Source organism: Lynx canadensis, chromosome A3 (genome assembly GCF_007474595.2).
Source record: "Lynx canadensis isolate LIC74 chromosome A3, mLynCan4.pri.v2, whole genome shotgun sequence".
NCBI lineage: Eukaryota > Metazoa > Chordata > Mammalia > Carnivora > Felidae > Lynx > Lynx canadensis.
The window spans coordinates 137373369-137873806 of NC_044305.1; the positions used below are offsets into that span (position 1 = coordinate 137373369).

Here is a 500438-nt window from a genome sequence, read left to right on the forward strand (position 1 = left end):
AGGGCTGGGGGGAGGGGCAGAGAGAGAGAGAGAGGCTGGGGGGGAGGGGCAGAGAGAGAGAGAGAGGCTGGGGGGGAGGGGCAGAGAGAGAGAAAGAGAGTGGGGAAGGGGCAGAGAGAGAGAGAGAGAGAGTGGGGAAGGGGCAGAGAGAGAGAGAGGCGGGGGGAAGGGGCAGACAGAGAGAGAGGTGGCGGGAGGGGCAGAGAGAGAGAAAGAGGCCGGGGGGAGGGGCAGAGAGAGAGAAAGAGGCCGGGGGGAGGGGCAGAGAGAGAGAGAGTGGGGAAGGGGCAGAGAGAGAGAGAGAGAGTGGGGAAGGGGCAGACAGAGAGAGAGAGAGGCGGGGGGGAGGGGCAGAGAGAGAGAGAGAGAGGCGGGGGGAGGGGCAGAGAGAGAGAGAGAGAGGACAAGAGGATCCCAAGCAGGGTCCACACTGTCAGCACAGAACCTGATCTGGGGCTCAAACTCACCAACCGTGAGATCATGCCCTGGGTAGAAATCAAGAGTCTGGCACTTAACCAGCTGAGCCACCCAGGCGTCCCCCCTCCCCCCAACAAACATTTTCTTAAGTGACTTCTCTTGGGCCTGTGTGTTTCCTTTCCCACACAGAGTTCTGCATTTGCGCACTGGTCCCAGTCTCAAAGAATATAGACGTGATGTGGCTCGAGAGGCAGATCTGACCCGGGCTCGGCCGATCGCACACACTTGCTGGATGTCCGCAACTGGGACCGAGAGTCGCAGCCTCCAGGCGTCTGTAACGGTCTAATGCAAGACCGTAGCCCGGAGCTGCCCGCTGCTCCAGAACCGAGGGGAGAAAAGAGAGACAGGTACGCACCAGCTTCTAGAAGTCAAGAGGAAGGAAGATGCGGTCCGTGTTCCCTAGTCTGTAGCTGCCACGCACACCGTAGCCACTAACTTAGACTTGAATTGGTGGCATTTAAATTAAAATTAAATAAAATGGCAGCTCTGGGGTCTTCGCCACGTCTCCCGTCTCCGGAACTGGGGGAAGGAAGCGGGGAGGTGGGGACCTACAAGCCTCCGAAGGCATTAGGGCAGGACAGAGGGAGAGCCCCCACCTCGTCCATGAATTAACAGGGCCCATCATCGCCAAAAGGGAGGGAGCGATGAGATCCGTAGGGTCCTTGCGTCTGTGGTTAAATAGCAGGTTTGGGGCCCCCGGTGGCTGCGTCGGTGCAGCATCCGACTTTAGCTCGTGTCATGATCTCACCGTTCCTGGGTTCAAGCCCCGTGTCTCCCTCTCTCTCTGCCCCTCCCCCCTCATGCTCGCTCTCGCTCTCGCTCTCTCTCTCTTAAAAATAAACATTAAAAGCATTTTTTCAATAGTGGGTTTGAAATGTCAGTAAAGACAGTGGGAGGGAAGCTCGGGCAGGGGGGCTGCGGGACCAGCAGTGACCCCGAGTCCCCGCCACGTGGCTGGGCCCTGCCCCGTGGTTCCCACCACCTCCGCTCAGCCCCCCCGGGGAGGGGGACCCCAGCAGCACAGCCTTGGAAGCCTCGTCTGCAGGTGCACTTGCCGCCCCCACCAGACACGGGGAGACGCGCACAGGGCGGTGGGGTGAGGCCGGCCCCTCGGAGCCATTGTCCAAACGAGAATTCCGTGGCACCTGGTGGAAGCCTTCCCGCCCCCGACTCCGTTTGGCCTTTGCACCGTGTTCACGGAGAGGATGAAAACCACGGATACGTGACGTCGTTAGTGAACTGTGGGCACGGGTCAGGTCCTTACCAGTTCGTGCTCGCAGGAGGATGAAAAAAGGAGTCTGTAACCTGGAGGCCCCCCGATCCGGAGGGAGGCCCCTTAAAGCCCCTTCAAACCCCGCCTTCGTAGAACCGGAGCAGGTCGCGCAGAAGAGGGAGCACAGGTGTCGGGGCCCCAGCACACTCCACCCACACCGGCTCGCAGCCTTAAACCACTCGATCCTCTGGAGCCACATTCCCCCGGGCTGGAAACAGGGACCCGGACGCTCACGAAAAGCGCTACCAGAGGAGAGTGTCGACCGCGTCTCACAAAGAGCGACGCAGAATTCACCTTTACTCCTCCTTCTTCTCACCCTTGTGCCCATCAGTCTTTGTGCTCGTCGTCTAGGCTGTCGGTATCCCAGCCTGCAGAATGCGCCGTCTCTAAAGACGGGGATGCTTTCCGGCTCCGGTCCGGTCCCCGAAGCCTGGCCCAAGCCTCGCCCTGCGAGGTGATTTCGCCAGTGTGATTCTGCAAATAAACGGGTGAACCCGTGAAGACCGCACTCGGTGCCCAAATGGAATTAGTGCCTTTTGAAAATGAAAAGCCCTGGGGCGCCTGGGTGGCTCATTCGGTTGGGCGTCCGACTTCGGCTCAGGTCACGATCTCACGGTCCGTGAGTTCGAGCCCCGCGTCGGGCTCTGTGCTGACGGCTCGGAGCCTGGAGCCTGTTTCACATTCTGTGTCTTCCTCTCTCTCTGACCTTCCCCCGTTCATGCTCTGTCTCTCTCTGTCTCTAAAATGAATAAACGTTAAAAAAAAATAAAGAAAAAATAAAAAAAATAAAATAAAATGAAAAGCCCTGTGTCTGATCACCGATGTAAAGCAGGCTGAATTGAATGAAGTGCGCGTCCCCCTGATGAAGCTGTGTCACACCCGGGCTTACTTTCCAAAGATTCCCGGGTGCAGGGCTCAGGGGCCAGGACCCACACGTAAGCGTCCCCATAATTTGGAGATTGGGGAGATCAAGTTCCAGCTCCATTCTGAGCTTTTGGAGCAACTAGAAAAACAAATCCAATGTATCTGTGAGTGAGTTGAGGAATGTTTTATGTGCTGAATGCTAGCGCGTAATTGATAGAAACACAGCTCATCGTGTTGAAGCAACTGAGAAAAACACGTTGAAAAGAAGTGAAACAATATAAAATATAGCTGGAGCTCGTGAACCATACGCATTTATTTTCCTTGCACACCATATTGGATCACAGAGAAGAGTGATGTCATTATTTTATTATTTATCACTACTGGGACTTAGCCATATGAGACTTGGCTGAGGTATCTGGATTTCAGACCATTTGTTTTCTGCTTTTATCATTAATCATTCCTCCAGCCAAACACCGAAGCCATGGAAATGCAGAGATCCCAAGCCCCCAGCTGTTATGAGTGTGCGGGACTTACACGCACGTCTCCATGTGCGCCATCGGGCCGAAGATGCTGCGAAAGCATAACGCCGTGCAGGGCTGGCGCTGGGAAGTCTCTCAGGGGTCACCTGGGCCCCTCGCTTCCCAGGCTAAGGGTCGAGGCCTGGGGAGAGGCAGCGTCACACCGGAGAGCAGCTTCATTCCTAGATGCATGGTTTGGGTGAGTAATGTAAGTGCCCCCAACCTATTTTCTTTTTTTTTTTTTTAATTTTTTGTAATATTTATTTACTTTTGAGAAAGACAGAGAGACAGAGTGCAAGCAGGGGAGGAGCAGAGAGAGAGGGAGACACAGAATCCGAAGCAGGCTCCAGGCTCCGAGCTGTCAGCACAGAGCTCGATGCGGGGCTTGAACTCACGAACCATGAGATCGTGACCCGAGCCGAAGTCAGACGCTTAACCAACTCAACCACCCCGGCACCCCCAACCTATTTTCTTATTTGCAAAATCCCCTCCTTGCCCTCCTCCTGCTCCTCCTCATCATGGTCCCCCTCCCAAGAGGGGAACGTTTGTGTCAAATATTCTAGAAGCAACATCACTCCGCAGAGGTGGGCTCAGGCACTCAGCTCCGGGTCACTGGGGCGTCCCTCCATGGATGCCCTAAGACGGCACAAATCACTCGCCTCCAAGGGGCGTGACTTCCCGTGGCCCTTCAGCCACCGCACTGCCCAACACGATGGGCCACCGGCCACACCTCACTGTTGAGTCATTGAAATGTGGCTACTCCAAATTGAGATGTGCTGTAAATGTAAGACATTTACTGGATTTGAAGGGTGAATACAAAAAGAGTCAACTATCTCCTTCACACTTTCCTAGTAATTACAGGGAAATGGCAACATTTCCGTAGAAGAGGTCCAATAAAATATATTACTAAAACTAATGGTACCTGTTTCATTTTCTTTTAATGTGGCTACTAGAAAATACGAAATTGCACACGTGGCTCCCATCGGTGGCCCACATTCACTTTCTCTCAGAAGCTGTCCTAACACCCCCGCTTGGCCCAGCCTGGCCGTCATGTGAGATTTCCTCCTCGTTCAGCAGCACCCGCAGTGAGACAGCAGCCCAGCTAAGACGAGGGGGCTTGTCCGAGGCAGCCAAGCCTTTGGCCCCAGTCTGCCTGCTCCTGGAATCTTCACGCAGCAGTAGGAACTCAGTCTACACCCGTTCTTGCCTTGAAACCTTCACTGTCAGTTTTCAGGCTTTCCCCATGGCATCATTTAAAACAGACACTCCAGAGATACTATAATCCCAGGGCCAATGGCATAGTTGAGGGTTCTGGGTTAATTGTGTCCCCAGGTCCTAACCGCCAGTGCCCATGCGTATGAACTTACTTGGAAACTGGGTCTTTGCAGAAGCAATTAGCAAGGATGAGGTCCTACTGGACTAGGGTGACCCTAAATCCAATGGCTGGAGCTCTTATAAGAAGAGGAAATGCCTGCTGAAGACAGACACAGGAGCACGCCGTGGACAACAGAGGCAGACGGACGGCGCAGTCCTGCGGGCAGGGACGGCAAGGATGGATGGCTGCCACCAGCTGCTGGAAGAGGCAAGGAAGGGTCCTACCCAGAGTCTCAGAGGGAAGCCGGCCCCTGGTGCCATGTCACTTGTGGTACTTGGTGACAGCAGCCCTGGGAAATGAATATGCTGTCAGGGAGGGACCTTGCTGCAAAGCTTGCGTACTCTCCATGATGAAAAGACTTTATTTTGCAGGTTCATAACCAAATAGCTGTCTTTATGGAAAAAATGCGTATTTTTTTAACTTTTTTTAATGTTTTATTTTTGAAACAGAGAGAGAGAGAGAGAGAGAGACAGAGCATGAGCAGGGGAAGGGGTAGAGAGAGAGGGAGACACAGAATCGGAAGCGGGCTCCAGGCTCCGAGCCGTCAGCCCAGAGCCCAACGCGGGGCTCGAACCCACAGACCGCGAGATCGTGACCTGAGCCGAAGTTGGACGCCTAACCAACTGAGCCACCTAGTTGCCCCTGGAAAAAATACATATTTTATTAGTAATCATAAGACATAGCACCTAAAACAAAGCATGAAGAGTACATAATGCACAGTTCCATTTGTCAAAACACAGTTTGGTGACAGAGAGTTGACCAGCGGTTGCCTGGAACTAGGCGTGCAGGAAGAAACAGGCCACCGAGGGGCACGAGGGAACTTTTGGGGGTGATGGAAATGTTTTGAATTTTGAATCAGTGGCGGGTTCGTGGGTCTATACGTTTTTCAAAACTCTTCAAAATGCACGGTTCAAATGACGCAGGTCCTTGTATCTTTCAATTAAGTTGATAAAAAGCAGCATGGCATCGCAATAAACTGGGATGTTATTCGGTAAATGCTCGTAGAGTCATTTCCATCCTGACTTGGCGTCAGCAAGGTCTCTGCTACCCTGCACCACCTCTACTGTTTTAGCTTCTCGAACAAGCTTCTGGGCTGCAAAGTCGGGACTGTGAACTTCCGGTTGTAGGTGTCCGTGGCATAGATTTTATTATTTTTCATTGAAGGAAAGACTTTTGTACTGCTGACACAGTGAAAGGAAGTGAAAGTCGAATGTTAACAGAAAACAAACACGCTTTTAAAAATCACATTCAGGGGGCGCCTGGGTGGTTCCGTCGGTTGGGCGTCCGACTTCGGCTCAGGTCACGATCTCACGGTCCGTGAGTTCGAGCCCCGTGTCGGGCTCTGGGCTGACGGCTCAGAGCCTGGAGCCTGCTTCCAATTCTGTGTCTCCCTCTCTCTCTGCCCCTCCCCCATTCATGCTCTGTCTCTCTCTGTCTCAAAAATAAATAAATGTTAAAAAATTTTTTTTTAAAAAATCACATTCAGGTCAGAGTTTTTATACTAACATTTTTAGCACACGTATAGCCGCAATTTTTTTCACCTTTTAAATATTTCACACAATGCCTCGTGTGGTCCCATTGGGTCTCTTAACCTTTCCTTTACACTTTCTGAGCATATTTTTTCACAAGTGATTTTCATCCTTTTGAAAGAACAGGTGGAAATAAGAATGCAAACAAACGGTCAAACGTAGGAGTCTTTAAAATCTTGTCTAGGTGGGTCATATCTGCTTGACACGCTATGAAAAATGATTAATCACAAACTCCTCACCTAAAGAAACTGCTAATGCTCAGGCTAATCACAATGTTCTCGTCATATCAATAGAGTAAGCAAATGATGCAAATAGTACTTTAAATATCAGTGAATCTCGATGAAATTTTAGCTACCCGAGAGTTTTTTAACGTGAGACACACACGCCCCAGTTTTCTTGTAGCCTTAAGCGATGGCATCATCCACCATTAACATACAATCAAAAAAAATTTTCTGCATCCTTTCCACCCAAAAGTGACCACATAGATGAAAGAGCTATCCCGTGCCACGGCACTTTGTGTTTACAAAGGCGCTCTGACGGCTTTCAGCCAAAGGCGGGGAGCTGGGACCTGGCTGGACATCGATACAATTTCCATGCACACCACGGTCACTCAGGAACTCCAGTGAGCACAGAGTTAGAAATACTTTAAAGATATTCTTGGAAAAAACCAGAAAACATCTGGATGAAAAGGGGTGAATATGGCCACCACAATGACCCACAACGATGTTCATTTACATGCCTTGCCCTGTTTTTCTTCCACACCACACAATTTCATCACATACCTGCTTAACCAATTAGAGATTCGGAGGCGGGGGGACTAATTATTACTTGGCCATTGGTAGAGCGATTGTTGGCCCCATAAGTCGTCAGAAGCGTAGATAATGCGCTCCAACACTGATAGGATTTTACCCATTTTCGTGTTCACCCACGCCCAATACTAAATAAAATGTGCGTGCCAGCATGATACCACTGTAGGCAGATTTTTCAGAGAATTCAGACAAAGTTGAATTCTTTCAAATAAAATTATTTGTTAGGTATATCCTATTGGATCCTTAAATGCATTGATTTTTTCAGTGATCAATGGAGCCTCTTATTAACAGACAGGTTCCCCCCTTTACTCTGTGAACCACACGGAGTTTTATTCAAATCAGTGAGACCATTGGCCCACAATGGTACCTCTTCTGGCGTTTTTTTTCACAGGACTTGTGAGAATGGCTGTAGCTGCCCACCCATCATCTCAAAAGATTTCTAAGGAAGGGGCGTCTGGGGGCCTCTGTCGGTTAAGTGTCACCCTTGATCTCAGCTCAGGTCATGATCTCAGGGTTCATGAAACTGAGCCCTACTTCGGGCTCTGCACTGACAGCACGGAGCCTGCTTCGGATTCTCTCTCTCCCTCTCTCTCTGCCCCTCCCCCACTCATCCTCTTTCTCTCCCAAATAAATAAATAACATTGCAAAAAATCTTAAAAAAGAAATTCTAAGGACAGAACGCCCACACCGAGCTGCAGTTCTTTCACATCTAAACAAAAAGAAAATCTTGGGCTGAACAGAGCTTATCGTTACCTTCAAGGTCAACAGCAGGACGGTCCTCAGTCAGGCTGACAGCCTGGTTCCTGGGCATCCCCAGGGCTGCACTGGGTGCTAGGCTGTCCTGACTCTCAGACTCTGTGTTGCTTTGCTTGGGGACGCCTCTCATGTCTTTGGAAATAAAAGACGAGCAAGATTCCAGCTGAAGTGGCGACAAAGAGATCATTGTTCCAGGGTTTGGCAGAGAGTAAAGGAGGCTCGGTGTCGTCGCGGCCAACTGCTATCACACGCAACGTTTTCTTTCCAGCCTTAGCTCACGACGCGGCCCAGAAATAAAGGTGAACGATCGCTTGTCAGACACGGGTCGGAATGAAATGTAATTAGGAAGAAATATGTGTCCTGACTGTCTAGAAAGACCGAGCTCCCTGAAAATCCAGGCAGCGCGAGCCCGGGGAGACTACTTGTGGGAGCAGAGCGCCAGCCCCTCGCCCTCCTCATGACCCGAGGTCACCGGCGACCAGGGCCCGTCCGTCACAGGTAGGCCGTTAGCCTGCGTCTTGTCCTGTAGGAAAGCGGATGCAGAGACGTGCCCTCGAGTGAACGCAGCTTTGTTGTTTTACACGCTCAAAACACGTGCGATTTCAAGGACTTCAAAATGCACGGTTTTGTTTATCAAGTACGCACGCCTGGGTTGTCCCACGTACAAATCACTCGTTTCTGAGGATGATGAACAAGCAAGACAACAGTCAAACAAGTGCACCGAGGCTCACAGACTCCAGTTGGGTGATGGAGGCCACACAGCAGGTATGCAGGGGCCCGCATCCCTGTCTCCTGACTCCAAGTCATGCTCCACACGCCCCCGCCGTGTGTCTGACCCAAGCACAGGTTGTCTGGGCCCCTTCACCACGGTCCTGTGGGGTCAGCCACGGGGAAGGACGCCCAACTTCAGAAAGACCAGCCAGAGAGGCTCTACCCTACTTGAACCAGGAACAAAGGGCTGGTGGATATCAACCAGCAACAGTTGATTTTTTTTTTAATTTTTTTAAATGTTTATTTATTCTTGAGAGAGAGAGAGACAGAGACAGAGCTCGAGTGATGGAGGAGGAGAGAGAGAGAGGGAGACACAGAATCCGAAATAGGCTCCAGGCCCTGAGCTGTCAGCACAGAGCCCAACACAGGGCTCAAACTCACAAACTGAGGGATCATGACCTGGGCTGAAGTCGAATGCTTAACCAACTAAGCCACCTAGGTGCCCCTGGAATTGATATTCTTGGATCATCTGCTACATTCTGTTGAATGTGGCCTCTGCCCGTGGGACTCCCGCCTTCTGAACATCAGCACACAAGCAAAATGGCAGCACTCTGGACTCATCTCAGCAGACTAGGTTTGGTTTGTGGTTGAGCTAAAGTGCTCTGCTTCAGCATCAGACATGAGCAGCACAACAGAACCCCTCACTGAATGTTAGAGATACAGAAAACAGTCGAAGAGAGGCGAGGTGAGGTGAGGGGAGGCGAGGGGAGGCAAGGCGAGGCGAGATGAGGCAGGGAAGGACCTGGCAAGGCAAAGCAAGGCAAGGCTGGCAAGGCTGGCAGGGCAGGGTAAGGCAAGGGGGAAATAGAAATAGACACAAATGAGTTACTTCAAATCTCTACTGGCATTCATCGGGGTGCCAATTATTTCCAACTCCTTTCATTAGGAGAACTGGAAATGTACCCAGAGCAGCCCACGGCCTGGATTCACATGTAGACTTCTAACTTTGTCTTTGTGATCTGACGTTTCTAAAGGTCTGGAATGGAGAACGGTTTGTATTTTGTGGTGATGTTTTAGAATATGAACAACAACACAAAGCTGGTTGGCCATGGCCAAGGAAACCCCGTTGGCTTCGTGCTTGGTGCAGTGACGGTGTCTGTGGAAATACCATCTGGGGCTACGGTAACTCCGTATCGGACCTATCGGGACCCCCGTAAGCCCGGGCGGCCGTAATTCCAAATTCCATTTAGGAGCTCACCGGGAGCTGTTTGGGTAAGTTATTTCCTGTAGAAAATAGTTATTTATTTCCTAGTTATTTCCTCTAGAGCCACCCACAATGACTGTGGAAAAGCTTAAACTGGAACAGAGGGGTGTCCTAGCCCCTGTCCAACCTCGGTGCAGATCTACATAGCAAGCGGTTGTGAGCAATTTCCCCAGAGACGCTAGCCAACCAGAGGCCAGCTCTCGTTCTGCCCCTCAGTGTATTGTTATATACTGACAACCCACACCACTGGTTGTCGAATGGCACATTAAACATCAGAATTAACTGAGATGCTAAACCAGATAGAATAAAAATAGAATCACAATGAGAATTAACTCACACTCTCGTGAGGAGTGGGGTGCGTGGGTCCAGGCCAAAAACAAATACATAGAAAGTCAACGGCTGAGGGTGTGCGGAGGTGGGGCCCAGCAGGGTGGTCCTCAGGGCTGCAGCCTGTCACCGTTCTGCCCTGTGTCCCCAAGCACGGTGGCACACGTGAGCGCCATGAAGGCTTGTGCGGGGCACTGGAGTGACACTCCGGAGCGGGAAGCATCTAGGTCATTGAGTGGCCGCCCCCCTTGCTCTCAGAGAGCATGAGGCTAACGGTCCTGGACCAGGGTGCCACGCCAGAGGCCCTTCCCTAGCTGTGTCCAGCTTCCTAATTCGTGCTGCCAGTGAATTAGCGCTTCATCAGCAACAACTACGCAGCGGGCTGAGGAACGTTTTGGAATATAAACGATTCCTAGGACCACTGAATTGTGCAGATGTAGGTCTAGATTCATCATGAGCGAAGCATAATACGGATTCTAGACATGGCGTTCGTGAAGTATGATCGTGATTCTTTACAACCAAAACTGGGGGCGGGGGGGCCTGTCATTAGCATCCGACTTCGGCTCAGGTCGTGCTCTCGAGGTTTGTGGGTTCGAGCCCCACGTGGAGTTCGCCACTCTCAGCACGGAGCCTGCTTGAGATTCTCTCTCTCCCTCTCTCTCTGCCCCTCCCTCACATGAGCTTTCTCTCTCTCTCTCTCTCTCAAAAATAAATAAACATTTAAAAAATAAATTTTAAAAAACTAGGTAGATACTGAACACAAGTGTTACGGAATACTTTCATTTTTATAAAAGTATTTAATTAAATTTTGCAAAAAGTACATTTCGACTATCAACTTTATTAAAATAATTTTAGTTTTTTTATATTCACTAATTATTGTTTCCATTTTGCCTTTTAAGAATTCTGAATATTTTACCAAGAAAGCGCTCTCAAAAAACATCATGAAAAACCCATCTAATTTAACTTTTATTTACCTAGCTTTATAATTTATTGGTAAAATGCTTACATTTTATATTTTTCAACTGTATTTTCCTTCCTTTTTTTTAATGTTTTTAAACATTTATTTTTATTTTTGAGGGACAGAGAGACAGAGCACGAGCATGGGAGGAGCAGAGAGAGAGGGAGACACAGAAGCTGAAGCAGGCTCCCGGCTCTGAGCTGTCAGCCCAGAACCCAACGCGGGGCTTGATCCCACAAACTGTAAGATCATGACCTGAGCCAAAATCAAGAGTCCGATGCTCTACCAACTGAGCCACCCAGGCGCCCTTTCATTTCTAATCTTTTAGGTCAGGGGTGGTGGATTTTTTTCTATAAAAGGTGTGTGTTACGTCATTAAGAATGATTGGGGTTGGTATTTTCCTACAAATAGAAAACCTGAAACTGGAACCTAAAGGCAGAGAAGAAATAGTAACAGAAAACATTTACAGAGGCAGCCTGTCAAAATTTTAATAACAATAAAGATGAGCACACTTTTGTCAAATACGACCCACGTAAAATTTATGAACGGGGCATCACAAGTTTATTTTGTGAAAATTTAAGTATGACAGCAAATACGAGCAAGAAAGTTATTCTAAATCAAATCCACAACTTGAGCAATTTGCTATTTTTGCCAATTTCAGTCATAAAAAAATGTAACTTCCCATATATTTTGATTTTGTTTCTATGAACAAATATTGATTATGAACAAGTACGAAGGATTTTTGTTAGCACTGTTTACAGCTTGTTTATAATTTTTAAATGTGAGACAAAAAACATAGTGTGTGGGTCTCCGTTAGTCACAGGCTCCGCGAATGTCGGGACGGGCCCAGATGAGAGCAGAGGAGGGGCTGCTTTCTGGGCAAACAGGAGAGAAGCCCACCCACCGAGAGATACGCATCAGGTGTCTCCCTGGAAGACTGTGTTTGGCCACGGAAATCCCAAATGAGAAGGTGCAGATCCCCATCCCCAAGTTGCCTCCGGCCCCCGTTCCTCAGGCTGACGGGCAATGATGCCCACGGCGTCTCCAGAATCTACTGTTCCTCCCTCACTTCCCAGCACAAGTCTACCCAAAACGTCCACTCTGGTGCACCAGCCGCCCTGGCCTGCTGCCCGGCCATTGAGACCCGGGCTCGCCTGGTATGGCTCCACTGGCCCGCCACGCCCGTCTTGACACTCGGTTCACGTCTGCCTCCTTGATGAAGCTTTTCCCTGACTACACATGGCCGTGTCTCTTCTGTCACCTTGGACGGTACGTGTTCTCTGCACGCCAGGAGGAAGGTGCTCTGAAGTTATGTTGCCAATGAGCGATGCGTCACTCCCCAACCGGTTTATGATTCTGGTAAGACCCGGAATTTGCTGAGGCACTACCACAGCAGGTACTATCAGGTACTCGACATCCGCTCTCGAGGTGGTAACAGTCATCCAATGCTATGTATCAACTGTATCTCAATAAAGCTGGAAAAATTTTTTCCAAAAAAAAGAATTCGTAAACAAAAACAAAAGGGATGTAAAAGGAATTATCATGGGAAAGTTTTTACAAAGATAATGAGGGATCAGTGACCGGGGGTTAACAAGGGAGGTAGCTGATATTGGTATTTACAAAGCTGGTCTCTCCTACTTTTCATCTCCTTATATTTTCTACCAGCCTCTATTAAAGCTTTAACAGTAGCATAAAAAGTATATAAGTGATTTATGGGGCGCCTGGGTGGCTCAGTCGGTTGAGCGTCCGACTTCAGCTCAGGTCACGATCTCGCGGTCCGTGAGTTCGAGCCCCGCGTCGGGCTCTGGGCTGATGGCTCGGAGCCTGGAGCCTGCTTCCGATTCTGTGTCTCCCTCTCTCTCTGCCCCTCCCCCGTTCATGCTCTGTCTCTCTCTGTCTCAACAATAAATAAACGTAAAAAAAAAAAATTTTTTTTTAAAGTATATAAGTGATTTTGGCTTTAAGGTTTTTCAAAAGAAACAAAAACATGCCAAAAATCAGTGTTTCTTGGAAAACTCAAAGTTTTTGTTGGACAGATTTTTTTTTTTAATGAAAATAAAAGAAGTTATGGTATCTCTGTTGGTGGGAATGCAGACTGGTGCAGTCACTCTGGAAAAGTGTGGAAAGTCCTCAAAAAATTAGAAATTGAACTACCCTGGGGCACCGGGGTGGCTCAGTCGGTTAAGCGTCTGACTTCAGCTCAGGTCATGATCTCACTGCTCATGAGTTCGAGCCCCACATGGGGCTCTGTGCTGACAGCTCAGAGCCTGGAGCCTGCTTCAGATTCTGTCTCCCTCTCTCTGCCCCTTCCCCACTCGCTCTCTGTCTCTTTCTCTCTCAAATATAAGTAAAACACTAAAAAATGTTTAAATAAAAATAGAACTACCCTATGACCCAGCCATCGTACTATGAATTTATCCAAAGGATACAGGAGTGCTGATTCGAAAAGGCACGTGCACCCCAATGTTTACAGAAATTCTGTCAACAATAGCCAAAGTGTGGAAAGAGCCCAAATGTCCATCAACTGATGAATAGTTAAAGAAGATGTGGTTTATATATACAATGGAGTATTACTTGGTAATGAAAAAGAATGAAATCTTGCCATTTGCAACAATGTGAATGGAACTGGAGGGTATTATGCTAAGTGAAATAAGTCAATCAGAGAAAGATAGATATCATACGATTTCACTCATATGTGAAATTTGAGAAATTTAACAGACCATAGGGGAAGAAAAGGAAAAATAAATTACAAACAGAGAGGGAGGCAAACCGTAAGAGACTCTTGTACACAGAGAACAAACTGAGGGTTGATGGGCCGGTGGGGGAGAGGGGAAAGTGGGTGATGGGCATTGAGGGGGGCACTTGTTGGGATGAGCACTGGGGGTTGTATGTAAGTGATGAATCATGGGAATCTACTCCCGAAGCCAAGAGCACACTGTATGCACCGTACGTTAGCTAACGTGGCAATAAATTGTTAAAAACAAAAGAAGTTAAGACATCTAAGAGCTACAATTTGCCAGCCATCTCACCGGCACCTGCACCCTCAGGAGACAGGCGTTCCCTCACCTTTCTCCCGTGGCTATCTGGAATTTCCCCATTATGCAGAATGCCAGAAATAGGTCAAAATAGGTCACTATGAAAATAAGAAAAAAATGTAAACTCGCCAATTCTCAAATGTTTTAAATTGTGAATATCCTACGTGTGTTTCCTTCTTCCCCCAAGGAAAGGAGTCAGCTCAGTTAGCATATCAACTTGCTTTCCCACCGAACAGTGTGACGGGGAAACTTTATTCGAACTGATGTGTGTTGGTGTTACCGGGGTGCAATACCACAGACACACCACATCTAATGTTACTTTTAAACCTCTCCGAGTGGGCCATCCTAAACCTCCACATTCACGTTCAAATCTCCATTCTAACTGCTTTATTCCTGCACTTAAAATGAGTAACAGAAGCTAAGGAGCAAACAGAGCCTCAGATGAGACTATGAGGTGCAGCTGAAGTTGGGCTTTCACTGCATTTTTCATTGTTTAGCTGAGTCACCAAGCACAGATGCTGCTTGAAGCACCCCAAAACCCTGGTGATGGATGGGATTCTCAGGCAAGATGCCTTGTACCCACCTGCTTCTAGATGGATTTCTACATCACTAATATTTCATTAAAAGACAGGGTGCACCTTTGGGGATGCCTGGGTGGCTCAGTCAGTTAAGCATCTGATGTTGGTACAGGTCATGATCTCACGGTCCGTGAGTTCAAGCCTCACATCGGGCTTTGTGCTCACAGCTCAGAGCCTGGAGCCTGCTTCTGATTCTGTGCCTCCCTCTCTCTCTGCCCTTCCCCCACTTGTTTTCTCTCTCTCTCTCTCTCTCTCTCTCTCTCTCTCACACACACACACACACACACACACTTAAATAAACATTTTTTTATTTAAAAAAAAAGACAAGGTACCCCTTTGGACAACGCCAAAGGCACTTTAGGAAATGAGCAAGGAACCAAGTAAAGGGGTCTGCCTATTTCAGAATGAGCAAGGAGGTATCACTTCTCTGTCCTACACGGACTCATCCAAGATCCACAAAGCAAGCCCAGAAGGCTTGCAGCTGGGACCAGCCGGCACAATTTGTGCTTCAAACTCATGCATTTTCCGCAAATGAGAGCCCCCAACATTCATCCATGGTCTTCCACATTCTTGATTTGTATGTCCATAGGACACGTTCTGTTATCTTGTTTCCAGGCTACGATAGATTGAAGGTAGTCAGTACAGTGGGGAAAATGAAGTGTATAGACAAGTTCAGTAGGGTAGTAAGAAGAAGAGCTTGCTGACAACAGAGCCAGAAAGAGAAGGACAAAAACAACGGGACACCATCACTCAGGACACCATCACTCGGGACACCATCACGCAGGACACAGGGCTCTTCAGTCCGCACACCATCACACAGCAATCTGTCTTCATAATGCTCATCCTGAGACAATCATGTTGAGTGAGTATGCAAGATGCCCTTGCACACAGATTTACCCTCCCAGGGTGTGCACACAGGAGTGTGAGCATTCTGCAGCCAGAGTTCAGGGAACAACCACACCTGTACCCCAGTCCTTGCAAGGACCAGCTGCCAAAGTTACTAAAATCCTGTTCTGGGTTGGATGGGTGTCTGCTCCTTGAATGGTGCCCCTGGGTCAAGTGGAGGCATAAACAACACCCTTCCATACCCCCTTCCTACACCTTCAGAAAAAAAAAACAAAAAACTTGTCCACTTGCCCCAGGAAGAATAAGAACCCCATAGTCTACAATCACTCACCACTGATGGGCAAAATCTCTCACCCCACTTCCCAGGTATTTCTCTACCAAAATTATTTATTCTCCCCAAAATCACCTTTCCAAAGGGGCAAAAAAGCAAGAAAATGTTCCATCTCTAATACAGAGAAATTCTGACAAGAGACAAATCCCCTGGAAAGCACAAAACTGAAGGCAAAACCCAGGACATCCATTTCAGGCCAGGATGGGGTAACAGGGCTGGACACACTCTCTGCTTAAACAACTGGAAAACCAGACAAAATATATGATTTTAAGACACTGGACAGCCAGCCTAACTGTGGTACCCAAAGAAGGGAAATAAACAAGGTGGCCATGATTTCTTGGCTTTCTGCCTGAAGGCAGTTTCCAGGCCACAGAACAGACAAGTCAGGAGAACCCAACCAGACCCGGTGGTCTTGAGAATGGGGGAGGGGGGAATCGGGGAGGAGGAGGCTGCCCAAAGAGCAAACTCTAAGATACACAGGGTCCCCTGGTGAAAAACTGATCTGCATATCCAGGAGAAAGAACCACCCAAGAAAAGACCCACCATGAAGAAACAGACAACTCCCAAAGCCCACCTAAGCTGGAAACAGTTGACATCCCTGCCAGCCATGTGGGATGACTTCGTAACACTTGGGATGTCAGATAGACTCTTCCTAAGCCTTCCTTCCCCAAGATCTGGAAGGCCAAGCCAAATGTACCTCTGGTATTCCGGGGATCTTCAGCAGGAAGCCACCCTTAGAACCCCACCACTCTGGACTCAGCCCGCTGAACAAAGGATGTGAAGTGGACCCAGAAGTCTGTCCTGTGGGCTGTGGGGTGATGTGACTCGAGTCCAGCCCAGCCGGGGAACCCCAAACCAAACAGAAACTGGCCGAGTTGTCAGACCTTCTCCCTTTGCATTAGGTCAAGTGACAGTTTCTGCGCATTAATCTGGCTCCTTCTGAGCTTTCTCGTTCACATACAAAACGTGAAGCAGTAGCTGTTAATGTGCTGGCTCCAGACGAACATGCGGAGATTTAAGTCGTGCCAGTTTCATATCAGTGACACCAAACACTGAAGATAGAAAATCAATTTAACTAATTCCAGGGATGATTCTGTTTTTCATCCAGTTCATAGAACAAAGCAAGTGGTTTTGGAATCCCGTTCTGTTGAGGATGAAAGCACCTGACATTACTGTGAACGTCATTGCGAATTCAGTGAAAAAGCTGGACGTAAGACAAAATAATGGGGTTTGTGGGGATCACGTGAGCCCACATTGAAGTGGAACGCTGTGTGGTGGTTCAGTGATATTCTTACCAAACTGAGGACTGATGGAGTAGAAACGTACTTGGAATGGCCATGTGCTGCATATGCAATATTCTACCCACCGGAACAAAGCTGTCATTGTCAAAGCTGGTATTTTTATATATCAAAGAGCACGCCAACTACAATGCTTTTGTGATAATGTTGTCCAACAAAAAATACCTCCCGCATGCCAAGAGGCCCTTCTCTCTCTGCCTCCTGTCATCAGCCATTGTGGAAACGTTTGCGCTTTGAGGAACCACTCTGTAAATCAAACTAAGGGCTCCCCAGTGTATTAAATATTTCTTAAAGTCTTCTAAACTTTCGTTGTATTTTGTTCAAAATCTGTTGTGAGCTTTGATGAGATTATACAACCCAAAGGACCAAAAGCTACTCTTGAAGTCTGGGCAGCTTGCAATTATTGGGGGAAAGCTTGAAAACAGGAGCTCATTGAAATTTACCCTTACAAAAACAAGGAAAATGCCCAACATTTTGAATGACGAGAGACCAACTGGAGACCACGATTTAATTCTGAAATCCTATAAGTTTGCTTGAAAACATCTCAACCTTTAGGAAGAATTGTTTGATAAGAGAAATATTGTTAACTGTACGAACTTATATGTTGTACCACAATAAGGTAAAATTCAGAAGCTTCGTGATTTCGCAGTATGTAAGTTTAACAAAACATTTCAGGAATCATCGACAGAAACAACTTCTTTGATGCGTTTATAAAAATATTTGTCAATGAAAGACGCCCTAAATGGAAGCAACAGAGACGATAACCACAAAAAGTATTTTCCTGAAATCTTTACAATTTCAATAGGTTTTAAACGGTATGGAGGCTTTTGACAAGATGGCAGTGCAGCATGGACGTTCTCTGCTTCTCTCGTCCCCGAAACGCAGCTAGATTGGCGTCAAACCATTTTGCACACCTGGGAAATTGACCTGAGGATTAACTCAACAATCTGCATAACTTGAGCCACAGAAGTGGGCAGGTACGTGGCATGGAGAGGTGAGCTGGAGGCGAGAGAAGCCATGGAGGGTAGGGAGTGGTATTTGTGGAGAGAGGACAGAGATGGGGGGGCGGGGGTAGTGCAGGAAAGGCACTCCCTCCGAAAGTAGCAGGAGAGAAAGAGAAAGAGTAGAAGCACCCACAGTTGCCTGAAAAGAAAGGGAGAAGGGAGAAAGGAGAGGGTTTCAATATCATTAAGACTCCATAAACAGGGCAGAGTAGCATTAGAAATTCCACAGCCCAATACCCGGCAGTGCTCAGGTGGGAAGGGCGAATCCCCGGGCGCTGGCAGCGAGGTCCGAGGGATCCGTGGGCCACATGGGGAGAACTGGCTCCCCTGCTACCCTGCTAGGAGGGCATTTGGTAGACCCGTGATAGCCTCCCAACAGGCAAAGTTCCCAGCAGACCCCAGAGAACACGATTGCTGGTATTGGAACAAAAACACCAGGGTGTGGTGAAACCTGACACGGGTTGTGTGCTGTGACTTACCACAATCCCTGAAACACTGCTGCCGCGAGATCACATGAACTTATTCTAGGGCAAGCTGACATCCAGTCACAACTTCTGAGCCTCTGCAGCGGTGTGATTGCAGGAACGTTCCGGAAGCAAGCGGCATCCGGCCATTGCTCGGTGAGATCCTCCCCCAGAGGGTCATAGTGGGTCCAAGCCACAGGGCTCTCGGAAGTGAGGGGTTTGGAAACACAGCCCCATCTGGGAAAAAATTCAGAAGGGAGGTGCTACCTGCCAGGATATGGATAAAGGGGGACCCTCTTACATTGTTCTTGGGAATGCACGCTGGCACAGCCACTCTGGAAAACAGCACGGAGATTCATCAAAAAGTTAAAAATAGAACTACCCTACAATCCAGCAATTGCACTACTAGGTATTTATCCAAAGGATACACATGTGCTGTTTCAAAGGTGCATGTCCCCCTTTTTGTCCCCACAATGTTTATAGCAGCGCCATTGACAATGGCCAAAGTATGGAAAGAGCCCAAATGTCCATCGATGGACGAACGGGTAAAGAAGATGTGGTCTATAGATACAATGGAGTATTACTCGGCAACCAAAAAGAATGAAATCTTGTCATTTGCACAGTCGGAGAAAGATAAATATCATATGATTTCACTCATATGAGGAATTTAAGGTATAAAACAAATGAACAGAAGGGAAGCAAAAATAATATAAAAACAGGGAGGGGGACAAAACAGAAGAGACTCTTAGAGAACAAACTGAGGGTTGCTGGAGGGGTTTTGGGTGGGGGATGGGCTAAATGGGCAAGGGGTGTTAAGGAGGACACTTGTCTGGATGAGCACTGGGTGTTACACATGGCGGGGATGAACCACTGGAATCTACTCCTGAAATCATCACGGCATTATATGCTAACTAACTTGGATGCAAATTTTTTTTAAAAAATGCTTTGGATGAGTAGAAGTTTTAATTTTGAATAGAGTCCAGTTTATCAACAACAACCAAAAAAAACAGTATTGAGAATTTTCCGTATTTAGCAAAATTTGCTCTGAGCTCAGCAGGTTCCTCAGCACCTCTGAGAATTTTCTCGGTTAAAATCTGAAAGTGAATAGAAAAGAGTCAAGTGAAGGTGTCAGAATTTCCAAGTTACCAGCCACAAAGTATTACTTTGGAGACGACTGCTGGAAATTTTATGAAAAATTAAAATTAAGTAGACTATCTTAAAACACGCATTTTTGGGGAAACACCAAAATACCAAGGACGTGGTATTAGATACAGATAATTTTAGGATGCAATTAACACATATGAATATGTACCAAGAACAGTTATTTTGCTTTTTTTAAGTTCAGATAATCAGTATCAAAAATCTCCATTTGTTTTATTTTAATGCACATAGATATCCGTTTGTTTTATTTTAAAAAGTTGTTTTAAAAACAGCTTTTCTAGGGGCACCTGGGTGCTCAGTCAGTTGAGCGTCCAACTTCGGTTCAGGTCATGATCTCACGGTCCATGAGTTCGAGCCCTGCACCGGGGTCTGTGCTGACAATCAGAGCCAGAACCTGCTTCGGATTCTGTGTCTCCCTCTCTCTCTCTGCCCCTAACCCACTCAATTCTGTCTCTGTGTCTCTCAAAACTAAATAAAAACATTAAAAAAAAAAACAGCTTTTCTAATAAAACTATTTTCAGATGTACCAATATGATCAAATTAATTTGGAGTCAATAAATCTCTTTTCCTCTCTCTCCCTCTGTGTATGTGCCTGCGTGTTTCTCTCTTTCTTTGTGTGTGTGTCTGTGTATCTATCTCTCTTTGTGTGCATCCCTGTGAGTATGTGTCTTTCTACAAATGTGTGTCTCTCCTTCTCCCTCCTCCCTATCCTCCTTCCGTTCTCTCTCTCCCTTCCTCTTTACTCACACATACATATACTACATTATCTTGAGTACTTTTTGCTATTAAAAATATCCCAGTTCAGATAATAGATGATATGATCATCCCAATCATCGGCTCAATGGACAATGCTTTCGCTTTTCCTCCCCTCCTTCCCTTCAAGTGGAGGGAGACAAGTGCTTCCTCCCACATCCGCCCAAGGTCAAATGAAGGAGGGTGTCATACCTACTGATCACAAAAATTGAGGGCTAGCAAGAGAGACAACCTGACGTGCCATTCCCCAGCTGGGAGCCCATGTGGGCAGCTGGCTTGCTGATGTGCGTCTCTGTACCGACACAAACCAAGGGAGAACAGAAGAAAATACAGCAGGTGCAGAAGTGGGGGAAGCCTGCAGTCCTAGCACTCGCAAGTCAAGAATGCATGCGAGAAGCACTTCCGAGATGGCGGAGTGAGGGCCATCCAAAGACCACCCCTCTATACAAGCAAGGAAAACACTACCAAAAAGTGTCCCAATTGACTTTTCCGGAACTGATGAAATTAACCGAAATGTCGCAGCTATCAGGGAGCATGGAATCAAGACAGAGAACTGAATCTCAGTGAGAACAGCAAACCTACTTCAGTCTCCCTCTTCCCAGCTTAACAGCCATGAAAACGAACAGCCTCCTAACCGCAGAAGCTATGAAAAGTTGCAGGTTAGTGGCCACTGGAGAAGGCAGAATGGTTTTAAGACTCACCAGAGGTTCACACCCAGGTATCTGCTGTCTGGCAGCAATGTGAAAATCTCCATTCTCAGGGCTTCTCTCTCTCTTTTTTTTTTTAATGTTTATTTATTTTTGAGAGAGAGAAACAGAACGTGAGCAAGGGAGGGGCAGAGAGAGAGGGAGACACAGAATCCGAAGCGGGCTCCAGGCTCCGAGCTGTCAGCGCAGAGCCCGACCTGGGGCTCGAACGCACAGACTGTGAGATCATGAGCTGAGCCAAAGGCGGACACTTAACCAACTGAGCCACCCAGGCGCCCCTGGGGCTCCTCTTTTCTTCGACCTGGTGACTCAGAGCTCTCTCTGTACAAACAGCCCTGTCTCCCTGGGACACTTTCAGAAAACAATCAGTGGCAACTGTTTAATGTCACAGCTGCTTGAAGGGGCACATTGGTTAGGGCTGACCAAACAATTCTAACTTTTTAAGTGTTAGTTTAAAGGAAAAGCTAGGGAATCAGATATCAACGGGGGCTCTGCAAAGTTCTGATCTATTCCTGAGAATCTACAAGGCCATAGAGCTGTGTGCGTACCCGGGAAAGACCTGAGAAGGCCCTACGGTCCCACCTTTGGCCGACCCTAAGGCGTGCAACCTAAGAGGTGCACATCCCCTGCTGGCTACCGAAGGGTCCCCAACACACACACAGAGCTCTCCAGGAAAGGTTGGAGACTTTCTGGGTTAAGGTGTTTAAGAAACTCTGTCCAATCAGCAGCTGAACCCTAAACTCAACAAATTTCGAGTCAGATCAACTCACAGATCTGCAGCCACACACCTCATAATCAAACTACCCAAAGCCAAAGGCAAAGACAGAATCTTAAAAACAGTATTTTGAAAAAAGCGACTCCTCATATACAAGCGACCCACAGTACAACCGATACCTGTACTGCTAAGACCTAAAGAGAGAAGCCCAGAGAGAATCACCACTGGGACAGCAGTCACCAGAACAGCCATTACTGGGACAAAAAGAACCCCAGCCCCTCAACAGTGATCCTTGGGACGATGTGTGCCCTTCCCACAACTTTGTCAGGGGAAGCCAGTCACAATCCCAGCCTTGAGTAACTTGCCTGGGCTAGCTATCTCCACGGTGGCTAAAATTGTTTCCTTGGCTATTACCTTTTTCTGTAAAGAAGAAATAACCTCTCGTTGTTCCTTTTTCTTCTGGTTTCCACTACCAAGTTCAAGAAGGCTCAGCAGAAGTTTGCAAACTCTCCTCTTCTGCTTATGTTCTCACTTTTCCTTGTTGCCCCATTAGGTTCTGACTCCTGTCACATCAGCAGGATTTCTTTGCACCCTTTTTTTCCCAACCCAGAGATTTGTTTTCTGGCATTCTTCCACAATTGGTAAATTTTAATGTTGTCAAAGCATTTATTATTCATACAAGTGTTGTGCCTTCTCAGTTCTCTATGGTGTAAAATTCCACCAGAACTATTCGCTCCCTAGTCTACCATGTAACCAGATTCAACTTCACCTGCTAGTACCCTGTCCTCTAGAAGCCCCCGTTCTAGAAGGGGCTCTGTACCTGCCCTTACAGACCCGACTCTGTAAACTACCCACGCAGTTTAGACCCGGCCCCTGCCCGAAATACTGTACCATCTGCATTCATGTGATTGTGCTAGAAGTACTCTCTCTTGCCTTCTCAGTCCTGAGTCCTTAGGGGACAGTTGTCCAATCGCACAGATTACTGAATCCCCACCGGCATCTTTAATGGGTTTCCTGTCTCAAGGTTCATGACCCTAGGCTCCCTTTAAGAAAATAATTCCATTGCACCCTCTTAAACTTCATCTCTCCCTCTCTGTGTTAGATTTCTTTAGGCTCCCACAATTCTTCCTGACATGATAGCAACTAATACTCCTTTTCCTGGTTTTGTCTTTTCTCCCCCCAGGCTTGTCTTTTAAGAGCAGTTTTAGAACCCTCTAGCCTGGCCTCCTGTATCAAAGTATCCCTCAAGGTCCGAAAGCATCACGCCTTCTCTAAGCTATCTTCTAAGATTACAAACTTTGTCCAAAAAAACCCTCTCGTCTTCCAGGTGAAGGAACCTCCCGTCCTTACTTTCTCTTCTCTGCTTCTTCTTTAATCTCAAGACCCATCCTTGAACTTAGTACATATCACTGCCCCTTTTCCTAGTAAGTGTATTTTATCCTTTTGCTCTCTCTTACAATTTCTTTTATTCCCCCCTTGACTCTCCATCACTGACTCCAATGCATATTTCATTAAAACCTATTAAAGCAACCTGAGATTCCCAGCAGCAAACCTACAACTGTGGCCACATCTGTATCACTCTCCCACTCCCTCCTGCCAAGTATCCAAATAGCCCTCCCTCCACGTGCTCTTGCCTTCTGTCCCTGTGGCTTTCTTAAAATTGGCCCGTCGCACTCTTTCTATGGAATCATCCTAATAATGGCCTGCAACATTTTGAGCATCAATCATATGAAAGAAAGCGGAAGAAAGAAAAGGGGGAAAGGAAGAGGGGGAGGGGAGGGGAGGGGAGGGGAGGAGAGGAGAGGAGAGGAGAGGAGAGGAGAGGAGAGGAGAGGAGAGGAGAAGAGAAGAGAAGAAGAGAGAGAGAAAGGGAAAGGAAAGAAGAAAAGCAAAGGAACAAGAAGGGAAAGGAAATTAAAAACTTCCCTGGACCCGCCCCCCCCATCTCCCTGCTGCCATTAATAGGATTGCTTCTCCCAAAGTTTCATTTCTTCTTCTCTCACAGGCCCTCTGTCCTCTCCTTCTGAGACTCCAATTTCACTTATATTAAACCTTTTCACAAGATCATGCAGATCTCTTAGAGTCGTTTATGTTTTTTCTATTATTTTCTCTCTGTGTGCCTCAGTGTATTTTCTCTTGATCAGTTTATCAGTTTCCTAATCCTGTTTTCTGCTGTATTTGATAAGTTATCTCCATTCCTGTGTCACGTGGGTCTGTTCCAAAATTTCCTTTCAATCCCTTTTTGTAGATTCCACCTCTTTGGTAAAAGTCTCTGTTCTTTTCCTTCTATGTCCCTGAACATGCTGATTATTGTTATTTTGAAGTTCTTTTCTGCCGACACCAGCAGAGTAGTGTGAGATCACTATATCCCCTGTGCTTTTGCTGTTAATTCTCTTGATTCTCAGTGATATAATCCCGTGTCTCTTCACACCTGATAATCTTTTCTTGAATGCAGGGCATTGGGCATTTAGGACCGTGTTATTTCCCCAGGGAGGACTTCCCCTTTCTGCCAGACTTTTAGTGGGGGTGGTATTTTAATCCAATTAGGGACTGAGCTAAATCAGGACTGGACTGCAGTGCTCCTATGACTCAACTAACCTCTTTCTCCTACTGGAATAGAAATCCTGTGAGCGTGGGGCTTTGATGGGTCTTGCTCGTCATTTTTCTCTTATGAAACATACAGAACTATTCCACAAGGCATCACAGAGGCTCTTACCAATTAGAACTTTGATGCTCCATATTTTCAAAAAGTGGACATACAGGAAAAATGAACTGCGCATCATTATAAACATAATCACAAGAAACAGGAGTCCATAGATTTCACCAACCTTGTCTAATTAATTTAGTGATCAAACTGATTCTTGAAGATGCAATTACATGTATATAGCTTCCTGGTGGGCGATAACATGGAGGGATAATTCGTCAAATCATTACGAAAGAGTCTAATTTTTATCAACATAGCTTTCTGTTTTACTCCATTTCTTTTTTTTTTTTTTAATTTTTTTTTTCAACGTTTATTTATTTTCGGGACAGAGAGAGACAGAGCATGAACAGGGGAGGGGCAGAGAGAGAGGGAGACACAGAATCGGAAACAGGCTCCAGGCTCTGAGCCATCAGCCCAGAGCCCGACGCGGGGCTCGAACTCGCGGACCGCGAGATCGTGACCTGGCTGAAGTCGGACGCTTAACCGACTGCGCCACCCAGGCGCCCCTGTTTTACTCCATTTCTAGCCACTCCATAGGTAAACCCAATCAAATGTATTTGGCAAACAGATCAAGCAACTTAAAGGAGGAGGGTCACACATTCCAGATATAATCATAACGGGAAATTGGCAATTCGTAGCTTCATTCTGGAGGAAATCTTTTTGATGGTGGCAGGGGCTCAGCATGGTAATAAGATCCCCCAAGTTTTAAACTGTCCCCCCATGAAAAGAAACACCAATAGAAGAGAAATGATTCAAAGGAAAAAACGTGCAAAATATTCCTAATGCCGAAGCATCGACCCCAAGAGCCGACGTGGGTTATGACTCACCAACTGTGGGTCCCATGTGGAGTCTCAACCACTCTGAGGAGATCCACCAGTGAAATGGTGGTAGTGGGTCTTTTAGATCGATACATTTTGCAGAGACAGTCGTTAAATTGAAGAAAACAACAAACAAGATGCTTGGGTGGAAGGCGGGGGGTGGGGGGTGGGGTGGAAATGTGTGTTAATGTTTCTGTGGGTATTTCTGCAGCTCTGAAGAAAGCTAGTTGCCTGCAGGTTTGGTTGGTCAGTGTTTCTTAGGCAGACTAGAAAAGGAATACAGAAAACAGAGCTCAAATCTGCCCTACTTTCTCTGAACAAACACAGAAACAGATAGTATTACCTAATTAGCAGAGAAGCAAATGGGTTTTAATACATTTTAAATTTGCAAAAACATCCCTGAAAGTCTTCGTATGTTTCCAAGCGCGAGAGACCCTAAGCCCCCTAGGTGTGCTCCGGGGACAGATTTCAATCTGTGGTTTTGAGAATCGACACAGCGACCCCGAGAAACTCCAACAAAGAAAATTACTCTACAGGGGGAAAAAAAGTTCGTATTCAACTTTTTATAAAAGACTAGTTTGATTTAGAACGTATGAAAATGGAATTACAAACGATGAGAATTCTTTGAAAATTCTGAAAATGGGCCCGTACAGTACATAAAGTCTGGCTGTTTTCAAAGGGCAGTGTGAGTTTTGAACAATCTGATGATGTTCAATCATCAGATGAACAATCTGATGATGTTCAATGATGTTCAATCATCTGATGAAACAATTCAAATGATGTTTGAAGTTAAATAAAAATAAACTTGAGGGGCGCCTGGGTGGCTTGATCGGTTAAGCGTACGACTTCGGCTCAGGTCACGATCTCGCGGTCCGTGAGTTCGAGCCCCACGTCAGGCTCTGTGCTGACGGCTCAGAGCCTGGAGCCTGTTTTGGATTCTGTGTCTCCCTCTCTCTCTGCCTCTCCCCTGTTCATGCTCTGTCGCTCTCTGTCTCAAAAATAAAAAAACGTTAAAAAATAAAAATTAAAAAAATAAAAAAACTTGAATGCAGACCAATTTCCGAAACATTTTGAAGCATCGATAAAAATATACTAAGATGAAACTATTGAGTCTATTGTCGATGGTTGTAATAGTTTAACCATAGTTGTAACAGTAAATACCTTTCAGGTTTGAACGTGACAGTGTTCCGTACCCGCCAAATGACACTGAAGTCTCTACTGTGAAAATTTCGCCTTGTAAGTAGCACATGATTTCTTTTTTTTTTTTCACCCAGATGTAAAGGCAAACAGCCTACAGCTTCTTCAACTAGGACTAGAATGCAAACGGAAGAGAGATAAGTGCTCTTTGCTAACATTAAAATCTTTGCTGAAGAAAACTCAAATCTTTGCACTTAGTTGTATGACTATCACTTTTGTCTTTGTGAAAATACATAAGTAAACTAGGAAAATCCTTTTTCCAGCTAACCTTGGATATGTTTTCCTTTTGAACTGATCATTCAGAGGGTAAAATATTTTCATACTTAGAACTTCATATAGCCGAGGTTCTAGATCCCTCTTGGTGAGAACAACACCTTCCAATAATGAACCAGTATCTTCCAAAACACATTCCAAGGAAAACAAACAAGGGGCTATGCGCACGGGTGATTCCAAATTCCTCCGATTTTCCAAATGATCTTTGTGAGGCTTAATTACGAAGAACTACATGTCATTCTTTCAAATGTTTACTAAAAAGAAATGCCACCAAGAAAAGGACTTAGAACACTATGGGATCCTTTGGAAAACCCTCATCTTTAGCTTTTGAGAAGACACCGTGCATGGGTTTGTTTCCCCCAGACATGGTGTTCTCACTGTTAAAATGTCCGTATGCAAGATGGAAACACTATGATTGAAGGAATATTGATGTCAGGTAGATAGAAAAGTGATTTTTTTTTAGTTTATTGGTTTCTACTCTCAGGCCATCTGAAAGACATTAAAAAAAAAAAAAAGATTATGGGGCACCTGGGTGGCTCAGTCGGTTAAGTGTCCGACTTCAGCTTAGGTCACAATCTGATGGTTCGTGGGTTTGAGCCCCCTGTTGGGCTCTGTGCTGACAGCTCAGAGCCTGGAGCCTGCTTCGTATTCTGTGTCTCCCTCTCTCTCTGCTCCTCCCCTCCTCTCACTCTGTCTCTCTCACTCTCTCAAAAATAAAGATTAAAGAAAATAAAATGAAAAACAGATTAAAAGAGAACTTCCCAAAACTGTTATCATTTTACTGCATGTTCTGGGTGCTTTTCTAGATGGCAGCCTGTGGCATGTTGAGAATCTACAGTATTGCATGAAAATATCCCAGAGACACTCTTGCACTGTTGGTGGGAATGCAAACTGGTGCAGGTGCTCTGGAAAACAGTGTGGAGGTTCCTCAAAAAATTAAAAATAGACCTACCCTATGACCCAGCAATAGCACTGCTAGGAATTTACCCAAGGGATACAGGAGTACTGATGCATAGGGGCACTTGTACCCCAATGTTTATAGCAGCACTCTCAACAATAGCCAAATTATGGAAAGAGCCTAAATGTCCATCAACTGACGAATGGATAAAGAAATTGTGGTTTATATACACAATAGAGTACTACGTGGCAATGAGAAAGAATGAAATATGGCCCTTTGTAGCAACATGGATGGAACTGTAGAGTGTTATGCTAAGTGAAATGAGCCATACAGACAAAGACAGATACCATATGGTTTCACTCATGTGGATCCTGAGAAACTTAACAGAAACCCATGGGGGAAGGGAAGGAAAAAAAAAAAAAGAGGTTAGAGTGGGAGAAAGCCAAAGCATAAGAAACTCTTAAAAAATGAGAACAAACTGAGGGCTGATGGGGGGTGGGAGGGGGGTGGTGGGTGATGGGTATTGAAGAGGGCATCTTTTGGGATGAGCGCTGGGTGTCGTATGGAAACCAATTTGACAATAAATTTCATACATTTAAAAAAAAAAAGAGGGGCGCCTGGGTGGCGCAGTCGGTTAAGCGTCCGACTTCAGCCAGGTCATGATCTCGCGGTCCGTGAGTTCGAGCCCCGCGTCGGGCTCTGGGCTGATGGCTCGGAGCCTGGAGCCTGTTTCCGATTCTGTGTCTCCCTCTCTCTCTGCCCCTCCCCCGTTCATGCTCTGTCTCTCTCTGTCCCAAAAATAAATAAACGTTGGAAAAAAAAAAAAAAAGAAAAGAAAAGAAAATATCCCAGAGCGTCCAGACAGCAGTTTGCTCCCAGGCAGGTACAGTTACAGAAACAGCCTTGAAAATGTATTTTGAAATTATTTCACGGGTCATCTCATATCTCATTAGTCCAGCGGTTGATGTAAAGCAGCCCTCTCCTGAAAAGCAAATCAAAACTGCAATGAGGTATCACCTCACGCCTGTCAGAATGACTGGAATCAGCAACACAAGAAACAACAGATGCTGGCGAGGGTGTGGAGGAACAGGAACGCTCATGCACTGTTGGTGGGAACGCAGACTGGTTCAGCTCCTGTGGAAAACAGTATGGAGGCCCCTCAAAAAGTTAAAAGTGAGCTACCTATGATCCAACAATGGCACTACTGGGTATTTCCCAAAGAATGCAAGAGCACGAATTTGAAGGGATACACATACCCTGATGTTCATAGCAGCATGATTTACAACAGCCAAGATGTGGAAACGGTCCAAGTGTCCATCGACTGATGAATGGATAAAGAAGAAGTTACTCAACCATACAAAGGAGATCTTGGGGCAGCTGGGGGGCTCAGTTGGTTGAGCATCCGACTCTTGATTTCGGCTCAAGTCATGATCTCACAATCGTGAGATCAAGCCCCGCATCAGGCTCTGCCTGGACATGGGGTCTGCTTGAGATTCTCTTTCTCTCTCCCTCTGCCCCTCTCCCACACTCACACTCTCTCTCTCTAAAGTAAAAAAAAAAAAAAAAAAGGGGGGGGGGCACCTGGGTGGCTCAGTTGGTTAGGCGACCGACTTCGGCTCAGGTCATGATCTCGCAGTTTGTGAGTTCGAGCCCCGCGTCGGGCTCTGTGCTGACAGCTCGGAGCCTGGAGCCTGCTTCAGATTCTGTGTCTTCTCCTCTCTCTACCCCTCCTCTGCTCACACTCTGTGTCTCTCTGTCTCTCAATAATAAATATTCTTTAAAAAATAAAATTAAATAAAGTAAAAAATAAATACACAAATAAATACATAAAATGAAATTTTGCCATCTGCAACAACATGGATAAATCTAGAGGGTATAATGCTAAGTGAAATAAGCCAGTCAGAAAAAGACACATATCACGTGATTTCACTCATAAGTGGAATTTAAGAAACAAAATAAATGAACAAAAAGGGGGAAGAAAGAGACAAACCAAGACACAGACTCTGAACTCTAGAGAACACACCCATGGTCACCGGTGGGGCAGGGGGTTGGGGAAACAAGTGACGGGGATGAAGAGAACGCATCTCAGGATGAGCACTGAGTAAGGCACAGAAGTGTTGAATCACTATATCGTACCCCTGAAACTAATACAGCACTGTATGTTGGCTGCACTGGAATTAAAATTAAAAATAAAATAAATAAAATACTATAAAATAAAATAACCCTTCATCCATCATCTCCCATTCCAACCTCGGCCCCACATCTTCACAAGTACTAAGACACCATGGTATTGTTTGGGTCTGCACTCTCGTTTGATTTTAATACTGAACAACTCTCCGAAGGACCCCCCTGCGGGAGGTCCTCCCCTAAAACTAGGCCCAAAATATGAACATCATTGGATGAAGCAGTACCCACGTATCCGCAAAAATAAAACGTATCCATATTACGCCAGGATAGTACTAGGAATTTCAGAGAGCCTCGTTTCATGTGCTTCACACACTTACTCAATAAGGTTGAGTATTACAGTGGATTTAGAACTAATTTTTGGGGGGGAAGAAAGGAAAGAAACACGTGACTCTGAGCCCTGCCCCTGCCACCAAAAGGTACAGTCACACGGGACTCTGGCGGCCTCCGACCCCCATGGTGACCCACGACGTCTGCTGTGCCCTCCACCACCTCTGGGGGTGCCCGCAGCTCCAACATTCTCAGTTCACCGAAAACAGCTCATGCTTGGAAATGACACGTAAATGTTCAAGAGCACACGGTCAACGCAGGTGGCACCTAGACCAGACCGGCGGTTCTCAACCACTGCACCCTCTTCACGCGACGACATACACCAGGACAGCGCACAGAGACCCCAGGCAATAAAGGAGCAGAGAATGCTGTTGTAACGTTCTTTCTCAAGCACCAAAGCGGGGACGACGCATGGAGCGACATCAACACCCACGGGCTCTCCACCAGAAACTTGTTAGCCAAAAAAAGCTAAAGATGAGACAGAGATGGTTTCCATTTGACCCCAATTCCGTCCTTAAGGAGTCGTAAATGCTGCAGTCAAGTCCAACAACAAACCAAAAACTCCACAATGATGGCGACACAACGGCTTTCCTTTCTCCTTCCACACGCCAGCACTCTGTGACTAACCAGCGCAGGTTTGATTTCTACCTGGACCCTGACAGTCCGAAAACCCTTGCTTCCAGGTTGGTTCTGGCAAGTAAGAAGCTCAAATACACTAAGGATCTTAGCAGAGAACCTGAGCGGAATGATCTGCTTGTCTTCTCTCACTTAGTGACAAACAGAGGGGCGCCTGGGTGGCTCGGTCGGTTGAGCGTCCGACTTCGGCTCGGGTCACGATCTCACAGTTCGTGGGTTCGAGCCCCGCGTCGGGCTCTGCGCTGATGGCTCGGAGCCTGGAACCTGCTTCGGATTCCGTGCCTCCCTCTCTCTCTGCCCCTCCCCCACTCGCACTCTGTCTCCCTCTGTCTTTAAGGAAATAAAATAACAAACAGAAAAACAACCAAAATGAAATAACAGTAATAACATATTTTAGTGTGTCCAGCATTGTTCTAAGTACTCTAGAATAAGTATCATCGCTTTAGGGGCACCTGGGTGGCTCAGTCAATTGGGCGTCTAACTCTTGATTTTGGCTCAGGTCATGATCTCACAGTTCGTGGGATCGAGCCCCACATCAGGCTCCGAGCTAATAGCGTGGAGCCTGCTTGGGCTTCTCTCTCTCCCCTTCTCCCTGCCCCTCCCCTGCTTGCGTGCACTCTCTCCCCCCCTCTGCCCCTACCCCCCCCAAAATAAATAAACCTTAAAAATAAGTGTTATTGCTTTAAAATATCCCAAAAACTTATGAATTCGGTATTATAATTAGCCTCAATTTATGGAGGAGTAAACTGAGGCACAGACATAGTTCACACACTTAATGAGTGGAGAGGCCAGACTTGTATCATCTGACTTGAGAACCCATTCTCTTAATCACCAAAAATGTACCATTCCATGGGTTCTACTATCAATTTCTGACATATAAAGCATTTGTGTGTGTGTGATGTGTATGTTTGTGCGTGTATATATATGTACAATTATTATACGATACCCTAATTCACTGTTAAACAGAAAAAAATTAACCATAGATAACTGTGTAAATAAATATGTGTCATTTTCAGGGCAACTGAGTCACCCGGAATACTAGATATGGACCGATGCTCTAAGAAATGAAGGTGTGAGCCAGGTGGTGATACACATTACATCTCACTAATCGCTTCCCTCCCCTCCCAGTTTTACTAAAATTCAGGGAACAGGGGAAGGAACTCCAGATGAATTTAGTCTTAATCGTGTTTTTAAACTTTGACCACCAAAGTATGAAATGCCCAATTTTAATATTGTACTAGCATACCGTGAAATAAATGTCTAATTTTCTTTTCATTTGCCGTACGATCCTTTCTAGCTTCTGACTGTTATTCTTTACAACATGGCTGATATGTTATTTTCACGGTATTTGTTCAGTTTTTCCTCCGTGCGTCATCTCTTTTTGCCCCAACGATGGCTGTTCAGGTACGATGGTTCCCGTGTGTCAGGTATCTGTTCTTGGGATGATTGTGTCAAGGAGGAATGTTCAGATGGTTCTCGTTTGTCGGGTATCTGTTCTTGGGATGGCTGCCCCCAGGATGGCTGTTCGAGCAATTCTTGGTCTTCGGGCTTTTCTTCTGATCGTCCTGATGATGATTCTTCTCGTGATTGCTGTCCCATTGGTGGTTGTCTTCGGTCTTCTATTTTCACTGGGGTTTCTAGTAGTACAGGTGTGTTTTTTCCCTCTAGGTCATATGGTTCTTTTTCTTCAGTAAACAAAAATAAAACAAAATCACCAATAAACGTAGTAGCCATCTAAATCAAGTGACATAATCATAAAATAACAAACATAGCTACTATATCATCAATTTCATATCGATAGTGATAATATTAATAAAAATAATTCTCACATGGGCTGTTACACTTCCAAGGTGCTTTACGTACATTATCACTTTTATTCTCACTTGGAAATAGAATCTTAAATAAGCATAAAATAGGTAGGATGTACTAGTATCGGAGAAGGTCAAGAGAAGCCAGTATAAACGATGTGCTAATATTAATTAAATAGATGTAATCCACTAGTTGTTTAAAAATTGATAAACCACAGGAAAGACTCTTGTGTTTTCACTAACATAAAAAAGGCACTTTTAGTAAAATCAAAAAGGATGAATCAGAGCGCAGGAGAATCCAAAACCACTGTCTTTCTCCAGAAGAGGCACCAACACATGAAAACAACCTATGGAAGCAGAAAGATTATGAGGTACTTGGGAATCTGTCACTTGCCAAACCACATTCGTCGGTGACGGTACCATCTGTTCCTACGGCGAAACGTGCCATTGGGCACAGGGAATCAACGCTGCTCCCGGACACTGCAAACACCACTGCTGTACCCGCGGAATGGCGTCTTCAGCGAGAGGCCTCACGGAAACTCCGAGAAGGCAGGTGTGTCAGCGGACGTGCTTACCTGTTGCCTTCCCCCAAAACCTGTTCTTTGTCTCCTTCACGGAAGCAAGACCCAGGCCCCAGCCCAGAACCTCCAACTTCACCCTTGCCCCTCATATCCAACCTGCGGCCAAGTTTGGTCAATATGGTCAAATTCACAAATCTTCCTGCAAAGTCCCTTCCCTGCGGCCCAGTCCCGTCCGGGCCCCCGTCACCTCCCGGGATGCTGTCCCTTCCCTGAGGCCCAGTTCCATCCAGGCCTCCGTCACCTCCCGGGACGCTGTCCCTTCTCTGCGACCCAGTCCCGTCCAGGCCCCTGTCACCTCCCGGGACGCTGTCCCTTCCCTGAGGCCCAGTCCCATCCAGGCCTCCACCACAGAATATTGTGAATGAAGGTAACACTGTCACCTTGCCCTTCTCCCCTGATGTCCACATCATTATCTTAAACATCAATGCGATGATGTCACCCACCTGCTCCGACACATGAAGCCCCAGACCCTCAGAATGACACATCAGGCTGTGGCGGTGATGCCAGGGGCCGCCAGGCCGGCTCCCCTCCCCCATCCCTGGGGCAGAGCCACCAAAGACCCTTCCAGACCGCAGCCTCCACAGGGGGCCAGACGCCCATTCTGACCAAAGGGCCGTGAGACGAGATGCCTGCCGCTCTGGGCTGAGGAGGCGACGGCCTGAGGCAGCCTCCTCCCCGCGCAAACCCCACCGTCACCCGTGGGAGACGGTGACACGCCCAAACCGAGGCCCCCGCGTCACTGCTGGGGGGAGACACCCAGGGGAGCCTCCAGGCCTCGCTACACTTCGCGCGATCCAGGGAGAATCTCTGTGCAAAGTCCCCGACACTCTGCCCTCACGGGTCCCAGCCTACCCGGTAGGACCTAAAACCGACCTGAAATGCACACACGCCTCCCGCCCCCACCGGTGCCGCGCATGCGCCTGTGTGGACCGCAGACGCCTGCACCTGCCGCGTGCGGCCACCGCTGCGCCCGTGGCACCTGCGGGCCCTTCTCCGCGGCGCCCGCTTGGCGGCTCCCCACGGACCGTCCACACCCCACCCGAGCCGCCCTCTCCTTCAGGGCACCACCTGGAAGTCCCTGCAGCCCCTCCCCGGCCCAGACAGGCCCACGTTCTCCTTCAGGGACCTTCCACGGCACCCACACAACCTCCGCTTATGCATCCGCCCCCAACCCCGGTATCAGTGAGCTTCTCGGGCACAGCAAGTCCGAGCCTCACTCGCATGCACCCTCGGTGCCCAGCAAGTACCCAGCGCAGAACCCGCAGCTCCTCTGGGAGCCCTGCCCCGCATCCCCCACCCCCCCACCCCCGGCTTTAACAATAATATTGGACGAGTCGCCTTCCCCTTTCTGGATTTCAGTTCTTTCCTTCTTAAAAAATTGGGGTAAAAGTATGAATCTTAAAAATGTAGGATTATGGAGACCAGTGAATGGAAGCAGACAGGGAGCTGTTAAAATTGACGGATACGTGATACGATACTCACCGTGATCACATGCACGTTTAAACAGCAAAGGCGGGGTGGGGGACTAAGACGCACACGACGCACACGACTGTGTGTCGAAGGAAAGGCAGAGGCGGCGAGGGCTGGCGCCGGGCGGCCGCGCTTTGCAAACCCCGGGAGCCATGCGGGCTCAGAAGCTCGGCGTCCTCCCGCGGGCGCCCTCCTGCGGGTGGGTGCGATCCCCGCTCACAGTCCGCCGCCCCCACTGGCCGCCAAGAGGCTGCCTCCCCCTCTTTGTCCTCCGGCGCCCAGCTCAACCCCACAGGCCGAAGGTACTCAGAAAATGTCTGATAAATGAAAGAGGGCAATAAAGAATGAATGGACCAGCCATCCCCTAGCCCTGCACACAAGGCAATCCTAAAAGCAGAGAAAATTAGAACGTGCAAGGTTAAAAATAGAACGAAGATATCAAAGCATGTTTATGGGTAATGTATTACCATAAAATGTAATATAAAATTACATTAAATATTACTATAACATAAAATACTATATGCGTTATGTTAATATATAATAAACGTTATTTCAAAACGTCCTGAGCTCTCCTTGCCTCTCAAATGCAATCGCGGGTGGGATATTGCTAGTGTCACATACGCGTGCTGTATTTTCCTTCAGGACTGAACCCCCGATCCAAGAGACCTCTAATAACGGCTACAAATGGGTCACTTAGGGGCACGTATTCACTTATTGGTCTGAAGTCTCCTGTCTGAAACCCGTACTTCGTGTTACAAGTTTCAGGAGCTTTATTTTTTCTCTTCCCTACTTTTTTTTTTTTTTTTTTTTTTTTTTTTTTTTTTTTTTTTTTACCAACTATCACGAGGGTATGCAGTGAAATATTAAAGCAATTCCACGAACCGTAAGCCGACAGACAGCGCCACCCTATGGTGACGTCCAAACCTCCACTTGTCAAGTCACCTCGAAACCGTGCCATATCAAATGCAGCTTAGAGGGGTCCCTGCTTAGTCAGGAAAGAGTAAGTCGTTCGTTCAAAGCCACGTAATCCAAGCGGAAGGCTGCCTGTAAACAGATGGCCGTGGATGGCCAGGTCAGGCTGGGGCAACGCATAAAGTGACCTGCTTCGGACATTTTCAAAAGGGGAAACTCACAAATGGACAAAGTGAGCCCAGAGCAGCCATCTGCACGGGTCATTCACACCCCGTAAGCGATCATCGGTAATTCACTCTCTTACCAGGAAATGGAACCACTTTTTTCTTCTCACTGAGGGTCTGGAGAGGTGATAAAAAGAAGAAACATCCAGATATTAATCAACGGACCAACGGGTTTACACATTATGAGATTTAGATGTAAGAGCTAAAAGAATTGCTGGAATATTCCCATGGTGACTGGCTTTGAGAGAATTTAGAGCCAATTTCAGTAAAAGGATAATCGCGCGTTATTACGCAGGAAGTCATGCCAACATTACGTAAATTGTAGCTTCTGAGATTACAGGGCAACTGGCAAAATTGTGATCTTAGTTTTCTTCCTCTGAGGAAAAAAGGCCTTTGGTGACGGCGTTCTTTTCTCTTCAACTGTTTCCTCGTGCGGTTTCATCGAGGGCAGTCAGGGGCATAGGTGGCGTTTCCCTGGCTCCACACAAGATTTAGGAGGTAACAGAGTCTCTCCGGTTACACCAGTAAACCGTAAAATGCAGGCGTTGGGTGTACCCTCCGAACAACCAGAAAACGTAAACCAGCTCGACTTACACAGCAGCTGTTTTTCAAAAACCCCAAGAGTAAATAGCAATACAAATAGAACACTCGGTCTAAAATGAAAAACACTAAAAGCAGACACGTATGACTTATGTCAACGCTTGCAAGGTATAACATGCTAATCCACGCGGTACGACGTCAATAAAGGCAATCCAGCTTCTGCGGATCTGCCCCATTTAACATCTTATCTGGAAATTTTGCGTCGGCTTCAGGGATTTGGAGATTTACGCAGTCTCTGCTGATTCACGCACATAGCATGAAAATATCTATTCCATTACAGATGCGTGCTTCTAAGTGTATCTCTGTGTCAAGGTTTCCACTGGCGTGAGTGACACAGAAATACCTTTGCTAACAAGCGCTTCAGTCAACTTGAACTCCGGGGCCAAACAGCTAGACTGAAGGCCTGACATTTTGGCGAGCAGGATGAAAACGATATACGAGAGCGGCTGGGGTTGCTGACAGCCGCTGGAGGAAGAAATCCGAGAAGCTGTTACAAGATTTGATTGGGGAGATTAAACTGCCAACAGCAGCAGCTGGGGAGTCTGAAAATCGGGGCAGAGGAGAGTGAACGAGAACCGGGAGTTTCAGGAGAAGGCTGGTTGCGACGACATCGCAGGCGGTCAGAGACCACCGGGAACCAGACGCACCACGACAGCTGGATGAGTTCACAGAGACCCCCACCTTCGTCCACAAAGAATGCCATCACTCGTCTGCTTTACTGCATAATGTGACTTGAGTGTGCCGTGCGTAGAGTCGTCGGCGCTTGCCTTGAAGACTCCTGTTCGCTTGCACTTATTTTTGTGACTGCCGGAATACACGGCAGCTGCTGGTTATGAATTAAGATGTCAGGCTCGAATTGGTGAAAATAAATCCAGTGTTTGGGTTTAAGGTATAATTCACTCGCGGTAAGTTAGAAGCCCAGAGTTAGGTAGCATTTAACTTTCATATTCTGTAACGATTACCTAGCCGTCTGATTTCTCTGTGGGCTGGAATGTTTTCGAATAAAGTAGCAAAGGCATTTTCCAAGTCCTCAGAGGGAATTACAAGTTAAATCAAAAAATAGTTTGAATTCACGGTGTCTCCGATAGTGGCTTGAAGGACGCGTCTCCCCCTGGCAACCCGGAATAACAAACAGGTTAAACTAATGAGCCCGCCTGCAGCCAATATAGACATTTTTACTCTTAAAATAATTTTAATTTTCGGTATTCAAATGTGCTTATGATAGAAAATTGGGAAAGCAGGGCAAAGCCCCCCAAAATGGAAATAAATTGGAGTCACAGACCCGCCACTCGCTGTTAGAAGTTGTAATTCACGCCAAGGGTGGCAATGGGGAATAAGAAATTGTCTGATTTTGTAGCCTTGGGATAAACTTCCGGAGGCGGATTTTGCTGGCTCAGAGGTACAGAAGCTTCAAAGTGCCCCGCAGAAGAGATTACCCAAGTCATACCCTCCTGAGGACACAGTCTCCCCCCGCAGTGTCCCCAGGTGGTGGCGGCTGTCTCTCCCGCATGCTTGGAGGAGGGGACGGGTCCTCCTCGCTCCTCACTGCCATTTCTAGACCTTCAGCCCTTCCTCCTCCCTCTTCATAGCCCATGTCATCAGACTCTTCCTCCCACCCATGTTCCTTGGAGTGGCTATGGCCCTCCCTTCCTGACCCCCCGGCCTGCAGCCCCTCTCTCCCCCTAACAGAGCCCCCGTCACTGTCCTTGGGGATCTCAGCGGCCACTCGAGACACACCTTCCAGTGTTGGCCTCTCAGCTCTATAGCCCCATCCCATCCAGCGACCCTGTTTTCTATCCTTCTCCTGAGACCACACCTTGGGCCTCGTCTTTCCCACACAGGGTAATGACCCGTGTCAACTTCACTCTCCAATCCTGACAGAGCTCCAATCCTCTCTTCACCCAGCTTCACCTGGTGTTAACATCTTACACAACCACGGTACGTTTATAAAAACTAAAACCAACAGTAAGACAACGCTGCTTCACGACAGACTTGATTTGGAATTCACCAGTGTTTCCATTCATATCCCTTTGCTGTCCCGGGACCCAGTTCTCAATAGCACCTTGCAGTCAGTCCCCGCGTCTCCTAGTCTCCTCCAAACTGTCACAGCTTCTCGGTCCTTCCTTATTTTCCATGACCGTGCCACTTTTCTTGAAGAGTACCGGTTGGGTATTCTGTAGGATGTCCCTCGGTTTGGTGTCGCTGATGTTTTATCAGGAATAGACTGGAGTCCTGGCTTTGGAGGAATACTACTATTCTACTACGCTACTAGAGAGAAGCAAAGCCCTTCTCACCGCCTCACACCAAGACATCTACTACATTATTTATCACTGGTGGTATTCACCTTGACCCCTCAGGCCGGTGCTGCCTGCCAGATGTCTCCACTATAAAATTTTCCCATGTTTTCTTTCAAAGATTGAAAACCAAGGACTTTGTCCTTACCTTCTCTTTCACAGCTAAAAAAGAAGACCCGGGTGGTGACGGGAGTGGAACCTCCTCAGGAGAGAAACTGCAGGGGAAATGGGGAGACTGGATCTTTCGGGTCCCTTCCTAGACTAAATTCCAACCATGTTGTAAGCTAATTATTCTTTTCTTCCTGCCGATGAACACGTGTCAGCATCTTGTTTGAAAGAAACCACGACACATATGCCACAGGCCTTATTCCTGTGAAATTTGCCAAGAAATTCAAGCAAAGTATACGGTGCAGGCAGGGGAGATGCGTTCCTGGACCGCACAGGGATATTAAGGGTTTCATCCCGAGCATCCGCTTGGTGCACAGAGACCGGAAGATGCCACCCGGAGGACCAGTCGAAATCAGGTGTGCGGAGATGGCTGGCCACCGAGTCAAGATCCCGACGACGGTGAGCCGCAGCAGGAAGGGGCCCCTCAGCCAGGCCGGGAGACGCAGGTGCCTCTACACAACACATGCATACAGAGCTGCAGAGCTCGGGGAAGCTCCCAGGGATGAGAGCGCACGATGAAGAACTGCCCTACGTCTGTTTACAGTTTAGATTTTCAATACACCTTTACGTCACTTTTCTCATTGAACATCACAACGGGGCCGCGTGCCCTCGATTCCGTAGATGAGCAAAATAACGTTCAAAGAGTCTGAGTTACTTGCTCGGATGCCACGGGTACCAGGGGCAGGGCGGGCACCGGACCCCAGCGCGCTCCGTCCGGCACGCCTCCCCCCGTGCCCATGGCCGACCTAGCGATTAAGGTTCATTTGAATGCTCACTTCCTCTGGTTAACACTTTGCTTCTCCTTATCAATTCCCAAATAATTTAAAAATAATTTTTAGGTCGTTACATATTAATGTTCTCTTATCAGTTTCAATCTATGCCATGACCGCTTCTCCAAGATCATCTTGGAGAAGTGATGTCAACAAACAGAAGGAAGGACACCCTGTTTTCGTGGCCCTCAGGAAAACAGGGAAATGGCCCCTCTCCGGGCACCCCTGTGTATAAGGCACAGTCTCCCATCGCTAATGGAGAAAGGCGCCATACAAATTCAACTTGTTTTATGAACACCAAGACATCTTTATGAACTTGGAAGATCATTTAATCAGCTAAGGTTACGTATCCTACAAAGCCGGAGAGGGGCTTCCTATTCAGGCATGCCTCGTGTCACTGTTGCAACTTTCCTTTATGGCACTTTGCAGACACTGGGGTGTTGTTTGTTTCTTTCTTTCTTTCTTTCTTTTCAAATTGAGGGTTTGTGGCTACTCTGAGTCAAGCATGTCTGGTGACATCACTGTTCCAACAGCACTGGCTCACTCCGTGCCTCTGTGTCACATCTGGGTAATTCTTTCAATATTTCAGACTTTTTCATTGTTGCTATATGTGTGATGGTGATCTGTGGTTATGACTCACTGAAAGCTCAGAGGATAGCATTTTTAGCAATAAAGTATTTCTTGAAGTATCTACACTGGTTTTTTTAGACATAATGCCACGGCACGCTTAACAGGCCCCAGTGTGGTGTAGACGTAACTTTTACACACAGTAGGAAACCAAAACCTTCACCTGACTTGCTGTATTGCAGAATTCACTTTAGTGGAGTATTTGCTTTATTGCAGTGGTCTGGACCCAAACCACAGTATCTCCCAAGAATGACTGTCGACCAAATACCAGACGGGAATCGAGTTCTGCTAGCCCAAGAAGGAGGGCTCTTAGATTCTCCGAATCAACTTAGGTTTAGCGGTAAGGAAAGCATCTAAGGAGAAAAAAGTATAGTGAACACTTTTCTCTAGGATTACTTGGACCTAGTCCTGTCTGAAGGCAAAGACTGGGTTCAAAACTCAAGCAACCCCCGGTGAATGAATGTCAATCCCGCTGCACAGCCCAAGGGACCACTGAGCTCTCGCCCCCCATGGCAGCTGTCCCCACGGCCACCCTCCCGGGCCCTCCAGGCAGCCTCAGCACAGGCAGCACCACGGAGGGACGGGGCGGCTTCTCTGCACACGCTCATCAGCCGAGAAGAGCCGTCAGAAGGAGCCGAACCACACTCCGATTTCACAGTTCAGCCCGACTCAAACCCAACCGAGAGGGAGCACCTCCTCTTAACCAATTCCACCCGCCTCTTTCTGGGGCCCCTGGGGCCAATCTGAGTCGACACAGCAGGTCCAGAGTTACCTCTGGATGCCTGGCGCTCAGTCCCCTGTGCACCACGTTGTGGAACTAAGCGTCATTTCATACTTGCGTACAAGATCACAGGACATCACTAAATGAATGTGCCAAAAAATGAAACCTCTCAAGCAACAGCACTCATAACGTACAGAATGGAAAGCCTGGCACTCGTGGAGTTGCTGCCTACCAAACATCTCAGACCGCACAGAAGCACGTAGACGCGCCAACGGGTAAACGGGGAAGCACAAATCAGGGGCCAAACACCAAGCCAACCACTTGCTTCTCTCTCAGTCTTCCTTATCCTTGGTCAAATAAGATGTGTATTCAGTGGAATCATTTTCTGCTTGGTTAGCATCCTCCCCTACAGACCAGGGCCGGCCTCACAGGCCTACGCGGCCTTACCGTCAGAGCCCCGTCACTTCCTTCCCACCCCCTTCCCAAGAGTCAGCTCGTTCTAAGATGGCTTCCAAGCACAAAGGAAGCTGGGCGCCACTGAACTTCACACTATGGGGTAGATAACTGGCAACAGCTCCTGGAGCAGAGGGATTCTCCGCTGGCCACCCACAGGAAGAGAGGAAAGCAGGGAAGGACCCTCTGAGGGGTGGGGAGATGGGAAGGGCTGTGAGGGCTGCGCGGGGTCGCTCTGATCAAGGTCATAAAACAGCAGCCTGGTTCAGGCAAGTCAGTCCCCTAGCTTTACCCAAAGACAGTGAAATGAAACTTTAAAAATAAGTCATCGTGATTAATTTTTCCAGGGCAGGGTAGGGTACCATCACAAGTCAAAGGAGGCTATGAAATTAGGCCACGTTTAAGAACAGTTCAGAAAGTCACAGTGTACTTTTGAACCAAAAATGTGTCGATCCAAAAGGCAAGCCTGGGGTACGTGCTCTCTGCGGTTTGGGAGGCCCTTCCCGCCTGCTGGTCCCACCGTCCCCACCAACCGCTAGTGGCTCTTTGAATGACAATCCGTAAGTTACGATTGTATCTTAAATGATTCCTAAGTTTCCAGACTGACTAAAATCATAGGAAGAAAAAAAAAAAAAGACACTCAAGGAAGCCTCCGGAGAGCGTGAGAGTCTGGCCTGGCCACGCGTCACCCGGTGGCTGCCGAACTTCGGCACACGGGTGAGGGGCCCCGTCTCACCGAGGCTGCGAGAGCAGGTGTCTGAGCCAGGCACCCGGGCGCTGAGCGGCGCTGTGCTCACTCCCTCACTGCCCCTGGAGCTGTGAACACTTTGAAGCAAAGTAACAAGGCTGAAAAACCACAGTGGAAAGACACCGGTCTTCTTTTTCGGATTCTTTTGTTCCTTCACTTTGAATATCGCTCTACTTCCCAATTCTCAAAACAAGCAAAGATAACAGCAACAGAACACAGCCCAAAATGACTCCCAGTGAGATAAAACAAATGAGATTATTATCACCTTGAATTAAACTCAGGGACTTCAGACGGCCTCATTCCCCCAGAAGAACGAAACGTGCAAACTCTGACAAAATGCAGGCAGGCACTGCGCTGTTCTGGGAGCAAGGGTTAGAACCGGCCAGAAGTCCAAGGCTTCGTGCACCTGCTTGCACGGGAGTTGATAGGACGGACGGCCACTAACAGCCACAAGCACTCGGTAGGAAAGGTGACATTTTTTCAGTGAGGTATGAAATGGGCTCATTCCCTTCTCCCAAATAAGTCCCAATTTCTGGTGGCCTCAGATTGGCTGATTAACTCCAACAGCCCTGTGTAACGTACTCGGGTGAAAAACCGCCCAGAGACCTTGAAGCTGTTGTTGAACCACACATCTATTGAGTGGAGCCCAAAGGTAACCTGGTCACTTGGAAACAAACTGGAGGGGTCATAAAATCACTCAAAGCCACCTCACCGGGTGACCCGGGGCTGGCGTCAGGGGTAAACCCACCGCAGACCAGAGCCAGTCCCCTGGGGGAGCTGGCCCACCCAGCACGGTGCCTCATGGGCTATGGGTGGGGGGCGGGGTAGAGGGAGGAGAAAAGGATTTGCTTGAATTTCTGCTGTTTCTTCTGTCACCTGTGTCACCGAGGACAAGACAGGTAGTCATTCTGTTCTCTGTGAAATGAGGATTATCACCTGGCAAGGGGATTGAAATGAAAATAAAAAGGAAAAGGAAATGTCTATGAAGGTATTTTGGAAGATGTGCATAATTTTAAAGCGCCGTTAAAGCAGATGGTTCAATATACATTTCATATACTTAAGGCTCAATAAACGCCTGCAGCACTTAATAGGGTTTTTTTTAAAGTACTCAAGACCTTGACCGCAGGGGAAGGGCACAGGAGGGGCTGGCAGCGGGAGACAGGTTAGGTGTTGCTCGCTGAGACTTCTCCCTGTCATGAACTGTCACCCAAAGAGCATCCTTCAAATAAACAGCAAATAACAAGGGTGCCCGGGCGGCTCAGGCGGTTAAGTGTCCGATTTCGGTCCAATTTCGATCTCACGATTCATGGGTTCAAGCCCGGCGTCGGACTCCGTGCTGACAGCTCAGAGCCTGGAGCCTGCTTCAGATTCTGTGTCTCCCTCTCTCTCTGCTCCCCCACTCATCCTCTGTCTTCCTCCCTCTCTCTCTCTCTCTCTCAAAAATAAATATTAAAAAAAATTTTTTAATTCAAATAACAAAAAGAGACACAGTGGCTCAGACCCATATTCCACACCCGAAGGGACGCTTGGGCCCGACTTATGAGTGGCGCCCGGGGGTTCCCTTCTGGCCACCAGGTGGCGATCTGGGGCCCTCGTGGATGCCACACCTTCCAGTTTTAGCATCTGGGAGATAACCATTTTCTCTTCCAAACAAAACAAAACAAAATTCCCCGATTATCTTGTTGGCACTTATCATACTCAATATGATTTTTCTCTTAAGGTATCAAAAACCATAGAAAATCAAATGGTAGCCATTCCTGAACATTCAGGGGAGTTTCTGTTTTCCTGACATCCAATAGAAATTGTTGTTGAGAGATTTCAATCGTGGAAATACAATTATAATGAAAATGTATTAATCTTGATTTTTTAGGTTTATTTGTTTATTTTGAGAGACAGGTGACACGCACAAGCAGGGGAGCGGCAGAGAGAGAGGGAGAGAGAGAATCCAAATCAGGCTCCACACTGTCAGCACGGAGCCCCACATGGGGCTAGAACCCACGAACCGTGAGATCATGATCTGAGCCGAAATTAAGAGTCAGTTGCCTAACTGACTGAGCCCCCCAGGCGGCCCTATAAGGAAAATTTTAAATTGAACCCCCAAACAGAATAAGGTAGAATGGGTTCCAAGCCAGCCTGTGTCCCTCACTGATTTTGCTCCCAGCCTACAGACGGGAAGTCGTACAGAAAATCAGCTGACACGAAGAACCTCACTACCGTCATGGAGCCTGAAAACCACCGACGCTCCTATGGTCCAGCCTTGCTGGTCCCCAGACACCGCCCCCTCTGTTCCGTAGTGGCTCTACCGAACACGAGCCCGGTGCTCTCCACCCCCACACCTTGAACCTTCAAGGCTCTCGTGAGAGCTAGTTTATGTTAAAAATGAGTAATGCTAAGAGAAGTCAGCCAGTGAGATGGGATGGTGACAGCCGGCCCACCGGACCAGGGAGTTTGGGCTCCCCTACTCCCTACAAGCAGCAGAGCTCCCTCCGGCCTCCCCTGCAGTCGACACCCCTCTGTCTACCTGCAGGGGGAGCGATGCTTGGGTCCTTCCACGTGGGTCCACGGAAGGAACGGGGGAAACAGTGCTAGGTAATCCCTACTGTGAGGTACCCTCAGAAGGCGTTCCTGTCGCAGGAACTGGAATCGCCACATTTTAAAGGAACAAAGGGCTGCAGGTGGTTTGTTTTGGGGACTAAATTACACCCAGAGAGCACAGTAGTTACTGATAAAGATCCGAGGCACGATTCGTGGCTGTGGAATGAACTGCCCACAGATCCGAGACCTTCAGACCCCAGAAGGCACACTGTCGGAGTCCTGCTACATCACAATTCAGAAACAGGAAATGACACGTGACCTTTTGGAAAGGACTCCTACCCACTCTATGCCTCGGTTTCCTCATCTGGAAAATACCCAGTTTACATGACGAAAAGACAAGTAGTTAATACGTCCGTAGGATTTTTACACTTTGCAAAGCATTTCCCAAGCATTATGTCATTTCCCACTCTTCACGGCTAGCATGTTACATCAGGAAGTCATATACATCAAACTACTTTTAAAAACACAAATCTAAAAAATTATGATTATAAATAAACAGCTATGAAAAAAATTAGGAAACAATTTAAAATTTGGTGATGTTATTGGGTTTGGGGGGGGCAGAAGGAAATGGTGGGCAAGAAGTAAGACCTATCGAATATCTTCTGCATATTTTAAGTATATTTCAAGAGACAAACTTGACTAGCCATTTACAACAGGATCATTCAAGTACCCGCACCCATGGCCGAATTACTACAGAATACACACATTTCTATTTCTTCCACATCTACGTGACATACCTTTTTCCTTTGTGCTGTGTCTTAAGGAAAACCTCTTCTTAAAAGACATTCGTGAATTGTCTTCCTGAAATAGAAACCATCAGTGTTAGCAGCTGAAACTTTTCTCTCTGAGCCATAAACAGAGGTCCTCAGGAGCAGAACACTCAGCTACAACCAAACCCTGGGAACTGAAGTTTGCAACAAAGGTTAGTCCCCTGGAGATATCAGTGCACTCGACAATGATTTGCCAAAACATGGCAGCCCGTGCTGGAAGGCCAGCTACCTTTCCACGAAATGGCAGGTGCACCTTTACTCTGGCCTTGCCTGCAAGTCCAGACGGAGACAAATGAAGCCCACGGATCACCACGGATGAGAAAATCTCCCCTCGTCTGGCCTCAGGACCCAGCCCCAGTCTGTTGGATTCTTCACTCAACGGTAGTTCAGGGATCAAGCTGGAGACTGGGACCCACAGACCCAGCTCATACACGGATTCCCGTGGGTCACTCTAAGGTTTTCACCACCAATCACGTCCTCCCCAACACGTCCCATATCAAAAATGAGCCAGCTTTTCTCTGGAATGTGAAGAACTGGAAAGAGAGTCTCTCCTATCCCAACAACAAGACAAAGTGAGATGATGTATGAAATTACAATTTTCTAGAAGTCATCAGAGAGTTGGGATCACGGGGAAACCAATTAGCCAAGAACTGAAGGACAGACAGACTCTGCCAAGGAGAGACGGGGCCTGAGTGCTGGCTTCCCTGGGGCAGAGCGTGGGAGGAAGACAGGGGTAAGAAGGTTTCAGGCTTGGATCAGAGTAGGTGCGGCAGGCCTGAGGGCACACAGCCAAGGCTCCCTGGACACATGACTGGTTCCACAGCAAGGGCAGGGAAAACAAGAGGGGCCTGGAGGCACTCGCAGTAACAGAAAAAAAGGAAGCTCTTAAACAGAACACGTCAAAGCAATGTGTTAAAGGGACCGGGAGCCGGGCTGAAGGAATTACAGTCCAAAACAGGAACAATGAGAACAACAAATAATGCCACACTGAATTACAGCCCAAAGCAGAAAATAAATAGACAGGAATCCATCACAATACGAATAAATGCTTGAATAAATAAATAACCAAATCGGAGATAAGAAACAAATTTTCCTTGTGGAAGAACTCCAAAGAACAGATTTGTAGACTAAGCTTTGCCTCCTGGAGGTGGTGGTGAATTCGCACTTTACTTCCTTTGGAGGTGAGACTTAGAGATTCACTTCCAACACCACAGAGTAGGAAAGGGATGAATGGTAAGTTGACAGAGGAGAATCTGACAAACACTATGTCACTAAGGAATGAAGGTTGCCATTATTGGGGACATCACATGAATGTCCCCAATATGATACCAGGAGGCCACTTCACCTCTATGGCATTCTTTCTAAAACCCCAGCCTGATCATGAGAAGGCACCACCGGGGGACACATTATGGGGCCTGCCTTAGCCTGATATCAAAACAAACAAAGCCTTCTCGAGAAAACTGCAGACTAATAACCTTCTCGAAAACAGACACAAGGATCCTTCACAAATATGACACATCCAATCTAACTATACATAAATAAAGATCTAACTATACATAAAGAAAAAAATGTATCAGGAACAAGTGGGACGCCAAAATGGCACAGCTGCTTAGGGAACCTGTGTCGGTCTTTATTTAGCAAAGTTAAATATGCTTTTACCCCAAGACCCGGCAATCTCACTCCTGGGTATTTACCCAATCTGTGCGTCAACGTCCAGAGCAGCTCTTTTTAAAACTGCAAAAATCTGGGAACAACCCAATGTCCTTGATCTGGTGAATGGACAAACGCACAACGGTGCATCTGTAGGATGGAATACCACTCAATGAAAAGGGACCACTGGTTGGTACCTGCAAGACAGATGAGCCCCGCAGAGGCTGCTTTCAGGCAGCAGACTTGAGCCGTGGAGACCTGAGTAAGGTAGAAGGGCCCACGATGACGGCCAGGCTGAAAGCCAACACGCTCAGTAGGCGACCCAGTTCGAAACAGCCATACGTCCCAGCTGACCGATGGGCTACATACAACCAGGCCCGGGTACCAGAAAAGGAGAATTCCATACGTCCCCAAGCCTCCTCACTTTCCCCCCTTCACTAGAAACCCCCCTCCCGACCACCGCCTCCTGCCAGACAGCCTCCCCTTTGCAGTCCCGATGCTGCTCCCTGATAGCACGTTTCAACAAACTTCTATCTCCCTTGTTCTGCCTCAGTTGAGTCCCCTCACAGCCCAGACCGCCGGCCACCGCCCGATCGGTTCACCCCACAAATCCCACACACATCACTGTAAGTGGAAAACACACTCCCAAGAGAACAAACCGCACACACACTTCTGTTCTGTGACTCTGTGCAAAAGGCAGGACCTCAGGACAGAAAACCCACAGGTGGTGGCCAAGTCATGTGGGAGGGGAGAAAGGACAGGTGGTCGACTACAAGGGACCGAGGGACAAGCGGGAGTGGGGGTGCTGATGTCCCCCATACTGGACTACGTTGCCAGTTACATGACTGCGTGTGTCCCCAACTCCTAGAACACCCCGCTGGAAAGGCGAGGGTCACTGTACGTAAATTACACCTCAGTCTCTACAAAGGAGAGAAAATGGGCCCAACAAAGGAAGAACAGTATGACGTGGAGACTCGGGTGATTCTTCCCGCCGATCGGAATCATAAAACCAAAGAGATCACTACGGTCATTAAAAGCAGCTCTGAGTCCTTGGAAGCGCCAGGGCAGGACAGACGGAAGACGACTCTCTGTCCACGGGGGGCGGCGGTCCCCTGCGTCTGCTGCTTCTGGCTGCAGAAAATCACAGCTTGTCTGCCCGGGTTGGCAGAAGTTGGCCACTCGGAGCAGCCGAACACCTGGAAATTTAAGGACGCAATTCTGGAAGCGGGGAAGTTGAGGAAGGATGGAGCTCCTTCGTCTGGGTGGAAAGCCTGCCGCGCTCTCTTGCTCGCCGCTAACCGTGTCCATTTGTCAAAACCCCCGGATCCCCGTGGGTGTAAACTATACCTCAACAACACCGCTAAAAACAGATTCGCTCTCGGAGGAAACGAACCTCAGGACAATACCTCTGGTGCTGGTGAGCCGAGCCTGCGAGAAGGGGTCTGCACGGCCACCTTTACAACGGCAGAAGGAGCAGAGGACACAGGAATCCAGGGGCTCAGAGCACGCCCTCCGTGACCTGAGATCTAGAATGCCCAAAACAGCGCTTGACGTCATATGACATCACAAGGCCACGTGTGCAAGTTCACGTGCTCTGCCCGCGGGAAAGTGTGTCCCCCCTGGGAGTCCACTGGTGCAATTCCAGCAAGTTTCCCTCTGCCTCTTGCCCACGAGCTGGTCGGGAGCAAGCAAGCAGACAGCAACAGGAGGAACTTCTATTCCCACAGAGAGAGAAGGCAGGGAAAACCATACAAAGTTCACAGGAGACCCCAGAAAGCACAGCGGGAGCCGCTTTGCGAACAGACAGAAGCCCGGGAGCTCGGTCCTCTCTGGAAACACCAAACGACACAGCAAAGGGATTTGCCGTGTGCAAAATGATGGCTGGTTCATCGGGAGGCAGGATTTTCAAAATGAAGAAATTGTGGCTTAACTACAGAGGCATCACATAGATGGAAAATCGCTTTTGCAAAACTCAGCATGGCTTAAAAATGAGAGATAAGTGAGATATTTCTAGATTTGCATTTGATCACTGTTCTCACTAAAACTGTTCAGTGCAGCCCGCAGCATCACTGAAAGCGTGTGGTAAGCAATTCGTAAGTCCTCATACCGTCTCTAAGATTCAACACAAAAACTTATTTGCAAAAACCTAGTCACTTCCTTTAAAAATACCATAAATACATAAAATACAGAAACACATAAAACATTTCACAGAAGCACGGGGCTAGAAACACAAACCCAAAAGGACGCATTCACTCTTCGCCACTCATCAGGGTCGCTAGGAGCACACACATCACACCGCTCCGCAGCCCCTGTGTTACTCTGACCCGGTGCGTGCCTTTTCTGGCTTAACCCACCTGTAACTTCCACTCTCTTCTGCCCAAAATACCTTCTGGAGACTAAGCAGAAAGAGTAAAGGATACATCGCTTATCATCAGCTTTGCCTGTGACTTTGTGGGGTTGGAGTAGGGACATCTCACGTAGCCGAGGTGACTTGCCTTGATTGTCATCCATAGTATTGACAAGGAAAAAAATGTTAACTCGACACATGTCAGTGATTGTTTTGATCCCCACTTCAGTTCCTATTTCCAAGTTTTGAATAACAATCCAGTCTTCTTCAAATAGACCCAGAAAGAAAACGTCACGAATAATTCAATAAAATTCCCTAAGAGACCAGAAGTGGGGGTAAAAGGTAACACCATGAAAATCTCACCAGAAAGGGCTCTTCAGCTGGAATTTCAGCCCAGGTAGAAAAGCACTCTGAAATTAGGCTGTTTTTTAAATATCTGTCGTAACAATGAATCGCCCTCACACATCGTGTGCGTTCCTCCTCTTCTCTGGGATGAAGGAAAGGAGAGTTTTTAAACCAAATACTTACATTTGATACCAAAATTATTTCCTGGGAACACGGCAGGATTTTGGTAAATAGTGATGATAAGGTATTAACGATGGCCTCTTGGAAAAATCGAGTGCGAGCAAGATAAGAAAAAACGTAAGGCCGCAGGACACACAAATCAATGTACAGAAGTCCACTGCATTTCTACACGCTAACAATGAAGGAGCAGAATGAGAAATTAAGAAAACAATCCCACTTACAACAGCACCAAAAAAATAATAAAACACCTAGGAATAAACCTAACTAAAGAGGTGAAAGGCCTGTACCCTGACAACTATAAAACACTGATGAGAGGTGTTGACGATGACACAGATGGAAAGATATTCCACACTCAGGGGTTAGAAGAACAAATATTATTAGAATGTCTATACTACCCAAAGCAATCTATAGATTTAATGTATGGCACTGGAACAGAAATAGACACGTAGATGCGCAGAACAGCTCGTATATGTGAGTTAGATAGAGAGCTCAGAAACAATCCCACAGTTATATAGTTAATTAAATTTCAACCATAGGACACAGGACTATACAATGGGAAAAAGGGAGTCTCTTCAACAAATGGTGCTGGGAAAGCTGCACGGCAACATGCAAAAGAATTAAACTGGACCACTTTCTTTCACCTACATGAAAATACACTCAAAATGGGTTAAAGACCAAAATGTGAGTCCTGAAACCATAAAAATCCTAGAAGAGAGCACAGGTAGTAATCTCTCTGCCCTCGGCCGCAGCAGCTTTTTTCTAGGTATGTCTCCTGAGGCAAGGGAAATGAAAGCAAAAATAAACTCCTGGAACTACATCAAAATAAAATCTTTTGCAAAGTGAAGGAAACAATCAACAAAACTAAATGACAACCTACTGAATGGGATAAGATATTTGCAGATGGCATATCTGATAAAGGGTTAGTATCCAAAATATATAAAAAAAAAAAACTGATACAACTCAACACTCAAAAAACAAATAATCCAATTAAAAAATGGGCAGAAGACACGAACAGACATTCCTCCAAAGAAGACTTATAAATGGCCAACAGACACATGAAAAGATGTTCAACATCACTCATCATCAGGGAAATACAAATCAAAACCACACTGAGATACCACCTCACACCTGTCAGAATGGCTAAAGTCAGTAACACAAGAAACAACAAATATTGTGAAGATGTGGGGAAAAAAGGAACCTTCGTGCTCTGTTGGTGGGAATGCAAACTGGTGCAGCCACTCTGGAAAACAGTATGGAGGCTCCTCAAAAAGTTAAAAATAGAACTACCCTATGACCCAGCAATTGTACTACTGGACATTTATCCCCAAAATACAAAAACATATTCAAAGGGATACACACAGTGGAATATTATTCAACCATAAAAAAGAACGAAATCTTGAAACAACATGGATGGAGCTAGAGAATATATCGCTAAGTGAAATAGGCCAGTCAGAGAAAGACAGATACCGTATGATTTCACTCACATGCGGAATTTAAGAAGCAAAACAAATGAACAAAGGGGGAAAAGAGAGACAAACCAAAAAACAGACTCTTAAGTATGGAGAACAAACAGATGGTTACCAGAGGGGAGGTGGGGGGAGGGAGAATGGGTGAAATTTTTAAAAACATTATTCACTGGGGAAATGGCAGGATTTCAGTAAATATTAATGATAACAAAATCACTACGATCTCTTAGAAGAATCAAGAACAGGCAAGATAAGAAAATGTTTCCACAAAATGAACCTGCTCCTGCTGAGTCCCTCCCTCGCAGATTCGCTGTCATCCTCAAGGTGGAGTTTTTAAAAACCAGAAGCCAGGAAACAAAATAGGGGACAACACATGCAAGAGACTAGACGGGGGTCCTCAGTAAGTCAGGCGTGATGGAGGAAAAGGGGGCAGACGGCTCCTCTCGAAAGATGGGCAGAGATTTCAGCTGAAGAGACAGAAAATAAATGTCGATCCTCATTTCAAGGGTCTATTTCCCGAAAATGTGAAATGTTAGCCAACCACCAGTTACCTTTTGAGCACCTACTATGTGCCCTGGGTTCCGCCAGTCACTGCTGAGGGCTAGGGGGAAGGCAGGGCGTGCTCTCCACAGTCCTCCTGAGGGACTAATGAACAAATAGGAAGTGCGTGCCCAGTGAGACAGCAAATAATTAAGGTATAATGTTAATAACCACATATACTAATCTTGTTCATACAGAGTAAGTCATACAGGATTTCAAAAACTACCAAAGGTTGGAGGGGTCAAAGGTGGTTTCACAAAAGTGGTCAGACTTGGGTAAGGACAATAACGGTTTTGGAAAGAGCAGTGACATAGTTAAACCGGAAGACATGGGCAGAGGCAAACAGAGTCAGGGGAACTGTGTGAAGCCAGGAGTTGACCCACGTCGACCAGCACTGAGGCAGCAGAGCCAGAGGGAAGACTCGGGGAACAGGGCATCAGAAAGGAGCACTGGCCAAGTGGTGCCCCTTCAAGGAAGAACAGAGGTGCCATTGACAGAGACACGAAGGAACTGAGCGGCATTCAGGACGTGTCTTATTTGAGGGGACATCTACATGGAAATGAAGAGGCTCACGAAAAATCACAACATTCTATGTGCTCTGAGGGCCTAGAAGAATTGAGGTCATCCAAGGTTCCATTAAGGACAAGGGACCAAAATGGCATTTGGAAACAGCAGGGGGACGGGGTGGGGGGGGGGGAGGTCAGCACAACTGAAATGATCTCGGCCATCAGGGTAAACTCCCCGCGAGGGGAGCAGCAGAGAGGAGGGCCACAGCGACAGAACGTGAGGTCTCGCTCGGGGGTGGGCCAAGACGGAGAGGCCAACAGGCTGATAAGGACGGGAGAGTGTCAGGCCATGCAATGGAACGGAGGCTTTTGATGACCGAGGGGTTGATGGGCAGGGTCAAAATCAAAATCGAAGGATAGAGCAGGTGAGAAAGGATCGTCGAATCCACCCATCGCAGATGGTCAGCTATGGGGGACCGGGGTGGCAGCCGTGCCTCAAAGGGCCACCAAGGAGCCAGAGAGAGAAAGCGGAAGGATTTCGTGTGGACCATTGGTGTGGCACGCCCAACACGGAAGCAGCCGCAGCAGACTTCACACGGAGCGATCCACGTCGGTCCGTGCCCGACGGCCGGGACGACCTCTCAAAGCAGACACCTCTGCTGACTGGAGAGCAGGACAGACACGCACGCGCGAGGGAGAGATCAACGACACAGGCAAGGCAGACAGAAATTGTAGCGCGGCGGCCCTCACAAGTGGAGGGATTGGGGAGAAGGATGGGGGATGGGCTCATTCAGGAAACAAGGGGACGTCTCTTCCTCTGGGGCTTGAAGCAGCGGTCTGACCTACAGGCGACGTCGAGATACCGACCAAGAGGCGGTCCTAGACGTGTCTCCAGGCCCAAACGGCCACCCCTAACTTGCTCACATCCAGAGGAGCCATACCTGACCCCCATCCCAGAATTCCGAAAATTACCAGAAGCCGCTGAGGGGTCCCCTTCTAGAAACACACGGGTTGCCTGAGATAGATGCTGCTGCCGTGACAAAAGTCCGCTTGGAAAGGAGGAGAAAACTCAGTCCTCGGACGTACGGATGAAGCTCTCGACTAGATCCCTGTCACCCAGAAGACGCAAGTGGGCCCCCTGATCCTTCGAGGGCTTGAGGCAGAGGAAGCAAAACTGTGTGGACCACAAAGCAGGCCTCGTCTCCACAGCCTGCAGCCTTCCTGCAGGAGGCGGGAGAGCAGCCATTCGTGTCGGATGACAAAGTCTCGTCCCACTGTGTCTGAACTTGGCACAGAGCCTTGTGCAACTCAACGGGCTCTGAATGCAGAGCCCGCCCTCCCGGGATATCTGGAATCGGCTTTAGACACGCGTAGTGCAAGGGGGGAAATCAGCACGAATCGCGGCATTGACAGAAGCAGAGATGTTTCCACTTACTCCCCAGTAACATGAAAGGACTGGGAAAGAATCATTGCCGGGGTGCTTTCTGCTCGGACGTTAGGATCCCCGAGACCCGGCATGTTCCAGGGACGGACCGCCCGGGCACGGAGCCAGCTGGGGCCTGACGCAGCCCTACCGGTCAGGTGCAGGTGCTCGGGCTTCAGGACACACGTTGGGACGGTGGCGACACAGAATGTTGAGGGAATTTCACACGGGCTTCTGATTCAGAGGGTGGAACCGAAGGACCTTTAGGAGCGTTTCACTCCGCCCCAAATAGACACATGGTTTGTTCAAACTCATGTGCATTCCGTGCCCACGATATTTACCAATCTGTGAAATTTACGGCATTTCAACGTGAGGTACAACTTTCCTTTTTTGATTTATCCCAAGTTCCAAAAAAAGGCCTGCCTTTCCCCCACTCATTCTATTTACAAGCAGAAAATGTGAATTTTATTTGTAGAACTTTTTTTTGCATTGCCACAGATTCTCCTCCCTCAATACCAGTGTAGACAAGCCACGATGATGAATAAATCCAGAACTCGCCTTGACCTGACTGACCCAGCATCACACGGCCTCACGGACGGCGTCTCCGTGTGACCTCAAGAGCAGCCCTCGGCTCTGAGTTACAGGTACCTACCATTTCTCTTCCCGGCTCTCTCTAGGGGAAAAGCTGCCGGGTTCACAGGAGACGTGTGGAATCAAGAGAAAAGGCCCCCGAACAAAGTCACTGTCGATTCAAGTGCCCGTGGGCTTTCCGGCTCCTTTCCTCTTCCTGCTTCTGATTTTCTTTTCCTCCAACATACCCACGGGAGGAGATATTTTTTCCTCCAAAGACGGCTGTCAATTTTGGGTACTAAGTAACACATTCACCTAAAAGTACCTTCCTGGGGTGCGGTAGAGGCAGTCAATTAAGGTTTCTCATTAAGCTTTCGCAGAAACGGGAATTTTAAATGCTCTTTCTGTGTCTGAACATTATATCTATGCCGCGTCTGTGTTTCACAAGCCTAACCTCCAGGTTGCTTGGCACCATCCCACACACTGTAAGTTGACCACATAAGTTCTCATAATGAAACATAATTTATACACGTTAAAAGTTAGAGACGGCATCTCTATAACTCATGTGGAAAACCAAGTAAATATGAACAAAAAGCTTTCCTTTTGCGACTGCAGTGGCTTGTGCACATTTTGATAAAAAGCCGCCCTCCCGAGGCCAGCAGGAGAGAGGGGAGAAACTGGCCGCGATGCCCTCGCTCCAGGGCTGGGCTCACAGCCGAGGGGACCACCTCGCTTAATGCAGGAAAACCCTCTCCCTGGCCCATTTCTGCTACGTAAGCATTACAAGTTGGGCACAAAGTTCTGTTAAATTCCTTGCTCTCACCCCACAGGAGGTACCTCTGCTGATTAAGAGTTTGTCCCAAGCAAAATCCTGGTGCTGTTCTCGTCTATGTCCCAGGAGATGTCTCCAAGTAGGAGGTTTGTCCATCTGCTGAAAATCAATTTTCTGTAACAGCTCACATTGCCAGCGACCGGTGGATGAGAAAACACGCTAATAAGCGAACAGCCGAGAACCGGCTGCTGAGAAACAGGACACGTACCTGAGCATCTCCTTGAACTTGACCTCCCTTCCCTGCACGGTGACAAGGGTGACGGACACATCGGAGATACCCCGGGACCCACCGGGAGCCGGAGGGAGCTGGGGACACAGTCAGACCCATGGCCTGGGGGCGGTCCTGCTGGAGACAGCAGCTGGGAGAAGTCGCCCTGTCCCTACCTTCCTGGGAGGGGGGGCCCACCGCTCACATGGGGCTGGGAGAGGCGCGAGGACGGGCAGGCCCCGAGGGGATCAGGAGGGTCCTCAGCCCAGGAGCGAGCGTGGATGTTTCTGAGATGAGGGCATCATGGAAGACACTGGCCTGCACCTGCTGGTGTCCTTTCCCAGCCTCGCGGAGGTGTGACGGACAAGTAACAATTGTGGACATTTAGGAAGGACGACGCCGTGGTTTTTCAGGAGTACCACTGTGCAATGGTGACCATGATCAGTTACTGAGCACATTGCCTCGCAGAGACACCTGCTTTGAACGTGTGGCGAGAACACGTAAGATCTCCTCTCGGGTGAACGAGATCACGTCGCTGGCCGCAGTCTCTGAGCTGTGCGTTAGATCCCTGGGGCTTTACGCCTCTTCTAACCCGCCCGTCCTCCTCCACTTCCTCCTTCTCTAGACAGGAAGGAAGCCATTTCAACTTCTCCGGGTCCCTAACCGCGGTTTCTAAAATTGTCATCATTCAACAAACAGTGTCTCAGTGAAGAATACATGAAAACACATCTTCGATACCTTCCGTCTTACTAATGAAGAACGTTATATACATAGAGTTGAAGATAAAGCATCTTCTCTATCTCAAGGGAAAAATTCCCCTTGTGCTCGAATCCAAATGATTCTCCTACGTATAGAGGAACCCGAGCCTTATTTTTGTAGAACCATGTCATTCTCTAAAATGTCATGACTTAATGTTTAATTCGCCATATCCCACTTAGCATTATCGATGACTCACACTTAGCTTTCGAGACTCTAGCGCTGATCAATGTGAACCTTGTCTCTCAGAGAAGCAATAAAGGACTTCGCCGTAGTGACAAAACGGTATGAAGATAATAAAGAGAAAAAAAACGGTAAAGATACTGGGCAAGCAATGAATTTCAAAAATCAATTAAAGAATCAATGCTGGTTTTCCATTTTGTCACAAAAACCCTGAGTCAGAGACAATGTGAGATCAAAAATGCCCTGGTTTTATTGGCATTTCTGGCAACGTTAATTAAATGAAAACCCTCTACGGACTGACCGATAACGCACACAACGGTAACAAAGCGCTGTCGCGGGTTTGCGAATACACTGGCTGTGGCAAGATCCTTACACGACGATTCCAGCAGGAGCTGCAAGCGACGGAAAATGTGTCACGCCCTGCGCCTGGCATTTTTTAAGTATGTTAAGCCATTTAAATATGATTTGTGTCAGTTGATATAAACCATCACTATGATTACTTTCAAACGGCCTCCCTGTTTGTCACCTCGTTTTATAGCTAGAAACATGTCAACATACTCACTTTTCTTATCTGACCTTGTCTGGCATGAGGGCCACTGTTTCCCAAACTCGGGGACCATGTAGGGCAGGGAGCTTGTAAGGGGAAGTGGCCGAGTTCCCTGGACACTTGATCCTCAATGAATGTTCGAAGCACAACATGAGATGGGGTGGTCATAATAACAAGAAAACCAGAAAACAAAATAGAACACGAATCTTTTCCTTTTCTTTTTAAGAAAATAAGCACACATTTATCCATGATACATAACTCCTATTCTGTAACTATGGGCTGAAAATCACCCACTCTTTATTTTGTTTTTCCATTTTCTTATGACTCCACCCAAATTCGTACCATGTTCTGAAACTTCCAATTTTTCAACAACATGAACACTGAAGACAGGAAGTGACAAGAGGGCCAAGTCTCTCTCTGTCTGTCTCTCAGGCCAAATTCTAGTCCTACAACGCCCAGGCTCATTGAGTTAAGAATTTTTTGTACATGGGCGCCTGGGTGGCTCCGTTGGTTAAGTGGCTGACTTCAGCTCAGGTCATGATTTCATAGTTTGTGAGTTCGAGCCTCACATCGGGCTCTGTGCTGACAGCTCGGAGCCTGGAGCCGGTTTTAGACTCTGTGTCTCCCTCTCTCTCTGCCCCTCCCCTGCTCACACTCTGTCTCTCTGTCTCTCAGTAATAAATAGATGTTTAAAAAAAAATGGTTCAATAACCAGCATACAGCACACCTGGGTAGATCAGTTGGTTGAGCGTCCAACTCTTGGTCTCTGCTGAGGTCATGATCTCACGGTTTGTGAGTTCGAGCCCCACATCGGGTTTCGCACCAACAGTGGGGAGCCTGCTTGGGATTCTCTCTCTCTGCCCCTCCCCGACTCTCTCTCTCTCAAAATAAATAAATAAACAAATAAATAAAATAGCCAGCATAGTTGCCGAAAACAGAAAACACTAAGAAATGACCAGATTGGGCGATTCCAACGCATCTTGGGAGAGGTGACTGGTGAACGGGTCGAAGACGCGGCATTGGAAAAAAACTGACAACAGGCCAGCAACGTAAGCTCAGAAGTATGAGAAGTGACACCCACGGATGGCGTTCCTCCGGGAGAAGCAGGGGCCAGCCCCAGCCACAGGGCAAGAGTGGGGCTCGGGCTGGAAAACGCACCGGCACCCCACAAAGTCGCTCACACCTGCACAGCCAGGCATCACCTGACCCCCACCACTTCCCTCACCAGCGCCCTGTTTCTGTCCACTGCCAGCATGATCCTCACCGTGAACCTGCCGGAACACGTTAGCACCCTCGTTGTGCGGAAGACACAAGCCTTGCCACTTAGAGACGTGCTCTAATCCCAGCCAAGGGCAAGGACCCTACAGGTTATTTGTCTCCAGACAAAATGATTCTGAGCGCTTCATCCCCAGATCGGAGCCGGGATAGCAGATTCTCAGCGGACACGCATCGGCTGGATGTCTCCGTTTATAGACGTTAAGATTTTATCAGAAGAGGTGACACTCAGATATACATATTTTATATACAGTTTAATATATAATGACAGATATCAAAGTTTACATATATCTCAAGGAAAAGAGTTAGTAACTAACAGACACAAGTTCTATTCAGACGTTGTTTGATATCATTTTTTTTCTTGCTTTTCCAAAGGGCTACAACATAAATGCTCCACAGGCAGACAGAGCCTGCTGTTTTCCCATCACATTTAACACAGAATGCTCAACAATTTTGCGGTGTGGACCATGCATTTGAAAGGACTCTGCCCCTCATCTCGTCGTACATAACATTGTCATAAAACACACACAGTGGGGACGCCTGGGTGGTTCAGTCTGCTAAGCGCCCGACTCTTGATCTCAGCTCAGGTCATGATCTCACGGTCACGAGTTCAAGCCCCACATAAGGCTCTGTGCTGACAGCCTGGAGCCTGCTTGGGATTCTCTGTCTTCCTCTCTCTCTGCCCCTCCCCCACTCGTGCTCTTTCTCTCTCAAAATAAATAAATAAACTTTAAACACACACACACAGAGAGAACATATCTCTAAAGGGCCATAGACCATTTTATAAATTGATGAGTACATATGCCAAAAAGTAGCAAATTTAAGGCACTTTTTTTTACTGATAGCATAGCACACTTATCAGTCACTTTATGCTTGATATTTGAAGCCTTTGAGAAAAAAATGTCACAATTATCATTTCATCCCCTTACACACTCTGCACCTGGAACTTGTCACTATGGCAACCTGTCCTGATGCCTCTAAATCAGAAGCGATCTGTGTGTTCATATTATATCCTAAAATGCAAAGCCAAAACAAAACCACCAAATGCACCACGAGAGCATTCCAAATGTTCTTTGGTACATTTCAGAGAGTTATTATCTGTCTAACAGAGGATGGAATAATTCAACATCTGGATTCATGGCTTAAATTTTATTTTGCATTTTTTAATGTATCACTGGGTAAATTCTTCCTTCTGTTTTCTTAAGCCTCTCAAGTTTTCACCACCATAACGAAATAAACCTAATGAGAAATCAAATGGAAAATTTATTCCAGTAAAAGAGAAATATAATTTTTTTTTGATCCTGGCATGCGATAAAAGGGTCAAAACAGATGCTACCCAAGGCAAAACCTGTACCATTGCTCTGGAGGAGCCCCGATTAAGCACAACTCGCATGCTGTTTGGTTGGTTGTTTGGGGTTTTTCTTAATGTGAACGGAATCTCTGATCAAAAATATTTAAATCCAGGGGGCGCCCGGGTGGCTCAGTCGGTTAAGTGTCTAACTCTTTTTTTTAATCTTTTTTTTTTAACATTTATTTATTTTTGAGAGACAGAGTGAGACAGAGCGTGAATGGGGGAAGGGAAGAAAGAGGTGGGGGGCGGACACAGAATCCAAAGCAGGCTCCAGGCTCTGAGCTGTCAGCACAGAGCCTGACGCGGGGCTCAAACTCGCGGACCACGAGATCATGACCTGAGCCGAAGTCAGACGCTTAACCGGCTGAGCCACCCAGGCACCCCAAGTGTCCAACTCCTGATTTTGGCTCAGGTCATGATCTCATGGTTCATGAGATCAAGCCCTGAGACAGGCTCTGTGCTGTCAGGGAGGAGTCTGCTTGGGATTCTCTCTCCGTCTCTCCTCTCTCTCTCTCTCTCTCTCTCTCTCTGCCTCTCCCCTGCTTGTGCTTGCTTTCTCTCTCAAAATAAATAAACTTTTTAAAAATGTTTAAACCTATTTCTAATAAATAAAATCAATGTTCTCAAGTACACTGAGAAAAAAACTTTAAAACACTGAAAGTATCCTAAATATTGATTCATAGTATTAATTAAAATAATTTTTTATCATCAGCAAAGTCATGATCTCTTTAATACACTATGTAAAAAAGTTAATGGAAAATCACCCTTAAGAATACACACAAAAGTGAAAATGGATGCTAACCGGAGGAATTCGATGTTTTTTCTAGTTTTTATCTGTGTGTGTTAATAATTCTATAATAAATATGAATGTTTTATAATTTGATAAAGTATTCTTAATCTTAAAACATGGGGTATCGTAGAAGAAAATTCAGTTTCAAAATATAATTAACGCCAACTGTGAATAAGGCACTGTGTGTGTCTGGCACTAAGAAAAAAGAAAATAAAAATCAAATGAAACTCCTGCTTCTAAGGACCTCAGGCTCTGGTGGGGATCATGGTTAGAAAGGAGGAGAGCAGTAGCCATAACTTACTCCATGCCCACTGGAGAAGGTACTCCAGGCATAGTCCTATTTTATATGGGCTGCACAGCTTGGAACAGAAGGAAACTGAGGCTAAGGGAAAGAGACTGCGCCCCAGACATAGTTTACGCGTGAGACACAGTTTACGCGTGAGACACGGTCGACACACGTCCAGGGTTTGCCCTTGCCTGCCATCCCATTGGCGAAAACATTCAGACTCAAAGAGCAAGGAACACAGAGACCAAACAAACGATATACTTTCCAAACAACCGCCTGACACGACAACCTAAAGTACGTTATCTGAGCTCACGGGGATGTCACCAGGGACGCCCGTTACCGTTTCCCCAGCAAAGTGTGGACAGGCTGGTTGCTGAGATAATGGAACTGGGGACGGAACTGGAGATAACGAAATTGATTCCGCTCATTTTAACAAGAGAGTTGCGATTGGGAGCAGGAAAGTGTTTAATTTCCAACTGAAAAACACTTCTTTAAAACAATACAAACATCGGGGGTGCCTGGGTGGCCCAGCAGGTTAGATGTCTGACTCTTAATGTCTGTTCAGGTCATGATCTCACAATTCGTGAGTTTAAGCCCCGCATCAGGCTCTGTGCTGACAGTGTGGAGCCTGCTTGAGATTCTCTCTGTCTCCGCCCCTCCCCCAGCTCACACTGTTTATAAATAAGTAAATAAATAACCAAACAAATAAATAAATAAAACATCGTTTTAAAACATAGCTATGTTACACTTTTCAAGAACTTTCAAATCCATGGTCTCAATGGATTCTTTTGAGGTGACTAAACCTATAAACATGTAAAATGACTGTTGATTGAATTAATGAAGTGCAGAGAGGTCAACTTTCTGAACAAGGGGCACCTCGAAAGTTTATGAAAGAGCTCGGACGAGAACACAGCGCTTTCCCACGGCCGTGTGCACATTTGCACGCTAGGGATGCATTCGCAGACGGGACCGTAGCTCGCGTGGGCCTCTCCCCACGTGCTGTCAGGATTCTCTTACAATTCAGTTATCTCTGAGAACATAAATAAAACTCATAACATCGAGCATATTTCATATATACTGTCTCTAATCCTGGAGGTCGATTTTGCTATAAATAAACCATCGGACAAACTTCCAAGGAGGAAACCGAGGCTCTGGGATTCCACAGGGTTTTCCCAAGGCCCACGTACGGGTGAGTGATGGATGGAGCGTTCAACCGTAGGTGGATCTCATGTCAAATCCCAAGTGGTTTTCACATGCCAGTTTTGATCGGGTAATTCCCAAATATGAGTATTTATGGCCCAAGTTCTCTAAGGAGGGATGAGGAGTCTAAGTGAACCAAGGTATAAGTAAATAGAATCTTGTGTACTCAGACAAAAACCATTACGGTCACTCAGTCATTTATAAGTAACAGTGAGACCTTGATTGTGCGAAGGCCGGAGCCACGGCAGGGAGGGCAGGACAGTAGACATGGATGTGTCCCTGCCTGCCCCGTGGGGCCAGCTGTCCAGGCAGGCGGCTCTAAATCTCATGGCTACGGGGAGCCCGTCCTCCTGTGCCCTCACGTGTTGACACATTTGTCCTTGGCCTCGTGGCCAGGTCATGGCCTGAAGGTGCAGGTTTTAGAGCTCCCCGGAAAGCCCAGGTGAGGGTCAGCAGGTGCCTGCTCGCGGCTGACTTACGAGGGTATCGAGGGTGTTCCCTAATGCATGACTCTTTTTTCCCCTTCTGTGAAAGAGTCTTCACTCTCCTGTCTCCCATCTGCCATCAGGGCGGCTCTGTCCCACTCTCTGAAATGCCTTAATGACCTCTCGCTTCCTGAGTTTGCTTTCTATCTGTGGAAACAGAGCTACGGTGTAGCACAGCGGCACAGAAGTTCTATTCCTTAGAAAGCACCCGGCAACATTTGGGAATCCACTGATTATCTTGTTAGGTCTGTCCTCGGAATACAAAACACAAAAAGTACTGAATTTGTGGGTACAGACCTTTCTTCCGTTATCTTCATAAGACCCTTCATCTTCTTTTTCCTATTATTAAAAAAATATAGTAATCAACTTCGGGGCACCTGGGTGGCTCAGTCAGTTAAGTGTCTGCCTTCAGCTCAGGTCATGATCCCGCAGTCTGTGGGTTCGAGCCCCGCGTCGGGCTCTGTGCCGACGGCTCAGAGCCTGGAGCCTGCTTCGGATTCTGTGTCCCCCCCTCTCTCTGCCCCTCCCCTGCTCACGCTCTGTCTCTCTCTCTCTCTCAAAAATAAACTTTAAAAAAATGTTTAAAAAAAGAAAGACACTTTGATTCACTCTATTAAATCTGCTGACTGATGTCAAGTTACTAATGCACACGAAACACTCCCAGAGGCCAAAGGAGAGCTACATAACGAGTCAACAAGGTGTGGCTGACCAAGGTCAGTGGCTGGTCCACACAGGCGTTCAAGTTCTAGCACAAACTCAGTGTCACCGCGATGCCTGTGTCCTCTTTCTATTAACATGTGGCATTCCGTTATTCCATAACTGAAACATTAGCACCGCTCTCCACTACTGCCCCGGTGCGTGCACGTGATCCGCGTGACCCTTCACCTAACGCTCGGGGACAGACCTTACGCCGACTCTCAGAACACAGTCTTACGCTCTTGTCACCGAAGCAACGAAATGTTCTCTTTCCTCCTCATTTCAAAGTCTTCCTGATTCATGTAGATACAGACTACACACTTTCACTGAAAACCGCCTCCAAATCAAAAATATTTAAGAACGTAAGGAAGAAAAAGTGAATTGCTTGAAAGAGTGTTCCCTTTGGCTGGCTGTTTTAGATCATAAATTCCACTGATGTTGAAAACCCCAGACTTCCTTTTCCACAAATGCCCTTTCCAGGGTGGGCAAGAGACAGGAGACAACTCCCAGTAGCTCCAGCCCCCTCCCAGTGGCCCCCTGGGGTCACTTCCCCCTGTCCTTAAATGTGGGAGCCAGGAGGCCGCCGGGCACATTGAAGAGTGGAAAGGGATGGCTCACCAGGCCGTTGCATCCTCAGGTTTATTACAGTTCTGGAAGCTTCGGCAGCAGAACAGACTCAGACTTGACACCCCAGACTTATTATGCAACCTCCTGCCTGGGGCCAAAAACTTTAAAACAAGAAACCAGCTTGAAAAAAAAATCTAGAGGTAGAATTTTGACAACAAATTCCCAAAAATATATTTCTTACCTACATGAATTGTGTATTTAAAGTAAATTTTGCCTTACATGTTCTCACCACGAAAGAAAAAAGAGAGAGAGAGAAAGAAAGAGAGAGAGAGAGAGAAGAGGGAGGAAGGGAGGAAGGGAGGAGGAGGAGGAAATGGTAACTCTCTGTGGTGGTGGGTATGTTAATTAGCTTTACCTGCCATATATTCTTCAATTAAGAAATTAAGATAAAAGGAAATTTTGTTTGCCCGACACACACGTTTCCTGTAGACGAGTCACATAATCTCACAGACGAGTCACCACGGGAACGTGCTTCCCGCATCGACGGCACCCCTCCAGCAGCTGGTGGAGGAAAGAGCAGACACGGAAGCCACGCAGCCAGAATCTTCCTGGGCAAGCTCATGCTGCCACCTATGGAGTGTAAGCTGCCCGCGCCCCTGCTTCCCCAACAAGACGAGCTATTTACGCAACACCGACGACTCACAAAGCACAATGTCCGTGCTGTCCACGGACACCTACACGCCCACACACCTGCTGCTATCCACCTCCTGATTCTACCCTCTAAATATGTATCTTGAAATTTGTTGGGAAAACAGTTGTTCAGTCTGCGACCCGAAGCACAGTAAAGGTAACCAGGGCAAGCACAAAAGCCATTAAAATTACTCACGTCATTTCTGGCCCCCAAGAGACCTGATCTGAGGTACAGCCCGGCTGGAAAACATGCTATGTGTCTAACTCCAAGCCGATTTGTATCCTGGAACCAACTGGGCTCTACGGTTCTTTCTGCATCAAATGTGGGCTCCGCCCAGCACGTTAAAAGGAGAAGGGGGTCCGTGGACCCAGGCCATTCCATGCAAAATAAAAATAGAATCAGCTCACCTTGATGCTTTTGAAATCAGAGGGGTTATCGTGTATCTCTTCGTCTTCCGTGACTATCTCAGCCGGCGCCTGGAGGGAAAACAGAGCCCGTGTCAGGTTCAGTGGCGGTCAGCCTACGTCGAGCCCCGTGAAAGGAGCAAACGGCAGTGAAACAGAGCAACTCTCTGTGAACCACTTCTGTGGACAGAGCTGAAAATGTGGCCGGTTTTTCCACAGTGGTTGCTTCAAACCCCACTCTGTGTCTGCCCTGAATTTTTTACCTGTTGCTCCACTTACGAAATGCTAACCTGTTTAGTACAATCGCTGGAGAGATCTCTAAGGAGAAACACCTGAAACCCTCTTGTGTGAAAAGGAGCGGAATGCGGGCACCTGGGTGGCTCAGTCGGTTGAGCGTCCGACTTCGGCTCAGGTCGTGATCTCGTGGTTCGTGGGTTCGAGCCCTGCATTGGGCTCTGTGCTGACGGCTCGGAACCTGGAGCCTGCTTCGGATTCTGGGTCTCCCTCCCTCTCTGCCCCTCCCCTGCTCGCTCTCTCTCTCTCAAAACTAAATAAATATTAAAATAATAATAAAATAAAAGGAGTGGATTACCCTCCTGATGCCACTGGTCAGCAGGTAGTAAATGCCTGTGTGAGCCTCTGTGTGCCCCTGGGGACCACAACCGCCGCCCTCGTTCCCCGTGTTCAAGACACCCGCCACAGCTCCTCACCCAGCGGTGTGTGCTCACATCCTTGTGTATTACTTCCCAGTTTTTGTGACTTGTTTGCAAGAGGCAGTGAGCTGTCTTTAACTGGCACCCTGGAACCTCTCGACTCAGGGAAAGCCATGTGGTTCTGTGGCACAGAAAGAAAGGGCCCCCCGGGGCTACTTCCGTTATATGCCTATACCAGTCGGAGTAGGCGGGTGAGACTGTAGCGACCATCACGCCAAGTGCACGCGCCTCATGCCCACTGCGGGCTGGCCAGGGGGTCTGCTGCTCATCACGGTCACCCAGGATGCCCGACCGACGGGGACACCTACTCCTCACGTTTCCATGATTACAGAGGCAGACGGGCGGTGTGGAGTTTACACATTACGTCTCTGCCAGGAAGTGTGGCTCGTTAAGTCCACTCACCCGTCTGCAGTGAAGGCAGGTCGCAAAGCCACACCTGAGTTAAATAAGGTGGGTGGAGAAGTAGCCTCTCACCAGGTGACCACAGCTGGTGGTCATGATGAGCCCTAAGGACCCACCAGCCCCCGCCAGCGGATCCTCGAAGGAGCAAGACCGGAGTCCGTGGCTGTGTAGACGTGCGGGCGGCTGCCCCACAGCCGTTGCCGCTAGCCCGACCTTATCCAAACGTTCTGAAAACTCAAACACTGTATGAGGGCTCTCTTCCTACAGTCCACGTGGGAAAGTAATCACGATGAATAAGATTCTGCGGGGACTGCTCCAATCACACGAAAAATAAACATGAAAAGCACATTCTTTCAAAGCATCAGCGATGTCAACCATTTCTTCATTTACTCAGCGGTACAGACGGAATGCCTGGGTCCCATGACGCTGAGATACAATAGGGACAGCGAATGCAAACCAGTGTGGCCCCCGAGAAGCTTCGTCATGGGAGGAGGCAAACGTTAAATCGAGTCACACAATCAAGTACAAAACCACAACGGTGATACGCTCTGTAAGAGAGACACATGGAGTTAAACAGGACACGACGCGGGTTAACATACATGGGAGACCACCGAATGCTCCCTCGGTACAACCTGAACTATGAGAGAAGAGACACGTTCATATATGAAGGGCAAAGGAAGACTATCCCAGGCAAAGGGAACCGTGCTGTGATCACAGTAGTGCAGCCAGGGGACGGCAGTAGTTGAGGCCAGCCAGACGGTGGTGTAGACGGACAGAGTGGGTCGCTTCCGGACATGTTATTAGGAGGTAAAGCTTGCAGCCGTTGAGATGGTCTGGATATGGAAGAGTGGGAAAAGGTGGGTCTTGGAAATATCTCAGAGTTTCTTTCTGTCCACTGGATGAACAGGTGTCATACGTCCATGGTCTCCGTGGTTTGGGGACGTGTGGAAGAACACGCATGTTCAGCATCTCAGAACATCTAATGCATGATGTCAACTCATAGTGTGTGTGTGTCTGGATGTGTGTGTGTGTACAGACACATGTTTGTATGTGTGGATGTATATTTGTGTGTGTGTGTATGTCTGGGTGTGTGTATGTGGAGATGAGTGTGCACGTGTATATGTGGAGGTGTGGAGGTATATTGGCGTGTGTGTGTCTGGATGTGTGTGTAAATGCGGAGGTATGTGTGTACATGTACGTGTATGTGTGTGCATGTGTGTATGTGTGTGCATGCATGTATCTGAGTGTCTGGGTGTGTGTGCATATGTAGATGCGTGTGTGCACACATGTGTGTGCGTGCATGTGTCTGGGTGTGCGAGTAGGTGCGTGTGTCTCTGGATGTGCGTGTAAATGTAGAGGTATGTGTGTACATGTACGTGTATGTGTGTGCGTGCGTGTATCTGAGTGTCTGGGTGTGTGTGCATATGTAAATGTGTGTGTGCACACATGTGTGTGTGTGCATGTGTCTGGGTGTGCAAGTAGGTGTATGTGTCTCTGGATGTGCGTGTAAATGTAGAGGTATGTGTGTACATGTACGTGTATGTGTGCATGTGTGGTGTGTGCATGTGTGTATGTGTGTGTGCACGTATCTGAGTGTCTGGGTGTGTGTGCATATGTAGATGCGTGTGTGCACACATGTGTGTGCGTGCATGTGTCTGGGTGTGCAAATGAGTAGGTGCATGTGTCTCTGGATGTGCGTGTAAATGCGGAGGTATGTGTGTACATGTACATGTATGTGTGTGCATGTGTGTGTGTGCACGTATCTGAGTGTCTGAGTGTGTGTCATATGTAGTGTGTGTGTGCACATGTGTGTGCGTGTGTCTGGGTGTGCAAGTGAGTAGATGTGTGTGTCTCTGGATGTGTGTGCGTCTGTAGATGTGAGTGTGCGTCTGCAGCCCAGGAGAGAGCTGGCGTCCCGGTGGCGGAGAGCTCTGTCTGGGGAAAAGTCTGGAGGGAGAAGAAGAGCTGCCCCGACCTGACCCATGCTGACCTCTGACCTTAAGCGCCAGGCTGAGAACGCGGAGTCTGCAAAGAAGACTAAGAGGGGCCTCGCAGGCTCATCAGAGGAGCGTGCGACTCTTGACCTCGGGTCGTGAGCTCGAGCCCCACACCGGGCAAAGAGACTGCTTAAAAATAAAGTCCTACAAAAAGAGGGAGGCCACGGGAGGGAGCGTTCTGCTCAGACCCGGCTGGCTTCCGGCCCGCGTACCGTCCAGCCAGGAGGGCCCACGAGAGCGGAGAGGGGGATTCGATAACTGACGGCACGAGAGTCTCGAGGGGCTCTGAGGAGACAGGAGCGAGCCCAGGAGAAAGCGGGAGGACAGCCACGTCCACCGCGAAGACCACAGATTCGCGTGGACCCCGGGGCCACCTGCCCCCAGCCACCCCTCATCTCGTCCCTTTTGCTAAAAGGAGAGCCCAGTCCCGGGCAGCAACCCTACCGTCCAGAGAAGCCTGGGCCCTCCCCAGACTCCAGAACCAGATTAGTCCCCACCACCCAAGCCCCCTCGCCTGCCCCCCAGCTGCTGACGGGGACTTGGCGGACAGACACAGGCAGCGCGTTTCCGGAGGGGAAGGGCACAGGGAAGGAAACGGCCTCTCGATCCTTCTGCCCCACGTGTCTCAGCGCGGCGCCCAGGCTGGAGGCGAACGTCCGGAGACTGTGAGGAAACGAAGCCGAGGCCAACGCTCAACGTGCAGAGGGAGGCTGGGCACAGCGGTGCCCAGAACCAGCCCGCCAGTGACACCGCTGGGCCTCTGAGCCGCCAGCTTCGGCCGGCCCGTCACACGGGAGGCCTCCAGGCTAAGCCACGTGCGCCCATAAGTGCTCCTCGGGTTTAAGCCACTTCTCTGCAGGTTCACTGCTCTTTACAGCTAGAAGCATCCAACAGAGCACTAACGACGCTTTTTAACTCATTCATTAACGTGCGCACCCGAACGCCCTTCGCGAGCATAGTCCGAGTTCCTCCCCGCACCTAGAGGTGCCAACGCTTTAAAGCGCCACTGTTTTTTCTAACTAAACAATCCGCAGATTCCACAGACAGACCGGCCTCCTCCTCGTGACTCCAAATTGTTTTGGTTTCACCTTCTTTTTTTTTTTTTTTTTTAATTTTTTTTTTCAACGTTTATTTATTTTTGGGACAGAGAGAGACAGAGCATGAACGGGGGAGGGGCAGAGAGAGAGGGAGACACAGAATCGGAAACAGGCTCCAGGCTCCGAGCCATCAGCCCAGAGCCCGACGCGGGGCTCGAACCCACGGACCGCGAGATCGTGACCTGGCTGAAGTCGGACGCTTAACCGACTGCGCCACCCAGGCGCCCCGGTTTCACCTTCTTTAGTGTCTCACTCTTAGCGCTTTCTGGGGCGTGGAATGAATTAAGTTCGGCGGCCTTGCTCTGCTTGCACGGGAATCTGAGCAAGGACACGCTCCTCTCGTACTGAGCCTTGGGGACTCTGAAGGAACCGCACGTCAGCAGCCGTGGGACCCGGCCCCAGGTCTCTGTGATCTCAGGAGGCCCGCCCTTCCGAGCACCGACCGGACGTGCCTGGCACCTGCCGGGGTCTCTGCACTAGAGGAGAGTTGGTCAGAAACGCTGACTTATCCCCCCTTCGACCCCGCAGACAATCATAGCTCAGAGGCTTGGGCTAAACAGAGCCTGCAACTCTAGGCTCTTTTGCGCCTTTTTTAAGTGTTTATAAAAAGAAACGTAGCCTTAAATCTGGCAGAAGACATCGCTTTCGTGAAACACGTGTACCTTTAACCAGAACTGCAACGTCGTTAAACCATCAGTGTCTTAGTATCTGGATGCCATTTTTGCGCAGATCGTAAGAGCCAAAAACTGCAGCGAGGACCCCGCCCAGGGGACCTGCCAAACCACTTCCTGCTTCCCCGCTCCACAACCACAAGACCACCTTCCTCCCTCCCCAGGGCAGGAAAAAGTCCCCGGGTACCGCACGCTGGCAGGGCCTGTGCCGTGTCTCCTGGGGACCCTAGAAGGAAAGCCATTCCTGGGGAAGGAGATTGGAGTTAACTAAAAGCTTACGCAGGATCTTAAGTTTAGGGCCTCTCTGAAGCACCGGACGTGGGTCTCCCCGGGTGGGATGGGAAGGGCGGTGCTTCCCAAGCCTACTGACCACAGGGACCTTGTTTTCAAAGACGCAGAGCTCAGCTGGGGACCCGGTCTGCCTGGTGAAGCCGCTTCACTCCAACCTGCGGTGCCCCTCACCCACTGTGCCATCGCTTGGGATTTTCTCGTATCTCTTCAATGGGACTTATAAGCACCTGCTGGGTGTGAGGAAATGGGCGGTGAGAAGGCCCCCCCCTCAACAGCCCCTCCAGGCCCTCCCCTCTGGCCCCACCCGTCCACACACCACACACGCACTACTGACATGGCCCCCACTCCCCCGTCTTTATGCCCATCGATGCCGCCAGAGCTGGGAGTCCCCTGTCCCCTTGTCCCTCAAAGGCACAGAAGGTGCTTTAACATCATCTCCGGACAGCTAGGGAGCCCCGGTCCACGGAGGCATCGGCCCTCCCTGGTGTGGAGAGGCAAGTTAGACAGAAAGCAACACATCTGGGGGCGCCTGGCTGGCTCAGTCGGCCGAGCATCTGACTCTTGGTATCAGCTCAGGTCAGGATCTCACAGCCCTGGGACTGAGACCCACCTCGGGCTCCGTGCTAGGCATAGAGCCTGCCTGAGATTCTCTCTCTGCCCCTCCCCTGGTTGCACGCGTGTGCTTTCTCTCTCTCTCAAAATGAATAAACATTTAAAAGAGAGAGAAAGAGAAAGAGGGCAGTACAACAGCCATCCTCTCTGACCGCCCTGGGCTCCCCCGCCGTGGCGCCAGGCTCCTCCTCCGAGCGCCTCCCTCACCCCCGCCACTCCCCTCCACGGACAAGCACCTGCGGTCTGCCCGTCTTCTCCCCCTACACACACCCCTCTGGGGAACCCAAGTCACCACACGGCCACGGATACAGCGGAAATCAAATACGGTACCAGCAACGGGAACTCAGCAGTACGTGTATCGATCACGGTGATGCACATAGTACTCGTGACACCAGGGGTTCGCTTGTGTTTAAAACTTGCATCAGACGCTGAGTCCACAGCCAGAAGAGTAACTTAACAAGGAAAAATCAACGTTGGAAGGGGGTGGGGGGGGTTGCTAATTCTGGCATGAAAGGGACTGCCTAAAATGTCTTAATTTATTTACTACAGAAATTCCTTAAAAGTGCAGTAGAAATACTTAACCCGCTAGTCGGGATTTTATGAGAAAACGAAATCTTTTGGTCCCTGTCTGTCACGTCGAAGAAAGGAATAAAGAACATTACTCGCGATTTAGAAACTACAACGGGACACGTGGGGAACGTGCTCAAAATGCCACAGGAAGTGCTAGAGACTTGACGCGGCCTGTAAAGTTTGTGAACGTGTCACCGGAAAGAAAAATATCAGAGGTTAATAATAAAGGGAGAAAATTAAGAGTGACTGAGTTTCTTTTTTTTTTTTTTTTTAATTTTTTTGTTTCAACGTTTATTTATTTTTTTTGGGACAGAGAGAGACAGAGCACGAACGGGGGAGGGGCAGAGAGAGAGGGAGACACAGAACCGGAAACAGGCTCCAGGCCCCGAGCCGTCAGCCCAGAGCCCGACGCGGGGCTCGAACTCGCGGACCGCGAGATCGTGACCTGGCTGAAGTCGGACGCTCAACCGACCGCGCCACCCAGGCGCCCCAAGAGTGACTGAGTTTCAAAAGAGGAGCCAGATCACTGTCGCCCGGCCGGGTCCTCTGTGACCGTAAGCACAGGGCTGGGGCCGCGTCCGTTCCAGAAGGACAAAGATGACACCCGGATGCAGACATGGACCTTCTGCAGAAGATACGCTGTTTCTCAAAGACTGAGGATGAGAAATGTGCTTACGTGCTCTCAGGCAGATACTGCGGGCAAAGCTGTGCGTTTTAGAGCCCACCCAGCCCGCCCGCCCCGGGCAGGAGCAGGGCTTGGGGCCAGAGACCCGTGCAGACGTGACGTGCACTCCCAGGGGGCGTGGGGCCGAGCTGGGCGGGAAGCAGGGGGGACCAGGCCGCCGTGCGTTTGCTCCTGTGCAGCCTGAGGCTCACTGGCTCACTCTCACACCTTCCCCACTTCCCTCCACCTCCCCTGGGCCTTCCTCACACTCCGTGTCACGCCTCCGCGAGCCCCAAGGAAGGAAGCAGAGAGAGGGGCCCAGCGTGCATCAGGCCCTGTACCAGGCACTCACACGTCCCTCCCCCCGCCCCCCGCCGCCTCCACGTGATAAGGAGTCGGGGGTCTGAGGTCAGAAAGCTAGAAAGTCGATGACCTGTGATTCCCAATCACATGACCCCTACACCTCTCGTTCCATCACCCTGTCATCCCCCAGTGGTTATCGAGGGCCCCCTCCCCATCAGAAACTGTGCCCATGAGCACAGCAGGCCGTCCCCTGCCTCATCCAGTAACAACAAAGCTAACTCTGCGGTCACAAACTGTGACAAGCGCTCCGAAGGGTCCCAATAGCAGAAGGACCCTCCAGGGAGAGGGGCGGGCAGGAAAACACGTGATGTAGGATAAACAGCAGCTGACTGGAGAGGGCACAGAACATTCCAGAGGCCGGGCGAGCCGGGGGGAGGGGAGGAGGAGGAGACCGCAGTCGGCAGGGGCTGACGGAGCTGAATCCAAGGCGGGGGGTGCGGTCTCGTGAAGCAGCTACCCACCTGGTCCACCAGCACCTCCACCTGCACACTGCTGTCTTCTTTGACTTCTGGCGCCTCCTGGGCATCCGCGCTTGGAGTCTGGGCTCTAAACACGTCACCTTCTGGAGAAAAACAACACACGTGGGGTTCTTGGGCCAACGGCCACCGCACAGCTTCTGTCCCAAACCGACGTCACAGCTGGGCGTCCCCTGAGCCTGCCGTGCGGTGGTCACGTGGGGCGGCCCGCCCGGGGGCCCCGGGTCCACACCCCTGTCTCCACGAAGCTCCTGGACCCTGAAGTCACGGTCATCGCTGTGTCCTACCCACCACGGGACTCAGTCCCGCGGATGAAACACGGTGATCGCTCGACCAGCGCGTGTCCAGTTAGCTCAGTGAGAAATAAACACAAAGCAACCCCCGGGCACCAGAATCATATTCTGAGCACATGTGCCTTTGTTACTTCAAAATTACGTCAAGAACTTATTTGGAAGTAATGAGCGAAAGGAGTCTGGGTTTGGACAAAATGAATTCTAACAAACGAGGTGTTAAAATTGTGCCCTGCGAGGTAGTCAGCTAAGCCGACAGACAAGAATCAGCCCATCGGCATTACGAGGGGGTGGATTACTGCTTACAAAGTCCCGAGGTTCTCGAAAACTTTATCCTCACCCCCGCAAAAAGTGACAGCAAAAAGAAAAGGAGGCAGCCGCTTCCTTCAACGCCCAGAGGGTGTAACCGTGGCCGTGATGGGCTCAGTGACCCGACACGGGATGGGCCACAGCTCATTTCACTTCTTCCTGTCCTTCCCCCCTCCCCTTCCTGGCCCTCAGCCCCAGGAGGACCGTCCCCCGGTCCTGGGCTATGGGGGGCCCTGCTCCCAGAGAAGGGATGAGGAGAAGGAGAAGGCAGAGGGTGGCATCCACGGAGACCTCACGTGTTCCAGGCCCTCTTCTGTCCGCTGGACAACTGACACCCATGCAAGCCCCCCACAAAACTACCGTGCCCGTGGTAGATCAGGAATTTGCCCAGGGCCCCAGGCTTGGGAGGGCCACGGCCGGAACCTGGGCCCCAGCACGGCACACGGCTTCCCGGAGGGAAGGTCTGATACACGCCAGGCAGCCCAAGCCGCCAAGAAAGACATTTTATGCGTGCTGATTGAATTCTCTATTACTCTTGATATGTTATAGTATCCCAGAGTATAACCTCCAGGGCTCTGCGGTATAATCTACAGTACTCTAGTGTAACCTACAGTACTGTAGGCTCAGTAGGCTCTGGTGTTAGGCCCAACCTGGCCATGGTCGGGTTGTATCAGAACACGGCGTGGGCCGTGCCCACCGGCCAGGAACACTGGCTAGAGAGGGACGTCTGAGCGCCCCACGTGCAGACCCGAGCCTGGCGCACAGCAGGACGACGCCTTCTTCGGGATGGGAAGGTCCGAAGGGGAGGGCGGGGAGCAGGAGAGGCGGCAGGAAGACCTTCGAGTCTGTAGCCTGGCAACAAGCAGAGGGTTCCCGGGAAGCCAAGATACAATCAGAGCAGAGAACGGAGGAAACCGAAGGGAGCACCAGGGGAGGGAGGGGCTCTAAGAAAAAGGACTTCCAAAAGTCGTCAAATGCTGCCGAGAAGCAAAGGGGAGCCCTCCTTTCCGGGGTCCTATCCTCTGCGTAACCAGCCACCGTCAAAACACCTGTGACACATGCTGATGGATCAGGGGGCTGGCTCCCAGCCAGGGCTCAGCCCCTCCCAGCCGGGATTCAGGCCCCTCCCAGCCAGTCAAGCCCCGCCCAGCCAGTCAGGCCCCTCCCAGCCAGGGCTCAGGCCCCTCCCAGCCAGTCAAGCCCCGCCCAGCCAGTCAGGCCCCTCCCAGCCAAGGCTCAAGCCCCTCAGCCAGGGCTCAGGCCCCTCCCAGCCAGGGCTCAGGCCCCTCCCAGCCAGTCAAGCCCCTCCCAGCCAGTCAGGCCCCTCCCAGCCAGGGCTTAGGCCCCTCCCAGCCAGGGCTCAGGCCCCTCCCAGCCAGGGCTCAGGCCCCTCCCAGCCAGTCAAGCCCCCCCCAGCCAGTCCGGCCCCTCCCAGCCAAGGCTCAGGCCCCTCCCAGCCAAGGCTCAGGCCCCCTCCCAGCCAGTCAGGCCCCTCCAAACCAGGAGTCAGGCCCCTCCCAGTCAGTCAGGCCCCTTCCAGCCAAGGCTCAGGCCCCTCCCAGACAGTCAAGCCCCTCCCAGACAGTCCGGCCCCTCCCAGCCAAGGCTCAGGCCCCTCCAGCCAGTCAAGCCCGCCCAGCCAGTCAGGCCCCTCCCAGCCAAGGCTCAAGCCCCTCCCAGCCAGGGCTCAGGCCCCTCCCAGCCGGGACTCAGGCCCCTCCCAGCCAGTCAAGCCCCTCCCAGCCAGTCCGGCCCCTCCCAGCCAAGGCTCAGGCCCCTCCCAGCCAGTCAAGCCCCTTCAAACCAGGAGTCAGGCCCCTCCCAGCCAGGTCTCCGCAGAGTAGAAGCAGGAGCTGAGCAAGTATTTTTGGAATTATTTCACTTTAAAATCAGCTCCAAAGTTTAATCTTTTAAATGTCCCTCCGACTCAAAAGATAAGCCTACACCATTCAGACGGATTTTAGTTTCACGTCTCCCTCCAAAGGCTAACTTGGCTGTGGGTTGTTTACTGCCTGCCTGGTCCTCAGGGAGAGCACGTCCCGCCCTGATGTACACAGAGACACGGAATTACGGGACTGATCCGGCAGGGCTTCCTGGTCGGAGAGCCCCACTGCCTTCGGCACGGGGATTTTGTTTTTCTCCTCTCACCACCACGGCCCCTCGAGCTGAATGTCTCATTAATAAACCAGATAGTCACCCATCGAGTGTTAAAACCGGATAGTCACAAGTCGTATCTTTGCGGTGAAACTGGCCCCGAAACAAAACACCGTCTTAAAAGGGTGGCATTTTTTAATGCCGGCAGCCAAAGGAAATTCACGTTACCTGAACCGCTTTGGAATGAGGGTTCCACCAGCGTCTTCTTCTTCCCCGCTCTGGCGTTAAAAACAGAATCCCGTTCCTTACGGGGAATGCTGTCATACTTATGTGTTTCTTTTCCTTTGGAATCCTCCTAAGGTACAGATCAAGAATCAAAAGTGTGGTACGAACAGCAGCGTGCCGAGTCCTATCAGTCACCGTGAGAACCGTCAGAGCAAGCACAAGGCTCCTTGACTGCCTCGCTCAGCAACCTGGAAGAGGCATCCCTTCTGGAACCATCTGGACGGCTCTGCCTCGGACACTTCTCTTCGTCCCTCACCAGGAAAGGGAGGCGCTGTCCTACTAACCGAAGGTGCCCACGTACCTGACAAAATGGGGAAAGCTCTGGAAGGGAACAGGAGAGTCTGAGCGGGTCCGTGTGGTTTTAGACACGCCTAACAGCCTAATAAAAATCACTGTTTCAACAACTACGAAACTATTCCCGCTGGAGCTTCTGGGCAAGGCGGAGCATCTCGGATAAAATAAATAAATAAACATGTGGCAGGTTCATTTTGGGTTGAGATAAAGGGAAACTCGGACGTCTTTAAATATCTACAGACAGGGGCGCCTGGGTGGCACAGTCGGTTAAGCGTCTGACTTCAGCCAGGTCACGATCTCGCGGTCCATGAGTTCGAGCCCCGCGTCAGGCTCCGGGCTGATGGCTCGGAGCCTGGAGCCTGTTTCCGATTCTGTGTCTCCCTCTCACTCTGCCCCTCCCCCGTTCATGCTCTGTCTCTCTCTGTCCCAAAAATAAATAAACATTGAAAAAAAAAATTAAAAAAAAAAATAAATAAAATAAAATAAATAAATATCTACAGACAGTAGTAACCAAGCGTGGCGGGATCGCAGCGTACGATGAACTGACCCCACACACCATCCCGGCTCCGTCCCACGAACCATCTTCACAACACAAACCATCCCGGGGTTTTCCTTAGCCCTACCTTTGCCGAGGTATTCGGAGTGAACGCAGGCAGGACTGTGCAGAGGTTTCTCCCGAGCTCCCTAAGGCACCTGAGAAAACGTCAAACTAAAACACCTACCTTGCACCATTGGTACATTCACGGTGCAAACCACCCGTGTTTTCTTCCCGCAGAAATTCAAGGGTGAAAATCACCCCACGACCGAATACAAGACCCAAGCAAACTCTTTCTACCTGTTCCAAGGGGCTTTCCTAAAACTCGAAGTCCTGCTCCTAAGTATAGGAAGCGGGGTCTTGGTAGAACCGGTCTTCGAGACAGAGCACGGTCCCAGGTGCGGGTCTGCTGGAAGCAGCGGGGGGTGCGATTCTGAAAACCTGCTTCACTCCCCGAGCATCACCGACATCTCCTTCTTGTGATCATTTGCCATATCGTCAGCCTCTCAGACAAAGACACCAGCTACTTAGCGTGTTACCCCTGAAGTCAGACTCAAGGGACAGGACACAGACTCGTCCCGGCCTCCTCACGGGGACACAAAGCAGCACTCAGCACAGAGCGAAACGCACGGCGAAGGCCAAGAAGAGCCGCGGCCCGGCCACCGGCCCCGTCACCCCAGGCTCCGGCCACGAGATGAAAATGAGCTGGTCCACGGCGCCCTGGAAGGTCACCTGAGACACACGGAACTTCAGGCCAGCACCACGGCAGGTGAAGAGAGGGCACGATGTCAATAAGTCGATTTTACTGTTTACTCTCACACCTAAGTACCTGAAGGAAACTCGAGTTTTCAAGAGCACCTTATCTCCACAACGTCCAGTGAAACCTGGAGCCGCCCTGGTTTGGCTTCTCGCCAAGTCTTAGCCCAAACCCTGGCTTGTCCCCTGTCCGCGAGGACACCCTTCCGCACTCACCCGCACGCCCAGTCTCCTTCCTCCCCCCTCGTCCGGTGCTGGACGCAATCTTCCTTCGTCTCTGGGTGGCTTGTTTAGGGTATTTTTTGTTCACCGGTCACCACTCGAAGGCTGGAGGGCACAGGACCGGGGACGTTTGCTTGTCTGACCATGAATTCCCGAGCCGGCACGTAGAGGGCACGCGGTAAACGCCCGGCGAGTGAGCACGGTGCGAGCGTGATCTGATCTCCTTCTGCCTTTCAAACCGGTGGCAGTTGTTGCAACCTCAGGGTGCTGTTCACGTGCCTCAGCTCGGAGCTGGGACCCTCAAGCCCAAGCCCACCCGCCCTCCTGGCCCTGCACACCCACCCCTCCCTGCCCCCTTGCCCTTCCAGCTCCCCTCCCCCCTCGCTTCAAATCCCAGCGCAAGCCGACCTCGAGGGCCCTGTGCCGTGTCCCCCGTAACGCTGCACGTGGTCGCCAGAGCACGGCCAAGCCCTCTGCATCCCCGGTGCCCGGCAAACACAGTCCGTGCTCGGTGAAGGGATCCCCACAGCTGCTCTGCGTCTCCGCTGGTTTCATGAACCGAGTAGACGATGCGGGACAAGCAGAGGCACAGGAAGGGAGCAAAGACAGGGCAGGGCCCGACCGGGCTCACGTTACACGCACACACACACACACACACACACACGGGCCTGCACCGCCGCCCCAGCCTGCCTTCCCGTGCCCACGGGGGGGCCCCCCCACGCGCCCCCAACCTGCCACGCTCCCCGAGAGCCGCCACCCCCTCCGGTGCAGGCTGCAGCCTCGCCTACGGGTCCTGCTCCGACGTGGCCACGTTCCAGGCAGAGGACCCCTGGTCCGCGCCCCACCCGGCGGCCTACACGGCCCCACGGCCACGCGCCTGCAGCTTCTGGCGCCCCTCAGGCCAGAGCTCCCCCAGGACCCGGCGGGGCTGCCGTCAGCTTGACACGCGCCTCCGGCCGCGGTGGACACTCTGCGTGTCGCCTGTCAGAGCAACGCGCATTTACAGCAGTTCTGGGAATGCACGGGTTAAACAGGAAAACAGGGAACCCGCTGCTCCCGCCCCCGCGGGGAGACTTTCAGACGTCACCCTCTGCTCCCCACTCCTCCCTGCCCCGAGTCCGGAGTGGAAATCAGGGCGGGCCCCTTACAGAGGCGACAGGTGCTGCTTTTTCAATTTCATGTTTCTTTTCCGACTACAGACATTTCCAGAAAACACGCCGGAGGCATCCTGTGCTTGCTTCTCTAGTGCTCTGGGAACTGTCACTTTTCTGCGGAGCCCATCTCATTCGCTCTATGCTTTCCTGCTGCTGGTCACAGCCTTGCTCAGGCACAGGGAAGAGCCTCCCAAGGTACCGTGGCTGAATTAGCTCGTGGTTGGGGAACAGGGACCACCTGATTGAGTCAGGTTCAGAGTCAAGCCACTCTGGGGGGCAAAGCCGGCGCTGAATGCTGAGGGAGTGTCCCGCTTCCAAGCGGGTGAGGTTTCGCATCGGTGAGCCAGCCCCGACTCCAAGCATTATTAAAGTGAAAGATTTGCTAACATTTGGACCTGACTGTCGCACCTTCTGGCCACTAGAGGCACGCACAGACGCAGCCGTGGATGCTGTGTGATACTGCTACAGTCTTGATGTTATTAGCCTGCAAATGGCATTTCCAAAGCCCTACTCCGCACTGCACTTTACAGTTTAGACGGTCACTAAGTGTGTGTCCCATTGTATGCATCTCTATGACTGTTTTCACACACACACACACACACACACACACGGCTTTAACTTGTCAATGTTTTTCTCTCCGTTTCTGTTCACAGACAACGTTTTTTGTGTTCTGCGCCCAAAAGAGAAGTAGGTAATATTAGTGGTCTGGTTGTGGATGTGATAAATACAATGCTTACTAATTAGTCACTGATATCTTACGGAGGCTTGTACATTCAAATACTCATTTTAATGTAGGAATGCAGCTTTAAACATTTATTAACTTAGCCTCGCTTCTTTGGAAAGTAATGGATACAAAATCACAGTAAATGTAGCTGCTGTAAAACTGAATCTGCTAGAACAAAATTAGAATATGTCTCTTCAGTGGTGCCTGAGTGACTCAGTCGGTTACGTGTCCGACTCGGTTTTGGCTCAGGTCATGACCTCACGGTTTGTGGGTTCAAGACCCTCGTCGGGGCCTGTGCTGACAGTGCAGACAGAGTCTGCTTGGGATTCTCTCTCTCCTTCCCTCTCTCTACCTCTCTCTGTTTCTCTCAAAGTAAAAATAAACATTAAAAAAAAACAAAGAGTAGATTCATTCGTTATTTTCAGAGGACTGAAACTGTCACAGCTCAACTTAACTGAGCCCTGGGCCACCCTGACCTCTCCCGCTCTCTCATCCACAACCACCCAGACATGCCAGTGCCCCTGCCCGGTATTTTTCTTCTCATTTCATGGGACCAAATGCCATGAGGCATGTGGTTATCTTACGTGTTGCTAAGAGACAAAGCAAGCTACCAGCTAAACTATGTCACACTGCTCCCCTGTAACCCGGGGGTTCTGTTTTCTGCTTACTGGAAAAGCCCTCGGAGAACTTTCAGACAGAGACGTTTATCACATCCCGTACCTGTGCATAAAGCAAGAGGACAGTGTAACAGACACAAATTGCTCGAACCCTCTTGAGATTTTACGCCCAGAGTCGGGCTCTCCTGAGCCATTTCTTTCTTTCTTTTTTTTTTTTAACGTTGATTTTTGAGAGAGAGACAGAAAGAGCATGAGCGGGGAGGGGCAGAGAGAGGGAGACACAGAATCCGAAGCAGGCTCCAGGGTCCGAGCTGTCAGCACAGAGCCCGACGCGGGACTCGAGCTCACGAACCGCGAGATCATGACCTGGCGGACGCTTCACCGACTGAGCCACCCAGGCGCCCCATAAATAGAACAAATATTTAATAAAAGGAAGAGAAAAGTCTATCCCTACCTTAAGGACCCGACAGCATAATGAGATGAGGGCATAACTAAAACGAGTAAGGGCCACCCCCCCAAACTACTGCTTCAGGCCTCTGCTCAGAAGCTTCCAAAACCACGGAAGTATGGGATTCTGAGGTTGTAGCACTCACGCCAAGTATCAACTTCAAACCCAGTGCCCACACCACCCGTGAGCTGGTTAAGGCAACCTGAGGAAAACTCCGTGAGGCTGGAATGGTGTGCACACCCACGCGGGTTCTTTGTCCCCCGAAACAGCTGCCCCCTTCTCTGACCCCTCGAGGACCTGCACTGGGTTGGCCGATCTCCACGTGTCGCCTACTCCCTGTCCCGCGAGCCATCACCCTGTGCATGTGACTCATTTACACGCCCCTTCTATGACGAGACAAGGCCATGTGTCATGTATCCTAACCAGATGAAACGCACCCTTAGGGCAGAATCACATCTATCGTTTTCGTGCTCTCAATGATTCTCGTTCTTTCATTCATTCAACAAACACTTAATGCTAAACTCAGCCCGTAGAGAAAGAAAATCGAAAATAAATGAGACGATCATTCAGCTCTGGAAGCTACCGAAACAAGAACAGTCGATTCAGGAAAACCTTGATGCCAAAAGCCAGGCAAGAACAACACGGAAAAGAAGTATTCCGGGCTCATCTCCTCTATGAGCAGACAGGCAAAAAACCCTAACAAAATTTACCAAACCCCTTTCGAAAAGCATTTGTGAGCGGTGAGGCTTTCAGTGAAGGCAGGTGGGAAAGGAGTGATCTCAGCGAGAAGAGTCAGGTCAGTCGTGTTATCATCGCCAGCGACACCGGGCTCCTTCGGCGCAAGCGTGGACGGGCAAGGTTCTGGGCCCGTCCGCGGCTGGACTCTCGCCAGGCAGATGCCACGGGGGCTCGTGGGTCGGGAAGCCCAGGCATTTCCAAGAGCGTGGGTAAGACAGTGGTTATGAAATCCAAGCTGCACCAGGAGAAAAGCCACTCCAAGGGCCGGCCACTAGATACCGGAAAACAGAGGTCGATACGTGGGGAGACGGGTCTCAAGGCTGGGAAGTCTCAGTACGGAGGGTCCCTGAGCACAGGGGCTGGGCAGCCAGGAACAGGCAAACAGTAGACGCTCGACAGCTTTACTGAGCAAATCCTAAGGTCAGTAGAGCCACTGAAATGCAGTGTTTATAAGACGGTGGGGATATGTGGTCATCGTATACACAGGTGACAAAGACCCATATGGCCCCCAAGACCTGCTTCTACCTGCCCATCCAGGCTCTTATCCTGACACCTGCTGGCCATGCTTCTCATGCTTTATGTGCAACACACACACGCACGCACACACACACGGTGAGCTGTGCCCCAGCCCTGAGACGCCCCTCCCAGCTGTCCTCAGGCTCAGGGCAGCCACACCGGGCTTGACGCCCTCCCTCCTGTCTGTCCCGCACCACACATCTTCCTCCTCACATTCACTGTGTGTATGTCACAGACATCTCCGTGTACCTCCCGGTTCTACACCCACAGCTCCGACGCCTCATTCCCCACACGCACGGGGGCAAGCCAGCACCCAACACTGTGCCCAGAAGTCTGCGTCCCCAGCGCGGGGCCTCTCCAGGGAGGCGTCCTTATCAAGGTCAAGGACACCACGGCACCACCTCACTGTGTGAAAAGTACTTGCTTCTTTCTTTTCTCTTGAGTATTTCTCGATGTCCGCGCACTTTCCTGAAAGACAAACGACAGGCAGCTAGAAATTGGTAAAGATCAGCCAAAAGCCTCTTTCCGAGAACGTAGACTACAGCCGTGGCCTTGCGGAAGATGAGGCCACGGGGAAGGCCTGTCCAGTGTCCTGACGGCCCGGGGTTAAGTCCACAGCTGTTCCCCGGTCTCAGGAGCAGAAACGGCCCCCAACGAGGTTTGCTCAGTTTCCTTCCCGGAGACCTTGGAAAATCTCCACTCACCAGTGTGGTAAACCAGGCCCACGGGCAGCGTGCTCATGGGCACCTCTGTCCAAAAGCTTTCATACAGTCGCGGGGGGAAACCTAACAGTTTGAGGTTTTTAAATTTAAGTCTTTTTGGGGCGCCTGGGTGGCGCAGGTCGGTTTAAGCGTCCGACTTCAGCCAGGTCACGATCTCGCGGTCCGTGAGTTCGAGCCCCGCGTCGGGCTCTGGGCTGATGGCTCGGAGCCTGGAGCCTGTTTCCGATTCTGTGTCTCTCTCTCTGCCCCTCCCCCGTTCAGGCTCTGTCCTCTCTCTGTCCCAAAAATAAAATAAAAATGTTGAAAAAAAAAATTTTAATTTAAGTCTTTTATTTTTTGAGAGAGAGCGTGCAGTGCAAGTGGGGAAGGGGCACCGAGAGAGGGAGAGAGGCTCCCAAGCGGGCTCCCCGACGCGGGGCTCGACCCACGGACACGTGAGATCGTGACCCGAGCCAAAACCAACAGCTGGTCGCTTAACACACTGAGCCGCCTGGGCACCCACATGTTTGAGGTTTTTGACAAACGGCAGTCACTCCCACAAACACGATTTCTCGCAGTGACCTGTGGCACATGTATCACGTCCTCCCTGGGCTGGAGAGGACGCACGCTCGGAGACGTGAGGGTTTGGTCAAAAACCGCGCTGCTGGTCAGGAGAACAGAGACCCCAAGCCCGTCCGGAACCCAGCCCAGCCTCCTTCCACCGCATGACAGACCACTTGTCTAACCGCCACCGTGGCGCAGAGGCACATGCCCCGCTCCGGATCCCCATGCAGGGGCGCTGACCTCCCCGCTGGTACACGCGGGAGGGATACTTCTGGCACCGCTCCCCAGCCGACGGGCACCTCCCTGGCCCAAGGCGTGTACGGGAATGGACTTGAGTCTCCTAGCAGCTCTGCGGACGCTCTTCCTCCCGAGCCCCAACCTCTTCGCGAGGAGAAAGATACTTAAGCGACCGAACCGACGCAGTTCAGGGTTCAGGCACATGAACGACAAAACCCATTGAGAGACGGGGGCCTCGGGTGGGGAGCAGGGGACACAGAGAGAACCACTCGACTCATTTCAACAGCCCCTAAGGTGTTTCGACCACCACGCAGTTAGGACGGTCACCAAAGAATTAGCACGTCAATAAACTCGGGACATGGCCCTGCTGCCAGGCACGCGGGCAGGACCCTAACCTGCCCACCTGCCGCGGGGTCATCGTCTGTGGACAGGACGAAAGAGGTCCACTCTCTGCCTCCAAGTTGAAACCCTAACGGCACAGGAGCGCACACGGGCACAAGGTCGCCACAGACACCGTCCCTGGCGGTGTCCTCGGGGCCCAGGCTCCGGGCGGGGAACGTACGGGGTGGGTGGGGGTGAACCCATCTGCCTGTCTCAGCACGAGACGAGCTCTGACAGCTCCTTCTCCTTCCTCGAGACAATGACCGTAGGAACCGTGCCGAGGAAGCAGCCCCAGGGAAGGGCCCTGGCAGGTCCTCAAACAGTTGTGCTGCGGCTGCGTGCGGCTCAACACACCCCGGGACGAGGCTGCAAAATCCCACCACCAGCTGGAAACCGCTCCTCCCAGCCAGACCCGGGAATCGGGAACTTTCCGGGTGCAGAAACGGGCGCGGGCGCCCGAGTTAAACACTGCCTCTGACGGACTCCCGGGCGGAGGGCTCCATGTGCCCTGGAGGGGGGCACCTGACCCCCGGGCACCAGAGCCCTGCCTTCCGGGACAGGCGACAAAGGCAGTGGCTGGCCTCTCCCCTGCAGCTCAAGGGCAGGTCGGTGAGGCGGCCTGTCTGTCATACCCACGCCCCGCCCTCTCTTCTTCCAGGGCCCAAAGGCAACGAACTCAGCCTTAGCCCTAATGCCGGAGCTTAATTTGGAACGAAAAATTGAGGATCTGAACTCCAGTCTTGCAGGTCACGTCCTTCCTGACCCACCACTGAACCTGGACCCCCCCCCCCCGCCCCGTACGAACACACACAGGAGCTGCAGCCGCTGAGAGCCCCAGACTAACACCAGGTTCCCGTCCCTGCCAACGCAACGTCAGAAAAGTCAGGAAGTGTTCTGGACTGTTGGCGGTCCCACGGCATTTGGAGCAGGGAATACTGAGGCTCCAGCACACACACAACCGAGAAGCAAGGTGGGTGGAGCGCTGAAGTCTCTCTAAGGAAACGTCAAAGGTAACGGCGCCCTGAGGACGCAAGTCACACACCTTATCAGGTGACTTCAAGGTCCACGAACCGTGAGAACTGCAGGCAGACAGGGACTCCACGCCCGTCCCCGTGAGAATCAGTGCGGGCCTCTGGGCAAGCAGGTCCAGGGTGAAGCCGCTGGGCGTCCCTCAGGCACGAGCCTACAGGACAACGTTGTCCACTAATTCCTGGAGCTTGGCTGGCCCGTTCCAGACGGTGACGGTGGAGAGAGCAAAATGCACGGAGAAGGGACAGCCAGCCCTCTCCTCTCCGGTGACGGGACGGGAGCTCCCGCCAACACCTTCATCTTCCCTGCAGACGTTCCCGAACGTCAGAAGCACACGCCCTGGTGCACCTGTTAGCCCGGGCGGGATCCCCATAAAGTCACCACTGTGATTTCACAGACCAGTGAAAGATGTCAGACTCTCGATTTCAGACCAGGAGAAACTGACCAAACGAACAGGGTGCCGGAGGGAGCGCTGGGCTCTCACGCCTGTGCCTCGGGGCCAGGGCTACGACTGGTTTGCGCACTGAGACTCCTCTCTCTAAGACCCCCAGTGTCCCCAGAGAAAAGACAGTGCATTCAACGCGAGGGCTTACTGTCCCTGTGAATATATCAAACCACAGGAGTCCCCCCACGCCTAATTTTGAAAATCCAAAACCGTGCCACTTATAAAACGAGAATATCAAGTTTCACTACAGGAAAACAGCCAATAGCTGAACAGGCCTTACACGGGGACAATCCTGGGGGAAAAGGCAGATTTTACCCACTCAGGAGGTAAAGGGGTGAAATGTGCTCACCGTTGGACCTCGCTGGGCACCTTAGAGGATTTCCAGTAAGGGAAATATCTGAAGGTCTCCGGTCCTGCCGCCACGTAAAAGTGGTTATCTTGCAGATCCTTGGAGTTGTCCAGAAGATGTCCGTTCATGGTAAATAATCTGTGAATAAACAAAGAAGAAGTGGGCCAGAGACTTTCGAGCACCGATCTCGGGACCGGGGGCGTTTGCAGACAGTACGACCGGGACGTGGGCTACCGGCGGGCGAGCTGGTGAACTCTAAGCAAGTGAAGTCCAGACAAGCTAATGAAAGCCTGTAGGAGCTGCCCTTCCAGGGTCAGGCTTGCCTTCCATTTTTAGCCTGTTTAATTAAAGTATATTTTTAATTACGTACAAATGCTCAGGGGCCCTTGAGAACATTTTAAGCTCTTGGTTGGTGTTCAATTAATTTTAACTAATACAGCAAAAATTAATATAAATTGGCTTATTTTGTTGTAACGATTCTTGGAAAACAAACCAGTATTTATTAGCCATAATACGCCTTTTTATGAGCACCAAAAGACTAGTATTTGTCTACCTTTTATCCTATAGTCTTTTTTGGCAAGTATTCATTCACTAATTCAGTCACTTAAGAAATGATTTGGGGCGCCTGGGTGGCGCAGTCGGTTGGGCGTCCGACTTCAGCCAGGTCACGATCTCGCGGTCCGTGAGTTCGAGCCCCGCGTCGGGCTCTGGGCTGATGGCTCAGAGCCTGGAGCCTGTTCCGATTCTGTGTCTCCCTCTCTCTCTGCCCCTCCCCCGTTCATGCTCTGTCTCTCTCTGTCCCAAAAATAAATAAACGTTGAAAAAAAAAAAAAAAAAGAAATGATTTAAGGGGCGCCTGGGTGGCTCAGTCGGTTAAGCGTCCGACTCCTCATTTCAGCTCAGGTCATGATCTCGCAGTTCGTGGGATTAAGCCCACATTACGCTCTGTGCTGACCGTGCAGAACCTGCTGGGGATTCTCTCCCCCTCTCTCTCTCTCTGCCCCTCCCCAGCTAGTGTGTGCGCTCGCTCTCTCTATCTCTCTCTTCCTCCCTCTCTCAAAGTAAATAAATAAACATCTTTTAAAAAAGAAATTATTCAATTCACTCAATGCTGAGCATCTATCACACACTAGACAATGAGGGAGGCACTGTCTGGGATAAAAACATGGGTAAGGAAGTCACTGCTTCCCCAAAACCAAGGCTTGTACACAAACCTAGGAACGGAAATGTGACCAAAGAAGGGCAAAGATCCAGCCTTCCAAGAGGAGGACCCACCTGGAATCAACTGTAGGCCTCACAAAAGTGGGGGCACCAGTGGGGTGAGGATGTGGTAAGATTTCTTCACGTGCAGATGCGTAAAGCATTTGGGGTCGCAGGAGGGGCCGGGGCCAAAAGCCAGAACACGGGGGTTGATGGTCACTGAAGTGTGAAACGCACACACAGAATTTGCGCATCAAAGTCTGGAGCCTGGAACTCCGGGGCGAGGAATTTATCACGGACTTTGCCGCAGTGAGTGGATGTCGCTGTGGACGAGCGGACAGGAGTTGAGTGTGAGCATGGTCAGCTGACCGTTGGGGATGCGGACGGAGGAAAGGAACCTGTCCCGTAAGAGGAGGCTCAGGTTGCCACAGCAGGCGTGCGAGGTGATCGTGAACCAGAGCCGCAAGCACCAGAGTGGCAAGGGGAGAAGGGCAGGCCGAGCGGGTGGAAACCACAGAACCGCCCTTGCCCTCCACTCATCTCCCCCAGACCTTAGCATCAGAACCACCCGGATGGCTGCCACCATGTAGACAGCCAGGCCCCACGCCCAGAGCCTCTGACTCCTGAGTCTGGGATGAGCCGGAACACACATTCCTAACAGTGCCGGCCAATGCCCATGCTGCTCCGGGGGCCAGGGGAGCTGCAGCCCCAGACCAGCCCCGGGGGAACAGGACCTTCCAGACAGGAGACAACCATGAGCAGCCACGGGGAGCTGTGTGGGCAGCAGGTGCCTCAACCAGGAGCACAAGGTTTCCATGTGAAAAGCAATGCCTGGAATTCTGTTCTTCTCCTGCCATTTTGCCCTGGGACAGCCAGTGCCTGGGCTCACTGGAGGACCGCACAGCTGGTGACGTCCCCAGGAGTAAGTCAGGGAAGCACCGAGTGGGCAGGGGGCGCAGGGAGGCGGGCAGACTGAGCGGTGGCAGTGCCCGGGCCCCTGCCCGCAGACCCTGTTCCGACCCGCACACAGTGTCTGGTGGATTCCACCAGGAGCGGAAGCATTGGATCAGATGGACCAGGAATTTGACATAAACACGAAAAACATTGTAGACGAAATACGGGCAGAGGCTACCAATACGAAACAACAAGGAAGTGTGGCAAAGAACAACTAGAAAAGCAGATACAAAGAGCACATCCCGGAGGGCGGGGAGACGTAGAGCAAGTGGGGAGTGGACGAGGTCCAAGCCGCTGTGGGGACTCTGAATCGAGGGCGTCTCCCAGAGGGAAGCAGGGGGAGAGAGAGAACGTGTCTGAGAGAAAAGCTGAGATGTATGGATGAGTAGGAACGCCAACATCCAGAAAGTAAGAATCTCGAAAGATAACTTAAAGCAGAAAGGAAGAAAAATGTACAGAAATAACGAAGACGAATTTCACAGAAGTAGAGAGAGAGGGAGGACCTCAAACTGAAAGTCAATAGACATCAAAGACAGAGAGGTCACAGAAAAACTCCCACGTAGGCACGTCAGGGGGACTCCTAAGGACGCAGGCCTGCATCCGAAGGGCTCCCCCCACGCAAGAGCCCACTGACACACCACAGCACGCACCACCGATTTTTCAACAGCAGTCGCGAAGGCCCAAGACAACGAAGTGACATCTTCTCAAAATCTGAGAAGAAACAAGTTCGAGCGAGCCAAACCCTCAGTTAAACGGGAGGCCCGATAAAAGTACCGTCACCTTGACAGGCCTTGGAAGATGGGCCACAGGGACTCACAGTAGAATGTTTCTACAGGAGGGGTTAAATAAAAGGAAAGAGCGACTGCAGAGACGCTGGGAGGGATCTGTGAAGCAGGGCGACCACGCGCCTTGGCACGATCCCTGTTGTCATTAAATGAAGTTCGATCAGAGAGAACATGTTCACAATAACCCAGAATTCAGTGCCGGGGCCGGGGTTGTTGAGGGGAGACTGAGGAGCAGGAAAACAGGCTTATGTTCTTGTCGGGGAGGGGAGAGACAGAGCAATCAGTTCAGAACTGACACCGGAGGAGATAGAGTCCAGATGTGACTCTGGGACCACGGCGGGAATCCGGCCGGCTGGGGGGAGGGGCGGTGCAGGAAAGGAGCTGTCCCCAGCGGTGGGGCTGCAGGAAAGCTGGGTCCTGAGGAAGCCCCGTTCAGATGTCCCAGATGCGCCAGGAGCTGCAGGCCGGCCCTCAAGCGAGGGGAGACCCCAGGGACGAGACCAGCGCCTGTGTGTTCATCCCCACGGACGTCCTCACCTGGAGAGAACTAAGGGAGAAAGACTAAGTAGGGCTTATTAATCTAACGTGCTCTTTTCCCTCCAAATATCGTGTTTCCTTGCCTTGCCTCTGTCACGTCACATGTGACTCACGGGATTGCTGACCCTGACTCCTTCCGGAAGCGCACACAAGTGTCTCCTCCACGCGACTGTCTCTCTTTCTTTCAGAATAAAACGCTGGTATTTATAACCGCATTCTGGAATCATCTGGTCTGTAGGTGACAGCTAACTCCCCTGGCACGTGCAGGGTCACCTGTGACTCACCACCCTCCCTAGGTTAACGACGCTCCCAACAACAGTTTAGGTCCTGCTCCCAACAGACCCTCAGTGTTCATCGCTGGCGTCACAGCTCTTGATGGTAAATCAGTCGCTTACATTGCAATGTGCCCCCGAGAGAGACCATTGACGGAAAGTGAATTAGGAGTAAATGTTTTGGCTCTTCCGACCCAAGGCCACCCGGAGACCATCGCTGTCCATAAAGCGGTCCTTCCAACACTCAGGACCACTCCACACCCCTTACTTTTCAGTTTCGAAGGCTTGTGTCTTCCCTACACTTTGCTCCTTCCCACAGTGGGGCCTCCTTATCCCAGCCACGTTCCCAACACTGAGGCTTTAACCTTTCCCTCTGCAACCTGCTAGCCTTGCTGCTCCCCTGCTCTCTCCTGGTCCACTCGGACCCTCTCATCCACACCAGGCCCTTGGTCTAAGTGCACCAAACTGTCCCCGGATTTACCCCCATAACAGCCACAGCCACCCTGCCTCTCCCTGGCCCCATGGCCACTGTACCTCTGTCGTCCCCGCTCTGTCCACCCGCCACTGTCCACGCCACCTCTGTCCCTCCCACTTCTGTTTACCCCCATGGTCACTTCACCTCTGTCCCCGCTCTGTCCACCCACCACTGTCCATCCCACCTCTGTCCATCCCCATGGCCTCATTCACCCCATTCACCACACCTAGCACATAGTAGATGTTCAATAAACTTTGTTCCATGAAAAATGAAAGAAACTGGCCAAAAATAAGTATGTAAAGGGACAAGAAATAATGTCTGCCCCCAAAGAATTAAAATCGGAGTTAATGAGAGAGCATTGTAGCCCTTGCTGGTCCCGGAAGGACATCCCCACACTGTGACCGGGTCTCCCCCAGGTGACAGAGCCTTACTTTTGAACGCCTCCTAGAGGGAAGACTTTTTCCCCAATCATGGCCAGCACGCTATTCCATTCCGTCAGACTGAATTTGGGTATGATAATTTTTACGGGTGGGATAAATAGTCTTCCATTTGTGAAAACACTGTAAGAATAAAAAAAAAAAAAAGCATTCATTAGTACCTCACACTTGAGGGGGAAACATTGGAAATTCAAAGAAAGATCTAGAACGACAGAGCCATACGCAGCACGCAATGCGCCAGGCAGCCCTCACACACACCGCCTGAGTCCGCAAAGGGACCGTCACCAAGCGCCCGTGCTGGAAGTCCAGTGACGCTGCAACGACGCCCGGAAAACTTCTCTTCACGGAATAAAATACGCCCAGATGAACAGGACAGAACCTCGCTTTTTAAATAATATGCCTCCACCATGGCGGGTAAAGTGAAGAAAATGGTGCCCGTTTGGCAAACAAAAGGCGGGTTTTGCCATTAAAAGTGCAGTCACTTTCTCTTTCCACGGGCCAAGACAGTGTCCCCGAGGAAATAATGTGCGATCCTCCAAAAGATAGTAGAACAATTGGTTTCACCCGTGCAGTCTGGAAGCAGCTTTGCTGGAATCCCAGCGGGTTTATTTTATTTTCCATACGTGTCCGGGTGGGGAGTGGGGAGGGGGGTGGGGTACTCGATGCAAAGTTCTCCTGCTAATGAGACCAGGCCACCCCGGTCCAAGCCACTTGGCAACAGTTACATGCTCTTGTAACTCATACTAAAATCATGTAAACTATGAGCCTTGTTTCTTTAAGTATAAAAGTGATGAATAGTGTTTTTTTTAATATTTTTTTTAAATTTTTTTAATGTTTATTTATTTTGAGAGAGAGAGAGAGACAGAGCATGAACAGGGAGGGGCAGAGAGACAGGGAGACACAGAATTGGAAGCAGGCTCCAGGCTCCGAGCCATCAGCCCAGAGCCCGACACGGGGCTCGAACTCACGGACCGCGAGATCGTGACCTGAGCTGAAGTCGGACGCTTAACCAACTGAGCCACCCAGGCTCCCCGATGAATAGTGTTTAACACGAAGGTGCTCAATTTTACAATTCTAGTTTTCAATTTTTTACATAATTATTTGTGGTTGCTGTTGCTTCATTGTTACTGTTTTTCTGTAATGCAAATAATTTAAAACTGGATGAACGCATCGCCTTTTCAGATCAAATATAAACTTTAATCTGTGCAAAAAATACAGAGAATCCACTTTCTTTGCTAATGCGCTGTACCAAGGGGCTTCCAATCAATGCAGAAACCCCCTTCTCCCATATTTAAAATATTGCCCCAAAATAACCCTAGAAAAGAATGTTCTGTGCAAGTTATATTACAATGCATTTATGTGATATTATGCCCACAATAGATTTGCTACAATGTTTCCATCTATTGGTTTTCCTTATGCCAAAAGAATTCTTTCCGAACATGGGTCACTAATAATAATACAGGAAATAAATGTTTAAACCGGGTCATGTTGTGTTTTTGCTTAAATCTTTAAAGATATTTAACGTACACTCTTTACCTGAGTGTGGGGAAATAGGAACTCTTATGAACTGAATTGTGTCCTCCCCCCCCCCCAAATTTTGGCATCTCTTGCAGACCTAAGACACATGCACATACACTGTGGCTGCAGCTAAAAGTGTGCACAGTCTTCCTCGGGGGCGAGTCAGTAACACAGACTGATGAGACGTCTGTGATCAATAACTATTGACCCATTCTTCCCACTTTGTGAAATCCAGCCCATGGAAACGAAACAGATTTACATGCAAAGATGTTTCCCATAGGATTATGTATAGAACCGAAAATATAAAACCAATCTGCATGTCCAGGTACCCAGGAATGTTACGTAAATCGTCGCATGGCCATACGATAATAAAGTGTGAAGCAGTTTAAAATTGTTTATGCAGGATTTGCATTTACGGGGGGAAATGGTCAACTATAACGGATGCTGTAAAAAACACGACAGAAGGCACAAAGAGAACACTGAAGGTAAGCGTTCTTCAGGCCAGTGGCGGTTGTCCGAGGAGTGAGATAAGGGATGTTTATTTTATTCTTCACACTCTTATAAGTTCCCACATTTATTTATAATAAGAATGTAATTTTTAAAGACAAGGAAGGGAAGTAAGTGTTATTTCCAACTTAAAGATTAGGAAATTACAAGTTCAGAGGGCATGCGGGATGGAACACATCTCCCAAACTGAAGAATGAACTAGACCCCTTGCTTTGCCCGGTTTCACGGATCAGACGGTCCATCCGCCACCCGACAGATGACCGACCCCACCTAAGTGCCCAAGAACGGTTTCCGGGGAGAGTCTGCCATGGAGAGGTGACAGACAGGCAGGAGCCCCTGAGCACTGGGCAAAAGCCAGGCGTGGTTAGATGAGGGAACGTTTGAAATTTGGAATGTTGTGTAGCCATTGTTTTAAAGCACAGCTTATCCACATGGGCTCCTATGGAACCACCTCCAAGATGCATCGTGCGGGGAGAAAAAGGAGGATACACAGAGGTATTTGTAGGATACATATGCTTGCCGAAGCCTGGATCTCCCAGCCTGTCTTACAAGGATACAAGGCGGGGGGGTGGGGGGGGGCACTCACTTTGAACATAGAACTTTTAGAGCTATATATGGCCATGGGCACAGATTTTTCGGGCCACAAAAAGATAGTTACATTTTTTTAAAAACTTTGAAATAAGAGAAGAAGTTAAAGGCATAAACCTACTACTCAACACACCTTATAATGTGCTCATTGGTGTGTAATAGGAAATATTTTTAATTTTTTTGACGTTTATGTTTGAGAGAGAGAGAGAGAGAGGGACAGAGTGTGAGTGGGGGAGGGGCAGGGAGAGAGCGAGACACAGAATCCGAAACAGGTTCCAGGCTCCAAGCTGTCAGCACAGAGCCAACACGGGGCTCGAACCCACGAACCACGAGATCATGACCTAAGCCAAAGTCGGACACTTAACCGACGGAGCCACCCAGGAGTCCCTAATAGGAAATATTTTAAATATTTCAAGTAGGACATATTTTAAATTCTTTAAGATTTTTTTTTTTTTTTTGAGAGAGAGAGCAAGTAGGGGCAGGGCAAAGAGAGAGGGAGAGAGAGAATCCCAAGCAGGGCCTGCACTGACAGTGTGGAGCCCGATGCGGGGCTCGAACTCACAAAGCACAAGATCATGACCTGAGCTGAGATCAAGAATCAGACGCTTAACCGACTGAGCCCCCCAGGCGCCCCTCGAGTTTTTAAAATAGGAAATATTTTCAATTTTGTTTAAACAGGAAATAGCACATAGATCTAGGAGCGGACCTTAGGTGACGATGATCCGCCGTCACAACACCTGTCACGTCACAGCTTGCTTAGCGGCAGAAGCAGGACATAAATCCGCGCCTCAGCCTCCACACTTCAAACCCACGTGGCCTCACCAGCTCCGTTCTGCGGAGACCCAGGCAGGCAGGGGAGCGCCGGGCTCCGGGTCCAAACTCAGCCGTGACCCCCCAGCACCCCGGCCCCCCCCATCTGTGAGGAAGGGAGAAACCACTTTCTCCCTTCAACATCGAAGCCTCCGGAACCCATCGCGACTGTCTTGTTTGCCTGTTTTTGCAGTTACAAGGTCTCCAAGCAAACATGATCAGGTCTTTGTAGAAAAGACACTGCGTTTGAATGGATATTTGGGTCCATCTAGTGGAATTTCTAGCACACCAATATGAAGGACGAGGCACAAGCTGCCGGGGGTAATGGTCTATAACAGACAAAACTTGTCCGTCAAAATAAGTGAGAATCACAGATGTCTTGGCTCATGCCAAAAAAAAAAAAAAAAAAAAAAACAAAAACAACGTAGGCTCTTTGCCAGGAAGGACCGTGAGATTTGTATACATTCTTCAGAAAGAGCTGCCCTTCACAAAATTTGGAAATGCTGTGCCTCCCGTCATGTCCAAGCAGCTCTCAGATTTGTAGAAGGTGCAGGGAAAGATCCCACCACTGAAGGCTGCGCCTTGCAGACACGTAAGGGGACGTATTTTACAGACATGGTCATCGAGGTTCTGAGGGGACGGGGAGGGGCCACGTTTGGCCAATAAACAGGGTGTGTTTCCTGCGTCCTTCTGCTTCCCAGGCTGGGCTCCGACGAGTCTAACGGGGGTTTGCGCCGAGGGGCCCTAGCCCTTCACTGGGGGGCACGAGCGTGAAGGGCACCTGGTCAGGAGTGCGGGAGACGCCCGCTAGTGACCCTCAGACACGGTGAGCCCACGCCTCTGCGGAAGCCCACTGACCTTCTGTCCGCCGGGAGCAGAACGTGGTGAGAGGAGGGCGCGATCTCGCTCACGTCAGATATTTCAACCTGTAAAGTAGTAAAACCTCCCAATATAAGAAGGATTTGGAGAGTCTCTGCTCCGTGACCAGCCTTGGACGGGTGTCCTGGAGCTGTCACTTGGGGGCTCTCACCACCCCTGGAGGTGTCACTGGGGGGGGCCCTCACCACCCCTGGAGGTGTCACGGGGGGGCCCTCACCACCCCTGGGGGGGGGGGGGTAATGTCAGGAAGCCAGTTCAGAAAGATGAGGTTTGTGACCTCCACAAAGACGATGAGATGAAAAGCCGGATTTGAACCCACGATGGTTTGAATCCAGCGTGTTCTTTCTACAGCCCCAGAACGTAAGGCAGACTGGCCCACAAAGCTGTCTCCATCAGCCCGGACGTACTGCCCCGGGCACCTCTACAGCTATAGCACCGGCTGTGGCTCCCAGGGCCACGTTCCAGTCCTGCACCAACGCTTGAGCGGGAAGTGTGGTAACCCTACAGGTCTTTGCTCGTGGTGGGAAAATAACTTGTAAAGTGTCCTTTCCACGTCCAGCAGCGACAACTGCTAGATGTTTTTTAAAAAGTGAAAAGCCTAAGACTAAATTCTGTGTGTGAGGCCCTCGCCCTTCCAGCCCCAAGTAAACTGTTCAACAGCCTGGCAACTGGATTGATTTCCAAAATCAAGGTTCAAAGAGAAGAAAGGATACATGGCACCTGAAAGGCTGAATCATACAGGTGTCCTGTCGGAGAGAGAGAAGGAGAAGGGAGGAGAGGAGCACAGGAGGAGGGGAGGGAGGGAGGGGGGAGGAGGAGGGAAGAGGGAAGGAGAAGGGAGGAGAGGAGCACAGGAGGGGGGGGGGGGGAAGAGAAAGGTAAATTCTCGCTTTCTCCGTATCCCTTCCTTTTTTTTCTGTTTTCTTCTTCTTTTTCTCTTCTCTTCCTCTCTCTTCCGTCGTCTTTTCTTTTCTCCTTTCCTCTTCTTTCTTCTTCTTCTTCTTCTCCCCTCTCTCTTTTCTTCTTTTCTTCCTTTCTTCTTTCTTCCTCTTTTCCTTTTTTGACCTCGAGTCTACCTGGAACTTATCTTTAAGGAGCCACAGCAAGTAGTGATCTGTCGCCCGCGAGGCCTTACTCACTTGAGGAGCCGGGACGTTCGCTGGAAGGTTTGCCACCTGGAAGGCACATTCAGGTCACAATGTACCACCGGTCTGATCTGCAAAAAGAAAAGGCAAGCCTCGGGACTCGGTTCAGACAACCACTTGCTAAATACGGTTTGCCCAGCACCGCCCCCAAAACAGCAGTGCAGGGGGCGGGAGGCCTTGCTAAGGGAGCACAGGGGAGGACCCAGGAAGGACTCCGGGGGAGCAGACTCCCTGCTGGGAGGGGCCGGGACTCCCAGACGCAGGGCAGGTGACCTCATGGGGACGGGGCGAGAGGGCTGTGAGTTCCGAGGCCGGAAGGTCGGGTGCGAGGGCACGGAGCGCGGCGGCCGGGAGGTCACAGAAGTCCAGAGACACAGACCGGGCCGTTGCGCTGAGGACAGGCCAGCAGCTCGACCAGCAAGCTCCCGTGATGTGCTCCCCAGGCGCCCGGCTGGGCCAGACTGCGGCCCCAAGACCGGGCGTGTGGCCCCTAAGTCAGCCCGTGGGGTTCCAGCTAGGACGTCCCGTGGCAGGGGACAACACCCCCCATGCTCCCCGGACCCTTCTCTTTCCTGTGACTCCAACCTGGGGGCTGAGCCGCCCCCCGGGGCCTGGTCAGCTTCAACCTCACAACCCCTGGGGCCCCGAGAGCAGGGAGGAGAAGGATGTCTGAGCCCTGCCACGGGCAGGCAAAATCCCTCTGCGGGGGTCCTACTGTCATCATTGACAGCCTGGGTGGGGCGAGATCAAGGCCACGGCCCCCACACAGTCTCTAGGCCCCTCCATCACGGTGACCTCCTCTGAAAGTCGCTCCCCTGCTACGTTGCTTGTCTGTCCCACCTCTAGAGGCTCCGCCCCTGAGACACCAGCCCCTCCCACCTCTACAGGCTCCGCCCCGAGACACCAGCCCCTCCCACCTGTAGAGGCTCTGCCCCTGAGACACCAGCCCCTCCCACCTCTAGAGGCTCCGCCCCGAGACACCAGCCCCTCCCACCTCTAGAGGCTCTGTCCCTGAGACACCAGCCCCTCCCACCTGTAGAGGCTCCGCCCCGAGACACCAGCCCCCCCCAACCTGTAGAGAGTCCCCCCTGAGACACCAGCCCCTCCTACCTCTAGAGGCTCCGCCCCTGAGACACCAGCCCCTCCCACCTCTACAGGCTCCGCCCCTGAGACACCAGCCCCTCCCACTTCTAGAGGCTCCGCCCTGAGACACCAGCCCCTCCCACCTCTAGAGGCTCCGCCCCGAGACACCAGCCCCTCCCACCTGTAGAGGCTCTGCCCCTGAGACACCAGCCCCTCCCACCTCTAGAGGCTCCGCCCCGAGACACCAGCCCCTCCCACCTCTAGAGGCTCCGCCCCGAGACACCAGCCCCTCCCACCTCGAGGCTCTGTCCCTGAGACACCAGCCCCTCCCACCTGTAGAGGTTCTGTCCCTGAGACACCAGCCCCTCCTACCTCTAGAGGCTCCGCCCCTGAGACACCAGCCCCTCCCACCTCTACAGGCTCCGCCCCTGAGACACCAGCCCCCCCAACCTGTAGAGAGTCCCCCCTGAGACACCAGCCCCTCCTACCTCTAGAGGCTCCGCCCCTGAGATACCAGCCCCTCCCACCTCTACAGGCTCCGCCCCTGAGACACCAGCCCCTCCCACCTCTAGAGGCTCTGTCCCTGAGACACCAGCCCCTCCTACCTCTAGAGGCTCCGCCCCTGAGACACCAGCCCCTCCCACCTCTACAGGCTCCGCCCCTGAGACACCAGCCCCTCCCACCTCTAGAGGCCTAGAGTGAGACTCGGCATTCAGGGCCTACCTAGACTGTCGTCACACCTGCTCCAGCAGAGCGGGCACAGCGGTAGAGGGTGTCCCCCAGGGCCCCCGGTTGGGCCTCCCGGCCTGACCTGCCTGGATGTCCGGTCCCCCTCCACTCGCTGCCCCTGCCATGGTGCCCTGCTCATTTACACACAGAGACAGCCCAACCTGTGAGGTTAGCGCAGCTCTACTGAATCACCCCAGTGAGTGAAAGTATCTATAAAGTTCCTTCGACAAGAATAACACCGACCCGCGTACCCGGGGTTCACCCTGGGGTGTCAGAGTGAGCTGCACGTACCCTTAACACGGGTGACAAGGTTTGGGCCTCTCAGGGTCTCCCCAGCACTATTTTTTAGACGAGGAGAGGAAAATGTGCTGCTCCGGGTCTTCTGAAGGAGACGAGGAGGCAGCGTCCACGTGTGGCAGCTGGAGAGGGTCAGGAGGACTGGGACTGAGCGGTGGAGAGCCCCTTCGGCGTCCTGCTGAGGGCCTGAGGCACCATTAGACGCAGGGGACAACTGGCCGAGAGGCACCGGGACAGCAGAGCGAAGCTGGGAGGCAGCCCGGTGGCTTTGGACTCGGACAGACCGGGGCTCACCTCCCAGCGCTCACTGTCCGTGACTTTGCCGGGACTGTCTCACCTCTGGGCTGCCATCTATGAACGCCTGCAGCGGGGACCATACACCTCGCAGGGTTTGGGGGAGAGAACGTTTTATAAAAGGCACAATGCCGTACCTGCCACACGGGGATAAATATTCAATCCAATAAACATGCGTCTCCCAACACACACAGAGACGCAGAGAGACGGAGGTGGGGAGAGAATGGAGAGGGACAGACCACAGACCATCTGGCATCTCAGTCTCATCACGGCCCGGATAGAATCGCCGACTGTTCCCACAGCCCGCTGACCGTCCCCAGACTTCCCGGTCTCAGGAACCGGTGCAGCACAGACCCATGTGTGTGACCACAAGATCTGGGGACACCACTGTGTCGTCTCCTCCCTTACACCCCGCATCTCTCAATTCTGCCTCAAAACCGTATCCCCGGACGCGTTCACTTCTTGCTGCCCCCACCGCTGCCACACTGGCCCCGTGGCCCCATGTCTCTGCAGCTCGCCCCCCGCCCCCCACAGTCCCTTCCCCACAAGGAGCCGCGGTCCTGGTAATCACCCGTCGCGATGGGCTGCCCCCTGGCTTAGAACCCCAGTGGAGGAATCAGCGGCACACACACGACAACCCCACCCCTCCCTTCCCCCCACGCCACAGCCCGCGTTTGCCTTCTTCCAAACATCAAGCTTGTTCCTGCACTAGACCTGGGGCCTGGAATGTTCTCCCGGGTCTTAGCACAGCTTGCCCTTTCTTGCGTTAAGAAGTCAACTCAGAAGCAGTTCCTCAGCGACCCTCCCCGACCAATATGGCCATCGTAGCATGCAACACTGTCTGATAGTTTTGTGTTTATTTATTTACTTATTATTGGTTCCTCCTCATAGAATCAAAGCCTCCTGAGAGCAGGGACCTCGGTCGTCATGTTCCACCAAGGACCCCACTGCCTGAACAATGAGCTGCCCACCGCGGGAGTTTGAGAAGTATGCCGTGAATATGGATGAATGAATGACGGATGAATAAATGATAAACGCTTCGGTGGCAGGTGATAAACAGCTCTGATACTCCAGGAGGAATCCTGGAAAAAGTGAGGTCACTGGAGATTGTGGTAATGCACACGTCCGTCCACTGTCACCCTCTTGTCACGTGATATACAAAATTACTTTCTATATAGGAAATTATACACGCCTGCATACCGTTAGCCAAAAAACCAAAGCCGTATCAGCAATACCACGAATTTACTGACCTGGTTTATAACACAACAACAGAAATTATTCCCTGCAAAATTCTATGAAGGTACAACTACCCCAAGAAACAGCTTTCTGGCTGATGGCATAAAATTATGGAAACAGTGAGCTAATGGCTTTTTTTACGTGTTAATGATTCATTAACCCTGCTGTCACCTGCCTAATTAAATAACCCCAGCAATTAAATACATGATTCTGGATTTCTTTTTCCTGCATTTCACGTGATCTCCTAAGAAAGCACACGTGACTTTCTGTCACTGCCCCCGACGGGGACGACAGGTTCCGACATGGTGTCTCACTCACCTGCCGAGAGGCTGAGGGGCTCAGTGGGCTTTCAGGCTCCATAACCAACAGTCCGAGGTAATTAAACCAAATCCGCAGCAATGCCGGAAGACCCCCCGAGGTAACCACAGCTGTGTTTCCCCGAGTGGCAGCTGTGGGTTACTGAACGCCTGCTCTGTGTCACACTACATTCGTGCCCAGTCCTCAAAACAACCAGGCAAAATACCCACATGGTGACCAATCAGAGCCACTGTGTAATCTCCACTGTCAGGACACACTGTCACTAAGTGTCCTGGCCATGACAGGCCATCAAAAATACCTTATGGTCGATTTTAGCCCATTGCGAATTGGAACCTATACCGGCGTGGCACTCGGGAGCCTGCGTCCGCGTCGTCCGCGATCCCAGCCCTGGTTCCACCACCGCCTCCTCACACCACCGTGAAGAGGTTGCTGTGCCCACATCCTCGTGTGTGAATGCGGATCCGCTTCCGGGAGGGACAGCGCCAGAGGAGATGACACATCGCGAGGCGCTGAGCAAAACGCCAGAAATGAGTGAAGAGCTTTCGGCGGTTGTCATTGCTGTTGGCCTCCGAAGTCCTTGGTCTTTGCGCCCCATCGAGCCTCTCCAGCTGCCCTCAGTGAACATCCTCCCAGCCTTTTCCGTGCAAAACTTCAAACCAGAAAGACCCAAGGGAGTCTGGCACCGAGAAAAGACCTCGTCACGGAACCGTAAAGGGAGGATCTCATAATTAGCGAACGGCGCTCGTCGGGGTCTGGAACGTGCAAGCTGACTTAACAAAGATGGCCCCTACGCCACTCGACAGTAGACGCTAAACACACACACAGTCGCCACAGATCACAGAAACCCTGCGGAAGGCGCAGTGGGCTCCGTACAGTTCATGTAATTCATTAGGGAAAAGGTCGTCCTGGACCACCTCCGAAGTCACTTCATTTCTCATTCTGTGATCCTCTGAGTCAAAAAAATAAAAATAAAAAATCAGCATCACTCTTTCCCCAAAACGGCCAAGAATCTCCCTAGGTTAGGCATTCTGGAGCAGTGTGCAAGGGACGGGAGGGAGAGCCAGGCCGATGGGAAGTCACCCTTCATCCACCCCGGCGCCGTTACCTGTAGAAATGGGGCAACTCTGGGCAAACCCTCAGCACCTTTGCAGCCCTCCCCCTGCGTTACACTGCATTGTACTCTCGAGGGGGACGTCAGGCACGTGTGTCCAACACATGGTTGGGGAGATGGGTTTTCGGCCTTCCTGGTCGTGATGATGATGAATTTTTATTTCCCGTTTTTTGGAAAATGTTGAGATATTTTTACATTAAAGAAGAAGAAGAACCACGACTGGGGTTTTGTAATTGACTTAGCTGATATCATGCGTCCATGAAGCTCTCTCAGGGTCTAGATGTTAAGATGTCACCCCCTCTGGGAAGCTGGGAAGGACGCAGGGGCACCTGCCCAGGCCTCACTGAGGGTTTCCCGACTGAGACGCCGTGGGCGGGGCAGGTCCCGCGTCTGGCATCCTGCGTGTCCTCTACGACAGCGACAGAGGCTGAACTGAGCCATGGGGAGCCGTGAGCGGAAGGGCTGCGGATCACCCCGGCGGCTTCCCCGGGACGCCCGCGGGGCTTGAGGCCCAGACATTGTGTGGAGTCAGCAAGGCAGTGGTCAGAGAAGAAGCCAAGAGCTTTTGACCTCTGACAACAGCGGGGACTTTGGAGCCTCGCAACGACAGACATTAGAGCAACTAGGATCAACGGAGGTCTTAACTCCCTCCTGGCATTTTGCTAAGCAGCAGGGAATGCGTCACCTCGTTTCACATTACTTGTACCAAGAGCAATGGTGTTTCCCACGTAATTACTCCTCCCGAATGCCTTTCAAGGTTTTGTATTTCAGATCCTATTGGATTAGTGATTTCTTTTGTTCTAGTGAAAGATGCTTCGTCTCCCCCAAACTAGTTGGCATTGCCAACGGCCCCTCGTACACCAGTATCTCTCCCTCACCCCCCTGATCACCATCTCAGCAAACCTCAGGCCTCTTTCTCAAACGGAGGGGGGGACAATACGCAAAGCGAGTAATCAGCCAGCGAGTGTCCTTGGAGTGAGCCTGACATTCAGAGGACATCCTTCAATCATTCCTTTTGTAAAAATTAAATAGTAACCAATGGGAACAACCACTCCTACTGGCCTGGTGTTGACCACCTACATTACCTGCAAAGCCTCAAACGATGGCAGATGAATAAAAGAACTGAAAGGGAAGAAAGAAGGGTGAAACTGTGAGGGTGGAGAATTAGGGAAAGTGCAAACAGAAGCTGGGAAAATAAGAACGGAAGTAGGGACACCTGGGGGGCTCAGTCGGCTGAGTGTCTGAGTCTTGGTTTCAGCTCAGGCCTTGATCTCACAGTTCGTGAGTTCAAGCCCCACATGGGGCTCTGTCTGACAGTGCAGAGCCTGCTTTGGATTCTCTCTCTTTCTCTGCCCCTCCCCTGCTCATGCTGTCTCTGTCTCTCTCTCAAAATAAATAAACTTGGGGAGCCTGGGTGGCTCAGTCGGTTAAGAGCCTGACTTCGGCTCAGGTCATGATCTCACAGTTTGTGGGTTCGAGCCCCACGTCGGGCTCTGTGCTGACAGCTCGGAGCCTGGAGTCCGCTTCGGATTCTGTGTCTCCCCCTCTCTCTGCCCCTCCCCTGCTAGTACTCTGTCTCTCTCTGTCTCAAAAATAAATAAACGTTAATAAAGAAAGAAAGGATAAACTTAAAAAGATTTTTTTAATAAAATAAATTTAAAAAAAGAACGGAAGCAGGGTGAGGGTGAGTGCTCCCGAGCACGCGTACACTTTGTCAGTATCCGTGTGGTCAGAAGGGACTAACTCTGCCTGTATGTTTAAACCGTGCAGTTAAAAGAAATAGGGAAGCTGCTGATAAACGCTACCGGGTGGAAGGGGAGGAGTTACCCCGTCAGCCTCCATGATGAGCCTAGGGAAAGCGGGTCCACCGAGCAAGGTCGGCAAAGAGGGGGTGAAGGAAGCAGGCGAACACGCCAGCATGGCACCGGGGCTGTGGCGTGTGCCCGAGCCAGCCGCGCCCCATCGGCCTGACGCCAGGACTGGAGTCTCCATCGTTGGGCCAACATGTTGTCCCCATGGTGTCTCTGACAAAAATGCAAATGTGTCACATGGCGGAGAAAAGAAGTCAGCTCCCTCCTGCCACAACACAGCAGAAACCAGCCGTGAAGGACTGTGCCCTGGGAGGGAAAGGCGCTCGGGAGCACACAGGAGAAGGATGTCCCAAAGAGAAAGGGAAGAAAGCAAGGGTGCAGAGACAGTCACCCCAAATAGAAGCCTGTCTCCCTACACATCAGAAGACAATACAGTTCCAAGCAGAATCAAGGAGGGGTGCCTGGGTGGCTCAGTTGGTTAAGTGTCTGACTCTCAATTTTGGGTCAGGTTGTGATCTCACTGGTTCATGAGATCGAGCCCTGAGTCAGGCTCTGTGCTGACAGCGTGGAGCCTGCTTGGGATTCTCTCTCTGGCCCTCTCCCGCTCTCTCTCCCTCACTCTCTTTAAATAAATAAATAAACTTTTTTTTTTAAAGTTTATTTATTTTTGGGACAGAGAGAGACAGAGCATGAACGGGGGAGGAGCAGAGAGAGAGGGAGACACAGAATCGGAAACAGGCTCCAGGCTCTGAGCCATCAGCACAGAGCCCGACACGGGGCTCGAACTCATGGACCGCGAGATCGTGACCTGGCCGAAGTCGGACGCTTAACCGACTGCGCCACCCAGGCGCCCCAATAAATAAACTTTTTTTAAAAAGCAGAATCTAGGGGCGCCTGGGTGGCTCAGTCAGTTAAGCGGCCGACTTCGGTCCAGGTCATGATCTCGCGGTCTGTGGGTTCGAGCCCCGCGTCGGGCTCTGTGCTGACAGCTCGGAGCCCGGAGCCTGCTTTGGATTCTGTGTCTCCCTCTCTCTGACCCTCCCCTGTTCATGCTTTGTTTCTCTCTGTCTCAAAAATAAATAAACATTAAAAAAAATTTAAAAAAAAAGCAGAATCCATGAAATTGAAAACAGAACAAAGAAATCGAGAAACACAATGAAACCAGAAGTTGGTTCTTTGAGAAGATTGATCAGATTGATAAAACCGAACAGACTTGGCAAGAAAATACAGAGGAGACACAAATGACCAGGAATGGCAGGAATGAGGGAGGTCACATCACCAGAGGCCACAGATATTAGTTGGATAAGAGAACAACTTCATGCCAGTGGACAAATTAAATGGACAATTCAAAGACACAGGCTAGCAAAGTTTACTCAAGAAATAGACGATCTGAGGAGCCCTCTATCACCTCAGGCAGTTGGATTTGTAGTTAAAAACCTTCCCACAAAGACAACTCCTGGCCCAGCTGGCTCCACTGGTAAATTCTACCAAACACTTAAGGAAGAAACGATACCAAAACCAGAGAAAAACATTGCAAGGATTTCAAAAACTACAGACCAACATCCCTCCACGAACATAGTTGCAGAAATCCCAAACAAAATTTTAGCAAATAAAATCCAACAATAAAGAAAATGAACAAAATTTCATGAGTGAGATTTGTCTCAGGAATGCAAGGTTGAGTTAATGTTTGAAAATCTATCGGGACGCCTGGGTGGCTCAGTCGGTTGAGCGTCTGACTTTGGCTCAGGTCGTGATCTCACGGTCTGTGAGTTCGAGCCCCGCGTCTGGCTCTGTGCTGACGGCTCGGAGCCTGGAGCCTGCTTCGGATTCTGTGTCTCCCTCTCTCTCTGCCCCTCCCCTGCTCACAATCTGTCTCTCTCTCTCTGTGTCTCAAAAATAAATAAACATTAAAAATATATAAAATAAAACAATGACAAAGCAGAATGACTCAAAGATCTGCCGATAGCAAAGCTTAAATAATTATGATAGATTCACACGATGAAATTATTAAAACATGTTGCAGAAGACCATTTACTGAATGAGATAATGGTCACAAAATATAGTAAATAAAAAGCAGATTAGAAAACAGTGAGCATTGATGGATCCCAATTCTGCAGACATATATACACATATATGTGTACACATGTACACACGTATACATGGGTATACATGTACTGTGTGTGTGTGTGCTTCTGTGTATACCTACTTGCTACGTGTGCATAAAAAAGCACCTGGACACGGACATGACAGAGTCAGAGCGCTGACCTTTGAGGGGTATGTGGGTGACCCCCGTTCTCTTGGCATTTTTTCTCAATAAGGACTCTTTTATAATCAGGTTTTTTTTAAGGAAAAAGTGTATACTCCTAAAGAAAAATTACAGAACTCTTTGGGGCGACTACAGTCCCATTGGTGTGAGGACACAGAGGTCCCCACTCCAGAGCACTTGCTACCAGGCACCTCGCCTAACATTTGTGATCAAAGCCTCCTCAGCCGGAAAGCAAGGGGGGCTGACAACATAACCCGGAAGCTGCCTTCCTGTCCCCCAGGGCTAACTGCTCGTTCTAATCATAGCGCCGAAATGCACTCAGGGTACGCGTACACTGAACTTGAGGGGAACTTTTCAGAATCGTTGCTTACTCCCCGTGCCTGCCCCACCTGGAGATGGGAAAGCAAGTGCCCGGGTGTTAAGAATAATCATACACCATGCCCACTCTGTTTACTAAGGTGGCCCTGACATTCAGTCACTGCTGGAATTGTTTCTTTTTTTTTTTAACTTTATTCACTTTTGAGAGACAGAGCATGAGCGGGGAAGGGGCAAAGAGAGAGGGAGACACAGAATCGGAAGCAGGCTCCAGGCTCTGAGCTGTCCGCACAGAGCCCGACACGGGGCTTGAACCCACCAACTGCAAGATCATGACCTGAGCCGAAGTCTGACGCTCAACCGACTGAGCCAGCCAGGCGCCCCTGGAGTTGTTTCTTATTGGAGACTTGCCTGCCTGCCCTTGGCAAGTTACAGTAGAAGGTGGGGACGTACGACCTGACTCATCGCACTGCCCTGAAATGCAGACTCTGAGGAGACAGCTAAATGCTCTGCAGGCAGATGCTGAGCTCCAGGGCTGTCCTTTACTGGAACTCGGCTGCAGATTCAAGGGCACACTAAACCCTGCTTCTCTAAACTGTGGAGGAAGAGGGCCAGCACTGATCTCTTTCTGGAACATTATGCATATTTCACCATTCGGTCCTCACACCGGTTCAAGGAGGAGAAAACAAGAATACCAAAACCGGAGGCACCAGGGTGGCTCAGGACGAAGTGCCCAACTCTCAATCTCATCTCAGGTCATGATCTCACGGTTCGTGGGATCGAGCCCTGCATCAGGCTCTGTGCTGGCAACACGGAGCCTGCTTGGGATTCTCTCTCTCCCTCTCTCTCTGCCCCTCCCCTGCTCTCTCTCTCTAAAAATAAGCATTAAAAAAAAAAGAATACCAAAAGCACCACTTAGAGAATAATCTCAAAAATCTCCTCTTTGAAGTACCCAACAAAATGACAAGTCCATTTTTTAAGAAAATTTTACATATTATATTATATTATTAAATATATGATTCATATTTATACCATATATGATATATAAGAAATATAATATTATGGATATTATATAGTAATAATATATACGAAATATATTATTATATTTACATATTATATTATATAACATCCTAAATCATATTATAGTCTAAATATCAGCAGGATATCTTGCTTAAAACTTAGCAATTTTTGTTGCTTATTTTAAAAGGTGGATCTCTTATTTTTTTTTTTAACATTTATTCATTTTTGAGAGATGAGAGAGACAGAGCACGAGCAGGGGAGGGGCAGAGAGAGAGGGAGATGCAGAATCCGAAGCCGGCTCCAGACTCTGAGCTGTCAGCCCAGCACAGAGCTCGACACGGGGCTCGAACCCGTGAACCGTGAGATCACGACCTGAGCTCAGGTCCGACGCTTAACGGACTGAGCCAGCCAGGTGTCCCAAAAGCTGGATCTCTTTTATACATATTAAATAGAATTTTTTTTTTTTTTTTTTTTGGCTAAGAACCAGGTGATGTGAACAGAGCGAGAGAAGGTTCCACACTACAGAGCTTTCAAATGTGTATCAAGCACAAAAATATTGAGAACTTGGGGCAAATCTTTAAATTGAGCATTATAATTAGCTTCAACGTTATGTAAATTAAAATAGCTTTTCCTGACACCCATCTTTCCAAATCCCCCGTGACAAAAGAAAAGTGAAAAGTTTCAGTAAATAATTGCACAGTGTGTCACAGACGACTATCTTTCTAACCGTGGTCTTAGGGTATTTTTACTGACTTCCGTCACGTTAGTTACTTAGGGGCTTCGACAGGTATGACAACCCCGCACAGTGGATTCGGGTTTCCAGAGCAACGGGCCTTTAGAGGCATTCCCTACAAAATGCTAGTCTTCTAAAAGTGACATTATTCAACAGTGACATTCGGAGTTTTCCCGGATCATCCAATTTATCCCATCGTTAGTCATTAGCACCGAACACTTACTTCCTTCAACTTGCTCATCTTTCCAGGTTTCCTGGGAACTATATGAATATAACTGCAAAAGAAGAAAGAAAAACCTAATTAGAAAGTAAATAATTTAGGGGGGAAATGCGAGCCTCTTCAGAGAGGACTCCTTCTCAGCACTCGGACCTGCAAATCCACAGCAACTTGAAACTAAAGTCAAGAGTGCCACAGTCTTCCGTCGACATAGAACAGCAGTGTCACGGTGGGACATTATGGAGGGTGTCCCACTGGCTGCCGTCGGCATGGCCCATGGGAGACTGTCACCTGAATGGCACTCTCCTATAATGTTATTAATCAAAAAGGGACCCGAGTCATCATTTATTCCACTTTCTTTTCTACCAGATCACGGAAGGGCCCAGAAATGAGCTCATCAGAGTCCCACAGATTGGCCAGAGTCAGAGCGGAGACCCCCCCCCCCCTTGCAGCTCATCACCACCTGCACTGTCCCCTCCTGTCACACAGAATTACATCCGTGTCCCCATTCTGCCCAACAGTGAACACCGGAAAAAGCCACCAGAAGAGCACGGGTGGGAGTCCGGCTAATACAATTCCTGGCACTTGGGGGCTTTTGGAGAGCCCTCCATATGCCTCAAAAGTAGAACAGATGTTTTTTCATGACAATAAATACCTCAATTTTGTATCTTTCAAGGTTTCTTCCTGATTAAAAAAAAAAAATTACATTTGAGTTTGCTGCTGTTTTTGACAGTTTTACAAGATTCAGAGAAGTGTTGCCTACATTGGCAGCTGGAAGGAAAAAGGAAGTAAGAAATATTCAGTACAGCCCAGAGTCCCAAGCCAGGTGCCCACAGAGGCCAGACGGGCAGTGAGGACGCTTGCCCAGGGCAGCATCTGGGGGGAGGGGGGCGCTGCAGGGCGCAAGGACCCCTCCCGTCCAGGGTGAACACCTCCCACAGCCCCAGGGCACAGTTTCCACGCGACAATGCCGACAACTACAAATTTAGTCCTTCCGAACAGTCAAATCCTCCATTTTTTTCCAATTAAACTAAAACTCTATACTATTCCATGAACTCCTCATTACAAAATGTCCAGCCAGTTCACATCTTTGAAAACTGTGATCCAAACTAAACAAGGCAGCGCTCGGGCCCCCGGCTCACCACCTCCGCCGGCCCTTCCGTGAGCTCTTCCGGTTTTAAGCCCCCGCATTCCGTGTTTGATTGTGAACATCAATCCCCAAACGAGACAACTTATTGCATCAGTAAACGGAAACAAAAAGCAAAAATAAATGCGGAAACGCTAAGGCGTCAAAAGATCCAGCAAAGAAGTAAAATGCTGTTTGTTTCCATGCTGCATCCCAAAGGACGCATAAATAGAACAGAAAGAGGGGCTAAGTACTCCCTCAGAGACCCAGTGGACCGGAGTCTCCAGGCCGGGCGCTTGGAGAAGGCGTTGGTGGGGCGTGGGTTTCCCCGGGGTGGGCAGGGGGTGGGGCAGGCACCTGGCGTAGAGACTGGACGTTCGTGTGCAGCACCCTCCTTGCTGCTTCCGGAGAATAAAAGAAAGGAGGAAGCCGGCCACGAGAGTCAGGCCAGGCGTCTGCAAGTGCTGCGTCCATAACATTCTCACAGCACCACTCGGGATGTGACGCCACACCGCTTGTGAGCTAAGCCCATTTCGGTGGTGAGGACACCATCCCCAGCAAGCTTATTCCATGTGCTCAATGCTACTGAGATAAGGAAAGGCCAGGATGCACTTCGACCCAGTTCAACCTTCTTCTGTCCCTGAGACCACGTTCCTGCTCCTCTGTCCTGTTCCTGCCACCTGCTATCCCCGGCGTCCAAATGGGTGGCAAGGAGACACGAGGAAAGTTGGGGTGCAGGCAAACTACGATAGTGTTATCGAAAGGGCCTTTGCCTTGTACCTCAACTGCAAACTCACAAGGCAAAGAGAGACCATTCCTGGGGCAATCCAAATCCTTCGGGGTCTCCCCCAAACTTGCGCACACGCCCCTGCACACGCACAATGCCCTGGTTTACAGTTTGTGTGTGTGTGAAGATGGCTCTCTCCTCAAAAAGAATCATGAGTTCTAAGCTTTACAGGACGTCTTTAAAGTAATGTTTAGCCTATAATATTTTGTTCTATGGAAGAAAAAATCATGTTCTTCATCTCAGATTAATTCACTCCAGAAAATGTGAGAGATGCTTGAGTAACGATTGGATTTTATATCCACCTAGATCTGATGGGGTTTGTCTCTTCAGTGTAGTGTTCTGCAGCCGTTGTTTCTAGAAGAGCCCCAGGATGGCCGATACGTCATCAGGTCTCACCGCAAAGTTCACTTGCCCGTGGCACAGTTAGAAGATTATTTGCTGGAGAAAATTAATTTTAATTGCTCACTGGCTCGGTAATTACAGGATATAAACTCCAACCAGCACCAGCCTACCGATACCAGCAGAAATCAAGCCAAAATATTTCCCAGAGCTGCATTCACCCGCGTCTGGGTGCTGATTTCATGATTCTTTGAGCTAAACAGTGGTGGAGACGGTGAAGTCTAAACATCACTCCGTGATCATCGTCACATGCAAACGGCACCCATCCACGTGCAGCCCCGAAGCCACACGGATGACGCCAGACAACCGAGGCTTTGGCCACATGACAGCCCCCGTCTGGCCTCTGCTCTCCCGTCGCTGGACTGGACCACGCCGCCTCCCTCCCGGAAAACAACAACAAACGCTAAGAGATCGGGGAAGAGAAACGCCTCAACGTCTCCATATTTCGGCCACGTGTCCGAAGAATTTCAGACACACCATGCAAGTTTCCCTACCGAAGCAGGGGTCTAACAGGGTCTCTTAGAAAACGCCTCGCCCCACAAGACAGAACAGAGAGGAGCACGCGCTGAACAAGTTCCGGGCATGTTCATCTGTGCTGCCCCTGCCCCAGCTTCCTTCCTCGTCAGCTTACAGGAAAGACACATGTGATTTTCGCCAGGAAGTGTTTGGGCGGGAAAGTTAAGTGCTTTTCATTATACGTGCATTGAAAAGGACTCTAAGGTCAATTTTAGTAGGAATATCTTCTTCTCTTGTTGGAAAGCAACACTGAATAAGGATTCTGGTAGGAAATCGGAATTCAGCACATGCAGTGTCTAAGCCTGTTTGGGCTGTGGTAGCAGAGATACCCCAGACCCAGTGGCTTAAACAACAAAGATTTATTCCTCACGGTTCTGGAGGCTGGGAGGCTGGGATCAGGTACCAGTGTGAGTGGGTTCCAGAAGGGACCCTCTTTCTAGTTCATAAATGGCTGCCTTCTTGCTGGGTCCTCACGTGGTGGAAAGGGTAAGGTGCTCTCTGGGGTCCCTTTCATAAGGACATGAATCCCCTTCATGACCGTTTCACTGCCATGACCTACTCAGCTCCCAAAGGCCCTACCTCCAAATAACCACACAGGGGATTAGGTTTCAACGTATAAATTTCAGGAAGACACAATAATTCCATTTACAGCACAGTTAGAGTTATACATAACCTAATATGTAACTAACCCTGAAAAACATCATCACAAAATCAAACATCTACAAAGGGCTGTCTGTGTTCTTGTCAGCGAGTTCTCACACACAACAGGATTATCACCGTAATAAATTCAAATCTAAAACATCATGGCATTAATCCAATACCTCTTGGCAATTCGGGTGTCTGTGGATTAAGATTTTCCTTCAAAAACAAGAGGAGGTTAAATTCGCATCTTTGCAATGCCATTAAGAATTCGGATCACAGGTCAGCTTCCTCATAAAATTACACTATCTGGGCGGTCCCCCAAAACTCCCATGACTGGCTGAATCTGGGGTGTCTCTGGGCAGAGAGCACTGTCGGCACGTGGAGAAGGAGCATGGGAGCCCTCTCCGGAGAATCTCACCTTCACCTCAGCCCTCCAGGAGGTTCCTCAAACAAAATCCACATAAAAGGAGTCACTTGCAGTCCGAAAGTAAACGAACAAGGAGGTTACTATCTCAGCTGAGAGAAACCAGCTGAAATAACAGAAAACAGAAACAGGTTTCCAAGACCATCATCACGGACGCAGAAAGACAGTATTTCAAGAACAGCCAAACCTGATGGTACATGCAGGACCAAGAACACTGAAGAATGACACAGATTATTGAAAAAGAACCAGACAGAAGTTTATTTATCTATCTACTTATTTACTTTTAAAGTTTATTTTTATTTTTTCTGAAAGAGAGATAGAGAGCAAGCAGGGGAGGGGCAGAGAGAGGAAGACAGAATCCCAAGCAGGCTCTGAGCCGTCAGCACGGAGCCCAGTGTGGGGCTCGATCCCGTGACCCGTGAGATCATGACCCGAGCCGAAATCAAGAGTCAGACGCTTAACTGACCCAGCCACCCAGGTGCCCCAGATAGAATTTTTAGGAATAAAAAAAGTAAACAATTTAAGTTGAAAACCCAGTGAACAGGTGGATAGCGTTTTATACACAGCAGAAAAATTAGCCAAAAGATCCGTGTGATCTGCGTGAAGTACCTAAGTGCAGCACAAAGGTAAAAGGGAGAAATTCAGGACCGAGTGGAGGACTCTTGGAGGTTACCGTCAATCAGAAAGGCCAACCCACGTGGACCCTGACACAGAAAACACAGAGAGCATAAGACAGAGGCATCCTCTGAAGACAAAATGGCTGATGAAAGTTACCACACCAGACTCATGAGAATTCAATCAATCTGCACTTGGACGTACCATTTAAACACCATACACTGAGGTCAAAGAAAATGAATTTTAAGCAGCCAGAAAAGATAAAATATTACTTTCAAATATGCAAATAATGATAGCAGACTTCTCGTCAGCAAACTCGAAGTCAGAAGACAATAGAAAACCACCTTCCGTGGCCTGAAGGACACTGCTATCCACAGGACCACAGGATCATATGTCCAATAAAAATATACATGAAGAACAAGGGCCAGAAGTCTTCCCCCCCCCCCCCCGGGAACCATGGGCTAAGCAACTCTGATCAACCTGTCCACTAAAAACTAATAAAATGAAAACATCTTCTTGAAACATAAGACATCTAACAGGATAACATCTGAGGAATCGCCAGGCCAAGATCCAGGAAATAAAGGGAATCCAAAGACGTGAGCTTGATCCCTGGGGCCACTTTAGCCCAGGGGTTACTCTTGACTATGGACAGAGATGTTGAACCACATCCTGGACAGGCTGTGTGGCCAACAGGCAGAAGTACATGCTCATGACACAGCAGAGGCCGTGGCTGCTTCTGAACTACCCCTCTTTGTGAGCCGGGACCCCGATGGGGTCCATCCTGTCTCCCAGCCACGTGGTGGCCCAAAGCATCTCACATTCTGAAGCTGTATGAAGGTACTCCCGAACCTTCCTGAGCAGGTATCTGGCCAAAGCCCACAACAATCAGCTTTGGCCAAAGAGAAAATCACCCTAGACTTCAAATTATTTCTGCAAATGAGTTTTGAAAGTCACGTCCAGCACAGACAGACAAATAGGCAGATAGAGAGAGAAGACAGCAAACAGAGAACCAGCAGTAACAACATACTTTGGAGCTTCAGCCTGGCTCCCTCCTGGATCACTCCTGCTGGGAAGACCGGGCGGTAAGTCACCTACGGAGAGGCTCCCACAAGGATGAAGCTTCCTGCCTCGGCACCAGGAAGCACCCGCCCCAGTCAGGCCTTCAGATGACGGTAGCCAGCATGCTGACTGCAACCCCACGAGCGCCTCTGAGCCAGAACCACTCAGATAAGCTGCTCTCGGGGACTGCACGATAATAAAGTTGTTTTAAGCCAATACGCTTGGAGTGATTGGTTATGCAGCAACAGATAGCCAATGCACCCTCCTAGAGAGAATCTTACCCGTACGCACCGGAAGACATGGAAAAGAATGTTTACAACAGTGTTGTTTATTTTAGCATAAAATTAAGAGCAACCCAAATTATCCATCAATAGATCGGACAAGTAAGGATGTTTTAGTCGATGCAAATAACATGGCGGTAAAAGTGATTGCCCTACAGCTACACTACTGACGTGAATGAGTCTCACGGCACATTATCGTGTGAAAAAGCACCAACAGAAAAGTATGTACAATGTAATTGCATTTATATAAAGTACACAACCATAAAACGTTGAAAAATCTGTCCTTTGGGAATGAATTTTTATAAAAGGATGATTATTACAAAATAGTGATTACCAGTGGAAAAAAGGCTGGAGGTGACAGGTTTTAAAATACTGGCCATGCTCTTTCTTAATCCACACTGTGGTTTACACAGAGTTTTGCTTAAACTGTACACAGAATTGTATACACTCCTGTATGAACTGTGCACAGAAGTGTATACATTCCTGTATCTACAGTACCTTTCACAGTACAAGGAATGGGGTCAGCAGCAATGTAAATAAAGACAATATATCTCTGAAAGGCAGACACAGGAAAGAGGTCAGGAGCTCACAGAGAAGGAGAAACAACTTTCCCCACTTGCATTTTGTAAAGGAAGCCTTTTCGGAGGTCCTGAGCCTAAAACAGAATCTGTCACAGTGGCGACCCCTTTCTCTTCTGTGCCAATTTGTTTCTTATGTCCCCCAAAACAGACATTGCAAAAGCTCTCACAGCCTGTGCAGCCCCCAGACACTACGCCGTGGCAAGAAGAGAACAGGAGCTTGACTCTCGCGTTGCAAAGACATTTGTATGATGACAGGTAGGAAGAAAGTTTAGAGAAACTGCTGAGGGGACTGGAGTACCCTCGAGAAGAAAACAGAACTGTGCTGTATCACCCCGGACGCAATAAGATCTCAGAGATTGTGGCGGGAGTCAGGGGCTCAACAAAAACGAATCAAACGGACGTCTTGGGCAGACACCATCCAGTGCAACTAACAAGCTGAATGTGGCCAATTTCCTGCGTGTGCCCACAGGCGCATCTCCCCAGGACAGTTTACGCCCCTCCCAGCCCCCGTCCCGATCTCAGCAGACACTGGGGAGGGGATTCCTTTGTTGCCCACGGACATTCACTGAGTCTATACATAGTGTGTGCCGGGATTCCGGAGATCACGCGCACAATGCGTGTCCTCTGCAGGGTCACAGTCTAGCAAGAGACACCGCCAGGAGACGCATGGATTACACGGCTTAGCAAGCGCCTTCCTAGGAGAGTGAGTGAGCCTCCGGGTAGGCAGAACGCCAGGCTGGGGCAAGCCGTGCAGGGGGTGACTGGGGGCTGGTTCCTGCCTCCCAACCTGCTTCCCCCGACTTCCTGGGCGTGGCTAACTCCCTTTATTCTTCCAGAGCCTTGGGCCAAGGTGGCCTTTCCAGAGAGGCCTGCCCTCTTGGCCACAGCCCTCCCACTCCTCGTCCCCACGTCCCTTCTGACTCTAACGGAAGACGTGCTGACAGGAGGTGAACGCCAGTCCTGCCCGTGGCCAGCGGGGTAGAGCGGGCTGTGGGCACAGGTGGGCTGAAGGCAGAGGTGGGCTGAGGGCACAGGTGGGCTGAGGGCACAGGTGGGCTGAGGGCACAGGTGGGCTGTGGGCACAGGGGGGCTTAGCGCACAGGTGGGCTGAAGGCACAGGTGGGCTGAGGGCACAGGTGGGCTGTGGGCACAGGTGGGCTGAGGGCACAGGTGGGCTGTGGGCACAGGTGGGCTGAGGGCACAGGTGGGCTGAGGGCACAGGTGGGCTGTGGGCACAGGTGGGCTGAGGGCACAGGTGGGCTGTGGGCACAGGGGGGCTTAGCGCACAGGTGGGCTGAAGGCACAGGTGGGCTGAGGGCACAGGTGGGCTGTGGGCACAGGTGGGCTGAGGGCACAGGTGGGCTGTGGGCACAGGGGGGCTTAGCACACAGGTGGGCTGAGGGCACAGGTGGGCTGAGGGCACAGGTGGGCTGTGGGCACAGGGGGGCTTAGCGCACAGGTGGGCTGTGGGCACAGGTGGGCTGAGGGCACAGGTGGGCTGTGGGCACAGGTGGGCTGAGGGCACAGGTGGGCTGTGGGCACAGGTGGGCTGAGGGCACAGGTGGGCTGTGGGCACAGGGGGGCTTAGGGCACAGGTGGGCTGAGGGCACAGGGGGGCTGAGGGCACAGGTGGGCTGTGGGCACAGGGGGGCTTAGCGCACAGGTGGGCTGTGGGCACAGGTGGGCTGAGGGCACAGGTGGGCTGTGGGCACAGGTGGGCTCTGGGCACAGGTGGGCTGTGGGCACAGGTGGGCTGAGGGCACAGGTGGGCTGTGGGCACAGGGGGGCTTAGCACACAGGTGGGCTGAGGGCACAGGTGGGCTGAGGGCACAGGTGGGCTGTGGGCACAGGTGGGCTGAGGGCACAGGTGGGCTGAAGGCACAGGTGGGCTGAGGGCAGAGGTGGGCTGTGGGCACAGGTGGGCTGAGGGCACAGGTGGGCTGTGGGCACAGGGGGGCTTAGCGCACAGGTGGGCTGAGGGCACAGGTGGGCTGTGGGCACAGGTGGGCTGAGGGCACAGGTGGGCTGTGGGCACAATGGGGCTGTGGGCACAGGTGGGCTGAGGGCACAGATGCGCAGGGAGCACAGCCGAACTCGTCGGGTCACTGCGCGGATGGCGACAGGTGCACCGCGGCGCTCGGCGGGTCACCGCGCGGAGGGCAGCTGGCCGCACAGGGAAGGGGCGCCGCACTCACTCGAGCTTCTTGAAGGGCTCGCGGCCGGCCGCCACGTACTTGCCACCCGCCTGCAGCGCCTGCGGCTCACGCACCGGGTGCCCGCGTGTGGGCGTCAAGAGGCGCCGCACGCCGAACGGCACGTCCACCTGCTCGGTCAGCTGCTCCAGCAGCGCCTGGAAGGTGGGCACGCGGCGCCGCGGCACCACCAACCACCGGCCCACGAAGAACGCGTCCCCGTTGCGGTACACCAGAATTGTCTTGGCCGGCGTCGTGTCCACCAGCACGTGTGACCTGCGCGTGCCCATGGCCCCGCCGTCGAAGGGCCGCCGGCCACCGCCCGCTGCGCTCCAGCCGCGGGGCACCCGGGGCGTGGGCGCGGGGACCGCGGGGCGGCTCCCCGCCGGTGCTGACGTGACCCGGCGATTGTGACCGCCTGCCTGCCACCTGCTGTCGGGAGGGAAGCCGGCGGGGGGAGGGGGGTCGGGGGGAGGGGAGGGAAAGGTGAGGGGGCATCCCAGAGGTGGGGGGATGGGGGGCAGGAAGTGGGAACAGGTGAGGGGTCCGAGAGGTGGGGGGCTGGGGGGGCAGGGGGTGAGAACAGGTGAGGGGGCATCCGAGAGCCTAGACAGGTGGGGATGACAGAGCTCTAGCGAGGGGAAGGAGGCAGCCTCTGTGATCTCTCTGCAAAGGTGGCAAGAATGAGAGGCCGGGGACATTCACAGCCACCTTCCCACCACACTAGCCAACCTCCTATGCAGAAGAGGTTGGGGGATGGGCCGGGAGCGGAGGCCATCAGGACCATCTTAACAATCAAAACCGTGTCCAGGAGGAATTGCATGGACCCATTCAGGGCATGTGAGAAGCCGGGTTACGACGAGCACAGCCAGCATACAGTGTTCCGAAGGTTTAGCATCCGGAATGCACCTTCACCGGGGAAGAACAATTCAAGGGGGTGTGTGTCCTTGTGAACGTCATTCCTTATTCTGGGTAACAACGGGCCCATCCTCTTGAGCTGAGAAGATGAATGGTTCCAGAAATATGTTTTTCCGGTGGTTTTGATGGGCTTAAACTTTTAAAGACAATAAGCTACAAGTATCACTTACCGAATCTACATGCAGAATGTACAGAATTCAATTCTGTAAATATCAATATCTTGTAGTGTTTTTTAAAAAAATGATCTTTAAGAGACCGCCTATCTTTCACCACAGACAATTTTCACACGACCAAATGCTCCACAGCGACGGTAGGTACACGTACCGAGGTGTGACGTGACCGCTTTATTAAATCACCAGGAATTACGTTGGTCTTAAAAAGATCAATTGCCAGAAACCTCTTAAGTTTCAGATGTTAAACACCCTTCAAGAGAAGAGTGTGACGGGGCCACCGCACGGCCGCACGGAGTCACAGGTTGGCCCGGAAGCCTGCCTTCACGGAGAACCTCATCATGGGCTTCTCCCGGGGGCGCAGGAGGCAGAGGGAGCTGGGGAAGCCGTTGAGGCGCAGGCGGCTCACGCCCCCGTCCGGGGTGATGGTGAATCTCACGTGCGTGATGACGTCCTGGAGCTCCAGGGTCAGGCTGTCGAACAAGTGACTTTTGTCGGCGGACAGCTGAAAGAGAGGCAGGGAGCGGTCCTTGTGATAACGCGGAGTGAGGCCCAGACCAGCTGGCGTGGACTCAGGGCCCGTGACCCAGGCCAGTTACTCACTGATAACAGGCTGGCTTACCACAGAGGAAGGCTAGCAGGGGTCAAAAGCCCAGGTAATGCTAACATGAACACTCGGGTCCATGATATTCGTGGTTCTCAGTGGTTAATTAAGTGGATACACCGATAAGAAAAAGAAAGTGAGAAGTGGGCATATTGGTGCCTCCCAGAGGCCATCACCCATCACCACGTGGGAGCACCCCTCACCCCCCACTCTGACCCACAAAGGACTGTCCTTCTACTGGAGCAAAGAGGACGCTCCTGGAACATCTCCGCGTCCATCTCACAAGAGGACACGTTGTTATAGCTTTAGCTTTAAATATATCAGTCACCCCTTCTAGAAAGTCAATACACTGCAGAAACATTTTCCACACATACATGTGTCCTTTGTACATGATGGTTTAAAACAAAACTTGGTTGTTAGAAATGCACACGGATGAAAGACTAGAGCCTGTCTTTCTATTACATAAATGCACAGATACGGTTTTTAGAAGCTTGTGCGTCTTACTATTTAATCTGAGCAGAAGATTTGGAAAGGAAATCTGAGCAAAGCGGCCCCGACGGCGGGTCCGGCCTTCCCGGGTCCCCGCGGGCGCCATACCTTCGTGACGGGAAGCAGCGGTTTCCACTTATGGCCCGGAAGCTCCCACTTCTGCTTGATCATGTCTTCCTCCTCCTGAGTCGTCAGGACGCAGCCGTCCAGCTTACAGCTGTCGGGCGAATTGCCTGTCGGGACAAATTCAGGGTCACTTCCTCCACTCTGCTTGCCCTCGGCAGTTTGGCTGACTTTTTAATCAACTCAAAGACCCAGCAAAGGACAAATCGTTGTTCTCTCTGAAGAGAAGCAAAGGCAGGACGCGTGTGAGAGGAGGAACGTACCCATCTGTGACGGAGGTGGATTGCCTGACGCAATATGCGGGAGTTCATTTTTCAGAGGAATCAAAATCCGCTCGATGCGCATTAGTGGGCCGGCACCTTTGAATTTGCGTGTACGGCATTTTACTTGGGAAGTGGAAGGTGCCTGATGGGCATCCCTGATTGCAGCGTTAATCACTTGCACACTGCTATGTGGCTCACCCCAGACTATCGGGAGGCTGGGAGACACTTTCCTTATGGCACCGCATTGTGTCACGAGAAACAAAAAGAAAGACCGAGGCCAGTTAACCGGCCGGGGCTTGGCCTCGACCCCACGTGCCGTCTTCCAGGTGTGCTACGCCTTCACCCGGTAACACATGTGGTCCTGAGTCTCTCTCCTCTCTGGAGTTTCCTCAGAATCGTGCCCGGTGGGGTTAGAAGACCTCAGGGGAAGGGTCCCACACTCTTCGCGGGGAGAACTGCTGTAGGGGTGCCTAAGACTTTAAGATCAACAGAGGAGGGGGTTCTGATCACAGGAAAAAAATACTCAGTGCTCCCGTGCCCCCTGTGGCGCATCTCTTAAGACGGTGACCTCCAAGGCGCAAGCACGCTGCTGAGGGCACGTGAAAACCCGAAAGATGTGGGAGGAGGACACGAAAGCCGCTATTTCTGTTTCTGTTTCTTCAGTATCTACACACATACGTGCATATCTGTTAGGTTTCGTGTACGTGAGATTACGCCCCTCGGGCCGCGACTGTGCTCGTGCTGTGATGGATAGAACTGAGAGGGCCGACAGCAAATTCAGGACGGCGCAGCCCGGGCTCCCTGGTTACGTGCACGTACTGGCCGTTCCCGGGCTCTAACTAAACTATCGCTCACAAAATTAGCAAGCGATTTACATCATCCATGCAGAGACCCACGGACTGAGGATACCGCCAGAAACACAAGCACCCAGGAACCGCAAGAAGATAGCAGGGCTGCATTCCGCCGACCCAAGATGAGCTGTTCGTCGGCTGTGTGGAAAAGTGAAAGCAGTGACCCGCTAATCAGATCTGAAATAGTCTTTCAGGGGCACCTGGGCGGCTCAGTCGGTTGAGCGTCCCAACTTCAGCTCAGGTCACGATCTCACGGTTCGTGAGTTCGAGCCCCGCTTCAGGCTCTGTGCTGACGGCTCAGAGCCTGGAGCCTGCTTCGGATTCTGTGTCTCCCTCTCTCTCTGCTCCTCCCCTGCTCACACAGGGTCTCTCTCTCTCTCTCTCAAAAATAAATATTTAAAAAAAAAATTTTTTTAAATAAATAAATAAAATAGTCTTCCAAAATTAGGTCACAATCATCCATGCTGTGTCTTAAAATAATTAACTTAAATCCACTACCACTGAAGAAGAACCTTGCCTTAAACACATACTGTGCCTTGGTGTAGTCGTTAGTAATCGCGTGAGGCCACAATGATTCACAAGACGTTTAAACATCAGGCATCCAAGGTATGAATATAAACTGCCACCGCTTACTGAGACAAGTAAGCAGTCAGGAAACATCCAGTCCAGCACTAATCGAAATTTCACCCGACAATTATAAAGGTTTAATAACCCCTCTTGAACTGTGTCCATATAATGACACAGGTGTATATTTCAGAAGAAAGTAGGTTTCAAATGCCAGCGGCACTTGTCCGAATATGTTTTTACTAATAGCACACTTTTGAAAACGTGTAGATCCCTGCCTTACAAGTCCACGTCCACCCTGGGCAGGAAATGCCCCCCCAACCAATCTCCCTAGTCCCCCCCCCAAGAGAATACACCCCCATCCAGCTCTTCTGGATGGGACTAACCAGGAACGATTGCACAGGCTCTTTCCAAATGAGATTCGGGGCCCCTACAGTGAAGAGTCTTAGAGCATCACAGAATCTCGGATGACTCCGGGGGGTGACCCAGCTCAACTCTGACATTTTACAAAGGGGGAAGTGGGCCCGCAGAGCTAAAGGAAGTTGCTCAAAACTGCACACCCGGAGAGAGCGCAAAAGCCAAGTGCCGAGCCCACCGTCCTGAGCCCCACGCCCACAGACCACGTCATCTGCGTGGTCTGCGTTACCGGCACGCGGGTTCTGTGCGCTGCCTGATGGTTCTACGTTCACCTTTAAAATACGTCGTATCGATTTCAATTTGAGTGATCACTCCAGGATGTGCCAGCCGGAAGACTGCCCATTCGCAACCCGGAACAAGGAGACTACCGTTCTCGTCATTCTGGGATTCAAAAGGAAAAAGAATAAAAAGAAGCCAGCTTGAGGCCATTCAGGAAACGAATTCTGAAAACAGCGAGTGAAAAATGTCGACACGTGCTGATGACATTTCTTTTATTTCTTACTACAGAAGAGCGTTTCCTATGCCCCGGTATGTAAATTACTTTCTGTGTTAATTGCCCCCCTTGTCTATTATTCCTTAAATGCCTCAGGAGCTTATTGGGTAATTGCTACGTTTTTATAAATTTCTGATGTGATTTTCTATGTCGACTGTAAATCTGTGTAGAATGAGACACACAGAAGGGTCTGTATCCAACCCGGCCCCTAGGTACTCTAATCAATTCGTTTTGACCTTTCAAAGTAGATACGTTCTTGGTCAAATCTATACCACTGTGTAATCTGCCTCCAAACTTAGTTTCTGGCAACGGGAGTCGTCCGCTTCCCATTGGAAGTGTTGGCTGACACGGAGGCTAACCCAAGAGAGGGGTGTTGTCCGGGGAAGTTTTCGGTGGGGTTAACAAAGTGCAAGGTGTTTTGTTTTGCTTTTGTTTTGACTTTCTTATCTCACATTAGTTACTAGGCAAACTGAACAGCTGAGCCCCCTGTCTGTCACACACTCATATACGTAGGTGGTCTCACCCAGGGACACGTAGGTACCGAAAACCATGACACTGGTGGGGTTTTTTTGCCTCCAGGTCAACCAGTGAATTTATCCACGGGTTTTATATCATTAAATTGTAGACCCTTAATTATAGAACCGGCGGCATTTCAACCATTCGTTGGAGTAGCAGGCGCGGCCAGCGTGTGCGCCTTCTGGGTCCTGCCCTGATGTTACCGTGAAGCAGTAGGCAATCCGGAAAACGACGAGAAGTACTTCCGGAATGCTGCCTACGAGGTTCCGGAAGGAAGCGCTTCCTTGATGTAAACTTAAAACAAGACAGAGGAGACTCTGAATCGTGGCCGTTTTGAACTTCTTACCTCTAACACCGGTGGCCTGTCCGGCCTCCTTGCGGTCTCCCAGCCATCAGCCATACACCTAGCCTTGCCGACTCCTGCCAGAAATGACATTATTTAATGGGAGTGTCACAGGATTTTATCTTAAATGTGAGAATGAATGCATGGGAGTAACGAAACCACAGATCCCTTGTGCCTGAACGTTGCTACATAAATTATTGCCATTCAGCTTAACGTTTTGATAAATTCACATGCAGCCATAGGGTAAGTTTTACTCTTCCCTTTCAGCCAAAATTAGGAAGGAAAATTAGGAAGGAAAACTGATTTACTTCACATCATAAGGGCATCCAATCCTGTGTGTGGATGGTCGATCGCATCCACCCCCGTGCTTCAAGACGACGCCTCCTAAGTCGCTCATATCCTATTGGGGTGCTTAGTGCGGGTTCATACCATATTGGGGTGCTTGGTGCGGGTGCCCAGACGCCCCAAATGCAGGCCAGCTCCCACAGCAGCATCTCACCTATCATATTGTTTGGATGCCCAAAGTGCGCGTTGCTGAATCCTACACAGGTGCCCCCGTGAGCGATGGCTGCGAGGTCAAACGGTTCCTTGGGATCAGTTGCGGTCCAGTCCTTCTGTCCACAACCATACACTCTAAGACGTGCAATCCCACCGTCTGAGAAGGAAAGAGGCCGCGGTCATTTCTTACTTGGAGAGGGGGCTGTTTGTGGGTCATAAACGACAAAGCTCTCCACACCTGCCTGCTCTGTTTCTCAAATACACCAACCCTACTGCCCCAGGGCATTTGCACCCACCATTCCCTTGTACTGGAACTACTTTCCCAGCTCTGCAAAAGGCCATTTGTTGTTCTTAGGTGTCACCTTATGTGTCATGCCGTCAGAGATGCTCTTCCTGTCACTGTCTAGTTATCTCCCTCCAGCTCTGCCTGGCCCCGCCTGACTCTCCAGGTTGGGTGCGTCATCATCCCCTCCTGCGAATTTTTGCCAGAGCTCAAATCACAGCCTGAAATGATCTTGTCATGTATTTGTTTAAGCTCCTGCTGATATCAGTATCTCAGAACCAGAATATAAAATCTTTGAAAGCCAGAATAGTGATCTATCTCGTTTGCTTCTCTATTGTCTCTACCTAGTACTGGTCCTGGCACACAGCAGGTGCTGACATTTCTTATTGGATTAATAACTCCAGGAAGGTCAAAGAGCTGTTGGAAGATCCACCAGAGATATAATGTTTGGGGCCACAAATTAGCGTTGCTAAATACCACACAGACTCATACAAGAGCCTTATGTTTCTATTTTTGTAAAAACACTGATTGAGAAGAGGGAAGATAATGTTCACAAAACCAAATCGCTCTGAGAACCACAGCAGCCTAGAGTAGGTCTGCAGAACACACAGTAGCCGCCCACATCAACTCACATTCTCGGATTCTGAGAAAGCGAATATTTTATGTGTTTGAATAGTACTTCCTGGAAGATGGGAGGAAGCTTTGTATAAACAGCTTTCCTCGTTATTCTACTGAAACCAAGCCCTTATATTGTTCCACGAAAACCTTGATGAAAGTGAGTGATCAGAAAAGAATTCAGTAGAACGGTCTTGATATTTACAATAAATAAAACCAGACTGTGTTGGCATAAAACCCTAAAAATTACACCAGAGGGGGTCATTCAGCAGAAACTAACTTAGGGGAACCTCTCCTCTGGTTCACGGAGCATCGGGATTCACTCCGACGCACAGAACACACTTGCCTGTTGAGTGTAAAGCTGATTTTAAGTCTTTAAAAAATAAGATTCTTCTTTACAGAGTTCATATCCAGCCTCGCTTTTAATCAAAACTATCAGGGACATCAGGCATGCCACTCCACGCTCTGAGAGTGACTCATCTAAAGCAACCTGTTGCCACTCCAGGACAAAACACTGGTTCCTTCCCCTTTATACTTGAACCCCGGGGAAAATATTTGTAAATCTGATAAAGGATTTGTATCTAGGAAATACAAAGAGCTCTTGCAATTCAACAATAAAAGACAAAAACCCAACTTAAGAATGGGCGAAAGATCTGAAAAGGTATCTTTCCAAAAAAACATGTAGGTGTGTGTGTGTGTGTGTGTGTGTGTGTGTGTGTGTGTATGTATATGATCTGTACATCAACACACGCAAATGGCCAAGTACAGAACTGAAATATGCTGGTCATCATTAGTCCTAGAGAAATGCAAGTCAAAACCACAAGGAGACCCCACTGCACATCCTCTAAGATGGCTCCAGTCAAACAGGCAGATGACAGTACGTGTTGGTGACGGTGACAACGTAAGATAGTGCCACCATGGTGGAAAACAATGGGAGGGTTCCTCCAACAATTAAAAATGTAGCTATCAGGGCGTCTGGGTGGCTCATTAAGCATCCGGCTCTTGATTTCGGCTCAGGTCGTGACCTCGCTGTTCGTGGGACGGAGCCCACGTCAGGCTCTGTGCTGGCAGTGTGGAGCCTGCTCGGGATTCTCTCTCTCCCTCTTTCTCTCTGCCCTTCCCCCACTCACATGTGCAGGTGCTCTCTCAAACTTTATTTAAAAAACGTAAATAAAAACATAGTTATCATATGGCCCAGTGAGTCCAATCCTACGTGTATACCCAAATGAAAACATATATCCACACAAAAACCCATAAAGGAATATTACAGCAGCGTTTTTATAGCCAACAGGTGGAAACAACCCAAATGTCCATCAGTAGATGACTATAGAAACAGTACGGTTTATCCATACAATGGAGTATCGTTCCTCCACGGAAAGACATAAAGTACCCCTGATAACGAGCCTTGAAAACATGGTAAGCGAAAGAGGCGAGTCACAAAAGACCATTTATGTGAAATGTCCAGCATGGTCAACTCTGTCCAGACAGAAAGCAGACTGGTGGCTGCTGAGGGCCGAGGGAGGTGAGGGTTGAGAGCAAGATACAGGATTTCCTTTTGAGGTGAGAGTAGTGTTCTCAAATTGAGCGTGGTGATGGTTGCACCTATACGGTGTTTTTCCGCATTACCCGGCTAAACCATAAACCGCTGAACGGTGCACTGCAAGTCGGTGAATTACATCACAACAAAGTTGTTAAGTAAGAGAAAATGAGGGACTTTTGCACACACCGCCTCATCTGCTGGTGCACCTGGCGAAATAGAATTTGTTAGGAGACATTTAACCTGACACAACTCCCTCCCATCACCTCCTAATTGACCTGGTGCTTTTTCAATAACTACCAACGGATGGCTGGGCCGCGACGAGAACTTCCTAGGGCACAAAAAGGGGCCACCTGTCACCCGAAAATGCTAGAGAGATAAGTGCCTTCACCCTGAAACGTGCCCACACCAAGTCAAGAGGCCACAAGACGGCAGATGGGGCCACATCACACTTACCCGGGAAAATGTTGAGTCTCACGTGAGTCCACCTCTGCTGGGAGTCGACACGAAAATAATTGTGGCTGGAAGCAGGCTTTCCTGGTTTAAGCTCTGTCATGGGAACCAAGTAATTCCAGTCGTTGGACCCCAGCTAGCAATAAATAGAAAGTGTTAGCAGTGGCCCCAAGGACAGTAAATTCTCTCACCCCGGTGCTCGTGTGGGGCCTGCAGGATAGAGATACTTTGGAACAAAACCTGATGATGGCTGCCTAGTAAAATACTTCAATAAAAATACTGATAAAGATCAAGTCCCAGGTTTAATAAGCAGACTACAGCCCTGAGGGCTTTTCATCCAGATCGAAATAGGCACCGGGCGATGGCAGCAGGGGAACGGGCAGGGAGGGTTGGGAAGAAGGGACAAGACCTGGGACTCCCTCTGAGGATTCTAGAAGAAACCAGAATCGGTGACGTGAACATCGGTGCACACCAGGCTGCTCCCTTGGACCCTGAGACCTGGGGTGAACGGGTTGACCTGAACGTCGTGACCAGCATTCCTCAGACTGAAGGGCCTGTGTGTTGTTCCTCTCACTGTTTATTTCCCAGTCTGTTATGGATCAACACTTTCGTAAAACACAATATAAATTAACGACTGGACAGGCTTTAAAAGACAGGAATGTACAAAAAAGCACAAGTCCACGTGGTTCCTTTGCCAGACTCGGCAGGCATAAAAGGTACGTAAAGTCGTACTCCCGATTTCTGTATTTATCTTATCGGGGTAGCACCTGGCAGGTAGCAGGGCCGGGCAGACCCCCTGGGACACATCGCTAGACCTCACTCGGGCTGTGGAAACCATTTGTGACGCTGGACAAGTAGATGAGGAGAGGCGTGAGTGGGTGGGGTGTCCCTAAGAAGCACCCTCGTGCCCAGGCCTGTGCCCTGGCCACCGCGACAAACCGCCGACCCTGTTAGCAGACGCACCTTAGCAACAGCCTCAAACTCCGCCGGGGTGGCCGCGGCCCCTGTCCTGACTCCTCTCTGTGGCATTTCTGGTGCTTTATCTGGAGGCAGAGGGACCAACGGTTACGGTTACGTTCACGTTCGGAATCAAAGACAATATTCTCCTAGTGGGCGGTCTGCTCGTTTTTATTCCGCCAAATCACCCCAGAGAGAAGCTTCCTTAAGTCAAAGTATCCGATGATCAAAGTGATAGACTTGCTGAAGTTCCTCGACATTTGAAATACTGAGTAATTCCAGAAGGTGCTGCAGTACATTTGGTAGTACTTTTGCTCGTCAAAATACAACACCACCTCCAGGGTGAGTCTAGCTGCAGCAAATCTATCACACGACTCGAGTTCTCAGGAGTCGGATCAATGGAGGTTCTGGAAAATTGCAACGTCAAGGCCAGAAGAAGACCGTCCCCCACGGCATCCTTGGAATCGACACTTGGGCGATCCCGAATCGGACTCGGAAGGAATCCTCCTTTTTGGCATCAGGCATTTCCTGCCTCGGCAGCAGCACCTGTCCTGTCCTCACCTACGTCCTCAGGTGCCCCCAGTGTCGGGAGCAGGGCCCGTCCCCTTCCGTAGAGCCTCGTACAGGGCCGTGGACACGGTGCTTTCAGCGTAAATCTGCCAACCGGCGTGATTCATCTTCCCTAAACACGTGTACGTACACACACATCGTGGTCCCTGCTTCTAAAAACAGTAACGCTGGGACCAGCATCAGACGGTACCGTCGAAGGAGCAAAAGCAGGGGTCTGACTTGTACTTATGCTTCGTCCCACGAGGCGCAAAGAACCCCTTCCTGACAACTCCGTGGCTGCCACACTCGTGCCCACAGGGACAGCCACCACCCCACAGCCGGCCCACGCCTGGCTCCGTGCTGTCCAGCAGCCCACGCGCTGCCCTCCCCTGCACCCTGCTCGCCCCGGCGAGGCCCCAAGAGCGTGGGAACAATGGACTCCACACGTGGCCAAGCTAAAACTCAGAAACCACGGAACGCTGCACTGGGAACCCAAGTTCTAAAGCCTGTGGCACTAACGTGGCCTTAGACACGTTGCTGAACCTGTCTGGGCGGAAATTGCACGGGGCGGGGGTGCTGGGGGAGGGGGAGCAGGCCAGGGGAACGGTTCCCAAGGCACCTCCTTCCAAGTTTGCTGCTTGGATTGATATCCGAGGAGCGTAATCTCCCATGAAGTAGGAAATGTCCACATCGAAGCCCCGGATAATCCCTTGTATCCCCAGCTTGATGAGGCACCAGTCGTGACCTACGGGAGGGAAGCGAGGGCATCCCCGTCAGGCGTAACTCGGCAGACAAAGCGCGTGATTGAACAGGACCGAGACGAAGAAAAGACTCGGCGACACCCCCTCCCATCCCAGGAAAGGGCACGCAGGGTCACTCTCGGCTGTGACGTACAGACGCCCTCGGCGCGGCCACGCACGCCCCGTGCCCCACGACAGCCCTCCGCCCCAGGCACGGGCCTTGGATCCAGGGAGACCCGATTCCGGTTCCAAAGTGAAAACCGGCCCCTGCGAGCCTCCTTCTTCGACTGAGAATCAGGGACGAGATCAGCTTCCAAAACTCAAATGTGACTGCGTCCAGGGTAGAGAACAGCCCGCCCCCCTCGGCAGGTGCTTGACGCACGGCTGGGCCTCCGGCAAACCGCCTGCTCGCCGTCGCCTCAGGCTCTGCGGGGCCCAGCTGCCCCCTCCCCGCGGCTGCTAAAGCGCAAGAAGTCTACAAGCCACAGGTCACCCAGTACTCCCTGGCTACTTGTGGTCACGTGTAGACCCGGCCTGGAAATGCCCAGATTCATCAGCAGCTGCTAATGGACCTGGGAAACACCCAGGACCTCGTAGCACTTGACGCAGCCGAAGAACCCAGTTATCAGCTGGATAAGAACCCGGTTACAATGCCGATTTAGTTTGCTCTCACAGGCGCGTCTGCAGCTTTCACAGGGGTATTTTCATTGAGCCTGGTGAGGAGCAACGAATAAAAGCCGGCCCTTCTCACCGGTGACGGGACGGGGGCTGCGTGGGCGAGCCCGTCTACACAGCGGTCAAGGAGGGACCAGAGCACCCTCTTCAGAGAGCCGTGTAGACGCAACGCACACACGCACGCCACCCTGTGACGTTGCCACCCCGCTCGGGGAGGTGCGCCCCGCCCCCCACAGCCTCGCCAACACGCCCGCTGTCCCAGCAGCACGTCCTCCTTTTCACCTGATGGCGCACAGACGACCCCTTCCTAAACCCTCCGAGCCTGATGTTCGGAAGGGTCACGTGAGGTCCGGGGACCCGGGACGGAGCTGCCAGAACGCTCCCCGGCTTCCCAACACCCGCGTTTAAGCTTCGCCGCGTTGCCACAAGGAGCGGTCTCAGTACCTGGAATCCTTTTCCTTCTGGTCTCCCATCCATCCATCCACTTCCCAAACTCCGTGTATTCGTCTTCTCTGAAGCTTGGGCTTTTACTCTAAAGCAGAGACGGAGACAAGGTGGTGGTTGCCGTCCCTGCGAGGGCCTGGCCTGTTTTGTCCCCCCGAGGTACAGGAGACCCACGCCAACGGGGACTCGGAGGGAATCCTCGGCCGGCGTGGGGGTGCCTGCCGCGACCCTCGCACTCGGGTAACCCGTTCCAGATCAGGAGAGGCCGCCCCATTTTGCGACACCTCCAGAGAAAGAAATCCTGCTTCTCTGCGGCCCTCGATGCATAGAATTAACTGGCCGTAGCGACAGCTGAAACCCCATCGCAGTGAATTCCGTGGCCCCACAAACGGCGCAGCCCCCCCAATGCAGCCTACGGCATCCTGAAAGAAAGAGCCAGAAAGGGTACGTCTCCCAGGCAACCCAGAAAAGACTGCTTAACAAGGAATCCGGCCCAAGCGCGTGAGGCGTAGGCGGGATGCTGAGGCCCAGCTGTACCCTTGGACCCCGGCCCTCGGAGCTGCTCTGTGTGTAGACAGCTAGCCTATTCCTTTTAGTGGCTACACAGTGTCCCATATATGGAAGTTCATATATGGGTCCCGTCTATGGACAGTTGGATTGGCTCTTTCCCCTCCAAACAACACTGGGATGAATATTTTCTACACATCTTTGCCTACTTTTGCAAATAATATAAACCCGTGGAATAACAGGTCAAAGTGTGTAGGCATTTAAGTTTTCTATAGACAGACATATGGTAAAACGAAAAGAGCTTTGACATCTATTAGCTGTGTGACCTAGAACAAGTAAATCAACATCTCTGTTCCTCATTCTATTGTCATTTTCTCTGAGGAGTAAGTTAATGTATGCAAGATGTCCTTGGAATGTCATACTTTAACATGCTCTAGACCTGGCCAGGTCCTGCCCGGAAAGAGGGGCCCTGTCACCAGGGTGACGACATGGCCGGTAACCACGGTGGAGGACAGCATGCTGCCCACTCACGAGAACTCACACCCCACGGCCGGCGTAGCAAGGTAGCAGGATTCCAGCCGAGGTTGCTTTCTTCCCTATATTTTCAGGTTTGTTTTTTCTCTTGTTTTGTTAATAAGCACGTCCTACACTTTTGCAATTAGGCAGGTAAGACACGTCCCCAAAACTCAACGTGTGTGCCAGATTTCTTCCTGGCCCAGATTATGAGCTCTGCGTGAGACAGAGGACGGTATGCAAGGATCTCAGCGATTTTCCCATGAAGCCACGCAGCCCCCCACGTCCCTGTGTCCGATGCCCGTCTGTCTCCAATGTGTCTTAGCACGAGCTGGTGCGGATCTCTACATGTTTCTACTGTTCCAACGTGCCAGTTACCGGTCCACACTCCAGGACTCCCATCTCAAACATCCGGGCAGATTCTAATTGCCGTGTCGGCACAGATGGGTCTACCCCAACGCTTCACGGTGCGGGGTGCCCACTTACGATACCTTTACGGTGCGGGATGCCCGCTGACAATACCTTTATGAGGTTTTCCGCAGGAGCAAAAAAATCATCCGTTGCAAATAAAATCTAGACAAAGAAAGAAAGAAGTAAAGATAAAACAGCCATAAGTTAAAAACGATTTTATTTCGTTTTGCAAAAGACGCGGTAGAAAGAAACGTGGAATTGCCAGGGGGAGAGAACGCTATGCAATGAAGCCGCTATGCTTTTGACACGTCTAGACTTCGTGGCCTGCCTCAGCTCGTTCCAGCCTGTACTCTGCACCCCTTTGCCATCTGGATGGGGACGTGCTGACTTCTTACACTCAGGAAGAAACTACACCAACTCTCCTTTTCACGAATGGAGGACACTGGGCTTTGTGACTCGCTCGCACACAGAGCGATGGCCCAAAAACACCACCCTGGGCCATGCCTGTGGTTCGGCTGTCTCACCGTCGGACGCCCTGCAGGAGGGGGCGCCTGGTAATTCATCAGCCAAAGCAGGACATTTGTGAGAGGGAGGGGGTTGCTACTCATCACCCCAAGAAAACAGGTGTAAATGGACTTTTCTGGACAAAACGGGCCGCGGCCCCACCGGCCGAAGCCAGACCCTCGTGACAGCTGCCGTCGGGAGGGGACCCCGGGCACTGGTGTCGGGAATTAGCCGGTGACGGTTGCAAGGCCACTCGTCTGTGGCTGAAGTGAGGTGTGTTCATCAGGGGGCATCTGTCTACGTGGAGGAAGCCGTGTCAGGACGCTGTCACCGGCACCTGTCGCGAGGGCTCAGCGGCTCGAGCATTGACGGGCACAGCGGCTTCGCGGAAGGGACACTGAAACTCCCACTACTGGGACTCTGTGGGGTCTACGCAGAGGGTCCGCTCTGGGCAAGGCTCCACTTTGCCGACATGAGTAGCTCTCCAGAGATCTCGACACACCGCGGCTGCCGGGGCCGAGCCTCCTCAGGCGGCACTGGTTGACCCGGGCCACGGTCTCGGCAGAAGGGACCCCTGCCCCTGCCCTGCCGAGGCCGCTCCTCGTGGGTGGCGGGGCAAGCCGCGCGACGGCCCCGCGGTGCCAGCCATCGGAGCAGCCGCCCTGCCCGCGTGCCCCGGTGCCGCCTCCAGCAGCCACGAGGGACCCGGGCCGGCAGCCGGCCCCCAGCTCTGGGCTGGAAGGACTGACTCTACGGAGAACCAGCTTGCAGAGAAGGACACCTCGCCTAGCCCCGGACTTCATTGATCTCCTCTCCCCGCTGCCTGGACCACGAGTGTAGTTAGTGTCGCGGGTTTGGGCGTGTTGTCTAGGAATCGTGATCGCGCAGGCTATTAGTTGCCGAACTATCGTTGGCAAAGCCAGTCTCAGCCTCCGAGCATAATTCGCCTCTAATGACACTACCGTCCTCGGACCCCAGCCCAGAACCTACAGGTCAGGGGAGACCTCGCTGTTTTGCTGCGGATGACTGTCGCGGAGGCAGAGTGGAGGGGATCGCGGCTGTGTCGGGGCCGACCCGCCCGCTGAGAGTCTGCAAGGGCCAAGCCCGGGTGAGCGGAGCGGACATGCGGGAACGCGTCCAGGCCCGTCGCTGGCGCCTCGGCAGAAACCCTCACGGGGCACCCGGGGCCTCTCCGACCTCCCCGGGCCCATGCCCCCCAGCAAGCCCCTGATGACTTCCAGAAACACTCAACCAGCTGGGGCACGCCTCGCTGCCTCCCCCGGCGTCCTGACCGAAGCGGCCCCTCGCCCCTTTTCCTCGCCGGCTCCCTCTCCCACTGGAAGACCCCCTGTGCAGACAGGGGCCGCACAGCCTTTCCCAGCACCTCCCGCCCCACTCGCGGCCCCCGGCTCCCGCAGCACCTGTCTCCCTGGGGGAGCAGGAGCCTCTGGAGGGCAGGACGCCCCCCTCAGCCCCGTCTGTACCGGACGACGCACCTGAGAGGTGCTGGCGCTCAGTGCCTCTGCACTTTACCGGTATCGCAGTGCCCTGTGCTTGTCAACAACTGTTCCAGGTAATCCCCACACTGACATCTGAGGACCACTGATCTATACCGTGAGAAGACACAGAGGGACGGAGGACTCGTCACAGGTGCAGGATGTCTTTTTGCTCTAAGCTTAAAGCAATACTGCCTTGGCTAGAATTGTCCCCAGTTTCTTAAAAATTCTTCGGAAGCCTTTTGCAATAACGGGCTGGACCTTCGGCCCAATTCTGGCCATTCTAACTAGGTTCCTGCAGTGTTCTCCTTGCCGTGACACCCCCACTTACCTCTCCTCCTACGGACTCAGAGGCCATGTCAACCAGCCGGGTGAAGTCCAGAGACCTGGCCGGTTTTCCCTCCCTGGGAGAGTCGGCCATGCTTCCTAGCAACGAGAAGGGAGGCTCGGTCAGCCTCGGGCGTAGGGGGTAGCAGAACCCGCGTGAGCAAGCGAGGCCCTCACCCGGGTCCCCCAAACCAAGGTCTGAGACACTCGACAACACACATATTGTCCAGTGGACGTGGCGGGTGCCCACGCACTCCAGGGTCCCCAACTCCAGGTTGTGACTTTGTGCAAACACTGAACCGGGAGTGAATGAGAGCACACTCCCTCTGAACTACGTAAGAACAAAGTTCCACCAAATACACGAATCCCACTGCCTCAAATTGCAATTTTATTTCATTTTTTAAATTTTTTTCCTAACGTTTAGTTATTTTTGGAAGATAGAGACAGAGGACAAGCGGGGGAGGGCAGAGAGAGAGGGAGACACAGAATCGGAAGCAGGCTCCAGGCTCCGAGCCGTCAGCACGGAGCCCGACGCGGGGCTCGAACCCACGGACCGCGAGATCATGACCTGAGCCGAAGTCGGACGCTCGACCGACTGAGCCACCCAGGCGCCCCTTTTTTATTTTTTAAAGGGGAAACTTTTTCTAGTTTAGAAAGGAATAATTTGCTTTTAATAGTGTTTGGATCCATTCAAAAATCACTTCTTGAGCAACTAGCTGGCAGGCCCTGGCTAGAAATGGGGTACACAGGAGAATGCATGCCCTGCCCACACGGACTCCCCCATGGGGGAGGCCGATGCCCCAGACACCCATGCCGAGCAATGCTCTGGAACCATCCGAGACCACAGCACGGAGACGGCTCCATCCGGGACCGTTTGTGGTATCACCAGTGGGGCTGGCGTACGTTAACCCAGCCCCCCACGCCCCGCCGCACCCTTAGTTTAAAGTTGAGAAAGCCGAGATTTGGAGAAGCGGGGGAGGCATGGGAGGAGGCCGGGGGACTCGGGGCCGGCCTAGAGGTCGCCCCCCTCCTCAGCCAACGGGTGACCTTCGTTCCTACCTTTTTTCCTACCCCTCGTGGTGAAAAGAGAAAACTACACAAAAAACGTCTCATTAAGAATTATTCACACAAATCAAAACCACAATGAGATACCACCTGACACCTGTCAGAATGGCCCACATTAACAACTCAGGCACAACAGATGTTGGCCAGGATGCGGAGAAAGAGGATCTCTTTTGCATCGTTGGTGGGAACGCAAGCTGGTGCAGCCACTCTGGAAAACGGTACGGAGGTTCCTCAAAAAACTAAAAATAGAACCACCCTACGACCCAGCAATTGCACTACTAGGCATTTATCCAAGGGATACAGGTGTGCTGTTTTGAAGGGACACACGCACCCCCATGATTATAGCAGCACTATCGACAATAGCCAAAGTATGGACAGAGCCCAAATGTCCATCGATGGATGAATGGATAAAGAAGATGTGGTCTATAGATACAATGGAGTATTACTCGGCAATGAAAAAGAATGAAATTCTTGCCATTTGCAAGTACGTGGATGGAACTGGAGGGTATTGTGCTAAGTGACATTAGTCAGTCGGAGAAAGATAAATATACGATTTCACTCATATGAGGAATTTAAGATACAAAACAAATGAACAGAAGGGAAGGGAAGCAAAAATAATACAAAAGCAGGGAGGGGGACAAAACAGAAGAGACTCATAAATATGGAGAACAAACTGAGGGTTGCGGGAGGGGTTGTGGGGGGGGGATGGGCTAAATGGGGGAGGGGCACTAAGGAATCTACTCCTGAAATCATTGTTGCACTAGATGCTAACTTGGATGTAAATTTTAAAAAATAAAAAATAAAACAAGATAATAAAAAAAAAAGAATTATTCACAATAAGGGGGCACTTGGGTGGCTCAGTCGGTTGAGCATCTGACTTGGGCTCAGGTCACGATCTCACAGTTTGTGAGTTTAAACCCCGCGACAGGCTCGCTGGTGTCTGCTCAGAGCCTGGATCCTGCTTCAGATTCTGTGCCCCCCTTTCTCTCTCGGCCCCTCCCCTGCTGGCTCTCTCTCTCAAAAATAAACATTTAAAGAAAGAATTATTCACAATGGAAGAAACACAAATGGTCAATGCACATGAGAAGTCAGCTCTCCTTGAAATCACAAGAACGTGATTCCTCACAATATGACATTTTTCCTCATGAAATGGACACTTTTTTGTAAGAAACAGACACCCACCATCTGCTGTCAGGAATGTGAATTGGAACACTGTCTGTGATGATCTTGTAATAACTCAAAGAACAGGCAGTTCCCCCCCAAGCTCTTCATGCTGGAGGGTCCCTGTCTCTGCTGCGTCCTCTCACCCCGGTGGCCCCACATGGTCCCCGGGCCCCTAACGTCACCCGCATGCTGGTTGTCCCCAAATACATATCGCCTTCCTGGATTTCCACCTGCCAACCCCAGCTGTCCCCCGGGATGCGTGCCCCACGTGCGAGGTCCCCCCCGACTCGGGCTCCCCTCCCCCGCTGGACTCACGTCGTCCTCAAGCCGCCCAAACAGCCTCAGGGTCACCTTTCATTTGTCTCCTCTTCCCCTGACGCCTCGAATCCAGTCTGAAGTTGGATTCAGAACCCTGAAATGATATGACGTACGGAATTTCCTTCCGAATTATCCGAGAAGGAGAGGAAGTACTTCAACACGTGGATGAAACAGTCTGGCCAGGACTCGATAACCGTGTCAGTGGTGATGGGTACGTGAGGGGTCCAAAGATCACCTGCTTCTGTACACGATGAAATCGTTCACGGTAAAATTATACGTCTTACACGCACTGTCCCCACGCACGAAGAGAGACAAAGTGGGGGGAGGCATCGTCGTCTCTCTCCTGCGTCATGAAAACACCCCCAGGGGCCTCCCTGTGTCCGTCCTTCCCTCTCTGCAGCCGTCTGTCCTCATCGAGACACCAGACCAACCTTTTGCTAAGTAGAGTCAAAAGTTAAGACCCTGTGTGGTTTCCCAAACAGAGGAGGAGCTGGTGTCCTTCCGAGGTCCACAGGGCCCTCCCCCACCAGCCCATCCAGGGCCCCCTATGCCTCCCCGACCCCCCCCCAACCAGTGCCACGGGCATGTCCCACCTCCGTGGCTCTGCTGGGAGGCTCTTCCCCCCCTTCTGTGTGGCACACGCCCTCCCCTCCCTTCAAGCCCGTGCTCCACCATCACCTTCTCAGGAAGGCCCGCTCTGACCCTCAGGTAGAGTGACAGGCGGACACACGGTACGATCTGCTGGTTTATTATCATCTGTCTTTCCCAACTAGACGTGTGCTCCACGAGGACAATAATCTGTTGGGTCCACTGGTGTTTCCCCAGGGCTTGGAACCCTGCCTGCTGCACACAGGCTGCACAGTAATTATTTGTCCATTAAACGGGTGAGTGAATAATGTTTTCTAACTCATTTTCTGTTTGAGAATACTAGTTCCCATGGGGCACTTTGGTGGCTCAGTCGGTTAAGCGTCCGACTTCGGCTCAGGTCATGATCTCACGGTTTGTGGGTTCGAGCTCCGTGTCGGGCTCTGTGCTGCCAGCTCGGAGCCTGGAGCTTCGGATTCTGTGTCTCCCCCTCTCTCTGCCCCTCCCCTGCTCATGCTCTGTCTCTCTCTCTCTCTCTCTCTGTCTCTCAAAAATGAATAAACATTAAAAAAACTTAGAGAAGTTTAGGGGCACCTCGGTGGCTCAGTCGGTTGAGCGTCTGACTTCGGCTCAGGCCATGATCTCACGGTTCACGAGTTCGAGCCCCGAGTTGGGCTCTGTGCTGACAGCTTGGAGCCTGGAGCCCGCTTCGGATTCCATGTCTCCCTCTCTCTCTCTGCTCTTCCCCCACTCACGTACGCACTCACTCTCTCTCAAAAAAAATACATACATAAATAGATAAGATACTGGTTCACTCACTGAACTAAAGTCTTCCTGAGGATGAAAAGGTGCAGAAGAAAACTGCTAACGCTGATCGTGAGTTTGCAATAACGTCATGCACAGTCCACATATTTTATGTCTTTGATCCACAACAACCCTGCGATTTTATGTTATTCACATCTTGCAAATGAAGGGAATGCACCTCTGGGGGCTCAAGCAGCCCGTATAAACCACGCAGCCGGAACGCGAACCACATTTCTGACCCGGATCCGCCCAGACGAGACTGACACGCGAGAGCCCCGGGCACACGCGCGCGGCATGCGGTCGACCGGCCTGCGACTGGGCAGTGCTGTGACGGCACCGGGTGCCACCTGCGCGGCGGGCTCACGCGGAGGGCAGGTCGCAGACACGGCCGGCGGTGCCGATCAAGATCGCAGTGGCGGACTCGCGGCGCGACCGCCGGGGCTCTGGGGCTCCCTGCCGGAGCGGATGCCTGAGCTGGGACTCGAGGAGAAGAAGGGACAAGGGAGACAGCACGTGCCAGGCACGCAGGCAGGACGGGCCACGGGGGCCACGGAAGAAGAGGTCGACATTCGTCTGCACCTACGCTGTCCAACCGAGAAGCCACAGGCCATGCGTGGCTATTTAACACATGGAAGTTTAATCGAAATTAAATAAAATTAAGAATGTCGTTTTCCCTGCCACTAGCCACATGTCGGTGCTCAGGAACCACACGTGGCTTCCGTGGTGGACAGAGGACACGCAGCACCTTCCGTCCCAGGAAGTCTTATTCAACTGTGCGGGGAAAGCACTGAGCGACGAGGGCGCAAGAGCCCAGCCCTCCACCGCCGTGTAGACCAACACTACCACGGACACTGCACCACAGGACAGACACGCGCCCTACGCGCAGGCTGACGTCACGGGGCTTCTGCGTAGAGCTCTCCTGCCAGGTCAACCCGTCAAGGCCGAGACACTGGCGGTCTGCCGTGTCCCAGCTCGGGCTCGGCGGGCTCTCCAGCAGGCAGCACGCGGGCTCAGGAGCGCAGAGCTCAGGGCCAGCCCGACAGGTGCCAAGACGGGGGCCTGGCCAAGCCTGTGGGTCGCTGCAGGCTTTCCCCCCACAGCAACAGCTTAGCAACCGACCTGTATCCTGGACAAGGTGACACAGTGCCAGGCCAGTCACGGGCACACCACAAAGCCTTGCTGGATATTTCATCGTCTTGATCACAGAACATTTGATTTACCCGGTCGTTCTTTTGAAAAGGCCCGATTTTTTTCCCCGGGCAGTTGCAGCGAGCTCCCTATGCACCAGGAATTTGCCAAAGCCAGCGATTTAACGCCCCTTCTCCCAGCTACCGGGTTTGGTGGAAAAAGCAGGGTGTCACGGCAATGTGGGGCGGGGTCCTGTGGTCCAGCCTCCCCGCTGGCCAGAGAGCAGTGGGAGGGGGAAGCTCTGGCCATCCTTGCTGTCTTTCATCTTTCTCTCCCGTGCGCCTCCCATCCCCTCCACCAGGCAGTGCGTGCTGCAGGTGTGCGGGAGGGAGAGCAAGCCAGGGAGGCGTCTGACACGCTTCTCCCAGGGACCAGTCTCAAGCCATCCGGTTTTTAGGCTCCACCCTCCATCAGACAATAAGCCACTTCTGCTCTTCCTTTTAAAAAAAGAATGCTCTAGCAACGTGGATGGAACCGGAGAGTGTTGTGCTAAGTGAAATAAGTCATACAGAGAAAGACAGATACCATACATTTTCACTCTTATGCGGATCCTGAGAAACTTAACAGAAGACCATGGGGAAGGGGAAGGAAAAAAAAAAAGAGGTTAGAGAGGAAGGGAGGGAGCCAAAATATAAGAGACTCTTATCAAAAACTGAGAACAAACTGAGGGTTGATGGGGGGCGGGAGGGAGAGGAGGGTGGGTGAGGGGCATTGAGGAGGGCACCTGTTCAGATGAGCACTGGGTGTTGTATGGAAACCGATTTGACAATAAATTTCATATTTAAAAAAATAATGATAATAAATAAAAATTTAAAAAAGACTGCTCCCTTCTGGAAATGAATGTTTCCATTTAGCAAATCAATAAATGGGAAGCTCGTCTTCAGAAAACATCAGTCAGGGTAGCGGTGCCCTCTGGGGCTGACGCTGTAAAGCAGGCGGGACGTTTCCGTCCCGGCCTCCGAGGTGCAGGTGGCACTCGGGGTGACAGAATCCAGCCCGCTCCTCAAACCGGATGAACACGCTTTCCCCAAGCTCCTCGAAACGCGCGTGTATTCCCTGAAAAGCACCGCGAAGCCAGGCCTCGAGGCCGATGTTCGTCTTTCCAAATGAAACCTAGTGCTTGGACACATCTGTTGGAATTGGCAGAAGTGAATCGCTTTGGGGCAGAGATTTCTCCGCGAGCTTCGTCCTCAGCCCCCCGCCCCTGGCTGACCCCTAGCCTGTGAGCCCCACGGGGGACGGGGCGCCGCGAAGGGACCCTCGCGGCGGCCCCGGGACACAGTCACTTCATCATTCTCCTGCTAAGGCTCCAACTGTGGCCAAGCCCCTGCCCCTGCAGCGGGTCAGAAGGTGCTTCACCGCGATAAAAGAGAAACAAACAGACCTTGTAAAGTACCAGAGGCGCCACCAGAGACAAATCCGAGAGGAGCATGAATCTCCCGGTGCAATTTAACGGAAACAGCCAGGGGTGGGGGGACGCAGGTAAAATTCAGCCCCAATTCCCTCTGCTGCCACTCCCACCCCTTTCCACCACTTTCCACAAAGAAGTCAGGTCTGCAAAGAGCAGAGACTCTCCCCGTGAGGTACTGAGCACGCAAAGGGCGTGACAGTGGCCCAGCCCGAAGATGCTAGCCCTTGCCACATGGGTATGTAGGTTTAATCCGATGCAAAAGAAAAGTCGGTTTCGTGGTCACACTCGCCGTATTTTAGGCGCTCGGAAGCCAGGTGGGGCTGGTAGCACAGGAGAGAGATTTCTATTGCTGGGGCAGGATCTGGCCATCCGTGCACGTTGCAGGAGGGCACCACTGTTTCCATTTTCGTTAATGACCTTAGACATAAGGCCAATGTTCAGGAATGATCTTAGAACTCTCTAGCAGCCTCTCAGCAATGCCAGGAAAGCGCCAGCAACAGTGCAAAACCAAGTTTTGCCGGCCCCTGTGACCGTGCGACCTCACCCGGCAATGGGGACTCTGCAGATGCGAGTGTGTCGACCGACCCTGAGAGGGGGAGGGGCTCCTGAACAATCCAGGTGAGTCCGCCGTCTAATCTCAGGAGACGGGGTGCGAGCAGAGACCTTTCTCTGGCTGGAAGCGTGCGAGGGCCGGACGGAGCCCTGGAGGAGCCACAGGCGGCGGCCGCTGGCCCCAGCAAGGAACCAGGAACCTCAGCCCTGCAAGCACGGGCGCGGCCTCTTCCCTCCCCTCCCCTGCCCTCCCCAGAGCCTCCTGCACTCAGGCCGGCACTCTGACTCCGCCTGTGAAACCCAGCAGGCAGCCAGCCGAGCCCAGCCGGACTTCTGAGCTGCAGACCGTAAGATAACAAATCTGCGTGGAGACCCTGAGGGTGTGTGACAACAACCTGACGCACCCCAGAGTTCTCTATTCGGACTTCACGACACACGAGGTCAGAGAGGCGCAGCGGGCTTTCGCCTTCCGGGACGGACGACGAGGCCCCTCGGGTCCCGGGGGCCAGAGGCTGTGGCCGCGTCGCCTGTGCCCGTTATAAGGGACTCGCGGGGGCGCACACAGGACGTTCGCTGGCGCCGCTGGGGACCCCAGGCTGGCCTGTGTGTCTGGGGGCGCCCGGCCCTCAGCCCCCCAGATGCCCTGCTGACCGCGCTCAGGCTGTGCCGGCCTCTCGGCGGGTCCAGCCAGGCCGGCTTTAACTCACGTAGCCCAGTGAGGCTTGCGTGCAAGCTGGGGCCTCCGGGGGAAGTCTGGGTCTGGCTCTGGGCGGCGTCCCGCCACGCTTTCCATCAAGTAAGCATCACCACGTGAGACGGGCACATGGAAGAGAACAGAGGTCTGCAAGCCTCAGCCCCGAATCTCCACTCCTGTCCTCGTGCCTTCCTCATGCCAGCCGGAGAGTGACACACGATTGTACCCGCCGCAGAGAAGCCCGGAGAGGCAGGGTCACACGGTCACGCAAGGGAGGGGACACGTTTCCAGGGAGGCCGCCCCGGCCCCTGTGTCAGAGCACAGCCCCGCCCGTCCATTACCCATCAAGAAAACAGTGAAGTCTTCACTGTCTCCCCCGGAGCCACACGACTGGTGTCTGTTCCCCCCACAGTCTCGGAGCCCATGGCGTGAAGAGTCTCCCACCACAGACAAGAATGCGCCCCATGAGGCGGCAATCACGCTACCAGGTATTTGCCCAGGGGTACAGAAGCACTTAATTCAAAGGGGCACGGGCACCCCGACGTTCATAGCGGCGTTATTTACAGCAGCCAAGACAGGGAAACAGCCCAGTGTCCGTGGACTGATGTACACACACACACACACACACACACACACAACGGAATATCACTCAGCCGTGAGAAAGAACGAAATCTCCCCACTTGAACAACACGGATGGAACCAGAGTGTAATGCTAAGTGAAGACAGTCGGAGAAAGTTAAAAACCACATGACTTCACTTATACGTGGAATTTAAGAAACAAATGAGTAAAGGGAAAAAGAGAGAAACCACGAGACAGACTCTTACCTACGGAGGACAAACTGATGGTTACCAGAAGGGAGCTGGGCGGGGGGTGGGCTAGGCGGGAGACGGCCATTAAGGAGGGCACTTGTGATGAGCCCTGGGTGTCGTCTGCAGGTGACGAATCACGATATCGTACACCCGAAACCAATATTACACTGTATGTTAACTACACTGGACCTCAAATAAATAAATAAAATTTGTTTAAGTTTATTTATTTATTTTGAGAGAGAGAGAGAGAGAGAGAGAGAGGAGGAGGGAGGAGGGGAGGGGCAGAGAGAGAAAGAGACAGAGAAACTCCCAAGCAGGCTCTGCCCAGTCAGCACAGAGCCTGACACAGGGCTCAAACCCATGAACCATGAGATCATGACTTGAGCCTAGATCGAGAGTCAGATGCTTAACTGGCTGACCTCCCCCGCCAGGAGCCCCAATAAAATCTTTTTTAAATGTGAGGTGGGGAGAGGACGAACAGCAGGGGAGCAGGGTCCAGCCTGGCACCTCACTGGAAACACCACCTGGTGTCTGGCCAGCCCCACGCCCGGCCCCGGGTCCACAGGGTTTGGGGACCCGCCCCCGCCCTTACTTCCAGCTGGCCATTCGTCCATGGTGCCATTCGTCCCCCGAACCGTGGCAAGGACAGCGTTAAAATGGGAAGTTATGTACAAAGGGGACCCTACCCTCACCTCGGAATCCGAGGTCCAGTGTTTAGGGCTGGAATTCTTGCTCCCCACAAGCCAGCCCAGGTCCCGTGGTGGTCTGGTGCCCGCAGGAGAGAATTATAGGGCCCTCACCTAGCAAGATGGAACTTTCTGGAGGTCGGCCGAGCTTGTGTGATGTCACAAGGGCAACGGGGGGAGGCGGCTGGGAGGTGGAGCACTCTTCCTGGAGAAGCCAAGGAGTCTCACGGAGCCTTGCTGGAGACCCACATCCCAGTCCCTCCCACAAACACCCACCCCCACCGTGCCTAGTGAGTGGCCTCCCGCTCCTGGCCTGGCCAGCTATCACTCAGTCTTGCCTCTAGAAGGTTCCTGCAAATGCATTTACTCTGCACACCCGGCAATGCTTCTGGAGATGACAGCCTCTGGGGGATTCGTCAGAGGGGAAGGTCTCTCGGCCCCAGGAAAATGCAGGCGCCCCTGGAGTTTTCATGTGACCTCGTGGACCTTGATAAGCGGTGCTGCCCCTGGTGGCCGGCGGCAGACTCAGGTCCCTGCCCTGGAGCCCACGGTCTGGAGGAAGAGGTGTGTGTGAGGCGGGAACGGCACAGGTACATGGCGGCTGGCCCTCGTGGCCACGCCACCCTGGACAGCAGGCGGGTCCTGCCTCACAGGTGCAGAAACTGAGCTCCGGAGGAAGAAGATCTATCCAAGGCCACTTGAGTCCTAAGCCAGGGAATGGGAGCAGGAGCTCAGAGCGTCCGGGGAGGGGGGTCCCAATCACGTGGCCTGGGAGGCCCGGGGGGCGGGTAGTGCGGTGTGGGAGTCTGTCACGGTCCTTGGTTTTCTTCACCAGGCTTGGCCTGCCCTTCTGCCCTCCTGCCCCCCAGCTCTCCCTGATGGAACCTCCGGGAAGCTCCCGGCCTCTCCCCGGTGCCCACGTCCTCAGGTCCGTGCTGACACGTCTGTCTACCCTTCTGGAGGCGATTCGTAAGAACACGGGCCACATCCTGTCCCTCTGTACGTGGCAGATGGTGCATCAAATTCACAGATGTGACCCTGGGACCCTGTCCTGATAATCCCTTTACCCATGACCTGAGTCTAGGCCCCGGCACAGAGAACGGCCAAGAGGGATGCTCAGGGGCTGGCCAAGGCCGCCCGACCCGCCCGTCCACGCCTGGAGCCCGGCTCCCCAAGTCTGCTGTGCGTCCGGGCCACTGGGGAGTCTGCTCAAAGGCGAGTTTTGACTGCAGATTCGAGAGGCGCCGGGACCTTGACGCGCAGCAGGCGATGCTTGGAGGGCAGGTCGGCGACCACACCTGGAGGGCGAGGGTCTACAGGCCGCAGCAACCAGCCGCCGGTTACCTAAAATCATACCTAAAATTTAAGCTCACGGGGCACCTGGGTGGCTCGGTCAGTTGAGCATCGGACTCTTGACTTCCGCTCAGGTCATGATTTCCCGGTCTGTGAGTTCGAGCCCCGGGCTGGCGGTGTGGAGCCTGCTTGAGACTCTCTCTCTCCCTCTCTGTCCCTCCCCCGCTGGCTCTGGCCCATACACGCACGCTCTCTCTCTCTCGTTCCCAAAAATAAACAAACTTTGGAAAAACATTTAAGTGTATTTAATACAAGTTCGATGAAATTTTAAATTTACATCCTGTCTCACTAGCTAAATTCCACGTGCTCGGTGGCCACGTGTGGCAGCCCAGAGCCTCGTCCACCACGGCGCACGCGACTGCAGTCGGCTCTGCTGGGGGGTGAGGACAGCAAGAGCAGGCAGAGAGGTGGTGCCGGACCAGCCCCGAGCCAGCGACGAGCCCGGCAGGGGCCCCGCATGCGGGCGACCGCGGCTCCTTTCCCCGGAGGCGCGAGGGCCACCCAGGAGGAGCCCTGGCCAGAACCACCGCGCTCAGCTGCCCCCACGCTCCTGGGCCACAGAAACTGTGCGACACCACACACACGAGCTGCTGAAGCGTAGGGTGATTTGTCACACGGTGATGGAGGGCTGATCCCGGCAGGGGAGCCTCCCAGGGGTGACGGGTGAGAGAGGTTTGGGATCAGGGCGACCGGCCCAGAGACGGTGCGAACGGGGACCGGAGAAACGGCACCCCGGCCTCGGGCGCTGCTTCAGTGCCGTCTGTCGAGGAGGCGAGGTGCCCCTCGGGGCCACCAGGGCTTGGCGCACCACGGCCTGATGGGGTGTGGGGGGCAGGACACTGTCACCAGGAGCAGCCCGCTGTGCCTGAGCCCCGGGCAATGCTAGAAACTTCTGCCTTGAGACCCGCCTCGTGCCCCCACCTCCTCCCAGGCCCCGGAGAGGTTTCTGAGCACAGGCCCTGCCCCAGTGCCTGCTGGACCTTCAGAGAAAGGGACAAAGGAACAGATCCGGCGTCCAGCTTGCTGGTCTCCTCCCGTGCTGTCCCTTCTGCCCACACGGGCCGGATCCCACGCTGACCCCCTGCCATGCCCTTCCTTCTCCCCCCTCCCCCGCCATCCTGGACCTCGGCCCTTATTTTGGGCCACATCTGGCCGCTTCCCTGCGGGCGGCAGACGGCAGACGCACCCACAATCCTCTACACCCGTTCGCAGCTCCTCCGGTCGACCCTCCCCTTGAATCTGGACTCACCTTCCGACTACTTGGCCTTAGACGGCGACAGAGCCATGTTGTTCCGGCTCGACGCTTAGGCCTCAGGAAAGCTTGTGGGCCCACTCTTCTTTTTGGAACGGCCACCTGGGGAACACGCTCAGGCTGGTCCCTCGGGGATGAGAACCGGTTGCAGAGCGAGCAAGCCCGCCGGCCAAGATGTCCTAGAGCGGCCACCCCAGCCACCGCGGCAGCTGCCGGGAGACGTGTGAGCCCAGCCAGGACCAGAAGACCCATCCAGCTGGTCTCAGCCCAAGCTGCTGACCCCTAGAATCACAGTTAATGGGGAAAGACTTGGTCACTGCTTAGAGGCACTGAGCTTTGGGGTGGGCCGCCGCACAAGCAGAAGCTAACTGATGCGTGTGTTTGGTACACGCTCATCCTTGGAGAGCAGTATGGCTCCCGCCAGAGACCCTGAGAGCCTTGCACCTTCCCAGCCCCCTTCGTAGCTTCATAGCACAGACACATGCCGGCCACCATGTTCCATGAATGGTGCCTCTGGATTTGTGCAGTGCACAACCTGTGCAGACACACAAACTGGCCCCAGAACACTAGGTACCCGAGCAGACCTGCCCCTCCAGACTCTGGATGGAGAGCTAGTGAGGTACCGACGCAGTGGCTACAGCCTGCTTGCACGGCGCCCACGGCGGCAGCTGCCAGCCACGGCCGGACCCAGCAGGCCCATCTGTAGCACGCGCTGTGGGCTCCGTTCCCTTCCACGCAGCCCCCGGGATGGTTCTCCGGTCTTTCCAAAACTCCCGCGAACTCCCAAAAACCTTTCAACGAATCCCCTCTCTGCTTAAATTAGAGAGACTCAGATGGTCTTGCTTGCGGCTAAGAAACACCTGGCACCCTCGGTTTACGATTTCCTGGATTAAACTGGGTTGTGCCTGGTGACCAACCTTGGTCCTCACCTGCCACCCACTCCCCCCAGGAAGCAAGGTGGGCCTGCCGTCCAAACAGTCTCCAGGGGTAGCCACCCGCGTGGGCGGAGAGCGAGAGCGGCCGTGCAGGCACGAGAGAGGCAGGAACGTGACACGGGGCTGCCCGGGGAGAGGGACCGTGGACAGGAACCCCAGCTGCCCCGCAGAAACACCCCGGTCACCCTCCCGTTGGGCCGGGACCAAGCTCTGTGCAGGTGCTTCCGGGACCTGGAGACCAGAGATTAACCGCATCCCAGGCCTAGAGCTTATCCTCCTCCAGCACTCAGAACCACCCATTCTTCTGACTGGGCTTTTGTCTGGCGGCTCTAGATGGCCGCCACCGCCCTGGGGACCTGGGGACGCCGGCGGAGGAGGAGTCACGTGGAGGAATCACGTGGTGGAGGATTTTCTGAAGGGCACAGCACCTCTGGGGACCGCAGCCCCTCCTTTCCCCCCCTGCCTGCCAGCCTTTGTTCCGCAGCATCTCCACCCCCCCACCCCTGCCTCTCACTGCTCACCCCTCCCCTCCTCTCCCTTCCCGTCTGTCCCCTCCCCCTTCCCTCCCCTCTCCTCTCCTCTCCTCTCTTCCCCCGCCCTCCCTCCTCTCCCCTCTCTTCCCCTCCCCTCCTTCCGCTTCCCTCCCCTCCCTGATACACACGCACACGCATGCACACGCATGTACACGCACACACGCGCTCACCATCCTAAAGAGCTCCTGCCTGCGCTGCTTGCGACGGACGCTGGATGGCAGTGTGGACACGCGGATCCGGGCCGCGCTCTGCTCCCCCCGCCCCGTCTCCGCCCAGCCTCTCGCAGGGCCCCGAGGAGACTGCGCCGCAGCTCCGCGGTCACGCCTCAGTGCGGCACCTCATCAATCCCGGCTCTGTCCTCAACCACACCGCCCCCCCACCCCACGCTTTGCAAATCAGACTCTGCAGTCTGCACAAGAGGCCCCTTCTTGAAAAGTCGGGGGATTCAATTAGGGGCAATGGTTCTGATTTCACGCCCGGGGGTTGACGTCCTATCAGATGTGCTCTGCACCGATCGTAATCCCGCAGGAGCAGGTACGAAGGCCCAAGGCCGGTGTGCCTTCCCCGGCTGTCTGAGGACAGCTGAGTGCGGGAGGTGACAGGAGGGCTGGACCTGCTGAGCGCCCCCTAACTTCGGGAGACTTGGAGGCGACGTGAGAGCACAGAGGTGTTGACCCCCGCCCTCCTCACCTCCAAGTGAGGAAACGGAGGCCCCGAGGGGTGCCGGGGCTCAGCATGGACTACGCAGGGGTCAGAAGAGCCCATGGAAGGAAGGCAGGTGCACGCGTCTCACCCACCGTCGGGCTGACAGAACAGGGGCTCCTTGCAGGGACGGAAAACAGTCTTGGGGCAGCGACAATGGCCGTGAGGCTGTGCCCCTCAAGGCTTGGGGCCCCTGCAGGGCCCTGCCCAGCCACAGCCACAGGACCCCAAGGACTGGATCTGCCCCCGGCACAAGGGAGGGTCTGCGCACTGAGATGCCCCACATCTTCCCGACCCTGTGGATGGCAGGGGGGCCTCCAGCAGGGGTCTGCTGCTTTGCCCCCCCCCAGACCTACAGTTAAGCAGCGGCCAGTGTTGGCATGGGTCTGAGTCCCAAGCTCCAGTCCCCACAGAGCAAGTGACGAGGCCCAGGTAACACCTTTGTGTGCAGCAGGTGGTTCCAGGATAGGACCTGTGAATTTAGGGAACCCAAGCCCCCTTGAGTGGGCAGGAAGCTGCCACCCCTCCCTCTGGAGGGGGACATCACCTCCATCCTGCTGGCTTGTAACCGTGCCTGCCCATTGCTCTGGAAGGCTCTAGGCAAACATCCTCAAAAACATGGTCTGGGGCGTCTGGGGGGCTCAGTCTGTTGGGCATCCCACGTCGGCTCAGGTCATGATCTCACGGCTCATGGGTTCAAGCCCCACGTCAGGCTCTCTGCTGTCAGCACAGAGCACACTTCAGATCTTCTGTTTCTCTCTCTCTCTCTCTCTCTGCCCCTGCCCCACTTGCTCACGCTCTCTCTCTCCTTCTCTCTCTTAAAACTAAATAAACATTAAAGAATTAATTAATTAATTTGGAGCGCCTAGGTGGCTCAGGCTAAGCATCTGACTTCAGCTCAGGTCATGAGCTAGAGCTCCACACTGGGCTCTGTGCTGACAGCTCAGAGCCTGGAGCCAGCTACAGATTCTGTGTCTTCCTCTCTCTGCCCCTTCCCCGCTCATACTCTGTCTCTCTCTGTCTCAAACATAAATATTAAAAAATAATACCTAATTTAAAAAATAAAAACATGGTCCAGAACACTGGCTGGCCTCACTCACAAGACACAAGGAACACTGGAGGCCCCTGGAGAACTGCTCCCACAACCTCAGCTGGGTCTCCTGTATGTGCTCACGTGTTGTATTCTTGAAACAGGAAGTTTACTTTTTACTAGGGATTCTGACGCACAGAGCGGAGAAGAAGCACAGGTGATCATAGCAGACAGTTCTGGAATGGCTCCCAGTGGACCTTGCCTCCCCATGCTGTGAAATCCCCTCCCCGAGCTGGCCTAGACATGGTGGCTCACTCCTCGTGAACAGAATATAGTGATGGGACGGCACATCACTTCCCGGACCAGGTCACAAAGGACCTTCACGGTCCTGCTCTGGCCCTTCCTCGCGACTCTGACACAGCCAGCCATTGTGTTGAGAGCTGCCCAGCAGAGGAGCCCAGGGGACAAAGAGCCGGATCCTGCCCATAGGCACGAGGGTCTGGCTAAACCCCCAAAAAAGTCCTCATCCACGGGAAGCGTGAGACACTTAATATTTGTTTTCGCAAGACACTAGGTTCGGGGTAAGTTTGGGCAGTAACACCTGAAGCTCCTGGAGAAACCAAGGCAACACAGTAACACCAGGCACTCACCTGTCAGGTCTAGAGAACTTTTCCTTTCCCCGAAACCTGCTTTTGCAGCAAGCAAAATGTCCCTGCTTGGACAGCAGTGGAAAGGAACATAGATTTGATTGTCATTTACAGAACTATTGGCTGGAGTCACGTGGGTTCTTTTCCAGACAGAAATTCAAAGGAAGACGGTGATTCAAGAGCCCACTACCATTGTTGGTACTTGACGATTATCATGTTTAAGCTTTTATTTTATAGTTGGGACAAAGGCAAGAGCAATTCTGAGTAATGATTCCATAATGAGACTTGGCTACAATGCAAGTGATAAAACCTCACTTGAGAAATAACCCCCGGAAACCTCTTTCCTCCCGGGCGCTCGTCGGCGGTTCAGAGGCCGCCGTCGCCCCGCCCCCCAGTGGGGCCCCGCCCCGCCCCGCCCCGCCCCGCCCCGCCCCGCGCAGGCGGCAGGTGCGTCCGGCCCGCGCGCGCGTGCGCACTGCTCCGCTGGGGCCACGTGCGCGGCGCGCTCACACGTGCTCCTTGTCGAACTCGCACAGGAAGTGCATGGTGACGTGGCAGGCCACGTCGTTCCAGCCGCCCGAGGCCACCATCTCCACGCAGTCCTCCTCGTCGTACGCGTTGTTGGGCTCGCCGCTGCGCCACTTGTTGAAGGTCTGCATGGGCGAGCGGTCCGAGTACACGAACGTGCCCTCCCTCTCCAGGTCGTTGATGCCGATGAAGACGCGGGCCAGGCCGGCCTGCGCGATGTAGGCGGCCATCAGCCCGTTGGCGGCCTCGTCCTTGGGCATGCCCAGCGTGCCCCCGCGGCCCTGGCACGACAGCTGCGCGTCCACGTAGCGCTTCTCCTCCTTCACCAGCAGGTAGATCTTGCTGTCGGTCTCGCGCACGCCGGCGACAGCTGCGGGGGGGGGCAGTGCTGGAAAGTGAGCGCTCGCGTTCTGTAAGCACACTCGGGGCGCCGCACGCGCACACCCGCGGGACGCGGACGTGGGGACACGGCCGCCCGAGTCCCTCCGTACTCCCTCCGCCCCGCCCCCCCGGGCTGGGGTTGCGCCTACCATTTTTTATGAATTTCAGCTCCGCCGTCAGCTGGCTGACCTGGTTGTCCGTCTCCCCGATGGCCTTCCTCAGCTGGCTGCACTCACACGGGATGCCTGCGGACGCCGGCCCCTGTGTTAGTGAGACCGGACGGGACCGTGCCCGGGGTAGCAGCCCCCCGCCCAGATACAAAGTGCATTCGGCGAGGAGCGGGCGGGGCCTTGGAGGCGGGGACACCCAGAAAGCGGGCTTCGTCCCCAAGGCGAGGGGAGGGGTGCGGGAACTTCAGCAGGACAGGACCCAGCCCGACCTGTTTTATTTTATTTGTACCTTAAAGTTTCTTTATTAAGATAGCTCATAAGTGGGGGAGGGGCGGAGGACGACAAAGAGAGAGAGAGAAAGAGAGAATCCCAAGCAGGCTCCATGCTGTCTGTGTGGAGCCCACACTCACATACCGTGAGACTATGACCTGAGCCGGAACCAAGAGTCAGAGACCTAGCCAATGGAGCCACCCAGGTGCCCCAGAGACCCACCTGTTTTGAAATCGGGCTCTGTTTTCGTGGGAAGGAAGAGGGGAGGTGCAGGGGAGGTGGGTGGAGGGTGGAAATGAGGGCCCAGGAGCGTGCCTGCTTGGGATTCCCTGTCTCTCCCTCTCTCCCTGCCCTTCCCTTGTCCATGGATGGACCTGAAGGCATTCTTGCCGCGTGAGGTGAGCCAGGCAGAGAAGACAAATCCTGCAGGACCTCACTTACATGTGTGGTGGGGGAGGGGAGCTGGAGGCAGGGGGTCAGACGGTGCAGACGCCCCACCCCCACCCCGGCTAAGATAAATGCCCACCAGGGATCCGATACACAAAGTCAACACTGCTCTGTAGCACACAGGGCGGCTGCCGAGAGACCCAGTCCCCAGAGCTCTCCTCGCAAGTCCTGCTTTCTTCCGTCTTTTCTTTTTATTGTGTCTACACGAGAAGACGGATGTTAGTGGAACCTATTGTGGCCGCTTTGCGGTATCTGTGAATCAAACCATCGTGCTGTACGTCTTAACCTTCTCCAGGGAGGTATGTCGTTATTTTCCAATGAGATTGGGAGAAAGTGCAAGTTTTAATACATTTTTTTACAAACCCTTGGGCCCTCTGCGCCATACCTGGTTCTCCATTGGGGCCGGGGGGCCCTATGTCACCAGAATCTCCTTTTTCACCTGAAAAAGGCAAGCAAAGTCAAAATCACCGAGTGGAGCTAGGACACGTCACTCAAGTTCAGAATTATCAGGGTTGACAACATTCTGTGTGTCGTGTCCTAGGATCTTCCCCTGGATAACAGTGTTGTTTCTTCCATGGTAACATCCTAGGAGTTTCCCCTGGACCCTCTTTTTGCTGTGAATACAGAGAGTTGTATTCTATAGATCTCTAATTCTTCAGGCTCTCTCCATGTGACATGGGACACAGGCCTATCACTAGATTTTAGAGACTGCCGGACGATCCTTCTTTAAATCGACTCCAAAAACCCCAGATGTCTCATAGAACAATTTGTAGGTTCATGTCATGAACCTTTAACCCCCTGGGTCAGTAACAACTAACCCTGACTCCTACCTGTGCCCTCATGATGGCAGGGAAACTCAGGGAGAACGTGTCATGTGGGCACTCGGGTGGACCTGGGGACAGTCTCACCCCAATGGAGTAGAGAGTCCTTCCTGAGCCCTCTCCAAGGGCACCAGGGCCCCCACCTGGCCTGTCACGCTGCCTCCTGGAGACAGGATGTGCCATGCAGCCCTCCTGCCCAACCTTGCCCCGCAGCTTATAAAGGAAAGGCAGGGGGGGCGCCTGGGTGGCTCAGTCGGTTAGGTGTCTGACTTCAGCTTAGGTTATGATCTCACAGTCTGTGAGTTCAAGCCCCGCATCGGGCTCTGTGCTGACAGCTCAGAGCCTGGAGCCTGCTTCGGATTCTGTGTCCCCTCTCTCTCTCTGCCCCTGCTCCACTCGTGCTCTGTCTTGCTCTCTCAAAAATAAATGTTAAAAAAATTTTTTTAAAAAGGAAAGGGGTTGGACACCACCATGGTGACCAAGCTTCCTGGCTACCCTAAAATGAATAAACTTTAAAAAAATAGAATAGATAAAATAAATATAAAACAATAAAATACACAACGAATGTACAAAGGCGCGTGAGCACTCCTACAGCGCTTTCTCCTCCCTGAGAGCCTAAACATCCAGCTGGCGCGGGTGGTGGAGGACCAGTGTCCCCTCCCTCTGTGCAGTCTCAGCACATTCTGTCGGGGGGGGGGGGGAGGGGGGAGAGCGCGCCAGGTCCGTCCAGACGACCCCTGTGACTCTCACCAGCATCAGGGCTCAGGAATGACAGACAGGTCAGCCTGACGAGCACATAAACTAAGCTGCATGAGGGGCTTGCTGGCAAGCTGTCCCGCGGTGAGACACAGACATTTATTCAGAGCACACGCTGTACGTGAAAAGCACACACACCCCTACTCATATGCCAACATCCATGGCGCTCTGCGCAGCACCTACCAGGACCTAACGGGTGGAAACAGCCCGAATCTCTGCCGACAGACACGTGAATAAGTAAGATGCGGTGTGGCCATGATTCAGCCTTAAAAAGGAAGGAAATGCTGACCTAGCTACAACATAGAGGAGCCTAGAACACGTTACACTCTGTGACATAAGTCAGACACAGATGACAAATCTAGTAGGATTCCATTTACGTGAATGACCTAGAACCTAGAGCACACAAAGTCATGGACCCCAAGAGTAGTGGTGACCACAGCTGAGGGAGGGGACCGGGGGACACTGCCTCATGATGACCGAGTTTCTCTCCAGGGCCATGAGAACATTTTGCAAACGGTGGTGAAGGTGGTACATCACAAAGGTACTTCATCCCACTGACTTGTACGCCTGAAAATAGCTAACGTGGCAGATCTTATATTAGGAATGCTTTACCACGATTTTTCAGAGCCTTTGCAAAGCACACGTCTCTCTCTGTGCCACGCGTATCTATCTGTGTGCTCTTTACGTAAGGAGTGGGCCATCCTGAACAGGTGCTCCCCGGAGCACCTGAGCTCCGCTGAGCTGGCCACAGTGTCCGTCACACTCCTGGCCGAGAACCTGCCGGGGACGGGCTGAGGCCGGGGGAGGTGCGTGACCACCGATCAGAACAAACCACCCGAACCCACTCGCAGCCCAAACCCCCGAGGCAGGTTACTGAGGCAGAAGAAACCCGGCACCAGAGTTGGGCAGACCACACGGACCCGCCCCCTGCGCCCCACCCTCACGTTGCCAAGCCCTGGTCGTCCCCAGCCTCGGCCGCCTCATTAGCACCCTTGGGGGAGGTGGGGAGACCCCCGTGGCCTCGCTTACTGAGAGCACAGGGCACACCAGGGGCCCAGGGAGGGTTTGCTGACTGGGCAGCGAGAGAGACAGAGGGGCTCTGTGGCTCGAGGCCACATCCTGACCTGCCCGCCCCTGCAGGGCCGTACGGTCAGAGGAGGTCTCGACGCGGACCCAGGCAAGTGCAGGCATCTCATCACTAGAGGGCTGCCCTCACTGGCTGTTGCCTTCCTGGGCCCCGTTCGCACCCAGAGACACCCCACAGTTTCAAAAAGTCACCAGAGCTGGAGGTGGACAGACAGCGTTTCCGGAACACCATCCTTCCATCAGTCAAACGGGGCTCCGGCGCCTCGTTAAACTGGTTACGGAAGTGGTAGTGACCGTCCTGCCAAGCACACCAGCCCCGGATCCCCCTCCCGGGTGCCCTGTGCGCCCTCCGGGACAGGAGCCCTCGCCCCGCCCTGGTGGGCGCACAGCCAGCAGGCGAGTCTGACCACCACTGCCCGCTGCAAACCCTGAGACCACAGCATCGCGTAGAAAGCACACAGAAGCACAGCCGCCAGGCGGGCCTGGCCAGTCCGCAACCATCCTCGAGCTCCCGCACCCTGAGCCCGGGAAGGAATAGGGCAAGAAGTGTGTCGCAAATACCTTTAGAACCAATGGGACCAATTTTTCCATGGCGACCCACACTGCCCTTCTGTCCTTTGTCACCCATGTCTCCTGTAGAAAACAACAAGATCAAAGTTGGTTGGTGCGTAGGTAATCCGGCATGCCTCCTGTTCAACATCGCACACGCACACGCACACACGCACAAGAGGAGACGGAAAACGTACGTCTGTCCTCTTAGTCTCTTCAAGGTCACGTATGTGACAGACCCTGGAAGGTTCTTCACAGGTGGCTGTTGATACGTTTTCCAGAGGAAGACACACCTCGCCTAAAAGTCACACACACTATGGAACGAAGGGGGCCCGCGGTGCATCCCTAATCCTGAACTCAGTCGAGGCCCCTCCGGTTACGTCCATGGACAAGGTTGTCTGTCCTCTGTCCCAGCCCGTCTTCCTGCACCTGGCCCCAGACCAAGTTGAGCAGACCACACTCCTGCAAAGGGGCACACGGGTCACCCTCCACCGCCCGCTGCTGGGGGAGAAGGAAGGCAAGGAAGAGGGCGAGGAGGATCCCGGGAACGCTCGTAGGGTCACTAGTCTTCCAGCGAGGCCGGCTTGCACACCACCTGCAGTCCCATCACCGGAGCTTGGGGGGGGTCACCAGTGCTGCCCCTCACCTCCTCCATACTTCCCATCACCGCAGGCTGGCCCGGTGACTGGTCCTCACGCCATGACCCCAGTGACGTCCTCGTAACAGTCCCCATGCGACCGACCGTCCTCGCCGACCAGCTCACTAAGACCAAGAACGGCCCTCCTCACCCACTCACGGAACCAATCACGTCAGCGGGGGGATTTTCTCAACACTCAGACTTTCTCCCAGAAAGTGTCCTGAAACTGTCAGCAGCCATACCTGCCTGTCCGCTGGTGATCGCCACAGACCGCAAGCCAAGCCGGCCAGCGTCAAACAAACACGCAGAACATTCGGTAGAAGAGACACAAGATCGGCTTTAATTTAAGAATCTGAAACTACGTGAAACTCAGCATAAGCAGCTCGGCAGGAGAGACCTGGTCGGAAGGACTATGTGTGACGCAGATGAGGCTTTGTCCTGCTGTCCTGACGCCCACCCTCTCCTTTAACCTGAGGACTTCCCAGCCAAGAGCTCTTAGTTTTGCGATATTCCCTAAGTTCGGGACAGAGACCAGAGGCTTCGGACGAGCTGCGGCTCAAACGGAAACACACCCATCACACACAGAGCTGACTGAGGCTCACACAGGAAGCAGACTCACGCCCGTTCTCTTACACGAGTGACTCACGACACAGAGGAGACGCAGAGGACCTGAGTGGCTCGTCCGGGTCAAGCGCCCGGGGTACGGCAGGGCCAGGACCGAGCTGTGACCGCAGATCTGAGACCCCACGGGAGGCGGGGGACGCCACAGAAACCGAGGCCAGGCTGGCCCAGCCACCACAGAGGCGACTCAGGCCACAGGTCCTGCGGACTGCGTGCTGTGCCTGGTGCCAGGGACACGGGCGACAGGACTGAGACCTGCGGGGAAGATCTGGGGGCGATCAGACACCTGCAATGGGTGTAATAACCAGAGAGGGTGTGAGTAAGCCCTGGGAGGGGCCTGAACCCATGGACCGGGGTGGAGGAGGGATGGAGGGGGGTGGGAGTCAGGGAGGAGAGTGACAGGATGCCATTGGTGCTGGGCCCGCAAAGGGGCTGGAAGGGGGCGCAGACACAGGGTCGGGGGAGCAGGCCCCGGCGGGACGGTGTGGGAGCAGCAGTACCAAACGTCATGGACAGCCCATGTGAGGGGTGACAACGGCAGCAGGGGACCCTACCCGCCAGGGCTCGCGGAGGGGGGGGGGGGGGCAGGGAAAGGGCGCGGTCCCCTGGACCCCGCAGCTGGGGTGTGGGGCAAGGCTGGCCATGACTCAGTGTGCCTCGAGGGCCCCCGGCCGGTGCGTCCGCGGTTACTGGCAACAGGCAGCCTGGTGATGTCGCCCCGAGGGGACGGGCCCCGAGGACCCCACTGCAGGAGGGGGCCCGCAGGGTCAGAGCCCAGTGAGACAGGTGGGACGGGGCGAGAGCATGAGGCCCGGGGTGGGTGGGGTGGGGGTCCCAGTGGGGCAGCAACGAAGGGTGGGTGCGGAGACGGCGCCCCCTAGTGCGGGGCAGCCCCCACTGCGCCAGCTTGGGGCACAGCGGTCCGTGTGCCGCTGAGCGCTATCTGCTCTGCTCTGTCCCCTGAGTCGCCAGCCCTGCCTCCCGTCCTCAGCCAGACGACCCTGAGTCGCCCGGCCACACTCCGGTCACCAGGCCGGCCTATCCTGCCGACGGGGTCCACGGGACAGGCTCACCTTCATCAACCCCAACCGCGAGCCGCCAGGGCAGCAAAGGAAGACGGCCAAGAACAGGTCTCAGGCCAGCAGTCAGCCCCGCATGTGCCCGCCCGGTGATCCCGCACCAGACAGCGCCGCCCGCACCGCGTCACTCTCGGCGCAGCCCGCAGTGAAACACGCCCAACATTTGTCTTCCCCCAGGCCGCGCCCCTGACGTTCCAGTTCTCGCTGGAACGGCCGCCTCTTTCTCTGAGCACGGTCGTTCTGTCTTTGTTCATCTAGCGATGAAACCCCCCCCCCCCCCCCCCGGGCAGAGTGTCCCAGCACGGCCCGACCATCACCTCCGCAGGGAACTGAAGTGTGCCCCCCCCCCCCCACCCAGTGTCCGCTGCTGAAGCCCTAACCCCTAACCGGGGGCTGCAGGTGGGCCTTGGGAGGTGACCGGGCTTAGATGAGGGCACGAGGGTGGGGCCCTGGTAGGAAGGAGAGACGCAGGTGGGGGAAAGAGCGCCGTCCCCCGCCGGGGACGAGGTCCTCACCAGAGGCAGCCGGATCTGGACGTCCAGCCTCCAGCACCGGGAGGAATTAATTCCTGGTGACTGTGGCGTGTCACACCCAGCCTCTTGCAAAGAGCGTTCTGCGGAAACATCAACGTTCCCTGGGAGGCGACAGTGCTGCGCACGGCCTGTGCGCCCGCTGCCGGCCTCATTCCCCAGGCCTCCCTTCCAAAGGCTAACCTAGCTGTCCCCCAACTCTCCACAGGGCCCCCTTCCTGGGGCCCCGGGAGGGATCTCAAGTGCCGGAGAAGCTGGGCTGGGCCGCAGGACAGGTGTCAGGATGACCTCAGCATGTGTGCCTCTGTAACTGTCGCGAGTCCCCCACACCGGAGGTCGTTTTGCTCGTTTTCACTCAGCGGCCAGCCGTGACAGCAGTCCGCTGGGACATTCGGTATCTCGTCCTCCGTCCTCACGGGGAAGGTCAGGCCCACTAAACACCACACAAGCTCCGAACGGTGCTCCCACGAAGGCAGCGTCCAGAGCAGGACGTCTCGGTGGAGACCGCCCGACCGAACCCTGTCTCCAGATGGGAAGGCAGAGGCCCAGAGAGGCCGGGAGGCTTGCACCTGCGCTAACCCTGGGCCCCCGCTGAATCCCCCGACACAGGGGCAGGGCTGCCAGATCCCGGAGGATGATGGAGTGCGCCTTGCTGTTCAAAAGCCCGAACACGACAGAGGAGACTGGGAGCCACAGTAGAGCACAGACTGGACGTGAGTGCGGCCCCATCACGTGACTGAAGAGCCTGCTGGCCGCTGGGAAGATCCCACCCCGAAATGTGGGAGGGGATGCTCCCTGAGCCCTACCCCCGCCCCCCCCTGCCCCGCACAGAGAAACTGAAAACAACACCTGGCCCTGTGCCCCCATCCAGACGTCTCGCCTCCCCTCCCTCCCGCACAGGGAAGGGGTGGGGAGAGCCAGAGGAGAGCGCCTGCCTGCAGGTGCGTGGCGGCTAAGTGTTTCCCCCACCCCCACAGAACGATTAATTACTGATTGATTTCATCAGCGGAAAACGCGCCCTGAGGGTCCCGCACACATCCTGCCTTCTGAGTAACTTAAAACCCGGGAGTAACTTGAGAGCATTTGGCTCTTGGCCCAGCTCCGAATGGCACGGCCAACGTTAACGCTGATTCAAGGTCGCTGCTGTCACGTGCCCCCCGGCCCCTGCCCTCGGAGAAGTGTGGGACCGTGCCTTGGGGGCTCCGGGGAAAATGGGTGCCAGGAGGGACGTTGCGCAGCTCACGGAGCAGGGTGACAGAGGTTGTCATGGGGCCCTCGGCACGCTGGCACCCGGGTCTCAGACATCAGCCTCCGGAGCCGCGAGAGAATAAACAGCTGTTGTTGACACCCCCGGGCCCGTGGTATTTGTCGCGGCAGCGCTAACAGTCCAGTACGCTTTCTCTGCCCCCAGCGAAACTGGGATTCAGAGAGGCAAAGCCACCCACCTCGAGTCACACAGCGAGCTGGGCAGGCCTGTTGTTCGGTGGCCTGGAGCACGGACCCAGCACATGAGACCCCGATCGCAGTCCTTTGCCCATGCAAGCTGGGACAAGTTACGGTCCTCTCTGAGCCTCTGGGTCCTCTCTGTAAAGGGGACCCTGGGTCGCTGAGCACATGGTAACGTACGTTCCGCTCAGACTGAGGTCTCCTTCTCCAGCCCACACCTCGGCTGAGGAGCAGGGGCCGGTCTTCCAGCACCGGAGAGGCTCCCCGTGGAGCCAGTCACACCCGGAAGGCTACACTGCCACCAGCGGGGCTGAAAGTATGCTGCGGACTTATGGGAAGACAAACACCACCCCCCGCCCCGGGCTGCCTCGGCCGAGGCTGAGGACACCTGGCCATGGGGACCCGGGACAGCTGCCAGTTGGCCCCGCCTTACCTATCGCCAGACTGTCCCTTTTGCCCTCAACAATGTCCTCTAACACCGGGCCCCCCTCCACAGGCCCTGAGACGTGGCAAAACCCGGTCGTGCCACACACCGCAACAACCTTACAGGAGGGCCGGTGTGGGGAAGGGCCGGCCCTGGGGACCTCGAGGCCTGAGTGCCGGTCAGAGACTCCACACCTCCATGCACGGCTCCCACCCGCTGCAGACCTGCTTTCACTGGGCAGAATGAGCAGAGCCATCCTTTGCCGGTGCTGGGCGATGCACACACGAACATACGCACACACGTGCATATACGCAAGTGTGCATGTATGCGTGTGTGCACACGCGTGTGCACATATACACATACGACACACTCATGCAAGCCGCACCCATACGTGCCAACATAAATGCAGGTGTAAACGCGTGTCCTTGTGTGCACACACGTGCCAACATACACATGCCTATTCCAAGATACGTACACACGTAGAAGCATACGCACAACCCATACACCCGTGTGTGTGCACAAGTGCAGGAACACAAACGTATCTTTTATCCTCACACCTCTCGAGGTTGTGAAGCTGGTAAGCACTGGCTGGGCTTGAACCCAGACCACCAGGGCACCCAGGAGGCCCCCCGCACACTCGCCCCCTGCCACAGCCCCTGTGCGCTGACCTATCCCTGGGGTGGCTACCGTTCCCAAGAGGAACGTTCTGTGTCTTGGGTGTGTTGGAGACACAAAGGTAAGAACCATTAAACTCCCCCGAGATGGTCAGCACATTCTCCATAGCGATCCCGGGCGGTTTGTGTAGCTGACTTGTTTTCACTCGCAGACGTTTCTTGGGCAGAGAAATAGTGTGGTAATAAGCCCGGAGGCTCTCACGGGAGCACCGATGAGAACGAGAGCTCTTGGCCTTTTTGCCTGCTTCCGGGAAGGTTTTCTTGCCCTCCAAACGACAAGAAGCTTTTTGCAAAAAGCAAACAAATTTCCCTGCCTCGGATGTAGGAGGTGATTGGAAATGCACCAGACACACTTAGATCCCGTCCCCGTAAGTTTGAAGAGCTGGTGGAGGCTCCCCAGGGAGCCGGGAGCTGACGTGATGTCCCTCCCTCGTCCCGTCCCACTAATGAGAAGCGTACAAGAGCGTGTCTGTCCTCTAGACACACGGGAGGAACGAAGGAGCGGGAGCAGAGCACAGCAGGCACGTGATTCTGATTAATTTTAATGAAGATCTCACACAGTCCTTTGAAGTGGAGACGGGGGAGAGAGGGCACTCGGAATTCACTTCCTCAGCGATTTTTAACGAAGGGTAATGTGCACGTTGCAGAGCCCAGAAAGCCTGTCACCGACACAGGGTCACCCTCCACCTTGGCGCGCCAGGAGGGCCCTGGCTTCCAAGGGGAGCGGCCCGGGGGCCCCCCTAATCTTGTCCTCCTAGCAGGGCGCCTTGAGAACGCGGATGACACACTTAGCAGGCCGTGTCAGCAGAGCCAGCCCTGTACGGTTTCCACCTCGCTGTGCAGGCTAGAAATGTGCAAATTACGCTTATTTCAGTAAAGGACAAAGGACAGCAGGAGGTTTCTGAAGCCCCTTCGGCTGGACTCTGTTATTTCGGAAAAGGCATCCATCGGCTGGCGGGCACTTTTCCTGTTTGAGTCCCCCTGGCAGGGGGGCCGCTCCGTGTGCCCACCCGAGCCCCTCCCCCCGCCCCAGCACGCAGCAAATCCGCCAGAGGCCCCGCGGGACGCGGTTGCACTTTACGGGATCCGAGATGAGCAGGGCACCCAGGTGAGGGCGAGCAGATGTTCACGACCGACCTGCAGCGCAGACGCTGGAACGCTGTTCCACGCGGGAACAGCACCGCCTGGGTGCCTGCCGACGGGTGCCCGCGTCTCCGCCGCCTCCGGAACGGAAGCTGCACTGTAACGAGGGCCCGGCTGGTTCCCTTGTGCACCACGGTTTGAGAAGCAGCAGCGGAGCAGAGCCAGTGAGAAGAACCCAGCTCCGCGTGGCCCGATCCTTGGCCACAGACCCACAGACCCACGTCTGCACCCCTGGGGCCCTCGGCGCGGCGGACAGGGTCACCGCAGATTTCAAAGATATTTGAAGAGGCTGATTTTCAAATTATTTTTCAATTGATCGAGGTCTTTCCAAGCGCCGGGTCTCGCGTGAGACCAAGATGAAAGCAGGTGGGTCACGCCCACCACGCACGGTGCGGACTTGCCATTAAAGGCCAGTCACCAGCGGGGCCACTTCCGAAGGACCCCAGGAGAAATGCCCCTCAGGCCTCGATGCCAGAGACAGTTTGCAAGCGTAAGCAGCTCACGTGTTTTGCCAGATGGAGTCCGAGTCCCATGGTCTTCGGGACCTGCAAAGCCCTTAGAGTAGGCGGCAGCCTGGGGGGCCGGGAGGGCCCACGACGTCCCGGAGCCCGCAGGACCCCCTCTGCCTGCAGGTGCTCCATGCTGTGGACACTCGCGCTGCTTCACAAAGAGAGGAAGTTTGAGAGTCGCTGGCCTAAGTGGCTGTGTCATCCTTCTGGCACTGATGTGAGAACTGTGGAGCCGTCTTGGCGGGTCACCTGACCGAATGCAGAGGACCTCACTGCGTGAATTTCATCCAGATAACCTCATCCGGGGACTCCTGGGTGGTCCAGTCGGTTGAGCGTCCCGCTCTTGACTTTGGCTCAGGTTACGAGCTCCCAGTTCGTGGGTTCGAGCCCCGCGTCGGGCTCTGCTCTGACAGCACGGAGCCGGCTTGGCATCCTCTGACCCCCTCTCTCTCTGCCCCCCTTTTCTCTGCAGATGCGTGCACTCTCTCTAAAATAAAATTTTATGTAACAATCTCATGTTATCCATACGTATTTTGTGGTGTCCAAAATTTTCTACCTTAGCTGAAACGTAGTGTGTTGTATTTTAAACATGCCGTGAAACAAAACAGAATGGGGAGAAGGGGAGGGAGAGAGATTGGCGGATCAGCCGCGGAGGCAAAGGGCGATGTAAGCGTCGCTCCCGCACTTCCAGCAGCAGCCCCGGGGGTGAGGGGCACTCCCTCCACTGTGGGGAGCAGCAGGCCCCCATCAGCGGCTCCTAGCGATCTGCCCAAGATGTGAAGGAGGGGCTGAGCCCCAAAGGCAGCGTTGGGACCACAGATCCATCCAGTCCCGGGACTTCCCCAAAGGGAGGAAGCCCTGCCGTGGCGCACTTGTGGAAAACGACTCGCCTGGTCGGGCAAGGGACCCACCCTGCAGTGGTGAACGGAGAGGAGGGGAGGGACTCGCCCAGACACTGAGCCAGGAGGACAGGAGGCTCAGGGTGCCGTCAGCACTCACGAGACCCAAGGCTGTGGAGCCTCAGATGAGAAAGTGGGTTGGAAAGTTGAGGGCGAGACTCCGCACGTGAACCTCCTGGCAGCGGTTGGGCCAGGTGCCGGAGAGAGGCTCTGGGGACCCTCAGCAGCCACCGTGAGGCAGGCGGACGACACGTGTGCAAGCGGGAGCACCCCGAGAAGGGCGGAGGACCCCGCCCCTGAGGCCCGGACGGCGCCCCACCTGGCACGGCCAGATCCCAGCTGAGGAAGCTGCAGGGCGGTGCTGTGGGCAGGAAGCCGGCGTCGGGGCAACCGGGTGAAAGCTCAGAACGGCAGCATCGGTCACCGCAAAGTGTGACAGAGATTTAAAAACTGATGAACTTTTGGGGCGCCTGGGTGGCGCAGTCGGTTAAGCGTCCGACTTCAGCCAGGTCACGATCTCGCGGTCCGGGAGTTCGAGCCCCGCGTCGGGCTCTGGGCTGACGGCTCGGTGCCTGGAGCCTGTTTCCGATTCTGTGTCTCCCTCTCTCTCTGCCCCTCGCCCGTTCATGCTCTGTCTCTCTCTGTCCCAAAAATAAATAAAAAAACGTTGAAAAAATAAAAATAAAAAAAAATAAAAACTGATAAACTTTTGAGACTTCTCAAGGAGTCCAGTAATGTTTACACGGAAAAAAATGATTCCGAGACATGAAAAAAGGCGGCGGTCCCTTTGCCCACGCCCAGGTGGTGCCCGGACCGCTAAGAGCAGACACGTCCCGGACCCCCGGTTCCTGCAATGCTCGCTGCTGTCCGCGTGCGTCTCCGCGGGAGAGAAGAGCCTTCTGGAAGCTACAGGTGTTGGAGACCGGGCACCAGGAAGAGTGTGCCGAGCGGTGGCTGTGAGCCACCAAAACCCTCCCGGACAGGAGGGGAGGGTGGGAAAGAGGGTGGGAGGACCCTCAGGCCCTGAGCGGCTGCCACCCCGTGCTGCGCAGGGGCCGGGGGAGGGGGTCTGTGGAGGCCCCGGGAGCTGCGCTCATCCTTCCTGGGAGCTTTGCCACAGGGGAGCCGGGCCTGGCACTTCCGAGCTCGCCCACGGCTCTCTCCACGTCCAGCGCAGACCGTGAGCGCGCTGTCAGCACGCGGGGTGTCTGCAGGAGGCCAGAGACTACAAACCCTCACCCCAGGGACACCTGCTGTAGGTCCAGCCGTCTTTATAAAACGCGCCAACATCAAAAATCAGCTCGTGGTCTTTGTCCAGAATACCAAAAATATGGAAGGAACGAGGAAGGGGCGCCTGGGTGGCTCAGTCGGTTAAGCATCTGACTTCAGCTCAGGTCATGAGCTCGCGGTTTGTGGTTTCGAGCCTCGCGCCGGGCTCTGTGCTGACAGTATGGAGCCTGCTTGGATTCTCTCTCTCCCTCTCTGTCAGCTCCTCTGTAGCTCTCTCTCTCTCTCTCTCTCTCTCTCTCTGCCCCAGTCCCACTCACTCTCTCTCTCAAGATAAAGAAAAGAAACAGCACGCAAATTTATGTGAACAACGTAATCACAACAAAGCAAAAAAAAGCACGAGAAAAGGAAACATACCGAAAATAAGTAGCAGTCTCTGGGTGATTTTAGCATGGCTGACTTTCTCACTTCCGGTATGCATAAACCTTCTATCAGAGCACCTGTTACTGCTGTGCGTTGGAGAGAGCTGAAACAAGGCAGTTACTTCATGAAGGCAGGACTTCACTGCCACTTGCCTGTTGAGCTCAAACACGGTGACTTGGAAAACACATCGGTGAAACGGGATCGTGAGATGAATTTGTGAGCATCTAGGATTGGGGAGCTAGCCCACTTCCCGGCTGCACAATATAGAATCGTCCCCACAAAGAAGCAGAGAAACATCCTCTTACCACTGCGTAAATTTCATAACTAGTTCAGTAATAAAATTAGAGGTACATGTACAGCACTTCCCACTTTCCTGAGAAGTATGGGAATGAAATAAAAACAGCAAGCCCTGTAGTTCTGAGATTGTCACAACCCAAGCACTTTGCGAGGCACAAGCTGACCACGGAGCCCGCCCCGCCCGCCCCCCGGGGCCGGCTCTCCTCCGGGTCAGCCGGGCTGGCATCCTGCAGGGGCCCCAGGAGAGGGGCTCCTGCCTCCCTCACTCCTGCTCCACGGATGGAGTGCTCCAGAAAACGGGAAGAGTGCATAGAGAGGTACGCACGGATAGCCTTTTTGAAGTATTCTAAGGAAACGTGTTCTGAGGAGATATTCAGAGGTAGGAAAAGTATCTTGCGTATCAAGAAGAAAAAGAACCCAAAAGCATTTTTTAAAGGCTGAAAAAGACACAATGGAAGAACCAACAGAAAAGAAATACAAATGGCTTTTAAATACACGAAAAGTGACTCTGCTTCGTTCATAATGAGAGAAGCAAAGTGAAGCCTCCTAAGGCGGCATCTTCCTACGGTCAGACTGGCAGCCTCCCCACCTCAGCGAGGGCGTCGGGCGACGGTTCTTTGTGTTGGCCATGAGAGAGCGCATTGCCTCCATCCTTTGGGAGGGCAAGATCGACCAAAATGTCAAATGCTTGAGCACGCTGACCTGGCGATCACACTGTTAGAAATTCACCTTCAAGCCGTACTCATACACGCTTAAAAAGCACACATACTGGATCATTCTCTGCAGCAAACCCCCCTCCAGGAACGGAGCCCAGTTGAAGCAGGATGAGTCCACACGCGGAATCCCACGTCACCACGGGGGAGGAGGCGGGAAACACGTCCGTGCCCACATAGAATGATCTCGGGGACATATTGTTAAGTGAAAGAGGGAAATGCAGATCAATACGTGTACAGTGTAACCGTCTGCACAAAAGGAGGGAGGAATAGAGCGTACACGTGCTTGCCGATTCGATTCGCGGACTATCTCTGAAAAGAGAAATCAACCCAGTGGGGGGGAGGGTGCCAGGGAGCACGGAGTTTCTTTGAACTTTGAGAAGGAGTAGGCTTTGAACTTTGAACTATGAGAATAGTTCATTTATTTTTTTAACTAATTTGTTAGGAGCGAAGGAGAAAACAAGAAATAAAAATCATCAGGGATGATGGAGGCATCGTGACCAAAATACTCTGGGTCTTGAATGTGACCAGGGGCTTCCCAGGTGTGTGCAGCTGTCCGACTCATGACTCGTGCATCAAAAGGAGCATGTCCAGAAATCAACCTCAAAAAAGTGAAAAAGTAGTGCATATGCTTGAATACACAGTAAAGCCTTGGTTTGTGAGCATAATTTGTCCGAGAATCACACTTGTAATCCAAAGCGCTCGTATATCAAAGCGAGTTTCAAGAACCATTGGCTCGGACGTGATCACGTGACGTCCAGTGTCACGTACCGCCCGTATTGCAAGACATCGCTCGTTTATCAAGTTAAAATTTATTGGAAATGCTTGCTCGTCTTGTGGAACACTCGCAGAACAAGTTACTCGCGGTCCAAGGTTTTACTGTATATGCTCAATGGCCTTTATCTGCATTGTTGTAATAACTTTTTGAAAACTGGAAACCACCTAGCTCTCCAGTGTTACGGGATCGACTGGGGGACCAGCTGGACGGATGGCAGCGTAATTCCCAGAGCAGAGTGGGTATACGCTGGCACGCGCCTCTACCCCGTTTACTGGGCAGCGACTTCGCGGGTACGATCTATTTCCTGTAGGACTCAGCACGGCCCCCAGGGGACAGGGACAATGACACTGCTGTACTAAGAAGGAAGCAGCAGAGTCAGCAATTAGGGTCTTTTAGCCAAGGTGGGGGAGCCACTGTGTAGCCCCACACACACCAGCCAAGTCTGTCCACTTGGTCCTTTGCACACCCCCATCACTGCTCGCACGCCTCCTTATCTGCTCACACACCTTCTTATCTGGTTAAATGTTCCCATCACTGCTCGCACGCCTGCTTAACTGCCCGCACGCCTCCACAAAACTGCTTGGAATCCTCCATAACTTTTGGCACACCTCCATCACTGCGTGCACTTCTCCATAACTGTTGCACAGTCTCACAATTGCACTTATACGTGTAATGTTCACAAATGATCCCCATTTTGCAGAGGACGCTGGTGAGGGGCTAGGCCAGGACCGAATTTCCATGCACGTAACCACCCTATTAGGTGGGAAGGGGCACTCTTGCACCCTGGTTCACTCCAAGGTGTCGAATTCCTTTTGAATCCCCGCCCCCCTACTCCCCACCCCCCACCCCCCACCCCGTGGCTCCTGCAGGAGCCAGAGCGCCAGCTGTTTCCTCTCGGGCAGGTCTCTGAGGGGCCCGGAAGGGCCAGACCTGGGGGAGGGAGGGGGGAAGGGGCGGGTACCTTTCTCTCCCGTGGGGCCGACTCTTCCGGGCCGTCCGGGTGCACCTTTGTCCCCCTTCTGTCCGGCATCCCCTGTGGAAGAAGTCACCGCATTTAGGACCTCGTTCTGGGCTCACGCTGCAGTGTAACATGGGGAGGACTGACAACAGACGGCTTGTCACCGTATCTGAGCTACCAGCCAGGCCCCGTGGCCTCCTCTCCCCCACCCCAGCCCCCAGGAGATTTCATCTCTCATTCTGACCATCTCCCACCCCCGCAGGCCTTCACCCCTCCTCCCGGCCCCCATCCCGAGATCTCAAGTTGCCCCGCCCCAAATCTGTGTGGGCTCTGCCTCCGCCCCCCCGCCTTCCCTCCGGGGATGTTGTGTGTCCCTCTCTCCAGTCATGCCTCCGGGCCAGCTCGCCCTCTGGTGCGCAGCCCTCCCTGAGACCCTCTCTGACTGCCCGGCTGCCCCTCCGCCCCCACGGCCGCTTGAGGGGCCCAGGGGTCTCTCGGATCCCCCATGGCCAGGTGTCCTTCTGGCCACCCACCCTGCGCCTGGCTGATGCACCCGGAAGAATAATCAGGTGCCCATGTCAGCACCGCCTGGTCCCTTCAGCACGAGCCCCCCACCCCGCCACCTCCACCCCCACAGCACATGCTCCTGCTTGGGGGCCGGGCACCTGTGACCAGGTGGGCACATCCGCCTGATTCAGTTCGTTATCAAGGTGGGTCCTGCTCTCAGTCACTCTGCGCGCCCCCAGACGTGTCCCGCTCTCCGCCCACACTACATGCCCCCGCCTTTATCACGGGTCCGGGCATGTTCTGGTGGCAGTCACCCGCTGTTCTTTTATCTGTTGCTGATTTCATTCAGAACTGAAACAGGGAGATGGGCTGTTAAGTCTCCTGAGACCCCACACTGGCCACAAATGGACCTGATGGCTTTTCCCCAGGGATGAGTCCGTCCTACAACTTTCCTGGTTCCGGTGGCCACACTGATGCTCCCAGACTGCAAGCCCGGGCCCGGCTGTCACCTCTGCTTTTCTGCGTCCCTCATCAGCTAAGCGCAACCCCCGCCCGGGTCTGTGAGGTCTAACTGGCCCACTCCCTGTCCTGTCCGTGTTCTGTCCCCGTCGGACTGGCCCTGGTGACTGCCCTCAGGCTGGACATGCAGGACAGACGGGCACAGGACGCGGAGGCACCCGGAAGGAGCGGTGCAGGCGTGGCTGGAGCAGAGGACAGGGTCCCAATGTTGGGGGGACATCAGGGTCCCCCCAGTCCTCCCCCACCCCCCCAACCCACACCTAAAACACAGATCCGATGATGTTATTTCCCTTCCCAAAACCAACAACAAGCTGAATGTGGTTACAAATAACGTCCCGTTTCTAAAGCCATCGTCCTCAGTAGGTCTGTAGCCCCTGCGTTGACGGCCACCTTCTCACCTGACTCTCCAGTTTGCACCCCCAGTTCCCTCACCAGCTGCCTCTTCTCTCCGGGGGCCGGGACCTCGTGCCACATCCCAGCCATTTTTATATGGCTCGCCCGCCTAATCGGGGTGGCGTTCCTCCTATGAGAGCACATGGGTGCCGCCTGCGGCCGGGGCACCTGCCCAGGTGTGCGCCATGCCCGCCAGCGTCTGCGTAACTCTGGTCCTCTGTGACTCTCCTAGGCACTCACACGTGGGGAGAGGCTTGACTGGGTTACACATTCCCCAGCGGGATTCCCAAAACTGATCATCTGGCTGGAAGGAGGGGACGTTCCATTTAAATTTAAGTAAACGAAGAGAGGGCACCTGGGTGGCCCCGTCGGTTAAGCGTCGGACTCTTGATTTTGGCTCAGGTCATGATCTCACGGTTCGTGGGTTCGAGCCCCACACTGGGCTCTGCGCTGACTGCAGAGCCTGCTGGGATTCTCTCTCTCCTTCTCTCTCTGCCCCTCCCCTGCTTGCTTGTGCTCTCTCTCTCAAAATAAATAAATAGCCAAAATATTTTTAAAATTTAAGTAAACAAAGAGAAAAGCAAAGTGAGTGCCAACAAAAACTAGAAGACAGAGCTGGCATGTCACCGTCACCTCGTGCCACAGCCAGGAAGGCTCTGGCCAGCCCCCCGGCGAAGGGTGTGCTGACATAAGCCTACCACACATGCGTGGCCCTTAAATCTCTGAGTCGTTTGTCTTTCTTCAGAGAGGAAATTATTACAACAGCAATTCTTGGAGACACATTGAGAGACCAGTGGGAAATACCAACTAACAGGATGAACTCACCACCAAGAACGTGCAGACATTTGGGGACACCAACGTCAGGAAAGAGAAACAGCAGAGGAACAGAACTCTTGGGGCAGTCAGAGCCTGCTCTCAAATCACACACTGAATATCTTCATCAAAATAAGACATGGGGCACCTGGGGGGCTCAGTCGGTGGAGCGTCCGACTTCGGCTCAGGTCATGATCTTGCGGTTCATGAGTTCGAACCCCTGTAGCTCAGAGCCTGGATCCTGCTTCTGATTCTGTGTCTCCCTCTCTCTCTGCCTCTCCCCCACGCACACTCTATCTATCTCTCAAAATAAATAAATAAACGGTTTTAAAAATAAAAAAAGATGGGAGAATAAGTATCTATGAGCAAAATGAAAAAGCACTGAAAAAGAACCAACTAGATCTTGTACACGAAATTAATTTTTGAACGGAATCGCACTACAGAAAGGCCGAGAAGCAGAACGGCCCATGATACAAGCTAGCTCCTGAAACAAGAAATGAGGCTGAAGAATTGTTTTTTTTTCACAATGCAACACGAAGAGATAAAGAACTGGAAAGCTTTGTTTGGACTTAAAAAAATAAAAATAAAAATAAAGCTATCAAGTTGAGAGTGAAGAAATGCCCCACCAGTTCCACTATCCACCTTAAAGGAATTCCAGAAAAAGGGGAACAGACGCTGGAGCCGTGAGAGTGTGCAGATTTAACAGCTGGGACCTCCCGGCACCAGGGGAAGGTGTAAAAGAGCACGTGGCAAGCGCCCACGGAGAACCACGCAGGAGAGACGAGCAGAAACGACCTGGCCGTGTCGGAGTGACGCACGGAACATCGAGAATGAAGAGGAAATTGCGGCGGCCACCCAAGAGGAGGGGAGGTTGTAAAGGCTTCCTGCGCGTGAACGAGAGTCAGGTTGACATGAGAATCGTCATTTGCAACGCGGGATGCAAGATAAAGTGAGATAAAATGAGGCAACGATTTCAACCTGAAACAGCCATAATTCAGTTGAGCGATTGGAAAAGGCCCCTCTGATGAAAGGACTTCTAACTGAGACGGGCTGTTGCCAGGCAAGGAACAGGGAAAAGGGTGTCTGAGACGGGGGTGGGGGGCAGCGCCCGCACAGGTGAGGGGCCAGGAGACCGGGAGAGACTGGTCCACAGGAGCCCACGAGGGCGGGGAGAAGCCAGCGCTCAGACCTCAGGCTTGAGGGCCACATGAAGCCACCAGGGCCGTTACCCGATCCACCCTCCGTGTCAGGGGAGAACATCGAGCGTGCTACTGCAAGGGTCCCAGCGGGGGCGAGCGTCCATCGCCACACGTGCAGCAGCAGCAATCTGCTGTCACGCGCCACGTCCTTGGCCTGAAACTCCTTGATGGCACAACTTCTGCCCGCTCTCCAGCGGCTTCACGCGCCTGCGTCTAACCTGGTCGGACCGGCGTGCGTAGCAAGTATCTGAGGCACCGACACACCCTCACAGCCCCAAACGGCCCCTCGTGTCCCACAAACCCCTCTTCCTAAAGCAGGAAAGGTGACTAATACGCATCATTAAACATGAGTCTTCCTAATAACATGGGTTTTCTTGGTCGCTCTCAGATAGTTAGAAAGTCCCTCAAACTTCGTTCTCCCCACGATTCTGCTTCCTTGACAACCGACCGTATTAGCCGACGTGTTGCGGCCACTACTGGCGGCAGGTGCCCTGAACTCCTCTGTGGTCCCTGTGGCTCCGTCCAGAGCCCAGAGCCCGAGACCCTCCCCGCCACCTGTGCCGCGTGGACTCTCCAGCTCCGGGGACAGGACGCGCTGCGTCCCGGAAAACACCAGCCGCGTGGGTGTTGCTATGAGAAGCCGCGTCCCGCCCCTCGCCGTGCTCGCCCAAACTCGGGAGCGGCAGCGCTGGGGGCCACAGAAGCCATCGGCGGCAGGACTGCCTCCTGGTGACCTTGGCCTCCTCCTTGGAGCCGAGCCCTTGATGTGCTTCTCAAGAACAAAGCTGCTTTCGCGGCACTGGTCACGGTCGGCAGGGTCCGAAGGGCCTGCTGTCTGCTGGTCTCAGGAGGTGGGGTGGCTGGGAACCTCTCCCCTCAAAACTTACACGCGTTCTGGGGCGCCTGGGGGGCTCGGTTGGTGGAGCGTCCGACTTCGGCTCAGGTCACGATCTCGCGGTCCGTGAGTTTGAGCCCCGCGTCAGGCTCTGTGCCGACAGCTCGGAGCCTGGCGCCTGCTTCGGATTCTGTGTCTCCCTCTCTCTCTGCCCTCCCCTGTTCATTCTCTCTCTCTCTCTCTCTCTCTCTCTCTCTCTCTCTCTCTCTGTGTGTCTCAAAAATAAGTACACATTAAAAAAAAACCCTTTTTTAAACGAGTCGTCTCTCTCTCCAAATGCACAGCGAACGTGCTATTGTTAAGGTCTGAACAGCAGATACATTTCATCCCAAGTGCCAACACCAGTCGGTGCAGAAGGGCCGGCAGGAGTCAGGTCGGGAAAGGTTCTGAAGCCCAGTCTGGATCCGGCGACGGACAGGGGAGGCCTGTGTTCATGTCCCCGTAGCGGCCCTCCCCCCGGGCCCGGCCCGTGGGGTCTCAGGGACGTGTGGAGAACGAAAGAAGAGATCGTTTACGTGCTCGTTTCGTGTTCAGAGCGGGGCCTGTATCGCGCCCGTATTCTCACCTCCGCTGACGGACGCCCGCGCACCAAGCTGGCTCTCGTGGCCGTCCCAGAGAGGGCAGCAGGCCGGGTCGCCCGTCACCGGGGCCACTCACAGGCGGGCGTTGAAGCCACCACGCCCCCGAGCCCACCGAGAGTCGTCGTCGGGGCTGAGCGCTCTCTGCCGTCGGGGGCGTCGTGTGGGGGCGGCGTCACCAACTCTCTGCCAGGTCGGACCAGGGGGCTGCGTCCAGCGGCGAGGACCGCTGAGCATCCGGGCCCCGTGAGGCCGCGCGCAGGGGGGCCGACCGAGTGGGGCCCGGCCGCCGCAGACGGCAGAGGGAGGGGCTCCTGTTGCAGGGGACAAAAGTCTGCCGCATCCTGAGCTTGCGTCGCTTACGAGCCCCGAATCATCTGGTCTTTTTTGGCACAGATTTCTCTCCTCTCCCCTCCCCCTGCTGCCCAGGCTAAACAGCAGAACGGTAAAATCCGGACGCCGAGTGAGGGCTCTCTGCATCGGGTCGGCCAGCTCAGGGCCGTGTTGCCCCCTTGGTCCTGGGTCACCACGAGACCCCCAGGCCTCGCCCCACCCCCCCCCACACACACACAGCATGGGACGGTGGGAGGGGCCGGCGGGCTAACGAATGTGGCTGTGACGTCACTTCACGAGGTTTCCGTGTGTTCAGTCGTCCCCTTGAACACATACAACCTGCCAGTTAAACCTCAATGAGGCTGGACATAAAAGCGGGACGTCCAGGTCATAAGGACTTCGGTGAGTGTGAGAAGGCGTTCTCTACGGAATTGTCCCTTTGGGGTGGCCAGGCCGGTCACTCTGGGGCAGGGCTGCGCTTGACCAGCACGTCTGGAAGACACACTCCGCGGCCCCGAAGCATCCCACACGGTTCCACACGACCTGGAAACGTGTCTTGTTACCTGCTAGAGGACAGGCCCTTGGGAGCACGGCATCCGGGTCCTGCAAGGAGGCCCACCCTGTCCTGCTCCCCGGGGACCCCTGCCTGGTCCACGCTGAGCTGGGGCCTACCGCCTCGCCTCCCACAGGTCTCAGGAGGCACCTGGCTCTGACTTTGGTGGCAGCCATTCTCGTCACGGGTCCACAGCCCCTAAATGTGAGTCTATGTTCTCCAACGATCTCCATGGGGAGGGCCGTAGGCATTCCCGCAAAAGTCCCATCCGGCAGAGACCAGGCTTTGGGGCCCGGGGTGCGCACCATCCGAGTGGGAAGGGAGCAGAATGGAATTCGGGGGCACGCGAGGCAATCAGTGCAAGTCGTGGGCCGGCCCCTCCCGCCCTTGCCTCTTGCTCCTGGAGCGAGAGGCCCAAGCTCGCCCACCCCGCGTGGGGCATGTGCCCTGGCCCTGATTTGAAGTCTTTTTATAACTCTGAACAAGAAGCCCACATTTGCATCTTGCACTGGGGCCCTCGAATGGTGGATCCCACTTGGGAATCACGTTGTGGAATCTCTTGCCCGAGCTACGGAGAAACCAGGGACCTTTTCTGAATGAAGATGCCAGTCTGAGGGCCCTGACTCTTTCCCCTGTGCTGGTGCCCGCCCCCCACCGGCTCCGCCGGGCAAGCTCCACCAGGAGTAAATTATATGCAAACCAACAAGAGAAAAGTGTTGGGGGGTTTTGCTTGTTTGTTTTTTAAAGTAGGAATTTAGAGCTCTCAGGAACTGGCGTAGGAGCACTGGCTTCGTAGCCTGAGTGACCCAGTTTGTTTGGCAAATTGCTACATGTCCCTGGGCCTTGAATGTCCTTATCTGCAAAATGGACCAGAGGCTGGGGCGCCTGGGCGGCTCAGTAGGTTGAGCGTCCGACTTTGGCTCAGGTCACGATCTCGCGGTCCGCGAGTTCGAGCCCCGCGTCGGGCTCTGGGCTGACGGCTCGGAGCCTGGAGCCTGCTTCGGATTCTGTGTCTCCCTCGCTCTCTGCCCCTCCCCCGCTCACGTTCTGTCTCTCTCTCTGTCTCAAAAATAAGTAAACATAAAAAAATGGCCCAGATGAGATCTCACTCTGCAAGTCATTTGCGATAACGTGTGTGGGGTGCATGGACCACACGTCAGCAGTGGCTTGTAGCTTCAGAATGACAGGATCTCTTGGCCAAAGGAAGTGTGCACATTATGTAGTCCAACCCTTAATTTTGCAGATGGGGAAACTGAGGCGCACGGAGGTCAGACCCTGAGCTGGCACTCGGCCGCGCATGGGAGGCCGCGGTCAGGGTTACCTTTGAGGCCCGGGACGAGGATGTGCAGGGAGCAGGCGTCTTCCGCCGTCTGCTGAGGACGTCCAGACGGGAGAAGCCACAGGAAGGCCAGGCCGAGGAGAGCCAGACCCCTCCTCATCACGAGCGCGTGCGGGACGCTGACTCCTGCAAGAGGGAAGGGGACACAGTGACGGGAACTCAGAACCCGGGGCCAGGGCGCAGGTGGCTGTCGGGCCTGTCCCCGCGTTTGGGGCCCTCCCTCGTGGGCCCGCCCGTGCCTCCCCTGCCGGCCCCGCTCGGACCTCCATCCCGACAGCGGACAGCGGATTCTCACGTCTGCTTCCCTGTGGCGGATACTTGGTACACACAGAGGCAGGGGCACGGTCGCATGGAAAGTACCACACTTCTCCTAGCACAGTGGCCCCGCAGTCCCCGGGCCCAGGACCACCCCAAGCCCCTGAGGAGCCTGACTCTGGGGCCGTGAACGTGCGTCTCCTGCGGTTTCCTAACTGGCATTACCGTAGGCCCCTGCATTCTTCAACAATATGTTGTGCAGTTTGCTCGGTTTGGGACTTTATAAGGCACCATAGTCCTCTGAGCCTCGACTGTTTTACTCGACCTTCTGCCCTAGGCTCGCCCACGTTGCCACGTGCAGATACAGCTCATTGATTATCTAAGTCTATCACCTACACCACCGAGATCTGTCCCTGGGGTGGGGGGGCAGGACGGGGACAGACCCTGGAAGGCGCAGGGTGCACACAGCTGGCCGTGCGTCCCTCCCCCAAGTGCCGGTGGGGAAGGCTTGGTGGCGACATCCAGACACCCCCCACTCCGAGACTTTTACGTTCACATGGCACAGCGTTTGGGCACAGCCACGCGCCCGGCTGCAGGCCAGCACCGGGACCGGTGCCCGGGCCGCATCACAACTCCGTTGTCAGCCTGCGCTCACCTTACAGGGGAGGCTGGAGCCCCCGAGGTCCCCCTGAGGAGGAGCCATGGAGCACGAGAGGTCTGCAAGGGGCTGGGCCCATGCGCGGCAAGCACTTGCTGAAGACAGCATGATGCTGCCGTCACCACGCGGCGTGAGGGCCCCGCGGCCCGCGACGGCTCCAGACAGAGGAAGCCAGAGTCTCTGAGCTGAGACTCCGGTGCCCTCCTTAGCGTGCCCACGCTGTGCCGCTTTCTCCATGAAAAGGACGCAGGCAGAAACCGCCTGCGCTCCGTGACACCTGCAGGGAGGCCCCAGCTCCCCTCTGCGTGACCACGGGGTGGACTGTAGAGGGTAGGGGTGAGGCTGATTGTCCCTCGATGGGGGAGAAGAGAAGGCCCACGGAGGTCAGCACACTGCTCCCGTCCCACCAGCCAGGGGACCACAGATGGGGGACGAAATCAGCTGCCCAGAGTTACCCCTCGTCGGTGGGGACGGTGGGGTCAGGACCTGGGGCCTCCTGACGCACCTGACCTGTCCCCTCTGCTCCCGTCAGCCACTGAGCACCAGAGTGGGCCCACCTGCCCGCTTACATCACGATGCCGTGGCTTTTATTGTGTGTTGGTTTATGTCTGGTAGAGAGGAAAGGAGCCACCATTTATTACCTAACCCAGACACGTTGATCTTATTTAGTTCCCAAAACCACCTGGGGACCTCGCTTCTCGCCACGAGGGTGGCGAGGCCCAGGCCGCGGGAGGCTGAACGGCCAGCGTCGCACCACAACTAGACCAGGAGGCTGGCGCTCAGCCTGTGGCGCTCACACAGGTGACCGACTGCAGGAGGGAGAAGACGTGCGAGGTCGCCCACAGCCCACAGGGATGACCTTTGCCCTTTCCCTTCTCCTCTGCCGGCTGGGCCGGGGGGCCCCGAGCCCGCAACGTGGTCGGGAAGTAGGTCACGCCCGCAGCTGGCAAAGCGCTCAGGGCACCCTGGCCGAGTGAAGGAAAGAATCCGTGAACGAACGAACGAACGAACGAACGAACAGGAGTTCACGAGCACAACACACAGAAGTGGGTGCTCTCTTCCTGCTACTGCCTGTCCAGCTCCCCAAGGGTTTTCCATGCCTGACGTCCGCACGTGATTCCCAGGGCCAGCCCCTCGGACACACGGCCGCTGCAGAGCAAGGGGCCCGCGTGGACACGGCCTCGCGGTCCGTCTGCCACACGGCCGTCAGGGTCCCGGAATCCCTAACAGTTTCTGAACAAAGGACAGCCCGGCCCGGTCACTGCAGTGTGTCCTTCACTGCAAGGATCTTAGCTGCTGTAGAAGCAAAGGCTTTGGCTCTTTCCAGGATGTAGCTCTGAACAGTGTTTGATAACGTAATGTTATATGTCAATAATCTCTCAATTTTAAAAAAGGCACGGTGTGCCTGGGTGTCTCAGTCGGTTAAGCTACTGACTTCGGCTCAGGTCATGATCTCGCGGTTTGTGGGTTCAGACCCCGCGTCGGGCTCTGTGCCGACGGCTGGAAGCCTGGAGCCTGCTTCGGATTTGTGTCTCCCTCTCTCTGCCCCTCCCCCACTTGCCCTCTGTCTCTCAAAAATAAATAACCATTAAAAAAATTTTTTTTTAATTTTTTTTAAACATTTATTTATTTTTGAGACAGAGAGAGACGGAGCATGAACGGGGAAGGGTCAGAGAGAGAGGGAGACACAGAATCGGAAACAGGCTCCAGGCTCCGAGCCGTCAGCACAGAGCCCGACGCGGGGCTTGAACTCATGAACCACGAGATCATGACCTGAGCTGAAGTAGGCCACTTAACCGACTGAGCCACCCAGGTGCCCCCAAAAAAATTTTTTTTAAGTCACGATACGAGCTTCTGGGCAGCTCAGTCGGTTGAGTGTCCAGCTCTTGATTTAGGGCTCAGGTCAGGATCCCAGGGTCGTGGGATCGAGCCCCAAATCGGACTCTGCTGAGTGTGGAGCCTGCTTGGGATTCTCTCTCACGCTCCCCCTGCCCCTCCCCTACTTGCACATGGTCTCTCTCTCTCTCTCTCTCTCAAAAAAAAAGAGTCATGACAAACATCTGTTCCACACCTACTTTCGTGCGGAAGCCAATGGGCATTTGCTGGTATGTGGGGAGGCAAACAGGGTTTAGGTTTTGGGGTGTCAACAGCTGACCTGGAAACTTCCCCTCCAGATAGAAGGCGTGTGTCAAGAGACCGCCACGCTGCTCAGCCCGACCCATCGCCCTCACACGAGGCGGCTTGCTTGCCACCTGCCCAGCAAGGAGGTGCCCAGGGAGGGGACAGCCCAGAACCGGCAGAAGCCAGAACGCCTCCCTGAGGCCCTCGCTGCTGGCGCATCAGCAGGGCAGAGAGCAGGGCGGCCCTGGGTGGGAGCCCCTTCCCCAGGGTTCTGGCTCGCCCGCCCCGGAGGAGAGGAATTCTGTTTGTAAACGCAGAAGCTCCTGGCCTCCTTTAAGAATAACATCCTTATCTCCCGGCCAGAGACCAGGAGGTTCCCACCCTCCCTTCAGTGAAGGAAGCCAGGGTTTCAGAGGGGAGATGCAATTTGGAATTCTCAGTCACCGTTCCTTATGAGAATGAAGGAGACGATGCAAACAATGTGGCTTAATCTGCCAAACGTACAGTGGTACGTTTTCATTAAACATCCACATTAGGGCCCACCATTTATAGACGGAGAACCACATCCAGGAGCACCGGGGCGCTGGGGCCCCCACCCCCACGAGGGGGTTGCTTCCTATGGTGACGGTGACGCTGATGAGGGGTCCTTCCCCAGAGCCCACCCGAGAGGCACACGCAGAGTAAGAGGCTTTTCCCGTCGTGTTCTCCGACCTCTGTCTCCTCTCGTCACTCACGGGCCTCTCAAGCTTGTGGATGAACCAGAGTAGCCGTGAGAGGTCGGGCGCGGCTCTGGCCCCCAGGAAAGTCCTGTTACGCACACACGGCGGCTCTCCAACTTTGCCTTTTAAATTCATAAGCACCTCCTAACTTCGGCCTCCAAGTTGTCACAGCCAGCAGGCCAGGAAGGGCCCCCGTCGCACCATGTCTCATCCAGTTCGGGAGACGAGAAACCCCCACTCCGTACCAGGCGACCCTCTCTGCGCTTGAAAGTGACCTTCTCCGGTCCTATCTTTGCACGCATCTGGCATTCCCATTACCGAACCCCAAAACAGAGCTACCGGCCACGGGTACAGGTTACTGCTGTTGTCCGTGCGGCCCCACGCTGCGACTGGCGATTCAGAAACTCGCTGCCCCACCTCTCTGAACGTGTGCGGAGCTGAGAAGGCCTCCCCCAACCGTCTGGTAGCCGGCAGCCCTAGGTCGTCGTCAGTTATCCCCGGGAAGTTTCCACCACAAACTGGTGAATTAACAAAACGGTGGAATTCTAGTGCCTGGTTCACGTGACACCCCCATCCTTTGTGGGGACCTAAGAACAGATTCCCGTCTGTTCTCCCATCTCTGGCCGTACCCGGAACCTCGCCTCGACCAGGCGACCCCCGTCCTGCCCTCCAAGACCGCCAGGTCACCCGGTAGAGTGTCCCTACCTGCAGCGCACGCTAGGCGAAGGGGGCGTCCTGACGGTCGGGGACCCACGAGGACACTGCACCCGGGAGCCTCATGGCTGCTATTTACAGAGGCCGCTGAGCCCCACAGGCCAGGCGAGCGGGGCCCCGGCTGTCAGGCTGCCCGGCAAATCAGGCTGCAGCCTTATCTGCAAAGAGCTTCCTGTTTGAAATACATCAGCTGCCCCGCGGGAGGGCGGCGAGGAGGGTGTGGGAACGTTGCAAACTCCCGGAGGTCAGGGCTCCCGGCAGACCACGGACCCGCCCCGAAGAGTCCTTCCAGCTCTTCACCCCCGACGCCACCCCGACTGTCCTGGGTCTGTTCTGTGCTTCTCTTCCGGGAGGACGGTGGGGATGCAGGAAAGCATTGAGTGGTCCTTATCACCTGGTGTCACATCAGACAGAAACACGCGCAGCTGACACGCTTCCTCTCCCGTTCTCCGTGTGGGCTTTCACTTCACAGCATTAACCTCATCTACTGGTCGAGACTGAACCCACGGCGAGACCCCAGACTCACCGCGCTCACCGAAGCTTCGTATGTGCCCCCAGAATCTCTCTGTGCGGTGGGCTGGGCGGGTCCAGCTTCTGCGCAGCCTGACTCTTGGGGGGGGGGTGCTTCTTTAAGAAAGAGATACACACATAAAATTAGGATCATAAAAAGCTACATTCAGGGGCACCTGGATGGCTCAGTCGGTTGAGCGTCTGACTTCGGCTCAGGTCATGATCTCACAGTTCGTGGGTTTGAGCCCCGTGTTGGGCTCTGTGCTGACAGCTCGGAGCCTGGAGCCTGTTTCGGATTCTGCGTCTCTCTCTCTGCTCCTCCCCGGCTCGTGCTGTGTTAGTCTCTCTCTCTCAAAAATAAATAAACATTAAAAACATTTTCTTAAATGCCACATTCAATGGTGCATTTGTATTTATACCGAAAAGAAAAATCTTAAGAGATTACAAATTTTGTAAAACCTGTCAGATTCCATGCACATCGCAAAATCCACGAAAAAGAATGGATCCTTTGTTAAAACCACCTAATAGCATAAATAAATCTCACAACCTGGACCAAATGGGCCACTTCCAGGGAAACACAGGATCTACCACAATGGACCCAGCATGAAATAGACGACTTAGCAGCCCCATAACAATGAAGGGAACTGAATTTGTAACTTAAAAAACTCCCAAAAAGGAAACTCCAGGCAGGCCAGGTGATTTCATACGAGAATTCTACCAAACTTTAATTTTTTTTAATTTTTTTTAACATTTATTTATTTTTGAGACAGAGCATGAACGGGGGAGGGTCAGAGAGAGGAGACACAGAATCCGAAGCAGGCTCCAGACTCCAAGCTGTCAGCACAGAGTCCCACGTTGGGGCTCGAACCCACAGACTGCGAGATCATGACCTGAGCCAAAATCGGACGCTCAACCGACTGAGCCACCCAGGCGCCCCTTTACCAAACTTGTAAAGAAGAATTAACACCAAGTTTACATACCTCTTCCAGAAAACAGAAGAGGGAGGAGCATTCACCAATTCATTTTATGAAGTTGGCATGACCCTGATACCCAAACCAGACAAAGACAGTACGAAAAAAAGAAAGAAAGAAAACTGTAGACCGATAACCCTCACGAATACAGATGCAAAAATCTTTAACGAAATGCTGGCAAATAGGATTCAGCAATACATAAGAAAGATTTATAAACTGTCACCAAGTGGAGTGTTTCAGGGATGTAAGCCTGGGTCAATATTCAAAAGTCCAGCAGTGTCATCAACCGTAGTAAAAGCTAACAAGGAAAAATTGCATGATCATATCAACAGGTACAAGAAAAAGCATTTGACAAAATTCAACACACCTCTTCATGAAAAAAAAACTCTCTGAAGGGGGGGGCTTTCTCAACCTGATAAAGCAGCATCAATGTTTAAATAAACCTACGATAACATCATACTCAGGAAAGACTGAACATCTCCCTCCTAAGATCTGGACACGGCAGGACATCCACTCTGACCACTGCAACGCAGCGCTGGAGTCCCGGCCAGGGCAAAAGACACGGCAAGGAAAGAAAAGGCACGCGGGTCAGAAAAGAAACACCAAACAGCCCCTTGTGCAGACGACAGAAGTGTCTGCTTGGAGAATCCCGGAGAGTCTACAGAAATTCCTAAAACCGGTAAGGGGGCTCAGCAAGGCTCCGAGTACAACATGAACACACGGAAACCCGGGGCACTTCCGCGAGCGAGCAGCGAACACGTAGACTCCGAAATTAAAAATCATTTACAGTCGCTCAAAGGAACGAAATGCCTGGATGGAAACCTCACAAAACACGTGCAGGACCTAAGTGCTGAAACAACGCGCCGACCGGGAAAATCGCAGCAGGTTTAAGAAACCACGAGGCGCGTCGAGCTCCGGGACGGGAAGGCTCCGCGCAGAAAGGAGGCCGGATTCCCCCCAAAGTGATCTACAGGCTTCACACGATTCCTATTGAAATCCCAGCAGGAAGCTTTGTAGACAGAGACAGGATTCTTCCAGAACTAGAAGACAAAGGAGGCAGAAGAGGCAAAACAATTTGGAAACGAAGAATGAAGTAGGGGGAACCAGTCTGCCCAACGTCAAGATTCATTATATGGAGAAGCAGAGCAGGGAACCCACACAAATACACCCAACTGCTTTTTTAAGTTTTCTCGTCCTTGTGATAAAACACACACGACGTACGATTCACCGTCTTAATCACTCTTCAGTATACAGTTCGGTGGTATTGAATACATTCAGATGTCACGTGACGCATCCCATCCACCTCCATGATTCCTTCCCTCTTGTGAAACCGGACCTCCGTACCCGTTAACGCCACAGCCCCGTCACACGCCCACCTCAGCCCCCTGGCCACCACTGCTGGACTTTCTATGATGTTGACTATTCTAAGACTCTCACGTAATGGGAAGCAAGCAGTATTTGTCTTTTTGTGACTGGCTTATTTCACGGAGCGTAACGTCCCCAAGGTTCATCCGTGTGGTGACAGGTGTCAGAACAACTTAACCAACTGAAATCCAAACTAACACAGCCCAACTTGACTTCACCCCTGCCCGGGGACGTTTGGCAGCATTCTGGAGATACCGTCACGCTGTGCGGTTGGGGGCGCGGTGCTGGCTTCTGGGGGGAAGGGGCCGGGATGCTGCCGAGAGTCCCACGGTGTTCTGGACACTCCCCACCACAAGGAAGAGCCACGCCCCAAAGACGCCCCTGGTGCCACGAGCGTCACCGGACAGGAGGCCTGAGACCGCAGTCCTGGGTGACGGCATACGGTGTCCCGAGGGTGCATCCCCTCGCCCACGCTCAACGCCAGCTGAGGGGAAGGCGCGGCATCCAGGTGCCAGCAAGGACCCCTGAGTCAGCCCCTATTCAGTCCTCAGCACTTGCCCTCCCACGAGGCGCTGGCACTGTGGCGAGAGCGCAGGAGACAGGGCGGAGAGTGACAGCCCTTGCCCAGCTCATGCTTTGCAGACCGCGTGGGACGAGCAGACAGCGAGCCTGTCCCACGCCCACCCCCCCCCCCCCGCAACCCTCCTCCTGTCTCACCACTGACCTGGGACACTTACCTTTTGTTCTGTGTCCCGAATTGTTAAGGGCTCTTTCAAAAAGTGCCAAAACCTGAGAGTCACTCTTGGTTACAGAAGAGGTGGTAATATTATACTAACGTACCTGCTTCAAGTAGCTTGTAAATTGGAACCGAGTTTCAATGGGGAATCGTGTTTACGCCTGCCTGGCCAACAAGTACCAAAAAGTCATGAGAAATCACTAGGCACGTCTCCCTCCAGACCTTCTCTGTCTTCCGTCCCGCCCTCAGTTTTCTTCTCGAAAGCGTGCAAGTCATGGCCCTGGGCTCGGGCTTCTCCCGGTGAACCCCGACCCCTCCAGCAGCCTGGCCCCGCGCAGTGGGTCACAGTGAGAATCTGGCACGGCTCCCCAGAATTATTTACATCTCCCACAGATAGCGGAGCCATCCGCACACAAGGGCCGGATCAGGCCTGTCTGTCTCTGGACAGGAATTTTCCCTGGAGTCACCCGGTCGTGCAGCTGTGGCCGTGGACGCTGTCCGTGAGGCCGTTCACCGTGCTCCCCCCGTCCCAGGCCCAAAGGCTCTGTTTCCCCAGAGTTCCCTGAAAGCCTCCCTCCGCTTGCGTATCCCACCCCTCAGCCACACTGGTCACCGGTGGGCACAGACCCCAGACGGTCAGGGAACACTCGCGCCCACCGGGCCGGGACATCCGGCTCTGACTTCACAGTGTCGCTCGCCAGCACGAGGGCTGTTATCCATACTCAGGGATGCTACGACTCACCACGACCTCTGACCACACCACAGCATCCAAGGTCATGAGAGCACCCGAGATCGCGGGGGGGGGGGGGGGGTCTCAAACGTGAGCGTGCACCGGAACCATCCAGAAGGCCTCTGAAAACGCAGACAGGGCCCCACCCCAGACCTTCTGAGTCAGTGGGCCGGTGCGGAGACCCGGGAACTTCCATTTCTCACCAGTTCCCAAGCAGGGCTGGGGCTGCTGGTCCGGGGACCGGGCTCTGCGAAGCCCCGCCTCCCTCACAGGGTCGCTGCAAGGCATCGAGTTAATGAGGCACCGGACACGCGGGGATGCTCACGCGTCATGTGGTAGCCGTCGTGCAAATTCTCGCTTCCGCCTTCCCTCCTTGGTTGCCCCACGAGACCACACGCTCCTGCCCCGGCACAGGGACCGACGCCAACAAACCCGTCCCTGCTCCTTGCGGGAGGAGGGAAAGACCTGATGGATGTGGTCCCCGCCTCCCGCAGCAGCCCCCCCAGGAGCGGCGAGGGACGGCCACAGAACCGCACCATCAGGCCCATCGACGGGCCCGGTGAGGGGGAGGCCGCCTCAAGCGGCCGGGAACAGCCTGAACTTGAACAGCACGGGGCAGCTGTCAAAGCTGCTAACCCCACACGGGGACTCCTGGGCCGGGGTCCTCAGTCTTTCCGTGGTCCCTCCAGGCCGCCCCTGTGCACCTCGTCCTGGGTCAACAGAAGCCAAAGGGATGGACTCCGCGAGCCACCAGGAAGGCAAGCCTTCTTACCTACAGCGCGTCAGTAACTGCGAAGTCAAGGCCGCCTGGGTTCACGACCGTCAGACGTGTCTGCCTCGGGCCCTGCGCACCGACGACCTTGTGGGCAGAGGCTGTAACTTGCCTCGTTTTTCTGTGCCCTGGGTCTACCGGAGGATCCGCGTGTCACCGGCCTCAAAAGCAGGGGCCTCTGCGCAGCCTGGGGCACCTGGGTGGCTCAGTCCGTTAAGTGTCCGACTTCGGCTCAGGTCATGATCTCGCGGTTCGTGAGTTCGAGCCCCGCGTCGGGCTCTGTGCTGACAGCTCGGAGCCTGGAGCCTGTTTTGGATTCTGTGTCTCCCGTCTCCCTCTCTCTCTGCCCCTCCTCCACTCGTTCTCTCTCTCTCTCTCTCTCCCCCTCTCCCTCTCAAAAATAAATACACTTTTTAAAAAATTAGAAAAAAAAAAAGAATAAAATGTAGAACTTCTCCTTTGTTCCGCTCACGGATTGAAGGGTTGCAGACTGGGCTCTTAGCCACCTCACTTCCCAGTACCTGCAAGATAACAAACCCTTCTTGTTCAGGAGACTGATTTCACAGATTCTCACTCCTTTCAAAACTAACATCACCAATTTGTTTTCAAGGACAAGACAGCTCATGTATTCTTTTTTTTTTTTTTTTTTTTAATTTTCTTTTTTTCATGTATCCTTTCAACAAACAGCGGGTCTGCGTAAGTGTCACTCTCCAAAGGACATACAGCTCCTCAGCGGGGACTGACAGGTCGTGTGCTCTGACAGCGACCCTTATGATCGGAGGAACCAGGAGACTCGGCCAGGCCGGGTCCCGTCCTCTGCTCTACACACGAGAACTCAAGTCGGAAAAGCGAGGCAGCTCCCGGAAGGCCCCAGCTCCCGCCCGGCGACGTCCCTAACGGATCTGTGCCGAAGGATTAAAACGGGCCCAGTGGTCAGCACTGCCATCGGGCCCTCACTGCACCGTGTCCGCAGTCCAGGCTTGCAACGTGCCAAACGGGAACGGTTATGAATAGAATTAGCGGAGTGACAAGGCCATGGCCGTGGGCTATAGCGGGCTCAGTCGCGTGGTGATTACAGACCCAACAGGGTTTTGCCCCACTTCAGGGAGGTGGGAAGGCTGTTTTGGGAGCAGAGGGTAACGTGCTGGGTACAACAGACCCCTCACGTAAGTACATCACTACAGACCATGAACTTGATTTTATCCGTATAGAATTCTGAGTAAAAATGTAACTGCCGGAGGAAGCGGCATTCAGACTGAACTTCCTTATAATCAGTCACCCACTGTTGCTGCTGTCTTGATTACAGCGAGAACATTCCAACTGAGCTGAAGGCACTAACTGCTTCTCCAGCAGTGAGAGCGATCTTTGTGACCAGAACCATCTCTGATAATTGAAGTGTCTCTATTTTCATTAGATGTGGTTTTATTGTACTGTCACAAATGTTTGTAAGTATCAAGTGTAGTATTAAGAGACCTAAAATTATGTATCTCAGCGCCTCAAGAAGTTGAAAATGTTCCACTAAGGAACTTTGCGGCTTCATATACCTTTATCGGTTCTTTTACCATATTGTAGGAATTAGGGACTAAAGGCTGGACTAATACACAAGCTGAAGGGAAAAGGAAGATTCAGAAAGTTACATCTGGGGCGCCTGGGTGGCTCAGTCGGTTGAGCGTCCGACTTCAGCTCAGGTCATGATCTCGTGGTTCGTGAGTTCCAGCCCCGAGTTGGGCTCTGTGCTGACAGCTCAGGGCCTGGGGCCTGCTTTGGATTCTGTCTCCCTCTCTCTCTGCCCCTCCCCTGCTCACCCTCTGTCTCTCTCTCTCAAAAATAAACATTAAAAGATAAAAATAAAAAAATATCCCAGCAAAAAAAAAAAGGGGGGGTGCGAGTAGATTAAATAAGACCGATAAAACATCCAACTGCTGAAGCTGGGTGACAGCTGACATCCCATTATACTTTTGGATGTGGATAAAGGCTTTTCCAAAGACAGACGTGAACAGAAACACATCACTGGCTATGCCTCGTCAGTTGGGCAACTACATTTGCCAACACCAAAATTTTCCACCTTTCCTGGTATTGGGGTAATCTTTGTTCTTATAAAGCAATTGGAAATGATTTGATATTTAAGTTTCTAACAAATGAATGCTAAGTCAACTGAGTCTTTGGAAGTTTTTGAAAGTGTTAGAAACAATCTTTTCCAAGTTGTTACCGTACGCAGATTTTACAGGTGACACGTTATCTAAAATGAAAGCGCTTCTCAGCGGCCACCTTAAAATATACTTGTTCCTTGGCGCACCCTAGTTTCGAAAGCAATTGTGTTCTCACAAAGTGCTAAAATGTATTTTCTTGGGGCATGGATTTTGTTTTAATGTCACTTGTCATCAGAAAAACCAACAGATTCAGAATTGTTTAAAAGAAAAATTTCTGGAAGCTTTCTGGAAAGTTTACCAATCTTGTTTCCCACAGAATGAGACTGAATGTAGCAATCTTCATGACCACTCGGTATCTGATGTAAAGATTCAACCACTTAATATAACCCACAAAACCCCCATCACTAGGAACTTGTAACTGCAGTATTCTCCCAGGTTACGGGGCTGTGGCCATTGACCCCAAAGGCCTGACACGTGCAGTTTAATGAAGTGCACACTTAAAATCCTGGGCACTGGTCACTTCTTTAAAAAAAAAACATCACTATCTTGTTTTAGGTATGTGCTGTAAAGTAGTAAAATCCCATTTTACAGATACGAAAACAGGCTGAGTGGCGACACCGGAGAATGCTGTGTTCTTATGGTGATAAGTAAAACCATGTTATCAACCTACAGCTCATCACTAATTTCTGGGTTTATGGCCACAAAGACTGAATTTTCCTTCCTTACATTCATCTGGCATTTTCTTTCTTTTTTTTTTTTAATTTTTTTTTTTTTAACATTTATTTATTTTTGGGACAGGGAGAGACAGAGCATGAATGGGGGAGGGGCAGAGAGGGAGACACAGAATCAGAAGCAGGCTCCAGGCTCTGAGCCATCAGCCCAGAGCCCGACACGGGGCTCGAACTCACAGACCGTGAAATCGTGACCTGAGCTGAAGTCGGACGCTTAACTGACTGAGCCACCCAGGCGCCCCTCTTTTTTTTTTTTTTAAAGATTTTTTAAATGTTTATTTTTTGAGAGAGCTGTCAGCAGAGCCCCACGTGGGGCTCGAACTCGCGAACTGCGAGATGGTGACCTGGGGTAAAGTTGGTTGGGCACTTAACCGACTGAGCCACCCAGGCGCCCCTCAGCTGGTATTTTCTGAAGACCAAAGTATATGCTAAACGTTGTCGAAGACAATTAGGCAGGGGCTCTAGAGCAGCACAAAAAAACGCAGAGCCTGGGAAACCAAGATGGCTTCACGCCAGGGAAGGGCGAGGGAAGGGCGAGGCGGGCTTGCGGCACATCATCCGGGGCCTGAGAAAACCAAACTTTACCCCAAACTGGGAGCCACTGAGCTTACCACGGTGGGGACGGTAGAGTGAGGAAACGGCAAATGGGGTCCTCCGAGAAGAGTTCTGGGCGACTGCCTCCCCTCGGGAGCAAAGCTTGAGCCGCCGAGCTGGGGCAGCACCAAGGGGAGCCCTCCCTAAAACAGCCCAAACAGCCTGTCTGGGATGGCCTCGACCCTCATCTTGCAAAATGGGGAACTACCACCAGCTCGCCTCACGGTGTAGCTGGGATCGAAATCTCTTTGCAGGTCTAATTTGGTGCAAGAGGTCACTTGGGGCTGCCTCCAAGGATGTTTCTTCCCCCCAGTGAAGAGGGGCGGCTCTGAGAGGCAGTTGTGAGGCTTAGCAATCGTGTGTCCCAGAACTCGACACCTACCCCTCCCCCAGCCACCTGGGAGAGTGCTGGCACAGCTGGGGCCCCTGCTGCTTTGCCCCCCCCCCCCAAACTTCTCACCAGAGGGACACCGGACCGTCGCGCGGAAGACGGACCGGACCGCGAATCTGTGCGCGACAACTGATTCCGCAGGAAGGGGAGCAGGGGGCCGCTTAACGGGCGGTCTCAGTTCTCACAGGATCCCACATTCACAGCAGCGTATGCACCTGAGACCACTGAACTGTGCCCTCACAAAGGATAAGATGGTAAACTTGCATATGTGGTTTTCTTTAAATGTTTATTTTTGAGAGAGAGAGAGAGAGAGAGAGAGAGAGAGAGAATAAACCCCAAGCAGACTCCACAGTCAGTGCAGAGCCCAATGTGGGGCTTGATCCCACAACCGTGAGATCATGACCTGAACCAAAATCAAGAGTCAGACACTTCACTGACTGAGCCCACCCCACCCCCGCCGGGGGGCCCCTGAAGTTCAACTTTGAGGTGGACTTTCCAGGAGACACGGTACCCGAGTAGAGCACCTCGGCGGGACTAGGACGTACCGTCACCCCGACTACTTGCGCTCCAGTTCCCGTGGATCTTTGGGATGAACTTGTCAAAGCGCCAATACTTGGCCATTTGGGGCGATTTCACGTGGTCCCGCCCCCTCCAACATCCCCGACTCCAGGTACACCCCTCGCTTGCATCCCGTTCCCCCGAACAGCCCACAGACACCCTCTCTGTTCAGAATCTTCCAGCCTGTGCAGGAAGCTACCGGTAATGCATCCACATCTCCGAAATTCTGAGAACCACGCCCAGAGCAGAACACTGTGAATGTTTTATTTAATCGTTTTGTCTACAACTGAAACTCTGGGAACTCAAAGTTAACATCCTTGCCCGTGAGCTTCTTATAGACGCCCGAGAAGGTTTCCACCTACGAGCAAAGAAAGAATTCGTCACAAAACTCTTAAATATGCACATTCATCTGAAAGCCTAACGATTATGTGAAACTGGGCCCTGCATGGCTTCCCCCCCCTCAGCAGCCGGGCGCACAGGGCACAAGGGGTACATAGGGCGTGCCCGCCTGCCAACGCTGGGGACGAGCTCATCTCTGATGCTGAGGGACACGGCTCTACGGTCTGTGCCCGACTGAGGTGCTCTGAGCCCGTGACGGAGCCCGGGGACCGTCCACCTCAGTCACGCTTTCCCGGGAATGAAGGGAAGGGACAGTTCTCCCAGATTCTGACACCACCACATCTCACCCCCAGAAGGATCCACAGCCTTGCTGAGGGGAATTACCTTACTTCCAATGTTCCTAGTAACTTAAAAGTTAGAGTTTTGACTTCCAAAACATCCCCCACTGTAAAACCCGACACGGAATCCAAAGGGAAGCGTGCAGAGGTTCCGATGGAGAAAAGCTGGCCCTGGGTTTACGCTCACTGGCTCTGGTGACACCGGAGACAGGTCGTGCCGTTTGCCCTCCCTGTGTCCGGACCCTCCCGCAACGCAGTCACCCCATTACCTTGTGTTCCACGTTGTTCTGCTGTGCTTTATCCAAATGAACCTTTATGAGCCGGCTGCCGTCCAGTTTCACACGGATTCTCTTGCCCACAATCTCGCTCGGGAAAACCAAGTCCTCCAGGATCGCGTCGTGCACGGCGGTCAACGTGCGGCTGAAAGAACAGAACGACGGAAGTGAGAAACCTGGAATCTATGAAGGCCTGCCCTCCTGTGAGCCCCTTCCAAGTCAAAAACGTAAAAGGCAAATCCCAGGCCCCTAAACCAAGTTACCACTGGGTTTCCAACGGATGACTTACATCTAATCCGTCGCCAGGGCCGGTGCCAAACTAGACAGGGCGACGAACACCTACGGCTTTCCTTCAAAGCTTAGGGGGAGTTCAACGTGACGCCTTATAAACCACACACGCCACTCCCGGTGATCATCTCCAGGGAGGGGGAAGGCAGGGAGGACTTTCACTTTTACACACAGCTGTAGGTGTATTTTCGGGCACGGTTTCGACGGAACACCTCCGTAACCTCTTAACCACTCGCTCTTCTGCAAAGCCATCCTTCTCCGAAGTTGTCAAATTATCTACAAATTCCTGTGACCACGTAACTTCCTAACACAAGATCCTGCAAGAGCTCGCCATGACCTCCGAAGCTCCTCCTGGTTCCCTGGGACGGGATGGGGCACCTCGGTCCCCAGCTCCTACGCCCCCACTCTCATCCCACCACGCACGCCTCCGCGATCGTCCCTCTCGCGTCCCTGACACTGCATCAAGTCCACGACCCACGTGGCCGCTTGACGAGGAGGTTCAACTGATTCCGAACCCCAAGCGCTAACGGGATACTGGGATGAGAGAAGAAGGGGCGGCCCTCAGGTTTAGAGGCACCTGTGTCACGGAGCCCATCAGGTCCCCTCGCCCCCAGCAGGTCCGAGACCGCATTCCCCTCATCTGTGCTTCAGAGCTTTCAGTTCCTACGCACACGTCACACCTTCTAGGGGCTCCCGGATGCCTCCCGAGGGCTTCCTGTTCCACGGCCACGGACGGCAGGCTCAAGGGAAAGCCACTTCCCAAATCCTGCATCACCTCTCAGAAAGCAAATGACAAGGACGCCGCCCCAGTTAAGCTTTTCCCACAGTACGAGGAAGAACACGAACACGGACAAGTGTCTACCCTCCCCCTTTAAAGCATAAATCAGAATGGAATCACAGCGGCCGCGCATCTTCTGACTCCAACACGGTCTATTACAACGGGGAGGGACGGGGATGCAACCTTGACCATCCCAAGCCCCAGGAACGGAACAGGCTCAGAGCAGTAATGGAAACCCTGCTATAGATTAGAAACAAGAACAAAAACAAAAAGAAGTGAGTCTCAGGACCTCACGTGTACGGGAGAAAGACGAGTACTGAAGGAGAAGAACCATGGAACCAAGCGGTGAAGGGCCGCGGCCGGCCGCCTAGGGCTTAGCGCAGGAGCACAGAAGGCCCCACGTGTGGGGGGCAGGTCACCAGGGACGTGGTGAAGTCGTCGTCCCCGGAGCCGAGGTGGAAACACACGTCTGGGAGGGGGGACGGCCAGAGCTGTGGGTGAGGGTCAGTCCTGCAGCTGCCCTCAGAGCGAAGGCTTCGTTCTCACACTCCCAGTACCGACGCGGGCTCTCACGGCCCGCGTGCTCTCCACCACCCCGCGTGTCTGATCTCGGGGTCACAAACTACCCAGAACACCAAAAATTCCCTGAATCCTTATGTTACTCCAACTGCTCAGGATCAGGCTCAAAGTACTGAAGCCCAAGATGCAAGTTCCAGAAAGTGTGGCCCCAGCCCTTCCCTTCCCCACTCCTCTCCCACAGGAGCAAGTATCTGCCTGTAAGACTCGAGTCCCATCCCTTGTTCAAGTGGTTTTACAAACAAGATGAAGTTAAAAACAGCCCAGCATTACTGGTGTGGCTGAAAAGAGTCCGTTCTCCTTATCCCTTTAGAAATAAAGACACGAGGCACAGTACCGACTTCACCTGGAGGTCAGACAGGTACCAGAGGAGTTTCCCAAATGGTCCCCAGGGCAGGGCCTGCAGGGCTTCAATAATCCAACTCTGTGAAACGAGACTTCAACAACACACCAAAAGGCCCAGATCAAGGAGCCAACAACTCTCAATCTGAGTTTAGGCCAGAAAACCCTAAGCCAATCAAGTTTAAAGAACACCGTTCGTGAGCATCTATAACCGCAGCAACACTTTTAATCTGTGATGTCAGCAACAGAAAAATATGCCTAATTTCTTAGCCTTAATTCACTGCAAAAATAAAAAGTAAAGACCCATCTCAGCCCCCCTCCGCTACTTCCAGTGTGCTTGATCCCACAGCTCTACACTGAGGATCCCCTCACTGTTCCTGTCCTTTACCCAAAGAATTGGAGAAAACCCTCTTTTCTGAAAGCAATGACCTATTCATTCTACCTATGTAAACATGTAATTCTTACTCTAGAATTCATTTTAAAACATTTATACACGGGGCGCCGGGGTGGCTCAGTTGGTTAGGCGACCGACTTCGGCTCAGGTCACGATCTCGCAGTTTGTGAGTTCGAGCCCCGCGTCGGGCTCTGTGCCGACAGCTCAGAGCCTGGAGCCTGCGTCGGATTCTGTGTCTGCCTCTCTCTCCGCCCCCTCCCCTGCTCACGCTGTGTGTCTCTCTCTCAATAGTAAATAAATGTCTAAAAAAATTTTAAATCAATAAAATAAAAACTAAAATAAAAAAGCAACCTACCAAAACTCTTAGTACAAACAATCGAGCAGATAAGGAGTTGTTCGTAAGGGGTTTACAGCACACTTTTTCGATGCTGATAAAATACTCACCTTCTGGGACGCTTTTGCTTGTTTTTTGTACGGCTTTTTCGAGTTGGCTTAGGCAGAATTCTCCTCTGTGAAGATTACCATGGAAAAAGAAAAACCTCAGGTTAGCAGAAAGCTGGCAACTGTCAAAGTGCTTCAAAAGGCAAAGGGCAGTAACGATAAATTCAAAGTTTGCAAAAGTCAAACCACCCACACCGAACAAGCTACTGAGAATTCCCCGATTTCTCATTAATTCATTCAGAATCCAGAGAATATATTCACACGGCGCCAGAAAAAAAAGATCCCTCGCTCCTGATTTGAACCCCAAAATACTGCACACCTGCCACAATGCCAGGCCCGCCACCTACCGTCGGTAGGAACACGCCTGCGGAGCCACAGCGCTAGTTAGATTTGTCACTGGCACTTCACCCCCACACATCTGTTTGCACCAAGGCCAGATCTGAACTTAAAAAAACACAGCCACCTTTCTTGACTACGGGCCCCTTTCCAGGAACTATTCCTCACCATCTGCTTTCCTCCCAAAGCGTACAGCCGCCCGCTTCAATTCTGTCCTGCAGACAAACCACGGCTCAGACCCACCACACGTCCAGAATTCCCTCGTAAACGCACTACATTCACGCCGTTGTAAACGTGGAGAGCCGTTTTCACGTTAACAGCGGAAACGTACTTATCTGTTTACCGCAAACACAAAGTGAAACACAAGTGATTTTAACAAAATACCCAAAACAAAACATTCCCCAGGACTACACACACCTGAGCAATAAAGACCACGTGCTTCCCACTGAACTTTTTCTCCAGCTCACGCACGAGCCGGACTTGGATTTTCTGGAAAGACTTCAGTTGAGGAACAGGAACAAAGATGATGATAGCTTTGCGACCACCGCCAACTTCGATCTCCTGAAGGAAGAACACAGAACACCAGCGTGACCTTAAGTTCACATGCCCATCTTTCCCATCCGAGCCCAGCGCTGAGCGCGAACACTCGGCTTGAACGTGGTCAAATACTCTAGCACACCAAAATTTTAAAGAAATCCTCCTCCCTCGCTTTCCCACCGCCAGGGCCAGCCCTCAGTCTCCCCTCCCTCACAAACCCCACGCAAGGATGCGTGGGCAACGCTGTGCTCCAGGAGGTAAACGTGCACAGCCGGAACTGAGGCTGCTTGTCCCGTGCGCAACCTCCAACCCCGTCCACACGCACTGCAGCTCCTAAACTAAAGACGGGAATTTGAAAAAGTGAACTTCCCCAGACACAGAGTCCAGACCGGCAGCCTGGAAAGCAGACCCGTAAACGCTGCAGCAGAGAAGCCCCGGGAACAAGCGGGAAGGAAGGGCGTTGTTCTCGCTGCCAACACGCCCACGTTAAGAAGGCCAAGCCTCAGACTTTCTCTGCGAGATGCTCCTTCCAGGACCAGGGAGCGGGGACGGCCGGCTCGGCCAGGTCTCTGACCCACAGTGCGCCTCCCCGCACACTGTGCCACCTTGAAGACGACCTGGGGCAGTCCCCCCACCCGCACGGCCGCACCTGCACGGGGCGCGCGGGAAGGGGCCAGGCGGCAGATCCCGCCACCGCGCCGCGCGGACGGTCCGCCTACGGCCACCCCCACCCCCGGCATAAACCCCCCCTTTACCTTGGCCGCCGTGATGTTCAGCTCCCTCAGCTGGGCTTTGAGGTCGGAGTTCATCTCCAGCTCCAGGAGGGCCTGGAGAGAGAAGCAGCCGGAGCCGACCCTCAGCGGGGCGCCCGCACCGCCCACGTGCAGACACTCGGGGCCTCCTCCCGGACGCGTCCCCACCTCCACCCGAGGTGACACGCGCCGTGGCGGGGGGTGGGGGGGTGCCGGTGCCGGAGCGCGGGCGGCACTTGCTGCCAGAGGATGACGGACACTTGTTGGGCAGGGGAACGCGCGCGTGGGGGCGGGGGGAACACGCGCCGGGGCTCCGGCCCTGCCCTCCCCTCACCTGGGAGATGCCAGACTCGAACTCGTCCGGCTTCTCGCCATTGGGCTTCACGATCTTCGCGCTCGAACTGAACATGGCCTTCTCCTGCAAGCACAGGGCGCCCTAGCTGAGGTGTCCGCGGCCCCAAGCCGCAGACCCCCGCCGGTCCCGGCCCCGCTCCACCCCGCAGAAGCCATCGGGGGGCACAGCCCGGGTAATCGGCCGTATCCCCGCCGGGTGAGCCGGGCCCGCCGATGCAGGGTGGACTCCGACACGTGTAGTCCTCAGAGTCGGCGGAAAAGTCCGCCGGAGAGAAGGCCGCCAACATACCTCGGTAAGAGCGCCGGTCTAGGAAGAGGCCTAAGTCTCGCGAGAGCGCCTCAAATCCCGGCGGCGCAAGGGAAGAGGCGGGAACAGTGCGCGAGAGAAACCGGAAGAACCACCGAGAAAAGGTCGAAGCCGAGAGAGTCCCAGGAAGAGGCTCGTGGGGTCCGGCGCGTTGGGAACGCTCCTCTGGAGGCGCCGTGTCGTACCAGGCGGGGGCCGGGCGGCCGGGCCGGGGTCTGGGCGGGAGGCGGGGGCCGAGAAAAGCAACCCCACCCCGAAGAGCGGATGTTCAAAAAAGTCTCATTTAACCCGAAGAAACTCACTTCCCCACCGAAGCCATGAAAAGGAATCCGAGGCTTGGATGCCAGTTCAGCCCGGAGAGAACCCGATGAGATGACGTTCGTTAGAGCTCTTTGGAAACGAAGTGCTTTACGAGTCAACGTGGTTTTCCGGCCCTAAACAATTTAGCCCTCGTCCCCACTGCTTGGTGCGGCGGACACTTGGGGACGTCCGCGGACACCTCTCGTGCGGGCCGGAGCGCAGCGAGCCGGGGGCTGGGGGGGAGCCTGGGGCCCCGGGCGCCGACGCGAGCGGGGCAGAGGGCTCGGGGTGCGGTGGGGGACCATGGGCAGAGCCAGGCCGGAGCTGGACAGCCGGGGTCAGCCGGCCCTGACCTCAAAGCCGGCAGAGATCGCGTATGAGGAAAGATTGGGGGATGACACATCACTACTGGGTTCGACAAAGAAGTATTTATTAGAAAAGTGCCTCCCGTTGTGCCACGCTGTCACTTCCCTCCCGCCCTAGAGAGGAACGAAAAACATAATGCAGAAATACTCTATGATGTCTATACTCTGTGCTAATGCTTCACTAGATGCTAGCGATTTAGTAGAACCCGCTGAATCCTTGCCCTCGGGAAGATTACCTTTTGGTGAGGAAGACGGAACATAAAGTGGCAAGACCAAGTATGTAATGACAGATGATAGTAACAAACAGTAAAACGAGTCAAGGGGAGAAGAAGGATTCATGCTCTAAGAAGTCAGGGAAGTTTTTGAAAAAAGATGTGGAAGAAGTAGGAGCTGTTTGCCAGGAAGAACATTCCAGACAGGGAACAACTTGTGCTAAATTGTCTGGCCGCGGTCACATAATTTAATCTCTAGAGGTCTAGTTTCCTTGACCGTCATATTTAACGGGCCAAGCACTGTGAAAACTGCTGACACCTGTACACCAGGTGATCTCTAAGATTTCCCACCACCTTTACTAAGCTAAAATTGAGTTCATCTTAGAGTTTGAAAGCTAGGTACGTTTTTCCAATAATGCTTTTTAAAAAAAAGGCTACTATCTCCTTGGAAAATTAAGAGTCAACTTGTTCAAGAAAGAAAGAAAAGTTTAGCTGCACCTCTAATCTTATCGGGGCAGTCATTCCAAACACTGGATGAACTATTGCCATTTCCTTAACTCTGCACGCCTTTCCAGCCTGGTTCTCATCTCTGCAGCCCTACCAGAGTAGCACAGGAAGTGTATTCAGCGAAGTTCTTCCTGGTTTCCCCTGCTCTGTTGAGTATTAGTAGTGCGAGAGGCCATGATTGTCTTGTTCCCCATCTGGGGGAAAGCATTGTCTCATCAGAAGTATAATTTAGCATTAGGGTTTCTTTTTTGTGGATGTTCTTTATCAGGTTGAGGAAGAACCCCTTTATCCCTGTTTTCCTTAGAGTTTTTATCTTGAGTGAGATTGTGTCACATTCTTTTCATGCAACAATTAATAGCATCTTTTGAGTTTTTCTTCTTAGCCTGTTAATCTGGTGGATTACATTCACTGATTTCCAAACACTGAAGCTGCCTTGAATCTCTGTTATAAAACCCCACTTGTTCGTGGAATATCATTCTTTTTAATATTGCTGGGTTCCACTTACTAATAATTTGTTGAGGGCTTTTTGTGTGTCTATGTTCACAAGGACCATTGATCCCTAGTTTTCTTTTTTGTACTGTTATTGTGTGGTTTTGTATTAAATTAATCCTAGCATCATAAAATGAGAAGGGGAAGTATTCCCTCATCTTCTGTTTCCCAGAAAAGATTGTGAAGAATCAGTGTTAATTCTTCAAGCACTTGGTTGAATTCTGTCGTGAAATCATCAGGGCCTGGAGATTTCTCTTTCTTTCTTTCTTTCTTTCTTTCTTTCTTTCTTTCTTTCTTTCTTTTTTTCTTTCTTTCAGAGTATTTAATGTTACAAATTGAATTTAGTGGTTACAAAGGTATTCAAATTTTCTATTTCGTATGGGACTGGATTTGGTAGTTTGTGCTTTTAGAGGAATCTGTCCGTTTCGTGTAAATAGTTAAATTCATGGAGGCGCCTGAGTGGCTCAGTCGGTTAGGCTTCTGACTCTTGGTTTTGGCTCAGGTCATGACCTCACAGTTCATGAGACTGAGCCCCTTGCTGGGCTCTGTGCTGACAGTGCAGAGCCTGCTTCGGATTCTCCCTCTCTCTCTGCCCCTGCCCCATTCATTTGCTCGCTCTCAAAATAAACTCTAAAAAACCAAATTGTTGAATTTTTGTGGGTAGAGTGGTTCATAGTATTCTCTTATTATCCTTTTAATATTCCTAGTTTTTTCTTAGGTATATTTTTAAGTAGGTTTCACAGGGAACCTTCAAGTCAACACATTATTATAACCCTGATGGAATATGCTGAATTTTTAAACCTTGGAACCTGATAGAGTGTTGCATGTGTACATTTAATAGGTGTTTTTAGGCTCACGTTCAAAACTTAGAGGTCACTTTACTAATATTTATGTTGGGGAACTAACTGGTATTTGTGCGTTTACTGGTTTCTTTAACTGGAAATGAGTCAGTAACATCAACAGGACTGATTAACAAATAACAGAAATGTAATCTCTCCTGTTCACTTTTATTTTGTCAACCACTTTTGTGCGCATCATTATGGGTTCGTGACTGCTCATCAGCCAACCTCTGCCAGTATTCTGCTTTGATGTTCAAGTTGTCTCACTCAGTTTTGGCCAGCAAAACTGTAAACGACTTGAAACATTAGCCCCTCTTATGGGGGCACCTGGGTGGCTCAGTCGGTCCTTGATTTTGCCTCAGGTCATGAGCTCACAGTTCATGGGATCAAGCCCCTAGTCAGGCTCTGCACTGACAGTGCGGAGCCTGCTTGGGATTCTCTCTCTTCTCTCTCTCTGCCCCTCCCCCACTTGCCGTGTGTGTGTGTGTGTGTGTGTGTGTGTGTGTGTGTGTGTCTTTCAAATAAGTAAACATTTAAAAAATGATAACAATTGGGGCGCCTGGGTGGCGCAGTCGGTTAAGCGTCCGACTTCAGCCAGGTCACGATCTCGCGGTCCGGGAGTTCGAGCCCCGCGTCAGGCTCTGGGCTGACGGCTCAGAGCCTGGAGCCTGTTTCCGATTCTGTGTCTCCCTCTCTCTCTGCCCCTCGCCCGTTCATGCTCTGTCTCTCTCTGTCCCAAAAATAAATAAACGTTGAAAAAAATTTTTTTTTAAAAAATGATAACAATAAAACATTAGCCCCTTTTTAGATGAGTTTCTGTGTCCCATCATCTCTATTAAACTTCGAGCACTGTGCTTTTTGGCACACGGAGCTATCCCAGGCTCATTTCGTACTGTTCTGTCTCAGACATGGGGTTAACCTTTTCTCCAGAAAGCTTGGTTCCTTTTACTGGAAGAATGGTATTGGAAACCAGGATCTTGACACAAGGGTGCATCATGGGGGGCCTCCTGAGGCCACCTTGATCTTCATAACTAGCATGATCTTTAATAGGTGTTCTTAAGGTCATATGATTTACTAATCCTCCTTGTGTGTCTGTAAATTTTAGTCCTTTTGAGGAAACGAACAGGAAGCCCCCACATGTCACAGAACAGGCATTGGAACTCTCACAGCCCTCAAGCACTGAAAGCTAATGGAAGGCACCACTGAATCACAGGGGCAGGAAATGTGGCCATTGCCCCCACTCGGTCATCGGAGACCCCTGTCCCTTTAAAACCCTCTTAGCTAGGCAGAAACCACAGAGTTGGCTTTTGGACCAGAGGCCACCTTCTTCCCAGGCGGTTGGCCTCCTGTGTAAAGCTCACATTCCTTTCAATCAACACCCATGTCTTGAGTATTAGCCTTTTTAGGTGGGCAACCAAACGTGAGATTTAGTGACACTCTTAAACCATGTCAGTGGACAGAAGTAGAAAAGATGCCCATCTTAAATCACTTTTTCATGTACAGATACAGGTTCATAGTGCTATTTCCAGCCCAGTTCTAATAGGACAGCATTCCTTCTGAAACCCTTGGTTCTATAGTTAGATCTCCTTTTCTCTTATAATAAGCATCTTGATCCCTCAGCACATAAATACGATTACTTACTTGCTTTATTTGGCAGTATGGGAAAACAAATTCAAAAGGACAGTTCAATATGGATATAAAACCTACAATTAAGAAAATTCACCATTTCTGTAGTAGGATTTGCAGCTACTTTGCTACATTCCACAGTTGACTCATGTCCCGCTCTGGCATCTTTTGAAGTTTCTCCAGTGAAAGTTTGGGTCCGCTGTTTGAGCTTATTTTCACTTTGCGGGTTTTGACATCCTAACAGCTGATCGTTCTGAATACACAAAACAAGGTGGCTCTCAGCTACTAGCAGAGAGATGGTCTACTCTACATCGAGACAATGGAAAGACCTTCAACTCTCCAAAATTCTCTAAGTTTTTTTTTTTTTTATGTTTATTTATTTTTGAGAGAGAAAGAGCATGAGTGGGGAAGGGGCAGAGAGAGAGAGGGAGGCACAGAATCTAAACCAGCTTCAGGCTCTGAGCTGTCAGCACAGAGCCCGACACGGGGCTCAAACTCAGAAACGGCAAGATCATGACCTGACCTGAAGTCGGTCACTTAACCGACTGAGCCACCCAGGTGCCCCTAAAATTCTCTACGTTTTTTTAATGTTTTATTCAGTTTTGAGAGAGAGAGAGCATGAGCAGGGGAGGAGCAGAGAGAGGGGGAGACACAGAATCCGAAGCAGGCTCCAGGCTCCGAGCCGTCAGCACAGAGCCCGACACAGGGCTCGAACTCATGAACCACGAGATCATGACCTGAGCCGAAGTCAGACGTATAACCGGCCGAGCCCCCCAGGCGGCCCAGTCTCCAAAATTCTTTACGTGGATTCACTTAGCTGCCTTCTGAGTTATCCACCCACAAAGATATGCAGCAGTACCAAATTCATAGAAATGGGCGCCTGGGTGGCTCAGTCAGTTACACGTCTGACTCGGTTTCAGTTTAGGTCACGATTCCACAGCTCGTGAGATCAAGCTCTGTGTTGGGCTCTGTGCCGACAGCATAGAGCCTGATTGGGATTCTCTCTCTTTCTGCCCCTTCCCCACTCATGTTCACTCTTTCTCAAATTCTCAAAATAAATAAACTTTAAAAACCAAAATTCATAGAAATAAGTGCTAGCTGAACAGTTAACTTCCCCTCATTTTTAAATTTCAAAACCAGAACTCAAGTATTGCACATATTCAGAAAAAAAGTTTTAAATATCTAATTCTTGTTTTGATCACTCATGCTTTATAAGTTTCTTTTTTTAAGCTATAAGTTCCTTTTCATTTTACGATCTATAATATCCCCTTCTGACCTAACATATTGTTATACCAAAGTCTGCAGTATGTAATCCACGAAGGGTTCTCCTGACGGTATTTTGTTGGTCCACGTCAATGCTTACAGCCAGAGATCACCACGAACACTCCTATAATTGAACAAGGTGGCTTATTACACTCTGCTGCAAGGGAGACACACATCCTGAGCAGCTGTGAGACACTTCATAAGATGTGAGGAAAGACTTATTAGAGGATTGGGGTTGTGTTAGGGGATTTGGGAGAAAGCTTAAGGAGGGGGGCATTTGTACCGGGGCAGATGCCGTCAGGATGCAGGGTAATTTATTTATTTTTTCTTTTTTTTATTATGTTTATTGTCAAATTGGTTTCCATACAACACCCAGTGCTCATCCCAACAGGTGCCCTCCTCAATACCCATCCCCACCCATCCCTCCCTCCCACCCCCCATAAACCCTCAGTTTGTTCTCAGTTTTTAGGAGTCTCTTATGCTTTGGCTCCCTCCCTCTCTAACCATTTTTTTTCCTTCCCCTCCCCCATGGTCTTCTGTTAAGTTTCTCGGGATCCACATTTGAGTGAGAACATGGAATCTGTCCTCTGTATGACTTACTTCACTCAGCATAACACTCTCCAGTTCCATCCACGTTGCTACAAAGGGCCATCTTTTTTTTTTTTTTTAATTTTTTTTTTCAACGTTTATTTATTTTTGGGACAGAGAGAGACAGAGCATGAACAGGGGAGGGGCAGAGAGAGAGGGAGACACAGAATCGGAAACAGGCTACAGGCTCCAGGCTCCGAGCCATCAGCCCAGAGCCTGACGCGGGGCTCGAACTCACAGACCGCGAGATTGTGACCTGGCTGAAGTCGGACGCCTAACCGACTGCGCCACCCAGGCGCCCCTAAAGGGCCATCTTTCATTCTTTCTCATTGCCAAGTAGTATTCCATTGTGTATATAAACCACAATTTCTTTGTCGATTCGTCAGTTGATGGACATTTAGGCTCTTTCCATAATTTAGCTATTGTTGAGCGTGCTGCTATAAACATTGGGGTAAAAGTGCCCTTATAGGATGCAGGGTAATTTAATAAACCTCATGTACAGGGGCGCCTGAGTGGCCCAGTCGGTTGAGCATCTGACTTCAGCCCAGGTCACGATCTCGCGGTCTGTGAGTTTGAGCCCCGCGTCGGGCTCTGTGCTGACAGCTAGGAGCCTGGAGCCTGCTTCAGATTCTGTGTCCCCCTCTCTCTCTGCCCCTCCCCCGCTCATGCTCTTTCTCTCTCTGTTAAAAATAAATATTAAAAAAAAAAAAAAACCTCATGTACAATGAATGCAGACTAGAGCAAGGCTATAGCTACAACAGAGAGAGGCAACAGTCACTCCTCTGAGTCCAGAGAAAGGGTTTTTTGGTATTTTGTAGCTTGGACAATGTTTACGTTCAGTGTGTGTTCAGATCTTGGAGGGGCCTTATTCTTGTCTTCACCAGTCATGGTCACAAAGTGGCCTTCTCTGCTGTCCATGTTCAGTGGGAAAGTTCCAGGGACCTTGCTATGGGCTCCCTACCGACTCCTGGAGGTCAGGCTCCTGCTTTTTCTCACCCAGTACCAGCCCACCTTCCGCTTTCCTGAGGGGCTCTAGGAGTGACCAACGACATTAGAATTTCACATGATTGGCAAAGGACAACATATGAATACATTTTTTTTTTAATTTTTGAGAGAGAGAGAGAGACAGAGAGTGGGGGGGGGGGCAGAGACAGGGAGGGAGACACAGAATCCGACAAAGACTCCAGGCTCTGAGCTGTCAGCACAGAGCCCGATGCCGGGCTCCAACTCGTGAACCGCGCACAGATCATGACCTGAACTGAAGTCGGACACTTAACCCGACTGAGCCACCCAGGTGCCCCTTTATGAATACAATTCTTGAGTCACCTAAAAATCCTAATGGGTACAAATCAGATTTTATGTATTTACTAGTATCCATATATTTTTAAGTTTATTTATCTTGGGGGGGAGGGGCAAAGAGAGAGGGAGAGGAAGAATCCCAAGCAGACTCTGTGTGGTCAGCCCAACTGGGGGCTTGATCTCAGGAACTGAGATCATGACCTGAGCCCAAACCAAGAGTTGGACGCTTAACTGAGCCACCCAGGCACACCCAGTGTCCATATTTTTACTATAGAAGTCATAAATGTAGAATTTCAATTTCTCCGAAGACTTGGGATAAACGTAAGTATTTATACTTTAATGCTCACCCAGTTGAAACTTCCTAACACCAATTAGGGATGTTATAAAGTATAATCAGAGTATATAAAAATAAATACAATTAAAATTTTTAAATAACTGGGAAATCTGTCAGATATTATACTTTTAAACCATATCCAAAATTTCAAGTGGAAATTTTTCCATATGTTTATGTTGCTTTCAAATTATCTGAATCTTGCTAGAACTGGTTCATAAAAGACACCAATATATATAATTATAACAAAATGTAATTGCAATACATTGTAATATAAATTCTGTTTTACATCACAATTACATAAATCTTCAGCTATTTAATTTCAAAAAAATTTTTAATGTTTATTTTTGAGAGAGAGCAGGGGAAGCCCAGTGAGAGAGAGAGAGAGAGAGAGAGAGAGAATCCCAAGCAGGCTCTGTGTTGTCAGCACAGAGCCTGATGTGGGGCTCGATCTCATGTTGAAATCCTGACCTGAGCAGAAACCAAGAGTCGGTTGCTTAACTGACTGAGCCACCCAGGCACCCCTTCAGCCATTTAATTTAATTTAATTTAATTTTATTTTTTTAAATTTTTTTTCAACGTTTATTTATTTTTTTTTGGGACAGAGAGAGACAGAGCATGAACGGGGGAGGGGCAGAGAGAGAGGGAGACACAGAATTGGAAACAGGCTCCAGGCTCTGAGCCATCAGCCCAGAGCCCGACGCGGGGCTCGAACTCACGGACCGCGAGATTGTGACCTGGCTGAAGTCGGACGCTTAACCGACTGCGCCACCCAGGCGCCCCAGCCATTTAATTTTAAAGAAGAAATCATACGCTTCCCTGAAACCAAGCATATCATGTCCTGAATTCCCCAACTACGCATTCTTCATTTATCACTGAAAGACAAAATTATATTCTTTAAATTTATGTTAAGTGATAAAGTCTCCGATTTTGTTGTATATATGGATTTCTTCCCCCTCCTTTTGAGATGTGAATCTCATGAATTAAAGTAAACGATCTAGGTTTAACAATTGGTGTTTCAGGGTGCCTGGGTGGCTCACTTGATTGAACATCTCTTTATCAGCTCAGATCATGATCCCAGGGTTGTGGGATCAAGCTCCAGGTTGGGCTCTGCCCTGAGTGTGGAGCCTGCTTAAGATTCTTTCTCCTCCCTCTGCCCCTCTCCTGCTCACGTGTGTGCGCTCTCTCTCTCTCTCTCTCTCAAAAAAAAAAAAAAAAAAAAAAAAAGAATCAGTGTTTCTACAAAGTTCTGAAGATGGAATAAACATAAACAAAAAGAAATCATCTTGAAAATACAGATTCTGATTCAGAAACTGGGGGCTGGGGCTCAATATCTTGTATTTCTAATGTTCGCAGGTGAGGCCCATGAGACTGGTCCAGGGACCACACTTCGAGTAACAAAGGACCCGATATAGAGAGGAATTACAAGAGACATAGTAACCAGGAACTGAGAAAGACTCCTCGCAGCATGAAGGAAATGAATCACAGTATGGACGTTTTCCTCCTGGAGGGACCAAGAGACCCTGCCTGGGTAGTTCTGGTCATGGACAGAGCACTGTAGGGGTGGGGATGCCGTTAAACAGCTAAGCTCTGTTGTCCTTTAAGAAAAAAAAAAAATACTAGTTCTATGTTGCATAAAGTGCCCCGTTAAAAATGACCCAGCAGCGGGAATGTATGATGTCAGCACTGGAGGCAGAAAGCCTAGAGGTCAGGCAGATGAGCGAGCCCAGACTGCAAGGCTGTTCCCTCCACACCGCTGCTCCCAGCGTTCGTAATAAAGTGACAGGAGGAGAGTTACAGTGGAGTCCTTGCACGTGAAATGAATTTATGGACCTGTCTGGCTGAGCAAAAATTAATGGATTGAATTTAGCAAAAGGTTTTGTCTATCTCTTCCCCTTACAGCAGCCAGGGTTTTTATCATTATTTCCTGTTGGCCAGGGGGGAGCATGGGAATGAATGAAGGTGCAAACCGGTGATGAACGTGAAAATCAAATGCATACAAGGAAGCAAGGTCACTGGCTGCTTCTGGAAAGTTTCAAAGTCACTCTTCCTATGTAACAATATATCATCTGTAGACATCCGTGACCTATCAGGGGGATGAAAGGTAACTGCTCAAATATTAATATCTAAAATACAGAAATACACTTGATTTTTATCATAAGCTGATAATTTGCTCATCTTCAATATATTTCATCAAAAGCAGCACCAGTGTTCCTATTAATCTTCACGGAACATGGACAGGATGAAAAGAACTAATGTGACATTGGGAACACGCTTGGTGTATCGCACCAGGTCAGAGGCTGCACACTGTCTGTGTTCACAGCCACCGCGCACAGCGTCATTATCTCCGTGTTTCAGAGGAGAGAACAGAGACTTTCAGCAACTCACCAAGTTTATACAGCTGGTAAACTGTAGAGCTGAAATTTGCAATCAGTGTGTGTGAACCACCCAGGTCGGGGACAGGGGAGGACAGGTGCACACACACGCTGCATTGCTACCCTCGCCCTTCCCCCCACCCCCGCGGTGTGCTCATACCACATGCCCCACAGAAGTCCACACCACTCCACGGTGCCAGCACACCAGTAACCTCACCCCCGTTAGCTGAGGTCCTCCTGAGGTTGGGAAAGTTGATTGACAGAGCCCTGCTGACCTGACAATCCTTAGGTATTACACTTTGCTAAGAGGTCACCTTTAGGTAAATAACAAAAAAAGTACACTGTCTCTGGAAGGTTGCAGTTAACATGTCCTTAGCTCCATAATCATGTTCCTTAGGCTACATGGGGGCATTTTCTACAGCTATTCCGGCTGAAGGGGCAGATTTGGAAAACCACCCCCAACTACTAGAAACCTGCGGGTGTGCACGTGGAAGGGCCAAGTGGGGGGGGGGGGGCAAGGATATCCCAAGCCTGTGTGATGCCCAGAGTTTACTTTGTAAACATCCTTCTCCAGTCAGTAAAAATATTTTCAGTTAGAGGTGGCTGGGTGGCTCAGTAAGTTAAGCCACTGACTTCTGCTCAGGTCATAATCTCACAGTTGGTGAGTTCAAGTTCCCCATTGGGCGAGAGCTGATGTGAGGTTTTGCTGCAGAATGTAGCAATGTAGTTTTGCTGATTGTTTCCTTCGTTGTGCAGAAGCTTTTTATTTTGATAAGGTCCCAGTAGTTCATTTTTGCTTCTGTTTCCCTTGCCTCCGGAGACGTGTTGAGTAAGAAGTTGCTGTGGCCAAGATCAAAGAGCTTTTTGCCTGCTTTCTCCTCGAGGATTTTGATGGCTTCCTGTCTTACATGGAGGTCTTTCATCCATTTTGAGTTCATTTTTGTGTACGGTGTAAGAAAGCGGTCCAGTTTCATTCTTCTGCATGTCGCTGTCCAGTTTTCCCAGCACCACTTGCTGAAGAGACTGTCTTTATTCCATTGGATATTCGTTCCTGCTTTGTCAAAGATTAGTTGGCCATACGTTTGTGGGTCCATTTCTGGGTTGTCTATTCTGTTCCGTTGATCTGAGTGTTTGTTCTTGTGCCAGCCAAGTTAAATTTAAATTAAGGAAGTTGAGATTTTTAAAGTGGATGTTCCCTGAGTTCACACGCAAGAACACCCTTGACCATAGCAAGCTCTATCTCCCCTTTGCTGTTCCTTCTTCCTTCGCTGTGCCTGATGCAAGTGCATGGACAGTGTTGGCTTTCCACCCCGCCCCCAACCCCCGGGGCGGGGTTGGGGGGGGGTGGTACAGTCAGACTCTCCCGTCTGGCTCGCACTTCTCAAACAGGTGGCTGGGCGATGTGGTCTCCTGGGTCAGGTGCCCATCTCCGCGGTTCCTGGGTGCTCACCTTGCCTTACTCTAGTTTGCATACTCAGGGATTGGGCAGCGCGCGCTAGCTGTTCCTAAGATTTCCCGAACTGAACACCGAAGGAAAATTAAAGTCATTTAAAATTAATTAGAAAAGCAAGGCTTGCCAGTGGACTGGACTTTTCAAAGAAGTTGATTTGCTTACCAAACAAAGTCAGACATCGGGCAAAATTCTAACGAACTGCCTTTTCAGCTAAATTTGCTCCCTGGGTCCCCGCGCATTAAGAGTAGGACTCCTGCGGGTCACACACCCACGTGGGTGGGGTGGAGGCGGCCCACCCCCTTTCCCAGGGGCGCTCCTGAGGGAAGGCGCTGCCCTGCCTCCGGCCTCGGCTTTTTCATCGCGCAGTGCCAGTGTTTCGAGCCACTGCAGCAGTAGAGCGCAAGCCACCTCTTTGTTTGGGTAGTGCTGACAACACACCAAGGGAGCAGAGATCGTCCGCCACAGCAATGTCGAGGGGCCTCTGGTGGCCCACGCCGTCCACCTGGCCCTGACCCCGCCCTTCACTCAGCCCCGCTCCGCCCTCCCGGCTCAGACCCCGCCTTTCACTCAGCCCCGCCCCGCCCCGCCCGCCCCCGCCCCTCATCGGTTACCGCCACAGACTCCGCCCTTCGCTCACCACCGCCCCGCCCACCCCGCCCAGACCCTCCTCCCCTTGCGCGGCCCCACCCCTCAGGAGGTACCGCTCTGCCCACACCGCCCAGACCCCGCCCCTCACGCCATACCGCGGCGCACACACAGCCCAGACCCCGCCCCTCACGCGGTACCGCCCTAGACTCCGCCCCCCAGTCGGCACGGCCCACACCGCCCAGACGCTGCTAGGCTCCTCACATTGTTCTCCCAGCCCACACCGCCCTAGTCCCCATCCACCTCCGTAGGCCCCGCCCCTCCCGGACCGCCCACGTCCGACTTTCTGACGTCAGACAGTTGATCCGGAAAAGCCCAGGCGCTAGGCCCCTAGGCCCCGCCCCTCGTCTACGGCTCTGCGGGGACGCGCGTCATCTCCCCGCGCCGCCGCCGGAAGCTGAGTGTGTGTGACGACAGCGCCAGGCGCGGAGCTAACAAGTTCGGCGATGGCTGGCAGTGAGTGATGACCCGGTTACTATCCGTTGCGCGCAGAGTCGTTTTGGCCGCCGTGCGCTGCAGCGCCCGCGGCTGCAGCGGTCTCGGCATGTTCTATGCCGTGAAGAGGGGCCGCAAGGCCGGGGTCTTCCTGACCTGGTGAGTGGGCGGCCCCGAGTCGCGCCCCCGGCAACCGCGCGGCTGGGGGTCGGGCTGTCACCCGGAGCTCGCGGCCCTCGGCCTGGGGTGCAGCGCGCGGGGGCCCGCCGCCGGCCGCGCGGTGGGAGCCCCGGGCCCGTCTCCGCCGGCGTCGGCTCGCAGGTCCCGTCCGGAGGCTCCGATTTACGTTCCATGTCTGTTGGCATTGTCAGAGATGCCACGTATAGTGTAAGGTGACCAGGGCTCTCCGCTTATTCCTTCCTTTTTGTTTCAGTGAAACAATTTCCAAGTGGTTACACGTAGCGGAACTCTGAAGGTACCTAATCGAATCTTCCCCGTGTCTTTAAAAAGAGCAGTTCTTATAAACTGATATTTAGGTCCCTGTAACAACCCTTTAGGTGGGTGAGTTTATTATTTTCAGGTGTCGTTCCCGTGGTCAGGAAACTCATGGGGCTAGTGAGTGATGCGGTAGGACTTGCATGCAGGTGTTCGGATTCCAGGCCAGGACTCGCCCCGCCGTGGGATACCAAGGTTTATTATCCGTGTGTGTGCGTGCCCGCAGTTGTTTACCTGTGCAGCGGTGCTACCGAGGTAGAAGCAGCTCAGAGGCTCACCTTTTTGCCGTAATGAAATGTTAACAGGGTTTTCTTTTTCGAACACCCCAAAATTCTAATGTGTTTTGAGATTGAGGAAACTGTTCCTGACTGGTGTGCCGTCTGGCTGGGACGCAGCACTACAGGGTGAGGTGTTGGACGGGAAAGAAAACTACACACGGTTTGCCCCCACGGAGCTGACGGACTTTTGTCACGCTATTCCTAACCTCAGAATCCGTTAGAAAGAGGATGAGTAAGGGAGGAAGGAGGTAACATTGCACTCTGTTCCAGGAGCGAATGTAGAGCCCAGGTGGACCGGTTTCCTGCTGCCAGATTTAAGAAGTTTGCCACCGAGGAGGAGGCCTGGGCCTTTGTCCGAAAGCCTGCAAGCCCGGATGGACCAGAAGGTAGTGAGCCGCTCTCATCGTGGTGGCGTTTCATCAAAGCCTTGCACGGCCCAGCGTCACTTGATCTGTGTAGCTGCCTTCATAACGGAGCAGACAGGATCGTTTGTTTCCATTTTACAGACAAGGAGACAGGCGGAAAGCAGTTTACCTTAGGGAGTTCTGTTAGTACCTGAGTTAGAAACAGGCCAGGACACCAGTCTCCTGCTCCATTCAGTGTCCTCACTGTACTTAATTTTCTCTTTAAAAAAATGCTTGTTCTGTTATCGAATTGAATGGGCTACAGTTTTGTTTTTTTTTTCAACGTTTATTTATTTTTGGGACAGAGAGAGACAGAGCATGAACGGGGGAGGGGCAGAGAGAGAGGGAGACACAAAATCGGAAACAGGCTCCAGGCTTCGAGCCATCAGCCCAGAGCCTGACGCGGGGCTCGAACTCACGGACCGCGAGATCGTGACCTGGCTGAAGTCGGACGCTTAACCGACTGCGCCACCCAGGCGCCCCTGGGCTACAGTTTTAAAGTGGTGAGCGTAGGTTGTCTCAGTGCATGCACCTGTATGGTGTGTCCTTTTTGTGTAGGACAGTCACATGATCGGAATTTCCCCCAGTTTTAGTGCAGAAAGTACAGTTAATTGAAGCGTAATTCCCAGTATAAGGAACACCAGGTGTGCAGGACTAAGGGTGACTGCCTTAGAGCACAAAATTTTAAGAATATACTTAACCCTTGAACAACACGTGTTTGAACCACGTGGGTCAGCTTATGTGTGGACTTGGTTATATTTATTACATAGGTTTATTTGTTATATTTTCCTTAATAACATTTTCTCTTGTCTAGCTTATTCTATTTTAAGAATACAATATATAAGACATATACAAAATATGTGTGAATTGATTATTTACATTACCAGTAAGACTTCGGCTAACAGTAGGCTATCAATAGTAGTTAAGTGTTTGGGGAGTCAATGGTTATACTCAGATTCTCGACTGCGCAGGCTGTTAAAACCCCCCAGGTTGTTCAGGGGTAAACTGTATACCTTAACCGACTTTGAAAAAGTGGTGTTTCATTAGCTTTACTCAACAGACATTTTTTTTTTTAAGTTTATTTATTTATTTATTTTTGAGAGGTGGCGGGGAGAGAGACAGAGACAGAGACGGAGAGAGGGAGAATCCCAAATGGGCTCCACACTGTCAGCGCAGAGGCTGACGCAGGGCTTGAACTCGTGAACTGTGAGATCATGACCTGAGCTGAAACCAGGAGTTGGACGCTGAACGGACTGAGCCACCAGGCGCCCCTAGTGTTAGGTGTTGTGATCATTGTTATAATCCCGCTGGCAGCCCAGATGCAGACTGTGTCCTATTCCAAATTCAGAAGTATGGCTCTTGTCTTAGTTGTGTTCTTTTTTTTTTTTTTAATTTTTTTTTATGTTTATTTATTTTTGAGGCAGAGAGAGACAGAGCATGAACAGGGGAGGGTCAGAGAGAGAGGGAGACACAGAATCTGAAATGGGCACCAGGCTCTGAGCTGTCAGCACAGAGCCTGACGCGGGGCTCGAACTCACGGACCGCGAGATCATGACCTGGGCTGAAGTCGGATGCTCAACTGACTGAGCCACCCAGGCGCCCCATGTCTTAGTTGTGTTCTTAACACCTCCTTTTCACTGCATTTTTGTTTTAACCAATTAGCAATTTATTCAGACTTCAGTTTTCCAATATGTTTCTGTTCATTAAATCCTCTAAGTCCTAGGGAAAGGTATTTCTTTATATCTAGGAGTCACCTTTCTTAGAAGTTTACAGAGACTTCCTAGTTAGTGACTGATGTATGTAAATTGAGATTTAACATTTTTGGTGTTCAAAAATTGTAGCAAAGCAAAAGTGTTAGCCTCTTTCCCAATTTTTCCCTTAGTGTGACCTATATTTTTATTTTGGGATTTTTGAGCTATTTGCCAGTTACTGCGATTTCTGTAAGATGATTTGGGGTTAACTTACTCAAAAAAACACAGTTTTGTGAAGGAAAAAATTATCTGACTTGGCCTCTTTTTCCTTCAGTCTTATCCTTTAAAAACTTTCATGCCAGGGGCACCTGGGTGCCTCAGTCAGCAGAGTGTCTGGCTCTTTACTTCAGCTCAGGTCATGATCTCATGGTTTGTGTGTTCAAGCCCCACATCAGGCTCCGTGCTGATAATGGGGAACCTGCTCGGGATTCTCTCTGTCTCCCCCTCTCCCCCCTCCCTCTCCCCCTCCCCCCCTCCCCCTCCTCCTCCCTCTCCCCCTCTCTCTCCCCCTCTTGTGCTCTCTTTCTCTCTCAAAATAAATAAACCTTTAAAAAAAAACCTTAAAAAGTAAAAACTTTCATGTCAACTTAACCCTCTTTTCCTATAAATAAAATCGATATTTAGAGCAGTATTAAAATTCTGCAAGATTACCCTTTGACCTGTACTTGTGTTTTGGGGTTTACGTGTATAAAGTACCTAGAGGTATATTTTTAAGGTAAATACAGGGTTACACAAATGTAGCAGAGTGGAAATACCAAACGTTACTCTATATGGTGACTTCACTCAGATTTTGCCTAGATAACCTTAGCGGTCTTCTGACAGGTGTGGGTGGAGAAGCTACTCCAGGCAGGACATCCTGGCTTGGATGTTAACAGGGTTTTCTTTTTTGAACACCCCAAAATTCTAATGTGTTTTGAGATTGAGGAAACTGTTCCTGACTGGTGTACTTATGTGGTAGGTGTTCAGTCAACATTTGAGCTCCATTTCTCCATCCCTGGTTTAGGGGTTTAGAGCTTAAAGTGAACTCTGTAGTGTTGGGCTTAGTTGTTGTTTTGGAGATAGAATCAGCTGCTCCTTCTGTGCCCCTATTCCCGCTCCGTAAAATGATAATGTAGGAGAAGCTGCTCCCACATAACGTGAGAGAGTATGAGAATCCCTTCGGGGTTAATCCCGACTTCACCTTCCCCTGAAAGAAAATTCTGCAGCTACTGCCCTGGAGGAATTCAGTCCCTTCTGCTGTTTGTTTCTGTTCCCTTTCTCAGTGTGTCCCATTATCTGTTTATGTGAGGTCGGGTTACCCATGCCCGCTTACCTTTCTTGGAGGCCTTGACGGAGTCAGAGTGTCTACAGTAGGGGGTAAGGTGTGGAACCATGGACGCCACTGACCTTACATACAAAAGTTAAGTCCTTGTTTTCTTTGTCTGGGGAGAGAGTCCCTCAGACTTTGACACTGCCTGCCATCCCCGTAGGATGCAGAACCTTTGGTATCTACTGTCTCTGTCAAAACCAGATTGCTATTACACTAGAAATGTTGCTCCTGCCTTCAAATCGCCCTTACCAAGCTTTTCGTGGAAAATTCAGAGTCATTTCACAGGCCATCAAAATCTGAGATGGTGTGGACTGCCTGAAGCCAGTTCCTCTTTATAGGGCTACGTACAGAGGGTATTTAAGTCTGATTCGGTGATAATACAGAACTTACTGAATTTCTGGATTCTTAAGCATTTTATGTGTGTTCCCTTTTTCCTGGTTTTTGAGTAGACTCTATCTTTCAGGAGAGAAAAATGAACGTGTACAAGAATCACAAGTGAAAACAAACAAGCGAGTCCGTGAGCCATTGGACGGAGATGAAAATGCAGAACCGTGTGCGAAGCACGTGAAACAGAACACAGAATCGGTGCCTTCAGTTAGCAAAGACACTTTTTCTTACATGGGTATATTTTTCTTGGATTTTTAAATATTTATGTAATAATCATGAAAATAGGTGTAAAAACTATTCCCACTTAATGGGGGAAATTTGAGCTAACGTTTACCATCTTTATTCTTTAAGAAAAGGGTTTTTTTTTTTTAATGTTTATTCTTGAAAGAGAGGGAGAGAGAGAGAGAGAGAGAGAGAGAGAGACAGAACATGAGTGGGGGAGGGGCAGAGCGAGAGAGGGACACAGAATCCGAAGCAGGCTCCAGGCTCTGAGCTGTCAGCACAGAGCCTGACGCGGGGCTTGAACTCAAAGACTGTGAGATCACGACCTGAGCCGAAGTCGGACGCCCAACCGCCTGAGCCACCCAGGCGCCACCACCTTCATTCTTATCTGAAAAGATTATCTAAAAATCTAAGGTTACTCTTTTAGAGTTGATCAAACTGCAGAATTATTAAGACTTTGGACTTTCATTAGAAAAGCGTTATGTGGCCTACAAATGAAAAACATTATAATCTTTTGAAATATCAGTATTCTCTGTGCACACAGGCTTTCAGGTCACACGAGAAAGTGCAAAGGCTTCAGCTTCTTCAATAAGAAAGGGCCTGCACAGAGCTCTCTTTCAGCACCAGTATCTTCACCGTGGACGTTTAGCCTTTGCAAAACATAAGTGATCTCACCTTGTCCTCTACCTCTAACTCCAGGGACCAGTTTATATTTAGTGACTTATGGTATACAGAGCACCTTTTTGTTTTTTAGACGTATGAACAGAAAATAGGAATAAGTAGCATTTTTATATAAATCACTGTATTTGTGGTTCCAAGTTTTCTCCAAGAATAAGCCATCTCACAATTTAATTCGAGGAAAACCAGTAGAAAATGTTTTGTTAACCTGTATCACAAACGCATAAATCGGAGCGGCTGGCTGGCTCAGTCGGTAGAGCATGCGGTTCTTGACCTAGGGGTGTGAGTTCAAGCATCACGTTGGGTATGGAGCCTACCTTGAAAAACACAAAACCGTGTAAATCAAGTTTGCAGTTAGGTAAAAAGACCAAACGTTCTTGATTGGGTTGTTTGCCAGCAGCAGTCACAGTGTGTATCTGTGGAGTGATTGAGGGATGGCCATTTCTAAGGTACTAACGGCGGCTTAAGGTACGGTGGCACCTGGCACAGTGCCTGATGGGTACTCTCATTTGAAACAGTTCGGTGACCAGGAAGGTAGTCATGTTGAGAGCGTCAAATTCAGTTGAGCCCGGATCCTCGCCCGGCACCCACGCTCCCCCACACTCCTGGCCCTGCTCTGGTCGGGAGCGTGCTGTTCTATCACTTAACACCTTCCCTCCTCTTCCCTCCCTCTGTGCCTTGTCCGGCCTGCAGTCCTTTTGACAAACAGCTTACAGAGCCAGGCCTCTGTTTGCTCCCATGGCCCTGCTTTTTAAGACCTGCCAACTCAACCCCTCCTACCGCCCTGCTGAGCATGTTCTGGTCACATCTGGGGCCCGAGAGTGGCCTCATGTCAGTCCTTTTCTGCCGTCTTCCTTACAGCACTGGTATGTTGATCAGACCCTCTGTCCTGATGGAAAGAATAAAGACCATAGTTTCCTTGAGGCAAATATACTAAGAAAAAAAATTAGAGCAACGTTTATCAGAGGGCTAGACCTTCTGGCGGCCAGGTCGGGAACTGATCACGTCTTCCTGGACAGAAAGTACTGACCGCATCGAACAATACCCTCGCAGTTCAGCCTGTGGACGCTAGCTCAGTGAGTTTGTGAAATAGATGCTCGGTTTTAGTGCTCTTGATCCGGTGGCACCCACTGAATTCCCTCTTCCAGGAGACTTTGTCGTTGTCTACACCGACGGCTGCTGTTCCAGTAACGGGCGCAGGAGGGCGCGTGCGGGAATTGGTGTTTACTGGGGACCGGGCCATCCCTTGTGAGTAAACAAGCCTTCAGATCCGAGTGAACCTTGGCCCAGCACTTGTGAGGGAACGACCCGGGGTGTGACCACCTGGCGCGCGGCTTTGGCGGAGGTGACGGAATGACGAGCTGCAGCTGGTGCTGACACAGCTTCGTTGCTCAGGACGGAGGCCTCAGCCTTCCTTTCTTGGCTCTGAGTCCTGATGCGTCTCTGTGTCTCGCCGACAACCTCTTATACCCACATGACCTCCCTGCCCCCGCTAGGCGAGTCACAGGTCTCCCGTGGGGTGGTTTTGGCAAGGATGTCCCAGGGGCAGGTCGCCAGACTTGGAACCCCGCGCGTCCCCATGACTCTTCCGAAGACCTGGGGGCTCCGAGGTGACCTCCCGTTTTCCACAAGGTGCGGAGTCGGGATGATGCCAGGTGTGGTCATTCACAGGTACCCGCAGCAGTGTTAGGCATAATGTAAGATTAACTGTTCGGTGATCACAAGGCTTGACATTTCTCTTGATCTGTGGTCTACTGAGTTCTTTCCCCTTAGTATCCCACTTTAGCTTTGAACCCTGTCAAGAGGTGGCGAACTTGGGTTGCACTGGGTGTCTGGGCTTAGTGTTCATCTGAGACCATGCACTAATGTATTTTAGGGCCACAAATAAAACTTTGCTTTTGACTTCTGGCCCAGGATTCTCTACTAGACCATCCCACGATGCTTTTCCATAAAATGTTAGTACTGTCGGCGTGTTTTGTATGATGCTTTGACATGTCAAAAAAATATATACAAGCCTATCCTCCATTGAGAGGCTTATGGAATCACTTTGAGAATTAACTTCATCTTCCTCTGTATCGTTTTGAAACCAGGAACTTAGGCATTAGGCTTCCCGGGCGGCAGACGAACCAAAGAGCAGAAATTCATGTAAGTCATCACGTTTCCCACCAAGTGTTAAGTCCATCGTGGCGGTGAGCTGCATACACGCTGTGTGTGTAAGATACTCAGAGTCCAGAAGAAACTCAGTTTGTGGTTAGTAACAACTGCAATGGGGAGGGATTTCCCAGAAAAATCCTAGAAGTGCTTTCACAAAAACGTGCAAATAGCTGTATGTGTAGCATTATTTCGTAGAAAGAGTATACCCCTTACACTTAGCACAGAAAGAGAAAGACTGTTAAAGTGGCGGAGTGATTTTGAGCGTTAGTGAAGTTGAGCGTCGCACAGTTTCTGTGGTGTGCTGACTGACTGGTTTCTTCAAGGCAGCCTGCAAAGCCATCGAGCAGGCGAAGGCTCAGAACATCAAGAAGCTCGTTCTGTATACGGACAGTATGTTTACTATAAATGGTAAGCTTTTACCTTGCGCTGCTTCTGGTGTTGTCCTAGTAAGCACAAAGGGAAATGGTATTCCCTTCTCCAGTAGGAGGGATTGCATCGGGGCAGAACGCAAACGGAGGTGGGGACCACGTTTGGTTTGTCAGAGATCAAGAAAAAGGGGAGGTTCTGGAGCCCAGTTCTGCTGCTCCGCTGTGTGGCCCACAGTCAAGGTGTTTGTCAGGCACCGAGCACAGGGCAGTGGGGTCGGTGTGCCCCTGCTCTCGTGGTCCTTCGGGTGTAAACAGCATAAGTACCTTTCAGGGGGCCGTGCTGACAGCTCCTTCGGGAAATTCCGTGTTCAGGACGCGGGGTGGGGGGCTGGGGAGGCGGAGAAGGCGGCCTCTTAGGCTGGGAGCTGTGGGTCAGCACAAGTCTGAGCGCAGGGCTGAGCCGGGGAGCGTGCCAGGCCTGTGCCCCGGGCCAGAGGACAGCCCGTGTGGGCAAGTGGCAGTTGCACACGCTGCGCGTCTTGCATCCACACGACTCCTGAAACAATGCTGAGGGTACCAGTGACAGTCACAACAAAGTTTATTGCGATGAGAGGCAAGGCCGACCCATCGGGACCAACACTCTTGATCAGCGTGTGGCCTCGAACAGCCGGGGTACAGAGTTTTTATAGCTGATCACATCGTTTTATCATCACCTGGGAACAGAACAGAGAAACAGTTCCCAGATGAGTTAGAAACACCCCAGATGAGGTGATTATTTTAGACTTTCAGCCGTTAAGTCGCAATCAGTGGATCCTCCTGACCCTGCCTCTGATGCTCTTTTCTTTGAACTTTTGTTTCCTTAATTGGTGAAGCCTAATTTACAAGAGTTTGAAGCCTAATTTACAAGAGTAAAGCAAGGCTGTTATCTCTTAACCTTCAGTGTCAGAACAAAGCTGTTATTTCTCAAGCTACACGTTAGCCCTACGCTAGTTTAACCGTTACAGGCGGAAGAGTGGGCGGGTGAAGGAGGGAAATCTGGGGGAGGAGCAGAGACCGGGACATTGGAGCTCGCGGAGCTTACTTGACGAGAGCGTGTACTTCTTACAGGGATCACTAACTGGGTTCAAGGTTGGAAGAAGAACGGGTGGAAAACGAGCACGGGGAAAGACGTGATCAACAAGGAGGACTTTGTGGCGCTGGAGCAGCTGACCCACGGCATGGACATCCAGTGGGTGAGTGTGCTCCGAGCCGGTGCTGTCACCTGGTCGTCAGGACCAAATGTTCTAAGTTAACTGAGAGATCAGTGGTTTCTGTAAGTGATTTAACGACTTGAGAGGTAAAAATAACTGTGCACGAAATTAACATCATAGCGCGTATTCGACATTGGAACACATTTGACTCTCGACCATCACAAAAGGAACACTGCTCATTCTTGGTATGATCGTGTGTAGACCACACTCTTCAGGCAGCGTTACAGACGGATGTTCCGTATTCTTTCTGTTGTCTTTGCGGTGCTTACTAGTGCCTGGCCTGGGCTCCCTCTCCTCCCCTCCCACTGTTAAAGTGACTTGTGACAGTCACTGTTGGCTTCTTGGGAATCAGCCGTAATGTCAAGATAAAACTAATTTATGAGTAATTTTTAAAAAGTAAAGCGTGATAAAACTTTAGTAACATGACTTCTTTTCCAACATGGAAATGTTCTTCTTTTTCTTTTAATTTTTTTTTTTTTTTTTAATATTTACTTACTATCGAGAGACAGAGAGACACAGAGCATGAGCAGGGACGGGGCAGATAGAGGGGGAGACACAGAATCTGAAGCAGGCTCCAGGCTCTGAGCTGTCAGCACAGAGCCTGGCGCTGGGCTCGAACTCACAAGCTGCGATTTCATGACCTGAGCTGAAGTCAGACGCTTAACCGACTGAGCCACCCAGGCGCCCCTGGAAATGTTTTTCTTATAATAAATAGTTTTTAGGGGCACCTGGGTGGCTCAGTTGGTTGGTTGAGCGTCCGACTTCGGGTCAGGTCGCCATCTCACAGCGTGTGAGTTTGAGCCCCACGAGCCCCGCGTCGGGCTCTGTGCTGACAGCTCAGAGCCCAGAGCCTGCTTCATATTCTGGGTCTCTCTCCCTCTCTGCCCCTCTCCCACTCATGCTGTCTCTCTCTGTCTCTCAAAAATAAAAAATAAAAATAAAAAAATAAACATTATAATAAATAGTTTTTATTAAAACTATCTGTTCAAGCAATACAGAGCACGTTGAATGACAAGCATTGTCTGAACCCTACCCTGTCGTCCCTCCCCAGGACCACTGGGAGCAGTTTGGTGAACTGGGGTTTAAATTTGCCTTTCAGCCATTTAGATATGAACAGTGGTTATATACGTACATCCCTTCTTTCGGACAGCATTTAAAGACAATAAAGTACGTGCGTTGGATACATATTTGTGTGTCTGTACATACATGTGTTTTGCCGGGAAAGCCCTCCCAGTTCCATCATTCAGTGGGGAAAGAAAGCAATACAAACAGGAAAATCAAGTTTGTGGAGAATGAGAATGGGATTGTTGCAAATGCTTGCATTGCACAGGTGCCCTGGGCAGGCAGGCTGTGCTGTCGAACTGTGTCCGGGTGGGGGGGGTGAGTCCTGTCCCACTCTGGCCAGTGGGAACAGTTGCGTTTTTTACAGTAAGGGTGTACTCGTGTATTGCTTATGTAAAAAACCAGTGAAGATAAAAGAAACAAAATTTATTTAACAGATGCATGTTCCTGGTCATTCGGGATTTATAGGCAATGAAGAAGCTGACAGATTAGCAAGAGAAGGAGCTAAGCAATCTGAAGACTGAACAAAGTAATTTTAATTCTTGGAAAAGCTTCCGTGAGTGACTCTTTTCTTACCCTTCCTTACTGGTGTGAAAAATAAATCAGAAGGTACATCAGAAGGTCATTCTGTGGTTCCCTGTGGTTACATGTATAATACATTGAACAAATTTGAGATTTGAGCATTATTTGAGATTTCAGCATTATGCTTTATTGGGTTGGACACTGTTCTCATTAGTTTTATGACCATCTGGACAGAAATTTTAGGACTGGATTTAATAAGGCATGAATACAGCAGTGGTTTTAAAATGCAGACAGGAAGTCTGGAAGTATTCTAAAAGTGTTTATTTACCTTACAGTTGGCAGGATTCAGTCTCAGAATATTCTGGTTGACTTGTACCTCTCTGTGGAGTAGAGCAAGTCAGGGCTGGGCCCACACCTCGGTGCAGAGAGAGCGGACTGGGTCTTACCTGCCCGGGCACCTGTGCGCAAGGCAGGCCTGCACATCCGTAGTCCTGGCTGCTTGACCACTGATGGGAGCAGTTACTTACACAGCAAAATGCATAAATAAACCTTTTAAAATTTCTTTGGCTGTTTTTTGTTTTGTTTTAATTTTTTTTAACGTTTGTTTATTTTTGAGAGACAGACTGTGAGCTGGGGAAAGGGCAGAGAGAGGGAGACACAGAACCCGAAGGAGGCTCCAGGCTCTGAGCTGTCAGCACAGAGCCCGACGCGGGGCTCGAACCCACAAGCCGTGAGATCATGACCTGAGCCAAAGTTGGATGCTTAACCGACTGAGCCACCCAGGCGCCCCACTTTGGCTGTTTTTCTTAAAAGCACTGTGCAAGTTAAAGTTTGATATAATTGTTTACTTTTACCTTCATTTGTTTACTACTTTGTTTTATCATAAAAACATACAGAAAATGACACAAATGTATAGCTTCTTGAATTATTACTGTAAGGTTAATTCCCAGGCGAGAACTAGAACTTTGCTGGACACCCCAGAAAGGCTCTCCACGTTCTCCAATCACAGCCCCTCCCTCCCTCCAAAATTAATCCTGACTTTTATAGAAATGACTTGCTTGTGTTTCTTTATGGTAATTCGGCCTTGTGTACTTTTTTTTTTTAACTTGAGATTTCTTAAGTTTCTTTAATTTACAGGTTCCCCTGCCATTTATTGGGATCCTCACAAGGTTTACCCGTTGAGGAACCTGGGCCACTTGTCCTGTCGTTTCCCACGGTCTAGATTTCTCCACATACACTCTACCGGCACAGTCTGGCATTTTCTTTTGTCTTCTGAATTTCCTGCAAGTTGGCAGCGGGACCCAGAGGCTTGATCAGGATCGGGTTCCACACGTTCAGCAAACGGTAGATGGTCGCGTGCGGTCACTTGCAGCTGCAGGCTGCGGTCGCCCTCTTGATGTTGGCAGCTGCCGGTGCTCAGTGTCCGGATCCACTCGTCGTTCGGGCTCCAAAGTGGTGACACTCTGGGATGTTGCCCATAGTTATCGGCTGGAGTGGTTTCAGAAGATGCTTCCTGTCGCCTATCTGGTTATGCCGTGGTGACGTTCATTTAGGGAAGTCAGCAGACATGCAAAGATGATTGGTCTGTCGTCTTTAGAGGGCGACCGATCAAGGTTTTTTATTTATATATTTTCATAACGTGTGTCGTGAGCTTGTGTACTTATTCCTTCTTGATAGGTTTCAGGTCATTGTGGTTTTTATCTTTATTGAACCCACATGGTAGCTTCTTTGGCCTGTAGGAGGGAGGTTCTTCCGGTTGGCTCTTGATTTCTTTGGATATTCATGTGTACACACATATGCACTGACCACACCCGTTTACACGTATAGACCACAGGCACACTCGTGCACAGTCCACGTGCCCTGGCACGCTCACACACAGACCACGCATGTATGTGCCCCCAGTCATCTGCTCCAATGCTGTCTGCTGTGTGGGGACTCAAGACCCATCTGTACATTTCCTCCTCCAGATCTGGAATTGGCTGTTCCTCTAAGAATCTCCCCTCCCCTCCCCTCCCCTCTCTTTCTTTCCCTCCCTTCCTCTCTCTCTCTCTCTCTCTCTCTCTCTCTTTCTTTCTCTCTCCCTCCCTCCCTTTCTTTCTCTCCTTTCCCTCCCTTCCTCTCTTTCTTTTTTCTCTTTCTCTCTCTTTCCCTCCCTCCTTTCTTTCTCCCTCTCTCCCTCCCTCCCTTCCTTTCTTTCAAGGTAAGGAATGTCCACACCCAATATGGGGCTTGAACTCATGACCCCAAGATCACGAGCTGCCTGCTTTGCTGACTGAGACAGCTGGTTGCCCCTGGCAAAAAAGGTATTTCAGGTGCTCATTGCTGTGGGGTTGGTCTTTGCCTCTAGGCCTTTTCAGGGAACAGAATTCTAAAACATGCACGTACACATATTTTAAAGATAAAATATTTGAGTTCATGTTGATATTCTCAATAGAAACTCAGGATTTCAGAGTACTTAACTCTTCTATATTATGTCTGTGTCTCCTTCTACACTGAGGATCCTGGGATAGATATTCCTTAATTACCAGCTTGCTTTTTTCCACTTGAACATGCAGTGTGTGGATACGAACACTAACGTGTATTATAGTGAAAACAGTGCTGGGTGTACGTTGCCGGCCATTACTTGATAAGATCTCCCCATCTTGCCCTCCTCTGGTTTTCCTCCTGTGCATTTCATGGCCACACAACCAGTGTTCGGTCAGTGTCCTCTTGGAAACCACATTCCCTGAGCTCCCCACGTTGAACTTTGTTTGTTTGCTTTATGCTTGAAAGCAGTAGGATAGAAATCCTTGGCTCACATCTTCTTTCCTTGAGTATCTAAACTACCAATTTTGTTTTCTTCCAGCATGAAAAGTCTAACGAGTCTTACGTTCCTTCTTATAAGTCATGTGCTCTTTGCCTAGATGTCCAAGGCGTGGGTTTCTTGTTCTTGTCTCTCCAGTCCTTACTGTGTCAGACTGTGTCCCTGTGTCCCACGTTGGTTGCCCGCGGTCAGAATTTGCAGGAATATGGTGAGCTCTTGGCGCGTATATTTCCAAATCTGCTACTTCAGGAAGCTTGCCTTGAATTGTGGCTTAGAGTTGTTTTTCTTGGTTTTCTTTGGGGGTGGGGGACCTTGTTCTGTGGATGGGAACATCTGGTTTAGCCATCCTTGGTCTTTTCCTCTTTTTCTTGAATCTCATTTATGTTTTAAGTTTCCTTTGTTTTTTTAATTAAAAGTTGTCCTGCTGGTGACGTCCTATCTCTGAAGGCATTAGTTACTGTCTTCATTTGCTCTCGATTCTCATTTCTGAAAGTACTTGTCTTTCTAGTTTTCTTGAGCTCTGTCACCTTATTTCTGGTGTTTTCTAGCACTAATTTGCCGCCCTCCCATCTTGGATCTCGTTGTTTGAGGCTTTGAAGCCGCACATTTGGACCTGTGTGGTGTCTGTCTGGAGTGCTCTCGCTGTCAGCAGGCTTTTATTTTCCTTTTCTTTTTTCTGAGAATAGCTCTGCGTGGGATCGACACTTTCCTGTCGCTCATTTTCCTAAACATTTAGTTCAGGTCGTTTTTCTCACTCCACAGAGCTCTCTGCCCTGTTGAATCTTGAATAATGCTAAAAATGTGGCGGCTGGCTCCCAGCACTCTCCCGGCTCTGGCCCTGCCCCGCTTGCATTGGGTCCCTCTCCTTCCTGTCTGTTGTCCCTGTGCTGTGCTGCTGGCTGTGTCCCCACAACACGGGTCCCTGCCGGCTCGGCCGTGGTGGATCTCGGGCTCCACGGCTCCAGCCCTCCGACCTTCTTGAAGTGGGTCCCTTGCACCTGTCACCACTGGGGGAGGACAGCCGCCCTGCTCCAGCCACCGGCCTCAAGCCGGCCCACCATGCTTTGCAGTGGACACCCGCCGTTTCCTTTGGGGTTGTCCTTTCAGGGGCCCGTCAGGACCCAGTGGCCCCGCTGTGCTTTTCCCCGTGGGTGTACAGGCTGTGCTGGGCGGGCTGTGCCCTTCACTGCCGCACGTTGGCTTTGTGGAGTCCCCACACCGCTGTGCTTTTTAGCGGCTTTGTGGCGGTCTGATCGACAGGCAGCAAATGGTGTGAAGGTAAAGTGGGCTGTGGACTCACCTGGGAACCTCTCACCAGGACTGCCTGTCATCCCCCCCTCCCCCGCCCCTCTGAGATCCTTCCCTCTTTGACCCCATCCCCCGGAGACCTTCCGTTTGCTCTCCGTCGCTGTAGACTAATTTGTGTTCTTTGGGATTTTGTGTAAATAGAGTCATGTAACATAAACTGTCTGTGGCCAGAGTTTCTTTTCGTCGGTGTGATTATTTTGCCCCCCCCCCCCCCCCGCCCACGTGGGTATCAGTAGTTGGCTTCCCTTCACTGCTAGGTGGTGCCCCTTGTAGGCATGTCCCAGTCTGTGCGCCCATCCTCCCGTTCGAGGCTGTCCCCTCCGTTTGGGCTGTTGTGGAGAGAGCTGCCTGAGCACCGACGGGCCAGTCCTTCTGCGAGCACGTCCTCTGATTTCTCTAAGTGGAACAGCTGGGCCACAGGGCAGTGGGTGCTCGACTTCAAGGAACGCCAGCTGACCCCTCTGGCCATTCGACTTTCCCATCAGCAGGGCAGGAGAGTTCCGGTTCGCTCCGCGTCCCCGCCAGTGCTTCTGGTCACCTCGTTCTGTTAGGTCCGCGGTTCTGTTTCGGGTGAAGACTCGGGAAGATCCCACAGCGCCCTCGCTGCCGCCACTGCCCTGCTCCGCCCCCGAACGTCTGATTTTGCTTTAATGGGGCGGCGCCTCTTCATGGGCCCAGGATTGGAAGTACAGAGGCGAGAGATCGTGCCTCCCAGACCTTCCAGGCTGCTGGGCAGTTTGCACAAGTGCACGTACCGTCCGTGCGGAACCAAAAGTGCGTGGAGCTCCAGGTAGGAGGAGGCCCGGCCGCTTTCAGTGAGAAGGGGAACAGGACGCCTTCAGGAAGCACATTCCTTCTTGGGGTTGCCTAACGTGCAGCTGCCTCATTACAGCTCCAGGGAGTCGTGGTTCTGTCCGCTTTGTCAGCTCCCGGAGACCTTTGAGGGCTGCCGCGTAGACCAGGCGGGGCGCCGTGCCGTGAGGGACCGCCGCGTAGACCAGGCGGGGCGCTGTGTCGTGGAAGATACCAGCTCTTCAAAAGCTGCTGCTGCTCTCAAAATGTGCTCCTGATGCTTTGCAGACGGAGGCTGTTGGAGCGACCCCGTGTCTTCTGCGCCAGAGCGACGAGGCGGCTCCATTGCTGGGGGTCGAGAAAACCGAGAGGATCTCTGCCTTCTTTCAGGACAGGCTCATGGGATGTGGGCGAAACGAAACTAATCCGGAGAGCCGGTCCCGGGTGGGCAGCCTGCGTGGTGGTGAACCGGCGCCGTGAAGCCACACGTCGGTCCCAGTGGGATCTGTCCCGACGGGCGAGCCTGGGGCCTTAGGTCACGTGTCTTAGAAAGACCTTGGTCTCCGTTTCCAGATGTCTCTTAATGCTCACATCCTGGTAGTTCCGGAACGGGACGGGAGAGCTGCTCGGGAACAGCCCGTTCTCTGTGACGGGTCGGTCGGACTCTCGCCGCTCCGTCACAGCAGGTGTCCGAACTAAGCATAGCTTAGTCATAGCTGCGGTGGACTGTGTCCCCCAAGTTCATATGTTGAAGCCCTGACCCCCAGTGCGGCTGGTATATACAGATGGTAATTCAGGTTAACGAGCTCACTTTTGAGGACACAGCAAAGCCAGGACGAGAGCCCTCCCCGGAAGGCAGATCACTGACACCTTGATCTTGGACGTGGCCTCTGCTGGGATCGTGAGAAGTCAACGGTGGAGCCCCCGGCCGGCGGCGTTCTGTCCGGCCGCCTGAGCGGGGTCCCCAGCCACGGAGGTCTGCTGAAGGCCAGTCTCCTCTCCTGGGGAGGAAAGGAACGTGAGGCCCAGTCCTCTACCCCTCGGTGGCTACCTCTCCTCTGCTTACCGTGCGGACAGCATGACTGCGCCACGTGAGCCAGGGCGCGTGATTCTTCGGAGATTCTCCGCTCGGTGGGTGTCGGTGAGGCAGCCCTGCTCTGTTCGGTGACGGGTTCTCCGAATGTAAGTTGGTAGCGACCACGTTGTTTTGCTGAAGCCTAGGAAACCAAAAATAAAAGTCGAGAAATAGGACTGTAGAGAGAGGAGATGATTACTCCCATATTTGGTCTGTGATTTTTTTTAAAACTAGAAGAATGTCTAGTTATTTAGATTTAGGAATCTCGACACTGGCTGGGACTTCCTTCTCTGTGACAGGCCCTAGTGAATTGATTGGTCTGCCTAAAGGTATTCAGACAGACTCTCCGAAAACTGCGAGAAGAGACCCGTGAGATCTGTGTCTTCCAGCAAGTGCTTGTTCTGCGTTTGCAAAGCCAGCGGGTGATAAGCAGCGAGGCCTGCTCTGGTGTCTGGACCTCTGCTGGTGACCTTCGTTTTTTTTGTGCTTATTTTATGTTTTGTTTATTTTTGAAAGAGACAGCATGAGCCGGGAAGGGACAGAGAGAGAAAGGGACAGAAGATCTGCAACGGGCTTTGTGTGTGGGGCTCGAGCTCGTGAACCAGACCGGGAGCTCCTGGCCTCAGCCGACTGGGCCGCCCAGGCGCCCCCATTTTTTGCTTTAAACGCCCGAGCAACACGAGAAAACCCTGTCTTGAGGCAGACGGAAGCGCCCGTGGTCAGGCCTGGAGGACCGGGCCTGGGGACCCGCTGGCTGTGAGCCGGACCAACGTTGGCGGCGCCCGGGACCTGTCCCCACTGCATTGTGTCAGCAGAGGCCTTCGAGGCACAAGTCGGGTCAGCGCACAGCTCCCTTCTCCCTCCGAGCCTTCTGTAGGCACGTGCGCTCCTAACACGTATGACCTCGCTGCAGTCCCCGCATGACCGGCTCACCGTCCAGCGGCTCCGGGCTCGGTCCCGAGGGCATCGTGCTGCTGAGAGGGCCGCCCGTGCCCTCGGCACTTCAGGACGCTCCTGGGGACCCCCTCTGCCGTGTCTGGTGCGCCTGTCTCCACGGCCTGCTTCCCACCATCTCTGGGTGGAGCGGCTCGAGGCCCGACGCAGCCTCCGTGTCAGCCGGAACCTAGCACGGCGTCTGCTGGTGCGGGTGACGGCACCGCCAGCCAGGCCCTGAGCACGTGGGACGGAGTGTAGCGACCGGTCTCGGCGGTGGTGTGTTCTAGAACTGTAAATGATCTTCAGTTTTTAATTAAAAACAAATTCTCGGTGCTTTCCTTTTTTCTTTTTCTTTTTTCCTTTTTTTGACGTTTATTTATTGTTGAGACAGAGAAAGAGCATGAACAGGGGACGGTCAGAGAGAGAGGGAGACACAGAATCTGGAACAGGCTCCAGGTTCTGAGCTGTCAGCACAGAGCCCGATGTGGGGCTTGAACTCAAGAGCCATGAGATCACGACCTGAGCCGAAGTCAGACCCTCAACCGACTGAGCCACCAGGAGCCCCTTCTTTCTTCTTTTTAAATGTTTTATTACTTTGAGAGAGAGAGATACATGGCGAGCGGGGGTGGGGCAGAGAAAGAGGGAGACGGGGAAGCCCAAACAGGCTCCCTGCCGTTAGCACAGAGCCCAACGCTAACGAGCTGTGAGCCATTGGCCTGGACGGAAATGCAGAGCCAGCCAGGTGCCCCTTGGGGGCTTTCTTAAGGTTTTACATGTGCTAATTCGTCTCCAATCACTCCCTCATTATTGTTGAATCGTTCTTTTCTTTCCCGAAGAAGCTCACTTGACCTGGAAAAAAGTTACAGAAGGTGGTAGGCCTCTGTAAGGACAGAAGACTGCTCAAGGAGTTTCACTTGTTAGGAAGGGAATTCTCCCGCAGAAACTTCCCGACCCTGCAGGCCTGCCCTCCCCCTCGGAGCAGAGGGCTCCCTGGTCTCCCCATGTTTGTCACATCCCGCAGTGAGAGCGGTTCCTTTTGTTTCTGTGTGTTTGTTAAAGTGTGATGCGCAAGTCCCGCCTTGAGATTGTTGGGTGTTAAGAGAATGAAGTGTAAAAAGAGAAATTGAAACTAAAACAGAATTTTCAAGGTTATATGGCTCTTCCTCCCGTATTACCCCCAAGAAGCACATCCTTTATGGTTTTTTGATAAAGGCTCTGAAAACGATTCTTGGGTCATTCGATTATAACTCCTTGGCCACCACATTGTCACCATTCAGCATGACCCATGCCTTTCCCTAGGGCTGTGTTGGTGACCCACCCTCAGAAGGGCATCTGTGTGGGGCTCCCTGTTTGTCACAGTGAATTTGCTGGGCCTCACCCAGGGCCTTGTGGTGAATGACTCTTTATCCTTGTCTGCAATGAGGGCAGGGGAACAGTTCCTCTGGAAAATTGTCTTGACGGGGCCGTCGTAATCTCGTCTACTGTATGGGTTGACCGAGAGGTTGGGAAGGCACCCTACTTGTTCTGTGATCCCCAGAGAGAGGAGGCCACTCTGGGTCAAATGTACGTGTGTGTGTGTGTGTGTGTGTGTGCGTGTGTGTGTGTGTGTATCCATACTGCTTTTCAGAAGCCTTTGCATTTTTCATAAAAAGTATCCGTAAGTCTGTACCCGCACTAATATTAAGTCTCCCCATACCTTTTCTGTAGATACTTTTTCATCTTTGCCAAGGCCCTTTACCAGACTCCTTGCTCTAACTTACATTTGAGGTTTCTGGAGAGGTTGGAAATCTTTTTATAAATCTAGATGGTTTCCCATCTAAAGAAAGTAAATACTACACCTTTATTCAAGCCTTTTTAAAGGTACTTCAGAAGAAGAAACAGGTATGACATGTGAGTATAGTTGATAATATTGTACGGTATACTTGAAGTTTGCTAAGGGTAAATCCTTTTTTTAATTTTGAGAGAGAAAAACGCATGATTGGGGAGGGGCAGAGAGAGAGGGAGAAAGAGACCATCCCATACAGGCTCTGCACTTACCAGCACGGAGCCTGATGTGGGGCTCGAACTCATGAACCGTGAGATCATGACCTGAGCCAAAGTCAGAAGTTTAACTGACTTGAGCCACCCAGGCACCTCTGCTAAGAGTAGATCTTAAGCGTTGTTCATGCACACGTACAAATAAAAGTTTACCTGGGAGGTGATGGATGTGTGAATTAACTTGATGGTAATAATCATTTTACAGTGTGTATAAATCAGCACATTGGCCAAAAGTAGACCCACATAAGTATAGTCACCTTGTCTTTGACGAAAGGGCAAAGACAACTGAATGGAGCGAAGGTAGTCTTTTCAACAAATGTTGCTAGAAAACCGCATCCACACGCAAAAGAATGAATCTAGACCCAGACCTGACACTCTTCACAAAAATTAACTCAGAATTGGGGCACCTGGGTGGCTCAGTCAGTGAAGGGTCCAACTTTGGCTCGGGGCATGATCTCACAGTTTGTGGGTTTGAGCCCCGCGTCGGGCTCTGTGCTGACAGCTCGGAGCCCGGAGCCTGCTTCGGATTCTGTGTCTCCCTCTCTCTCTTCCCCTCTCCCGCTCGTGCTCTGTCTTAAAAATAAACATTAAAAAAAATTTTTTTTTAAATTAGAATGGATACTAGATCTAAATGTAAAACACAAAACCATGAAACTTCTAGAAGATATCATAGCAGAAAAGCAAGGTGCCCTTGGGTGTGGCGGTGCCTTCTTAGATCCAACACCAAAGACACAAGTCATGAACGAACTAATACTCTGTACTTGTTAAAATGAAAAACTTCTGTTCTTGAAGGACACTGTCGAGAGAATGAGAAGACAAGCCACAGACTTGGGGAGATTATCTGCAAAAGGCACCTCTGAGAAAGGACTTCTCCAGAACACACAAAGGACTCAAAACTCCAGAATTAGCAAACCAACCCGCCCAGAAAACGGATCGGTGGCCTTGACAGAGACCTCACCGAAGAAGACACACAGGTGGCAGGTAAGCACCTGAGCAGCCGGTCCACGGCACAAACCGTCAGGGACAAGCGGTTTACAGCCGTCACGCCGCTGCACACGTACCAGAGCGGCCCAAACCCGAACTGCGACGGCACCAGATGCTGGTGAGGACGCGAGGCCTCGAGAGTGCTCACTGCTCACTGCCGGGGACGCAGGGTCATGCGGCCACTTGGGAAGACGGTTTGGCGGGTTCTTAGAAAACGAAACCTACTCTCACCACGCCACCCGGCAGTCACGCCCTTGGTACTCACCCAAAGGGGTTGAAAACTTACGTCCACCCAGAACCTGCACCCGGATGTTTGTAGATTTGTGTGTAATGGCCAAGCCCTGGAAGCGACCGGGTGACTGGACAAACGCCCTGAACATCCGTATTCGCTAAACCGTAACCGATTATCAAGTCACGAAAAGACTCGGAGGGACCGTAAATACACGTTACTGAGTGAAAATCGAATCTGAAAAGGCTATGTGCTGAATGATCACAACTCTAGGACATTCTGGAAAAGGCAAACCTGTGGACACAGTTAAAAGGTCAGGGGTGGCCAGGGGTTGGGGTGGGGGCGGAGGGAGGGATGGGTGGGTGGGGCCCACGGGATTTTGGGGGCCGCGAGAGTGCTCTTCGTGATACCGCGGTGCTGGGTGCGCTTCGTTACCATTTGTGCAGACCCCCAGAACGTGTGAGACCACGAGTGAGTCCTACGCAAATTCGACGCTGGGCGGTGATGCCTCAGTTTACCTTCGTCAGTTGTAACGCGTCGACCCTGGGGGGGCGGGGCTGGGACGCGGGGCTCTAGGGGCAATGTACCTTCCTCCTAACTTGGCTGTGAACCTAAAACTCTAAAAAAATAAAGTCTTTTAAAAATCATGTTGTACATTTACATATAATTTTGTCAACTCTGTCTCAATAAAGCTGGGGGAGGGGCGCCCGGGCGGCTCAGTCGGTTAAGCGCCCGACTTCGGCTCAGGTCATGATCTCGCGGTGCGTGGGTTCAAGCCCCCCTGTTGTTCATGTTGTTCTCTGTGCTGACAGCTAGGAGCCTGGAACCTGCTTCGGATTCTGTGTCTCCCTCTCTCTCTCTCCTCCCCTGCTCGTGCTCTGTGTCTCTCAAAAATAAACATTAAAAGCAATTAAAAAAAAAAAAAAAAGGAACAACAGTGGATGTGGACTTCCTGAGTTTATGTCCCGGCTCCTCCTTTAGTTTGGCGCCACTCAGACAGGCAGGGACTTGGGCCGGACCTGGGTGCGGTGCTCGGGTTGCCGGGGGGAGCCCCAGAGCCGGCGAAGAACAAACAGCAGGGCCCAGGCGAGGCTGGAGGGACAGGAAGCCAGACACCTGCAGAACAGAGTCCTGCGACTCCCCCGGGCCACAGCAGGGAGGTGGTGCCGGCTCGGAACCGGACCCTCCCGCCCGCACGCCGCCTCCGGGGTGGGCTCGGGTGTTCACCTGCTCCCGCTCCTGCGAGACGCGGACCAACGGTCAGCAGTGCGTCCGGAGTGGGCTCTACCTAGATCGCAGCCTGATGTTTCTTCAGCGTCTCCCCTCGGACCTCTGACGGACGTCGCAGACACAGCCCGTGCGACCCAGACTCCGCTCTGCCCCCACCCCAAATCCGCACGGTCCGTGGTCCACGGTCTCCTCCATCTCCACCCGCCACGACTCCGTCCTCCCAGGCTCTCAGGCTGTAGCCCCAGAATGCCCCTGACCGCCCCGCGCCGGTGCCTCACATCCCTGCATCGTCAGCTCTGGTTGGCCTTCGTGCAAAACCGATCCGGAACCTGACCGTTCCCACCACGCACGTACTAGGCCCTGACCCAGGCCCCGACCTCTGTCACTCGGAAGATTGCGGTAGCCTCCCCGGTTTCCTTGCTTCCGTCTAGCCTGCCCTGCAGGTGGTTCTCCGTCTAGAAGTCCGACTCCCATCACACCAAGTGGCCGTGAGCGTCCCCACGGCTCTGGCCCTGCCTCCCTCCGGGCCTCCTCCTGGCCCCGAGGTCCAGGACCCGGCGCCCCAGGCCGCGTGCTGACGTTCTCTCCGCTTCCTCCAGGTGTTTGGGCTCCGCCCTCCCCCAACTCCTTCCATTGGCTGCTCGCGGAGACTCATAGCCTGCAGGCTTCCCTGCCCCTTCCCACCTCCGCACTCCCTCTGGGTCCCTCTCCCCCTCTGACGCCGTCCTCCCCTCCCCGACCCAAGGCGGTCACGTGTTACTCCTGTCTCCCTGCGTTACGTTCCCCTCCCCGTCTTCACGGGGCTCACAAGTGCCAACGTCCTGGGATCCTCACTGCCAGATATTTGGCCCGTGAGAATCTGTCATGCCGGCCAAAGTTGGTTTTCCACGAGAGTGAGATTTGCTTTCTGAAAAACTATTTCCCAAATGTCAGTATCTGTTACTTCTACGTCCTTGTGGTTTTTATTACTAAGACTTTGGTCCCAGTGCTTACTGTAGTCGTTGGGTGTTCTCGTGTTTCTGCTGCCCTGCCCCCCAACATTGGCGGGTGTTGGAATCAAAAGCAAACGGAGACCTGCCTGGAAAATCCCCTGAGCAGACAAAACCAGTTTGGTTACACAAACAGAGATTAATGTGTATTTTGCAAGACTAGCCCGACCTGGGCCACTTCTCGCTTAGGCCCCTGGAAATCGCGAACAAAACTTTTCTTTCCCAAAAGTTGCTATGAGCTAACCGCTAACCAATTCTGTGTCGTTAAAGAAAGTCTAATGTTGTGACGACTCCCTGTGAATCTCGAAGTCCCTGCCTCCTCACCTCCTGCGCGGCTGTCTGGAAATGCGGCCCTGAGCCCCGTCTGTGCTTTGGTTACGTGCTCCCAGCTGGGAAGTGGTCTTTTTGGTGAACGCGCTGTCCGTCTTTACTAGTTGCTACTTCAGTCACTTGCTGCACTTTTGTCAGTGTTCACCAAAGAATGTCGTGCGGGACGTTTTTGGAATGAGTACATGCCGCCCTCCAAGAGGAGGAGTCTTATCACCCTTTCGCGGCGTCTTCGTGACAAGCCTCACCACTTTCCAGAAGAGAGTTAGCATAGGAGGCCCCCTCAAAGTTTTTGACCTCAGAAGAGGTCCGATCCTTTCTCTCAACGTATGTGACATGGAGCACGCCTGGGGAAGAGTCTCATCGGAGCAAGTGTTTGGGGACAGTGTGACGCAGGTATGATGACGTCTGGAGAGAGACAGGGGTAGCACACTAGAATAAACATGCGTTTACTTGCATCCTGGAAGCCCAAGGGCGAGGGATGACTCCCTGAGAGGCTGCAAATGAGGCTGCCTCTGTCCCCAGGGCAAGAGAGGGTCGCACTCACCAATGTCTGAATGTCTCCTTCTTTCTTCTTTGAAAGACGTGTTAAGAGCCCGAGAAATGCTCTCCTTTAGACCGCGGCCTCCCGGGGCTGCGTCAGTGCTGCTCCTTTGGTAAGAAATCCACTCCGACTCCCTTTTTTCAGGTATGAACAGTTCACGCACAGCTGGCTTGTTTCTGAATTCAAAATGCCACAACTTTTTGTAAAAACCAGTGAAATTGTCCAAATATACATGCAAAAAGAATAGTTTTATGAACGTGCATACATCCCTGTCACCCAGTTTCATTGTATGAAAGTCTCTTTCAGCGAACTGGCCAGGTTGTAGGATAGGGGACGGCCCCGCGGCTTTTCGTCCCGCAAGTCCTGTGTCAGCCCTACGTTCCATTTCTAGACGGGCCCTTGTGTTTCACGGCCAACCTTTATTTTCGGCCCTTTCTTTTCAACGATAATTTTTATCCCGGTGCACCCGTTGCTTCCAACCATTGGCACCTCTGCTGTTATTTATGACGCCTGCACTCCCTTCACACTTCCTCTCTTTTCCAGAAAGCCCTCAGGCTTTCCGTGTAGAAGACATGGGCTGAGCTCTGGCCCTGACGGGAAAGTCGCCCAGACACAGGCTGCTCCGTGGGGCTGGGCAGGTCTCCCTCGCACGTGGGCGTCAACAGTGAGGGGCCGCAGGGCACAGGGCCTGAGGACAGGGACAGGGACCGGTGGCGCCGACTTGACAGCAGTTGCCAGGCCCTCTGCTCTCCTCAGAGAGACACCCACCGAGTAGGAGGGCCTTGGCAGCCCAGTGTTCCAGAGCGTCTGCCCGGTTGTCTGCCCGGCCCTCCTCCTCTGGGTCCTCGGGGGTCCTGGCTTTGTCCCAAGGGGCTGCCAGGCCCGGTCTCGCCGGATGGCCGACCTCGGGCTTCGGCAGAGATCCAAGGGGGTGGACGCGTGGTTCTGCCTGGGCCATCTGGAACCTTCCATGAGACTGGCTCTCCAGACACCACCTAAAAGAGCTCCTTTCTCATGAATTACAAGCATGGTTGCGGAGCTACTGGGGGCTGGGTTTCCTGTACCGACAGGAAGCTCATTACGGGAGGTGAGAATTGAGCCAGCCCTCGGGGAGGAGAGCCGAGGCAGGCCGAGGCCGAGGCCGGGAAGGAGGGAGCCCTTAGCACCCTCTGAGCCCCAGCGCAGCCTTGCTTGAGGCGAGGCCCCCCAGCCCGCGGCAGAGCCAACCTATCTTTGTTCTGTTTTGTTTGCACATTGCGCTCCTGTCCCCGGAGCCACGAAGCTGGGCCGTGGTTCCTAAAGCACGAGGGGCTGCGGCGTGGAAACACATCCCGGGGAGCCAAGACGCGGAGGGCCCTCCCTGTGCCGAGCAGCGCGGTGAGGGGGCAAAGGCCGCGCCGGGGCAGCTGCTGGCGCTCGTGCGACACTCCTGTGCCACCTGCCGCCGTGGCTGCTCGGACACACGTGCAGGAAAGCCGGCCAGACGTGAAGCCCCGCATCTCTCGAGAGATGAAGAAAGATGAGGAAGCCGTAAACAATTAGGAAACGTCGACGTCTGCGTCGACGCGTTAATGTTGTCTGTGACGCAAGGGAAGCGCGCAGAAAGCATCTCTGCTGTCAACCCAAGTGTGACCGTTGCCAGGAGAGAGGCCCCTAGGATTGGCCTGCAGGCCGAACTCGCCCCCAGATCACCATCGCTGTTCCAGCCAGGGCGCCCGGCAGACGCTGTCTCAAAATTGAGCCGAGCGAGCCTGCCTTCGCAGTCTGACTTGACTCAGCGCGCGGTGGTCGCCGGGGGCGGGGCGCTGCTGGAACCGAGAGGGGAACAGTAAACACGCGGCCCTTACTGAGGCCGCGGTTACGATGGCTGTGCCGTCCAGAACCCTCCCTGCCAGAAAAAAAATTGTGATCGTCTCCTAAGGCTTACCCAGCTGTCGTATACGCTGGATCTGGAGTTCCCTCTTGTCCAGCAACAGGGCAGACGCGGGATTAAAATACGAGAGGCTAATGTCCGGGAGGAGACAGGGGCCCCAAGGAAGGGTCCTTGCTCTGTTTTTATTGGGGTCAGAAGGCTTACAAGCGTGATGGGCGTGTACCAAGAGACAATGAAACCGTGAACATTAACTCACGGGCAGGAGGGAAAGGGGGTGTTGAAGGCATGCGCTGTTAGGGGTTTGGGTCAATACAAAACAGACTCCTGACATTGGGTGGAAGGTTGTTTACAGCAGACGTGAGGCCCCACCTCTGTTTACCTAAACTGGCCTAGGGGATGAGAAAGACGGAGCAAGCTACGTCAGGGTCAACAAGGCACCTTTCTTTTGCTAATTAGCTCCTCTCTGGGCAACTACGCCCCACCGAGGTCTATAGCGCTGTTTACCTGTTCACCTAATTGGTCCTTCCTTCCTGTGAAAGCAGCTTTCTGCTGTTGTACTAAGTTGGGGGGCATTTCCCCCCTGAACACCTAATCTCGTTTACTATTTCTGGATGCTTTCATCCTGCGATTTCCTATTCCTATACTTTTGTCCTATTCTGGGGGCCTTTGCCCCATTTACCTGACCTTTTTTACCCAAACTTGGGTGTGTTCATCCTGTGGCTATTTCTTTAGGCCTTGTTAACCCATCCGTGCAGGCTCAGGGAATTCCTAAGCTTATTCCCCACGCCTAGCAACTTGAGGAAGTGTCATGCTTGAGTCAAGGCTATTCTCCTGGCCTCTGTAGAGGTTTTTTTTTTTTTTTTTTTTCTGTATCTTAAAAAGTTTTCTAGTTACCATCAATTTAAGAATCCTAAATCCTATGAAACCGTGACATTGATAACTGTGCTTATACCTAAAACATGGACAGCTGGTAAATAAGTAAAAGTGAGCAGGGGCCACTTTTTTTTTTTTAATATTGACCTATTTTGGGGGAGAGCACAAGCTGGGGAGGGGCAGAGAGAGGGGGCAGAGGGTCCGTAGTGTAGCAGGCTCTGCGTTGACAGGCTAACAGCAGCGAGCTCAACGTGGGGCTCGAACTCACGAACCCTGAGATCATGACCTGAGCCGAAGTCGGACGCTCAACCAACTGAGCCACCCAAGCACCCCTGGTGCCACCGTTCTTAACCATTTTCAGTCTTTGCTCAGTCACTGTGACAGTGAGTAGGAACAATACAGAGACTTATGGATATGGTAAGCAGCATTTTGAGATTCCCCCCCCCCCCCGGGTGGACAAGCCCTGTATCAGACCCTTGAGCGTGGGTGGAGCTGTGAGTCTGGCTGCTGGTGAAATTACTGAGCCTTACTGCAGGAGTAACTAAAGCCCCAAACCACTGGACTCGGAGTTCATCAAAATGGAGGTTATCTTTGGTGAGCCTGAACTAATCGGGCGAGATCTTCTTGGAAGGAGAGATTCAAAGGGATAAAGCCTTTCCTGTTGGCTTAGAGAAGTAGGCGTCTATGTTATGGGCAAAGGACTGAGGGCATCTTCTGGGCATAGAGAGCAGCTCCTGGTCACCGGCCAGTAAGAAAAGAGGGGTCTCGGGTTTACTGAGTGAGTTCTGCCAACAAGCACGCTCCAGCAAGGAGGCAGCCGCAGCGACCTTGACTGCAGCTTGTGACGCTGAGCAGAGGGTGACCCTCGCCGCGCCCACACTTCTCACCTTCAGGACCGTGAGCACTCTGTCATATTTCCAAGACTCTGTCCAATAAATGCACATAGAGCGGGTCCCAGTTCTCCACGGGCCTCTGACATTTCTGCACACACACCAGTGGGATCCTAACTACCGTTGCAGGGATCTTTGTTTAGCCCAATGGCCTTGGAAGACCCATGTGGTTGGTGTGTCCCTGGAGCAGGGGCAGGCGTGCTTCCTGCCCGGTATAATGGAGATCTAGGTTCCTAAGCTCAGTGCAACCCGCTGAGCACACGGGTGTCTTCTGGTCTCTTCGCGTCCCCTGGGAGGAGCCGGTGCAGAGACACTGACACCAGCCACTGCCGTTGAGTCAGGCGCTGGGCCTTGCCTCTGACCCAGGAGACTCGGGTCTTCCGCCCGCATGCACAAGCTTATGGCAAGCTCCCTCCTTGGCTTGTTAGTAGCGTGAAATCTGAGACTCTGACAAAGTGCTCCCCACAGGCCAGGGAAATACAATTTTAATATTATTATTGGGATGCAGTGGGGTCAGCAGATTCCAGCCTGAGCCTGTTTTTGTATGTTCTGTGAGCTAAGAATGGCTTTTACATTTTTTTAAAAGTTTATTTTGAGAGAGAGAACGGGGGGAGGGGTACAGAGAGGGGGAGACAGAGAATCCCAAGCAGGCGCCCCGCTGTCAGCACGGAGCCTGACGCAGGGCGCGAACCCACAAACCGTGAGATTGCGGCCTGAGCTGAAATCAAAAGTCGGATGCTTAACCAGCTGAGCCACCCAGGCGCCTGTTTTTCACATTTCAAAACGGTTGCTACTGAAGGACCCATCTCCTCTGCTTGATCCTGCCTCTTGGCCCACGAAGCCCGAAAGACCCTCGCAGAGGAAGCACGTCGCTGGCACGGGCGCACACCCGTGGATGGGTGGCGGGCGTGCGGGCGGGGCCGCAGGGAGGGCGACCATCTGTCTTTCAAAGCATCTACAGATCCTTCCCGAGCTGCCCACTTCGGGGTAATAAACTCCGGTTGCACGATGTATTTTTTGGCTGCTGCTGGCTATTCTGCTGGAAGAAGCAGTTCAATTTCAAGAGACTTCTTCCCTTCTAAGGAGGATTCCCGGAGGGCGGCACTGGTCACAGGAAAGCGATGCGATGCGTGCTGTTCGTGTCTGCTTCTGCCTGCTCGGACCCGCTCTGCCAGCGAGTGCCAGGTTCCGCGGCCGCTTGTCCTGCTTTTCCACAGCATGGTTGTTTATACAGACATAAAACAGCTCCCTCTCTCCTCCCCAATAGTGAAAAATAAATAAACGAGGCTCCTGCTTGACATGGAGGCCAACGAACAGTGACACACGACTGTGCTGTGCTGCCCTGTGGTGGCGGGGGCGGGGGGTGGGGTGGGGTGGGGGCGACCCTGCAGGTACTTAGTTCCAGGAAGCGGTCATTCCCCCCAACCGCCGCACGCTTTGCGGGGAGCCCAGATCCCAGCCTTGCTCTTTCCTGGCCGTGTGACCTTGAGCCAGTTATGAGCCCTGCTTGCCTCAGTTGTCGTTAAAGCGTGGGTAGTAAGGGGGCCTGGGTGGCTCGGTCGGTTAAGCGTCGGACTTCGGCTCAAGTAGCGATCTCACAGGTCGTGGGTTCGGGCCCTACATCGGGCTCTGTGCTGACAGAGCAGAGCCTGCTTTGGATCCTCTGTCTCTACCTCTCTCTGCCCCTCCCCTGCTGACACCCTCTTTCAAAAATAAATAAACATTAAAGAAACGTGAGGGCAGGTGAGATGACGTGTGGGAAGCCCACGGAAGATTACCCAGCGCACAGCATTATTTTCTAGGGAAGGAGATTTGATTTGAGTTAGGAGGGCAGTTGTAGTGATGTTGTGGAAACTCTGGAGTGCTTCTCATAGCCTTTCCGCTTTCATTCAGCAGACTTCCTTTTGTCGCCTGTCACATACCAGGCACTGGTCCCTGGAAGACACACCCTGACCCCAAGACACAAGTTGTCATTGGCAACACACATGTATTCATTCGGCAAGTACCAAAAACATGGGGCCGACAGTCCTAAGGTGGAGGCTGACATGAGCCAAATACATCATTAGACAAGCACCAGGAGCGTGTGAAACAGGGAGACCTCCCAGCCGTGCGGGGTGCGGTCAGAAGGCCTCTCTAGGGAGGGGTCCTAAGCGGAGAAGGGAAGCACGCAGGGGAGAACGGTGTCTGCAGGATGGAGGGAGGGAAAACGCACTGGCAAAGGCCCCGAGGTAGGGAGGACGGCAGACTCAGACGCTGAGAGACCCGCGTGTGTGGAGGGCAGAGAACAGGCGGGAGGCAGAGGCTGGAGAGGTGGTCGGCAGCCGGGCGGTTGGGAAAGGAGGGCTAAGCAGACAGGTGACACAATCCCACTTGTGTTTTTTAATACACGCTCTGCATGGAAGTGTGCAGCCGCAGAAACGGAAGCAGGGGGTCAATTTCAGTAAGTCCATTTCATCAGGCAAGAAAAGAGGGCAGAAAGACCCAGGATGGGGGTAAGTGAGTGGATGCGTGGTGTGCTTTGGAGGTCAAAGCGACAGGATTTGCTGCTAGACTTGGCTGGATGCTGAGGGGAGGGGAGAGGAAACACAAAATCCCTAGACGTTTGGCGCTGCTGTTCGCTGGGTCAGGAAAGGCTGGGGAGACACGGCTGGGTGTGCAGGCGCTCGACTCCGTTTCGGCTGAGTTAGGTCTAGATACCGACCATGCATGTGGTGATGCCAAGTTAGACATGGAGCCTGGTCTCAGAAGAGGTCCTGGCTGGAGACAGATGGTGGGGGTCAGTCATCGATGTGTACTGCACCACACGAGCACACCTACAGCGTGTGTGGATAGAGGACAGCACACGGAGAGCCCTGGGCACCCCAGCACATTGTGGCCACGCCACGGAGAACCAGGAGGGAGCGGAAGGGAAATGACAAGAAATGTCTCGGGAAGGGAGTAGGCGACTGTGACGAACTGACTGAGAACAGAAGCACGGACTGGACCTGGCAACAGGGGGGCTGGTGGAGGGGGGCGCCGGGGCTGCCTTCTGGGAGCGGCCGGCAGGGACTGGTGAGCTCTGGGGCTCTACAGGGTGGGCTAAGGGGAGGGCGTGGGGTGAGACCACCATCAACCACCACGTTCCGCAGCTTTGTCACGAAGCGCAGAACAAAACCGGCAGTGATGTCGAAGGTGGGATCCTGGGGGACGAGCTGTCGCTGGTCGAGCTGGAGAGGCGGGCTCTCCACTGTGCAGTCGCTGCAGCAGCAGAACGGACACGAAGTAAATGTGTGCCTTGTGTACAACTTGGGGAAGTTCTGGAGTGGACTAGAGCGGTCTAGTTTAAATCCCATACCTTTCCCAGTTACTTGATTCCCTGCTAGAGACCGTGGTGAATGGCTGAGATAATCCCATCTTTTCTGGTTCATTGCTTTGAAAGAAATGAACCTTTCTTTTCTGTTCTAATCTGCTAAACGGATTATCAATTCAAAAACTGGGAAAGGGAAGCTTGTTTATTTCTCCTAGGACGTTAAGTCCTAACCCTGGGAAGGGGGATGGGCGGTTTAAAAATACAGGGTCGTACTGTAGACCTGCTGCTGTTACAAAGAAGGGGGGAGGGGTTGGAGAAGGCACAGTCTCCTGAGTGACACCTGTCCTGCGTGGTGACTTGACCTGACCTCGAGCCGTGCTGGGTCCCACATCAGCTGCGTGGGTTGTGATAAAACCACTTCTTTTGGATGGCATTTAGTTTCCTTCCTGTAAAATACTATTTGTTTCACAAGATTCTTCTGGCTGTCCAGAGATCGTAGCACCCGGCGCCACTTGCAGAGGGCTGGAGGACGCTGAATTTTACCTGCGCCCCGTGCACCCCGAGAGCAGGGCAGTAGGAAAGACTCGGGACGCCCCGTTTACCTAGGGCGAGGCCAGACTCGGTGCGAATTCCGTCTGTCTCACCCACGCGGTCCCCGCTGAGCGGCAGCAAGTTGACCCTTGGCCCTGGGGCAGGCTCTTCCTCCTGGTCACCAGCCCCGCCCCCCGTTGCACCCCGTCCCCGCCCGCCCGCTCCGCTCCCCGCAGTCCCCCTTCTCTCCCCCACGCCCCGCCCCCTCCGACGGGCGCGCCGGCCCCGCCCCGCCCGGCCGCCCCGGGGCAAAGGCCTTCCCCGCGCCGCGCGCCCGTTCTTCCGCCACCGCGTCCCCGGCCCGGCCATGGTGCAGGCCTGGTACATGGACGAGTCGGCCGACGACCCGAGGCTGCCCCACCGCGGCGACCCCTGCAGCCCGGTCGGCCTGGAGCAGCTGCGCCGGCTCGGGGTTCTTTACTGGAAGGTACGCGGCGCGGGGGCGGGCGGGGGCGGTGTTTCCCCCCACCCGCCCCCGCGCTCCCCGCACACCCGAAGCTTCGGCGAGTGGGGACCGCGGCCAGGACAGGGCCGGGGGAAGAGCTGCGCAACGCTCCTACAGGGGGGTCAGGGGTCGGGCGGTCGGCGGCGCCCGGGGCACGCAACGCGCACTGGGTAGCGGGGCTGGAGTCTAGGCGCCCCGGGAGCGGTGCGCATGCTCTCGATCCGGCCGAGCGGCGGCGTGCGGGGCGCTCAGCGCTTGCGCGCCTCTAGGGGGCCTGGGCGTCCTGCGCATGCTCGGCGTCTCCGCTGGGTGGTGGGCGGCCTGGGCGCGCTGCGCATGCTTGCAGAGGGGTTGTGGGGGGAGTCGGGTTCCCCGCGAGGTGTCGGGGCGGGGGTTTGGGGTCTGCGGTCCGACGCGGCGGGTGGGTTCGCGGCGTTAGCGGACTGCAGCGGGCGAGAGCGGGGAAGGAGACCTTGGGCCACCCAGGGTCCCTGTGCGGTGCGCCGGCGGCAGGTGTGCCCTCCTGGCGAGGTGCACGCAGGGGTGCGGGGTCTGGGGGGGGGTGGGTCTCGGCAGGACCGCTCTCCCCCCCTCCCCCACCGCGGGCTGCGGGGGCCCGGCTGTCGGAGTCTGCTGTGACGTCCGCTCCCGCGCGCGTGCTCCATCTGGGACCAGAATGGAATAAAGTCTGATTTGTTTTGTAGCGACGCTTTACCCCCGGTGGACAGGCTCGTAGAATGTTCCAGCCTAACAGCACTTTAGACCTCATCTGGTCTCTCTTAGATAAAGGAGAAGCAGGTCTTCTTGGTACCTCTGGTTGAGCAGTGTTAACGTTCGTTTGTTCGTTCTTTCTCTCTCTCTTTTCTTTCTTTCTTTCTTTCTTTCTTTCTTCTTTCTTTCTTTCTTTCTTTCTTTCTTTCTTTCTTTCTTTCTTCTTTCTTTCTCTTTCTTTCTTCTTTTCTTCTTTTCTTTCTCTTCCTTCCTCCCTTCCTTTCTCTCTTTTCTTTTTTTTCTTTTCTGTATTTTCTTTAACTGTTTAAGTAATCTCTACACCAGACATGGGGGCTCAGACTCACAACCCGCAGATCAGGAGTCGCATGTTCTAGGGACTGAGCCAGCCAGGCGCCCCTAGTAGTGTTGACTTTCAAAACAGAACTGCCCCGTTATTTTAGCAGTGAAAATGGGTTTATTTAGGAATAGAGGATTGAAGTCCAACCTAAGCAAACCACAGCAAAACCGTGGTCAAGTCCCCTAATAAATGAGAGGAACAGTCTTTTATTAAAAAGGTGGAGGAGGAGTTGGGAATGCTGTTGTAAACAAAAACCACTCTGGAGTAAACTGGGAGCTGGAGCGGTGGCTTCGCGGGGCCGTTGCTGGGGTGGGAGGAAACCTGCAGGTGTAGTGAAGTAGCGGCCACCTGCCAGGCGAGGCTTCTGGTGGGTCGGCCGTTGGCTGGGAGCGCGGGGCGTCGGAGCGCCCCCTGCCGGCCTCCCCGTCCCTGGTAAACAAGGCTCCTTTGATTGATTTTCACATGAGCCAGTGTAGAAGCACGGCTGGCCTTCTCCCCATTAAAAGGGCTTCCTCTCTACTAAACGGGTTGCTTTTGTGCCTGTGTTAATGTTTACGGAGTATTTGTCTTTTCCCAGGCTAAGGTTAAAACACCCAACCTACTGGAAGGTACCATTTTTGAAACAATCAAATGGTATGCAGTGTCTGTTACAGAGGGAAATTTTGTTTTATCGTAAAATCGATTATCTGCAATGTAAACAATCAGAAAGGTCAAGCTACTGTGCTTTGGGGGTTTCATTCTGGTTTTTACAGCTTAGAACAAGAATGAGATGTTGGTCAACTTGTGAAAGTATCCAAGTGATAAAATACGACATTTTATTAAAAACATTTTTTTTTAATATTTACTAATTTTTGACAGAGAGAAAGAGCATGAGCGGGGAGGGGCAGAGAGAGAGGGAGACACAGAATCCGAAGCAGGCTCCAGGCTCCGAGCTGTCAGTGCAGAGCCTGATGCGGGGCTCGAACTCAGAGATTGCAAGATCGTGACCTGAGCCGAAGTCGGACACTCAACCGACTGAGCTGCCCAGGCGCCCCTGAAATACTACATTTTAAAAGGCATCTTTTAGTAATTTCATGGGTCAAACCCAGTTCCTCCTGCCTAATGCTTCTGCTGTGGATAAGTCAAAGGGCTGTAAAAATTAAATTATGTTTACTCTGTGGTCTTTGTGTCCTGTGTATTCTTTTTTTTTTTCTTAAGTTCATTTTATTTATTTTGAGAGAGAGGGAGAGAGAGAATCCCAAGCAGGCTCCGCACGCCCATCAGTACAGAGCCCGATGTGGGGCCCGAACCAGCAAACCGTGAGATACGACCTGAGCTGAAATCAGGAGCCGGAGCCTAACCGACTGAGCCCCCCAGTGCCCGTGTCCTGCGTATTCTTACGTACTGTCTTCGTAATAACCATTCTTGATCATCGGGAACCGACGGACCCTTTTTCTTGTCTGCTGTCAGCGACACAGCAGAGTGATACAAAGCCCTGACACACACCATTTGAAGTAGATCGGTGCTGTGCACATCCAGGGGTGGACTGGATAACTTGGGGAGTCAGCTGTGCAGAAATTAATGTATCGATGACTAGTACCTGAAGATATTCTGGAGTTGGGGGCGCCTGGACGGCTCAGCCGTTAGGCATCTGACTTCGGCTCAGGTCATGATCTCATGGTTCATGAGTTGGGAGTTCCGCATCCGGTGAGCTCGGGCCCTGCTTTGGGTGAGCCCCACTTCTCTCTCTCTCTTTCTCCCCCTCCTGGGATTCTCTCTCCCTCTCTGCCCTTCACTCGTGCCCTTTCTCTCTCTCTCTCTCTCTCTCTCTGTCTCTCAAAAAAAGGTATTCTGGAGTTTGTTGTTTAGTAGTTGTGATGAAATGTGCATTCTATCGCCGTGTAGGGCCAAGGAGACTAAATTCATTTCCGATAGTTTGAAGTAGGAGTGCAGACTAATTCTGCCTAGAGTCCTAGGGGAGGGCTTCATGACCAACGTGCTGTTAGAATTGGGCCTTGAAGAATAGATAGGATTGTGATAAAATGGTGAAGGAACTTTCTAGGTGGAGGAAGCCATCAGGAGCAAGGATGCGGGGATGTGAACCATCAGGTGTCTTTTGGAGAAGCAGATACTCTTATTCATTGGTTTGGGATGTAGATTAAACAACAACAGGGAACGAGGGGCGCCTGGGTTGCTCAGTTGGTTAAGCACTGACTTCTGCTCAGGTCGTGATCTTGCAGTTTGTGAGTTCGAGCCCCGCACCCGGCTCCATGCTGACAGTGCAGATCCTGCTTGGGACTCTCACTCTCCTCTCTCTTTGCCCCTCCCCATATCATGCCTTCTCTCTCTCTCCTTCTCTCTCAATAGATAAACTTTAAAAATAAACAGGGAATATGGACAGAGAAGAAGAGACACCCCGGGCCTCATGATGGAAGGCCTCGCGTCCCAGGGCGATGAACCCGGGTTATATTTGCAGCCCTTCAGAACAGGAGTCATTTCTGCCCAGGGACACGACGGACCAGAGACGTGCTGTAGAGAGATCAGCCAGACCTGCAGAGGGCTGGCGCTGGAGGAATAGGATGGGGGGCGGGGGGATGGTTGGTGCCCTTGGACAGGCTTGGCCGCTTTACCTGGGCTCCTGGCAGTGGGACTGGAACAGTGACGTAGAACCCGCAGGAAGGACTGCTGGGGGGAAGGGAGCAGGAGTTTAACACAACTTCGGCCTCTTCAGCTGGTACAGAGAAGATGGGGAAGCCCTTAAGAGAAACAGGGAGGACGGGGAAGGAAGGTTAGGTTGTGATTGACAAAGGACTCGCTGATACATTTGGAACGTGATCGTTTTGGAGATCCAGAAAGAGATCCATGTTTCCTTGCATTAATGTGACCTCTTTTTTGTTGCCGTTTAAACTCTTATAGCTTGATGCTGACAAATACGAGAATGATCCAGAGTTAGAAAAGATCCGAAAAGAGAGAAACTATTCCTGGATGGACATAATAACCATATGCAAGGATAAACTACCAGATTATGAAGAAAAGGTAATGGAGTTCTACACTGCGTGAGGAGGAATCATTCTATCTACTACTAGTAAACACAAGCTCTTTTTTTTTTGCTTTTTTTTAATGTTTATTTAGTTATTTTGAGAAAGAGAAAGCAGGGGAGGGGCAGAGAGAGGGGGAGAGAGGATCCCAAGCGGGCTCTGCGCTGTCAGCACAGAGCCCGACGTGGAGCTTGAACTCACAAACCGTGAGATCACGACCTGAGCCGAAACCAAGAGTTAGAGTCTTAACTTATTGACCCACCCAGGCATCCCTTTTTTTCCTTTTAACGTCTTCATTTGAGTTTTGTATCAGAGTAATGCCGGCCCATAGAGTAAACTGAGAAGTGTTACCTCCGTTTCTGTTTTTTAGAACAAACAGTATGTGTACAGCAGTTTTATTTTTTCCTGAAATGTTTGGCAGATTAACCAGTGAAGCCCTCTGGGCCTGGAGCTTTCTTTTTTAAAGTTTTTTTTTTTTTTTTTAATTAAAAAAAAAATTTTTTTTTTTAACGTTTATTTATTTTTGAGACAGAGAGAGACAGAGCATGAATGGGGGAGGGTCAGAGAAAGGGAGACACAGAATCCGAAAAAGGCTCCAGGCTCTGAGCTGTCAGCACAGAGCCCGACGTGGGGCTCGAACTCACAGACTGTGAAATCATGACCTGAGCCGAAGTTGGCCGCATAACCGACTGAGCCACCCAGACGCCCCCCCCCTTTTTTTTTAAGTTTATTTATTTATTTTGAGAGAGAGTGAGAAAGAATGTGAGTGGGGGAGGGGCAGACAGATGGAGATAGAGAATCCCAAGCAGGCTCCATGCTGTCAGCACAGAGCCCGATGCGGGGCTCAAACCCACGAACCCTGACCTGAGGGTCATGACCTGAGCTGAAGTCAGATGCTCAACCGGCTGAGCCCCCCAGGCGCCCCCAGAATATTTCTATTTTTATGAAGGGGCCCTGTCCACCCCAGTCCTGGTCTTTGAGGGCGGGGTCGGTGGCTGGACCTGTGCTGACTTGGGGACGGGCCCCGAGAGATGTGGCGGTGTCCTTCCTGTCCAGATCAAGATGTTCTACAAGGAGCACCTGCACCTGGACGACGAGATCCGCTACATCTTGGACGGCAGCGGCTACTTTGATGTGAGGGACAAGGAGGACAAGTGGATCCGCATCTTCATGGAGAAAGGAGACATGATCACCCTTCCCGCCGGGATCTATCACCGCTTCACGCTGGATGAAAAGGTAGGATCGCTGTATTGGATTCGCAGGTGTCCGTGCACGGATGTCGGGAGCTCGCGGCACTGCCCTCTCAGTGGCGCCCCCGCCGCTCCGGAGCTCGGGAGCCTGGGGGCCACACGCCATCTGCGGGCCGTCAGGAAGCTCCGGCTTTGTCCTTGGTCGGTGGCGCACGTGTGCACACACGACCCGCGGTCCCCGGGAAGCCAGGCAGGTCAGCAGGAAGGGATCCCGCTCCTTTAAGGAGAGAGCACGTGGTTGAGTGTAGGGGTGCAGCTCGGTGGGCGTCTCTAGGTCCCTGCTGCTCTGTCGCTTTCCCGAGCGTTTCCGTTCGGAGCGAAACTGTAGAGCGATACCAGTCCTGGCATGAGGATCGGCCGTCAGCACGGAAGCGAGGTCGCCCTCTGGTTGGGGTTGGGGCCAAACCCGAGAGGTAAGTATGGTTTCCGAACGGAAACTAAAGGCATGTGGTGTAAACCCAGAATTGTGGAAGGGCGCCAAGCGGACGGCTTCCTTTCTTCCCCGCTGCCCAGCCCTGTGCGCTCCGGCGGGTGTGAGTGTTGTGTCCTCCCGGCACAGGACGCGGCGGCCTCCACACGAGGTTCCACGTTTCCCTTCCCCGGGTCCGCTCTCGGATCATTTCCTGGCCGTGGGTGGGGGGCGGGTCCTTCCGTGCAGCCGCCCGGCTCGGTCCTCAGACGAGCCCCAGACCCCTGCCCGCCGGGCCGGCTTATTCCACGGTCAGGATGATCCCTCCCGCTGGGCGTGCAGACCGCTCCCTGTTTGCTACGGTGAACTGTGCTGGGACTAATAACCTTACGCGCTTGTCACTTGCACAGGTGTGACTTTGTCACCAGGGTAAATTCCTAGAAGCGAGAACGGACTCGAACGGCACGTCCATTGGTAATTTGAGGGAGGGCGCCGCGCCGTCCTCACCGGTGTTGAGCGGCGCGGGGCCCTGACGTTGGGAGAGCGGTGCCGAGGGGAGCGCGCCGGCAGGCGGTCAGCGCGGGTCGCAGGAGTGGGCTCAGCGCTGGACCTCCGCGCCCCGTGCTTTCCTGGGCACGCGAACTTGGGGCCCCGGCGGCCCATACCTCCTTTCGGAGAGGAAACGTGGCCGCGTGGTTAAGACGCAGGAGCAGGAGCAGACGCAGCCAGGGAGGTCACCCTGAGGGCTGGTTTGACAGCTGGGTGTGTTTGTGTGTTTTCTAGAACTACGTGAAAGCCATGCGGCTGTTTGTGGGAGAACCGGTGTGGACGGCGTACAACCGGCCGGCCGACCATTTCGAGGTTCGGGGGCAGTACGTGGAATTCTTGGTGCAGACGGAGTAGTGGCGCCCTGGGGGCCTCGCTCACCCCTCGCCCTTGGGAATGTCCTGAACGCGATCCCAGCGGAGGACCTGTCCTTCCTCCTTGCTTTTCTGCTGTAGAGCGGGGGCCACGAGAGCCTTCCTCCGCGAGGTTATTTGATTCGAGGGCGTTTAATGAGAGGAGCTTTTTATACGAGTGATTTTTACACGTTAGCAGCTCTGGGAATGTGGACAAATCACATTTTACGTAATTCGAGATTGGCGGCCGGCAGCCGTGTGTCAGCGCTCACGGTCGATTTTACCGCAAACGAGAGCACCTTCCAGATGTGAGTACTGAGCCGCCCCGCCACACCTGGCGCCCGCACAGTAAGCACATGTCGGTCGATGCCAGGTCTGCCTCATAGGCGGGTGTCGCGGTGGATGACAGACTGGCCAGCTAGAGGACACTTTTCTCCCAGAACTGGGTGGAGACTGCGGTCGGGGGACACTCGGGGTTCCTTGTGCACTTTCTTGTTGGAAACAAAGTAGCTGCCTTAATTCTGTGCTCTGGGCTTGGAGTCCTTATTCGGGAACATACCGGTCATTAAAATCACCGTTCGGATACTTTCTGTGGTCGTGGTCATTCATACACGCATATAAGGAATTTATATTTCATCTGTGTTAGTGTTTGTTCACTGAGATTTCCAGGTTGATTTTCCTGTTAACTCTTTTACAAGCAAGGTTTTTTGTTTGTTTTTTTTTAACAAGAAAACTAGGACATTATCTTTTTTCTCAACGATTCTGAAATATGATTTTGCCTAATTTGTTACAATAATAGACCCCAAATCAACCTCTTGTTTTGATGGGCAGATTGTTTTTAATTTTTTTTTTTTTCAACGTTTATTTATTTATTTTTTGGGGGGACAGAGAGAGACAGAGCATGAACGGGGGAGGGGCAGAGAGAGAGGGAGACACAGAATCCGGAACAGGCTCCAGGCTCTGAGCCATCAGCCCAGAGCCCGACGCGGGGCTCGAACTCACGGACCGTGAGATCGTGACCTGGCTGAAGTCGGACGCTTAACCGACTGCGCCACCCAGGCGCCCCGATGGGCAGATTGTTTTAAGTGTTTTTTAAACTGGATTAAAAATCTTCATGTTAAAATTCATCTTTTTTTTTTTTTTTAACGTTTTATTTGAGAGAGAGAGAGAGAGAGCATGAGCAGAGGAAGGGCAGAGGGAGGGGGACGGAGGATCCGAAGCGGGCTCCGGGCTTCGAGCTGTCAGCACAGAGCCCGACGCGGGGCTCGAACCCATGAACCATGAGGTTCTGACCTGAACCGAAGTCCACCACTCAGCCGACTGAGCCCCCCAGGTGCCCCGCAGTGTGTCCTCTGTTCAAAGCTATGGAGCACACAGTGGTGGGTGTTCCGTGGCTGGGATATTGATCAGTCAGAACACAAGCGGGTATCTTCCCACTGGTTTACGCGTTGGTGTGATAAAGAAATAGCCATTTTTACTTTATTCTTACTTAGGGTAAATGACACTGTGAAAGGCCCCAGTTGGGTCTCAGGCCCTGCATCGGTGTCTCCTGTTAAGAGGCAGACGGATAATCCAGGAACTTCCCAACCCTGTCCTGGGATCTGGGTTAACCACTGAGCCCCAGATACTTTATCCGTTTGGAATCTAGCCTCTGAGAGTCTCACATGCCTGTGGCTTTCCCTGGTTGCCTTTGTCCACGGTTCCTGAGTGAGCGGGTCCTGTCTCCGGTTTCCACTCTCTTCCGGCCCCCGTCTCTGTCCCTGTCTTTACGCAGAAGGAAGAGCTGGCGAGGGAGGAGGGGCCCCGGTCCCGTCCGAAGAGGCTCGTGCTGGATCATCTGAGCGGCCAGGTGTTTCAGTGACTTGCCGATCAACCACAGGCAGAGCTTTGCGCCTGTTTGTTATTTCTGCCCCTCACGTGAGCTCCCATCTGTCAGCTTGGCATTTCCGACTCCCCACTTTGAAGACCCTGACTCCTTACAGAAGCGAAGGCAGCATGGTGGGCGCGTCGGAGGGGTGCTGGAGTAACCCCCGGGAGAGCCGGCAGCGGCCTCTGGACGAGTGTTCTCCCCTGACGGGTCTCCTGCCTCGGCCTGGCTCCACGCACGGCCGTGTGCGCTACGCTTCGGTTAAGAGACCACACGCTAGATTTGATTCACGTCAAAATCGTGCTGTAAAATATAGAAATGTCTGATACCGATCTCCCCTGAGTGGGTCATGGCTTTACTTACAAAGCCCACGTTAAAAATTCTTTTTAATTTTTGAGGGAGACGCAGTGATGAGGGGAGGGCAGGGAGGGGAGAGAGAGGATCCTGAGCAGGCCCTGCACCGTCAGCGGTGAGCCTGATGCGGGGCTCGAACCCTCGAACCTGAGCTGAAACCAAGAGTCGGACGCTTAACCAGCTGAGCCACCCAGGTGCCCCTACAGAGCCCCCATCCAATCTCATGTTCCGTCTTGTGTGGCTTCTGTGTGGGCTCAGCAATTTCTTCTGAGGGGTTCACACGGGCTGCTTCTCACCCTCGACGTGGCTCCCGACTCCCCCTACACCCCTAAACCTGCCCACAGACGTCCCCACCCTCCTGTCCACTTCACACAGCTCGAGGCAACTGGACACGAACACCTGCGTGTGTCGCAGACGCTGGGGTGGCCAGCTCGGAGCTGGGAGGACACACCTTTTATCAAGGGTTTATCAAGGGTTGATGGGCCCCAGACGGCTTCCAGCCTCCTATAGCTGGTTATCCTGAGACGAGTGCGGGTTTAGTCTGTGTTTAAGGAGGTAAAACATCTCCCAGTAGAAATGCAAACACGCAGTGATGGAAAAGCACACCAAGTGCCTGCGGATTTGCTGGTTTGCAGGGAGTCAAACCCCGCAGTGCAGCTCAGTTTCTGGGCTCTTACAAATCGGTGCACACGCGTGCACACGCGCTTTTTACCAGCCGCGGCCAGGTCAGTTTCCGGAGCCCTGCCGTGGCTGAGGGGGACCCTGGGGTGGGGGGCCACTGAGCTCCTCGGACCATCGCTGCCTGTGCCTCCCGAGGGCGGGGGGCGGGTGACGCGATCCCGTCAACAGGTCAGCCACGTCTCATGAGGTCACAGCGAGTTCTGCCGATGGGGTTCTTCCAGATGACGGCGACGTTTACCCCTGCAGATGTGTGATTTTCGTAGTGTGCTCTGACAGCTGAGCGCACAACCACGGTTCCCCTGCCCGGGCTCTGCGTCCGCAGCGAGCGGCTCTCTGTCGGGGTGGGGGGTGGGGGTGGCTCGGGGTCAGGAAAGTTGAGAGCAAAGCGCTTCTGTGGTGGACGGGCCGATGGGAGGGCTTGGCCGGGGCGGGGGGGGGGGGGGCGCCGAGCAACTTGCCAGCGCGGGCCTTGCACTTCCGGTGCTGACGTGGGGTGGGCGGGGCGTCCGGGGGTGACCCGGATCTGCTGCCGTCCCTCAGGGTTCGCAGAGCTAAAGCAGGTGGGATCTGAGAACTCGTTTTGGTGGAGGGTGTTTTCTTTTGGAAGGACTATCATGCAGAAGTGTCTAGAAACCTCAGGCAATTTTAGGAACTGCACAGTAAGAAGTCAACGACGCAAGAAAGCCTCCATTTTAACATTTTAAGGTTAAAATGGCAGGAAATGAAGTGTTCGGTCTGCTACTGCTCTGGGTCTGAGAGGGAGAACATTCTCTAAAACACGAGCTGGAGCTTTGCAGAATGCAGGTGTGGAGACAGTGGGGAAACTGCTCATTTTAGGTGACGAGGAACAAAACCCAAAACCGATGCAGGGTGAGTCACACCTGTGGCCCCTCTGCCTGTTGGAGCAGACGCTGTGTCTCGGCCACGATGTCACTCAGATTCTGCGAGCCGCCGGTCAGCCGCCCCCGCGACTCCCCTCCCCCGCCTTCTGCTGCCTGGGTGCGGGGCTGGCAGGATCCGCGTCCTGTCCTGCTTCGTGAGGACTGAGAGCCCCCAGCTTGGCCTCATCGTCCGCGGCGTTAGACGTCGGGGGTAAGTGCGTGTGCCGGATGGTATGCGTGCTCGATCGCATTTTCTTTTAAATTTTTTGTTTTTTATTTTAGCGTACACGCGAGCAGGGGAGAGGGAGAGAGAGAATCCCAAGCAGGCTCCACACGCAGCTTGGAGCTTGACTTGGGGCTCGATCCCATGACCCCGGGACCCGATCCCATGACCCTGGGACCATGACCCGAGCTGATATCGGGAGCCCAACGCTCTGCTGACTGAGCCGCCCAGGCGCCCCTGGTTGCACTTTCTGAATCCCAAATGGAGCTCTGCAGTCTGCAGGTGCTTTTTTTTTTCTGCATTGGATGGAATGTTTGCAGTCAGGGCCGTCTGAGAAAGTTCTAGGTAGCCAGCCTACCAGCTGGTACCACCAGTGAGACAGACTCGTTGACCTTGGTTTGTTTCCCTTCCATCCTTGGTAAGTAGAAAGAACCCTTCAGAATTCCCCCTTCGTCCCACGTTAAAAAAAAAATTTCTTTTAATGTTTATTTATTTTTGAGAGACAGACAGCATGAGTGGGGGAGGGGCAGAGAGAGAGGGAGACCCAGAATCGGAAGCAGGCTCCAGGCTCCGAGCTGTCAGCACAGAGCCCGATGTAGGGCTCGAACCCACGAACCACGAGATCATGGCCTGAGTCGAAGTAGATGCTTAACCGACTGAGCCACCCAGGCGTGTCCCACGTTTAACACAGTCGCCTCCTCTGTGCTCTGCTCAGGTCCAAGTGTTGCTGACAGAGCAGGGAGGGGAGGGGCACCGTTTCCGTGGAAAGCGACGTGTGTGTCTCCTGCGTGTGCGCTGAGACGGTAGGCAAAGCTCTCGGAGCTGAGAACCAGGCACACGGCGCCCCCAGCTCTCGCGCTGGGCCTCCGCACGGCCTGTCGGAGACGCGGCAGGAAACGTGTTCGGGGGTCTCCATTCTCCCGAGCACATCCGGGAACGTGCGCTCCGGGGCCACGATCGCCAGCTTGTGGCCCTGGGACAGGCCTGCCTGCCAGGGGTGCTGACACCAGCCAGAGAGGCCTTGCTGTCCCCAGGGCCTGGCGCAGTTGCCTTACCAAGAGGGGAAAGAAAGCCCCCTGGGCCGTCCGCATGTGGCTCCGTAAGTGGTGGTAAATTTGCTGCCTTATTGTTACCGCCTTGAACCATTGTTCTAAGTCACCCACTTTTGGACTAATTCTGGGTTGATAACGGATGGATTAACCATAAACCCTGAACAGCGATGCCCCCCTCCTCCCAAAAATGTGCTGTTGGTGGGTCAAAAATTTTGAGAACAAGTGGGGTCAGACCCATGGGGAGAGAAGACGGGGGTGAGCTCGTCCCCCCCGATGCAGGTCGGGAAGCGAGGGGCAGACGGTGGGAGTGTCGGGGAAGGTGGGCGTTCCCGGCCCCTGTCCCCGTCCCCCGCTCTGGGCATCGGCAGGGTGAGCCGCCTGCCCTACGGTCCGACCGTCCACAGGCCTGCGGTGTCCGGCTCGTGTGACGTGAGTCCCCGTGTGGGTGACGATGTGGTGGAAATGTGTCCCCTGGTGGGTGCGTGGGGGCGTCGGCGGCCGCGGGAGGCGCTAAGAGGTCGGATCCCGAGTGTCGAGTGTCGCTGAGGCTTTAGCCCAGGCGATTGCTGTCCGCCCACGGCAGGGCCCCGGCTCCGAGCTGGGCAGCGTTCGCGACGCGAGCTCCTCTGTTGTCTCTGTTGGGCTCTTTGCCGCAAGTGACAGAAACCCAACGTGTAGGGGCTTCTGCCGGGAAGCACGAGCGACGGCTGACATGTGGCGTGCCTCTGGGTGACAGGGACAAGTGTCACCCCCTGCCTCCCGTCCGCCCTTTCCGCAAAGGTCTCACTCTCTTGCAAGTAAGACGTCTCCCCACAGCGGGAACGTGGTGTCCCCGCACCTGCCCAGCTCTGGTCCCCGTGCTTCCCAGGGAGGGTTCCGTGTGCCTGCGGCCGGGTCGGGAGCTCTGATGAGGGGGACGGGCTCCCCCAGGGCAGCCGGGCTGCGAGGGGCCGAGCACCTCAGAGGAGGGGGTGGCCCTGGTGCCCGGCCACCCCCAGGCCGAGCCGTCCGCCCGATTCCCCACGTGCTCACGAGGCCCCGGGGGCCTGAACCCGGAGCAGCGCGTGGAATATTCAGCCACAGCGGAACTTCTGGATGGACGGGCACAGAGGGGAGGGAATAGTGGCCTCCGGTCCGTGCGGGGAGAGGAGGGCGGTCTGGCTTCTGCGTAGACAGCTCACCGTGGTCTCTCCAGGGAGGGCGGCTCCTGTAGGTTCCAGAAAGACCCAGATCAGGATTACGTGCGGACTCTGGCGGCCACGGCTCCTGACCACACCTGGTGGCTGTGGGGCTCTGCCACGGCTCTTGGAATCCGAGGTGCCCTCGGGAGCCGCCTCGACCTGCAGCCCCGCTTTGTGTCCGGGCCCTCGGCTGCCGTAGCGCAGCACCACGGGCTGGGGCTGACGTCCGAGGCCAGGGGCTGCCTGCTCGCCATGTCTTCACACGATGGAGCGGGGAGAAGGCTCTGGAAGGCTCTGGAACTGCCTTTCTACAAGGACACCGATCCCATCCCGGGGCCCCACCCTCACGGCCTCCCCTGACCCCGGTCACCCCCGAAGGCCCTTCCTCCCAAGGCTGTTCCCCCGGGCCCCAGGGCGTCACCGTGTGAGGTGTGGGGGAAACACCAGCCCACGGCGCACCAACAGCAGAAGCTGAAAAGCTTCCCCTTGGAAACTCGGGATTTCAGGTCTTTCTGTTGGTGAGAACACGGTCTTGCCTCCGCCTCCAGCCTGCCCGCCAGGCATCCCCCGGCGCGAACGACCTTCCCCGAGCCAGAGAGCGCCCACCTGGCCGCGGGGAGGACGGCTCGTGCTCTTAATTAGAAACCCAGCAGCGCCCTTTACCTTGACAGGCAGCTTGTCCACGCGCACTCGGTCCAGCAGCCCTCAATCCTGACTACACTGGGGCGAAAATCAGCCTGTTCACGTGCGCACGGCCGCACCCAGGCCTGGACAAAGATGCTGGAAACTTCCCAGCTCTCTGTCCTCCCCGTCTGGCTGGGCCCCGAGGAGGGAAGGGCGGCCCGCGGGAGGACAGAGGAGGAGCTGGGTGAGGGTCTGGGTGGGGGAGGGCGAGGGTCGGGGGCACGGGGCTCTCGGGAGGACGGGAAGACGGGGGTCCGGCCTCGGAGCCTCTGCACGTGGCAGCTGGCAGCTCACGAGCTGAGTGAGCTGTGAGCAGGAGCCCTTTTCCGAATTTCCGTGTTTCCATTCGCAGTTTTCTGCCCTAGGAAGTTACTTTTCTTTTTTTTTTAATTTTTTTTTTTTTTTTTTTTACTGTTTATTTATTTTTGAGACAGAGAGAGATAGAGGATGAACAGGGGATGGTCAGAGAGAGGGAGACACAGAATCTGAAATAGGCCCCAGGCTCTGAGCTGTCAGCACAGAGCCCGACGTGGGGCTCGAACTCACAGACTGTGAGATCATGACCTGAGCCGAAGTCGGCCGCCCAACCGACTGAGCCACCCAGGCGCCCCTAGGAAGTTACTTTTCACCGCATCCTCTTGAAGGCTGCGTGTGGGGCCAGGGCGCCGGAGGTGAGCTAGGCAGAGGTGGGGCTGGGCCTGTGCGGGCAGCGACCGCGCCCAGGGCGTCCGTCTTCTTCTGGAGTGAAGGGAGCTTAGCTTCTCTGAGCAAAGAAGCCTCCGCCAAGACCCCTCTCTTCTCCTTTCCTGTCGTTATTGTGTCTTTTTCCCGTTAAAAGTGCTTGTGTTTACCTTACACAAACTGTCCTCCAAAATCAGCTGTTCTGAAACCTACCTAGAATCTAGACCGAGCGATACAGTGACCCCGGAAAGGACACATCGATGAGATCGATGTGATTTGTGTTCTCGCCCGTGTGTTTCCCGGCTGCTCCCTGGTCACTTAATGCTGGTGGCTCCCCGGGGACGCTGGCTGCGCTGACAGTATTGATCGCCCTGGCAGGATGAGGGGCGGGGGTCCCCGAGGACGCAGGGCCACCCCGGCGCAGCCAGGTACAGAGGCATGCCCTCCGCGGGCCTTTGCTGCTTCCCGGGGCCACACGTCTTGGCATCGGTGCTGGTGGCGCTGAGATGCCCAGGGCCCCCCCCCCCCCCGTGCCCACAGCCCCAAGTGCCAGGAGGGATGTGCCTCCTGCACTCCCACACACACTTCCTGGGGGACGGGAGAAGGGAGCCCTGCTTGGACCGTAGGGGACCCTTCTATGAGGCCGTGGGTCCCAGTTCTGCTACTGCATAGCTGTGTGGCCTGGGGAAGGCCACTCAAATTCTCTGTGCCTCCGATTTCTTCTCTGGAGAGGGAGCGGGGCTGCGGGGACTGCCCGCTGAAGGGCGCAGGACGTGGAGAGCACGACCGCTTGCTTTACGGTATTGAAAACACCTGCTTTCGTCCGAGCGCGCGTCACTGAGCAGGTGTGCTGAGTTCCTGGCTGATCAGGAAAACTTCACGTCCGGGAAGCCCAGCAGGGAGCCCTGTTGGCAGTCGGGTCCTCGTGGCCGTGATGAGGCAAGGATCTCCACGAGAGCATCCGGGTGGGGGCGGGCCCTACACCCAGGACTGGCGACCCCGTATGACGAGGAGAGAGCCCAGAGGGAGGCCGCGGTCACAGCCCCCGGAAGCTGGGAGAGGAAAGGGCTGGGGGCTCCCCCGGAGCCTGCGGGAGAAACCGACCTGCAGACCCCACGCCGTGGCCGCGGGGACAGGCTTCTGTCCTTCTCAGGCACCCAGTCCGGTGGTTCCCGGGAAGCCGGCAGAGGCTGGTTCCCCATTTTCCCTCGAGGCTGGAGTGTCAGCAGGGTCACCGGCAGGTAGGGGCGGAAGCTCGGGCCGCGTCTCCCGGGCAGTGGTGGGGAGGTGGGGGGGGACCAGGCTGGAAGCAGGTGGCCGAGGCGGGACCCCGCACCCGCGGCAGGGTTAGGGGCAGCTCCAGCAGGAAGTCTCTGGGGCTGAGCCTGCGTTTCCCCTGTCGCTTCCAGGTGTCTCGGGGTCCCGTGGATGGTGCCCTCATCTCCGGCCCTTGGACCAGACCCCTCTCCTTGCTGCTCTGCCCTGGGGCTTCTCTCTGGCCGTAGACCTGGTCCTGCCCTTTCTGAGGGGGCCTTAGTCGAAGGCCCCTGATGGTGCGGCAGAGTCCCCAGTCCGGCGTGGGCTGTCAGTCCTCCGCGGGGCTGCCCCTGACCCCCGCCCCCGGGTGCTCCTGTGTCGCTGCCTCAGCGGGGTCGGCAGTCTCCCCGGGTGCGTCCCTAGCGGGGAGTCCTGTCCTGCGCCCGGTGCCTCCCGGGATGGCAGTTTGAGCGTCTGCAGTCCCGTCTGTAGGACGGACAGACCTCAGGGAGAAGAGCCCAGGGAGGGCTCCTTGGGATGACGGTGCCCAGTCCTGCAGAACACTCCCCTCCTGGGCAAGGTGACATCCAAGTGGCCCTGTGACCCACATACCCGGGAGAGAGTCAGTCCACTTCCTAGAGGGGTTGGCGCAGGGGGAGCTGGCGTGTATCTGTGCCTCCTTCCTGCTGGGAACTTAGGTGCAGGCGCGATCCTGTTCCAGCGTCGCCACCAAGCTTCTCCACGTCTGTCACGTGACACGCTGGCCTGAGGTTCAGAAGGTCACCCGGCCGCCGGGAAGCTGGGCAGGCGACCCTGCCGCGGCCGCATCTTGGCCTGGGTGGGCTGTGGGGATGTCGGCCTGCCTGTTGCCAGCCTGGCTCGTGCAGGGTCAGCGTGGGCCCTCGGCGGGGGACGGACCCTCCTTCCGCAGGACGGCCGTGGACGTGGAGGAGCCATGCTCGCCACCCACGATCCCCCAGGAGGAGGAAGACCCTCTTTCCTGGGTTGGTCGGGACCCGGAAGGGGAGGGGCAGCCCTCCACCCCCACCCCCACCCCCATCAGGGCCCGTGGCCGTGAGCTTGTGGGTCACCTGGCAACTTGCCCCTGCACCAACGACCAGGCCGGGGCCTGGCTCTGCCCTGTGCCACCCACTCTGGTGACAGGCCACCTTCGTCACCCAAGGTGCCTCCGTGCTCCGCCTACCCCCGCCCCCTGCCTGTGTAACCCCCTCCTGCTGACCCCATGACCGTGCCTGTCCCTTCCCGTCCAGCGCCGCCCAGGACAGTCTGACGGGAGCCATACGGAAAGTTAGAAGCGAATGTGATCTTGACTCGAATGATGTCATCTTTCGTCCGTGGTCTCCAACCTGCTCGCGTTTGCACGTGATCTGCATGAAGCCTGTTAACCAGAGGGTCTCTGTTTAACCGAGTGTTTGCTAAAGTCTTCAGGTGCTCGGCGGTGGCCCGAGGTGACGGCTGGCTCAGCCCAGACCCTGAGGCCGTAGTCCCCAGGCCCGGCCGGAGCTGAGCGGGGCCGGCGGGCTTGGGCCGCTCTTGGCGCCATCTGTGGGTCCTTCCGTGTCACCTGGGGGCGGCGGCCTCTGCCGCCGGGGTTGCCGTGGCGGTGCGGTCAGTAGCCCGGCACTCCGCGGGGTGCCCGCCCGTCCCGGGCTGCTGGGCCACGGCTGCTGGCGGGATGCGGGGCCCTCTCCTCCAGGGGGTGGCTAGAGAACGGGGGTGCGGCCCGTCCACGCTGGCAGGGCCTGGTCCTCAAGGGCCTCCCTGGGCGGCGTCTGGGAGGGGCGCCCTCCCCGGCTGGCCTCCCAGGGGGCGAGCTGGGCGCAGTCCGGGCCGCTGAGGGAGGGCCGGCGGGGCTCCGCACAGAGGTGGGTGTGAGTGAGCCACGCGCACCTGTGTGGGCGGGTGTGCACCTGTGACCGTCACGGAACGTGAGCTTGTTTCGAGTGTCGCGCACCCCCTGCCCGGCCTGGGGAGGCGCCAGGACCCTGCTGCCCGGCAGGCTTCCCCCAGCCTTCACCGTTCCCTTGGGCACCTCCCCCTGCCCCGGGAGGACCAGCTTGTCTGTGCGTCCTGGGTGCGAACCTGACCTGGAGGGACCCGCTTGCCTTCTGCAGCCCGGAGTCCTCGCTCCAGCCAGCTGTGGTGGGAGCCGCCCTAGAACCACTGGTTCAGTAGGTTTTTTTTTTTTTCATATTTGTTTCTTTTTGAGAGGCAGAGAGTGAGAGGGGGAGGGGCAGAGAGAGAGGGAGACGCGGAATCTGAAGCAGGCTCCAGGCTCTGGGGCTCGAGCTCATGAACCGTGAGATCGTGACCTGAGCGCAAGTCAGATGCTTTACCGACTGAGCCACCCAGGCGCCCCTGGGTTCATCACTTTAACGTAAAAGCACCGTTAAAAAAAAGTGCTTTAGGGGCGCCTGGGTGGCGCAGTCGGTTAAGCGTCCGACTTCAGCCAGGTCACGATCTCGCGGTCCGGGAGTTCGAGCCCCGCGTCAGGCTCTGGGCTGATGGCTCAGAGCCTGGAGCCTGTTTCCGATTCTGTGTCTCCCTCTCTCTCTGCCCCTCCCCCGTTCATGCTCTGTCTCTCTCTGTCCCAAAAATAAATAAACGTTGAAAAAAAAAAATTAAAAAAAAAAAAAAGTGCTTTACTGGGGCGCCTGGCCGGCTCAGTCGGTAGAGCATGCAACTCTTGATCTCAGGGTCGGGAGTTCAAGCCCCACGTTGGGTGTAGAGCTTACTTAAAATCTTAAAATTTGTACAGATGTCGTCTCGCAGGACCCCTCCCCGTCCTTGCTCCCCTGGGATGGTCCCTCTGACAGGCTGCGCGGTTCCAGCCCCTGTCCTTTTCCAGGGCTGCAAACGTGTATCTCTGAGCACTGTGTGTATTTCTGCGTTTTTGAAACAAGTGCTGTTTCGTTGTACCTACACTTTTATATCCTAACTGTTCACCCACATGTTTGTGTATGTGCACGTCAGTGTATCGTTTAGATCATCCTCTTAACTGCGCACTGTTCTAGTATAGAACCCGTCACCCTTTCGCTAGGGTGTGTCAATCCCCTTTTAAAAGCAAAACCTTTGCCAATGTCGATGCTTCCCTCTGATTATAGGAAAAAGACCGCAGATACGCTCATTACGTGGAAAACTTTTAAGTTCAGAGACCTGGAAGAGAAAACATAAATGACCTTGTGTCCACTCTACCCCTAACTACCACTGCCATCTGGTGGTTTCCGTCTTTTAACATGTACGTCATTTATATGAACATCTCTTAGTTTGTGTTTTGCCGGGTCATTAAAACTTTAACGATATGATCTTCGTATTGTGTAAACCTGTCTTTGGTACGTGTTATAACCCTATGTAATTGATGAGACGGTCCCCTGTTTTTCAGTATCTTCTTACTATAAGTGACCTAATCATTGACTCCCTGCCTGTTCCTTCTCTAGAAATTCTGCGGCTCCCTCCCTGCTCTCAGGGCTTGATTGACGGCTTCCCACTGGGGTTACCTGCCACCAACCACGCCTCGCTGCCTGCTGAGCGGGTTCTCCGAGGGTGCGATCTCTCGCCAGACCGTGTCCCTGTGTTCCTGTGTCCCAGAGCCTGGAGCCCTGATCCAGAGGGGTGGACAGTGAGCACAGAGCCTGGATCAAAGGTTGAGGAAGGGGAGCGTGCTGGGAGGAGTGGGGAGGGGGGAGGGAAGGTCCCCTTCTCCGGGCGCCCACAGCGTAGGCCTGTGGGAAGAGTGGGGCTTGGGTCGCCATAACGGATACCACAGACGGGGACTTTGACATCGGAGACTCATGACTCACCCTCCCGCGGGCTGGGGGCGGGAAGTCTGAGGTCAAGGAGCCGACGGGCTGGTATCTCCTGGGGACTCTCTCCTTGGCTGTGTCTTCGCGTGGCCTTTCCTCTGCATGGATCCCTGGTGCCCCTTCTTGTAAGGACACCAGTCCTGGTGCACAGGGCTCACCCTTGTGAGCTCATTTAACCCCAGTTACTTCCTTAAGGAGCATCTTCGAACACAGCCCCATTGGGGATTAGGAGTTTAACCTGTGGATTTGGGGGCACATAATTCAGTCTGATGCTGGGCGAACAGCTTGCCCGTGTGGGAAGCAGGAGGTGCAAAGGCCCCGTGGCAGGACACGCAGGCCTCCCTTGGCTATGAGCCAGGGTGGCTGGAGCACAGGGGAGAGGCGGTGTGGGGGTAGTCAGGACCGGCCTCACCGAGCTTCGGACCCTGGTTCAGGGACGTGGGGCAGCCTCGTCTGGCGGTCAGAACCTGTGGAGGGCTGGGGGCGGAGGGAGGCGTAGTCTGTCTGCCTCGTGGGGGAGAGTGGAGAACGGAAGGCTGATGGTGTTGTAACAAGCCCCTGCAGTCCCCTAAGAAGAAGGGAAACTGAGGCTCAGAGAATCCCAGTCGTTTAACCAAGGCCACACGGTTCTCGGTGTGCAGACCCCACAGCCTCCGTCCCTTTGTTGTCAGACTGCAGAGAGTGTGACATTCCTTTCGAAGCCGTCTTGGGGGCACGTGCCTCATGGCTGGTGCTGTTCTAGAACACGGCTCAGCGCTCTGCAGCCCGCGGGCCACACGTGGGCCGTAGCCTGTTCCTAAGCGTCCCACAAGCTTCAAATGGCTTTTACGGCCTTGAGTTGTGACAACAGGACAAACCAAGCAGAATTTCCGCCAGACCTGGCGTGTGGCCGCGAAGCCTGGCGCGTTTGCTCTCCGGCCCTTCCTGGGAACGCGGGCCCGCGACTCTTCTGGAACGTCGGCGAGCGGAGCCTGGCGCCACACTCGCGGTGGGCACCACGGAAGGCCGTGTGCGGGGAGGTGACCCGACAGGACGTCGTGGAAGTGGCCCCGTGAAGACCTGGAAGGACTTAGCAGGGTGACCCGCCCCCAGGGTGCAGCGGGGGTCTCGTGGAGTCATTTTGGTGACAGGCACTCCTGCCTCTGGGCTGCTGTCCCACACGTGCTAGTTAATGGCTCGCTGAGTTTGCGTCATCAGGTCGGTCCCCTCTGTGACCCTTTGACTCGAAGAGTACTCGTGTACGGCACGCAGAGGACGAGCCGAGATGCCACGTTTGAGAAAACCTGGGAGTCTGGCGGCTGTTCCCTTCTCCGTCCGGGAGGAGAGAGGGCAGGAAGCCAGGCGGCCCCTGGAGGGCAGGCGGCCCTTTCGTTGTCCGCGCTCGGAACAAGGTGGGTGCGGAACGGGATCCGTGGGCTCTTCGCTGCCCCTGCGGACGGCCCTCGTCGTAGCCACGTGTCCCGGAGCGGGGCTGGCTCGGCCGCCCCGGGCACGGTCGGGGCGGGGAGAGGGGCCTGGCGCGCAGCACCGTGTTCCCCCTTGCTCCTTCTAGAGGTGCGATGGGGACCGAGCGTCGGCCAAGCGCAGGAGAGCCTGGCCTCGAGAGGCTCCCGGTCTGCCGGAGGGGCAGGCACGTCGTGGGATCGACGCAGAGGACGCAGAGCCACCAGCCCGAGGCCACCCATTTGAGGGAGGACAGCTCTGGGCCGCGGTCTCGGGGCTGCAGGAAGTATCCGTCTGTTTAGGTCGAGTTCGGTCCGTCTTCAGCCCCTTCCGTCTGAGCAGGTCGGGATCCCAGCTTCGGATGTGCCCGGGCTGCGTGGCCTGCAGAGGAGGAGGTCAGAACCCACAGGCTCGGGTGTTTTCTGGAGAAGGCCGGGTGGCACCCTGGGGCTGGGATGTGCTGGCGGCCCTGGCACACCGGCTGGCTCTGTGGTGCCTAAGAGCGGGACGGCCACCCTGGTGGTCTGGCCCCCACCGTCCCAGGCCCCGTCCCAGGCCCCGTCTCTTCCCCGAATCTGGGTCCGGTTCCTGGGCAGAGCCGTCGTTCCTCCGGCCTGGCCGGGCAGACGCGTTCTTGGTGTAACTTCTGCATCTGATGCCCAAAGCCAGCGTGTGCAAGGGCCCGGGGGTAGGGGGCAGGGACACGCCAGGTTAGCCTCTCTGGGGGTGTCCTGCTACCATCTGACCTGTGTGTGACAGGCATGTGAAGCGTGACCAGATCACAGGAGGGCAAACAGCTGCCCGAGAGGGAGGGGAGGCCTCCCTGGAGGGGGCACAGTAGGGCTGCCGGCTGGGGCTGAAAGGTCCCAGAGGGAAAGCAGAAGTGGGGCGAGGACTGGGCGGCCCGGAGAGCGCCTGGGTGAGGGGAGGGCAGTCTGTGTGAGGCAGAAGCGCCCAGGCAGCTGTTAGATTTGAGATTCTCCTTTCTGCCTGCAAGACCCTGGCGCCACGAGGGTGGCGTGGGCCATGCTGGAGGGGGGTGGGGCCCGGCAGGAACCTTCTGACTGGGGGCGGGTCCTAGCCCGGGTGGGGGTGGGTGGGGGAGTGAGGGGGGTGGCACGGAACCCCCGGAGGGGAAACGGTGTGGGGCCTAGACCTGGGGAGCGCGGTCCCACACGGTGCTGAGCTGTGCAGACCCCTCCTCTCACAGTGGCCGCACGATGGGTCTGTGTCCCCCACCGGCCCGCGGGGCAGCCTCTACGGAGCGGGTGGGTCCACGGCGCCCCTGAGGATCTGGGGCACGTTCTGAAGGTTAGCGGGTCTCTCTGCTTGTTTCCGGGATGGATTCTTGTGTTTATTTTTCCAATTTTAAGATAAAGGAACACCGGGTGTAAGTCAGAGAGATCTCCGGGTTATCCTGGGGCAGCCTCCTTTCCCACCTTGCGAGGGTGAGGCAGTGCCTTCTCCCGGGGTGTCTGAGCCCTGGTGCCCCAGGCTCCTGGCCCGCTGGGTGTCCCCCCTGCCCACGTGCTCCTCTTGTGGGTGGGGCTGGGGAGGGAGGCTGAATTTGGGGGTGCAGATACCAACTTGCTGGGGAACCTTGAGTCCTTTCCCTCGTTTACTTGGCTTGTCTCCAGCAGCCCTCAGTAACCCCACTGCTTCGTGCACAGCCCCGTGGGACCCCTTCGTGTGTCGTGCCAGGTTGGGGGGGGAGAGCCCTCTTGCCTCCCCAAAGCGAGATTTGAAGGAAAACCCTCAAGGTGAAGGGATTCAAATGACCTCCCAGTGTTTATTTTTCTCTTCAAAGAGAAAGCTTCTCTTAAATATTTGTTTTTAACGTGTATTTATTTTTGAGACACAGCATGAGCCGGAGAGGGGCAGAGAGGGAGGGAGACACAGAATCCGAAACAGGCTCCAGGCTCCGAGCCGTCAGCACAGAGCCCGATGCGGGGTTTGAACCCATGAACCGTGATCATGACCTGAGCCGAAGTTGGATGCCCAACCGAGCCCCCCAGGCGCCTCAGGGTGTCCTACTCTTAGGAGTCCCCTGTATGTATGTAATCGAACTTCTTTCCTGTTACCCTTATTGGTCAACTTGATTATTAGGCCACAGAACCTGGAAGAGCAGAGGAGAAAACTCTCCACCCCCGAGGCTGGTGTGGAGGGCACGTCTTCACTGCGGGCCCTTCCTCCCCCCGCGGTGGCTGCGGCTGGGGTCCTGGGCCTCCGACCAGCGCTGCCCACAGGGGGTGAGGACTTTTCCCGTGTTCCTGTCCCAGTCTCTGCCTGCAGGGTCTGGTGGAGGGGAGAGTGGAGAGTCCGTTTTTCCTTTTACAAACCCAGACCCGCAGGAGAGAGTATCTGTGGAACGAGTTCCTGGGATCCAACGACTCGGGTGAAGGTTTGTTACCAGCACTCTTGGTTTTTATTGATCCTTTTCCTCCCAGAGATGGTCACTGCTTTTGTCTTTGTTGCGTCTTTCGTCACGGGGCAGAGTCACCACCGGGCAGGGCCAGCCCCCGAGGCTGGCGTCGCTGGGGTTGAGGTGCGCGGGGGTCGAGGCCTTGCTAAGGGGCGTCTCGGGAGCCACGGCTGTGCGGCTGGTGGGCACGCATGTAGTTTCCAGGCCGCCGGAGTGGTGGCCGCCGATCTCACAGGCTCCGCGGGAGGGTAGGTTGGCCACGTGACGGGTTAGATTGTGTCCCCGCCAACCGCAAGAAAATTCCGTACGGGAGGTACTCTGTGAGACCCCACGGTCCGCAGCCCAGAGGCGCATCCCTTTCGGGCCTCCATGTGGCTCCGAGAGACCCACAGCTCAGCTGGGAACAGCTACGAGGTTCTCCTCGCGTCTTGCCGTCTGTCCTGACGGCCGACTTGGTGACCGGTGAGCGCATCGTGTCCGGGCTCCGCCAGCCAGACGGTGCACTTACTCGGGTGTGTCTGGTGGCCGGCTGAACCGGCTGGGGACCCCAGACCCAAAGCCAGCAGCGGCGCTCTGTCGGGCCAGGCCAGCTCTTGGGAACTTGCCTTGAGGGGCTTTCGTTCTGTCCGGCTTTGTGGTCTTGCCGGTGCTGGAAAAGCCCCATTCCAGCCGCACCTGCTCGGGGCCCTCGATTTGCGGGGTCCCGGAGGCACCTCCCCTGTCGGGAAACTGGACACGCGGTTTACCCCATTCTGACCACCTGCGGGCCCTGAGCGTTCGCTTGCCGAGGCTAACTGCACATTTTGTGTCCTCGAGGGTGTGCGTCTTCTCTCCACCTGGGAAGCCTTTCTGCGGCTTAACCAGCATCACTGTGGGGTGAACCTACCACCCTACTGGTTAATGGCCAGATGATGATCCTTTGAATTGGTCGTATTTGAAAGAAAAACTTGTTTTAGAGAGCGCTTCTCCTAAACGAGGGCCTGGCTGGCGTCTATGGAAAAGACCGAATTCAAAAGCAGATGAAAAGTCTAGGGGCATCAGGGACTCCCTTAACTAGATGAAAGAACAGAAATTACGTAAAAATTAAACTTGACGTCCAGTGTCGGTTCCCCCTTCTTAGAGTCCGAAGCGTTTGTCACCCCACCTTCCGCCACACCTGTCTCGTGTCAGAACCGTCGTCCTGGAAGCCGTTAGGCACCCACAGAAGTGGCACATTCCCACTAAGCTCATTTTGTGTCCCCAGAACGGGGCCTGGCCAGGTTGGGGGCCCCAAAATCTGGCCACACGTCCCTGTGGGCTGCATCCTGCTTGCGGCCGGATCTGGCTGGACAGAGACGTGAGCCAACCTCCCCCACCCCCGTGCGGCCAGGGTCCTTCCACCACGCTGCCCGCCCTGGGCTGGTGGGGGGATTACAGCCAGGATCCCCCAGTGTAGTTGGGAATGCCAATTCGGTGGAGTCCCAATTTCCTTTCGAGAAGAACCCCCGATGCATGGGACTTGGGGAGGCCGAACCGCCGAAGGGTCCTGACCAGGGCTGCTCTTGGGTGAACGCCCGAGGGCCGTCGGCAGAACCCGATCCCTGATCGTCCGCTTGGGTATTCTGCGCATTCTGTGTCTCTAATTGGTGTTTAGCATCGGCTGTGGGAGGCTGTGTTTGATGGATATACCGACCCCTTCCCGTACTTCACGGTCTTGGGAAACGTGGAAAAGAACTGTGATTTTAACCAAAAGGGCAGGACGGTCCACCCTTTTGAGTTGTTTTGCTCAAGCCTTGGTTGAAATTGCCCCTGCTTTGATCCGACGGCTGGGAAAACGAAGGCGGGGTCCTCGCTGCCGGCCTCCAACTGCTCCACGTTCGTGGTGTCTCCGCCAGGCAGAGGAAGGGCGCGTGCGCGTGACTCACGGAGCCATCTGGCCGCCCTTCGCCCAGCGTATGCCGACTTGTACCGATGGGGAGACCTTAGGGTGGACCCCCGCGTGGCTGCAACATACTTCCGTGGACCCTGCTGAACAAGGCAAGGAACGGACCCGGACTCTGGTCCTTCTGGCCCCTTCCACGGCCAATTTTATCCTTACAAAAAATGGCTTTTGCCAGCCTTTTGAAATACGTTTGTAAAGAGGAACAATTTTATTGTGATCGACACGTGAATTACTGTTGGGCCAAAGTGACACTAGCGTGTCCCTCGACAACCAGGGGACAGCCTGGGTAAGGGCGACTGCTCCCGGCGCCTCGCGAGACTGACAGGCCAGCCAGAGCTCGGGGTCAGGAGGTGAGGCTTCTCCTGGCACGCTGTAGGAAATTGAGATCAGGGATGTCTTCTTTTTTCCTACAGATGGCCAGTCCTTTGGGATGTATTCTGAAAAAGCGGGATGACTTTGATCCACAGATCCTGAAGAGAAAGCGACTCCTTTTCTTTTGCACCGAGACTTGGCCCCAGTACAAATCGGAGGAGGAAACCTGGCCGCCAGAGGGAAGTATCAGTCGTAACGTCATCCTCCAACTGGACTTACTCTGTAAACGTGAGGGGAAATGGAGGAAGTCCCCTACATCCAGTGTTTTGGGGCCTTAAAAAAATGAGGTACGTGTAAGCACTGTAAGGTCGATCCTGGCCTGTTGGCAGCCGTTTCCGAGGGCTCACGACCAAGAAGGGAGGGACCTAAGGCCCTGCCTGTACCCACAGCAAACCCAGAGAGAGGAAGGAACGTCTCCTACCTCGGTCTCCTCATCGGGTGCTCAACGTCCAGACTCACAAACATGCGCTTCTCCCTGCCGCCCACCTTAGCCAGGCCCTGCCCGTAACGTGGCCGACATGTGTCCCCTACAAGAAGCTGGGGTGCAGGAAGGGGGACGCGGGGAGGCACGGCCATGGTAAGATTACCAGCACTTTTTTCATTACGGGATTTAAGACAGATAAAAGGAGATCTAGGTGAATTTTCTGATGATCCAGAGAAGTATACAGAGGCTTTTCCGAACGTTACAGTAGGTATGAGTTGACGTGGAAAGATACAACGCTATTGTTGAATCAGACTCTTTAAAAAAATTTTTTTTAATGTTTATTTTTGAGAGAGACAGAGTGTGAGTGGGGGAGGGCAGAGAGAGAGGGAGACACAGAATCGGAAGCAGGCTCCAGGCTCCGAGCCGTCGGCACCGAGCCCGACATGGGGCTCGAACCCGCGAACTGCGAGATCATGATCTGGGCTGAAGTCGGACGCTCAACCGACTGAGCCACCAGGCGCCCCTGTTGAATCAGACGCTTTTTTAAAAATTTTCTTTTGATGTTTATTTTTGAGAGAGGGGAAATCAGACTGTTATTGAGACAGAAGCGTGGGGTTCTGGCAGTGGCTGGAAGAAATGGGGACGAGCAACTCGTTAATTATCATGGGACTGGAGGGGCCTATAGGGGACTTTTAGTTCCCTACTGGGGGGCTCAGGCATCCCCCCTGCCCCCCAGGATCCTAATTGGGAGTATGACCATCCCATTGGGGACTGGTGTCACCATTTCCAAGCCTGTATTTTGGAAGGATTAAGAAGTAAGGTTAAGCCCTTAAATTATGCTAAATTAGCCACTATCTCAAGACACAGGATGACAGCCTGGTGGCCTTCCTGGAAAGGTTAAGGGAGGGTGTCATTAAATATACGGCTATCTTCCTTAACACCTTGAGGCCAAGACGTTTCTGAAGGGCAGATTTTTCACTCAATCAGCCCCAGATAGTCGATGGAAGCTACAAAAATTGGCTGTTGGCCCGGAAGGGACCCTGGAAGCTCTTACGAACTGCCTATCGGGTATGTTACAACCAAGATAAAGAGGAGAATGAAGAACCGGAAAGGAGGCTTAAAAACAACAAAACCGAGGCCTTTGCCGTGGCCTTACGTACTGTGTCAGACCAGACTTCCCGAGGCCCTGGCACCAAGCGCCATTTATGTGGCTGTTAGGGCGCCGGAAACGAGAATATCCTCAGAGGGGACAACACAAGTTGAAGCCCCTCAATCTGCCAGGGCTCAGGTAACCAGTGTCCCCGAAAGGGCTCTCAAACCTACCGCCTGTTGGAAGCTCAGAGCCTCGGTAGCTCTGGGAACAGAGGGAAAACCGATTGATTTCCTTCTTGACCGCGGAGCCACCTGGTCTGTCCTTTCCGCTCCTGGCCGAGCGTCCAAACGCAACGTAAGGACTAGAGGCGTCTCCGGAAAACTGAGGACTAAATTTTTCTCAGCCACAGGGGTGCATGTGGGGAGGCCTGGTTTTTTCACATTCTTTTTCACAATGCCAGAGAGCCCCCCCCGCCACCCCTCCTTTGCTGGGAGGGACATTACGACTGAATGAGGGACTAGGGTGATACTGGCCCCAGGACACATGAACAGTTGCCTGAACTTACAGTAATCTGGACGCCGAAGGTCAGTCTCCCCTTGAGGTAAAATTCTGCCTCATGGAGTTGTTCCCATGGAAACTGGATGGCCAGAGGATGGAGAGCCATGAACTGGTTCAGGAGCTTAATCATTCTAATCAGCCATAACACAAGATGCAAAAACATGGAGGAGGGAGGAAGAACTATGGTTAAATTGCCAACAATAGGACCAGACACGTCGGGGACTCTGGATGGCTACCGTGTGCGTGTCTTCCCTTGGCGTGACCCCCTCCCTAGGAGGCATCGCATTTGGAAATACTATTGCTTGCTGGTCTAATACTCTGTTTGTAGGTCATTTGTAGAAGCTGTTGCACATGCCAGGAGAATAAGACCTCCAAGAAACTTCCGCTAGCCCTGATGTTCCAAACACCCTCCCATGACGTCCGCCTCCGGATGGACCTCTGGGCCTGCCCTGACTGCCATTCCCCTGTTCCCGCTCCCCTTCGGGAAGCGGTGAAGGTGGGGGGTCATCCGGGTCCCTAATGGTAGTCGGGAGTCACGTGTTCAGAGGGGGGTAGGGAAAGACAGGGTTACATAGGCAGAGAGGGAAAGGTTAGGATCTGAGGCCACTGGGTGGGAAAAGCACAAGTATTTTGGAACAGTGCTGGGAGCTGCTGACCACAGCGAACGCCCTGGGGCGTGAGGTTCCTAAGAATGCGACAGAGCCCACCTACTCCCCTTCCGGTTTCCCTCGGGAACTTGACAAAAGACTTAAGTGTGGCCATAGACCGCCCCCCACACGATGGAGTCAGGCCCATCGGGAGCGGACAGTCCAGCACCCGGAGCTACCAAGCCAACAAGGGTAGGACCTGACAAGGGACAAGGGGGAAGGAGGGGGAGGGCGACCAGAACCTTATAAAACAAGGACTCTTGCCTAGAGGCCCCGGGATTCACTTGCAGACGTCCCCCTCTGTACAGAGAGCTTTCCTGCCACGCTTCCTTTCTGATCCGATACTCTGATACGCTTCTCAGCTGCTCGTTTTATTGTGTCCCCCTCTTCATTCTTCAAAGCAGTGAGACCGCAAACCCGGGTTTTGAGGTAAAAAAGATCCTCCAACACTAGGATGAAGTTCTTGGGTGAGCTTGCAAAGTCGTTTCCCCAGATATTTTGGGAACCCGGAACCTTTTTTTTTTTTTAATTTTTTTTTTTCAACGTTTATTTATTTTGGGGACAGAGAGAGACAGAGCATGAACGGGGGAGGGGCAGAGAGAGAGGGAGACACAGAATCGGAAACAGGCTCCAGGCTCTGAGCCATCAGCCCAGAGCCCGACGCGGGGCTCAAACTCACGGACCGCGAGATCGTGACCTGGCTGAAGTCAGACGCTTAACCGACTGCGCCACCCAGGCGCCCCTGGAACCCGGAACCTTAAAGCATCTTCCTTGAGCATCTGGGTCATGACTGAAACTAACTGCTGAGCTCAGGTATCTCCTTTCCCCCCCCCCCCCCCCCAAAGGAAACCAACGGATCTTTGGGCCTATTAGTAAACATGTTTTCCACATTAAGCAAAACTGCACGACGAGGAAGCCCGTGTCTCTAGAAATTGGAAAATCGGAATATGTTTTATGATCTAGAGAATGCTCCTGTGACGGTTCACAATTGCTTGTTGGCTTTCACTAGACATTAAGGGTTTCTGGGGCTTAAAAATTCTGATGGAAGCCACTAGAAATAATAAGGAAACCTCTCCGTATGCACGGAAAGTGTGATTTTGTAAAAAGGAGGGTCGGAGGAGTGGTGATGTGCTTTTGTCGAGGACAAAGAAACTTGTAGGTTTGTGGAAAAGGAGGCTTTGGAGACAAATTTTAACGTGTGGCCAAGCTGGCTAAGATCACAATTAAATTTTAATATCAAAAGTAAGTGGCACAAAATTGGTTTTTGCTCTGAAAAACGACGTTTTCTTGAACTTCAGGTTTGCTGTTGACAACAGCTGATAAAAGTTTCTTTACTTTTCAAGTAACCCACCAGAAAGCCAAGATCTGGTGCCTTACCAGGTCTTTGTTTTCCGGCACTTTGACTAAATCAGCCACTAAGTACCGTCTCACAATGGTCTGTGACCCTCTGTAGTCAAGTGTCCAAACGTGTTGATGTTTTCAACAGACTTACCCAAATCGAAGTCTAAATAAGGCCTTTACTGACCTCGAACTAAGTTTTGAGAATTTCCAGAGGGTCCCTGAACATCTCCAAAGGCTTATTCTCACTTAAACAAAGAATGATGTTCTGCTAATTAGGTTTATTCGATCGTGTTAAATTCTATGGAAAGCATGTGAAATACATGATGATAACCCACTGTGTCGGTAAATACTAATGTTCTGCAAGTTCTGAGATCCCCACACACCTAGAATATCCTGGATAGCATCACCAGTCATAACCGCAGTTCTCTCCGAATGTTACGTTCAGAAATAATCAAGTCGCTCTGTCGGTTCCGCGTCACGGACTCCCGTCGGATCCCTGACATCGGGAGTCTTGTCGTTGCACTTTGGTGCCCTGCCAGTGTCCTGCGAAGGCACCTCCCTCCAAGGAGTCACGGAAAGGACTGACAGGTAGGACCTGACATCGTGAAAGTGAGCGGGATGAGAAATTCTAGAACTAATAACGAGGAATGGATTCAAGCAGAACGAGTATTAGATGGAACCAAATGGATTCAGAACTCTAATTTTACGGCTTCTGCTTTGAAACACTGTTCTTTACCTTTTTCCAAACTTAAGAGAGCCTTCTCTTTTCTCATGGGATCAGCAATTTAAGATATTGCTTTGTGAACAAAGATGAACATTTTTCTCCCTCTTTGGCCCCTCCAGAATTTGCAAACTTCGTATTCTTGTGCAAGTGTACTGCCACTCAAATGAGTGATTTAGGAATCATGATTGGGAATGTTGGTTATATTACCAGGCTCTGACCACAAGGTCTTATTTGAGGGAGATGTAAAGACTCCGAGATGATCGGCTTTCAGGAACTAAGGCTGACCTTAATGGAGCCTGTGAGGGCCTTACTTACAGGGTTCCTGGCGGCCTGACCCGGTGAGGAGGGAAGGTTGCTTCTTGGCAGGCCCAAGAATCTCAGGAAATGTTTGGAACCTTGAGAAGAGAGGAATTCACCCAAATCTGTATGTATTGCAGGCAAAGTCTGATGATGGCTCCTTAGCGCGGCTTCTCAGCCTGGAGAGTCTTTCAAAGTTCACGGGAGATTCCTTATGGAAAGTCTGAGCCAAGTGGACTTAAAAGTCTGTATGGTGAGCACTCTTCTTCTGCACTTATGTAAATAACAAGGCCAAGGTACTGAAACTGTGAAAACAGAGTTAATCTTGCTGTGAATGTGGGGGTGACTGTAGAGAGAAATTACGTTTCAGTAACATGCCTTCGTGGACAGCAGATTCTAGTGCCGTGAACGGCCCGTGAGGTTTTGCTTTTACCTGTAAACTGGACTAGATCCCGAGTTCTTCTATTTTCTTCCTGTATTTGGCTGCAGCTCTCCAAACTGGCATTTCCAGTCCACCCCCTCCCCGCCACCAGTCCTTCTGACTCGGAATCGTTGAGAACCACGACTGCCCTTTCCCTGAAGCCGTGCGGGTTACAGCCGGACACCGTCACGTGAAGTTCAGAGAAACCACAACAGCTCACGTGTGGGTAACTGCCGTGCCTGCTGCTGTGCGGGCCACTCGGAGAGCTCGCCAGACGGCCTCCCTGCAGGCCAGGCCCGTCTGTCTCGTTTCCACCGTCTGCTCCACCCCACCTGAAGATGCCGCAGGCCGGGCATCCGGACGTCTGTGCGCCTGGCTGCCTCCGGAACTCACCGAGACCGGATCTGCTCCCCAGGTTAACCTTCGTTTTTTGTCTCCCCAGAAATGCCTCTTATTAAGTATCTGATGACTTGCCCCCAGACCTAACTCGGGAGCCTCCTGAAACGGAGCCGGCTGCTTAACTGAACGGCCCTGTCGGCAGGACTGGGAGGCTGGCTCAGTGAGCCGGAGCAGTCCATCAGCCCAGAAGTTTCAGAGGTGGGACCGAGGCCGGGAGAGGATATGCGACCCCCAGATACGCTGCTCTGGCACGTGGATTAAATTGAGCTGAAGACCATCAAGATGTAGCAGATTTAAGAAAAAACTTGCCTCTCGCTTCTTGGAAGGGTTTGGACAGGAGGCCTAGCCCCCGGCGGGAGCTGTTACCGGCTATGACCTTTTATCTGAATGACCCATCCGCGCAGCAGGGCAAACATCTCATGACTGCAGATCCGTTGTCATTACGGTCCTGTGAAGCCCCAGGCCTCCACCCCTTCCTCCGCTCAGGACGGCAGAAGCCTCCGCTGCCGGGCTCGTCCCGGGGTCTCATATTCTTATGGGGCCCCTGTATGTACGTGATCAAACTTGTCTCCCGTTAACCTGTCTCGTGTCAGTTTATTAGACCAACCGAAGAAGCTAGAAGGGTAGAGGAGAAAACTCCCTCCCCGATACTGTGTAAATACTGCACACGTGTCCCGACCCTCGGGACGAAAGACCACGCAAGGACACACGTCCCGGCCCGCCTGCTTGTGTTACGCATCAGAAGCCCCCGTGTCCCGCTCCCTGTGACGTACAAAACACTGAAGAGAGACGGTGGTTTCTTTCACCCACCGCCAGGCCTGTCCAAGGTGTGTGGCGTTGGCTGAAAACGAATCAGATGAGGACAAGTGACGTGTTTACTTCTGGGCCACAAAGGAGGGAACGAGAGAGAAGGCCGTGTGTTTGGTATTTCTCTGCCTTTATGCTCACCTGGACCGGAGGATTTACAGAGAATGGGTGGTTGGTCAGCGTTCCTTTGCGGACAGTCAGAATGAAGAGCGGAAGCAGGTCAGCTCCCGGGAATAAAAGGGACGCGGTGCCTCACACGGACCCCACCTCCCGGACACCACGTTCGTGAACTGTGGCAGAGTCGCGGGCACTCGGCCGCCTGGAGTCTCACAAACCGCTCGCCCGAGGGTCTGGGCCTGGCCGTGGCTCCGGGTGAAGACGACCCGCCCCCGGGTCCCGGGGAAAGGGGTGTCCTCGGAGCCAGCGGTCAGGTCAGGGTATCCGCTCCGGCGGACGTGCTGCACAGGGGCCCCGTGGCCCCAGAAGGCGAGCGTCCTACGCCAGCTTGAGGCACTGTGTGTTGAAGCTGTCCCCTTCTTTGCTGGCGACGGCCTCGAGCAGAGCCTGCTTCTTCTGCGCGCTGCGGGAGGACTCCAGCTCGTACATGGTGGTCAGGTTGAAGAGCACGCTCTCGTGCAGGTAGTGCGTGGGGTCCTGCTGGACCATGGCCTCCAGCTGCCGCAGGGAGTCCTTGAGTCTGCCCAGGTAGAGCAGACACACGGCGGCGTTGTTGTTGGCCTGGACGGGAGGGACACGTGCACGGGATCGGACACGGCCAGCAGCCGGTGGCCCCCGAAACCCTCTCCCAACCACCGTGACACCGGCCGACGGCTCAGGACGGGCCCACAGCCGCGAGCTCCTGTGTCCTCTAGGATCTTACCACTGCATTTGTCGGCTCAATCCTTAGGATTTCTGTGAAGAACCTGTGGGCTTCTGCAAAGTTATTCTGACCGAGGTGAAGGAAGGCTCTGGAACGTGAACGACAGGTAAGGCAGTTAACTGGGAAGAGGGGAGAAGCGGGGGGACGGGGGGCTCCCCAGATGCACGCACAGGTATGTGAAGACACCAAAACACAGGCATTCAAGTAGCCAGGGGACCGAGAACAACGAGCAGTTACGCAAATTGATGTTGAAAACGGGGGCAATATGAACAGTACTTTGAAAAACGGGGGAGAAATCTTAAAACCTGTCGCTTGACTGACTGCTGTTTCAGTGCTGGGAAGGGGACAGGAATAAGGAACATTCTCTAGAGGGGCTTCAGGAAGCGGAGCCTTGAACTCCTGGGACATTTGGGAAAACGTAGTTTTGAGAGCTTTACCTGTTCATTAAAACCATTATTTTGCCTTGTGGTCCGTCCAACTTCTGCGTCACTTTCTCCACATCTTGAAAATACTTCTCAGCTGTTTTTATGTCTCCAATCTGCTTGGACAGAATTACTGAGTCAGGTCAGGTGACAAAACCAGTAAACGTACAGCCACAAAGACCGCTGCCCGATGGGTTAGGCAGGAAAGCTCTGATCGCCATCACTGATCGTTACTTTTTGTAAAAGCGAATCCCATTTAGGACACGATGGAACGTCAACACGTTTATGTCAGAAATGAAGTTAATGTACGAGTCTTATTAAAAAGTCTTAAATGTGAATCCTAGCATAGCATTAAGTAAAAATAACAAATGACGGTTTTCAGGGAGGCGGCAGAGGAGGACCGGCGCTCGTCTCCCGCCGCGGATCCTAGAAAACACGCACGTTACTGCTGACAACCCAGAGGGCGATCCGAAGCCCGAAGAATAAACACCAGGGGTGAAGGCAGAGAGGAGGCCACACGGGAGAGGGGGAGGGCAGGAGGGCAGAGAGGAGGCAGGAGCTAAGCCCCCACGGGTACAGAGACGGGTGAGAAGAAGGTGATCACAGCAGGGAGCCCAGCTGGGAAGACAAATCCCCAGAGTGTCTGGCTCTGAAAATCAGAGGGGCTGAATTTTGTGAGTTCTTACAAGCAGCAGGACTTGAAGCCTGGAACTTTGAAAACCAGCAGGCTTGGGCTCGGGCTCTGGGAGAGGAGGGTGATGGGGTGACGGAGAGCTGGGTCCCTGCCCGTAAAGGGACAGCACAGCAAACTGCCCGGAGCTCCAGATTAGAAGCAGCGTCCTGAAAGAAGCCTGGGGCGTGAGGGAGGGAGAGTGAGTTCCCGAGGGACTTCTCCAGGAGCAGAGGAGGGGGCAGGCGCCGTCTCCCTCCCCCGCCCGCACCAGGACACCTGCACTCACTGCCTACCCTTACACCTTGCCCTGCCCCAGTCCTGGTGCCGCGGGTCCCCTCGCCCCGGAGACGGAGACCGGCTTGCCAACAGCGTGGCCCGACTTCCCCGGGAGGAAGCGCCCACCGTGTTAAAACCGCAATCCCCCTCCCCCTGCGCAACAGGACGGGGCGGGCGTGCACACCGCCCCCGCGGGTGCTCTGCAGGGTGGCCCCGGCCGGCCGGGTCTCCCCAGCAGCTGCGCTTCCTCTGTGGAAGAGATCAGTGCCTTTCATTAAAAGCGTGCAACCTGCCTGTCACTTTCAAGAGTGAGAGACGTAGCAGACTTTCCCAACGCGCACACGCACACCCACAGTGAGGCAAAGCGAGGGGAAGGGTATGTCCCAAATGCAAGGGCAGAATTGTGGCAAGAGACCCAAGTGAAAGCTGGAGGCCGGCGGTGCCTTCCAGAGAATTCAGTGATCACGAAGATACTCGCTGGACGTGAGGCAAGAGTGGAGGACATCAGGGAGACCCTCAGCACAGAGAGAAAAACCAATCGGAGATGAAGAACACGATACATGAAATACAAAATACACTAGATGGAATAAACGGGTTAGAGGAAGCCGAGGGGCGAGTTAGCGACGCGGAGGACGGGGTGATGGAAAGTATCAGGCTGAGCAAGTAAGAGAAAGTGCAAAATGGGGGGGGGGGAACTTAGGGAACTCGGGGACTCCGTTGAGAATCCTAACATTCGCACTGCAGGGATCCCAGAAGAAGAGGAGAGAGAAAAGGCAGAAGATTTACCTGAAGAAGTAGCCGAAAACTTCCCTAATTTGGGGAAGAAAACAAAAATCCCTCCAAGAGGCGCACGGAGCTCCCAACAAAATCAACCCAAGGAGGTCCACGCGAAAAGTAGCAACAAAGGAAACATGTTACAAGCCACGAAAGAAAAGACGACAGTGACACACGAGGGAAACCCCGTAAGGCTACTGGTGGACTTTTCAGCAGAAATCCCAGCCACAAGGGAGCGGCACGATACAAAGTGCCGAAGGGGAAAATGTGCAGCCGAGAATTCTCCATCCTGCAAGGCCGTCGTTCGGAACGGCGCTTGCTTGGGGAGCACATGTACTAAAGTCAGGACACCACAGAGAAGATTAGCACGGCCCCTGCATGTAACAGGAGAGATGAAGACCTTGCCAGGCAAACAAAAACTGAAGGGCTCAGGGCCACTGAAGCAGCCCTGCGGGAAACATTAAAGGGGACCCTTTGAGTGGAAAAAAGACCGTAAGTGAGAGTATGAAAAGTAAGAAACACAGAAGCAGTAAAAATATATCTGTAAAACTCAGTCAAGGGAGTCCCAAAATAAAAGGATGTAAAGTGTGACACCATATGCCTCAAATCTGGGGCGGTGGGGAAATGAGCAGAAAGGGCTCAAACTTAAGCGACCATCAACTTAACGTAGACTGCTGTATGCAAAAGATGTTATATACGAAGCCAATGGGAACCACAAATCAAGAACCAGTAATAGATACGCACAGAATAAATAAAAAGAACCCAAGTGTATCATTGAAGAAATCCAACAGATCATGAAAGAAAGCAAGAGAAGAAAGGATCACAGAAAAACTTCGTAGCCACCAAACAAGTATTGAAGTGGCAATAAATACATATCTATCAATAATTACTTGAATGCAAGTGGACTAAACGCTCCACCGAAAAGGCACAGGGTGACAGAGTGAATAAAAAAACAAGACCTATCCATATGCTACGTACAAGAGACTCATCTCAGACCTAAGGACACCTGAAGACTGAAAGCGAGTAGACGGAGAAACACTTGATACAGATGGGTATTAAGAGAAAGCCAGGGCAGAAATGCTTCTACAAGACAACACAGGCTTTAAATTTTTTTTTTTTTTCCCAACGGTTATTTATTTTTGAGACAGAGAGAGACAGAGCATGAACGGGGGAGGGACAGAGAGAGAGGGAGACACAGAATCGGAAACAGGCTCCAGGCTCTGAGCCATCAGCCCAGAGCCCGACGCGGGGCTCGAACTCACGGACCGCGAGATCGTGACCTGGCTGAAGTCGGACGCTTAACCGACTGCGCCACCCAGGCGCCCCAAGACAACACAGGCTTTAACACAGACTGTAACAAGAGACATAGAAGGACACTATGTGATAATAAAGGAGACGGGGCTGCTTGGGTGGCTCAGTCGGTTGAGTGTCTGACTCCTGATCTTGGCTCAGGTCGTGATACACGGTTCATGGGACTGAGCCCCATGTTGGGCTCCGTGAGGACAGCCTGCTTGGGAGTCTGTCTCTCTCTGCCCCTCCCCCACCCATGCTCCCTTCTTTCTCTCAAAATAAATAAATGAACATTAAAAACAATAAAGAGGACAATCCAACAACATATAACGATAGCAAATAGTTATGCACCCCAAATGGGAGCAACCAAATACACAAAACAGTTAATAACAAAAAGAAACTGATAATAATAGAGGACTTTATCACCTCACTTACGTCAATGGACAGATTATCCAAACAGAATCAATAAGGAAACGGTGGCTTTGAATGACACACTGGACCAGATGGGTCTAACAGATATATTCAGAACATTCTATCCTACAACAGTAGAATACACATTCTTTTCAAGTGCACACAGAACATCCTCCTGAACAGATCGCATATTAGGCGACAAAGCAAGTCTCAACAAATTCAAAGAGTTCGAAGTCACACTGTGTGTCCTTTCTGACCACGACGCTACGAAACGAGAGATCAACCACAAGAAAAAATCTGGAAAGACCACAAACACATGGAGATTAAATAACATGTTGCTGAACAATGAGTGGGTCAACCAAGAAATCAAAGAAATAAAAAATTACATAGAAACAAATGAAAATGAAATCACAAAGCTCCAAAACCTCTGGGATACAGTAAAAGCCGTTCTAAGAGGGAAGTTTAGCGCAACAGAGGACTATCTCAAATAAACCACCTAGCCTTACACCTAAAAGAGGTATATAAAAAGAAGAATAAACAAAACCCCAAACCAGAAGGAAGGAAATAGTAAAGATTAGAGCAAAAATAAATGATATAGAAACTTAAAAAAACCCAACAGGACAGATCAATGAAACCAGGAGCTGGTTCTTTGAAGAGATCAACAACATTGATAAACCTCTAGCCAGACTCATTAAAAAAGAAAAAAATTCAAAATCACAAATATCAGAGGAGAAATAACCACCAACAGCACAGAAATAGAAACAAATGTAAGACATGTTATGAAAAATTATATGCCAACAAACTGGACAACCGAGAAGAAATGGATAAATTCCTAGAAACATATAAACTACTAAAACCAAAGCAGGTAGAAAAAGAAAATTTGAACAGACCAATTTCCAGCAAAGAAGCTAAATCGGTAATCAAAAAACCCACAAAAAATAAAAGTCCAGGACCAGATGGCTTCACAGGTGAATTCTAGCAAACGTTTAAAGAAGAGTTAATACCCATTCTTCTCAAACTATTCCAAAAAAAAAAAAAAAAAAAAAAAAGAACGGAAAACTTCCAAATTCATTCTATGAGGCCAGCGTTACCCTGATACCAAAACTAGATGAAGACACCACCAAAAAAGAGAGCTACAGGCCAGTATTTCTGCTGAACATACACTAAAATATCCTCAATAAAATACTAGGAAACCAAATCCAACAATACATTAAAAAAATCCTTCAGCGCAATCAGGTGGGATTTATCCCTGGGATGTGCGGGTGGTGGTTCAATCAACGTGAGACATCACATCAATATAAAAAGGATAAAAACCATGTGATCATTTCAGTAGATGCATACAAAGCATTTGACAAAGAACAACATCCATTCATGACAAAAACCCTTAAAACGGGTTCAGAGGGAACATTCCTCAATATAATAAAGACCATGTGTGAAAAACCCACAGCTATAACATCACACTCAATGGGGGAAAGTGAGAGCTTTTCCCCCCAGGTCAGGAATGAGGCAGGGATGTCCACTCTCACTACTGTTATTCAACATAGTAATGGAAGTCCTAGCCTCAGCAAACGAATGGAAATAAAAGGCATCCAAATTGGTAAGTAGGAAGTAAAACTCCCACTACCTGCAGATGACAGGATACTATATACAGAAAACCCTAAAGACTCCACCAAAAAAGTACTAGAACGGATAACTGAATTCAGTAAAGTTGAAGGATACAAAAGCATATTGCATTCCTATACACTAATAATGAAGCAGCAGAAAGAGAAATTAAGAAAACAATCCTGGCCGACTCTGTTGGTAAAACATGAGACTCTTGATCTCAGGGTCGTGAGTTCAAGCCCCATACGGGCCATGGAGCCTACTTAAAAAAAAAATCCATTTATAATTGCACCAAAAGTAATAAAAAAAACCCTAGGAATAAACTTAACCAAAGGGGAGAAAGACCTATAACTCTGAAAACTAGAAAACACTGATGAAATAAAAATAACACAAAGAAATGGAAAGGCATACCTCACTCATGAATTAGAATAAATATTGTTAAAATGTCTATACTTCCTTGAGCAATCTATGCATTTAATGCAATCCCTATCAAAATCCCAGCAGCATTTTTCACAGAGCTAGAACAAACAATCCTAAAATGTGTATGGAACTACGAAAGACCCGAGTAGCCAAAGCGATCTTGAAAGATCAAAGCAAAGCTGGAGGCATCACGATTCCAGACTTCCAAGCTGCCGTCATCAAGACTGTATGGGACTGGGACAAGAACGGCCACACAGATCAATGGAACAGGACAGAAAACCCAGAAATAAACCCATAGTTATATGGTTAATTACGACAAAGGAGGCAAAACTATGCAATGGGAAAAAGACAGTCTCTTCAACAAATGGTGTTGGGAAAACCGGACGGCAAATGCAAAAGAATGAAACGGACCACTTTCTTACACCAGACTCAAAACTACACTCAAAATGGGTTAAAGACCTGGCACCATAAGAGTCCTAGAAAATTGCACAGGTAGTAATCTGGCACTGGCCGCAGCAGCTTTTTTCTAGACGCGTCTCCTGAGGCAAGGGAAACAAAAGGAAAAATAAACTCCTGGGACTACATCAAAATAAAAATCTCTTGCAAAGTGAAGGAAACAATCAACAAAACTAAAAGACAACCTATGAGTGGGAAAAGGTATTTGTAAAAGACACAGCAGATAAAGGGTAAGTATCTAAAATATGCAAAGAACTTACACAATTGAACACTCAAAAAAACAAATAATGCAATTACAAAATGGGCAGAAGACTGCTTCGATTCTGTGTCTCCCTCTCTCTCTGCCCCTTTCCCACTCACACTCTGTTTCTCTCTCAAAATACATAAACATCAAAAAAATTTTTAAAAAATGGGGCAAATATATTCCTCCAAAGAAGACCTACAGATGGGCGTGGTGTCTGGTGACAAAAACGACCCCGTGAACGTACTGGTGTTGCCTTAATAAATGGCCCTCGTCTCTTTTCCGGGAGCCCCTGTCTTCTGCCAGCATCCAGGAAACCCACGGCTAAGTGCATAGTTTGCAAAGGGGACAGAACTTCGGAGCCCTCCCAGTCACTGACATCAATCCACAGAAGCCCAAAAACGACACGAGAAGGAAGAAAACGAAGACACGCGAAGACGACAGAAGGGCGTTTATGTGTCACTTCCCCTCGGGCCCCGCGCGGCTTGAAGCTCTGCGCCAGACTTCTCTCTACCTGACTCGCAAGGAGCCGGAGTCCCTGTGGGCTCAACGCTGTCTGCGCCCTCGGCTGGCAAGTCTGGTCCCTCACAATGTGTTCGCTGTGTCTAAAGTCCCGTTGACGAGAACCACGTCGCCGTGTCCGTATTGTTGACTCCGCCGAAGTTACCGTAGCTACTCGTGTTTATCAAGCCTTCAAGATGTGGTGGGCGCCGAGCCAAGCGCTTCAACACACTCAGCTCTCACGCGATCGGTCACGTCCATGCTATCTATTATCTCCATTTTTAACTGAAACATATTTGACACACTGTGTAAATGTAAGGGAACGGCAGGTTTACTTGATACACCTATGTGGTAATGATTTAAAAATCAAGCATAAAAAAAGGCAATCGAAATTTTTGCAGGATATCCAGCAAGCAAATAAACCCAGACTTGATAACCCCAACCCACTTATTTGGAGAAAACAACAGATAGTAAGTGGAGGAACCAGTCAAGACAAAGTGCAAACAGAATTATAAACGTAAAATGACAAGTCACTATGGACAGAAAGGAAACTGCTCGTGTTGCAAAAGGGCGTCAGTTTACGGAACTGTGTGCAAATGTACGTGAACACAGGGACCAGACAGGTGACTTCCTGGGACACCTGAAATTGCCCAGACGGACCCCGGAGACAGAGAAAAACCCTAGGGCCTGTAACAGTAACACATTAGGGACAGTGATCGGCGTCAATGCCCACAAACACCAAGTGCTTGGCACAAGCATTTCTTAGGTGAATTATCCAAACCTTCAAGGAACAGAGAATTCCAAAATAATCCAAAATTTGCCAGAGGACAGCGAAACAAAGAAACTTTCTAACTCACTTTTGTGAAGACGGACGACACATACCAGCGCTTTTGAGAGAACTGCTCGCGCACGCGCGCACACCTGTGAACGCGGAGCCGGAGAAGTGCTCGTGCACGCGCGCACACTTGTGAACGCAGAGCCCAAGTGCTCATGCATGTGCTTGTGACCGCGGAGCCGGGGAAGTGCTCATGCACGCGCACACTTGTGAACTTGGGAGCCTGAGAGAAGTGCTTGTGCACGCACGCACACTTGTGCACTTGGAGCCCAAGAGAAGTGCTCATGCACAAGCACACTCGTGAACGCAGAGCCCAAGAGGAGTGCTCGTGCACGCACACACTTGTGAACGCGGAGCCCGGGAAGTGCTCGTGCACGCACGCGCACTCATGAACGCGGAGCCCGAGAGAAGCATGCCTGTGCGGGGCTCCCCCACCGGTGTTGTCCTTCAGAGGGACGGACCCCGTGTGTATTTCTGCAGCAGAAACCAGGGCTTGCGGCCTCTCTCTCTCTCCTTGGCCTCAGCCGGGACAGCAGGCTGGGCTCCCTCCCACCCCGCAAGTTGGGCAAGAGGCGGCCCTGCGGAGGCGCGGGGTCCCCGGGGGCCTCGCCAGTTTGCGACAGTGAGAACCCCTTGTCCCAGCGGCTGGGCACCAGCAGGGCCACCGCAACGGCCTCGGGAGGGCGCCTGCTGCCTTGAGATTTGTATCAGCTGAAAGCCACGGGCTTCTCCTGTTTACCCCCGACCTTTACTTACAGAAACACGGGCTGGAAATCCATCTAGAAAAACCATTTAGCCCAAATCTTTACGCTTATATATAGGAAATATTTTCATACCTAAAACATATTTTAAGAGCGCACATACTGAATGGGGGAGGGGCAGAAAGCGAATCCCAAGCAGGCTCCGCACTCTCGGCACAGAGCCTGACGCGGGGCTCGAATGGGGAGATCGTGACCAGAGCTGAAACCAAAGTCGGATGCTCAACCGGCTGAGCCACCCAGGCCCCCCCCCCCCCCCCCGCCCCCACTTTAAAACCTCTCAAGCCGCCATTTCCGGAAGGGGCTGACCCCACAGATTAGTGCACACATGCCAGTAACGGTGACACGCCGCTGCCGCTCTGTCCTGGTTCCCTTCGGCAGGTGCTCCCGCGCAGCGACGTCCCCGCCCCCAGAGCCCCCGCGCAGCAATGTCCCTCCCCCCGGGAGTGCCTGCGCAGCCCTGAGCCTGAGCCTGGCTCCCGCTCCCTCTGCCCTGCTGCGAGCCAGGCAGGATGAACAAGCAGCCTGCACCCCGCAGTTGCCTCCTGTCCCCACGGCCCCCGACCGTCCTTCACGCCCCCCTCCCACCCGCGTGGCTGCCCCTGGAGCACGCTGGGCGCACCCCACCTCCGGAGGCCCCCTCAGCCGCGGCATCGGAGGACTGAGCACCGCCTTCGCCGCCGGGCCCGTGCGCGCTGCCGCGGAGGCCGGTCTGCCCGCACTCGCCAAGCTCTGCGCCAAAGGTTCCTGCCTGGCCACCGGCCCCTTCCGGCTCCGCGCCAGCGCCGTGGACACCGGCTCTCCCGTGAGCAGCTCGTGGGCCCTCGGCTCCGGACGTCACCAAGGCACAGAAGGCACAGTCTGCGGCCGTGAGGGATGGCACCCGGGACCCCTCCACCCCTTCCTCTCCTGCCGCTGAGACAGATCACAGCCCAGAAGGACGGAGTGGGGGCCTTGGTGTGGAGTCACCGTGAAGTGTGAATACACACTTCCTCTGCGTGTGCACGTGTTTCACCACCCTTCGGTGGACCGTGGGAGGGCTCCCTCAGAGTACAGAGCACCTCCCGTCGCGTCTGCAGCCTCCCAGTGCCTTCAGGAGCAGAGACCCCCGTTCCACCTGACCCTCCCCACCCCCGGAACAACTGCTCACCTCCTCTGCATGGACGGCGGGGGCTCTCAGGGGCTGTGCAGGAAGACTGGGGGCAAGAAGGGGCCGAGAAGGGGCAGGCCCAGGCGCCTGGTGTGTGGGTGGGAGGCCAGAGGGCCTGCTCCCTACAGACTGCATCTAGAACATTCTGTCCTGACCTGTGTGTCCAAGTCAGGTCTTCCCACCCATCTATGTGATCAGTGCACAAAGTGAACAGCTAACCGTTTGCTCATAACGGCCATGAGGTCGAGCCTCTTGGAAAGAATGGGGGTAGCTCCTCACAAGTACAGTACATTCTGTTAGGAGACCTAATGCAACGGGGCACCGGTCTGGCCCCTGGGTATCCGCCCACGCGCCTTCCTTTGTGGCTTAGCTGTTGCTGGCCCGACAGAGGGTGGGGTGGTGCAGCATGTGAGACACAGGGCAGTGTAGCGCCCAGCCGTGTGGTATTCTCCAGAAACTTCGTTCCACTTGGCTAGACCTCGTCTGGTCCCCAAATGTCCTGTTTCTGCACTATTACGGGTCAGGGCCACATAACAGAACACCATGCCAGGCTCCGCCCCCGGTGACCGTCTCATCATCTCATCCCACCAAACACGTCCTTACTGTGAGCTGAGGCGTAAGGTTAGACACGAGCACACACGCCGGCAGGATGGCTCTGGGGCTGGAACGCGGACCACGCGGCCAGGCGTCGCGCGCACGTCCCCCGGCAGCTTGTGGGCTCCCGGCCTGTGTGCGTCAGCGTCTCTAGGGAGCTCCCCACCCTGACATCCTGGGGTTAGCCATTCTCTGGGGCGGCTCTGCCTTTCGGTTGGTAGGAGTCAGGCGTGCCCCACTGCTCGAGGCCGGCGGGAGGCTGAGAGGCACAGAAACCCAGTAGACCACACGTGTCCCAGGCCCCGTGCACAGTCTGATCTCTGCTGAGATCCCTGACTCGCTATCCCACAGAGGGGACCGAAGCCCAGCAAGGTCACATGACCCGCTCAGAGCCACACGGCCCCGAGCTGGCTCCCGTGGCCTGTCTTCTCCCACTCAGCTCCGGGGCCGTGTGCATTTATTCTCCGAGATGCCTTGGGAGAGAGGTCAGGGGAGAGCTCATCGAGGGGTCCAGGTGACTTCACGATGCCTTAGAGGACAGGCAAGACCTGCACAGGCAGGCAGAGGGAAAGGGAGCCCAAGCAGGGAGAAAAGTAGGCTGCAAAGCAGGAGTTAGTGCCGAATCTGGGAGGGCCCTGAGCGCGGGCTTCAGGCGTGAGCTTACCCGACAGGTAAGCCATGAGGCGCCAGCAGGAGCTCTGACCGAGGATGACAGAAGGGAGCGGCATTTCAGGAGGCTAAGGTCTGGGGTGGATGGGAGCCAGCCGGGGCTGGAGGCCGGGGCAGTGCCACCACTCGCACGTGCCCACGCTGCCTCTGGGCCCCTCTGGGGGGCCGAACGCAGAGACCGGAGACAGGGGCCCTCAGGCAGCGGCCGGGTCTGGAGGGGCTGGTCCCAGCACCGCTTCTGAACCCGGGTGCGGATGGGCGCCTGCTGGGGCGACCGTAAAGAAACCAGAGCTCGGCAGCGAGCACGCCTGCCGTACAGGGCACGGGCGTCAGGAAGCAGGTGAGGGTGCAGGGCAGGTCAGGACAAAGGCATGGCCACCGGGCCCTAGGACTCACTCTTTATCACAGGGGTCCGGAAAGCTCTAGAACTCCCCACGAATTCAAGCCACCGTGTGGTTTCTCCCAGGGAGACCTGTACCGTGAGCCCTGACTGTGGCAGCACAGACTCCCTGTAGAGCAGGCGGGAAGCTGTCGCGGTGCCTCAATACTGGCAGATCACAGGACGGGCTACGGGAGGCGCATGACCACGCCGGCCTGGAACAGCAACGTTCCACCGGGAGCCTCAGCTTCCGAAAGGGCTCCCGGGTCTCCGAGCACGAGACCCGCTCAGCAGCCGTCCTCTCTCCTCTCAGATCCGGACGGGTCAGGCAGCACGCTGACCCCGCCGACCAAGACCTTACCTGTGCCTGCCTTTCCTGCTTGGCGCACGGATGTGGTAACAGATGACCTGTCCACCGAGTGAGGCCACCTTTGAACAGCTCCGATGGGAACGTGTCATCAACGGTGAGTCCTGCCATCTCGATTTCCTTTACAAAACCAAAGTTCACACCGTTGTTCTTGAGCAACAGAAGTATCAGTGACAGGCGTCTGATAAATAGTCCGAGGTGACAAGGTCTCCCGGCCACGTGGTGGGGACTTCGGTGAGTCCAGTCAACCAGCTTCCTGTGGCCTGTCTTCACACTGGGGGGGGGGGGGGGTTTCCTGACCAGCAGTCACCTCCCCAGCCCCGAGAACGGGGGACACCAAGAGCTTTCCCTGCACCGCTCACCGCCTCCCCTGGTGACGCTGGACCCTCTCGGAGCCGGGCCGGAAACGTCTACAGGGCAGTCTCACCGAGTCCCCGTGGCTTTGGTACTATCTGTTCTGAGATCCGGGCCTCAGTCCTGTCACTCCCGTGACTCCCACGGGAGGATGTGCTTTCGTATCTCAGGATTCGTAAATGGATGTCAGGCGTGGAGTCCTCAAATTACGTGAATTATGACTCAGAAATGAAGACTGTCCTGAGTGGTGAGGAATTAGAGCAGACGCGGGATATTTCATGTCGATAATCAGCATGATCCCAGGCACAGCACTGTATTCTTTTTTTCTTGTTGTTTTTAAAGGTTTTATTTTTTTAGGGTAATCTTTACACCCAGCGCGGGGCTCAAACTCACAACCCCGGGATTGAGAGTCACGCGCTCTAGTGGCTGAGCAAGCCGGGCGCCCCCACGGCACTGCGTTCTTACACGGACGGTCCTGCTTTGTCTGCTCAGTGACCCCAAAGGACACTAACGAGCATCCACGGCGTACAGAGACAATGCGGCTCAGTTCGGCGGCTTGCCTGGGCTCACCTGCTAGCTAAGCACCAAGAAGAGACAGAAAGCTGGGTCCTCCAGCCTCTACGGTGTGCGTTCCTCAGCATCCGGTTTAGCGAGGGTCGCCCTTAACGGCCCCACAACAGAGGCCCCTGAGTGCCCTGGGAAGGACTCCGAGACCACAGCTGGCCTTCACTGTCAGGCTGTCCCTGCAACCCGTCTGTGCTCCTCAGGAGCAGTATGGGTTGTGGGAGGAGGAGAGAGGTGCGTGTGGGTACGTGGAGTGAGGACGGGGGTGCACGCGTGTGTGCGTGGAGTGAGGACGGGGGCGGACAGGACCCACCTTCGGTGAAAACCACCTGAGCTCTGGGCTCACAGAGACTCTGTTCGCTGGATCTCTGGGACCTCGGGCGGGTGACTCAACCACAGGGAAGCTTCAGTTTGCTAATCTGTAAAGTGGCCGGCAGTACCCACGGAGGGGCTGGCTGGGCGTGGCGCCTGCTGAGGGCGAGTGGTGCTCGACGTACTTCTGACCCTTCCCCGACTTTGCTCTGGGGTGTTATGGCAGAAAGCCCTACGCCCCGAGGGTGGGAGGGGGGCAGAGGCCGCCTGGGCTCAGCCCACAAGGGTGGGATTGCCGTCCTGGGAGAGACAGGAGTGAGGAGGGCACTCATCACTCTGTCGCCAAGGGGTCCAGGAGAGCTCATCCCGGATCAGCGATGCTCTTGGCGAGAGGGTGTCGTCCCTCCCCTCGTGCACTGCTGGACCGCTGCTTCCAGATGTGTGTCCTTTGTGCCTCCGCACACATTCAGGTGCCCTTTCCAGCAAGATATCAGCAAGTTACGCTAGTATCGGCCAAGCTGAAAGAACACTCTTGGTGGTTTTATCAACCCTTTTCCTACTGCCACAGGACGATTTCTAAAATAATCTGTTTCAGTGCCTTGCCCATAAAAACCTGTAGATTCACATTTAGCAATGTGCGTCCGAATCACGTCAAAGCCAACGGGACTTAATACCATCAAAACGGAACTACTGTGAAAAACTCAAGCTTTTAACAGACACCTGACACAAAACGTTTTCCGTCTATTTCCTAAAGACGGAATTACCACTGAGTCCCAGGCCACCCCCGCAGGGCCACCCCCTGTAGCTCAGGTGCCCGGTGGGGGGCGGGGAGGGGGGAGCCCGTACCTGTAGGAAGATCCGGCCGATACCACTCAGTAGCTGGGGCTCCTGCTCGGGGTAATACTGGATGACTGAGTGATAGGCGTCCACAGCCAGCACGTAATCCTACGGGGACAGAACCCAAAAGAGGATTTTGGGTTAGGAAGATCACCGTTTTACAAAATTAGAAGCTCAAGTGCCTGCAGACTCACGTGTGAAGATAGGGCACGTCGACCCGCGAGCCGGGAGGATGCGGAAACCCAGTGCTGGGCCTGGGAGGTGGGCGCAAGCCTGCCTGACCACGTGGCAAACGGGACCCCGAGTTTTGTTCGTGACCAGACTCGGGAAATGCCTTCCTCTCCCTCAGGGGCTGAGGTCCATCCTGCTTCCAGTTTCTAAATAGCAATTAGTAATTCACCTGGACTCTCGCTTTCTTTCTTGACAAAATTAAGTGAGTTGGTGAATTTCACCTTGTCATCACTGCCAATGACATAAACCAAATTTATTTATTTTTCATTTAATTTTTTAAGTGTTTGTTTCTGAGAGAGAGGGAGAGACAGAGTGTGAGTGAGGGAGGAGCAGAGAGAGAGGAAGACACAGAATCCAAAACAGGCTCCAGGCTCCGAGCTGTCAGCACAGAGCCCGACGTGGGGCTCGAACCCATGAACTGTGAGATTGTGACCTGAGCCGAAGTTGGACACTTAACTGACTTGGCCACCCATGTGCCCCTAAACCACATTTATTAATAGCATCTCTTAAACGTTTTCTATGCTAAAAGTTGAGGAAAAGTTCTTATGTTTAAACAGAAACCCCCACCAAACAACTTAGCTGAGAGCGAGCACGAGACCCAGGGCAGGCTCGCTGGGGAGAGCGCTGGAATGTGGTGTGGGGACTCTCTGAGCGCACCAGGGAGGTGTACGTGGGGCACTCAGCAGGCTCCGCTGGCCACGGTGCTTGGCCGTGCACCCCAGCAGCTGCCCTCTCTCACCGCGTCGGAAGCACCCTTCACGCTGCCCTGGGGGACCGGGTAGGGCCTGACCATCTCTGCACCCCCTGCTGTGCTCCCAACGCCGGCCCGCTGGGACACTAACGGAACCCCTGTTCGTCCGTAAGAGGCGGGACCAGTCGCCCAGGACACAGCCCTTGGCCTCTTTCGGGTCCCCCAGCAAAGCCAGGCTCTCCAGAACAGCCGTGATCTCTGTGACGTCTGCGGAGCAGGCTCCGTGCCGGGCGCTGTGCTGTTCCTGAGTCCCAGCACATGGCCGGCAGGAAATGTTGGCTGCAGGCACTTTTCTCCTGGCTTGTTCTTCGTTCCTCCACATTCTCAGTTACTAGCTTGCTAACTGGAATGGTGATAGAGACAGGCGACAACTAAAATTTCAGTTTAGCAGGAAAAGAGTGAAAACCTTTCCAGTCGGGCCCTTTCAAGGAAAACCCATTAAGACAAGTTTTACTGAAGGTGTGGTGCTCACAAGGAGCCTCACAGCACCTGCCATCCTTTCCTGGGGCCCCTGCTGCCCACAGCAGGGCTGCGCTGTTTCCGGTGCTATGTGTGCACACGTGTATAAGCAGGCACAAGTGTGTCAGTGCACTCACAAGTGAGTGCAAGTAAGCGCATGAGTGTGCATGCAAGCAAGAGTGTGAGAAACCAAGCCGGTGCATGAATGTGTGCCCAAGTGTGAGCACAAGCATGAGCAAGTGTGTGCAAGCATGAGTGTGAGAAACCACGGAGGTGCGTAAGTGCACAAGTGTGAGCACAAGCATGAGAGCAGGTGTGGGCACGGGGGGTGCACAAGTATTAGCAAGTATGTGCATGCAAGTGTGAACGTGCGAACGTGCACTACCGTGTATGCATCAGCGTGTGAGCAAGTGGGTGTGTAAAAGCATGAGTGTGAACAAAACATCTGTGTACACGTGTGCTAGCGTAAACGTGTGTAGGTGTGCGTTTGCAAGCATGAGCAAGTGTGTGCGTGCTAGTGCGAACGTGGAAGTGTGCGTGTGATCAGGTGTGTGCATGAGGTGTGTGTGTGTGCGCTCAGAGGCCACTCCCCTGGGGGGGGCTGAGGCCCCAGCAGAGGGTGCCCGGGGTGTCCCCACAAGCACGAGGCCTACCCAGACGCCTGCTGGTGGAGAAGTCACCCGCTGTGATTGAACACCCAGCCCTCGCTGTTGGTTTCCAGTCAACAGAAGACCCTTCTGTCGTTGGTGTTAGCGCCCGAGTGTCACTGATCCAGGCCAGTCCACGTGCCGCAGGCCCTGGCTTGTGCGTCACTCACTCTACCGAGCTCCCAGCCGAGCCGGAGCCAGGACGTGCGGGGCGGTACCTGCCCACTTCTGGCTGGCAAGTCCGGGGAAGCCATCGTCGCCGTCTGACAACCGTGTTTCAGTGCTTGAGGCCAGGAGTCCGTGTTTCCGAAGATAACGTGCAGTGGAAAGAACTAAGCAAGGACCCCTGGCGGAGTAACGGCCTCGTGGATCTGTGAAGACACGACCTCCTGGGAGAACCCTCCAGGGCGGATCCGCAGGCGCGGGGGGCGCGCGGGAAGGCTGGCTTCCCCGCGAGATCACTGCGGTCCCGGTGCCGCTCTGGACGCCCACGAGCGGCCGCAGCCTCGGGGACGGCCTCCGCGATGCTTCCAGGGGCCCTGGGCTCAGATAACGCGGGGGTGGGTTGCAGAGCTTCCTAAGCTGACGGTCACTGCCGGAAAGGGCTTACTTCCTGGAAGCGGAGGAAATGCGGCCCCTCGAAAGGAAAACGCTCAAGGTCGCTGTCCCACTCCGCCCCGCTGCAGACCACGCGACCGGCTCTGAGGAAGGCCGCGAGTGACCTGCTCAGGGAGACGGGCCTGGGTCGGCTCGGGGCGTACCCGTCTCCCTTCAGCAGCTCCGCCGTGCAGGGCTCACGACCATCTGCAGCCAGAAAGGGTTTGCGTGGGGAGACTGAGGCGGGAAGAAGCTGGTCCACGCGCCTGCACGGTCCCTCCGTGACCTGAGGCGCCCCGACGGGCGGCCCAGGAGGGCGGGGGGGGGGGGGGGGGAGGACGTGGGACCCTCCGGGGCGCACCTGAGGCCGCAGGCACATCACCCACCCGCAGGGCCGACCTGCAGGGGCAGGCACCCCGCCCTCCGCGAGTGTGGGGACGAGAGCTGCATTTGAGACATCCCGGGGCATGTCACACACGTAACCGCGCCCGACGTCGTGCGGACACGTCCCCGGCCACGTGACGCAGGGAACCGGGCCTGACGGTACGTCGTGCGGACACGTCCCGGGCCACGTCACACACGTAACCACTCCCGATGTTGTCGTGCGGGCACGTCCCCGGCCGCGTCACACACGTAACCGCCCCGAGAGTACGTCATATGGACACGTCGCCGGCCACGTGACACAAGTAACCGCGCCCCACGGTACGCTTTGCGGGTACTTGGGGCTGAAACGTCCGCTTCTCATCAGAAGGAAGTTAGTATTTATTTCCCCGTAACAGAGCTGGCCCTCAGAGCGAGGAAACGGCCGAGTAGAGGGGCCACCGGCGGCCGCGCACGAACCCCGTGAACAGGACCCCGCAGTGCCGTGCGCGCTCACCATGGCAACAGGACACAAACACTCGGAGACCTTTGCCAAACGTGCACTTGAACTCAAGGAAATGAAGATTCGTCTAAAATCTCAAATTGCATTCATCAGAAAGCATTTTTGCAGCAATATGGTATGGAGTCCCAGCGAAGTCGGTAGAAAACTTACATTTGGTGCTTAAGGGCACTGTTACCACCACGGCGCAACAAAGAAATCCTCCCATAATGTGCTATTAACATCTCAACAATGCAAATAAAAGTCGGCAGGGGGACAGGTAGCGTCCCTCCAGGGGAGTTTTGGCCCCGTGACTGAAGACAAGTCAGCCCTGTGAATTTACAGTTTGCTCTCTCCGCATCAGCAGCTGGCTTTCTGGTGCCGGGGACGGGGTTCCAGGAGCTGGCGACCGTCCTCAGCAGGCTGGGGAGAACGGCCTGCTTGGAGGGCATCCGCCCACGCACATGCCGGGGGTGGCCCGCCCTGGGGTGCGAGACGAGGGACAGGTCACCGCAGGGGCGGCCAAGCCACGCTGTCAGAAACGCCAGGTGTGCGGACTGAAGGGAGACCTGAGCTCCTTGGCCGTGTGTGCCTGGGGGGCGGGGGGGCTGCGTGAATGTCACAGCTGCGGGTTTCAGAGATACCAGCTCTGTGCCTCGTTTTAGAGCAGGTGCCTGGGGCTCCGGGACACGCAGGGTGCTGCGAGGTCACTGTGCCCTGGTGTCACGCCTTTACAGGGGCCACCGGGATGGGAGCCGTGCAGGCTGCCCTACGGCGGGTTCAGGCCACACGTCCTCCTGACGGGCACGGGGCGGGGCTGTGCGCCAGGGCCAGCCACGGAGCTCTGCCACCCTATCAACCGCCTGCTCTGCTTTGCTAAAGATTAAGCTCAGGAATGACCTTGGGCTGACCTGTGGGGGACTCAGAGACTCGGTCTCATAAGAGCCCAGGTGTTCGCGCCTGGGTGTCTGAGGCTAACGGATTCTTGCAGCGGCTCTCGGCTGTCTGCTTCCCCCCTGCAGCTGCGGCAGGGCTTCTGGGGGTGTGGGTCCCTGACCTGCCCACCGGGGGAGCCGGAGGGGGGGGGCGGCCAGGCTCCCGCCAAAGCGAGGAGCCAGACACCGCTGTTTGGCTGGCGAGGGCCTGCTGGGGAAAAGACGAGAGAACAAAGGACCCAGGCGTCCATTCGTCCTCTCTGATCTGCGAGCTGCCTCCATGGGGGCCGAAGGCTCTGGGTGGCGTCCCTGAGACACAGGTCTTCTGGGGAAACCTGTCTCCCGATACCACAAGCATCAGTCAGCAAGTCCTGCCAGGACCAGGGGAAACCCTTCCTCTAACACGGGGAGAACAAGGGCTCCCTTTCTGGGATGGAACCCAGAGGAAAATATGAGAAATGCGGGTGGGGAGGAGGAAAGGGTGGGGGGAGGGGAGGGGAGAGGGAGAGAGACGAGAAAGGGAGGGGGAACGAGAAGGAGGGGGAACGAATGATGATTTTAGTTAAATCGTCTAGACGCAGGTTTGAACACTTCAGCGTGGCAGTGTAAACTCTACGCTGTGCCGAAATTTCCTTCCATACACGCTAAATGGGTCCAGGGCGAGTCCGGGAACCCCGTCTCCTCACCACGGACGCCCCCTTCCGTACCCACGTACCTTCATCAGGAGCAGGCAGTTTGCCATGGAGCACATCACCCGGCCCAGGCGGGACCGCCACAGCCGAACGGAGGCTGCAAGAGAGGGCAGTGGTGAGCGTGTGCCAGCTGGAGGCGAGCCCTGGCCGTCAGCGACGGTCCTGTGACTTCTGGCCTAGAAGGTCCCCTGTCACCAGGCTGCCGAGCACAGGGCATCAGGCCGGTGCTCTTGGCCCTGGGAGGAGAACGGACGAAGAAGTGACACAGCCATGAGAACAGGAAGGTGGCCGGTCAGCTTCAGGGCGGACAGGAGACCACATGGCCCAGCCACGGCCACCTGACTGGGGGGCACAGGGCATGGGGCTGCAGGGTGCCCGCACGCTGGGCTCCACTTTACTGAGGTCACCTTCTCAAGGCCTCTGTTTCAGAGCCTTTTAAACGGAAGCGGCAACCGCTGTCCTATCTGTGTTGCGGACCCTGTGGGCACCATCGTGGTGGCAGCCAGCACCCTCCCGTGTGACGGCGGGGCGGCAATGATGCAGAAGCAGAGGTGGCTCCCCAGCAGGTGTCTGCCCGGTGGCAGCTGCAGCGGCCCACAGGCCCGGAGGACGGCGGTGCCTGAAGGACCGTCATTCCGTGAGCCGGCCGACCCTGCTCTGCCCACGTGCTGCCCTTCCCATGTGCCGGGACCAACGGGCGGGTAGGATAACACCTGCCCAGAAAGTATGCTTATTCTCGGACCTGCTTAAGAACACAATAGACTTAATTGCTAGAATTAGGAACTTAACTCCCTGCGCCTTTAAGCAATTAAAAATATATTAGGTGCTTACAACATCATTTTTGTGAAAAGAAGAGTTCTCAACAGTATCTTTTGTTGATGAACACAACGTGTGGTCTCACCGAACTGCAGTTTATCTCCACGGACTTGTTTCTTTTTTTTCTTTTTTTTTTTTTGCGGGGAGAGAGCAAGCAAGAGAGAATCCCAAGCAGGCTCCCTGCTGAGCACGGAGCTCAATCCCACAACCCTACGATCGTGACCTGGGCAGGAATCAAGAGCCTGATGCTTAACCGACTGTGTCATCCAGGCTCACCCATGGCCCTCTTTCGTGTGCTAATTCCAGCTCTGGGAGGAAGCCCCCGTTCACCTTCAAACTGTTTATCTATTATGGCCCTTAGGTACCCGGGAAGTGCTTTCTGAGATCTAGTGATTATCTGCGAATTCCCAAACTGGCACCCAGTACGAGAGGATGGGACATCTGAGGGTGAGTGATGCCTCCTCGCTAACTCAGCTGCAGTTACATGACTCGGAAGTGCATTTGCACGCGTGTGCACACACACACACACACACACACACACACACACACACACACCCCTACAAACCTGGCTGTCCTTTGGGATTTCTCACACAAAGGACACTGTATTTAAAGCATAAATGCAGCCCAGTGCTGCTGGCCCCAAAGGCAAACTTCTCCTGCCCACCCCACTCCCCTCTTCTCTCAGGGTCACCACCGCCCCCTTCTGTCAGGGTCACCACGCCCTTGGGGGCACCAGTGCAGCTCCCTGCCTCTGGCAGCTGCAGAGGAAGCACCGCTCGCCAGGATAACCCACGCTGGCCGGTGGTCACGAGAGCTCGCTCCGTGTGGGGCACACAGGGGCAAACGGCGGAGCCCCCGGAGGTGCCACAGGGCAGGTGCTGTGTGGAAAGGAGAGGGGCGGCCCTGAGGAGTCAGCGGTGGGTGAGGGGCCTCTCGGGGGCACCGATCGAGTTGGGTTTTGAAGTGTAATTAGCAGTTCATCCCGAACGTTCTCAAGAAGTTACAGCCGGGATGACCTTCTCCTCGCTGGCTCCCAGCAGCCTGGGGCTCAGGGTCATCCCGGCCTCCTAGACGGCGCGCGGGGCCCCCCTTCCTCTCTTCTCCAGCACTTTGGGGCCCCTGGGTGCCCCTCTCTGCCAAGGCTGTGGCTCTGGAGGGCAGTCCCCACCCCAGGGACGCCCCTCCCCAAGGAAGGCCCAACTCCCCTCTGTCCCAGCACCTGCCTGCCGCGGGAGCTGCGCCGGCTTCCGGGACCTCTGGGTGCAGTGGGGCTCCTGCACCCGATGGGGCTCCCTGCGGGCAGGCCTCGTGCCTGGGCTTGCCCTTCCTGTACCAAGAGCTCCAGGCCTGGCGCCTGGCTTCCCAAACAAGGGCGAGCCAACGAATGCATGCGAGGACGGAGGCCTTACTAAGGGGGGGGGGGGGGGGGGGGCACGAAGAAAACCGCTGGGGCTGGCAGTCGCTTAACGAGCAGTCTGCGCACTGACCTCGTCTGTTCTCCGGTGTGATGCTGCTCACGCTTCCGTCCTCAGCCAAGCCCTGCTCCAGATTTGTCAGGATCTACGGCAATTCCAAACGAGAACAACAAAATCGTGAAAAACGAATTTGCTTCCAGACTTTGTCGTAACAGATTCTAGGAGACGCAGACTTCTCTGTATGAAAACGAATTTGTCAAGGAATGTCCCACACAGATACCTTTTACACGTCAGCACTCAGGACATGGAGGGGACGCGGAGAGGGGGCCACTCTCCAGCCGGTGGTGGCGTCTGGGTCTAGGACGCTCGGAAGGCACTCGAGAGACCTCAGACACAGAGGAGACGTCCTCTCTTTTTAAGAAAGGCGGCCAGTGTGTTACACACGAGGATGATTGTTAACTTCAGAAATGTCAGTCTTGCCCCTCCGCTTGCCCCCCCTCAGCCGTGGGCTGTGCGGCCTTTTGAAATGTATCAAATATATTCTGATCACCTGTCCCCTTACATCGTTTGTATTGTTTGGTTAATGACTTCGGGTTGCTTTGCGTGCTTTGGCTTTTCCTGAAAAGAAAACACGACGGCTATCACTGTAATGTGAGGAGGGGATGTGAGCGGCAGGAGAGAAAGGCGTGGAGAGGAAAGGCTGTGCGTCGGGAGACCCAGCGTTAACCGACGAAGCTGTGTCCCAGTTGCGTCATCACTGACCTCAGGGGCAGGTGGTCTGGGGAAAAAAAACCTTCTGTTTACGGGTCACCTTGCCAGTTAACATGTCCCCAAATGACCCACCCCAAGCGCTTGCCACCCGATGAAGAACCTGCTTTGGGCTTTCGTGTGTGGGGTCCCCGGGGGCAGAGCAGAGGGCGAGTGGGGCCTCTGCGCACCTGCGAGGGTCCCTGCCTAACGCCAGCTGGAGCACAGCCTCTGTGAACAGCCCGTGCCGCCTCGCTGGGTCCAGACACTGGGTTCGGAACCGGAGCCGCGAAGGTTCTCGACTGGGTCCAAACCAGGTCACATGACATTTTTGGCTAATCTGTCTTCTGACGAAGAATCATAAGAACAGAAACAGACTAGGAAAGGAAGTCTTGAGGGCGCTTAACCTCCAGCGAGAATAGAAGGCGGACAGGAAGGGAGAAGGGGCAAGAATTACTGAAAGGGAAAAGGTGGCCCAGCACCCTCCTGGTCCCCAGGGCCACCCCCAGGGCCACTGGATGGGACACAGGGGAAGGGGCGGGTGTCCACGCACAAAACCAACCACGACAACCGAGCCGGAGAGAAGGAGCCTCACGGAGGGGGACCGCACACCTCGTGAGGGCAAAGTCACCGACTGGTCGCATGCCTCACCACGCGTCATCTGTGCCGAGGACCCGCCTCTGGGGCCACCTTATCTGCGGCCTGGGCTGAACCACGAGGACGGTGCCAGGAGTCCAGAGGCCGGAGCCATGACTGCGGGGGCAGGTGGGAGGGGGGTGGGCTACTCTGGGCGCCAACAGGAGAGGACACGTGTCCCAGAGAGAAAAGCAGGAGTCCCCGCCCCTCTGGCGCCAATACGACTTTATACGGTCCAAGCGCACTCACCTCCAAAAGCTTAGTTCTGTGAAGGAAAGCGACAGAAACACCGCCACCCGAAGCCCGAAGTGTTTAGTCTGCAACCGTGGTGAGGTGTCCCTTCCCTCCCCCATCCCTCTGTCCCTGACAGAATGACCGAGGCCCAAGTCCAGGTAAGACACTGTCAAGCATCCTGGTCTGCTCCCCAGAATGAGCAAGGGGGACTGCACCAGCCTGGCCCACAGGAACACCACATTTACACCTGCCTGCAGGTTTGGGCACAGTGGTCACACGCATGACCCTGGAATCTGGTACCGTAAACCTCAGGTTCTGGTTTGTATGCCTGCGGTGTGGCACCAGACCCTGCGCTTCTGATGGGCTTTGGGTGACGCTCTGGGGACGACGGTCTGGGGACCACACTTTGTAGGAAAGCTCCGGGGAAGGAGTCTCGCAGCTCTTGCTTTGCTGGGCTGCTGCGGGCTACAGGTGGGGTAGTTTTGGGGAATGGGTTTTGTACATGGAGCACCCAGGGTACAGACCACTGGGGGCGGGCCCTAACCCAAGGGCCCGAGGTCTCACTAGTAACCTACTGGAGACCAGACTCAAGGGAGAGCAGGTCTGCCCTAGCGGGGCTCAGATTTCTCTAGAAAGTCCTGTGACCTACCTGTCCCACCACAGTCTCCTAGGGGAACTTGTGGGAAAGAGGCTTTGCAAAGCAGAAAGAGGCTTCTTGGAGCTGTTTCAAGCCACTCAAGGGGGACTAAACACTCCCACGGACCAGGCTCTGTGCGCAGTCGCTTGTCTGCATCCCAATCTAACCCGCATGCAGCCCCGAGGCAGCGGGTGACACCCCTCATCTACGGCTGAGGGCCTCGAGGCTCGCGCGGGCCAGTCACTCTGCCGGGAAGAGACAGGTGCACCTGGAAAGCTTCCCCATCTGCCTGACTCCAGAGCCATCGCAACCCCTGCCTGTGGACACAGTGTCCCTTCAGGGCTTCACACCTTGAAACAATGCTCTCTTCTCTCCATGCGGATCACAGAAGGACAGAACACACAACGTCAAGATATACAAGTGAGGAATACAGAACTCCAGACCTCCTCATCCTGCTGATGCCCACTCTTTGCTGGGCTCTCGTGCACGAGTCAGGACTAGATTGTTTGATAACTTCTGTGGCCTTGTGCTTCACTTTTGGTGCATCAGATTTATTTTTAACGTTTATTTATTTTTGAGAGAGAGAGAGCATGAGCAGGAGAGGGGCAGAGAGAGAGGGAGACACAGAATCCGAAGCAGGCTCCAGGCTCTGAGCTGTCAGCACAGAGCCCGACGTGGGGCTCGAACCCACGAACCCTGAGATCATGACCTGACACTTAACCGACTGAGCCGCCCAGGTGCCCAGGGGCATCGGATTTTATACTAGGTTGCTGAGGGGTACAGTTCACATTCCCAAGTCGACATCCTGAGATTTGCAACGCTGCAACCTGGAGTCTCTAAAGGTGTGAACTGCCACCCCAAGAAGAGTCAAGACACAAACCTTGTAAAACCCCAATGACAGGGACACTCTTGAGCTCCTCTGAGGGCCAGGAGGGTGAGCGTCTCCCACCCTGATCCTCAGCAACGGGGACCCTGCTGTCACCTCCTGCTTGTGCACTCTGACACACAAGGCCAGGAGCGTGAGTCTCTCCCACCTGATCTGGCGACGGGGATGCTCCTGTCACCTGCTTGTGTACTCCGCGCATGCACGGGCCCAGGAGCATGAGCATCAGTGGCAAAGGGCGGAGAGGCCGCCTCCAGCCTTTCAGCGATCTCTCTCTACTTGCCAATCACTCCCATCTTAATCTGATGAAGCCACAATCAAGTTGTTCTCTGCTGCAGCGGCAGGAAAGCGGGCAACGGCACCATCCGGGTCAGGTGAGGCCTGGCAGGGCAGACGTTGTCAGCATGCCGATGGCCAGCCTCCTGGAGCGTTTCCCTGAGGAGCTGGCCAGCGAGGGCCAGCTGAAAGACATCAAGACTTCCTAGAGACAAAGCTGTCACCTCTGCCTCATTAGCAGTCAGCAGCAGAGAACCATTCCTATCAACAGTCTGGAGTATGTTTCTTTTGCACAAAAACATACGTGACCCTCCGGCTTCTTCAGCTGTGGGGGTCTCTAAAGTAGCCCTTCTTTTACGAGGTTCCTTCCGCCAGGCTAACGTGGGATGGGTGGAGGCTGCTGGGTTGTGGGAGGGACGGAGCCGAGCTCAAGACCATGCGGGGCACGTCCGTATCGGCAACGACCCACACCCCAATTTACTTTGGCATCGTTCCCTATGGACCGTGTCTACCTCCGCAAGCGGTGTTAGAACTCTGTTCCCTTGGCTCTCTCCCAACTGGTCTGTAAGGGTCTCTCAGGCTGCAGAGAAGCCAGAGAAGGAGGGACCGTGGGACAGAGGCACCTGCTGTCCTGATGCGATGGTCTCTAGCTTGCCCGAGGCCCGGGAGCACAGCAAATTTGTTTGAGATCAAGGAGCATTTCACCTTCACAGATACAATTACACCATCCAAACATCTACTAGTCTAGCACATTCTTCTGCATCAAAGACAGCAGGGAAAACGGGTGCCCTGGGCCACCTGGTAAAGGTCACAAGTGACGTCCTGCTCAAACTGGGCCCCCTGTTACAATTCGGGACCACGGTCTAAGTTCAGGCTCCCTGGCTGACTACAGAGAGTCTGTAACCACTGTCTGGGGAAGCTTCCACATTAGGGAAAGCCTGGCCTCTTCTGAGCAAACGACTGCTTTCTAGACGCCGAGAACTGTGTCCTGACGCCGTTTCCCTCCTGGCTCTGGTGACCAGGAGTCAGACCTGCTTTTTGGCTCCTTTCCTGTTACCGCCGTCTCAACTTCACCTTCTCTGTCCTGCGGTCTCGTTTAACTTTTTTTCAACAGAAAAATGCCTGATTGTAAAGTTAAAGTACGCTGACATAACGACGGCTGACAAAATAAAAAAGAATAGAACGGCCTCTGTTCCTGTTACCCACGTAGCTAACACAATGCTGTTCTCCCTTCAGCGGATGTTGTTTACAGGAGACCGTACTGCAATAATAAATCTGTGGGCTGGCTTTGCAAATGAGCATCGTGTGTGAACATTTCCCACGTCAGGGCTGTGGAGTTAGATGACTGTTTGGAAACCACATCATGCCTTGACACCCCAGGTCCGGGTCTGTTCCGGGACACCCCAGGTCCGGGCCTGCTCCGGGGCCCTTGTGTGCGGCTGCCATCTAAGGCTGTTCCCTCTCACTTGGGGAATCCGTGCTGGGATCAAAACTGTGAAGAGCTAGCTGACTGTTGCTGGAGAGACAGCTGTCAGACGGCAAAGCTCACAGTGTATTATCTGCACACACAGTCACAGCATATGGTCAGTGTGTTATCCGCGCACACACAGTCACAGTGTATTATCCGCGCACGGTCACAGTGTATTGTCCACACACACGGTCACGGCGTATTATCTACACACACAGTCACAGTATATTATCTGTGCACACAGTATTATCTACGCACACAGTCACAGCGTATTATCTGCACACACGGTCACAGTGTATTATCTGCACACACGGTCACAGCATATGATCTACGCACACGGTCACAGAGTATTATCCATGCACACGGTCACAGCATATTATCTACACACACAGTCACAGTATATTATCTGTGCACACAGTGTATTATCTACACACACGGTCACAGCGTATTATCTGCCCACGGTCAAGCGTATTATCTGCACACGGTCACAGCGTATTATCTGCACACGGTCAACCGTATTATCTACACACACGGTCACAGCGTATTGTCTGCACACAGTCACAGTATATTATCTGTGCACACAGTGTATTATCTACACACATGGTCACAGCGTATTATCTGCACACGGTCACAGCGTATTATCTACACACACAGTCACAGTATATTATCTGTGCACACAGTGTATTATCTACACACACGGTCACAGTGTATTATCTGCACACGGTCAAGCGTATTATCTGCACACGGTCACAGCATATTATCTGCACACGGTCAAGCGTATTATCCACACACAAGGTCACAGCGTATTGTCTGCACATGGTCACAGCGTATCATCCACACACAAGGTCACAGTATATTATCCGTGCACACGGTCACAGCGTATCATCCACCCACACGGTCACAGTGTATTATCTGCACCCGTGGCAGTGCTCTCATGTTCTCACAGCCTGAAGCCCTCAGTCCCTTCCAAGGGACAGCAACCTTCCACCGTCCTGGCCTGGCTTCCTGCTCCAAGTTGACCCTGTGTGAGCATTTGATTCTACAACCACTGCTGACCTCTGGCCCGGAAAAACGACCTGGAGGACCAACAACAGACGCCATAGGAGCAGTGAGAGCACAGGGGACAGACAGCCCTAAGGGGAATGGGAACGTAGTAACTGCTTTCTTCCCAGAAACGACAACTCTGGTTGTGTAGACTGTCCTTGAGTTGAGCCTCTCAGACCGGCATCAGGGCTCCTGGCCAGTCTGAGGCCACCACATGCAGCCCCGGCCCGACTTGCCTTCCTGAAGCCTCGAGGGGGTGGCCCGGTTCTCCACCCACCACCGGACACCGGCCGCGCTGCGTCTGGGAGGGAGTCACCGAGTCCGTGCCCCAGGGCTCAATACCAGCGCCCCGGGTCGGGCAGGAGGAGGGGCCAGGCGTGCAGGCTGAGGAAGGAAGGCTGGGGGAGGGGATGGGTGGAGGACGTCACCCGAGGAGATGTGACTCCGTGTCCTGACCCCTCAGCAGCGAAGAGCCCCACCCCCTGGTCCTGTGAGCCCAGCCGCTGGGGCCATGGTCCCCGTCAAGGTGACACTCAAGTGTGCTGCCTGGGCCATGTTCCCAGGGCGGCGGGGAGTCTGCTGCACTCGGGGGGGCCCGGGAGACCGCAGCGTGACCCCACGGGGAGAGTCAGGACCAGGTTTCTGGGGCCGGGCGACCTGTTCTAGCGTAGGCTCCCCCACCCCCACCCGCTGTCAGACCCTGGTGACTCTTCCACGTCTGTAAAACGGGGACGCTATCACTTCAGACGGCTGTCGTGTTAACGGAGGGTGTAAAACACAGAGCACAGCACGTTATGGTGCGGGCGCCGCTCACATGGTCACGGTGACCCCACGGCCACTGTGGGCGCTCGACCTGGCATACCCTGGGGGCCGCGCTCAAGGACACAGGAGAGAGCAGAGGGATGTGGGGAGGGTCCTGGTCAAGAGCCTGAGGTTTACAGCTCTCCTGGGGTTTCCCATTGGCTGTGACCGACTCAAAACACCAGCCTGCTGGTGTCGGACGGAGCCTCGGAACCCTGTGGTCCAACCCCTGACCCCTGATCTCTGGTTTATAGGTGGAGAGCAGAGCGGATCAGCGGCCGTGCACAGAACAGACCGGTATGCAGGTAATGCATCCGTGCCCCTAACTTTAGATCAGGCTGCCACAGGAGTGGTGTGCGGGCCTTTAGTATTTTCAGCTTTTGCACTTTTTTTTTAAGTTTATTTTGAGACAGTGCGAGTGGGGGAGGGGCAGAGAGAGCGGGAGACAGAGAATCCCAAGCAGGCTCCACACCGTCAGCACAGAGCCTGACGCGGGGCTCGAACTCACAAGCCGTGAGATCGTGACCTGAGCCGAAACCAAGAGTCAGATGCTTAACCGACCGAGCCACCCAGGCGCCCCTGGATTTTGTACTTGAGTAAATAAGTCCCCGCATGAACACTGCCTTCCTGCCACCTCACCCTGCGTGTCCACGGTATACTGGGGAATGGCCCACGGATCACGGATCACGGGGCGGGGGAAGCGGAGCCCCGGAAACTGCGCTCACAGAGGGTGGGGCGGGGGGTGGCGGGTGTCGTGCTCAGCCCTGAACTGTCGCGGGCTGTGCACACAGGTGCTCATACACATCTGCCCGCTGACCTGACAGCGGGTCAAAGACAGACCACTCCCGCTTCAAAGCCCCCAGGGGCCTCTCCGGCTGAAACCACCCTCAATTATGCACTGGACGAGCTTGTAGGTAACACTCGCCTCTGGGGGGCAGGGGGGCAGCGTGCAGGAGGAGGAGAGCGGAAGCTCAGGGGCTGGGCTTCTTATCTGCCGGGTGGTGGTGGAGGAGCCGTGGGGGGCCCGCGGGCACCACCTTGCTCTGTGTCCCCCACCCCCTTCTCTTTACCACCACCAGTCCTGTCATGTGGGGCTGCCTCTGTCTTGGGAGGCGGGGCCAGGTTTTAAGTTGGAACACACGGCAGGTACATGTTGAGATTAGCCATGGAAATCCTTTTGGCCAGAGGCCAACACACCGTCCCTTCCAGGTCGGGCTGCCTGTGTTGCTTCCAGAATTAGAACCACCCGCCCTTCTCTTAGTTCAGCAGCACCAGACGGATGGGCTTACATCTGGGTCGTGCCGTCAGAAGGACACCCACTGGTGCACGGCGCGGCCCCGTGACCTGGGCTGGGATGTCCACACCCAGGTGGCACCCGAGAGACCAGTCACGCTCAGCCCCCGGCAGCGGGTCCCTACACCGCAGGCCGCGCCGGGCCAGGGGCTCCCGTGGTGTGACCGCACTGGGCCTGCTCACCTCTCTGCCCTCATGAGCCGTCGGCTGTCACCGCCTGGCCACCCGGGGGTGAAACCACCTGAGTGAGGACGGACCCCATCTCTGGGGGCCGGCCTGTGGGACCGGGGATTTCAGACACTGGTCCCGGGGCTCTTATTCGTTGGTTCAGTCTACCACCAAACGCAGTAAGACGTGTTCGTACTGGATGGAGCAGAGAATCTGGCACAGGCAGGAACACTGTCGGTCTTTCTCCCTTCGGCTGGGACGTGTCACAACGAGGGGTCGAATCACATGATCACAGGCAAGTTAGCTGGCCTCTCTGTGCCCCAGTTTACTTAGCTATAAACGGGGATAATGGAATCCCTACTTTACTGGGTTTGCATAAGGATTAAATGAGCTGTTATTAGAAAAATGCTGAGGAACAGAGACCAGTCCCTGACGAACACGCTGTATTTCAGGGGAATGGGTACAACAGTCTAGAGCAGCCGTGGCGGCAAGACCTGCCCTTGTCTCTCCCTACCCTGCAGCACATGAGATACCTCAGGACCAGGAAAACGGACTCCTAAAACGTCTTCTTTTCTCCCCTCGAGTCACTGGAACACTTGGAATTTTCTCTCAAGTACATAAAAATTCCCCCGATGCGATATGGAGGTAAATGAAAAACGTAATTAACAAAATCATCTGTGTACAGTTTAGAAAATCATTGATTTTGCGTTTCTCGGCAACAAGTTATACGCTTATGTCTGAAAATAGCTGTATCTTAAGTGTTTTAAGATTCAAGGAAAAAAGTGTTGGAACCTAAAAAAAATGTTCCCCGTCAACCGATTAGCGTCCAAGAAAGAAGAGTTTTCCTGTCTCTCTGAAGTTATGCAGGGCAGAGGCTGTGAGGTGCCTGGGACACCTGCTCGCGCCGGAGTGAGGGCTGCTGTGCGGGAAGGAGCCCGTCCGCCTCCCTGCCGGGAGTCCTGAGGACGCCGGCATCTTGGAAAAAGCCCCTAAAACCTTCCTCAAGAATAACGAGACTGAGGGGCGCCTGGGTGGCGCAGTCGGTTAAGCGTCCGACTTCAGCCAGGTCACGATCTCGCGGTCCGGGAGTTTGAGCCCCGCGTCAGGCTCTGGGCTGATGGCTCGGAGCCTGGAGCCTGTTTCCGATTCTGTGTCTCCCTCTCTCTCTGCCCCTCCCCCGTTCATGCTCTGTCTCTCTCTGTCCCAAAATAAATAAAAAAACGTTGAAAAAAAAAATTTTTAAAAAAAAAGAATAACGAGACTGAAAGGAGGGACCGGAAAGATACACTCTCATTTAACACAGGGCCGTGTCGTGCTGCTGCCCTCACCGCTTGTGGTTACAGCTCTGGGCGCTCTGCAGACGCGACCTCACCTCGAGGGAGGCGGGAACAGGCGCTTCGCTTCCATCTAACGGTGAGCAGCCTGAGCGGTGGGGTGGCCCAACGCCCGGAGGTGGAGAGACTCTAAGTTCCCTATTTCTTCCGAATATCACTTCACAGCATAATCTGACCCGTGGATGCAGCTTGGCGCCTTCCGCGTCACTGTTAGCGTTCAACCAAGAACAATTCACAAAGCGCTTCTGAACCTTACCTGCCTTCGGAGTTGGCATTACGAATGCCAGTTGTCATCACACAGTAGGACTTGCTTTGATTCTGGAACATTTTAAACTACCACTTGCTTAAACATTGCTCCCGGGCCTCTGTGAGACACAAAGTGGGTGCTTGTAGGATCTGCAGGATGCGTGAAGGGCCTGAAGAGACATTTTGCTAGACAGAGAAGACACACAGGTCTGCCACGTTTAAGGGCATGTGATTTGTACACAAGAGATATTTCCCTGCTTTTAATCTACCAAGGATACCGAGGAAGACTTACATGCCAACAAGTTGGACGACCCAGACGAAATGAATAAATTCCTAGAAACATATAATCCTCCAACATCGAACAAGGAGGAAACAGCAAATCTGAACAGGCCAACTACTAAGAGAACATTTCAGGCCAATATCCCTGATGAACATACATGCAAAAATCCTCAACAGAGTCTCAGCAAACTGAATCCAACTCTACAATAAAAGGATCATACACCACAAGCAAGTGGGATTTGTTGCAGTGATGCAAGGATGGTTCAACACCCACATATCAATCTGGCACATCACGCTCACAAAATGAGGAATGAAAATCCTGTGGTATTGCCACAGATGCAGAAAAAGCATCTGACACAATTAAAAAAAAATTTTTTAACGTCTATTTTTGAGATAGAGAGAGACATAGAGTGTGAGCGGGGGAGGGTCAGAGAGAGAGGGGGACACAGAATCCGAATTGGGCTCCAGGCTCCGAGCTGTCAGCACAGAGCCCGACGCGGAGCTTGAACCTGAGAACTGCGAGATCATGACCTGAGCTGAAGTCGGCCGCCCAACCGACTGAGCCACCCTGGTGCCCTGCATCTGACACAATTTAATGTCCACTTATGATTAAAAACTCTCAACACAGTGTGTATAGAGGGAATGTACCTCAATATAATAAAGGCCATATATGACAAAGCCATAGCTAACATACTCAACGATAAAAGATCGAAAGCATTTCCTCTAATATGAGGGACAAGTTAAGGATGCCCACTCTTACCATTTTATTCAACACTTTTTTTACCCAACGCTTTTTTATCCAACAATTTAGTGGAAGTCCCAGCTGCAGCAATAAGGAAAAGAAATAAATGGCATCCAAGTAATTAGGAAGTAAAACTGTCACTATTCACAGTTGATATGACACCACATATAGAAACCCCTAAAGCATCCACCCAAAAACTATTAGACCCAATAAATGAATTCATCAAATTGGCAGGATCGAATTCATTAAATTCAATTCATTAAAATTGGCAGGATACAAAATCAATATTCAGAAATCTGTTGCATTTTTTTTATTTTAGTTTTTTTAATGTTTACTTATTTTTGAGAGAGACGGAGACAGAATGTGAGTGGGTTAGGGGCAGAGAGAGAGGGAGACACAGAATCCGAAGCAGGCTCCAGGCTCCGAGCTGTTGGCACAGAGCCCGACGCGGGGCTCGAACTCACGAGCTGCGAGATCGTGACCTGAGCCGAAGTCAGACGCTCAACCGACTGGGCCACCCAGGCGCCCCTGTTGCATTTTTATATAGTAATAACCAACTATCAAAAGAGCAATTAAGAAAATAATACCGTTTACTACTGCATCAAGAAGAATAAAATATGTAGGAGTTAATATAGCCAAGGTGAATCACTTGCACTCAGAAAACTGATGAAAGAAACCGAAGACGATGCAAGTATACAGAAAGATACTCTGTGCTGTGGACTGGAAAAATATTGTCAGAATACCCGAAAAAGCCTACAGATTCAACACAATTCCTATCAAAACACCAACGGCCCTTCTCACAGAACTAGAGCTAAACTAAACGAAAATAATCCCCAAAGTTTGTATAGAAGCACAAGAGACCATGAAGAGCCAAAGCAACCTTGAGGAAGAAGAGAGGTACGGGACTATCATGCTTCCTAGTTTCAAGACCTACTAGAAGCTACGATAATCAAAACAGTTTGGTACCAGCACAAAGACACCCACACACAGGTCAACGCAACAGGTAGCTGACCATAAAAGCATCGTTAATTGATCTGTGATGAAGGACACAAAAATATACAACGGGGAAAGGAAAGTCTCTCCAATAAATGTCAGGGAAACTGGACAGCTACCTGCAAAAGAGTGAAAGTGAACCACCTTCTTACAGCATCCACAAAAATGAACTCCAAATGGATTCCAGACTTAAATATAAAACCTGAAACCATAAAACTCCTAGAATAAAACATAGGCAGTAAGCTGTAGGACACTGGTTTTGGTGATATTTTTGGATCTGTCTACTCAGGCAAGGACAATAAAAAAGCAAGAACAAACAAAAAGGACTAAATCAAACTAAAATGCTTTTGACAGCAAAGGGAATCATCAACAAAATGAAATGGCAATCCACTGAATACACGGCGTATCTGATAAGGAGTTAACATCCCAAATATACAAAGAGCTCATAAAATTCCATATAAAAAACCCAGCCAGGCAGAGGGCCCGAAGAGACATTTTGCTAGATAGGGAAGACACACAGGCGGCCAACGGGCACACGGAAAGATGCTCAACATCACCAATCATCATGGAAATGCAAATCCAAACCACAACGAGGTGTTATCTCACACCTGTCAGAACGGCTTGGATCAGAAAGATAAGAACTAACAGGTGTTGGTGAGGCGGTGGGAGAAAAGGCAGCCCCGTGCACTGCTGGAGGGACTGCAAACCGTGCGGCCACCACGGAAAACAATACGGAGGTTCTCTCAAAACTGAAAAGAGGAAGACTCTACGATCCGGCAGTCTACTTCTGGGCACTTATCTGAGGAAAACGAAAACGCTAATCCAAAAAGATATATGCACCCCTGTGTTCATTACAGGATTATTTACAACAGTCAAGATTTGGAAGTTAAACGTCATAGATGTCCACGGACGGACGACCGGATTAAAAAGGTAGGGTATATACATACAATGGAATATTACTCAGCCGTGAAAAGAATGAAATGATGCCACTTGTGACAACACCGATGAATCTAGAGGCTATTAGGCTACGTGAAATAAGTCAGAGAAAGACAGATACGTATGACTCCACCCACACGTGCAACCTGAAATACAAACAAAATGGAAACCGACTCGGACACACAGAGAACAAACCGACGGCTGCCAGAGGGAGGGGGATGGATGAAATGAACGGGATGAAGAGGTGTCAACCTTCCGGATGCAAAGTAAGTAAGACACAGAGATGTGATGTACAGCATGGGGAGCCAGTCACTAACACTTTCATGACCTTCCACGGTGACCAGCGGTAACCAGACCTGTTGCGGTGACTGTTTCCTAACGTACGTGACATTGAACCACTGGGTTCTACACCTGGTACGAATATGGTTTGTCATGTCAGTTCTTCTTCAACAACAACAAATACTAAGGAAGAAGGATTTCAGGCCCCAAGCTTTGCATCCTCTGCCCCCAACAACAACTTCGACAGGCAAGAATACCACGGTCACGATGAACTGGGTCCCCCGCCTTCCCGCAGGAAGCGGTGACGGCGGATGTCGGGTGGATTGGGTAGAGAGTGACGTGGCTGCTCCCTCCAAGGAAGGGGAAGGGAGGGGGTTCTCCGCCAGGCGGGGGGGGGGGGGGAGTCCCAGAACGGCCCACCCGGGCACCATCGGTACCTTGCTGCAGACGGCCTTCACTCGGTGCAGCCTGTCCAGTGACTCCTGCGGGTTCCCCAGGTACTGCTGAAGCTCCGCGTGTAAGATCCTCATCGAAAAGGGCACCATGGAGCCTGGGACGAGAGCAAAGCCAAGCTAGTTAGTTGGCGGTAAGTGAGCACGCCTTCGCGCCGAACACGCCTGCGGGAGGGAACTGCCGATGTGGCAGCGGAGGGACGCCAGCACGCCTTCCTTTCTCGGTTAAGTCTGCAATGGTGTCGGTCGTAAGATGTATGCCGGTTTTCTCGGCAAAGCGCCACAAGGACCAAAGGCGAAGGCGATGTCCCTACTGTTTCCATAGCTGTGCTGTAACCAGGTAGAAACCAGAGGTTGTGCCCTCCCGCGGCGAAAGCCGCCGCATCTTTTCTTTCCGTTCAGGGAGGCAAGCTCAAACAGAAGGCTGCCCACAAGCCGACCCCGAAAGGAGGCCCGCCAGGCACGGGGGAGCAGGGGAGGAAAGTGAGCGAAGACGCGTCTCAGGCCCAGGTCCCGAGGACGTCGCTGAGCCTGATTCGGTGGTTTGCGTGGGTGCGTGTGCGCAGCTCTGGAGGGAAAGGTCTACCTCACAGGTGCCCCGACGGGAGGCGGGGGAGCCACACGTGAAAGCTCCACCCCCAGGGCCACCCTGCAGGGGGTAATTCACGGCCACGCAGCCCTGCCAGCGCGCTGCGGGGGAGTGAGGGTGGCGCTCTGAAGAAGGGCTCACGCACGGGAATTGAAGGGGCTGCGTCAGGTCTCGGAAGAAGGGAATCTTTTTGTGAATCTCTCTTCTGATACGGTTTGGAATCTGACACCTGGTATATACACGGAGTACACGTAAACCGTCAAAATGATCAAACGGCCTGTGCTGATTATAAAGGAGACCGTGGATATGGAAGTGACAACACGGGGCGGTCACACAGTCAGAAGAGGGCTTCTGAACACAGACCGAAGGCGTCGGTATTTAGATCCCGAATACGGTTTGGAAGACGGTCAGAAAACAAGCTGTGTGACACCTGTAAGCGACGCAGCATCTCTGTGCCCCAGCCTGTCCCTCGGCCTAAGCATTAATCACCAGGGAGGGTCTGCCACGGGCCACGCTAGCATGACTTTTCGCCTGTGCTTAGTCCTCTTGGAACTGTACGACGCTCTAGGGTCTTTACCAGAGACTGAAAGAAAGATCTAAAAGGGAAGGTGAAAATAAGGAACTCGACAGAAAATAGGTTGTATTGCAATTATAAGTCCGGACAAAAGAAAGATGACAACTACTGAATTTTAAATGTCTGAATTTTTTTTTTTTTGAAAAAAATTTCTTTCTTGATGACACTAAATAATTCCTGTCTAAAAACGATGGATGACTGAGTTTACATTCTGGAATGAGTTGTTCTTGGCTTCCTAGAAAGAAAGATGTCTTGACATCAGCATCACTAAATGTGGGACTGTGCTGACACGGGAAGTGATACACCCTTTCATATCACGTAAAGAACAGGTGACAATCGCTCCCGTGTGGGTCAGAATTCACCTGCAGAGAAAGAAGATCTCTAGAACTCTTCAAACTCTGTCAGATCAACACAGAAACAAACATTCTACTGCAAGTTCCCAGACCCACTTTAGAAACGAGCTGAATATATGAACAGGTGGCAGGGAGCTATCTGCTCTGCACCCTGGCAAATGCCCATGTACCCGAGGAAGTTTCTGCATTTAAACTATTTTTTTTTCAATGTTTTTTATTTATTTTTGGGACAGAGAGAGACAGAGCATGAACGGGGGAGGGGCAGAGAGAGAGGGAGACACAGAATCGGAAACAGGCTCCAGGCTCCGAGCCATCAGCCCAGAGCCCGACGCGGGGCTCGAACTCACGGACCGCGAGATCGTGACCTGGCTGAAGTCGGACGCTTAACCGACTGCGCCACCCAGGCGCCCCGGAAGTTTCTGCATTTAAAACGACATGCAAACACATGTGGGACTTAAGTGAAAATGAACATGCAACTTATCAAAGTTTGTGAGATTCAGGAAAAGCAGTGCTAAGAGGGAATTTTATAGCATTAGACACATATATTTGAAAAGAGACAAGATCTTAAAATCAATCATTTAAACTTCCATCTCAGAACACTACTGAAAGGCAGGGTGTGTAGAAGAGAAAGGGGAGAAATAAAAATTAAAGCAGAAATCAATGACACTGAAAACAGGAAACCAACAAAGGAAATCAACAAAACTCAGAGCTGTTTTTCTGACAAAATGAGTAAAATTTATAAATGTCTAGCCAGGCTAACAAAGAAATAGAGGAGAAGACATGAACACTAATATTAGAAATAAAAGGGAGGGAGGGCGCCTGGGTGGCTCAGTTGGTTGAGCGTCTGACTTCGGCTCAGGTCATGACCTGGCAGTTGGGGAGTTCGAGCCCCGCGTTGGGCTCTGTGCTGACGGCTCGGAGCCTGGAGCTGCTTCGGATTCTGTGTCTCCCTCTCTCTCTGCCCCTCCCCTGCTCACACTCTGTGTCTGTCTCTCAATAATAAATAAACATTAAAAAAAAAAAAAGAAATGAAACGGAGGGACACATCACTACTCACCACACAGACACTAAAAGGGTAATAAAGGAATATTAAGGACAACTATGTCCACAAATTTCATAACTTAGATGACATGGACCAATTCCTTGAAAGACACTGTTTATTAAAAATCACCCAACAGACACTGATGGTGAGCATCTTGCCATCTGTCTGTCATCCTTCTGGATGTTTCTTTGGAAAAGTGCCTATTCATGTCTTCTGCCCATTTCTTCACTGGATTAGTTGTTTTCCGGGTGTTGAGTTCCGGGTGTACTTAATGATGAGAAACTAGACGTTTTCCCTGTGAGATCATGAATAAGGCAAGGATGTCCTCTTTTTACTCCTATTGTACATCATACTAGAAGTCCCTAATTAATGCAATAAGACAAAAAAAAAAAAAAAAAAGGAAAAGATGTACAGATTAGAAAGGAAGAAATAAAACCCTCTATGCAGATGATAAAATCGTCTATGCAGAAAATCCCAAAAGACTGACACGAAAATGCAACAGAACCAAACAAAAAGCCCTCCCAAACATAAGCAACTAAAGGGAACAGGATACGAGGATAATACATGAGTCAGTCGGTCTGACTTGCCATACCAGCGATGAACTGAAATTCGAAATTACAAACATATTACCCTTGACGTTAGCACCGATACAAATGAAACAGTAAGAGGTGAATCTGACAGAATAGCTACAACTGTGTGAGGAAAACTCGAAGTCTCTGCTGAAAGAAGTCAAAGGCGACGTGAACGAACCGAACGACGCTCCATGTTGACAGACAGGAAGATGTAACATTGCCAGGGTGTCCGTTCCTCGCAGCTCCCCCAGCAGATTCAGTGCAACCGCAGTCAAAACCCCCAGGTTACCGGCGTACCGGCGGCGGTCTGCTTTAGGTGGAGACGCAAAGACCGTAAAAACCCAACACAGTATTGAAGACACGGGCAACGCTGGAGAACGGACACCCCAAACTTTAAGACTTACTATTAAGCTACTGTGACCCCAGCAAAGGAAGAGAACGAGCGCCTCAATGGATGGGAACAGAGAGCCCAGAAACAGGCCTCCTAAACCCAGCCAGCTGATCTTCAGCAAAGGAGGAAAGGGAAGTCAATGGAGGGAGGACAGTCCCTTTGACAAATGGTGCTGGGACGACCAGACATCTACATGGGGGATCGATCGAAACACAGACCTTCATCCTTCACGAGACTTAACCCAAAGTGGGTAAGAGACCTAAACGTAAAATGCAAAACTGTGAAACTTCTAGAACAGAACATATGAGAAAATCTAAGTGACCCGGGTTCGGTGATAACTTTTTAGATACAAAAACACGATCCGTGAAAGAAAAAAAATTGGGACTCATTAAAATTAAGAACTGCCCTGTAAAAGACCATGTCAAGAGAATGAGAAGTGACAGAAAATCCTGGCAAAATGCACATCTCATGAAGAAAGGGGTTGTATCCAACATATACAAATAACTCTTAAAAATCAACAAGAAAACAACTCAATTAATAAATGGACAACAGATCTGAACAGGTGCCTCAACGAAGGTATACAGATGGCAAATAAGCATGAGAAATGCTCCCCGTCACACATCTGTCATTAGGGACCTGCAAACTGCAAACCAAAACGGCAGTGAAACACCAGCAGACACCCGCTGGAATGGGGAGTCCGGCAAGATGCCACCACCACACGCTGGCGGAGATGAGGAGCACCAGGAAATGGCGTTGATCGCCGGGGAAAGCGCAAGATGGTGCTCTGCTCGGGAAGACGGCCTGGCAGGTACAGCGGAACCAAACCCGGGCTTACCGTAGGAGCCAGCAACAGTGCTCCAGGCGCTTAGCCAAGTAACTGCAGAATCCGCGTCCGCACAAAATCCTGCACGAGAACGTCGACGGCAACCTTGTTCGTAACTGCCCCAAACCAGAAGCAGCCGAGACGTCTTTTGATACGGGTACACGCAGCCAATTGAGTATTTTTCAGTAATCAAAAGATACGTGCTAGCAAACCACAAGAAGCCCTGGAGGAATCTTAAAGGCACACCACCATGTAAGAGAAACCCGTCTCAATAAGACAATCTGGAAGAGGCAAAACTGAAGAGGCAAACAGATCAGCGGTTTCCAGGGGCCGGGGGGGGGGGGAAGGACAAGCAGGCAGGACACAGAGGACGTTGAGGGCAGGGAAACTATCCTGCAGGGTACCATAATGGTGGGTACGCATCATTGCCCACTTGTCCGGACTCACGGAACATACAACACCAGGAGTGAACTCTAAACTAATGGATTTTAATCATAATGGACCAATCAGTATAGGTTCATCTATCGTAACAAATTTAGCACAGGAACACAAGATGTTTACAGATGTTGATAATATATTAATAAAATCGTACGCAGAGGAGAGGGCATATGGAACTCTCTGTAATGCTAAATAAACTTTACCGTGAACCTTAAAGAATCCGAAAAAGTAAAGATGATTTACTGAAAAAAGAAAAGACATGCCCAACCGCACACAGAATTTACTGGACAAGACAGTATCCCCAAATCACTGAAGGAAAATGTAATTTTCAGTAAGCACTGTCGGGATATGTGAATGGCCACATGAATAAAAATAAAATTAGATCCATTCTTTAAAGAAAAAGGGTTTGGGATCTCAAATTAGAAATAATAATAATAAAAAAAACCCCACAGGGGCGCCTGGGTGGCTCAGTCGGTTGAGCATCTGACTCTTGATTTCAGCTCAGGACATGATCTCATGGTTTGTGAGATCGAGCCCTGCGTTGGGCTCTGTGCTCTACAGTATGGAGCTCTACATACTGGGCTCTACAGCATGGAGCCTGCTTGGCATTCTCTCTCCCGCTGCCCCTCCCCTGCTCTTTTGAGTGTGCTCTCTCTCTCTTCCCCCCAAATAAATAAACATTAAAAAAAAAAAGTATTTTTTCCTTAGGAATACTAAACGTCGTAGCCAGTTATAGTCGAAAGAGGAATATTAATACTTTATTCAAGGTACATTTAACGGGTGAACAGGCTTTAATGGGCTGACCTAAGGACCTAAGTAGATATGGATTTAATTCTATGGAAAATACTTTCCAAGTACCAACTACTTTGTACGTGGACTTTGCAATGCCAGTGGTCACGCATGCAGTTTTATAGTGAAACCACAGCAAAGCGGTCTGTAGTTTGAAAATGTAATTTTTCTGTATAGCAGAGTAGCTTCGAAGTTCACAGCTTTGAACGAAATATTCATTTTTTAGCTGAAAGAGATAAAGAACAGATCAAAGTTATTTTACTCAACTGCATAAAAACAGGCAAGCAGGAAGGAGAATGTGCAGATGTTGGAGAACAAGGATACACCCAGGAGGGCTCAAAGCTCACAGCAAACCCTACGGGAAACACACGACACCTGGCCCCTCAGAGGGGTCCCTCCACCCCGCAGCGTCAGCCCCGGGGCCCTGGTAGAGCGCAGTCTCGGCCCCACCCCGGGACCCCCAGACCTAGGTCAGAGCGTCCACCTGACAGGGTCCCGGGGGTCTGGGTGCACAGGTAAGCTGGAGAAGCCCTACTCTGAACCACAGCCTCGCTGACGTGACACCCAAGTGTGCCGACCCAAAGGCGACTGTGAAGCCGTGATCTGGATTTGCACAAATGTGCCGCGGGACCACGTCCTGGCTCACAGGGCCAGATGAAAGCCCTCAGTCGGCATCTCGTACAACTGTCCTCAGACGCCGCACAGCCGACGCCTCCTCCTCAGGTCCGTGTTGTTTCCCTGCCGCGTGCCGAGACGACAGGGCCCAGGGGCCGGGGAAGCGCAGAGACCGTGCGTGTGTCCGTCCTGCGCGGAGCCGGCCCCTGCACAGGTGACCGCGGGCACCGCTCCCCCCACGGCTGCTTCTCAGGAGGGAAAACACAAAATCTGCTCTGTTCTTCCTTGAATGTGGGGACATGAATAAGGTCCAGAACTAATGCTCGTGGAACAAAAATTCTCCTAGAACTAAATTTTAACACGTTTTTAAAAAATTTCAGCACGTTATCTTAGAAATACTGACGCGTCCTCCCTCGCCCTGGAGTAACAGAGGGAACAGGTCCACGGAACTCCTGGCTTCCTCGCTGCCACCAGGCCATCCGCTCCTCTGTTCACGGGTCCTCCCTTCCAGACAGGAAACGGAACCTACAACAACGCGCTCGGGGTTCTGCGGCAGGAGAGCTACCGCGTCCCCACGCGCTGGCCGTGCTGCCCCCTCGCATCAGCTCCCTCTGCGCACGGGGTCTGTGGGCACCCCTGTCCCCGCTCGTCCGCACCCGCCCCGCCAACCCCGAGCCCTTGCAGCACGCCACGCCACGCCACAGACGTCAGCGGCAGGTGACGACAAGCACGGCTCTGTGACTGAATCTGGGAGCTGAGGACAGAAAGTGGGCGGGTGAGAGTGAGCCCGAGTGTGGCTCCCCTAAGCTCTGTCCCTACCTGTGACCTTCTGAGGCACACCTGGAGCTAGGGCCGCACAAGGAGACAGAGTTCCTCCTCTTCTCTCCCGGTACCACCGAGAAGGTCTTGAACAGCTTTAGAAAATGAAAGGAAGGCGCACACCTCCCAGCCTCATGGGAAAGAGAAAAATGAAACAAATCAGAAAGAAAACAACGCCCCTTCCTAGAAAAAGAACAGACTGTTCGTAGAGACAAAACACGAAAAAGCACCAGGTGGAGAGACGCCGTGGATTGGTTCCAGCTTGAACAGGCTGACGTAAGTCAGCACCGTCTGCTGTGCAGGCCGGGCCCGGGCCTGGACCTACAACATGACCACTGTCCCCGGGCGAGCCACTGCCCCTTCCGCACAGCACAGGCAGAAGCCGCTTTCCTCACAATGACGAGGACTTGGTTTTGCTTGTTTCGAAGACACACAGGTAGAAGCACCTTTACGCCGATTCCCTGGGTCTGCACAAACCCGGCCTCCCTGCGTCTGACGCTGCGACTCCGGGATACCCTCCGGGCCAGGCGGTGCTGGCTGAGCAGGACGACGATGACGTATGCACGCCTTCCACGCGAGCCCGGAGGCCTCTCTCCTGCAGGGACAGCGAGCCCCGAAATGAAGGGCTGGTCAAAATCTGCAAGGACCAGCTCTTCCCAGAGGATGTGCTTTTTCCGGAAGATCCCCACCCACGCACAGCCACGACCTGCCCAGATCTAGGTTGGCAGCAGCGTCCCCATCAATCATTCAGGAAACACGAAATGCAAACGGTCCTCCGACACGGATGCCTACAGCCTCTGCAGGGCAGTGAGCCCACGCGGCCGGCTCAGGGAGCCGGGGAGGAGGGCGCCAGAGAGAAGCGGGCCTCCGTGCTGGGCAGCGACAAAGGACACCGACCACAGGAGGCACGGGAGCTTCTCTGGGGAGGGATGTGCCCCTCGCTTCAGGAGGCAGCAGCCCTGCCGTGCAGACGGCCTGGACCTCCGCTGCTCACCTGCTGCGTGTGCTGGGCGGATGGCGTCCTCCTGGGGTCTTTTCTGTCACCTGCACAGCAGGGGGCCTGAGGCGGCCACGCTGCTGTGAGGCCCAGGTGTGCAGCTGTCCCGCAGAGAGCACCTAACGGGACCGCGTGGGCCCTCTGTCCTGCGTTAACAGCACTCACTCAAAGGGCCTCTGCCCAGGGACTTCCGTGTCACGTCCAGGTCACGTAGGACCTCCCGCAGGGGTCACTGCTCTGCACGTGATTCCCCCCACATCTCGCCCTGCTTTGCCGGTTTCCTGTCTGCCTTGATTCCCCTACAGAACGCCGAGGAGCTGCTGTCATTGATGGCTCTCCTTCCGCCGCTCAGGTCACTGGATGTCTATGTCTCAGAGAGAACACAGCGCCCTTCACCTTCGCCATGAAATGACCCTCAACCTACAACGGCCGTGCTGCTTTTTAAGCATAACGAGCCCAGAACCGTACAGAGCAAGTCCTGAAGCACCCTGCAGGATTTATTAGCTGAGTGGGAGGTTCACTGCTGCCCTGGTGCCGCGTGGCACGGGCAGACGCTGCGGACTGGACCACACCGTGCCCACACGAGCCTAAAGCGGCTGTGCCCGATCCACGCGGTACTGACCGTAACCACGGCGTTTCCCGTGGGAGACAGGTTCAGACGAGGCCTTCCACGGGTGTTCTAACGACAGGAACGGAACCCAGATGGAACGCTTACTTCCGTGTCTATAATGATTTGTTCTGAGAAAAGACTGGAAATGCACTTTGAGTGATAAATGCCCCCAAGTTCTGACGTAGCATAAACTGGAAGTCTAACCTAAGCAGAGGAGGTGCATTGATTTTGTCACGGAAAAAAAAAGTAAGACATCTGAAACAGGATTAACAATTAATCCTGAGCCATCATGCATAGTTATGTGTTAAAAATTTTTTTCCACTTTTATTTACTTGTTAAAAAATGTTTTTGTTGAATGTTTATTTTTGAGAGAGAGACAGAGCACGAGCAGGGGAGGGGCAGGGAGAGAGGGAGACATAATCGGAAGCAGGCTCCAGGCTCTGAGCGGTCGGTCAGCACAGAGCTCGACATGGGGCGCGAACTCACGGACCGTGAGATCATGACCCGAGCCGAAGTTGGATGTTCAACCAACTGAGCCTCCCAGGCACTCCAAAAAGTTTCCAAATTTAGACCTGCGACCAGAAACTCAAACTTCGGGGTTCTGGAGGGAGGGCAGGAGAGGACAGGAGACCCCGGCAGTTTTACCGCCACTCCCAGAGGACTGGGTAGGTGACGGAAGGGTGCAGATGTGAAGCACGCGGTTCAAGTGCCTGCCCCATCAGTGTTGGTCTGACTTGGTCGTCCGTAACGATCACGTCCTGAAATACGATTTCATACGGTATCTTCACAATGAACTCTAATAACTTGGACGCACAGACCCGAACTCGGCATCGGAGGAGGCACTGCCTTTCCGAAACATCACACCGAGGGTCATCAAACAGACTTATTTCCCATTGTTTGGCTTCAAAGTTCTCCTCCAGCTACAGAGGAAGTCAAGCGAACTCTTTCATGCCCGAGAAGTACTTTGAAAACCCAAAGTGCTGTGTGTTTGACCATCTTTCTTTCGAACAAGAGAGAGAATTCCAAGCAGCAGATTATAAAAAACGGTGGTGGGATTCTGGAAAATCTTAGTGTCCCGCAACAGGCCGAATCGGAATGACTGGATACACCACCTATGTCAGAAGCGCGCCCGGGTCATCGTTTCTGAAGACAGAAATGCAAAGAAGACGTACAACACGGAGTGAACCGTCGCCAATAATCACGTATCGGTACCAGCACCATCAACAGTGACAAACGTGCCACGCCAGAGACGCTAACCCAGAGACACAACGAATGATCTAGTTACGTCATCCACGGATGCAATCCCTGTCTACGAGTCTCACCGACAGAAACCCTTCAGAGAGGAAAGTGGTCTGTTCTAGTGTTAAAAATGACAAAATAAAAACAACTTGATTAAAAGCAAATTAAAGGGAGGAGGCGATCACAGGCATGTGAGGAAGGATTCTCACAAGTGAAACAGGGTGTCGTGCTTGGAAAGGTATTTTGAAGCCCTGACACCAAGCATTAATTCCACAGCTGTCAACGTTAAAGACAGACAAAAACAAAACCTTTTTCATTTTGGGTAAAGGCTGGTGCCTGTGACCCCCCCCTGCCATTTCCCCTTGTCACCTCCACCTCAAAAGCTGGGGTGGCAGTGGGCTCCCCGGGGTGTGCAGGGAGGTCCCGGGGGGTCTGCCTACAGGGTCCAAGGTGGCACGGCTGGGGACCACGGGGGAACCGCTCGCCAAGCCTACTGCTCTTCCGTCTTGTCTGTGTTACACAGCTAAGGGGCTCGGGGTACATCCGGGGCCCGTGGGGGCCCGGGGCGTTCTGCACGGCCGTGTCGGCTTTCCGCAGCTCCAGGCAGAGGCAGGTTAGCCGCCATACACCCTCCATCTACCTCCTGCTCATAGGTCCTCCCGGTAAAGCCGCCTCCAGGCCCACAGGGCTTCACGGCAACAGCGCACTGGGGCTCAGCGAGGACCGCATTTCAGAAAGCTGTATGGTAGGGGTCTTCGCCCGTTTCAGCCTGATGGCATAGTTCCAATGACACAGACGTAACTGCTCTGGGCTTGTTACTTTTTTAAAAAAACTTTTTTAATGTTTACTTATTTTTAAGAGAGAGAGAGAGAGAGAGAGACAGAGTGTGAGCAGGGGAGGGTCAGAGAGAGAGGGAGACCCAGAATCCGAAGAGTCTCCAGGCTCCGAGCTGTCGGCACAGAGCCCGACACGAGGCTCGAACTCACAAGCTGCGAGACCGTGACCTGAGCTGAAGTCGGTCACTCAATGGACTGAGCTCCCCAGGCAGCCTGCAATGATGGCATCCTGAGCAGTTGAAAGAGGACCCTACCGGACACAATTAGAACTCACAGCTAGGGGACTTCTGTTTCAAACACTTACCTTTCTTTTTCTCTGTCCTGGGCACAGAGGTCACATGGTGTCACCATGGAGCTCAATTTTCCTTCTTGCTTTGACATCCTCTACTCTCGCCACCAGCACTGACTGTCTGAGTTTCCTGCACCTGGTGACAAGTACGGGGAGAGCTCGGTGGCCGGGTGTGACCCTACTGTCTCAAGTCTGCTCATAATCCGCCGTCTTGCTGCTAAACACGGAGTCTGAGCTCTGAGCGGCCGCTTCTCACCCAGCTGTTGAAGTCTGAGCAAGAGCCTGATGAAGCAGCTCCTCCCCCAACCTCTGGGCCCCGAGGGACAGGGACAGACGTACGGCATCAGAAGGGAGGCAGCAGTAAGGTGCGGTGGAGGGCAGCAGGGCGGGGGTGGGGGGACGGGGTCCAGCCTGGGGCTGCTCGCCGCTGTTCTTTCTTTCCAGCAAGGGGGAGAATTCAAACAACCTGTTAAAAGACAGTGCTGAGTTTCTGAAACACACACACTGTGCCCTCGAGACAGGCGGAAACTACGAAATTGCTACAGATGTGGGAGAAATGTACAAAGCTGCCGTTACTGTTCCTTTCTTGGGTGAAAATCGAAAAAAACAAAACACAGCACTTCATGATTTGTACTCATGGTTCATTACATGTCTTGCAATGAATATTCTGAGTGGGTAAAAATTATGCCCAATATTTAAATAAAATATATTAAAGCTCATTCATAAAAGTTACTTATTTGCGTTGTTATAGCCTCCTCTGTAAGCACATCTTAATGACTTGCTTCGCTTATATACTGCAAGCTAAAACGAGCGAATGAAGCAAAACTTACATTTATGCTGGTTACACCCCAAAACGAGAAGAAAAATTAGTAAGCATTCAGCATATCGTTGTGGATGAATGTTAGCACGCTTTAGCTGAAACGTACGTAGGATTTATGTCTACTTCATAACTTAAATTAGCTGCTTAATGATGCATGGCTACCATCCTCTCTTTGTCGGTACCCCATGCAATTTAATTTCAGGCGGGGTCAGAAGCAGCCTCTCTTGTCCGCACATCTTTGGGAAGGTATGTCCTCAAAACGGAGGCTGAGGATGACAGGGAGTCCACACCTGGCCCTGCAATCTCGCTCCTCATTATGCAGGCAGCTCGGACCAGCTCCACCTACGTCTCTCTTCAGAGACGGTGAAGAGGGGCAGAGTCTCCAGGACTCCAGCACGGTGTCACAGAAGAGGGCACACGGGCGGGGGCCGAGCCTTCAGACGAAAGGCCGGACGTAGTGAGGGGCTGAAGGCTGTCACCGGCCAGCACAGGAAATACCTGCCTTCTCGTCTCTTACGCATTCCTCCACACCCGTGGTAAGTCCAGAAGCGGCTGATGCACGAACAGTCCTTCTGAATCTACAATTCTGGACCTCAAGGGGAACAGAAATCGAAGCATTTGGGGTAGCTGGTGGTTCAGAGCCACTGGGAGACGGGCCTGTGAACTCAGAGCTGAGTTTTGTCAGCTGAGGACGAGACACCCATCAACGCCAGCTGCCAACCCCCTGGGCTGGCCGAGGGTGCAGCCTTCTGCCCCATGGCAGGACCACACAGCAGGGGCAGGGCTGCGGCCAGGCGGGTGGGGAGAAACACTGTTTACGCTGAAGGGAACACAGCTGTTCCTCGTGACAAGTGTGAGAATACCCTATCTTCTCTTGATTTACTGGGCAGAAATATCCCCAAACATCCCTCCTGGATACTGCCCCGAACCTCTCTGTTGGGCACCTTTCCATCAGAGTGGTTAAGAAGCGGCCACAGACGGGGCACCTGAGTGGCTCAGTTGGGTGAGCGTCGGATTTCAGCTCAGGTCATGATCTCGGCCGTCAGTGGGTTCGAGCCCCACATCGGGCTCTGTACTGACAGCTCAGAACCTGGAGCTTGTTTCGGATTCTGTGTCTCCTCCTCTCTCTGCTCCTCCCCTGCTTGCATTGTCTCTCTCTGTCGCTCAGTAATAAATAAACATTAAAAAAAAATTAAAAAAATTAAAATTAAAAGGAGACTCACTCCTTTCTAGAGTGGAAGCTTGCTCATCACCTTCCAGGGAAGGGAGGGACCTCAAATGGCTGGAAAGTGTAGACGAGAAAGGACACGATTAATTTACAAGCCAGAGAAGTGTGCCCTGAGCTACCAGAGAAGGCTGCACCCTCCAAAGGGCGTGGTCTGAATTTCCAGGATTTCCAGCGCACGAGGGGGGATGCGGGGCTCACCCACAGCTAGACTGCACCAACAAGCCACTGGGGCTTCCGGAGCTGGAGCGTGGGGAGAGAGTCAGGGAGAGTCCGGCCGGGACCTAAGGCAGACGTGAGCCGCGAGCAGTGGCAGGACCGACGGGGAGCCCGGCACCCCCTGTCCCACCTCCTCTGCCTGGGATAACACCAGGCGGCTGGGGCGTCCTCGAGAAGGCTCCACTCACGGCGGCTCCTGGCTCTCGTCTGTGCCCCGCCAGACCTGACAGGCCATTGGCTGGGAAGAAGTTCAAGACGGGGCCCTGCTGTCCCCTTCCTGACCCCGAGTCTACGCAACTCCCCACCCTGTGGGGAGTAAACACGATGAAGGAGAAAGCCCCGAGAATGCAGAAGGCTTGCTCCTTCTGTCCCTTCCACAGAAACAGTGTTTCTGTTTTAAGGAAAAACAACACAGACAGAAGCTGAGAAATGTGTTTTTCCTTCTAGTCTCAGTTCATCTATTTACCTACCTCTAATATTAACCAAGTAAGAAGTTGACTTAATTTTTTTGAAAACTCTATGGCACCCCTATCTTCGTTATTCGTCGGGCCTTTGTCCTCCCTTGTCAGGTTACGATTTTATATTTTCTACCTCCGATCAGGCTCTGGGTTCCCTGAGAACCAGAACTTTTCTTTGTCATTCCTGTTACATCCCGCAAGTGCTGACCAGGCGATCTTGGTGGCGGTAAGATATGGTGTCTACTGACGAATTAAGAACAGAATACAAAAAACAGCCAAAACGCAGTAATTACCGGGCAGAAGCCCCCGCTCTGAGCAACCTACATAAGTGGCTTTGCCCGATCTTCGCGACGCCCTGGAATCACCGCTGCTGTCCTGGAAAGGGTGCTGGGACAGAGGCACTGCAGGAAGTGCAGGCAGGACCTACAGGAAGTCTGACTGCAGAGCCCTGCCCCCAGTGACTACGTCTGCGGCCTCTTGCAAGTCCTCCTGAAGCTGGTTTACATTTCACAGGAACATCTGCGGGGTTTTAACACGTCTCTGAGGCTCTCTGCCCAGAAGCATTCACTCCACCTGAGCTGCTCGTGCCCCGGAAGGTTCTCTGTCACCTGCGCTCTCCCTCCCGCAATCCCTACTTCCTGCCTCCTGACAGCTGCTCCGTGCTGCAGCCCAGGTTTTCCAGATGATGGCGGGGCTCCCTGGGGACTGCAACCAGACTTTTAAGTAAATTAAATCAGGACAGAACTAGGAGAAAATGGCACAGAGTAAGTACTGTTGCAAGGGGGTTTTGTTTTGTTTCTATGCGTATGTTTGCAGTAAGTCACGATGTACGACTATCTTTCACTCCGGAGCACAGTCAGAAAGTCTGAAAAAACCCACCACCGGTGCTTACACCGAATCTCACTGCTGTCCCGTAGCAGGTGCCTCAGATGGCTGCACCGGCCGCTACGTCCGCGGAAGTGCATTGAGAAAACCCAGCGAGGTCATTCGGTAAGTCAGGGCTCGCTGCTGGGTTACTTACTTGAGGTTTCCGGCCCGGATACGGAAGGAAAAGGGAGGACACTCGGGTGCAAAGCCAAGCCAAGCCAAGCCAAGCCAAGCCAAGCCAACGCACGCAAAGGCACGGACGGGGAGCGCCACTGCCTTACCCCTCCGGCCCGGGTACACTTGAGGGTGGTACTCGTAATAGAGATCTGGCCGATCCAAGTTTCCAAAGGGCTCGAACTCCATTTCGGCGTTCTGGAAGAGGCCCAGCTTCACCAGTAGCGCCAGCCTCACAAACCAAAGCTGAAACACAAAACATAAGGGAAACGACAGGTTGCCTACGTGGGTCAAGTTCAGAAATCCCTGTTTACTACGAAGTTGGTAGCAGAGCTTGATTTCCAGTGCATCCGAACAAAGGCCAAACTTTGTTTCTTTGCACATTTGCCTAACCGCGCATTTCTGAGAAGACTCCTGAGCTTGGTAAGAACGACATGAGTGATTTCGTCTAATCGTCTCAGTCGGACAATCCTGTCGGGCAGGAGAAGGAGTCCAGTGGGCGCGGGTGTGAAGGGAGGGCAGCCGTGGACAGAACCCTGTCTGGGGAGGGCACTGAAGGGCACGGAGTCAGGAGGGGCGCATGTCAGAGAGGGCCGTGCGACGAGGGTGAGCGGTCAGCTCCGAGGGGCCGGAGGCACGGTGGGAAATCAGCTCGCGTCCGCGCCATCGGGCCAGAAAGGCCGGAGTCAGCCGTACTGACGTGCAATCTGGGCTACGAAAGCCCATCTTCGTCTCAGGGTTTTCTCAGTGGCACGAAAGGTCGGGCGCCTTCTGTGTCCCCACGTTTCGACCACCCAAAGGGGCCGTACCTGCAGCGAGTCTGCTGTGTGGCTGGTGGGCAGCCCGCTCTTGCCGTAGCCTTGGCCGTGGGCGGTGAGAAGGCGCCCGCACAGGTCGACCGCTGCCCTCCAGTTCCTGCAGCTCTGGAAGACACAGGGGATACGTGACCAAATCGCAGCCACTCGGACACACGGCACCTGCTGGGCTCGGGGCGGCTCCCGCCACCGCGGGCGAGGACAGTGAGGCCGGACGGCGGCAGGGACTGAGCGCAACGCCACTTGTCACCGCTGCGTGTGTAATTAGGCAAGAAGGACACCAAGCAAGAGATGAGCAAACCCTACAAATGTTAACACTGAACAACCGGCAGAACACGGGGAGGAGAACTCTTGTTGGAAAGCCCCCCCCCCCCCGATCTAGAACACTGCTTTCCGTTTTCATCCAGATAACTTCATTTTGTAACTTCCACAAATTTAAAGTTAATAACTTAATTTTATGCTATGTGCCGGACACATTTATCTGTATTGGGAAGATCTGCATGTGTCTACAAAACGAGTGGCTTCATATGCTAAATGTTTAATTCTATTTTACCAAGACGAAAAAAGATGGCTGATAGGGACGTGCCGGCCGATCAACCTGGACTTACTGTGTTTGTCTTTTGACCCCGAGGCAATGAAGACAGGAGGGCCAGCAGGCAAATGCAGGGGAACATGTTATCAGAGAGAATGTTCCGGCGGGCGTTTTAAGAAGCAAAAAGCGGACGCTCACTCCTATCTACGTATCTCCTCAGCGCAACAGGCGCCAACCAGCTTCGGACACAGCAGACGCACCCGGTCACGTGTGTGGCCGACGGACGTACAGACCAGGTGGGCAAAGAGCTGGCTGAGTGGACACGAAACAAAGTGATCACTCAAGTGATTGTGCACGTACCCCAAGTGCTTTCTGAAGCAGGTGCCACGGTGCACGTCACCCGGTGGCCGGACTTAATGTCAGGGAACGGAAAGCTGCTGGAGCCAGATGTGAAGGAGGAACAGCGGGGTCCGCCAGGGGTAGGACCCTCCAGGCGAGGGGGAGACAGAGTGCCCGAGGGACCCCGGTCGATCCCGGGACCCCGACGGCAGGCACACAGGCAGTGAGAGCGCAGGTGTGGGCAAGAATGGGATGTCAGCGAGGAAGGCCTCAGGCCACGAGAGATCCAGATGCATCCTGAGGGGCTGGGGAGCCTCGGAAGGGCTCCGAGCAAGGGAATGACGCGATGCTGTTTAACGCACAGATACTGGAGCAGTCCCCCACCTCTCCAGGTACCGAGGCACGCAGTGCCCCTGTGGGCACCCCACCCCTCCCAGGCGGAACCCCAAGTGGGGGCGAGGACCCAGACAGCACGGGCCCGGCTGCTGATTCCGGACCCTCCTGACAGCAGCCCTGAGGGCCCCTCAGGTGGAAGTCTGGGCCGACGGGGGTGCTCCGACTGCTGGGGGAGAATCACAAGTGCGGCTGTATATTCTAGACTTGCAAATGGGAAAGCTATTCGGCCAAGTCCAAATCAGTTCTATGTTCATTCTAAGCAGATCCTGTATGCAGGGGCAATTAATTATTGCTCTCTTCCCAACTGCCTCTGTCACACATGCTGGCCTCTCCTGCTGGTGGCGTCAGATCTGAACTGAGTGCTCAGGGCAGTCCTCCCGGGAAATGACTTCAGCTGGCCTCCCAGGAAATGAGCCCAGTGAGGAGGGCAGGAGGGGAGCTCCAGTGGGCAAAGGCCTGGTGTGAGTGGGGGCTGTGGGGACACGAGCGACGGCAGGGAGGAGGCCGGTGCGGTCTGAGAGAGGTGCGGTGGTAAGAGGGGGCCTGGCGGGGGAGGATGAGGGGCAGGTAGGGGCGGGCAGTGCAGGTGTGGTCAAGGGGCAGGTAAGGCCAGGCCAGCCTCCGGAGGCTTCCAAGGGCACCGGCAACACGTCAGGCTCACGTTCCAGAAACATCAGCCCCTGTGAGGATGACGCATGAACCTGAGGGGCGAAGCAGGTGTCGGTGAAGCCGGTGTCCAGGCCTGATGCTGGCGACCTGTGTATGGTCCACAGGCCCTATCCACGCGGTACATGGTCTGCACACAGTTCCAGGACCCAGCCTCCTACACGTGGTCCGTGTTGTCTAAGGCTCGTTCTGGGCTCCCACGAAGGAGGTGCGGTCACAGCAGAGCTGAGTGGCTGCCCCAGAGACTGAGGGGCCCCCCGAGCCTAAGATACTCCCAGGCGCCACCCAGGCCTGGCCACTGCCACTTCCAGGGAGACTGTGGACCACGTCCCCCTTATGACTGGTCCCGAGCGAGAAAGGTGGAGGAACAGAAACTTCTAGAGCCACTCGACAGAGTACTTATTGTCACACACAGTGACAAAAGGGGGCTTGTACCCGGTACGTGTTTTTCATATTGTTAATGTAGATGGAATTTTACAGAAGCTTCGGTCTGGGGGGCGCCTAGGTGGTTTAGTGGCTTGAGCATCTGACTCCTGATTTTGGCTCAGGTCATGATCTCGGGGTCACGGGATGGAGTCCGGCGTGGGGCTCTGTGCTGAGCATGGAGTCTGCTTGGGATTCTCCCTCCCTCTCCCTCCCTCCCGTGGCCCCTCTCCTCCTCTCCCCTGCTCACACCCTCTCTACAATTAAAGAAAAAAAAGGGTAAGTTTCAGTCTGCTGAAGATTGAAAAGTCACGAGAAAACGCCCGTCCCAAGCCTGAAAAGCACGGTTGCAGATGGCTTGTACTAGCGTGGGCGTGTGGACAAGGCCAAGGGACACGGCCGAGTGGCGACCTGACGCGGGGAGCGGGGCTGTAGGATGGGTCTGAGAGCTGACGTGCCGCCCGAGGGCGGTGAAGCGGTCATGGAGACGGGGAAGGCTGGCAAAGGTCAGAGCTCAGAATCCGGAATTCGGTTCCGACAACGATGAATCTGAGGGCCTTTGAGACATTCACGAGGAAGAGGAAAACCAGCCGCTTCCGTGCGGGTCTGAGGTTAGGAAGAGAGGAGGGCACTGCCCCGGGGCAGTGCGGGGTCTGCACGTGCAGGGGGTGGCCGGGGGGGGGGGGAAGGATGTGGGTCTGGGGTGCAGGGAGGGGACAGTCCTCAGGGCTCCAGAGGCGGCGGGCACAGCGGCAGCAGAATCACCGGTGGCCTCGCCGAGCGCTGGTGCGATGGGCAGATGGGGCGGGAAGTCGGACCGAGAGACACGGGTGGACCGCGGGCAGGGGAGCGGGGAGCCGGGGGACCCTGTGAAGGCGAGGGAGGAGGCGAGGCGGTGCTGCCTCATCTGTGCCTGTTTGCAACCGAGTGGCGACGAGAAGGGTCTGGCTGCAGGGAGGCTGGCCGCATACTGGGAAGGACGATCCACAGCGCGAGGTCCCGCGAGTCGAGAGGGAAGGACTCTGGACGCACGTCTCAGCAGGCGCACGAGGTGCACGTCTGCCCCAGGAGCGAGGCTTCTGTCCCACGGCCTCCCGTTCTGCTCTGAGCTGGGGCGGGGGGTCACTTGTCTGCTCCAGCCAGGAGCCAGGGAGGGCTGGAGGTTCGCAAGAGGCAGGGCCCGTTCAGAAAGGCCCGGGGAGCCACCACAGAAGCCGAGCAGGCTGGATGGACTGCGGCGCTGAAGGTCCCGGGAGGCGGGCCATCACCTTCCCGCCAGTACGCGCACCCGGCTGGGGCGTGCCACTTCTCCCCGGGCGCCGTGGCCCCACGGAGACCTGGCGGCCCAACGTCACCAGGTGGGGGAAGGGTGGCAGGGAGGAGAAGCAGGCAGACACCCGTTAGCTCCCACTGCCACCTGTGCGACCTCCGGCCAGCGGGGGACGCGCGCCCCGTCACCCGCTTGTCACCGCAGCCGGCCACCCCGCAGGCGGAAACGAGGGCACAGTCTGTGATGCGGCTGGGACTGCCGTCCCTGCCGGTCAGCTGTCCGTGCTCTCATGCGTCACAGCTGTCACCCCGGCTTCTAGCGAGGAGGGGCTGCCGGGACCACCACCCCACCCCCAACTCAGACTCCAGCTTCGCGACGCCCCTCCTGCCCGTTCCTGATTCGCCGGCACGCACGTGCCTGGGGGGAGACGGCCCCCCCCAGGGGGACGGAATCCCGTTCTTGGGTAACGGCGATTAATGGACCTCCAAACATTAACCCCACCCGACAGAATCTTCCTCCTCAGTATTTTATTTCACGTGGGGTTGAGGGTGGAGGTGAGCAATTAGGAGAATATGTTGCAAAATGCTCCTCAGGGGCCAACAATGAAAAGAGGGCTAAGAAACACCTGCTGTGGGATACAGTCTGTCTCATCCACTCTGCGTGCACATTAAACACAGCCCAGTGTCCAAGGTCACTTTAACAGTGACTGTGTCCCACTTCCCTCTAGGTAAGCTCTTGGGACAATGGCCTTGTCTAGAGGACGCTTTTTAACTTTTAAAAGTATTCCTACAGTATCGTACCTATCATGTGAGTTTGTTACAAGAAATTATGAAATAGTAAATTCACGCAACTACAAAAAGGCAGTAAAAAAAGCTACACTAATAATGAAAGAAACATAAATTATAACTTATTAGTGATTGATTTTCATTAGCCAAAAAACAAAGAAGCAGCAAATGCCATTGTTAGCCTAAGAAATGAGAAAACACGATTTCTGAAGAAGATACAAGTCAGGACAGACAAGGATTCACTATGGCAAAGGCGTGTGCATATTGCTGGCAAATGTACACACGGTATCATCTTCCTGAAAAAGAATGTATCAAGAGCCCCCAAACTGCCCATTCTCTGGGACGCCTGGGGGGCTCAGTCAGTTGAGCGTCTGACTCATAATTTCGGCCCTGGTCACGATCTCACGGTTCGTGAGTTTAAGCCCTACACTGGGCTCTGTGCTGACAGCATGGAGCCTGCTTGGGATTTTCTCTCTCTCTCTCTCTCTCTCTCGCTCTCGCTCTCGCTCTGCCCCTCCCCCGCTCACACTCTCTTTCAAAATGAACATTAAAAAAACAAACTGCCCATACTCTGACCTCATTCTCCTCCCAGCATTTATCTTAAGGAAATAATCATATATGTAGAGAAGATTTCTGTACAAGATGGTCCACCCCAGGATTATTTATAATAGCGTCAGATGATGCAGTTAGAAAATATTTGTAAAGACCCTTCAATATTGGACAATGTTTAAGAAACTGCCCATTCTCTGGGACGCCTGGGGGGCTCAGTCAGTTGAGCGTCTGACTCATAATTTCGGCCCTGGTCACGATCTCACGGTTCGTGAGTTTAAGCCCTACACTGGGCTCTGTGCTGACAGCATGGAGCCTGCTTGGGATTTTCTCTCTCTCTCTCTCTCTCTCTCTCGCTCTCGCTCTCGCTCTCGCTCTCGCTCTGCCCCTCCCCCGCTCACACTCTCTTTCAAAATGAACATTAAAAAAACAAACTGCCCATACTCTGACCTCATTCTCCTCCCAGCATTTATCTTAAGGAAATAATCATATATGTAGAGAAGATTTCTGTACAAGATGGTCCACCCCAGGATTATTTATAATAGCGTCAGATGATGCAGTTAGAAAATATTTGTAAAGACCCTTCAATATTGGACAATGTTTAAGAAATATTAATAAAAAGATACTAAAGTATAAAAAAGTAGAACATGAAGTTTTGTATAGCATATATATATACCTACATATGTATTCACATTCCCCACACAGACTTACTGTAGACATACACACAGTCAGATACGAAAATGTTAACTTCTCCTCACTTTTTCAGAATTAAGAACACGCTGTTTGGGGGCCCCTGGGGGGCTCAGTCGGTGAATAGGCCGAACTCGGCTCAGGTCATGATCTCACAGTTTGTGGGTTTGAGCCCCGAGTGGGGCTCTGTGCTGATAGCTCAGAACCTGGAGCCTACTTCGGATTCTGTGTCTCCCTCTCTCTCTGCCTCTCCCCTGTTCACACTCTATCTCTCTCTGTCTCTCAAAAATGAATAAATGTAGGGGTGCCTGGGTGGCTCAGTCGGTTAAGTGGCCAACTTTGGTTCAGGTCATGATCTCACGGTCTGGGAGTTCGAGCCCCACATCAGGCTCTGTGCTGACAGCTCGGAGCCTGGAGCCTGCTTGGGATTCTTTGTCTCCCTCTCTCTCTGCCCCTCCCCCCTTGTGCTCTCTCTCTCAAAAATAAGTATTAAAAAAAAAAAAAGGACATGCTGTTTGTAAAAAGAGGGAACAGAGGTTTGTGAATGAAAAAAAGGACAGGCCGCACACACAGTGGGCCATCGCACTCGTGGATGAGGCCGTTATGTTGTGGCCGTCTGGAAATGGCACACCTCTCCCTGTGTCCCACACACCGGGGACATGCTCACCCCATCCATTACCTAGAACCGTGCTTTACGCAGGAACAAAATCAATGCGTGTTGGAATCATACTAAAAAAAAAAAATCAAGTATGGAGGTATAAGTTACGAAGTATGGCAGTTAACACATGAGGAAAGAGGTATTTTCCTGGGGGAAAAAAGGGATTTCACTACAGTAGATACGGAGCTGCCTGACACTGAACCACCCCCATGAGCTCCCATGTGATCTACTGACGGACCTCAGAGACACACAGAATCCGTGTGGGTGCAAAGCTACATAAACGAGAAGATCTGATCCTGGATATTTACATATTTGTGAAACAAAGATTCGTTGCCCAGTAAAGACGCCTATCTTCTTTGACGTCCACCATGCACAGATACCCACCACCAGTGAAACATTTAAACGTGTAATAAAATTATTTGCAAGCACTCTGTGAACACAGACTCTCCGTAAATGATTAAAACTAATAAAACGTACCGTATAAAAAGCCTTCAGCTCTTACTCTGGTTTTTCATACTAACGTGGTTTCTATATCCCAAACCAGATGACATTTATTTAAAATGAAGCCAAAACCTCTCACTTGATGATTCATTTTTTAGTAAATGGAAGTCTATTAAAGCTTATTTATTTATTTTGAGAGCGAGCGAGCGCATGGCAGAAGGAGAGAGAGAGAATCCTGAGCAGCCTCCACATGGACAGCACAGAGCCCGACACGGGGCTCGGAAGTCATGGCCTGAGCCGAAATACAGGGTCGGATGCTTTACCGACGGAGGTACCCAGCGCCCCCTAAGCGGGAATCTTTTAAAAAGTGGCTCCTTTCCTAACTGAAAATAGCAAGCACAAATGCCCCCATTACAGTTTCTCCCAATGTAACTGTCCCGCAGGTGACTGAATACAGAAGCTGTACGAGGACACTCGTAGCTCCTAAGTGGGTCATTACTATGCGAGGCCATTTTCTGACGAATACTGATGGTCTATAGATGACGTGCACTAACATCTAAACGAACTTACACTAACCTGACGGCAAATTTTCCAGGGGTCAGAATGACATAATTCCTCAAGACAATGAAAAACAAAACAGCTTGGGGCGGGGGGTTGGGGTGCCTCCCCACCACCTTCTTGGCGGCCTGAGTACAAGGAGCCTGGGAGAAAGGCAGGGGCCAGTCTGGACCCAGAACTTGCCAGCTGCACGGGGTCACCGCGATTCGGGACCAGAGGGGACGCGGCGTGGCTCCTTTCAAGTCTAAGATGTGCATTATCTTCCGGTTTGAGAGTCACACATGCTAGCAGGGAAAGCAGAACGATGAGGATGATCTTCCTCATAGTACAACTTAAAAGGAAACAAACGAGGAAAGAACACAGAGAAGTTGTGAGACAAGTTTACCATTTACAATCTATATTTCCCCAAATACTTCTTTTTCATGATAAGAGATTATAAAGTATTTCTTTGTCTACACTTCAATTTAATTTGATATTTCAAGATTTCCAGACAGGAATACTTTTGTTCACAGCAAGTGGGATCAACAAAGACCATAACTATCCTATCCACTGGGAGCCTGGTGGCAACGGGAGGCTGCTGACGGTCCCCAGGGGCTCCCGGAGAGCTGGACGAGGGGCCATCTGCACAGGTGTGGGCGAGGCCAGGACAGCCACGAAGGGACAGAGATGCACCCAGGGCCAGGCAACAGAGGGACGCCCGGGTGGGAGGGGCCAGGCCCACAGGACCGCTGAGCCCACAGGAGGCCGCCCAGCCTGGACCCCTTCCGTCCCTCCGCCTGGCCGGCTCCCGCTGCCTCCCCCGCAAAGGGCAAGCGGGAGAGCAGGGGAGCAGGGCAGGGAGGCGGCAGGCGAGGAGGAATGTCCCGGGGATGGCACCAAATGAGCCTGGTCAGCTCGGATTCTGCCACCAAACATAACTAGGTTTTTAGGGAGGGCTCTCCCAGACTGTGGGATCAGGGATGTCGTGGCTCGGGGACTGCCGGCTGGTCTTCCAAGCTGGCACGTTACGGCAGCCTTCGCACTTTGTGTTCAGGGCTCCACACCGCTCTGGGTGTTTTCTCACGCTGATGAACGTGGCTCTCCTGCGTGTACTTCAGCTGTTCCAAGGGACTTAACTACGTAACATAACTTTCTTTGTCTTATTCAATAGTAAGGTTTTCAACAGCAGTTTTGGCTAATTCAAACAATACAGCAACAAACATTCTCGAATATGTCCTGTTAAGCACAGGTGCAAGAGTTTCTCTGAAGTACAGAATCAGAGGGGGGAATGTTGGGTCCGAGGTGCTGCACAGCGTTGATCTGATCAGCTCCCGTTACGTTGCTCTGCAAAGCGGGCCTTCCAGCTCGCGCCCGCAAGGACACAGGCCGCCTCCTGCACCCTGGCGGACGCCCGGTGCTGCCGTGTTGATGCGGCTGAAATGTACGACCCTCCTGTTGGACTCACATTTGTGATTCCCAATGAAGATGAGCACCTTTTCCAAGTTTATGGGCTGTCTGGTTTCTGCGAACTGCCTCCTCCTGTCATGTGCCCGTTTTTCTACTGGGCTGTTTTCATTTCTTAGTCATTGGAGGAAGGTCTTAATATCTATTTCAAACATCTTCTCTCATTCTGTGGCTCACTTTTTAATACTCTTTATGGTGTTTTTGTTGTATACAGGTTTTAAAGCAGTCAAATTTATCCATTTCCCCCTAAAATTTTTAAGAAATGCTTTTCTATCCTGCATCATTAAGAGTCTCCTCAATTTTCTGGAATTTAACAAATTTTGTTTTAATTTATTTGGAATTTATTTTTGAGTGTGCTAAGAAATAAAGATCTTTGTAATTCTTCCCTTTTGAATACCTCACTAATTGCGTGCGAACACTGACTCACTCCTCCTTTCCCTAACAACCTGTAACACGGCTCCTTCCACACAAGTGTGTGTTGGGGCCCCGCCCTGTGCCGAGGCAGGTCCGTGTTCCCTTTCCAGGATCACTCTCCTCCAGTGTCTGTCCCTGCACACGTTCCAAGTACAAGGCCTAGGGGACATATCCCTGTTCATGCACACCAGGCGTGTGCACACGCGCGTGGGCGGTTTATTTCTTCCAGCTTCGAGAGAGCATGGCCTTCAGCTGGACTGGCCTTACAGGTGATGGGGACCTAGCAGGGCTGGCCCGTACTGCCCTCCTTCCAGCATCCTGCGTAGCTCTGGGCAGCCTGACCACTGAGCCAGGGGGGGAGGCTGGAGGAAGGGGAGAAGAGGATTCTTCGAAGGACGGGCCAGGACGACCCAGCGCAGTGCTGAGTTCTAATGGCAGGTACCCCCTTCCTTCAAAACGCTGGGACCTCCCCTCAGCAACCTGTGAGCCACGACTGGGGATTACACGTGGCCTGCGATTTGAAATTACAATTTTGTATTTTCTCACCGTGCTTCTGGCTATTTCGATCTCATTCTTTTCCTCCTTCTAGTCCCCTTCCTGGAGATCCTCCTCCATTCTCATTATGAGATGTCAAAAGCGTTTGGTGAAGAAATGGTTTTTATAACTACAATTTAAAACATACCCTGTAAAACTTTAAGTTCTTACAAAAATCTCATCGTTACTGTAAATGACGTGTAGAACTCTGACAATAAGGTCAGTTTGATATGAGAAAGAGATCTAAATTTAAATAAATGTTCCTTTTTTTTTTTAACGCTAGGAAATAAGATATACTCTTTTTGAAAAACTGAACACAGGAATTCGATGACTTCTAAAAGATGAGAAAAATAGTCCAATAAAAGTCACTCAAGTAACCAACAGTATGTACATAACTTTCCCATCTATGACTCAAAAGGAATCATTAACTCTGTATATGATACTATTACAGGGATTAAAATGTCCTCCACAGGCTATGACATTCATTTCCCTGTAAATTACAGTCTTAAAATGCACGGACGTTACTTAGGAAAATACATTTTGAAACTCTTTCCTAGTCTTGATGATGACAGGAATTACTTTAGGACACAATTAAAATACCAGGGCAAGGTAATGACTGTTTTTAAGTATTAAAAAAATTTTTTTTTTTTAGAGAAAGAGGGAGAGAAAGAATCCCAAGCAGGCTCCACACTCAGCATGGAGTCTGATGTAGGGCTCGATCCCACAACTCTGGGATCATGACCTGAGCTGAAGTCAAGAGTCGGACACTCAACCAACTGAGCCACCCAAGCAACCCCCCCACCCTTTTTAAAAATACATACATATTTTTTGGTAATAAGTTTTTATAAATACATTTTCCACCTTAAATAGGTCTCCTTGTTAGGACTATAATAAAATCTCTCCTGGCTTTAAGTATTTTCAATGTACGAAAAGACCCCAAACCACTGTACCTATTTATTTATTTATTTCTTAAGAAAAAATTTTTTTAATGTTTACTTTTGAGAGAAACAGAGACAGAATGCGAGTGGGTTAGGAGCAGAGAGAGGGGGAGACACAGAATTCGAAGCAGGCTCCAGGCTCCGAGCTGTCAGCACAGAGCCCGACGCGGGGCTTGAACTCACAGACCGCGAGATCATGACCTGAGCCGAAGTCGGAGGCTCAACCGACTGGGCCACCCAGGCGCCCCCCACTGTACATATTTACCAACAGCGGAAACAATCATAGCAGGTAACGAGATTGCCCGTGGAACAAACTGGTCACGATGACTGTGCCCGGTTCCAGGTATACTTTTCTAACTGGTCATTACAGGGGCGCCCGGCTGGCTCTGTTGGGAGAGCATGCGATTCTTGATCTCAGAGTCATGAGTTCAAGCCCTGTATGTGGAGTAGCGTTTACTTAAAACACAAACTGGTCACCACCAGGTGACACTCCTAGTGTGGCCTGTCGCTCATGACGATGTCTTACAGCGGCTGCTTCCAGGCCGGTCAAGGCCAAGACAAGAACCCAACAATGCAAGAACCTCTTCGTTCGGCCCCGGAAATGCTCACCTGTCAAGACCTGTGACTTCATTAACAAACGATAAAGTGTGTAGATATTTAAAAAGTTGTTTCCCCTCCCTTTCAAAAACAGAGTGGCTCCACGTCTTTCCTTCCCAAAGCTTCTTAGCATAGGAATAATTCCAGAATCACATCAGTAAAAGAAACCCAATAAGGCATTTGATTTACACTTACTAAGAAATTAGATTCTAATTGCTTTATATGTAAAATATCTGCTGACCACCCAAACAAGTGACTCTTATTCGCCTTTCGGAGGACACATACTTCTGTACACGTGATAGAAGATGTGCAACAAAGAGGCAATTGTGGGGGCATACGATTCCCAGGGGTTCAAAGACTGCCAGAAGCATCTACCCATCCATGTTAAAACGCCTGCAGCTCAGAGAGTTTCCTATTACTATTTTCCTGTTAATACCTGGGACCACATCTCCACCTGGATAGTTGCACGAGTTCACTCCTGCTAAGGAACAAGGACTTCTGTGTGCATTTGTGGTGAACCCACCCATGCAACAATAAACCTTTTAAGCCAAGTGGAGACGACGGAGTGTTTTAAAAAAGCAGTATAAAATTATTTCTCTCTAGTTACTATATTTGATGAAGCATATTTAATCAAAGTATATGTTGCTTCGAGTAATTTGATCGTCTAAAATAATAGCTTTTTAACTAATTAAAAGTATGTTTGTGGGACGCTTTTGGCTGCACAGAACTGGTATCTAATTCAACAAAATTTTATTTCTATGCAAGGGCTCTAGGTAATACATCCGGAGTAAGTGACTCTAAGGAAAATATGACGAAGGAAGGAAAATATGACGAAGGAAGGAAGGAAGGCAGGACTTATAAAAAACAATTTCGAAACCAAACACGTCATAACTTACGATTAGCTGCTTCAACCCGACAAAAGTCTGCTCCACGGACTCAGCATTTAAGACCCGCCTCTTCGCCGCGGCTCTCTCACCCAGGAAGCGAAGCATCAGGTCTTTAACTGCATCCCCCTTGAAGGAATGGAAGAAAAATATGTCAAGACAATAAAACGTTAATTAAACTCAGCTAACCAGAACCCATAACTAAATGAGATTCCTCTTCTCTCCAACGGTGTATGGAGGTTAAAACGTGCCTACAGTAGTAACATTTCAGCTGCCCAGATGCTGAAGCATCACAGCCTTTGATCAAATGTGTATTTTAGACCTGCCCTTGCGGAGAAGCGGTAAATCCCCACCCCCTGCGGCAGGCCGACGGGAGACATACCACCACGCCAGGAGGAGGAGGGCTTCGCGTGGGCCCCCGAGGGGTGAAGAGACATCACAGGGGACAAAGGGCCGGGTCCGCGCGGAGGTGGGCTGGCCTCGGCAACGTGCCAGTTTGCCTGGGTCTCTGGGAAGGCCTCTGGGACCCGGCTAGAGACATCACTCGTGGCCTGGGCGCCCCTCCCTCCAGGGCTAGGTGCACCCCAAGCCCGAGGAAGTGAGAAGAGTCCCCCCGCCCTCAGGTCCTTCAGCACCCGTTCAGCCAGGCCCCCTGCTTACAGGAGGGTGCTGTCTGCCAGAAAAGGGCCCCACGGGCCTCTGCCACCCGATCCCCAGTGAGACGCCCCACGGACAGGGCAGAGGGGTGCAGGTGGAACTCGATGGCTGGCGAGGGTGTGGGGGAAAGGGAAGCCCAGCGCACAGCTGCTGGGACCTAGGACTCTGCAGCCGCCGTGGAGAACAGCGTGGGGTTCCTCCAGAAGTTACACATACAGCCACCTTACGGCCTGGCGGTTCCACTTCCGGGCATTGGTCCCAAGGAAACAAAAACACCAACTTGAGAAGATGTCTGTGGGGCGCCTGGGTGCAGGGCTGAGCGGCCGACCTCGGCTCAGGTCATGATCCCAGGGCTCGGGAGTCTGAGCCCCGCACTGGGCTCTGCGCTGTCAGCGTGGAGCCTGCTTGAGATCCTCTCCCTCTCCTTCTCTCTCCCCATCTCTCTGTCTCTGCCCCTCCTCTGCTTGTGCTGTCTCTCAAAAGTAAACATTAAAAAATAAAACAAAGGGGTGCCTGGGTAGCTCAGTCGGTTAAGCGTCTGGCTTCAGCTCAGGTCATGATCTCGCAGTCCATGAGTTCAAGCCCCGAGTCGGGCTCTGTGCTGACGGCAGGGAGCCTGTTGGGGCTTCCCCGTCTCCCTCTTTCTCTGCCCCACCCCCGCTCACCATCTTTCTCTCTCTCAAAATAATAAAACATTTAAAAAGAAAAAAGGAGGGGCGTCTGGGTGGCTCAGTCGGTTAAGCATCCGACTTCGCCTCGGGTCTTGATATCTTGGACCGTGAGTTCAAGCCCCGAGTCAGGCTCTGTGCTGACAGCTCAGAGCCTGGAGCCTGTTTCAGATTCTGTGTCTCCCTCTCTCTCTGTCTCTCCCCCGTTCATGCTCTGTCTCTCTCTGTCTCAAAAATAAATAAACGTTAAAAAATTAAAAATAAAATAAAATAAAATACACCCCTGCTTTAAAAAAAAAAGAGATGTCTGCACCTGCATGTTCATAGTGGTGTTATTTCCCCCAGTGAAGACGTGGAAACAACCCATGTGTCGTGGACGGATGAAGAGGGAAAGAGGAGGGGGTGTATTTGCACACGGCCACAGTTCTCAGCCATGAGAAGAGAAGGAAATCTTGACATCTGTTTCCACATGGATGGACCCCGAGGGCATTATGCTAAATGAGATAAGTCAGACGGAGAGACAAATCCTGTATGATCGTGATCACTTACAGGTGGAATCACAAAAACACAAAAACCAAAGCAGCAAAGCAGCTTCTAGGTACAGAGAACACACTGGTGGTCGCCAGAGGCAGGGGCGGGGAGTGGGGGCAGGCCAAATGGGACAGGTGGTCAGGTGCTAGAAACTTTCCATCACCACACAACCAGGGCGCGGGGATTAACGGACGGTGCGGAGCCGGAAGGAACCAGACAGCGGCGTGTACTTGCAAAGTTCTCATCACAAGAAAAATACTGCCGTAACCGTGGAAGGTGGCGGATGTAAACCAGACCGACTGTGATCGTTTCACGATACGGACAAATAGTGACTCGAGTTACACACTTGAAACTAACACACTGTGTCAGTTATTCCTAGATAGAAAAATAAATTTTCTTTCTTTTTTTTTTTTTAATTTTTTTTAACGTTTATTTATTTTTGAGACAGAGAGAGACAGAGCATGAACAGGGGAGGGGCAGAGAGAGAGGGAGACACAGAATCAGAAACAGGCTCCAGGCTCTGGGCGGTCAGCACAGAGCCCGACGCGGGGCTCGAACTCACGGATCGCGAGATCATGATCTGAGCTGAAGTCAGACGCTTAACCGACCGAGCCACCCAGGCGCCCCGAAAAATAAATTTTCAAAAAAGAAGAAAAAACATAAAGGGAAGATGGAAGGGGGAGGGGCCGAGGAGACAGTGGTTTGGCCAGGCCAGGAGGGGAAGGACTCCCAAGGCTGCAATGACCATGGAGACGTCCGACCTGGGGGAGGTGTGCAGGAGGACAAGACTAAAACCTCTCCGTCTCAGCGAGCTGATGCCAATGGTGCAGGGGAGCACGGAGAGCACGCAGGGACTGAGGACGGGGAGAAAGTCAGTGTGCACACCCTACAACTGCCCAGGTCCTTCCTACTGTCTCCCTACCCTCGGTGTGCGCCGGCAAGGGTAATCTTTCATTATCGTTCCAGATGGCGACACTTCAAAGGCACCACCGTGCGGGCGATGTGTGCAGGGGTCTGTGGCTTCCCTTCCCCCATTAAGGGGGAGGGTGGCTTTGGCGGGGTTCCAGGTCACGTGTCTGGTTGTGGCCCCGGGCGCCGAGCCACCCCTCCTGCATACACAGGGGCAAAGATGGAGAAGCGGCAGTTTTAAGGCTTTCTGCCTTCAGACAGTGAGGCTGAATGCCTCCCATGCTGCAGCCACAGAGGTGGCTAACTGGTCTAGAGGGACAATTACAGGGCAGAATGAAAGGAGCTCAGCCAGATGGCTCCATAAAGCTTTGCGGGAACGTGACTCCGTCTGGGCCAGAGGAGCTGCGAGCCAGGAAAGGGCCACTTCGCATCCTGATGCTGCAGAGGGAGGGCCATGTTAACCCCTTCATCCCTGCAATGGCCTCCGTTAACTAGACCACGCTGCAAAATCTTCTGCCCGTGAAATACTCTGTTGGTCGACATTTCGGCTGGCACAGGAAGTTCCTGGGACGTGAGCATCTGTGTGACAAACACATATCGCACCCACGAGAGCCCGGGGGGGGGGGGCTGCTGGTGCTGTCACTAAGTGGAGGGGATCACGGCACAGGGGCCACGGCCCCTAACTGCACGTCCTCCTGCGGTCACTGGAGAGAGGGATGCAAGCTTCCCCCACTGCGGGCTTTTGTCAGAGCCATGCCGCTGCACCTGAGACAGGGCCGCTCCAAATCGGCAAACTTGTAGGTGAGGGACTAGTGCACCCAAGGCCAGGGCAGGGAATGTGAAGAGACAGCAGGGGAACAAGCCAGGACTCGGGCAGGCGACGGGGAGGATGCCTGCTCCCCGCCATTGTACGTGGCGTGCAGAGCAGCGGCTGATTTCTGCTCACGGATGGCTGCGGGCCATCACGCCTCCTGCAAAGAGGGGACAGTTCAGCAGTCCCTCCTGGATTCTAGTGGACAAAGACGAAACGCAAGCCAGGGCAGCCGGCTCAAGAGTACAGGCTTTCCTGTCTGGGACACCTGAAGACACAATGGCCGTGGGGCAGCGATGCTGGAAAGGGAGCGGCCCCTGCGCCCGACCCGGCACACACGGAGCTCGGTGCATGGCTCCAGGGGACCGGCTCTGGAGCCTTCTGTCCTCCCGCTCCGGTGTGTGTTCTCTCCCGGGGTAAGCAAAACCACCAACGAACAACATCACACACACAAAAGTCAACAAAACCCCAAACTGGTGGAAAATGGAAAACAGTGCAGCCACTGCAAGACGGTTGGGACACTTCTCGCAGCGCGGCACACTCTCGCAGCGTGGAACATTCTCGCAACGCGGCACACTCTCGCAGCGCGGCACACAGGCTGCCACGTGACGAGCGCTCCCGCTCCTCAGCGCGAGGTACGCACTCAAGAGGAAAGGAAACAGGTCCACACAGAAACCTGCTCTCGGGTGCTCAGAAGGAGCAGTGCTCATAACAGCCAAAAAGTGGAAAGAAGTCAAATGTTCATCAGGGGATGAATGGGTAGGTAAAGCGTGAACAGTCATAACCTGGAACACTATTCGACGATAAAAAGGAACGGGGCCCGTCTGTGCTACAAAACGGACGACTCTTGAAGACGTCATCCGAGTGAAAGAAGCCAGTCAGGAAGGACCATGTGTTGTGGGATCCCATTTGTAGGAAACGTCTAGAACAGGAGAATCTGGAGAGACAGAGATCAGCGCTTGCCCGGAGCTGGGCTGGGGCGGGGGAGACGGGAAGGGAGGGTGAAAGCATTTGGGCTTCTATTCGGGAGACACAAACGTTGCGAACACCGGTGGTGATGGCTGCATAATCCTCTCAGAAGGCTAAAAACCAGCGAACCGTGAGAAGTGTGAACCGTGTGGCATGTGAACTGTATTTCCATACAGCTGTAGAATCAAAACCAAATCTACACCTCTTTTCTTGTGAGGCCCTAAACAAATCGGAATTTGAGAGATGCTTTTCCAGGGAAAGCAGTCTGACACTGTCACAGAGCGGCTTGCACCGGCCTCTCCAGATCTTCCACACGGACGTGCCTCAACTCAGGTAAGCAAACTTAGACGAGGGCCCGAGGAAAGGCCCGTCTGTGAGTGTGTGAAGAACGCAGGCGGCTGAGTGACTTCTGCTTCTGTCTGTTCCACAGTAACGGGGACTGGACTGTCCCAGAGTAAAAGAGTGATGACGCAACAGCTTTCAGACACGGAAAAGGACGGGGCTCTACGAGAAGGGAGAAGGGGATTTGAACTCTTGAATTCATAGGCGCTTTTGGACCACCGTGTGGGGAGGAGTCCCAAGCAGAGCACGGTGAACCTGTTGAGGTGAGGACACAAAGGCGGGGCTCCCAGAAGCTCAGGGGGCTGAAATTTGCAAGAGGGAGCCCCGCACAGGAGGGAGTCCTGGGAAGGAGGGGGCCCCGCGCAGGAGGGAGTCCTGGGAAGGAGGGGGCCCCGTGCAGGGGGGAGTCCTGGGAAGGAGGGGGCCCCGTGCAGGAGGGAGTCCTGGGAAGGAGGGGGCCCCGCGCAGGAGGGAGTCCTGGGAAGGAGGGGGCCCCGTGCAGGAGGGAGTCCTGGGAAGGAGGGGGCCCCGTGCAGGAGGGAGTCCTGGGAAGGAGGGGGCCCCGTGCAGGAGGGAGTCCTGGGAAGGAGGGGGCCCCGTGCAGGAGGGAGTCCTGGGAAGGAGGGGGCCCTGTGCAGGGGGGAGTCCTGGGAAGGAGGGAGCCCTGTGCAGGGGGGAGTCCTGAGAAGGAGCCTGAGCCCACTGTGGAGCACTAAGCAGTATGTGCACAGGGTGACACTCTGGAAGATGGGGCAAGATGACAAGGGAGCCGAACGATTCTCAGAGCTCACGCAGGCCGAAGATGTCCAGGTCAGGCCAGCTATTTGCGGCACTCTCGCTGAACACTGAGGCTTTGAGCAGATGTCAGAAAGGTCACCTAACAGTGGAAGCTACTCTAAACTCACCCTAAGAAGCTTAAAAACAAACCTGGAAAAGATCAACTAAATCTGCACATGACTTCCCTGCCTCCCAGGACAAAGCACATGTCTTTTTGCAGATGATAAAATACAGACTTTCAAAAAGACTAAACCCACAATGTCTGTCCTCTAATCAAAAATAACAAACGTGACAAAACAGGCATGTGTGACCCAGAACCAAGAGAAAACAGAAATACAAACAGACCCTGAGATTACAGAGATGATGGAGAACCTTAAAACAGCTATTATAAATGTGCTTGAGAATCTAAAGTAAAACTTCAACATAGCAAATAAAGAAAACGACATTAAAAAAAGAACCAAGCGCAAATTCTGGAGGAAAAAAACTACGAAGACTCCGCTGAAAAGCATCAACTGCAAACTAAAAAGTACAGAAGAGAAGATATATGGACTTCAGAAAGTAACAGCAGGAATTTCAACGTTAAGCAAAAAGAGAGAAAAGACTGAAAAGCAAAAAGAAATCCTCTGTGACCTCTTTGGCGATAGCAAATAATATGTGGAATCGCAGTCCCGGAAGTGGAGAGGGGAGAGCGGAAAACGGAAGAACTATTTGAACAAGTAAGGACCAAAACATTCCCAAACTGGTGAAAACGACAAACCAACAAGGTCGAGTCCCAAGCAAGATAAACATAAAAGAAAACCATGTGAAGGCCTGTCAGGGTCAAACAGCTGGAAACCAGGGATAAAATCTTAAACTCAACTGGAGGAGAACATGTACTTAGGTACAGAGGAGCAAAGATGAAAATTAAAATAATGATTATTTATTCTTGAGAGAGAGGGAGAGAGAGAGAGAGAGAGAGAGAGAGAGAAGAGAGGGACAGGATCTCAAGCAGGCTCTGAGCTGTCAGCACAGAGCCTAGTGTGGGGTTTGAACCCACAAACCTTGAGGTCATGACCTGAGCCGAAGTGGAACGCTCAACTGACTGAGCCACCCAGACGCCCCAAAGATAAAAATTATTATAAACTTCACGTCCCGAACACGTTGGAAGGGCATCTCTGAAGTGCTAAATGGGAAAAACATCTGTCAACCTTGAACTTTATACTGTAAACATACTGCACATCCAGAAAAAAAATAACCTTTAAAAATGAAAATGAAGATCACACAACTAAAGCTGAGAATATCTGTAGCTGGCAGTCCTGAGTAACAGGTACGTCTTTGGCTTCCAGGAGGTTCCGGACATGGAACGGCGCGGAAGGGCGATTTCACGTAGACGGTGGGTTTCCCCGAGGGGACTCCTGTCAAATCCCACTGCAGGAAAGGGGCGGGGGAGGAGAGAACCAGGGACAAGAGAGGGGGTGGTGGAAGGATCCAGTCTCCAAAGGCGCGTCAGGTGCGCCAGGCAAACGATTCTCTACTTCCGTTCCTTACTCGTTCTGAACTACTTCCCCACAGACTTCCGATTTACTTCTTGAAGAACAGAGGCCACGGGGCCCCTGGGGGGCTCAGTTGGTTAAGCACCCGACTTCGGCTCAGGTCATGATCTCACGGTTTGCGGGTTTGAGCCCTGTGTTTGAGCAGAGCCTGGAGCCTGCTTCGATCCTGTGTCTCCCTCTCTCTCTGCCCCTCCCTCACTCACACTCTGTGTCTCTCTCTCAAAAATAAACATTAAAAAAAAAACAACACAAAAAAACCAGAACAGAGGTCACGGACGACCACAATGAACTAAAAGAGCCTGTCCTCCTCCTGACATCACTCTGGTGGGATGGTGTGACGCAAGCTCACCTTTAAGCCGCTAACTTAGCGCAGACTGCCATGGATGTCACTTTGTAAAGAAACAAATTAAAAATCTTCTCAACTTTTACCCCACAGGAAGGCAATTTTTAATTAGGTACCAATAGGTGAGCAATTTGGAAAAATGTCAAACTTGAGTGCTTTAGAAAGCTGATTGTGCATGAACAAGTCTGCGATAGTAACAGTGACGAAGGCGAAACTCAGTTACGGGTAAATCCGCGACATGGTTTTTTTTTGTTTGTTTGTTTTGTTTTTTTAAAACGTTTTTTATTTATTTTTGGGACAGAGCGAGACAGAGCATGAACAGGGGAGGGGCAGAGAGAGAGGGAGACACAGAATCGGAAACAGGCTCCAGGCTCTGGGCCATCAGCCCAGAGCCCGACGCGGGGCTCGAACCCACGGACTGTGAGATCGTGACCTGGCTGAAGTCGGACGCTTAACCGACTGCGCCACCCAGGCGCCCCCGCGACATGGTTTTAAAAGCTTGGTGTGCACAGAAAGTTAACAGAAAAGCCAATCTTCCGTCTTCTGGCGAATACACCAGCCCGTCCATTCAAGGTTAACCGTACGGTTTTCCTTGTCTGTTTTGGGAATGAAAGGTTCTTTGAAGGGTGATACACAAGCAAACACACATCTAGCACATTTGTTACGTGGGAGGGTCAAAGGTATTTTGGGAACTGTTCTTCGTTCAAATTTCAACTCACCACGAGGTTCCCGAAACAGCCGCTGTGAACTCCAAGACGTTACGGAGGGACTCTTGCAGGAAATAAAGGAAGAAACACTGCCTCCTGCTTGTCCCCCCGCGTTCTGCCCAAGCAGTGGGAGCTCCCGAGCCCTTGCTGACTCGTGGAACGTTCTGGGTATTTCACGGTTAGCAGCGTGGAATTGGGGAGGGAAGTCACAGCAGCTTTAAAGCGGGGGAGGACCTATGCCAGGGTCTCCTACGTGACTCAGTCCAGGTGCAACCAGCAGAGAGCTTCGGTGCTCGTGTTTCTTGACTCAAGAATGACTGACGTTTTGGGCAGGACGACCGTCACGGTCTGACCCTAACCAGCCTGCCCCGTGTTCAGCGTTCGTGGCCCCATCCACGAAACGTCACGCGCTCACCCCAGGCCTCTTGCCAACCGGGAGAGAATTACAATCAGTGGGAGAAGCAAACTGCAAACCACAGACTCTCTGGAGAGGAAGCGCCGGGAGGCCGGTCCCACCGAGGTCCCGGGAACCGAGCAGCAGAGCACAGAGACCCCAGGAAGGGGGCAGGGAGGAGACAAGAGGCAGAACATGAAGGCCCCACCGCAGGTACAGCGGATGCACGCGGGGCCAGGGAAGGACCGTGTGGAAACGTCAACCTAATCCCACGGGTCCCAGTGTCCCCTGGACTCAGAGCCCGTAAGTGGGATGCGTTAGAAAGATCCCGCAAAGGTAAGCGCATGTTCGGTAGCTCAGCCTGAGCGGGTGGAGGGGACGCCTCGAACACCGCCCCGTCGACAGCACGCGCGCAGCAAGTGTGGGTCTGGTGCCTGAACAGCCGTCGAGACCACCACGCGAAGTGTCCAAAGCCTGTGGGCTCGCGCTTCTCGGGCCCTAGAAAATAACTAAGGGCTCCACGTCCCCAGTGGGGCACTCGTCCCGGGCTCAGCGGCTCACCAAGGTTTACCAACATAAACCAACACGCACCGGGCTTTCCGACCCAGCCAGGTGTGTGCAGCGGGGCTGCGGGAGACCGCCGGTCCCGCCTCCAGTTCCGGGAGGACACACACGCGCAGGACACGTGGCTGCAGCCTGGCCGGGGCGGCGCCCCCCACGCACCGGGCCGGGCAACAGCTGACGACGCCCCTGCGATCTGCCCGATGTGCTGCAACCGCCAGCCGGCGACCTGACCGTACCAGTAGGTGTCGTGTGCGTGTCGTGCGTGTAAACGTTTTTACCGCACTGCACACGCTTCAGGCCATCTTGTACTCAGGCTTTCAAATTTAGTAAGAATCTCATTAAAAATTCTGTTATCTCATCATTGCTATTTTATTTTATTTATTTATTTTTCAAGTTTACTTATTTATTTAGGGAGAGTGCACACGCACACGTGCTTGGGAGTCTCTGCCTCGCTCCTTTCCTCCCTCTCTCTGCCCCTCCTCACTCACGCTCTCTCTCTCTCAAAATAAATAAACATTAAAAAAATAAGATAATGGAAAATGGAAATAATCTCATTGTCTTGGATTACTAGATTGAACTTTTCTATGTTACTGTTTATTCTCTAGAACGTTCAGACATTTTTGTGATTTTTTATTTTGGGGGGGGCCATTCATATTTTTCTTAATGAAATGTATAAAACCTCTTCCTACATAAAGCACATTATTTGGTAAACAACAAAAAAAAGGAATGGGGGTTATTTGCTGAAGCTTAAATGTCACAAATAACGTGCTCACACAAGGTTCACAGCTATTTCTGAGAATTCTGATGTAACTATCTACCTTGCGGGCGTTCACTTCCAAGACTCTGATTAGTGCCTTAAACACATTTTATTAGGGAAATCAACGGAGTTCCAAATTGACTAGAGACATAACGCGGACTCTCAAAATGAGAACTTTAGGAATTGCCGGACAAGGCAGATTTTTCAGTCCTTGAAGGCGTTTTTACATGTGTGTATACATACATGCACACACACACACACACACACACACACACACGAATGGGGGGTGAGTGAGAAGCCGGGGAAAACAGAACGAGATGGAAAGGAGCCGGATGTGGACACGGGCGACCTATTTCACTGGGAAGTGCCCTGCGAGGCGGCCCGCACCTACCTGGATGTTGTCGAACTTGAGGCCCGGCATGGTGAGGCTCTCCTTGTCTACGAACACCGTGCTGTACTGTTGGGTTGCCACTGAAATCAAGATGTCCCGGGTCCCCTCCCCGGGGAGCCAGGCATCGCTCCTCCGGTCCATCTCGCTCATGCTCAGGGCGGTGGCGAAGGGGTCCTCGCTCCCTGCAAACACGGCCTGGATCTGGGAAAACGGTTTTGGAGACTGAGGAATTTCTAGGGAAGCCGTGGGAACGGCGGACTCTGACTTTTCAATCCCCGGGGAGACACAGGGCGCAGCAGAACCCGGGGATCTCGGTCCCACCGGAGTGGAGAGCGAAGACCGTTTCTCGGGAACGGAAGAGCCCGCGTTGGGGTTACTGACGGAGATGAAAGTGGACGTGGTGAAGGAGTCAAAGAAGTCCGAGGCCAAGGAACTAGAGTTGCCGGGGTCACCAAAGAATTTACTGAGGCTGGGGCTTGGCTGGACCGCCTGGGGAGGGGTCTTGGCCACCGCGTCGCTGGCACCGCCACAGCTCGGAGACTTCACCATCTGGGACTGGAAGCCGTCCTGCAGCAGCAGGGGCGGCTGGGAGCGGGCGAACGACTGGCTGAAAATGGTGCACACGGGCACGGGCTCCTCGTCACGAGGGGACTGCCTGCAAGGCGGGCTGTGCCCCGGCCCCTCCGGGCCCGGGTCCTCGGCACCCTCTTCTCCCAAGGCGGGAGCACCTTTTACTTCTTCGAGCTCTGGGTCGGGGGTCACGTCAGAGCCGCCTTTAGATGCGCGGTCTCCCCCGTCTCCGTCGCTTCCAGTGTCATTGCTCAGGGCGTCGACTGCTCCTTCACCCACCAGACTTTCCGGTCTGGGATCAGCGTGATCGTCTGCAGGCTCCACGACATCCTGCAAACAGCCCAGCTCACCTGTGTCGTCCTCGCTATTGTTAGGAGAGTCAGAAATGAGGACACTCTCCATCATGTGCTCATTAAGCTTATCTACAAAATGATTAGAGTCTTCCGATATAGTCTCGTTCTCTTCAGACCCAAACTCGTCTCCACCGAGGTCGATGGTCTCCTCATGATAGAGGAGCTGGCCCTGTTCTCCCTGCGGAGTGGTGCTCCCGGCTCGCCCATCGGCCGGGAGAGATTCCTCGGCCGCGCTCTGGCTGGCACCGTTAGCGTTCTCCATGGTCCTGAAGCCAAGACAGAAATGAACCAACCTCATCAGCTTTCCACCTCCGTCATTACTGAGCTGACTTAAACTTACAGACAAATGGTGGCCACATGACATCATACATTTGCCCAAACCCAAGGAAGGCACACCGCCAATGGTGAACCCTAAGGTAAACCGTGGACTCTGGAGGATAATGATGTGTCCATGCAGGTGCACCGCATGTAACTGTGGGGGAGACACAGGGCACACGGGAAACCTCTGAACCCCCGGCTCAATTTAGCAGCAAACCTCCAGCTGCTCCAAAAAATTAAGTCTATTAGAAAATCTTTGTCAGTTACATATTCGAAAGACTCCATTTCTCCAGCCATCTATCAACTGACTGACTGATCACGGTAAAAGACACACCCCATCTATATTACTTACCGTCTTAACCATTTTTGAGTTTACAACTAAGTGGTGTCACGTGCATTCAGTGTGCAACCAGCACCACCGTCCATCCCCAGAACTCTTGTCATCTTGCAAACTGAAACAATGTTCCCATTAGGCACCACCTCCCGGGGCCCTCCTTCCCCACCCCTGCTGCCAGCTCTGATAACCGCCTTCTACTTCATGACTCCCTGGACTTCATTACTCTATGTACTTCACTTAAGTGGGACGCCATGGTACTTTTGTGACTGGCTTATTTCACACAGTGTAACGTCCGCAAGGTTCACCCAGGTGGTCGTATGTCAGAATTCCCTGATTATTTAAGGCTGAACAATACCCCACTGTGTCTACACATTTTTTTAATCCACTCATCCACTGATGAACACTTGGGTCACTTCCACACACTGGCTACTGTGACTGCTGGTAGGAACATGTGTGTACAAACATCTCGGGGTCCCCGCTTTCAATTCTTTTGGGTATACACCCAGGAGCAGGATTGCTGAATCTTACGACAATTCTATTTTTAACTGTTGTTTGAACAGTCAACAAAGCGTTTTCCATAGTGGTTGCATTCTGTGAGACCGTGCATAAGGATTTCGATTTCTCAGCGTCCTTGACAACACCTGCTATTTTCTGACACTGGCCATCCTAAAGGGGTGAGGTCTCCAGCTCTTTAAACCCTAAGTGTTCTTTAAGATTCAGTTGAAGACATCCTCTTCCAACCTGTAATAATCTCTCCACATCCTCCCTGAGGCACGCTGACTGCTAGAGCTGATAGCAGCAAACTGGACCAGTTACTAGCACACACCGGGCCCTCGGCACCGATCTAAGATTTGTGCGTGTACATTCTTCCTGGATTCAGAACCACCCTGAGACCTACTCCATCGGGCAGATGAGGAGGCTTGCGCCTGTGGAGCTCATGCAGCTTGCTCAACGTGTGCCGCTAGTAAGTTGAGAAACCAGGGCCAGTTACAGCTGAAATGCTGTGTGGACACGGGACGGGAGAGGCCACAAAATGAAACGAAGAGTTCAACGTCTAAAGAAAATGCCTCCTTTTCCTAAAGGACTTTTTGAGCAAACGTTACCGTATATAGTTCTATTCTTATAGGGAACAAATCCCAGTTGAGAAAGATGAGGGTTTTTCTAGGAAAAAATAAAATGCCTTCTTGGTCTTCACAAAGCATGGTCTTTAGATGAGACGACTTTTTTATTATTTAAAAAAAAAATTTTTTTTTTTAATTTTTTTTAACATTTATTTATTTTTTTTTTTTTAATTTTTTTTTCAACGTTTATTTATTTTGGGGACAGAGAGAGACAGAGCATGAACGGGGGAGGGGCAGAGAGAGAAGGAGACACAGAATCGGAAACGGCTCCAGGCTCTGAGCCATCAGCCCAGAGCCCGACGCGGGGCTCGAACTCACGGACCGCGAGATCGTGACCTGGCTGAAGTCGGACGCTTAACCGACTGCGCCACCCAGGCGCCCCTAACATTTATTTATTTTTGAGACAGAGAGAGACAGAATGAACAGGGGAGGGGCAGAGAGAGAGGGAGACACAGAATCTGAAACAGGCTCCAGGCTCTGAGCTGTCAGCACAGAGCCCGACGCGGGGCTCGAACTCACGGACCGTGAGATCATGACCTGAGCTGAAGTCGGATGCTTAACCAACCAAGCCACCCAGGCGCCCCCCAAAAAAATTTTTTTTTAACATTTATTTATTTTTGGGACAGAGAGAGACAGAGCATGAACGGGGGAGGGGCAGAGAGAGAGGGAGACACAGAATCGGAAGCAGGCTCCAGGCTCCGAGCCATCAGCCCAGAGCCCGACGCGGGGCCCGAACTCACGAACCGTGAGATCATGACCTGAGCCAAAGTACAATGTTAACCAAGTGAGCCAGGTGCCCCCAAACAAGAGCATTTTAAAGCAGATAATCAAAGTTGAGCACTTTGGAGAAGTGTCTTGTCCAGCATTGTCAGTTACCGATTCCCTATTTATTACACATCTCTCCGATCATTAGCTAAAAATGAGTCAAAAACACAACGGACAAGGAACAAAAGCCTTGCTCTGGTAATGTTTCACAGCAAGGCGGACTGGAGGCTGCCTGGGGAACATGAAGAGTGCACGTGCCGTCACGTGCAGGACGGGAACAAACACGACTTCCTCTCGCCTCTGCAGAAGCTGAACGAGATGCCGTCGTGCCCTCACATATGGAAGGGGACACCGAGAATCAGAGCAGTGGCAGGACTCATCTAAAACCACTGGTAGTGGGCGTCCGGCTGGCTCAAGTGATAGAGCACACGACTCCTGATCTCAGGGTTGTGAGTTCGAGCCCCACCTTGGGTGTAGAGGGTACTTAAAAATGCAATCACTGGTTGTAGGTGACCCTGCCAGGAGTGGAATTTGGCCCTTCCTGCCTAACTTCGTGAGGACCTAGGACCCCGGCCCTAGTGCCGCGCCTGGTACAGAGATGCTGTGACCGCAGCTGGTGCCAGGACCGAGCCTGTCTCAGAACAAAACGGCTCAGACGGGAACTCCGGAAATCACAACACCACACTAATGGTTAACTGTAGAATAACGTAGGGTATGAGAAAAGGTCTGATACGTATAATTACAGGGAAAGGTAAAGAATATCGGAAGTGGCAAAATCTCAGCGTTTTCTTCACACGCAGGAAGAGTGGAGAACGTTCTACTCTTAAAATACACAGAAATAACTGCCAGTCAAGGTTAATCTGTATGTATTAGATCAAGACGGACTGAGTAGGGTCCCGTAGGAAAGACTGTCCACAGGTAACAGAGTTACTTCCCACAAGGCACAGGATAAGAGAAGGCTAATTACTAGGCGAGACCCATTCGTTATGTGGACTGGATACTTACAGCAAGAAACAGCACTTCAGCAGTAAAGAAACAGAGACTGAAACTATGATCTAAAAAAAGGTTATAAAGAGGTGGATTTTTAGAAATGCCAGTTCTTAGGGAATTTGGGGGGAAACTTATTTATTGATAGTGGGAATGTAACTTTTCCGCAGAACAGCTAGACAAAGGATACAACGCTCTGACACAGCAACTGGGTTTGCCAATTTACCTGAGATGTTTTTATTTTCATTTACTTATACTTCCAAAGAATTTTTTATTTTTTTATCTTTTAATGTTTATTTATTTTTGAGAGTCTGAGACAGAGCACCAGTGGGGTAGGGGTAGAGACAGAGGGAGACATAGAACCCAAGGCTGTCAGCACACTGCCCGATGCGGGACTCGAACTCATGAACCACGAGACCACGACCTGAGTCAAAGCTGGACACTTAACGGACTGAGCCACCCAGGCGCCCCATATCGAAAATGTTTTTAAAGAAATAATATTCTCAGCGGAGCACCTGGGTGTCTCAGTCAGTTGAGCGTCCGACTTCGGCTCAGGTCATGATCTTGCGTTCGTGAGTTCAAGCCCCATGTCGGGCTCTGTGCTGACAACTTGGGGCCTGGAGCCTGCTTCGGATTCTGTGTCTCCCTCTCTCTCTGCTCCTCCCCTGCTCACACACTGTCTCTCTCTCAAAAATTATAAATAAAGATTAAAAAATTAAAAAAAAAGAAATAATATTCTCAAAAGAAAAAAGCTAAGTTAAAAAGCAACATTCAAATCAGTACTTGTTTGTAACTATGTTTTGATTCTCTTCAGAAACCTCACTTCTTATCCAATCCAATTTAGAAAATCAATGTTTCCTAGTGAAAAGGTTTACAAAGACGCTGCCCAATCCAGAGCAAAAACTGTATTGTTAATCCTAATTTCTGAATAGAAACTACGTATTTATAAAAAACCACTGCCAATGGGCTGCCTGCAATGCCCTGCAGACCAGGAACCAATACTCACGGTGTGCTCCCGTGTCAGACAGCAGGGTAACTCAGACCACTAGGCTCTCGGGAACCCGGCCCTAGGCAACCACAGAGAGAAAACTAAGTAACTCGCACACTCACTTGAGCAATCAGCACTATGGCATGGGGTGGAGGGGTGATTCCGGACAGAAAAGGATAGCCTGTGAGCCTCCCGAGTTTTCTTACGTCTCTCAGCTGGAGACCTTACAAGGTTCTTTTCTTGTTATTTTCCCCCTTCTCTTCTAAAGGTACGTTTCCTGTAAATAACTTCCAACAAACTTTGAGTGGATATAAATCATTCATAACATGTGGCTGAGACAATACAGTCTAACATTTACTCCTCTCCCGTTTAGGGGTAATATTCTGAAATTTGTCACACTCTTGTTTTTCATTTCCTACACGTTTACTTCCTCAAACAACATTTTGCTTAGTTTTTTTTTTTCGTTGTGAACGTTCTTATACACGTCTCCTGGTGCACACAAACAAATTTCCTCACGTTGTTAAACGTTACGTGTGGGGCCGCCTGGGCGGCTTAGTTGTTTGAGCGTCTGACTCCTGGTATCAGCTCGGGTCACGATTCCAGGGTCGTGGGGTGGAGCCCCGCGTGGGGCTCTGTGCTGAGCTCTGTGGAGTCTGCTTAAGATGCTTTTTCCCTCTCCCCTGCTTACACACTCTCTCTCTAAAATAAAATAAATACATGTTATGTGTACATTGGGTCATAGAGAATACACGCCTTCTTCCTTACTAGAAAATGCCAAACTGCCTTCCCGAGTGTTTGTACCAGTTTACATGGGTAGTTAGCAGTGTGAAAGTATTCTTGCTCAACACATTCCCCTACACTGGGTACTGTCAGATTTCTTAATTAATACGAAGAATGGATAAAAATTCCCGGAACTCAATCAGACAATAAACAACCCAACAGAAAAACAGGCCAAAGATTTGAACAGGCTGAAAAGGATACACATTTCACAAGCACATATCCTGTGACTCCACAGCCACGCATCTTGACTTTTCCAGGATGCTTCCACTTTGTGCATATGGTTACTGTAAAGTTAACTACCTTGTTTTTTGTTTTCAGGAACAGAATTTAGTGATTCATCATTCACATAGAACACCCAGCGTTCAACAGGACAAGTGCCCTCCTTAATCCCCATCACCCATCTAGCCCATCCCCCCCCCCACACCTCCCTCTACGAACCCTCATTTTGTTCTCTATCGCTAAGCGTCTCTTACGGTTCCTTTCCCTCTTTCTGTCTCCCCCTCTCCCTGTATGTTCACCTGCTTTGTTTCTTACATTCCATTAAGTACCTCTTTTCACTCTGAAGAGTCCCGGTGAGGATAGTAAGAGGTCCCACGACCTATGCTTCACAGAGGGACTCCTGCACGTGGTACCATAAGCTAGAACTGTGAATGCTTATAAACAGCAAATCCAAACAAAGTACCAGCCGCTTTCCAAAGATCAAAAAAACAACAACAACAAAAAAAACACTGGACACAAGCACTGCTCATAGGCACAATAAACAGCATACTGAAAATGGAACATTAAATGTAAAATGAATGGGCCATGCTAGAAAATAAGCAGTATGATTTTCTATGTAAAATTCAAAAACATGTAAATTAAACAATACATTGTTTTAGGAATACAAGTGCAAAAGCAAGGTGATGCTAATACTCAATTCATCTGGAGAGGGAGCTGGGGGTGGTGCCAAGGGAAGGTTTGATCAGGGAGGGACACGTGAGAAAGCCATTGACGACTGTCCATTTCTTATGCTTGTGGGCAGAAGACTGGGCCAGGTGTGCACTCGATCTCTGTGTATCTTCATGAATGTTACATGGGGTCTTCATATTGCATAGTTAAAAAACGGGAAAGCACAGGTATGTTTTTGATTTGTGTGTACTATAATTACTCCTATTATTGACTCAATAATTTTTATTAAACCATAGACATCTCAGCTTATGTGATCATCAACATGGTAGCAACTGAAGTAGACTTTCTGTTCAGGTGAGTGCTTTGCACCAGGCCCTTAATTAATGCCTTAAGATTTTTTTTTTTTTTTAAGTACTAACTCCAAGTGATTATTTGAGAACTGAAAAGTTTCATTAAGAACAACTGAAACTACAATAGGGCAGGTCCCCTTTGTGGACATGATGTTGGAATTATAAGTCTTTTACCAGATTGCAATAGTGTAAACCCTATTTCCGTGAAAATATATGTCATATAGTGGAAATCTAATTAGCATAGACTTACAAAAACCCCCATGTAAAGAACACCCACAATAGATGAAACGTTTTACATTTATTATCTTATTTTTTGAAATATTTATTTATTTTGAGAAAGAGAGCAAGCAGGGGAGGGGCAGAAAGAGGGAGAGACAGAGAATCCCAAGCAGGTTCCACACTCGGCTCAGAGCCCAACTCGGGGCTCGACCCCACAACCCCGGGATCATGACCTGAGTGGAAATCAAGAGTCGGACGCTTATCTGACTGAGCCACCCACATGCCCTGACATGTCTTGTCCTATTTAATCCTCAGGACCAACTTATAAAGGACTATTACGTCCATTACGCAGCAGAGAAAACCAAGTGATCTGGCCAAAGTCACACTGACAATATTTGGTGCTGCAGAATTTCAACACAGGTTTTCCGCCTTTGCTCCCCCTGCGAGGTTGCTGGGACAGATCATGATCCAGAGCAGCAGGGGGGAGTCAGGAAGAGCACTGGACGCAAGCTGTTAAGAACCGCTAGAGTCCCAGCTTCCCTGCTAAGTGACCTTTGAGGAGTAACTTCGTCTTAGTCCTGGTTTCTTAGACTGCACACTGGGGTAACGAGGAATAACCAGTGACTGGTGCACAGGCACTTTTACACCGTAAGGAGCTACGTATACACAAGCACGGTAACTGTGACTTTAATGATGAAGCACAGCGGTAACACGGGCTCTTGGACTGGTGAAGATCCTGTTAGCAACCACAGAACGTGAGGACGGGGTGAGACATGTCACCGCTAAAGTATCCTATTTGCACACTCCTCTGCCTCTCCCACCCCACCACAGTGGGCCGGGTGCCTGGTCTGTCACTGGGTACCATGTCCTGAATGCACGAAAAGAAGCCAGGAGTAAAGCATCTGGATAGAAGGACACCTTATCTTCCAACCACCATAAAAAGGTAGAAACCGTAGGTCCAAGTGTCACTGGGGTTAAACTTTTGTGTCCAAGCTTGAGAAAAACCGACACGTTTTAGAAGCTATCTTTGAGCCTTGTGTTTCTTTTACAACAAAGGCTGTCAGTCTTCACGGTGTACAACACTATCGGTCGGTCCCGTCCCGAAGGCTGCTTTGGGAGGGATCAGGATGTGTAATAATAGGCAACATTCACCCTGGCGTCTGTGCTTTCGCACAAACCGCCGCATTTTACCCGCACGATACCGAGTTTGGGTGGGCAGGTCATGTCCGTGCACAGAAGAGCCGACCCACAAGAAGACAGATTAAGGGGCTTGCTCAGGGCCGAGCTGCTGAGTGCCACAGCTGGGACCTGCAGGAGCCCTCCAAGGAGGAGACCTCGGGGAGCACACCCCCCCCAAGAGTCCCTTAGGAGGAGCCCCCGGAGAGGAGCTCCCCAACGGGGAGACACAGAAGAGACACCCCCCCCCCCCGCGGGAGGACCGGCCAGGGGACAAGCCAGCGAGGGGCTGAGGTCAGGACCGGCGGGGCTGTGGTTAGGGACGACCCGACTCCCTCCCCACAGCCCGGGCCCTGAGTCTCACCTGCCACCCGCTCACTGGGGTTGGAGAGGCGGTCACGGGCGGCCGCGACCAGAGTCCGGAGAGAAGGTGGATGAATACCGGAAGGAGGGACTCGACCCGGCGCCTTCTCCGGCTTCTGCGCCTGCGCACGCTGGATGGTCGGTCTGATTCCGCGCATGCCCAGTGCAGGAGCCGGCTGCTTCGCGCGCTTCCGGTTCGTGCTGCGGTGGGCGGAGCGTGCGCACCAAGGTGATGCGAAGGGCGGGGGAATGGGCGGGGATGCTTGACCACAACCCTCGGGATAGGGAGGGAACTAAGCCTGATCCTCAGGTTACAGGGAAACCTGGGCCAGAGGGTAGGTGGAAGAGAGAGGATTAGGCCCCTTTTTTTTTATTTCTGGCCAAAGGACCCAAGAAATACTTATTTTTAGAGACTTTTCTTTGTGCTTATCAGTATTTTCTACTTTTTCAGCTGTGCATTTGTACTTGTGTAATAATAACGTTAACCGTAAAGCTGGTAGGAATAATACCAGTAGTAGGTAGGTAGATTTAATCCAGCAATATAAAGACTCTGCATTCTCTTAGCTCCACAACTTAATCTCAGGCAATCGGAGACGATGAATACGATGCTCAGATCTGTGGGTCTGCTTCCTTGATTTTTACTGTAATCACTGAGGACTCCTCATCCGTCCAACAGCTATCCATCAAAATTTAACCATGCCTGCCAGGGCGTGAGGCGCTGGCATACAACCGAGCAAAGCCATTTTTGTCTTCCTTTCATAACTGATTAATTTTTTTAGTTTTGACAAATAAAAACAGTATATATTTAAGGTGTGCAATGTGATGTCATGACACATGTATACATTGTGAAATGAGTACCACAATTAAGCAAATTAGCGTATCCACCATACTTACCTTTTTTATACATATGTGATGAAAACACTTGAGATCTCTTCGAAAGTTTCAAGTATAGGGCACATTATTATTAACTATAGACACCTGTACAGTAGGTCTCCACAACTTATTCACCATAATTGAAAACTTGTATCCCTTGATCAGTATCTCCCCATTCCTCTCACCCCCTTAGCCTCTGGTAAGCTCCATTCTTCTGCTACAATGATTATTTTTTTAATGTTTATTTCTTTTTGAGGGGGGAGGGGCAGAGAGAGAGAGAGAAAGAGAGAGACCCAGAATCTGAAGTAGGCTCTAGGCTCTGACCTGTCAGCACAGCACCCAATGCCCAACGCAGGGCTCCGACTCAGCTGTGAGATAGTCGCCTGAGATGAAGTTGGATGCTTGACCCACTGAGACACTCCGGTGCTTCTCTCCAACAATGTCATACACACATACACACACACAATTTGTTCACATTTCACATGTATGTGTAATCGTGCAGTATTTGTCTGTTTGGCTTTTTTCACATAACAGAATGTCCTCCGTACTCATCCACGTTGTTGCAAATGACAGGATTTCCTTCTTTTCTCAAAGCTAAGTAATATTCCACTGTGTGTGTGTGTGGGGGGGGGAGCACGTGTGAATGCCACACTTGGTTTATCCATTCATCTGTCTATTGACACTTAGGTTTTTCCACGTGTTGACTACTGTGATTAAGGCTGTTCTGGACATAAGGTGCAGATATTTCTTTGACATAGTGGTTTTATTTCCTTTGACTCCCAGAAGGGGGATTGCTGGAACATATGTACTTCCATTTTTAAGTTTTTGAGAAAACTCCAACCTGTTTTCCACAGTGGCTGTATCCATTTACATGCCCACCAACAGGTATAAGCCTTCCCTTTTCTCCACTGCCTGCCAACACGTGCTATTTTTTGACTTTCTGCTACCAGGAATCCTTACAGGTGTGAAATGACATCTCATTTGTCAAGAAGATTGATTAACAGTAGAGAGAAAAAAAATCAGTTGTAGAAGCGCGTGGTCTTCTAAACCAGTGGAATTCAGCTTAGTGAAAGGGGTTCTGCTATGGCACTTTGGGACTCCATGCAGTTTCACTTGTGACTGCCAAGGACACGGTCGGTCAAGGGAGGTGCCTTGGAAGTGCTAAGTCCTCCATGCTTGGAGATGCCCAGGGAACCCAAGGTCTCCCAGCAGGCTCCCATTTAGAGTCAAATGCAGGTCAGACCCTGCCAGAGGTGTGGCGCCAGGCATCACTCAACGGCACTGGTAGTACATCCTCCCCCCGCCCCTGCCCCCAGTGCGGACACTGCCGCATGCCTGCCGCCTTGAGGAGCGTGGCTCCTGACCTTGAGCACCCTGTGCAGAGCCTAGGTGAGTCAGACCGGGCACACATCCTAGCTTCCCACTTTACGACCTCCATGTCCTCAACCGTTGGTCAATTTTGCAGCCTCTCATCTCTAAAATGCAAGTATGACACCCTAGTCGCAGGGTTAGAGAGGAGAACCTTAAGCCGGCTTCTGTAAAGCATCAGTCCCCGCGCTGGGCAAAGTACTAACGGTAATAAAGGGCAGCGCCACAGCTCCACGTGAGCGGTTTTCTGTGGGCTACGGAGCGCGAAGGGCTCCCAGCATGGGACGTCTCAATGCCCCAAAACTACGGGCTGGGGGCGGAGTGACGACCTCGCGAGGCCCTGGGGCCCCGCCCACGCCCCTCCGCCACCTCCGGTTTCCCTCCGCCGGGACCCTCCCCCACCGCTCTACCCGCCCGGCTCTCGACCCCACTGGCTCTAGTCCCCGCTCCTCCCCGCCGCGTCCGCCTCCCGAGGTCAGGAGGGTTGAGAACCCGGATGGAATCAAATGAGCATGCGCACGAGCCCGGTGCCGCTGCCATTGGCCGCCGGCGAGGAGCGTACTGATGACGCATCAGGAAAACACAGGAAGTGTGGCCTACGGGAGCCGAGTTAGGCCCGAAAAGCTCCCGGTTCGGTGCCTCCTGGGCGGGAGGGAATGAATGGGTGCTGAGTTGGGGGCGCGTCCGCTCTGGGGACAGGCGTTAAGCGTGTGAGCGGCCGCAGCATGGAGGACGACGCGCCGGTGATCTACGGGCTGGAGTTCCAGGTGAGTCCCAGCAAGGCCCCCGGCGCCGCGCGTTTGTAGAGCGAGGCCCTCTTGCACCCCCAGCTCCCCCTGTCCCGCTGAGGACCCGGAGGCTTCGGGGGGCTCCTTTACAGGACTTGTTTATCCAGGAAGGCCCTGGGGCCTGCGTGACGCAGGGTGGACGCAGCCCACGACCCCCGGGGAACACCCCGCCGCCCCTCTCCCGGCAGCCCTTGGACGTTGTTTGGGGCCTGATTCCCACCGCTCTCTGCAGGCTGGCTACTTGTGTGCAATTTCCTCCCGCCTTGGAGCTCCCAGAGGCTGGCGCCGTATCTGTGATTTGGGGGTGGTGGCGGTGAGGGGGTCGTTTAATTTGGACACAGTGTTAAATTTACCTAAGAGTTGCAAAGATAAACGGAAAGTTCTGTTGCACCCTTCGCCCAGCTTCTCCTAATGTTGAGGACTGCAAGACCATGGCACATGGATCAAAGCGTAGAAATCAGCACTGGTATAATCCTATGAACTGAACCACAGACTCTCTTCGGATCTCACCTCTTTCCCACTAATGTCCTATTTTGCCTCATCCTGTACTCCAGTGCCTGTTCACCGTGATCGTCAGTAGTAGGTGCTCAGTAAATGTCTGAAGTGCGTGAGCCCCCACAGTGTAAGCGGTGAAGCAGGAATGCATGTGCGGTTTGGCAGGACCGCTAGGAAGTCTGTAGGGATGGAGTGGAGGAGTGAGGGGGTAGCGGGGGAGCTGGAAGGACAGGTAGGTCGCATTGTGTAGGACCTGATAGAGCCTTGTGTTGGTTTTCATCTCTTCAGATGGCTTTTGAGAGCCTGCTTAAGGCACTTAGGGACACATACCAAGAAAACAAACAAAAACAACCTTTGTTCATTGCCCTAGGAAGTATCTGATACATAATTGTGCGCCCCAAATGTGTGTTAAAATAGAAATGATCTTTGCTTTCAAGAAGCTTGTAGTGAGAGAAGTGGCACTGTTAGTTGCGAAAAGCCTGCCCACCCCCTAAACTCCTGAAGTGTAGATCCTGGCTCCAGCACTTACTAGCTGTGCAGCCTTGGGCCTCAGTTTCCTTGCCAAGAAAATGGGAAAATGAGCCTCGATCCCCTGTGGCTGTTATGACATTAAATGAGTTGATACATTTAATTCAAAACCTTAGAACGGTGCCTGGCATTTGGTAAGCATTCAATAAGTGTGTAATTATTGTAGTGAGACAAAATTCTTACAGATAAACCCATACAAGGCAGTTTCAAAGTGTCCTGTGAGGAATGGGCAGTTTACAGGGTTTGACAGCGGGCTCCGTCACCCAAGACTGTGCCTTAACTACCAGCTTTTGAAAGTGGTCACCGTGTGCTGGGCACCCTGCTGAAGACTGTGTATGTATTTCTAATCTCTGAGAGTCGTCCTTGTAGGTGTTTTTCTTCCTGTGGGCCAAGGCAACCTAGCCAGTAACTGATAGATTTAGGACTCTAACCTAGGTAGGCTTTAAACCCAAGCCAACTTTAAAGCCCCTAACTACAAAGTTACACGGCTTTCTCCTGGAACCAGTTCACGTGTGGGCACATGCAAAGGGTATGTACGGGGAGATCTAAGTTTCTCTGACCGTGTGCTACCTCAAGTGCACGTCTTCTGCTGGTGTACCTCGTAACTTTTGATCTCCTTAAGAAATCTCCTAAGTAACCCAGAGGTTTTGATCTTCAGTGTTGGATCTTTGAGATAACAAACGTTATTTCCTGGGGTTTGACCTGTGTTTTCCTGGGATTAATATCAAGGAGTGGATCCTTGCCCTGGGTATCGAATATTTTATCTGATTTTCTCCTTCATCTTAAAAGAAGTAGCACATTTTTGTGCCGCTTTACTCTGGACAGCTTGTGGGTCGTGACATTCTGGAATTCGAAGAACCATTATTATAGTTAAAGGGTAAGTACCGAAAGTGACAGTGGAGGGTTGGTTGTCAGTGACATTCGCATCACTGTGGAGAGCAGTTTACCCTAGAAGATGGGGATTTGGTCACTGACCATTGACTGAAGGTAACGAGGCTTGAGGGCCATATAGGGGTTGTTAAAATAAAAATGCTAAGCACATTAGTGTTTACAGAACATTTTCGTATCCTATGATCAGCATCTTTTAGCTTATAGGAAGGGACTTTTGACTTGTGTTTATTTTTGTGTATTTAAAGTTAAAAAAATTCCAAGTAGCGTTCACAAGTCTTTCAAGAAGTCAAATTGCTGAAAAGCTGATTAAGATCTGTGGGCCCTAAACACACCCATCCCATCTGATCTGATTCTCTGAGAACAACCACATCCAACTGAAAACTTTCTTCTCATCTTTACCTATCTGCTTTTACCTCTTGGACACCATGTAGTGACTGGAGGTCGCCACTAAGGGCTTTGAGTTTTTTCTGTGCTCTCCCCTGTGTTTCTTTAGACTCCTGATACAGTGGTATCATAACTTCTCGCCAAATCCTTATTTAGGGTCTTCGTCTTTCTAGGTCTAGAAATATTTCTGGCTGCTGATTCAAGTACGGTTCTAGGATTTCATTTTTTTTCTTGTATAGCTTTCCATTTTTCTGTTGCTGAGGAAACACTTCCTTTTCCCCATTTGTCTCGTTCCCCTTGGGTCTTGCTGGTGGGTGTTGACTTTCCGGCCGCAGCCCGCAGGTGACTTCCGGCAGGTTGACCGGCCAGGTTGCTGTCTGTTCTGTTGTCTGTTTTCCGGGACACCTGGGTCCCGGGGCCCGTCCCTCTCTGCCCCAGGCCCGTCCGCTTTCTCACAAAATCTCCAGCATGGCTTTCATCCTATGTGGGGGTTTGTGTTCGGTTTCATTTTTGGCGGACTTTTGTTGAGCGGGTGGTAGGTGCCAGACGTCTGACGGGCCGCTTAATTGTCACACCAGCCCTGGGCGCGGGGATTGTTCTTCCCGTTTTAAAATTGAGGACACTCTGGTTTTGAGCAGTGAAACCTCTTGTAATTGTTAGAGAAGTTGGTTTCAGGCCTGGGTTCCTCCTGTTCAGCGCCCTCTTTGCTCTTGGAGGCCTTTTTTGTTTGTTTTATATATATATATGCATATACATATATGCATATGTATATATATACATATACATTTTTTTTTTTTTTCCTGAGAGGGAGAGAGAGCGTGCAGGTGGAGGAGGGGGAGAGAGAGAGGGAGGGAAGGAGAGAGAGAGAGAGAGAGAGAGAGAGAGAGAGAGAGAATGAGAATCCCAGGCAGGCTCCATGCTGTCAGCACAGAGCCCGACTTGGGGCTCAAACTCACAAACCGCAAGATCACGACCTGAACAGAAATCAAGAGTCAGGTGCTTAACCGGCAGAGCCCCCCCAGGCGCCCCGAGGCCTTTTATTCAGAACAAGACACCTCGGTTCCCCCGTGTCAGGCCCTCGGTTCGGACACCGCTGCTGTCAGAGGCCAACGGTCAAGCGCAGACTTCCCCTTCCTCCCAATGGACAGCAGGGCTATTTCTTACTTCTCTTTCGCCCCCTAGCAGGTGCGTGGTACCTATTTGCTAAGCCACTGAGTCAATCAAGGTGATGGGCAGGTGGGAGCAAGGCCGTGTCCACAGTGCCTGCGAACTGCTTGTGACCCAAGGCCGCTGCCTGTGTCCAGGCCACACCGTGTAGAGCCACGCGTAGGTCTGGTGATGGGAATCAGGGGCCTGACTTAGGGTTGGTCTTCAACCAAAGGTCATACTTTGGCTTCTGTAGTTAAGGGGGATACGGGAGAATGTTTTCCTGGGAAACAGCAAGGCTCGGGAGAAGCCTAGAGGGCGCAGCCAAGTGGACCGCCGATTTAGCCTCAATTTGGAGCCGATTTTGATGATTGGTTTTTGTTATTGCTTGTGTTGTGGAGTTAGGAACCCCGCACCCGTTTTTTTTTGTTGTTGTTGTTGTTCCAGCTCACTCACGCGCTTGCTTTTGTCTTCTTGATTTTTTTTCTCTCTCAAGTGCTGTGGCTCGGATGGGATCTATACGTACGTACACGTGTACGTGTACAATTTGTGTACATATATACCTTCTGTGTGTACAGGTACCTTGTACAGATACATGCATGTATTTCTACAGCTAAATTTTCCTCAAGCAGGACCCGTGTTTGCCGTGTTTTGAGTACTTGGGTGCACATCGCTCTGGGCTCGTGGCCGAAGGATCCTCCCCAACCTCAGGCATCCTTGTCCTCGCCTCGTGTCCTAATTATGGCTCCTTCTCACTTCCTTACTTCGTCCCCTCAGTTCTTTTTCCTCCTTGGGTCTGGTGAGGTTGTATGTGACCAAGCCCACAGATTTGGGGCGGGGGTGTGGGACGGCGCAGGGAAGGCGAAGGGCATTTTCATCTCCTGGCGTGCTCTCCGGTCCTAGACTCTGGCCGGAGAACCTGCCAGAAAAGTTGTACCTGCTCCCATTTTTCCGGGCAAGGAAGAGCTGCCTCGGTGGGGGGTAGGAGCCGGCTCCCCGCTCCCTGCCCCCGAGAATTCTGCAGCGTGGCGGTCCTGAGGGTTGCAGTTAACATCCTGCTTTGTAACTGTTTGGATTAATACTAATTTAGCTCCGTTCCCTCCTGAGCTGTTGGTACAAGGTCTGGCATAAGAGGTGGGACGGTCTGGCTTTTGAAATCTATTCTGTAAAGTGAAATAGACTCTGATACCACCAAGACCCGGTAGTTCTGACGGGCAGAGTCAGGAAGGCTGTGTAGACCCTTGCAACTCAGAGTGTCCTCGCCCGACCGGCAGCTGTCCTGTCACCAGAGGCAGACCTGGAGAATCAGAATCTGCATTTCCTTGGGCTGCCTGGGCGATTGGTTTGTGTACCGAAGTCGATGTGTCCTTCTGGGTGATGCGACAGTGGAGCTAAAAGGGAAAGAGTAAATGAGATTTTGATGGGATCGGGCAGGAGGCGTCCTTGACTTCCCTGCTAAAAGTGTGGAATTTATTTGTGGTACTCGGTGGTCAGAATCTGGTTTTTGAGGAGTGTGTCTATTTGGGGTTTATGAACAGTGCCTCGAGAGCATTCTTGCATCGGGCAGAAGATTGGACTGGACAGTCTAGGGACTCGTCACCCTGTGAGTTCACATCGACAGGTCATTAGCGAATGTAGAAAGAACTTAAGCCATTGAACTTAAGATACATAGAACATTGAAATAAAGATATAAAGACTTGTGTTTATTATATAAAGACTTGTTTACCCAGCTTTTCAGAATGTTTGCAGGAACAATGTGAGTTTTAGGTTTAACACCTGATTTTTGTATGTGTAAATCCCAAATCGCCCACTTAGTGTTGCACTCGTTAGCTACGTACCTGAGAAACGCTGGTTTCCCATCTGGGCGCTCCACTTCCCGGTCTTGCATCGTTTTGTCCTCCTGTTTTTTTTCTTTTTTTTAAAACATTTTTTTAATGTTTTTTTTTATTTTTGAGAGAGAGAGAGAGAGACAGAGCGTGAGCGGGGCAGGGACAGAGAGGCAGAATCCGAAGCAGGCTCCAGGCTCTGAGCCGTCAGCACAGAGCCCAACACGGGGCCGGAACCCACAAACTGTGAGATCACGACCTGAGCGGAAGTCGGACGTTCAACCGACTGAGCCCCCCAGGGACCCCTTGTGCTTGTGTTTCTGTTACTGTAGCCTAGATGGTCCAGGCATGCTATTCCTGTCAAATTTGCTCTGCATGGTGATGATTGGAGTCTGTTGACGTTGATGAGACAAGTAATAAACTACCGTTTCTCGGGTGGGCTTTCGAGCTCTTTCCTGAAAGGGAGGAGAGTTATTTTACAGGACGTAAAATAACCATGGTCACATGGTAAGTGGATTGGCCGCTCCCAAACTCAGCACAAAGACACTGCATTTTCACAGTGACACATCTTAGCGCAGGGCCATCTCACAGTTCCATTTTGCACATTTGCTGCATATTAGAATATCGTGTATGTTCATCTTCACCAGTGATTGTGATTTTTGTTGTTGATGTCTCTCCAGCACTGTTTGAACTTTTTAGAGTGTAAACGGGACTCGAGATGCCCTCACACGCACTCTTAGTGCACTGGGCAGGAGAAATCAACTTTTTGAGCTTGAGTTTAACCCGCAGTTCACAGGCTAACAGAACGGTGGTTCTTCACGACTATTTCAAACGTCTCTACAAACAAGATTGTGTCTCTCCTGCATGCTTACTTCTTTGAAACTTTTGACGTTAAGAAGACCTTCTCTGGTTTTTCTTTTTCTTTTTTTTTTAAGCTTATTTATTTATTTTGAGAGAGGCAGTGTGTGCTCCAGCAGGGTAGGGGCACAGAGAGGGAGAGAGAGAATCCCAAACAGGCTGTGCTGTCAGCGCAGAGCCGGACGTGGGGCTCGATCCCATGAATTGTGAGATCGTGACCTGAGCTGAAACCAGGAGGTGGATGCTTAACTGACTGAGCCACCAGGCGCCCCAGACCTTCTCTAGTTGTGGGGGCCAGTGACCGCTGTGCCCCGCTGGAGGGGCGACTCCAGCCAGCGGTGGCATGGCACACACTTGGGTGGCAGAGGTAGGCAGGGCATGAATGAGGGGCACCGCGGGCGCCGTGGAGGAGATGTGGACGGGGGCGGTGCATGTCCCGTGGCTCCCGTTTAAGCCGGGTGCTGCCCTCCTTGTGTGTTCACCAGCTGAGCTCAGCCAGGCCAGGAGGGGCCGTGTGGGGATGACAACTTGTGCGAAGGTGGCGCGGGGTCCTTTCGGTCGCTTTCCCTGGCTTTGCCACCGCACTAGTCAGCCGCCCTGCAGAGAGCCTGGAGCCACACAAGCAGGGGTGAGTGAGGCTGGCTTCGCGGCACCTGTGCCAGCAGGTTCTCCGGGAGCCCCGTGGTGGGCACGGCCGGGACAGCGGGCTGGGGCTGCTGTCTTTGCAGGGCCAGGCCGGTCAGCGCTCGGGGCTGCTTCCGTTGGGTCAGGAAGTCCCTGGGCATCAGGCTCGTGGCCGCAGGGCTCTCGGTCTTACCCGTTAGGAGCTTTACAGTCGAAGGTGGCTCTTCGAGGTTTTCAAACGCTTTTCATGTCTGTGGAACGGACCATGTGATGTATGAGTTTTCCCTTTTGGTCTCTTTGGTCACTTAAATCACTGACTTTCAAATTGTGGGGCCACCCTGGCATTCTGGGACCAAATTCCACTTGGTCGCGAGATAGTCCTCTGCCGAGTTCCGTTTGATATTTTACGTAGAGCTTTTTCAGGGACGTTTTTAGTGCAGTGTTCTGTGTATTTGCTTCTAGGGGTTTGCTCTGTTACCCCACTGCACGCAGGTGCCCCGGGAGCTTCCCTTCGGTCCTCAGGCCCGAGGTGGCTTGAGCGTGTCCGCCTTGCCCGGTCCTCTCCGCACACCGGCTGTGGCTCTGTGGTCACTCGCTGTTCCCGTTTCTTTCTGGCTTTCGTGTGATTCCCTGGGGTCCGGAAGGGGGACTGAAACCCAAAGCCTCTTGCTGGAGGACCTGCCGTCCCGGGTCGACTTGACGAGGAGGCACGTGGAGGGTGAGCTGCAGTAAAAAGGCTCCTGGCGGAAAAGCGGCTTCAGAGGTTGTGAAAAGGTAGATTAAGCAAGGAGCGGGGAGGGGTGGGGTGTGAATGTTGAGCAGGGAGGGCGGGTGCGGACTCGGGAGGTCCGGGCTGGTAGGCCTGCCAGGCAGAGGGCGTCAGGCGCTGCTGGGGACTGGCCTCAGGCCAGATGTGCCCCTGTGCACCTGCTCAGTGAGGCGAGATCACCGGCCTGGTTACAGCGACGATGCTCGTGGGAAAGGGAAGGCCGCGGGGCCCGGAAGAGTGTGCACGGAACTGTGGGCACAGAGCCTCAGCGTGAGAAGGGAGGATGGGGAGAAGACAGGGCGGGGTGGTGACCTCCTGGGTCCTGGGGGGCCAGGGGACCGAGGGGTCCTGCGTCGGAGCGTCTGGTAGCCGTGACGCGGGGGGCCCTAGGAGGGCAGTGCTGCGGAGTGGCTTGGTGAGGCCGGGTTATCGGGAGGGAGGAAGGGTCAGAGCTGAGGAAGGCCTATCCTGTCTACACCACCATTAAACTTGCCGTGAATGCAAGAACGAAGGTAGATGGGTCAAGGCAAGGTATTTTCAAAGGACAAGGGGACGTGTGACTTGATTTTCCCAGCTAAGGGGAAGAAGCCAGAGAAGAGGAGAGGGAAGAGAAGAAAGAGGGCTGACCAATGTCGTGTGCTGCGGGAGGGCGGGGGGCGCCCCTTCTCCTGGGCAGGCGGGCAGGTGGGCAGGGGCGGCGTCTCCAGGAGGCCGGCCGATGGTTTCCGTGTTGCCTCAAGCGTGAGTCGAGTTTGCTGAAGGAGGGGGCCGGGCTGCACCGGGGCCTGGACCGGAGCCGGCAGGGCAAAGCAGGGTGGGCGCGGGGCGGGCGGCAACCCCTGGCGGAGCCGAGAGGCCGGCCTTCGCACGTACGGGGGCGAGCGTGTGAGTGAGCGTGTGCGTGACTGTGCGCTGCGGCCCCGTGGTCCCCAGGGGCGGTGTCGTCGCCACAGTTATCTGGTAGCTCGTGACGCGCGCTGCTCTCGTGGCCCGGGGGCCCGCCGCCGCGATCCGGGCGCAGGAGACTAGAAGCGGGTGTTCAGCACTGAGCGAGACGTTGGGGCCTTGCTTTCTTTTACGTGTGGAAGGCGGTCTGCCGTGGAGACACGTGTCCGGTCACCTCTAGCTTCCTGGTCTGTCACCCCCCTGACCTGGGGGCCACTCTTGGGAAAGAGGCCTTTTCTGGGGCGGGGAGACTGCTCAGGGTAGAGGGGTAAACCCGCCCTGGGTCCCCCCTCTTAGAGCAAAGTCCTGCTCCGCCCGCTGGCCTTCAGGGGTGGCCCTGAGCTTACCTGGGGGTGGCTCTTCTTGGCGGGGGGTTCACCCAGAGTGAGCGTTTGCTTGCTCAGACTAGTGAGAAAAGGAAAACATTTCTGAATTTCCCAGGGGGGGTTTATGGACTCAGGGAGTCCTGGAAGGTCGTGAGGTTTGTGGTTCCCGTAACGCAGAGGGGCTTTCCTGACCCTTCCGACGCCCCTTCCCCAGCCCTTCTCGGCGTCTCTGGTTGCCTCGTCCGGGGTTGGCTCCCTCAGTGGTCAGACAGATGGAGAGAAGGCCGCGTGAGGAAAGGGCTGTGGCCTTGCTTTTGAGAACAGGGTGACCCAGGCTCCAACTTCAGTCCCATAGATAAATCTCTTACCTGTGTGGCCGGGTCCCTGCGTCCCCGTAACAGAGAGAAGCAGAGTCAAGCGTGGGAGTGCGTGTCGTGCTTCCTCGAGGAGCTTTGTGACCATGACTAAGTCCCGTAACCTCTCCGGTCCTCGGTGTCTTTATCTCCCGAGTAGGTGTTACATTATCCATCTTGACTTTGGGTCTACTTCATTGAATTATGAAGGTGAATCAGGCTACGATATGTGCAGATGTGTTGTGACCTTTTATACCCTAAAATCTGATCTTCTCATAACAAGGTCATTGGAGCACCTCAGAACCATCATTAACGACTAGCCTCGGAAGGTCATTTCATCACTCACTTCATCAAAGGACCAGAAATACGGACACATACACATCTGTCACCCGAATGGCCGGAGCTAAGTTATGATCATAATTTTACCCAGTAATGTAACGGAAGGATCTTAGATGAACTGTTTTTGAGATTTTGCCGTAATTTTTAAAGATTCGGTTCAGACTTTTTTTTTTTTTTTAACAAGGATAATTCGGCCCTTCAGTTTTTTAAAAAAGCAGCGTCTTATTGTGGGTGACAGAATGCGTAGTGTCAGATTTGTAGTGCTTTTCCAAAACTGTGGCAAAACGGATGATCTCGTGGACTTTACTTTTTTGCGTGTTTCCCATGGTCTCTGCGCAGGTGTGCGGGTCTGGGGCCCGAACTGCTGGGGCACGAGGCCGACCGCGTGCTGGCTCACCATGGGCACCCAGCAGCCTCTGTGGTCGTGGACTGCCCTGTTTTCCAGGCCAGCAGCCTGAGACAGCTTCCTTCCTTCTGGCTTTCTTCTCCTCTAAGGTGGTGGCATTTGATCCTGCCTTCTACCTGAGGTTGAGTGCGCGGGTGTGCTCTGGCGAGTGTTACTTTGCTCCCGTGCCGTGTGTGCCTGTGGCTGTGTCACATGGTCATTTTCTACCTGCTCTGTCCGATCTCGTCTCGCCCTGCAAGTCTGTGCCCTGAGGGCAGGGCCGATGTCCTGCCCTCTGTGGGACCTTCCATGGCAGCTGCCACTCACAAATGTCATATAGTCAACTGGTGATTACCAACTCGAAGCATAGACGAGTGTCTTAATGGAAAATAATCATTTCCTTTCAGCTGGGTCCGCTTCTGGGTCCTGTTTTGGGGGATCTTCAGGCTTTTTCTCTCTGGGGTGATGACATGTACCTCCGTTTGAGATGTAGCGTTCTTGTCTGAAGCTGGACCCAGGTCTGCATCCCCTCTGTTGAGTCAGGGTTCTGCCTTCGGAGAAGGTGAGGTTTTGTCTCTCTGTGATGGCGTGGACGCTTCCTCACGAGAATCCTTTTCCTCTGCGTGGTGTTTAAATTAGCTAGGATTTGGAGGGTCTGAATTTGCTGATGTTATGTGCAGAATTTACTTGTATGTACATTTTTGGCAGAAGGTATATAGATTCACAAAGAGTTCATCAGTTTTGCACAGAGATCTGTGTAAGACTCCAAAAATTGTCCAGTCCGGTTTTGCTGAAGAAGTCGTAGGCATATTGGCCAGAATAGACTTTTCCCTCCGGATGTCTAATAACGTGAATGCTGCTTTGCACATGTATTTTCTTGGTGTTACTGGAATGTGTTTTGGTCGTTGATATTTTTGTGCCGGGAAGCCTTTGTGAGGAGGGGTGGGGACAGAGGTGCTACGGAGCATGACGTGAAATTGTCACCAAGCCTTTTGGTGACCGATACTCAGAGACCAAATGAAAACCAGACAGACTGGGTGGTCAGGACAATGGTTTCCGTGTTTCTCTTACCTCGTTTGAAAAAGAATGAATCAAGAAATTCAGGGATTAGATGTGACACAGGAGGGAGTGGGGCGTCACGTCTGTTTCTAGCCGCGTGTGGACGGTGGCCCACGTAGTGAACCGTGTGTGGCCCACGTACTGAATCAGTTTCCTGTTGCTGCCGTAACGAGTCAGCACCAGCTCAATGGTTCAGAGGAACAGCTCTTTCTGCCTTATGGCTCAGGGGCCCAACAGGGGCCTCACTGGGCGAAAATCAAGGCCTTGGTATGGCTGCACTGCTTCCTGGAGGCTCGGGAGAGTCTGTGACCTTGCTTCTTCCCGCTTCTGGAGGCTCCTGTGCTCCCTGCTCCGTGGGCTCCTTCCATCCCCAGAGCCTGCAGCGGCTGCTGCCCACGTGCTCCCAGCCGTCTGCAGCCCTTGCAGGCTTCCTGTGCCCCTCGTGCCGCCACCTCTCTGGTTCTCTCTTCTGTGACGCATCCATCTGACGACATCCAGGGAGGGCTTTCTGCTCGTAAGGACCCGTGTGACTAGGTGATTCAGGATAATCTCCATCTCAAGATCCTTAACCTAGTCGCACCCGCAAAGTCTCTCTGCACAGGTTCTGGGGATTGGGATGCGGACATTTTTGGGGGCCGCTATTCTGCCTCCCACCGGCATCCGAGCATGAGCTGCAGGGAAACAGGGACTTGACGTAGGCACAGTTAGTGGTTGTGCTGAAAGAGATCTGGGTTTGAATTCGTAAGCCTGCAGTACTTGTCACAACACTAATATTTACCAGTTGTACACAGTCTTTTCCTCTCTAGGCCTCAGATTCTTCACCTGGAGTTCTTAATTTTAATTATTGAGCATATTAATCATAGGTGTTGTGATTCCTGCTGTGGTGCACTGCCCAGATTTCTTTGTCAGAAAATCCAGCAGATTCTGGGATTGTTGGTGGCTGAGAGCAATCAGTGGGTCCTGCTTTTAGAGTTTGCCCTCAGTGGAACAGAGTCACTTTGCCCTAAGTCCCACCGGAGTCCCACCCTCCTCCAGGGACAGCCTACTGGATGGGGGTGGGGGCTGGGCGGCACAAGGGCCTGGCCATGTTGGCTCCACTCTGAGGGACTGTCCCAGCCCCAGTCTCCCTGTGGCACTGAGGTTCCTCTTTGCCGCTGCACAGTCCTGCTTCCTTCACCCTTCCATGGCGTCATTCCCGAGAACGCTCCCACAAAATCTGTGCATAAAACTTGACGCTTTAGAGCTTGTTTCCCAGAGAACCTGATCATCTGAATGCTCGACAGGCCCCTTTCTGTTGTTTGTTGTTTGGCTTTTGATCATATGATTTTGACTCATTGTACGACTAGTTATTTTTGATTCAGTGTTTGACATTGTGAGAAAAACTGTAGAGACTTTGGACGTCTGTCTTCCTCCAGAGGATTTACTGTTACTTCTGGCAGGTATCTGGCCAGCCCAGCAGCACCAGCTGCTCAGATCACTTAAAATCCAATCGAGGACTAAGATGACCCAGATCGTAGTGTGTCCGGGTTGACCTCATTCTAGTCCACCTTCACGCCTGGCCTGATCCCCAAGGGATCCCAACCCAGAGCTTTAGTGTTTCGCCGACCTCTTCCCTGTGTACTCAGTGTGTGTGTACCCTCGGCCCCAAACTCTCCTCCACGTCGGCCGCTCACCACACTTTCCAAAGTGACAGGTGCCTCTAGCTGAAAGGGGGCTGGAGGTCAGGCTTTCCTCTCTGACCTTCCCTCATTTCCAAGACCTTGGCACTCACTCATCGCGGTGCTGGCTTCCGGAGGCCTTGAAACAAATTCGGAGTATTTCGTTTAGTTTGTACAGTTTTCCTCTGCAGGAGACGTGGTTTGAACCACCTGCTCTGCCATTGCTGGGAGCCGTTTTCTGCTGTGTTGTCAAAGGATGATTTGTTCGACCAATCTATTTCTGTTGAAAATTGCGCTTTTATTAAAAACACCGTTTACATCTTTACTGCTTATTTTTTTGTGCCCGTCTACAGTTGTTTCCATATACACATCTGAGGTGGAATTGTTGTGTCACAAAGCAGGCACAAGCTGAAGGCTGTCCGTACATATTTCTAAGTTGCCTTGCAGACACTTCGCATGAATGGATACTCCAGCGGCGGTACAGGAGGTAACTGGCTTTCTAATCTAACCGTTACATCTAACTTCATAAATGTGTGTGCATTTTCCTTCCCCCCTGCAGGCACGTGCTCTGACACCTCAGACTGCAGAAACAGATGCCATTCGGTTTTTGGTTGGGACGCAGTCTCTTAAATATGATAATCAGGTAACTATTTTTGACAAATGTATACATGTTAATTACTAAGCCTATTCTTAGTTTTATAACCATTTTGCTCTTGATTTTTCAAGCACCATTTGAGAAAATTAATGCCACACAAACAAAATAAAACTTGCATTGGGATTTAAATACCCAACCGAATGTAATAATTGAGCTCAATGACTTAAACTCCCGTGGCGGTACCGCTGTGGTTTAGGCTGTGGTGATGCGGGGTTCACCGGGTGAGGGGTCGAGAAGCAGGCCAGGGCACGTGGTTGGCGTCCCTGCTTCCACGCGGGCCCCTGGACGGCCCCGCCGCGTGCTCACAGCGTTCGTTCTGGCTGAGCCTGGATGAGGCCACGGTCCCGTTTCAACCTCGAGCTCCGGGCTCTCACTGCCACGTACTGCAGGCGGGCATGAGATGCAAGATGTGGCCCCCGCTGTTGTGGCCACTGTTGTAGAAGGAGTGTTGGATCCTCACAGATCAGCGTTCGGTCCACCTGCGACCCCGAGCGAACGGATTAACCTTGCCGGGCTTCATTATCCTCATCACCAAAATGGGGATCAAGCCGTCTACTTTCTGTACCTCACAGGTGCTGAGGACGTTGTGAAGATGTGCACCGTCCTGGATCCTTGGGAAATGCGCAAAAGGCCGTGTCACATGGTGCCGGGTCTCCGCCCAGTTACCACTGTCACACAGGGGAGGTGGCTGTAACATAGCTGTGGGAGGGTATTTGGTGCTGGGCAGGGGGTAGTGACATAGCCGCTGTCATATTATCGATGAGGGATTTTATTATTTATTTATTTTTAAATTTTTACTTACTTTTGAGAGAGAAAGAGAGGGAGAAACACAGTGCGAGCAGGGGAGGGGCAGAGAGAGGGGGAGACGCAGGGTCTGGAAGCAGACTCCAGGCTCCGAGCTGTCAGCACAGAACCCGACACGGGGCTCGAACCCACAAACTGTGAGATCGTGACCTGAGCCGAAGTCGGATGCTTAACACACTGAGCCACCCAAGCGCCTCGATGAGGGATTTTGAATTGGCATAGTCATTTAAAATCATTTTCAGGGGCGCCTGGGTGGCGCAGTCGGTCGAGCGTCCGACCTCAGCCAGGTCACGATCTCGCGGTCCGTGAGTTCGAGCCCCGCGTCGGGCTCTGGGCTGACGGCTCGGAGCCTGGAGCCTGCTTCCGATTCTGTGTCTCCCTCTCTCTCTGCCCCTCCCCCGTTCATGCTCTGTCTCTCTCTGTCCGAAAAATAAATAAACGTTGAAAAAAAAAAAATAAAAAAAAAAATAAAATCATTTTCAGTCATTGAAATCAGGCAGCTGATTGGGTGACATGTATCTAGAGCTTGACAAATTAGTGTTTATATTATTTATATATTTTTATATTTTATAATATGTTTTTGTATTTTCCAAAACATGGAAAAAGCTTTATATACAAGGACTGTCACTGCAGTGGTGCACATAATTGTGAAACAGTTAGGAGCGATCAAAATGTGCCAGTGTGAGGGTGGATGGGGGCAGATTCACATGATTCCACCCCGCTGAGCCTGGTTCCTCGCAGTGGAGCAGAGGTCACGCACTGCGCTCATGAATCATAAACGCCTCATGAGCGTCACGACTTAAGACTCGTTAGACGGTGCAGTGAAATGTTAAAATCGTACATATTGTGTGATCACTGTGCTGGTAAGAAAGTAGATGATTTTTCAACAGGTACAAATACCGGATCCTTCTATGAATACCTGAACCCAATGTAATGTTATGTCAGTTACACCTCAATTAGACAAGTAGTGGATAAAATACAAAACTGAATCTCTACATAGAAAAAGACCGGGGGGGGAAACTAGTCAAAAGGCCTCAAAATTGGAGCCACGGTTACCTTTGGGTGATCTGAGCATTTGTGAGGTAAATTGTCTTTCTGATTTTCATTTTTCTGAATGTGTGTGTGTGTGTGTGTGTGTGTGTGTGTGTGTTACTTTTGGAAAGTGTCAGATGCGAGTGATTTATTTACAAAAATAGTTTCCAGTGGCCATGTTGCAGGGAAAGAGGAACCCGCGTAATGACACCGTGCCGTCTGGGGCTGCGGTGACGGAGGGACAGACCCAGGTGGGAGTCTGAAGGCAGACTCGCGGCTTCTGTCTGCTGGTCAACTGTGCGGAATTTGTCACAGGACAGGTGTTAGAGAATTCCAGCTGGCTCTGTCTCCGGGCCACCAAGCATCTTTTCTCACCTACTTGCTTTTTAGTTCCGCTCTATTCCGAGGCTGTCCCATTAACCTTTTTGGTGGAGTTATCAGCTTTTTAACTTTATGAGAATAGGGGACACTTTATTATTATCTAATGAGGGATGCTTCCATTAAAAGCTAAATGAGTTAAAAACCAATGAGGCAATGAAGGCATTCATAAGTTATGGGAATAGGTTACATTATACCTGGTTTTCTCAGCCAAAATTATATGCCATTTGGTTATGACACCAAGAAGGGATCAGCCCCAAGTGACATGAAGTACTTTAATCTTAAATCCTTTTTTGGAGCCAAATCACGTTGGGGTTGGGCCCCAGCACGTGCATCTCTGGCAGGCTCTGGGACCACCTCTTGGGGAGCACTGTCCGGTGAGTTGTGAGTCCCCGGGGTTGGCGGGTGAGACCGGCATCCTGGGACAAACGTCGTTTGTAGCTTTGCGTGTCCTGTGGTATCAGGGTAGTTTCTTGCGCACACAGTCCTGGTTTCCGGAATATAGGCATCAGTCCTTGGACCAAGGACTAGGCATCCCTAGTCCTTGGGAATATAGGCATTTTCGTACTGAATGACTTTGGTCCTTAATAATCAGTCCTAGAGAGACCTAGCTCTCCAGTGGTAGGCACAGGAAAGTTGTATATTTAACTTATATTTTATGGCATCGAGGATGTAGTTCTTTGGAACCCTTTTCCGAATCGCTGGTTTACGACGGCTCCTTGGGTGCTGTCTTGCAGAACCATGTGTCACCTGCTGTCCCCCTCCTTTCAGGACTTCCTAGCCAAGCTGCTAGGGAAGGCTGCAGCCTCTGGCTTCAGTTCGTCTGGTAGCCACGGCTGAACGGAAGGCTGAATGAGGAGTCCGATGACGCCCCGTTCCCAGGCTTCACACGCAGTGGCATTTGGTGTGTGACTCCAAAAGATTGGGGTGACAGGCTGGTGCTTCCCTTTCTGTTTCTGGGGAAGGCGTCCGTCTGCACTCCTTCGTTCAACAAATGCTGACTTTGTATGTTAATGAGCCCCCCCCCATGTTGTGTGTCAGATACACAAGTGAGCTAATAGACCTGTGCTTGCAGCTGAGCTTCCACTGGGATGGGGAACTGGGCCCGCGGCACGTGGTCCTGGGAGAGAGCAGGACGCGGGGTCCCTTCCCCGTGGCACTGCAGCCTCCCCCAGGGGAAGGCGCCTGAGCCAAGGCTGGCGGCCCGAGGGTGTGCTGTGCTGTGTCACTGGCCCTGGCCGCAGGCTCCTTCCCCGGGCTGGACCCGCCCCCGTATGCGCCCCGGGCTTCCTCCCACGCGTGGCACGCCTGTTCCTCTTCTGCGCCGCGTGTGTTTCTCTTGTGTGTGACGTGCACGGTTCCTTGCACACGCCACATGCTTCCTCCACGTGGGATGTGTTCCCTGGGGCCGCGGCCAGCTGCGGGGGGGGGGGGTGGGGGGGTGGATCCCGGGACGCGCACAGCCGTCTGGGAGCTCGGTGGCTCCTGCGTCCCCCACGTCCCCGGTGGGCACGGTTTTCCAGCGCGTCGGAAGGGATGAGCAGTTGCCCCTATACACCCCAGCCTCCGGCAGCCGGTCCCCAGGCTTATTTCCTGACGGAGGGTGACCCGAGCTCTGCGTGCTTCCCGGAGAGTGAGGATGGGGATTCCCCACCTGGTGGCTCCGCATTGAACCGCACGATCAGTGCAGTTCGCGGCCGCCTTCTGTGGGGTGTGGCGTGGCACCGGCCAAGCGCTGGCACGGGGGGCGCTCAGGTGGGTTCTTTCCCCTCCCCCAGGAACTCCCCGTGGACCGAGCGTCTGAAGGGTACACGCTTCCAGCGTGGGGACGTGGGAGAGCCGGGCAGGCCGGGTCAGGGCGACTCCCACACCTGCCGCCGCAGGGGACAGGTGTCGTTGACCCGGTGCCTGAACAGACCTGGCGCTGGCCCTTGGCAGTTGTGTGGTCTTTCCCGGGGGCCGAGCCGGACTGTGGCCGAGGCAGAGCTGCGGTGGGTCCTCCCTCCTCCGCGCTTCCGCAGGAGCCTCCGCTGTCCCCTGGGGCCAGTAGGGGTGTGCGCCCTCGGGGCTCCCTGTAGCCTCCCTGCAGACACCCACACTGCAGCGCAGGCCGCAGGCCGGGGCTGTCAGTGTCCTCAGGTCAGGCCGCTCCACCCACGCCCGGGCTGGGGGCCCCTGGCCTGTGGCGCTGCTCCCCACTCCTGCTTACTGGCTGGTGAGGGTTAATGGCCCCTGGCTTCGCCTCGGGCCATCAGCTCCTGGGGGAGGGGGTCATTAGTTCCCTAGAAAGTGCCAGTCTCGAGTCAGTCCTACTTAATTCAGCTGTGCCATTTTCTGAAAACCTTGGGAGCTGTCACAGTTGCTGGCCTTCTTTGTCAGGTGAGCTGCTTTGCTTTCTGCCCTTAGCTTTGCACGGGGCTGGGTGCTGGGAGCAGGATGGGCAGGTCTGGGGCTCTCCTTCAGGGGGCAGGGGGGTGTTCCTTCTCTCGGAGGCCGTGTGCCCTGTGCTGTCCAGTGGGGAAGTCTAGGCAGACTCCCAACAAGGGGTTTCAGACCCAAGGGGTTTGCTTTGTGCTGTGCTTTGCCCAAAGACTTTCTTTGCATGTTGCTAGCTTCCCATTTCTTACGTGGCTGGGGGACGAGCGCCAGGGTGACAGAGGACGCAGACCTGTCCTCTCTCAGCATGGTCAGTGGAAAGGCTGATCCCTGAAGGGGAGGGCGGGGGTGGGGGGGGAGGTGCTGGTGGACCACTCAGTGGCTGCTTTCCCTGGATAGACCTTTTCCGTTTTAACTTTCGTTTTGGATTTGTAAACCCCGTTGCTCCATATTTGTATTTTGATTAAGGATAGCTTTGTTTGTGAGCCCCATCTGGCTGCAGGCTCTGTCTTTGGCTACCCTCAGAATGGCCTGGGCCTTGGTTAGAAATTGAGACTCTCAGCCCCACCCCAGACTAGCTGAACCCTGAATACCTCCCCCTCCCCTCCTCTTCCACCCTCCTCTCCCCACCCCCTCTTCCCAGTACTGATTACACCTCAGATATTCTGTTCTATTTATTTATTTATTTATTTATTTATTTATTTATTTATTATTTTTTTTTTTCAAGGTTTATTCATTTATTTTTCAGAGAGAGAGAGGGCAAGCGAGTGCACATGAGCAGAGGAGGGGCAGAGAGAGAGAGAGAGAGAGAGAGAGAGAGAGGGAATCCCAAGCAGGTTCTGCACTGTGAGACACAGCCCAACATGGGGCTCGATCCCACAAACTGTGAGATCGTGACCTGGATTGAAACCAAGAGTCAGACACTCAACTGACTGAGCCACCCAGGCGCCCCCGGAATTTCTTTTTAAAAGATAGAGTTCTACTTTATGTATTTTTATTTTTTATTAAAAAAAATTTTTTTTAATGTTTATTCATTTTTGAAAGACAGAGAGAGACAGAATACAAGCAGGGGTGGGCGGAGAGAGAGGGGGGCACAGAATCTGAAGCAGGCTCCAGGCTCCGAGCCGTCAGCACAGAGCCCGACGCAGGGCTTGAACTCACGAACTGTGACAGCATGACCTGAGCTGAAGTCGGACGCTCAACCGACTGAGCCACCCAGGTGCCCCTACTTTATGGCTTTTTAGTTTTGAATTTATATGTAAAAGTGTGCTAATAAAGAGACAGTTAGCTGGTAGTATTCCTGTGAGCTGTTAGGTTCTAGCTGTTTCCCCACCCCTGCAGCAGATGCCGCGAAGGACGTCCACCTTGTCCAGTTGCTGTGGGCTGAGTGTGTGTCTCCCCCCAGGTTTGTAGGGTGTACCCTAACCTGCACGGTCCAGGCGCGAGGAGGTGGGGCCTCTGGAAGGTGCTCAGGTTATCACAGTGGAGTCATCACCAACGGGACTGACCCACAGCGCTTCCTTACCCTGCCCGCCACGTGAGGACACGGCAAGAGGATGGCCTCAATGATCCAGGAAGAGGGTCTCAGCGGACCTGACCTTGCTGGTGCCCTGGTCTCAGGCTTTCAGCCCCCAGAGCCGTGAAAAGTACATTCCTCGTTTGTAAGCCACCCAGTCTGTGCTCTGTGTTCTAGCGGCCCGAATGGACTAAGACACGGCTTGTACGAGAAATGCCCTCCCTGGACACCAAGAGGTGTGGAAGGTGGGGTCTTTTTTTTCCCCTCCTGGGCTGCCAGGCATACTTTGGGCTTCACGGACAGAGGATCTTCACGTGCTGGGGCTTCTTTGCTGCAGGAAGGGGAGTCAGCACAGACAGGTAACTGGCAGCCGTATGGGCACAGGAGCATGTGTGGTAACAACTTCCACTTAATCATTTAAAGTCTTAGCTAAGGGATCCACAGATGTTTCAGTCCGAACAAAGAATTCTTAGCAATCCAGCTTCCTAAATACACTTACGCTGCAGCAAGAACCCAGAACAAGTCAGTGACTTGCCCCAGAGTAAAATGGCCAGAAGTGGCCGAGTCATAACTGGAACACGGGCCTCCTGGTCGGACCCCTTTGCATTCAGTATTTCACCCTGAAGACAGACGGACTGCGGCAGAGGAAGCGGAGTTTGCAGGGCTTCTCGAGCCCGGAGCGAGGAAAACCGGTGGTGTGAGACCCGAATCCAGGTGCTGGCCCCTGCGGTGTTCCAAAGCAGCCTGTTGAGGACAGCGTGGCCGGGATCCGTCCCCGTGAGGCCGTGGCGTGAAGTCCCCCGTGGGCGGGCGAGCTGAGTCTTTTATCACGGTGGTTCAGCTCTCCCCTGGGGAGGGCTGCGGCCAGGGGCAGGGAGACGTGCCCCGGGGAAGCCGTTGGATCCTCAACTTTCCCTAAGGGGAGCTTTCCATTTTCTAGTTCTGATTTTATCCATATTTTTAATTCTTCTTTTTTTTTTTTTTTTTTAAATTTGTAAGAGTTTGTTTACCTTCAGTTCAATCAGAGAGGTGAAATGGAGAGGCAGTGCCCTGGCTTGGAGTCACATGCTCAGACGGACACCGTGATCTTCTAGGAAAGTGATGGAGGATTAGCATCATCTTTATGGGCTTTTTAATAAATTTTATAACTCTCATGCCTAACTTTTTGTAGAGAGTCATCTGTGCCCTTAGCCCTACTAGTAAATCCAACTTTAAAAAATTTAACAATGGTAATTCAAAATATATGAGTGTGATCTTTATTATTAGCCATTAAAACATTTTGAAAACTCATGAAGATTTTAAAGTAGCATTTTACTCCCCAGACAGCCACGTGTCTGCCTGACCTTCGTATCCAATTATTAATCGGTCTTTCTTTTGTGCTCCAATAATCTTTTGCACTCACTAATTATAGTGTTTTCTTCACCGTAATTTTTCGTATCTGGCCCGTAACTGCATGTGTCTATTCGACAGAATGTTTCTTTCTAAGTCCAGTAGTGTAAGCTGGCTAGAGGGTGGTGCCCTGAGAATAAACCGTTTAAGGTATAGTCAGTCTCCTTCTCTGACGTCAGGGGCTCGTCCTTGCTCACCTGCAGTGCAGAGCCCTGGGGAGGGCACGGCGCTCCAAGCACCCTGGATAGAATGGGGGTTCAGAGCCACGGTCTGGAATCCTGTTTCTAACTGGATGTGACACACTACTTCAAGACCTGGGCTTCTTCGCCTGTGGATGGTGGCTAATAATCATATACGGCTCTTTTAAGGATCCCGTAGAAAGAGCACAGTGCCGGGTGCATTGTACGTATTAGCCATTACTACTTTAGTTGTTTACGGGGGTGATGTCTCAAGTGTTCTTTCTGAACATACCCAGATTAAAACATTCCGTGAAGATGTATCCTTTGGGCCTGCCTGTGAACCCACTATAAATGAGGATACGTGGAAGGGTCTTAGGACCATCGAGCTTGAAGATGAAGGTTAAGGGCTGTAGTATTACGGCGTGCCAGATCGGGAGAGATGGGCTCGTGCCTCCTCCCTTCTGCGTCCGTGTGCCCGGAAGTGCAGAAAGGAGCCCGGAGCCAACTTTGCTCAAGCGTTGGAGCCCGTGGACAGCATGTGCCTCGTGTCCGCACCGGGAGAAAAGAGCATTCCGGAGAGCCGTCGGGAGGGAAGACCCTTCCCCAGATGAGAAGGACCTGTAGCAGCGGGTGAGGTGGCCTGGGCAGGAGAGCCGGGCGGCCACAAGTGCTGGGCAGAAGGGGAGAAGGCCAGCACACGGGGCGCCGGGAGCCGGCGTGGGGCGGATGCGTGGGCTTTCTTCGGGGGGAGGGGTCAGCTGAGCCAGCAAACGGGAATTGTGAAGCCAGAGCTCTGGTGGTGTCACTGCAAGGGGCTCCTGGTGCTTTAGTGCACGGCAGAGGGATTGATTAGAGAACAGGAAATGCATTCATTCATGTTTCAGTGTTAATGGAGAAAAAAAATTCCCGTTCACCCTAACAACACAAAAATTATCCCTGATTTTGTATATTGCATTTTAGTCTGTGTTCACGTGTGACTTTTATATAATTGCATGCCATTTTCTCTTCTGCTTGTAACATTTAATGCTTTCATAACATTTTTGGTATTTATAATTGCTCTTTATCATGACTAAAAAAAAAAATTTTTTTAAATGTTTATTTTTGAGAGAGAGAGACAGAACTCTGGGGGAGGGGGGCCAGAGAGAGAGGGAGACACAGAATCCGAAGCAGGCTCCAGGCTCCGAGCTGTGAGCACCGAGCCCGGTGCGGGGCTCGAACTCATGAGCTGTGAGATCATGACCGGAGCCGAAGTCGGACGCTCAACGGACCGGGCCCCCCAGGCACCCCATTTATCATGTTAAAGCTACGCGATGCTCCGTAATTTTTGTTGTTCATTTATTCTTTGAGATAGAGTTCAAGAAATCAAATTATTTCAATTTCAACATTTGTATAGTTCCTATTAACATTTTGTAATACATCTTTTGAAAGAATTCTTCAGATGTACGACATGTATTGATTTTGCCACAGCCTTGCCGGTATGGGTCGTCACCACTCAGTTGGCATCACGGAATTCTTACTTCAAAATTTTTAAGTCATCAGATACAGGGGCGACTGGGTGGCTCAGTTGGTTAAGCACTCGACTTCAGCTGAGGTCATGATCTATGAGTCTGTGAGTTCGAGCCCCGAGTCGGGCTCTGTGCTTACAGTTCAGAGCCTGGAGCCTGCCTCGGATTCTGTGTCTCCCTCCCTCTCTCTCTGCCCCTCCCCCACTGGAGCTTTCTCTCCCTCAAACCAATACATAAACCTGAAAAAAGTAAGTCATTGGATATACTAATGAACTTTTCTCCCTTCAGAATTTTGTGCCTCTACTCACTTTAGAGGACTCGTCTGTAAGGTGTAGCCTTACAGCCGGATGCCTCTTGCCACTCGGGCACACCCCCACCCCCACCCTGTACCCACGGGACCGCCACCGCCATCTTCTCCAGTGCCCACAGCCCGTTTTGTGGATACGCCACCACTTCCGTGCCCCCTTCTGGGCACGGACATCTGGGCTGTGTCCCGTTGTTGGCTCTTGTGAGTGAGGCCGCGGTGGGCACTCTGGTGGGTGTCTTTTGTCTGGGTGTCTGTGGGGCGCAGACCGAGCCGTAGGCTACCGGGTCGTAGGCCACATACGTGTTCAACTTTACTAAGTGCTGCCCGAGATTTTTCTCAGTAATGACTTAATTATTTAATAAGTATCAATAGCTTTTTAAATGTGTAACATATCCACGGAGGGAGAAGATGTTTATAGGTAAAATTCCCTCGCATGTGGAAAGGAGAAAGTACAATAAACCTTCGCTTTTAAAAGAAGTGGCACATTGGGGCGCCCGGGTGGCTCAGTCAGTTAAGCGTCTGACTTTGGTTAAGGTCCTGATCTCGCGGTTTGTGGATTCGAGCCCCGCATTCGACTCTGTGCTGACGGCTGGGAGCCTGGAGCCTGCTTCAGATTCTGTGTCTCCCTCTCTCTCTGCCCCTCCCCTGCTTATGCTCTGTCTGTCTCCCTCTCTCTCAAAAATAAACATTAAAAAAAAAATTAAAAAAGTGACACATCATAGTGGCCCCACATCTAACACACATGTAATCTGTAAATTTTGAGCCCACCATGAAAACTGCACTGTGCTGAGTGCAGGAGAAACTTACTGAAAGTAGTTTTAAACGTAAAAAAAAGCAGGACTGATTTTTCAGCTCTTCCCCCCAGAAGAGGGGGCAGGTCGAGCAGGCACTGGCTTCACTGTGCCAAGCCGGGCGTGGCTTCGGTTTCCCACGATCCTGTGTCCTGTGTGCATGTGAGAAACTGAGGCACAGGGTCCCACTGGCTTGTGGTGTCAGTGGTGGGGTCTGAATTCTGAGTCTGGAGCTGTCCCTCAGGGCGACTGGAAGCCACGAAGGACAGAGCGAGGCTCTCTGGAACAAGGACAGGGTGTGGAGGCTTTTGGATGTCATGGAAACATTTCTTAAAACAGCATTGTTTGTTCTGATTGCAAAGTAACACATATTAATCACACACAAAAGAAGTTAAACACACAAACAAACCGCAGAGAAGGAAAGGAACACCTGCCATTATCCCCCACCCAGGGGAAGCTGCTCACCTCCTGGTTCTTTGCTGGTTTGGGCGTGCTTGCTCTTTAAACAAAAACGGCACGTAGCACACACACAGTTCTTGGTTCGTTCTTTCCCCTTAACTGTATGTTACGGACCCTTTTCCGTGGCACTAAATAGTCCTTTGTAGCGTGCTGAATGGCTCCACGGTATTACGTTAACAGTCAGATACTACAATTTATGTGAACAATTCCCTTTCGCCAGACATCAGGTGAGTTACAATTTTTCATCGTGATGATGCCACAGTGAGCGCTCCTGGGCACAAATCTTCACGAAGACCCATGAATATCTTCTTCATGTAAATTTATTTTTCAAACAAATGTTTTATTTTTCTCATTGACATGGGTACTGATAAAAGTGTGAACGTGAAAATCCTTTTATTCCTCTAAAATTTATCCAGAAAAGCACGGAGGTAGCGGATTTAACTTTTCGTGGCTAAAATGTAATACTCTCATGTATATATCGTGTGATTGTTACGGCTGTTGGACTCCTTTGTGGGACGTGTAAGGTGTGCGAACGTGTCACGCCATCTCACCCCTCTCCCCCCCCCCCCCGTGGCTGCCCCCTCGGGTGTGGGCATCTCAGCTCTGCCCAGGCAGTGGCTCCCTGTGCCCCGTCCCCTCCACTAAGCCGCGTGCAGGGTTCGAGGCTCATTGGTGGAACCCCTGACAGCTCTGGGCCTGATGCTGGCCAACTGAGCCACTTGGGGACAGAGCTTTAGGTGTCTTGTGTCTTTAGGACCGGAAATGATGGGGCAGTGTTACGTAGCTTGCAATCTTAAAGATCCTCTGCAGGCGTTTCAGACTTGTCTTTCGAGCAAGCACAGTCAGGTGGACTCCCAGAAGTGTGTGCTCCCAGTGTGGTAAGAACAGCAGTGAATTGCAGGGGTAAAGCTGCATTTGATTAGTTGGGACTGCTGTGTTCAGTTAAGGGACAGGGGAGGTGCTGATGTGCTCCTTTATTGTACTTGCAGATCCACATCATCGATTTTGATGACGAAAATAACATTATCAATAAGAATGTCCTCCTCCATCAAGTGGGTGAGATCTGGCACATTAGTGCCAGTCCTGCGGACAAAGGTGTGCTGGCCACCTGCTACAATAAACGTGAGTATTCTCCGGTAGCTCCACGCGTCCGCGAGCTGGGCCTCACGTCGCTCGGGGGTCAGTGCACGGTTTACAAGATGTGATGATCGGTCAGGGTGCTGCGCTCACAGGGAAGTTGTGTTTCTGCAGGTGGATGCTTGCCGCGGTTAATAGGACCCAGAATCCCGGCTCGTCCCGGCACTGTGACCCCTCGGGGCTGGGCAGGGACGTGCGGGGGGTCCTCGAGGGGCAGAGGTCGGTGTGCTCCTCACTGTGCTGCTCACAAAGGGCAGCTGGTTTGTGCCTCGTTGCCCACGTGCGACGCCCGTTCAAGGGTGAGGAGAGGGCAGGACGGTCGTCTTCAGTGACGCCTTCCCCACGCACAGCACACACGCGTGTTGGGTGTCCGTGCTCCTCGACCAGCTTCCGCCCGGTCTGCTGTTTGCCGCTCCCGTCTCTGGGACCTTCGACGTCTGTGTCCATCCAGACGTCTGTGACGCCCAGCCGGCCACGCGTCGTCTCCATTGTCCGTTCTGTCACTGTCATTAAGTGGTGTTCAGATTCCGGCTTTGGGGAAGAAGCTCACGTTCCGTGTTTCTCCGTAAGCCAGAATAAGGGGTGCTCCATGCTGTGTATGCTCTAGACCGCTTCCCTCGCTCACGCAGCGTGCTGGGTACTTGTGAGCGCCCCACGGTCTCGTGCCCCACACTCTGTCTCCTTCTTCCTTCCTGCCCCAGCCGCGGATGTTAGTGTGGGGGGCTGACTTCTTCCGTCACCAGCCAGGCTCCCGGGACGCCCCGCTTCCAGAAACCTCTGCTTAGATTGTCTGTTCCCACGGGTTCTCCGTAGGGGTCTTTCTGTGTGACTTCACTTGCACCTGTGTTTAACGCTTCTTTCCTTTGCGGCAAAAAAGTTGCTTTCTGAAAGGTCTTTTCCCCCTGAGCCCCTTGCGTTCTTTATCTCTTAGTCTTAGCTTCGACTTGCCTCATTCCGCCGAGAGCACCCGCCCAGAGCCCACTCCGACCTTGCCTCCTCCCCCCGTCCTCAGTGTTGGGCTGGGGCCCCCTTCTTGTTCCCGTATCTCAGGCCAAAGTCATCGTGTCAGCTGGCTGTCACAGCCGGAGTCCTCCCGGAGCGCATTTGGGATGTACTTACGTCCACGCCCCCACGCCCCAGCGCACTTGGTGTTCACGGTCAGAGTGCGTTCCCTGTGACGGCCCGGTGCTGTTCCATGTAAGGCCCGCTGTCCCTGCACATGGCTGCAGGTCCGTTGTCCCCCTGCCACCCGGTATTGTGCCTCTGCCTCCACCCGCCCTTACGGAGCACCCTGCCTTGGTTGGAGATCGCTAGAAGTTTCTGCGAGTGAAAACAGAGGTGGTCCTCTTCAAGAAAAGCTACTTTCAAACCAACTTTCAAAAGGGGACTGGTTCCCCTTCTGATTAACTTAAGCTCAGCTGACCTTGATTTTACCTCCCGAGCCCCGTTGCCCCTGCCGTCAGACGCAGCAGGGTCGCGGGAGTGCTGTCCTGGCACCTGCACCTTACGCTGTCCCTTCAAAGCAGGGCGTTGATCTTGCCTGTGCTCGTGGGCAGCCGGCTGCAAAAACGTGTCCCACTGTGGTGGCCGTCACGCGCCCCTGGCGTATGTGAGCAGTGCCTGCCGCCCCAGGGGCCACGACCCTCTCCTGGGCAGAGCACGGTTGTCACCTCAGACCCTCGGCCACGACGGCCCCTGCCCGGGGCACGGGCACCAGTGCAGGGTCAGTTCTGGGCGTGCGTGTGGCTTCTGGGTGTAATCTGCCGTCGGGTCAGCGCCTGAGCCACGTTCCCCTCCATCTGTGGCCCGTGGAGCTGTGACACCATCTGCCCGTCACAGGGCGCTGGGACAGGTGTGGGGTAACAGCTGTTGACGTTTTGTCCACACGGGAGGGTGGGGGCTCAAAGCAGCCGCTGGCCACCGCTGTTCCTAAAGGCAGACGCCACTGGAGGGTCCGGGGTGGGTTCGGCCCGGCGCCCCGTCCGTCTCTGCCCCGCAGGCTCTTGGGCCTGCGACCCGGCTGTCCTCGCGGCTTGGTGGAGCCGCGGGCACGTGGGCCGGGGACCAGCGCCAGCCCATCCCTGCGTCTGGTGCAAGCTGGCAGGTGAGCTGGGTTATGCAGGCTGTCAGACCAAGCCGTGTGCACAGGCCACCCTGAGACGGTCCCTTCTCTGCCGGGGACCCACAGGGGTGGCAGGAGCCCGCACCCTGTCCTTGCGCCCTCCAGCCTCCTGAACGGACCCCTCCTGTCCCTGTGCTCTGGCCTGTTGCCCTCTGGACGTGGCGAGCTTGGGGCGGCCCACCCGAGCCCTTTGCCGCGCTTTCCTGACGGCAAGACTCGTGAGGTTAGCCACCGCTCCTCCTGGAGGGGCCGAGTGCTCGTGGCCACCGATCGGGCTTTCTTTGTGCTACTGTGGCCACCCTGCCTCGGTTCCTTCTCTCCCCTTCCAGAGTCGGCAGCAAGATGCAGGCCGGGCTGCCGTGCGCTCCCGGGGCTCCGGCACGCACAGCCCGCCATGCCGCTTCCGTGTCTGCCGCGGCGGCACTGGGTTTCTGCTGCCTCGTGACGAGGCCCCTCCGTCCTCTTTCCAGAACGTTCCCCGTCTGGGCCTCCGCTGGCAGCGTCTCGTGTGTGCCTGTGTCCTCTAGCAGGCTGTGCAGGGCAGTCTGTCCTCCTCCCCAGGATTCTGGCAGCCTGCACTTACGTCCCCGGGCCCCTGTGGTTTTGTGCGCTGCACAGGAAGGTGCCACGGACACGGCACGTCGTCCCCTGCACCGTCCCCATGGTCGCGAGGCGGCTCGGCCTCGCTGGTTCTCCGTCGGGGCCTCAGGCCCGCGCCCCGGGTGTCGGGTCCACTTCCTGGCAGAACTGGGTCCCAGGTCCCGGGTGTAGACGGGAGCTGGCCGTCAGCCGGGCTGTGAGCAGCTGTCGGGTTAAGCCCCAGGTTGGTGGTGGCCTCACCCCGGCTGTCCGCGGGCGGGGGCGGGGCACTTTGCGGTCGGGGCCTCGGGAAGCCCGGCCTGCTCTGCCGTGGCTCCGTGCTGGCGGCCAGCCCTTCTGTGCCGTGCTTGCCTCATCCGTCAGCGTCTCTGGGAAGAAAGACCCGTTTCTCGTGGCGTTCGTGGCCCAGTCCCGGGAGCTCAGCTCTCTCCTGCCACAGGCAGGTCTCCGAGGTTTCGGTCCTGCGGGGCACGCTCATTGCCATCGAGAAATGCCGCGAATGCTCTCCGGCTCTCCCTCCCCTTCTCCCCGCGCGGCCCCAGCCCCTCGAGCTCCGAAGCCCTTCGTGGCTCCTACCTGAGCCGCACCGCTGGTCCGCGCACGTTCCGCTCCTGGCATGAGGCCCAGACGGCTCCCGTCCGACGCCTCCGGAACAGCTCAGTCAGGGTGTATGCTCGCCCTGCGGGCTTCGTGCCCGGCGCAGGCTGCAGAGCGAGTGCACGTGCGTGTGCTTGCACGTGGACACGCGTGGGCCGGGCTCCGCTCTGAGCTCCCCACCGGTCGTGAGGCTTCCGCACCGCAGCGCGTCACGCGTGGCTCAGGCCCAGGGCGACCCAGACTTGGGTTAAAGGCGGCAACCACACCGTGCCCTTTGACCTCCAGCGATGCCAGTCTCGTATCGTGCTGCCCCCCCTTAGTGTCTGGGCTGGTCGGGGGCTCTGTGCAGGTGTCACCACGTGTCCCGGTCGTGGTCGTCTTCCGGCTCGTGGGTGTCAACACCGCAGAGACCCACCTGCCCTTCGCTGCCCCTCATGCGCATGTCCGTGCCCTGCTTGGTTCCTCTTTCCGTTCCCGTCGGTCTCCGCAACATTCTGGGCAGCGGGAGCATCTTTCAATCGAGAGACCGCGGGCCTCCGAGCCATGTCCCCAGGCCCTGAGTCTTCCCGCCAGTGGAGGGGCCGCTGAGGGCAGAGAGCGGGAGGGAGGGCCGACGGGCAGAGGTGGCGCGGGTCCCAGGGCCGGGGGGACCTGTTTCTAGCAGAGAATTGTCTCGGTTTAAGGCTGTTGTCTGCGTCCCCTTCACTCGTGTCCTGAAACTCTTCCCCGTGGATCTTACTGGGTGGAGGAGGAAGGGACCAGGCAAAAGTGGGCTCGTGTGCGGCGTCAGGAAACGGAACCCACGTGGCACGGTGTCCTCTCCCGGAGCATCTGGGCATCGTGTTTGTCGTGAACAACTGTGCCTAAATTACATGCACGTGGTGCAGCATGCGAACTGCCTCTCGAATTGGTGGAAGTCTGCACTGTGGTAGAACTCCTGTGTGCGTGCGCGCGCACACACACACACACACACACACACACACTCACACACATTGGGACATCACAATGGCCTTGTCAGTGAAAGTGCGGAATTGGATTGACTCGTAGCTCATTTTAAAACATGCAGACGAGGACCTTCTCTGCGTACCTTGTCTCGTCCTTCCCAGGAGCGGTGCCAGACAGCAGCTCTGCTCGTACAGCCCGAGTAGCCACCACCTGCAGGCAGAAAGCCTCTAGAGTTACATTCTCTTCACTCTGTGCAAGCAAATGACTGTGGACTGGCTGTAGGCTAACGTGATGTAAATACTCCCACTTCTCTGCTTCCGGACGCCACACCCACCCTTGCTGGGTTCCGTCCTTGTCGTGTAGGAGCAAGCGAGGGGCGTGGACTGTCACGGACTGTCGCTAGGGAGCTGTGGTTGCCGCCGATGTGATGGTGGCCCTCACCCCGGACAGTTAGGGAGCCGTGTCCTCGGAGTGTGGGTGGTGGGGGCAGACTTGCATGACAGTGAGCTCTTCTGGGTCTTTCTCTGTTTTTCTGGGAGCAAAACTCCAGCTTCTGTTGCTGATAGTTTCACAGGGAGGTTGTGTCAGCATGGGGGACAGCTTTCCACGTGTGCACAGCCAGGGCACGTGGGAGGAGGGAGGTTGTACTGCAGAGCCCGGCCGGTAGGTGTGGGGCCCCCTCGGGGGACAGCGGGCCACACTGCAGACGAGGACCGCCTTCAGTCTTCCCCCCGACGTTCACCCCGGAGGGGCGGTATTGTCGTGGCCTGGAGGCATCCTGGTCACACGGGGACAACACTCGGGATGTATCTTTCTCATGGCGCTCTGCCTTTGGCGCTGTGGGTACTCCCTTGACCTCTTTCCCCTCCTGGCTGCACTTGACAACATGCTTCCGTGAGAGCACGAGCCCCGCGCGCATCCTGACTCCTGCCTCAGAGTCCCGCTCTCACCCACGTGCTCGAAGGTTCCTTGAGAAGGAGCGCCTGCGCTGCCTAGAAGCTGAGCACGCAGCTCGTTTAAGACACTGTGACTTCAGGGGCACCTGGGGGGCTCAGCCGACTTCGGCTCAGGTCACGATCTCACGGTTAGTGGGTCCGAGCTCCGAGCTGGGCTCTGTGCTGACAGCTCGGAGCCTGGAGCCTGCTTTGGATTCCTCTCTCCCTAATCCTCTGCCACTCAGGCTCTGTCTGTCTGTCTCTCTCAAAAATAAAGAAACACAAAGAACTAAAAAAAAAAAAAAAAAAAAAGACACTGTGACTTTGCTGCATTCCTTTCCTTGTTTTCTCAGTGAGTGTGTGTACTTTTTGTGTGTCCCCTTACACTGGGGGGTGTGTGTGTTTGTGCGCGCGCCAGGGCCCCTCCTTGGGCAGCAGGGGGCACCAGCGTCCTCCTGTCACTCTGGTTCTCTCCCCACCCCCGGGTCCCGGGTCCCGGGTCTCGGGTCCCAGTTGGCTGCGTCCTCAGCTGATTTACAAGCTTCCCTGCACTTTGCAGACGGTGTTCTAGATACCGTCACAGATACGAAGACCTTGCTCGAAAAGCACGTGGCAGAATCGGGCTCCCTGCCAGCATCTCACTGAGGTGCCCCAGGTGGTCGGGTGTTCTTACCCGGGCCGGTACTGAGCTCAGTTCACTGATCCCTGACCCCTGACCCCCGACCCCAGGCTCCCAGAGGGACTCTCTCAGCCCTCAAGGCCCCAGATGCAGCAGGGAGCAGGGCCAGACCCCAGGTGCTGGGGGACCTGTGTCAGTGGGCAGTGGGGACCCAGGTGCAAGTGCCCTTTAGAGGGGGCATCTCGGCATGTCCCCCCAGTGTCCCCCCCGAGCCTCTGCCTTCCCATGCTTCACCTGCCTGTGTTCTCCCTCCCTCCTACACATCCTGAGCTCCCACTTACCCTTGGAAACGCCTCCTCACAAAAGCTCCCTCCTCCCACCACCCCACCCTCCAGCCGGGCTCACGGTTCAGCGGGGCCAGCACGACAGGGTGCGGATGGCTGTGAGGCTGGAGCAGTCCGGCTGAGGACAGTGTCCTCTGGAAGAATCTCTGAAACCTCCTCGAAGAGTCAGTGTAAACCCTTGGAGATAGATGCTGTCTCCACTTTGGCTTGGCTGCACCTTTGGGAGGCGGAGAAGCTGGAAATGGTTCCAAGAGCGGTGACTCATGAGCTTACGTGCGTGTGGTCCCCCCGTCAGCACGTCAGCGGGGCTGTTTACGGTCTCTGAGCCTCTGTTTCCTCATCCGTAGAATGGGGAGAGTTGCTCCTTCCTCGACTCCACGGAGCTGTTGGCACTCACAGGATGTACCTGGACTGCCCTGAGAATTGCAGTGTCTGCGATGGTGTCATTATGGAACTTGTTAACGTTGTTCTGTCTTGCTCTGGCCCTAGTGCTGTTCGTCTAGTTTTCTTTCATGTTCAGGCCTTGACTCGGGATCTGGGGAGAGTGTGCAGACCGATCCCTGCTGTGTGCTAATGCCTGGCACGTTCTCTGTGCCGAGCACCACGCTGAGCTCTCTCCTGGATCGTTTCTAACCCCCTGCAAGACGAGAGGCGCCTTCTGTCCCTGTCCCCATGTCACAGATGAGAAAACAGACTTACAGAGGTCACCTGACCAACCCTGGTGGACCGGGGGTGGGCTCCGTGCCCTGTGCCTGGGCCTTGCCCCTGCAGATCGCAGACCTTCCCGCCACACCTGTCCTGCCTCTAAGGGCGAATGTCAGTGCACTCTTCGCAGGGAGAAAAGTGTTTCTGGCAAAGGCTGGTCCCCTTCTATTTCGGGAAGCCTGAGCACGGGGAGACTTGGCTCAGTGTCACATTCAGAGGGCCAGTGCGCCGCGGCACGAAGGCTTGAATTCTGCATGAGGACGGTGTTGGGCACGGCCCTTCAGGTGACACAGCCCACGAAGAGCCCAGGCGCCCCGTGGGCGTTGGCTCTGCGATGGGCTTCCTGAGACGCAGGGGCTGCTGGGGTCCTTTCTCCCCCTTGAGGCTACATGCTTCCCACATCACCGATGGTGGCGCATCAGAGACTGCTCGGGGATTGGGCCCTGGGCCCCACTGACCGGGGGGGCGTTTCTCCGGCCCCGCAATTTCCATTCCAGGCTTCCCGGCATGCCCGTGTGGAATCCTTGCAGTGATGGGATGAGAGTGTATCATTCTGAGAGATTATCTGGGGTCTTCGGTGGCTAGGGAGTTTTAGTAGAAAGGAGCCATGGTGTGATTTAGCTTCTCTGCTAGTGTCTGAATTCCCAGAGTCAGAGATTATGTAGGATTCATTGTTCCTGCATGTTGGTGACGTCTGCTACTTACAGATTGGGTATGGGGACTGTGAGCGCCTGTGTTTAAACTAATAAAAATCATTGTAGCCACGCTGTCCCTGCATCGTCAGCAGCCCCTACGGTAACAGGCTGTGGCACGGATCACTTCCTGGGTGTCACTTGTTTTGGGCCCTGGATTCTGGCTCCGGGTGGCACCTCCCACTGTTGCAGACAGCCTGTCTGTTAAGTTGGAGTTCGATGCACAGAAGGGCTTAGATGCTCCTAGTTTGTCCCGAGGTCACAAATCAATTTAGGAGGGGTTTCCAGTTGTGGACATGTGTTCTCACTCCAGATTTTAAAATTATCGTGAATGATTGATTGAATTTCTGTTGTGCTTGAGACGTAGCGCTGAAAGTTGAGGACGGAAAGACGGAGTCCGGGTACCAGGCTCTAGAGCTGTGGCCCACGGGGCAGACGCGGAGGCAGTGCTGACGTGGCCTGTTCAGTTAGCGTGCTTCCGAAACCGAGTCAGGATCCTTTCCACGTGTGCACAGTCCGAGCTCTGTGCAGGCCCTGAGGCCGTGGCACTGTGGAGAGCAGAAGGGGAATGAGGAGTGGGCCGGTCCTCACCCTGATGTGGGCCACTCTGGGGTCGGGTGTTGGGACACCCCTCGCGGTTTGGGCACTCTGGATAATTGCCTGTGAGGACACTTTGTTTTTAAGAGGAACCGGTGTCCTTTGGGCGCGGATGGGGACTCTACGAGATAGGGCCCATATGTCTGTGGGGCTTGGTTGAGATTTTCACCCCTGAGAAGTAAACTGAGACTGGCTTCTGTTCCTTCTGTTCCTTGCGGGGGAGCCTGGTGGGCGGTGTCCTCAGCCTGCCTGGTTCCAGGTGTGTCACCTTCCCCGTTGTCTGGAACGAGGACGCTGCACTGGTCGATTCCTGGGGCTCTCCTGAGCCTCCAGCCGAGGGCTTTCTGGAAGCCGTGGACCAGGATACCATGGCTTCTGTTTAAAGCTGCCGTTTACCAGTTATCTCTGCGTCGAATTAGAAAATTGCATTTTTGAGTTTAAATGGCTATTTTATGAAAATAAACTCAGGGAAGAAGTAGGTTTTCCTTGGAGAAGAATTCTTTTGGGGCGCCTGGGTGGCGCAGTCGGTTAAGCGTCCAACTTCAGCCAGGTCACGATCTCGCGGTCCGTGAGTTCGAGCCCCGCGTCGGGCTCTGGGCTGATGACTCGGAGCCTGGAGCCTGCTTCCGATTCTGTGTCTCCCTCTCTCTCTGCCCCTCCCCCGTTCATGTTCTGTCTCTCTCTGTCCCAAAAATAAATAAAAAAACGTTGAAAAAAAAAAAAAAGAATTCTTTTAAGGCCTCTCCGTGGGAGACCATAATTTTGAGATGACGGCTGAGACCCTGGAGGAGCGGGGCACACGAGAGGCCAGGGCGGAATCACCGAGATCGCTGTCAGGCGGTGCGCCAGCTGAGGAGAGGAGCCGGGGAGGCGCCCTGCACCCCAGATCCTGTCATTCCCGCGGCACACGGGCTGCACACGGGCTGTCGGTCTCCGGCGAGAGCTTACTCTGTCTTGTGCGCGGACGGGGTGGAGCGCTTCTTCCCAAGTGCGCGGTGAGGACAGGTGAGAGGTGTTCTCGTGGTCCCGGTGCGGAGAAGCAGAAAGGAAAGAAGTTGGGGATGGTCACAAGAGACCGCCCCTGGGGAGCCCCTCCAGGGAGCCCCTCGGGGCTGGGGACCGGCCGGCTTCGTCCCGCGTCCACGCAGGTGTCATACGGACGAGCACCCGTCTTTCGTCTTCACGCGCACCAAGTAAAGCGTGTTTTGAAATGAAGACGTTCTGTGTTCCATTTTAGCACTTGAACATTCTGTGGGCTCCCGTTCTTCTGTGACTGACGAGAATAGAGTCGCTGGACCTCTCTTTGCTGGAATAGCTGTGCGCTAACCGAGGTGTCAGCTGCTGATTTCATGCTGGAGGCGGAAGCCCAGATGGGCTCGCAGTGGAGTGCGTGCGCCGGATGTGTGCACGCGCGTGTGCGTTCCCTGTGCGCCGCGTGTACTGGGGGTATCGGCTGTGTGCGTGCTGTGCAGATGGAGCGTGCTATGTGTGTGGTATGTGTGCTGCGAGCTGTGCGTGCCCGGTGTGTGTTGAGGGTATATGGTGTGCGTGTACTGAATGTGTTGAGAAGTATGTGGAGTGTGGGAAGAGTGTTCATGCTGTGTGTCTGGAGGGTGTGTGCTAACTGTGGGCAGTACGTGCTGTGCATGTAGCTTGTGGAGAGTGTGTGCTGTGAGCGCCGTGTGTGTGTGCAGAGTGTGTGGAGAGTGTGCTGTGTGTGTGCAGAGTGTGTGTGTGCAGTGTGCTGTGTGTACAGAGAATGTGCGGAGAGTGTGCTGTGTGTGTGCAGAGTGCTGTGTGTACAGAGCGTGGAGAGTGCACGTGGAGCGCTTGGAGCGTGGGCGGAGACGGACAGGGAGCGGAGGCCCCGCCCAGAGACTTGCGTCAGGCCGGCCCCCCTTGCGGGTGGGGTACGTGGGCCGCGGGGTCATTACTTGGCTTTTACCCTCACCATCCCCGTGTAAACATGTGGGCACAGGACGGTGAGGACGATGGTGATGAGGACGTTGACCATTTAGTGTTTAGGTACCAGGCCGGGGCTGAGTGCATTATGTAGATTATCTAGTTTTTGAGTTTACTTTAAAATGTTTTCCCGGCTTTTCTTTTTGGATATGATGGACGTGTAACGCTGTATTAAAGTGCGCTTGGGTGCACGTATTGTGCAGGGATCCCCACGGTCCCCACGGTAAGTCTGCTCGCACCGTCACTACCCCCAGTGACACACGCGCTTTGTTTTGTGTCTTGTGATGAGGTCGTCCAAGATCTACTCTCTTAGCAGCTGGGGAGTGCGCACTAGAGTGTCGTCAACTAGTCCCTCACTGTGCGCCCACCCCCGGGACTGACTTACTCATTACTGGAGTTGGTCCTTTTGACCGCCTTCACCGGACTCCGCGCCCCACCCCTCCCTGCCTGCAGCAGCCAGTCTGTTCTCCGTACCCATGAGCTAGTTTCTTTATTTTTAAGATTCCACGATAAGGGAGATCGTACGGTGTTTGCTCTTCTCCCTCTGCCTCGTTTCACTTGCTGTCTAATGCTCTCAGGGTCCATCCACGTTGTCACACGTGGCGGAATCATATTTCCTTGTATGTGGTGTGTGTGTACATGTTCAGTGATACTTTGGATCGCGAGTAACTTGTTCTGTGAACGTTCTGCAAGACGAGCAAATATTTCTAATACATTTTAATTTGATAAACGAAAGGTGTCTTGCAGTACGAGTGGTATGTGAGGTGGAATGTCACATGATCACAACTGAGCCAATGGTTCTCTCTCTCTCTCTCTTTCTGTCTCTGTCTCTGTCTCCCTCTGCGGGATTGGGGGTGATCGTCAATGCAATGTCACTTTTCTGCAAAATCCTCAGAAGGAGACAAAGGCAAGTGTCATTGGATAGGTTCCTTGTTAAAGTTGCACAGAAAAAGATTCCATTGAACCAATAGAGAGCAGTGATTCTGTTAGTGATGGTGAAAGTCGTCCTTCACAGTAACCCTCCCTTCTCTTGTCTCCCTCACACCAGCCACACAGGTTTTCCAGGTAAGTGCAGGTTGTTTTTCTTTGTATTTTGTATTATTTTGAGGAATCTTACGCTATTGTAATAATTTTTATATGAATATTTTAGGGTTGTGGAACGAATCATCTGAGTTTCCACTATTTTTTATTGGGAAATTCACTTTGATATACAAGTGCTTTGGATTACAAACATGTTTCCAGAATGAATTATGCTCGCAAACCAAGGCTTTACTATATGTGTATACACACACACACACACACACAGATATACACATTGTGTTATACACACACATACGTAGATGTACATATACACATTGTGGTATACACACACATGTACATAAACATATATATATATACATTGTGGTATACACACATATGTAGATGTACATATACACATTGTGGTGTACGTAGAAATATACATAGATGTGCATGTACACATTGGTATATGCACACATACATGGAGGTCTATATACATATTGTGTATACACACACGTATGTAGATACATATATACATACACATATACATACATAGATGTACATATACACATTGTGGTGCACACACACACATATATAGATGTATGTATGCACATTGTGGTATACACACACATACGTAGATGTACATATGCACATTGTGGTATACACACACATATACATAGATGTACATATTCACATTATGGCATATACACACATGTAGATATACATATTGTGGTATACACACATATGTAGATACACATATACACATTGTGGTACACACATATACATAGATGTACGTATACATATTGTGGTATACACACATACGTAGGTGTACATGTACACATTGTGGTATAAACACACGTATACGTAGATATACATAAACACATGTGGTACACACACATATACATAGATGTACATATACACATTGTGGTATACACACATACGTAGATGTACATATACACATTGTGGTATACACACATACATGTAGATGTACGTATGCACATTGTGTTATACACACACATACGTAGATGTACATATACACATTGAAGTACACACATACACACATATACGTAGATGTACATATTCACATTATGGCATATACACATACGTAGATATACATATACATATTGTGGTATACACACATACGCAGATACACATACACATTGTACACACACGTATACATAGATGTACGTATACGTATTGTGGTATACACACATACGTAGGTGTACATGTACACATTGTGGTATAAACACACACATATACGTAGATATACATAAACACATTGTGGTACACACACATATACATAAATGTACATATACACATTGTGGTATACACACACACACACACACACTCACGTCACAGTCTCTATTCGTTCATCCATCGTTCATCCTTCCATGGACACAGACTGTTTCCACGTCTGGGCTGTTGGAAGTCAAGCTGCAGTGAACATGTGGACAGCAGAGTATACAGTTTATTCTTTTTTTTTTTTTTTTCCAGTTTATTCTTCTGTTGTTGTTCGCATATTTCCAGTGAGGTATTTGTTAATGTGATTTGCCAGGCTAGCAGCACCTGTTAGTAGTGGAACCAGGATTTGGATCTGTGCAGCTTGGTTCCAGAGTACCTGCCTTATAGGTTATTAGGCTTTAAGGTTGTTGTTTCTGGGGGAAGAGTTGTGTAAACATGCCCTGTTATAAAAGTGTTTACTTCTTGGTTTTGTCATGAAGGATAGAGATATCGTGGTCACCACTTTTGAGTGATGTTTGTAACGACGTACAAATATTAGAGCTTAGAGGCCGGTGAGATCAAAGATCTCAAGCACAGGTCCCTTTGTCTGTTCAGAAATATAGTTCTATTTTATAGGCCCAGATATCTTGTAGCTGGGGTAGGTCCCAGCATCCTCACTTCTTTGGCATTATCCCTGTCGGCACAGGGTCCCTGACTGTAAGCAGGACGTCCTGTCCTTCCAGATTGGGGCTGCCATACACTCGGACAGGTTTATCGGTGCAGTCTGACTTTGGACGCGCTCTTGGGGATTCAGGTGACTGACTCTGTTACCAGAATCTGTTTTGGCTTATGAGTTTTGAACAGCAGGTCAGGACATTCGGACTGTCAGGGTCCTCTGAGCATGGTTGAGTCCCTTAGATGTCTGGTCCTGGACAGTGAGGGCTTGAATGCTGAGGGTCCGGACAGCACGGGATGCCTTCATTGTTCTCACGCAGTCATCTTCTAGAAATGAGGCAGGATTCCAGAATACAGGGCGTGTTTTAATTAGCTTCTTTTTTTTTGAGATCCTGTGCTGAACTGTGTCTTACACTCCTGACTAACCTCTTTGGGTCCCATCTGCATCGTATCTCTGCCCTCATTGACTTTCTGTAGCACCTCCAAATTTAGCATCATCTGGAAATTTAATTAATGTGCTGTTTACTGCTCCTTCCAGATCGCTAATGAAGATGTTAAATAAGACTCGATCCCCAGCGCAGCCCGCTGGACACCTCCTCGCAGCTTAATGCCCCGTCATTTATCAGCACGCTTCGTTTATGTCCTTCCTCCGGGTTCCAAACCGCGAGGGGGTGCTTAGACAAAGCTCAGTTTGAATTCATTTTTCCAGTAAGACTGTAAAAAATACTGTGCCCCATTCCTGCCGCCACCCCAGATATGCGATCTGCTTTGTTCTTCCACAGGCTGGTGGTCTGCTCTCCGCCCTCCTTCTCACCTTCTCCCTGTGGCAGAGAGGGAGCGGTTAGCGGCCACGGGTGGCGAGGCCAGACCGACCTCTAGATCATTCCTGTCTCAAGGCGTCTGGCCGTATCTCAGTCTCCTTGGGTCACGGGATAGACCGTCCTCCTGCTCCCTGTGTCCTCACGTGGTCGTCCCCTGCGTGTCTGTGTCTGTGTCTGTGTCTTCTCTTCCGCTGGATTAGAGCCCACCCAGATGACCTCACTTAACTTCAAGGCTGTGTCTCCAAATACGTCACGTTCTCAGACACCGGGGTTAGGGCTGCACCATGTGAATTTTGCGGGACCCAACTCAGCCTGTAACAGCTGTGGATTATTTGATCGATCCATTTACTTACACAGGAGGTTTCGGGAGAGGGTTTCACCTGGATTCGGTTCTCAGACCCAATGCTGGGTAACCTGTCCGGCCCTTACTGCGTTCCTGTCATTTCACGACGCGGTTCCTTGAAAGGGGCACAAGCTTCGCTTTTGTGTGTGTGAGTAAAGGCCAGACCTTGGAGGCCCGCCGCCTGTTGGGCTGAGGCATTTCACTTGCTCACTACTGAGACTGGAGTGGGATTGGACAGGTGTGGTCAGGAGGGACCCGGCGGGGGATTCGGCCTGGGGACAGTTCGGTAGGAGGTGTGGCCATGGGTGTAGCATGCGGAGGCCTGGCTGAAATCTGTGCCCAGGAGGGTTAGCTCCTCTGTCCCACGCAGCCTGCTTTGATGGAGGTCCCCGGGCAGGTGCCCGGGGCTCCGGGGCAAAAACACGCTGCTCAGGCGCGAGGTGGCGGTGGGTGGCATGCGGCCAGGGCAGCCCAGGTGCAGGCACTGTGCCAGCAGCAGTTGGACAGCTGGGCTGGGGCGGTGACCACACCCGTGCTCTGTACCTGGAGAGAGCGGGACTTCCCAGGCCAAGGCTGGTGTCCTCCTAACCTCAGCCGGAGGGGGGCTGGGGGGGGGAGCAGCCACTCAAAGGGCAGGGTGGGGTGAGACGTGCAGGCCCCAGAGTCAGGGCGGGTCTCAGACCAGGCTGTGTTTTCAGAAGATGACCCTGGATCCGGAGGGGATGCCCGGGCCCGAGGGAGAGCCCTGCTGCCGTGCCTGTGCGTATCGTTCTTGTCATTCTGTGGTCCTGTGACTCACCAGACATAAGGTCACGCCAAGACAGTCTTACAAAAAGCTGCAAGTACTGTGAAAGGAGAAAAACCTTCCCAGTAGCTTGTACCATTTCAGGGGAGACGGGCCAGAGGAGGGTCTTTAAAATAAAAAACCAGAAGCGTAAGCCCGAGATGGAGAACAAAGGGGAAAAGATGCGGCCTGGGGTTGGTAAATCATGATTCTTTACATCTTCCGTGTAGCTGGTGACTTGCTTGCCTTGGGACCCCGTGGCGGGCGGGTGAATGGCAGCTGGTGTTACCGCAGCGGGAGTCAGTGTCGCACCCCGTGTTTGGGGCCGGGCATCCCACCAGGGCCGGGAGGCGGTTTTCCGCAGAGGAAGGTGGACTGTCAGGAAGACCGTCGATCACGGCAGCACGGGGTCCTCGGGAAATCAGAACAACGAGGAGCTGACAGCAGCGGGCTGGGTGATGCACGGCCGGCACGTTGGCCCTGCCCCTGCTCACAGGTGGCCCGGCTCTGCTCCGTGGCCGGTGCAGCCCTCCTGGGCCCCAGCGGCTCAGTATGGGGATGGCTCGAGCCGTCGCTGGGACTCCGTGGGCCTGGGAGTCGGGGGCGGCTGGGAGGCTCTGTGGCCCCTGCCGAGTGCGACCCCAGAGTCGGGGTGCGGGTCAGACGCACGTGCTGGCACAGCGTGTCCTAGCCTTGCCCCCTCCTCCACCCTCCCTGCTTCCCTCCTTTCCCTTCCCCCAGGCCCGGCTGGGCCTTCCTTTCTCATCCCAGCGCTTGTGATTCGAGTCCTAAATGCATCCCAAGCTGTGAGCTGTGTGACGAAGTCCAGTCTAGGCACCGGCTCTCGTCCTGGCCCTGGAGGTTATCAGCTCCGCGGCCTCGAGCACTGACGTCCTTCTGTACCTGTCAGGCTGGGATGACGAGGACGGGATCTCGTGACTCTCGTGACGAGCAGGCCCCCGTGTGCCGTGTCTTCTGCTAGCTTCCCCGGATGGCCTTTCTGTGCTGGGCTCCCCGTGTGTGGGCTCCCTGTCCTGGGGATCCCTCCACACCGGGTTCCGGCCCCCCAGTCCCCCGACTTCTATAGTCTCGGGCCGCTTTTCAGGCCGGCCTCTCCACCTTCAACCTCCCGAGTTCCTACAAGGGTCCTCCTGTCACGGGGGTGTCGTCCCGCAGGGGGCCCACCTCGTCCTCCGTGCCCAGCCCCTCCCCGCACCTGCACGGCACTGCGCCTGTGGGTGGAGCCTCGCCCAGCTCGGTCACTCGTGGCTCAGCCAACTCCTGGTCCTGCGTCCATGGGGCGGCGATCCGTGGTAAAGCTGAGAGGGGCGCGTACGGCACCAGGAGGGCCGACAGAAAACACGCGACACCCCGTTAAACTTGAATTCCAGACACGTAGGGGTGATTTTTAGTGTGATTATGTCCCGTGCAAACTGTTTCTATACTTTTCAGTGTGGTAGCCCTGGTCGGAGGACACGCTCCGGACAGAAGCTCAGGCGCCGTGCGCCCGGGGGGGAGGCTGGTCAGGCAGTGGTCTGTGGCTGTCAGAGTGGCAGGTGGGCCGGCAGCTGTACCCTTCGAGGGCTTTCTTCAGCCCGGGCCACCAGAAAGAACTCCCGGGGCTCCCAGAGTGCAGGTGTTGGGTGTCCCCAGCCATCCCCCGTCTCCGCCGGTGGCGGCCCTGCTGGGGACCGCGTCTCCCGGCCGGGCTGGTGCTTCTCACAGCCGCACCATTTAATTTGCACCTCTTGCCACCTGTCCCTTGGACGTGGCCGTGGCAGTCACGGTGCCTGTTTCCTGCTCTCCCGGGACAGCCCGCCGGTTCTCAGGTCCTTGCAGGCAGCTACACTGGAAAACTCAGAAGGAAAGAGACCTCAGTCCCCCGTCTGGCCTGCGGGACTCGACGTGCTGGGGCCATCTCCCTCAGCGCCCTGGCAGGGCCGGCCGTCACCGAATCCCTCAGGCGGGGAGAATGGAGAGACAGGGTGTCCCCTCAGCCTGCCCAAGCCCCACTCGTGCTGTTGTCCCACCGGCAGCTTTTGAGGGCCTCCTGTTGTAGGCCAGGTTATGGTCATTGAGGACCTGAAGAGGAACGCGGCCTTCAGGGGGACCCCCGTCAGTAGGAGAGGGGGACCATGCATGACCCAGTAACCGGCACAGCAGGAAGGAAGTGACCGCCCAGGGCCCGATGGAGTTTTTTATAGTGTTCATTTATTTTTGAGAGAGAGAGAGACAGAGCATGAGTGGGGGAGGGGCAGAGAGAGAGGGAGACAGAGAATCTGAAGCAGGCTCCAGGCTCTGAACTGTCAGCACAGAGCCCGACGCGGGGCTTGAACCCACAGACCGCGAGATCATGACCTGAGCTGAAGTCAGACACTTAACCAACTGAGCCACCCAGGCACCCCTGAAATGTTTTTTAAATGTGAAAACGAATCCTTTCCAGAATCCCCAGATGCTTGAAAGTGTGTCGTTTGTACATTCAGTACCTCGTTCCTCTGCTCCCTGGCCTACGTCAGGACTATGAAGTTGCTTTCGTATGACGTTGATGACGTCGTGAAAAATTTGGGAATTTGCAGTCTCTGAGTGAATTTTCTATTTGATTTTGAAGGGAGAATCTATAAAGACTCTTGCTTTTAGTATCTTACTTACATCAGACCCCTTGACAGTTTATGGGAGCTGGTCTTGGATGGAACGGTATAGCAGGATAAGATCTATAGAGATTTCCAAACCCATATCCACTTTCTGTAAGAATCTACCCAAGTTACAAAGCCCAGATAATGCACCTAAAAACACACTGTGTGTAGGGAAGAGTTGCTAAAAGATAAGGAATTAATAGTGTTTTTTTTTTTTTTAATCCTCTATATGCCGTTTGAAAATCAGATGAATTTGCGAGTGTAAAACGTAAGACCAAGGGGAGTGAAATCCTGGCTTGTTCCTGGCCGTCAGCGTGTGAGGTGCTGGAAACCCTTCTGCCTGCACACGGGTGGTAGCCTGGTTACAGTCACATGCTACGTTGCACTTTTCACAGCACTTGCCACGCTATTTCAGTGTGATATTTCTGGTAATCTTCTGAGTGTAGACATCTTCATATACCCATTTTATAGATGAGGAAATAGAGGTTCAGAGGAATTCATTTGCCTGGAATCTCATAGATAATATAGCAGAATCAAAGTTTCCAGAGAAAACTACCATTCCCCCCCGTCCCCAACGATGATTTCTCCTAAGGTGTGGAAAACTTAGACTGATTTGTTAATTTGAAAAAAAATATATATTTTGGGAGGAAAGAATAGAAAATTTAGTAGTGTAACAAAGTTTAATACATAAAAATAATCTTAAAAAAATTTTTTTTAACGTTTATTTATTTTTGAGACAGAGAGAGACAGAGCATGAACGGGGGAGAGTCAGAGAGAGGGAGACACAGAATCTGAAACAGGCTCCAGGCTCTGAGCTGTCAGCACAGAGCCCGACGTGGGGCTCGAACTCATGGACTGTGAGATCATGACCTGAGCCGAAGTCGGACGCTCAACCGACTGAGCCACCCAGGTGCCCGAAAAATAATCTTTAAATATGTGTGAGATACGAGAGATGTTGTACCCAAGTATAAGTGTGCCCTAAAGATCATACAAACCTTCTGTAAAGTTCAGATTCACCTTTATTTTTGAGTTATCAAGACTTTTAAAAGGCTTTGAGGGCAGGGGCACCTGGATGGCTCAGTCAGTTAAGCATCCAACTTCAGCTCAGGTCACGATCTCACACCCTATAAGTTTGAGCCCCGTGTCGGGCTCTGTGCTGACGGTTCAGAGCCCGGAGCCTGCTTCAGATTCTGTGTCTCGCTCTCTCTCTGCCCCTTCTCTGCTCATGCTCTGTCTATCTGTCTCAAAAATAAATAAAAACATTAAAAAATATATTTAAAAAAAGGCTTTGAGGACTTACTGATACTTCTGTCCTAACAAGTTAAAAAGGAATGGTTTTTACGATATCTTAAATATCCTATTCTTTGGAAGCCATCTGTGTTTTTTTTAGATTCTAGGGGAGAAGAGACAGCAAACACCTGTTTGCTGTGGTCGGTCCTCACTGCCCCCTGAAACCCTGTTTTCTGCCCCTGGTTCTGCACTGAGCACGTACTCCTAATGTCTCAATCACTCCTCACCTCTGCTCTCTGACACAGTGTGGTGATGTGTGGGTTGACACCTGTCACTCAGACAGGGTGGTAGCCGGCTGCTTCTGTCCCCAGGGGGACTGTGTTAAAGACAGAATGTTCCGGTTCAGAGAGTCCCAGGGAGCTTCCCTGACCTCCGTGCAAGCTGCCAGCACGAGGGCGTGCAGCCACACTTACTCAGTCCAGTCCAAGGAACAGACTCGTCCCGAGGCGTCTCTACTGATGCTTTACCCACATTGCTGTCTGTTTCCTGACCCTGCGTGCGCGTCTCCGTCTGGATTTCCCCTCTTGGTGGTAAGTCGCACAGGCGTTATTAGATGAGCAGGGAGTTGTGAGTCAGTGAGTGAAATCCTCATCCCGGGGGGAGGGATGTGCCTCTTGGGGGTCAGTCCTGGTCCTGGGCGGGCAGCGGCCGTACGTGGGCCCCTCCCTGCCTCTTGTAGGGACGGCGCTCTGGACGATGCTTTGGAGGTTGGGTTGTTTTGCCAACAGTGTAGTTGGGTTGTATGTGTGTGTAGTTTTTGTTTTGTCACTTGGCCCATCTTTGTCCTTTCCACCGACCTACTTAGATCATGTGCATTGAAATCTCTGGTGGCTCAGGGCTCAAGCCCAGCGTCTTGTTTGTTCTCCTCACTAATCGCTGGTCCTGTTTCTCTCTCCTCGCCTTCTGTGGGCTACTCGAACGTTTTGCAGAATTTCATTTTGATTTATGTACGGTGTTTGTGAATGTACTGTGAGTTTCAGTAGTGTTTGCTCTAGATATTACAGTCTACGTACACGACTTACCAACTCTGCTTTGGAAGACGTCTGGAACCTTTTACTATTAGGCCCCTTTGCCCTTTCGACTTTTCAAATATAATCATCTGAAGTGTTTTCTCTTTATTCATCGATCATCACATGTAGTGTTTTATATGTAGTTACATGTATATGCGTGTATGTATGTATGCACGCGTACACACATGTATGCGCATGTGTATATACATATATTGCACACATGTGTGCATATATACACATGTGTGCTTATACGTGTCTGTGTGCGTATATACATATACGGTAAAACCTTAGATTGAGAGTAACTTGTTCTGTGAGTGTTCTGCAAGACGAGTGAACGTTTCTAATACATTTTAACTTGATAAACGAGCGACATTTTACGATAGGAGTAGTACGTGACACTGAACGGCACATGATCACAAGTGAGCCAGTGGTCTTTATCCCCCCCCGCCCTTGCTGAGGGATTGTGCGTGATCGTCAATGCAGTGTCACTTTCCTGCAAAATCCTCAAAGGAGGCAAAAGCAAGTGTCACTGGATAGGTCCCTTGTTAAAGTTGCACAAAGAGAAGAAGATTCCATTGAGCTGATAGAGAGCAGTGATTCCGTTAGTGAGAGAAAGTCATCCTACACACTAACCCTCCCCTCTCTTGTCTCCCTCCCACCAGCCACGGAGGTTTTGAAAGGTAAGTGCAGGTTATTTGTTTTAATTATTTTTCTTTATATTTTGTATTTTTTAAAATTTTGTATTATTTTACCGTATTGTCACCATCATTTTTATATAAATATTTTAGGCTTGTGGAACGGATCATCTGAGTTTCCAGTATTTCTTATGGGGAAATTCACTTTGATATAGAAGTGTTTTGGATTACAAGCATGTTTCTGGAATGAATTATCCTTGCAAACCAAGGTTTTACTATATGTGTGTATATACGTGTTTGTATAAATGCATACATATATATGAGCGTGAATATATACATATGTGCGCACTTACACACATGTATGCGCACATATACATGTTTGTGCACATATACACATGTATGCACATTGAATATTTTCCAGCCCTGTTCTCCCCACCTGTCCTGAGATGTCACGGATATGAATGTTGGCTCAGCTGTTATCATCCCACAGGTTTCTGAGACTCTGTTTATTTTGTTTTTTACTTCATTTTCTACCTAGCATTCAAGTTGAGTATTTTCTATTGTTCTGTCTTCAAATTCATTGATTCTTTCCTCTGTCATGTTCATTCTGCTGTTGAACCCATCCACTGAGGGTTTTGTTTTTTTTTTTTTAATTTTGGTTACTGTATTTTTCAGTTGTATGACTTGCATTTGGTTCTTTTGTATATCTTCTCTCCCACTGGTGAGGTTTTCTGTTTTTGTTTTTTTGTTTTTTTGTTTTTTTTTTTTATTTTTTTTTTTTTAAAATTTTTTTTTTTTTTCAACGTTTATTTATTTTTGGGACAGAGAGAGACAGAGCATGAACGGGGGAGGGGCAGAGAGAGAGGGAGACACAGAATCGGAAGCAGGCTCCAGGCTCTGAGCCATCAGCCCAGAGCCCGACGCGGGGCTCGAACTCACGGACCGTGAGATCGTGACCTGGCTGAAGTCGGACGCTTAACCGACTGCGCCACCCAGGCGCCCCTTTGTTTTTTTTTTTTAATATTGGTTTGGAGTATTGGTTGCTCATTGTAACATTTTTATAATGGCTGCTGTAGAACCCTGTCGGGTAATTCCAGCGTTGCTTCCTCTTGGCATTGGTGTGTGTTGACGGTCTGATTTTCCTGGTGCTTGGGAACTTGTGGATCTTGTTCGAGCGGGCACACCACCTGTCCAGGTCTAGGGAGCGGGTCTTGTCTCACTTCTGCGTGCTGGGGTTCCAGTGACGGTTTTTGGAGCGCTCACAGTGTGTTCTTGGTGCCTCTGGGGCTCCCACTGATCCCTCAGAGGGAACGGGAATTTACAAGCCACGGAGAAGACACTGACAAGACTATCTGGATACTGAAATAAAGGAGGGATGTGGGTCAGAACTATCGGATGGTTTTCAGCCCGATTGTAGGAAAGACCGCCTTGGTGTTATCGGTGGTGACAGAGGGCAGGGAGGAAAGATCGCCAGGTTAACTGTCCATCTGGTGCCTTCTCCTTCCCCTTGTCCATTCCCTTCCCTGGGAGGTGCTAGGCCCAAGACTGGGGCCCCAGTTATTAAGTGCGTGGGGGGACAGGATGGGGACAGAAAGTGGAATCTCAGTCGCCAGAATCACTTAGCTTGGGCTGGTGGGGCAGGCGAGCCTGAGGAGCTCTGGGGTTCACGTCAACTGTACTTGTCCTGATGGTGCCCTGCTGCACCATGGGCTCTTCCTGGGGCCTCGCAGCCCTGCTGGACCTGCAGGGTCACCTGTCCTCATGCCCTGGGGCTCTTCAGCCGTTTGGGTCTGTCTTTACCTTTGTGCTTGGGGACAGTATACGTTTTCTTACGTCAGAGTTACAGAGTTACAGGATAGGGAAGGTGTGGCCGTCCAGAAGTCTTCATTTTAAACAACAAAAGTGTTTTTGTGACTCATACTTCTAACCATTTTTAAAAATTTGAGTAGACACACAATGTTGTCACATTAGCATCAGGCATGCAGCACAATAATCTGACAGCTCTATACGTTGGGCTGTGACCATCACAAGTGTAGTCATCATCTGTCCCCGTATGACACCGTTACAGTATTGCCGACCGTGCTCCCTGTGCTCTGCCTCTCATCCCCGTGACTCACTCATTCCGTGACCAGAACCTGTGTCTCCTCCTTCCCTTCACCCGTCTTCCTCCTTCCCCACCTCCATCCCTCTGGCAGCCACCAGTTCGTCCTCTGTACGTAGAGGTCCGATTCTGCTTTTTGTTTGCCCATTCATTTGCTTTGTTTTCTAGATGGCACGTATGAGTGAGATCATACGGTTGTCTTTCTCTGACTGACGTATTCCACTTAGCATGATAGGTCCATCCATGTTGTGGCGAATGGCAAGATTTCATTCTTTTTTATGGCCAAGTAATAGTCCACGGTTGTGTGTGTGTGTGTGTGTGTGTGTGTGTGTGTGTGAGAGAGAGCATGTGTATTTATTTATTGATCTCTTTTTCATTCATCAGTCGATGGGCACTTGGGCTGCTTCCGTATCTTGGCCACTGTAAATAATGCTGCAGTACTGCAGGTATCTTTTCAAATTAATGGTTTTCATTTTCCTTGGGTAAATACCCAGTAGTGGAATTAATGGATCATAGGGTAGTTCTAATTAAAAAAATTTTTTTTTAATGTTTATTTACTTTTGAGAGTGAGAGAGAAGCAGAGCACAAGTGGGGGAGGGGCAGAGAGAGGAAGACACAGAATCCGTAGCAGGCTCCAGGCTCCGAGCCGTCAGCACAGAGCCCGACGCGATTCTCGAACTTGTGAACCAGGAGATCATGACCTGAGCCGAAGTCAGACGCTTAACCCACTGAGCCACCCAGGTGCCCCAGGGTAGTCCTATCTTTAACTTTTGGAGGAACCTCTATACTACTTTCCACAGTGACTGCACCAATTTGCATTCCTACCAGCAGTTCAAGAGGGTTCCCCTTTCTCTACATCCTCACCAATACCTGTTGTTTCTTGTCTTTTGGATTTAGTCGTTCTGAGAGGTGTGAGGTGATACCTCTTCCTGGTCTTGATCTGCATTTCCCTGATGACGAGCGATATTGAGCATCTTCTCGTGTCTGTTGGCGCCTGGATGTCGCCATTGGAAAGTGGTCCATTCAGGTCCTCTGCCCATTTTTAATTTTTTTCAAAAATTATTTGTTTAATAGTTTGTTTTTTGGTGTTGAATTGTATAAATTCTTTATATATTTAGGGTATTAACCCCTTATTGGGTATCTTGTTTGCAAGTATCTTCTCCCATTCAGGAGGTTGCCATTTTGTTGTGTTGATTTCCTTTGCTGTGTAAAAGCTTTTTATTTTGGTGTAGTGCTAATAGTTGTCTTTTGCTTTGCTGTGAATCACAGTTTTGGTTGATGGGGTTTTAGGAGAACTCATCTCTATTATTTAATTCCATGTGATTATATAAGATTTAAAAAATCTTCTTTTTAAAAGTTGGCAAGAACTATTTACTTGGGTCTTATACTTGTTTTTAATTATCGTAGCTGTGTTTCTGTGTTGGCTAAAGTCATACTATTTTGAAATAGAATAAAAGCTATTGTCAGATAATATGATGGAATGGTGTACTTAGCCAGCAGAGGGCGAAGCTTTTCTGGGATTCGGAGGCCATGATATTAATCACGTCTCCCATTGTTGTCATTGTGCCTGGGGGAGAAACGCTCAGAAGTTACACTGTGGACATCTGACTCTTGTGGCTGCTCGTCGTCTTTTGAATAGCCCTCCTATATTGGGGGAAATTCCTAGGTTATTAGCCCCATTTCCCATTATGGGAATAAGAAATCAAGTTTGCAGTTTCCCTGTGACTAGGACCGTGCGTATGACTGAGATGCTGCCAGTCACAGGGGGCCACACGGGACAGCGGTTGGCAGTATGAGTGGCTGCAGATAGCTTTGGGGTGTGGGGGTCATGGTGGCAGCATTGCAGGTGACTTCCAGGTGGTGGTGAGTTCCTGGCACACCGGGAACACGCCAGTGGCCTGAGTGTGACAGCCGCAGCTGTGGGGCGGGCTTCGTGATTGCTGGGTGGGGACCGCACAGCTTTCCGGTCAGGCCAGTGCCTCCGTGTGGTTTCTAGCCCTGCTCCCCAAGGCTTAGGCTTAGGCTGGTCCTCTGGCGTGACCGCCATTCCGGCTCTTTCCCCTGAATCCAGAAATGATCTCTTCACCTGCAGAGGCTGCTTTTGTGGATTGCACCTGAGGTCTGATAGGTACGCACTAGAGGGGGCTGTTTGAGACCCCGAAACTGGGGATCTTTACAAAAATTGGCAGTGACCGTGGCCACGTAACATGGGCGGAGTGTGACCGGCGCTGGCGCTGCACTTCTGCCCATGAACGGTGGTGGGCGGCCAGCCTCTGGTTAGGGTCCCAGCTCCCGTCCTTGCCTGTGGTCACCCGGCACTCCCTTCCTGTCGACCTCAGTGCCGGCAGGCCCGCTCTTCCCTCTCACTGCTCCCGCAGTATGGATTACTTGTACACTACGTGCCAGAACCCCTAGCGTCTGGGGCTCCATCCTGACCTTCCGGAAGCTCCCAGCTGTGTGGGGAGGATAGACACTGAGCTGATATCCACCCAAAGTGACATCGCCCCGTGGCAGGTGTTCTGAGGGGCGGGGGGTCAGAGGTTTAATGAGTCCTCAAGGGGCCAGGGGACCCCACTGAGCTCTGCTGACAGCGGCCTCTTTGACAAGGCACAGCCGTCTTGCTCACTGAAGTGTCTCATTGTTGTCACCGTCCTTTCGTGTAGTGTGTTTTCACCGACCTCGTTTAGGACCAGCCTGCTAAAGCGAGTCAGCGCAATGAGAAGTCACACAGAAACGGATGGACGGACACAACAGGAAAGCCAGTGGGGTGGAGGAAGGAGACGGCGAAGGCACCGTCCCCGATGTGGAGGACGGAGGCCCCGTGAGCGCTCTGGGACCTGGCGTGTGCCACACGAGCTGAAGACGCGGCGGCCTCCGCTCTGGCCGTCCAGGAAGGCGGGTGTCTTGGTAGAGCGGGGTGGGTGACCCGTGTGGTTCCCAGTGCGTGTGCACGTTGTGTTCACACCGCGCCGCGGTCTGGTAGGTGTGCAAGAGCGTCACCTCTGAAGAAAAGTACGCGCCTTGATTTAATAATACTTTTGTGCTAGAAAATGCTGACCCTCACCTGAGCTGTCACTGACCACGGATCGCCGTGATGAATACAGTGACGGGAGAGTTTGAAATACTTACTGTGAGAATTACCGAAACGCGACTCGGAGACAGGAAGTGAGCACGTGACCGCGGGGCATGGTGGCCGACAGACATGCTGGACGCGGGCCAGGGTGGCCACGGACCTTCCGGCCGCACCAAACAGCGTCTGCGGCAGAGCGAGGCGTGCCTGGAGTTTCTTCTGAGTAACGTGCAAGGAGATCCTTCTAGAAATCACCAATGAAAACATTCCCAAACCTCAGTTTTCACTCTCTTCTCGGCTTTAAAGGTGAGCTTTCCGTCAGCCAGAGTTTCCCCAGATGTTGGGGCACCGGCACCCTCGTTACACTCAGAGCTGGTGGGGTTCAGGGAGGTTCGCTGTACCGTGTCCAGAAGTTTTCAGATGGCCGAGCTGAGAGTCCTCCTCAAGTCACCGTGGGGTATTCCGCGCGGGGACTTTTGTAAGTTCCTTCCGACTCTGGAGGTTTTGCCGCAGTCTGTGTAGACTCAGGAGGCCCGTGAAGAAGTCCTCTCGGGTTCTGCCCTACTGTGTGGGGTGGTGTCTCCTGCCCCGAGCCTGTGAGGTGGCCCTGGTCAGGGCTAATTAGCGCGCCTCTCGCTCCTGGCCTCTTCACCCCGGCTCAGAGAGGGGCGTTTTTCCTTCCCTCGTGTTCCCCGTGGAAACACCTGTCACATCCCACACCGAGTGAGTTTGAGTAGCCAAAGATTTCAAGATTATTAATCATGCTTTGCCACTCATGACTTTATTTTTGTCTTATCACTTCGTTTCGCCACCCCGAGCTCAGTCTTCGTGTCGAAGGTGAGAAGCTTGAATTGACCGCACGGGGTTATTAGACCAGAAATACTTGCCCCCTAGTTGTTCTGTTTGTAAGCGAACGCAGTGCAGGTGTGCTCACCGGAGCGGCAGCACCTGCCACGGTTGGCCCCTGAATCACCAGTGCTGGGCCCCCAAATTACCAGTGCTGGGCCTGGCTCGGCCCTGACCCGGCAGCCGGCCCTGGGAGAGCCCCCGACATCAGGCATTCGAGTGGCCGACTCCTGTCCGGTTCTCCTCAGAGTTCGAATGCCCGCCAGTGCTTGTGCGGAAGAAGGTGTGGTCTCCACGGCCACCCACTGACCTCACTGACAATGGACTAGCTAACTCCCGGGGGTGCTTGCAGAGCAAGGCCAACCGTATCATCTTAAACGGAGACGGTAGAGTAGGTCCTGCCCCTCCCGCTGAGTGCGACCTCTGCCGGTCCCCGTCACCGCCATGCTCAAGACCTTTGGGACCCGTTTGGGATTTGCTTTAAGAACCCGCTTCATTGCTGTCTAAGAAAATCTTTCTCCTGACTTTAGACAGTACTTTTTGGCCCCTGATGACCCTGTCCTGTTTGCTTACCGATCTCATTAGTCATGCTGGATTCTGAGATTTTTGACTACTTTGGAAACTCAAATATACCCCGGAGAACAAGGTCTTACCATGCAGGGCGCACAGAGAACGTTCTGGGATGAGTCTGCAGGAACTTCCACTGCACTTTGGGTTGATAGACTCTGCTCCTTTGTGGTTTGTGACCCACAACATACATCTCTGTGTAGAGCACGTATGTGCTCTGGATGGCAGCTGGTTACAAACACACTGTTGGCTGGTCAGATGTTTCTGCGATTGGGACTTTCTACCTTAGTTCTGCAGGAGACGGATGGTATACAGCTTCTTTTTGTTTGCTTGTTTGTTTCTAGTTGATTTTTTTCCCCATGGAAACTGGTCCTGGCAAGCAGGGCTATGATAGGGCATTTAGGCAGATATTCAAAGCGCTTTTGACTCCATCTGTGGGAAGTAGTTGAAACAGACACACAGATCTGAGAGTCTGAGGGGAGGGACACAGTCCTAGACATCAGTGACACCCAGGCACGTGTTTTCAGCAACAGATTATGAAACATTAGGAGTGTATGAGGGGGTGGGTGCCTGAGTGCCCCCTGCTGAAACCGGGCCAGTAGCTCGAGGAGAGGAGAGGAGAGGAGAGGAGAGGAGAGGAGAGGCCAGGAGGTGGGAAGGAGGGAGAGGAGAGTAGGGAGAAGAGGGAGAGGAGAGGAGGAGGCAGGAAGGAGAGGCATCTCTGGAGAGGAGAGGAGGGGAGGGGAGAGGAGAAGAGAGGAGGTGGGAAGAAGAGGAGAGGAGGGGAGGGGAGAGGAGAGGAGAGGAGGTGGGAAGGAGAGGAGAGGAGGGGAGGGGAGAGGAGAAGAGAGGAGGTGGGAAGAAGAGAGGAAGGAGAGGAGAGGAGAGAAGGCAGGAAGGAGAGGCATCTCTGGAGAGCAGGGGAGGGGAGAGGAGAGGAGGGGAGAGGAGAAGAGAGGAGGTGGAAGAAGAGGAGAGGGGAGAGGAGAAGAGAGGAGGTGGGAAGAAGAGGAGAGGAAAGGAAGTGGGAAGAAGAGAGGAGAGGAAGGAGAGGAGAGGAGAGGAGGCAGGAAGGAGAGGCATCCTGGAGAGGAGGGGAGAGGAGAGTAGAGGAGAGAGGAGAGGAGAGGAGGTGGGAAGAAGAGAGGAGAGGAAGGAGAGGAGAGGAGAAGAGGCAGGAAGGAGAGGCATCTCTGGAGAGGAGAGGAGGGGAGGGGATAGGAGAGGAGAGGAGGTGGGAAGGAGAGGAGAGGAGGTGGGAAGAAGAGAGGAGAGGAAGGAGAGGAGGCAGGAAGGAGAGGCATCTCTGGAGAGGAGGGGAGGGGAGGGGAGAGGAGAGGAGGCAGGAACGAGAGGCATCGCTGGCCAATGTGCCTTGGGGCCGCCAGGCATTCACGTGCGTCACCCACTGTCCCGGTTCAGATAGAAAATGCAGGTGCTGCAGGGATCGCATCACGGTCCCTCGAACAGACCGAATAGGATGCTGGCCTTCTGGCATTTGTAAACCACCTTAGCGCCATCCAGGACGTTCGCTTTGCAGCGTGCAATGGGGAGGTTAGGCGCAGCGGTACGAATTCGATGGTTCCGACCTATAAAAACGGCAGTTCCGCGTGGCTCCGGCTGTCGAGGCCGCGATCCGGCCACGCCTGCCCGGCGGCGTCGCCACGCTTTGCCGCGCCTCCTCCTCCTTTCCGGCGCTGGAGATCCGGAGGGCTTCCGGGGAAAGGCGCCGCGGAGGCCGTGGCATCCGATCGTCCACGGCGTGTTTGCGGGTGGCCGGCATCTCCACCAGCAAGTGCCGTGGCAGAGGGGGGGCCCGGGTCCTTTCCGTCCCTGCTCTAGAAGCCGGCGCTCAGGGGGAGCTGGACGGCTCGTCCCCGGGAGGAGCACTGCTGGCCGGGCGGCATCTCGAGGGCAGACCGTCAGGATGTCTGTCGGCTGTGACCTGGAAAACCGAGGGGGATGCGGTAGCGGGCATGTGACCGCGCCCCGCGTGCGCAGGGGGCGGGTCTCGTTCTGACGCGCGAACGTAACCGCAGATGGTGGCTTTAGCGGCTCCGTAAGAGTCAGCAGTGTCATCTGCCCGTGAAACAGAAAGCTCATAGGATCTTTGGGCTCTACTCTACGAGGCCCCGCACGTAATAGGAAATACTTGGTCGGGTCACATCTGCCTGTAGCCGTGCGTGTCAGAGGAGCGCTGTCCGCCCGCCCGCGCGGCGAAGCGCCACACGGGAAGGCGGGCAAGCCTGGGAGGCTGGCAGAGAGAAGATTCCGGAAAACCCCGTGAGGGTAGCCTGGGGCGGATGCCGATGCGGCCTCGCGGCACCCGGCTGCCTGCCGGCCGCCCGCTCTTCGTGAACAATGAGAACGGGGGCTGCCACTGCGGGGAAGGGCTGTTCAGAGAGGACTGGCGTTTCTTCCCAGACCCGGGGCGCGGTGGCGGAGGGAGCCATGTGCCCTGGCTTCGGTGACATCCTCTGTGAGGACGCGCCCAGCTCTCCATGAAGCTGCCCCAGGGCAGTGCGCTGCCCCACGTGGGATGCATCCGTGCGGACCTCCGGGTGCCCTCATGGGAGAGGGCGGGGCTGCCCACCTTGCCGGGGCTGGATGGGGTGTGCTGGCTGGGGGTCCCCTTTCCCTGCAGGAGAGAGAGCGTTGGAGGGCTTGGCCCCTGCCTGCCATTATTCAGTCACAGTGTCACGCAGAGACACGTGAGTGCGCTCTCAGGAGAGCAGATCCAGAAGCCCGTGAAGGTACGTGGCGACCCGGACTGTGACTGTGGTGGCCCTGAGTGTCAGCGGGAAGCAGTCTGCAAACACCGCGAGGACCGTGGGACCGAGGGTGGGACTGGGGTGATTTTGGGAGCCATGCATTGGTCCGCATATATCAGTGTTGTCTCCTGGGACGCGGCAGGGCAAGCAGTAGATGTCAGCAGGACTGGTGCCACACGCCAGCCACCCGTTAAACCATGACACCTGGTGCAGACCAGTGATTTGAAAACTTTCTTTTTTAAAGCCACAGAACCTATTTTTTCCTGTCGCAGGAAACCCCGGCCCATAACACGGCTGAGACCAGAGCCACCGATCTCCGCCGACAGCGTCTGTTAGGGGTGAGGGGATCGGACAGCGAATGGAGCGAGACACTGGAAAGTTTTCCATGGGTCACCGCCGTCTGGAGCGGGCGACGACTCAGCATTGCTCACCGCTCTGCTCCCCACGTTCAAAAGGGCCTGGCACATAGTAAGCACCGAAAACATTTGCTGGGTGTAGTGAATCAGCAAACGCACGAAGGGTCTGTTCTGGGTCTACTTAAAACGAAGCAAAACCTTTCATAGTCTAGGACAGCAGCAAACCAGAGAGCTAATGGGTTAAATCGGGCCCACTGCCTGGTCTCGTCAATCAAGTTCTCTTGCTACACAGCCCCACTCACGAGGCATCACGGCTGTCCTCGTGATGAAATGTCACGTTGGAGTCATCGCAGCAGGGACTGTATGGCCCCCAAAGCTACAAATATTGACTGTCTGGCCCTTCGTGGGAAGTTTGTTGTCCCTGGATTAGGAGACGGGAGAAGGTCTGGTGCCTCCTCGTGAGGCTGGGCCGGGAGGTCGTCCGGTGGCTCACCGCACGACGGGGCTGTCCGACAGGGATGAGACTTCAGTAAGCAGCTAGTCTAGATCCCTTCTGTCGTTGCTCGTTGAACGCTTCCTGTTTACCACGCTCTGCTCAGCTTCTGTCTCAGTGAGCGTGTGCTAACAGGTGGAGTCCCTTGCCCGCGGATGAGGAGAGCGAGGCTGTGACCGTGCCACTCGTGGCTGTGGGTCTAGGGCCTCAGTCTTAGCGCACGTGGCTCTCGGGTCAGTGGTTTCTGCTCATCCTCTCCTTCCTTTCCAGCGCCCTCCTTTCCCGTCACCCCCACCACCTTATTCACTTAGCGGCTCCATCCACACGCCCAGTGAGGGGTGTCTCTTCACGCGGGCTCCGCCGGTCCTTCCTGTTCAATTACACGTACGTGATGAACTCCCAGCGTGTGCCACCCCGGCCCAGACACTGGAGCCACAAGGGACGAGTGAGGCCCCCCTGGTGCCGTGTCCAGGATCGTGGACACTGAGGGGTGTTGCACTACCCCTGGGGACGCCGTGAGAGAGAGAGATTCTCCCTCCTACCACCTGCCCTCAGTTGTGCTGGGAGAGGCCGAAGGTGTCATCTGAGGTAGGAGACAAAGTCGGCTCCCAGTTGGAAGTCCCCCAGGATGGCAAGTCAGAGGCAGTGAGGGGCTGGGACCCAGACATTGGAGGTGGAAGAAAGGTCAAAGCCCTGGGGTCCGTGCAAAGGAAGGACGACTGGAATGGGCTGGATGGAGGGCGTGGGTGTGCAGGGGGAGGAGGGCGGGGGGAGGGTGTGAGGGCAGAGGGCAGGATGGAATCCAGGTCTTGGACAGACCCAGGTGAACAAGGTCACCTCGACTGGTTGAGAGCAGTGACCCAGTTACAATGATCTGTCTCGTGTTTGGTGCTAGACCCATGGAAAAGTCGTCATCATACAGTAAAACTCGCTTCTACTTCTCCTTTTAAAAGTGTTTGTTAGATGTTTGTTGTTTAGAATGAATTGCTTATTAAACGTTTAAAGTGGAGGAGTGAAGGGGCGCCTGGGTGGCGCAGTCGGTTGAGCGTCCGACTTCAGCCAGGTCACGATCTCGCGGTCCGTGAGTTCGAGCCCCGCGTCGGGCTCTGGGCTGATGGCTCGGAGCCTGGAGCCTGTTTCCAATTCTGTGTCTCTCTCTCTCTGCCCCTCCCCCGTTCATGCTCTGTCTCTCTCTGTCCCAAAAATAAATAAAAAAACGTTGAAAAAAAAATTAAAAAAAAAAAATAAATAAAGTGGAGGAGTGAAAAGAGCGTTTGCACCGTGGGTATCATCAGAGCACTAGTGCGGTTGGTACCTGTTCCCAGGTTGGAGTCTGTGCCGCTGAAGTGGCCCCGGTTCCACTGCATTAAGTTCAGAGAAGGCGCCTCTCACCGAGCGGCCGGTGTGGTGTCTGTCGCTCGCCCCGCGCTAAAGCAGACCTGGACGCTCGTGGATGATGGCGTCCTGGGCAAGAGTCAGAGTTGCCCATAGTGAAGTTGAAGACCTGAACACGGCCTTAAATGGCAGCTGGTGTTTCCTGAGCTGGGGGAGGGAGGGGGGTGTTCCTGGGTGGCACTAAGAAAGTTCCCGCGTGAGATGCCCGCCACTGTGGCCTGTGCGCCAAGGGGCACCACAGCGAGCGTGGGCAGGGCCCAGCGGAGACCACGGGGGTGCCCACGGCAGCCAGCCCCACAGTTCCCGCGGACCAGGCGGATGGCAGGCCATGTGTCTGCTTGTCTTCTCTGAGCCCCCGGAGCGCGTGGCCTTGCGGTGACAAGGGTAGCCTGGGGGGCCCTCCAGTGAGCCCCCCCGGCCGGGGCCACCGCGCCTTTCGCCGTGCGTCCCATGACCAGTCCTGGGACGGACGCTGGTGTGACGCTCACTTACAGGGCCATCAGCAAGCTCTGAGCCCGCGTCAGTGGGCGGATGACGCCTCCAGGCTGTGGCTGTGGTGGTACAGTTTGTCCACGGCGGCATCTGGGAGGCAGTGGGCAACGAAGGGACGCGGAAGACCTGGGAAGGCTGGTGCAGCCGAGGGCGGCTTTTGTTAGCCCGCGGGCCTGTGTTTGGCCTGGAAGGGTTCACACTGCTGGTTCAGAATGCCTCGTTTACTGTGAAAAAATGATTCTCGTGTTTTGTCGCTTTTTCGTTTTTTCCCCAACTAATGGCATGGTTCTTTCCAGACCCAGCCACCAGGGTTTCTATTTAGTTTTAGTGTTTTTGACAAAACACCTCCCCGTCCATCTCTGCCTCATATTTTATTAGTTTTGGTAAGAGTCGAATCTTGGTCCTGACCCGTTTGGCTGCTACTACAAAATACCGCAGACTGGCTTGCCTACAAACAACAGACATGTGTTTCTCATGGTTCTGGAGGCTGGAGCCCGAATCGGGGCCTGTTCAGTGTCTGGCGAGAGCCCCCTCCTGGCTCATAGGTGGCTGTGCTCAGATGGTAAAGGGCTGGTGAGCACCCTGACGTGTCTCCTACACGGGCTCTGAACCCATCATGAGGGTGGAGCCCTGCCTTCCCGAAGGCCCCACCTTCAGGAACCCCAGGGGTTCGGGTTTCATTTGGAGCCCCCTTCAGCCCCTGCCCCCCACGGTGGCGAGAGAGGCCGTCTTGCAGTCCTGTGCTCACACAGCTCAGGGCTGTTAGGAGGTCCTCACCTGTCCATCCTAGGCTGGCCTAGGAGGAAGTGTGGGGCATAGATGTGAGAGCCAGATGCACCTGGGTGTGAGTCCCAGCTCTCTGTGGGTCCAGTGACCTCGGGGCAGACCTTCGGCTCTCTGAGGTACAGGTTCTCACCATTTGTAAGAGAGTAGTAGCACCTGCTTGGGGAGTTTGTGATAGGATTAAAGAGGTTCGTGCATGAGGCGCACACAGTAGGCCAGCTGTGAACAGGAGCCACGGCGGTCCCCATCACCATCGTAAGAGACATGAGTCTGGAACGTAGGAGGTGCGTGACCGTCACTGGATGGTTGGTTTACAGAGCGCGCCTGGAGATGACAAGCCACTGACATAAAGTGAATGACAGGCCCTCCAGCTGGCCACGTGCTAGGATCGCTCGAGTTCCTTGTAGATGTCCCTGTCCCTGGGCCTCACCTTGAGTTAGACGTTTTCCAGTCGCGTGCTGGCATTAGGAGTTTTAGACCATCCCTGAGTGATTTTAGCAGGTGGCAAGAATTGTGACTGTTGACCTAAGTCCCTCTGCAGAGAGCGGGACACAGGGTGCCCCAGGCCACCGTGTTGTCCAGCAGTGGATACCTGGGGTGATGCCCCTGTGGTGGCCCAAGGACGAGGGCGCAGACAGGCTTTGGCGTCCGGCTGAGTTCCATCTGAACCCCGACTGCCGCTTTATAGCCATGGGACATCGTGGGCAGTGACTGCATCAGCCGCCCTGTGTAATATCCAACTCCAGGGGAGTCTGGAAGGTGGCTGACGCTCTAGAACATTGGTTTTGCTCTTTATAAAATGACAGCACCCCGGTATAGAACATAGAACGCCGCAGATCTGTTGTGTCCATTAGATGAGAGAAGGCTTGGAAGGTTCCTGGTCCAGCTCCTAACACTCACTCCTTCGCTGGGTCACCCCCATATACTAAATACTAAATATGCACGCATGCTGATTGCTTTTAAAACTATCGTCTTAGCAGGTATTTAGATAAAACTGGTTTAAAAAATATGACATAGCCTGTTTTTTGTAATATAATTTTGATCTACATCATAACGCATTTAGCAAGCAGCCATCTTTCCTGGATCCTTTTTGAAAGGAGATAGGTTATAAATTATAAATATTCAATGCCTAGCAGAATCTGATACAGAGAAGGCATTCAGGTATGTAATGAACTGTGTACTACTCACATAAGATGGCATCCCATTTTGTATCGATGTGAATTCTAATTACAAAAAAATTGAATTCTTGACCTCCAAGTGACTGTGATCCTACTCGAGCGGTCTCTCCTCACCCCTCGCCGTCCCTCACTGCCGTGGGCACTGGTGCTGAGGTGGGGCTGGTGCTCAGGTCGGGGGGCTCACGTCCAGGTGGGGGCTGGCGTCCGGTGGGGGCCGGCGCTCGGGGGACTGGCATTCCGACGTGGCCAGAGGCGTGTTCTGTAGCGTGGAGACCTGGTGTCAGGGCCACCAGGTGTCCTCGTCGACGCCAGAACTGGGGAATCTCTTGGGAACTTGGGCAGAAGCTGAAGTGTAAGCCTGTTCCCTTCCTGATGAGAAAACAGAGGGGCGGATCCCAGAGCGTGAAGTGCACCTGCTCCCTCTGGCCTGCCTGTAGCCTTGGGAGAAATGGCAGGTTTGCTCTGTGCCCTTCCTGCTTTGGTCAGGCAGACACAGAAGCCCGTCTGACCTGCTGATACATGTGATTTGGTGGCAGTCGGTCTGGCCCATCAGAGGAGGGCCCGTGGGAGTCACGCCCCCTGTTCACCACTCCCTCCCTGTCCTGCAGGCCGCTGCCCGCTCTCACCGGAGGGACTTGCGCTCCGTGTCCCAGTGTGCCCGCCCTCAGCTGTCCGTTTCCTCCTGCCCCCGTCACTTTCCTCCCCGGGGAGCCCCGGGACACCTTCAGTTCACCACAGAGACCGACTTGGGATTAATAACCTTTAGGAAACATTCCTAAATAAGCGTCAGGGTGCAGTTGACTGCTGTGGCCAAGTCTCGGGGGGAAAGATTTTCTCCTCACTGTGGTTCCCGGGAACATTTGATTCCCTACGTTATAATCTCTATACCCAACCTCCCGTCATGTTTCAGCGGTAAAATAGCACCTTTAAAAGGGATCGTGAATTTGTGTCCTTTTGCGTTTCAACAGTCTCTTGTGTTCTTCATATGACGTGTCGTGCTTACTCACTCAGCATCTGTCTCTGAGCATTCGCTGCACGCCAGGCACCACTGAGGACCTGGGGGCGCGGCCGTGAACCAGACGGGGGCCCTTGCGGGGCTGCGGGAGTAGAGGGGCAGTGCGTCAGCGTAAATACGGTCTCTGGTGAAGGAAAGCGTTAGGAGAACAGACTAAAGCACGTGCCAGGGTGGAGACTGAGCGGGCGGGGCGCTGACCGCCTGGGACGGACTTGTTTGAGGAAGTGCGATTTGAGTGCCGCAGAGGAGGGAGAACGAGAGTGCGTGACAGTGTGCGTGTGCACGTGCTGTGAGGGCGTGCGCGTGTGCTGTGGGTGAGGGTGTGCACGTGCCGTGTGAATGAGTGTATGTGTTGCGTGCACATGTGCGAGCGTGATTGTGATTGAGAAGGTGTATGCAAGGACTGCATGTGTGCATGTGCTGTGTGTGAATAAGAGTGTGTACGCACCAAGTGTGTGGGAGAAAGTCCGTACACGAGCTGCGTGTGTGTGAGAGAACGTGTGCGTGTGCTACGGGTGTGTGAATACGTGTCGAGTGTGCACTGGGTGCAGGAGAGTGCGCACACGTGCTGCGTGTGCGTGTGTGCATGCACGTGTGTGTGTTCGCGCGTGCGCCCCGTGGTAAGATGCGGGGGGGCGGGGGGGGGGGTCGCCTCTCAGGAGGAGGAGCCGGCTCGGGGTCTGGCCTGGGCCGCGTGAGGCGAGTCGGAGTGTGGGTGGCGGACGGCTGGCGCCCCGAGAGCGAAGAGGAGGCAGGCTGGCGTGAGAGGCCGGGGGTCGGCCCGCGGGCCCTGGTCCCGAGGAGGGAGCAAGTGTGGAGGTGGAGGGGCGAGGGCTGTCCGTCCGCCCGGGCTTTTCCGCCCCCGGGGTGTAGCCGCCACCGGCTTGGGCGTGCAGGACAAAGGTTGCCATCTGGGGGGCGGCCAGCCCGTAGAGGATGCCCCCGGGGCCTGTGTGGGCAGGGGACCAGTGGTGTGGGGTCAGGGGGGGAGCGAGCTCTAGAGAGAAGGCAGGCCGGAGACAGAGCAGAGCCGTGGCGGGGCCGTGGAGGACTGTGGGGCAGAGTTGTGGTCAGCAGCGCCTGTGAGGGCACGCGGCACTCCGGGCACGTGGGGATGTCCACCGCGACGCGGGTGGACCCATCTCGTCTCCGGAGATGGGTCGCAGCCGGGACACGCAGGTGTGAACCGCGCGTGCTGCCCCTGGGCCGGCGGGGTGACGGGAGCCTGGCTGAGGGCAGGAAGCACCACGGGGGCCTCAGAGCCGAGGGGCTCACCTCGGGACGTGACAGAGAAGAGGGGCCGCGTCCGGAGGGAGCCAGCACAGAGCAGGGAGCAGGCGGGGTGCACTGGGCGGGGGAGAGAGGACCCGGGTCACTTGGGACTGGGCCGCCTTGCCATCACTCGCCCCACTCTCAGTTCTTGCCGTTGGCCGGCAGGCGTCTTGGGGTCCCTGGGTCCCATCGCCCAGCCCTGTCTGCACAGAGAGGGGGAACGTTGTAAGGCTGGTGTTCTTGTTGTGCAACTGTGCGAGGAAACCCAGACAGAAGAACACGGTGACCCAGGGGTCACTGAGAAGGGAGGGCCCTGCAGGCAGGGAGGGAAGCAGGCGGTCTGCCAGGTGGTGCGCCTGTCCTTGGCCCCTCGCCCAGAACCCGTGGGGACACTAACAGAGCAGTACAGCCGAGGAGGACGGTGAAGCGGGCGACCGAAGCTCGGGAGAGCCAGGCGGTGCCTGAGAGCCGTGGATTTGCAGCCCGGCCTTGTGACCGAAGGAGATCCTGAAAGAGCGCCCCGCCCCCGCGGGCAGGAGGGTGGCATCCGAGTTCCGTGTGGCCTAGGACACAGCACGTCCAGGCTCCTTGAGGGCGGGGCCGCGTTGACCCTGCTGGCCGTGAATTTTGGCGAGAGCCCCTCCCAGCCCGTCCTGGGAAGCACTGGCTGGGCCGGAATCTCGTTGAGGAAGCCCCCTCCCCACAGGCTCCCAGAAAGGCACATCCTGGTCCCGTGCTTTGGAGAAGACGCGTCTGTTTCCCCAGGTCGGGCGCAGAGGTGAACGTGTGCCCTCACGATGCTGCAGTCTGGTCGTGCTCTCGGCCACCAGCTCTGCCCTGAGACGGTTCCCAGGTGGCTCTGTCCGCCGGGATCGGCGCGTTTGCTCTCGAGTCGAGCGGCCGACATCCCTGGCCGACAGGTCCAGCGCAGACGCCTGAGGAGCCCTGTCCAGCCCGCTCTGTTCTCCCGAGGCCCGCGTGGAGGCCTGGCTCTGTGATGGAAAGTACTTCCTGTGTCTTGTTCGTGGTGCCCTCCGCCACCGATGCTGCTATGCCTGGCAGAGAGCAGGACCACGCTCCCGGCCCCTGCGCCCACCTCCTCGGCTGTCCGCTTTGGCATTTGACGGTGATCTCTCGGTCCTCTGGTAACTTTCCAAGGAGGCCGCCAAGTAAGTGAAATTTCAGAAGCTAGTAAGTGGCCTCCAAAGCACGCTTAAGATTTAGCATTTGAATTGCCTTTTTGTTTTTTGATGAGACAGTGACCTGTATTTCGGGGGCCTCTGTCCCCAGTTAGCAGAAGTGGAAGGTGAAGAACCCCATCTCTCGCTCTCCATCGAGGGAGCTGCAAGACAGAAATAAAAGCCGTGTTTCAGGGTCACGGCTGCCCACTCCTCCTCTCTGCCGCCTCCCCCTGGGCACCGACTCCTCACTGTCCACGTTCGTCGTCTCCCCGGATTCTCGGTCCGTCCCAAACACGCGCCAGCCTGGGGTGGGGGAGGAGCACCACACTCTGGCCAGAAAGCCTCGCCTAGGAACGGCGGCCGAGCAGTCGGCTAGGAGCCCATACGCGCCTGTCCGTGACCGCCCCCTCCCCCCACCAACCCGTCCGGGCCGCTTCGCAGAAACGCAGAAACGGTTCTGGGTGAAAAGAAACACAAAAGACGGAGGAGTGGTGCGAGGAGGCGGTGCGGTGGGGCGTCGGGGGAGAGGCGGGTTCAAACGGACGGGGCTTGAGCGGGGCCGCGGGGGAGGGACGGAAGTCGTCCGTGCTTCCCTGCTTGCGTCCCTGCGGGAGCGGCCTCCGGGTCTTGCCTTCCCCTTAGGAGACAGAGAGCCTGACTGCGTGCGGGCACTCGGGACCGGTGGCTGCCAGAGCGTGTGACCACCGGCGTCGGCCCGTCCGTCTTTCCACCGCGACCGCGGGTGCGTGCTGTATGCCAGGCAAATGTCTTGATGCTGGGAAAACAGGAGTCGCGTTATCTAGACCCCCCGCCCACCTGGGGCTCACGTGCCAGCGGAAGCAGGTCAGCGCGTCTTCCCTCGCCGGCTCTGCGCACAGCCCCTGCTCGTCAGGCCCAGGGCAGAGGCCGTGGTTCTGGAGTCAGGGCGGGGCCGGGTCTGCCCCTGGCTGTGTGCGCCCTGGGGCAGGCGGACACAGAGGTCCCTGCTGGCGTGTGGTCTGGGGGGGTTCCGGGGCCTGTCCTCTGCACGGCTCTCTGGGAGGCTCCAGGGAGTATCGGGCATCCCTGCCCCCGAGGCCACATCGCCTTCTATATGCGGCATTTCCAGAGTCAAGCACCAGATGCCCCTCACCCCTAGGTGTCCCCATGTCCCCAGGACACAGTGGGCAGGACAGCCTCCTGGATGGTCTTTGTCCTGCTGCTTCTGTGGGCCTCTCCCGGGCTTTCTGCGTCTTAGCATCCGGCAGCTGGAGGCTAACGGCGACCGTGTCCGCCGTGAGCCGTGTGCACGTGGCTGTCGTAACGGCAGCGGTGGTAAGATACCCTTTGCCTTATAAATGGGTTGAGTCTGCTTGGTAAGAACAAGGCTCTGCGGAGCGCGTGGGTTCTTGGGTCCGGAGTCAGGCACGTTGGGATTGGCTCCTTCCTGCTCCCTAACGCCTGGTGCTGGGCGGCTGGGTCTGGGAAGATGGAGGGGGGGGCTCCCGGGAAGGCTGGTTACCGCCCCGTGTCTTGGCTGCAGGTGGCCGTTGGCGGGGAAGACTTGAACGGCAGCAGCTAGGACACGCTCCCCTGGCCTTTCGCCGTGGCTCTCGGCTTCCTCAGGCCACGACATGGGGTTCCCAGGGGAGATAACCACGAGCGGCCGGCCTCTCAGGGCCGTGGCCGTGGCTTCAGTGCGGTTGCGGGAGCCTGGCCTCCGTGTGGCGGGCCGCTCCCTTTCTGTTTCAGGGCTCTGCGGTCCTGAAAGGCAAGCACGTTGGAGCCCTTGGTCCCCGATGCCGGGCGCGAGGGCCCCGCGTCCTTACTGAGCAGAGGCTGACGTGGTGTTGGCCAGCGCGGGTCAGCGGTGGAGGCCCTGCGTCCCCGCCCTGCACGGGGCCGTCTGGCGTCGGGGGCTCCGGCTCCGTCGTCTGCCCGAGCTCCCCGTCCAGGGCTTGCCCGTGGTGTGGTTGGACCGCCCCGTCCCCTCTGCTGGTCGTCTTCTGAGCTGCCTTTGGCACCCTGCCTGCAGCGGACAGGAAGTCGGCGGCGGGGGCCACGGTCGCGCCGACCCAGGAGGCCCGCTGGTGGACTGCACGGGAGGTAGGGCTTGTCCTTTCCAGGGTCGCTCCTGGCGTGGAGAATCCCGGTGCGTTTGACCAACCCTGTGTCGGCGGACATTTATTTTCGGTATCTTGCTCCACAAGCAAAGCTGTATTGGAAATCTATACGTACGTGTCTTTTGTTCCGTCTGAGTTTTTGTCTTGGAAGAATTTCCCCAGGAAGACACGCCGGGTCTCTAGGTATCTGCCGGCAGCCCCGCCGGCCCCTCGGTCTCCGCATGGCGGGGTTGCAGGACTCACCCCCCCACCCCCACCGTTTCCCACCCTGTCCCCCTCCCCCACAGCCACCGCTCCTGCTTCTCACTCCCGCCACCCGTGCTCAGCCTGCGCTCATCCCTGCAGAGCGGCCGGGCCCGGCTGCTGTGTTCCCATCCTGCTGCTCGGGCTGAGGGGAGCCACCGCCTGGGTGTCACCTGCAGTTGGGGCACAGAGCTCAGGAGGGGCTCCCATCCGGAGGTGACACACTCTTACAGCACGCTGGCCAGCGAGCAGCGGCTCCCCCCGGCCACCAAGGCCCCTCTAAGGAAGGAGAACCCGTGAGCAGCACTGGAGAGGGGCAGACAAAGGAACCAGAAAGCCACGGGGCGGGTGCAGAAAGGGAGCAGCAGAGGCAGGGCTCGCGGGAGCCCGGGGGTCCCCAAGAGCCAGGTTAGGACAGAGAGCATGTGATGACAGACAGGGCAAGAGAAAGGGCGTACAGGCGGGCGCGTCCGCGTGCGTGCCGGCACGTCCACACCTCTGATGGCAGCACCCGGGGGACAGGAGGCGGGAGCTTGCGCTCGCTGGTCCCGTGTGGTGACGTCTAGGTCTTGGCCTGCTCAGGCTCGCCCGCGGAGGAGATGTCACTCCAATGCCGTTGATGGGAAACTCTTCCCCAGGATCACAGAGTAGCTAAGCCGGACCCAGGGTTCAGACTTGGCTCTTCCAGCTGCAGAGTCCGTCTTCCCCGTCGCGTGGTCCCTTAGCTCAGTTCCGTGTGCAGCGCCAGCGCGTGGCTGTGTCTTGGCTGGCCTGCGGTGGTCAGGTGTGGAGGAGACGGGGTTACCTGGGGACACGCGGCACGCACACACAGTGAGCTCCCCGCCCACGCCCCGGGCCCCCCGTCCTGAGCCTGCAGCGGCTGTCACGGGAAGACTGCCCGCGTCGACCACCCTCAGCCCCTGTGGTGTTTGTAGAGATGGGAGCACCTGGAAGGCGTCAAATGAAAGGTGTGTAAGTACAGAAAATGTTATTAAGTCCCCCAAGTAACTTGAGTTTTTTTGCATTTCACGGGGAGACCCAGAATTTCAAAACGGTTGCCCTCCGCATTTGAAAGGGATTGGTGATCAAATAGATACGTTTAAAATGAGTCTTTTACTTTTGTGCCTTCAGCAATCACCCCACCCTCTTCCCGTATTCTAAGCCATTTTAAGTGAAATAAAGAGAGGAAAGAGAAGGTGACAGCGAGTGCAAGGATGGGTCTTGGCGGGGCTGCAGGGCTGTGCCCTCATGTTCAGTCGGCCAGAGCTGTTAATTGGGGCACATCCCCGGGACGCCTCTCCGTCCACTGCGTGTTCTCTGGGTGGGTGCAGGATGGCACGCTCATTAGGGAGGCAGTGGGATAAGCCCGGTCGTCGGCGGGGAGAGTGAAGCTTCTGGAACTGGCTCACCATCCCCGCCACACGCACTAATGGGCACCAGCTGGGCTTCCCCGCGCACAGCGGCGGCCGTGGAGGCGGCAGAGGCCTCCGTGCCCACTCGAGCACACACTTCAGTGGCCGTTCCCTGGGCAACGGCGTCTCGCAGCCAGCTGGCTCTGCCCCCAAGCCCATCAAAGCGCACACCCGCCAGGAGCCGGCGCTGTGCCCGCCGCCGTCTGCGGGCTCTGATGTCGGAGCATTTGCAGCCGGGTTTCAGGGTTAAACATGAGGGAACGAACCGGAGGACTCAATAGTCAGGGGCCGCAGTTGAGGGGGTGTGGAGGTGTGCACGAGGTGGGTGGGAGGGAGGGAATGTAGCCGGTCACATTTCGTGTCCGCTCCAGACAAAAGGTGGAGGGGACGGCTTCCCTCGTTTGTCTAGGGTGAGGGGAAGTGTGGCCAAGAACAGCCTTTAGCCGCGTCCAGGGTTGTGCGAGCTGCTGTCGGCGGGCCTGGGGCCACGTGGCGGCTCTGTGGGGAGGGGGCTCCCTGGTGGGGGTGCAGGAGCCTAGAGTAGTCGCGCAGATCCAGCGCGGGCTCACCGGGTCGTGGTGTTTGTGGGGTTTGCCCACAGATTTCCGTGAACTGACCTAGTTGACTTGGCTGGGATTTCCGCCTTCCAGCGTGGCTGTGCCCACTGGGCCTCACCTGTCATGTCTTCTGCGATATTGAATACAAAATTCCCATTTTTGAGCACTCCACCTTTTAAAGCATTCTGGTGTTTGGATTTGGCCTTTCCATCTGACACGGACTGAATTTAATGAGTACAAGATTCTCTGGTGTTTAACATGGGGGCTCTGCACATTTCATAGGGCTTTGGTTTGCTTTTAAGTTTATTTTTTTATTTTGAGTGAGAGAGAGTGAGTGAGAGAGAGAGAGACCGCGGGAGGGGCAGAGAAAGAGAATCCCAAGCAGGCTCCGAACTGTCAGTGCAGAGCCTGATTCGGGGCTTAAACTCATGAACTGAGAGATCATGACCTGAGCTGAAACCAAGAGTGGGGCACTTAACCGGCCGAGCCACCCAGGTGCCCCGAGGCTTTGGTTTTAATCTTTCATTTCTGTTGAAAGATTTTTGTTTCTGTTTTTTCTTTTTCCTCTTTTCTGACCCATCTGTAGGAATTTGAAATAATCACAATTACATTTGAAAAGATATGACAAATTCAAATAGTTTGTTTTGGAATCGGGTTTCAGCATAGGACTTTAATTTGCAGGGTTGGGGCAGGTGAAGATCGGAGCCGTTCAGCGTTGAGTGTTGTAACTTCACGAAAGTAGGTTCTGCTCTTGCATTGGCCACCCAAGAGAACTTTTGTGAGACACGGAAAGATCACGTTCACCATGCACGTGGCTCCCAGGAATGGCTTGGGGGCACACAGTGGGGCCGCAGCAACCTGGAACCCAGAAGGGCCCTTGCAGACAGCAGGGAGCACGTGACCTTAGCATGTGGCCCTGGCACAGAGCTGTGCTGGATTCGTCTGAGGGGCTGGGGGGAGCACGTCTGGTGGCTCTGCTGAGCGCCCCAGCGCCGTTGCACTCAAGGAGGCAGGTGGCCTCCCACGAGGGCTTGCTGCCTAATAGAGAAGTCAGATGGGACATTTGCGCTGATTTGGAAGGGCAAGCCGACTTCCCCAGCAAGCGGCCGCTGACCTTTACTGCCTACCAGGCAGGTGCAGTGGTGAGTCAGGCAGCCACAGCCCGACCGTCCTGGAGCTCAGGTTCCATCAGGGGAGTGAGCCAGCCACACACGAGGAAGGACAGGCAGGCGAGTCAGTGCTGGGCCAGCCAAATGTCCGTCCGTCCGTCGGTGGCCCACCGACTCCTCGTCCTCGGCACGTAGCAGGACGACCCTGAGAGGTGCCGCCTGGGGCGGCGTGGGGAGGGGAGGGACGCACAGCTGGGTGGCTGGTTCAGCCTGCGTGCAGCAGGGGAAATGCGTGTGCTTATCCGTCGACGCGGGTAAGAAAGGCACAGAACGCACGCAGGGGCGGTGGAGGAGGGCGCTCTGCGAATGCTGTGGCACCCAAGTGGCGGATAACATGGGAAGAAAACGTGTTGCGGTGATGGCTGGCTTCTTCCTCGTTACCACACCCCCTCCCGGCCAAAGGCAAAACACCAGAAACTAGAGAGTGGACCAGAGCACTTCCCGTCCTGGTCCAGGGTGATTCCTACAGAAGGTGAGCCAGGGTGGGCTACAGGGAACGGGTCACGGTGTGTTTCCTTTCTGCTCCTCCTGGACACTTAGCCGACGAGCCGCAGGCTGCCTGTGACAACTCGTGAGCCGGGGTCCTGTTCCCGCTCGTGTTCAGAGACCCAGACGACAGCCGGAGAGCACCTGGTGCGGGAGCTCGTGTACACGCACAGCTCTGAGCCCCCGCGCTGCGCGCACAGTTGTGCTCGTCCCTACGTGTCCCTCGTCCGGGCTCTGCGGCTGTTGTGTGCCTGCTGCCTGACGTGGCGGCCCCTGCCCCGCGTCCTGCCTGCCCTCGCGCCAGCACGCGGGACCGCCGTGCTCACGGGTGCATAGTGAAGGCGCTCAGTTTGCCTTCCCGTTTTTGGTCTCCTTGGTGTCCGCCTCCACTCAGCGGGGCTGAGGCCGTGGCTCCGAGCCGCAGGCCCGTTTCGGCGCCGCTTCGTGTGGGGTCCAGGGGGCCGGCGCCGTGTCCTTGGGCTCCACGCGTGCAGACTCTTCCCGCCGTCCCCGGTGCTTCCTGAAGAACGTGTGTCCGTGTAGACATTGTGTTGTTAGAGGAAGCGTTTGCTCTTTCAGCCCGGGCACGTGGCAGACCCTAAACACATCGATCAGCAAATCATCAGCTTTTCGAAAAGCGAAGGTATGAAGGTTTTGGGGGTATTAATTAGTTTCTGACACGAGTGGGTGCCACAGTAGTTTACAACGATGGTTTTAAAATCCCATCGCCGAAAGTGATTCATGCCACTCTTGCTCTAGCTAATGCTGATGAATCACCGTGTTCTCAGTTTTAATGAGAATGTGGACGGTCCCTGTCCAGAAAGCAAACACTGGGATGCCAAGCAAGTGTCACTGTTTCCTTTTTGTAGATCCGAAAAATGTGTGGCTGCATACGGAGTGCAAGTTAACGCATGTATCAGCGGAAAGTGCTGTGGGTTCCCGTGCTCCACGTTTCGGGTGGTGAGGCCGTGAAGCGGGCAGTGAGGTTGGGCGTCCCTCATGGCGGGTGGTGAGGCCGTTTGGCAGGCAGTGAGGCTGGGTGGCCCGCGTGGTGGGCAGTGAGGCTGGGCGGCCCTCACGGTGGGCGGGGAGGCTGGGCGTCCCTTGTTGTGGGCAGTGAGGCTGGGCGGCCCGCACGGTGGGCGGGGAGGCTGGGCGGTGGGCGGGGAGGCTGGGCGGTGGGCAGGCACCCTGTCCTGGCATCTCTCAGGGCTCTGGCACAGGCACGCAGCCATGGCTTCTGAGTGCTCGGTTGCCGGAAAGAGCCGGGTCACCATGTAGTTGGGTTCTCGAGACGAGTGGACTCTCTGTTGGTCAGGAGGTGACTCAGGCCGGGGAGAGAGCCCAGGGCCCCTCAGGGAGGCAGCCTCGAGAGGAGCCTCTGGTGGAGCAGCCTAGGCCCAGCTGCAGACCCGGCGGTCAGGATGGAGGGGGTGGTCCAGGCCCGGCCGTCGGTCCCCTGATGTTGTCTCCTGCCAGGGTGCCGGTGCTCAGTGTCCTGGGGGGCAGGGCTGTGATGGAGGGGACGGTGCCGTGGGCAGCCTCGCGGGGGGCTGACAGGGGAGTGGAGTGTGTTCCTGGCAGCGTGTGAAAGAAGCGGTCCCTTGCGGAACGTTCTCAGCAGCGACCCTGGCGTCCGTGGGCAGAGTGGGGCCGTCGGTCTAGGGATGTATGTGTGCCGGGCCCAGGGGCACAGCGGTGGGGCTGGGGGTGTCCTTCACCAGGTGCGTGTGTCCCTGGGATTCTCAGGAATCATTCCGGTGGACAGCCCAGGAGCTCCTGGGAGGGCAGGCGCCGGCCGCCCTCTGGGACGAGGGGACGTGTCTGTGCTTCATCCCTAGCCGGGGGGCCTGTTGTCCAGGAGCGTCGGGCACTTGTTTCACACCCGGCAAGGGAAAGGAGACGCTTGTGCCCAAGCTGACACCGTAAACACATTGTCTCTGTAGGTGACTTTCATCCTTTTGACAGTCTGCGGGTTATAGAGCGGGTGTCGGCGTCGAGAAGGCAGATGACTTCTCCAGGGTTGCGCAGCAAGTACAAGGAGGGTGGGGACACAGGTCAGGGCCTGTCTGGTGGCAAAGCCCATCCGAGTGACCCTGTGCACACCTCTCTGTCTGCTCTGAGCACCCGGGAGGCCCTTACACAAAAAGAAAGGAACCCTTAAAACTGGCTGTGTGAAGGGGTGTCCCCGCTTTGTAAGGATGTTAGGCGGGCAGACGAGTCAGTGTTTGTTTGGGAAGCACTTCGGAGATCGCCACATGAATGCGCTCTGTTTGCTGCCTCCTCAGGCCGCCCCTCACTTCTTATTTCGATGCTGTCCGTCTCCGACTTTGGGCCAGGGCATTGTCACTGAGCCCAGTCTTCTTCTGTATCGTCCTTCTTACGTGAATTATGCCTGTAAAATGCCCTCTGCAATATCCACTTTTCGTTTCAGGACGTTGAAGAAAGATCTCAGACACCGTGGAGCTGTCCGACTACAGAATCCGTGTGTACTTTGTGGAGCCCTGCCCCCTGGCCGCTCCCACACCGTGTTTCCCTCTGCACCCCCAGGCCGTGGGGCCGTGCTTTGTCCCCCGACATCTCTACCCCTGCGTCCCTCCGCGCCCCACCCTGCCACTTCCTTTACGTCCTCGTTCCCAGTGGGTGATTCTCCTGGGGGTTTCTGATCTGCCAACCGGATGTTGTTTCCAGGCATTTTACTTAGTTCTTTTAAAAATTTTCCGGGTCAATTTTGGTGGTGTTTTTTGCTTGATCACGTTTTTGATTCCAGCTCTTATTTTTTGGTGAGTACTTTAAAGATTCCAGTGCCTGAAGTCATTGGAATTCTCACTCTGAGGTTCCTCCTTCCGGCAAGCTCCCACTCGGAGGCAGTACCGCTGGTGTGAATTTTATCCTGTTTTACTGCTCGCCCCTGTTGGGCTGTCCTAGTTCTGTGGGAGTCCCGAGGGGCCGGCCTGCGGGCACATTCTTCTAGAGTTTGCATCCTCTGGAGACCGCCTGCGGCTGCCAACGGCCAGGACTTCTGGTTAAATTCTTGACCTAGGACTTCCCAGTCCAGGACACCAGTGGTGTGCCTTGCGTGAGGGCCGGGGCGGGGTGCAGAATGCCAGGTGGACTGCCGTCTGCTCGGGGCTGTAGCTGAGATAAACACGCGTTACAGACGTGTCTCTGTGCCAGCGCATGCTTTTAAAGAGAAAGTGGCCCTTCGGGAGCCTAGACTTTTGCCAAGGTCCCAATCCCAATACCTGCGTGGGCCTCCTGGCTATTTCCTGTTCGACGTGTCGTCTGTAGATTCCTGGTGGAGACAGGGATTGAAAGGGCAGCCTGAGCTGACCTTTCTGGTTCCAACAACAGCTTTAGTCTTTGCTCCTGATCATCATCTATGTGTGTATATATATGTATGTATTGTACTTTCTGAAAGCACGACTGTGCATTTAAAAATACAGATAAATATTTTACAGAAGTGTAAGTTTTTTCGGGATGTATAATTAGCTGTATTGCTAGAATCAAGTTCCTGAATCTATTAAGTTGATAAACGAAAGGAAATGTTAATAACCATAGTGGGAGAGAACAATAAACTCTTTACTTCCTTCCTGAGCTTCTCACATAAACATCAAACTGTCTCATGGCCATGTTACCTGGGTATCTCCTAAACATTTCCAGAGCAACACAACTGAAACTGTGTTTTTTCTAGGTTACTCACCCTTGAGTGATACCACTGTCCTTTTAGACATCAGGGTGAATTGATCCTTCAGGGTCAAGAAACCACACCAGGTGTTTTGTTTTGTTTTGTTTTGTTTTGTTTTGTTTTGTTTTACTGAGAGAGTGCCAGTGTGTGAGCATGGATGGGAGTCATGACCCTGGGATCGTGACCTGAGCTGAAATCAAGAGTTGGATGCTCAACTGACTGAGCTACCCCCCGCCCGTGGCGTCCCACCACACCTGGTGTTCCAGAAGGAGGGCATTTCATACAGTGGATGGGGACTTCAGGCAGAAAGGGGGGAATGCTGGTGGGACCCGGATCTTACGCTACAGGAAGCGGCTTGCACCCCGCCGTAGAGGGGCCAAGGCACACGGTGATGTTACAGGAACCCGGGAGCCTGCCGGCACATGCTCTGCAGGCTGGGCACTGGGGGGAGGGCCGCTGTCCACACCCTAGGTCTTGAGAGCCTCTCTGTATTCGAGAGGCCATGGCGAGTGTCCGTGTTGGGCGGGTGGACTCTCCGTGCTTGTTCTCAGCCGTCCGCCTGCACGCCTGCCTTGCTTTGCTTCTGTTCTGTTCTTTCGCCGCCTTTCGCCACTGCTGTGCAGGCCACTTCCCGCTGGCACCAGGAGCTCCTCCCTGGGGAGCAGAGGCCGTGCAGCCACCAGATTAGGAACCCGCTGTGCTTTCGGGGCCCGCCCGGACCGGATTTTGTCTGGAATGAACAGAGTTCCCGCTGGCCGTCGGACGCGTCTGCCTCTCCTCGTGGCGAGGCGGGTCACGTGACACCCGTTCTGTCGTGTGCGGGACTCACGGTTTTTGCCTCCCATGACCAAGCAGTCCCCTCCCACCCCCTGGAGCTGGTTCCTGACAGCAGGGTGATTACGTGTGTAAGTGGGCACTGCAGGGCAGCGGGGCCCGAGGTCTGCCCTGCGCCTCTGCCCTGCGGCTCGCCAGGGGCTCCCACGGTGGTCGTGTTTGGCGTGGATGCTGGGAGCACTGGCGGGTGCTTGTGCCTGGGCCTCTCTCGGTTCAAGCTCCACTCAGGCGTCGGCCTGCCGGGTCGCTGGGTTAGGGTCCCGTGGTCAATATGTCATTGCTTCCCAGATTCAGAAAGACCACCAAAAGTTGGGTCTCCTCGTTTCAAAGATGCCCCAGCACGGTCCAGATGGCTGGACCCTTCGGAATGTCACTTAGGCGGTGGCACTGGAACCCCACAGGCTTTCTCCTCACTGTGCACCTGCCTTTCACTCTCCCTGAGACGCGGTGTTTGCCATCTGGGTCCCGAGGTGGAAACCAGCTAGCAGGGCAAGCAGGGGATTTGGTACAAGGAATTACTAACTACGATAGAAGAGTAACTGATACCTCATAGGATGGTACTCGAGGGTTCGGGGCACCCAAGGAGGGGATGTGGAGGGTTGCAGACCGTGCTGGAGAGGGCATGGCTCAGGCCACTGGATGGCAGGGGAGGAGGGGTGTGGCCCTCTGGATGGCAAGGGGAGGAGGGGTGTGGCTCTCTGGACCGCAGGGGAGGAGGGCTGCGGCTGGTTGGATGGCAGGGGGGGAGGGGAGGAGGGGAGGAGGGGTGGACTGTGGTGGGAAAGGCTTGGCCAGCCTGCAGCCCTGGCCAGCGCGAGCTGGTGAGCAGCACTGGGCAGGAGTAGGCCACCCGTAGGGTCAGGTGGTCACAGCAGCCACGGCAGGGCGTGGAGGGAGAGCCCTTAGGGCCGTGGGCAGGTGTAGGGGGGCCTGCGGAAGGAACCGGCACGCCAGCCTGGGCGTGCGGCCTCCTACCCCGAGGTTCTGAGTCAGGAGGGCCGTAGGAAGGCTGTTGCCAGGCTGAGGCAGCAGGGTCATAGACAGACGAGGGTCCGGGGCCCGTTCGGGGGCCGCGCTCCTCGGACACCCTCACACCACACCGCTCACGGGACCCCATGGCAGTGGAGGCCCTGGTTTATCTTTGCGCAGGGTGTGAAGGCGCACACGGAGCTGGGAGCTGGTCTGTGCACCGAGCAGGAAGGTCAGCGAGGGTTCTTGGTGCGGGGCCAGGGCGTAAGCATCTCAGGCTCTGTGGGCCCTGCAGCCCCTCTCTCGTATGCTTTCCTTTCCTTTTCTGTGTCCGTTAAAGTGCAGACCATCCTTAGCGGGCGAGCTGTACAGAAACGGGCAGGGAGCCGGGGCGAGGTCCAGGTGGGGAGCCGAGAGCCCTGATGGGGGCTGGCCAGGGTGGGGGCCGCTGCCCCGGCCGGTGACGGCGCCTGGCTTTGGGCGAGAGTGCTCGATCCGTACCTGTGTCTCTGAAGCCGGGGGCTGCTCTGTGTTGCCCCTGTGGCACCAGCACAGCAGAGGTAGGTGCCTCACGAAGCCTTTGTCATAACCCGCTGTCGTTCTCCGAGAACTTCTCCCTCTGCACAGGCCCAGCCGGGGCCTTGGTGGGACCTGGTAGAGACCAGTGTGCCAGCACCTTCCAGGGCTTTGATGGTAAGCGGAGCTGTCCGTTCCCACTGGTGCGGCCAGTGGTGCCGCCTTTGGTGACTATCCTGATAGGGAAGGTCCTTCCCGTCATCCCTGGGTCTGCTGTCTCTGCCCAGCCTGCCCCTTCCCTCGATGCGTTCGGGAATCTGGCGATCGCTGCAGGTTGGTTGGCCGGCCCCCTTCGAGGTGGACGGGGGCCACGAGTCCTTAGGTCTGGCTGTTGGCCAGGTGGTAGCCCTGGGCTCACTGTGCATTCTCACAGGTCTGGACCCTTCCTTGCCCTTCCCGTGGTGCCAGCATCGTGGACCTCTGAGGTTGGCTCTTTCTAGGGAAGGCTTGGAGGAAACTTGGTCTATTCTGCAGCAGTGTGATAGAGTCCTTCCTCCAGGGGGCCCGGGTCCCCCTAAGGGCTGGTGTGCCAACTGTTCTGGGTCAAGAGCCGAGTGAGAGGTGGGGACTCTTCACTGGTGGCTCAAGTCAGGTTTCTGCTCGGGGCTGCGTCGTGTTGGTTACATGGATCGGGGGTACCCGAGTGTCTGGCAGGGTCTCTTCTCCCCTCACCTGGCCTAATACGCTCCGATTGGCCCTCGGTTCCTGTGCCTGGCTTGTCTGGAGATCACGGCTGGTCCCTGCCCCCACCCACCCTCGTTCTTACAGTCGGGGAGCCCTTGCTGCCCTGACCACCCTCAGAGCTGCTTGGTGTGTGGGACCCCCCACACCAGTGCGGGGAGAGGAGGTGACAGGCTGGGCCCTGCTCACTGCCGTCAGTCTGCCTCCGGCATGCCGGCCTCCAGGATTTATCCGTGGCGTGCCCTAACGCACGGAACAGCCATTGCAGAAAGGCGTTTTTAGGCCCAGCCCTGGAGGCCCTGCCTGTCCCGGGTGACTGCTTAGTACAGCTGGATTCTTCTTCATTTGTCCTGCTCAGCCTGCGCCAGACTCAGAGATGGCTGAGCTCTAAAAATAGCCCTCGGATTCCGAACGCGCCCCCTGCGCCCCGCGTCCCGCTCCCCACCGCAGCCTCCTCCCCTCGGGCTGGGGATCAGATTATGTCCCCAGCCAGGGCACCGCCAGCCCTTTAGCTGAGCTGACTGGAGCCGCTATTCAGGCTTACAAAGGCTCTAATCTCCTTTGAATTCCTCTAAGCCCGGACTCGGTAATCCCTCACAGCGACAGCACGACAGCACGCTCCACGGGCGCCGTCTGCACAGCCTCAAGCACGCCTCTCCCATTCATTGGCCCCGATTATCTTTTTATCTCATTAAGTGCCTTCAGCTCGCGTGCTCCATGTAAGACACCGACAGTGGTGTCACACTGGCCTTACAGACCCGACTTGGTGTCTTCTCTTTCGAAGCACTGGGCCGCTCGAGACTCAGGACCCTTGGTTTCTTGTCTGACTCTGGCGCGAATGAAGCCAGTTAACTTTACCCGGCCTCAGTTTCCTCCTTCACAGAAGGAAGGGGCAGGGTTCGTCCTGCGTGCTCTGGGAGCTCCCTCCTCGCTCACGTGGCTGTGGTCTCCGACTCTGCAGTGGGCAGCGCTGTGGTTTCTGCCACAGGCTTGGTTTCTTGCCGCCACTCGGGCCCTGCCCTCCGGGGGCTCCGGTCGTCACGATAGTGATTCAGCACAGGCAGGTACATTACAGGACCTAGCTTCAGGATGGGCCTAAAAACAGAGATAAAAGCAGAATGCCTCACCGGTTATTACAGCATTTTCCTTCTAAAGATGAGGTTTTCCTTCTTAAAAGCACCTTAGTTTCTTTGATAGCTGCTGGATTTGCGTTGAATGCTCTGTTGAGATTCATACAGATATGGAAATCCTCAGAGTTTCAGAACCAATTTGCATGTCTCGATGGGTGTGCTTCAGCGTTTCTTATTCCGCAGTGTTTACCTTCAATTTCGTCTGCTTCTGAGGATTTGGAGAGTTTCTGATAATGCCACATTCCTTGGACCTAGAGCGCACTCTTTTCGGCAATTTTTGCCGCCTCTTGCATTTCCGGGGTGGGTGCTGCTGGCAGGTGCCCCGGGTCACTTTCTGGTCTTCCTCAGGATGATTTTTAGAGGTTACATTTCTCGGGAAGTGAGTTTGGACTCACCTTGTACCCATCACGTTTTCATAATAAATTCTGCCAAGAAGGGGCGCCTTGGTGGCTCAGTCCGTTGAGCGTCCGACTCTTGATTTTGGCTCAGGTCATGATCACAGGGGCTTGGGATCGAGCCCTGTGTCCGACTCTGCACTGAGCGTAGAGCCTGCTTGGGATTCTCTCTGTCTCTCTCTGTACCCCCCACCCCCACTCCCACCCCGCTCTCACTCTCGGTTTCTCTCTAAAAAAAAAATAAAAATAAAAATTCTGGTAAGGAAATTTTATAATCTTTCAGAAAATCCAAATAAGTTTTCCAGATGCTAGAAAATTTCCTTAAACCATTTACCTTTATTCACCGATTTTTAGAAACACCTATGGCTCTCAGCGTCCAGTGTAGTTTTCTGTCTCACGTGGACTCGTGTGTCGCCACCAGGGTGGGCGTTTCCATCACTGTCCTGGTTCTTTGTCCAGGCGCGTCCTGCCTGCCTGGAGGGAGCCCCCCCCCCCCCCCCCCGTGGCCTCGGCGCCCTGTGGCACGCCCCCGTGGTGCGTTGCAGCCCCTCGTTTGTCCGCCCTGGAGAGACTTTGCTCACTGTTGGCCCAAGCCACGTGCGCAGAGCAAATTGAAGAAGGTTAGAGCGTCCCACGGCGTCCTCGTGCTGTGTGGACGGGCCGTGGCAGTCGGTGCTGGAGGCTTGTCCTTCCCAGCAGATGTGGGGGCCGCACGATGGGTCTGCATCCAGGGCTTCTAGAACGGCAGTGACGGGTCGTCGTCCCCAGCTGTCTCCCTGGTGGCCTCGTGGCCATTATCCCTTCTTGCCCGTGTTGGATGCTCCACACTAGTGTCCCGGCCACCAACCTGTTTTCGGATTCAGCCCGTCTTACACGCTGACGCCAGATCCTTCTTCTAAAGCGCGGCAGGCGCTCGGCCCGTTGTGTTTGCACCGATGGAACGCATACCCTCCCTGCCGGCACTCGTGTCCTCGTTCCCGGCGGCCGGCCTCCACCCCGTTGTCTGGAGTAGACGCTCCCCACGCCTCCGCTGGTCTTCAGGCCCCTTTCTGGTCTGTCCTGCCAGGACCTCAAGCCTCAGTTCTTGTGGCTTTCATTCACGTGACCCTACCCCAAAGTGAACTGTTGGCCTTTCTCCGTCCTGCAAAGCCACCGGGCCCCAGTCCTGCTCGCAGAATGCCTCAGGTCCGCTTCCACACGCCCCAGTCTCCCTCGTGGCTGGGGTTCGTCGTCCTCCCCACTGGGAAGGCATGTCTCTTTCCTCAGCTCTCTACCTGGACGTCTCTCAAGGCACTTGCAGATCTCGTCCTCGTATCAGTTAACCGTCTGACTGTTTTGAGTCGTTGTCGGCAGGGTCTGTATCTGACTCTGTTCTCATTCCCAGACGGAGGCACAGAGATGGTTAGACCTGGTGGCTAGATGGTGTTACAGGCAGGTTGTTGTGGCCTGACAAACACCCACGTCATTTCAGTGGCTTGTTGACCATTGTCGCTTGTGGTTTGAGGGGATCTCTGCTCTGTCTCTGAGAAGAGCACCACGCCCAGGGGAATTAGGACCTTCAACCCTGCAGAGCCCAGAGTTAGGCCTGTGGGTCCTGGGGGAAGAGTAAGTGGGCTCAGCCCTGCTGTCTTTCCACGTTGCCAGGCCCGTGGGCTCCCGTGGTGGGGATGCAGAACTGCGTGCAACTGCCTGGTTTCCAGGCCCGTGGGCTCCCGCGTCAGGGACACAGAACCACGTAGAAGTATCCGGTTTCCAGTCCCGTGTTGGGGACATAGTACCACGTAGGAGTATATAGTCTATGCAGGTGTCCTGTGCCCCGGGGGCTTGCCTGACTGTGCCCTGGTGGGTGTGATGGGGCTCTCAAATGAGTGATGCTTGGTCCACCCATCAGGTCCCAGAGGCGTGGCCCGAGCAGTTTTTAAAAGTACATGTGATTCTTCGGAACCCTGAGATTCTCCCCACGAAGCCCTCGTGGTCCCATTTCTACCCCTGACCCCTTTCACACAGCGGGGCCAGCAGACCACGTGTCCGCAGCCTGACCTTGCCGCGGAGCCCGTGGCGCCGGCTCCCGTGCAGGCGGCAGCCTCCTCCAGTCGCCAGGCATCTGGGCTGGCCCGGTGTTGTGGGTGCAGCGTGTCCGCTGCGGGATGAAGAGGTCCTCAGGCGCTGTGCCTCCTCCTCTGGGCACGTAGCCTGCAGCTTCTCCGGGGTACTGGGCCTCAGACCCCGCCCGGCGCCGGGGCCCGAGTCTCCATGGGGTATCTCCCCCTGCTGGCCGGGGTCTGCTGCACGCAGCGTGGTGCCGTCAGTGCACGTTCTGCAGGGCGTCCACACGTCTTCGGAGCGTATCTGGCAGCAAGCAGGGGCACTGACGCAGCCTTGAGGCAGAGCCACGTGTGGTTTCCTCCTCGTGGAAATGCGGACGGTGTCGGGTCCTCCGCCTTCACTGGGATAGGAAAGAAGGCGCGTGGAGGTCAGCGTCCATGTGTCACGTACCTGAGGCTGGTGGCGGTCCTCTTGACGGGGACCCGTGTCTGGCACCGCAGCTGTGAGCGGGACGCCAGCTCTGTTGAGCTTAGAGGAGCCCACGGTCTGCCTCCAGGACCCGCTGACTTTGTGCGGAGGCCAGATGGTGGATTCGGCAAGGCCCTTCCATGCCCTTGATCGCTAATGTAGGCACGTGTGTCCGCCACCTGTGATGGGGTGGGGGCATCAGCGTCAGTCCTGCTGTGCGTTCATGGACCATGGGAACGAGCACTGGGTGGGTCTGTAGAGCCAGGAGATCTGCTGTGACCAGGCGTTGTCCGGGACTTTTTTGTTACGTGGCCCTCCAATGTCCCCACTCTAACAGGGGACATGACACTTGGGGTCTCAGACCTTGTGTTCAGCAGGTCTTGAACCACCGAGCATTGCCCTTTGCTCGGTGTACGACCACCACGTAAGTCGTGGTAGGTCTTCTTGGGTGCACGCTGGGGTAATGGTCACCGTCCGTACTTGCCCCATCGTTGTGGCTTCCGAATTCCCGGAGATCTGGCCATGTTTTCTGTCAGTGGGTTTTAGGTCTGAAACTGGCTCAGATCAGTGCCGGGTAAGGGATTGTGACTTTTGGCGGGGTGACTTCCCTCAGCCTCCTGCTTCTCCGTTCTTGTTTTCCTTTGAATTCGTATGTGTGTATGAACGCATGTACTAGGCAGGCAGGGCTCTGTTGAGCGACCATCTGTTTTGCTCCTAGGAATACCGTCTCTTGTTATCTGTCGCCACAGCTCTCGGCCAGTTGGCCTTCCCCAGCCGGCACGCTGCCTTGTTGGTCATTATGATAATTGCTGCCCCCCGACTTCTGGCAGTCACACGCCATCCCCAGGCCGCGGTTGCTGTGGGGCCAGGTTTAGCTGCCGGAATCGGGAGTGGTCACAAAGCTTGTTATCAACCAGTCACACTCTGTGACAGCCTCTCCTAAGAGTGGAATTGTTGGGTTATTTGGTAAGTGAGTGCTCAGCTGCCAAAGGGTGTCCCAGAATGTCTGCACCGTGTTAGGGTATCTCTAGCCCCAGAGGTCTGCACCGTGTTAAGGTTTGTCCAGCCCCAAACGTCTGCACCTTGTTACACTATCTCCAGCCCCAAACGTCTGCAGAAGACCCATTTGTTCCACATCTTTTCCAGTGCTGGGTTTTGTTCATCTTTTTAAAATGAAATTTTAGCCATTCTCACGGGCGTGTAGTACATCTCGTTTGGTTTTATTTTGCATTTTTCTAGTTACCATTGATGTTGAGCATCCTTTCTGGTGATTGTTGATCATTCGTGTTTCCTCTTTTTTTTTTTTTTTTTTTTAACTTATTTACTTATTGAGAAAGAGAGGGGGGTGGGAAGAGAGAGAGAGGGAGAGAGAAAGAATCCTAAGCAGACACTAGGCTGTCAGCATAGAGTCTGATGCAGGGCTCAGTCTCACTACGCGTGGGCTCATGACCTGAGCTGAAATCAAGAGTCATACACTTAACTGACTGAACTGCCCAGCCACCCCCCATTCAGGTTTTTTCTTGAAGTGTTGATTCAGTGTTCTGCCATTTTTAAAATTTGGGTTGTTTCTTTCATTAAATTGTAAGAGTTCTTTATTATGGATACAAGCCCTCTGTCAGATAAATATATTAGGAGGGGCGCCTGGGTGGCGCAGTCGGTTAAGCGTCCGACTTCAGCCAGGTCACGATCTCGCGGTCCGGGAGTTCGAGCCCCGCGTCGGGCTCTGGGCTGATGGCTCAGAGCCTGGAGCCTGTTTCCGATTCTGTGTCTCCCTCTCTCTCTGCCCCTCCCCCGTTCATGCTCTGTCTCTCTCTGTCCCAAAAATAAATAAACGTTTAAAAAATATATATATATTAGGAATATTTTCTTCCAGTCTTCGTTTTTTTCATGATATCCATCCAAGAGCAGAAGTTTTAAGTTTTGTGAAGTTCAATGTCTGTTGTTAGATAGAAGCTTTTAATTTTAATGTGGTCTATATTATCAGTGTTTTCTGTTATGATTTGTGTTTTATTCTGCCCTACTTAAGAAATCTTTGCTTATCCCAAGATTGTGAGGATATTCTATGCGTTGTAGAAAGGATTTGTATTATTTTGTCTTTCACATTTTTATCTTCAGTCTGTGTGGAATTAGTTTTTGTGTATGTTGTGAGATAGGATAATACTTCATTTTTCATGTGAATATACGATTGATCCATCATCTTTTACTGCAAATACCATGCTTTGTCCATTCCAGTGCAGTGGTATTTTTGTTATAAGTCAGGTGACCATTCTTGATGAGGTCTGTTCCTAGATTGCATTTTCTTTCTTTGGTCTATGTATCTGTGTACCGATACCAAGTTAATCCTGGATTTGTAAGTCAGCCACATTTGTTCCTGTGCCCAGCTGTTTTGGCTGTGTGGACAGCTCACATTTCCATTTAATTTTAGAAGTACAGAAACAGGTTGTCAGCTTCTATCCAGAAAGCCTTTTGGAACTTTAATTAAGGTTCACGGGTGCCTTACAATAGTGAAGCTTCTAATCTATGAACATGGTATACCCTCCTTGGATAGGCCTGTACTTTCTCCCAGCAGTGGTTTTAATTTTGCTGCACACAGGAGGTCTTACACCTCTGTAGTTTGAGATTTTATTGGATATTTGATTTTTTAATGTGATTGTTAATATTTTTAAAAAATTTCCTAAAGTGTTGTTGTTATCTGTAGGTATCCAGTTAAATTTTATATATCACCTTGGTGTTCAACAGTTTTGCTAAATTCCCTGCTTTGTTTCTAAGAGTATAGTGTGTGTAGACTGTCAGGTCTTCTACACCCATTATCATTAGCAAGTAGTGGTGTTTTCATTTCTTCTTTTCCCAGTCTTACACCTTCATTTTTTCCTTGACGTATGAAGTAGGCAGGACCTCTATTAGATTGTTAACTAAAAGTGGTAATACAAAACCTTCTTGTCTAATTCCTCTTCTCAAGGGGGAAGCATTTGGTATCTCTCCCGCACCGCTGTGTTTGCTGGGTGAGCAGGGAGTTACAGGGAAAGATACCTGAGCAGAGTTCCTCAGAGAAGGAATTTGTTCTGTGGGGACTCTGGCAGAGACGAGCTGTGTGCATTTCACTCATCTTGTAGAGAAGCTACAGTTAGTTCTCATGCGGGTGGCTCCATCACTCTTCACATTAGAGAGTTCTTTTTTCTGTCATTTAGGAAGACTGATATAATCTGTGCGTGTACGGGGTGAATGTCTCAGGCGTTCCTTTCTTCTTTCTGCCTCAGAGTCACCAGTTAGATATTCTCGTATTTTAGGAATGCCATCGCCGCTTCTCAGGCTCTGCAGACAGACCGTGTGCTGGAAACTTCCACAAGAAAATGAGTTTCTCGTGTAGAAAGTCCATGGTGCGCTGCATTGTCAGAGGTGAAACGGGAAGGTGACCGTTAGGTGTGTGGCCCAGCAAGCTGTATGGGACGTGAGCCCCGACCTTGGGGTCAGAAGGCCCTGGTGGAAACCCCTATCCTTCCGCCTGTCCTTTGACCGTGGCCGATAATGGCAATACTGCCCCTGAAGCCCGGCATCACCTGTTATGTTCACTGGTGCGTTGTTTGGCTGATCAGTTGGTGTTAGCAGTTGCAGCTGCTAAGTGGGACATTTTCCAGTGTGGCATGAGGCCCTTTCTTCTTCGTATTTCATGCGGGAAACCTTGTGCACGCGGTATTCTCTCTTGTTCTGCATTTCTTTTATGGTCCTCACTCGATGGCAGCCTGGTGATTTAATGTTGAAACCTGTTCCTTGATTTACCATCATGTACTAAAAGGCCTTTAAAAGGGAACGTGTTTAGCACAGATGCAGTGTGGTACTGAACGGAAAACATGTTTGAAAGGATTTATATTTAGGGATTTATGACTTAATTTTTATCCCATAATGTTAAACCTGATTCGTTTTGGTCTTCTGTGTCTCCCTGTCGTACTGAACAATCGTGCAGAGGGGCAGAACCCGGTGCCTGGCGTGTTCCTGGGAACAGGTGGCCCTGGTCTTTCTTGTCTTGGTGTCCTTATCCACCGGGAGGCATTTCAGAGCGTTCCACGACAGATCCCCGGGGCTCTGAGTGGTGGGGACTGAGCAGCCGCCGTCGTCTGCGGGAGATGCCGTGTCCACGCGGCGCCAGCGGGCACCGGGCCGCACGCTGCCCGGAGAGCCAGGGCACAGCCGACACGACGCCTGGTGCGCTTCCCACCTGCCTGTCCCCTCCCCTCCGCGCACGGGGGTCCGGCGGCACTGGCGACACGGTTTCCAGACGGAGACTCCTCAGGGTGCCCGGTGCCGGTGCGGGATTCCCTCGTACAGCCGTGAGGAGCGCCTGTTCGCCACCAGCCTTACGCCCGAGCGGCCCTCACGGGGTGTCTGTTGCACGCCCACCCCCACATTTTGCTCCCTGTCGTGAAGAACCGTTGAGGAAGCACAGAAGGAAATCGATTTGGAGGAAAATCAAATTTTCTTCTGGAGCAGAGTGGTGGTTTTAAAACAGGGAGGCAGGGGTTAGGCGGCTGCTGGCGGGGAGCCTGCCTGTCCCGCTTGCTGACTCTGGGTGTGTGCCCCCCCCGCCCTGCTTGCTCCCTGCACTTCAGATGTTCGAGAGGGCAGGCGCGCTCTGCCTCGGCGTCTGTGTGGATGGCGGTGCGCCGTCTGGGCCGCGGCCGCGAACCAAGCTCTGTTGACATGACCCTCTGTTTATTCCTCAGCCTCAGACAGCAAGGTCCTGACGTGTGCGGCCGTGTGGAGGATGCCGAAGGAATTGGAGCCCGGCAGCCACGAGTCCCCTGATGACTCATCGAGCCCCGCGCACACCCTGGAGCTGCTCTGTCACCTTGACGACACGGCCCACGGCAGCGTGGCCTGGTAGGGTTCCGCCTATCTCATACGCCCGGGACAAGCCTGCAGTAGACAGCGTGCGGCCGCAGACTCCCGTGGTAGGGGCCGCGGCGCACGCTCGGGACTCTGCTCTCTTGTGAAAAGACGGTGTGAATGGCTTTCTGTCTGTCTCTCTCGTTTCCTGGTCCTTGTTCTCCAGAGCGGACACGTTCGCGGAAACCCTACCGCAAACATCGTGAAGGAGCCTGTGTGCAGGCCTCCTTTCGTCGAGACCAGTGTGGCCAGGCCCCTGCCGGGAGGGTGGCAGAGGCGGGCGCCGCAGAGGTCTTCAGCGTTCTGTCGCTCTTTCGCTTCTAAATACGGTCTTATTCAGCGGTCCTAAGCGTCAATTAATTGTGTCTTTAGGTTGAAGGCTCACAGTTCCTTCTTTTGTGGCCTGAATGAGGATATGCCGTGTGCCCACCTCGCTGCACCCCCGAGCCGCCACGCCTTTACCCTTGCCTTCGTTCCCCTGCGTGTCGTGTGTGGGGCCCGGGGGTGGAGACGCACCCGGTTCATCCGGGTTGCCTGGCCTGTCGCTGCGCGCGTGTTGTGATGGAGGCGCAGCCGCACCCGCCAGTTCGCCAGGGGAGCCTCCGCCGAGTGCTGTGAAATCCTGAAGCCTCCGCAAATGCAGAAGGCCATGCTTTCTAGAAGGGACTGAGAGAGCGAAACGTTGTTACCGGCGTTTACCGTTACAGTGGTGATTGCCGTTTTCCTTAATACAGTCACGCTTCTGTGTGTGTGCACACGCGTTTGCACGTGTGAGAAAGAGCTGTATCCTCTGTACACCCAATTCTGTTTTAGTTCAATCTACCGATTAAGTACATTTAATCCAACACATCTTTATTAAGCACCTGCTGCATGCACTTGCCGGGCCCCAGGGATGCCTGGTGGTGGGGGGGGGGGGGAACCCGGCCCCAAGCAGACATGCATGATCTCTCAGGGGAGACTCATGGTGTGCACATGTAGGTGACCCAGGGCAGGCCACAGCATGTGCTGAGATCATTGTGAACCGTGTCCCGTGGGCCCCCCGGGGAAAGAGGAATTAATGTTTATGCTGGGATTGAAGAGGGATTTACGTGGGAGCTGACACGTGGAGCTGGGACTGACCCAGTCTCGCTCGGCATCAGCGGGGAACAGGGAGCAGACCTGCCCGTCGGCGCCCCCTGCGGGTCTGGAGGCCTCTGTGCTCCCGTGCGGGAGGTGTGGTCTTGTGGGTGCCAGGCCGACGCCACATCCACAGTCAGTTCTCCATATGGAGCCGGCAGCCCCCCCCCCCCCACCCGCAGAAAGCAGAGCCGCACAGGAGCCCCGCGGCTCCCACGAGGGGTCACCGGAGTGCGGAGCGAGCCTGGCAGCGGGGGCACGCCTGGAGTTCACTTTTCGTTCAGTGCTACAGTTGCTGCAGACACAGGCTCGCGTGTGCATGCGAGTGTGAGTGCATGTAGGCATGTGCCTGAGTGTCGGGGGCGGGGCACATAAGACGCGGTGCAGGCCAGCAGCGACTGCGGGGAATTTGGTGTGTGCCGAGGGCGTCTGTGCCTTTGGCTAGTGCACACACGGGCCGAGCTCAGGGGAGTTGAGGGAGGGGCTGCTGGTCTGCGTCCCCAAAATGTTCTGGCAAAAGTGGTCACACCAGTCTGCGTGTGCTGCCGGGAGGTGAAGGTCAGTGAAATGTTAAGTCTGGGTCACACCCAGGATCACATTTCTGTCATCACAGCCCCTGTGAGCACAGCCCATTATCACACCCCGTTATCACACCCCTGTGAGTACACCTTGTGAGCACACCCTGTGAGCATACCCTGTATGAACACACCCCCTTATCACACCCCTGTGAGCGCACCTCATTACCATACCCCCTGTGAGCACACCTCGCGGTCATACCCCCTATGATTGCACCCCTGTGAAAGGGGAACTTGTTAGGAAATAATTGTTGGCATTTAAACACACGCAGATGAACTGTCTTCCTTAAATCCACCTTGGAAGTCCGCTCTCCTGAATCTGCGGCCCTTGTTCACAGTGTCTCTTGAATTCCTTTTGTTCTCCGCTGTATCACTATGTGTTTGCTGACTTTTTCCCTGAGGTAGCTGTGATCCACCTGCATTGTAGGAACAACACAGATGGATCCCGTGTGCCGTCGCCCATCTCCCCCGGTGGTGACGTTGCCTTCCTACTGTGCACTGCCACCGTTGGGAGCTGGGGGTGTACCTTCAGTCCTCTGCCATTTCACCACGTGTGTCTCTTTGTGCAGCCATCCCGTGGCCAGGATACAGGACCGGGATCGCTCCTGCTACCTGTTTGTGGCCATAGCCCACTCCTCCCCATGCCGCATCCTTAATCCCCGGCAGGCATGAGTCTGTGCTCTGTCCTATAGACTCGTCATGTTGAGAATGTTCTATGGATGGGATCGTCCACTCTGGAAGCTTCGATAGTGGCTTTGTGCGCTCACCGTGATTCCCTGGAGGCTCATCCTGGTTGTCACATGTGTCCATCGGTGGCTCTTTCCCTTTATTCTAAAGAGGGGTCTGAGGGAAGATGGGGCACAGCTTGCGTGACCACTCACCTGTTGAGAGACAGAGGCCACCACTCACCTATTGAGGGACAGCTGGGCCTCCCCTGGGTTTTGGACATCATGGATGCAGCTACTGTGAGCATGCACGTACAGGTGTTCTCACATCTGTGGGTTTTCCTCCCTCTCAACTGAATGCCCTGGAGTGCAGTTCCTCGGGCGTCTGGTGGTTGAGTGTTTTGATTTGTGCAAACTGCCCCAACCTTCTCAAGTGGCTGTGCATCTGACGTTCCCACCAGTGATGTGTGGGGACCCAGTCTTTGCATCCTCGCTGGCCTTTGGGGTTGTTATGCGTGGTTTTTTTTTTTTTTTTTTTTTTTTTTTTATTTTTTTTTTTTTTCAACGTTTATTTATTTTTGGGACAGAGAGAGACAGAGCATGAACGGGGGAGGGGCAGAGAGAGAGGGAGACACAGAATCGGAAACAGGCTCCAGGCTCTGAGCCGTCAGCCCAGAGCCCGACGCGGGGCTCGAACTCACGGACTGCGAGATTGTGACCTGGCTGAAGTCGGACGCTTAACCGACTGCGCCACCCAGGCGCCCTTTTTTTGTTTTTTTAAACTATCTTCAGTGATGTCTTAGCAGACAGGGGATTTGCCTTTTGGAAATTTCAGCGTGGTGCATGTGTGAAGGTGGAGGGTGCTGTGTGTGGAGTTAAACACGAGGCAACTGCTAATTTTGTTTGTTTGCTTTTTGGCTTGTAAATTGAGGCCGAGAGCAGTTCTGGGAGGGGGGCTCCCAGCCAGGTCCTGGGGGTCGGCCCTGCTGCTGGCTGAAAAGGAGCATCCTGGAAAACCACGCAATTCCCAGTCTGCCCGGGTCGTTGCTGTGCCTCACATGTTCTGGCACGGGCTCCTGTCCTCAGGGCTGCTCGATGTCTGTTTGCCGTGGAGCAGCTGGGCCCCAGCGTAGATGGCCCCACATGCCCACTTTGGCCCTCCAGCACGCAGGGGGTGGGCAGTGCCTGCAGGCTGACCCTCCACTAGAGATTCACCAGTGTGTCTGGTTCAAGAGTGAAATAGGTGCTCCCGAGCTCCCAACCATGGAGGGAGACAAGGCGCTGCCCTAAGGCTGCGTAGGTTTGCTGGAAAGTCACCCGCTTCTCAGTCACAAGTGAAGATTGCTGAAAAGGAGGAAATGCTTCAGCTGTTACAGTGGCTCGATGGCAGGATCTCTGGAAACGCGCCACCCCCCATGTCTGTTAGGACACACAGTACAAATAAGGCAGCAATCCCTTCTCTTCCTGATTTTCTCAGATCCACACTGTGGGGACCAAGATGAGCTTAGAGGGACTACCTCGTAGCTTCTGTTCTTGATTAATGAGCCATCAGCTTCTTGGTTCAGTATGACCTCTTCGGAGAGGGCCTTCTTAACCATTCTGTCTAAAATAATCACTGTTCTGCCCCCACCCACGTCTTCCTGTCCTTGCACCCAGTTTTATCCTGTGTAATAGCAGTCACCATGCCTGACGTTGCTGTGTGTGTTCATGCTCCTGTGACCCCGGGCAGGCGCCTTGGCAGGGGGCAGGTGTGTCCTCAGCACCAAGGACAGCCCCCCCCCCCCCCCCCCCGCCCCACCCCGTGCATGCGGTGTTGTGTGAGGGGAGAAGTGGTGCGTCCTCAGCACCAAGGACAGCGCCCGGCCACCGCTCATGCTGTGTTGTGTGAGGGGAGAAGTGGTGGGTCCTCAGCACCAAGGACAGCGCCCGGCCACCGCTCATGCTGTGTTGTGTGAAGGGAGAAGTGACTGTGACCAGGCCCTTCTGAGATTTGCAGGCACCGCCCCCTGTATTTCCCACGTGGCCCTGTAAAGTGGGGACCATTGCAGAGGCGGTAACTGTCTTCCGGGTGCTAAGGAGAAAGCATCCAGCCATTTTTACTCGGTGGGGTGATTGGGCTTCAGAGCCAGGCAGTCTGACCCCAGAACGACACCAATGTCCCAGGATTGCCTCCCTGCTGAGCGAACGAGCAGCAGGAGCCACTTGTGGTCGTCACACTGTGATTTGGAAGTTGTTTCCTTTGCTGGGAGTAGAAATACATCCTCATCAGAATAAGTTCTGAGAATGTTCACACATCTTCCTGCTGGTTCCTTATGGATGACAAGTGTAAATATATTGTGCTTTCCAGGGGAATTACTCATTTTGAGATAAAGCCACCTTTTTTTTTTTTTTTTTTTTTGGCATACTCCTCCCCCCCCCCCCCCCATACCCCCGGTTTGCTCCTGTGGTCAGTGTGTGGTGACCGTGGATCAGTGTGTGCTGAGTGTGTGGTGAGCGTGGAAGACGTGGCCTTCTGATCTGTTGGTATGTCACGCTGTCCCTCTGGGCGTGTGCCTCCTTCTGGGGTGGTTGTGAGGGGTCTCTGGTGAGCTGTCCAGCTCTGTGTTCATTAGATGCTGGCATCTCACACTTACTCAGTGGCACATACCTGTGTCTCGTGAATCAGACAATAGCTCATGACACTCTTCCACTCTGCCTGTCACCCTGGAGGGAGTGGGACTGGGCAGCCTCACCTGGGACCAGGCCGCAGTGACATCCCTCACATGATGGCCCGAGGATAAGCTTATTCGGCTCACTGCCGGCCGTCTGCAGGGCGGTTGGATGCTTTTACCAAACTGACGTTTTCACCGTCTACAGGGCATCTGGCCCCAGCGCATTTCAGGCTGTGTGTGTCAGATGCCTTGTGTTGTTCTGGGATGGGAAGGGACCTACACAGCTCAGTGAAATTAATAAGAGCCCCCTTACTGTGTTAAATGAGGTAGGAGAGCTGAGCCCGGGGGCATGCATGTCATTGGCCCCTTTTCCACTTTCCAGGGGTAAGTAAGGGTGGGCTCTTCACGGCACCCCCTCTTACAGGGTGGTTTTTCCACGAAGGTGGGGCTTCTCCGTGAGTCAGTGACGAGACCGGCAGCTCAGGGCGTCCGTCATTGTCCGCAGTGTGGACTGTGGGGGTCGGTACTGGAGTGAGTGCAGACCCAGTGTGGCCCCCTGTCCTATCACACCAGCGTCATTGGGGGCCTGGTGGAGTGTCAGGGGAAAGGAGGCAGCGATTTGCTGAGAGGGCTGTTCCCGGGTGCGGGCCTGCTGGGGCGCCATGAGCACGTGCTCGCCGTGTGCCCGCTGTGTGCCTGCCCTGTGGCATCATCACTGTTGGCTCAGGGCCGATGAGTCACACAGGTAATTCTGTGCTTCTCCACCTCCTTCTCATCACGAAGAACCCCCCCCCCCCCCCCCCCCCGCCCAACACACACCCGCCACTCTCCCTGCTGCCGGCGAGTGGAAGCCAAGTGTAAGAATTAGCGGCTCCGGTCTGTTCTGGGCCCCGTCTCCCAAGTGGTGCATCAGGGGGAGTCTACTGCCGCCTGGGGTCACGGACAATGAAAATCTCCTTTGAAGGAGAAGTTGTTAAACTGAGTAACCAGAGGCTTTCCAGGGTTGGCTGGGAAGTGAATGACAGTCACTGCAGCCGCTCACTGCCACCCCCAGACCCTGATGGGCTTGGGGGAGGGAGCATTGCTGTCACTCATTTGCCACAGGGATGGGGTGGCTGGCCCACAGCCACTTCCTGAGCTAGCTCTCTCCGGGGAGCAGATCTGCTGAGTGCAGGCGGAGGTGGGGGGAGGAACAGACCTCCTGGGCACAGGGGGAGGTGGAGGGAGCCAACCTCCTGGGCGCAGGGGAAGGCGGGGGGAGCAGACCTCCTGAGTGCAGGGGGAGGTGGGGGGAGCAAACCTCCTGGGCGCAGGGGGAGGCGGGGGGGGGAGCAGACCTCCCGGGTGTAGGGGGAGGCAGGGGGAGCAGACCTCCTGAGTTCAGGGGGAGGTGGGAGCAGACCTCCTGGGTGCAGGGGGAGGCGGGGGGAGCAGACCTCCCGGGTGCAGGGGGAGGCAGGGGGAGCAGACCTCCTGGGTGCAGGGGGAGGCAGGGGGAGCAGACCTCCCGGGCGCAGGGGGAGGCGGGGGGAGCAGACCTCATGGGTGCAGGGGGACGTGGGGGGAGCAGACCTCCTGGGTGCAGGGGGAGGCGGGGGGAGCAGACCTGGGCGCAGGGGGAGGCAGGGGGAGCAGACCTCCTGGGTGCAGGGGGAGGCGGGGGGAGCAGACCTCCCGGGTGCAGGGGGAGGCGGGGGGGGAGCAGACCTCCCAGGTGCAGGGGGAGGCAGGGGGAGCAGACCTCCTGGGTGCAGGGGGAGGTGGGGGTAGCCAACCTCCTGGGCACAGGGGGAGGCAGGGGGGGGGAACAGACCTCCTGGGTGCAGGGGGAGGCAGGGGGAGCAGACCTCATGGGTACAGGGGGACGTGGGGGGAGCAGACCTCCTGGGTGCAGGGGGAGGCAGGGGGAGCAGACCTCCTGAGTTCAGGGGGAGGTGGGAGCAGACCTCCCGGGTGCAGGGGGAGGCGGGGGGAGCAGACCTCCCGGGTGCAGGGTGAGGCGGGGGGGAGCAGACCTCCTGGGTGCAGGGGGAGGCGGGGGGAAGCAGACCTCCTGGGTGCAGGGGGAGGCGGGGGGAGCAGACCTCCTGGGTGCAGGGGGAGGCAGGGGGAGCAGACCTCCTGGGTGCAGGGGGAGGCAGGGGGAGCAGATCTCCCGGGTGCAGGGGGAGGCGGGGGGAGCAGACCTCCTGGGTGCAGGGGGAGGTGGGGGTAGCCAACCTCCTGGGCGTAGGGGGAGGCGGGGGGGGAACAGACCTCCTGGGTACAGGGGGAGGCAGGGGGAGCAGACCTCATGGGTGCAGGGGGACGTGGGGGGAGCAGACCTCCTGGGTGCAGGGGGAGGCAGGGGGAGCAGACCTCCTGGGTGCAGGGGGAGGCGGGGGTGGGAGCAGACCTCCTGGGTGCAGGGGGAGGCAGGGGGAGCAGACCTCCTGGGTGCAGGGGGAGGCGGGGGGAGCAGACCTCCCGGGTGCAGGGGGAGGCAGGGGGAGGTGGGGGTCCCCATGGCACTGGAATGCCAAGTGGGCTGAGCAGGTACGGACGTGCCCAGGAAGGTGGGCGTGTGCGCTCTCATTAAAGGAGGGCAGTGGGTGTGAGCCACTTCCTGAGGTACTTTGGCCAGAAGAGAAAGGATTCGGCCTCATCTCTCTTTTCGTGTTTGTTTAATCGTAGTTTGTGATACAACCGTGGAAGAAATGCAGATTCAGAGGTATCCACGACACCTTACAGAAGCCGTCTCTGAGGCTAAGTAGGAACGTGTGTTTGAAATTGAGAGATCTTATGACACGGCTTTGCGGTCAACAGCGATGGAGAATTCCCGGTGACTGTGACGATACCGTCACTGAAGATTTATCGGATTTTAGGAGGCTTGTGTTAGTGCCTTTTGGGTTTATGTGACCTAGGTGTGCTGAGGTGTGAGTGCCCCCCTGGTCACTGGCTCGCTTCTAACATCCATTAGCTTTTAAAGAGGCCCAGAACGGGGCCACATCCCTCACTTTGTGCAGGTGTCCTAGGACAACAGACAGACGCCTTCCTGTCTCAGGTTTGTTGAGTTCCCCGCACGCGGAGAACGGCTGACGCAGACTCCCTTGCCCTCATCATGCCAGCAAGACCACGTGTTAGGGGGACCGTGGCAGCGGTATCGGACCACAGCGTGCCGATACAGCTCACACTAGACGGTCCTAACACCGACGTCTGAAGGCCGCGCACAAAGTGTGTTTACGTGCATGACCCGAGAAATTCATGTCATTCCTAAGATTTCAGTTCACGTTTCCCTGAAAACCGTGGATCAGAGTGTGTTTCGTTGAACTCTCGTGTGACCTGACCAGTGTCTCCCAGAACGGGTCGGCTGACCCAGTGGATGCCAGTGTGTCCAAGGCACTAGTTTAGAAGAACGTAGCTTTTAGTTCTATTTGTGATGATTTAAACGTGAGCTTTAAATACGAAAGTTTCGAGCCTGAACTAACTCCGTGGGTGAGAATGTTTAAACATTTTCTCACCGTTTGAAAAATGGGGTGGGGGAGAGGAAAGAAAAGTAGAACAAAAAGCGGAGGAAGAACCTGAACCACTATTTGGAATTTGGGTAGATGGTTTTATTTCAAAATGTGCTTTTATTCACAAGTCCGCTTTGAACTTGCTGAGAAGACCCAGGGGCACAGGAGGGTTGCTGCACCTGCCCCAGGGAGGGAGCAGTGTCCCTGTGCTGTCCAGTGTGCACCCCTGTCCGAGCCCCAGGGGCACCGGCCACCATGGGCCAGTGTCGGGGTATCCTTGGAGGAGCAGAGCTGTGATCTCTGGGTGTCAGGTGGGCCTTCGGTTCTGGCGATGGTCCGTCACGTGGAGGATGGACCGAGTCCTGGCTGTGCCTCGCGACTCTCTCTGGGGCAGAAGGACGGGACGGTGGCAACCTGGCGTAGAAGCCATGCTCAGGCAGGGCCAAGCAGCGTGCCCATCGGCTGTGTCCACCCTTAGGAGGAGCCCGTGGACCTCAGGCATTCCCATCGGGGGAGGCTTCTCGGGGGTGCCAGTCTGGTGATTAGTGCCCATGTTTTCCTATGTCCACACTCAGGAAACGGGTGCCTGTCTGTTGCTGGGTCCTCGGTGTCAGAGTGCTGACCGGGGCTGTGAATGCTGACGTCAGCCTCCACAAAAGAGACAAGCATCCGAGGAAGATGCTGTACCCCTCACGCCCGGCCTGTGGCTCTTCTGCCCTGGCTCTGACCGGAAGTGTAGTTATTACCTGATGGCACTCGGAGTCTGTCCAGATGAGGGGTGTCAGAGCAAGCAAGCCACCCCCTCTGGCACCAGCTGGCCTGCCAGGGTGCCTGGGCCATGCCGGGACGCCAGCCTGCCCCTGGAAGAATCTGCGTGGCTCAGCCGTCGGGAGCCCACACGTCCACAGAACTGGTCGAAGCGTGCCTCTCGACTTACGGTGTCCTTCCCTTAATCCGTGCGGTGCCCGTGCAGAGCCCATGTGTTCGGTTCCGTATGTTCCACCAGGAGGACATTAACTGGATTGCCAGCTCTCTGTGTTTGAAAGAGATGTATAACCTGGGGAACTAATTTATTGGATTTTAAAAGGGTTTTTCGAAATTCTGCTTGTAACCAATGACTTGGCAGATATGTTTCCTTCTTTTCAGTAAAGTAAGAACCCTGATGGGTTGTATAATGCGGCGGGAACCACATTGGTCACACGGCCGTCCCTTGTGCATTAGAGTCTGCCTGTGTCCCGGCCGCGTGAGGCTGCGGCCTTGTGGGCATCCAGCCTTTCATGGACTTCCCACCCCCGGTGGCTGCAGAGAGGAGGTAAGGTGTGCAAATGCTGTGGACTTAAATTATTAAATTTGCGCTGAGGCTGTTTTAAGAATTTCTGGTGTCCTTTGCGCTGCCCTCACCCTGGGTGCCGGCATCCAGAGTGTGAATCATTCATTTTGGAATCCCTTATCTGAAGCACAGAGGCATGTATTTTGTTTGATCAGCATGAAACCTGCCAAATTAGAACCATCATTCCTGCCATTATGGTCCTCGTTAACTGCCTCCAAGAAGTTTAGATTTTTTATTTGGGTTTATTTACAGAAACAGTCGTATTTTCCTCTCCGTGATTATGAGGGGTATTGCACACTTACATTAGGTACATGCGACTTTGTTCTCCACTTGTTAATGTAATTTTACGTCCTCTCAAATTCACTGGCGGAGTGTGATAAAGCAGAAAAATGGATGATTTTTATGAACAGAGAAATAAACCTCTTCGTTTGGAGCAGCAAGTATGGCAGAAATTCTAGGTTATTTTCTTATGTTTATAGCGTTAGTTTCATGGTGACGATCCACGATAAAATAGAATCTCTCTTCTCACTGCACTTTGCATACTCCGGTTATCCCAAGGTGTCTGTTACTGGGCACAGACACCAATGATTTTAGGGGTTGCTACCCAGAAACGAACAGCGGATTTTCCTGACGCCTCACCCAGGATGGGTGGTGACAGGAGAGGCAGGAGCGGGCCCCGCGGCAGCGTGACTGCGGGTGCTGCGGAGCACCTGTTTACCGCAGGTTCGAGGAAACGCCTGGAAAGGCCCACTCTCGGGAAGGGTCCCGTCGCTGAGCCTTCCCGCTCGGTGGCACGCGGCCCCGCAGAGGCGTGGAGAGACGCGGTCGTCACTGGAGCCGTAGGACGAGGGGCTTCCGGTGGGGAGCGCGGGGTGTGGTGCCCAGGCGCCAGGCGCGGTGGAGGGGGCGGAGCAGCCCCGTGCGGCTGGCGGCAGCTCTGGGCGCGTGGTCGCCCGCTTCGCGGCCAAGAAGGTGAACCTGGGCTTTCTGTTTTTACTTGGAGATCCGCCAGTGCGATTTCTTGTTTGACGGGAGCGTGTATTTCCTCCCTTTCTGTGTGTGTGTGTGGGGGGGGGTTGTTTTTTCTTACAGTTTTTAACAGTGAGCCGCGCCCCTGCCCTGTGCTGCTGGGACGGGAAGGTGCGCGTCCTGAACCGAGCCCACGGCTTCTCAGGCAGTCCCCCCTCGCTCCGGGGTGGGAAGTGAGGGTGTGGCGATCTGTCGTCCCACCTCGGTCCCGTCCTGTCCTCTCAGGGCACGAGCACACTCACCTTTCCCGCCTCCCCTGACCTCCTGGGGACTCCCCAGGCCTGGGGCCGCCCCCGACGGTGAAGTGTGGGGCTTTCCTTCCCATGCACGCCACACTGTTGGTGGCTTTCTCCTTAATCTAGGCCTTTTCCAGGAGAGCTAGCCAACTGTTGGTGACAGAGCCCATTGGAAGTTTCTAAAGAACCTGTTTTCTCCTTCCTGGTTTTGCTTCAGGAATCTCTGGGTCTCCAATCTCTGTGGCGAGATTAACTCTTGCATCCATCGCGTAAAAGGCAGACGTGTTCCCTTTCTTTCTGATGCCGTGTAATTCAGAGATTACAAATTTAAATCCTCTCAGGAATAAATGGCACATATTCAGAGGCATACCTTGGTTCCGTCCTGTAGCTTATTCAGTCACCTCTCCAAGGAGGCGTTTCCTCCGTGAGGAGCAAAAGTCTTAGTGTGGGTGTGTCTTCCTCGGAAGGCTGAGGCTCTTCTCCCACGTGTATTCTGTGTTAATGCTCCAAGTAGAGGCCTTAGCTCCAGCTTAGCTGGTGTGTGTGCACACGTATGTGAGGCGTGTGGGGTGTGCGTGTGTGTGTGGGCTGTGTGCGTGTGTGGGGGGTGTGCGTGTGTGTAGGGAATGTGGGGTGTGTGTGCATGTGACAGTAACTCAGGGAACTCCAGAATGTTCTCAGATGCCAGGGGGAAAATCGCCTGATGCCTGGCTGACTTTTGCACCGACGGTCACCAGAGGAAGCACAGGTGCCACGGAAAGTGATGTTGGGGACTCGGGACCAAAGCCACTGGGCACGAAGTGGGCGGGACAGCGACACGTGATGGGGCTCTGGCGCCTTTCAGAATAGGTCAGGATTCGAGTTTCTGGCCTCCCTGAGGATTTTTTTTCCTAAATCCTGGTGGCATTCTCTTGGTGTGCGTAAGGGGGGTAATTTCACTATCGCAGGCCAAGTTGGAAGGTGGAGTTAGGGTTTTTCGACAGGAGGCTGTCGGCGTCTGGGGTGGGCCGGTCTTGGCTGTTGAAGGCTGTTTGCGGGCCACGGCCGCGTCCCCCCAGCCTCTGAGGACCGGGCCCTCCACACTGGCGCTCCCTGTGCAGCCGACGCCCGACTGCATCCGACAGTGTTGAGCTCGGGGAGCGCCGACTTTGTGCGGGCTGTGCTCAATACCGACTCGCCTGTCTTCCCGAACGTGGGACGTTGGTGCACCTGTGTTAGCCCCTGGACAGATGAGGATCTCAAAGCCCAGAGCGATTTAGAAGTCGCAGGCATGCATACAACGGAATTTGGGTGGCCTTTGGGAAGAATTCCGTTTCCTTGACATGGAAACTTACCCAAGACACGTTTAAAGTAAAGCCGCACGCGGCAGAGTGATGTCACCAGCGTGTCTGCGGATGTGACTGTGGTCGTATTGCCTGCGTCAGCACGTGTATTGGCAGAGACCTGGACGCTTGTCCCCTGTCGTGGGGGTTCTCTCTACTGGGGGGCAACACAAGAGGCTTGCACTTCTGTCAAGTTTAAACACTCTTAACGAGCACATACGACTTGAAACTAGGATATAAAATATGGCAGCTTCAAACGGGATCTCGGGGAGGCCGGGGCTATGGCTTCATGTGTTTTATTCAGGGGAGAGCTCCTTCTTCGCCCACATAGGGCCACTTATTACTGAGCTTGTTAGTCACCAGTGTACGTGCTGCTGCAGCTCAGGTAACAGGGAGCGTGAGGCAGGTGCCGGCAGGACGCGTGCAGTAGCCAGAAGGGAGGCAGGCAGCTGCCGGCAGACTCCCGGACTCCGCTGGCATCGAAGCAGACCCCAGCATAAAAGGCCAGTGACTTGGGGCCCTTTCATACGGGCCCCAGTGCTGTCCCGCAGAGGGAGAGAGGGATGCAGCCCAGTGCCAGCCAGGGCGCGGGGACGGGTCGTCTCGGCCAGGCTGCGTGTTCGCCGCATGGGCAGAAAAGGTCCAAGGGATATGCCGCATATGCTTCAAAGGAAATCTACCCCAAATGCTTGCGGTGATAGAAAAGACCAAGGTTAGCGGTCCGAAGCAGCGGTCTCCAAAGTTCGGTGTCAGAAGGAGATAGTTTTACGTCACGACCCTCCCGTCTCCCCCAGCACACACATCTGCGCTGTGACGAGAGTTTCGCAAAATGCCACCTACCGTGAAAGCAGGCGAGTGCGAGCAGGGGGGCTGGCTGTGGCACGAGGAGGCCCGTGCCTGGCCACCTGAAGGACTGCGTGTGGGGACGAGGATTCTGGAGCAGACATCGTGGGCGGAACGGCCTTGATGGAGGCTGCAGGTGGATCTCGTGCTGTCTCGTCCTGTCTCGTCACGTGCACGGCGGACTGTGCTACTGGGCCATGTGAGACCGTCAGCGGGGCCTGGAGCCTTCACCACTGCGGCGCGGCTCTTCTCAGGGGGAGTCCCCCAGTGGTTGGAAGTGGGTTGGTTGGACAGACGGCTCAAACCCCGAGCCTGACAACCTTCTGTGTCCCATGGCATGTGCTGGGTGCCCCAGATGTCATTGGTTCTGCTTTGCTCGTGCCGCCTTCCTGTTCTCAGTGGCGCCCCAGCTGAAAGTGGTGTTCCCGTAAGAACAAGACCTCGACAGGTGTCTGTATTTTGGCGATGGGAAAGCACACACAGGCCCAGAGAGGGACTAAACTTGGGCTGTTGGTGGGCCACGTTCTCAGCTGACGGGGCAGTTAGTAGGAAAGTAGGAGCCAGGCAGACGGCGTTTCCAGGCAGGAGCTGGACGATCGTGAAGCCGAGGGCGAACTCGGTCAGATTTGTGCAAAGTGAGAAGTCAGACATTAAAAATAAGATTCAAAAGCTTTATCGCTTTTTTATGTAGAATTTGAGAATGATACATGTAAGCAAATGACTCCCGAGGTTTTGCTCGCAGGAGAATTGTAACTCCGGAGATGGAGAAGGGCGGGGGTGCCGTGGATATCGTGCGTGTGGCGTCTAGGGTGGCATGGACGTGCAGGTAGAGGTGCCCTTGGGGGTAGGCGTGGGGCTGCGGGGGTGCAGCCGGGCGGCTCAGTCTTGGCTTGCTGGGCAGGAACCCCCCCTGCAGTTCAGCGCCCGGAGAGGGGGGGAGGGGCGGCCGGGGCGGACAGGGAAGTGCGGGCACCGATCTCATCCCGCACTTGGCCCGCGGGGTGTGCAGTGGCCCGCGGGAGAGTTGGGGAGCCAGCAAGACTGCCTCTTGATGAGGTGCCTTCGAGACTAAGTAGCCAACCCTCTTGCATGGGTTCCAAGGTGGACCGATCCTCACTGCATGTGCCTGATAAATAGGCTCTTCGCCCAGCTTTATCTTTCACGCGTTAAAGTGCGCTGGACACATGCCGAGAGGGGGCGTAATTAATTCTTCATTCACGATTTCCCTCAACACCTCTTTGTTAAGCGCCTCTCCTGTGCGGGTCAGACTCTGTGCTAGGTGCTTGGCATACAGCAGTGGGCGAGTCTGGGCTTGTGCTGAATTTGTAGTCTGGCCGGGAAGCCAGCCACGAATGACCAGGGGCCGCCGCTGACCCAGGACAAGGGCAGTCCGCGTGGCCTCCAGGGGTCAGGCCTGGTGGACTTGGTGTTTCAGCCAAGCCCCTTCTGCCTTCCAGAAGCCCGTCTCTCTTGGTCCTGATCTGCAAACAGTTTTTTTTATTGAACTGACCTGTTCTTTCCAGGTTCAGACCTGGTCCTTGAGGAGGGATGGCCGTCCGCACGCAGCCTCGGGTCTCTGGAATCGATAGGATCCCTGTGTTCCTGTGTTCAGATTCTGGTGAATCTTCTCTCCGGTCCCTTCCTCACTTTGCCTTGACATTTGCCTCTGCTGAGACATGGGGGCATCGCAGAGCCGTGACTTTTTAGGGACTCGCCTGTTACTCCTCTGAAGACGTATAACCACCTGTATGTGCTTGTCTATAGGCTTAGCGGGCCTCTCCTGGGCACTCGGTTTCCTAGACGTCCGCCAAGAATAAGTCTTACCCGGTCTCTCCAAAGGCTGATTGTGGTAGCGCTCGGGACTTAGTTGCCACACAGTCTTCTCTGCAGTTTGGACTCGATCCTCCAGGAAATGGGTATGAATGCACCTTGCTGAACAGGAAGAACTAGGAAATGAGTCTTCACCCCTTCTCTCCCCTCCCTCTCCTCTCCTCTCTTCCCTCCCTCCTCTCCTTCCTCTTCCCTCCTCCCTCCTCCCCTCCCCTTCTCCCTTCCCCTCCTCCCCCTCCCCTCCCCCTCCTCCCCCTCCCCTCCCCTCCCCCTCCTCCCCTTTCCCTCCCCCTCCCTCCCCCTCCCCCTCCTCCTCCCCCTCCTCCTCCCTCGTCCCCTTCCCCCTCCTCCCTCCTCCCTTCCCTCTCCCCCTCCCCTCCCCCTCCTCTCCTCCTCCCCCTCCTCCCCTCCCCCTCCTCCCCCTACTCTCTCCCTCCTCTCCTCCTCCCCTCCCCCTCCTCCTCCCCTCCCCCTCCTCCTCCCCTCCCCCTCCTCCCCCTCCTCTCCCTCCTCTCCCCCTCCTCTCCCTCCTCTCCCCCTCCTCTCCTCCTCCCCCTCCCTCCCTCCCTCCCCTCCCTCTCCCCTCTCCCCTCCCCCTCCTCCCCCTCCCCTCCCCCTCCTCCTCCCTCCTCCCCTTCCCCCTCCTCCCTCCTCCCTTCCCTCTCCCCTCCTCCCCCCTCCTCTCCTCCCCCTCCCCCTCCTCCCCCTACTCCTCCCCCTCCTCCCCCTACTCTCCCCCTCCTCTCCTCCTCCCCTGCCCTCCCCTCCTCCCCCTACTCTCCCCCTCCTCTCCCTCCTCTCCTCCTCCCCCTCCCCCCTCCTCCCTCCCCTCCCCTCTCCCCTCCTCCCCTCCCCTCTCCCCTCCCCCTCCCTCTCCCCTCTCCCCTCCTCCCCTCCCTCTACCCTCTTCCGTCCTCACTTCTTCCCTTCACCCTTCTCCTTCCCTCCCTCTCTCCCTCCTCTCTTCTCCCTCTCGTCTCCTTACTTCCCTCCTCCTCCCTCACCCTTCTCTCTAGTCCCTGTCCATCCTTTCCTCCTCCCTCTTCCCCTCACTCTCCTCTGTCCCTCCTCCTCCTTTCTCCTTCTTCCTCCTCCTTCTTCTCTCCTCCCCCTACCCCCTCCTTCTCTCCTGCCCTCCTCCCTCCTCCCCCCTCCCTCCTTCTCCTCCCTTCCCCCCTCCTCCCCCCTCCCTCCCTCCTTCCTCTCCTCCCCTCTCCTCCCTCATTCCTCCTCCCTTCCCCCTCCCTCCCTCCCCCCTCCCTCCTCCTCCTCCTCCTTCTTCTCCCTCCTCCCTCCCTCTCTCCTTCCTCCTCCCTTCGCCCTCCTCCCTCCTCCCTCCCCTCTGCCATGGGTATCAGTTTTTGTAGCGTGCCCTGTGACCCACATTCCTCCTTCAAACACCCTGCTGCTGTCCGGCCCGCGTGTTTGCTCTGTGGTCTTGGACGTCGGAAGCAGATGTGTTAGAACTGTGGGCAGACGGATGGGGAAGGGGAGGTTCTGAGTAAGGGCTCGAGAGACACTGCAATTTAAAACATAAAACAAGCACATGAGCTTTAGTGGAGGGATTTTGATTGTGCAGATGCCCTTAAAGCTTTTTCTTCTTTTACGGTTGTTGGCTGTTTTCCCGGCCCTCACGCACTAGTGGTTAGCTAAATGTACTTTGAAACGGTCTCGTTTTTTTATGCGGCTTCTCTGCTCTTACCTGGATTCTTCACTCTTCCTTGAACTCGTGAGCAAGTATTGATCACGTGCTGTGTGCCTCAGACGCCGCTGGTCGCGACGGGGACCGGGAACGGGCTTTGACAGCCTGGGGCTACTCCCCAGCAGACTTTAACCTGGCCAGGGAAGCCACGGTCAGAAAATTCGTGGTCCGTCTTTGGCATCGAATTGGCTGACTCTTACCCTATGATTTGTTACGTTCCCAGGAATCTCTGGCTTTCTGGTGTTTCTGTTAAAAATTCCACAAATCCCTGTCACTCAACTTCCTGACTGTAGGGTTGCTGACCCTGGATGGTCAGTTCCTGTCCTGTGGTCATCCCCATGGGTCATCCCCACGGCCGTGTGGCCCTGCCCTGCCCTCGTGTGTGTGTGTGTGTGTGTGTGTGTGTGTTTGCGTGTGCGTGTGTGTGTTGGGGTGGGGGGTAGATGTAGTCTGTGAGTGAGGTCCGGTGAGGAGCTCCTCGTAAGTCCTCCTAGGTGTACCGCTCCTAGAATATCGTGTTGAGGGTGGCATCTTTTTGTCCCCACAAACTCGTATGTTGAAACCCTCATCTCCGGTGTGTTGTATCAGAAGGGGGGGCCCCCAGGAGGTAGATGCGGTCTGAGGGCGGAGCCCTCTGGGTGGGATAGGGGCCCCTCTCCCTCTCTGCCGCACCCGGGACACTCGAGAAAGCAGCGGTCCTCGGCAGAAGCACCCTTGCCGGCTCCCCGATCTTGCGCAAGTGTGGGAAGGAAATGTGTGCCGCTCAGGCGGCCGGGCCGGTGGGGATCTGTTGCTGCAGCCCGGGCTAAGGGGACTGTTGGGCACAGGTAAGTGCGTTGTTCTCTCCCGGGGCAGGCCGGCGCCGCCCCCTTCAGCCTTCTGTCCCGGTTTGTGTTTTCCCTGGCGCTCCGTGTCAGGCGTGTGAGCTCTGCAGGGGCTCACCTGTGCAGATGGACTGCCAGGACGGACTTCGGCCACCTTGCTTCGGGAAGCGTCTGAATTCAGAGTTCGGGTTGGCCATCGTCGCAACAAAATCAGAGCGGATTTCAGAACCTCGCTTCCTGGCGTCTCTTCCAGCTGCTGTGTTTTAATTTTATGGGCTGGATTTTGTGCATTTTTCGCCCCTAGTGTTAGAAGGATGCGCTAGGCCGTGTCTGATGCAGGAATGATCTACGTGGTCATAGTGCTGTGAACTTCACGTGCGTTTCTTCAACTGTAAAGGAGAAAGACGTTGTGGTTTTTGAATTATGTTACTGTTGTGATTAAAAGCAATCATAGCTGCACTGACGGCCTTGAAAAGCTGGTGTGAGGGACTTGCACCCGGGGCTGCCCCCGCCCCCCGTCAGTCAGTATCGTGCCCAGTCTCCTGGCGTCTGCGGTCACCCCCATGTGGCAGCGACGTTCTCCTCTGTATAAGCACTTGAGGGATTCATCAGGGAGACAGGAACCCTGAAAACTTTTCGTCTCCACGGCTTTACCACGGAGGTGATGGGTTTGGGATCTTTCATCAGGGACTCACGTGTGTGTGTGTTATCAGCTGGGGTGGCTTTGGCTGCAGGTGACAGGACACTGGCTCAGACTGGCCGGCACATCATGACATTACGTGACATCATAGGCAGGACCCCCCCCCCCCCCCCCGTCACTGTGTCAGCCGCGTCCTTGGGCTACGAAAGACGTGGGCATCCTGCCCCAGATGGCAGTGTCTATCCTGGGCCTCCTCGAGCCCCGGCCCCCAGCAGGCCGCTTCCTGTCCACCTGGCACAGCTGGTCACCTGTCCGTCCCTCCATCAACAGGAAGACACATGGGCTCCGGCAGCCACAACAAAGCAGCCCAGGCTGGGGGCCGAAACCACAAACCTTATTTGTCACGGCTCTGGGGGCTGGAGTCCAAGGTCAGGGCATCAGTGTGGGTCCTGGCGAGAGCCCTCTTCTGGCTGTGTGCTCACTTGGCGGGAGAGAGAGAGACCACAGGGAGAGGCAGCGGTGGAGGGGTCACGCGTGTGCCGGTGCCATCGCGGCCCGCACTCACCTCCTCGTACCCGGAGGCCCCGGAGGCCCGGCCCCCTAACCGCGGCCGAGTGGGGAGGACGGACATTCAGCGGGAGAGGGCGCCCGCGCGTGGTGGCTTGGAGTGGGTATGGGGCAGCCGCAGACACAGGTGCGGGGCCTCTGGCGTCAAATTAATGGGGCCTCCTCTTCCTGCAGTGTGGCGTGGGAGCCCACGGGGGACGGGAGGAGAGTCATCTCGCTGGCCGACAGCCACATCCTGCTATGGGACCTGCAGGAGAGCTCCAGCCAGGCCGTGGTGAGTGACAGGGCTACGGTTTCCTGTGTTGTGTCATTTTACATGTTTATTATATTTTATTTTTAATGTTTTTTAGCGTTTACTTCTGAGAGAGCGAGGTGGAGGTGGGGCTGGGGGGGGAGGGCAGAGAGAGTGGGGGACAGGATCTGAAGCAGGCTCTGTGCTGACAGCAGAGAGCCCCATGCAGGGCTAGTTTAAAAAGTTTTTTTTAATGATTATTTATTTTTGAGACAGAGAGAGACGGAGCATGAAGGGGGGAGGGGCAGAGAGAGAGGGAGACACAGAATCGGAAACAGGCTCCAGGCTCCGGGCCGTCAGCCCAGAGCCCGACGCGGGGCTCCAACTCATGGACCGCGAGATCGTGACCTGAGCCGAAGTTGGATGCTTAACCGGCTGAGCCACCCAGGGGCCTCTACGTGTTGTGTGTTTTTAACGGGACCTATCGGCTGAATTGAGAATACGCGTCTTGGTTCGTGTGTGCTTAGAATCCTGACGTTGGTTAGGAAACGCTTAGTGCACGGACAGAGCCAGCAGTCAGAGAACCGTGTGATTGGCTGTCTCCGGTGAACGCTGTCTGGGACCCGGGCACACGTAAGACTCAGAGCCACAGGCTGACACATCTCTGCCCTTTGGCCCATTTGCCATCCTGACGCATTTTCTCATTTCCAGTGTGTTGTCTTTTCCACGAATGGACACTGGAAGTCTGGTTGGAATCCTCTTTTAGGTAGGAGCGGTCATAAAACGCTGATTTCCTGGTGCTCGTGACCTGTCAAGTTTCTGCGTGAGTTGTAAAGAGGGACGGTGACCTGTGACCCGTCTGCCCTGTGGCCTGTGACCCCCGGTGGCCTTACAGCTGGCCTTCTGCTCACACACGTGCTCGCGCCTTCTCACGGGTTGTAGTCCTCGGACCGTGCACGTGTGGGACAGAATGCAAATATCGGCCAGAGTCCTCCAGCCGAACGGGACACTCGAGGGGGACCTCGTGCCCGGGGCCGTTCCCTGTGGACCTGCAGGTGTGCTGGGAGCTGGCCCTTCACCCCCTTCTGTGGCCTTGCTGTGGCGTCTGGGTCACGGGTGCAAGCCGCCTCCCGACCCTTCCTCCCACGCGCCTCTCGTGGGCGTTGCTGCAGAGCGGACGGGGGGCAGGAAGGGGCCAGTCCGTTCCTGCTGGACTGCGGGGGCCAGAGAGGCCGGGGCGGTGACGGGCCCTGCACGCGTGTGTGCGTGCACTCGGTGCCGCCCTGCCCCCTCGGCAGCCCGTCCTGAAGCCAGACGGGGACGCCTCTCCGGACCCTCGGCCGTCTCGGAATGACGCCATGTAGGGGGATTGATCTGTGACTTATTTTCTGCAGAGACCAATTTAGGCTCCTCTGCTCCGTTTTTATCCGCCGTCAGCAGTTCTGTCGACAGCACTTTGTGGCCCTCTGCCGGGTGTTTAATACGGAAACCTTCCTATGGATCCTGGCCACCTTCACACGCCGCTCCTCGGGGTGTTTATTGCTGGCGGGTATCGTCTGCTGCGGTGAATCGAGTCCTGTGCTCGCTGCATCATTACCTTTTGCAATTAAATCGGAGGTTCTTTGCCGTTTGTAATCATTAGCAGAGCCCGGGGGGTCTGGGGGGGAGCTTCCGTGGGGTCCCGGCCCTGCCGAGGGCAGAGGGGACGCCTCCCTGTTCTGGTTCCCGCTCCTCTGTCTCCAGGGCCCGGTGGCTTCCAGCAGCGGTGGGAACAAGCAGCTTCCCAGGTGCAGCGAGCGAGGGGCCGAGCAGGAGGACGATGGGTGCCTTCAGAGTTGACTGTCCTCTTCCTTCCGGCCGCGCGTCTGTGTGAGGGCTTCTCGAGGATGAAGCCGGGGTCACCTGCTCGGCTGTATGCACCCAGGGGCACGGACATTCAGGAGTGCCTCTCTGAAGGAAGAGAGCGGGCGTCAGGGACACAGTGTTGGTTCAGAAATGTGGTCTGAGGTTGAACGCACACCGGGAGGATCGCCTGCACGTACACGGGGAGGAGCTGGTGGTGACGGGAAGGTCATTCGGTGCAGCTCAGGGCACGTCCGCTGTGCCAGGAAGTAGACAACACGCGTTTGTCCTTGGGGACGGGGAGACAGGGACTGCCGGGTGGCAGCTGGGCCGCCCTCAGGACGAACGCACCAGGTGGCTGGGGCCTGGGACTCCCGGCCCCGGTGTCCCCCTCTCCCGTGGGAGCCCGGCTGTCCCCTGCCGTGCTGTGACCCCTCCTTGCTCCCGGCCTGCGTCCCCAGACATGTCCCCGAGCAGAGAAGGAGGCTTGTGAGGCCATTGTCATCTCTGATGCCGACTGCTCAGCAGCAGCGAGGCCACGGGCCAGCGGGCTCCCCTCGGAACCCATTCTCCTGTCCTGGCTCTGCCCTCTGCTGACGTGGCCCAGCGTGGGACCTCACTCCCGGCCCCCGGGGCAGTGTGGGCAGACGTGGCCACTCTGCCCCACGCCGTGTCCCTTTGCTCTCTGCCCTTTCGTGTTGTCAGCGGGACCTCTTGCAGACGGAAGGTTGTCATCTTGTTTTTAATAGACCTAAGTTTTGGAGAGGTTTTAATGGATTCCCAGCCAAATTGAGGGAAGGGAACAGACACTCCCCCCGACCTCACATGCACACCTCCCACCATCTGCATCCACCCCAGACGGACATGTGCTGCACTCGCTGGGCCTGCTACATGGAGCTGTACTCCCTCATCCCGTGTCCAAGGTCTCTGGTGACGTGGTGGCTCTTTCCCTGTCTGATTAGAGAGGAGGGTCGAGCACCCATTGCCCAGAGAGTGCGGATCTGTCCCGCGTGCCTGCGGTCACGCAGCAAGTGTGGACGGCTGGTGCTGAGGACACACGGGAGGGTTGGAGAGGTCCCCAGACACCCACCACGTGGCTTTGAAGCCGTAACAGGGCTCACGAGGTGTTTCCACAAATCTTTGTCCCTCGCTAATTGTAAAGCAGTCCACGTTCATGTAAAGAAAGACACAGACCTTGGGGTCACAGAATTCTACTCCCTCACTTGACAGTTGAGAAAAGTAAGAGGGAGGCTCCCCAGGGAGCCAGGGGACGTTGTGGAGGCTGCAGGGTTTGAATGGCAGATTGGGGACTGCGGTTGTGACGCCGCACGAAGTGTTTGCCGTGGCCCCGTGCGCGTGCCTCTGAGCCACGTTTGCGCCCCCCCCCCCCCCCCCCCCCCCAGGGCCAGAGCCTCGGCGCCTGGCTGTCCCCACCGGCCCGTCGCGGTTTGTCTGCGAGGGCGGATGTGATGTTTGGAAACGGTCAAGATTTATTGGGAGAAAGATCTTGTAAATAAGGTAGCTGCCCAGGCTTTGTAAAACTGGCCCGTGCAGCACAGGTTACAAGTCTGGAAACTGGTTTTGTGGTGAGCCTCATGCAAAGCAGTCCTACACAGATGAGAGCACTCGCTGCTTGCCTGCAGTCGGCGGGGAGGGCGGGGCTTCAGGCAGCGGTCACCGCGCTTTCTGTCTCCGGATACTTGTTTTTAGAAAAAAGCCGTCTTCTTCAAGAAAACATGGGGCAAGTCGTTTCCTAAGTTGCGTATCTCATGTGGCATAATAGCTACACATGGCTTTGATTTTGTAAACGTCGGAGACAGCTAATATTCTTTAATCTTCCAGTTAGATCTTGGAAGAAATCGCCAAATACAAAGAGCTAGGCATCGGTGTCTGGCAAAGTGTTTGCTTCCCAGGTTCTCAAAAGACTTCTTTCTAGTAAGAGCGGATGATAGAGGGGAGAGTATGTTGCACACACGGGTGTATTTAAGGGACGCAGCTGCTGCGGCCGGGGGAGCGAGGCGTGCGTGCCTCAGTGGTGCCAGGCGGTGAGCCCTGCCGCGCGGCCCGGGGCTGTCTGAAGAGGGGCACGTGGCTGGGCTTTGAATGCAGACGCACGGCCTCTGCCTTCCTGCACTTGGCCGCCCGGTTCTGGGGTCCGCAGTGTATGGCTGATTGAATCTCAGTTCCCAGGCTGGCTTTGCTGCGATGGGCTGGGCCGGGCGTGGGCCGGCAGCCGTGCAGAAGGGAGCCCTGGCAGGCACGAGGCACAAGAAGGACACACTGAAGGCCGTGGCTCTGTGGGGTGGGGGTGGGGTCCAGGCAGCCTCCCGAGCTTTGGAGTCAGGTCCCTTTCCCGCCACCCACAGGGTGACCTCGGGTGAGTTGCTTGGCTGCACTGGCCTCAGTGTCCCCATCTGTAAAGTGGGGACCGGTTTCCACACGTATGAAGGGCCCTTACGTGAGGACAGCAGGCCCCTCGGTGCCTGGCACACAGGCCTCGCTTGCCTGTTGGCCGCACGGTGGGGGTGGGGGCCGGATGAGCGTCTGGGTGAGTGGATGGGTACGGCGGCCGGAATACGCAGTGCTTAAACCTGGGCTGTGAACGAGAGTCGCTGACTACGATCCCAGTGTGAAGGCCAGAGGTACAGGGAGAGAAACCGCGACGCCGAAAAGCAGTCTGTGTTGACTTGATAATTAAATTCCTCCCCTCAGAGCCAGCAGGGGGGATCACAACTCACACGTGAAGGGCGCGTGTGTGATCGCTGCACTGCTTCCGGGCTTCTGAGCCCACGTTACGTACAAGCTTCCCCCTCTGCAAAGAACGGCCTGTGATTAGATCTCTCTCTCCAGCGGATCGCCGGAGTCTGGTTGGCGTGACAGGAGCATTGGTTACGTTCTAGTCCGTCTTGGTCAGGAAATTGAAATCTGCGCTCACAACCTTGGCGGTGTCGAGTGTGGAGCTGAGGTCAAGCCTGCAGGTGTGGGAGCGGGACGCACGGTTTCCTCTGCAAAGAGAGCTCAGGTTTTAGAGCAGCAAAGGGGCAAAAGCCCTCGTAGTTCTGTTCTTCCTGCAAATAGGGTGCTGTTTGCAATACGCTAAAAATAACTTTAAAACGGCCTCAGATTCCCTCCCCGGTGCTGGCACCTAATACCCTGTGTGCATTTTCAAAGACAGGCTGGCTCTGGTTCCCAGGAGGCCAGCTCCGCAGAGCCTGGAACGCCTTCTCCTGGGGAACAGAGTCCCCGCAGCAGTGTGGGGCCCGTGCAGCCACCCCCGTGACCCTGGACAGCTTGGGGCGGAGGGGTGGCAGGACCCCCCTCTGCCTTCCTCAGGGCCCCTGTGCACACCAGCCTCGCGGCCAGCCCTCCTCTCCCACGCCTTTTCCACGTCTGAGGGCAGTGACTGGCTGGGGCTGTCCTGTTGAACCCGTTCCCGTCACCCCATCGACCCTGATGACTCACCCCACGCCTTCCGTCCACCCCTGAAGACAGACCAGGGCTCCGGGCATTGTCCGGGCCCTGGAGGCTCTCATTTAATTTCCATGGCCCTGCAGGGTGGGCTCCTGAATAGCTCTGTCTCATGGGAGAGTTACCAGAGGGAAGCCAGGCTCGAGGGGACCATGCCACTGGCCAGGTCGCTTGGAATCACAGCTGGGGCTCATGCCCAAAGCTGGGGCTGGAATTTCCGGCCCAAGAGAGGCAGGGGACACCCGATACTCGAAGGAATGCCCTGTTGGTGTCGTCTCAAACGGGCACTGTAGGCGTGCCAGCATGCGTTTGGCTGCAGGACAAAAGAAATGACTTAAAGACTGAGGGAGTTTGCTGGCTGATGTGACAAGGAACGTGGCTATAAAGCAGCTCTGGGTTTGTCAGTCCAGTGTCTCAATAGCATCAGGACCCAGCCACTTGGCACGCTTCTCTTGTGCTGCAGTCACACGGTGCTGCTGTCTCCCGTCACGCTTGCAAGGTGACTGCGGTGGCTCCAGCCATCGCATCCAGATTCCCACATCATCCACAAAGAGCAGACTTCTTGCCTGCATCCTGTTTGTAAGGAAAGCCCTTCCTGGACGTCCCTCTGTCCCGTCTTCAGACACCGCCACGTGCGCCTGCCGAAACCAGTCGCCGGCAGGGACGCAAGCCCGTCACGTGTGCCTTAGAGCAGCCCCCCAGTCCCCGGGGTGGGGAGGGGCCGCAGCCCTGCCATTGCGTCCCTTGCCTCCCTCCTTCCACGGGGGGGAGAGGGGGTGGCCCTTTCTCAGCCACTCGCCCGGCATCTTGGGCGGTGGCCCGCACGTGCCCCTTGTCTGCTGTGCGCCTTCCGCCGAGCCCGGCGCCTCGTCAGCCCGGGGTCTGGGCACAGACAGTGCGGCTGTCGTGTCTGGAAACGCTTTGCCGGCTCTTCTTTGTGCCCGCGTGGCCGCTCACGGCAGCGCGAGTCGCAGAGTTTTGTTCGCCAGACTTGTGTTTTGTTCACACGCGGGGGCGGGTTCCGCCTGTGAAGAGAGGTGTGGGGGGGCGGCTCTAGTCCCTCCCTCTGGAGCAGGAGGCTCGGGACGGGGTCGTTGTTGTGAGTGTCGAAGAGCGGGGTGCCGCGTGAACGGCACTCTGGGGTTCCTGCACGGCTCTGTCTCCGTGTCACCAGGAAGCCCAAGCGTGTGCTCGGTCAGCCTTAGAACCTGCACGGCGAGGTCTCCTTCCGGCGGTCTTGCAGAGGGACCTCGGGCACGGCGTTCCCGGTGCCCCGGGCGGATCGTGCGCTAGGGAGCGCCCAGGCCCTGTTCCTGCCCCACCGCTGTGTGAGACACGGGGCGTCGCCCACCCTCTCTGGTCTCAGATTTCCCGGCTTGACGTCAGGGGGCTAGACTGGCCCATCGCTCGTGGCCTCCCCTCTCCTCTGGCAGGCGCTCGTGTCCCTTATCTCTAACAAATGACCGGGAACGTGGCTGCCTCCCGCAGCCCCCACCTGGCACGACAGTTTCTGTGACCGTCAGGGACCTGGAGGCCGGGCGCCCCTGGCGTCTGTCAGGGGCCGCGTGCAGGAGTCAGTGTCTGGGTCTCGTCAGAGGACTCGACCGGGGCGGGGGCGGGGGTTGTACCCCAAGCTCAGGATACTGTTGGCCTGGGGCCTCGGTTCCCTGCACGCGGGCCTCTGAGTGTGGCCGCCAGCCTCATCGAAGCCAGTGGGGCAGTGGTGTAGGACGCCCCTCGGCACAGAGGGCTCTGTCGGTTTGAAGGCCGATACCTAGGGAGGGTCCTGCCCGCCACGGGCTGTCCAGCCTCCTGCCCTCAGGCCATCGGGCTGACCTCCCACGGACCCTGCCCACTCAGCCTACACCGCCTCCCCTCTGCCCTTTGTCCGGTCAGGATGTGTATGTTTCCCGTCTCTGCCTCACTGTGCCTGCCTCCCTCCTGCTTTCACCGATTTGAGGTGTGTGCGGCCCCGGAGGCCATCCTGGGTCCTCGCCGTGCCCGGCCTGGCCCCTCCAGCTGGCCCAGCGCTGTTTCCTCTGGGATGTCCGGATTTCCGTTGTAATCTCTCATCCTGGCCGTGCCACGGGCTGGCTGGGGTTTCCTTGCAGTTATTACACGTCTGTACCTGGGTTTCCTCATCTGGGACGTGGGTCTGTTAGCATGTACGTCGTGCGGCTGCAGTGACCTCACCAGGACAGGACCGCGCGGTAGCTGATAACCAGTTAGCGTTCCCACCGGAGCGAGTCTCACGCGGAGCGCTCACCTCTGCAGCAGGGGGGTGTGGTGCGGGCCGGGTCACCGACCCTCTGTCCACCTGTCCCTCTGCCGTACTCGGCGTGGCCGGGGCCACTCGATGTGCTTGCTGACGGCCGCACCGCTGGTTGCTGGTTGGTTGATGGATTAATTACCAGCTGCCTTCAGAAAGCTGGAAGAGTCCGGAAGCTGGAGGCCGGAGGCTGGTTCTGCGGAGTGAGCTTTGGAGCAGACGGTGCTCGTTAGTTTTGCCGATTTAACCTCTCCGAGGGGCTCTGATGGAATCAGAAGGGACGCGAGTGCCGAGGGCTCGGTGATGAGGCTCAAGGGTCATCCGTGTCCGGGGCGATGCGGTGACGCTTCCCCACCACCCTGTGGGCAAGTCCCCCTGTCGAACGTACATCCCCTTCTTCTGAAGGTGTGACCTCGCGTCTTTACCTTTCGGAAGCCTGCGGTGACGAGCCAGTCTGTGTGACAGAGACCCAGGGAGCTGTGTGTGGACTTCATTGTCCTGCTTGCTGATCTGATCTAACCCGTCCCCGGCAGTGTGGAATAGCACCCGGAGAAATCTTGTTTGATTGATTTGTTTTTTCCCTAAAGGAGAAACCGCGAGCATACTTCTTAGCCAGTGCCGGGAGTGCGGCGGTTGAAACCGGCTGGCCCGGCTGAAGCCCCCACGGGTCTCTGGCGCCTGGTGTGGAACCCTAGCGTCCAGGCCGCGATGCCCCCCGCGAAGCGGGCACCTGTCTTCGCCTCCCGCCTCGTTCTTACTCACGATCCTCCGTGGCGCGGCATCTAGGTCCCCGTCGTGAATCGCCCGCCACCGTTCCGTGTCGTCTGTGGCTTGGTGGGGGTGGCCTGCGTGCCCTGCGGGGTCCCCCGGGGGTTCCGTGGGGGGCCACCTCCCACAGACCCTCAGGCCTCGCGTTCCCAGGGGCCCCGGCGCCCCGGCTGCTGAGACGGCCCGAGAGGAGCCGCGAGGTCTGGTGCCAGATCGGGAAGGGCAGAGCCCCGCCCCTTCGGCTGAGTGCGCCGTCTGTTGTCCCCACGCGGTCCGCGTGTCCTTGTCACCCCGCCTGCTTGGCCGCCGCCCACTGGTCCTGGTGGCACCTGACGGACTGGGCCGGGCCACGTCCCTCCCCGGGAATTTCTCAGCGAGTCTCAGGGTCGGCCTGGTCTTCTGTGGGTGTCTGCTCTGGGTGCCGCTGCCCCTGCCTGGGGGCCGGAGGGAGCCAGAGGGTGCGGACAGGCACAGGGGTGAGGGGTGAGGGGCTCTGGTGTGAGTCCCCACGGATGCTGTTGGCGACGTCGCCCCGAGCCGCCCCGGGTCCCGGCTCAGCCAAGGCCAACTGTTCCCGGGACCGCTCTGCCCCTGGTGACCCCTCGCCTGACCTTGCTCTTCCGCCTGTGGCCCCGAGCCGCTGCCCTCGGTGTCCCTTCACGGCCCCCAAGAACTCCCGGCACACGTGTGGGCCCGCGTCCACTGGACCAGCAGTGGTCAGCCTGGGAAAGCCTTGTGTTCATTCTCCATGTTCTCCCGTCGTGAGCTCGTCTGGCCTCGGCCTCTGTCCCCGGCCACTCCCCCCGTCATTTCTGGGCACACCCCGGGCCTCCTTGGGAGATGGCTGCCCCCTGGGTGCTGTCGTGCCCTCCGGCCGCGTGACTGTGGTCCTGCTGTCCCCAGAGCGCCGGGCTGGTCGTGGCTCTGCCTCGTGCACGCCTCGCCAGCGCCGCGTCCCCGTGAGTAGGACGGACACAGTACCTATTTCTTTTCTGTTTTTATAATTTTTTTTCAAGTTTATTTATTTTGAGAGAGAGGCAGAGAGCGCACAAGTGGGGGGCAGAGAGAGAGGGTGAGAGAGCATCCCAGGCAGGCTCCGTGCTGTCAGCCAGAGCCGGACTCGGGGCTCGAACTCGTGGACCGTGAGATCATGAGCTGAGATCAAGAGTCGGATGCTCAACCAACCGAGCCACCCAGGTGCCCCCTCCCCCTTTTTTAAATTTTTGTTTCTTTCACAGTACCTATCTCTTGCCTGGAACGGAAGTAACCCTTTAACTTTGTGCCGAGAGAGGATTAATAGGTTGTACTTGCTGCCCGTGAAGGCAGAGCAGAGACCTCACCTGGGGTGTTGTGAGGCAGAGGCCCAGCTTTGCCAAGGAGAGGGCTTGGGGGTGGGCGGGGGCCAGGCCCGGAGCAGCTGGGTGGGGGCGAGGGAAGGCCTCCCCTAAAGCCGGGAGGCGCATGGTAGTGGCGGCGGCTTGGGGGCCTGCGGGGAGCACGGGCACTGACCGCCCGGCTGTGCCCGGGGGGACATCGTGCCCGTGTACTGTCTTAGAGACGCCCCTGCTGTCCCGACTCAGGACGCAGCGGGCACTGGGCGCCGGGGCGCGTGTGCCTGGAGCAGCCGTGCGGACCTCGCCGGCCGGGGTGTGGCCGCCGGGGAGGCCAGGTGACTGAGTGGCTGGGCGGTGCTGCCTTCGGGCTGGAGCAGGCCAGCCCGGCACACCCTGGCAGGTCTCATTCAGCACGGGGGCCATTCATGTGCTTTCTATTTTTGCCCTGCTCCGTTTGGTAGCTTTTTCCAAATAAGGTTCAAACGTTTTTGCCTTTTAAGGGGAGGTGACAAAGACAGAACTCCCTAGTTATTTTCCATAATGTCCCGTGCGTGCAGGATGTCTTCTCAAGCTTTGTGAAAAAAGGTTCACGTGACTGTTTTTCTCTTCTTCCCTTGGAACACCACCCAATTCCCAGCTGGCCGGTTCGGCGTCCCTGGAAGGGAAGGGACAGCTGAAGTTCACCTCGGGACGGTGGAGCCCTCACCACACCTGTACCCAGGTGGCCACCGCGAATGACACGACCATCCGAGGGTGGGACACGCGGAGCATGAGGTCAGTGGCTGTTGTGACTCGTGGGTGTGCCCTGGGCCCTGCCCCCTCTCCCCACCCCTCCTCATCCACGAGGGGGCGACTCTGAGTCCGGCGTATTTGGGTCACACAGCATGTGTGTACGCGTGCTCGTGTGCATGTGCGCTTGTGTGTGTGCGCGTGTGCCCTTGTGCTGTGTGCGCTCTTGGTTTTGCGGGAGGCCGTAGCCCTCGCTTTGTCTCTCTGCCCCGCCTGGAGCTGGCAGACCCATCACAGTGGACGGGGTTCCTCAGCTGTTACTGTTCCGTGTGGATGTCCCTCGACTGGTGGCAGTTTGCGCTGAAAACTAGGACTGGGCTTGTGTAGCTCCTCGCCAGGGGCAGGGTGGCCGCTGGGCTCCTGGTCCCCGTGATTAGCGAGCACAGGGTGACAGGTGCAGCCCCAGGTTCGGTCTGGGGAGGTGCCTGTGACCGTGTCTGTGCCTTTAAGACACACGCCTCCCGGGTAACCGACTTTGTCATTTAAGTCATTATGCGCCGCAGCCAGTGGTTCTAATGGAACAAATAAGAGTGATTTTTCTGTTCCAGGTGTGGTTTGATAGGCAAAGGAGTGATGGGGTGCACATCTGTTGCCGTGGCAACGGGAGCCGTGCAATCGTTCTTAAGATACAGTTTACCCCTCAGCACACCGTCATTTATCACCGAGGCGCAGAGACGGATGTCGTGAAATAGCTTGTGTTGCCTTCAAGGGTGGGGCACAACTTTGAATGTAGTTCTGCGGCCCCTCCGGAAACTCGGGGGCTAATAAATAATCAATTGCCACTTCCTCGGGGTGTGAATATTGCTTGAAGCCGGAAGCTGGAAGCCGAGGACCACGGGCCTGAAGGACGTGCCGCCTGAAACCCGTCTCTGTGGGTCCCGTGGCCTCCTCGTCCTCTGTTTTCACTCTTCTTCAAGGGCGGGAAGAACGACAGTCTCTGGAGACCAGAAACTCCGCGGCTGCTGTTGCAGAGCCCGGACAGAGAGCAGGCGGGGTGTGGGTGGCGGTGCCCCGCGGGAACCCCCTCGCCCCGATCTTCTCCGGGGACGAGCCCCGCGCCGTGCTGACTCAGTTCTCCTTCTGCCGACGGCTCTGGTGTTCGCCTAGCCGGGGTGCTTTTGATGTTGTTTTTGGAACATATTGTGCTTTCGTGTCAAAATCCCTGCCAGCAGGGCACACGGAAAACCCTCCGTCAGGGCTCCGCGCACGTGAGGCTGTCCCCGCAGCGCCCTAGGACCTGCCACGGTGGTACTTTCATACATTTGCCGGTTGCACGTGGAAGGTCTTCGGGGTGGGCTGTCTTCTTTTAGGAAAAAATATTGGGGTGTTGGAAAGGTGCAGGATACAGGACCCGTTTCAAGGTTTAAAGTGGTTTAGGGCCGGCAGGCCCAGCGTGGGAGTAGATGGAAGGGAATGACTTTCCCCACCTCGAGGGCGCGGGAACGCATGGCTGTCAGATGCGCAAGGAGATCCCACCCGCCGGCTCACCAGCGAGGAAGCTGGGGGGGGGGGTGGGGGACTGGGGACGGGGCGTGGTCGCAGGCGAGGCCCGGTCACAGCCAAGCGGGGATGTGCTGAGAGCACCGTGGGCAGCGGTGACCTCGCCGCGTCCATGTGGTTTCAGCCACCCTGCAGCCTCCCTGGATTTCTGACATCAGAAGGACTCCTCGTGTGGATGGAATGTTCTCATTTCCCACCCTGGGAAGAGCAGCTTGGAGCAGTGGAAGTCAGGTTTCCGTTGGGTCTGTGCATACACGTGTGTGTGTATGCACGTGAGTGTGTGCCCGTGTGTCTGCACGTACAGGTGTGTGTGCGTGTGCACACGAGTGGATGCACCTGTGTGTGTGTGTACACGTGCGTGCTTGTCAGTGCACGCACACTGTGGACGCACGTGTGTGCAGATGTAGGTGCACGCGTGTCTGCGTGTGCAGATGTGTGCATGTGCACACGAGTGGATGCACCTGTGTGTGTGTGTACACGTGCGTGCATGTCAGTGCACACACACTGTGGACGCACGTGTGTGCAGATGTAGGTGCACGCGTGTCTGCGTGTACAGATGTGTGCGTGTGCACACGAGTGGATGCACCTGTGTATGTGTGTACACGTGCGTGCATGTCAGTGCACGCACACTGTGGACGCACGTGTGTGCAGACGTGTGCCCATGCGTGGGTGCACGCGTGTCTGTGTCTGCGTGTACGGATGTGTGTGCGTGTGCACACGAGTGGATGCACCTGTGTGTGTGTGTACACGTGCGTGCATGTCAGTGCACGCACACTGTGGACGCACGTGTGTGCAGATGTAGGTGCACGCGTGTCTGCGTGTGCACACGAGTGGATGCACCTGTGTGTGTACACGTGCGTGCATGTCAGTGCACGCACACTGTGGACGCACGTGTGTGCAGATGTAGGTGCACGCATGTCTGCGTGTACAGATGTGTGCGTGTGCACACGAGTGGATGCACCTGTGTGTGTGTGTACACGTGCGTGCATGTCAGTGCACACACACTGTGGATGCACGTGTGTGCAGATGTAGGTGCACGCGTGTCTGCGTGTGCAGATGTGTGCGTGTGCACACGAGTGGATGCACCTGTGTGTGTGTGTACACGTGCGTGCATGTCAGTGCACGCACACTGTGGACGCACGTGTGTGCAGACGTGTGCCCACGCGTGGGTGCACGCGTGTCTGCGTGTACGGATGTGTGTGCGTGCGCGTGCCGCATGACCGAAGTGAAAAGCGCCCCGTGTCTCCTGTGTTGCACTGGGCCGTGGTGGAGGTGCCCCCAGCGTCAGTGCCACGAGGGGCCGTGAGCGGATGAGGGACAGCCCAGCCACAACAGGCCCTGTCTCCTTCACTGCTCTTTATGCTTTTCCAGTTTTTTCTTCCGTGCCCGTGTCTGTGTCTCCCGCCACCAGCACCGCTGTGCTCCCGCTCTGCCGCCGACCTTTTCCTTTTCTCTCTCCGTGTCCTTCCAGAACTCGGTCGGCTCTCCTCCCATCTCAGTCTGTCCCCACTCCTCAGGGCAGGGACAGCCCCTCTGACTCGCTCTCGTTCCCAAGGTGCTAGGTCACCTTTGTGACGGTTGTGAACCAGTGTCCCTTCTTCAGCTTGGGAAGAATCACAGGTGTGCTCCTGAGGAAGCCTCGGCCTGGGCTCCGCCGGGAGAGGCGCTGAGCGGGGAGCCCCGGCCTGCAGGCCCGTGGCGGGACCCGCGGTCCCTGGAGGCTGGCCCTCCATGGGGAACGGGAGGCGGTGCGAGTCTGCCGAGTGGAGTTTTCACGCCCGCGTCACGTTCTGTGTGCGCCCCCCGCTTTCTCCCGCAGTCAGATCTACTGCATAGAGAACGCCCACGGGCAGCTGGTGCGGGACCTGGACTTCAACCCCAACAAGCAGTACTACCTCGCCAGCTGCGGGGACGACTGCAAGGTCAAGTTCTGGGACACCCGAAATGTCACCGAGCCCGTGAAGACCCTGGAGGAGCACTCGCACTGGTAGGGACTGGCTGGGGCGGGGCGGGGCGGGGGGCTAGAGATCCGGCTGCCGGGTACTCTCCCGTTTGGAAAGGCCGCTGTGAACCGCTCAGTCGACCCGGTTTTACTTTTCCTAAAGAAACACTATCCTGGATCCCAACGTTTGGGATTTATCAACGTAGGCAAAGAAGGAAAACGTTTCGTCTGTGTTCTGTGGAAGGAGAGTCAGTTGAGACGCGCAAACACAGCGTGCGTAGCTGTTCACGCGTGTTGTTTGCGGTGCTGGGAAGCTGCAAGCCGCCCGAATGCCCATCAGGAGGGGGCCGGTTAGTCTGGCCGGTGGGGGCTGGGCAGCAGGCGAGGCCAGGAGAAGAGCTGCGTGTGCGGGCGCCGAGGGTCCCCGACAGTCGTTCCCGAGGCGTTTAGTGTTTACCGTGTGTCTGGTACTTTGTGAGCACTGCGAGAGCAGCTCTAGGCCAACGTGCGTGCCGTGAGCTAGTTTTCATTCCAGTGAGGCGCGTGTGTGTGTTTGTACACGTAGCTGCCTGTGTGAGTGTGACTGTCTACGTGTGTGCACGCTTGTGTGTTCATGTATGTGCGTGTGTGCGCATATGTTCTTGTGTGTGCACGCTTGTGTGGACATAGGCCTCTATACTTCGCGTGTGTGTGTGCCCTTGTGTGTATATGTGTGCGTGTGTGTGTGCATGTATGTGGAAGAAGCATCTAGAAGAACGGGATTGCTGTCAGGTGTCCTTCCTCAGGCCAGGGAGGGCAGGTCACAGGAGAGTTGGCTTCTCATGGTCTATATCTGAGTTCTTTGAATTACTTTTCAGAAGCCACGTTTCCGCAGTCAGAAAATTAAAAACCCAAACGCTGGAGTAGAGTTCGCCCAAGTCAGCGAGTGGCTGTGATTGCTGTGGTCGAGGGGACGCCCGTCCTCCGGCTCGGCTCACCGAGCTCCCTGGGCGGGCACGTCGGTGGCACAGACCCAGAGCACGCTCGCGGCCCCGTGGCAGCGGTTTGTGGACGTGGCCCTGGGGTCTGGCTGACCTGCCCTCTGCTTCCGGCGCAGCCCTTGAGCTTAGGGTTTTGGGCGCTTCCGTTCGGTCTCGTGTCTGTTTTCCGGGACTTCAGAGAAGGTTTGGGAGAAACTCGCAGTGAGCCCAGCCGTCTGCTGGGACCTTCCTAACGTCGCACCATGCAGTCTGGGGTCGGCCGCCTGACGACCCTGCCGTGACCCCTTCTGGGAAGGTCCGAGCGCTGCTAGACCCGCCTCCTTGCCTCGCAGGGTGTGGAGCGTCCGCTACAACCACTCGCACGACCAGCTCGTGCTCACGGGCAGCAGCGACAGCAGGGTCATCCTGTCCAACATGGTGTCCATCTCCTCCGAGCCCTTTGGCCACCTGGTGGACGACGACGACCTGAGCGACCAGGAGGAGCGCCGTCCGGAGGAGAAGTAAGGGCACACGCTCCCCGTGGCGGTCCGGGTGGCTCGTGGCGGGGGCATCCGGCGGGTGGTCGGGGAGGCTCTTGCCCCTGCCCGCTCGCGGGTCACGGTTCTGGAGGACGTCGGCACCCGCCGCAGGGGAGTCGGAGTCGGGTCACGTTGGCTGATGTCTCCTCGCGTGGGTCCTAGAGGAGATCTTTCCAGTGTCTTTCCGTCTCCTGACGGCCGTCACTAGTCTTTAAGCGTGCTCTCCGGCCTCGATCCCTCCGCCGTCCCCGTGAGCGAGAGATCGCCATCGGCGTCCCCTCCGCTGGCGTGGATTTGAGACGTGTGGCTCAGTTGGTAGCAGCGGCCCTCGCCGCGGCGGGTGTGGACTCCAGGCCGGCGCTCTCAGCCCCGACCCCCAGCCGTTCCCCTGTCCTGCTTCAGCCCGAGGTTGCACGCGGAGCGTGGTCAACCTTGATTCCCCTCGTAACAGTCGCACCTCCCGGTTGCACGTTTCCAAAACACTCCTTCCTGCGCTGTTCTCCAGTCCTGACCGCACCTGCTCAGATGGGGGCTCGTGCTCCCGAGAGCGGCCCGGCTCCTGGGGGCTCGGGGCTCGCGCGGGTCGCGTTCCTGGTTAGTGCCGAGCAGGGGTGCCCCGGCCCCAGGCTCGAGTCGGAGCCTCCGGCTGTGAGCGGAGTGCGGCTGCGGCTTCTGTCAGCCGCGTGGAGCGTAAAAGGGGACATTTCTTGTTCGAGGAGACCGTTGTCCGTGCGGGGAGCTGCCTGCAGAGGTCCCGTGTCCCGGTTCCCGGGGGGGGACGGTGTGGAGTGGGCCCCGTCGAGCCCTGCCGTGAAGTAGGGCCGGCCCTTCTGTTGTGAGGTCCTTGACCGCTCGCTCGTCCGAATTCTTCCTGCAGCTACCTGAGCCCGGCCTAAGTTCACTTGAGACCAGACCTCGGTGCTCGGGGCCTCTCCCACCTTTGTCTGTCTCGTGGCTGCAGGCGTCCTCTGTTCAGGCACGTGGAGCCGCACTACGGGGACGCAGGAGCGGTCGCTTGGGGCAAGGACCGGCCGACCGCGGTGCCGCTGGCTTTGGCGCCCCTCGCCGGGACAGCTGTGCCGGTGCCGGTGGGACTCACGGCGTGCTGCCCTCCACTCGGGCGGCTGCGGAGAAGCGCCTGAGCGGGGAGGCCGGCAGACGCGGGGACATCCCCCCCAGGGTCCCCAAGCCTTCCTGCTCCCGTGGTCCGTCCGCGTGGCTCACTGAATTCAGGAGAACAGAATCCCCAGGAGGGCTTTCCTGCGGCGGCTGTAACACGCCCCGCCGGGGCACGGCGGGTCGGCATCGCCGGACGGCGGGCAGGGCTGCCGCGTGAGCGGGCCGGGGGGTGGGGTGGGGGGGGTTGGGTCATAGGAGCGCGGGGTGCCGTCCGAGTAGACGCTCCCCGCGAGACGGGAAGAGAAGCGCCTGAGGGGCCCCTCCGAGTGGAGAGCGGGCAGCGTCCTGTCATCGTGGGCACGCGGGGTCTGCGCTCCCCACGCGTGTAGCGTGTCCGGTCAGGGTTCCCGAGAAGGAGAGCCGCCACCCCGCTTCAGAGGGCGGTGACACGGAACCCCGGCCGAGGGCGTTGCAAAGCCACACCGGCCAGCTGGGAAGGGGCCGCGCCGGCAGTCCCCAGGGTCCTTTCTGCTTCTCGCCACCCTTCGCTCAGCCCTCACGGTTGTTTCCTGGCCACCGTCCCCTGAACCGTGGCCCCTCGTAGACTCCCCGGCACCTGCTGTCCCACAGCCAGAGAAAAGAGTGTCCCCGGGCATAGCGCGGATTCTGTCCGTCTCCGCGGGGGGCCCGCTCCTCACGGCCGGGTGAGGGTCTCTGTGCTCCGGGAGGAGCGGCCCCGCCGGCCCCTGCAGGACGCGCCCCCGCCTCGCTCATGCGTGTCCCTGGTGCCTTGCAGGAGCCAGGAGCCCCCGCAGGACAGCGTCATCGCGACCTACGAGGAGCACGAGGACAGCGTGTACGCCGTGGACTGGTCGTCCGCCGACCCCTGGCTGTTTGCCTCCCTGAGCTACGACGGGAGGCTCGTCATCAACCGGGTGCCCAGGGCCCTGAAGTACCACATACTGCTGTAGCGCGTCCCCGGCCGTCCTCGGCCGGCTCTCCCATCCCCGCGTCTGTTCGGAGGCGGCTGTCCCCACAGGCCGCTCGCCGGGAACCGGCCTCACCTGCGTCCGCGGCGGGGCCTTGGCGAGGTGCCCCGTCTCTGGGGATGGCGCCAGGACGTGCTGCCCGTCGGTCGCCGTCGGCCTTCTCTGGTCTCTTCGAGGGTGCTGGGAGGGTCACTGAAAGAAAATAGTATCTGTTTCCATAACGTTAACTCCCGTTTCTCTTGAGATTAAAATAAGCAAGGCCGCGCGGCCCGGGCTTCTGGCTCATTCTTTCAGGAACCCTGCCCCGCGTGGCCCTGTCACCTGCTCTCTGCTCATTTTCTCTGGGCCTGACCCGTCCGTGCGTGGACCGTGGCGTCTGCGTGGCCAGCTGGGGGCGCTGACCGTGGCCGGGAGTGAGTGTCTCCCGTCGGCCTTGGCCGCCGATCCCGGGTCCTGCCCACGTGGTGCCGATGGCACCGGGGGAGGCAACTTCTTGTCCCCCAAAGCCACACGCCTGCCCTCGTGAAATCCCATGCCGTGGTGCTGACCCCCACTCCTCGGTGAGGCGGACACGGGACGTGTGGACTCATGCCCGGTCCCCCGCCGTGGGCCCACGGGTCTGTGCTGCCCCCGGGTCGTGAGCGCTGGCTCGGAGGCGTGCAGCCCACCCTGCCCCTGCATACGTGCCTGGGGGGGTGGGACACGAGGAGACAAGCCCCCATTTTCCGAAAGCACAGGAGATCCGCCACGTGTGTGTGAGTCCTTCAGCCGGAACGAGAAGGCCCATCGGAGCTGCCCCGACGTCCCCCTCCAGGTTCTGGCCGCGGCGGGTCCGGGCCAGGAGGGTAACCTCGCTGCTGCTGCTTCTGTGTAGTGTGCCTGCCCCTCCGTGCGGCCCTCAGGGTGCCGTGCACCTGCTTCCCGGGCGAGACCGTGTTTGCTGAGAGGCCGGCCGAGCCGCCCGTTGGATCAGGGACCAGAGCTCTCTGGACTCAAGAGGACACGTGGGCCGCTTGCCACGTGGTGCCGACCGAGGTGGCGTCGAGATGCCGAGAGGGGGTCAGTTTCTGCATGGACCTACAGTGGGGCCGTCAGTTTGCTTTGCTGACAGATTACAAGTAGGTGAGAGGCCAGGACAAGCGTCACGGGGGGCCCAGCGTTTGGTCAGAGCGGCCAGGACGGTCGCCGGGACAGGAAAGACCCGGAGAGGAGCAGGGTGGGGGTCAGGGATGGGAGCCGCCTGCCGACTGCGATCTGTTAGCGCGAGATGCCCGTGGAGCCCAGCGGCCATGCCCACCGGCGTTTGGATACTTGAGCCGAGCTTCTGGAGGGGTCCGGGCTGGCTGCGTGGGGAGCGGAGTCTGTTGTCGTGGCGGCCGCCCCGGGGCACCCGCCGTGGGGTTGGGATGGGGAAGACCAGGGCCGAGCCCCCACGTGGAGCCGGGGGCCAGGGGCCCGCGGGGGAGGGAGGGGAGCACTGGGGGAGGTGCACGCGACCCAGCCCGTGGCACGTCCCGGAGGCCAAGTGAAGCGGGGGGAGGGCCCGCCGTCAGGTGCCGGGGGCACGCGGGGCACGCCGGCCCGGCGGCCTGGAGGGCCCTCGCGCTCTCGCACAGCTGCGGGGTCTGGAATGGGGGTCTTGCTTCCTTGGGTTCTTCCATCCCGTGTCTCTGTGGAGACAGCAAACGCCCGGACGCCGATCTTGTGTCTGAAGATAAAATACTCATCGGACATGTGGATGGACGCTTGAAATACCACTTTGATTACACGTCGAGATTTTGTGGCGTTTGTGACAAATGCAAACTCTCAACTCCCTTAAAGCGTCGGAAGCCAGAGCTGAGTCAGTTGTAGGGTGGGAGTGGGGGGTCTCGGGCGTTAACAGCAGTAAATACGAGACGAGATCCATTCACTCAGTCCCTAAGCTGACATCTGCCTCTGTTAGCTTCTGTGACATCCTTTTGTCTAACACAAGAGAACTAGGAAAGCCATCCAGAACCCCCAGGGGTCAGAGCTGGTCCCCGATCCCCCACGCGGTGAAACCATTCTGCACTTTGCGGCCCCAGGAAATGATGGCGAGGTGATCGGCTGGTGTCCGTTGAGTCCTGGTGGCTTCACAGGGACGCGGCCTGCAAGCTGTGACCCGAAACGCCACCTTATAGGTAGGAGCACCTCGAGAGTGGCGATTCAATCAATCAATCAATCAATCAGTCCACTAACCCTCGATCACCGGGCTCTGACCCCAGCCTGCTTGTCCACTGGTGTCCCGCATCTCTGCATTCGGGGGCGTCCTGTGTCAGCCTCCCTGTCGGGCTGCATGACCTCTTCTTGAACACGCTTTTCCTTCTGCATCTGGCAAAACCAGCCCCAGTGTCCCCCTTCTGGAGGCCTCCCTGACCTCCGCAGAATCAAGCCGACGTGGCTCCTTGGAGCCTTTGCAGGAGGGAGGAAAGTGCCCTGTTTCTGCCAACGTTGGGCTCCCTGCCAGCGATCGGGTGGTGGGTGGGCCCGCCGCTCCCCCCCGGCTCATAGGCGTCCAGGTTGGGTATTGCATTACTGGCTTGGTGCTCCCAGCCCTCTGTGGACCCCGGCCCCTCCCAGCGGTCCTGGCCCTCCTGTCACCTGCAGTGCAAGGAAACCGGGCCGGGTGCTGGGCTCCCCACACCCCGTCTCACACGCCTCTCCCCGGCCTGTATGGCAAGAGTTATGGTGGCACGTGTGGCCGTGTGGCCTTGTCCATCCAATCCAGCAAGGGTGTATCGAGCTGCTGCGAGAGGCACAGCCCTGGGGACGGGAGGAAGGACCAGCAGGGGTGCGGCCCCTGCCGCCAGCTGTGGGCACACCCGAGGGCTGGGCTGGGGCCACGGCCGCCCCCCAGGTTGCACCAGACGTGTGGTGAGTGGGAACGTGCCCTCGAGCAGGGAGAGGAGAGGGCCTGCGGTGGCTCAGCCCCGGGGAGGCTGGCAAGCAGGTGAGAGAAGTGGAAACTTGTAGCCAGAGAAGCAGGTGCCGGTCGGCCCCGGGAGGCTGCTGTGCAGAAGCGGAGGGGGTGGGGTGGGCCGGGGAGGGGAGCAGGGGCGCCCCAGCGGCACCCCTGCTGGCAGGCTGTGGGCGGGGAGTGGTGTGGGTTCAGTCGGTTGAGCGTCTGACTGGTGGTTCTGGGTCAGGTCACCGTGGTGTGTCGGGCCCTGTGTTGACGGTGCCGAGAGAGCTTGGGGTTCTCTCTCCTCTCTGCCCCTCCCCAGCTGGCACGAGCGCTCTCTCTCTCAAAAGATAAATAAACTTAAAAAACATCACCGAAAGGAGGTGCAGCCATGCCTTCCCTATTAGCCCCGCCCCCCTGGAGGTCGGAAAGCGTTTCCGCAGGTGTCCTTGCTGTGACACCTGCCCTCGACCCAGCGGGCAGAGCACCCCCACCCCGGGGTGAGGGGAGGCGGCTCCACAGCCTTGCGGCGGACTCTGTCCCCAAGAGCTGGCATCCCCTGCCTGACACGGCCGCCACCGCACCCGTGGCCCCCGGACCACTGCTCCTGTAGGATGAGCTCAGTCCCGGGTTCCCCCTCAACTCACATTTGGTTCCTGCCCCAGCGCGCGAGGTCCTTGTTTGCGGGGCTGGGCGCAGCCACCGCGGGAGCCCCGGCCTGCCCTCGGCCGCGGGTGGGTGGTCTGCACACGTGCAGAGGCCCCTCCTGCTGGAGCTGCAGACACGTCGGCCCACACACAGGTGCCCCTCATTCCCCCAGATGAGAATGACGGGGGCAGGGAGACGTCACACGCAGCATCCGGGTGACCATGCCCCCTCTAGGTAGAAGGTGGAGCCTGGTGGAGCAGGAGCTGCAAGGGTTGTCGTGGGGGCTGGCGGGGCAGGGTGGGGGAGGGGGCGGGCGTGTGCCGGGCCAGGGGGCGGGGCGGGGGCGGGGCCGGGGTGCGGGGTGGGCGTGTGCAGGGCCAGCAGACCCCAGTGGCTGCCCTCCTGGGGCCGTGCCGGTGCCAGAGCGTGGCCACTCGGGGTTGGGAAACTCTGTCCCGCGACCCCCGGGAAGCAGTCAGGAAGGGGAGACCCCGGAAGACTGGGGCCGCCGGGCTCCTGGGAGGGACGGCGGCGCAGGGGCCGGGCTGCGAATGCCGCGTCCCAGCGTGGGTTTGAGCCCCCGGGAACGAGGAGGGGGTGCCTCGGTGTCCCGCTAGATGTCCTGTAGCTCTGAGGACGGAGGTGTCAGGCCAGAAGGGGGCGGAGGAGGGATGGGTCTTCCTGCGCGGCTGCTTTGGCCTGAAGTGGGGATTGCGCGTCCAGGGTGAGGCCCGCAGGGGGGCGGCCGGCGGGTGGGGAGGGCGAGAGACCCTGCGCTCTGACTCGTTCCCTGCGCCCGGGACGGGCGGGGGGCGAACCTTCCCAGTGTGAGTACCACGCGGCGGGTGGCGTCAACAGCAGGTGTCTGCTTCTCAGGGCCCCGGGGACTGGAAGTCTGAGGTCCGGCGCCAGCGTGGCTGCGTCCCGGTGAGGACCCGGTTCCCCGCCCGCCGTGGCGTCTTCTTGCCGTGTCCTCACGGGGAGAGGGAGGAAGCACGGCGTCTGGGGTCCCTGTTCCCAGGGCGCCGATCCCACACGGGGCTCCCGCTGTGACCTCACCACCCGACACCGTCACCTGGAGGCTTGGGGCTTCGACACAGGAATTCGGGTAGGGGGGCACCCAGGAAGGAGGAGAGGCCGGAGAACCGACCCCCGGGAGACGCCGGGGCCCCCACGCCGTTTTCTCCAGAGGAGCTTCTCTGGCCAGAACTGCCCAGAAGCCACACCGAGATTCTGACCCAGCAGCTCCTGGTGGGCCGGGACCCGCCTCGTGAACAGGCCCGGTGCTTCCCGCGGGGCCCAGTCCTCGTCTGGGAGATGCCGCCGCGACGTCCTCTCCTCCGGGCCCCAGGGCGTGTGCGGGCGCAAAAGGAGACGCCCGTAGGACCCTGCTGCTTCCCTGGCGGGGCCTGCAGGGGCGTGGGGAGGCGAGGAACCAGCACCCCGGCCCCGCGTGGCCCGCCCGGCCCAGCCGGTGCCGACAACTGTGACGACCCATCGTAACCCGTCCTGGGTGTCGTCGCCCGAGAGGGCCTCCAGGTCGAGCCGCGGCCGACCTGCGCGGCCACATCTAAGGACGCGCCTGGCTTGCTGCTTCTTCCGGTGGATTCAGAGTCCAGAGTGCTAACCATTACACAATGGAACCTGCTGCTTCTTCCGGGAGAGAGAGGCCTGAAACCACGTGCCGGGGGGACAGGGCGTCCCTGCAGGGCTCCCGAGGTGCAGCCGTGTGGTGGCAGCCTGGGGCCTCGGGCTGCGGGCTGAGGTGGGGCGGCTGGGCTCACGCAGGGTTAGCAGACCGCCTGTGGGCCGACTGTGGTCCTTCCCTGGCCAGTCCTCCCGTGCGTCGCTATCCTCCCCTGCGTCATAGTCCTCACATACTTCAGGATCCTCCCGTGTGTCACGGCTGGTCCTCCTTCGCGTCACAGCGGCCCCCCCCACGTGTCGCGGTCGGTCCTCCCACGCGTCATGGCAGGTCCTCCCGGGCATTCCTGCAGGGACGCCTGCTGCCACCGCGTGATTGAGTGTCAGGTGTGGCCCATAACTCCTGGTTCTTCTGCACACGCCTGGCGGCTCCTTGCAGAGCCTGATGAGGGACGTGCCCTCGTTGAGAATCCCACACTTCCCACCCCTGGTTGGCCACGCTTCTCAAGGCCAGGTGGACGTCTGCCTCCCTGGCTGTTAGAGCAGCATGTTCTGGGTGTTTCTAGGTTCTGACCCTCCTGATGTGATGCACGTTGTTTAATAAATGTCAGCAGTGGGTGTCGGTACCTGCCGACTAATTACAGGGAAGGGACGGGCTTGCTGTGTGTGGGGCAGGTACTGGGGCCGGCCTGGGGGGGGCCAGTGGGGCAGGCACTGGGCAGGCGTGGGGGGGGGGGGGCGCTGGGGTCTTACCGGGGTGGGGATGGCTGTGACTTTGCCAAAGAGGACCAGGCTCTCCCACCCGAAGGGGCTCCAGAGCGCCAGGTGGGCAATGTCCCTGTGACGCTGCATTGGAGCGATGGTTCTTTGCGTCTTGGGGTCCCCAGGCTGGGTTAACGGGGGGCGGCGCCCTCTGTGCGAGGTCCGCTTCTCCGGCATCGCTGCCGTGTGCCCAGCCGAGGGACCCCCAGCAGGGTGTCTGTGATTAGGAGCCCCCCACTTGCCTTTGGCCCACGACCACCATTCCCTTCCCAGGCATGGGTCTGGGGGGAGAGGCCACGAGCTGGGGGCCTGACGGGCCACAGAATCCTGCACTGTGGTGGGCTCCCCGTGAGGACACCGTGGCCGTCACCGCTGTCACCGAGCTTCTCCTTTGGGGGAGGGGAGGTGCCATATGCAAATCCGCACCAGAGAAATGGGGAGCAGGACCAAACCCTCAGACCCCCCAACACCACTGTTAAGGCCCCAAGTTGCGGCGGCTCACACAGAAGCCCACGTACAAGGAAAAGTGTCCTTGGTGGCCCCACTTTGGGGAAGTAGCAAAGGCCACGTAGGGCCTGGTGGTGGGCTTGTCGTGTGTGGTGGTGTCTGTGGTGCAGGGTTGGGGTGAGACGAGCAGAGCCTCGGGTGGGAGGGGAGGAGAAGGCGCCACCTTGATTCCGTTGCCACGAGCCGTTGTGCGTGAATGAGCTATGACCCACGACGTTTATGTGGCCGGTGGTCCAGAGGGAGCAGCTGAGGTGCAGGGGTGAGTCCTGGTCCCACAGCCGAGGACCCAGGTTCCAGGAAGTTAATGACTGAAGCCCCCTCCCCCTCCCCACTTCCCGGGCAGCTGGAGGGGGGGTGCCAGGGTGTCAGCACTTCTGATACTGTCACCTATCTTCCAGGGGCGTTGAGACGCACCCCTCCTGGCTGGTGCCCCTTGTCTGGAACGGCAGGGCCACGAAGGAGATGGGGACATTGTGTGGACGGGGAGGCCTCGGGGCTTAGCGGAGTCTGCGGCGTGCGGTAGGTAGGACCATGGAAAATCGCAGCCACCGGAGGGAGCCTGACGCGGCCCCCAGAGTCCCCGCTGTGGCCTCAGGGGCAGGAAAGCAGGTGGCTTCCCAGGGCCGCGGCCGTGTCGGTGTCGGGGCCAGTGCCCTCCGCCGCCGTGACCTCGCCGCCGTGACCTCGGGCCCCCTGTGCCCCCGCCCGGCACTCGGCCCCGCGGCCCCGGGAGGACGGCTTTGGCTGGAGGAGCACTCGGCCCTTAGGGGCCTGTTTCCTGGGCCGCTTTCTCCCGCTGCTGTTGCTTTGAGGCAGCGATCGGCGAATGGTATTTACCGTCACCCCCAAGCCGCAGAACCAAACCCGGGAAAGGAGCTCGACAGCTTTTCTGCTCAGCAGCTGGTTTATTTTAAACCGTCCAAGTTGATGGCCCGGTCCACTTTTCGATGTAGCTGCGATGGCATTAGGAGATTTAGACGTGATTTTTACAGCGTGAAAAAGAAAAATAGAATTGAATATATGGTAATGATGAATCCTTCAAGTTTTGTGTCTAAGATTGCTTCCAGGCATGAGTTATTGCCTAATAATTCGTGCCCTGTTGTGTCTTCCTGCCTAATGAGCGTGCGGAGGACTGTTGTCGGGATCGCGGCTGCCTCGTCGGCGGTGCGGCTCACGCTGCGCGTGCCAGGCGGCCCAGGGGGCGCCCGGCCGCTGTGGGGGAGCTGCCCGGGTGCCCACGGGGGGCCGGTCACAGGCCCGCCGCTCCCCAGGCCGGCAGGAATAGCTCTGTGGGCACAGCCTTCTCCCGCCAGAGGACGGGCTCCTCTCCCGGAATCGGCCCGCAGGGAGCGTTCGTCAGACGTGGCCCGGGCCACATCGCGTGTAGGTGACCGCGGCCGTTCCCGTGAGCTTGGCAGATCTCACCCCTGCTCCACGCCCGGCGTGGCTCCTGGGGTCCCGGCTGAGCAGGGCCCGTGCCTCAGGACAGGCTCGCGAGCCGCAGCCTGCACCGGCCAAGACCTGAGAAAGCGCTTCCCGCCGGCCCGCTCTCCTGGTGTCCCCGGTGGCCCTCAGTTCTGACGCCGTCCCTCCCTTCCATCCTCGGGACGTGTCCCATCCTCCTACGCGGCACGGGTTCCTTGAGGACAGAGGCCGCTGGACAGACCTCAGCGTTTGCGGCCAGTGCACTCGTGGACTCTGGGCCTGTCGCCATGGGCAGGAGCATGTGGCAGGTACGAGGGAGGCGGGTGTGTCCGCAGTGTCACGTGGGGGTGTCACGGCTCCACTCTATTCTGAGGAACTCACACGAGACGTCTCCCGAGTCGTGGGAGGCAGACGCCTGACTGTGGGGCCGGTGCCATGTCCGCTGCCCTCGGGCATCAAATCCGTGCTCCCGGTCGCGTGAGCAGAGCGGCCCACGGCCCGTTGAACACGGGGCTTGGTGGTTCCCCATGGAACCAGGCTCAGGGGCCGGGGGGCTCGTGGCCAAATACTCCTGGCCCCTCCGGAGTGGTGGCTGCGGCACAGGCTTGTGTGCCTGTCTGTGTGCAGAGACGCTGCAGCGGGCCGTGGGGGAGAATTCATCGTTTCGCTTTTAATCAGACAGACGGAGACCGACGGCACACGCGAGTGCCGAGGACAGCACGCGGCGTGGGCCCCGTGGGTCCTGAGGGTCCCCAGCGCTGCTCACCCACAGGGCATCTGGTGGGAGCGGGGGGCATTCCCCCCCCCGGCTCACCCGGGTCAGGCCAGACCCCAGGATGACCTCAGGTGACCTTGCAGTGCAGCCTGGGAGCACATCACACGCAGCCGGGAGCACGTCAGCCTCGGTGGCCGTCACCTGCCGTCCCCTCCTCCTTTAGCGTCGTTTGGTGCCTGGAGTGGGGTTTGCGGTTTTGCAGCCAGAGGGCCGAGTTTGGGTCACGACTGGGCCCCTTTATGAACCGGGACACTTTGGGCAATGTCCTTGTTCTGGCTGATAGCTTCCTCGTGAACAGAGGAAGGGCCCGCCTCCTGAAGGCGCAGGTCACGTTGTCTGAGGTGCGGACGGCGCTCGAAGGAGTACCCGTTCAGTAATCTCATCCTTTCCTATTCCCAAAAGCACCAGTGTGTCAGCTGCTCTGCGGGCTGCCCGGGGCGGCTTCTTCGCCCACCCGCCCGGAGCGCCAGACTCCAGCCCCCTTGGCAGGTGTCCTGCTCCGGGCACTTCTGCACACGACGGGAAGCAGACGCGGACCTGCCAGCCGGGCGGGTGAACGGCCCCGGAGGGCACTGACCCCACGGAGGCGGGCCAGGCTCTGTGACGTGGGCTAAGTGTCACTCACTGCTGCGCCTCGCGGCCACCCAGGGACGTCCGTGCTGTGTCCTGTCGAGGGGCAGGGTGACGGAGTGACGCCGGCCGGGTGGGGGTCCGCACTGGGCATTGTCATGAGCTCAGCGGCGGGCTGTGGGGGGCGGTGCTCCCTGCTGGCCCGGAGGAGCTAGCCCCGCCCACTGTGGACGTGCGACAGACCCGGGTGCGGGACGTGGCGACCGGAGGGCGGCGGGGGCTCAGACACCATGGAGTGAAAGGCACGAGCTCAGGCGCCCCTGCGCAGGTGCTTGGGGGCGCGGGGGGCATCCTGGCCCACCCACCTGACCCGGCCCCCCTGGCTGGCCTGCCCGGCCGGCACGCAACCAGGGGGCACAGAGCAGGACTGTGCTGTGTGACCTGGCTTAGACCTGGCTCTGCCACCTGCCAGGCTCCAGGACCCGGACAGTCAGTGAGCTTCTCAGCCTCAGCCTTCTCATCCGTGAAATGGGTAAGTTAAGTGAAACGGTTTGTCGACCACCGTGACCCGTTAAGTAGCAGACAGTGTGCTGTCCCGTGGACCGAGGCCCACAGGGGAAGATCCAGATTGCTGCTGGCCGGCAGCACCTGTCACCGTCTTGTTTCCTGGGGAGGCTGCCACCGCGCACCACAGGAGGGTCCTCACCAGGCCTGGTGCCCGGGGGAAGGTATTACCCGAAACACGCGGGACTTTGGGTCCCGACGGGGAAGGAGCTGGGGAAGAGCCCCAGCAGGGTTGGGGGCTGGTGGCGCCGGCCGGGCCCTGCACACCTCTCCCTTCTGCTGCTGCCCAGGGACCGCTCCCATCGCCCACGGAAGCCATTCTCAGGAAAGGGCCGCTGCCGGTGGCCCGTGCTGCGGTGGCCACGTGGTCTCCGTGATGCCTCCCTGCACGGGGCGGGGCGAGCGTGGGCAGGGGGTCGGGTGCTCTGGGGGCAGACACCGGCTGTGCCAGAACGCTGGGCGGACAGACGAGCGCAGGGAAACCAGCCAGAGGAGCTCCGGGCCGAGGCGCTTTGCTTCAAGCAGGAAGGGCGTCTCGTCCCACGTCCTTGATGATGCAGGACGTGCCCGTCTAGAGGAGCTTCATCTCGAGGGCTCCTGAAAGGAGACTCTTGCTTCCTGAGAAGTACACAGACGTGTCACAGTGACTCCAAGTGATGAGGACGGCCTGGGCTTGCTAGTCCCCGGTCCAAACTGGGGGTTGGGGGCTGGTGGCACCGCGCCGGGCACTGAGGCACGCAGCATCTCACTTAAAGCTTCCAGTGGCCCGTGGGGCCGGGACCGTGTTCCCACCTTGTAGCTAAGCAGGTGGGGCCGGGCCCTCACAGGGTTTGCCAGAGTCGTCCGGATGTGAGGTCCGGGCGAGGACTGGAGTCTAGTCCCGCGGCCTGGCCGTACGCCCCGCCCCCCGGCAACACACCCCGCCCCGGGCCCGTTCGCCCCGCCCCGAGCAGCACGCCCCGCCCCGGGCCTGTACGCCCCGCCCCCGGGCACGCTGGTTCTGAGCGGCCTGGCTGGGGGGCACACCTGCCCACGCGGGTGTCGCCCGAGTGCTCCTCGTGGTGGCTGCACGTCCGGAGCACAGGAAGTGGCACAGTAAGGGGAGCTGGGAGGAGAGGGGCCCGGAACAGGCCGGGGGCCCTGTCGCGTGGGGGTCGCTTGTGCAAGTGGATGTGAATTTAGTTTTGCCCGAGACCCAGAGGACACCAACGTGCAAAGTCGAAGGGAGGCAGATTTTACTTTCTTGGGAAGACGAACACTGGTCCCGAGAATCAGGCTGTGTGCAAGCGCGTGCCCGCCCCGTTGCGGGTGCACCGGGCCGCGGGCTTCCGGGTGGGACCGGAGGCAGGCCCGGCGGCCTGCTTTCCCCGTGCGCGGGCACCGAGCCTCCCGGAGCGGACCGTCGGTAACCGGGACACGCAGGCTGACTTCCGGCCACGTGCGGGCAGGGGCTCAGAGCCCGTGGGCCCAGCCCCCTCACGTCACACGGGGCGGTGGCTGAGTGCCCTGCGCAGGGGCAGGCCGGAACTGGAAGCCCGGGCCCCGCTCCCGGCACCAGGAGGGGAAGGGACGCCGCGGTCCCCGCCGTTCAGGACTGTGCGGCTGTGCCTGAGATCAGCTTGGACTTGGGCTTCAACTTCAGTTTTAATAAGTTCAAGTTAAAGCGGTTATCTCATTTCTTGGCTGATACTCGGAGGTTTGAGACCAAAATATGGAAGGAAGACAGCCCGATTGATGTTCACCTTTGTTTTGTTAAAACCCTTTATTGAAGCGCCTCATGTGAAGGCTGTGCATTCTTAACGTATACAGCGGGATGAGTGTGGGGACACGTGTACGCCCTTGAAGCCACGCCCTCCCTTCAAGGCCACAGCCACATTTCCCACCTCCCCAGTTTCCTCCCACTGCTATTATGATTATTATGTGTGTGTGATAAGAACACTTAACCAAACATCTGCACTCAGCACGTCGTAAGTATACCATTCAGTGTTCTTAGCTCCGGGCACCGTGTGGCAGCGGCGACCTCCAGACTGTGCTCCTCGCCCACCGCCGTCTGCGCCCTCAGACCACACTTGTGTGTCCCTCTCCCCCAAGTCCTCGGTGCCCGCCCTGCGCCCTGTGACTGTGAGTTTGAGTATTTCAGACTCCACAGGTACGCGAGATCATACGGTATTTGTCTTTTGGTGTCTGGCCTGTCTCATTTAGCAGAACGCCTTCCAGGTCCATCCATGTGGTCCCAGGGGTGGGATTCTCTCCCTTTTCTCAGGGCGGGATGATGTACCAGCACAGCGCGTACCACGTCTTTGTCCGTTCGTCCATCGCATTGTGAACAATGTTGCTTTGAGTACAGGAGAGCAGACGCCTTCAAGGGCCTGACCTCAGTTCCTTTGTTTGAAGAGATGCCCAGAGCTGGGGTTGCTGGATTGGAGGGTGTTTCCCTACATTTTGAGGCAATAACATTTTGAGGACCCCCATGTTCTTTTCCAGAGCGGCTGCACCGGTTTGCATTCCCACCAACAGTGCACAAGGGTCCCCCTTTCTCCACATCTTCGCCAACACCTGTTGCCTTTTTTGTCTTTTTGATGATGGCCGTTCTGAGTTGTGAGGGGACATCTCACCGGTTTTCAGTGGCTTATCCCTGGTGATGAGTGACGTTGAGCACCTGTTCACATGTCTCTTGAACGTTTGTGTGTCTTCTTCTGGGAAATCCGTATCCAGATACTTGTCTGATTTTTAAGTCAGGTTGTGTGTTTGTTTGCTTTTTCTTAATATTAATTTATTTTGAGAGGGAGAGGGAGAATCCTAAGCGGGCCCTGAGCTGTCCACGCAGCGCCGGACGCGCGTCTTGAACTCACAAACCATGAGACCATGACCTGAGTTGAAACCAAGAGTCGGATGCTTAACTGAGCCACTCAGGTGCCCCTGGTTTTTGTTTAGTTTTGTATTATTTGCTTGTTTGGTGTTTGTTTGCTATTGAGCTGTGTGAGTTGCTTATGTATTTTGAATGTTAGTCCCTTAGCAGATATCTGGTTTCACATATACTCTCCTATTCTGTAGGTTGGCTTCTCATTTTGTTGATGGTCTCCTTTGCTGTGCAGAAGCTTTATAGTGTGATGTAATAACATTTGTTTATTTTTGCCTTTGTTGCCAATGTGTTTGGGGTCATGCAAAAAAAAAAAAATATATTGTTGCCAAAACCAACATCAAAGATCTTTGCTATGTTTTCTCCTAGGATTTTTACAATTTCAGGTCTTAGGTTTAAATGTTTAATTCATTTCGAGTTCATTTTTGTGACTGGTGTAGGAGTCTAATTTTAATTTCATTCTTTTGCATGTGAATACCCAGTTTTCCCAACACCATTCGTTGAAGAGACTATCTTTTACCCATTGTGTATTTTGGGAGACTTGGTCAAAGATTAATTGATCATATGCATTTGGGTTTATTTCTGTCCCAATGTTCTGTGTGTTTTTTTTCTTTCAATGCCAGGATCATACTGTTTTGATCACTGTAGCTTTGTAATGTAATTGGACGCTAGGAAGTGTGATGTCTCCGGCTCTCTCCCTTTTGCTCAGTATTGCTTTGGCTATTCAAGGACTTTGAGGTTGCATACAAATTTTAGGATGGTCTTTTCTATTTTTGTGAGAACTGCCACTGTGATTTTTTAGAGGGAATCCACCGAATCTGTAGATTGTCTTGAGTAGTAGAGACGTTTTCACAATAGCAATCGTTTCCGTTCAGGAACACAGCGCATCTTCCCATTTGTTTGTGTCTTCTTCGATTTCTTTCATCGATGTTTTATACACTGATGTATAAAATGTCTACATTTTGTGTGTACTGTGTTCTTATCACCTAGATGATTGTTTTCCCAGTTTCTTTTTCAGATAGTTTTAATGTAGAAAAAGAAATGCTGCTGATTTTTGTCTGTTGATTTTGTATTCTGCAACTTGACTGCATTCATCAGTTCTAACAGGTGTTAGGTGGAGTCTTGAGGGGTTTCTGTGTACAATATCGTGTCATCTGCAGACCAGACAAGTTTGCCTCTTCTTTTCCAGTGCAGATGCCTTTTGTTTCTTTCTCTGGCCTGATTGCGGTGATAGGACTTCAGTACCACGTTGCACGGGAGCAAGCGAGAGTGGGCCACCCTGGTCTTGTTCCTGACCTTAGAGGAAAACTCTTTGTGCTCCCGCTGAGGACAATATGAGCTGTGGGCTCATCATCTACAGCTTGTATTGTTTTCACATATGTTCCTTTTGTACCTAATTTGTTGAGTTTTGTCATGAAAGGATGTTGAATTTTGTCAAATGGTTTTTTTCTGCATATGTTGACACGAGCCTATGATTTTTACCTTTTACTCTGTTAATGCAGTGTATCAGATTTATTGATTTGTGTGTGTTGAACCACCCTTGTATCCCAGGGATAAATCCACTTGATTGTGGCATATGATCCTCTTAGTGTGTTGTAGAATTTGATTTGCTGGTATCTTGTTGAGAATTTTTGCATCTATATTCATCAGGGATATTGGTCTGTAATTTCCTTTTCTTGTGGCGTCTTTATGTGGCTTTGGTGTCAGGGTAATGCTGGCTTCAAAAAGTGAGTTTGGGAATTCCTGTTTGGACGAGTTTGAGGAGGATTGCAGTTAATTCTTTAAATGTTTGGTCGAATTCACCGGAGAAGCCATTTGGTCCTGGGTTTTTCTTTGTGAGTGGGTTTTAATTACTAATTCAGTCTCCATGTCTGGTTCTTCGTGAGTCAGCCTTGGTAGCTTGCATTTCTAAGAATTTTCCATTTCTTCTAGTTGTCAGATTTGTTGGCGTGTAATTGACGATACTAGTCTCTTATGAGCTTTTACATTTTGTGACATCAATCGTAATGTCCCCTTTCATTTGTAATTTTATTTATTTGAGTTTTCCCTTGTTTCTTTGTTAGTCTAGATACAAGTTGGTCAGTTTTGTGTATCTTTTCAGAAAAAAACCCCATGCAGCTCTTAGTTTCATGGATCTTTTTTTGTTGTTTTTCTGGTGTCTATTTCACAAATTTTTCTCTAATCTTTATTATTTCCTTCCTTTTGCTAACTTTGAGCTTGGTCTGTTCTTTTTCTAATACTTTGAGGTGGAAAGTTCAGTTGCCTATGTGAGATGTTTCTTCCTTCTTATGTAGGCGTTTTATGTTTGTCCCTGCACCGAGCCCAGTGCAGCACGTAACCTCTGATGCACGTTGTTACCAAGCAAAACAATAGATCGACTTAATTCCAAGAATGGTCTGTATCTTTATAAAACTAGACGAAATTTTAAGAGGACACTGTTCACCAGTGGAATGACAATTCAATTTATTCTTAAAGGTTGATCTATCGCAGGTGCTCCGGGCAGAGTAGTGTATGATCCGTCACCCCGGGTCGTGGCCAGGTGACATTTGAGTCCGTTCTTTTAGCAAACATACGTTGGGCTTTAGGTGCTATGCCAAGTGCTGGGCGTATAAAGCAAATAAAACATTGTCCTGCCCTGGAAGAGCTCACAGTTCAGTCCGCACGTTCAGAACTGCAGAGGGGAGATGTCGGTGAAGGGTGTTCACATCCAGGGTGCAGAATCTGGGTGCAGGGGTGGCGAGGGAGGGAGCGGGGCGTGGAGCCCCAGGGCTCTCTGCTCCTCCAGCTGCCCTGGGGCCGCCTGCAGCACAGGCGATTCCCTGGAGCATCAGGAAGGTTCCAGGGCCCATGCATGGAGCGCCCGTGTCCCGGTGATTAAGACAAGATTCACTGCTGTGCAGAACCCTGGCAGGAGTGCAGGGTCTACAGACGTGTGTACCCTTGAAGTCAGTGCAGACCTCACGTCAGGGGTCAGGGGAGCAGTGGGGCCCGGAAGGAGCCGGAGCCTCGGGGGGCAGGTGCCACACGGAGCACTCTGGCTTTGTGATCGTCAGCCCACGTCCTGCACCGCGTGGAGGGGGCAAATCCATGTGACCTTCGCGCAGCCCTGTTTAAGAACCGTTAATGCGCACTCCTTTGGAAATATGCAAGATGATGGGTGTGATTAAGCCGAAGGGGTTGAGGTGAGTTACTGCTTCATTTAAACTGTGGTTGGTGGGGGTAGTCGTGGTGGCTGAGGGGACTGAACGTGTGTGATCGCCCGCCCGGGCGCAGGGCACGCTGTGGCGCCGGCGATGATGGATTGCAGCGTGGGGTGGAATCCATTATAGGGTCCCATAAAGCAGTCATCCTGTCGAGATCTGGACAGGAGCCTGGACCATTAAGTCACCCCTAAAGAAAGGGATGCCCCCCGAGCGCTCCGAGCCACACAGGGAAGGTGTGGCTGGCGGGGAAGGCTCCACGGCTGGGCCACCCGTCTGTCGGCTCTCTGAGCCTCTTCCCCCGAGGACTGTGTCTGCGGCCAGTGGCTGAAGTGCCCGACGGACCAGCCCTTAAAGGGGAGATGTCCCACTCGACACCCGTTGGCCGTTTTGCAAAATCGTGATCTTTAAACCTTCCTCCTCCCACGTGAGACACAGCAGTTCATCAGGACTCAGTTCTCGGGGATCCGTGCAGGGACCCGCTTTGGCAGACGGGTGGTCACGGAGGAGGGAGGGGACCGGACCAGGGGATGGCCGTTGTTGTTTGTGGGCCTTTTCTCTTTCAGGCGGATTTCCCATTTCCTTGCTGTGTGACGACCCTGAGCGTGTCTGTCGGTTGGCGTTGGCGGGACAGGGACAGCAGGCCCACCCCGGGGGCACGGGTCCACCCGCTGTGGACACCGCCTGTTCCGAGCACCCGTACAGAGCTGGGGCTCTGGAGCCCGACCCGGGCTGCGATTCACGTCTGTCCCTCACTGTCGGCGTCCCTGTGGCGAGCGATTCAGCTTCTGTGCTTCTGTCTCCCCGCGTGTAAACTCGGGATGCTGGTGTCTACCCAGAGACCCGTGTCCCTAGGCCACTGAGGTTTAAGAGACCATGGTGCCTGGTCCCTGCGGAACCGGAAGAGATGACAGCTACCCTCTCCGTTGTTACGGCAACGAGACCGCTGGGGCTCTCACAACCGCTGCCCCCCACCACCCTGGGGCCTGCGGGAGGGGGCGGGTGGAGGCTGCCCCGGGGCGGGGCTTCTGTGCGCTGGACGGGGTTCCTACCCGTCGCGCGGGGACACCAGCCAGCAGGCCGCCCACCCCGGGAACAACCGGGTCTCAGGGCCCGGCGCACAGCGTGCACCTGGCCCTGCTCTGAGGGGGCCTGAAGACACAGCCGTGAAGCCACAGGGCCACACGCTCTCAGCTCTGCCCGCCGCTCGCTGGCGTGCCTGCCCAGACGCGGGTCGGGCACGAGGGAACACGACCTCGTCCCGGTCCCCGGGAGCTCACGCTCTGCTGACAGGTTCTCTCCACCAGACTCTGGGTGGGGTTCCCCGGACTCGTCGCCCAAGCCTGGGCTTCCCGGCTTCTGCGTTCGTGTCTTCATCGTCCCGTCTTCTCGAGAGTCTGGCTGGGCTGGTCTGGCTGGAGGTCCCCATCCTCTGTGTCTGACCCGCGCGGCTCCGGCCGGGCCAGCCGGTCCCCCGCGCCCCCCGCACTTCCTCCCGGTGGGCTCCCGTCCACGGACCCCGCCGTGCTCCTTGGCTGCGGGTTCCCGCTTGCCCCGCTGCGTTTGGGCTCGAGCCCGCTTTCACACTGATGCCCCTGTTCTCCAGTTTTACTCCTGAGCGAAATCTGCGGTAAACCTGGCGCTTTACCGTCCAGCTCTGGTTTTTCCTCGACGCTGGGTCAGAGACACGGACCGGTGAACGGCGTGCAATCCCAAGCAGAATTGAAGGAGTGGAAACTGCCAAGCGTGTCGGAAGAGGTGAAGATGCTGGCTGTCAGAGAGGCAGGTGACGTCATCCGGGGAGGCCTGGGGAAGACACGGGGCGCGAGCAGGGACTCCCCTGCGGTACCCCGAGATGCGGCCAGCGGTCCGGAGGGTGCGGCCGGGCTCTCGACACGGGGCGCGGGACGGGAGGCGTCTGTGGCCGCCGGCGGGGGATGAGCGGGGCTCTTGTGTGTGTGCGCGCCTGGCCCTGGGCACGAGGTTGAGGCCCATGAGCTCAGCAGCTGCTTAGGGTTCCCCCGAACAAGCAGGACTCTCCAGGGGTCTGATGCGGGAGTTACGGGTAACTGCTTTAGTCTACGCGGGCTGATGTGTGGAATTAAAGGGGAAAAGCACCCCTCCTGGGGGAGGGCGTGTGAAACGGAGGCGCGTGTGGTGGGCGGAGACCCGCGCATCCGGCGCGGACCCGTCCGGCCAGCCCTTGGGGCTTCCCTCCAGAAGGACACTCGCCCGGTCTCCATTAGTGAGAATTTCCTCCTACCTCCCCTCCCATCTGCCTCACACTGGTAATAATTGATGCTGGTGAGTGTGGCCAAGACTGGGAAGAAGCACATAAATAAGGTTCGATAGAACGTCAGCTTTGCGTCTGCTCGTCTGCTCCGTGATTCACTGAAGTCGGGGCCTCACGCACGGCAGCTGGGTTAGCCCCCTTCGGGCCATCCGGTGGGCCGGCCCCCTTGGCCTTGCCGTCCCCAACACGAGAGTTTGCTAAGCCCCCTTTCGGGATCACGAGCACAGAGCGAGATATCCTGAGTAATGTGCCCTGTTCTCACGCATAAATCAGTGCCTCCCCCCTCTCCTCCCTTCCATGAGGAAGACAGAGAATTCTAATTTATTTCTGTTTCCTTCTGTGGATAAACTAATTTTTCTCTTGTTATAAAAGAAAGGGAGTTCTAATTTGCTGCCTTGGAAGCCGCCAAAGAATGGAGCCTAAATATATAGAACAAACTCTGGAGATTACAGAGTGAGGTTCAGCTGACCTCGTGCCACAAATTAAGCTGCCGTCCACTTAAACTGCCAGCAACGATAAATTAAGCTATTGTGCCGGAAGCACATTTGGAATGGCCCCGGGCAGGACCGAAGGGTCCGTCACGAGAAAACCACTTAGTTCATCGCTGCTGTCGCCCGTCCTGGGCAAGGGGACCCGTGGCCGGCTCTGCCCCGCAGCCTGTCACGTTCGGGCCTCCACTCCAGCACGCTGGCCACCAGGAAGGTGCCCCGAGGTGCTGACAGCTCATATTTCTCCGGTCGTGTGACGGGGGGTGTGGCGGGGTGGGTGCGAGGGCGATAAGGTTGGGGGGGTGGGGGGGTGGGGGGGTTGCCTTTTAAGAAATAACCTCGAGGTTTCCTAACGGAAGGCCTGCGTACAGCAAGAGGTGGGCTAAATTGCAAGGCAGCTTCATGAGGGTTGAGATTATTTTCCGTGTGGTTCGAGGCCATCTTGTCTGGGACGCTGTGTCCACACGGGGCAGGAATGGGCTCACACACACGACGACGAGGCGCACAGAATGGAAACTGTGCTGTGAGGCGACCCAGACCTGCGTGGGGCTCGGATGGTTAACTCCCAGATGCCTCAAGTAGGCTGAAGTCGTTCCGAGAATGCTGGTCCTTCCCCAGCGCGTGACCAGGTCGTCTGTGCTTACAGAGAAGCCCAAGACTCTCCTCCCACTTCTCTTTCTTTTTCTTCCTCTGCTCTCTCGTCAGTCCGTCATCCCTGTGTCCCATGTGGACGTGTCCGGGGGCTTATGAACTAAATGTCCACAGCAGGGTAGCTGGGGGTAAGGGCAGAAGGAGCGTAGGAGCCCCGGGCGGCGGTGGGCCTGTCTTCACGCCTCCTGAGAGGGGAGGCATTTGGGGGCTTCTGGAGACAATTCCCTTTCATGACCTGTTACCCATACCTCCCCCCCTGACTCCCGTGACACCTGTAACCCAGTCTCTCCCGTTAGTCATCAGGATGTTTGATAAGAGAAGGGACCCAACAGCAGGGTGCTATGCTCGATTTTATCACAGAGGCTCGAATTGGTCACGGGGGCTGAGTCTCTGCACGTGGCCCTTTGTATTGAAAGGACGGGGGACTCCTGGTGCGCGTGGGCCAGCCCTGCATGCCCGTCCGCGGCCAGCCGGCCACACACGGGCCAGCCGGCCCCATGCCCCTGCCCGTGGCCAGCCAGCCCCTCAAGGAACGGCCCCGCATGCCCTCCCATGGCCAGCCAGCTCAGGGGCGCTCTGAGCTGGCGGGCAGACGCTCAGCCTGGGCTGTGGCCTCTCCATGGGGCTCGAGCAGCTCTCCCCGCCAGCCCCGAGGAGGGCTGGGGTCGATGCTCACTCACGGTCCACCTGCTATAGGCCGAGTAGCGGGGCCTCCTCCTGGGCCTGCAAGTGCCTGGGGTCGGCGTTCGGCGTTGTCACCCTTTGTCCTCTGGTTAAGGGCCTGCTTGTTCAGAGGGATGATGATGTGTGTTTATTTTTGCCTTTCAGGCAAGAAGTGTAGTCTTTCAGGGGCGCCTGGGTGGCGCAGTCGGTTGAGCGTCCGACTTCAGCCAGGTCACGATCTCGCGGTCCGTGAGTTCGAGCCCCGCGTCGGGCTCTGGGCTGATGGCTCAGAGCCTGGAGCCTGTTTCCGATTCTGTGTCTCTCTCTCTCTCTGCCCCTCCCCCATTCATGCTCTGTCTCTCTCTGTCCCAAAAATAAATAAAAAAAAAAGGTTGAAAAAAAAAATTAAAAAAAAAAAAGTGTAGTCTTTCAGTAGACTGCAGTGTGGGACAGACACGAAAACACAAAAACAGACCCATTTGCAGCAATGAACTTCTTCTCGGAACTGAATTCCAGTTCTTAGAGCTCAGCTCTTCCGGAATGGTCTTTGGGCGGCTTGCAGGACCTTCCCTTCGACCTGTTTCCCGAGGAGGAGAGACTCGGGGCGGCTGGGTGGTTCTCGTATCGATGCTCGTGGAGGGCTGTGGCCGTACCTCCGTCACAACGCGGTGGAGGGGTGTCCGGGGCCCCGGGGGCGAGTCCTGGGTGGGGTTCCCAAAGTTCTGCTTCCGTGGAGGCAGGCAATGTTCTAAATGCGCAGCGGGTGATGCCTTGGTAAAGGGTCATTTTCCTGGTGTTACGTCGTAACTGCCGCTAAAGCTTTCCGCAGATGTGAAAACTTTCAGTCGTGAAGACAGACGATGTCTTCCCATCAGTAAGGGAGGCACATCGCTGACTGCCATCGAAGCTTGGATGGCAAAGACCAAAGAGTTCGGAGAGGCTGAGAGGCAAGGTAAAGACGCCGGGTCCAGAGCCCCCCGCCGTAGGCCCTCCACGGCCAGCCTTACCCCCACGAGTCCCCGGGGCCACTTCCCACCCCGCACTCTGGCCCTGCCCGGTCCGCCCAGCCGCGGCCGCACCCCCGGCCCCCTCCTGCTGCCCCACCCACGTGCACACCTCTCCCCTCCACTTACCCCGTTTCTGTGGCTTCCGAAGCGTGCCCGGGCGTGAGCCCTTCCGTGACCATGAGAGTGCCTAGGATTTCTCCTCTGGATGTTCTTAGCCAGCGTGGTGTCGCTTACACGTGGACATCTTAAAATTAGTTTTCTTTCTTTCTTTTTTTTTTAAATTAGCTGTTTAAATTTTTTTTTTAATGTTTATTTATTTTTGAGACAGAGAGAGACAGAGCATGAACGGGGGAGGGTCAGGGAGAGAGGGAGACACAGAATCCGAAGCAGGCTCCAGGCTCTGAGCTGTCAGCACAGAGCCCGACGCGGGGCTCGAACTCACGGGCCGCGAGATCGTGACCTGAGCCGAAGTCGGACGCTCAACCGACTGAGCCACCCAGGCGCCCCAAGATTAGTTTTCTTAAATCTGGTTTTTATATTTGTGTATGCTTTTTTAGTGTACAACCCATCAGCTTTTGACAAGTGCATGGCGGTGTGGCCCCCACCGCAGCCATCACCCCCTAACGTCCTTGAGCTTCGCCCCGGAGCCTATCCTCTCCCACCCTGCCCCAGACAGCCTCTCGTCGGATCTGCACCCCTACGCCCTTCCGGAAGGTCACGTGACTGGGTCGGTCTGTGGCCCCTCTTTCCGGCGCCTTCAACTTAGCGTGATGTGTCTGAGCCGTAGCCACGTGCATGCAGGTATGAATACCTCACCGCTTGTCACTGCTGAGAAGTGCCCCGTGGGTGCGTGGACGGCACCACTGATGGATGCCTGGGTTTTCCTGATTTGGGGGAGTATGAGCACACCCGCGACAAGCGTCTCCCACGGGCCCTGTGTGATCACAATTGGCGTTACTCACTCGCCTTGAAAGAAGATTCTAGGCCGTGGGGTAAATGTATGCTTTGCTTTACGAGGGACCGCTAAACCCCCTCCGAAGGTGGCTTGACCAGGCGCATCCCGCCAGCAGAGTCCCCGAGTCCCCGGTGACCTCCGTCCTTGGCAACACGCGTGTGATCTGTCATTGAAATCCAGCCACTGTGGTCTGTGCACAGGCCTTCCAAATGTGGTTTTGTGTTGCATCTCCCCGATGACTAATGATGTTGGCTGGCTTTTCATGTCCGTGTTTTCCACCCATAAATCTTCTCTGCTGAAGCATCTGTTCACACTTTTGTCCATTAAAAAAAATCAGGTTGTGTGTTTTCTTACTTTTGAGTTTTGAGAGTTCTTTGTATCTTCCGGATGTGAGTTCTTTGTCAGATATTTGGTTTGCAGATATTTGTTCCCAGTCTCTGGCTTCCTTTTTTTTTTTTTTTTTTTTTCCTCAACAGTGTCTTCCACAGAGCAAAAAAATTTTAATTTTGCTGATGTCTAATTTATTAATTTTTTAACGGATCATGCTTTTGATGTCCCATCTAAAACCCGACTGCCTAACCCCAGAGTCTCAAAGGTTTTCTCCTATTTTTAACTTAAAGCCTTTATAGGTCTGCCTCCTCCATTCATGCCTGAGACTCACCAGAGTTAATTTTCGTGTGCTGCAGGAAAGATAGCGAGTCTCCTTTTGTTACACGTGTATCTGCACAAACAAGCGTCATTTGTTGGAAAGGTGACCCTTCCCACTGCTTCTCAACTCTTTGAAGAGTCGCTTGAGTGTGTTTGCGTGGGAGTCCTGGGCTCGCTGTGCCGCTGCACTGGTCTGTGTGCTTGTCCTGGTACTGGTACTGCCCACGCCTGACTCGCTCACTGGTTCTTGGAGATTCTTTGTTTTGTGGAATCCTTTCCAAAGGGTTCTGGGGTTTTCCAGGTAGACAATCCTATTCTATGCCAAACGCAGACCGTGTTATTTCTTCCTTTCCGTTCTCTGTGCCTTTTATTTCTGTGTCTCACCTCGTTGCGCTGGAGGCCAGGAACCCCAGTTCAGTGCTGGAAAGAAGGGCCGGGCGTGGGGGGGCGGTGACGTCTTGCTTTGTTCCTGATCCCAGGGGTTGAGTCATCCAATCTCTGCCATTAAGTGCACGTGACACATACCAAGTTGAGGAAGCTCCCTTCTCTTCCTGTGTATCGGAGAGTTTTTATCACGACTGGATATTGCATTCTGTCAAATGCTTTTTCTGTGTCCATAGGTACGATTCTGGAGTGTTCCTTCTATGGTCTGTCAATGTGGGGAGTCACGTTGATTGATTTTCAGACGATGACCAGCCTTACACTCTGGGATTAAGCTTCTTTGTCATGATTAACCTTTTTTTTTTTTTTTTTTTACAGTTTAAAAAAATGTTTATTTATTTATTTTGAGGGGGAGGAGGGGCAGAGGGAGAGAAAGAGAGAATCCCAAGCAGGATTCTCGCTGTCAGCACAGAGCCCGACAGGGGCCCGATCCCACGAGCAGTGAGGTCATGACCTGAGCCCAAACCAAGAGTTGGACGCTCAACGACCGAGTCACCTGGGTGCCCTGGTCATGATTAGCGATCTTTAAAAAAATACTACGGAAGACCATTGGGGAGGGGAAGGAGAAAAGAAAAAGATTAGAGGCGGGGGAGCCAAAACATAAGAGACTCTTAAGAACTGAACAAACTGAGGGTTGATGGGGGGTGGAAGGGAGGGGAGGGTGGGGGATGGGCACTGAGGAGGGCACCTGTTGGGATGAGCCCTGGGTGTTGTATGGAAACCGATTTGACAATAAATTTCATATTAAAAAAATACAAAATACAAAATACAAATATAATAATAATAAAAAATTACTGCTAAGTTTTCTTCACTGAGGTTTTGTGCAGGATTTTCACATCTGCGTTCACGAGGCGGATGGGCCTGTTTTCTCTTCCGGTGAGATCGCTGGGCTGGCGCCGGGATCCTGCCAGCGTCTGAGAACGTGTGGGCGGGCGTGCCTGCTTCTTCTGTCCCGGAGGCGGTTGTGTAGAACTGAGGTGGCGCAAGGCGTGCTAGAATTTGCAGGGAAGCGCGCCGGACTTTTCCGTGTTGGGAGGCCGAACCCGCCCCGTCCGCTTGGAGGCCGTCCTTC

At 53.9% G+C, this 500438-nt stretch overlaps 8 protein-coding genes across 20 annotated transcripts in view; 3 read left to right on the forward strand and 5 right to left on the reverse strand.

Annotated features, from left to right (window-relative positions):
• Window positions 1–115825, reverse strand: part of DCDC2C (doublecortin domain containing 2C) — a 158699-nt gene extending 42874 nt beyond the window's left edge. The window contains 13 exon segments of the mRNA XM_030311828.1: window positions 55602–55699; window positions 55807–55888; window positions 56853–56932; window positions 62772–62813; window positions 64836–64904; window positions 72674–72774; window positions 75610–75736; window positions 82095–82133; window positions 85373–85514; window positions 90031–90159; window positions 95478–95554; window positions 106920–106971; window positions 115539–115825. Of these exon segments, the coding sequence (XP_030167688.1) occupies window positions 55602–55699; window positions 55807–55888; window positions 56853–56932; window positions 62772–62813; window positions 64836–64904; window positions 72674–72774; window positions 75610–75736; window positions 82095–82133; window positions 85373–85514; window positions 90031–90159; window positions 95478–95554; window positions 106920–106971; window positions 115539–115825 (1325 nt within the window).
• Window positions 115826–116788: 963 nt separating this feature from the next.
• ALLC (allantoicase) lies at window positions 116789–131889 on the reverse strand. The gene is made up of 11 exons (XM_032592758.1): window positions 131800–131889; window positions 129580–129630; window positions 128038–128125; window positions 126798–126923; window positions 125636–125715; window positions 124676–124808; window positions 121786–121941; window positions 121290–121363; window positions 120207–120315; window positions 117825–117949; window positions 116789–117128 (listed from the first exon to the last, which is right to left on the reverse strand). The coding sequence occupies exons 1-11, from the start codon at window positions 131887–131889 to the stop codon at window positions 116922–116924; spliced, it is 1239 nt and encodes a 412-aa protein (XP_032448649.1). The 3' UTR covers window positions 116789–116921.
• Window positions 131890–147995: 16106 nt separating this feature from the next.
• Window positions 147996–176561, reverse strand: COLEC11 (collectin subfamily member 11). 2 transcript variants are annotated; one of them, XM_030309071.1, is made up of 7 exons: window positions 176478–176561; window positions 172002–172145; window positions 164894–164965; window positions 152545–152616; window positions 149706–149759; window positions 148583–148678; window positions 147996–148422 (listed from the first exon to the last, which is right to left on the reverse strand). In XM_030309071.1, the coding sequence occupies exons 2-7, from the start codon at window positions 172117–172119 to the stop codon at window positions 148031–148033; spliced, it is 804 nt and encodes a 267-aa protein (XP_030164931.1). In that variant the 5' UTR covers window positions 172120–172145; window positions 176478–176561; the 3' UTR covers window positions 147996–148030. The 2 variants fall into 2 exon arrangements, with proteins under 2 accessions (XP_030164931.1, XP_030164930.1); XM_030309070.1 differs by lacking the exon at window positions 152545–152616 and having other exon boundaries at window positions 176478–176531.
• A 9675-nt stretch (window positions 176562–186236) lies between these two features.
• RPS7 (ribosomal protein S7) lies at window positions 186237–192126 on the reverse strand. Its single transcript, XM_030311712.1, has 7 exons — window positions 192034–192126; window positions 191725–191808; window positions 191394–191465; window positions 190519–190662; window positions 189769–189833; window positions 186941–187091; window positions 186237–186352 (listed from the first exon to the last, which is right to left on the reverse strand). Exons 2-7 carry the CDS (start codon window positions 191797–191799, stop codon window positions 186275–186277), a joined length of 585 nt encoding a protein of 194 aa, XP_030167572.1. The 5' UTR covers window positions 191800–191808; window positions 192034–192126; the 3' UTR covers window positions 186237–186274.
• Window positions 192127–204749: 12623 nt separating this feature from the next.
• On the forward strand, window positions 204750–226147 carry RNASEH1 (ribonuclease H1). 3 transcript variants are annotated; one of them, XM_030311714.1, is made up of 9 exons: window positions 204750–204937; window positions 205822–205937; window positions 209479–209637; window positions 211451–211550; window positions 212393–212447; window positions 212780–212864; window positions 213932–214056; window positions 215574–215692; window positions 225402–226147. In XM_030311714.1, exons 1-8 carry the CDS (start codon window positions 204807–204809, stop codon window positions 215658–215660), a joined length of 858 nt encoding a protein of 285 aa, XP_030167574.1. In that variant the 5' UTR covers window positions 204750–204806; the 3' UTR covers window positions 215661–215692; window positions 225402–226147. The 3 variants fall into 3 exon arrangements, with proteins under 3 accessions (XP_030167574.1, XP_030167573.1, XP_030167575.1); XM_030311713.1 differs by lacking the exon at window positions 225402–226147 and adding an exon at window positions 215994–216220; XM_030311715.1 differs by lacking the exons at window positions 204750–204937; window positions 225402–226147 and adding exons at window positions 205122–205644; window positions 215994–216220.
• A 10531-nt stretch (window positions 226148–236678) lies between these two features.
• ADI1 (acireductone dioxygenase 1) lies at window positions 236679–244103 on the forward strand. Its single transcript, XM_030311717.1, has 4 exons — window positions 236679–236855; window positions 240838–240957; window positions 242016–242195; window positions 243402–244103. Exons 1-4 carry the CDS (start codon window positions 236736–236738, stop codon window positions 243519–243521), a joined length of 540 nt encoding a protein of 179 aa, XP_030167577.1. The 5' UTR covers window positions 236679–236735; the 3' UTR covers window positions 243522–244103.
• Window positions 244104–266271: 22168 nt separating this feature from the next.
• TRAPPC12 (trafficking protein particle complex 12) lies at window positions 266272–352044 on the reverse strand. 5 transcript variants are annotated; one of them, XR_004343453.1, is made up of 14 exons: window positions 351926–352041; window positions 342710–343898; window positions 332370–332486; window positions 320235–320348; window positions 319533–319671; window positions 304672–304784; window positions 291311–291383; window positions 289031–289104; window positions 283846–283944; window positions 270389–270489; window positions 269952–270039; window positions 269213–269809; window positions 267463–267749; window positions 266272–267018 (listed from the first exon to the last, which is right to left on the reverse strand). XR_004343453.1 is itself a non-coding variant. In XM_030311721.2 (12 exons), exons 2-12 carry the CDS (start codon window positions 343892–343894, stop codon window positions 269567–269569), a joined length of 2346 nt encoding a protein of 781 aa, XP_030167581.1. In that variant the 5' UTR covers window positions 343895–343898; window positions 351926–352043; the 3' UTR covers window positions 269181–269566. The 5 variants fall into 5 exon arrangements, 2 of the variants coding, with proteins under 2 accessions (XP_030167581.1, XP_030167583.1); XR_004343452.1 differs by having other exon boundaries at window positions 266272–267749; XR_004343454.1 differs by lacking the exon at window positions 283846–283944 and having other exon boundaries at window positions 266272–267749; window positions 351926–352042.
• Window positions 352045–354746: 2702 nt separating this feature from the next.
• Window positions 354747–476612, forward strand: EIPR1 (EARP complex and GARP complex interacting protein 1). Of its 6 annotated transcripts, none has more exons than XM_030311724.1 (9): window positions 354747–354932; window positions 368099–368182; window positions 379920–380052; window positions 439609–439765; window positions 458770–458869; window positions 469146–469282; window positions 472617–472784; window positions 474052–474219; window positions 476153–476612. In XM_030311724.1, exons 1-9 carry the CDS (start codon window positions 354891–354893, stop codon window positions 476325–476327), a joined length of 1164 nt encoding a protein of 387 aa, XP_030167584.1. In that variant the 5' UTR covers window positions 354747–354890; the 3' UTR covers window positions 476328–476612. The 6 variants fall into 6 exon arrangements, with proteins under 6 accessions (XP_030167584.1, XP_030167586.1, XP_030167585.1 ...); XM_030311726.1 differs by lacking the exon at window positions 476153–476612 and adding an exon at window positions 475115–475534; XM_030311725.1 differs by lacking the exon at window positions 368099–368182.
• The last annotated feature ends 23826 nt before the right edge of the window (window positions 476613–500438 follow it).

Coding starts and splice junctions, on each gene's coding strand:
- TRAPPC12 (XM_030311721.2), bottom strand. CDS start 343,894: ATGGAGAACGCTAACGGTGCCAGCCAGAGCGCGGCCGAGGAATCTCTC. Junction 289,105..291,310: donor CACACCGGAGAACAGACGAG/GTCAGTGCGCAG, acceptor CCTCTCTTGCAG/CCTCCGTTCGGCTGTGGCGG. Junction 270,490..283,845: donor TCGGCCGGATCTTCCTACAG/GTACGGGCTCCC, acceptor CTGTCCAAGCAG/ATTGGAGACATAAAAACAGC.
- ADI1 (XM_030311717.1), top strand. CDS start 236,736: ATGGTGCAGGCCTGGTACATGGACGAGTCGGCCGACGACCCGAGGCTG. Junction 240,958..242,015: donor TACCAGATTATGAAGAAAAG/GTAATGGAGTTC, acceptor CTTCCTGTCCAG/ATCAAGATGTTCTACAAGGA. Junction 242,196..243,401: donor GCTTCACGCTGGATGAAAAG/GTAGGATCGCTG, acceptor TGTGTTTTCTAG/AACTACGTGAAAGCCATGCG.
- RNASEH1 (XM_030311714.1), top strand. CDS start 204,807: ATGACCCGGTTACTATCCGTTGCGCGCAGAGTCGTTTTGGCCGCCGTG. Junction 212,865..213,931: donor CAGTATGTTTACTATAAATG/GTAAGCTTTTAC, acceptor TACTTCTTACAG/GGATCACTAACTGGGTTCAA. Junction 214,057..215,573: donor ACGGCATGGACATCCAGTGG/GTGAGTGTGCTC, acceptor TTTATTTAACAG/ATGCATGTTCCTGGTCATTC.
- COLEC11 (XM_030309071.1), bottom strand. CDS start 172,119: ATGAGGAGGGGTCTGGCTCTCCTCGGCCTGGCCTTCCTGTGGCTTCTC. Junction 149,760..152,544: donor TGGTCCCATTGGTTCTAAAG/GTATTTGCGACA, acceptor TGCCTTTTTCAG/GTGAAAAAGGAGATTCTGGT. Junction 148,679..149,705: donor CGGCCCCAATGGAGAACCAG/GTATGGCGCAGA, acceptor CGGCGTCCGCAG/GCATCCCGTGTGAGTGCAGC.
- ALLC (XM_032592758.1), bottom strand. CDS start 131,889: ATGGCCGACTCTCCCAGGGAGGGAAAACCGGCCAGGTCTCTGGACTTC. Junction 124,809..125,635: donor AGTTTGAGGCTGTTGCTAAG/GTGCGTCTGCTA, acceptor ATTTATTGCTAG/CTGGGGTCCAACGACTGGAA. Junction 117,950..120,206: donor CGATACGACGTATTTTAAAG/GTGAACGTAGAA, acceptor TTGTCCCGACAG/GCAATTCGCCCGACAGCTGT.
- RPS7 (XM_030311712.1), bottom strand. CDS start 191,799: ATGTTCAGTTCGAGCGCGAAGATCGTGAAGCCCAATGGCGAGAAGCCG. Junction 190,663..191,393: donor TGAACATCACGGCGGCCAAG/GTAAAGGGGGGG, acceptor TTCTTCCTTCAG/GAGATCGAAGTTGGCGGTGG. Junction 187,092..189,768: donor AAGCAAAAGCGTCCCAGAAG/GTGAGTATTTTA, acceptor CTGTTCTTTCAG/CCGCACGTTGACCGCCGTGC.
- EIPR1 (XM_030311724.1), top strand. CDS start 354,891: ATGGAGGACGACGCGCCGGTGATCTACGGGCTGGAGTTCCAG. Junction 469,283..472,616: donor TGGGACACGCGGAGCATGAG/GTCAGTGGCTGT, acceptor TTTCTCCCGCAG/TCAGATCTACTGCATAGAGA. Junction 474,220..476,152: donor GAGCGCCGTCCGGAGGAGAA/GTAAGGGCACAC, acceptor GGTGCCTTGCAG/GAGCCAGGAGCCCCCGCAGG.